The sequence below is a fragment of the Hyperolius riggenbachi genome, chromosome 4 (genome assembly GCF_040937935.1).
Source record: "Hyperolius riggenbachi isolate aHypRig1 chromosome 4, aHypRig1.pri, whole genome shotgun sequence".
Taxonomy (NCBI): Eukaryota; Metazoa; Chordata; class Amphibia; order Anura; family Hyperoliidae; genus Hyperolius; species Hyperolius riggenbachi.
The window spans coordinates 368,739,642-369,294,722 of NC_090649.1; the positions used below are offsets into that span (position 1 = coordinate 368,739,642).

At 44.4% G+C, this 555,081-nt stretch overlaps 2 protein-coding genes across 8 annotated transcripts; one reads left to right on the forward strand and one right to left on the reverse strand.

The window, feature by feature from the left end:
* Positions 1-219,785: 219,785 nt before the first annotated feature.
* Positions 219,786-351,462, reverse strand: ZBTB2 (zinc finger and BTB domain containing 2). 3 transcript variants are annotated; one of them, XM_068232003.1, is made up of 4 exons: positions 351,134-351,462; positions 328,111-328,299; positions 322,804-324,188; positions 219,786-220,994 (listed from the first exon to the last, which is right to left on the reverse strand). In XM_068232003.1, the coding sequence occupies exons 2-3, from the start codon at positions 328,281-328,283 to the stop codon at positions 322,817-322,819; spliced, it is 1,545 nt and encodes a 514-aa protein (XP_068088104.1). In that variant the 5' UTR covers positions 328,284-328,299; positions 351,134-351,462; the 3' UTR covers positions 219,786-220,994; positions 322,804-322,816. The 3 variants fall into 3 exon arrangements, 2 of the variants coding, with proteins under 2 accessions (XP_068088104.1, XP_068088103.1); XR_011019408.1 differs by lacking the exon at positions 219,786-220,994 and adding an exon at positions 316,881-319,035 and having other exon boundaries at positions 319,245-324,188; positions 351,134-351,461; XM_068232002.1 differs by lacking the exon at positions 219,786-220,994 and having other exon boundaries at positions 316,881-324,188; positions 351,134-351,461.
* On the forward strand, positions 347,955-487,272 carry CCDC170 (coiled-coil domain containing 170). Of its 5 annotated transcripts, none has more exons than XM_068231998.1 (13): positions 347,955-348,089; positions 397,695-397,771; positions 404,924-404,951; positions 416,790-416,921; positions 420,050-420,306; positions 427,748-427,895; positions 431,888-432,073; positions 433,414-433,731; positions 446,912-447,112; positions 449,472-449,645; positions 458,431-458,673; positions 462,955-463,191; positions 487,023-487,272. In XM_068231998.1, exons 2-13 carry the CDS (start codon positions 397,737-397,739, stop codon positions 487,155-487,157), a joined length of 2,094 nt encoding a protein of 697 aa, XP_068088099.1. In that variant the 5' UTR covers positions 347,955-348,089; positions 397,695-397,736; the 3' UTR covers positions 487,158-487,272. The 5 variants fall into 5 exon arrangements, with proteins under 5 accessions (XP_068088099.1, XP_068088098.1, XP_068088102.1 ...); XM_068231997.1 differs by lacking the exon at positions 347,955-348,089 and adding an exon at positions 381,776-381,985; XM_068232001.1 differs by lacking the exons at positions 347,955-348,089; positions 404,924-404,951 and having other exon boundaries at positions 397,718-397,771.
* The last annotated feature ends 67,809 nt before the right edge of the window (positions 487,273-555,081 follow it).

Consider the following 555,081-nt stretch of genomic DNA (forward strand, 5'->3'; position numbering starts at 1 on the left):
TGCCCCTGAATCTGATTTGTTACTGACTTTGCTGGAATCAGCGACATCTAAGTCTGATCCTGCATTCTCGTGTAAAAATCCAGTAGTTGCGAAGTCTAGTCATGATGATTTTTTTTTGGCCAGTCCTGGTTTTGGTCCTGTCTTGGCTGACCCTGAGGCTCACAGTTCCTTGACATGCCCAGAGGTTTCTCTTGTGCCAGTGTGCCCAGATGTTCTTTGTGTGCCAGAATGCCCAAGTGTGTTTAAGGTGTTAGCGTGCTCTGATGCTTCCTTAGTGGGAACATGTTCTGATGTTGCCAGTCTGCCTGCATGCCCAGAGATGGTTCTGGTCCCTGAAAGCCCTGATATTGATGTTTGTCCTTGTGGCCCTGACTCGGGAATTGCCCTAGGTTCCATAGGGGTTCTTGATAGTTCTCCATGTGAGCCTAAAGGGCATTCTGACCTATGGGGATCTCTTTGGAGCTTCAAGGTGTTCTGGGAGGTCTCTGAGAAAACTTGTCCTGGTGCCTTGGACTGGTTCAACAGTGGGTTTTGTGTTGGTAAAGACAGTACCGGTGGGCATTGCAAAGGCTTTGGCGTTTCTGAACGGTTCCTGGAAGGCGGTGGGTATCGCTCAGGGAGTTTCGGAGGGCTTTCTTCTGGAAATCATGGTTCTGATGGGTGTCACACTGGGGCTTGTAGTACTGATGGGCATGGTTCTGTAGGTTCTGGTTCTGATGGGTCCAGTCTTGTGGGGACTGATTCTGGAATTCGGTCTTGCCGGGCTGTCCCGGTCATCATGAATTATCAGTCAGACTGTTTTGTTGGAAATTTCAGTTTTGAAAAGCGTCTGGAATCCACTTTTAAAGGCGGGGGTACTGTAATGATCGCTGCTGCAGCAGCTATTGCTGGAAGTAGTGCTGCAGCTCAGGCAGTTCTGATCTATTTCCATGCAAGTTGCATAGCTTTGTCTGTCTTTCCCTGCTGTCAGCTTGTGACTGATTATCATTCACCTGTGTGGGAATCTGCATGTCTGCTCCCATTGGATGACCTCAGTATAAAGATCTGCTTCCTGCAGGGTTTCCTTGGGTTTTCATAGCTTCAGCCTAAGCCTGTCTTGCTGTCGCTTTAGCCCCCGATCGTGTTTCTTGTTATAAAGATACTTTGCTGGTCTTTGCATCATATATTGGTTCATTGCCAATATATATGCATACCAGCACGTTTATTATTTTCCTTGTATTTGTGTTACGTGATACATCAGTGTCGCTGATGTATACGTACACGAACTGTTTATATCCTGTGTGCAGTTAGTCAGCTTTCCAGCACGTTTTGGTAGGTTGCGCGTACCGTGACCACCCGTGCTGAGGTAGTTACCCTGCTCCTGGTTCTGTTTGTGGATTGCGTTCATCTCTGCGAAGAGATAACGAATCCTTCTGAATCCTGTCCTGTTACCGTTTGTGGATTGCGTTCATCTCTGCGAAGAGATAACGAATCCTTCTGAATCCTGTTCTGTTACTGTTTGTGGATTGCGTTCATCTCTGCGAAGAGATAGCGAATCCTTCTGAGTCCTGTTCCCTGTGTTACTCCATTCCTAGTCAGCGTTCCTGCTTATGTCATATATCGGTTCATTGCCGATATATACATATGTTAGTCAGACGTAACAAATAGTTTCATTGATAGCTGTAATTGTAATACGCTAGGAAAACATACTTATTGTATATTTATCTGTGTTACGTTCTTCTATCTCAATCCTGCTATTTTCTGACTATCCTGTCCTGTCTTTGTGAGGCACGCCATCGCCGCATCGCATTGGCTGCCTCATTCCAGTCTGTCTGGTTTTGGACGCTTGCTGTCGCTAAGTAGCCGCTAGCTAGCAAGCGTTCATTCTGACTACCTGTCCTGATCTCCTCAGTTCTGATTTATGCGCTCAGCGCTACTTTGCGCTGAGACGTTATAACGAAAGCATTGTTTGTGGCTGTCAGATCTGCACTGGCTCTGTGCGCCACAATCTCCTATTGGAGTCAGTCCTCCCCTCCACTATACTAGGGATAGCCTGTTTCCTGGTGCTAGTGTGTGTACCTCCTCCACGCCAGCTCATGCGTTGCATGCTGACTGTGGAGAACACACCACCAAGCCTTACAAGCTATCAACAGAATCTAGCTAAGTGTAGGATTACAGCTCCAGCTGGTCCCGGCACACTTGCGGATCTGACTACGGATCTGGGTGCTCCCACGTATGTAATCGCAACGCCAGACAAAGAGCAAGTGAACAGCCAGCAGTATATATACACAAGGACCTTTCCAGGACCTCCCTAATTGCTGGACCAATGAGAGTTGTGGAAAATGTCAGCTGACCCTCCTGGTCAGCTGACTCATTTCTGGCTGTTATTTAAACTCAGCCTCTGTGCGCGCGCGTGTCACTCTGAATCTTGGTGGACTATCAGTCCCAGCCACACCAGTACTGTCTTGCAATGTATCTTGTGAACCGCTTGCGGGGGCCGCCTCCAATGCGGATTCCGCCGTTCTCAATGCGGATTCCGCCGTTCCCAATGCGGATTCCGCCGCTCTGCCTAAGCGGCATGCGGCGGTTTTTCCGCGTTGTGACGCCCTGCTGGACGCGGAAACAGCCGCCTCACTATGAGAGACAGCGGCTTTTCCGCATTTCCTTACAATGGCATGAGTAGCTTGCATGTCTTTAAAGGCACAATTAATGCTGGACAATATAAGTTTGGAACAACTATGAACAATGCTAAACATAACCCTGTCCCAGGTTTTTAACCACTTGAGGACCTAGGGCTTTCTACCCCTTAAGGACCGGCCACTTTTTTTCCATTCAGACCACTGCAGCTTTCACGGTTTATTGCTCGCTCATACAACCTACCACCTAAATGAATTTTGGCTCCTTTTCTTGTCACTAATAAAGCTTTCTTTTTGGGCTATTTAATTGCTCCTGCGATTTTTACTTTTTATTATATTCAGCAAAAAAGACATGAATTTTGGCAAAAAAATGATTTTTTTAACTTTCTGTGCTGACAGTTTTCAAATAAAGTAAAATTTCTGTATACATGCAGCGCGAAAAATGTGGACAAACATGTTTTTGATAAAAAAAAAAACATTCAGCGTATATTTATTGGTTTGGGTAAAAGTTATAGCGTTTACAAACTATGGTGCAAAAAGTGAATTTTCCCATTTTCAAGCATCTATGACTTTTCTGACCCCCTGTCATGTTTCATGAGGGGCTAGAATTCCAGGATAGTATAAATACCCCCCAAATGACCCCATTTTGGAAAGAAGACATCCCAAAGTATTCACTGAGAGGCATAGTGAGTTCATAGAAGATATTATTTTTTGTCACAAGTAAGCGGAAAATGACACTTTGTGAGAAAAAAAAAAAAAAAAAAGTTTCCATTTCTTCTAACTTGCACCAAAATATAATGAAATCTGCCACAGACTCACCATACCCCTCTCTGAATACCTTGAAGGGTCTACTTTCCAAAATGGGGTCATTTGTGGGGTGTGTTTACTGTCCTGACATTTTGGGGGGTGCTAAATTGTAAGCACCTCTGTAAAGCCTAAAGGTGCTCATTGGACTTTGGACCCCTTAGCGCAGTTAGGCTGCAAAAAAGTGCCACACATGTGGTATTGCCGTACTCAGGAGAAGTAGTATAATGTGTTTTGGGGTGTATTTTTACACATACCCATGCTGGGTGGGAGAAATATCTCTGTAAATGACAATTTGTTAATTTTTTTTACACACAATTGTCCATTTACAGAGATATTTCTCCCACTCAGCATGGGTATGTGTAAAAATACACCACAAAACACATTATACTACTTCTCCTGAGTACGGCGATACCACATGTGTGGCACTTTTTTGCACCCTAACTGCGCTAAAGGGCCCAAAGTCCAATGAGTACCTTTAGGATTTCACAGGTCATTTTGAGAAATTTCGTTTCAAGACTACTCCTCACGGTTTAGGGCCCCTAAAATGCCAGGGCAGTATAGGAACCCCACAAATGACCCCATTTTAGAAAGAAGACACCCCAAGGTATTCCGTTAGGAGTATGGTGAGTTCATAGAAGATTTTTTTTTTTGTCAAAAGTTAGCGGAAAATTGATTTTTATTGTTTTTTTCACAAAGTGTCATTTTCCACTAACTTGTGACAAAAAATAAAATCTTCTATGAACTCACCATACTCCTAACGGAATACCTTGGGGTGTCTTCTTTCTAAAATGGGGTCATTTGTGGGGTTCCTATACTGTCCTGGCATTTTAGGGGCCCTAAACCGTGAGGAGTAGTCTGGAAACGAAATTCCGCAAAATGACCTGTGAAATCCTAAAGGTGCTCATTGGACTTTGGGCCCTTTAGCGCAGTTAGGGTGCAAAAAAGTGCCACACATGTGGTATCGCCGTACTCGGGAGAAGTAGTACAATGTGTTTTGGGGTGTATTTTTACACATACCCATGCTGGGTGGGAGAAATAACTCTGTAAATATACAATTGTGTGTAAAAAAATCAAAAGATTGTCATTTACAGAAGTATTTCTCCCACCCAGCATGGGTATGTGTAAAAAATACACCCCAAAACACATTGTACTACTTCTCCCGAGTACGGCGATACCACATGTGTGGCACTTTTTTGCACCCTAACTGCGCTAAAGAGCCCAAAGTCCAATGAGTACCTTTAGGATTTCACAGGTCATTTTGCGGAATTTGATTTCCAGACTACTCCTCACGGTTTAGGGCCCCTAAAATGCCAGGGCAGTATAGGAACCCCACAAATGACCCCATTTTAGAAAGAAGACACCCCAAGGTATTCCGTTAGGAGTATGGTGAGTTCATAGAAGATTTTTTTTTTGTCAAAAGTTAGCGGAAAATTGATTTTTATTGTTTTTTCACAAAGTGTCATTTTCCACTAACTTGTGACAAAAAATAAAATCTTCTATGAACTCACCATACTCCTAACTGAATACCTTGGGGTGTCTTCTTTCTAAAATGGGGTCATTTGTGGGGTTCCTATACTGTCCTGGCATTTTAGGGGCCCTAAACCATGAGGAGTAGTCTGGAAACGAAATTCCGCAAAGTGACCTGTGAAATCCTAAAGGTACTCATTGGACTTTGGGCCCTTTAGCGCAGTTAGGGTGCAAAAAAGTGCCACACATGTGGTATCGCCGTACTCGGGAGAAGTAGTACAATGTGTTTTGGGGTGTATTTTTACACATACCCATGCTGGGTGGGAGAAATAACTCTGTAAATATACAATTGTGTGTAAAAAAATCAAAAGATTGTCATTTACAGAGGTATTTCTCCCACCCAGCATGGGTATGTGTAAAAATACACCCCAAAACACATTGTACTACTTCTCCCGAGTACGGCAATACCACATGTGTGGCACTTTTTTGCACCCTAACTGCGCTAAAGGGCCCAAAGTCCAATGAGTACCTTTAGGATTTCACAGGTCATTTTGCGGAATTTGATTTCCAGACTACTCCTCACGGTTTAGGGCCCCTAAAATGCCAGGGCAGTATAGGAACCCCACAAATGACCCCATTTTAGAAAGAAGACACCCCAAGGTATTCCGTTAGGAGTATGGTGAGTTCATAGATGATTTTTTTTTTTTGTCAAAAGTTAGCGGAAAATTGATTTTTATTGTTTTTTCACAAAGTGTCATTTTCCACTAACTTGTGGCAAAAAATAAAATCTTCTATGAACTCACCATACTCCTAACGGAATACCTTGGGGTGTCTTCTTTCTAAAATGGGGTCACTTGTGGGGTTCCTATACTGCCCTGGCACTTTAGGGGCCCTAAACCGTGAGGAGTAGTTTGGAAATCAAATTCCGCAAAATGACCTGTGAAAACCTAAAGGTACTTATTGGACTTTGGGCCCTTTAGCGCAGTTAGGGTGCAAAAAAGTGCCACACATGTGGTATCGCCATACTCGGGAGAAGTAGTACAATGTGTTTTGGGGTGTATTTTTACACATACCCATGCTGGGTGGGAGAAATAACTCTGTAAATGGACAATTGTGTGTAAAAAAATCAAAAGATTGTCATTTACAGAGGTATTTCTCCCACCCAGCATGGGTATGTGTAAGAATACACCCCGAAACACATTATACTACTCCTCCCGAGTACGGCGGTACCACATGTGTGGCACTTTTTTGCACCCTAACTGCGCTAAGGGGCCCAGAGTCCAATGAGTACCTTTAGGCTTTACAGGGGTGCTCACAATTTAGCACCCTGCCCACTTGCCAGGACAGTTAACAAACCCCACAAATGACCCCATTTTGGAAAGAATACACAACAAGGTATTCCATGAGGGTAATGGTAAGGTCATTGAAAATTTTATTTTTTGTCACAAGTAAACGGAAAATGACACTTTGTTAAAAAAAAAAATAAAAAAAAAATTCTGCTAACTTGTGACAAAAACTAAAATCTTTTATGAACCCACCGTGCACCTCACATAATACTTTAGGGTGTCCTCTTTCCAAAATGGGGTCATTTGTGGAGTCTGTCCTGGCATTTTAGGGTCTCTGCAATCATTACATGTATGGCCAGTATTAGGAGTTTCTGCTATCCTCCTTATATTGGGTATACAAGTAATGCACTCTGGGCTGAAAGGAAAAATGAACGGCAAACATACCTTGCTCCACATCAATGGCAGATCTTCCTCCACATCAATGGCAGTGATAACCTCAGGAGAGAGACACCCCATGCCACCCTGCACTCAGGGTGAGCCACCAACTTATGTGACTGGGCCTCAGAACTTTAGTATACAGCATTATGCCTGTAGGATACAGCAATATGCCTGCCAATAGAGATGACTCTGTGTGGCATTAAAGCATCATCATAGGCCCAAATCACATATAAACCGGGGGTGTCCACACTCAAGGGAAATTCAAACATGCCGTCTTATATCGCCAACCCAGGACAGATCAGCAATATCAAGCATGGAAACCGATCCTTCTTGCCACTTTTATGCTTACCCGTTTGGTTTTCAAGCTTACCTCTCCTCTCCCTGCGACAATGTGCGAAAGACCACTGAGTGTGTGCCTACTCCTGTGTCTGGAGTTCCCTAGGTTCTAATAGTGTACCTGCTCGTGGTACCTCTCAAAACACGGCCCTACGCATAGGCCAGGCTGGTCAGGACAGCGGGGACAATAAAAATTGGTGTCATTCCTTCTTCCAGTCCTGCTGCAGACACGACAACGTTTTCTTCGGATGCGTTGACCTGGGGCACACGGAATCTGATAGGCGTAATGCCTACCATGCAGTCGGCTAGTTGCATCTGGGGGGGGGGGGCCTGGCACCTCCTGGATACAGGATGTCCAGAATGATCTGTTCCTGAAATTGGAGGAAAGATCCAGTTCTCCCAGCCTTACTGTAGAGAACAAAGCTGTTGTAAACTGCCAATTGAATCAGATAAAAAGACACTTTCTTATACCAGCGTCTTGTTTTCCGGGCAATTAAATAGGGCGCTAACCTCTGGTCATTGAAGTCCACCCCTCCCATGTTGACATTATATTCGTGGACGACAAGGGGCTTTACAATGACCTTAGTTGCCCGTTGAATTTGGACTGTCGTGTCTGTGTGAATGGTGGACAGAAAGTAAACGTCCCTCTTGTCCCTCCATTTCACCGCGAGCAGGTCTTCAGTACGCAAGGCGGCCCTCTGCCCCCGTTGAAGTCTGGTGGTAACGAGCCGTTGGGGGAAGCCCTGGCGACTAGGCCGCGCAGTGCCACAGCATCGGATTCCTTCTAACTTTAAGTGCTGAAAGAGGGCCACACTTGTGTAATAATTGTCCACAAAAAGATGGTACCCCTTCCGGAACAAGGGTGACACCAAGTCCCACACAACCTTTCCACTGCTCCCCAGGTAGTCAGGGCATCCGACCGGCTCCAATTTTGAGTCTTTTCCCTCATAGACCCTAAAACGACATGTATAGCCTGTGGCCCTTTCACAGAGCTTATACAGTTTCACCCCATACCGGGCGCGCTTGCTTGGGATGTACTGTTTGATGCCAAGGCGCCCGGTAAAGCGTAAGAGGGACTCGTCTACGCAGATGTTCTGTTCAGGGATATAAGCATCTGCAAATGTTGAGGACAGGTGGTCTATGAGGGGCCGAATTTTGTGGAGCCGGTCATAAGCAGGGTCTCCCCTTTCATGACAGGTTTCGTCGTCGTTGAAGTGCAGGAAGCGCAGGATGGACTCAAATCGTGTCCTGGACATGGCAGCAGGGTACAAGGGAACATGATGTACTGGGTTCGTAGACCAATACGCCCGCAATACATTCTGTTTCATTAGTCCCAAGTGAAGGATAAGGGCCAAAAAGATTTTAATGTCGGAAACTTGGACTGGTTTCCACCCGAAAGGCTGGGCATACATGCTCTCCGGGTGCTCGGTGATGAATTGTGTGGCTTTACGGTTGGTCTCAACCACAATTAAGTCCAAGAGAACCTGGGTGATGAACAGCTGCAAAAAGTCTAGGGCCGTTCCTAGATGAGCTGTCGCCAACTGGACTCCAGACTGGGCAGTGAAAGGGGGCACTACGGGTGCGGCGGAATCAGGGGATTGCCAATCTGGTTGTGCCAGCACCTCTGGGAGTCTATGGGTACTACGGGCCCGTCTTCTTCTTGGTGGCTGCGACGGGGGTACTACTGCACTTGCCACCGTACCAGTTTCGACTTCCATGCTGACGCTCACCACTTCGCCAGGGTCTACAGAAGTACTGGTACCAAGTCCAGGAGATGCTGCGCTGCTGGTGCCTGCCTCACCAAGAAAACTATCAACAGCGCTAGCACCACCCTGCTGCCCTTGAGGCGGATCCTGCGCCACCTGCGGTCTAACGACTTGGGGTCTGGTACGCCTGGCTCTAGCCGGGACCATAGCCTCGTCATCACTATCGGTCAGGGAACCACTGCTTTCTACAGGTTCAAATTCGGACCCGGAAGATTCGACGGATGATTCTTCCCAAAAGAACTCATCCGACTGGTCCATGTACCTGTATACCTCGTCATCGGAAAGCCCCCTTCTTGCCATTGTGGATTGCTAAATTTATGGGGTTTTCCTCCGAGACTACCCAGAAAAAAAGAGCACCTACCTAGCAAAAAGGGAGTATTTGAGAGGTATTGGGGTTAAAGGAAGTGGGGTCTCAGAGGCAATCAAACAATCACGGGACAATCAAATACAATTACAGCACAATCGACTCCAATCACAGCACAAGCAAATCTGATGCACTCGGAAGGTGGTAATTGGGTGTGGTGGGGGGGGGGGGAGGGTAGGGTTGGTGTGGTGGGGTGGGTTGGGTGTGGTGGGGGGAGGGTTGGGTGTGGTGGGGGGAGGGTTGGGTGTGGTGGGGGGGGGAGGGTTGGGTGTGGTGGGGGGGAGGGACAATCGAAGCCGATCACGGGACAATCAAATACAATCGCAGCACAATCGAATACAAGCGCAGCACAATCAAATCTGATGCACTCGGAAGGTGATGGGGGGTGGTGGTGGGGTGGGGGTTGGTGGGAAGTGGGGTCTCAGAGGCAATCAAACAATCACGGGACAATCGAAGCCAATCACGGGACAATCAAACACAATCGCAGCACAATCGAATACAAGCGCAGCACAATCAAATCTGATGCACTCGGAAGGTGATGGGGGGTGGGGGTGGTGGTGGGGTGGGGGTTGGTGGGAAGTGGGGTCTCAGAGGCAATCAAACAATCACGGGACAATCGAAGCAGATCACGGGACAATCAAATACAATCGCAGCACAATCGAATACAAGCGCAGCACAATCGAATACAAGCGCAGCACAGTCAAATACAATGCACTTGGACGGTGATTAGGGGGGGGTCTGAGGGCGATTTGAGGGGGTGGGGGGTTGATCAGGAGCCCGCACGGGGCAGACTGAGTCCTGATCTGATGAGAGGCAGACACAGGGGGTTACTGATCGCAGATCAGTTAGTGATCGCTGGGGAGGACAGATGTAAACAAAGAGCAGGGGATGTAATCAGGAGGGGGGTATGAGGGCAATCGAGGGCCTGGGCAGGTGATCGGTTACCCCCGCGGGGCAGTTAGGGTCTGCTCTGATGGGTGGGTGTGCTGAGGGGTGATGGACAGGTGATAGACAGGTGATCAGAGGGGGATCAGAGGGCGATCAGGGGGTAAGGTAGCTGTATACAGATGTATACAGTATACAGGGGGGTAGTCTGGGATGGGGTCTGGGGGTGATCTAAAGGTAGGGGGGGGGGATCAGGGGTGACTAGGAGGCAGTTAGGGACCTAAACTAAGGGGCAGCGTCGCTAGTTAGTGGCAGGTGGGGGGGGTGGGGGTTTTGCAGGGGTGCAAGGGTGCTAGGCAGGGGTCTGCTGGGGTGATCAGGGGGGGTATGAGGCCTGGGGTGGGTGATCAGGGGGCTGTAAGGCAAAAAAAAAGGCTGTGTGCTGGGTACTTACAAAGTGCTTCCTCCTCGCTAGTGGTCTCTGCAACAATGAGACCACGAGGCGAGGAGGAAGCACGTATAAGGCACTTTGTTTACTTAACAAAGTGCCTTATACATTCTGATTGGCTACAGTATCGGATTCCTCCGCTCGCCGGCTCTGCTAAGTGGCCGGCGAGCGGAGACAAAATGCCCAAGTAACGATCCCGGGCGGAGGATCGCGTCACTGATGACGCGATCGCTCCGCCCATGCCCCTACAAGGACCGCCGCCAATTGTCAATACGGCGGTCCTTGCGGGGTGCACTTCCCGGCCGCCAATTGTCAATACGGCGGTCGGGAAGTGGTTAAAATGTCTTTCAAATAAGCATAAATTTTTACCCCCTCCCTCCTAATTTTTTTTTTCAAATTTCCTTATTTGCTATTTTGCATTTGTACTGTTTCCAACCAAATATAGGATTTATGTGATTTGCAAAGCATCACATTCTGTTTTTATTTAATGTCACGCAGATTTACATCTTTTTTTGTAAACAAAGTTTTAGAGAATAAAAATATTGCTTTAACCACTGCACCCCCAAGGGTTTTTACCTTAATGGACCAGAGCAATTTTCACCTGTCCACTCCTCCCTTTCATTCACTAATAACGTTATCACTACTTGTCACAACAAAATTATCTATATCTTGTTTTTTTCACCACCAATTAGGCTTTCTTTGGGTTGTACTTTTTGCTATGAATTATTTTATTTTGATGTAATTTTAACAGGAAAAATAAGAAACAAATTGAAAAAAATAATAATTTCTCAGTTTTTGGCCATTATAGTTTTAAAATAAAAAATAATACTGTGAATAAAAACACTTATTTTATTTGCCTATCTGCCCCGGTTATTACAACATTTAAATTATGTCACTAGTACAATGTATGGCGACAGTATTTTATTTGTAAATAAAGGTGCATTTTTCAGTTTTGCATTCACTAATTACAAGCCCATATATGCAAATATAATAGTAATATACCCTCATTCGATACATATTAAGAAAGCAAAATCCCTAATGTAACTATTTATGTATTTTTTTAATGTGATCATTCTTTTTTTTATTTTTTTTTTATTTTGTACCAGTGTTTTATTTTAGTAATGGGGGCGAGGGAAGGAGATTTTTTTTTGCTTCTTTACTTCCCCCTCAGATTTAACTAATTCATCCTGATTGGTTGAAGCCTTTTCCCTCCTGTGTTCCCCTCCCACACCTCTGTTCCTCTCTGATTGGCCAATATTTCTCATGCTGAGACAATGCACTTTCTATTGCAGGGCTGGGTTGGAGTCCCTGAAGACTGGGAGGAGGATGGGCAATGCATACACAATAAGACAGAGGAGAGTAAGGGAGGAAATGACATCAGGATTAGCTTCAAGTGAGACACAGTTAAAATGTAGAATCCTAAGAAGGATTTTTTTCTTTTTTAATTATAGAAAAAGCACTAAAATCAAAACGTAGGCAGTGCAATACATATGTCATGTAAGTAGTGCAAGTATTTATCTACTTATATATGTGGGTTTTTTTCTGAGATAGTATGGCTGACAGCTCCTCTTTAAGCTAGATAAGGATTGTGCAGTAAATAATTTGATATTGATTAAGTTTGTAACTGTCTCCCAAAGCTAGCTGATAATACATTTTTTAATTTAAACCAAACTTTTAGGTACTTTGATTGCCAATTGTTTGAAGAAGAAAAAATACTTTTAAAGAGATAAAATATATATATTTTTTAAGAGAGAAAGTGACAGTTTTTTGTTCATATTAATGTCTGTAAGTTATATTATTCTGTTGGCTAGTGGTAGTGCTTAAAAATGTATGTTCAGTTAGCAGAAAGAAGATACATTTATGTTTTTAGTTGCATAACTGGTTTAAAGAGTTCCACTGCATATGTCAACTCAGGTATCAGAAAAGGCAAGATCTGCAAAAGCAATACTGATAGAACTTATTTGGGTTTTGCACTACTGATTGAATTTATTTGGGTTTCATTGGAATCATAGTCATATTGAAGTTTATAGGATTGTTGGTATAATAATGAACTTTTTTGTTGTTGAAGGTTTTGCTTGAAAAGTGTGTGTGTGTGTGTGTGTGTGTGCGTGCGTGCGTGCGTGCGTGCGTGCGTGCGTGCGTGCGTGCGTGCGTGCGTGCGTGCGTGCGTGTGTGTGTGTGTGTGTGTAGGCATTTAGACTGAGGAGATGCAGCAAGAAGGTATTCTAATATGCTGTTTTCTAAATGAGGGAAGACAGATTAACATCACTATTATTAACAAACTGACCAGGAAAATCTGTTCTATTCCATTATTGAAATGTCAACTCTTCAACTATTTTTAGTAAATGTGGACTCTTCAGCCATACAGTATTAGCATGTTACTATGGTAACCATGGGCAACATCTTGCTATCACGTGCAATTTTAGCATTTTAGTTTAAACAACTGGAAAATTATCTGGTTTGCAGTTCAAAATGTAGCCCCCATCAATATCTTCATTCTGTTGTGAATCAGAATGGGATAAGTCAGCTAAGCAATTTTTTAAAGGCATAGTGTCCTCTAAAAGATTATAGACAGTAGTAATGGGCTGTAGGAAGTAATTACATTACATAATAATTTTGTAATGTAGTATACAAGCATGTAAAAAGCATCAAAACAAAGTGGTTCCACTCATATTCTAATTCAACCACTATTGTGCTGGAAAAGTACCTTATCCCAAGTGTATTGCAGATTTGCTTTTATAACATGCATAAAGCATGTTTAACCACTTAATGACATTGTAGCATATTAAAACATCATGTTTGAGCCTGTTAACAGCCACATGATGTTTTAATACGTTGCGCGTTCCCACCCTTTTGAGGGTGCTATTCAAGGGCCAGACCAACTACTATTGTAGCTGATGACCTGTGGCGCACGAAGTGCCCCATGGTGAAAAATGGGTGTGTTCATGCGCTGGAAATAGGGCGTGTGTGTGTGTATATTACACACACACACCAGCTAACTTTCATATACTTCACATGCTCTGTGATGTGCATGGACATATGAAGCTTTCATATAAACCACAACAGGATGCATTTTTACAGATGACATGCTAATCTCTAATCTGGTATGAGGAGCTGGGACAGTGACAAAACACCTGAGGAACAATGCATTCACATGTGCATTATAAGTGTGCATGAGCTCTTAGTTCCAAAACCAACACAGCCATCTGTACATACTGTCTAGACTAGAGCACACTAAATACAAAGACACATACTACATGCATACCTCACACACAGGCAGTATTTCTCACTGTCTCCCTGTCCTGGTGTATTCCTTGTAGCATAACTCTGGTTATCAGCTTGGTTCAGAGCTGTAAACAGTCAGCAAGGAGATCAGTTACAGCATTCTCTGCTATGGATAGTTTGGTCTTGTTAATGTCATAGCTGTATGTTAATCCAAGTTTCATATATATATATATGCACTTAATAGATATAAGGTGACACCAATGTTTAATAAGGTCAATGTAACACAGATGATTCAGATGACTAGAGTTACCCTTTAACGTTAGACTCAGATTCTTTCATTGCAGACATGCTTTAGCTAAGACATGGTACTGTATGAGTTTTTTTGTCTCCTCAGGAATTTCTAATCTGATATGGCGTGCCTGGTACTACAAACTCCCATCGGAGGAAGATACAATAACATGCTAGTAAGGCCTTGAAAATAACGATGAGGACAGGATGCTGGGGAGATTGTGAGCTGCAGTCCAGTCCAGGTGCAAGGCTGTGAGAATTCTCCACCCCCTTGGAGTGAAAGAAGAAGATACTCGGACACTCGCATTATTATTGGACAAGTAAATTGCATCACGACCACGTAATTTTAAGTATAAGAACTGATGCACAGCGGAAGTGAGACCAGAAACCTTAAACTGCCTTGACCCTTTTGCTAGGCTTAACTGGGTTTCCCTCATGTATACATGTGCCATTTTTGAATAAAGCCATAAGTTGTTTTTCTTTTCATCTCCTGACTTATTTTTGAAATCTTGGTGTATTGGTAAGTAAGTGACTTCCACATATGGTCCTTCGAAAGCCGGAATCGATTCTGTTTTGCCTGGGGTACATCTCTGAAAACTGGGGGTGATGATCCCAGTCATCCCAACAAAATAAGTCCTCCAGGGTGAAAAATTCCCTGTAAAAAGGGGCAAATTCTCAGAGTGGTATACCCAGACAGGACGGAGCTCGAATCCAAGAACCAGGATTTTAGGAGATGCTTTGAAGAGCAGCGGGCTTTACCTTTTTTGGTGTGTTTGTGTGTGAATGTGTGGCCGGCCACGGATTGAGCGGATTAAATTGATTGTCAACGCTGAGAGCTATCAAGGTGCATCAAAAAAGTAAGTAGATATTTGATTTTATTCGAGTACTGCATGACAATTCAGTTAGCCGGGGTATACCTGTGATCTGTAAAAAAAAGCTGGCAATTTTACCAATTGTCAGTCGTGGTATCTGCGAGGTAGAATAGATCCTCATTGACCGGATGAGGAGAAACAGCGGATACCACGTAATAGCCACAGGGCAAAAGTAATCCAGGGCAAAAGTGCAAGCCGAATTTAATCCAGGGCTACCACAGCCGGGTTGGATTCAGGGCTCAAGTGCAAGCCGGATTTAATCCAGGGCTACCACAGCCGGGTTGGATTCAGGGCGAAAGTGCAAGCCGGATAATAGCCGTGGTTATCATCACTGATTTGCTAGGCTGGGTAGTAATCCTCGCAAAGCGCGCCCGAGTTAAAGCGGCATTCAGTGAAGCGTACTATTCAGCAAGTCGGCCCCAGCACAGTATCGGTCCACTGGGGGGCAGCGGCGGCTGAGCAGTCATATCATAGGAAACAGGTCACAGGTACCCCGGAGTAGAGTTGTCAGGCAGGATGGGGCAGAATGCAACTAAAGCTCAACTTCTCCGTGCAACGGATGATGAACTTCTCATGCACCGTAAAGACCCCCACTTGACAGAGAAATGCGAGGTCTGGAATGAGATGTTCAAATTCCCGGGCCATTTGCACCCGAAACAATGCAGGGCATTGATAAAGGTTATAGAGGAGAGAAGTAAAGGGAAATTGACTTTGCAGAATAAATATGGTTTGCAATTGGCGAGAAAATGGCGAGATGAAGCTGACAAGCGTAAGAGGGAACTGTGCTCCTTTTATTTTGGGAAGAAAGCGAGTGATGTGGAGGGTAAATATGGTCACAGCGTGACTATGCAGGATGTTGAGAGTGATAGTGAAAGTGAAAGTGGAGATGTGCCTGGAGCTGAGGCTGGAGAAGCACAAAGGCTGAGGCAGAGATCCCAATCCCCTCAGCGAGGTCCAGACCATAAGTCAGGACATCCAGCCCGCACCTCAAGTACAGGAAACATCAGTGAGCCCACTAAGTCCAAACCTGTTAATAGACAAACTGAGGTGACACGTCTGATAGACAGTTGCGGGAACGAAGAACCTCAGGAACCCGAGGCAGAGCATCCTCAGCCTCGGGCATCAAACAGGAGGTTGATCAGTTAGCTGTGACAACGGGAGATCTGAGAGTAAGTGCAAATAGTGAAGAACAGCCATCTCAGACCCCGCCGAAATATGCCAACATTTATCCACCGCTTCCACACCCTCAACTTCCTTCCTATAATCCAGGCGCCATCTTTATGCACCCGATGGCAGCCATGTCACAGCTCCCAGGTTTCGCCATATTACCTTACCCATCTTCCTCAGAGAAGCACCATAACGGGTCCCATATTACCTTACCCATCTTCCACCACATTGCGACAGCCAGCGGTGACCATTTCAGTGCCTACTGAAAAGTGCAACCCTGAACCCGCAATGCAAATGCCTATGATAGAGCTCCCAAACGGAGCAGGGCAAACCATACATGTTTACAGACCCTGGACAGAGGATGACATGTTGAATGCAATTAAGACTATACCAAGCCAGAGAGAGGATGTGGTTGAATGCGTTAAACAGCTGACTGAGTTGAGACGGAGTTTTAAGCTGACTGCCACTGAATGTGAGAGAGTTGTGAGAAGAGTCTGTGGAACTGGATGGGTGAACGTCGAGGGTGATTGGAGTGCATGGGGGCCTGGACGACTTGTGACTGACCCGCTAGTGGAGTTGGATTGGGATAGCACAACATTAACCACCAGGTGGGATGCATTGATCTAACGAATCATTTTATAAGATAACGATAACATTTGGTAGCAGAGGATGGTTTTGAAAAATACAGTGGGTTGCAGAAACCTGCAGTGCTTAATGGCACTACACCATGGGAACAACAACTCAAAGCACAGATTGATAGGGCTTTAAAGGAAGAATTACAGTGGACAATCCATAAACATTTGATTACATGGCGTACGTGCAGTGTGACGGAATTTTTGGAGTATGCCAGGCATGCGTAGAAAATTCTGATAAAATAAAAAAAAGCGAGGACAGAGGAGACATCCTGCTGCGGCAGCCTCCTATTCTTTGTCCACCTGCAACCAGGGCGCAGGTGAGGAGGGTGCATACAGCGGAGATCTCTCACGTCCCCGTCCACGTAGATTTGTGCATGACTATGCTGGAAAACGAGAAAGAGGGGAATGTTTCATTTGTGGAAAGCGGGATTACATTGCACGAGACTACCCAGAGAATACGGCCAATCAAACCAAGCAACAAACCCAGTCTGCATGACTAGGCAGGGAAGAGTTGAGCCGTGACACTATTGTGATTGAGATTGATTATGCAGACACAAAAAGCCTGAAATCCTCTTGTCTGTATCGAGTGTTAGAATCAAGTTTTTGGTTGACACTGGTGCATGTAGGTCTGTCCTTGGGACCAGTTTAAAAATCCCGTGGGAAAAGTTGGGTACAATTGGTACATGCAATGCCGGTGGTGGGTTTGAAGTGTCCCCAACCACTAAACCATTGTAGGTTTTAGATGAAAAGTCAGGCAGAGTTGTGTTTTGCAGTTTCATAATATCTGCAAGGTGCCCAATTAATATGTGTGGCAGAGACTTGATTGGTGATTTGAAGTTGACTATTGCTCCCGGTCCAGATTCACTGCAGATCCATCGTGCTCCTGACGTGCATTAGTACGGTATTGTTCTGCCAAATTCACTCCTGAACTGGATGCAGCAGGAAGCCGGCCCGGCTGATACGTTTCAGGAGGTAGTATGTGTGGCACACGTCACCACACATTCCATAGCAAATGGATGCAGGGATTTGGACTATGAGCAAAAGTACCCGATGAGGAGAAAAGTCTGTGTAGAGATTACCGGACTATGGGAAAATGCAGAAAGTTATGTTCTGTATGAGGTTTCAATCCCAGGCTGGGACAGTGTTGAGACAGACGGCATCCTGCAGGATGAGCTGTTTGCTGTCCCGAACTCCGCCCCTCATGCTTCACTGTGCAAACCACAGTGGGGACGTTGGGACACGGCCTGGATTCTATTGAACAAGTGGAAAGAAGGAAGTGGTGAGGGCATTTACTGCCCACGCCACCTTCAGACCACGGGAATGCTGATACACCTGACTATACGACCTGAAGAAGCTGACAATGTTGGCAATGACTGACAAAGTCACCTGGACAGATGACTTGACTATGGCATTTGAGAGGTGTAAGTCTGCGCTGCAAGATCCCCTGGTATTAGCCTTCCCTGATTACACGAAGGTTTTTAAACTGTATGTTGATTGCAAAGATAAATGCATGACAGCTGTGATGACACAAACTTGGGGAGACAAACAGAGGCCACTAGGTTTTTATTCTAAGCCTTTGGATCAGGTTGCATGTGCCCGTCTTGTGTACAAACTGTTATTGCTGCTGCGATGGCTGTTGACATAACGGCCACCCTGGTCCTCTACCATCCACTAGAGGTTCTTGTTCCCCACGCAGTGCATGCTCTTTTGTTGCAGGATAAAATGACGTTACTTACTCCTGCCCGTCACTTGTATTGCACTGCCACTTTGCTGGGTCAGCCTCACCTTACAGTGAAACGCTGTACCACACTCAACCCAGCAACTTTACTCCCGACCCCGCTGCAGAGGGTGTTGAGCCTCAGCATGTTTGTGTCACAGAGTCACAAAAGGTCTTTCTACCCAGAGAAGACCTGAAGTCCGAACCAATACCCGGAAGTACACTCGTCTTTGTCGATGGCTTTGCCTCCAAAGATGCCTTAGGAGTGAACAGAGTGGGATATGCTGTTGTTACCCTGGATGCTGTTTTGGAGTCTGGTCCCTTACCAATCTCCTACTCCGCACAAGCTGCAGAGATTCATGCACTCACTCGAGCCTGTGCGTTGCACGAGGGTGAAGTTCTCACTGTTTACACTGACAGCCAGTATGCGTTCTCTGCTTGTCATACCTACGCTGCACAGTGGCGGAACCGTGGCATGTTAACTGCGGCTGGGAAACCAGTCCGCCATAAAGACTTATTGCAACAGCTCCTTGATAGTGTACTGCTGCCCTCGCAGGTAGCTGTGGTAAAATGCATGGCACACATGCGTGATGACTCTGACGTTACCCGTGGCAACAATCTTGCAGATGCTGAGGCGAAATTGGCGGTGCTACGCCCTCTCCCAACTTCTGAGCCATCCCATCCCATCCCTTCTGCCATCAGCCCCCTCCCCTCTCATCATTCCATCCTCTGCAGCGATCACCACTGATCTCTTAGTGGAATTCCAGAACAATGCACCAGCAGCTGAAAAGGCTCAGTGGGGAAGGGCACATGCAACAGTTAATGATAGCGGCCTCCTCTGTGTCAATGATGCCTTATGCCTTCCCAGACTTTTGTACAGATTATTGGCTCTTGTGTTACATGGGGTCACCCATGTCTCAACGGGTGGTATGATGGCTATAGCCACCAAATATTTTTACTGTTCGGGCATAAGCACCTTTTTTTAAGAAGTTTGTCTCACAATGCACTGTATGTGCCCAGCACAACACAGGAAAGGGATTAAAGCCACCTATTGGTAAAACACCTACACCACATTACCCCTTTCATACCATTGCACTGGATTACATTGAACTCACTCCTGCAGAGGGAAAGAAATATGCTCTAGTGGTGCTAGATATATTCTCGGGGTGGGTGGAAGTCTTTCCCACTGCAAAAGCTGATGCACTCACAGTTGCAAAAGCGCTGACAAAAGATATTATTCCGAGATGGGGAATACCAGAAAAAATCATCAGTGACAATGGTAGCTATTTTGTGAATGATATCATTAAACAGTTGACAGTTACTTTTTGCATAAACGTTAGGCACCATTGTAGTTATCACCCACAGTCAGCAGGAGCTGTGGAAAGAACAAATGGTACAATTAAAAGAAAACATTGGAACACCCCACGGTGGGAGGGTCCTTACCAGGTGTTGCTGGCCACACCCACAGCGGTTAGAATAGCCGAAAAAAGTTCGTGGATACATTTAACTCACTACAAAAGGGCACCCATTCCCGGTTCAGGGACAGAATAGACAGCATCCTGTGACGGGAGGTGTTGGCTCCTGGGCCCTGGAGTGTGAGGAACATTTGCCTGAGCTCCAGTCAAGACAACGTCACAGCGGGTGGAGGGAATATTAGAGATTTTCCTCCATTCAAAGCGGGCACAAGCCCTGAACAGGATGATTGAGGAGCTAGATTAGGGAGAGTTGGGGCCCGCTTAATTCCAAGAGTTTAAAAAAAATAAAAAAAAATAAAAAAATATATATATATATATATATATATATATATATATATAAAAGAGAAGAAATGGGAATCTTGGATACAGGATACTTTAAGACTCCAAGTGGAAAGGGAGTCATTATTTCTATGCTTTTTATTGGGACATTGTGGATAGTGTTAGAAGCTCTAGAGCATTTCCAAACACCTCCTTCAGCCTTCCCACAAACTGATAATGTAACACACAACCGACCAAGGGTTAAACGGGATGCCATAAATATAGGACTGATGCAAAAAGGACAGGTTGGTGTAACAAGAGAACACCAGAGCTTAGTGTTCTGGTATAATTCCTCACAAGTACAAGTGGCGACTTACACCTTTGACTACTGCCAGGTTGTGCAACGTTGTAATTGGCACTGCAGCCTTTATGAAAAAGGACAATTTTTCATTTGCGTGACTGATGACCATTGGGGGCATAAATGTAGTTCTTGGAAAGCAGCTGCCTGGAACACAGGTACTGACTGGGGATACAGACCTGATCCTGTCATGACTCGGGTGGACAAAAATGGGGTGCCCCTTCGCTCAAGGATGACCTTAACAACAGCTGGGGGAGCCTGTATGCCTGGAAAACTAATAGATAGTTCCCAGCGCCTGACCCTGAATATAGAAAACCCGAGCCCTGGAGATGCAGGAACGTATGTGATAGGCATGCATGTCCCAGGGTATACAGGGGGGCCTCTGGGGAAGTTTTCGCTCAGAGACATGTACAAAAACCCTGAGTTTAAAGTCATGGAGCATGAGGATCAGGAACTATGGGTACAGGCCCTGGCTAACCCTACATTTGAGGAGACCATTGCCATGGAGACAGGATATTCAGATACAAACATGTGGCTTGAATGGATGAGGTACACAGCCAAGCAACACAATATGTCAGATTGTTATGTATGTGCAGGAGCAAGGCCACACCCTGGCACTGTGCCACTTCCCCTTCCAGAAGGGGGTGAGAAATGTTTTCTGTCACTCTATAGGAGTAAGGGTCAAATTCCCACCACAACAGATCCACTCTGTAAAATGTGGATAGATCGATACCCATTGAAGGAAGGTACCCCTGATCAAATTGACCACTCAGCAACTGTGTACAAGGGTAATTATACCTGTCATAACAGTACGAATACAGGTGGAGTAGATGTGGGTGAATTTCCCCCTGGTTACTGTGCTGTAATGAAGCAAGCAGACCCTTTCCTACTATTTCATCAGACACACTCCCTTGGTGATATCTACTGGTTGTGCGGTGATCTTAAATTACGCCCTAGATTGCCACAAGTGTGGAATGGTCACTGTGCACTGGCCAAACTCATTATGCCCATACATATGTTTAGAGAGAGTGACCAGGATTTTGAAAAAGAAGCCCACAAGATCTTTAAGAGAGAACTTAAAGGTAACCTGGACCCACATGTCTATTTGGATGCAATAGGTGTCCCCAGAGGGGTTCCAGATGAATTTAAGGCCAGAAACCCGGTGTGGGCAGGGTTTGAGTCTTTGATTCCACAGATCACCATTAACAAAAACGTGGAGTGGATAAACTACATATATTACAATCAGCAAAGATTTGTGAATTTCACGCGTGATGCTCTGCAGGGCATAGTTAATGAGGTAGGCCCAAACTCCAAAATGACATTTCAAAACAGAATTAGTCTGGACATGATGCTTGCTGAAAAAGGAGGAGTTTGCACATTTCTGGGACTGGGCGGGGCCTGCTGTACCTACATTCCCAGTGAAACTGGCCCTGATGGACGAGTGACGGAAGCTTTGAGGAAACTGACTGACCTATCAGACGAGTTAAAAAGAAACTCTGGTGTATCAGATTCCTTTACAAAATGGTTCAATGACTGGTTTGGAAACTGGAAGGGTTTCCTAAAAATTTTTAGTACCATGATACTTATTGTGATATTCATGTTCAGTTTTTTTTGGCTTGTTGTGTCATACCCCTGGCCAGGAAATACTTGGGCAGTGTCATAAAGCAGAAAACTGATGCAGCCATGTTTTCATTTCAACATGAGGAATACAATGACAGTGAGGAGAAGGACAGCTTCATGGGGAAGCACAAATTCCCCCAAAAAATTGACTTCTCAGTTTTGTAGATTGTTTGATATCTGATAAGATAGTACACTAGAAGCATACTTCAAACAGAGGATGCAAAGATGACTGGCACTCAATGCTGCTGGAAATTGTGCAGTTGGATTAAAGTACCGAGCAAACTGTGCTCGCATTAATTCAGATATGTAACCAGGATAGAAGAAGAAAGTAGATCCGGCACCAATCTGCTGCTTCAGTAGAATGTTTAATCCAACAGGTACAGTAAGGTTATCAAAGGAAGATACACAAAGGCGGCCTAACAGCCGTTTCGCAGGTCACCCCGCTTCGTCAGAGGCCAGTACGAAGCGGGGTGACCTGCGAAACGGCTGTTAGGCCGCCTTTGTGTATCTTCCTTTGATAACCTTACTGTACCTGTTGGATTAAACATTCTACTGAAGCAGCAGATTGGTGCCGGATCTACTTTCTTCTTCTATCCTGAGTACACTAGAAGCAGTAGGCGTTAAATAAATACATATATATTTTGCAATGCTACAAGGCTACGATGAAAGCAACGGCTAGCTTCCATTATTTAAGAAGTGTTTCAAGTCTATGTAGTTGAACCCCTTGCCACCTTATACATATATATGTGCAACAGGGGGGTATGTTAATGTCATAGCTGTATGTTAATCCAAGTTTCATATATATATATATATGCACTTAATAGATATAAGGTGACACCAATGTTTAATAAGGTCAATGTAACACAGATGATTCAGATGACTAGAGTTACCCTTTAACGTTAGACTCAGATTCTTTCATTGCAGACATGCTTTAGCTAAGACATGGTACTGTGTGAGTTTTTTTGTCTCCTCAGGAATTTCTAATCTGATATGGCGTGCCTGGTACTACAAACTCCCATCGGAGGAAGATACAATAACATGCTAGTAAGGCCTTGAAAATAACGATGAGGACAGGATGCTGGGGAGATTGTGAGCTGCAGTCCAGTCCAGGTGCAAGGCTGTGAGAATTCTCCACCCCCTTGGCGTGAAAGAAGAAGATACTCGGACACTCGCATTATTATTGGACAAGTAAATTGCATCACGACCACGTAATTTGAAGTATAAGAACTGATGCACAGCGGAAGTGAGACCAGAAACCTTAAACTGCCTTGACCCTTTTGCTAGGCTTAACTGGGTTTCCCTCATGTATACATGTGCCATTTTTGAATAAAGCCATAAGTTGTTTTTCTTTTCATCTCCTGACTTATTTTTGAAATCTTGGTGTATTGGTAAGTAAGTGACTTCAACAGTCTCCATTCAATTGTCAATATCTACACAATACTAGAATCACATGTACAAATGTTACAGATTGCCCAGCAAGGTTATTGTGAACCAGAACTCCTAGGAGTATGTAAGGGGCTGAAAGAGACCTAAAAACCTCCATATTAAGATAAACTTATGAACAAATGTGAACAGGAGTTCCAAGATGATAACGTACTCTTGCAGTCAACACTGTCTCCATGTGGATCGGTGAAGACTGAAGTGAATAATGATGAGGAGATGCATTCACAAGGAGGTGGGTCAAGAGGTCTCTGTGACAAACGGAAAGCTGGTGCTGCTATTGAATGACATGATTATATTATACCAGCAAGCATCCCCTCAGAGGATGGCCAAGCTCTGGCCAAGTGTCTGATAAGTGCCTTCATGTGCTTCATGGTAGAACAACCTGGAGGGGCCCTAGAATTCTCTGGGCCCCACTCCAGCCTCCCCTCACTGATGGTCTATCTTCGGCCCTGGATTTCTGCTACCTACTGTACTTGACAGCAACATAAGAGAAAAGTAATTTATAGCTCTTTTTACTCTGGAAGAAACATACTTCTTATTTGCATGCGTTTACATGTATTTTAAATCTTACAATTTTTCACGATAGCAGTTCTTTACGGTGGAGGATTTGAGTGATGGGCCAGTCAAATATTAATAAAGGATGGGAATGGGAAACAGGAGAGACCCTGAAGACAATGAGTACCCTGAAGAGTTTTATTTGCATTAACACATTATGGCCCATATGCAATTCACTTTTTCTCCTGAGATTTCTTGTAGGTGATATTTTCAAACCTTGTCAATAAAATGCATTTTAGACCACCAGCAAGCAAGAAAATACCCCAAAATAATTTTGTCAGTACTAATTTATCTAAATTTTCGTACTTTTTTCTATTGCAAAATGCTGAAAAGGTATTTTAAACAGAAGATGAGAAATTATCTCATAACAAAAAAAATGTAGAAAATAGAAAGTGAATTGCATCTGGTCCTATGGCCCTTATCTAATTCACAGGGGGTTAGAGGCTTACTGAGGATTCTGGAGGAAGAAAGGGGCTTCTTTAGTGTGGGGGAGGGGCTTACTGAGGATGCTGGGGGGTGGATGCGGTGATAGAAGGGCTTATTGAAGCGGAATGAAACCCAGCATTTCTTCTTTGCTCTAAAAACTTATTTACAGCATATTATATACAACCAGCATTTTTTTTTACTAGAACAGCATTCAAAGGACTTGCAAGTTCAGTGCAGAGAAATCTTGACTCATCCGAAGTGGAGATAATGTTATCTTGTGTTTACTTAATTGTATCAAGTGAGGAATGTGACACATTCTCTGACTGTGCAGAAGTTCCTGTACACAGACACACACTCAAAGCATTTCTGCCTTCAATACATAATGAATAAAACCATTTATGAATCAAATGCAAAGTCAGCTCTCAAAGAAAAAAAAAACCTTTGGGAACTTGTAATTTCTAAATGAATAATAATACTTATGCACAAATGCAATTATGATATGGCATATAAAAAGTAGGAAACTGCTTTTATTGAATATTATGTCAGGGTTTTATACCGCTTTAAGGGTGCTGCGGGTGGGTGAGGGGAAAGTGGGGCTTATGGAGTGGTGAATTGGAGGAGAGGAGGGCTTACTGAGAGTGCTACGGAGGGGGGGGGGGGAGGGGGAGGGGGAGGTCGGATATGGGTGAAAGATGCTTAGTGAGGTTTCTTAGGGGTGGATGGGAGAAATGTGTGGCCTACTGAGTGTGCTGGGGGGAAGAGAGGAGCTTAGTGAGGGTGGATGAGGGTAGAGAGAGGCTTACTAAGCGTACCTGGGGAAAAAGGGACAAACAATCAAGAGCCCGCTATAGTGTAGTATGTGTAGTAAAGGATGAGTTAGTGTAAAATTATAAGATACTACTCTAAGTCATTCTCACAACACTACTGTGTTGTGGGAATGACTTAGGCAAGGAGTACAAACTTTTACCACCTAACAGCAATGCTTTAAATTTTAAAACATTTATTCCAGATGTCTTTGATAGCTTACTTTAGGTGCCCATACACATCGATTTTCCCTGGCAGATTTGATCACTGTGATTGAACTTTCCGGATATCAATGCCGCTATATGGTCTCCCAAATGTAATTTTGATAGATTTTCATCTGAAATCAATCAAAACCGATCGCTCTGGAAGGTAAAGTCTTGTTCAAAAGGCGGCAGGTCAGGGTGCGATGGTAGATTGACAGCTGACCGACGGATTTCCCCAGGTCTCTCTTTATCTAAATTAGTGCTTCTCTGGGTCCTCTGCAGAGTATTGGCAGCAGAGCGCACTTACCAGCGCACTCTCTCCTGTGTTCTGTCTCTATCCTGCCGGCTGCCTGTTTCCTGTGACCTGGTAGCATGTGCAATGCCTGACTACATACATTGCCCTTGGTCATGGGGAACAGTCAGCCAGCATGGCTGGAGACAAACCACAGAAGGAAGCTTGCTACTGGGCAGATAAAGCCCTGGGGAGCACTAGATATGGGGAGAACTCGGGGCCGACCGATTGGCCCTGTTCTGCAATGGTGGTGGCAGTTCCATAGATTATTGATTTCAAGCTGTAATTTATCAAAATTATATTTGCAGTATGTAGCAGTAGATAGATCATTCTCTGATCAAATTTCGTTCAGAATGGGATCTATCTAGTGGCAAAATCAGGTGGCCTTCTGCCAGTGTATGGCTAACTTTTCTTAACTCAATTGAATTCTCAAATGTTCACCAACCTTGGTGTAACAATTGGTGTCAGCAAGAACAGATTTTCTGATTATTGATGATCTGCAGTATCACCAATAATACAGATGCTATACTTGATTATGTAGTGATCTGCAGAATCACCAATAACGCGAGTATAGTAAGACACAGGACAACCAGATGTAAAGATAGGTAACAGTAATACACCGTATATTGATCACCCGAGGAGCGGATGATTCAGACTGCACTGCAGCCGGTGATCACCTGAGGGGCAGGAGATCAACACTGTACTGCAGCTCCTAATCACCTGAGGAGCAGGTGACTAAGAGTGTAGCGCAGCTACTGGCCACCTGAGGAGCAGGTGATTCAGACTGTACTGCAGCTACCTATCACCTGAGGAGCAGGTGATTCAGACTGTACTGCAGCTACTGATCACCTGAGGAACAGGTGATTCAGACTGTACTGCAGCTACTGTTCACCTGATGAGCAGGTGATTCAGACTGTACTGCAGCTACTGGTCACCTGAGGAGCAGGTGATTAAGCTGTACAGAGTATCCCTCACCAGGGACTAGGCTTACTGGTGAGGGCAGGAGAGTCAGACATGCAGATTCGGCAACAAACGGACAGATACGGTACAAAGACAGAAGGCTTAAATCAGATTAGTGTTCAGGCTGAGTCGGCAACAGGATCAGATAGGCAGAAGCACAGAATCAGTAAGCAGAAGAGTAGTCAAGGCTCTAGCAGAAGGTCATAACAAATAATACAATTCAATTAGTACTTTAGCTATCAACAGAATCTGACTAAGTGTGGATCCCCAGCTCCTGCTGGTTCTAGCACACTTTGGGATCTGACTAAGGTCTGAGTGCTAACACGTAGCATTTGCAACAGCAGACGAGGAGCTACTGACAGGCAGGTCCTATATATACTGAGAGCGCCCCATAGCGCCGCCCCAGTCACTCAGCCAATCAGGAGCACTGCTGGAGTCAGCTGACCGGCTGATCAGCTGACTCCCCTTCTATTCGCATAAAGGTCCTGTCGCCTGGCGTGCGCGCGTAGCCCTCAGTCTATGTGCAACTGAGGGACAAGGCAAAGCTCCACCATGTAATAGCGCGGCGGAGGCCGCCGGCTAAGACGCGGAGCCAGCCGCCCTGCCGCTCACCGCTGCGGCGGCATCTCCGCTATCCATTACAGTACCCCCCTCTGAGGAGTGGACCCCGGACACTTATTATACGGCTTTTCAGGGTATAACTCATGAAACTCTCTCTTTAGATCCTCGGCATGCATGCGGCAATCCAGAACCCAAGTTCTCGCCTCCAGGCCATACCCCTTCCAATGGACCAGGTACTGTACAGAATTCTGCACTAATCGAGAATCTAAAATCTTCTTGATCTCGTACTCAGGTTGGTCGTCAATCATCACGGGGGGGGGGGGGGGGGGGGGAAATCCACATGCACAGCAGGCTTCAACAAAGAAACATGAAATGATCCCACACCTCTCATGCTGGCTGGGAGATCAATCACATATGTCACGTCATTAATCTTTCTGGACACCGGGTATGGGCCTACAAATCTGGGTCCTAACTTAGGTGATGGTTGCTTTAACACCAGATGCCGAGTAGACACCCACACCATGTCTCCTGGGGAAAACTTCCACTCAACAGACCGCCTTTTATCTGCCTGTTTTTTCTGCGTCTGGAAGGCTTTTCCCGGATTCCTTTTTACAAGCACCCAAATTTCCTTCAATGCCCTTTGCCAATCCTCTAGAGCCGGAAAATGGGAAGATGCCACTGGTATAGGAGAGAATTTGGGAGATCTCCCCGAAACCACCTGGAAAGGAGAAAAACCTGAAGAGGAGCTCTTCATATTATTATGTGCAAATTCCGCAAATGTCAGGAACTTTACCCAATCTGACTGCGCATCTGCCACATAACACCTGAGAAATTGCTCCAAGGACTGGTTAACTCTTTCGGTCTGTCCATTGGTCTGTGGGTGGTAGCCTGATGAAAATGACAGGTCCATACCGAGCTGGTGGCAAAAGGCTCTCCAGAATTTAGACACAAACTGGACTCCCCTATCTGACACCACATTCTCCGGAATGCCACGCAGCCGGAAAATGTGCTGGATGAAGAGATCAGCCAATTCCTGAGCCGAGAGGAGTCCCTTCAGAGGGACAAAATGAGACATTTTACTGAACCTATCAACTACCACCCAGATGACCGACTTGCCCTCAGACCTGGGGAGTTCTCTTACAAAGTCCATAGACAAGTGAGTCCATGGTTCATTTGGCACCGGTAAGGGTTGTAACGTACCTACCGGTGCTTGACGAGAGGGTTTATTTCTGGCACACACAGAGCACTCTCTCACAAACTCTTTGCAATCTGGCCAGTAGGTCCTGAGTTCGAGCAGCCCCAGGATGCCCTGCATTCTTATGGGCGTGGAACAATTGCAAGAGTTGTAGGCGAAAAGGAAGTGGCACAAACAAAACCACCTCGGGCTTCCCTTCTGGAATATCTTGCTGGTAAGGCCCTAGGGTAAGTGCCCAGTCTTCCCAGGTCTCTGTGGCTGCCACCACCAGTCTTTGAGGTAAGATGGTCTCAGGGGTTGATGGCTGAACTGTCTCTGACTCAAAACACCTGGATAATGCATCTGCTTTGACATTCTTACTTCCCGGTGTATACGTAATGACAAATCTGAACCTTGAAAAGAACAAGGACCAGCGAGCCTGTCGGGGGCTAAGTCTTTTAGCCCCTTCGATGTACTCCAAATTTTTATGATCAGTATAGACCGTGATTGTATGTTCTGCCCCTTCCAGCCAATGGCGCAATTCTTCAAAGGCTAACTTAATGGCCAAGAGCTCCCTATTGCCAATATCGTAGTTCCTCTCGGCTGGAGAGAACCTATGAGAAAAGAAGGCACAGGGATGTAGTTTGCCTTGAAGGCCAGAGCGTTGAGACAGCATAGCCCCAACCCCAATCTCCGATGCATCCACCTCAACAATGAAGGGGAAGGTGACATCCATGTGTCTCAAAATGGGAGCAGAACAAAATAACTTTTTCAACGTAGTGAAGGCAGACTGTGCCTCTACTGTCCAATGGTAGGTGTCAGCCCCCTTCTTGGTAAGGTTGGTGAGGGGTGACACTACAGAAGAAAACCCTTTGATGAACTTCCTGTAGTAATTGGCGAAGCCAAGAAATCTTTGGATTGCCTTCAATCCTACAGGTTGAGGCCACTCCAATACAGCAGAGACTTTTTCAGGATCCATGGAGAGACCTGAAGTGGAAATGATATATCCCAAAAAAGGGACCTTAGTGACTTCAAAGAGGCATTTCTCTAACTTTGCATACGAGTTCTGCCTCAATTTTCTTAAAACAAACTTCACATGTTTCCGATGTTCTGTTAGATTGAGTGAGAAAATCAGTATATCATCCAGATACTCTAGCACAAATTTTCCCAGAACTTCCCTAAAGACTTCATTGATCAACTCCTGGAAGACGGCAGGAGCATTACACAACCCAAAGGGCATGACCAGATACTCGTAGTGCCCATCGGGCGTGTTGAATGCCGTCTTCCATTCATCATCGTCCCTAATGCGTACCAGGTTGTATGCTCCTCGTAGGTCTAGCTTAGAGAAGATACTAGCATTAGTCACCCGAGCAAACAAATCGTCAATCAAAGGCAGTGGATAACGATTTATCACTGTGATCTTATTTAAACCCCGATAGTCAATACAAGGTCGAAGCCCACCGTCCTTTTTCTGTACAAAAAATAACCCAGCCCCTGCTGGTGACCGGGAAGGACGGATAAAGCCCTTGGCCAATTTCTCTTTCATATATTCCTGCATAGCCAGCTTCTCTGGCCCCGACAGATTAACCCCCTTGGCGGTATGAAAAATACCGCCAGGGGGCAGCGCAGCAGTTTTTTTTTTATTTATTTTTTTAATCATGTAGCGAGCCCAGGGCTCGCTACATGATAGCCGCTGCTCAGCGGCATCCCCCCAGCCCCGCCGATCGCCTCCGGCGATAGGCGATCAGGAAATCCCGTTCAAAGAACGGGATTTCCTGGAGGGCTTCCCCCGTCGCCATGGCGACGGGGCGGGATGACGTCACCGACGTCAGCGACGTCGGGACGTCATTGGGAGACCCGATCCACCCCTTGGCGCTGCCTGGCACTGATTGGCCAGGCAGCGCAGGGTCTGGGGGTGCCGCGCGCCGCACCGGATAGCGGCGATCGGGCGTGCGGCGGCGGCGATCGGGGTGCTGGCGCAGCTAGCAAAGTGCTAGCTGCGTCCAGCAAAAAAAAAATTATGTAAATCAGCCCAGCAGGACCTAAGCGGCACCCTCCGGCGGCTTACCCCGTGTCACACACAGGGTTACCGCTAAGGAGGTTAAAGAGATGGCCTCTAGGGGGCATACAACCTGATCTTAACTCTATGGGACAGTCGAAGCTCCGGTGTGGCGGGAGTTTCTCTGCTGATTTTGGACAAAACACATCAGAAAATTCTGCGTACTGCACTGGCACCCCTTTCACCTGAACCTTGGTGGCGCAAACAGCAACTTTCTCCAAACAATGATGATGACAATGGGCTGACCAGCTCTGTAGCTGACCTGAAGCCCAGTCGATCTGAGGGGAATGTAGTTGCAACCAAGGCATACCGAGGATTATGGTAGAGGTTGCCATTTGCAGGACAAAGAACTGTAGTTTCTCCTTATGTAGAACCCCTATATTACACAACAATAAGGGGGTCTGAGAGAGAGGCTGTCTACACTGTAACGGAGAGTCATCGTACCGCTGTGATCAAAATCGAACGCTTTAAAGGAAGTAAGGGAATCCCCAATTTTTTGACAAAGTCATAATCTATAAAATTAGCTGCAGAGCCTGAGTCCACGAATGCTTCTGTGGCCGTGGCCCGACCCTCCCAGGTAATGGAGCAAGGGAGGAGTAAACGGTTATTATCTAGAGGTAAACACGGCTCGCCTAGGGTATTACCTCTGACTACACCTAGGCGGCAGCGTTTCATGACTTTTTAGGGCAATTCTGGACAATGTGACCCTCCTCAGCACAGTAAAGACAGAGTCTTTCTGACCTTCTGCGATTCTTCTCCACTTGTGTTAACCTAGACTGACAGCTCTACATCGGTTCGTCTTGAGGTGACGAGGGTGGAGAAGAGGTGTAGGAAACAGATCTTATAGCATTTCTCCCACGGGTTTGTTTTTGATAGCGAAGGCGGCGATCAACCCGCACCGCCAACGAAATTGCTTCGTCTAGAGATTTAGGCTCAGGATGACCCAGCATCAAATCAGAAACTGCATCGGATAGTCCTGACAGGAAACAGTCTAATAAAGCATACTTTCCCCATCTAGCTGAAACAGCCCACCTCCTAAATTCTGCGGCATAAACCTCTACTGGATTACGACCCTGCCTGAGATTCTTTAGTTTTCTCTCAGCAGTGATAGCAATATCCGGATCATCGTATATAATGGCCATAGCCTTAAAAAAACTCCTGAACTGAGGATAATGCCTCATGCCCTGTGTGAAGACTATATGCCCATGTTTGTGAATCTCCTGACAAAAGGGTCTTTATAAAGGTTACCCTCTGGTTCTCAGATCCTGACAAATTGGGCCTCAACTCAAAATAGGATAGCACACGGTTTCTGAAATTCTGAAAGTCAGATCTATGCCCCGAAAACTTTTCGGGTACGGACATACGAAGGTCCATGACTGAAGGGGATCGCACTGTATCAATAGTCATTTGAAGTACCTGTACTGTCCCAGACAGTTGAGTGATCTGAGTCTGTTGGGTATTGATCACTCCGGTAAGATTGTTTACCGCGGTGGTCAGGACTTCAACCTGACTACGCAGTGCGCCCATAATGTTTGGTCTGCTGTTCTGTAACGATTGGTGTCAGCAAGGACAGGTTGTCTGATTATTGGTGATCTGCAGTATCACCAATAATACAGATGCTATACCTGATTATGTAGTGATCTGCAGAATCACCAATAATGCGAGTATAGCGAGACACAGGACAACCAGATGTAAAGATAGGTGTTTGGTGCAACAGTAATACAACATATATTGATCACCCGAGGAGCGGGTGATTCAGACTGCACTGCAGCCGGTGATCACCTGAGGGGCAGGAGATCAACACTGTGCTGCAGCTCCTAATCACCCGAGGAGCAGGTGACTAAGAGTGTAGCGCAGCTACTGGCCACCTGAGGAGCAGGTGATTCAGACTGTACTGCAGCTACTGATCACCTGAGGAGCAGGTGATTCAGACTGTACTGCAGCTACTGGTCACCTGAGGATCAGGTGATTAAGCTGTACAGAGAATCCCTCACCAGAGACTAGGCTCACTGGTGAGGGCAGGAGAGTCAGACAAGCAGATTCGGCAACAAACGGACAGATACGGTACACAGACAGAAGGCTTAAATCAGAGTAGTGTTCAGGCTGAGTCGGCAACAGGATCAGATAGGCAGAAGCACAGAATCAGTAGACAGAAGAGTAGTCAAGGCTAGCAGAAGGTCATAACAAATAATACAATTCAATTAGTACTTAAGCTATCAACAGAATCTGACTAAGTGTGGATCCCCAGCTCCTGCTGGTTCTAGCACACTTTTGGGATCTGACTAAGGTCTGAGTGCTAACACGTAGCATTTGCAACAGCAGACGAGGAGCTACTGACAGGCAGGTCCTATATATACTGAGAGCACACTTTGGGATCTGACTAAGGTCTGAGTGCTACCGTCTTTCCCCTAAAATAGGACCTACCCCGAAAATAAGGCCTCCCTTATATTTCAAGCATGCTTGAAATATAAGACCTACTCCAAAAATAAGGCCTAGCTGGGGGGGGGGCTCTGTTTGTATAGGGATGTGTGTGGGCTCTTACCACACCTCCCTTGTGTCTGCGTCCCCCTCCGTTCCAAGTAATTTCTCCGGTGGTGGCGGTGGCGGAATGGTATTCAAGCTATGAGGGCGCCCTTTGACCCTCACGCTGCATGCAGTATGCTTTGCCGGCTTGGCGCTGACGCTCCTCTCATGTAATAATCAATGTGCGCCTGGGACGCATCAGCGTGAATACCATGTCGCCGCTGCCGCCACCACTGGAGAAATTGCTTGGAACGGAGGGGGACGCAGCCACAAGGGAGGTGCGGTAAGAGCCCACACACCTCCCCATACACAAAGCGTCTAGCCCCTCCCCCCGAAAATAAGCCCTAGCGCATATTTCCTCCCCAAAAAGAATATAAGACAGTGTCTTATATTCGTGGAAAGACGGTAACACGTAGCATTTGCAACAGCAGGCGAGGAGCTACTGACAGGCAGGTCCTATATATACTAAGAGCGCCCCATAGCGCCGCCCCAGTCACTCAGCCAATCAGGAGCACAGCTGGAGTCAGCTGACCAGCCGATCAGCTGACTCCCCTTCTATTCGCATAAAGGTCCTGTCGCCTGGCGCGCGTAGCCCTCAGTCTATGTGCAACTGAAGGACCAGGCAAAACTCCACCATGTAATAGCGCGGCGGAGGCCGCCGGCTGAGACGCGGAGACAGCCGCCATGCTGCTCACCGCTGTGGCAGCATCTCCGCTATCCATTACAGTTGGACAATCTTTCCTAATGTGTGTACAGAATCTTCCAAAATTCACCATGTGCCAGCAATTTTCCTATGCATATTGCCATTAAGGTACGGTCATTGCTGTGCTAGGAGAGCCATCTTTCTTCAGAGAGCTTGAAAGAAGTTCTACAACTATAGAGAGCCAAAAAACAATAAGCAGAAGAAATCAGCTATACAAAGAAGTAAAAGACAGATAACACACTGTGGCAACCATGCCCGTTACCTAGAGATGTATACAGTATCAAAATTCTTTGAACTACTCTGGCCTATTTGCCGCCCAAGGCAATGCATCCGAGTGTTTAACCCCCCCCCCCCCCCCCGCGTGCAATAGACCAAATATAAGTGATATGTCTAAGGAGCATTCCACTCCTAACCTTAGGGGTAGAATCTGACAAAATTCTACAACCATACCATGCCCCCGCAAGGTCACCTTTACAACCTTACTGGTCCTGAAAAACTGGCCATGAAGGAATACATTAAAGAGAATCTCGAGAAGGGGTTTATTCGACCTTCCACATCTCCAGCTGGAGCAGGATTCTTCTTTGTGGAGAAAAAAGATGGGGGTTTACGTCCCTGTATTGATTACAGGGGGCTTAATAAAATTACTGTTAAAAATCTGTACCCCTTAACTTTGATTGATGATCTTTTTTCTCTGGTTTCAGGTTCCAGAATTTTCTCCAAATTAGATTTACGGGGTGCATATAATTTGATTAGAATACACCAGGGAGATGAATGGAAGACAGCTTTTAATTCTCAAAACGGTCATTATGAGTACCTAGTGATGCCTTTTGGCCTTTGCAATGCCCCTGCTGTCTTCCAGGATTTCGTTAATGACCTTTTTAGGGATGTGTTAGGTAAATTTGTGGTAATTTACTTAGACGACATATTGATTTATTCTAACACCCTGTTTGAACATCGCAACCATGTTAAGTTTGTGTTACAATAATTGAGGGAAAACTCTTTGTTTGCTAAATTGGAAAAATGTATTTTCGAGATCACATAAGTACCCTTTTTAGGATACATAATTTCTGATACAGGACTCTCAATGGACCAGAAAAAACTTTCAGCAGTTCTAGACTGGCCACAACCCAAGGGGCTCAAGGCTATTCAGCGGTTTTTGGGCTTTGCCAATTAGTATCGTAAATTTATTAGAAATTTCTCCACTTTGGTTTCTCCTATAACTGATTTGGCTAAAAAAGATGCAGATCCTATCAATTGGTCTTCAAAGGCCTTCAAGGCCTTCTCTGATTTTAAATCAGTCTGTTGTTCTGCTCCTATCCTTACTCATCCAGACGTTGGGTTGCCCTTCTTTGTCGAGGTAGATGCCTCTGAGGTTGGGGTAGGAGCAGATCTCTCACAATTTTCTGGCCGTCCCGAGCGTCTACACCCTTGTGCGTTTCTCTCTAAGAAATTCTCTTCAGCAGAACGCAATTATGATATAGGCAACAGTGAACTCTTGGCTGAAAAAATGGCGTTTGGGAAGTGGAGGCATTGGTTGGAGGGGGCACTGCACCCTGTTACAGTTTATACAGACCATAAAAATCTAGAATATATTGAGGGGGCTAAGAGACTCAATCCTAGGCAGGCACGCTGCGCAATGTTTTTCTCCCGTTTCAATTTTCTCATCACATATAAACCGGGGTCCAAGAATGTGAAAGCTGATGCCTTATCCAGAAGTTTTGAACCTGGGATTTCTCAACTTGTTACTCCAGAAATGATTCTACCCTCACGTTGTGTTTTGGCAGCTGTGCACACTCAATGTAACAATCTTATCTTCCTGCAGCGGGTCCCGCGATGTCTCCCGCAGCGTCTCCAGCGGTACTCACTCACGAAGCGGGACTTCCATGTTCCCGTCCTCCGAAGGCATCCCCAGCACCCCTCCAGCGGTGAATCAATGCGCGCAGTACGGCCAGACGCATGCGCGTGGGACTGGGCAGCCTTTATAGGCTGAGGAGGCGTGTTTGATGAGGTGACAGCTGTGATATCATCAGCTGACACCTTTTTGCAGGAGGTGCTGTCAATTCTGAGGGTGGGGTTAGGGTCTGTCACTTGAATACTTAAGGCCAGAGCATTCACTTGCTCATCGGCCTTGATACTAATCAGTTCGCTGGTTCTTGGCCCTTAGCTAGTGAGAGTTTGAGAGCTACATTTCATATATTGCGCATCAGCACGATATATATGTACTCTAGTCAGTCAGTATTGTATTATTTGTAATATTGTATATTGATTTGCCTGCCTATTGACCTTGAATCTTCCTAGCACTTTTGTACTACTGCCATCTGATTTCTGTGTATGACTCGGCCTGTCCCTGACTTCGCTACTGTTTGATCCTTCCAATACGACTGACATCTGACTTATGTGTATGACTCTGCCCATTATTTGACTATGATTTTGCCTAGCCCTTCTGTACTTTAGTCATCTGATCATGTGTACGACCTCGGCCTGTTTCAGACTACTCTTTTCTCACTAGTACTGTGATTTGCATTTGTTACGTCAGATCTCTTCATCTATCAGTGTGATACCAGCTTCTTTATTTAAAAAAACAAAACATATTCCTATTTGTCACATTCATAAGAATTCCTTTTTGGGTTTGCCATATTTTTATTTTTATTATTGATTTATAAAGCGCCAACATATTCTGTGGTGCTGCCAATTTGAACTGACCAATATTTATATAGTATAAGATAAACATGATTGTTCACCCAAAAAAAATTAGGCTTTTTTATGACTCCAATAGCAAAGAACAGCATGCACAGTAAACAGGAGACCAATGGGAAATTTCTGGCATATCACCTCAATGCAGGTCAATGGAGATTCAGATTTACTTACCTGGGATTCTTCCAGCTTCACACAGTCCAACAGGTCCCTCCCTGTGCTGTTTGTTACCTTCCAGGGTGCCACTGTCACCTCCGAAAGGTCCCCAACCACAGCTGTGGCCGCAGGCTACTGAACAGGTGCGTTTGTATGCCTCTCTTAATAGTATTCCCATGGCTGTGAGTATTCTGCACTTGCACAGTTCACAAAGATTTAGATGTGCAGCATGGGAGCGTGATAAAAAAAAAGCTGCACGGACACGTATGCACAGTACCCTGTGACCACAACTGTGGTCGGTGATTTTCAGAGGGACACACTGGGGGACAGCAGAACTGCAGCGAGGTAACACATAGGGCTTGATTCACAAAGCGGTGCTAACTGTTTAGCACGGGTGTGCTAAACAGTTAGCACGTGAAGTGCCGTTCGCGGACTTTTGCACACGCAAAGTGCAGCGATTCGCGCGATCGCCGACTTTTGAGCTCACAATTTGCCGCAAATCGAGGCAAAATTGTTAGGGGCTGGAAAAAGTCCCAGACAAGTGAATATAATCTCCTCCTGGCCAGAATATCGAAGGGGGGTGGGTGGCTGGGGGTGCGCACTTTGAAACCTCTGCCCCTGTTGCTGGAGAACTTTGTCTTGGCTCTGTTGCTGGGTGTGGGCTATAGGGGTACTGGGTGCCATGCCAGTGCTAGGTGCATGCTATAAGGGGTTGCTGGGTGCCATGTGTGAGCTGGCTGTGGGTGCAGGCTATTAGGAGTACTGGGTGCAATGTGGGCTATGTGGGTGCTGGATGAATGCTATAGGGGGTTTCTGGGTGCTATCTGAGTGCTGGGTGTGGGTGCTGGGTGAAGGCAATTATTGTGTACTGGGTAAAATTTCGGTCCTAAGGTGCTGAAATAATAAATGCAGCAAATTACTTCTGACACAGGAAATGCACACAAAACTTACCTCCCAAATATGATACCTCCCAGTCAAAACTTACCTCCCAAATAGGAATAGGTAGCCAAATGTGTCCCCCAGTATAGCTAGCTCATCCCAAATATGTCTCCCCCAGTTTAGGTAGTACCCCCAATGTAGGTAGCCAAAGGTGTCCCCCCAGTAGAAGGTAGTCAAACGTGTCTTCCCCAGCATAGTTAGCCCCCACTATTGACATTGCAATTGGTTCTACTTCGCATTAAAGTAGAAAAATTCAGGATGGAAATTGGAAACGTTTTTTGTCAGACGCTGTCGCATTCAGGAGAAGAAATCAGAATTCAGATAAAAACAATATTTATCACATATTCATCATCCATAATAACTGTAACGATCGGTGTCAGCACACAGAGAGAATCTGATTATTGGTGACCTGCAGTATCATCCAAGAATACAGATATATACCTGATTATTGATGATCTGCAGAATCACCGATAATCCAAGTATAACTAACCTCTGGACACCTATATAGTGTGAGTGTTTGGTGCAACAGTAATGACTTTGAGTTGGACCACCCGAGGAGCAGGTGATCTTTGGCAGTATGATCGATACCGCCCTCTGGGTAGTGCGGTCTGAGACCTCCAAAGGGGTGGAGCCCCAGGCTGAAAGTAGGAAGGACCTGTGAGTGAGTGACACCTGAAAGGTGGATGTCACTAGCAGGTCTGGAGACTATCTCTAATGGAGAGAGATAGCTCTCAAGGTCAGGCAAGCCGGGTCGGCAACACACGGACAGACAAGGTACAGAGAGAGAAGGCTGATTCGGTATCCAAAGGCAAGCAGGGTTGGCAACAGATAATCAGATATGCGTAGGTACCGAATCAGAAAGCAGAGGGATAGTCAGAAATGCAATAGGTCATAACAGATATCAAAACAATGCCTAGTCTTGTGAGAGGTGTGAGTTCCGTGGTCTCAACACCCTGGAACTAGTCTGGAGTATAATATGATGGAACACAGTATCCCTAGTCTTGGGTGTGAGGTCCGTGGTCTCGACACCCTGGAACTAGTCTGGAGTATAACACAAAGATAATACAGAGTCCCTAATCTTGGGTGTGAGGTCCGTGGTCTCAACACCCTGGAACTAGTCTGAAGTATAACACAATGATAACACAGAGTTCCTAATCTTGGGTGTGAGGACCGTGGTCTCGACACCCTGGAACTAGTCTGAAATATAACACAATGATACTGTGATGAATAGCGGAAAAGCTGCCGCATGTTCTGACAGTAAGGCGGCTGATTCCGCGCCTGATGCGGCGGTTTGTCCGCGTCAGCATGCGTCTGGGTTGTCTGGAACTGGTGGTGCACATGGGAGGAATGGCGTGGGGGCCGCCACGTGTTCTGACGGTAAGGCGGCGGATTCCGCGGCCAGAGCGGCGGTTTCCCCGCAGCAACATGTGTCTGGGCTGTCTGGACCTAGTAGTGCACACAGATGGAGAGCTACGCGCGCGCGCGCTGCAAGACAAGCTCTTTATACCAATAGGAGGAAGATCAGCTGATCAGGGCGGTCAGCTGATCCCTGCTCAGTCAGTGATTGGTTGATGGGAGCTGGGCGGCGCTGTGGAGCGCTTTACTATATATATCTCCTGCTGTTCAATTGCTGGTTGTCTGGCGTTGCGAATACCTATGTGTTAGCACTCAGACCTTAGTCAGATCCTTCAGTGTGGTGGAACCAGGAGGACCTGGGAATCCACACTTAGCCAGTTACTGTATATCATCTATGTTATTCTCTAGCATAGTTCCAGGGTGTTGAAATCACGGACCTCACACCTCAGACTAGGCCTTGTTCTGATATCTCTTATGACCTGTAGCGTTCCTGACTATTCTTCTGATCTCTGATTTGGTACTTTGCATATCTGATACTGTGTTGCCGACCCGGCCTGTCTGACCTTCTGGCTGTCACCCCCGGCAGGGTGTCCAGCCTTTCCGCAGGGGTCCCCTGCTCTACAGAGGGGACACTGCTCCTTATCAGTCAGGGACTCCCTCTCCAGGTGTCCTTGACTGCAGTAGAGTCTTCTCTACTTATTGGACCACCTGCTACCCCGGTGGTCCAAAGGTTACTGTTGCACCAAAACACTTACACACTCAGGTGTCTAGAGGTTAGACATATTTGATTATTGGCGATTCTGCAGATCCCCAATAATCAGGTATATCTGTATTCTTGGGGATACTGCAGATCGCCAGGAATCAGATTCTCTCTCTGGTTGCTGACACCTATCGTTACAGATACACAGAAGTAATCTGGCTCAGTGTGAATTCCCAGGTCCTCCTGGTTCTAACACACTGTAGGATCTGACTAAGGTCTGAGTGCTTTCACGTAAGTGTTCGCAACGGCAGACAACCTGAGACTGACCAGCAGTAACTATATATAGAGCGGCGCTCTCCGGCGCCACCCATCAATGATCAACCAATAGTCACTTGCTCTGAGGTCAGCTGACCAACCTGGTCAGCTGATCCCTCCTTGGTTGTCATAAAGGTTCTGCCTCTCAGCGTGCGCGCGTGTATTCCTCAATCTGTGTGAACTAACAGACCCAGCCACACCAGACGCACGCTGCTGCGTGCAAACCGCCGCGCTGGACGCGGAATCAGCCGCCTTGCTGTCAGTACACGCGGCGGCTTTTCCGTGTTCTATTACAGTACCCCCCCCCCCCTGAGGAGTGGACTCCGGACACTTCCCACCAGGCTTTCCAGGGTGCAAGTCATGGAATTCTTTATTCAATTCCTCTGCGTGCATATGACAGTCTGGCACCCAAGTTCTCCCCTCTATGCCATATCCCTTCCAGTGAACCAGATACTGCACGGAGTTCTGCACAAGCCGTGAGTCCAGAATCTTTTTAATCTCATACTCAGGTTGGTCATCAATCAACACAGGGGGGGGAGCGGAATCTACGTGCACTGCCGGCTTGAGCAAGGACACATGGAATGATCTCACACCTCGCATGCTGGTAGGGAGATCAATACCATAAGTGACATTATTGATTTTTCTGGTCACTGGAAAAGGACCCACAAATCTAGGACCTAGTTTGGATGACAGTTGCTTTAGAGCCAAATGTCGTGTGGACACCCAGACCAAATCCCCTGGAGAGAATTCCCATTCTATGGAACGTCTCTTGTCAGCCTGTTTCTTCTGGTTCTGAAAAGCCCTCCTCAAATTTCTCTTAACCATTCCCCAAATTTGCTTTAAGGACCTCTGCCAATTCTCCAGGGCTGGAAACGGAATAGAAGCCACTGGCAATGGGGCAAACTTAGGTGACCTTCCCGTCACCACCTGAAATGGGGAAAATCCTGAAGAGGAACTTTTCAGATTGTTATGTGCAAATTCTGCAAACGGCAAAAATTTTACCCAGTCGGTTTGTGCATCTGCAACATAACATCTCAGAAACTGTTCCAGGGACTGGTTGACTCTTTCGGTCTGGCCATTGGTCTGTGGGTTGTAGCCTGATGAAAAAGAAAGATCCATGTCTAACTGATGGCAGAATGCCCTCCAAAACTTAGATACAAATTGTTCTCCCCGATCTGACACTATATTTTCCGGAATGCCATGCAGCCGGAAAATGTGCTGGATGAAGAGATCAGCCAATTCCTGGGCCGAGGGGAGTCCTTTCAGGGGGACAAAATGAGCCATCTTACTGAATCGATCGACTACCACCCAAATGACCGTCATGCCCTCAGACCTGGGGAGTTCGCCCACAAAATCCATGGACAAATGGGTCCAAGGTTCACTCGGAACTGGTTAAGGCTGCAATGTTCCAACAGGTGCCTGATGGGAGGGTTTGCTCCTAGCACACACTGCACACTCTCTTACAAACTCCTTACAGTCTGTTGCCAATGATGGCCACCAAGCACATCTAGCAAGTAGATCCTGAGTTCTGGTGGCCCCAGGATGCCCAGCATTCTTGTGGTAATGAAACAGCTGCAACAGTTGTAGGCGAAAAGGCAATGGTACAAACAGGACCCCCTCGGGCTTCCCCTCTGGAACATCCTGTTGAAATGGACTCAGAGTGACAGTCCAGTCTTTCCAGGTCTCAGTGGCTGCCAGGACCACCTTCTGAGGTATAATGGTCTCAGGGGCTGAGGACTGTGCTGTCTCGGGCTCAAAACACCTGGATAAGGCATCAGCCTTGATGTTCTTACCACCAGGGGTATACGTGATTACAAATCTGAACCTCGAAAAAAATAACGACAACCGGGCCTGTCGGGGGCTAAGTCTCTTAGTGCCCTCAATGTACTCTAAATTTTTGTGGTCAGTGTAAACTGTAATGGTGTGTTCTGCCCCTTCTAGCCAATGTCGCCATTCCTCAAAGGCCAACTTGATGGCTAGAAGTTCCCGGTTGCCTATATCGTAGTTTTTCTCTGCGGGTGAAAACCTACGGGAAAAATAGGCACAAGGGTGAAGTTTTCCCTGCAAACCAGAACGCTGAGACAGCACAGCCCCTACCCATACCTAGGCATACCTGAGGCATCAACCTCCACGATAAAGGGATAGGTGACGTCTACATGTCTCAATATGGGTGCAGAACAGAACAATTTCTTCAGAGTGGAGAAAGTAGCATGGGCCTCTGGGGACCAGTGGTGAGTATCTGCCCCTTTCTTGGTGAGACTGGTGAGAGGCGAGATCACCGTAGAGTACCCCTTTATGAACCTCCTGTAGTAGTTGGCGAACCCCAGGAATTTCTGGAGTGCCTTCAGTCCTACAGGCTGAGGCCACTCCAAGACAGCAGAAACTTTCCCAGGGTCCATAGAGAGGCCAGAGGTCGAGATTATGTACCCCAGAAAGGCGACAGAGGTCACTTCGAAAATGCATTTTTTCAATTTAGCATACAGCATGTTCTGTCTCAACTTCCTTAGCACAAACCCCACATGTTTCCTATGTTCTGAGAGGTTGGATGAAAAAATCAGTATATCGTATAAGTACACCAAGACGAATCTGCCCAACACCTCTCTGAACACCTCGTTAATCAGCTCTTGGAAGACGGCCGGGGCGTTACACAACCCGAAGGGCATCACCAGGTACTCGTAATGCCCGTCGGGTGTGTTAAAGGCCGTCTTCCATTCATCACCGTCCCTGATACGTACAAGGTTGTATGCACCCCTTAAATCCAGCTTCGAGAAAATCTTAGCATTGGTGACCAGGGTAAACAAATCGTCAATTAAAGGCAAAGGATAACGATTTTTTACTGTAATCTTATTTAAGCCCCGATAATCAATGCATGGACGGAGGCCTCCATCCTTTTTTTTCAGGAAAAAGAATCCTGCCCCTGCTGGTGACCGAGAGGGACGAATAAAACCTTTAGCTAAATTTTCTCGGATGTATTCTTGCATAGCCAATTTCTCTGGCCCAGATAAATTATAGAGATGACCTCTAGGGGGCATACAACCAGACCTGAGATTGATGGGACAATCAAAAGGACGGTGAGGAGGAAGTTTATCTGCTGATTTGGGACTAAACACGTTCGCAAATTCTGAATACTGGCTTGGCAAACCTTCCACCTGAATCTTGGTGTTACCCAAGGTTACCTTCGCTAAACAATGATGATGACAATGGGTAGACCAGCTCGTTAGATGACCTGAAGCCCAATTGATCTGAGGAGAGTGAAGTTGTAACCATGGCATGCCAAGAATGATCGTGGAAGTTGACATCCGCAAAACCAGAAACTGTAGACTCTCTTTGTGTAACACCCCCACCGTAACCCTTAACTCTGGGGTCTGAGACAGAGGGTATTTACTCTGCAGAGGAAAGTCGTCCACTGCAGTGACCAGAATCCGTTGATTCAAAGGGGAAATAGGAATCCCTAATTACTTTGCAAATTCGTAATCCATAAAGTTCGCTGCTGAGCCAGAGTCTAGGAAGGCCTCAGTGGCCACTGTTTGATCTTCCCAAGAAATAGTACAAGGGAGGAGCAAACGTTTATCGTCTAGAGGTAAAGACTGCGCGCCTAGGGTATTACCTCCGACTACACCTAGGCGGCAACGTTTCCCGACTTCTTGGGACAATTCTGCACTCTATGAGCCTCCTCTGCACAGTATAGATAGAGCTGTTCTGTTTTTCTGCGATTCTGCTCCACCCGGGACAATTTTGACCGACCAATCTGCATTGGTTCTGGTGGAAGTGAAACGGGTGGAGGAGAGGCGTAGGAAACATATCTCACATGGTTCCTACTCCGAGTCTGTTTCTGGTAACGTAGACGACGATCAACCCTGATTTCTAATGAAATGGCCTCATCAATAGACTTTGGCTCAGGATGACCCAGCATTAGATCAGATACCGCATCTGACAACCCTGACAAAAAACAGTTCAGAAGTGCGAATGACCCCCATCTAGCTGAAACTGCCCATTTTCTGAACTCAGCTGCGTAAACTTCAACCGGATCCCACCCCTGCCGCAAAGTCTTGAGCTTCCGCTCAACGGTAGAGGCAATGTCCGAATCATCATAAATTATAGCCATAGCTTTAAAAAATTCCTTAACCGAGGCCAGGGCCTCATGCCCTGTCTGGAGACTATATGCCCAGGTCTGAGAATCCCCTGACAGCAGAGTCTTAATGAACGTAATTCTCTGTGCCACGGTTCCCGATGAATTAGGTCTCAACTCAAAGTACGATAACACTCGATTTCTAAAATTCTGAAAGTCAGATCTTTGACCAGAAAACTTTTCGGGCACAGGCATACGTAAGTCTGTACCTGGAGGAGATCGCACTAGATTCACAGCTGTCTGTAGGACTTGTGCAGACCCAGACAAAGCGTTGATCTGGGTCTGATGACTATCCAGCACTTGGATGAAATTTTCCACCGAGGTGTTGATTGCATCAAGACGGCTGTGAAGTGCGTCCATTTGGTTTTGGTCTGCCGTTCTGTAATGATCGGTGTCAGCACACAGGGAGAATCTGATAATTGGTGATCTGCAGTATCACCAAGAATACAGATATATACCTGATTATTGATGATCTGCAGAATCACCGATAATCCAAGTATAACTAACCTCTGGGCACCTATATAGTGTGAGTGTTTGGTGCAACAGTAATGACTTTGAGTTGGACCACCCGAGGAGCAGGTGGTCTTTGGCAGTATGATCGATACCGCCCTCTGGGAAGTGCTATAACTTTCCAGCAGCCTGAGACCTCCAAAGGGGTGGAGCCCCAGGCTGAAAGTAGGAAGGACCTGTGAGTGAGTGACACCTGAAAGGTGGATATCACTAGCAGGTCTGGAGACTATCTCTAATGGAGAGAGCTAGCTCTCAAGGTCGGGCAAGCCAGGTCGGCAACACACGGACAGACAAGGTACAGAGACAGAAGGCTGATTCGGTATCCAAAGGCAAGCAGGGTTGGCAACAGATAATCAGATATGCGTAGGTACCGAATCAGAAAGCAGAGGGATAGTCAGAAATGCAATAGGTCATAACAGATATCAAAACAATGCCTAGTCTTGGGTGTGAGTTCCGTGGTCTCAACACCCTGGAACTAGTCTGGAGAATAATATGATGGAACACAGTATCCCTACTCTTGGGTGTGAGGTCCGTGGTCTCGACACCCTGGAACTAGTCTGGAGTATAACACAAAGATAATACAGAGTCCCTAATCTTGGGTGTGAGGTCCGTGGTCTCAACACCCTGGAACTAGTCTGAAGTATAACACAATTATAACACAGAGTTCCTAATCTTGAGTGTGAGGACCGTGGTCTTGACACCCTGGAACTCGTCTGAAGTATAACACAATGATACACAGAAGTAATCTGGCTCAGTGTGAATTCCCAGGTCCTCCTGGTTCTAACACACTGTAGGATCTGACTAAGGTCTGAGTGCTTTCACGTAAGTGTTCGCAACAGCAGACAACCTGAGACTGATCAGAAGTAACTATATATAGAACATATAAAAGAATGGTTGCATCTGCACTCCAAATATTGATTATGTGCATACACGGTGTGCTAGCTACAGGACCAGGAGAAAAGTTTCATGAAAAAAGAAGCAAAAGCAATCCTGCACAAACTGCTGCACCACCAATTATGAATATAACAAAGCTTTATTGAACATTCTGTATAAACATCATAAAAACATTTAAAACGGTTGCTATAAACAACAAATCACCACAATACAGTGTTATGTGGGAACAATGTCACAAATGCCTCACCTCCTCTGTAACAAATAGACCCTAATGGCTGCCAAAGATAATACTCAACGTGGGTTCATGGAATTGAACCCACCATTAGGTATATGAGACCCGGGTCTGAGTTAGTTACTATCAAATGAAGAGGGTTGTTTTTACTGGTGTTTTTCACTTTAACCCTCTTCATTTGATAGTAACCAACTCAGACAACTCAATCTGTGTGAACTAACAGACCCAGCCACACCAGACGCACGCTGCTGCATGCAAACCGCCACGCTGGATGCGGAATCAGCCGCCTTGCTGTCAGTACATGCGGCGGCTTTTCCGCGTTCTATCACAATAACATTATATACCGAGTTAATTTTATTATGTGTATTTGTAGAAAAAGTATTAATTTAATTATTTGAAAAATCAGTTAATTTTCCTTCGGCTAAATAGTTGATTAATTAACAAAGACTTTAAATAGGGGATCCCGATAGTGGGTATTTGGACTGTTATTAGAATTGTGTCCAATTGATGAATGAATTCGAATGACACTTCCAATTATTTAGGAATCATATGGATGCAGAGAGTATCTGCTACAAAATTCATCTTCATAATTTTACAATTTAGAAACTAATTTATTTGTAATAAGATGTATACTCAAGATATAGGAAGGAGTAAACAGAAAATGATGCTCATATGAACATGCAAATAAAAAAAAAATTGGAATCCTTCAGTCCAGGGAAGACTGTAGCTTGCACATCCATCTGCACCCCTGGGCTCCGGGCAATTTGTTCTAAGGCCAAATATTAGTGGTTCCTAAACGGGCTCACGGGCAGAGTGAGTGGGCTTCAGCGATGGGTGAGCTTTGCAAACGCCGGTAAGCCCTGTTTTTGTACCAACAGTCTCTGGTCCTTAAAAAGAAACTCCGGTGAAAATAATGTGATGAACAAAAGTGCTTAATTTTTACAATAGTTATGTATAAACGATTTAGTCAGTGTTTGCCCATTGTAAAATCTTTCCTCTCCCCGATGTACATTCTGGCATTTATCACTTGGGGGCTGTAATGATCCGCTCAGCTGGCTGCACAGGCAGACAGCTGTTTGACCATTCCTCTAGTCTGTGGGCTGTAGGTCTCTGGAAGAAAGACCTGTCTTTCCTTTGCAAGTTTCTGATCTGCTCTGCTGCTGAGGAATTTGCATACATTGGTTATGCAAATCGCCCAGCTAATTCCTTTGTAGGCTGGCAGTATAAAGAGCTATGTTTCCCAGAGTCCTTTGCTGGTCATCCTTCAGGGTTTGTTGAAACACCCCTAGAGTGTCAGCCATGCTATTTCTTGTCAAAGTTATCTTAGAGTAATTCTTGGGACTGCACTAGGCAGCTTCCCTAGTGCAGTTAGCTTGCTATCTGTTTAGTCTGTATTGCCTCTCTGTTGCGATTGTCCTGTCACCAACGGTGGTTGTCATGAAATCGTTCTGTCTGTCTGGGGTGCTAACCAGAGCAGCGGTCGCTACTGGTAGCCCCTTCTGTTAATCTGTCTTGTTTGGATCGCACTTGCCTCTAGCGGTAGCGGCTGTGGATCCTTCTGATCTTTGTTCTTGGAGTGTAAGCTGGAGCAGCGGTTGCTACGGCTACCTCATCTGTCTGTTGTGTTTGGATCGCACTAGTCTCTAGCGGTAGCGGCTGTGGATCCTTCTGATCCTTGTTCTTGGAGTATAGCCGGAGCAGCGGTTGCCCCCTGCTATCTCATCTGTCTGTCGTGCTTGGATCGCACTAGCCCCTAGCGGTAGCGGCTGTGGATCCTTCTGTTCTGCTTTCTTGTCCCTGTACTCGGATCGCACTCGCTCTGACGGAAAGAGCAGTGGATCTTTCCTCTCGTATTCCTGTTTTCCGTTTGTCTGTCTTGTCTGATATGAACGCTTGCTGTAGGCTCGGTGAGGTAACCGTTAAGCAAGCGCTCGAGTTCTTTGTTTCATGTTTGTCTGTCGGTGGTTAGTTAGGCGTGCTTGTCTCTGTTGCGCTTAACGTGCGGAGATCACGCTGTAAACGCGTTCGCTGTTGCGAATGAGTGCGGTGTTCGCGTTTAGTTAGCGTTTGTTATTTTCGTTATTTCTCATTGTCGTTTGTTGTGCCTTTGCTACTCTTGTGTTCTGTTCTGATCTGTCTTGTGTCACTTCTGGCGATCGCCTCTCTCGTGATCGCGTTCATACTTTGTTTCTGCGAATGTGTGTTCACCGTCGCTGGGTGGCGACTAGATTGGGGAACACACATTTAGTCTTTCTCTATGCTCTTCTCTTTAAGGGCTATCTAGCCCTACCCGGTTGCAATTCGGACACTTCTCATCTGGCGTCTATGGCAGCGCGGAGACTTTGCTCCTCTGCGCTCCACAGCTCCACCTGCCGGTGAGAATTTCCCTCTACTGGTGCTTGCACCAAAGCTGGGTTTCCCCCTTCATACGCTTGTGGAGGATTTCCGCTGTGTCGGCGCACGTTTTGTGCGCTGACCACGGAGATTATTCTGCAATCGTTACAGGGGCATTTTTACTGCTGGCAGGTGATGCTAGTGGAAGTAGCTGCTGCTTGCTTTTTTGGCAGTTGGAAACAGCTGTTATTTTCCACATGCAACAAGGCTCCCACAGTGTGGTGTCAGCACCATGATCCTGACATCACACTGTGGGAGGGGTTTCACCACAATATCAGCCATACAGAGCCCCCTGATGATCTGTTTGAGAAAAGGAGAAGATTTCTCCTCGGAAAGGGGGTATCAGCTACTGATTGGAATAAAGTTCAATCCTTGGTTACGATTTCTCTTTAAGGGGCCAGAGACTGCTGGTACTGAAGTGGTTCAGTTTCCCTTATAAGTTCATGCAATAACACAATTCCAGATTCACTAACCTTTCAAAACGTCTTACTGTGGTCTACTACACCACAGAGAAGGGTTACAAACATCTGTCATCTAACAGTGAATGACTTTCAGTAAATCCAGACCTGTTCTGCAGAATTGCTTGTGCTCTCCAAAACCAAGAGATCCTTAGTAAATCAGGGCCTTGTGTTTGTAAATGAAGTAGCTGACACAATTCAAATATCTACATTGATTTCAGTTTGCTTGGACAGCATTTTTTGCCTTGAAGGTGACAAAACTGTTTTATCACTCAAAAAAGCCCAGTTAGATTTCATGACATTATATGTATGGTTTCAAGCTTGAATCACTCACATCTTGTCACAATTTGTTCCTATAAATGTCAGATTTTTAAAAGTAATATCTTAGCTATCACTTTACTACAAAACCGTCACCAGGATTTTTTCTAAAATGCTGAATCGTCTAAGAATGTTTTTGTTCTTTCTTCTTTTTTGGGTTAAGTATTGAGTTTTGCCACTACAGCTTTTTATTCTTTGCAATCACTATTGTTAATGTGTATTCCTGTAATTAAAAATATCAGCTCAGCTTTACAGTTCTCCATGTTCTCTCTCTTTAACAATGTAAAAATGGCAGCAATTTAAATATCCCCCTTAAAATCAATAAGGGAACTTTGGCTGTTGTAGGCTTCACCCATCTTCCTGAATATTAATCCCAGTCACCTAGTGACCAGCTGTGCCAAGATTGGGAGCACTGCCACTAACAGTGTAAGAATGGCTGCAGTTTAAATCTTTTCATTTACACATTTGGTTGTTGGCAACACCCACTTTGTCTTACCTTGGCACACAGTCACGCAATGACCAAGTTTGTGAGTTTTGGGGTCCTTGGCATAAATTAAGTGAGAATGTTAGCATAAAAAAAAAATCTGATTGTGTGTTTATGGCTCTGCCCCCTTTTCTGAATTTGAACCCCAGTCACCCAATGACCGACTGTAGCAGGTTTGAGGCCGCTGTCATTAGTAGTGTTAAGGTGCCCATTAATGGTACAGTTTTTTCACCAAATGCGATCTTTTGATGCAATTTTTGTGATCGAATTGTATAGAAAATTCGTTGTTTTTGAAGGCAATCAATAAGTAACAATTCTTTGGCTAATTGCTAAATAGTATAAAATCCATCTGAAAGTTGGATTTTATGATCAAATTTTAAGGAAGAATCATTAAGTAAATGTGAACAATCGATAATTGCCTTCTGATTAGTTACGAACGCTCAAATTGCATTGAAAGATCACATTTGTACCATTAATGGGCACCTTAAGAATGGCAGAAATTTAAATATTCCCTTTGAAAATCAGTAGGTGAATTTTGATTGGCTGTTGTAAGCTCCACTCATATTCCTGAATATTAATCCCACTGAGTGACCTACTGTGCCATGTTTGATAACCCTGCGATTAACAGTCTAAAGGTACCCATACACTGGCTCAAATTTCCACTGATATACAGCAGATTCGATCACTGTGATAGAATCTGATGTGAAATCTGTTATAAACTGTTCTTATCACCTTGCTTCGACACCAGTAACTTCTTACAGTTACGTCTCACAGACTATTGAGATCACTTGACTCTCCACACAGCAAGCAGGAGATAGACTTTTCTCAGGCTTCTTCAATGTTTACGTTATTTATTCAAGTAACAGAAATACAGATAGATACAGTTTATCATCTCCTGGCCAAGCAGACTTCCATGTTGCGTTACAGCTGCGTGAGTACCTTCCTGCTGAAAGTACCCAGGTCTTCTTGTATCTACTCTATGTTACATCTAGACTACCTATGTACAGCATACATTATATCAGATTACAGAAAGGAAGAGCATACTTAGAGGTCCCAGTCAGCCTTGCGAGCTAGTGTGAAAGTAAAGAGCAGAATGCTCTCTCCATCGCTCACTCCGGGTTTAATACCGACTAGGAAAGAGTTAAATATGACATCATCTTCGCCACCCCCTAGATCAGATTATTGGTGGACCCACTCGTGGTGTCATCATACACACCTACTTGATTAATAATCAATGAGGCATTTGACCTATATGCAGGAATGTGGATGTTTAGTAAATATGGCTGATGTTTACTGTTCCTGTGGTGTACGTGTGGAGGTCAGAATAGGCCGATGGCCTTCTTTTAGGAACATGTTCTCAGTATCTGCGTGTATCCTCTGCTACACGCAGACCCTGAGATGCCTCTGCCTGCATCACAAAACCTCTATTTATTTTAAAGGCATACACTGCGGACAAGCCTTTTACATAAAACTCAGGCCAAGTAACTGAGGCCTACTTAAATTATAACAATATCGATAACACAAACGCTAACCGATCGACCGATTGCCATCCGACAGTGGTCGATTCAGTCGATTGGTCCCGAACTGAACATTTTACTCGATTGCCTGCGGGTCGGGAGCGCATTGTGAGTGGCGTTCGATTCAACGACGACCGACGTAGCAATAACATCACCTGTCCGGCCAGCCCGAGTCTCCAGGTCCGTGCTGTCACTTCTTCTGGGTGGCCTTCTTCTCTATCTCCTCTTCACTTCCTGTCATGTCCTGTGACAAGCCGAAGTTTAAACAGGAGAGCGCCCTCTATTGTTAAAACGTTCGCTTGCCACAGGAAGAGACAGGAAGTGAAGAGGACATAGAGGACGCCGAAAGAAGTGAGACTGCATGGATCCTGGGATCTCGTGCTAGCCGGGGGAGTAGGAAGGACCTGGGGGTGGCGAGGCAGGTGGCACTGGCGTCTCCACAGGTTTTTAATCAATTTCATGCTGAAATCGATTCAAATCTGGGTGCAGTGTATGGGCAGCCAATAGATCCCTCTGTGATCAAATTAGATCAGAGAGGGATCTATCTGGTGGTCGAACTGGTGGCTATCGACCAGTGTATGGCTACCCTAAGAATGGCTGTAGTATACATTTTCCCACTTTAAATGAAAAGCTGAAATTTGAGTGGCTATTTTATGCTCTGCCCACTTTCCCTGAATTCTTAACCTTAGTCACCAAGTGACCAAGTGTGCCAAGTTTGGGGACTCTGGCTTTATTACTGTAAGAATGGCAGCCTTTTAAATTTGACTTGAATGTATGAAATCTGATTGGCTGTTTGTGGTTCTGCCCAGGTGTGCTGTGCAAGGGAGAATGTGAGACCCCCAGGACATGTCTTTCTAGGTAGCGATCAGTATACCAAGTTTCGTTGAAACCGGTCAAGGTGTTTTTTTGCAATCGAGCGAAATTAAGTGTATAAAGCACTTTGCTAGGTAAGCAAAGTGCTTTATACACACTTCCTCCTCGCCTCGTGGTCTCATTGTTCCAGAGACCACCAGCGAGGAGGAAGCAGTAGTAAGTATACACCACACATTTTTTTTTGCCCACAGCCCCCCTGATCTCCCACCCCAGCCTTCAGATCCCCCCTGCCCAGCCCCCAGAACACTGTTTGCACCCAATCACCCCCCTAATCACCCATCAATCACTCCCTGTCACTATCTGTAAACGCTATTTTTTTTATGCCCTAAACTGCCCCCTGCTCCCTCCTGATCACCCCCCACCCCTCAGATTCTCCCCAGACCCCCCTTCCCCCTGTGTACTGTATGCCTCTATCCCCCCTGTAATAACCCACTGATCACCTGTCAATCGCCTGTCAATCACCCATCAATCACCCCCTGTCACTGCCACCCATCAATCAGCCCCTAACCTGCCTCTTGCGGGCAATCTGATCACCCACCCACACCAATAGATCGCCTGCAGATCCGACGTCAGATCACCTCCCAAGTGCATTGTTTACATCTGTTCTCTACCCTAAACACCCACTAATTACCCATCAATCACCCATCAATCACCCCCTATCACCACCTGTCACTGTTACCCATCAGATCAGACCCTAATCTGCCCCTTGCGGGCACCCAATCGCCCGCCTACATGCTCAGATTGCCCTCAGACCCCCCCTTATCAATTTGCCAGTGCATTATTTACATCTGTTCTTCCCTGTAATAACCCACTGATCAGCTGTCAATCACCTGTCAATCACCCATCAATCACCCCCTGTCACTGCCACCCATCAATCACCCCCTGTCACTGCCACCCATCAATCAGCCCTTAACCTGCCCCTTGCGGGCAATCTGATCACCCACCCACACCAATAGATCGCCCGCAGATCCGACGTCAGATCACCTCCCAAGTGCATTATTTTCATCATCTGTTCTCTACCCTAAACACCCACTAATTACCCATCAATCACCCCCTGTCACTGCTACCCATCAGATTAGACCCCTATCTGCCCCTAGGGCACTCAATCACCCGTCCACACCCTCAGAACGCCCTCAGACCCCAGCCCTGATCACCTCGCCAGTGCATTGCTTGCATCTATTCCCCCCTCTAATCACACCTTGAGACACCCATCAATCACCTCCTGTCACCCCCTAGCACACCTACCCATCAGATCAGGCCCTAATTTGCCCCGCGTGGGCTCCTGATCACTCGACCAAACCCTCAGAGCCCCCTCAGACCCCCTTCCGATCACCTCCCCAGTGCATTGATTGCATCTATTTTCCCCTCTAACCACCCCCTGAGACACCCATCAATCACCTCCTGTCACCCCCCTAGCACTCCTATCCATCAGATCAGGCCCAATACAACCTGTTATCTAAAAGGCCACCCTGATTATGACCGGTTCCACAAAATTTGCCCCCTCATAGACCACCTGTCATCAAAATTTGCAGATGCTTATACCCCTGAACAGTCATTTTGAGACATTTGGTTTCCAGACTACTCACGGTTTAGGGCCCGTAAAATGCCAGGGCGGTATAGGAACCCCACAAGTGACCCCATTTTAGAAAAAAGACACCCCAAGGTATTCTGTTAGGTGTATGACGAGTTCATAGAAGATTTTATTTTTTGTCAAAAGTTAGCGGAAATTGATTTTTATTGTTTTTTTTCACAAAGTGTCATTTTCCGCTAACTTGTGACAAAAAATAAAATCTTCTATGAACTCACCATACTCCTAACAGAATACCTTGGGGTGTCTTCTTTCTAAAATGGGGTCATTAGTGGGGTTCCAATACTGTCCTGGCATTTTAGGGTCCCTGAACCGTGAGGAGTAGTCTTAAAACAAAAATGACCTGTGAAATCCTAAAGGTACTCATTGGACTTTGGGCCCCTTAACGCACTTAGGGTGCAAAAAAGTGCCACACATGTGGTATCGCCGTACTCAGGAGAAGTAGTATAATGTGTTTTGGGGTGTATTTTTACACATACCCATGCTGAGTGGGAGAAATATCTCTGTAAATGGACAATTGTGTGTAAAAAAGAATCAAACAATTGTCATTTACAGAGATATTTCTCCCACCCAGCATGGGTATGTGTAAAAATAGACCCCAAAACACATTATACTACTTCTCTTGAGTACGACAATACCACATATGTGGCACTTTTTTGCAGCCTAACTGCGCTAAGGGGCCCAAAGTCCAATGAGCACCTTTAGGCTTTACAGGGGTGCTTACAATTAGGCACCCCCCAAAATGCCAGGACAGTAAACACACCGAACAAATTACCCCATTTTGGAAAGTAGACACTTCAAGGTATTCAGAGAGGAGCATAGTGAGTCCGTGGCAGATTTCATTTTTTTTTTCATTTTTTTTTTGTCACAAGTTAGCAGAAATGGAAACTTTTTTTTTTTTCTTGTCACAAACTGTCATTTTCCGCTAACTTGTGACAAAAAATAATATCTTCTATGAACTTACTATGCCTCTCAGTGAATACTTTGGGATGTCTTCTTTCCAAAATGGGGTCATTTGGGGGGTATTTATACTATCCTGGAATTCTAGCCCCTCATGAAACATGACAGGTGGTCAGAAAAGTCAGAGATGCTTGAAAATGGGAAAATTCACTTTTTGCACCATAGTTTGTAAACGCTATAACTTTTACCCAAACCAATAAATATAGACTGAATGGGTTTTTTTTTTTAATCAAAAACATGTTTGTCCACATTTTTTCGTGCCGCATGTATACAGAAATTTTACTTTATTTGAAAAATGTCAGCACAGAAAGTTAAAAAAATCATTTTTTTGACAAAATGCATGTCTTTTTTGATGAATATAATAAAAAGTAAAAATCGCAGCAGCAATCAAATAGCACCAAAAGAAAGCTTTATTAGTGACAAGAAAAGGAGCCAAAATTCATTTAGGTGGTAGGTTGTATGAGCGAGCAATAAACCGTGAAAGCTGCAGTGGTCTGAATGGAAAAAAAGGGTCTGGTCCTTAAAGGGACACTTAAAGAGAAACTCTAACCTAGAATTGAACTTTATCCCACTCAGTAGCTGATACCCCCTTTTACATGAGAAATATAATGCTTTTCACAAACAGACGATCAGGGGGTGCTGTATGACTGATTTTGTGCTGAAACCCCTCCCACAAGAAGCTCTGAGTACCGTGGTACTTTTGGCAGTTTGTTACAATGTAACAAGGTTCACAGACAGGAATTAGCTGTTTACAGCAGTCTCTAACAGCCAAAACAGCTAGGAGCAGCTACATAACTTGCCCACACTAAAAATGTCACCATGTAATAAATGTCAGAATGTAAATCGGGGAGAGGAAAGATTTTACAATGAGCAAACATTGACTAAATCATTTATACATAATTATGGTAAAAAATAAAGCACTTTTTTTACTACATTATTTTCACTGGAGTTCCTCTTTAAGTCAAACAGAAAAAATGAGTTTTACTCACCTGGGGCTTCCAATAGCCCCCTGCAGCTGTCCGGTGCCCTTGCCATCTCCCTCCAATCCTCCTGGCCCCACCAGCAGCCACTTCCTGTTTCGGTGACAGGAGCTGACAGGCTGGGGACGCGAGTGCTTCTTCGCGTTCCTGGCCACAATAGCGACATCTATGCTGCTATAGCATATATCATATACCATATAGCAGCATAGAGGGTGCTAATGTGTCTGGGAACACGAAGAATCACTCGCGTCCCCAGCCTGTCAGCTCCTGTCACCGAAACAGGAAGTGGCTGCTGGCGGGGCCAGGAGGATTGGAGGGAGACAGCGAGGGCACCGGACAGCTGCAGGGGGCTATTGGAAGCCCTAGGTGAGTAAAACTCATTTTTTTTGTTTGACTTAAGTGTCCCTTTAAGGGGGGTAAAGCCTACGGTCCTCAAGTGGTTAAGAATAGGTTCACAGTAGAATGGTACAGTGAATGTAACAGTGGCACAACACAATGCAATCCAGCACAAAATGGGCTTGCAGCGGCATCGCCTAATCAATATTTTTGTTGCCACCTTGTACCTCCTATATATAGCTAGTTCTCTGCTCCTTTTATGAATAGCCACAACTTGCATAGCGGTGGTCCCAGAGCCCACTATTTTATTTAGAGCCCAAATTACTGTTAATAGATGTGAATGGATGAGATGGAGGCTTATGAGCTCCAGAATGTGACAGAAAACCCATCATGGAACACCTTAGATGCCATCAATATGCGTAATGTGATGGCCAACTATTTCTTTACACCTGTTCCATCTGTTCCATGGGCTGAGAATTTGTTTTGACTTGTTTTTTTTTATTGCTGTGTGACTTATGTTGGCTCAAAATGTATGTCTTTTGCTTTTTCTTTGATATTGCCATGCCGGTTGTAAACACATTTTTTGGCCCATGCCCGTTAATTGTGTTGTGTTACATGATATTTTGACTGTAAATATTATGTTCAAAGTGCATATGCGCTGTGTATAAATATGTGATTTTTCTCTAAATAGGTATGGCTACAGATTATGGTTGGCAAAGAATTGACCAAGCACATGCAAGTGTATGTTGGCTTAACATTAGGACATTTTCAATCTGATGCATTTGCCATGTATATTTAGTGTGATTACTTTTGAACATTAAAAAATGTACTGTATATTCCTGCGTATAAGACTACTTTTTAACCCTTGAAAATCTTCTGAAAAATTGGGGGTCGTCTTATACGCCGGTTATCATTGATGCCGGGTGATATGCCCTATCTTGTTACCGTCTCTTAGATCTTGCTGCTGAGGACTGTAGTGAAGCGGCACAGGCGCACATGTGCGAGATCAGAGAGGCAGAGAAGGAGGTAAATAGGATACAAGGGTGGGCCCGAAGGGTGAAAGAGTCATGTTGTATGGGCACAGCGCAATCTATTCTTCCATACCGCTCTGATAAACAGGGAGAGCTGACCAATCCACTTAGGGAGAGGGAGAGTTGACCACTCCAACCAGTCAATTGACTATATACTGTTATATACTGGGTACCACATACAGTACATCACCAGTATAGGATTTTTTTTTATTTTAATTTGGTGTACGTTGGAAGAGGGGTAGTCTTATATGATGAGTATATCCCAAACTCTATATTTTAACTGAAAAAGTTGGGGGGGTCGTCTTAAACGCCCAGTCTTCCTATACGCCGGAATATACGGGTACATACAATGTTTAATCATGTTGTAGCTAAGCTGAACTTTGAAGGGGTGTTCTAGAGCAGTGCTTCACAACATTATTTTGGTATGTATCCCCCATGGAATCATGTGCTTGCCAAGTACCCCCTGGTATTTGTAATATTTCTAGTACCCCTTAGGTACCCCTTGACACATATACATTTATTACCTGAACATCTTTAGAGTAAATAAATGATTTTCAAGCATTCTCTGTTGATAATAATGTATAATAAGATTTGTTATACTGTATGTAGTTTATAAGTTTCTAAAAGACAAAATGTTTTGACATATTTAAGTGTATCGAGCCCAAGTACCCACTCTAAGTATCAGACGTACCCCATGTTGAGAACCTGCCGTAGGATGTAGAGGGACTGCAATGTCACCTCAAAATCCTCTGCCTCATGGTATGTTTAGGCAACATCTTGCACAAAGGTTTTCTATGCTTCTTTATTTTATGTGGCTAGAGTTAAATTAGTGAGATGTTGAGGTGGTTATCTCCATCATAAAAACTGTATTTTTTTTTTTTGACAAATAAGTTTTATTGAGTTTTCCACAAAAACAGAACAATAACATGAACACGTATAGATACATGAAATTAACAATCTTTTACATATCTCAGTTCCCCCCCCCCCCCCCCCTTTGTCTCACGATCCTGACCCCCACGAACCCCCTGCTACCAATGCACAAATTGATATATGTGATTAGTTTTGTAAAACATAATCAATACCTTGGTTTTTGAGGTATTCTATCCACGGTATCCAAATGCTTTCGAATTTGAGGGGACAGTTTCTCTGTAAATAAGTTAGCTTATACAGTGGCAAGGCAGAATTTATCATTGCTATCCATTCCGGAACTGTTGGGGGGCCCTGCCGCATCCAATGAAATATAACGTTCTTTCTAGCATAAAAACACAAAAGATCCCATAGTATCGTTAGTCTCCTGCTGGGGACTATATCTCCTGCTATACCCAAGAGGTGCAATTTAGGACAGAGAGTAATTGGTCTTTCAAAGATTTTTTGGAGAAACGCATTCACCTGTGTCCAATAGGTCTGCAATTGCGGACATGCCCATATCATATGGATAAAATTTGCTGAGTTATGATCACATCTAGGGCATTTGTCAGATCTTCCTGGATACATACGTGCCAGTCTTATGGGGGTATAGTATATCCTAAAGATAAATTTAAGTTGGACGAGCCTGTCCTTTATGGATATCAGGTAGGACGACGAATCCTCCAGCATATCCCTCCATTCCCCTTCCTCCAAGTCTGGCACGTCATTTTGCCACTCCTGAAGTACCTTGGTCACCCTAGGAGTTGAGGTGTCTATTAAAGTCGAGTAGATTGCAGAGAAAGGAGAATCTAAGTGTTTCTGTAATAGAAGAGCTTCTAGCGGGTCAGATTTAAGTGTGATATTGGCATTAAATTGTGAATTAGCTGCATGTCTCACTTGAAGGTACCTAAAAAACATCTTGTTGGTTAAGGAGAATTCTTGTTTCAGATTATCAAAGGAGGACAATCGCCCTTCCACAATTATATGCTTAAGCCATGTAATTCCAAATCGTGCCCATTGAATAGGATCAGGTATATGTTGAAAATGTGTTAGATGGGGGTTGCACCATAAAGGAGTGTAGGGTGAGTAGACATCAGGTTGCGCATAAAAACTGTATATTTAAACAAAGCAGAAAGCACTAAATCTAAGTTAGTACTTTGGTGAGCCAAAGTGCAAACATCATAAATACAGCACTTCACCGAAACGTCTCATAGATGTAGAGCATGGCTTCCCAACCCTGTCCTCAAGTATCACTAACAGTACTTGTTTTGCAGGAAGCCACAATCATTCACAGGGGAGGCAATTAATGTTCCAGCAGAGCTGATTAAGTACTCTGTGGATTTCCACAAAACATGCACTGTTGGTGGTACTCGAGGAGAGGGTTGGGAAGCCCTGATGTAGAATGCACATCTAATGGTGTGCACTAATCATACCTTCTTGATTATACAGTACAATCTTACCACTTCTATGTAATATGAGGGACTACTTTAAGTATCCATGTAAAGTATAATCACTCAGGCTACTCTTCTACTACATAGATCTGTTAACATCTGTTATTCTTAACAAACTACATTATTTAACAAATGTGTTTTTGAGGCACTAAGACACTACCTTGGCCAGACAATAGGCTTAGGCTGTTAAATTATAAACATGCATTATCAATATGCAATGTAAACTCACAGAGGCGTTGAAAGAAAAAAATACAAGATTTAGAAATATTTTTTTTTAAAGTATTTCACATTTCTTAAGGGGTGTTGGGCAGCACGGTGGCATAGTGGTTAGTACTCTCGCCTTGCAATGCTGGGTCCCCGGGTCGAATCCCAGCCAGGTCAACATCTGCAAGCAGTTTGTATGTTCTCCCCATGTCTGTGTGGGTTTTCTTCGAGCACTCCGGTTTCCTCCCACATCCCAAAAACATACAGATAAGTTAATTGGCTTCCCCCTAAATTGGCCCTAGACTATGATAAATACACTACATGATATAGACATATGACTATGGTAGGGACTAGATTGTGAGCCCCTCTGAGGGACAGTTAGTGACAAGACAATAAACTCTGTACAGCGCTGCATAATATGTTGGCGCTATATAAATACTTAAATAAATAAAAAGCCTTTTAGTTTCTCTATATTATAAAATGTGTGGCCTTTACAAAGTAACAATCTATTTTTCAAAATAACTTAAAGGTAAACTAAACTCCGGATGCATGTCCTAAATGTCATGCCGCCTCTCCCTCCTTTTTCCATCTCCTATGGGAGTGCCTCCAACTAGTAGATTTCTGCACGGAATTCCTTCATGATAAAATGGGTGGTTCCGTCCCCTTGGACCCTATACTCTGTTTGTTTTGTACAGCAGAAGGAAATGGCAGCGCTTCCAAACAGACGCTGCACCTGAATTGACTACCTGCACAAGTATGCAGAGCTCGACTAACGGGCAGGTTACACACCTTGCATTCAAAACAGGTACAGTAAAGGGGGCGTTAGCTTCAGCATAAGTTGTGCACAAATTATCCCTAATAGACTCTCCTACGGCGGTGACGTGCCCCAACAGGAGAGAAACTAACCACTAATCTAGCAGTGAAACATATAAAAAGTGAAGCATGTTCAAACAATGAAAATTGTCCAAAAAAGAGTTAAAACCTCAAACTAATGTAACAGTGAAGCATATTCAGCAGTGAAACATATCCAACAGTGAACCCTAGCTAGTCTAAAATTAAAATCATAATCCTTACCTGGTGCAGCTCGCCATAAATGGTATACACATTTGTTCAAAAGACAGCAAGCAATGGGCAGCGCTCACAGGCTGCAAGTGAAGTGAAATCTCCAGAGATATGTCCAGCCCCTTGGGGCTAAATACACACCTTGAATACAAATCAGATGCAAATTATGTGCTAACACTAATCTAAATTCTAAAATTTTAATGCAAGCTGACACCCCTGGAGGCAGCTAGCCTGAAGTATACTTAAGTTTTGTACAGCAGATGCAGTTTTGCCTGCCTCACGGGGGCGCTCTGACGTCATCTGACGTCCTCCGGGCTGTACTGCACAGGCGCAGTAGTTCTGCGCATTTTGGAGCGCAGAAGAGCCCGACCTGGCAGCCGGCCTGGCCAGGTCGGGTCGGCCACCGGAGGAGACCGGGAGTCTGCGGAGCGGCGCCGAGGGCACGTCCTGCCTGCCACGGGCTGGAGGAAGCCCCAGGTAAGTGGATTCGAATTTTTATTTTTTTTGTATCCACCCTGAACCTTCCCTTTAAAAACTGAGAAATAATGTTTTTTTTTTTTTATTTGTTCCTTACTACAATGCATAGAAAACAAATTTTTCTTCTTTTTTGTCAGCACATTCAAATACGTAAAGAACAAAGTATTTAATAAGAATATTTAACTCATTTAGTTCCAGGATGTCTTATTTTTGTGTTCCCTATTTTTTGAGTAGTATATATATATATATTTATATATATATTTATATATATATTTACTTAGCTTCCTGGGTCGCGGCTTCCTGGGCTTAGCTTCTGATTCGACGAAGCTTACCTAGGCAGGGAGAGAGGGGACACAGGCGGGGAGTCCTGCAAAACAGGAGGCAACGGAGCGGCGATGATTGACAATATGCAGGTAAATAGCAGGCTAGCGACAAGCAGATTGTTGCTAAGCCTTGCGCTATTTTTAAGGGAGGACAGCAGGGCCCGGGGTGTGTGTGTGTGTGTGTGTGTGTGTGGGGGGGGGGGTTCTGGAGGCACAATAGAAGGACACAGAGGCAGGTCATTGTACACAGAAGATGCCTCTGTGTCCTATTAAGATTTGAAATACACACCTTGGGTTCTCTTTAAAGAACATAGCATATTTCTGAAATTTTAACATAGAATTTTATCTTAAATCACTATTTATTTTACACTTTTTGAAATTGAGGGGAGAAATTCCTTAACCGGACTGATAGGGATGTACTGTACTTCCAAAACTAAATATATTGTGTTTTTGCATTTAACTTGCTCACCTGCACAACATTTTTCTCTGACTTACCACATATTATTTTTCTTCAATGCTATAAAATGTATTATAACAGTAAAATGCGCTCCTTAATTCTTCATGTTTCCTTGATTTTGCTTAATATTTAGACAGTTTAATTGCTATGTATAGCCAGCAGTAGTTCTAGTGTATTATCTTGCTGCCGAATGTAAATACTAAACTGTAACATACAGTACATTGCAACACAAAAAGATTATGCACCTGTTTTTTTTTAATGATTCAGAAACTGTTAAAATTTTAAATATGTGCAAACATAGACAAATAATAAGTATGTTTCTTCCAGAGTAAAATTAGCCATAAATTACTTTTCTCCTATGTTGCTGTCATTACAGTAGGTAGTAGAAATCTGACAGAAGCTACATGTTTTGGACTAGTCCAGCTCTTCTCAGCAAGGCTTTTATTCTTTATAAAGATATTCCCTAAAAAGGATTTAAACAATGGTGCTGGTCAGCCTCCCTGCTCGCTATACAGTTTTTTGGCAACTGCCATTCACTAAGTGCTTTTGAAAATAAATAAATCCCTGAGAATCCCCCCATGAAGAGATGGACTAGTCCAAAACCTGTCACTTCTGTCAGATTTCTACTGCCTACTGTAAGTGACAGCAACGTAGGAGAAAAGTAATTTATGGCTCATTTTACTCTGGAAAAAAAATGTACAGTACTTATTTGTACATGTTTGCACATATTTTAAATTTTACAATTAACAAAAATCAGTATGCAAGTTCGCAGCAAAGATTTGCCTAAAAACATTATTTATGTGCTCCAAACTCTCCTACCCATGTTGCTCTCTCTCCTAGAAATCTTCAACTACCCACAATTTCATTTCCCTATTATTACTAAACATGTCTGTGACAGGTATTATCATCCTTCTGACTCATAGCATGTACTTGTTACGTATGGTGTTATGTTCCTGGTTTATCATCTGCATCTTCTGTTTATTGTTGTTATATGTTTGTGCTTCAAAAAGCATGTGAACAGTATATACAATGTCTGAGCGTGTAGTGCAAAAAAAGATAATCTAAACCATCACTACCTTTCTAGCTAAATGATACATCAACATCACTCAAATGTAACAGTTAAGCTTGAGGCTTTAAATCATTAAAATAACATTTGCCGGGCTGATTTGGCTATTAACCTATATTTAATATGTATGCGTTTTAATTTCAGGGTATTTTTGTAGTAAAATTCAGAGCTTACTGCACTTAATGCAGCAGTCTCAGTGCTCTGCCTGGAGGAAAGTGAGTATTATAGCAATAGAATGAAAAATTAGAACAATAGCACTTTACCACCTATGATGCCATAGCTGTGAGCGGCACAGATGCTCCATCACCAAACATTTTTTTTTAATAGAATCTCATTTGTGGTGTGGAAAACTCCCCATGGCAGACCTTGATTAAATGAAAGATCAGCACTTTGAAAACATCTGTGCACATTAAAGCCAAAATCTAGGGGAAAAATGTGCATTTTACCTTTGATAGTTTGAAAAGAAGTAGGAGTCTCATTTGCATTTTTATTTTTGTTAAAGGGAACCCGAGCCAGCCAATTCTTGTAATAAAAAACCATACTACCAGATCCGGGGGGCTAGCTGGATCAGGTAGAATTGCATAATGCTGTCCCATGCTGCTCCTGTATCTTTATTTTCATCAAATTTGTTTTGTGTAAAAAAAAGAAAAATGGCTGCAACCCCAGGGGCAGGATGTTGCATTCTCAGTTGTCTGCTCTCATCAGAGAAAAGAAGAAAGAGAAGAAAAGAGGGAAAAGGTTGGGAGGGGCCGGGAAGGAACACAAAGAGGAAGGGTAGAGGCAGAGAAGGGGTACAGATAGGCAGGAAAGGGGCATTCCCCATGCCAGAAGGGGTATAATGTACCGTGGGAGTTCTTTTCCTGCAAAGGATGCTCCTTCCTTTCTCAAGCTAGTGACAAGCTGCACGTCGGTGGATTTGTGGGTGGGCAGTGCAGAGCAGGGGGGACATAGAGCAGGGCAGAGAGGACACAGAGACATGTAATTGAGCAAGGAGTGGAGGTACTATCCAAAATATATTATGCACAGATACACAGAAGACCCGACTGATGCAACTGAGCCAGTTACTGGGGCGATTGCATTCTCACTTCATTTCCATTGTTGTGTGTTCACCGTCGCTGGGTGGCGATTAGATTGGTGGACACACATACATTCTGTATCTGTCTTCTATCTCTCTTTGAGGGCGATCTTGCCCTGCATTGCTTCAACTCGTACAATTCCCATCTGGCGTCTGTGGCAGTGCAGAGGCTGTGTTCGTCTGCACTCCACAGCTCCATCTGCCGGTGGGAATCTCCCTCTACAGGTGCATAGCACCATAGCTGGGTTCTCTCAATTTACACGCTTGTGGAGCATTTCCGTAGTGTCAGCGCGCGTCCTGTGTGCTGACCACGGAAATAATTCCGCAATCGTTACAACGTGCTTATGGGGCTGGAGGAAGCTCCAGGTAAGTATCAAATTTTTGGCTATTGCCATCTCTGGTACACTTTCAAGTGGGAAAGGCATCTTGATGTTGAAATGGATTGGGAGGACTGTTTTGAAACCTTAGCTAAGGGAAGTCTTAACAGTACACACATACTGTAGAAGCATCCCTGCGGTTAACACATAGGACCCATTTCACATCTGTGATGTTTCACCAGATAGATTACTCATATCCTAATGTCTGTTTCAGAAAATGTCAAGCTTGAAGGTACCTTTATTCACAAATAGTGGCACTGTCTAAGACCACTAGGTTCTGGTCTAGGATTAATACCCTGATCTCCCGTGTCCTGCACAGGCCCTTCCGCAAGTGCTTTAAAATGTAGCTTTTAGGTTATAAAAGTGTTAAACATCCTGAACAGAGATTGATTCAGCACACAGCTAATGTGAAAACACCCATAGCAGCAAGCTGAATGACTACGCTCACTCTCAGTAGTTCTACGGAAACTGGATTCTACAATGATATCTGAGAAGATAAATGCTAGGGTGGCAGAGTCTGCACGGGTCCAATTTTTCATACCTGCACCCGACCCACAGACCCGCTACCCGCACCTGCAAACCCGCTTTCAGCTGAATTTAATACCCGCACCTGCAGACCCGCTAACCGCACCTGCAGACCCACTACCAGCACCGGACATGCTACCCGACCCGCAACCCGCTTTTTCCATTTTCTTTTAAAAAAAACATTTAAAGCAACATTAGGGAGCTTTAAATCAATAAAAACTGAGAAGTAACAGCCCTGCTCAAACAACAAATAGCAGAGCAGTGCAACCAAATTCCTGTCCCTGTATGCTTTAGGCTGCTCCCCATCTACACTACATCTAGAGGAAGTGTCCCCCCCCCGTCACTGCAATGCACACTGGGAGATGTAGTACATTAATGTAATAACAGGAGATGTAGACACATTAATGTACTACATCTCCCAGCATGCATTGTGGTGGCCAGGGTGACACTTTCACCACTGCAGCTATGAGTTGCAAGGAATAGACACTGCGTCCAGGCTCATATAAATAATTTTCAGATTTAAGAGTGAATATACACACAGAATCTTGATCTTCCATGTAGTATGAGGGCCAATCTAAATCAGCCAATCAAAATTGTGTGTGTGTGTGTGTGTGTGTGTATGCACCCAAAGTGCAATTACTTCTGTTAGAACCTAATGATGAGCTACTGCTGAATGAAGGTGCTTGGCAGATCTACCTGTGTAAAAACATGTAGGCTTGAGGAGAAATATTGTTATGTGCCAAAATTAACTTGTCAACGTGGATACGAGTATGTGTGATCGCTTTGTGTCGTGCAGCTGTAACTACTATGAGCAAATTGAGTAGGTAATCTCTCATACTACTTAGGAGGTGTAAAATTGAAAGACAATTGGCCAATCCAAATTGAATGTGTATATACACCCTAAATCAGGGCCGGGCTGAGGCAGAGGCGAGAGAGGCTCCAGCCTCAGAGCGCAGTGTAGGAGGGGGTGTCACAGAACAGCCGTGAGAAACACAGGCGAATCGGGAAGATTCGCGCAGTTGACTTTCTGATCGCTTCCCGATTAGATTTGCGCAGTCATTGCAGTGATCAGAATGACATTCTTTATTTTCCTGAAGTATGTTTGTTGACCAGTGAAGTTAATGTTTGTGCAAATTAACTTCATAAAAAGAGTTCCTTGCTGGCCAGTGACACAGAGGCGTAAAACCGTAGCCAGAATCCTGGTGTAATATGTCAAAGGTTGTCTTGCTGGTCACACTCAGATGCTAATTGAGCACCAAAAGTTCCTTTCATCACAGGAAAAACTAAGGCAAGCTTCTCCAGCGGGGGGCCAGCCAAAGTGGCTCCGATTAGGAATAGATTTAACCACTTAAGCCCTCAGTTGTTTTCACTTTATGCATCCGAGCAATGTTCACCTCCCATTCATTAGCCTATAACTTTATCACTACTTATCACAATGAACTGATCTATATCTTTTTTTTTCCGCCACCAATTAGGCTTTCTTTGGGTGGTACATTTTGCTAAGAGCTACCTTACTGTAAATGCATTTTAACAGTAAGAATAAGAAAAAAACTGAAAAAATTCATTATTTCTCAGTTTTCAGCCATTATAGTCTTAAAATAATGCATGCCTCCATAATTAAAACCCACGTATTGTATTTGCCCATTTGTCCCGGTTATTTCACCGTTTCAATTATGTCCCTTTCACAATGTATGGCGACAATATTTTATTTGGAAATAAAAGAGCCTTTTTTCCGTTTTGCATCCATCAATATTTACAAGCTTATAAAAATTTTTTATAGAAATATTTCATCTTTACATAGATATTTAAAAAGTTTAGACCCTTAGGCAAATATTTGTGTTTGTTTTTTTTATTGTAATGTTTGTTATTTTTTTTATTAAACATTTTATGTGGGGAGAAATATATGTGCATTTTAATTTTTTTTTACTTTTAGATGTAGTTTTACTTTTTGGCCACAAGATGGCAACCTTGAGTGTGTTTACATGACGCCACTCTAAGCGTACAATGTATGCTTAGAGGGACATAGGAGTGAGAAAAAGCGAAGCTTACGTGAGAAGCTCTGTCACTTTTTCTGCAGGGGAGAGGAATCAGTGATCGGGCACCATAGCCCGATTCATGGATTCCTGGGCTAACAAATCCGCGGCCGGGAGCGGACGCGGGAGCGCACATGTCCTCCTTGACGTAAAACTATGTCAAGGAGGACAAAGTGGTTAAATGCATGTGGTTTATGATTTCGGTCTGTTGAATGAAAACCGTGTATAGCACAGCTATGAAATTCATATAGTCTTATTCGTTAAAATCTGCCCAATGTGCTGATATAAAATTCATAACAATAACCCGTCCAGTTATTGGGGTACAACTCTTCTCGGGGACAGGACAGCCTAACGCACTCATGCAGTATTTTCTGACAATTATGAATCTACTATCCACCCAAATATGACATGTATCGCTTATGAGTTACAGTGTTTTACAATTTAAGCTCAAAATCCTCCTAGGAGGAGGTGGGCTGTCATTGGTGGGTAATTCAGAGGGGGCAGGCGTTGCCACACCCCGAAACCAGCTTCATCAAAAGCACATTGCCAGCAGGCGGACTTTAGTCCTCCATCTTAACATCATCTGGATTACAACTAGACCTGCTGCTGGGCAGAGGACCACCCCGCAGCCATCTTGGAAGTGTAACATCTGCTTGGATTACAAAATATGCCTAAAGGCCTATGATTCTGAAACCAAGGACTTTGCATTTCTTTTCCCAGAAGGACATATTTCCACGAACTTAAGTATTTTCTCACTTTTTATTTTCATACTGGCTACTAGTGTTTCTATAATTGTTGATTTTAATGATTTTCTGTATATATTAATTATTTATATTGCATTTTTAATAAAAAACACTAACGTCATTTATTTGTTCGGCTACACCTATTATTCAGCAACTCAAAACTCAACCCTGGCTTCTGAAGAGTCGCTACTATTGTGGATAGCTAGATAAAATAGAGTGTGTTTCTATTTGCAGGTCTAGAGTCAGCCAGTCAGTGGGTTCCTCTGTCCCATGGTAACAGAGGTGGTGACAGTTATACCCTGAAATGGTGTGTAATTTGTAGTACCGTAACTCACAGGCTCCCTTTTAGTCGGTCTGCTGCCAAAATCTCAGCGGTTTCTGCGCACCGATTGTGACCACAGATTGCATGGTCTGTGTGCTGAAACCGATTGGAAGGCATTGTGCGGTCCGGCCACTAGGGGGCTTGTGACAGTGTTTGGCAGCGTTTGGGATCTTTGTGTTTTGCTGAAAATATCTCAGATAGCGCTATCAAATTAGCCCTGTCGAGAAACGAACTAATTTGTTGGTTGTAGCTGAATGCAATATATTTTTTATATATACAGAGAGACTGTGTAGGCAGTACCCCTCCCCAAAAAGTTTATTTTATTTGGCGTGAAAATGTCAGGGAACTACAAGAACATGTGCCAAGCAGATCTTGAAAATCTTTGTCAGCTGTGGGGCATTTACACCCTCTGCAAGACAAAACAGGACATGATAACAGACTTGTTTCAATGGGATACCCAGCAACTGCGGGAGCGGGATGTGTCCCCTGAGGAGGACACCGGCCCATCTAACTCAAGTCGAGGGGAACCAGAGACTGAAGATCCTATGCGTACCGAGGTTGTGCATCCTGAGGGCCCTGCTACAACAGCTATGCAGGAGACTGTCAGTATGGACCCCGATCTCAGAGCTTCTCCAAGTACTCTCCCAGAACCCGCCAGTACTGGACTGTCCATTTGTGCTGACCCGGTAATGCAGCAGGCATTGCGAAAGCTGATGGACACTGACCTGGAAAAGTAACTGCAGTACATGCAAGCGCGAGAGAAGCGCCAGGCTGCAGAAACGCGAGAGGAGCGCCAGGCTGCAGAAGCGCGTGCAGAAGCACATGAGGAGCTCCAAGCTGCAGAATGGGAGCGCCAACAACAGCATGAACTGAACCTGGTCAAGGTTCAACAGGCCAGCCGGAGTTCATCGCCCAGCCTCACTGCTGAAGGAGCCACCTCCCCTGTAAGTGCGAAGTTTAAATTTGCAAATATTGAAAAAGACACTAACATTGACTTGTTCTTGCCATCTTTTGAGAAAGCATGCCATCAGTACTGTCTGTCCCAAGACCAGTGGGCCAGACATCTGACACCTCTTCTGCACTATAAAGCGCTTGATGCCTTCGCAGAGTTACCTTTGGAAAAAGATAATGATTATGCCGCTATAAAAGATGCTATCGTTACTAAATATCAGCTGATGCCAGAAGCCTATCGCAAAAGTTCAGGTCCTGGCAGAAAAAATCTACGGTCTCTTATCGAGATGTGGTCAGCAGTCTACTCACCAAACTCCGCCAGTGGACTGTAGGCCTCACCAAAGGGTCTTATGGTGTCCTGGAGGACTTGGTAGTCCTAGAACAATTTCTGCACATTTGCCCGGCTGATGTACGACAGTTTGTGCTGGAACGGAAGCCTGAGTCAGCGACTGTTGCTGCAGACCTTGCTGAAACCTTTGCGACTACCAGGGTGCCTGACACACATGGAACTGCACCATCTAGCTGGAGAGGAGGTTGGCCCAATACCCTGGAAGACTCTCCTGCCCCTGTGAGCCGCCCGCCACAGAGGCCACCTAGTGCAGCTGCGGCACCCAGGCATGCCGCACCTGATGGGGTCACCTTTCACTACTGCCGCAAGCCTGGACACAGGAAATTCAACTGTCCTGAGCGGAGGCAGACCCCACCAGCACCTGGATCACCTGTCCCTCACCCACAGCAGATGCAACCAGCCAGTGACCAACAGCCTGGATCATCAGATTTTGTTTTGTTTGCCCGCGAAAAGTAAATCCGTGACTGAACCGACCAGCAGCAGCCTGTTAGAGTGAGTGACAAGATTGTCACCCGATTCCGAGACACCGGAGCAGACATCACGTTAGTTCACTCACACCTTGTGCCAAAGGAGAGCATCAGCTCCAACTGATCCCTTGCTCTTACTGGAGTAGAGGGCACCCTTTTACACATAACCCAAGCGAGAGTGAAGCTCGACTGTGGGGGTGGGGGTTCAAGAAAGGGTTGTTGGGATTGTGGATGATCTTTTGGCCCCTGTGTTGTTGGGGACTGATTTGGGCAAGCTTGTGTCCTATTACGAACCTGCCGCAACTGCCTCGACGCTCACGGAAGGAGACGGACTCTCCGCCCACCACCAGGTACTTTACACACTGGGGGGAGCACCAGGGGGAGGTGGGTTGAGTGTGCCCAGTTCAAGGGTACCGGGTTCAATAGTACATGAGTCAAAGGTACCTGTGTTTAATGTACAAACTGTCTGTGATGAAAATGTTACTGTACCTGTCACTGTCATTAATGCCTGTGTAAATGATGTGAAGAATGTCAATTATTGTAATGCAATTGCTGTGCCTGTACTAGCAGTCACCCAGAGTGCTGCAAGGGTTGTGGGCTCAGTTCCGAACTCCTCATTCAGTACTGACCCCAGCGATGAGAACTTTCAGCCGCTGGCCTCATGTGACATGAGCCAGCTGGCTGAAACTGAAAGTGCTGCAAGGGTTGTGGGCTCAGTTGCAGACTCTTTGTTCAGTGCTGACTTTAGAAGTGGGAACTTTCAGCCGCTGACTTCATGTGACATGAGCCAGCTGGCTGAACCTGACAGTGTTGTATTCACAACAGCGCTACAAAGTGACGCAAGCCTGGAGGCGCTCAGGCAGCAAGCCTCTGAGCCCCTTGCAGATGGGATTGCTTTCAAGGTGTACTAGGAGGGTGGGAAATTGTACAGCGAGTCTGTGCAACCCACCGCTGGTAGATCACATGCAAATACCAAGTGGCTTGTGGTACCGAGTGCATTCAGGGGCCATGTGCTGCACTCCGCACATGACAGCCCTCTGACCAGACACTTGGGGGTCTGCAAGATACTTGGCTGTATTTGAAACTGTTTTATTGGCCCAGGATGAACAGGGATGTAGCCAGATACTGCAAGGCATGTGCCGTCTGTCAGTAGCTGGGAAGGTCCAGGGATTCCCGCGGGGTTCCCTTACGTCCACAGCCACTTAGCAAGGAACCCTTGCGTGGGCTGGCTGTTGACCTGCCCGACCTACTGCCCGTTGTCAGCAGTCCTGGCAGGCGCCACATCCGAACGCGGTGGCGCAAACGCCCTGTCCAGAACGGTCCATGTCGGCTCAAACCTGAGGGTAGCGGACAGCGACCTGTCCAGGTGAACCGAGCCGCAGGCTCCAATGAGTTATCCCGTTGCAATGGGGAACTAGACCAGATATCGCAGGTTACCGGCAACGCCACATATCTTGTGGATGTATGTCTATATGCCTTCACCCCAGGCAGGGCTGTCACAGAACAGACGTGAGAAATGCAGGAGAATCGGGAAAATTCGCACAGTCGACTTCCTGTTTGCTTCCCGGTTAGATTTGCGCAGTCATTGCAGCGATCAGAATGACATTTTTTATTTTCCTGAAGTATGTTTGTTGACCAGTGAAGTTAATGTTTGTGCAAATTAACTTCATAAAAAGAGTTCCTTGCTGGCCAGTGACACAGAGGTGTGAAACCCCAGCCAGAATCCTGGTGTAATATGTCAAAGGTTATCTAGCTGGTCACACTCAGATGCTAATTGAGCACCAAAAGTTCCTTTCATCACAGGAAAAACTAAGGCAAGCTTCCCCAGCAGGAGCCCAGCCGAAGTGGCTCCGATTAGGAATAGATTTAAATGCTTGTAGTTTATGATTTCGGTCTGATGAATAAAAACCATGTATAGCACAGGTATGAAATTCATATAGTCTTATTCGTTAAAATCTTCCCAATGTGCTGATCAATCTCACACTGGCACATTCCCAGTTATATGCACTAGTATGTGGGGAGGTGAGGTCTCAACTTGAGAGCAGGAAGGAGTCTGCTGGCATTAAAGATGAGAAGCAGTAAAAAAGTCAGCAAGAAAGAATTCTGGTGTCAGCATACATCACAGATTTTGGGAAGGCAATAGATACAGAATTATTTTATGCTTGTTTTGATTACCCGAGACCCGACCCGCACCCACAGACCCACTACCCGCCCCCGCAACTCTCTACCCGCGACCCGACCCGCACCCGCAGTACCTGCAATTAGATTACCCGCACCTGACCCGAATTTCAGGTAACCCACGGGTACCCAACCTGCTGCAGGCCTCTATGGCAGACACAGCTGACAATTTCCAAAAGACATGGGCTTCATGGATTACATTTTGGGGGAGAGCAGCCTCTGAGATTGTTTCTTAGTTTGTAGGTTTAGGGGAATAATACTCTTGATACAACTCTGTACTTAAATTAACTTTATGAAGCACCTGATCTGTTTTGGCATGCTGACCCACAACCTATATGCTGTTCTAGTTGCATTTTGTTTGCCTCTTATGCAATTTCTACACAATGTTCTTTACCTTTTATTATCTTCCTTTATGCTACCTTCACATCTGTAGTTACAATGATGGTCCATTCTATAAATGGTACGTTTCTGTAATAGAAGCGGAGATGCCGCCGCAGCGGTGAGCGGTATAGCGGCTGTCTCCGCATCTTGGCCGGCGGCCTCCGCCGCACAGTTATATGGTGGAGTTTTGCCTGATCCTTCAGTTGCACATAGACTGAGGGCTACGCGCGCGCGCCAGGCGACAGGACCTTTATGCGAATAGAAGGGGAGTCAGCTGATCGGCCGGTCAGCTGACTCCAGCAGTGCTCCTGATTGGCTGAGTGACTGGGGCGGCACTGTGGGGCGCTCTCAGTATATATAGGACCTGTCTGTCAGTAGCTCCTCATCTGCTGTTGCAAATGCTACGTGTTAGCACTCAGACCTTAGTCAGATCCCAAAGTGTGCTAGAACAAGCAGGAGCTGGGGATCCACACTTAATCAGATTCTGTTGATAGCTAAAGTACTAATTGAATTGTATTATTTGTTATGACCTTCTGCTAGCCTTGACTACTCTTCTGCTTACTGATTTTGTGCTTCTGCCTATCTGATCCTGTTGCCTGAACATTACTCTGATTTAAGCCTTCTGTCTTTGTACCGTATCTGTCCGTTTGTTGCCGAATCTGCTTGTCTGACTCTCCTGCCCTCACCAGTGAGCCTAGTCCCTGGTGAGGGATTCTCTGTACAGCTTAATCACCTGCTCCTCAGGTGACCAGTAGCTGCAGTACAGTCTTAATCACCTGCTCCTCAGGTGACCAGTAGCTGCAGTACACTCTCAATCACCTGCTCCTAAGGTGACTAGTAAACTACGGTACTGTCCTCATCACCTGCTCCTCCGGTGATTAGGAGCTGCAGTACAGTCTTGATCTCCTGCCCCTCAGGTGATCACCTGCTGCAGTACAGTCTGAATCACCCGCTCCACGGGTGATCAGTATATGTTGTCTTACTGTGCACCACCCGCTCCTCGGGTGAACTGATTACTAGTTCATCTGCATCTCCAGCTTGCTGGAGTGCTGATCACTGTGTTCTATAGAGATATCTCCCTCTACCAGCTCCTCTGGGGGAGTTGGTATCTCTATCTGTATTACTGTTGCACCAAACACCTATCTTTACATCTGGTTGTCATGTGTCTCGCTATACTCGCATTATTGGTGATTCTGCAGATCACCACATAATCAGGTATAGTATCTGTATTATTGGTGATACTGCAGATCACCAATAATCAGAAAATCTGTTCTTGCTGACACCAATCGTTACAGAACAGCAGACCAAATATTATGGACGCACTGCGTAGTCAGGTTGAAGTCCTGACCACCGCGGTAAACAATCTTATCGGGGTGATCAATACCCAACAGACTCAGATCACTCAACTGTCTGGGACAGTACAGGTACTTCAAACGACTATTGATACAGTGCGATCCCCTTCAGTCACGGACCTTTGTATGTCCGTACCCGAAAAATTTTCTGGGCATAGATCTGACTTTCAGAATTTCAGAAACCGTGTGCTATCCTATTTTGAATTGAGACCCAATCTGTCAGGATCTGAGAATCAGAGGGTAACCTTTATAAAGACACTTTTGTCAGGAGATTCACAAAGATGGGCTAATAGTCTTCACACAGGGCATGAGGCATTATACTCAGTTCAGGAGTTTTTTAAGGCCATGGTCCGGATATTGCTATCACGGCTGAGAGGAAACTAAAGACTCTCAGGCAGGGTCGTAATCCAGTAGAGGTTTATGCCGCAGAATTTAGGAGGTGGGCTGTATCAGCTAGATGGGGAACTTATGCTTTATTAGACTGTTTCCTGTCAGGACTATCCGATGCAGTTTCTGATTTGATGTTAGGCCATCCTGAGCCTAAATCTCTAGACGAAGCAATTTCATTGGCGGTGTGGGTTGATCGCCGCCTTCGCTGTCAAAAACAAACACGTGGCAGAAATGCTGTAAGATCCGTTTCCTACGCCTCTTCTCCACCCTCGTCACCTCCAGGCGAACCGATGTAGAGCTGTCAGTCTAGGTTAACACAAGTGGAGAAGAATCGCAGAAGGTCAGAAAGACTCTGTCTATACTGTGCTGAGGAGGGTCACATTGTCCAGAATTGCCCTAAAAAGTCAGGAAACGCTGCCGACCTAGTTGTAGTCAGAGGTAATACCCTAGGCGAGCCGTGTTTACCTCTAGATAATAACCGCTTACTCCTCCCTTGCTCCATTACCTGGGAGGGTCGGGCCATAGCCACAGAAGCATTCGTGGACTCAGGCTCTGCAGCTAATTTTATAGATTATGACTTTGTCAAAAAATTGGGGATTCCCTTACTTCCTTTAGACCATCAGATTTTGATTACAGCGGTAGATGACTCTCCGTTACAGTGTAGACAGCCTCTCTCCCAGACCCCCTTATTGTTGTGTAATATAGGGGTTCTACACAAGGAGAAACTACAGTTCTTTGTCCTGCAAATAGCAACCTCCACCATAATCCTCGGTATGCCTTGGTTGCAACTACACTCCCCTCAGATCGACTGGGCTTCAGATCAGCTACAGAGCTGGTCAGCCCATTGTCATTATCATTGTTTGGAGAAAGTTGCTGTTTGCACCACCAAGGTTCAGGTGAAAGGGGTGCCAGTGCAGTACGCAGAATTTTCTGATGTGTTTTGTCCAAAATCAGCAGAGAAACTCCCGCCACACCGGAGCTTTGACTGTCTCATAGAGTTAAGATCAGGTTGTATGCCCCCTAGAGGCCATCTCTGTAATCTGTCGGGGCCAGAGAAGCTGGCTATGCAGGAATACATTAAAGACAATTTGGCCAAGGGCTTTATCCATCCTTCCCGGTCACCAGCAGGGGCTGGGTTCTTTTTTGTACAGAAAAAGGACGGTGGGCTTCGACCTTGTAATGACTATCGGGGTTTAAATCAGATCACAGTGAAAAATCGCTATCCACTGCCTTTGATTGACGATTTGTTTGCTCAGGTGACTAATGCCAGTATCTTCTCTAAGCTAGACCTACGAGGAGCATACAACCTAGTACGCATTAGGGACGGTGATGAATGGAAGACGGCATTCAACACGCCTGATGGGCACTACAAGTATCTGGTCATGCCCTTCGGGTTGTGTAATGCTCCTGCCGTCTTCCAGGAGTTGATCAATGAAGTCTTTAAGGAAGTTCTGGGAAAATTTGTGCTAGTGTATCTGGACGATATACTGATTTTCTCACCCAATCTAACAGAACATCGGAAACATGTGAAGTTTGTTTTAAGAAAATTGAGGCAGAACTCTGTGTATGCGAAGTTAGAGAAATGCCTCTTTGAAGTCACTAAGGTCCCTTTTTTGGGATATATTATTTCCACTTCAGGTCTCTCCATGGATCCTGAAAAAGTTGCTGCTGTATTGGAGTGGCCTCAACCTGTAGGATTGAAGGCACTCCAAAGATTTCTTGGCTTCGCCAATTACTACAGGAAGTTCATCAAAGGGTTTTCTTCTGTAGTGTCACCCCTCACCAACCTTACCAAGAAGGGGGCTGACACTTACCATTGGACAGTAGAGGCACAGTCTGCCTTCGCTACGTTGAAAAAGTTATTTTGTTCTGCTCCCATTTTGAGACACGTGGATGTCACCTTCCCCTTCATTGTTGAGGTGGATGCATCAGAGATTGGGGTTGGGGCTGTGCTGTCTCAACGCTCTGGCCTTCAAGGCAAACTACATCCCTGTGCCTTCTTTTCTCATAGGTTCTCTCCAGCCGAGAGGAACTACGATATTGGCAATAGGGAGATCTTGGGCATTAAGTTAGCCTTTGAAGAATGGCGCCATTGGCTGGAAGGGGCAGAACATACGATCACGGTCTATACTGATCATAAAAAGTACATTGAAGGGGCCAAAAGACTTAGCCCCCGACAGGCTCGCTGGTCCTTGTTCTTTTCAAGGTTCAGGTTTGTCATCACGTATACACCGGGAAGTAAGAATGTCAAAGCAGATGCATTATCTAGGTGTTTTGAGCCCGAGACAGTTCAGCCATCAACCCCCTGAGACCATCTTACCTCAAAGACTGGTGGTGGCAGCCATGAAAACCTGGGAAGACTGGGCGGTTACCCTAGGGCCTTACCAGCAAGATATTTCAGAAGGGAAGCCCGAGGGGGTTCTGTTTGTGCCACTTCCTTTTCGCCTACAACTCTTGCAATTGTTCCACGTCCATAAGAATGCAGGGCATCCCGGGGCTGCTCGAACTCAGGACCTACTGGCCAGATGTGAATGGTGGCCTTCGTTGGCTCTTGATTGCAAAGTGTTTGTGAGAGAGTGCTCTGTTTGTGCCAGAAATAAGCCCTCTCGTCAAGCACCAGTAGGTACGCTACAACCTTTACCCGTGCCAAATGAACCATGGACCCACTTGTCTATGGACTTTGTAGGAGAACTCCCCAGGTCTGAGGGCAAGTCAGTCATCTGGGTGGTAGTTGATAGGTTCAGTAAAATGTCTCATTTTGTCCCTCTGAAGGGACTCCCCTCGGCCCAGGAATTGGCTGATCTCTTCATCCAGCACATTTTCCGGCTGCATGGCATTCCGGAGAATGTGGTGTCAGATAGGGGAGTCCAGTTTGTGTCTAAATTCTGGAGAGCCTTTTGCCACCAGCTCGGTATGGACCTGTCACTCCTCCACTCCTCAGGGGGGGTTACTGTAATAGATAGCGGAGATGCCGCCGCAGCGGTGAGCGGCATGGCGGCTGTCTCCGCGTCTCGGCCGGCGGCCTCCGCCGTGCAGTTACATGGTGGAGTTTTGCCTGGTCCTTCAATTGCACATAGACTGAGGGCTACGCGCGCGCACGCCAGGCGACAGGACCTTTATGCCAATAGAAGGGGAGTCAGCTGATCGGCCGGTCAGCTGACTCCAGCAGTGCTCCTGATTGGCTGAGTGACTGGGGCGGCGCTGTGGGGCGCTCTCAGTATATATAGGACCTGCCTGTCAGTAGCTCCTCATCTGCTGTTGCAAATGCTACGTGTTAGCAATCAGACCTTAGTCAGATCCCAAAGTGTGCTAGAACCAGCAGGAGCTGGGGATCCACACTTAGTCAGATTCTGTTGATAGCTAAAGTACTAATTGAATTGTATTATTTGTTATGACCTTCTGCTAGCCTTGACTACTCTTCTGCTTACTGATTCTGTGCTTCTGCCTATCTGATCCTGTTGCCGACTCAGCCTGAACATTACTCTGATTTAAGCCTTCTGTCTTTGTACCGTATCTGTCCGTTTGTTGCCGAATCTGCTTGTCTGACTCTCCTGCCCTCACCAGTGAGCCTAGTCCCTGGTGAGGGATTCTCTGTACAGCTTAATCACCTGCTCCTCAGGTGACCAGTAGCTGCAGTACAGTCTTAATCACCTGCTCCTCAGGTGACCAGTAGCTGCAGTACACTCTTAATCACCTGCTCCTCAGGTGACTAGTAAACTACGGTACTGTCCTCATCACCTGCTCCTCCGGTGATTAGGAGCTGCAGTACAGTCTTGATCTCCTGCCCCTCAGGTGATCACCTGCTGCAGTACAGTCTGAATCACCCGCTCCACGGGTGATCAGTATACGTTGTCTTACTGTGCACCACCCGCTCCTCGGGTGAACTGATTACTAGTTCATCTTCATGTCCAGCTTGCTGGAGTGCTGATCCCTGTGTTCTATAGAGATATCTCCCTCTACCAGCTCCTCTGGGGGAGTTGGTATCTCTCTATGTATTACTGTTGCACCAAACACCTATCTTTACATCTGGTTGTCCTGTGTCTTGCTATACTCGCATTATTGGTGATTCTGCAGATCACCACATAATCAGATATAGTATCTGTATTATTGGTGATACTGCAGTTCACCAATAATCAGAAAATCTGTTCTTGCTGACACCAATCGTTACAGTTTCCTTTTATTTGTACAATAAAAAGATTTTGAAAATCGAAAAATAGATGAAAGTCCTTGAAGTTTGTGGATTACCTCATAATTGTCCCCAAACAGACTGGACAGATTAAATTAGTTGTTATAAATTGAAGTTGGATGGTGCTTTCGATTTAAATGTTAATCAACGGTACAATAAGTATCCAAGAAAGCACTCCAACAATTCTAGTGATAAACTTGTGGAAATGAACTTGGTTCTGGTAAAAAGGATAAAAGTAGCTTATTTTATCTTTTGGCGCCTCTGTTCATTTCTACATTGTTCAAGTCCACCCATGTGGAAGGGCGTTAACCCCTTGTTTCCAGGTCTGCAGAGAGTGACTTCTTAATCCTGAGTGGGGACAGGTCTAATCTCTCCACCTGCATCTACAGTGGTTGCCTTAGCGATAACCCATGTTTGTGAGTGTAACTTTACATACTTGGCTCTCATTACCCACATCAATCCAGTACATACTGCATTATAATGAACTCTTGGTGTTCTCTCTCGTTTTCTCATTGCCAGTAATACATTTATATTATTTGTTAACATCTAATGTATTGGAACCATGTCAGGCTCCTTTAGTAACACAATATTTGACAATCAAGCATCTGTCCAGGGTATAAGTACATTTGCCATACGGCAGTGTGTGTTCAACTGTTGGCTGCTGGAGTACAGAGAACTCTAATTACATCAACAAGGTTGGATTCCTTGGGGGAAATATAATATTTTCCACAATTTACTTCAGCTTAAGTTTTTGTTTGTCTTTTGATCTCTTATCTTCTCCCTTTGGGTTGTACTTTACAAGAAAAGGTGAAAAGGTAGACCCAGATTCCCATAGCTGTGGTCCAGGAAAAAAGGGGCCCGTGACTAGGCTACCTAGATCACTTCTCATGAGCATCAGGCAGCTCTACATGGAAATGTTGAGCCCACACAGTCAGAACAGTGCCCTCATGCTGCTACAAGTGTGGTGCCTGCAGCTAAAGACATAAAATAACAAAATGAGAGGTGAAAGTAAGACTGCAAGGAATGGCATAGGTTAACCTGGTGGTAAGTATTTGCTTTGCCCAAGACCCGAAACTATCAGTTCAGTGGGAGGACTGGAGACAATGGGGCAAATGTGAAGGCATGATGGGTATGCTGTGGTATAAAGGTGGTGTGGGGCACAGAAGAAAAACAAAGAGGATTACAGAGGCATCAGAGTTCATAGAGTGAGAGGGGGGGGGGGGGGCACAGAGGTATAAAGGGGACATAGGTGGGGCAAAAGGGGAGCATACAGAGGCACAAAGTAGGGTGCAGAAGAGGCACAGAGTCAGGCATAAGGTTAGGCTTTCCCCTACAGAACCTTGTATGTCTTTTCTAGTCCTGCTGTCCAGCAATTAGTGCCAATATCAGGCATCACAGTGTGCTGATGAGCATTCTTGGCTCTTCTCAGTTTTGAAATAGTCACTTTTCCTGCACTCTCACACTAAATGAGAATTCCTCTGTAATGAGCCATCCCTGAAGGAGTGACAACTATATGGCCATCTTGAGACAAGCAGGAACTATTTTCACCACTAGGAAACTCAACATCCACGCAGTTTACCATAACTGAGGAATATCTATGCACAATGGAATCAAATTTTAATGGTTAATGCTTCCAATATCTGAGCTATGCTAGCCAACGCAAAGTTACTTTACTTTCACATCCTTTAAATCGGTTGCATAGATCACACATGTTTTGGACTGACTCTTGGAGAGGAGTGGAATCACACATTTCAAAAATGTCATAAGTTAATATTGAAGATAAATATAAATAATGTGGTAATATGGTCAGTTAGTTGGCATGACACAATGGAGCTAATGAAGATAGGATACTTTTATAAGTATTCAGTATGCACTGCTGCTATTTCTGATGGCATTTAAATGAGAAGCAAGACATTTTGCAGAGAGGCCTGGAAAGGTGCCATAGTCTTGCATCATTATTACAGATTTATAGTCAGCTTAGTGGTGCTAAAAAGGTATTAATTGAGGGGCAAACTGAAAGTGTGCTACTTAACTCTTGGTGTTCATTTGCACTGTTGGTGTTAGGTATCAATTTGTTACAATACTACAAGAATGTATCATTATATTCAGTAAGATAATTAACTACAGGAAGCTATTCATTATCTTCAAAGATCCTTTAAATTGAAAGTATTGCAATATTGTTAGGAAAGTATTTAATTGCCATTAAGAAGGCATTAGTGCTAGCAAGTTATTCATTGTCTTTAACATTGTGCCATTCACTACTGCAGAGAACAACAATGCAATGCACTAACTTACTTTTTTTTTTCTCTGACCTTTATGTAGTCTTAAAGGTTATTTTGTCTAATTGGCAATTTCCTGGTGCAGGTAGAATTTACAACTCATAAAGGCTAAAATCTAGAGTAAATGTGCAAACAGTGTCTGTCTATACATCTCTCTCTCTTGCTTCCAGTGACATGGTATAAATGATTGCAAGTTATAATCTTCTGTTTTAACCCAAATAATGACCAAATAGTAGGCCATCCCCGTGTAAGGTTAAATAAAATCACTAAGGCGGGGATAGCTATGGATGAACTGGTAAAATGAACAAAGCAGCATTTTCTCCACAGTGAAAACTTGAATCTGCTTTAAAATTAAATTAAACCTTTTTTCCTCAGGGGAACAAGGACGGGATCTTACTAAATTATTTGCAATCACTTAGCTAGTCTAATTTTTCAAGCATTTAGTTAGGCTACATTCATAGTGGTGCACAGTGGCGTAACGGCCACAATGTAACACGGCATTCCGTACTGCACTGCACCACCTACATGACGTTTACAGTGCAGCAGGTGCAGTGCGGTTCAACGGCATGCAGCATCCCAACACACTGCAAGCTGTGCCTTACTGCAGAACACACGCACTAACAGTGAATCATACCTTTTATTGACTATATATGACACAACATGCGGATAATGTGCGCCGCGACTTTCCTGTTCTGTTGTGTTGCTGCGTTTACAGGGAACGCAATGCCTGCTGTGAACATAGCCTTAGGCAGGGAACACACTTGACAGTTTTCGTACACGTTTTCTGCACAGAAAAACTGAGAACTCATGTTAATCAATGGGCTAGTGCACACTTACTGTGTTGTTCGCACGCAGAAAAAAAACTGACATTCTGCATGATGACTCAGCACATTTTAGCAGTTTCCTCTATCATTTACATCAGCTGCTGTGAAAAAAACGCATGTGTTTTCCTGCATGGAAACACACTTGGTGTGCAGAAAAAGTATGCAGAAAAACGCGCGCGGAAAACTGAAAGTAAAGTGTGTTCCCTGCCTTAAGGTAAAGTCTGCACTCTTGTAGCTCTGCTCACTGGAAACTTTTTTTTAAATCAAAATATAACTTTAAACTCCTGTACTGAACAACCTCTTAAATGTTTAATGCTCTTGAGCATGCTATGTATCAAACTTTGGAGCTACACAGAAGTACAGTACACTGGGCTGCTGTGCTGAAATTTGAAGAGGAGAGCAGAGAGGGTCAATGCACAGCACTGGACACTGCTCCTCTGCTCCAGGGGTGTTGCTAGGGACTTAAAAGATCCAGGGCACTTTTGGGCACCCCTGTACTGCAAAAAGGGCCTGGCCATGCACCAGCGGCCTATGTAGTTCTGCTCAGCAAAATGTTGGATGAAGCCCCACCGATGGCAAGAAGAAAAGAACTATGAGAAGTGTTTATTTAGGCCAGATGTCTGGAAGAGGTGAAGGTGAAAGATAGACAAAGTGCTGAACATACTGTGGACGTAGCAAGTAAAGGTCAGGACAGGCTGAGTACAGGGGGGAGTCAAGAACAAGCCATGGTCACAATGAGAGGTAAATCAAACAAAGGCTCCAGGACAAGACAAGCAAGGACTGCAAGGACACCAAGCCGCAGAGACTACAACAGCATCCTTTTGTCAGAGCCTGGTTAAAATAGACTGGGGGTCAGAGAAGAGAGTGCTACAGAATGTATGTGCAGAAAACTTGTACATGTGCACACATGTTCATGCCTGGACACAAACATTAGTGGCTGACCTTGGCGCACGTGCATCTGTGCGCATCAGGACTGCAATGTACTTGGGTGCATACTTAAGAGTATGATCTGGAAGACCCAGCTGGTGGGATAAGCCATGTCAGAAACCCAAAAGACCTGGTTGATTGCTTTACCACTGTCCATGAAGCTTGCTTCTCTAGGATTGCTCAAGGCAATAACCCATGAGTGACCTACGCATTTTCAGGCACAACCAGAAACTACTTGACTAGACCCAGGAGAGGTCATATGGGCTCAGCAGACATATGTAAATTTTAAAAACCCTGGTAATTTGAGATTTGTGTATGCAAGTTTCAGGGTCTAGAAACATCCATGCAGGAATGGGAAGGGTACGTTCCTGCCACAGGTGATATATTATGGTGCTGGCTTTCTGTGGAGCATATACCTCTTATTTATTCAAAGGGAACCTGAAGTGAGAGAGATATGGAGGCTGACATATTTATTTAATTTTAAACAATACTAGATGACTGGCAGTCCTGCTGATCTGTCTGTCCTGCTGACCTGCCTCGAATACGTTTAGCCATATACACTGAACAAGCATTCAGATCAGGTGTTTCTGACAAAAATCTAGCATGATTAGCTGCATGCAAATAAGCAGGGCTGTCAGCCAACTGTTTTTGTTTAAAAGGAAACTAGTATGGCAGCCTCCATATACTGTCCCTCTCGCTTCAGGTTCCCTTTAAGTTCAGGTACATTTTAAACCATCTATATTTCTTATTTAATGTCTTGCTGAGCCTCAGAAATCATTATACCAATCTCCCTAACTCATTGCAGTGGTGACATCTTATAGTACCTTCCTATGACTTTATTTAATAGAATCATTGTAAATTATTCTCTACTAAAGACTTGTGTTTCCAACCTGAAGCAGAAATCCACATTTGCCAGTTAAAAGTTATATTATGTAAAGGTACAGTTTAAACAGAATGTAAATTAATTTTCATTGCCATAAAAAAGCAATAGCCATGTAGAAATCTACCCCTTATATCAGTGATCACAATTAGAAAATTGATTATGGTATTTACAGGATATATGGATATTAACATAAAAATATAGCAAACTACTGGCTACACAAAACGCAGGTGACAAGCTGTTCAGCAGTACCGGTATATTTCACTATCAGTCTTTACCAAAGTGTTTCTGGGGATGAGATACTGTAGTTGTTTTGTTATATGGAAGAAAATATTTCAAAGACAACATTTTCAAAGACGAAACTATGTTTTACTCATGTCCTATAGTGGCATTAGTGCAGGACACAAAACTGAGCTAACACTTGTTGTGAGAGGATTTGTTGTCTCTTAATATAGTCCCCTCCCAAGTAAAGGGAGTCCCCGACTTATGAACGCCCGACTTACAAACGACCTGCTGATACGAACGGCATGGATTCTGTGTTTCTATGGGAACAAGTCAAAAATTCAATTCAAATTGGACTAGTAGTTTTTGAGAAAATCAATTACAAAAAAATCATAGAAAAATGGCTTTAAAATTGTATAAGCAGGTACAGAGGGTAGATGTGCCACAGAGGGGGACACTGGAGGCACAGAAGAGGTACAGGGGATAGAGATGGCACAGTTTTCCGACTTAAGAACAGATTCAGGTTAAGAACGAACCTACAGTCCCTATCTCGTTCGTTAACCGGGGACTACCTATAGTTTTACATAACCCTCTTTCATATGAATGGATTGATGCAGCTGTGTGTTAGGGCCTCAGGTGAACATTTATACACTTCAAGCCACAAAAGAAGCAGACATTGAGGTGTGAAATTGAGGTGTGCATCAGGCCAAGCAGATCTATAAAGTAGGTTCTGTGGCATTGTCATGGAGCTTATGCCACTACACTGTCATAAAAGGATGACATCCTGCTATGCCTTCTGTGAAGGTACATGGTGGGTACTGCCCTCATCTCGATCCTATTGTTCCCCAATGGAAGGGGAACAAGGATATAACCGCAGTTCATGCACTTGACTATTGTTCTCTATGAGAGGGGGGCATGGTTTGCAGTGTGCACCCACGCACAATGCTTCACGCAGCTCAAGCATTGGCGCCGTATGGTGTCGGAGCAAGCGATTGTGCATGCACGCTGGTGACAGGCGTCTATTTGTATAATTTGCGGTTGCGTGTGTGGTTACGTGTGTGCGTGTACACATATGTAAGTGACGCATTGCGCAATTGGCACCCAAGCGGCCTATTCAAGTCTGGAGAGTGCCATTCTCCTGTGCTGTAGTATTGCAACAAGTTCTGCAAGTGTGTGCTCCCATGTGTGATCTAGTATCTACCTGTTTCCGATTGACTTCTGATGCTGAACCTGGCATGTCTGACTTCCTGCTCTGTTGACGACTTCTGCTATGTCTGAGTGATTGTCCTGTTGACTAATCCTGTCTGCCTGACTACCCGATCTGTTGCCAAACTCAAGCCTGTATGAGAACCTGATCTGTTGCTGAACCCGGTCTGTCTGAGAATCGGTCCTGTTGCCAACTTTGAATCCATTCCTACACCTGGCTGGTTGTTGCAGGTCTCTAGCACCTGCCCGCAAAAGTGCTTCTCCACTTGTCTGATCACACGCTTAGTCATCAAGTCAACAGCTCTGCAAGTGCTCCTGCCCCTTGTACACGGCTGGAACCTGTTACAACTTCAGGGGCCACAGTTGATGTCCACTGTCCTCAACAATACGCTATGTCACAAAATACTACAGCAAACAAATGGAGACTGCTGAGGCAGCAAATATCTTAAGTACTATAAATAGATGTCTATGCTTACTGACTCCTTTAAGTAACTGCAAACAGTATACATGCAACTGGAAGGCCACATTAACTCACTTGCTACTCCGGAAACACCACTGCCACCTCCTGCGGCTAGCAACCCGATTCCTGTTGAGCGGGAAAAAAACAAGCAAAAAATGTGGGAAACTCTGTTTGGCCAAAAACTTCTTCCCACAATACACACCCTGCCCAATCAACCAAACTGTTGCAGCAATATGTAAGTATTTATGGGGGGAAACCTGGCGCTGGTCCACATTGTTTGGACTAGATGCACTGACTTTTTCCCCCCACAATGTTTACACTGCAAAGTATCATAGAGAGCTCTGTTTATATTTTGTGATGATGCCCACATACTGTCAGTTGATGCTGTATGGGCCTTTTATTCCACTAGTTAGTGTCAGTATTTTTGGTGGCATTCATGTGTTCATACTGCAAAGCAGCAATCACATATACATGTTTATAAAACAAAATTCAGTTTTTGCAAGTGTGAAAGAAAATAAAAGACAATTTTTACAATGAAGTGTATCACACATAGATCTGTTAATAAGTTGTGATGATGCCAGTAATTGTCAATTGTTGCTGTATGGGCCTAATTTTTCTGCTAGTTAGTGTCAGAATTTTTTAATGGCATTAATGTCACAGTGTTAAAAACTAACAATCACATGTTTATGATTATAATGCAACATTCAAGTTTGGTAAGTGTAGGAAAAAAAAATAGTTATGCTTCACGAACATTATCTGCATAGAGTTTGAGTGTTCTCTCTGTTTGGTGTTATCTTGTGTTATCTTGACCCTATACTGTTTGCATAGAGGCACTTGGTGTTATCTTGACCATATAGTGTTTATGTACTCCTCGTTTACTGCCTGATGAAGCAGGTTTATGCCCGTGAAATGCGTTGCAACAATAGTTTGGATATGTCAATAAAATCATGTGTTTTTTAAATTGACAGTTTTGTGTCTGCTTCAAGGAGGTAAATGCACCACTACCTCCTCATATTTTAACAATTTTAGCTAATTTTATTCTTTTGGTGCCTCTGTTCACTGTTTACAATACCTGTGTCCACCCCTAGTGGAGGGGTGATATAGCCCTTTCTTCTGATCTACAGAGAGCGACTTCTTAATCCTGAGTGGGGAAAGGTATAATCTCCCCACCTGCATGTACTGTGTCTGTCTGTGTGTGGCTGTGTATACATACACTGATGTCTCTCCTACTCCATCTCTGTGTGCCTGCTGTGCATATATGGAGACAAAGTGGGAGAAAGCGCACTCAGTGTGTGAATTATAAAAAATGTCCAGCCGACCGTAGAATGATCTCAACTCAGTGTAGTGCTGGTTAGCCCAAATGGGTGTACCAGCTCGCAGGTTTTGTCCATTTGAGCCAGGGACCAGGCTCCTGGCAACCGGGATTCCTTCGTTCCTCTCCTCTCGCAGCTGTGGATAGCACCACTCGCCTTGCAGTCACCAGCGTTCTGCACTATGCAGGTGCTCAGTGGCCATGGCGGGCGCCAATTGTATGAGTATATTTTCTTTTGTAGAGGGATCAGTGTGCAAGCTGTCTTCCACCTTCCAGCACAAGCGTTACCTGCACTCTGCGGGATCTTTTTAACTCGTAGTGTATAATGGAGTTGGCAGGGGTGAGGTGCAAGTCTGTGCAAACAACAATAAACGAGGAAGCCGTGTAATGTAAAGATCTGTTTATTGTAATGCGTTTTGAAAGGGATAAAGCCGCCCCTTCTTCTTCAGACTAATGTTTGACATTTGTCTGAAGAAGAAGGGGCAGCTTTATCCCTTTCGATAGTGCAGAACGCTAGTGACTGCAAGGCGAGTGGTGCTATCCACAGCTGCGAGGGGAGAGGAACAAAGGAATCCCGGTTGCCAGGAGCCTGGTCCCTGGCTCAAAGGGACAACGCCTGCGAGCTGGTACACCCATATGGGCTAACCAGCACTACACTGAGGTGAGATCATTCTACGGTCGGCTGGCCACTTTTCATAATTCACACACTGAGTGCGCTTTCTCCCAATTTGTCTACATATATCCTAGCTTTCCTACACGGAAATTGAGAGCTGCACCAACTATACACAGCACAACTCTGATCGCTCATCCGGAACCTCCGGAAGTTCAATCTACTTTGCTGTGCATATTTCTCTCTATACCGAGTCCTTTACTGTATAAAATACTAAAAAATAAAGCAGACAGCTAAGAATGCTTCACATTACAATGCAGTCTCTAATAACACTTCACTTAAAGACAGCCGGAGCCAGGTAATAATTCCTCACACACTTTAGAGTTGTTATCACTTGCATTCCTCCCTGTGAATTAAAATTCTGGCCCACATGCAATTAACTATTTCTCCTGACTTTTCTCCTAGGTGATATTTTCACACCTTGTCAATTAAATGGCCTTTAAACCACCAATAAGCAAGAAAATACTCTAAATAATGTCCAAGGCACTTTTTTCACCAACTTTTTGGTGCTTTTTCAATTGCAAAGTTCTGAAAAATGATTTTAAAGACAAGAAGAAAAATTATCTCATAGTAGAACACTTGGGAGAAAAGGTTAATTGCTTATGGGCCTAAGGCCTAATTTTCTCCCCGGTGATATTTTCAAACTTGGAAATAAAATGCCTTTTAAACCACCAACAAGCAAAAAAAAATTTGATAGAACTTTTTAACCAACTTTTTGGTACTTTTTCCACTACTAAGTTCTGGAAAGTTATTCTAAATCAAAGATGAAAAAAGTATCTCCTAGGAAAGAACTCAGGAGAAAAAGTTAATTGCATATAACCCTCTTTCAGTGGGAAATTTAAGGATTAAAACCTTCACTTTAGGAATCACTCCTTAAAGGAATACTGTAGGGGTCGGGGGAAAATGAGTTGAACTTACCCGGGGCTTCTAATGGTCCCCCGCAGACATCCTGTGCCCGTGCAGCCACTCACCGATGCTCCGTCCCCGCCTCCGGTTCACTTCTGGAATTTCAGACTTTAAAGTCTGAAAACCACTGCGCCTGTGTTGCCGTGCCCTCGCTCCCGCTGATGTCACCAGGAGCGTACTGCGCAGGCCCAGTACGGTCTGCGCCTGTGCAGTACGCTACTGGTGACATCAGCTTGAGCGAGGACACGGCAACGCAGGTGAAGTGGTTTTTAGACTTTAAAGTCTGAAATTCCAGAAGTGAAATGGAGGCAGGGCCAAAGCATCAGTGAGTGTCTGCGCTGGCACAGGATGTCTGCGGGGGATCATTAAAATCCCAGGGTAAGTTCAACTAATTTCCCCCCCCCCCCCCCCCCGGCCCCCTACAGTATTCCTTTAAATTAACAGTATGAGGACTACATGAGGTAAATTGCTTAGTGAGTACTAAATGACTTATCACCACAGTGACAAGAGTAGAAACAGCATTATTAAAGACAGAAGATAAGCTTAGTGAATCCTGGCCTATGTAGTACCTAAATTTCAAATTACTTGGGGAGAAAGTATATATTCAGTACATGGTAACGTTACACTTACCTAATCCCTTTGCCAATCCTTACACCAAAAATATTACTATTAATTACAGCATTAAGCAATGAAAACTCCTGTCTAGACTTTGCTTTTAATTTAGAGAATGTGTTACGGGAATTAATGTATTTTTGTTGTTAGTTTGGGATGTTTTTGCTTTGGGATTTTGCAAATGTGAAAGTTACTGGGTGAGGCATTTTTTTTTGTAGTTTGTGGGCTTTTCTTATTCTGCTACATTATATATTTTGTTGCATATGCATTACAGTTTTAGGTTTTAAATACATTGGAGGATGGAGGAAAAAGAGGAAGAAGACGTTAATGTTGACATATCCTTATCCTGCACTGATCTCTCTATGGAATACAGGAAATATACATTTCATTCTGCAAACTGAACGTTTGTGAAAACACTCCTCACTGAGACTTGCTGATATAAACACAAAAAGGGGAACCTAAGTAGCATGTGGCATAATGTATTCATATTTCAAACCTTACACCATAATAAAACAAGAGAGGAAATCCCTTTGCTGTAACATTAACTGTCAAGTGCACCGATCTATACACAGTAATACATTTGATACAATTGCAAGATATGAAAGAATAGCCAAACTAGGTAAACTGTAATCTATGTTACATTATACAACATCATATATATCCTTAAATGACACCTGTCACAAGGTTTTAACCAAGCAAGACAGAGGGATTGATTCAACAAATTTGCCTGGTTTTAACTCCTATTTTAAGGATTTTGTTGCCTTTGCTTTATCTCCAAATTCAAAAAGGTTTAAAAGCGTGAACAAAGCTTGTTGTTAATTTCACACCCAATTAGGTGCCTAAATGAACGCATTTGTGCAATTAGTATATAAGTCAATGTTCTGTGAACTATGGAGTGATTCATCATCAAACCTTCACAGCCACCACTGATGTCAAGGACTGAGACTTAACTAAGACCTAAATAGAGCAAGCATTGAGTGATAACCCCGAGAAGAGATGTGCTCCAGAGACCCAATGCATTTTAGCACAGTGTAAAAAAGTTAGCGACAATAGCCTTTGCTAGGTCATGTGGCAGGGAGAGCTGTTAGTTGAGTACCCAATCAGGAGCAGGAATTTGCCCAATGAGTCGCTGGGTGTAAATGGAGGTGAGCCTATGTCTCCAAGTGCAGATTTTTTAAAGGAGAGCACACTATTTCTTCCTGCTTTCTAGAGTAGGGCATCCCCAGGTACCACCAACAATACATATTTTACAGGAAGTCCACATAGGTAGTCAATCAGCTCTGCTAAGAAACTAATTACCTCACCTGTGAACATGTGCAGTTTCCCACAAAACATGTACTATTGTTGGTACTTGAGGACAGGTTTGGGAAGCCCTGTTCTAGAGAGTTGAATGTATCAGCACCACGGAAATCTTCATAATCTACACAGCCACTGAGCAAGTTTACCCTTTCCAATTCTATGTCAGACTATGCCTGACATTGGCCTTTTCCAGTACAGTATAGGCTCAATGTTGGACACAGTATGACAAAGGATAAATGACTGCCACTAGGTGGCCCTGTTGCTGGATAAAATCTGGCACAGTGTGAGCTTCTTCAGGCCAAAATATTGGACTAAGTCTGACACTTTGATTGCTGCCGGCCCCATCCTCAGCTGTTCCGCCACATAATGTAAATATTACATTGGTGCGTTTGGGCTTGTAGGGCCACCGCTGCTGCATCTGGTACGGCATGGAGTCACCGTATGTGGATCAAAGAGTCTGACACTTTTTTCCCCCTCCATCATTATGCAGTGTTGTGTGATAACAAAACCTCCAAAATCCTAGAGAGGCTTTCCCCATCCTCAATCCCCATGCTTTTTGACAGCATGCGTATGCACAATAGCATAGACCCACTCAGCTTACATTGGTAAAAGCTACTTTGCATGCATGAGCTGTCTGCGTAGTGGCACGGACAGGATCGGGCTCCGCTTTTTCCACCAGAGCCAAGCGTGTCCATTCTACTGCACAGGTGCAGTGCTGCCGTGCTTCAGGAGTCCCAGAGCTGGATCGAGCCGATGAAGGAGGAAGGGGGAGCCTCTCAAGGATTCAGAGGCTTCCTCCTCCCAAGGTTTGCTCTAAGTGCTGGGGAAATGGGTGATCATGAAAATGGATTGCAAGGGGCTAATTCAGCCACCTAGGGTATACTAGTTAAATCAGTTAATTCTAATGTAACCCTAATATTGTGAGCCCATCTAAAAAAACCTATATTCCACTATTCGTTCAACAAGAGATGGTTCTGAGCATAATATATGCCAAGTCACTGGCCCATAAGCAAATTCACTTTTTCTCCTGAGTTTTCTCCTAGATGATATTTTTAAACTTGTCAATAAAATGCCTTTTAAGACACCAGAAAGCAAGAAAATAATAAAAATTATTTTTATGGTACATTTTAATTTGTGCTGGAAAGTTATTTTAAATAGAAGATGAAAAATTATCTCCTAGGAGAAAACTCAGGTGAAAAAGTGAATTGCACACGACCCATTGGCCCATATGCAATTCAGTTTCTCTCCTGAGTTTTCTCCTAGGTGATATTTTTAAAGAGAACCCGAGGTGGGATTTAATTATGTTACTGGGGCACAGAGGCTGGTTGTGCACACTAAGACCAGCCTCCGTTGCCCCATGGTGTGCCTCCATGTCCCCCCTGCGCGCCGCTATACCCCCGCAGTGCTGGCGACACACAGCGTGTCGCCAGCACAATGTTTACCTAAGCGCTGTCTGCCAGCGCCACTCCCCCGCCTCCTCAGCATTGGCGCTACCCGCCCGTGTCCCTTCCCTCCCGCTGATAGGAGGGAAGTGACGCAGGCGGGTAGCGCCAATGCGGAGGAGGCGGGGGAGCGGCGCTGACAGACAGCACTTAGGTAAACATTGTGCTGGCGACGCGCTGCGTGTCGCCAGCACTGCGGGGGGTATATCGGCGCGCAGTGGGGACATGGAGGCACACCATGGGGCAACGCAGGCTGGTCTTAGTGTGCACAACAAGCCTCTGTGCCCCAGTAACATAATTAAATCCCACCTCGGGATCACTTTAAACTTGCCAATAAAATGCCTTTAAAGCCACCAGAAAGTAAGAAAATACTCAAAATAATTTTGGTAGTCCTTTTTCATTTAATTTTTGGTACTTTTTCTGTTGGAAAGATCTGGAAAGTTATTTTAATTGAAGATGAAAAATTACATTAGGAGAAAACTCAGGAGTAAAAGTGAATTGCATATGGGCCATTGTGTGATATATGCCTGTCAAGCATTCATCACTACATCAGCTTGCTTGAAGACATGATCCCTTTGTAAACAGCTACATGCTGCACTTCCAGATTGTAGCTTGTGTTGGGCTCAGCTATCGACCTCTCTGAACTCTGACTCCTATAAACAAATTTAGCTAAAAAACTATATGGACTCAAAACATGCTGCTAACAAGAAATTTGGCACAGGTCCACACAAAACCACCATGGAGTATTTTTAAAGAACGTTAAGCCACCAATGGTCTTAAGCTAAGCCACCAATGGACTTGAGAATACACATACTAAAAAATGAACTTTGTGCTATTTACAAAAAGATTTTTCACTATGTATTATTTCACTATCCTTAAATACTCTGCATTTACAAGATAGTTTTATTATGTACCACTTTAAGGATGTCATGAAATAGGACCAGCAAGATTGGAGAGGAAGAGAGTTAATGTAGATTATTGACTTGCCCCTTGGCAATTCCATTTACTTTCACAAAGACAATTGTGGACAAAAACTATACAGTCTATTCGCATTATTGCAGTACTGACTTGTAAGATGTTATTTTTTTCCCTCATTTGCATTCAAGTATATATTCCTTGAGATTGAGATAACATCTTCATAAGATTCAGCAGGAAAAGGTGGGAGTAATTTCTCAAATTATAGCCCCGTCTGTCACTGCTAACAACACTCCCTTAACATAGAACATATAGTTTTCTTGTCTTCTCTAACCATTCTCTGCATTATCTTACACTTAATTACAGACTTTATTTAGTGTATAATGGTTGCTGTTAAGTGAAATATTTGAATTCTTTCATAATATACTTCAGCTATAGACTTAATCAGCATGAAATCTAATTGAGGGTTGTGCGATTTATGAGTGCAATAGATAACAGACTATAGCCTACAATCCACACGCACACACACACACATAAACACTCACACCCACACCCACACATGCACGCACAGTCACCTGCTGCTGCTACAGTGCTTCCTCTCCTCTTGTGCAGGCAGCATCCCTTCTCTGTCACACAGGCTGGGGCCTTATCAAAGCATTACCAACAGTGTTTTCTTCTTAAACAGTTCTAACCAGCAAAGGAACATGATAAGAAACTCTGTAAATCCTACGTAATAGCGGCAGCTTAGTGTGGATTTCTAGAGCTGCACTACAGTTAAGAAAAGTGCAAGTCCATCCCTAAACTGCCGCAGATTGAGAAGTGCTTAATAGCAGTTCTACAGATTGTGCAGCAGTGCAGGCTAGGCATGATTTGTGAGGCGCTCCTCTCCCCTGCTGCCTGGTGTCCTGTGAAGCTGTTCTGTGCTTAATCCTTTCAGTGCTGGGCATTGATGCAATACAGCAGATGTATTGGCTACCTCAGCAACAGCAATTTCCCTCACACACTCCACTGTTGGAGAGACCTTCCTAACTCCTCCTATTTTACAACAGTTTAAGAAGGAATCTGCACTATTTAGTGATTTCTTAAGATGCCTGAGACAGTTCTGCTCGGATTTCTAAAAACCTACTAATATTTTGTCTCAGACACTCTCGATAAATGTCCCCTTTATATCCCCCTGGGACAGGGGTTAGAGCTACCTCATGGCCATTAAGGCCTGATTCTAACCCCGATGGGGCAGTCTAGAGAGAAAGACAGGGCCACCAAGATAATTAATTGTATTTGTAAGTAACTTACAAAAGAATGAATTGTATGTGTGCTGAAACAACACAGCATGGGTGCATGCATTAGAGTCTGAATGCACAGTGTGCTGTCCAGCTGCTGCTTCAGTAAACTGAGGTCTGATTTAATTTCATCAATGGTGGATGTGGTGATTTATCTATTCCATATAGTCATATTGTTTATAGAAAAAAAAAACTTGTCAAGATGATATTTATTAAGTTCAATCAGTGGCGTCGCATTCGCAGTGACAGTGGTCCCAGACGCCATTTGGCCCATGGTCCGCCCCAGAGAGTGTCGCCCCCGGTTCAGATGTGCTTTCATAGAGCTGCTGCTAGGACAGCATGAGAAACCCAGCCTCACACCCTACCTATTTAAACAGTACCCACTGTCCAGAAGACAGTAGAGCCATCTGCTGAGTTGACCATTCCGAGCACAGACTTGGCCTTCTGCATTCAACATGTTGACTGTGGACGCAACAGGGGATGCTAAGTATGGCATACCACAAACCGCTCATTGACACTTCTCATACAGGGTACAGGCTGTACCAGGGGAAGGGACCTGGCGCTATTCCTTCTCCAGGGCCAACTGAGGGCACAATAGGGACACAGGGAGGGGGCCCCACATCCTTTTTTCCTCCCTCTTCTAAGCCCCCCCACCCCCTCCTGTGTCCCCTGTATGCAAAGTAGGGTTAAGTGGTGTGGCTTTAGACTCTCACCTGCTCCTAAGTGTATGTCTGTCTTCCTCAGCAGCAGCCAGCTGCTCACTACTTCCTGTTTCTCCTGCTTGTCGCATGACTACACACGATGTGCACAGGCAGAGTGGCCAACAGCTGAGGAGGATAGACAAACACATCAGAGAAACTCTTAAGCCCCATCACTGCTTCCTTCCTACTCTGAATATAGGGGACACAGAAGGGGGCACTAGACTACAAGGCAAGCCATTTGGGATGGGGTGGGCAACCTAAGAAGCTATATTATGGGGACCATTAGACCACCAGGGAAGCTATATGAGGATGGAGGACCCTAGACCACCAGGGAAACTAAAAGGGGATGAGGGGACTGCTAAACCACCATAGAAGCTGAATGGTATGGAGAGACCACTAAACCACCAGGAATGCTAAATGGGCTTGGGGGACCATTAGACCACCAGGGAAGCTTGGGGGTGGGGACACTAGAAAACCAGGGGCAACTGTAAAAGGGATGGGGGATCACTAGACCACCAGAGCATAATGTAAAGGGGTGGGTGGGGTACTAGACAACCAGGAAATACTAGAAGTGGGATAGGACCACTATTAGGATGGGCTGCATACCAAAGGGCATTTTATTTGGGGATATAAGGGGGAATACTGCCTAATTATATTTAATGTTTTAGGTTGGGGACTCTGCCTAATTAGATTAGGGTAACATTCTGCCTAATTGCTAGTATAATTGCCCCCAGTATAGGCAGTATAGTTGCCCCCAGTATAGGTAGTATAGTTGCCCTCAGTATAGGTAATATACAGTGGTTTGCAAAAGTATTCAGCCCCCTTAAAGTTTTCCACATTTTGTCATATTACTGCCACAAACATGAGTCAATTTTATTGGAATTCCACGTGAAAGACCAATACAAAGTGGTGTACACGTGAGAAGTGGAACGAAAATCATACATGATTCCAAACATTTAAAAAAAACAAAAACTGCAAAGTGGGGTTTGTGTAATTAGCCCCTCTGAGTCAATACTTTGTAGAACCACCTTTTGCTGCAATTACAGCTGCCAGTCTTTTAGGGTATGTCTTTACCAGCTTTGCACATCTAGAGACTGAAATCCTTGCCCATTATTCTTTGCAAAACAGCTCCAGCTCAGTCAGATTAGATGGACAGCGTTTGTGAACAGCAGTTTTCAGATCTTGCCACAGATTCTCAATTGGATTTAGATCTGGACTTTGACTGGGCCATTCTAACGCATGGATATGTTTTGTTTTAAACCATTTCATTGTTGCCCTGGCTTTATGTTTAGGGTCGTTGTCCTGCTGGAAGGTGAACCTCCGCCCCAGTCTCAAGTCTTTTGCAGACTCCAAGAGGTTTTCTTCCAAGATTGCCCTGTATTTTGGCTCCATCCATCTTCCCATCAACTTTGACCAGCTTCCCTGTCCCTGCTGAAGAGAAGCACCCCCAGAGCATGATGCTGCCACCACATTTGACAGTGGGGATGCTGTGTTCAGAGTGATGTGCAGTGTTAGTTTTCCGCCACACATGGCGTTTTGTATTTTGGCCAAAAAGTACCATTTTGGTCTCATGTGACCAGAGCACCTTCTTCCACATGTTTGCTGTGTCCCCCACATGGCTTGTGGCAAACTGCAAATGGGACTTCTTATGCTTTTCTGTTAACAATGACTTTCTTCTTGCCACTCTTACATAAAGGCCAATTTTGTGCAGTGCATGACTAATAGTTGTCCAATGGACAGAATCCCCCACCTGAGCTGTAGATCTCTGCAGCTCGTCCAGAGTCACCATGGGTCTCTTGACTGCATTTTTGATCAGCGCTCTCCTTGTTCGGCCTGTGAGTTTAGGTGGACGGCCTTGTCTTGGTAAGTTTACAGTTGTGCCATACTCCTTGCATTTCTGAATGATCGCTTGAACAGTGCTCCGTGGGATGTTCAAGGCTTTGTAAATATTTTTGTAGCCTAAGCCTGCTTTCAATTTCTCAATAACTTTATCCCTGACCTGTCTGGTGTGTTTTTTGGACTTCATGGTGTTGTTGCTCCCAATATTCTCTTAGACAACCTCTGAGGCCGTCACAGAGCAGCTGTATTTGTACTGACATTAGATTACACACAGATGCACTATATTTAGTCATTAGCACTCATCAGGCAATGTCTATGGGCAACTGACTGCACTCAGACCAAAGGGGGCTGAACAATTATGCACACCCCACTTTGCAGTTATTTATGTGTAAAAAATGTTTGGAATCATGTATGATTTTCGTTCAACTTCTCATGTGTACACCACTTTGTATTGGTCTTTCACGTGGAATTCCAATAAAATTGATTCATGTTTGTGGCAGTCATATGACAAAATGTGGAAAACTTCAAGGGGGCCGAATACTTTTGCAAACCACTGTAATTGCCCTCAGTATAGGTAGTATAGTTACCCTCAGTATTGGTAGTATAGTTACCTCAGTATAGGTAGCTCGTATAGTTGCCCCAGTACTATCTGAAAGGGGGGAGCGCGGATGGGGGGACCCAGGTAAGGGAGTGGGGGGGGGGGTCCAACCTCCGTCCCCACTGCTGTGCCCACTGCTCCCATTCTAGGCTGGCTAAGCCTAGAAGGGGAGCAGTGGGCACAGCAGTGGGGAGGGAGGTTGGAACCCCCCCACTCCCTTACCTGGGTCCCCCCATCCGCGCTCCCCCCTTTCAGATAGTACAGCAGAGTTGTTGCTGCGGCAGTGGGCAGGGAATAATTAACTCACCTCTTCCTTGCATTCCAGATGTTTGTGGGCTGCGAGCGTGACGTCCCACAGGTCTCCTTCTTCAGTGCAGAACTGTGTAACGCACCATTGCAACAACACTGCTATACTATCTGGAGGGGGAGCGCGGATGGGGGGGACCCAGGTAAGGGAGTGGGGGGTCCAAACTCCCTCCCCACCGCTGTGCCCGCTGCTCCTCTTCCAGACTGGCTTCCTACTGGGGCTGCAATTATACTAGCTGCCTATACTGAGGTAACTATACTACCTATACTGAGGGTAACTATACTACTTATACTGAGGGCAATTATATTACCTATACTGAGGGCAACTATACTACCTATACTGGGGGCAACTATACTGCCTATACTGGGGGGAGCACAGATGGGGGCACCCAGGTGAGGGAGGGGGTGCTACCCTTCCTCCCCACTGCTGTGCCCGCTGCTCTCCCTTCTTGGATGCTATCTCCTCCAGCTTACCTCACGGCGGGCCCCCCCACAGCCAGGCGGGCAGCGATAAGCCAGGTGGTGGCAGGCCAGGCACACTTCCAGCCTCTGCCTGGCACTGCCCTTCAGACTTCTGCCACCTGAGGAAGACGCCTCACTTGGCATCTGTTGTCTAAAGTTGTGAACCTTTAGATAAATGCAGCACTGTAACCTAAAGGCAATTTCATGTCCTTTGCTTCAAAACATAGGCTGTGGTGTTAGTTTGGTTGTTTCTAACTGTGAACCTCACTGTAATCTCTTACTCAAGGGTAACTGGAGAAGTATTCTTGTCCAGTGTTTAAGCGGTGGTCACGTGACCGCTGATCCGTGCGGCGGTATTTCCATGTCAGCGGTTGGGGAAGGGAAGCAAGGCTTCTCCTGAATCAATCACAGTGCCTGTAATGAATGAACATGACTCCGATCAGGGGCCATGTCCATTTATAACAAAGTACATGAATGAATGTAAAAAACAAAACCAAACCTGAAACACTTCCTGGTAAACCAGGGAGTGTTTCTAGAGCCATCTAGGCAAAACGTTAGATCACACATACCACTGATTTTTTATAAAAAAAAAAAAATATAATTATTCCCTTACAAAGCCCTCACCCCAGTTACCAAGCAAACAGATAGAAAAACAAAATCCATAAATAGTTGCCTTAGGGACTCTTTCTTTTAATATGTATGTCCCGAGGGTATATTACTGTTATTTTAGTACATGAGGGCTTACAATTTATGGGCCACAAATAAAAAACAAAACAGATGCACTGTACTAGGAACATAATTTAAATGTTGTGATAGCCAGGACTAATGGGCAAATAAAATGGGTGGGTTTTATTTATAGTAGCACTGCTTATTTTAAAATTATAAGGGATGGAATTGGATAAATAGTATATTTTTTCTTTTCTTTTTTGTATTTGCCTGTAAAATGCATAGAAAAGAAAGTAATTTTTCCCCCACAAAAAGCTTAATTTGTGGGGGAAAAAAAATCAATCATTTACGTGTGATGAGTAGTGATAAAGTTATTGGCAAATGAATGGGGGGAGCGCTGTCAAGGGAAAATTGCTTCCATCCTGAAGGTGAAAACACCTGCGGGCTGTAGTGGTTAAGGGGATATGTCTTTCACCTATAGCTTCTTGTAATTGCTATATGTTAATATAGACATCTGTCTGCATTAGTAGCTCTCGCATGTTGTCTACCATCTCCGAGTAGACACTCGTCTCACTCGTCTCTTTTCTACTTTCTTATTCCTGTATTCAAAATCACTTCTGCTGACACTTTGAAAAACACAGATGTAAGCAACATACTGCAGTATAGTATTATTTGCAACATATTGTAGCAGGAATCCAGAAAAAGACGTGTGGCTCCCTTTTCTGTCCAGTCAGATGTTTTGTATGCTAAGCACCTCTGCATTTCCCTCCTGACCTCTTCTGACATACTTTGATGGGTTTGGAATCTTATAGAACTTTGAAAATAGATAGCAGGAAATTCACAGTGAAATGAAATGAAATGCTCTAGAGCACAGCATGGTACGTGTTTTGCTGGAAGAAATACAAGCCATTCCTGTAACTTTTATAATTGCTACCTTTTTAAGTCAAAGTATATATTTACATAGAAATTGAAAGTGAAGACTGATAAGCTCACCTGACCGACCCATTTTTCTCATCTTCAGTAAAACATTGGCCCCTCTTTAACTTCTCCTTGTCTAGAGTAAGAAGATCATTTGTCTGTGTTTAACATATTATTAACACAATGGCTATCATTCATAAAGCATTCCCGCATGCGGAAATGCGTAATACCGCTGACTTTACCGACCACCGAGCAAGTTGTGTATTCATAAAGCCTCTTTCCGTATGCGGAGCTGACATTCCCGTGCAGAGTGACAACGTACCGCCTTGTGCAGTGTGGATACGCAGGTATCCAGAAAAAGTTGCAAAATGCTCATTCATAAACATTTCCGCATAGCGGTATGCGGAAGGGGATTACCGATCCCCTGGCTGTAGCGGGAAGCTTGCGGAGTCCTTGTAAGTGAATGGGACGGACCTCCCACACAGCAGCAGAGAGAACACCGCATGGAGGGACTCGGCCAGCTTTTCTGTTTCCGCATGCCTACCGCCCGCCTGCCGACACCATTCTCCAGAAAACCTCCGCACTGCTACCGCCCCAGGCACAAAGTTTATGAATGACCACCCAGAAGGCACAACTACCGACGGCGGTATTCTCCCGCACGGGTTCCCCTTACCGACAGCCTGTTCATGAATGATAGCCATTGCCACAAACAGGCTCTATTTAATATAGTGAACACATTTTACGCTTGCTTGCCTTTTCTGCCATGTTCTCTACCATGGTAAGATTGCAGGATTATAAATGCAAACTATATGGTAGGAAAGTGGGGACAAATATATTTCTAGTATCCTTTCAGTGCCCATTAAACGTCTCCAGTTTAAAACATACAACTAATAAATATGTATTAACCACTTTACCCCCAGCGGTACGAATTTCTCCGCCCCTTTTTTCCCTCCTAAAAAACCAGGGACGGAGAAATCCGTACCTTCCGCGCTACCGCCGCTGTCCGCGCTCCCGCCGCTCGTGCGCGCGCACTCGTCGCTCGTGCACGCCGCCTCCCGCTCGCCCGGAGATCAATGAACAGGAAAATCCATTCCCGTTCGTTGATCTAGCCCCCGCAATGATCTGCTGCTTCTTTCAGAAACAGCGAGATCATTGTGCGTCTCCCAGCCTCCTACTGCTTCCTGTAAGCGTCCTTCCGGACGCTTACAGGTCGCATGTAAACAAACACTCTGTGGCCATCTTGTGGCCAAATAGTAAACTACACCCTAAAAGCATTTTACATATACAAACATTACATTTACACAATAAATTAACTCATTACCTCCCACACTCCCCAATTTTTATTTTTTTTTTGTAATTAAAAAAAAAGAAATACAATAAAAAAAAAAAACATAAATAGTTACCTTATGGACTGAACTTTTTAAATATTTATGTCAAGAGGGTATAACACTGTTACTTTATAAACTGCGGGCTTGTAATTAGGGATGGATGCAAAACTGAAAAAAATGCACCTTTATTTCCAAATAAAATATTGTCGCCAAACATTGTGATAGGGACATAATTTAAATGGTTTTATAACCGGGACAAATGGGTTAATACATTTCATGGGTTTTAATTACAGTAGCATTCTTTATATAAAAACTATAATGGCCGAAACCTGAAAAATAATAATTTTTTCCCACATTTTTTCCTATTTCCCCATTAAACCACATTTAGAATAAAATAATTCTTGGCATAATGTCCCACCTAAAGAAAGCCTAATTGGTGGCAAAAAAAACAAGATATAGTTCATTTCATTGGGATAAGTAATAATAAAGTTATAGACGAATGAATGGAAGGAGCGCTGAAAGGTGAAAATTGCTCTGGTGGTCAGGGGGTAAAACCCCTCAGTGGTGAAGTGGTTAATTAATAATAACATTGACTGTATCCAGTATACATTTCAAAAAAAAAAAATCATAAATGAGATGCCCTAGACCAGAAACGCAAGCATAGCAATGTCCACTTTGTTCCTGTGAGCAGATTAAATAAAGCATTGGCTTCCCTTTGTTAACATGTATTGATAAAGAAATCATGCCAACTGCCCAGCATAGGCTTTTCTGTTTGACATTTCCCATGGCCAATGCCATTTAAAAGATACAGTAATGTCATCTTGTTCCCTCATCTGACAGCCTCTGCCAGTGCCAACTGCTCTACCAGACCTTCTATACCCAGATTAGAATAAGAAGGTAGGTAGGGTCTGGAATGGTCACATGAGATATCAGTTATAATAATCAGATCTCCTTGTTATGAAACAGGTAAGGTCAGTACATGAGACAATAAAGATTAGCCGTACCATTTTTAGCAAACAATCGTTTTCTAAATCAGATTATTTAGATCAATTTCTATGAAGACAGAGAAGCTGATGGGCTTATTGATCCTGAATGATCCATTTTTAAACATTTCCATGAAGAACTAGTTGATTGGCATTAGCATAGAGGATTTTTGACACATATATGATCAGTCAGTTTTGATATTGTGCATACAGCAGTGTTTCTTAAACCTGTCCTCGTGACTCCCCAATGGTGCATGTTTTTTAGGCAACCTCACCTATGCACAGGTGGGGTAATTAGTGTCTCAGCTAGGTGGATTCCATGTAGCTGAGACACTAATTATCCCACCTGTGCATAGGTGAGGTTGCCTGCAAAACATGCAGTTGGGGAGTCACGAGGACAGGTTTGAGAAACACTGGCATACAGTAAAACATTGGATTGAAAATAACTTAAGAGCACTTTGCATGATAAGCAAAAATTGTTGTGAAATTTTGACTTGATATACAAGCAATGTCTTGATATACAAGCAATAAAAAGGTATACACGTGTCACGTCATCACAACTGAGCAGATAGTTTTTCTCCTTTTGGCACTGCAGGATTGTACTTAAAGTGGTTTTAAACTCTGACAAAATATTCAATAAAAATGTGTTTACCTACTTTTAATAACCTATACAATTATCATATTTGCTTTTGTGCATTTGGAAATAATAAGTTCCCAAAGTTCAGTTTATTTACTTTGAAAGCTGCTGGTGCATTTTATTCATAGCTGTTGTAAATGCACCCAGTAATGATTTCTGAGCAGTGTTTCAGTTTAGAACTCATTAGCAGAAGTTTCTGCACAGTCAGATAATGTTTACTTAATTGTATCAAGTGAAGAATGTAAACACAAGATAAGGTTATCACCAGTTTGGATGTGGCTGCCCCTGCAGGAGAACAAGTCAGTCCTGTGATTTATCCCTTTGAATGCTGTTTTACAAAAAAAAATTGTGTTAGTATATTATATGCTTTAAATAGTCTTTTAGATCAAAGAAGAAATGCTATATTTCATTCCACTTTAAAGGGAACCTTAACTGGGGGATATGGATGTTTTCTTTTAAACAATACCAGTTGCTTGTCAGTCCTGCTGATCTGTTTGGCTGCAGTAGTGGCTGAATCACTCACCTGAAACAAGCATGCAGCTAATTTAGTCTGACTTCAGTCAGAGCATCTGATCTGCATGCTTGTTGAGGGGCTGTGGCTAAAGGTATTAGTGACACGGGATCAGCAGGAGAGTCAGGCAACTGGTATTATTTTAAAGGGAAAATCCATATCTTTCTCAGTTTAGGTTCCCTTTTATTGTACTTAATCTGAGCGTAGAGACTGTGCAAAGTCACATTTCCATGAAATCCTCAAAAGTAACTGTCTTTGGATAAGTTCCTTGGTAAAGCCACACACAAAAAAGGTTGGGACGAGCCAACAGATGGCAATACTTGTTAGTTATAGTGAAAGTCTTGTTTACATTTTTATTTTATACTATTTTACTATAACTGTTTTTGTGGAACAAGTCAAATGGGTTTCCATTAACTCTTATTTAGAAAAATTTGCTTTGATATAACAGTGCTTTGGATTAAAAGTTTCCGGAATGGATTATGCTCGCAAACCAAGGTTCCACTGTACAGGGTGGGCCATTTATATGGATACACCTTAATAAAATGGGAATGGTTGGTGATATTAACTTCCTGTTTGTGGCACAGATTGAACACATTTTATAAGTGGTCAGAAACTTGTAAATAACTCATAAAAGATTAAAGTTACATTAAAACCAAGCACACCGTTGTTTTTCTTGAGAAATTCCCAATAAGTTTGATGTGTCACATGACCCTCTTCCTATTGAAAAAACAAAAGTTGGATTCAAAATGGCCAACTTCAAAATGGCCGCCATGGTCACCACCCATCTTGAAAAGTTTACCCCCTCACATATACTAATTTGCCACAAACAGGAAGTTAATATCACCAACCATTCCCATTTTATTAAGGTGTATCCATATAAATGGCCCACCCTGTAGTTTGGATCCATTACACATGTATGCCCTTTGGTAGCTCCATTAACAAGAGTAGTAAGCAAATCTCAGTGCTACTTAAAACCCGATTTCAGTTATGCTTCACCCAAATGCAATCCTATATACCCTATGGGATGGAGTTACTGTTTTTAGTGTCCATATTGTTTGCAGTCTCAGTTTGCATGTTTCTCTTAAAGGACATCTGAGGTGAAAATAAACTGATGAGAAAAACAATTGTAGCTGTCCTCCTTTTCCTAAAATGTATTTCTTTCCTGCTCTCAGAAACCATTTACTGGCAGGAAAGTGTTTTATGGCTGTAATTCCTTATCAGTAAGGGTTACACTAGTAATAATAGTCTGACCCAGTCCGACCAGTCCCGACCTTGGCAGAAACTGTCACTTGCATACCTGGTGATAACTTTTTCAGGCAGAGAAAGAAAAAAAGGAACACAGCCAAGATATTTGTGTGCTGTACTTACACATGTCTATCTCATGTCACATGTCGCCTCGGATATCCTTTAATGCCAGCTCAACATGTTCTTTTAAAAGATATTCTTTAAAGCAAACCTGAAGCGTAAGAAAACTTATGAAATACTGGATTGTATGTGTAGGATGGATAATGAATAGAACATTATTAGCAAAGAAAGGACTCTCATATTTTTATTTTCAGTTCTATAACTTTTTTTTTTATAATATTGCATCATTCTGTCATATTTTCAGTTTACAAACCTCATTCTGTATTTTAAGCTATAAAACAAAGTAGAAATAATGGGGGGGGGGGGGGGCATGTATCAAGAGTGTCTGAGACAAAATATTAGTAGGTTTTTAGAAATCTGTGTGGGCACTGTCTCAGACATCCTAAGAAATCACTAAATAGTGCAGATTCCTTCTTAAACTGTTAAGAATAAGAGGAGTTAGGAAGGTCTCTCAGGCAGTGCAGTGTGTGAGGAGAATGGCTGTTGCTGAGGTAACCAACACATCTGCTGTCAGTAGGCTCTGAGGAGGAATTCAGCAGCCTGAATTCCTCCTCAGAGGGACCCTTCACAAATCATGTCTAGCCTGCACTATCTGTAGAACTGCTATTGAGCACTTCTTAATATGCAGCAGTGTAGGGATGGATTTGCACTTTTCTTAACTGTAGTGCAGCTCTAGAAATCCATGCGAAACTGACACTATTATGTAGGTTTTGGGAAGTTTCTTACTATCATGCAGAACAGTTCCTCTGCTGGTTAGAACAGTTTTAGAAGAAAAAACTGTCTGTAATGCTTTGATAAATCTGGCCCAATGATCCTTTGAACTGTCCTGTAGTAAAACCTTATTTCAAGCGTTCTCTCACTTTTTCTTGGCTGTTTAAGTGCTTTATTTGACCAAGAGGATCAATTAGCTCAGAGAAGCTCTATTTCATAGATAACAACTGAAGTTTTTTTTAAACTCTTCCTGTACTGGAAAACAATATGAGACTATTTTCTTTGCTGCTCATGTTCTATTTCTTAGCTGTACTACACATACAAATCATTATCTCATAACTTTATTTTCATTTCAAGTTTGCTTTAAGACATTACTAGAGCTCATTGTGCACAGATTAATTTCCTGTATATTGTTCTAGGTGAAATGAACATTGCAAGAAAATGAACATTGCAAGAAAAACAGTGTGAGAAATGTTATTACACCTCCCATGAATTTATTCACAATAAGCTGCACTGTTCATTTTAATCAAACAGACTTGGTAAACTGAATTAGTATGAAGAATGTCTTTAATATGCACGGGAAAAAAACAGCAATTCATTTTCCAGGTAGTTAACGTGGAATGCTTTATTTTGCATGCCTATCCCTGTCAATACATCAATAGGAATTCTACAGCAGATGGTACTCAGGCTGTGCTCACGGGCATGGACGGCCTCCAAACGCCTCTCTGGAAGGGTCACTTTTCTGCACATATCGATCTCCTACATCATTTTATTTCTGCTGTGACTTCTGAAAATCCTAATTAACACACTGTGTTTATTACATTAATATTCAGGATACAGATATAGATGATGACTGGATAAGTCATAGAGACGGCAATTTCATAGAGGCTGCAATTATTTGAACATATTAATAATTACAGGAAATACTTATGGAAGTGTGAGCACTGACTTTGCTCCGCATTCCATCCGCAGAGGGCATTTTGCATTGCAAGCTTCCTTTTATTTTTAAAATATAGGGAATGATAGTACAGAGGCGCCAATGAGAGTAAACACATCTAAAAACCGTTTAAAAATGGAGACAATGGTGTGTCTTACCTCCAGCAATCAAAACAATAATTGTGTAATTTCAGACATTCCTTTATTTGTGAAATAAGTCATAATAACTCCACTTACAATGCATTTCACGGGCGTACCCGCTTCCTCAGGCAATTATGTGTAGTATCTGTTTTTCCAGCCTAATAAACCTGGCGCCTCCGGAGGTGCTTCTGTTCCATCGATTCCTATATTGTTTATTGTCCACCCTTGGTTCAACTTCTACGGCAGAGAGTGACTTTTAACCCGAGTGGGAACAGGATTGTGATCCCCATCTGCACTTCTAGTGGTTGCCTGAGTGGTGACCCACCTTTGTGAGTATATTTCAGTTACCATATATTGGCCTCAATTCACTAAGATCATGCTGGAGATAATAAGGCAAGAGAAAACTTACCTCCACACAGTAAGAGAGTTATCTTATCTCTTCATTCCTTACGTTACCTCTTCTGTAGTTAATTTACCTCTTCTGTAGTTAATTTACCTTCTCTGTAGTTAAGTTACCTCCTCTGTAGTTATTTTCACACGCAGTTAATGAACAGCCTGTCTTTAACTCTGGAGTTATTTTAAGGATTAAATAGTTAACTTATAGACAGAAGAGTTAAATTTAGGTTTGCCTGAGGTAAAATGTTTACTGAATACTACATGCCTTATCACCATGGTAACAACTCTAGAAGAGTTAATAAAGACAGGAGATAAGCTTAGTGAATTGAGGCCATTCTCTAACTAACTCTGGCCAGTACATACTGCACCACTGGGGCTCTCGGTTTTTGTTTTATCCTTTTCCTTTTATTTATAAATTACTTTGTTGTTAGTATATGCTGTTAAATTCAAAACTCTCAAGTGGATCCATTGCGAATGATGATTTATTCTTTTTTCAATGTTTCATGCCCATTTTGTGTTTCTTAGTTAAGCTGTTTTAGCAAATCAAAAGTAGAGGAATTCGCAGAAGAAGCCATCAGGATGCTAATACTAGGCATGTCTGGCAATCTGCATTGGGGAGGGCTAATGTTGAGCACATCTGGCAATCTACAACAGGAGGGCTAATACTGGGCACATCTGGCAATCTGTACAAGGGGGGCATAATATAATAACATTTGATCTGGAGATTGACAGGTCAAGGTGCAGCAGAACAACTAAAATTATGAGTTTTAGAAAAGCAAAGTTCAATCAACTCAGACATGCACTACGTTTGGTGGACTGGGATAATATACTACAAGGGGAAAGCACTGAAGGGAAATGGCCAAACTTTTAAAATTATTCTCAATGAACATTGTAGTAAATATATCCCATATGGAAACAAAACATGTAGCAAAAAATGCCTCTATGGATGAATAGAAAGTTTACAGATAAAAATGAAGTAGAAAAAGAAACAGGAGCAGACTTAGGCTGCATTAAGCAATTATACGGAAGCAATAAAACTTGTAAAAAATAAATTAGGCTGGCAAAGATTGAAGCTGAAAATTAAATCGCTAGGGATATCAAATCTAACCCAAAGAAGTTTTACAAGTACATCAACTCTAAAAAAAGAAAGGTAGACTGTATTGGACATCTAAAGGATGAGGGAAGGAACGCAATGGTGGATGACCAAAGTAGGGCGGAGCTATAGAATGCTTGCTTTGCTTCGGTCTTCACAAGGGAAACATCAATGTTGCAAATTACAGATGCAGAAGGGTCCCAATCTTCCAATTGTAATATTAAATACCTAACACAAGAAAAAGTGAAGGCAAGACTAAAAATAAAATCGGATAAGGAACCAGATTGCATATATCTTTGGGTCCTAAAGCCCCATATACACACTCAACAACAGTCTTTTATGCAGCACAATTTTCAAACAACTTTTGTTGTTGAACAACCAAAAAAAGTTGTTTGCTATTGTTTTCAGGAACTGATAAGACCGATAAGACGTCAATCAGTCTTATCAGTTGTTTGAACAATAGCAAACAACTTATTTTCGTTGTTTCAACTTGTTTCACAACAAAAGTTGTTTGATAATTGTGCTGCATAAAAGACTGCTGTTTAGCGTGTGTATGAGACTTAAGTTCAGTTATTGATAAACCCCTTTATCTTATCTTTTGTGACTCTTTTTCAACTGATAGACATTTTCCCATTATTTAGGAAGGGCAAAAAAATCACCAGTAGATTATAGACCTGTAACCTTAACTTCAGTTGTGTGCAAACTATTTGAGGAGTTACTAAGAGATATTTTACAAGACTTCATAGTAGAAAATCTTATTTCTCAGCATCAGCATGGGTTTACTAAGGACAGATCCTGTTTGACAAAAATGCTCAGCTTTTATGGGGTGGTGAATGGAAGTTAGTGTGGATATTGGGAATGCTGTAGATGTGATATGCTGGGACTTTGCAAAGGCAAGCAATACTGTTCCCCACAACAGTCTGGAGCAAAAGTTGAGGATGCAATGACTGGAGAAGAGTCTGTGTGCATGGATAGGGAACTGGCTAATGGGCAGAAAGCAAAGAGCTGTGGTCAATGGATCATATTCAAAGTGGGTGACTGTTAGCAGTGTGTTCCCACAGGGGTCAGTAGTGGGTCCAGCGCTCTTAAATTTATTTATTAATGACCTAGTAGATGAAGTAGAAAGCAAGGTTGCTATTTTTGCAGATGATACAAAATTGTGCAGAATCGTCATCTCTCAGGAAGATAGTGTCATATTGCAACAGGATCTGGATAGGATGGCTATATGGGCACATACATGGCAGATGAAATTCAATGTTGAAAAATGTTAAGTAATGCATTTTGGTCATACCAACGGTCTAGCACCATACAATATAAACGGGATACAGATGGGAACATCAAACTTCTAGAAGGACTTAGGAATACTCATTGACAAAAAGTAAAAAAATCGTATTCAATGCCAAGCCGCTGCAGCTGAGGCAAATAACATTTTGGGATACACTAAAAGGGAAGTAAAAACTTGGGATGCTAGCATAATATTGCCCTTGTTTAACACTTTTATAAGGCCGCATCTGGAATATGGAATTCAGTTCTGCGCACCCCATTACAGGAAATGTATTGCAGTTTTAGAGCAGACGAGCAACAAAATTGATTAGAGGGATAGAAGGTCTCACTTACCAGGAAAAGTTGGATAAACTGGACTTATTTAGTCTGGAGAAAAGACGCCTTAGAAGACATCTAATTAACATGTATTAATACATCAGAGAGCAATATAAAAGCTTGGCAGATGAGCTTTTTATCCCTAGGCTTTTGCAAAGGACAAGGAGACAAGATCTGTGCCCGGAGGAAAAAAAGTCAGCCATTTATTTAGGAAAGGGTCTTTAGAGTAAGTGTGATTACAATGTGAAATGTATTGCCACAGGAAGTAGTTATGGCAAATTCTATATCAGCGTTTAAGGGGGGGCTTAGATGCTTTTCTTGCCTTGAAAGACATCCATGGCTATAATTACTAGGTGATTCCCAGTGGTGTTGATCCAGGGATTTTATCTGATTGCCATCTGGAGTCAGGAAGGATATTTTTTCTGCTGATTGGACCATGCCTTGTAAGGGTGTTTTACCTTATTCTTGATCAACAGGGATCTGAAAGGGATATGTGAGGGTGCAGGCTAGTGTTGTACTTTATTTTCTGGTTGAACTCGATGGACTTATGTCTTTATTTCATCCCAAATAACTATGCAATAATGGCCACGGGGTACATCTGGCAATCTATACCGCAAATGGAATCTAGTACTCGGGCACATCTTGCTATCTATGGGGAAAGGGTCTATTACTGGAGGCACATATGGCTATCTATATGGGGGGGCTAATGGCTAATACTGGGGGCACATCTAGTGGGGGGGCTAATGCTGGGTGCACATCTGGCTACCTATATGGGGTTGGGGTGCACCTAATACTGGGTGACATTTGGCTACCTATACTGGGGGGTAATACTGGGGGCACATCTGGCTACCTATAGGAGGAGCCAATATTGAAGGCACATCTGGCTACTTATACTGGGGGGAACGTACCTAATACTGGGGGCATGTCTGCTACCAATACTGTGGCTTTGAACAATTTGGAGGAGCACGTCTCTAGTACTGGAGAACCTTGGCTGGCCCTTTCAGGGGAGCATACAGGGATGAGATCAGACTAACAGGGAAATCTGTATGAGGGAGGGGGACCAAGGGTCAAATGGGGAAATGTAATAAGGTAAAACGTAATAATAGGGATGCAGTGAAAACTATTACAATAAGGTACACTGTTTAACCACGCCCACCTTAAGACCTTGGCCACTTTTGAGACCACACCCTCTACATAATAAAATGATTAATGAACCTTCCCCGTGATTTTTTTCTCCCTAGTTATTACCAATAAAAATATTGCTATTATTTTCTCAGTTCAAAGTGAAAAGTACACACCATAGCAAACAAACAAACTTTATTTAGAATCAAACATCTTCACCATACATTGTGACAGTAACAAATTTTAAGTTTTGTGATAAATGTGAGAAATAGCCAAATAAAATGGGTGGTTATAATCTATAGTAGCACTTAAAAAAAACAAAAACTGGAATTAGTTAAAACTGAAAAAATAATGTATTTTTCTATTTTATTCCAATTTTCCCATTAAAATGCATAGAAACAATTGTTCTTCCAAAAAATACTGTCCAGTCAAAGTCTAGTTATATACAGGGGCGTAGGGCCTGTGGTCGCAACGGTCGCCACGGCGACCGGGCCCGGCTTCTGAAGAGGCAGGGGAGGGGCCCGGGGGGCCCAAGTCTTTTTGTAGTGCCCGTGCGGCCCATGCGCGCTATTGGGAGGGGGGAGCCGCAGCCGCGGGGAGGGCAGCCCGACCTCTCCCTCCCTTCCTCTCCCCGGGCCCCCCCCCCCTTCAAATGCAGAGTGCGCGGCGCACGGAAGCGCTGTAGTAGGCTGAACTCACCTCCGTCCCTGCGTTCCAAGCGCCGCTGATCTCCTCCCGCTGTGTAGATGCTGGTACACACTGCTTCCGGCTAAACAGGAAGCAGTGTGTAACAACATCTATACAGAGCGGGAGGAGATCAGTGGCGCAGGGACGGAAGTGAGTTCTGCCTACTACAGTGCTTCCGTGCACCGCGCACTCTGCATTTGAAGGGGGGGCCCCGCGGAGAGGAAGGGAGGGAGAGGTCGGGCTGCCCTCCCCGCAGCTGCGGCTCCCCCCTTCATTATGGGGGGGGCACCTACCTACCTACCTACCTACCTACCTAATCCTGGGGGGCAGCTACCCACCTAACCTATCCTGGGGGGGCAGCTACCTAATCTTATCTATCCTGGGGGGGCAGCTACCTAATCTAATCTATCCTGGGGGGGCAGCTACCTACCTAACCTATCCTGGGGGGCAGCTACCTACCTAACCTATCCTGGGGGGGGGGCAGCTACCTAATCTATCCTGGGGGGGCAGCTACCTACCTAACCTATCCTGGGGGGGGGGCAGCTACCTACCTAACCTATCCTGGGGGGGGGGCAGCTACCTACCTAACCTATCCTGGGGGGGCAGCTACCTACCTAATCTATCCTGGGGGGGGCAGCTACCTAATCTATCCTGGGGGGGGGGCAGCTACCTACCTAACCTATCCTGGGGGGGGCAGCTACCTACCTAACCTATCCTGGGGGGGGCAGCTACCTACCTAACCTATCCTGGGGGGGCAGCTACCTACCTAACCTATCCTGGGGGGAAGCTACCTACCTAATCTATCCTGGGGGGGGCAGCTACCCACCTAACCTATCCTGGGGGGCAGCTACCTACCTAACCTATCCTGGGGGGGCAGCTACCTACCTAACCTATCCTGGGGGGGCAGCTACCTAATCTAACCTATCCTGGGGGGCAGCTACCTAATCTATCCTGGGGGACAGCTACCTAATCTATCCTGGGGGGCAGCTACCTACTCTAAGCTATCCTGGGGGGCAGCTACCTATTCTAACCTATCCTGGGGGGCAGCTACCTACTCTAACCTATCCTGGGGGGCAGCTACCTACTCTAACCTATCCCGGGGGGCAGCTACCTACTCTTACCTATTCTGAGGGGCAGCTACCTACTCTAACCTATCCTGGGGGGCAGCTACCTAATCTAATCTATCCTGGGGGGGCAGCTACCTACCTAACCTATCCTGGGGGGGCAGCTACCTACCTAACCTATCCTGGGGGGCAACTATCTAATCTATCCTGGGGGGGGCAGCTATCTACCTAACCTATCCTGGGGGGCAGCTACCTACCTAATCTATCCTGGGGGGGCAGCTACCCACCTAACCTATCCTGGGGGGGGCAGCTACCTACCTAACCTATCCTGGGGGGGGGCAGCTACCTACCTAACCTATCCTGGGGGGGCAGCTACCTAATCTAACCTATCCTGGGGGGCAGCTACCTAATCTAACCTATCCTGGGGGGCAGCTACCTAATCTATCCTGGGGGGCAGCTACCTAATCTATCCTGGGGGGCAGCTACCTAATCTATCCTGGGGGGCAGCTACCTACTCTAAGCTATCCTGGGGGGCAGCTACCTATTCTAACCTATCCTGGGGGGCAGCTACCTACTCTAACCTATCCTGGGGGGCAGCTACCTACTCTAACCTATTCTGGGGGGCAGCTACCTACTCTAACCTATTCTGGGGGGCAGCTACCTACTCTAACCTATCCTGGGGGAAAGCTACCTAATCTATCCTGGGGGGCATTTACCTAACCTATACTGGGGGGCACCTACCTCATCTAACCTATACTGGGGGGCAGCTACCTAATCTAACCTATACTGGGGGGCACCTACCTATCTAACCTGGGGGCACTTACTTGTCTAACCTGTATTCGGGGCACCTAGCTAGCCTATACAGGTGGCAACTATACTGGCTACCTATATTGGAGGCACCTACCTAACTAACCTATACTGGGGGCACCTACCTATCTAACCTATGCTGGGGGCAACTATTCTGGCTACCTATATTAGAGGCACCCACCTAGCTAACCTGTACTGGGGGCACCTATCTATCTAACCTATACCTGCGGCGCCTGCCTATCTAACCTATACTGGGGGCAACTATACTGGCTACCTATGCTGGAGGCACCTACCTGGCTAACCTATACCGGGGGCAACTATACTGGCTTACCTATGCCTGGCTACCTATACTGGGGGGACCTATAGCTGGCTATAGGGATTTGGATATGTGTGTGCGTCGGGTGTTGCCGGGGGAGGGGGGCTGTCGTTGCCGTGGGGGGGGGGCCCACATCCAGATTCCGCATCGGGGCCCAGAGGTTTGTAGCTACGCCACTGGTTATATATATCATTTAGGTTTTCGTAAGTAGGGATAAAGTTATTGCTGATTAAATAGGGGCATAGCTAAAATGTCAAAACTGCTCTGGTCCATGGGGAAAACAAGATGTAGATGTGAAGTACCGTAGTTAAATTTATGAAATGTAGACTACTACACTGATTTTTGTAATATCATGGCAGGTCCTGTGAAAATCAGAAAATTTACAAGCTAACAATGCGGAAACTCTAGGAGAGGATTTATGGGAACACCAACTAGATATGATGCTGCCATTGAATTGATAACTTTGATAAATGCAGAGAGTATTAGAATTATTCATATTAAAGAGGTCCTACTAAAAAAAGTAACCATAACAGGATTTCTTTTATTTGAAGCTCAAGCTATGCTGTCATCATTTGAGAGTTACAAAGTATACAACAGTGAGAAATAAGGTTGTCAAACAGTTGCTGAAGATAATAAAGTTAAAGAAAAATTTAAATATATTAACAGCAAAAAGCCAAGTTCGCTGGTGACATGGTCAATGCAAATTATTAAATTTATTCTTCAGCACTTAAGACCATGACACTGACACAGTTCAAATAATCCATAATGGCTTAGTGTGTGAATACTGTTCAAAATAAAGTTTAAGGCTTAAACAAACTAAATGTAAATATGGTACCAGGAGAAGTTATATTATTTATGTTAGTTAATTTTTAGTCCTAGATGAGCTAAGATCAGTCATTTTAAAATCAAGACTTTTTCATTTGTCCAGACAGTGGACCATTGGGGAGCCCTGACGGGAGCTTCAAAGATGCTTTGCCAGGGCTCGGAGAGATTGTAATTACAGTGAAAGATACACTGCAATTAAAGCATAGGGACTTGCGGTAGGTAAATTACTGGTGGGTGACCAGCACAGAGGCGGTGGGCTTTGTCTATGTGCGGCGGCCCGTAAGGGAGCTCTGGAGGTCTCCTTATTAAAAGACACCAGCAGACAGGGGCGGCGCCAGGGGGGTGCTTGGGGCTGCTCGAGCACCCCCTAGAATTGTCCAAGCACCCCCAAAGCACCCCCTGGAGTGAACTGACTTCAGGCGTCTAAAAGACGCCAAGTTAGTTCACACAGCGGCAGCACGGAGCAGCAGGCAGGGCTACGGTAAGATGGCCGCCCGAAGCCCTGTTCTGCAGACTTCGGGCGGCCATTTTCCCGTAGCCCTGCTCTCAGCATGCAAGCAGGAAGTCTCGCCGTGACGTCGGGAAGGAAGAGTATCGTGGGCGCGCGGGCGCTTCGCGCCACAAGGAGGTCGGGACAGTGGTCGGGAAAGAAGGTCTTCTGGCTGTAGGTGAGTAAATGGGTTTTTCTTTTCTTTTTCAGGTGGTGCTGATTGTGCATATTGGGGTCATTTCTGCTACGGATTGTGCATATTGGGGTCATATCTGCTACGGATTGTGCATATTGGGGTCATATCTGCTACGGATTGTGCATATTGGGGTCATATCTGCTCTGGATTGTGCATATTGGGGTCATATCTGCTACGGATTGTGCATATTGGGGTCATTTCTGCTACCGATTGTGCATATTGGGGTCATATCTGCTACCGATTGTGCATATTGGGGTCATATCTGCTACCGATTGAGCATATTGGGGTCATATCTGCTACCGATTGTGCATATTGGGGTCATATCTGCTACCGATTGTGCATATTGGGGTCATATCTGCTGCCGATTGTGCATATTGGGGTCATATCTGCTACCAATTGTGCATATTGGGGTCATTTCTGCTACCGATTGTGCATATTGGGGTTATTTCTGCTACCGATTGTGCATACTGGGGTCATATCTGCTACCGATTGTGCATATTGGGGTCATATCTGCTGCGGATTGTGCATATTGGGGTCATATCTGCTGCGGATTGTGCATATTGGGGTCATATCTGCTGCGGATTGTGCATATTGGGGTCATATCTGCTATGGATTGTGGATATTGGGGTCATTTCTGCTACCGATTGTGCATATTGGGGTCAGATCTGCTGCCGATTGTGCATATTGGGGTCATATCTGCTACCGATTGTGCATATTGGAGTCATATCTGCTACCGATTGTGCATATTGGGGCCATATCTGCTACCGATTGTGCATATTGGGGCCATATCTGCTACCGATTGTGCATATTGGGGCCATATCTGCTACCGATTGTGCATATTGGGGCCATATCTGCCTCCGTTTGTTCATATTGGGGTTATTGAACATGTTTTTTATTCAAATCTGCGCACATTACGTCTATTTTCTTGAGAAAACATGCACAATTATGTGAATTTTCTGGGGAAAGGGGCACCAATACTTGGGCCCTCTGTCTTTGCGTTGCACTTTTAAAGGGAACCCGAGGTTAGAATAATATTGAGGCTGCCATATTTATCTCCTTTTAAGTAATACCAGCTGCCTGGCTGCCGTGTTGGTCCTCTGCCTCTAATTCTTTCAACCATAGACCCTGAACAAGCATGCAGCAGGTCAGGGGTTTCTGACAATATTGTCAGAACTGACAAGATTAGCTGCATGCTTGTTTCTGGTGTAATTCAGTTCACTACTACAGCCAAATAGATCAGCAGGGCTGCTAGGCAACTAGAATTGTTTAAAAGGAAATAAATATGGCAGCCACCATATCACTCTCAGTGGCCAGCGGCAGCAAGGATCCAGATGGTAAATGGATGACAGGTGTCCCTTCGGGGTGACTGTGTGCAGGTTACGTCAAGACGCGTTTCGGCGTGTCCACGCCTTCGTCAGTTAACGTACCTGCATGCACACTCTGCTCCTATTTAAAACAGGAGTCAAGGGAATGACTTCCCAGAGCAAATTGAGGTTAACGAGGGTGAGAGGGTAGGGGGCGGGGTTGCAAAGTGCTGCAAACAAAAACCCTATATTTTCCAGCCTCCTGACGGAGGCTCAACTCTAAATCACCAGGGCATAAAGCCCTGACGGCAAATAACTGATTGATTCTACTGCAACAGTATGAAGTGTTGCAAAAAAAAAAAAAAAAAAAAAAAAAAAACCCGTGGCCCCAGCATCCCTGTAGAGGCAACGGGGGCGGGTCAACAGCGCTGATGGCAGTGGGTTGCAAAGTGCAGCAAACAAAAACCCTATATTTTCCAGCCTCCTGACGGAAGCTCAACTCTAAATCACCAGGGCATAAAGCCCTGACTGCAAATAACTGATTGATTCTACTGCAAAAAAAAAAAAAAAACCGGTGGCCCCAGCATCCCTGTAGATGGGGAAAAAAAAAAATAAAAAAAAAAATATTGTATCTGGATCTGGAAACCTCGGCTTCCCTGATGGCATGTTGACTCTCCAGGTGTGCTGGAGGGGAGGAAGGCGAGGGACATGACTGGTGGCCCCCAAGTGCAGGAATATTTACCTCACGGGCAGGGGCGTGGCCAGTAACGCAAGTGGCAACAGAGGGCATGGCCAACGGTGCACAGATATGGTAGCCTTGGCCTTCCAATAGAGACAAGGGAGGGGGGTGTGGCGACAACCCAAATGACAGCGGGGGGCGTGGCCAGCGGCGCCTGTGTATGCAAGTACATGCCTCGGCATCTCTGTTGGCATGGGTATATTCTGTATGGGCTGAAAGGGGAGAGATGCAGAGCCCTGCCCGGGGAGCTGTGGCGCTGGATGTCATAAATGCAATTTTGGGCAGCACTGAGAGTGCTGCACATGAAACCCAGCAGCAAGACTGTATAGAAAACGCTGGCCACCGCAACAACAATGAGTCTTATGTACAATGCAATAAACAGTACATGAAAAACATATATATAAGATATATATATATATAAGCGAAGGACCAATATAAATGAAAGTATAAACAAAAACAATAGACAAAAAAGTGTATGAGCACACAAGAAAGGCATCTGAGAACTAATAAACACAACATTACAATTAACGTTCTGTGGTTCGTTGATCTGAAGACACATGACAGCGTATACAGTATTTTACATCGGACATGCAGGCATCTGTGTATGTATACACCAGTGTCTGCAATATCTGTGCCTGTGTCCATCTACATAAGGCCATATTTCCCACCAGCTGCGAAGTGTGGAGGGGGGGGGGGGGGGGGGAGGGGAGGCAAGATTTAGGATGGCATGAGAATTGGGAACTAGATCAATGGGAACCCGGTTGGAGGTGGACCCAAGTGGTGGTGCATGGCAAGTCGTGCTGCACCTGGAGGGAATCATATAAAGTTGGCTGTTTCTACCTCCTCGTTCAACCCTGCTGGACACAAGGTGTTCAGTCTGAATATCCAGTATGCTTCTTTTTCGCACAGTTTCCTGTATCTTAGGCCCATGGGTAGTCCAGATGAAATGGCCTCCAGACCCATGATTTTTAGGTGGTCAGTGGACTGGTCATGGTTCTCAAGGAAGTGCAGAGGGACACTATGAGTCTGGTTAAATCTATGGACCAATCCAGAAATACAACACAGTGGGTTCAAACCCAGGTCCATTTTCCACCCCACCTTTGCCAAAGGCCCCCACATCAACAATTTCTACCAAGCTGTTTGGTGTCAACTCAAAACATTGTGTGGCAACAGAGATAAGAACAAATACAACAATCTCAATAGACAAGAGAGAGAGGCCCTAAAACAACTCATTCAAAATAACAACATCGTGATCCGTCAGGCGGACAAGGGTGGAGGCATAGTGGTTGTGGATCATGAAGATTACCTCAAAGAGGGGCTCCGTTTGCTGGGAGACTCTTCAACTTATCAAAAATTGAGCAAAGATCCTACAGTAGAATATCTGACAGAACTCAAAACTCTAGTCCAACGAGCCCTGCAGATGGGGACGATATGTAAGGATGAATCCCGTTTTCTTATCAATGAACATCCATTAATTCCGTACTTCTACCATATACCCAAGATCCACAAAGACGAAAATTCCCCTCCGGGCCGACCAATAGTTGCTGGTATGGATGGGATTCTAGCCCCCCTATCAGAATATGTGGACCACTTTTTACAACCAATAGTGGTGAACACCAAAGCAAACACAAGAGACTCAAGCTATGTTCTGGACATTCTTCGGGATGTACAGTGGAGTAAACATTACAGATGGGCTTCATTGGATGTCAGCTCACTCTACACGTGCATCCCACATGAGAAAGGTCTAGATGCTGTAAGCCATTTCCTCACCTCTGATGGTTCCATACATCACACCCAGGCCCAATTCATTCTGGATCTTTTGGAGTTTTCTCTCACTCACAACCATTTCACATTCGCTGGAGATTTCTACTTACAGACTTGTGGGACGGCGATGGGGGCGGGGTTTGCTCCGAGTTTCGCAAATCTATATATGGCTTACTGGGAGGACCACTACATCTGGTCCAACTCCCCGTTCGGGGCAAACCTCGCCCTATACCTTAGGTATATAGATGACGTCCTCATCATCTGGGAAGGACCGGAGGACACATTCAACAAGTTTGTTGAATACTGCAATAACAATACCTTTGGTCTACAGTTCACCTCAGTATCAGATGAAAGCAACATTGTGTTCCTTGATTTGGAACTGGGTCACAATGACCATGGCCAAATCACGTCGCGAACACATTTCAAGCCGACTGCTGGGAATTCTTTCCTACACAAAGAGAGCTGCCACCATCCAAGGTGGATCAACAACATCCAAAGGAGCCAGTTCTGCCGTCTCCGCAGAAACTGCTCCATCAAGGAAGACTATGACAAACAGGGGGCATACCTAACAAAAAAATTCCTGGACAAAGGCTATGACACAACTAATATAGAGAAGGCTAGATCAGAATACAGAGACAAGAAAACCCCCATAAGGAAAGGAACAGAAGGTGAAAGAACCCCTACTAAAGGACCGCAGTTTGTAACCACGTTTAACAACAGAGCAGGCAATATCAATCACATCATTCGCACGAATTGGCCCCTCCTCTTGCGTGACCCTGTTCTTAGCCGTCATCTACCCACAAAACCAAACACCATTTTCCGGAGGGCGAAATCCCTCAAGAACAAGATAGCAAAAAGCAATATCGGCTCCAAAGATCAAAGAGACTCTCGTCCAAACGCATTTGGGCTAACTGGAAATTTTCGTTGTGGAAAAGCCAGGTGCAAATGTTGCCCCTTCATACAACATCGCCAGAAGCTTGTACAGACAGACCAGCACACCATCCAGGTGAAACAATTTATAAACTGTGGCACTCCGTATGTAGTGTATCTACTATCTTGTGATTGCCCAAAATATTATATCGGCCGCACCACACGCCCACTACGGGAACGTTTTGGGGAACACAGACGAGGAATCGAGGATGGACTGCAGACTCATAGTGTCCCTCGGCACTTCCTTGAGAACCATGACCAGTCCACTGACCACCTAAAAATCATGGGTCTGGAGGCCATTTCATCTGGACTACCCATGGGCCTAAGATACAGGAAACTGTGCGAAAAAGAAGCATACTGGATCTTCAGACTGAACACCTTGTGTCCAGCAGGGTTGAACGAGGAGGTAGAAACAGCCAACTTTATATGATTCCCTCCAGGTGCAGCACGACTTGCCATGCACCACCACTTGGGTCCACCTCCAACCGGGTTCCCATTGATCTAGTTCCCAATTCTCATGCCATCCTAAATCTTGCCTCCCCTCCCCCCCCCCCCCCCCCCCCTCCACACTTCGCAGCTGGTGGGAAATATGGCCTTATGTAGATGGACACAGGCACAGATATTGCAGACACTGGTGTATACATACACAGATGCCTGCATGTCCGATGTAAAATACTGTATACGCTGTCATGTGTCTTCAGATCAACGAACCACAGAACGTTAATTGTAATGTTGTGTTTATTAGTTCTCAGATGCCTTTCTTGTGTGCTCATACACTTTTTTGTCTATTGTTTTTGTTTATACTTTCATTTATATTGGTCCTTCGCTTATATATATATATATCTTATATATATGTTTTTCATGTACTGTTTATTGCATTGTACATAAGACTCATTGTTGTTGCGGTGGCCAGCGTTTTCTATACAGTCTTGCTGCTGGGTTTCATGTGCAGCACTCTCAGTGCTGCCCAAAATTGCATTTATGACATCCAGCGCCACAGCTCCCCGGGCAGGGCTCTGCATCTCTCCCCTTTCAGCCCATACAGAATATACCCATGCCAACAGAGATGCCGAGGCATGTACTTGCATACACAGGCGCCGCTGGCCACGCCCCCCGCTGTCATTTGGGTTGTCGCCACACCCCCCTCCCTTGTCTCTATTGGAAGGCCAAGGCTACCATATCTGTGCACTGTTGGCCACGCCCTCTGTTGCCACTTGCGTTACTGGCCACGCCCCTGCCCGTGAGGTAAATATTCCTGCACTTGGGGGCCACCAGTCATGTCCCTCGCCTTCCTCCCCTCCAGCACACCTGGAGAGTCAACATGCCATCAGGGAAGCCGAGGTTTCCAGATCCAGATACAATATTTTTTTTTTATTTATTTATTTATTTATTTATTATTTTTTTTCCCATCTACAGGGATGCTGGGGCCACCGGTTTTTTTTTTTTGTTTTTTTTTGCAGTAGAATCAATCAGTTATTTGCAGTCAGGGCTTTATGCCCTGGTGATTTAGAGTTGAGCTTCCGTCAGGAGGCTGGAAAATATAGGGTTTTTGTTTGCTGCACTTTGCAACCCACTGCCATCAGCGCTGTTGACCCGCCCCCGTTGCCTCTACAGGGATGCTGGGCCACAGGTTTTTTTTTTTTTTTTTTTGCAACACTTCATACTGTTGCAGTAGAATCAATCAGTTATTTGCCGTCAGGGCTTTATGCCCTGGTGATTTAGAGTTGAGCTTCCGTCAGGAGGCTGGAAAATATAGGGTTTTTGTTTGCAGCACTTTGCAACCCCGCCCCCTACCCTCTCACCCTCGTTAACCTCAATTTGCTCTGGGAAGTCATTCCCTTGACTCCTGTTTTAAATAGGAGCATAGTGTGCATGCAGGTACGTTAACTGACGAAGGCGTGGACACGCCGAAACGCGTCTTGACGTAACCTGCACACAGTCACCCCGAAGGGACACCTGTCATCCATTTACCATCTGGATCCTTGCTGCCGCTGGCCACTGCAGCTTCAGGTTTCGCTTCAAGAGGGATGTCCTTTTTATTCTGGGCTATATGCCAATTTTAAATGCCTACTGTTCATACACATCTAGTAAGTGTATCTTTTATTGCGCAGTTTTCATTTTATTAAACGGTATCACACTACGGAGCGCTCCTCCTGTCTTTTGCTTCCTTTTCCAGTAGTCCGCTCACAGCCGAGTGTTTGAGGAGCTGCCAGTGTGTGATCAGTCTGCGGTCCACTTTGACCTCTCACCTGCGTTAGCGCAAGATTGCACATCTTTTGTTTTTCCTTATTACCATATCACTCTCACCCTGGGTTCACTTTAAATTACAGTTAGCCCCGCCCTCATCCGGTCATGACCACGCCCCTTTATTCACCGCGGTTGTAGCCACACCCATTTTTTGCCGCGGCGCGCGACGTCAGCTCCCCCGGAAATTGGTCCAGCACCTGCTTAGCACCCCTTAAAAAAAATTCCTGGAGCCGCCACTGCCAGCAGATGCATTTTTCTTTGCAGGTCTAAGCTAACGCTTATCAAAAGTAAAAAGAAGAGACGGCACACCACTGGCTGCAATCAAGGTGCTGTGTATTAGCGAACAAGTCACACTACATGTTACGGAGAAACCACCTCCTTCATCAGGTGTTAAACAGCAATGAAGCGTACAAAGCCAATATATATACACAATCACATGTAAAATAGGAACCACACCCATGGTGGAACCACCCACCAATTCATTAACCCCATATTCCCAAGTTACTAGGTTGAATAATTCCTGTGGTCATATGGCACTCCTCATCGGCTACCATTAAATATAATGCAAAAAACTGACCGTAAACTGGCACTTCCAACCAAGGACTGCCACAGAACCACCTGTGAATAAAACATGCAGTTACGAATAATGCACATACCGACTTATACATTTTGCATATCACTACAGCATTCACATATGCATAGAAACGACATTTAGACCCTACAAAAAACACTTAAAAGGCAACCGCTCATTCATCCCTCTTGGGTCCACCACATCTAAAGTGTGGATCCAACATGCCTCTTTCTGTTTCAGTACCTTCTCCAAGTCATCACCTCTACCTGAGGGAGTCACAGCCTCAAAAACGCACCACCTTAGTTGTGCCGCATTGTGCCCTGCTGCGCCAAAATGTCTGGCTACATAGGTATCGTAATTCCCTCGCTTACCTTCTGCATAATTGCTAATCGCCCTTGTATGCTCCTGTATGCGGGACCTTACTGCTCTGGTGGTTTCCCCTACATACATGAGCCCGCATGGACACTTAAATCCATACACAACCCATGCAGTAGAGCAGTAATGCCTCCCTTTGATGACAATGTTGCGACCCGTATGGGGATGCCCAACCACATTACCTTTAATGATAGCATTGCACACATTACAATTCAGGCACGGATAAGTACCTGCCCTACCCGTGCCTCTTTCTTTACTCATGGGTGCAGTGTCTGTGTGTCTCACCCTATCGTAAATGGTTTTACCTCTCCTGATGGAGAATATGGGTTCCTCAGCAAACACTGCTCCCAATTCGCTATCGTTGCTCAATAGTGGCCAGAAGCTGCGTACGGTACTTTTTATAAGCTCAGTGTTCTTCCCCAAATTGGTAACGAAGGGTATATCTTTTGATCTGTCCTTTGTACCCACCCGCTGCAACAATGAGGAGGAGGTAAGCGAGGGAATTACGATACCTCTGTAGCCAGACATTTTGGCGCAGCAGGGCACAATGCGGCACAACTAAGGTGGTGCGTTTTGGAGGCTGTGACTCCCTCAGGTAGAAGTAGTGACTTGGAGAAGGTACTGAAACAGAAAGAGGCACGTTGGATCCACACTTTAGATGTGGTGGCCCCGAGAGGGATGAATGAGCGGTTGCCTTTTTAAGTGTTTTTTGTAGGGTCTAGATGTCGTTTCTATGCATATGTGAATGCTGGAGTGATATGCATAATGTATAAGTCGGTATGTGCATTATTCTTAACCGCGTGTTTTATTCACAGGTGGTTCTGTGGCAGTCCTTGGTTGGAAGTGCCAGTTTACGGTCAGTTTTTTGCATTATATTTAATGATAGCCAATGAGGAGTGCCATATGACCACAGGAATTATTTAACCTAGTAACTTGGGAATATGGGGTAATGAATTGCTGGGTGGTTCCGCCATGGGTGTGGTTCCTATTTTACATGTGATTGTGTATATATATTGGCTTTGTACGCTTCATTGCTGTTTAACACTTGATGAAGGAGGTGGTTCCTCCGTAACATGTAGTGTGACTTGTTCGCTAATACACAGCACCTTGATTGCAGCCAGTGGTGTGCCGTCTCTTCTTTTTACTTTTGATGTGATGCAAGCTGTATGAGCAATCCAGCTGAGACAAGGCACCGGCAGAGTGTTTCAGGTAACTTGTTACCTGATTAGCTGCTTACCCAGCATTTTGGTGAATTTCCATATCTAAGCTAACGCTTATGTCTGACGGCAGCATGAAAAACATAATAGGATATAATATCACCCAAGAGAATTCCTTTACAACTGGGAGGTGTTAAATTAAACTGGATTAGCCAATGAGAGCATTGTCTAACTTAAGAACTCGTCAGCGCTTAGCACTGGCGAGTTCAAAAATAGGATATGGCCTCAGGTGTTTAACCACTTCCGGATTCTCGGAGCGTATATACACGCCCCTGAATCCAGAAGTGTATACCATGGAAACGTTCCATGTCAGTTCCCGGAGGGTGTCTCCGTGAACACCCTGCGAGCCGATCGGCGGCTCGCAGGGTAAATGTAAACACACGGGGAAGATCTTCCCCGGTGTTTACATGTATACGGCGCTGCTGCGCAGCAGCGCCGTAGAGGAGATCGGCGATCCCCGGCCTCTGATTGGCCGGGGATCACCGGCATCTGATAGGCTAAAGCCTATCCCATCAGGCGCAGGACGGATTTCCGTCCTGCGCCGCTCACAGGGGGAGGGAGAGGGAGGGAAGGGGAAGGAGGCCAGGAAGCGCTGCGGAGGGGGGCTTTGAAGAGCCCCCCCCGCAAGCGCAAGCAGCCGGCGGCGATCAGACCCCCCCAGCAGGACATCCCCCTAGTGGGGAAAAAAGGGGGGAAGTCTGATCGCCCTGGCTGCTAGCTGATCTGTGCTGTGGGCTGGAGAGCCCACGCTGCACAGATCAGCATAAAAGTTCATGGTGTGGAAGTGGTTAAACTTTCTTCTGACAATTTATTTCTGTATGGTCATGCTCAAACCATCTTAGCCCAAAAATACAGCTAAGAAGTTAGAATGTTTTTAGAAGTAATTTAAGAAAGTATCTTTTTTGGTGCTGGAAACAGGTCTACCTAAATACAATGATAGTTTATAATTTTTACTTCTAATGTATCTATTATTTAACCTTTATTTAAAATTACTATTATTACATGTAAATTGTAAAGCAATTACTTTACATGGAAATACTAACTAGAGATTTAACAAGCCATGTAAATTTTTCTAATCTCAATGAAACTCACTCTGCTTATTTTGGCTGAGGAGTAATTACAATTATATGACTTAATTTCTATAAAAATAACAGAGAAGGCTAATACATATTTTCCTTCAAACCTTCTTCCTCAACTGTCTAACAATCTATTGAAATTACATTTTTTTTCATAAGCCTTAGCTGAAATATAATTCAAACATAATTTAATTTGCATATAAATTACGAGCGCTTGTACAACATAATTATCACTCGCAACCAAAAAAGTCCCTTTTGGTTGAATATTAAAAGTGAAACACAGTAACAAGCAATTCTGGAATTGTCAATTAAAGAGAACTTTTGTGCTTAAAAATTACCAGTTGCACACACTTGTCTTCCAAGAAGCATTGTATATTTTAAAGACAGCAGACCAGCTTATTTTCTCGACATATCAATTGTTCACTCACACAGCTGCATCTTCAAGTCACTTAAACATGTTCAAGCCTTGCGTTTTAAACACATTTACAAATTATGTGCACTTGCCTGAACACTCTTGTCAATGTCACAACTGCTGACAATGGCCTAAATGTTTAAGAAAGACACAATGGTTGTGTTCGAATGGATTCACCAGCTATCTGAATCTCCGCCATCAAACTATTTAATAACATACTCCTTGTAAAAACTTGGCTTTGTATACAGAATGGATAGCTCATGCATATAAAGCTCAGGTGCTTAAAATAGCATGCTTCATGGATAGAACAAGGTAGGTTGTGAAAAAGTTAATGTTCTAAAATAGCTGACGACATTGCCTCGCTTGTGCTAATATGCTGAATTATACATGCTCTTCTTTTGACCGTATATGTCCAACTCTATAAATGGCATCAGAGTGAATCATGTTTGCTCTTGCTGAGTTGCCTAGAATTTAAATACACTAAATTGTTCTGAACTCTCCTCTGCGGCAGATTTTATTTCTTCTCATTTTAGCCTGTAGACCTAAATATTAACAATTACGTATTATTTTTCCTGGTTTATTTAAATTGTTATCACATTGAAAACATTTTTATGGTATTATTTTTGAACAAAGTGGGGGAAAAGCTAGCACATTTGCCAAGTTTGGTTGTTGTATGTGTCCTTATTGGTGGAGATTTCAGTTCAGCCTTGCGGATGGGGAGGGCAAGGGCAACCGGGTTGTGGATACTATACTGCATATATGTATATATCTTTTTGGGCATCGGATATCCTTTAAAAAGGACCCTCAACTTTTTGATTGGGATATGCCGATCTTTGAGAGAGTGATTGTGCTGAAGCATGGGGGTTGGGGGTGGGGGAATGCAGGCATGAGGGAGAGGCTCTATAGCTTTGTAGTGTATTGTGCAGTACAAAGCTTATGGCTACTGAGGAGAGAGGGATATTAGATTGGATCTCTGCTGAGATGGGGCAATATAGCGATGTTATAAATGATTAAAATCAGGTAGATACTGATTCTTTACCACATCTAGCTGAGCACTGAATCAAGGCACTGCATATAATGAAAATGTACTAAAACCTACTGCATACACAAGCATATTTATAATCACAATATTGACTGAATAACTGATTATTGCTTGGACATGCCGGTTCTTTAGTTTTGTCAATGCAAGTGGAAGCATGGGCACGTGTGTGTGTGTGTGTGTGTGTGTGCGTGTGTGTGTGTGTGGGGGGGGGTTACAGTATGCAATTAGTATTTTCAGAACTTGTACTGCATCGGCCAGTACAATAGTTAGCAGCTGGGGCAATGCAATTGAGAGTAGAAAAGGTTTAGTATGCAAATGTATCTAATATATACTGGTGCAAGGTAGTAGACCAAGTAAATGGTCACTGTCAGGAAGATATTCTTTGCTTGTTTGTTTCAACCACTAATTAACTAGTATACACTAGTATATAGCTTTACTATATTTTTCAGAATCACCATTAGAAATTATTACAATATACTTTAAAGTAGGACGGCTTTACAAAGTATGCATGCACTGACCTTGATTTTGCTAGCATATCCATACTATAAGCTTTATTGTTTATTTATTTATATCTTTGCATAACTGTCAGTCAGCATTATATAGTATTCATTTCAGCAATTTAAAAGGAAATGTATACCTTTTGTATGAAATTATAAAGTGTATTATTATTCACTTCCAGATGAGGAAAATTTTATTTTTGAATTGTAATATGCTATATCCAACTATGCAAAGATCAACTTTCATGAAAGCTGGCACAGAGGCACACCCCACCAGATGCCACAGTGCAATGCCAGACCTCAGAAACATACTGGGAGGAGCTGTCATGTCACTTAGCCAGGTGGTAGAGGTGTAACTTAGAGCTCAATTTCATTAACATCAGTATTTGCATGCTGCCTCTCAATCTGGTACTTGAAGGACACCCTGGATGAACATTTTTTTTCAGCCCAATGGAATTAAAGTGGGTCCCAGTTATCTGGAACTCAACTAACCAGCAGTCTCAACCAACCAGCACAAATCGCTGGTTGTACTCACAGTGGTGAAGACCAACTTCTTAGGCTGCTTGTGGGCTCCGTTATGCTTAAAGACTGGGTTCAATGACTCTTCGAGGTTAATACACTCTAACTGTAGCATGGGAGATGGGTGGTCTCGTGGGGTGTCTTGCATTGAAATCTGATGCAATGACCCAGTTGCTGCGTTCACCAGACATCAACACAATTTGTATCCACTCCTCACGTGTTAATCTCAGCGACATGTCAATGGCTGTAAACAAAGAGAAACTTGTAAATAACTCATGAAAGAATTAAGTTACGTTAAAACCAAGCACTTCATTGTTTTTCTTGTGAAATTCCCAATAAGTTTGATGTGTCACCTGACCCTCTTCCTATTGAAAAAACAAAAGTTGGATTCAAAATGGCCGACTTCGAAATGGCCGCCATGGTCACCACCCATCTTGAAAAGTTTCCCCCCTCACATATACTAATGTGCCACGAACAGGAAGTTAATATCACCAACCATTCCCATTTTATTAAGGTGTATCCATATAAATGGCCCACCCTGTAGTTAGGTTTTTTATCTTGGATCTGCTTTAACCCCATTTGCCATGGAGCGGCTGAAGATAGTAGGCCTTGGGCGGTAAAAAGTACAAATCGGATACCTGAGAGTCTACTGTATTCAGCTCCTACTGATGGCTTATTAGATAACTATAGTTTGCAATATTTATATTCCTATTCTAGCATTCTAACAAATAAACTTGCCTGACCCCACCCTCTACCTATGTCAGATTTCACTGAAATTCATAACTTTCTTTTTAAGTGATTTGGTTGTCCAGAATGATGGTTGATCTCTGTAGCTTCTGTCTTCTAGTCTTCTAGCTTTGTACTTCTATGTAAGCCACTGCTTCTTCAGGGCTCTGATTTCTATCACTGCACCCCTCCTACAGAAGGAAGGAAGGAAGGAAGCAACCAAGCAGATCAATCACATGACTGCAGTGCATTTTGCAGAACCTATAAGCAGCTTTCCTCTTTGTAGGGGCTGTTCAAGCCACAACTTTCATCAAATAAGTATAAACTTCGGTAGAAAAGGTTAAATGTAAAAACTGTACAAAATGTTATTGCTGGTGCGTATTCCAGATGATGTCAGCCATAGAAGCCCTCCTCGGATTCTTGAATGATCCTCTTCCTCACTTCATCCAGAAGAAAGCAGCAGCTTTCCCTTCTTTCCTGTGATAGGGTGCCACCAATAGAGATGATCAAAAGTATTGAACTTTCCCAAATTAGTTGCAATTTTTTTTCAGAGAAAATACAACTTGGAAATGTAAAAAAGTTGATTGGATCAGTTTGAAGCTGCATGCAACCTGCGACAACTTCATGACAAACTTGTAAAATTAGCATCTTATTTTATTATCTCTGTCAGCCAAGAAGCAGCATTAAAAGTAGCAGCCTTTCACATGGGTACACAACTGGCCTTCCTTGCTGCGGATTACAGGATAAGGTGCTGCTAACATCTTGAAAAATGTAAGTAGTCACTAAGTGATCTTTTTCAAAACAATCTTTTCAGAAGCAGGAAATTTGGGTGCCCGAAATCAGTAAAAGTTAGACCGCCGCCAGAGGCATCTGTATAATTAGTGGCTAAAGTGGGAAATTTGGGCTCCCCCATTCAGAGGGGGGTGGTAATGGTAGGCATGGGGGGTGGTTACGATTAGCTGTGGGGGGTTAAGGTTACGCATCCAGGAGGGGTAGTTAAGGTTAGGCATCGTAGAGAGAGGGTTCTGTGGGAGAATAGCGTTAGGTTTTGCTGTAGGAAAATATCAGCTTACTGATATTTTACTAACAAAAAACCACCACTTTAACCACTTCCCAACTGAGGGGTTTTACCCCCTGACCACCAGAGCAATTTTCACCTTTCAGCGCTCCTTCCATTCATTCGTCTATAATTTTATCATTACTTATCACAATGAAATGAACTATATCTTGTTTTTTTCGCCACCAATTAGGCTTTCTTTAGGTGGGACATTATGCCAAGAATAATTTTATTCTAAATGTGTTTTAATGGGAAAATAGGAAAAAATGTGGGAAAAAATTTATTATTTTTCAGTTTTCGGCCTTTATAGTTTTTAAGTAATGCATGCTACTGAAATTAAAACCCATTAAATGTATATGCCTATTTATCCCGGTTATAAAACCGTTTAAATTATGTCCCTATCACAATGTTTGCCGCCAATATTTTAGTTGGAAATAAAGGTGCATTTTTTTCAGTTTTGCGTCCATCCCTAATTACAAGCCCATAGTTTATAAAGTAACAGTGTTATACCCTCTTGACATAAATATTTAAAAAGTTCAGTCCCTAAGGTAACTATTTATGTATTTTTTTTAAATTGTAAATTTTTTATTTTTTTTTTAATTACAAAAAAAAAAAATTGGGGAGTGTGGGAGGTAAGGAGTTAATTTTTTGTGTAAAACAAGTTTATTTGTGTGTAAAAAATGGTTAGGGTGTAGTTTTACTATTTGGCCACAAGATGGCATTACCAATTTGTTTCATGCGACCTGCAAGCGTCCTTCCGGACGCTTGCAGGAAGTAGAAAGAGGCTGGGACTTTGTTATTTTTTCACAATGATCGCGCTGCTCAGCCGAGCGGCAGCAGATCATTGCGGGGCTTAGATCAACGAACGGGAATGGATTTTCCCGTTCGTTGATCTCTGGGCGAGCGGGCGGCGGCGTGTTTACTAGCGGCGGGCGGCGTGTTTACGAGCGGGAGCGCGGACAGCGGCGGGAGTGCGCAGAGTACGGATTTCTCCGTCCCTGGGGGTGAAAGGATGCAAAAAGGGGCGGAGAAATCCGTACGCGCGGGGGTAAAGTGGTTAAAATAGTAGAATACCTGTAAAATACTGATATTCTACTATTGGCTCTTTCTGGGCACCTAACTTTCCCTGTACCTTTATTTCCTGTACACATTTTTTCTGCTGCTGCATTCTGTACATTGAACAGAACTATAATTTCACATTTATGCCTATTGTTCTGATATACTGTAAGTATTTGAAGTTCGAGACACAATCCTAGCAGACAAATCATTCTGAGCAGAGATGTCATCAAATCACCCATCCCACGGGACTGTAGTAAAATCCCTTGACTGCAGTCATACTTAATCATGGAAATCTCGGTTTCACAGCACTTTTATGGCAGGGGTAAAGATGTCTCTAACCTCCGATTTTCGGTTCACAAACCTCGAACATGAACTTCCGCAAAAGTTTGGTTCGCGTGAACTTTCGCGAACCGCAATAGACTTCAATGGGGAGGCGAACTGTGAAAACTAGAAACATTTATGCTGGTAACAAAAGTGATGGAATAGATGTTTCAAGGGGTCTAACACCTGGAGGGGGGCATGGCAGAGTGGGATACACGCCAAAAGTCCCAGGTAAAAATCCGGATTTTATGCACAGCAGCGTTTAAGGGCAAAAATCACATTTTATTGCTAAATTGGATGCCTAAAGTGCTTTAAAACATCTTGCATGTGTATACATCAATCAGGTAGTGTAATTAGTGTACTGCTTCACACTGTAAGACCAAACTCATAGTGTAACGCACCGCAAACAGCTGTTTGTGTAGTGATGGCTGTGCTGGACTGGTGCGCACCATGGCGACAGTGCAGGCGATAGTGGTTTTCAAGCCCATATGGTCGCTGACTAATACAATGTGCAGTCACACAGGTGCAGTGAAAGGTATGCAGTGACTGGTATTACAATATAATGTGCACGGACTGGTATATAAAACAGCAGCTGTCACACACACAGGTACCGTGAACAGGTGCAGTGACTGTTATATAATATAACACTGCGTGCGGCAATGTAGGTAGGTGCACTGAGCAGGTATGCAGGGATTGGTATTACAAATGTGCAGCTGTCACACACACAGGTACCGTGAACAGGTAGTCACTGAATGTGCTGGGCCTGGCAGTGGCACAGTAGGATTTACCAAGGGGCCAAGGATCAGCTGCGACAGACTAACAGGGCTGTATATGCAAGTGTCTGTGGGACACACACACACACACACACACAAAATAGATCACATGAACAACACTAGCTCTTAAAAGAGCTGTTAAGGGGTGCTTTTTAGCAATAAGTATCAGCAAGGAGCAAGCTAACAAGCCTAACAAGAGCCTAACTAAGCTTTCCCTATGTCTCTGCAGCAAGCTCTCCCTTCTCTAATTACTGCAGCCACACGAGTGAGGGAAATGACCGACGCTGCCTGCTTTTTATAAGGGGGGGGGGACTCCAGGAGGGAGTGTAGCCTGATTGGCTACCATGTGTCTGCTGACTGTGATGTAGAGGGTCAAAGTTGACCCTAATGATGTAGTATAGGGGACGGGTGGAACTCGCATATAATTCGCATTCGATCGCGAACGCGAACCACTGACGTTCGGATGAATCGGTTCGCGGTGGAACTTTTTGGGCCATCTCTAGGCAGGGGCAGCACTTTTTATTTCTGAATGTAGACTGTTTCTCAACACTTGGTGCCATACTGGTGTTCAGCTTTAAGATAAGGATGAGTATTTTCCCCTTCCAACAGCCTATGTAAGTTTATTCAAAAGGAAATTACTCATATCTGTTAAATAGTGTGACTGTAAAAATGTCTTATTCATTTAAAAATTTTAATGAACCAGCAGCAGATCTTGAACTTACACTAACAAATTGAACATGCCTAATTCCTAACACAGTACACCCATCTGCCTGATTCTGCCCTTTAATAAATTCTTGGACAGCATCTAAAGAATGACAAATAAACACAAAAAACTGTCTTTTATCTCTATGACAACTGCATGGACAGGTAAGCATTGTTGTCATAGAAACTAAGATTTGAGAACATAGACATACTAAAATCTCAAATTAATTCACATTATCTTTTTAATGAAAACTGATTTTAGAACACACACAAAACTTTGACATTTAACACTCACATTTTTTAATCACTGTCAAACATTTTATGGAGCTTCCAGCTCTCATACTCTTTCCAATTCTTATATAAAGGCAAGTCTAGCTGGCTTTTCACAACAAAAAGCCAGCTAGACTTGCCTTTATATAAGAATTGGAAAGAGTATAAGAGCTGGAAGCTTAACAAAATGTTTGACAGTGATTACAAAAATGCGAATGTTAAATGTCAAAGTTTTGTGTGTGTTCTAAGATAATGTGAATTAATTTGAGACTTAAGTATGTCTATGTTCTCAAATCTTAAGTACAAGTTCAAAGATGTCTCCGGTCCAGGATCAAGAGCAGCCAAAAGCCATAGATGCAACATAAATATTATGGACCTGATTCAGAAAAGTTTTCCTGTGCTTGAGATCATAGAACATAACATAATAGATGCAAATCTGACCTGGACTTGGGGAAAATTGTCCGCTGAGAATAAGAAAATATTTTTCTTTCAATAGCTAGAAGAATTCTGTGGGACTAGTCTAGAAATCACAGTGCAGGAATAATTGCACTGAAAATGTAACAGTGTCACCTCTAAATTTTATGGAATGAAAGGAAGGGCCACCTTGAAATGCAAACATGTTTGAAAAGGGCATGCCTTCAACATGCTTCTAGTTATGTAGACCATCAAGAAAAGTGATGGCCATGTCTAGGAGAACTCATGGAACAGAATGTGAGCAGTTTGGTCAGGTGATGGATGTGATAAGAGCAAATCAGATCTATGCAAATCTATTAGCTGATAAAACAAATTACATGCTTCTCATGAGTTCTCCTAGACATGACCATCATTAATCAAGAATTCAAAGCTAAAATGCATTAATCAAGAATTCAAAGCTAAATGTCAAAATGTTCTTAAAGGGTACCTAAACCAATGAGTTTTACTTACCTGGGGCTTCAACCAGCCCCCCACTCCCTCCCCCGCAGCCGTCTTGTGTCCCTGTGCCCCTCACCATGCCTAGCTTCGCTCGCATTCCAGTCTGCAATAGCATCTTGCGCATGCGCAGAATGCTATAGCAGATGGGAATGTGAGCTAAACTGTATGTGGCAAGCGCCACGTAGGTGCAGTGGCCTGCCGACTCGCAGTCGGTGAAGAACGAAACTTAGCCACGGTGAGAAAACGAAGGATCCTAGAGGACTGGCGCGGGTACAGGACAGCTGTGACACTTTCAGTAGTTAAATAGCAGATTTTTTTGCTCAGATAACTTTGTAAACCCAAAGGAGGCACAAATGAGAAGGAAATAGGGACAGTGGAATTTGGTTTCAAAACATGGACAGTTGGTAGATATGTTGATGAATGGTCTCATTCACTGTTGCCCAGCTTTATAAACCATAAGTGAGCCTCTGGCTGTATATTTAAGTATTTAAATCTCTGATACAGCAGTGTACTCTGCTGCAGCCCTCATTAGGGAGGGGACTTCCAAGGATATGTTGTGCCCCTGTGCCCCTCGCAATGCATAGTTTCACTCTTTCTACCCCACGCTGCTGCACCCCTCCCAGATTTCCACCTCACAATCGACAACACAACCATTCGCCCTTCCTCCCAGGCCCACTGTCTGGGTGTCACCTTGGACTCTGACCTCTCCTTTATTCCCCACATCCAAAATGTGACCAGAAACTGCAATTTGCACCTCCGTAATATCTCCAAGATTCACCCCTTCTTAACCCTGGACACGACCAAGCTGCTCATCCATGCCCTCATCATCTCACGGCTTGATTACTGTAACTTCCTCCTTTCTGGCCTCCCCTTGAAATGCATTGCCCCCCTTCAATCAGTAATGAACGCAGCTGCAAGACTCATCCATTCTTCACATCGCTCCACAGCCACATCTCCCCTCTGTAAATCCCTGCACTGGCTCCCTATCCGTTTCAGGATAAGTTTCAAGATTCTATGCCTGGCGTATAAATCTGTGCACAAAACCTGCCCTACCTACATCTCGGAGCTTGTTCACAGGTATAGACCAGGTCATCCCCCCGGATACTCCAATGACCTTCGCCTCACTGCCCCATGCATTCCTCACTCCCAGGATATCTCGAGAGCCGCCCCCACTTTCTGGAACGTCCTTCCACTGCCCATCAGACTTGCTCCCTCCTTCAACACATTCAAGCAAGCCCTCGAAACCCACCTCTATAAGATCGCCTACCCACCCCCTACCACACAGTAACTCTTTACTGAATATTTATTTCACACCACCACCTAGTGTTTCAACCCCACCCCCTTAGATTGTGAGCCTCTGGCAGGGTCCTCCCTTCCCTAGTGTAATCTACATGATCGTGTGCTCCTTTCCTATGACAGCCTGTACCTGTATTACTGGCCCTACCTAACCAGCCCATATCGCATGATCATGTATTTTGTACCGTTTGCCTTGTATATGTAAGATCTGGTGGTCGCACATGGCGGCAGAACCCCGAGACCCACGCTGAGGTGCAAGCCTCTGGGTCTTGACCTGTCTCTGACGTCACTGGAGCTCCTGGCGCTTAACTTCCATTGGATAAGCGGCGGGCACATTCTTAGTATGTGCTCCGCCGCTGCAAACATTAACCACGTGTGCACATAGCATGTCAGCACCTCTCTGTTGATTTTAGTTTCTGATTGGTTAGTGCTAGTATAAATGAAAGGTGAGCGCCCTCTGTCATCGCCCGTGATAGCCTATGCTGGGCTTGTTGCTGAGATTGCGCTCACACCAAGTGCTTGTCTTGCTGCCGACTTGTGTCTGTCTCTTGACTAAGTTTCTTCTAGATTGGATACCTGTTACTGACCTGGCTTGAACCTGACCTCGCTTCTGTATTGAATTACCTGTTATTGACCTGGCTTGAACCTGACCACGCTTCTGTATTGGATTACCTGTTACTGACCTGGCTTGTTAAAGGATTTGCATGAACGCGGCCTGGACTGACTCTGGCTTGATTGACCACGCACCTGTCTAGTGATTACTTCCGCCACTGCCTGCCACCTTGTCTTCATCTGGATTGCCTCAGTCTATAGGCCTCAGGTGACTATTCAGTATACTGTGTTACATTGCCTTTGCTGTGTTTGGTGATTGCTGTCTGCCAGATTGTATGCTACATCTGCCTGCAGGGTATTGTAGTTTAATCAGGCAGGAGCTTTCGCAGGCGTTAGGGCTGGGTTATATGTCAGTCATATAGGCATACAACCTGACTCACAGCAGGTGACCAGACAAGCTTGACAGTATCACGGGCCAGATATCACCTAATCAAAGGAGACTAATGGGGGGTCTCCACCACAGAGGAGTTACAACAAAAAATACTGCTCCTAACAGGGGCTGTTAATGCCCTCACTGAACAAGTTTCTGCTCAACTGACTCATTTGGCCAATGCCATACCTCGTAATGAGTTGTCTGTAACTGCTTCTGATCATTCAACTCCACCTGCTCCTCTACTAAGAGTTCCTTTGGATCCTAAAATGCCTATACCGGAGAAATTTTCTTGCGCCAGATCTCAATTCAGCAATTTCATGAATAACTGTTTAACATATTTCAAAGTACGTTTTCAAACCTCTGAATACACAAAGCCATTGGTGTAGTCAGATGAGTCACGAGCAAACTTGCTCCTCTTTTCGGTTTCCACTATTTTGGTGAAACTTTCCAGTTTATTATTCAGGCTGTCCATAAATCCAGTGTACTGCTCCTCAGGCAAAACCTCCTGCAGTTGTTTGGTTAGGGACTCAGCCTTCCCATCCAGTATGGATAACTCCTGGTGGATTCTCACTATGGTGCAGAGCATAGCGTCATAGGAGGCACGATTCCAGATGCGCTCCCACACACCCGTGAATTCCTTGTCGTGTGGAAATAACAGAGGAGGCACTTGAGATCTCACTGCTCTCGGGATACGCCGTACTTGGCAATATTCTACCAGTGTATCTGCATGCAGTTCAAGGTTTATGCGTCTCTTTCTGATTGACTCAAGTTCTCTCTGTATCTGTTTGGCATCTGGGGTCCTCAAGTATGTGACATCTTTCTTCAATAAAGCCAGGATCTCTCCTGCTTGCTGTTAATTGTATCCAAAAACATCCGAGGTATTCATGTCCTCACTTAAAATCGTTAAAGTAGTAGAGACGTAGTCGTGCTCACCTTCTGAGGCACTCGTATGCACAAAAGACAGAAGGAAGGGAGCACCATTCCAATAAGAGAATGCAGCGTGCCTAGGGACTCTTCCCAGTGCCTCCTGGGAAGTACAGTCCAAGTAGAGCAAAAAAGGACCGGCACCGCTGTCTGTATTAAAGCTCTTTTAATAGCCCCAAGTGGCAGCAGTGACAGACTGCTGTTTCGGTTTACAACCTTTATCAAACTGCTCAATAGCCATAAAATGTGACAAACAGACACCTTTAAATACCCCCTTCCTGAATGAGAGGGGCCCCAGAGCAGACCTGAGAGGGAACTAGTGTCTCAATATGAAAATTAGCTCATGCATATAATGAACTGACCAATAGGAAAAAATCTGCTATACCTGCATCTATGAAGGCTCCCCGCCCCCTCCACAGGGGAATCGACAGTCATGCCAAAAAAGGGAAACGCTCAGCCAGCGTGGATCACTTCCAGCCTGCACCACCGTACCGGTGCGGCCAGCACTCTAATGACTTCCGGGTTAACCCGGAAAAAGTAGGCGCATCATCGTCATTAGGGTATCCAAGTTGCGGTGTTGCCCAAAGTGGCCTCTAGATCGCTCACTATTAGTTCATGTGACGAAAACGTCGCACTGTGCAGAAAAATATGCACATATGCCAAAAGTGGCCACAAGATGGCTCACTCTTAGTCCATGCGACGCAAATGTCGCACTGTGCAGAAAAATATGCACATATGCCAAAAGTGGCCACAAAATGTCAGTACAAACTCAGATGTAACACGACCAATAGGTCATATCATCTAAAAATCATGAGCTAGATGCGACCAAAGCGTCACACCCTGTCAAAAAAATATACATATTTTAGCAATATATTGTTCTTCTACCTGGTTTGCTGTGGGTCTACATTAAAAGCAAAATCTGAAAAAAGAGCAGAAATAAACATATAAGAACATGATATATCAAATTATGATATCACTAAATACAAAAGCTGGAAGGGATCCACACTGGCTAAACATTTCCCTTTTTTGGCATTACTGTCGATCCCCCTGTGGAGGGGGCGGGGAGCCTTCATAGATGCAGGTATAGCAGATTTTTTTCTTATTGGTCAGTTCATTTTATGCATGAGCTAATTTTCATATTGAGACACTAGTTCCCTCTCAGGTCCACTCTGGGGCCCCTCCCATTCAGGGAGGGGGTATTTAAAGGTCTCTGTCACATTTTATGGCTATTGAGCAGTGTGATAAAGGTTGTAAACCAAAACAGCAGTCTGTCACTGCTGCCACTTGGGGCTCTTAAAAGAGCTTTAGTACAGACAGTGGTGCCGGTCCTTTTTTGCTCTACGTGTCTGAATCGATACACATTACTGCAGTTGATGATACCGTGTTACAGCAAGGTCAAAGGTTAATAATAACCAATGAAGTCACTTTACAGGCGGGGGCTTTACATTTTGAAGTCATGAAGTTTTATTGTTTGCATTTACCTTCTTATCCAATCATTCTCGGGTTACCGTGGTTAAGAAAACATAACTCAGTGTTTGGTTAGTATTCTGGTCAGCTGACTAGTTGGTCTATCCAGTGTAATGATGAATGTTTACAAAAAGTGGTGTTAAGTTGTACTAAACTCATTGAACATAACTTGCCTAATGCTTACCAGGAATTTACAGATTTGTTTTCTCCAAAAGCAGTTACCTCCTCATAGATCTTATGACTGTGCTATTGATTTACTCTCTGGTAGTATGCCCCATCACGGTTGTTTGTACAATCTGACCAGACCTGAGGAACAAGCTGTGCGGGAGTATATCCAGGAAAATCTTAAAAAGGGGTTCATTAGAACCTTTTCCTCACCAGCTGGGTGCTGGGTTCTTTTTTGTAGAGAAAAAAGATGGTGGTTTAAGACCTTGTATTGATTACAGAGGATTGAATAAGGTTACTGTTAAAAACCTATACCCTTTGCCTTTGATTGATGATTTTTTCTCTCAGGTGGTTGGAGCTAAGATATTTTCTAAGTTAGATCTGAGAGGGGCCTATAATCTTATTCATATCAGAGAAAATGATGAATGGAAGACTGCATTTAATACCAAAGATGGTCACTACGAGTATCTGGTTATGCCATTTGGTTTATGTAATGCTCCAGCAGTTTTTCAGCATTTTGTTAATGATATATTTTGTGAGTTCCTTGGAAAATTTATGGTGGTATATCTCGATGATATATTGATATTTTTTTCCTCCTTGTCTGAACATTGTGATCATGTTAAGAAAGTATTAACCCTCCTGGCGGTATAAAAAAATACGCCAGGAGGCAGCGCGGCAGTTTTTAAAAAAAAAAAAAATATTTCTATATCATGTAGCGAGCCCAGGGCTCGCTACATGATAGCCGCTGCTCAGCGGCATCCCCCCGCCCTCTTCGATCGCCTTCGGCGATCTCCGATCAGGAAATCCCGTTCAAAGAACGGGATTTCCTGGAGGGCTTCCCCCGTCGCCATGGCGACGGGCGGGATGACGTCACAGACGTCACTGACGTCGGGACGTCATTGGGAGTCCCGGGCCACCCCTCGGCGCTGCCTGGCACTGATTGGCCAGGCAGCGCACGGGGTCTGGGGGGGGGGGGGGCGCGCGCCGCACCGGATAGCGGCGATCGGGCGCGCGGCGGCGGCGATCGGGGTGCTGGCGCAGCTAGCAAAGTGCTAGCTGCGTCCAGCAAAAAAAAAATTAAACAAATCGGCCCAGCAGGGCCTGAGCGGCACCCTCCGGCGGCTTACCCCGAGCTAAGTTCGGGGTTACCTCCAAGAAGGTTAATAAAATTGTGAGAAAACCGAATGTATGCCAAATTAGAAAAACGTTTATTTGAAGTTTACCAAGTCACATTTTTGGGTTATGTCATCTCTGATACAGGAATGACCATGGACCAAGGAAAGGTCAAAGCTGTATTAGACTGGCCTCAGCCAAACAGCCTTAGAGCCTTGCAACGATTTTTGGGTTTCGCCAATTTCTACAGAAAATGTATCATTTCTCTAGTAAAGTGGCACCACTTACAGATCTCACAAAAAGAGGGTGACCCATCTAATTGGAGTTCGAAGGCTGTTGTGGCTTTTAAAGAATTAAAACAGGCCTTCTGTTCTGCTCCCATTTTGGTCCACCCAGAGATTAAAAAATCTTTTGTTGTAGAGGTGGAAGCAGCTGAAGTAGGAGTTGAAGCTGTTTTGTCCAGAGCGACTACATCCTTGTGCGTTTTTCTCTCAGAAATTCTCTCCTGCAGAGAGAAACTATGATATAGGAAATAGAGAGTTATTGGCCATTAATTTGGCTCTGGAAGAATGGAGACATTGGTTGGAAGGTGCAGATAATCCTGTGACAATTTATACTGATCATAAGAATCTTGAGTATATTGAGAATGCTATATTGTTGAATTCACGACAAGCTCGTTGGGCAATATTTTTCTCTAGGTTCAATTTTCATATTACCTATAAGCCTGGGTCAAAAAACATTAAGGCTGACGCCTTGTCCAGATGTTTTTTTAAAAGAAAATAACAATATGGATTCTGTGTCCATAATTCCCAAGAAGTGAATTATTTCTGCCTGTAAATTGTCTCCTGAACTTTTCAACCAGGTGTCCAGAGTCCAAGATCAGGCACCCAAAAACAAACCCTTAGGGGAATTGTTTATACCAGATGATCTGAGAGAGGAGGTATTTAAATAATTTCATGCAGATAAATCAGCACGCCATCCTGGGGTTAAAAAAAACTATTGAGCTTCTCAGGACAAGTGTTTGGTGGCCATCTCTTAGCACAGATGTTGACTCTTTTGTGAAATCATGCTCTGTTTGTGCCCGAAGTAAAGTAGCACGAACTACACCTCAGGGAACCCTCTTGCCCTTGCCCATTCCAGAGAAACCATGGTCCCATATTTCCATGGATTTCATGGTCGATCTTCCAGTTTCCCAGGGTAAAACTGTCATTTGGGTAGTGGTGGACAGGTTTAGTAAGATGTCACACTTTGTACCTCTTACTAAGCTGCCTTCAGCTCAGGAATTGGCTCAGATTTTTGTGGAAAATATTTTCAGAATCCATGGTGTTCCTGAGGACATTGTTTCTGACAGAGGGGTGCAGTTTGTCTCTCAGTTTTGGCATGCTTTTTGTGATAAACTGGGAGTATCTTTATCATTTTCTTCTGGGTTTCATCCTGAGTCTAATGGACAAACTGAGAGAATTAATCAGTAACTGGAACAGTATTTTAGATGCTTTGTTTCAGATTGCCAGGAAGATTGGGTTCAGATTTTACCATTTGTTGAATTAGTTATGAACAATCAGGTTAACTGCTCTACCAAGGTGTCTTGTTTTCAGTTCATCTATGGTTCTAACCCTAAGTTCAATGCACTTTCTGGTATTTCCAATCTTCCTGAATTAGAAGAGTGGTCCACGAGGTGCGACCAAATTTGGAAACAAGTACAGGAAAATATCAGGAATGCTGTAAATACCCAGAAATTGTTCTCTGATATGCACCGAACTGCTGAGGATGAATTTAGGTCTGGAGATTTAGTTTGGGTTTCTACCCGTCACATTCCATTACGTCAGCCATCTGCCAAGCTGGGACCCAAGTTCATTGGTCCATATCCAGTCATTGAAAAGATCAGCCGGGTAACTTATAGGGTTAAATTGCCCAGATTCATTAGAGAGGTTAACTCTTTTCATGTTTCACTGTTGAAATCTGCTGCGAATTGCTGGACTTTGGACCCACCACCTCCACCCGTGTAAGTTGATGGTCAACAAGAATTTGCGGTTGGGAAAATTCTTGACTCCCGTGTTGTAAGAAATTCCTTGCAATATCTAACCGACTGGAAGGGATATGGGCCAGAAGAAAGATCTTGGATTCCTGCTAAACAGGTTCATGCTGATTTAGCAATAAGGGAGTTTTATGAGAAAAATTCTGTGAAACCCATGTTGGAGTGTCCAGAGTCCATTCCTAAGGGAGGGGGTACTGTAAGATCCGGCTGGTCGCTCATGGCGGCAGAACGCAGAGACCCACGCTGAGGCGCACGCCTCTGGGTCTCGACCTGTCTCTGACGTCACTAGAGCGCATGGTGCTCAGCTCCCATTGGATAAGCGGCGTACGCATTCACAGTACGCGCTCCAACGCTGTAAACATTAACCACATGTACACATAGCATGTCAGCACCTCTGCTGACACGTTCTCTGTTGATTGGTCACTTTGGATTCCTTTTGTTTCTGATTGGTTAGTGCTAGTATAAATGAAAGGTGAGCGCCCTCTGTCATCGCCCATGATAGCCTATGCTGGGCTTGTTGCTGAGATTGCGCTTACACCAAGTGCTTGTCTTGCTGCTAACTTGTGTCTGTCTCTTGACTAAGCTTCTTCTAGATTGGATACCTGTTACTGACCTGGCTTGAACCTGACCTCGCTTCTGTATTGGATTACCTGTTACCGACCCGTCTTGAACCTGACCATGCTTCAGTATTGGATTACCTGTTACCGACATGGCTTGTTAAAGGATTCACATGAATGCTGCCTGGACTAATTCTGGCTTGATTGACCATGCATCTGTCTAGTGATTACTTCCGCCCTTTGCCTGCCACCTTATCCTTATCTGGATTGCCTCAGTCTATAGGCCTCAGGTGTCTATTCAGTATCCTGTTTTACATTGCCTTTGCTGTGTTTGGTGATTGCTGTCTGCCAGTTTGTATGTTACATCTGCCTGCAGGGTATTGTAGTTTATTCAGTCAGAAGCTTTTGCAGGTGTTAGGGCTGGGTTATATGTCAGTCATATGGGCATACAGCCTGACTCACAGCAGGTAACCAGACAAGCCTGACAGTATAACTTTGTTTTATGTTGTATAACTTTGTTATGTCTGTCCTCCTTGTATCATTGTATATATTTATTGTCCAGTATGCGTAATATGTTGGTGCTTTATAAATACAATAAATAATAATAATAATATGTTATATTGACAACATTTGTTTACTCCCTCAGCAGGTTTAGGAAATTCTTCAAGACTTTGAGGGTGATCAAGCATGCACGATAGTGAAAACTATTCTCTTTGTTATTTTAGAACAAGAAAAGGAAAAGTTATAGATGGAACAAATGTGGTTTTTAGTATTCCGGGACTGGTTTTTAGAATTACTTACGTTTTCTAAGGATTTCAATGGAGGATCTTCATCTATGGTTTTAGTGTGTGTTTTTTGAGACCTGAGAAAGAGCTATAGATAAAAAAATGTAATTTTCTAATGTAACCAGTGTCGTAGCAGTAGGGGATGCAGAGGTTGTGCACCCCTACGGGGCCCTTGGGCTAGAGGTGCCCTCTCTCAATCACAGCATTAACTCTTTATTGCTCCTGTGCTGGTGATAATCCCTTCTATAGATGCTTTGAATAGTAGTAATCATTAACAAACTGTTCCTCATCCCTTCTTGCACCTCTGATGCTGTGGTGGTCCTTGGCAGGTTTTGATGCGCCATTTCAATTGTTATGTATAGAGTGCTTAGGTGGGGTCCCAGGGCCCAATGTAAATCTCTGGGGCCCATAGCTTCTAAGCTACACCACTGTGACATTGTTATTTTGTTGTTCTGCTGTATGAAGTTTAATTTTTAGTGTTTAAAGGGAACCTATACTGAGAGGGATATGGATGTTTCCTTTTAAACAATACCAGTTGCTTGGCAGTCCTGCTAATCTCTTTGGCTGCAGTGGTAGCTGAATCACACACCTGAAACAAGCATGCAGCTAATCCAGTCTGACTTCAGTCAGAGCACCTGATCTGCATGCATGTTGAGGGGCTGTGGCTGAAAGTATTAGAGACACAGGATTAGCAGGAGAGTCAGGCAACTGGTATTATTTTAAAAGGAAAATCCATATCCTTCTCAGTTTAGGTTCCGTTTAATTTTGATTAAGAACTTGCTACTTTTCTGACTCTGCAGTAAGTGCAGAAAAGGTTGCCTGTGACATGACAATTTGAGGGGTACTTTGATTAAGTGATATCAGTTATTATTTTTCACACTATGGGTCTCAAATTTACAAATAAGGTGCTTCCTTTGAGTCTGAGACTCATAAATTGTAGACTACTCACTTGAAGAAAAGGAAGAAAAATATATATAAAAACTTTATCATTTATTTATCACAAATTATAAAAATATATAGTAACTTAATCCTTTATAAAAACCAGAGCACTGGCTCCAATAACCTGGGGACATAATCCTCGACCTGAGGGCCCAACGTTTGATTATTAGCATCAAGAACAGATCAAACAGTTCAAACAGTTTGAAAGCTGGAGCTCACAGCAAAAATAGGCCTAAATGATGTGGACCACAAAAACAGTTCCGGTTCAAAGCACCTCCCTAGCATTGCAGTAAACATAGGTAGCAATAGATATTCATCATCCTCTGAGTGGCAATGTTCCTGGGTAGACAGTGCAGTCAGTGTAGTCACCAACTCAGGTGCCCCTCCTCTAATCTTCAATCATAGTACATAAGCGAAGTTCATCAAAGTATCCATCAAACATACTGTTTACGTGACCATCAACCTCAGAATCAGTTGTAGTTTAGGATGTAATTTAGGAGATCACTGTGTTGTTATTCAACAGGTAAGTAAATATACAGTGTAAAAGTCCGCCAGGGAATGTTCCCTTATGCAGCTCTCCAATCCATAAGGGGTCACGTGATGGAAGATAGAACGTAAATGTCATGCAGACTCAAAGCATGGGGATCCCGTGGTGGGCTATATTACTGCCCTTGTACACTGCCCTCAGTTAAGTTGGTAATGAAGGAGATAGAGTCCATCCATGTGCATATTGTCATAGTAAGGTGCATAAGATGCAAGGAAATACTCATCCGTCCTGTACAGGTCGAGGCCAGTGGTCCCCCAGGTGGAGCGATGCTACTGGTGGGCGATGAGCCCTGGTTTGCCGACCGGTTTCCCTGGCAAAATCGCCAGCATCATCAGGGCAGGCTCATCAAGCGATCCCGTCTGCATGGATGCCGGCCTAATAATGGCGCCCGGCGGCCCGAGGACGCCACGCCACACGCGGGTCCGCCCCACGCCAGCGCGTCACAAGGTTGCGCGCGCAGGCGAGAGGACAGAGTCCGCGTCGGCATAGAGGAGCAGCGCACCTCCACACCCCACCGTGCGCGCCATCTAGTGGCCAGGATGAAGTTGGCCGTGATGAGCTGATCCCAGCTCTATGGCATACCACAGAGCGGGGAGGGGAGAGCGCGCAGCTCTAGGCGACAAAGGTCGCCCAATGTGACGCCCCGAGGCCGCCTTGGCACCATACCACTGGGCTCCCCATTCACCCCAAGCCCACCACACGGGGCCCATATCCGCCAGGCCGGGGGGACGCCACCACAGGGGACGGCGCGCCACAGAGATAGGAGCCCATCGATGCTTGAAAAACACCGATAAGCAGAGAATTCAATAAAAATAAATATAAAGTCAATCAACTATACCCTGGAGCACACGCTCCCATATCAGGGGCATAGGCTGAACATCTCCGGGCACATCGAACCCCCAGGGGGCCATCCCCACGGCCAGGCCGCACCGGCCCCACAGGGCAGGGAAGGGGAGAACAAGGAGCGCCCAGGGGGCCATAGCATCAACACACAAGGGGATTCGCTTAAAATCCAGTCTATTCAACAGATAAACATACAGTTTTACTATAATCTGAGTGTACATCTCTATATAAAATAAAGTATACATAAATCACATATTCACCTAATATATCAATAAACAAAGTGGACTGCTACAACATGTAATCACCTGGCATCGCTTTATAGACGATATCTTTATGATATGGACTGGCACCGAGCAGGACCTGACCAAATTGGTGAGACTGCTCGGTGACAACTCATTCAATTTAAAATTTACTATGTCTAAGGATTTGCACAGCATCCCCTTTTTGGATGTGACAATTTATATAGATGAGAATGGCATGTTACAGACAAGATTATATAGGAAACCGACAGCAGCCAACTCTCTATTGCATGCTAGTAGCTTTCACCCCACTCATCAGATACGCGGCATCCCGACAGGTCAATACCTTCGGGTGCGGCGTAACTGCTCAGATGACTCTGATTTTCAATCTTCGGCTGATGACTTGCAGCAACGCTTTCGAGCAAGGGGTTACCCCAAAAAATATCTTAAGAGGGCCTATCATAGAGCCAGTAGCACACGGAGATCAGATCTACTATATAGACCAACCGACTCGCGGGATTCAAAAGTTAGGGGACTTTCCTTTATTACTAAGTTCTGTAGTGAACACCAACAGATCAGATCTTTGCTACATAAACATTGGCCCTTGCTGATGGTGGACCCTAAAGTTGCCGCCCTTGTCCCAGAAAAACCTATGTTGACTTTTAAACGGGCCCCTACTATAGGGGACAAACTGACACGCAGTCATTATTCAGGCCAAAGTGGAACTGGCAAGTTATGTAAGTGTACTACCTTAGGTACATATCCCTGTCATTCATGCAACCAATGTCGCTATATCCTTGTGGTTAGACAATGTACTCTGAGAGCTCGAGACAAAACACTGACCACTAGACACTATACAAACTGTGAAACTGAGGGGGTCATTTATCTGCTTCTTTGCCCGTGTGGAGCCTTCTACGTAGGCAAGACAGGCAGAGCACTTAAGAGACGTATATATGAACATACATATGGGATCAGTGAATCCCATGATACACCAGTTGCACGACACTTTGCTGGATGTCAGAATGCTAGTCCAGCAAAGGTACGATTCTTTGGGCTTGATAGGGTGCACTTGGACCCAAGGGGGGGCGATTGGGACGGGAGGCTCCTCCAGTGCGAGGCCTTCTGGATATACAAGCTGAAGGCCTTCCGGTCTCCAGGCTTGAACGAAGGCATTGACTATGCCCCATTTTTATAAACCTTTTTGCCAGGTTCTCTGTCACATATGGGGGGGTCACCCGTCCCTGATGGCTTACCCCATAAACTTGTCCATAGATCTTTTTGACCATTCAACCTGTTCTCCTTTGGTTGCTCTTGTGTGCTGTCCCTGGCCTACGGGGGGATGGGCCAGTGATGCCCTGTCCTATGTGGGGGTCCCCCTCTGACCCGCTAGACTTAGCCTTAACGAGACCACTTTCTTTTTTATGATTATTGATTTTGGATAACAGCCGTGTCCCACAATTAGTTGGGATACCTTTGTTTATTGATATATTAGGTGAATATGTGATTTATGTATACTTTATTTTATATAGAGATGTACACTCAGATTATAGTAAAACTGTATGTTTATCTGTTGAATAGACTGGATTTTAAGCGAATCCCCTTGTGTGTTGATGCTATGGCCCCCTGGGCGCTCCTTGTTCTCCCCTTCCCTGCCCTGTGGGGCCGGTGCGGCCTGGCCGTGGGGATGGCCCCCTGGGGGTTCGATGTGCCCGGAGATGTTCAGCCTATGCCCCTGATATGGGAGCGTGTGCTCCAGGGTATAGTTGATTGACTTTATTTTTATTGAATTCTCTGCTTATCGGTGTTTTTCAAGCATCGATGGGCTCCTATCTCTGTGGCGCGCCATCCCCTGTGGTGGCGTCCCCCCGGCCTGGCGGATATGGGCCCCGTGTGGTGGGCTTGGGGTGAATGGGGAGCCCAGTGGTATGGTGCCAAGGCGGCCTCGGGGCGTCACATTGGGCGACCTTTGTCGCCTAGAGCTGCGCGCTCTCCATTCCCCGCTCTGTGGTATGCCATAGAGCTGGGATCAGCTCATCACGGCCAACTCCATCCTGGCCACTAGATGGCGCGCACGGTGGGGTGTGGAGGTGCGCTGCTCCTCTATGCCGACGCGGACTCTGTCCTCTCGCCTGCGCGCGCAACCTTGTGACGCGCTGGCGTGGGGCGGACCCGCGTGCGGCGTGGCGTCCTCGGGCCGCCGGGCGCCATTATTAGGCCGGCATCCATGCAGACGGGATCGCTTGATGAGCCTGCCCTGATGATGCTGGCGATTTTGCCAGGGAAACCGGTCGGCAAACCAGGGCTCATCGCCCACCAGTAGCATCGCTCCACCTGGGGGACCACTGGCCTCGACCTGTACAGGACGGATGAGTATTTCCTTGCATCTTATGCACCTTACTATGACAATATGCACATGGATGGACTCTATCTCCTTCATTACCAACTTAACTGAGGGCAGTGTACAAGGGCAGTAATATAGCCCACCACGGGATCCCCATGCTTTGAGTCTGCATGACATTTACGTTCTATCTTCCATCACGTGACCCCTTATGGATTGGAGAGCTGCATAAGGGAACATTCCCTGGCGGACTTTTACACTGTATATTTACTTACCTGTTGAATAACAACACAGTGATCTCCTAAATTACATCCTAAACTACAACTGATTCTGAGGTTGATGGTCACGTAAACAGTATGTTTGATGGATACTTTGATGAACTTCGCTTATGTACTATGATTGAAGATTAGAGGAGGGGCACCTGAGTTGGTGACTACACTGACTGCACTGTCTACCCAGGAACATTGCCACTCAGAGGATGATGAATATCTATTGCTACCTATGTTTACTGCAATGCTAGGGAGGTGCTTTGAACCGGAACTGTTTTTGTGGTCCACATCATTTAGGCCTATTTTTGCTGTGAGCTCCAGCTTTCAAACTGTTTGAACTGTTTGATCTGTTCTTGATGCTAATAATCAAACGTTGGGCCCTCAGGTCGATGATTATGTCCCCAGGTTATTGGAGCCAGTGCTCTGGTTTTTATAAAGGATTAAGTTACTATATATTTTTATAATTTGTGATAAATAAATGATAAAGTTTTTATATATATTTTTCTTCCTTTTCTTCAAGTGAGTAGTCTACAATTTATGAGTCTCAGACTCAAAGGAAGCACCTTATTTGTAAATTTGAGACCCATAGTGTGAAAAATCTTTTACTCAGGGGTGGAAACACCCATCATTATAGGTGGGTCAAATGTGGATATTTGACAATATTACTTTACTGATTCTAATTCTGGTCCATTTGGTCTCGTTGGCTGGTCTGGTGGGGCTGGTGGGGTGCCCCCACTTGGGGGGAGCAATGGCCACCGCCCTGGGATGGGATGACATGGTAGAGCGAATCAGGGAAGAAAACACCAATGCACAGCCCACACGTAAAATTGAGGTTGAAATCTCTCATTACTTTTTCAAACTACAGAAACTGTATGAAATTAAGTCCAAGAAATGGTGGGATATCACATACCTAAATAAATACATGAAAGCGAAATTTGCCCCAATGGGTATGCGTGTCCAAATATTTCCACAATCTAAACAACTTACCCCGGCCTTTAAGGAGAGGTGGGAGGTGAACTTTGAAGGTTGCTCCAAAACTATGATGACTTTGATGATTGAATTACATGCGGTGGAAATCACCTGTGTTAATGATCAGATTAAAGATTTTGATTCAAAATTGGAGCCCTTCAGAGAACACCCATTTCTCCAACAAAGGAAAGAAAAATTGAAAAAACATTTGGAGAATTATAATAGGGGTATAGTTGACATGAAGGAGAGGAAGTTCGATCGTGACAGATTGGCATATGCCATGGGCCAAGCCTATAAATGGAATACCAATAGACCCAAACCCAATCCCCGTCCACAACCCACACCCTCCTTACCTAATAAGCCTGTCTAACCTAGGCCCAATAAACCTAACACACATCCCAAAGTTCCCAATCCTACACACAAACAGTCACCCAGTCCATCCCTATCTTCACTGAGTGAAGCTAGTCTAGGAGGCCCAACTCCAGCCCCCAAAAAATTTAAAAAATCACAATTAGATGTTTCACAAACACACTTTGATATTTTTTCACCAAAAAGAAAAGGAGCCCCTTCGGCATCATCTCTAGAATCACTTTTATCCAATATGTCACATGATGAATCCCTATCTTCTCCTAATCTCAGTTCACAATCTTCACTGTCCTCTGTGACATCACAACAACATTTTTTAGGAGTGGGCAGGCCAGATATGAGGGACAGGGGAGGCACACAGAAATCAGGCAAGTTGAAGGACAAACATGGCCATCAGCACAAGTAAACCAACAATTGGTGTATAAACCAGCATCGATTGCTGACACCATTGCTGACACCATGGATGAACCTATGTCAAAACAAATTATCAATCTATCTGATTTTGTGTTAAATGACGACCATGTTACAGTCCTCAACTTGGGCCTTGGTTTTGCGATTACCACCAAATTGGACAAATTTGAATTGGTACGTGATTTACATCTCTTTTGTAGACGTGTGGCCCTTAAAGTAATGTTTGGGGATGATACCAGAGACCCCATTACTCTTACCACCTCACAGGATCAACAAGCACAGCAAGACCTAATGAGCCTATGGAAGGATTGTTGTCCCATGGGTGATATTAGTGACATGAGCTTGATATCTTCTGCTTCTGAAGTTGACTTACCAGACAAAACAAAAGTGAGACCCAAGTCCCACTTTTTTCCTGCATTATCAACAGTTCCTTCATTGCAAATCTTTGCCCTATCCGTAATGCGAGACCTTGAAACACTTCCTTTTGGAAGTAGACCCCATCCAAACCTGACCTGTGAACAACAAAGGGCCCTTGACGAATTGTCGGGGGCTCCTAATCTGGTGATCAAGCCTGCAGACAAGGGCGGCAACGTGGTCCTCATGACCAAGGGCCGATATGAGCAAATATGCTATGATATACTTAACAACTCTGATTGGTATGAGAGGGTCTCGATGTCGAGGGTGGAGGCCAGTACAGGCGAATTTAAAAGACTGCTGGATGATAATCTAACAATGGGATTGATATCCAAAAAGACTTACCGGTTCCTATGGAACCCTAACCCGAGATTACCGACATTCTATGCGCTACCAAAGACGCACAAGTCAACCACTAATCCCAGTGGGAGACCCATTATATCTGGGTGCGGTTCCCTAACGGCGAATGCAAGTATCTATGTAGATACGCATCTTCAGCCCCATGTAAGAGCACTTCCCTCATATGTGAGGGATACAGCCCATCTGTTGACCATCCTAGATGGGATGGGGGTGCCACCTGGGGCCTGGCTGGTTACCCTCGATGTCGAGGCCCTCTACTCGAGTATACCACATGAAGAGGGCCTGGAAACCATTAGATCAGTGTTAACTAGTCTACCCATTGATAGTATTCCGCATAACATCTTCTTGTTAAAGCTGCTGCGATTCATCCTGACCAACAATTTTTTTACCTTTGACTCCGCCCACTACCTCCAGGTGCAGGGCACAGCGATGGGGACAACCTGTGCCCCGTCTTATGCGTGCCTGTACCTGGGGGAGTGGGAGAGATGTATTTTTTCTGATGAAGGTTTGAGTGGACTGCTACAACATGTAATCACCTGGCATCGCTTTATAGACGATATCTTTATGATATGGACTGGCACCGAGCAGGACCTGACCAAATTGGTGAGACTGCTCGGTGACAACTCATTCAATTTAAAATTTACTATGTCTAAGGATTTGCACAGCATCCCCTTTTTGGATGTGACAATTTATATAGATGAGAATGGCATGTTACAGACAAGATTATATAGGAAACCGACAGCAGCCAACTCTCTATTGCATGCTAGTAGCTTTCACCCCACTCATCAGATACGCGGCATCCCGACAGGTCAATACCTTCGGGTGCGGCGTAACTGCTCAGATGACTCTGATTTTCAATCTTCGGCTGATGACTTGCAGCAACGCTTTCGAGCAAGGGGTTACCCCAAAAAATATCTTAAGAGGGCCTATCATAGAGCCAGTAGCACACGGAGATCAGATCTACTATATAGACCAACCGACTCGCGGGATTCAAAAGTTAGGGGACTTTCCTTTATTACTAAGTTCTGTAGTGAACACCAACAGATCAGATCTTTGCTACATAAACATTGGCCCTTGCTGATGGTGGACCCTAAAGTTGCCGCCCTTGTCCCAGAAAAACCTATGTTGACTTTTAAACGGGCCCCTACTATAGGGGACAAACTGACACGCAGTCATTATTCAGGCCAAAGTGGAACTGGCAAGTTATGTAAGTGTACTACCTTAGGTACATATCCCTGTCATTCATGCAACCAATGTCGCTATATCCTTGTGGGTAGACAATGTACTCTGAGAGCTCGAGACAAAACACTGACCACTAGACACTATACAAACTGTGAAACTGAGGGGGTCATTTATCTGCTTCTTTGCCCGTGTGGAGCCTTCTACGTAGGCAAGACAGGCAGAGCACTTAAGAGACGTATATATGAACATACATATGGGATCAGTGAATCCTATGATACACCAGTTGCACGACACTTTGCTGGATGTCAGAATGCTAGTCCAGCAAAGGTACGATTCTTTGGGCTTGATAGGGTGCACTTGGACCCAAGGGGGGGCGATTGGGACGGGAGGCTCCTCCAGTGCGAGGCCTTCTGGATATACAAGCTGAAGGCCTTCCGGTCTCCAGGCTTGAACGAAGGCATTGACTATGCCCCATTTTTATAAACCTTTTTGCCAGGTTCTCTGTCACATATGGGGGGGTCACCCGTCCCTGATGGCTTACCCCATAAACTTGTCCATAGATCTTTTTGACCATTCAACCTGTTCTCCTTTGGTTGCTCTTGTGTGCTGTCCCTGGCCTACGGGGGGATGGGCCAGTGATGCCCTGTCCTATGTGGGGGTCCCCCTCTGACCCGCTAGACTTAGCCTTAACGAGACCACTTCTTTTTTATGATTATTGATTTTGGATAACAGCCGTGTCCCACAATTAGTTGGGATACCTTTGTTTATTGATATATTAGGTGAATATGTGATTTATGTATACTTTATTTTATATAGAGATGTACACTCAGATTATAGTAAAACTGTATGTTTATCTGTTGAATAGACTGGATTTTAAGCGAATCCCCTTGTGTGTTGATGCTATGGCCCCCTGGGCGCTCCTTGTTCTCCCCTTCCCTGCCCTGTGGGGCCGGTGCGGCCTGGCCGTGGGGATGGCCCCCTGGGGGTTCGATGTGCCCGGAGATGTTCAGCCTATGCCCCTGATATGGGAGCGTGTGCTCCAGGGTATAGTTGATTGACTTTATTTTTATTGAATTCTCTGCTTATCGGTGTTTTTCAAGCATCGATGGGCTCCTATCTCTGTGGCGCGCCATCCCCTGTGGTGGCGTCCCCCCGGCCTGGCGGATATGGGCCCCGTGTGGTGGGCTTGGGGTGAATGGGGAGCCCAGTGGTATGGTGCCAAGGCGGCCTCGGGGCGTCACATTGGGCGACCTTTGTCGCCTAGAGCTGCGCGCTCTCCATTCCCCGCTCTGTGGTATGCCATAGAGCTGGGATCAGCTCATCACGGCCAACTCCATCCTGGCCACTAGATGGCGCGCACGGTGGGGTGTGGAGGTGCGCTGCTCCTCTATGCCGATGCGGACTCTGTCCTCTCGCCTGCGCGCGCAACCTTGTGACGCGCTGGCGTGGGGCGGACCCGCGTGCGGCGTGGCGTCCTCGGGCCGCCGGGCGCCATTATTAGGCCGGCATCCATGCAGACGGGATCGCTTGATGAGCCTGCCCTGATGATGCTGGCGATTTTGCCAGGGAAACCGGTCGGCAAACCAGGGCTCATCGCCCACCAGTAGCATCGCTCCACCTGGGGGACCACTGGCCTCGACCTGTACAGGACGGATGAGTATTTCCTTGCATCTTATGCACCTTACTATGACAATATGCACATGGATGGACTCTATCTCCTTCATTACCAACTTAACTGAGGGCAGTGTACAAGGGCAGTAATATAGCCCACCACGGGATCCCCATGCTTTGAGTCTGCATGACATTTACGTTCTATCTTCCATCACGTGACCCCTTATGGATTGGAGAGCTGCATAAGGGAACATTCCCTGGCGGACTTTTACACTGTATATTTACTTACCTGTTGAATAACAACACAGTGATCTCCTAAATTACATCCTAAACTACAACTGATTCTGAGGTTGATGGTCACGTAAACAGTATGTTTGATGGATACTTTGATGAACTTCGCTTATGTACTATGATTGAAGATTAGAGGAGGGGCACCTGAGTTGGTGACTACACTGACTGCACTGTCTACCCAGGAACATTGCCACTCAGAGGATGATGAATATCTATTGCTACCTATGTTTACTGCAATGCTAGGGAGGTGCTTTGAACCGGAACTGTTTTTGTGGTCCACATCATTTAGGCCTATTTTTGCTGTGAGCTCCAGCTTTCAAACTGTTTGAACTGTTTGATCTGTTCTTGATGCTAATAATCAAACGTTGGGCCCTCAGGTCGATGATTATGTCCCCAGGTTATTGGAGCCAGTGCTCTGGTTTTTATAAAGGATTAAGTTACTATATATTTTTATAATTTGTGATAAATAAATGATAAAGTTTTTATATATATTTTTCTTCCTTTTCTTCAAGTGAGTAGTCTACAATTTATGAGTCTCAGACTCAAAGGAAGCACCTTATTTGTAAATTTGAGACCCATAGTGTGAAAAATCTTTTACTCAGGGGTGGAAACACCCATCATTATAGGTGGGTCAAATGTGGATATTTGACAATATTACTTTACTGATTCTAATTCTGGTCCATTTGGTCTCGTTGGCTGGTCTGGTGGGGCTGGTGGGGTGCCCCCACTTGGGGGGAGCAATGGCCACCGCCCTGGGATGGGATGACATGGTAGAGCGAATCAGGGAAGAAAACACCAATGCACAGCCCACACGTAAAATTGAGGTTGAAATCTCTCATTACTTTTTCAAACTACAGAAACTGTATGAAATTAAGTCCAAGAAATGGTGGGATATCACATACCTAAATAAATACATGAAAGCGAAATTTGCCCCAATGGGTATGCGTGTCCAAATATTTCCACAATCTAAACAACTTACCCCGGCCTTTAAGGAGAGGTGGGAGGTGAACTTTGAAGGTTGCTCCAAAACTATGATGACTTTGATGATTGAATTACATGCGGTGGAAATCACCTGTGTTAATGATCAGATTAAAGCTTTTGATTCAAAATTGGAGCCCTTCAGAGAACACCCATTTCTCCAACAAAGGAAAGAAAAATTGAAAAAACATTTGGAGAATTATAATAGGGGTATAGTTGACATGAAGGAGAGGAAGTTCGAACGTGACAGATTGGCATATGCCATGGGCCAAGCCTATAAATGGAATACCAATAGACCCAAACCCAATCCCCGTCCACAACCCACACCCTCCTTACCTAATAAGCCTGTCCAACCTAGGCCCAATAAACCTAACACACATCCCAAAGTTCCCAATCCTACACACAAACAGTCACCCAGTCCATCCCTATCTTCACTGAGTGAAGCTAGTCTAGGAGGCCCAACTCCAGCCCCCAAAAAATTTAAAAAATCACAATTAGATGTTTCACAAACACACTTTGATATTTTTTCACCAAAAAGAAAAGGAGCCCCTTCGGCATCATCTCTAGAATCACTTTTATCCAATATGTCACATGATGAATCCCTATCTTCTCCTAATCTCAGTTCACAATCTTCACTGTCCTCTGTGACATCACAACAACATTTTTTAGGAGTGGGCAGGCCAGATATGAGGGACAGGGGAGGCACACAGAAATCAGGCAAGTTGAAGGACAAACATGGCCATCAGCACAAGTAAACCAACAATTGGTGTATAAACCAGCATCGATTGCTGACACCATTGCTGACACCATGGATGAACCTATGTCAAAACAAATTATCAATCTATCTGATTTTGTGTTAAATGACGACCATGTTACAGTCCTCAACTTGGGCCTTGGTTTTGCGATTACCACCAACTTGGACAAATTTGAATTGGTACGTGATTTACATCTCTTTTGTAGACGTGTGGCCCTTAAAGTAATGTTTGGGGAAGATACCAGAGACCCCATTACTCTTACCACCTCACAGGATCAACAAGCACAGCAAGACCTAATGAGCCTATGGAAGGATTGTTGTCCCATGGGTGATATTAGTGACATGAGCTTGATATCTTCTGCTTCTGAAGTTGACTTACCAGACAAAACAAAAGTGAGACCCAAGTCCCACTTTTTTCCTGCATTATCAACAGTTCCTTCATTGCAAATCTTTGCCCTATCCGTAATGCGAGACCTTGAAACACTTCCTTTTGGAAGTAGACCCCATCCAAACCTGACCTGTGAACAACAAAGGGCCCTTGACGAATTGTCGGGGGCTCCTAATCTGGTGATCAAGCCTGCAGACAAGGGCGGCAACGTGGTCCTCATGACCAAGGGCCGATATGAGCAAATATGCTATGATATACTTAACAACTCTGATTGGTATGAGAGGGTCTCGATGTCGAGGGTGGAGGCCAGTACAGGCGAATTTAAAAGACTGCTGGATGATAATCTAACAATGGGATTGATATCCAAAAAGACTTACCGGTTCCTATGGAACCCTAACCCGAGATTACCGACATTCTATGCGCTACCAAAGACGCACAAGTCAACCACTAATCCCAGTGGGAGACCCATTATATCTGGGTGCGGTTCCCTAACGGCGAATGCAAGTATCTATGTAGATACGCATCTTCAGCCCCATGTGAGAGCACTTCCCTCATATGTGAGGGATACAGCCCATCTGTTGACCATCCTAGATGGGATGGGGGTGCCACCTGGGGCCTGGCTGGTTACCCTCGATGTCGAGGCCCTCTACTCGAGTATACCACATGAAGAGGGCCTGGAAACCATTAGATCAGTGTTAACTAGTCTACCCATTGATAGTATTCCGCATAACATCTTCTTGTTAAAGCTGCTGCGATTCATCCTGACCAACAATTTTTTTACCTTTGACTCCGCCCACTACCTCCAGGTGCAGGGCACAGCGATGGGGACAACTTGTGCCCCGTCCTATGCGTGCCTGTACCTGGGGGAGTGGGAGAGATGTATTTTTTCTGATGAAGGTTTGAGTGGACTGCTACAACATGTAATCACCTGGCATCGCTTTATAGACGATATCTTTATGATATGGACTGGCACCGAGCAGGACCTGACCAAATTGGTGAGACTGCTCGGTGACAACTCATTCAATTTAAAATTTACTATGTCTAAGGATTTGCACAGCATCCCCTTTTTGGATGTGACAATTTATATAGATGAGAATGGCATGTTACAGACAAGATTATATAGGAAACCGACAGCAGCCAACTCTCTATTGCATGCTAGTAGCTTTCACCCCACTCATCAGATACGCGGCATCCCGACAGGTCAATACCTTCGGGTGCGGCGTAACTGCTCAGATGACTCTGATTTTCAATCTTCGGCTGATGACTTGCAGCAACGCTTTCGAGCAAGGGGTTACCCCAAAAAATATCTTAACCACTTAACATCTCAGTCGTTTTCAGCTTATGCATCCGAGCAATGTTTACCTCCCATTCATTAGCCTATAACTTTATCACTACTAATCACAATGAACTGATCTATATCTTGTTTTTTCCGCCACCAATTAGGCTTTCTTTGGGGGGTACATTTTGCTAAGAGCCAATTTACTGTAAATGCATTTTAACAGGAAGAATAAGAAAAAAAATGAAAAAATTCATTATTTGTCAGTTTTCGGCCATTATAGTTTTAAAATAATACATGCCTCCATAATTAAAACCCACGTATTGTTATTGCCCATTTGTCACGGTTATTTCACCATTTAAATTATGTCCCTATCACAATGTATCGCGACAATATTTTATTTGGAAATAAAAGAGCATTTTTTCCGTTTTGCATACATCACTATTTACAAGCTTATAAAAAAAAATAGAGAGAAATATTTCATCTTTACATAGATATTTAAAAAGTTTAGACCCTTAGGTAAATATTTATGTTTTTTTTTTTTTATAGTAATGTTTTTTTTGTTTTTTTTATTAAACATTTTATGTGGGCATTTTTGGGAGGGTGGGATATAAAAGTGTTTTATTTGGGGAAATATTGGTGTAGTGTAATGTTTTTGGGTATTTGCTTGTAGTTTTACTTTTTGGCCACAAGATGGCAATCTCGATTTTTTTTACATGACGTCACTCTAAGCGTACAATGTACGCTTAGAGGGACACAGCTTCAGAAAGAGCGAAGCTTCCGAGAGAAGCTGTCGCTTTTTCAGCGGGGGAGAGGAATCAATGATCGGGCTCCCCAGCCCGATACATTGATTCCGTGGCTACCGACTCCGCGGCCGGGAGTGCGCGCGCACGCGCGCGATCGGCCGCAGGAGCGCGCGGGAGCGCGCCTGTCCTCCTTGACGTTTTTATACGTCAAGGAGGACAAAGTGGTTAAGAGGGCCTATCATAGAGCCAGTAGCACACGGAGATCAGATCTACTATATAGACCAACCGACTCGCGGGATTCAAAAGTTAGGGGACTTTCCTTTATTACTAAGTTCTGTAGTGAACACCAACAGATCAGATCTTTGCTACATAAACATTGGCCCTTGCTGATGGTGGACCCTAAAGTTGCCGCCCTTGTCCCAGAAAAACCTATGTTGACTTTTAAACGGGCCCCTACTATAGGGGACAAACTGACACGCAGTCATTATTCAGGCCAAAGTGGAACTGGCAAGTTATGTAAGTGTACTACCTTAGGTACATATCCCTGTCATTCATGCAACCAATGTCGCTATATCCTTGTGGGTAGACAATGTACTCTGAGAGCTCGAGACAAAACACTGACCACTAGACACTATACAAACTGTGAAACTGAGGGGGTCATTTATCTGTTTCTTTGCCCGTGTGGAGCCTTCTACGTAGGCAAGACAGGCAGAGCACTTAAGAGACGTATATATGAACATACATATGGGATCAGTGAATCCCATGATACACCAGTTGCACGACACTTTGCTGGATGTCAGAATGCTAGTCCAGCAAAGGTACGATTCTTTGGGCTTGATAGGGTGCACTTGGACCCAAGGGGGGGCGATTGGGACGGAAGGCTCCTCCAGTGCGAGGCCTTCTGGATATACAAGCTGAAGGCCTTCCGGTCTCCAGGCTTGAACGAAGGCATTGACTATGCCCCATTTTTATAAACCTTTTTGCCAGGTTCTCTGTCACATATGGGGGGGTCACCCGTCCCTGATGGCTTACCCCATAAACTTGTCCATAGATCTTTTTGACCATTCAACCTGTTCTCCTTTGGTTGCTCTTGTGTGCTGTCCCTGGCCTACGGGAGGATGGGCCAGTGATGCCCTGTCCTATGTGGGGGTCCCCCTCTGACCCGCTAGACTTAGCCTTAACGAGACCACTTCTTTTTTATGATTATTGATTTTGGATAACAGCCGTGTCCCACAATTAGTTGGGATACCTTTGTTTATTGATATATTAGGTGAATATGTGATTTATGTATACTTTATTTTATATAGAGATGTACACTCAGATTATAGTAAAACTGTATGTTTATCTGTTGAATAGACTGGATTTTAAGCGAATCCCCTTGTGTGTTGATGCTATGGCCCCCTGGGCGCTCCTTGTTCTCCCCTTCCCTGCCCTGTGGGGCCAGTGCGGCCTGGCCGTGGGGATGGCCCCCTGGGGGTTCGATGTGCCCGGAGATGTTCAGCCTATGCCCCTGATATGGGAGCGTGTGCTCCAGGGTATAGTTGATTGACTTTATTTTTATTGAATTCTCTGCTTATCGGTGTTTTTCAAGCATCGATGGGCTCCTATCTCTGTGGCGCGCCGTCCCCTGTGGTGGCGTCCCCCCGGCCTGGCGGATATGGGCCCCGTGTGGTGGGCTTGGGGTGAATGGGGAGCCCAGTGGTATGGTGCCAAGGCGGCCTCGGGGCGTCACATTGGGCGACCTTTGTCGCCTAGAGCTGCGCGCTCTCCCCTCCCCGCTCTGTGGTATGCCATAGAGCTGGGATCAGCTCATCACGGCCAACTCCATCCTGGCCACTAGATGGCGCGCACGGTGGGGTGTGGAGGTGCGCTGCTCCTCTATGCCGATGCGGACTCTGTCCTCTCGCCTGCGCGCGCAACCTTGTGACGCGCTGGCGTGGGGCGGACCCGCGTGCGGCGTGGCGTCTTTGGGCCGCCGGGCGCCATTATTAGGCCGGCATCCATGCAGACGGGATCGCTTGATGAGCCTGCCCTGATGATGCTGGCAATTTTGCCAGGGAAACCGGTCGGCAAACCAGGGCTCATCGCCCACCAGTAGCATCGCTCCACCTGGGGGACCACTGGCCTCGACCTGTACAGGACGGATGAGTATTTCCTTGCATCTTATGCACCTTACTATGACAATATGCACATGGATGGACTCTATCTCCTTCATTACCAACTTAACTGAGGGCAGTGTACAAGGGCAGTAATATAGCCCACCACGGGATCCCCATGCTTTGAGTCTGCATGACATTTACGTTCTATCTTCCATCACGTGACCCCTTATGGATTGGAGAGCTGCATAAGGGAACATTCCCTGGCGGACTTTTACACTGTATATTTACTTACCTGTTGAATAACAACACAGTGATCTCCTAAATTACATCCTAAACTACAACTGATTCTGAGGTTGATGGTCACGTAAACAGTATGTTTGATGGATACTTTGATGAACTTCGCTTATGTACTATGATTGAAGATTAGAGGAGGGGCACCTGAGTTGGTGACTACACTGACTGCACTGTCTACCCAGGAACATTGCCACTCAGAGGATGATGAATATCTATTGCTACCTTTGTTTACTGCAATGCTAGGGAGGTGCTTTGAACCGGAACTGTTTTTGTGGTCCACATCATTTAGGCCTATTTTTGCTGTGAGCTCCAGCTTTCAAACTGTTTGAACTGTTTGATCTGTTCTTGATGCTAATAATCAAACGTTGGGCCCTCAGGTCGATGATTATGTCCCCAGGTTATTGGAGCCAGTGCTCTGGTTTTTATAAAGGATTAAGTTACTATATATTTTTATAATTTGTGATAAATAAATGATAAAGTTTTTATATATATTTTTCTTCCTTTTCTTCAAGTGAGTAGATATCAGTTATTACCTTATTTTGCTTGCCTTATTTCATTGTATTTGTTTTGGGAAAAACTGAATTATTTAAAGACAACCAGCACGCATGTCGGTCTGCCTAGGCTTTGGAGTGAAGAAGGAAGCGGCCTGACTGAAGAACAGAACACAAAGTGTGCATCAGATAAAAGATACAGATGATGGTACATGATACATATTTTACACTACTATATCTTAGTTAAATGTAATTGCTTTTAAAAGCAGCCTGCATGTACATATATCTAGGTCCTGGTAGTGGATACCTGGATTCTGTGACATAAGGTCCTCTCACACCTTGGCATGTCCTAGAACTTCTTTATTAATGCTGGACATGCAGGTGGGGAGATCAAAGAATTTCCACGTGGAATCCAAGCCCAGCGAATGTCAACATCTAAGTGCAACAGATTTCCATACACATGGTATCCTACAAGCTGAAGAGTTTAGAGCAAGCTTTCTAGACCACCAAAGCTCCTTCTCAATTTATGTCTTATGGAATAATACAGGAAAAGCCTAACAGGTGGACAAAATAGTAATTGAACAGCATAAAAACCAGAAGATCCATGTACACTGAGGGTCAATCTGTGAAGGTATCTAAATTTAGCATCTTTGAACTGTAAACATCTTTCATAAAATACCAAAATATGTGCTCAGAAAAGCAGGAAATAGAACACAGTTTTGACTCTTTTGGTATCTTTTGGTATCAGACAATGAAATATTTTAGTAATACGTGTTAGCAAGGAGACAATTTACTCTTTCTCAGAAACTTGTAGTGAAAGGAGGAAGTGATTGCCAGCATGCACAATATGCTGGGGTTCTCCTGGGCTGTATCTGGGGGCTCATGACTTGTTACATGATTATACTAGGTTGGGAGGAAATCCTATCTTACTGTTTCATATGGAGGTCTTTTTTCCCCAAGTATTCGAGACTTCCTCTGTTCGGACTGTCAGATAACGCAATAGAAGTAAGTGATATTATTTTATGGATTTTATGGTAGCAGAAAGAAGAGTAGTGATGGGATTTGCTGCCAGCAAATGGATTCACAAATTAACATTTGTGGCAGGATTTGCTTGACTACTTGCATTCGCGAACTCTTACATAAAGTTAAGCAGCAATAAACTCTTGTCCCATAATGCCCTGAATGTCCTGTAAACTAAGGTCAGCTGCCCAGAAGGGATTGAGCTTGCCACAGCAGAGTATTTGTGAAAGTGTTAGCACCTGGTGAACTGCACCATGCCAAGTTTGACCATCACTTAAATAGAGTACTTGTAGTAGGTGATACTTTTTATTGGCTAACTAATTATATTAACAGACGAAAGCTTTTTTAAAAAAGTTTAAATGGTCTTCTTCAACACCTCAATTATCTATAAAATGATCTTGAAATAGGAATGTGGAAGGAAATCATTATTTCTTAGAGAATGGGAAAGGGATATAACGAGTAGCCAAACAGAAACTCAGGTACAAAAGATATTGAGACATTTTGCCTCCATCAGCACACTCAGGAGGATTGCTATAAGTTATTGGTTAGATGGTACAAGTCTCCTATATACTGTTAGCAACAATGTATAACTAAGGATGTAGTGTGCAAGGAACCTTGTTTCATCTGCTCTGGGAATGTCCAAAAATAGTTCTCTAGTGGGAATCTTATTAGAAATCATTGAAAAATTATTTGACATTGAAATTAAAAGCAGGGGCATAGCTAGAAATTATTGGGCCCCATAGAATTTTTTTTCATGGGCCCCCTCCTACCTCCTGGACCTCCCACCCCCAGTGGTGCTCGAATGTACCCAAATTAGATTCCAGTACATTCGAATTCGGGTCAAATTCGGATTCGGCCGTGATCATGACCACAGAATTCGATTCGAATTTGAGTCTGGATCGGTAATTGAATTCGGGTAATAGTCGTGATCACGAATTCGGATGGCCTTAAAGCAATTTTTTTTAAAGGGAAATCACAATTAAATAGGTGTAATTTAAAAAAAAATTGATGGAAAACTTTTTTTCTGAATTTCTTGTTTATTCTTTTTCACCGTCTTCACCTTCTTCTTTTTCTTCTCTCCATCTTTTTCTTCACCGTCTTCTTTTTCTGTTTACCATCTTCTTTCTCATCACCATCATCTTCATCATCTTCTTCTTCACTGGCACCTGGTTCTTCTTCTTCTTCACCTGGTTCTTCTTCTGGTTCATCCTCTCTTATTTCTTCTTCTCCTTCTCCTTCACATGGTTATTTTTCTTCTTCACGTGGTTATTTTTCTTCTTCTTCACCTGATTATTTTTCTTCTTCTTCACCTGGTTATTCTTCTTCTTCTTCCTCTTCACCATCTTTTTTTTGTTTGTTTTTGTTTTGTGTGTGTTCATATTCTTCCTCCTGTACCCAACTTATTGTTTTTTCCCTTACAGAACTCAAGTGTTGTAAACATTTTTCTTCAACAGCATAGCTAAATTTGTGGCGTAATAGCTAGTGGCGCATGGCAGCAGGAGGTGGGAACACAGACAGCAGGAGGGTAAATACAGCAGCAGTAGGAGGAGTGACATGTGGCAGCAGGCAATGTAACGGGCCATGGTACCTAGCGTTGGTCCCACGGCTGTAGTAATAGCAGGAGGTTCCGGACAGCAGTCGTGAAGCCCACATTGTGTCCAATACATAACTGGGACAGTTTTCAACCCAGACACCTCAGAAATATATATTTTTTTTAACAAAAAATTTAGCTATTGTAGTGGCGTAATAGCTAGTGGCGCATGGCAGCAGCGCATGGCAGCAGCGCATAAATCTGTGGACCTTGGAGGTGGGAACACAGACAGCAGGAGGTTAAATACAGCAGCAGCAGGAGGAGGAGGAGTGACGTTTGACAGCAGGCAATGTAACGGGCCATGGTACCTAGCGTTGGTACCATGGCTGTTATAAACACCATACAGCAGGAGGTTCCGGACAGCAGTCGTGAAGCCCACATTGTGTCCAATACACAACTGGGATAGCACAGTTTTCAACCTAGACACCTCAGAAATATATATATATATATATATATTTTACAAAAAAAATGTAGCTATTGTAGTGGCGTAATAGCTAGTGGCGCATAATTCTGTGGACCCTGGCGGTGGGAACACAGACAGCAGGAGGTTAAATACAGCAGCAGCAGGAGGAGGAGCGACGTGTGGCAGCAGGCAATGTAATGGGCCATGGTACCTAGCGTTGGTACCAAGGCTGTAGTAATAAGCACCAACAGCAGGAGGTTCCGGACAGCAGTCGTGAAGCCCACATTGTGTCCAATACACAACTGGGACAGCACAGTTTTCAACCCAGACACCTCAGAAATATATTTTTTTTTAAACAAAAAATGTAGCTATTGTAGTGGCATAATAGCTAGAGATGGCCCGAACAGTTCGCCCGCGAACGGTTCCCGGCGAACTTCCGGTGGTTCATGATCGCGGAGAACCGCAAACTTTTCTGGAAGTTCGGTTCGCCCCCATAATGCACCATTAGGGTCAACTTTGACCCTCTACATCACAGTCAGCAGGCACATTGTAGCCAATCAGGCTGCACTCCCTCCTGGAGCCACTCCCCCCTTATAAAAGGCAGTCACCACAGGCCATTTTACTCACTCGTGTGCCTGCAGTAAATAGAGAAGGGACACTGCCAGGCCCAGCACATTCAGTGACTACCTGTGTGACAGGCAGCTGCACATTGTAATACCCAGTACTGCATATACCTACCTACCTGTTGTTTACAGTGCACCCACCTACCTATGTGAGCTGAGTGCACGCAGTGTCACTGTGCCTGTCCGTTACCTGTCTGTGTGTGACATGTGCACATTGTAGTACCCAGTACTGCATATACCTACCTACCTATTGTTCACAGTGCACCCACCTACCTACGTGAGTTGATCGCACGCAGTGTCACTGTGCCTGTCCGCTACCTGTCTGTGTGTGACAGGTGCACAGTGTAATACCCTTTACTGCATATACCTACCTACCTGTTGTTCACAGTGCACCCACCTACCTACGTGAGTTGAGCGTACGCAGTGTAACTGTGCCTGTCTGTTACCTGTCTGTGTGTGACAGGTGCACATTGTAATACCCATCACTGCATATACCTACCTACCTGTTGTTCATAGTGCACCCACCTACCTACGTCAGCGCATGCAGTGTCACTGTGCCTGTCTGCTACCTGTCTGTGTGTGACAGGTGCACATTGTAATACCCATCACTGCATATACCTACCTACCTGTTGTTCACAGTGCACCCACCTACCTACGAGAGCGCACGCAGTGTCACTGTGCCTGTCCGCTACATGTCTGTGTGTGACAGGTGCACATTGTAATACCTATCACTGCATATACCTACCTGTTGTGCTTAGTGCACCCACCTACCTACATGTGTGCACGCAGTGTGATATACCACAATGTGCATACCTGTTAACTGCACCTGTGTGACTGCACATTGTATTAGTCAAGTCAGTGCATACCTTTCACTTCATCCCCCCGATATGGACACAACGGACAAAACAGGCAGGGGTAGAGGCAGACCCAGAGGAAGGCCACCAGGCAGGTCTGTGCGAGGTCGTGTTGATGTGATTTCATGCGGCCCACGACCAAAGTACAGTGCTCAGAAGAAGGCACGTCCCATCAACTCCCAAGATTGTCAGGACGTGGTTGACTATTTAACACAGAACACCTCATCTTCCGCTGCCACCAGCGCTACTACAAGCACCACATCCGTTGCATTTGACACTTCGCAGGAGTTAATTGGTGGGGAATTAACTGATTCACAGCCATTATTTTTACAACTAGATGAAGGCGCTAAGCAAGTTACACCACCTCATATGTCTGAGTTAGGCGGCGACACTATGGACGTAACGTGTGAAGATGAAGTACCTGCTGTTGGTGCAGTTTTGGAGGTGTCTGAGGCAAGCAAAGCTGGGCAGAATGATTATGATGATGACGATGATACGGATCCCACTTATGTTCCCAATAGAGGAGATGAACAGGGGGACAGTTCAGAGGGGGAATCAGAGAGGAGCAGGAGAAGACGAGTTGCTGAAAGAAGCAGGGGGAGCTCGTCGTCAGAAACAGCTGGTGGCAGTGTCCGGCGCCATGTATCGCCACCTATGTACAGCCAGCCAACATGCCCTTCAACGTCAGCTGCTGATGCCACCACCCCAGGGGGGCTCAGCGGTTTGGAAATGTTTTAATGTGTCTGCCTCAGATCGGAGCAATGCCATCTGTTGTCTCTGCCTTCAAAAATTGAGCCGTGGAAAGGCCAAAACTCACGTAGGGACAAGTGCCTTACGAAGGCACAGGGAGAAAAGGCACAAACTGCAATGGGAAGAGCACCTGAGCAAAAGCAGCACACAAAAGAAAAGCCACCCTCCTTCTACTCTTCCTCCTTCAGGTGCAGCATCTTCAGCCGCTTTCTCCCTTGCACCTTCACAGCCACCCTCCTCCACTCCGCCTCTGCCCTTGAGCGGTTCCTGCTCCTCTGCCCACAGCAGCCAGGTGTCCGTGAAGGAAATCTTTGAGCGGAAGAAGCCAATTTCTGCCAGTCACCCCCTTGCCAGGCGTCTGACAGCTGGCGTGGCAGAACTGTTAGGTCGCCAGCTGTTACCATACAAGCTGGTGGACTCTGAGGTCTTCCGTAAATTTGTGGCCATTGGGACACCGCAGTGGAAGATACCAGGCCGTAATTATTTCTCTAAAAAGGCGATACCCAAACTGTACCGTGAAATTGAGAGGCAAGTGGTGTCATCTCTAGTGAAACAGTGTGTAGCAAGCACCCACGGAGGGAAGAAAGCGATGTCCTGGAACTTGCACTGCCTCTGCACACTCAGACACTCCCACCGTCTGCTTCAATCAGTCAAGTCCGCACCATCAGATAGTACTTTAGCTCTTTTATTAGTAAAGTGTCAGCATAACAGTGTTACAGTGTCATTCAGTGTTATCAGACGAGGAAAGTGTTGCAACAGATTTGTTGTAGGGTGTGCAGCCACCTGCATTGCAGTGTGTGCACAAACCCTTATAAATGTGGATATGGTACATTACAAAATGCTTATCAACAAAATCCAAGGCACAGTGCAAATAACAGGTGGAATAAGGTACTGCAGTTCTTCTAACGCCTGCCTAGAGCTTATTTTGCTTAGTATGGGAACAAAACACAGTTATTTAAAGTGAATGGGAACCGCAAAAAAAATGAAGCAAATACTTACCTAAGGAGAGGGAAGGCTCTGGGTCGTATAGAGCCTTCCATCTCCTCTCTCGGTACTCTCTATCCTGTGCTGGCTCCCCTCGTTTCAATCCCACGCCGAAAAGGAATTTGGAAGTCTTCGGGAGCCTTGTCCTCCCGAAGACGTGCGGCTCCATACCGCACAGGCGTGAGTGTGCAAGAGAGCATGCTTGCGCAGGTGCAGTACAGGGCCGCCCTTCTTCAGGAGCACTCGGGCTCCCTGAAGACCTCTGAAGCCTCCTTCGGCTGGGTAAAGCAGTATTTGACTAATTTAGTCAAATACTGCTTCCGGGCGAGCCAGCACTGGAACGAGGGGATCAGGAGAGGAGCGGGAAGGCTCTATAGGACCCAGAGCCTTCCCTCTCCTAGGGTAAGTATCTGTCTCATTTTTTTAAATGCAGTTTCCATTCACTTTAATGTTTTACTAAAAAGAAGATTAATCCGGACAAAGAGTAGCTCAATGAGACACTGTACCTCATCCAATTAGCTGTCTGCTGCCATGTTTTATGGGAGGTCAGATTAGTCTAACACTTGGTCCAAGTATAAAAGAGGTGTGCTGGCAGATGCATTTTCTAGTCAAACGCCAGGACGCTTTAATCCTTGTCCTTAGTAGTGGAATATTCACTGTTCATTAGAGAATAAAATTAGTTAGTAAATACAGTTTAATTTTGCCAGCCGCTGATAGTACTGCAGATCAGTGCCAAGAAAGCTGTAAAGTAGAAGCCAAGCACATTCTTTCCTTACTCAATGACATCTATACATAATGTAATGCGTGCAGAAATATGCAAGCACCAAAATAATGTGGGTTACTAATTAGATTTCAGATGGATAATGAAGATGTTTAGTCATCATTTGTTTTTCAAATGCAATTTCATGGAGCTCACTGTATTTCATCGACTTTCTGTAAAGTACATTGCTTAAAGAGAATCTGTACTCTAAAATTCTTACAATAAAAAGCATACCATTCTATTCATTATGTTCTTCTGGGCCCCTCTGTGCTGTTTCTGCCTCTCCTTGCTGCAATCCTGGCTTGTAATTGCCATTTTTATCCAGTGTTTACAAACAAAAGACAGCAAGTGATACGCTGAGAAAGAGCCGAGTGTGTGAGTCATACAGAGTGTGCAGGGGGCCTGGAGAGGGTGTATATAGCTTCTAGCCAATCACAAGCAGCACAGCACATTCCACACATTCCAGCGATTCCAGCCTCAGCCCGACAGAGCCAACAGAGGAGAGAAGATTAGATCATATAACAGAGATAATACAGCCACTGTGCAAATAGGAAAGGCTGCAGTTAGACAGAGCACATTAGTACAGGTATAGGAACTTATAGGGTAGAAGAAATAAGGATGAAAATTTTGTTACAGAGTCTCTTTAAGACAGGGCTGAAAACGTGTGTGCATGTTCTCTCTGTTGTTATTCATTTATATAGCATCACTTTACAAAACACATTGAATGACATATACCACTAAATGCCCCTCAAAGGAGATGACAGTCTAATGTCCCTACCATGGTTTTGGGTAAGATGAGGAGGCCTAACGAGTTTCCAGCATGTAATTAGGATGTGGGAGGATGACCACACAAGCACACAAAACATTCAGTCTCCATGGATGAAGTGTGCTGGCCAAGGTGTGAAACTGGGATTCCAGGAGCACTCCAAGGTAAGAGTGCTGACAGAAGATAGTTAGCCATTTATCTGCTTTTGTCTCAAACTGATTTTTTCTTTTAACATAAACCTTTCATACATGGTTGAAATTAACCCTTAGACTGCCGCCAATGCCTAAAAGGGTTCTGTGTTTTTGCATCCATATGCCAAGGATGTCTAAATGCTTTTTATTAAAAAAACAAATTACACCTGCAGCAGACATCTATAGGCATTTTTGTGTCCCCATGTTCCTTTGCCACGGATGCTTAAGGCCTTGTTCATATAACAACCCGCAGATGGCCATGCGATCGGAACGCAATGCATACAATCGCACACAATCTGCATTTGTATGCATTGCGTGGTTGATCGAATGGACCAGACGCTCTTTTTGCAAAAAAACTTGTGCAGCATGAGTTCATGGAGTGGACCACACTGGTCTGCAACTCATGTAATGTAAACATCAGAAGCATGTAATGTGAACATGCAGTCTATGCACTTCTGAGGTTCGTGCGTGTCTGCCTCCCGCACACGTTGCCGAAATATGGGCAGCTGCCTCCCGCAAGCGTTGCAATGTGAATAAGGCCTAAAAGGCATTTAGTACAAAGTTTTGGCTCAGTCCCAACTTTATACTTTACTTGAAATATTATTATTATTATTTATTTATAAAGCGCCAACATATTCCGTGGCGCTGTACAATGTAAGAAAACAAACAAGGGATACATAATGATACAGACAATGATATACATCAAATATGAACACTGATACAAGATACAGCACTGCTGATTACAATTTGATTTAACATGATGACTAAAATGTATAAATGTCTAACAGAGTGCAAGCAATTAAATTAATAACATTCCATGACACAAAAGGGTGAGAGCCCTGCCCTTGCGAGCTTACAATCTAAAGGAATGGGGTGGAAACAAGAGGTGGGGAAGTATACAGTATATGTACAGGCAGTGCGTAATTAGGTCATTTAGTGGGTGCATGGCCTAAGCTAGAGAATATGCTTGTCGGAAAAGGTGGGTTTTGAGGGAGAGTTTAAAGATTTCAAAGGTGGGAGAGTGGCGGATGTGTTGTGGAAGGGCATTCCAAAGGGGGGGTGAGGCACCTGAGAAGTCTTGTACACGTGAATGTGAGGAGGTAATTGTAGAAGAGGATAGAAGACGTTTGTGTGCAGATCTGAGATTGCGGTTGGGTTGGTATCTGGAGACTAGTGAGGAGATGTACAGGGGAGGGAGATTGTGGATAACTTTGAAGGTTAGGGTTAAGAGTTTGAACAGGATCCTCTCATTAATTGGTAGCCAGTGAAGAGCTTGACAGAGAGGGTCAGCAGAGGAAGAGCGAGAGGAGAGATGAATGAGTCGAGCAGCAGAGTTCAATACAGAATTGAGCGGTGCTAGTCGGTTAGTTGGAAGTCCACCAAGCAATCTATTGCAATAGTCCAATCGAGATATAATAAGAGCATGTACTAACATTTTGGTTGTGTCATGGGAGATAAAAGGTCGGATACGTGCCATGTTTTTCAGTTGGAAATGGCAGGAGCTGGTTAGGGAGTTAATGTGAGGAGTAAATGAGAGAGAAGAATCAAATATTACCCCCAAGCACCGTGCTTTGGGAACTGATTTTATAGACGTGTTGTTAACATTTATTGTAATATCAGGCAAAGGGGTGGACAGGGATGGTGGAAAGACTATGAGTTCAGTTTTATTCATATTAAGTTTTAAGCAGCGAGATGACATGAAAGAGGAAATAGCAGACAGGCAGTCGGGAACCCGTGTGAGGAGGGAGTTAAGGTCTGGGGCTGAGAGGTACAGTTGTGTATCATCTGCATATAGGTGGTATTGGAAACCAAATGAGCTGATTAAGTTACCAAGACCGTGCATGTAGATGGAGAAGAGGAGGGGACCGAGGACAGAGCCTTGAGGTACCCCTACAGACAGAGGATGTGAAGAGGAGGCCTGATCTGAATAAGAAACAGTGAAAGACCTTCCAGAGAGGTAGGAAGATATCCAGGAGAGAGCGAGGTCCTTTATTCCTATAGATGAAAGGATCTGTAGAAGTAGAGTGTGGTCGACAGTGTCGAATGCTGATGACAGATCTAGAAGGATGAGTATGGAATAATAGCCTTTGGATTTAGCTGTGAGGAGATCATTAGCCATTTTGGTGAGGGCTGTTTCTGTGTAGTGGTTTGGCCGGAAGCCAGACTGGAACTGATCAAGCAAGAAATTTGCAGATAAATACTGACTTAGTTCAGCATGAATGGGGCGTTCAAGTAATTTAGATGCAAATGGGAGAAGTGACACTGGGTGGTAGTTAGCAAAGTCGGTGGGGTCCAGAGATGTTTTTTTAAGTAGTGGTGTTACAACAGCCCTCTTGAGTGAGGATGGAAAAATTCCAGTGGAGAGGGATAGGTTAAACAGCGATGTTAGGGCAGGGATGAGGGATGTGGATAGCTGTGGAATGAGATGTGATGGGATAGGATCCAAAGAGCAGGTGGTTAGATGGGATTTGGAGATAAGGGAAGAGAGCGAATGTTCGGGGAGTGGGAGAAACTGGAAAGAGAGCAGTCAACAAGAGGAGTGGAGATGGAGTTTGATGTCTGCGTGGAAAACACACTACGGATTTTTGCAATTTTATCTGTAAAGTATGTTGCAAATTCTTCAGCTGATAAGCATGAAGAAGGAGGAGGAGGGGGTGGACGGAGAAGGGAGTTGAAAGTACTGAACAGGCGCTTTGGATTGTGCAAGTGGGAGGATATGAGGGAGGAGAAGTATGATTGTTTTGCAGAAGAGAGAGCGGTTTTAAACTTGTGCAACTCTTTATTGTAAGTAATGAAATCCTCATTAGTATTAGTTTTTCTCCAACAGCGTTAAGCTACCCTAGAGCACCCCTTTAGCTGTTTAGTAGCTTTGGTCAGCCAGGGTTGGCGACCAAATATGCAAATAATTCTACATTGATGCAGAAATATGCAAATGTTACTGCAAATCAATGCAGCTTGAATATGGACCAGTGAAATGCTTTTACTGATTATTTTGTGACTACTACAAAATTTTTCTTCCAACCAGTAAACACAAACCTAAAATATGTCTAACCATATAAAAGAGAAAAATGAGTCCAATATTATCACAATAAAGTCTTTACACATGTGCGCTGTATGATGGCTGCGGCAAGCCTTTAAGTTATTCTTGATATGATAGATAGCGCTCAGTGTTGTTGTACAGTCCACCACCATGCACCCCGTGAGTGATTGAACTCACCCAGCCAGTGTGACCACTGCTAAATTGGTCAAATATCGCTCTATGGATGTCCCACAGCAGGCTTCTTAGGTTGTCACCTTTCCTTCGCTCTGGCATGCAGGTGTTAGGTGGAATCTTCAATCAATAAAAAACTTCATTCAGTCAGTGGAGAGCATCGCACCATCCTCGAGGCTGTAGCATGGCGATTGTTTTTTCCCAGACCATCTAAAACGATGGGAAACAGTCTGCGAAAAAAACAATTGTCATGCTACAGCTTCGAGGATGGTGCCACAACCTTGAAACAAGCATGTGGTTAATCCAGTCAGACTTCTGTCAGAAACACCTGATCTGCATGCTTGTTCATAGTCTATGGCTAAAACTATTAGAGGCAGAGAATGAAGGGGGAGGCAGCCAGGCACTTGCATTGTTGAAAAGGAAATAAATATGGCAGGCTCCGTATCACACTCACTTTGGGTTCCCTTTAAGATTGGTTTGTAAAAGACTAAATACTAGATTAAACCTTTAGCTGCTGCACTTCCTGCTGTTTCTATAGCTTCTCACTAATACTAGTTGCTTTCAAGAAAACCCCTGAAAATCTGAGCTTTTTCCGCAGTTATTTCTGGTTGAATTTTCTACATGCCACCTAAAGATATTTGCCAAAAAATGTTTGCATCTCGGGACTTGTGGACATGGTTTCCTTCCACTGACTGCCATCTTTTCTGGATTACATACACACCATGTATTTTTTACCTGACTGTCTCTTTCGGCAACTGTATGCACGCACGCACGCACGCACGCATGGATGCACGCACGCACGCACGCACGCACGCACACACACACACACACACACACACACACACACACACACACACACACACACACACACACAACTGTGTTTATTCTTTTAAAATCATAATCCCTTCACAAACTACCGATATGACCCTGATCAAAAGTTTACACACCCCAGTTCTTTATACCGTGTTTTGCCTGTATTGCCTCTTTAACATCAATGACTGCTTGAAGTATTTTGTGGTAGTTGTAGATGAGACTCTTTATCCTCCCAGAGGATAAAGCTACCCATTCATCCTGGCAAAAGCCTCCAGTTCTCATAAATTCTTGGGATGTCTTGCATGAACTGCACTTTTGAGTGCTCCCGAGAGTAGTTCAATGATATTGAGGTCCAAAAACTGACCGGCCACTCCAGAACCTTCACTTTATTTTTGACAGGTTTACTTGGCCTTGTGTTTTGGATCATTGTCATGTTGGAATGTCCAAGTACGTCCCAAGCTCAGCTTCAGACGCGAAGCTATGGGGGGGGCAGAGAGGTACAAATGCCCCTGGGCGCTGGGGCTTCAGGGTGCTCAGCCGCCGCCACTGTTTCCCATGGAGCAACAGTTTTTACATTCTGATAGAAGGGACAACCCGGCAACAGCTACAGCTACATGCTTCTTCCTCTTCCAGCCCCTCCTCTATGTTGTGCTACATGATGAGGGGAGGAAGAAGGAAGGAGGAAAAGCAGCAGCAGCGTGTTTATACAAGAACAGGGAGCCAGCGTGGGAACAGGACCAGAATGGTGAGACTGGAGCTGCTGCTCTGACTGGGGTCTGCATTGACACAAGGGTCTGAAGGACTGTCAGCGCCCCCTCTGCTCTGTGCAAGCCTACTGTGCATGAGACAGGCTCTGCACACATATCCAGGGACTCACACAGGACACTGTACTGCAAAGCCCTGACCCTGGCGTGAGGACTCCCTGACAGGCTTTATCAGTACAATACATTGATCATTTATTATGTGTGACCTGCAGTGTAAACATTGTTTTCCTGGTACAGTCAGCCATATATATGCAATCAGCTGCTTACTTAAGGTGCGTACACACGCACTTCTAAAGAGAATGACGGGTCCGTCAGACCCTCCCGCTGGGCGGTCGTTCTCCTGACAGTAGTGCGTGTGTACAGTCTGTCTGCAGACTGATAAGGCTGTTTCTGAAAGATCCGCTGAGCAGTAATAATTTCAGTCCTCAGGTGCCAACCAAGTGCCTGTATGAGTATACAATGTATGACCAGTCCTGATAGAGTAATCTCAAGTTACTACCATGCGCCTGTATGACTATACAATTTATGACCAGTCCTGATAGAGTAATCTCAGTCCTCTGGACCCGACCATGCACCTGAATGACTATACAATGTATGACCAATCCTGATATAGTAACCTCAGACTTCAGGTCCCGACCTTGCGCCTGTATGATTATACAATGTATGATCAATCCTGATATAGTAATCTCAGTCCCTGGATACTGACCATGCGCCTGCATGACCAATCCTGATATAGTAATGTCAGTCCCTGCGTCCTGACCATGTGCCTGTATGACTATACAATCTATGACTAATCCTGATATAGTAATCTCAGTCCCTGGGTCCCTACAATTTGTTTATATGAATATACAATGTATGCCCGATTCTGATATACTAAACATTTGATATAGTAAACTACTTGCCTCATCCCTCGAAGTTCACTATAATGGGATAATACTGTATATGGAGCCTGCTGTTATACAGATGGGCTATGTGAATTTGGCTCCACTCATGACCACACCCACATTCTGATGTATGGCCATGCCCATTTCTTGCGGGGGCGCTTAGACTGTCTTTGTCCCTGGGCACTGGAAACCCTAGCTATGCCTTTACTCAGCTTCGTGGCTGATGATTTCCTCCAGTATTTTTTGATAGGTTACTGCGTTCATATTGGCATCAATTATGACCAAATGTTCTGTGCTTTTGCAGCTCACACCAGGGGCGTAGCCATACAATAGCCATAGCAGCTGCTATGGGGCCCTGGAGCATAGGGGGCCCAGTGGGTACTTAATGTATTCACCATTAACTTTATTGCATTTATCCACCCTCTAACTTTGTCTCAGTGCCCATGAACTATGTGCAGTGTTGATTGCATGATGATGTAAATTGCCTAATTAACTCATATCCATAGGATGATGGCAGGTGGCATTGCTTAAAACGGTTTAAAACCCTGACATAATATTCAATAAAAACATGTTTTCCTACTTTTTTTTTTTTAAAGATTCTTTATTTAAAAGGAATTTTTTAACAGAATTAGTTAAACAGAGTAAACAGGTACACCCATCATATTAGAAAACATATGTATCAGGTTAAAAGGAGGTACAAGTAGGTATAAAGTATACTATCGACTCTTACATAAGCGAACACATCGGTCCACGGGTATAAAACTACACATAAAATATAACATAACACCTTCTTATAATCATGTACTTGTGAAATGGTAGACCAGCGTCCCATAGGACGCCAGCACGCGGACTACCTGCATTGACATGGGACCGATCAGCTTCAGTAGAATGCAGTTGAGGTTTTTTGGAGCCGGAAGGATAGGCCGGCTTTATTGGGATAGAACTAGAGAGAGGTGAAGAAAGAGAAGAGAAGGAAATCAGTGGAGTAAGAAGGGGACGTTGCCAGCCAAAGGACGCCTAGACGTAAAGTATCATGCCAGGGGTTCACACAAGGGGGGGAGCTGCTACCCGGCCATAAGGTACTATCTAGGGTGTTTTTGTTTAATTCGTGGATAGGGAGGCATATTGAGGCGACTCTTTATACTCAAACCACCAGAACCACGTCTTCCAAAACTGTTCTTCTCTTCCATGTAAGGAAGAAGTCAGATCCTCTAGTTGCTGAATTCTATCTATCTCCCAAAACCAGTCTCGTATATTAGGCGGTTCGGTGGACTTCCACCGTCTAGCAATAAGTACTTTAGCTGCGTTTACTAGGTGCCTAGTGAGCGATTTTTTATATTTTTTAATGGACCATGAGTTATGGTGGAGTAGGAAGAATTCCGGAGAGTCTGGGGGGAGGTAGTCTGTTAGGACCTGTATTTGAGTGCGAACTTCTAGCCAAAAGTGTGATAGCATGGGGCAGGACCAGAATATATGCAGCAGGGTACCAGGATCCACCCCACATCTCCAACAAGTAGGAGAGGAAGATGGGTACATCGTGTGAAGTCTGGAGGGAGTGAGGTACCAGCGGGTGAAAATTTTATAGCCGGCCTCTTGGCTGCTCGATGAGATTGACGACTTGTGAGCAAAGATCAGTATTTTCTTCCATTGCCGATCAGTAAAGGAAGTATTAAGATCAGTCTCCCATTTTTGCTTCAAATCAGCGGAGGGTTCATCAATGTCATTGAGCAGAGAGTATACCAGTGATATCATGCCCTTAATTGGTCCTGTGTTCATGCACGTTTGCTCAAAGGTTGTAAGAGGTCTGCTTAAATGATCTATTGATCCTTGCCTAACTAAGAAATGTTTAAATTGAAACCAGCTCCAGTGGTCTAGGTTAGGAGAGTTTAATGTAACCTTTAAAGAAGGTAAGGGAGTCCAAGCCCCGTCTTGCATCAAATGGTGTGCTCTAAGAGGTTGTACAGTTCTCCACGGTCCATAACTCCGAGGATGAAGCCCCAGGGGGAATGCCGGGTTGCCCAAGATGGGAAGGAGGGGCGATGGCCAAGGGGAAATGTGGGGGAGAGCTCTATATTTAGAGAGCACTTTAAGAGTTTGTGCAATCAATGCGGCCGCCGGGTTCGAACTTTTTAAAGAGCTAGATTGCCAGGGGATCAGGCTGAGGCTTCCACTTATTAATTCCTCTTCCATGCCCACCCACCTCTTCTGTTCAAGGTGTCGGTGCCAATCGATTACACGAATGAGCACAGCCGCTGCATAATACAGTTTTGTATTTGGAACTGCTAAACCACCGGCCTCTTTGGGAGCAGTTTGAAGTGAGTACTTCAATCTAGATTTGCGGCCTTTCCAAATAAATTTAGAGAATAACTGAGTCAGTTGTTTGAAGAATGTAACTGGTATAAAGATAGGTAGGGTCTGAAATAGGTATAACAACCGTGGCATAAGAGTCATTTTAATAATGCACGTTCTCCCAAACCAGGAGAACTGTGGTTTGTCCCATTTCTGTAGTTCTTGTTTGATTCGCGCTAAAGCTGGGTGGAAATTGTTTGCTACCAGGTCTTTAGGGTGCGGAGTTATGTGTACTCCTAGGTACGTAAGAGCCTTCGAAGGCCATTTGAATGGAAAATTAGTCTGTAGTGTGTTTACTAAAGTCTTAGGGAGCAGCACCCCCAGCGCCTCACTCTTATCATAATTAATAGAGAGGTTAGCAAGTTGGCCGTATAGGCGGAACTCAGATAGTAGGTTAGGCAGTGAGATGTGGGGATTTGTAAGGTAAAATAACATGTCATCAGCATAGGCGGCTATCTTATGTGTTGACTTTGGAAAGGTTATACCTTGAATGTCTGGGTTAGATCTTACCATGCACAAAAAGGGTTCCAGAGATAAGGCAAATATGAGCGGGGAAAGAGGGCAGCCCTGCCTAGTGCCATTACGGATTGCAAAAGCCTCAGACAAGACCCCATTAGCTCTTACCTTGGCATTGGGGGAAGAGTAAAGAGCCATTACCCAATTGCGCATCTTTGTCGATAAACCCACATGTTGGAGAGTGCCATCAATGAAGTCCCAGTCCACCCTGTCAAAAGCTTTTTTAGCATCAGTAGACAGGAGAAGAACAGGGGTGGACTGGGATCTCACCCAATGTAGAACGTTCAGGGTACGTATAGTATTGTCCCGCGCTTCGCGCCCAGTAATGAAGCCTACTTGATCTGGATAGATTAAACCCGGGAGAAGGGGCGCCAGTCTATTCGATATAATTTTTGCATATATCTTTAAGTCCACATTAAGTAAGGAAATAGGCCTGTAGCTCTGGCATAGGCTAGGTTCCTTCCCATTTTTGGGCAACACAGAGATATGAGCCTCCAACATAGTAGGGGGGAAATGTGCAGGGCATTCAGAGGGTTCGGCAACCACATTAAAGGCGCTGACCATATGTGGAGACAGGAGTGATTTAAATTTTTTGTAGTATTCTGGTGAGAAGCCATCAGGGCCCGGGGATTTGCCTGTGGGGGTTTGGGAGATGGCCGTAAGAAGTTCATCCTCGGAGAAGGGCTCTTCCAAAGCCTCTATGTCCGCAGGCAGTAGGGAGGGCATACCAGACTTTTTCAAGTATTCTGCTATTTTTAGACGTTTAGATTCTACAGAAAGGGATCCGTTAGGTGAAGGGAGGTTGTATAGACCAGCGTAGAAATCCCTGAAGGTACGAGAGATTTCTTCATATTTGTAGAGTATTTTAGAATGTTTGTCTTTAATGCTTGAAATATAATTAGAGGTTTGTTGGTCTTTCAAGGCTTTTGCTAGCATTGAACTACATTTATTGCCGAACTCATAGAAAGAGCGACGGCATTTGAGGGCTGTATGTTTTATCTTGTGAAATAGTAGAGACTTGAGACGTTCCCGTTTTTGGGTTAGAGTCAATAAGGTCGTGGGTGACCTATCCCGCTTGTGTTTTGATTCTAGCTCACTAATACCAAGAAGAGCCTCTTTGATATCTTTCTCTCTCTCCCTCTTACATCTAGCTCCCTCCCTAATCAGGAGTCCTCTGACAAAACATTTGTGCGTTTCCCATAGGATCATGGGTGATGTATCAGCCTGAGCATTGATGCGGAAGAATTCTTCCATTTCATTCTTGAGTCTCCCATAAATCTGCTTGTCCTCGATAAGCGAGTTGTTCAACCTCCAAGAAGCGGGGCTCCGTCTGCAGTCTCCCAAGGCTAGCTCCACTGTGACAGGCGCATGGTCCGAAAGGAACATGTTGCCTATATTTGGAGAGGCCGAAACAGAGAGAAGGTTATGGGAGAGGAGTATGTAGTCTATCCTTGAGTATGTATTGTGAGGGTGGGAAAAGAAGGTATAGTCGACTGCAGAAGGATTGTGCAAGCGCCAGACATCTATTAATTGGATGGAGTGTAATAATGAGTGGCATCTGCGAAGGAGCTTCTGTGAGATCGAGCATCTCCCCGATGAGGAGTCCAGGCGAGGATCCAGTGTCATATTTAAATCACCCCCCAGGATAAGACTACCTTCAGAAAAGGAGTGTAAGCGTGATATGAGAGACTGCAAGAAGGAGACCTGATTAGAGTTGGGTGCATAGAAAGAACCAATAGTCACTTTATGATTATATATGGTACCTTTAATCAAGTTAAATCGACCCTGTGGGTCTCTATACTCATCAAGCAAGGAGAACGGTGTGTCCCTGGAGATGAGGATAGCAGTCCCTTTGACCTTGGACTCTTGTAGAACACTACAATAGATCGATCTGTAGTATCTATTGTATAGCTTAGGTGTGTTAGGTTGTTTGAAGTGCGTTTCTTGTAAACAAACAATACTGGCATGTTCCTTGTGACATAAGCTTAGGACCGAGGACCTTTTTTCGGGGATATTTAAGCCCCTGGCATTGAGGGATAATACTTTAAGTGATCGTTGGAATGTAAATCATCAAAGGTCGCCCCCCGACTAGCACGGCCCCATCAACTCCAGTATGACAAAGGAGAGATAAAGAGGAATAGAGATAGATTAGAAATAACAGAGAACGCAAAAGAGATCGCGTTGAGCACATGAGGAGTTTAAAAAAAAAAAACATAGAAAAGAGACTCACCCATGTAACCCGCCAGGACTTAATATCCTGACATTGAAACACATCGCCAAGGGGCCACTCGGGCACCATAGTACCGTTGGCAGTTCGAACTGGGGTAGTGAAGTCCGCAACCAGAACCAGGATTGCGCGCTCCACCCCCAACCAAGTGCACACTCATAAAGAAAACAAACCCCAAAACAGTCCCCAATTTGCATGTTAACGAGGCAAAGCCATCAGGAACAGTAAAATGTCGACTGTGAGGATCAAGGCCCCGCATCCCATTTTTCATAACCCCCTCGTTATATATATATTTAAAAAACAATCTAATGTCACCGCCCCCTCCCCCCCACATACACACACCAAAAGCAGTATGCCAACCCATGCATCCTCTACATAAGAGATCTGGACCCATGTCCGGGACCTCGGAGGAATAACAGTCCATTATGTCACTGCAGCCACAGACTTAATTATAGCAGGGAGAGATGTGGAGCCAAGAGAGGAGGGGCACCGGTAAACCATCCTCGCGTTCACCAGCAGAGTGAAAGGGGGACCAGAGGGGGGAGCCCCGCCAAAATGGATGGCCCCCCCTCCCGCCCCCCAGGCTAGGCCCCATTGGCACCCCCCCAAAAGTCGTGCAAGGATAAGCAGAAGAAATCCCTTGGTGTCAACAGTGCGAGAGCAGCGTTGTTTTAATCATGGCTATATTATTAAATTAGAAGACATCCAAGGTCAGCTAGGCGCCACATCAGTGGCCTGATAGAACCATAAAACAGATTGATGTCTAGTATAACCAGAGGTCTACTGTCAGCAGAAACGGACCCAATCCAGGCAGTCCAGAGAGGGGGCGCCGGGAGCCATCATTGCTCCACAAAAAAAAAAAGGGGAAAGAGGGGCCGGGGGGGGGGGGGGGGGCACAAAAGAGAGGCCCCCCCACCCGCCCCCCCAGGCTAGGTCCCAAAAGGCACCCCCCCCAGAAAGCCGCGCACATAGCGCCTGCAGTAAGATTAGGTGCCAGTAATGATACCGCTACATCATTATAACAATAATCATCCCATTAGAACCCGAGGGCCCATCCAGAATAGATACCAGTATCCCCCGGTTCCAGAAGCAGCAGTCCAGAGATAGGCCACCGGGGGATAAGCAGTCTTATGTAGGAATGCAAAGAATGGGGGCAGCAGCAAGCAATGTCCAGGGATCTCCGATGCAGGGGGGGATGAAAAAGACCAGAGCTACACCACAGTTCCGGCCATGAGTCGGGACAAAACTTAACACTCGCATACCAAGCAAGCCATCATGGGAGGGTTAGCAGTTAATATGGGTTACAGTGGGAGGATGGGGGCCGAGGGCAGGCAGCAGCAGGGGGCCCAGGATTAAGATAGTCAGCGGGGATAGCAGAGTACTTACTGTGATGAGTCCTCATTGACGTTGCTTACGGTGTTTCTGAGGCTTACCGAGAAAAATTGCATCAGGGTCCCATTCAGGGAGCTCAACAGAAGGTATGGCCAGCGCCTTGAATAAATCAGGGAGCTCCTTCGGGTGGCGCAGAGAGAAAGATTGTGATCCCTTCTGCACCAAAAGCTGGAAAGGGAAGCCCCAGCGGTATGACGCTCCTGTTGGCTGTAGAGCTTGTATCAAGGGCTTCAGTGCTCGTCGCTGGGCAAGGGTAGATGGCGCCAGATCTTGAAAGAGAGTCACCGTTGAGCCCTGCCAGTCCAGCGTGCCTTTCTCCCGTGATGCCTTCATGATACTTTCTTTTTCTTGAAAATTGTGGATCCTGCAAATGATGTCACGGGGCTGCTCTTCTCCCAGGGGTGTAGCCCGGAGTGCTCTATGCGCTCTATCAAACTTTAATTTCTGGTCAGCAGGCCTGTTCAGGAGACCGTTAAAGAGGGAGCGCAGGGTAGGTACGATGTGATCTGAAGTGACTGTCTCCGGTATACCCCTCACGCGGATGTTATTCCGCCTCCCTCTGTTCTGCATGTCTTCTAGTTGGTATCTCAAGGCTTGCGTGTAGTTGGTGTGCCGCCCGCTCTCAGCTCGCAGACGTGCTACTTCAGCTTGCAGTTCTGCCACTGTTGCCTCAACCGAAGTCACCCGGTCTGATAGGCCTGAGATGTCTGCGTGAATGGCGGCCAACTCCGTTTTTGTGGAAGAAACTATCTTCTCAGTTTGTTCTTCCATGTCCTGTTTAGTTGGGAGTCCCTTCAGGAACTTCCATATGTCTTCGAGGTTACAGAGAGCGGCCGGGCCGGATTTGAAAGAGCTGGATGTAGTAGGGGCCTGCTGCGCAGGATCCGCCATGTTGGATGCAGAAGGGGTTGCGCTGATTGCCTGGAAGTAACGGGTAACAGGTCTTTGAGATTGAGTTTTAGGGCGCTGGTTTGCCGACTCACCCTTCTTAGTGCCTTTCATGCCACTCTGGGACGGCTGAGGGATAACTTAGGCTATAATAAGCTAAAGAATGTGTGCACGAGGTCGGGAGCTCAGCGAGAGCACGTCTTCACCCTTCCATCGCCGGCTCCGCCCCCCCCCCGTTTTCCTACTTTTTATATGCCATACGGTTATCATATTTGCATTTGTGCATAAGTATTGTTATTCATTTAGAAATTATAGGTTCCCAAAAGTACAGTTTTTGCTTTGTGAGCTGACTTTGCATTTTATTAATAACTGGTTTTATTCCTTATGTATTGAAGGCAGACGTGCTTTCAGTGTCTCTCTGTCTCCAGCTGGTTCTGCACAGTCAGAGAATGTGTCACATTCCTCACTTGATACATTTAAGTAAACACAAGATAACATTATATACGACTTCGGATGCGTCCAGATTTCAATGCACTGAACTTTCAAGCTCTGTGTGTAACCCTTCAAAAGCTGGTCTAATAAAAAAAAATGCTGGTTGCATATAATATGCTGTAAATAGTTTTTTAGAGCAAAGAAGAAATGCTGGGTTATATTCCGCTTTAAGAGCCTACATCTGAGGGCCCCGTGAATGTTTTGCTATGGGACCCCATGATCTCTAGCTACGCCACTGGCTCACACATCCCCAAAACATCAGTGATCAACCACCATGTTTCACAGTCAGAATGGTGTACCTTTTATCACAGACCTTGTTGAATCCTCTCTAAATATAACTTTTATGGTTGTGGCCAAAAAGTTATATTTTTGTCTCATCACTTTGACTTTGTGCCAGAAGTTTTGAGGCTTGCCTCCATGCTCTTTGGCATATTGTAAGCGGAATACTCTCTGGAACTTTCGTAGTAATGCCTTTTTGTCTGGCAACTTGTCTTTCGTCAAGTCCCCATCTTTCGTCAAGTGCCTCCTTATTGTGCAGCTTGAGACTTCAACACCACATTTTTTCAGAGAGTCCTGTATTTCACCTAAAGTTATTTGTGGGTTTTTCCTTGCATCCCGAATAATTTTTCTGATAATTGTGGCTAAAATTGAAGTTGGTGTACTTGACAGTGGTTTGGTTTCAACAGAACCCATCATTTTACACTTCTTAATTAGAGTTTGAACACTAATGATTGGCATTCTCAATTTATTAGATATTTTCTTTTATCCCTTTACTGTTTTATAGAGTTCAACTACCTTTACCTGCAAAACCTTTGACATTTTTTTGCTTTCCCCATGAATTAGAATCCCAAAAACATCAGTGTAGCACTGGCTGAAAGTTGGAAGGGTCTGTCAGGAGCGCAGAAACTCATTGACCTTTAATACACACCCACTAATTACGAGCCAACAGATAACAGATGAAGATGGTTACCTTTAATAGCCATTAAAACCCGTTTGTGTCAAGTTGCGTGCATGTTATCAGGCCAGATCACCTGGGTAAACTTTTGATCAGGGTCATTTAGGTAGTTTATGTAGTGATTATCATTTTAAAAAGATTAAAGATCATTGTTGGGCAATAAATGGCTTCAGCCAACTACTAACCGTAAGTGACAGAAAAGCTTTTGTGTTATTATGCATAGTCTTAAGAACAATGGTTAATAAATGATGCATTCCACCAAGATATGTAAACTCATGAGCATGACTGTATACTGTATATATATATATATATATATATATATATATATATATATATATATATATATATATATACACATATACAGTACAGGATCTTCTCAAAAAATTGACATTTTGTGATAAAGTTCATTATTTTCTGTAATGTACTGATAAACATTAGACTTTCATATATTTTAGATTCAAGTACACACAACTGAAGTAGTTCAAGCCTTTTATTGTTTTAATATTGATGATTTTGGCATACAGCTCATGAAAACCCAAATTTCCTATCTCCAAAAATTAGCATATTTCATCCGACCAATAAAAGAAAAGTGTTTTTTAAACAAAAAAAGTCAACCTTCAAATAATTATGTTCAGTTATGCACTCAATACTTGGTTGGGAATCCTTTTCTTGAAATGACTGTTTCAATGCGGCGTGGCATGGAGGCAATCAGCCTGTGGCACTGCTCAGGTGTTATGGAGGCCCAGGATGCTTCGATAGCGGCCTTAAGCTCATCCAGAGTGTTGTGTCTTGCGTCTCTCAACTTTCTCTTTACAATATCCCACAGATTCTCTATGGGGTTCAGGTCAGGAGAGTTGGCAGGCCAATTGAGCACAGTAATACCATGGTCAGTAAACCATTTACCAGTGGTTTTGGCACTGTGAGCAGGTGCCAAACCTTCATCTCCATAAAGCTTTTCAGCAGATGGAAGCATGAACCCACTTTTGAACCAGAAACAGCGGCAGAAGCGCCTGGCCTGGGCTACAGAGAAGCAGCACTGGACTGTTGCTCAGTGGTCCAAAGTACTTTTTTCAGATGAAAGGAACTTTTACATGTCATTCGGGAATCAAGGTGCCAGAGTCTGGAGGAAGACTGGGGAGAGGGAAATGCCAAGTCCAGTGTCAAGTACCCACAGTCAGTTATGGTCTGGGGTGCCATGCCAGCTGCTGTTGATGGTCCACTGTGTTTTATCAAGGGCAGGGTCAATGCAGCTAGCTATCAGGAGATTTTGGAGCACTTCATGCTTCGCTCTGCTGAAAAGCTTTATGGAGATGAAGATTTCATTTTTCAGCATGACCTGGCACCTGCTCACAGTGCCAAAACCACTGGTAAAAGGTTTACTGACCATGGTATTACTGTGCTCAATTGGCCTGCCAACTCTCCTGACCTGAACCCCATAGAGAATCTGTAGGATATTGTGAAGAGAAAGTTGAGAGACGCAAGACCCAACACTCTGAATGAGCTTAAGGCCGCTATCGAAGCATCCTGGGCCTCCATAACACCTGAGCAGTGCCACAGGCTGATTGCCTCCATGCCACGCCGCATTGAAGCAGTCATTTCTGCAAAAGGATTCCCGACCAAGTACTGAGTGCATAACTGAACATAATTATTTGAAGGTTGACTTTTTTTGTTTTAAAAACACTTTCCTTTTATTGGTCGGATGAAATATGCTAATTTTTTAAGATAGGAAATTTGGGTTTTCATGAGCTGTATGCCAAAATCATCAATATTAAAACAATAAAAGGCTTGAACTACTTCAGTTGTGTGTACTTGAATCTAAAATATATGAAAGTCTAATTTTTATCAGTACATTACAGAAAATAATGAACTTTATCACGATATGCTAATTTTTTGAGAAGACCCTGTGTGTGTGTATATATATATATATATATATATATATATATATATATATATATATATATATATATATACAGTGGTGTGAAAAACTATTTGCCCCCTTCCTGATTTCTTATTCTTTTGCATGTTTGTCACACTTAAAGAGACTCCGTAACAAAAAATTGCATCCTGTTTTTTATCATCCTACAAGTTCCAAAAGCTATTCTAATGTGTTCTGGCTTACTGCAGCACTTTGTACTATCACAGTCTCTGTAATAAATCAATGTATCTTTCCCTTGTCAGACTTGTCAGCCTGTGTCTGGAAGGCTGCCAAGTTCTTCAGTGTTGTGGTTCTGCTATGCACTCCCCCCTCAGAGGGGAAAGAAACACACAAATGATCTCTTGAGATTCAAAAGGAAGGCTGTATACAGCCTGCTTGTGTATGGATGTAATTTCTATGTGCGGACATACTGTACATCAACCTACTTCCTGTTTTGGTGGCCATTTTGTTTGTTTATAAACAGACTTTTTAAAACTGTTTTTAACCACTTTTAATGTGGCGGGGAGCGGCAAAATTGTGACAGAGGGGAATAGGAGATGTCCCCTAACGCACTGGTATGTTTACTTTTGTGCGATTTTAACAATACAGATTCTCTTTAAATGTTTCTGCTCAACAAAAACCGTTAACTATTAGTCAAAGATAACATAATTGAACACAAAATGCAGTTTTAAATGATGGTTTTTATTATTTAGTGAGAAAAGAAACCTCCAAATCTACATGGCCCTGTGTGAAAAAGTGATTGCCCCCCCTTGTTAAAAAATAACTTAACTGTGGTTTATCACACCTGAGTTCAATTTCTGTAGTCACCCCCAGGCCTGATTACTGCCACACCTGTTTCAATCAAGAAATCACTTAAATAGGAGCTATCTGACACAGAGAAGTAGACTAAAAGCACCTCAAAAGCTAGACATCATGCCAAGATCCAAAGAAATTCAGGAACAAATGAGAACCAAAGTACTGTAATTGAGATCTATCAGTCTGGTAAAGGTTATAAAGCCATTTCTAAAGCTTTGGGACTCCAGCAAACCACAGTGAGAGTCATTATCCACAAATGGCAAAAATATGGAACAGTGATGAACCTTTCCAGGAGAGGCCTGCCGACCAAAATTACCCCAAGAGCGCAGAGAAAACTCATCCGAGAGGCCACAAAAGACCCCAGGACAACATCTAAAGAACTGCGGGCCTCACTTTCCTCAATTAAGGTCAGTGTTCACAACTCCACCATAAGAAAGAGACTGGGCAAAAACGGCCTGCATGGCAGATATCCAAGGCGCAAACCACTTTTAAGCAAAAAGAACATTAAGGCTCACCTCAATTTTGCTAAAAAACATCTCAATGATTGCCAAGACTTTTGGGAAAATACCTTGTGGCCCGATGAGACAAAAGTTGAACTTTTTGGAAGGTGCGTGTCCCGTTACATCTGGCGTAGAAGTAACACAGCATTTCAGCAAAAGAACATCATACCAACAGTAAAATATGGTGGTGGTGGTAGTGTGATGGTCTGGGGTTGTTTTGCTGCTTCAGGACCTGGAAGGCTTGCTGTGATAGATGGAACCATGAATTCTACTGTCTACCAAAAAATCCTGAAGGAGAATGTCCGGCCATCTGTTCGTCAACTTAAGCTGAAGCGATCTTGGGTGCTGCAGCAGGACAATGACCCAAAACACACCAGCAAATCCACCTCTGAATGGCTGAAGAAAAACAAAATGAAGACTTTGGAGTTGCCTAGTCAAATTCCTGACCTGGATCCTATTGAGATGTTGTGGCATGACCTTAAAAAGGCGGTTCATGCTAGAAAACCCTCAAATAAAGCTGAATTACAACAATTCTGCAAAGATGAGTGGGCCAAAATTCCTCCAGAGCACTGTAAAAGACTCTTTGCAAGTTATCGCAAACTCTTGATTGCAGTTATTGCTGCTAAGGGTGGCCCAACCAGTTATTAGGTTCAGGGGGCAATTTCTTTTTCACACAGGGCCATGTAGGTTTTGAGTTTTTTTTCTCACTAAATAATAAAAACCATCATTTAAAACTGCATTTTGTGTTCAATTATGTTATCTTTGACTAATAGTTAACGTTTTTTGATGATCAGAAACATTTAAGTGTGACAAACATGCAAAAGAATAAGAAATCAGGTAGGGGGCAAATAGTTTTTCACACCACTGTATATATATATATATCACTAATATTATAATATATTGGATGTTTGGATGTATGTTACTCAATCACATAACAATGGCTGAACGGATTTAAATGACATTTGGGACACACATAGTACATTACCTGGAATAACATATAGGATACTTTTTATCCCCATTACCAAATAGTGGGCGGAGACAAATACAAATTTCACTGGGAAAATGTAAACTGCAGCCATTCTTACACAACACAAGCCAAATACATACCCAGGCAATGCTGGGCCATCAGCTGGTGTGTGTGTATATACCGTATTTTTCGGAATATAAGACGCTCTGGAATATAAGACGCACCTAGGTTTAGAGGGCAAAAATCTGGGAAAAAAATGTATACAGTATATACTAAACCTGGTGCGTCCATATTCCAGGAGCGTATTGTACAGTACATGTTCTCCCCATTGTCCTCTTGTGTCCACTATGTGTCCCTTTCTGTCCCCCTGTGTGTGGCATCCCTTCCTGCCACCTTGTGTGATCCTCTTGCCCCATGTGTCCCCTCATGTCCTGCGTGTCTCCTCCAGCCCCCCTCTGTGGTCCTCCAGGCCCCTTGTGTCCACTCCTGTCCCCCTGTGTGTGTCTGTGTCCCCTCCTGCCCCCCTTGTGTGTGTTTCTGTGTCCCCTTCACCCCCCCTGTGTGGTCCTCCAGTCCCTGTGTCCCCTTCACCCCCCCTGTGTGGTCCTCAAGTCCCTGTGTCCCCCTCCTGTCCTCCTGTGTGTGCCCCCTCCTGTGCATGTCCATGTGTGTGCCCCCCCAGTCCCCATCCTGTCCTCTGCCCCCCCCCTCCCCCATGTCGAGCTCTCCCCCGGTAACAATAACTGCAGAGCAACTCACCTTTCTATGGATTCCAGCGCTGTGTGGTCTGCTGTGTGGTCCTCCGCCTCCAGCATGTCAGTTACACCTGTAAATGAAAATTTAGCGCAGAGACACTCACCTAATCAGCGGCAGCGTGGCGGTGGCAGCACGATCTGCAGACATCTCGTCCCCGGAGGCTTCCCCTAGTGACGGCTCCTGCTAATGTCTCATTGAGTCATGGGGAATGACTCATTGAATCATTCACAGGAGCCGTCTCTAGGGGAAGCTGCGCGGCTCCCCCTAGTGACGGCTCCTGTTAATGATTCAATGAGTCATTCCCCATGACTCAATGAGTCATTAGCAGGAGCCATCACTAGGGGAAGCCTCCCGGGAGAGATGTCTGCAGATCGTGCTGCCACCACCGCAGCTGCCGCTGAGTAGGTGAGTGTCTCTGCGCTAAATTTTCATTTACAGGTGTAGCTGACATGCTGGAGGCGGAGGACCACACAGCAGACCACACAGCTCTGGAATCCATAGAAAGGTGAGTTGCTCTGCAGTTATTGTTACCGGGGGAGCAGACCGGCAGACCACACAGGGGGACAAGGCAGGGAGCCCCCGACAATGCGGCGGTTGGCATCGGCAGGCAGTTCTGAAGTCGGAGATTCCCTGCCTTTGGAATATAAGACGCAGGCACTTTTTCTTCCCATTTTTGGGGGAGAAAAAGTGCGTCTTATATTCCGAAAAATACGGTATATATATATATATGTATATATATACCTCCCCACCTCTTGTTTCCCCTCCCCATTCCTTTATATTGTAAGCTGGCAAGGGCAGGGCTCTCTCACCCTTTTGTGTCTTTGAATTTGTTGTTCATTTCATAGCTCACACTGTTACAAATTTTATTGATCATGTTACATCTGTCATTGTAACCACCAGTCCTGTATTTTGTACCATTGTCCATATTTGATGTATATCATTGTCTGTATCATTATGTACCCCTTGTTTGTTTTCCTACTCTGTACAGCACCACGGAATATGTTGGCGCTTTATAACTTAAATATATATATATATATATATATATATATATATATATATATATATACAGTATATATAAATGTAGCACTTCTAAGACTATTTCCATGACAACATTGCCTGCGCAATCTGTGCCTTACATACACCGCTCATATGGCAGAGCAATATGGAACATTAATTTTATGCCACTTTACCTCACCTTACTGGAGCCAATTACATTAGGTTACAGGGAAACGGGCAGTAGCGAAACCATTTTTTTTTTCATTTATTTGCCCGGCTTTGAAGAATCAGTTACAACCAGCCTATCAGTCTACACGTTGCCAGCTGTAGCTGTACTAAAACACGAATTTACCTTTATTTAATACCAGTTCAATTCTTTGAATCTTCGTTCTATGAAGAGACTCACTTCCTGAGTCCAAAAATATCTAAACTAAAACTTGAAACAGAAAAGTTTCATTCTTCTATCTGCAGTCCGGAAAGTTTTCCCAGTTGAAAATGTATTTGGTAGGATGGCATTTTTCATTTTCCGCCCCATTAAATCCTGCACATGCAGCTGTGCTGAGTCAGAGGGAAACAAAGATTGGGAGTCTGACAGGTGATTTTATAGGACTGCATTTCTAAACAGATTCCAAAAACGTAAGCCTGGATGACAACCAAAAGGAAAACATCTTACACCTCTCCCATGTCTAAATCAGTCTTTCCATACAAAAAAAAAAAAAAAAAAAGAAAGAAAAAGAAAACGCTGCTGGATTTCATGCTATTGTTTTTATTATTTGTATCCATTGCACAGAACATAATAGTTGCATCAGTATAATGTGCATTTCTCCCAAAATTCTTATCTGTGACATGAAAAACTGTGTCTAGGAATACCTTCAGTTTAAGCCACTGCTCTTGCCCAGTTAAAATAAGTAAACTAGCTCTGACAAGGTATTTTAAATTCAACTGTTGCTAAAAATGGTCAATGCTGCTCTTGTGTTTTTTTTTTTTACAAGTTTAGTGTTACCAAAAACTATCTTTGTGTTTCAATTTGCAGGCAGGTATACATTTTTAAACCAACTCTAAGCACAAAGTTATTTTTTGTCTAGCCTGGAATCTGTGAAATGTTTCAGTCCAGGCACATCCTTTTCCTGTATGAGTATGCTGCACAAAGCAGGATGCCTTGGTTAAGCCACACTTGCACTGAGTGTTTGGTAGTAATATTTTACTTCCCCACCTGACATTCTCTGTTAGCAACATGATGAATAAGTTGGGTGATTGTGTGCTCAGGACTAAGGCATACAGTTGGGTTAATGTGTTCTAATCCTAAGAACATACTAACTAAACGGAAGGAATTGCTTATATCATAAAATTACAGTAACTTACATTGCACGTTCTTGGCCTCTGCTTGGCAGTTCAGGTTTGGTGAAGCTGTTGCTGCATGGCATAATACTGCTAACTAGGGAATTCTGTCCAGTCAATCATTTGCTTTGCAGAAAGATGAAGGTTGTTTACAAACTGATATAGCCTTGATTGCTGAAAAACAATGTACTAATTGCACATCTAAAAGTGGCCATACATGATTCAAATTAATATAAGAATACAAATGTTATATTAAAAGTGACTTCTGGTTTTGGACTATCAATTTGAATATAATATATGTATTACCATGTAGGGTTTTATTTTTACATAGATACGTAGTTAGTTTGGTTAAAAACACACATTTGTCCATCAAGTCCAAACAGAAAAAAATAACTAAAATAAATAAAGTAACCATCAGGTACCTTTCTCTCCTGCACCCACACATATCCCAGTTGATCCAGAGTAAGGCAAAAATAAAAAATAAAAAAAACATCACAAGGCCTGAGCCAATTAACTTTTAATGTTAAAAAATTCCTTCCCGACTCCAGGTGGTAGTCAGATAAAATCCCTAGATCAGCTCTCCCCAGAACTACCTAGTAATTATTGCCAATTCCTGAGTAGAAAGATGTCTGGCACTATAGCTTCAATTGCAATTTCACTGATACCAACAAAGTGCAGCTGTATGTGGAAATCCAATGCATAAGCAGTATGTAAAAACTATTATTACAGTCAATATATTCAAATATACTTATCAGGTGTGCTGAAAGGACCACTGTCACAAAAATCATATAATAAAAGTGCATTCAAACACATACAAATAAAAAGTAAATTTCTTCCAGAGTAAAATGAGCCATAAATTATTTTTCTCCTATGTTGCTGTCACTTAGAGCAGGTAGTAGAAATCTGACAGACCCGACAGGTTTTGGACTAGCCCATCTCCTCATGGGGGATTCTCAAGGTTTAGTTTCAAAAGCACTTAGCAAAACTCAGTTGCTCCATCCAACTGCCAAAAAAGTGTGCAGCGAGCAGGGAGGCTGGCCAGCATCTTTTTATAAATCTTTTTCAAGGTATATGTTTAAAATGGGTAGGAGGCACCCGGTCTAGGTTGCATCATTGCATAAAATAGTACTATATCAAGATATCAAATGGCTACTAAACCAATCTCTATAAAGTATGGAATGATAAGATCGTCCTACCTTATAGGTGTTTGGCAGAATATAAAAGCAAGTAGAAGTTTACGATTAAGCATTCGGTTTTTTATTGGTGCACTCTGACAATGCGTTTCTCGGCTCACAGCCGCTTCTTCAGGTCAATACAAGTGCCTTTAGAGGGTCTGGAACGAGTATCTGGGCCGGATACTCCGAAAATCGGAGGTTCGGGCCATCTCTAGTCATGTTAATTAAAATAAATAGGTAATATAATTTCTTACCCACCCTGCTTTAAAAGAACAGGCAAATGCTTGTGATTTCATGGAAGCAGCCATCTTTTTGGTTGAAAGGAGGTGACAGGTAGCATGAGACACAGTTCAAACTGTCCTGTGTCCTGATCACCCCTCCCAGCTGCTAGGCTTCAAATCTCAAATTTAAAAAAAAAAAACAAATTTGCGCCAAAACAACAGGAGAACAACAACATCAGGAATCCTATCATGCTTTGCACAGCATCGGGGGGAAAATTCCAGGGCAGATTTCTTCGATGCGGTGGACTTAGCTTCTGTGCAGCTAAAAATGAGGCTTGTGTTAAAAAAACAAAGTTCGGATGCCGTGAAACTGTTAAAGAAACAACAAGCCTTTTCAGTGCTGCTGTGTAGATTTTTATTCTGGAAGTTCACTTTAAGGGAAAAAAAAGCAGTTTAACTTACCTGGGGCTTCTTGCAACCCCCTAAACTCATCCTGTCACACGACGTTTGTCCTAGTCCCTCCATCAAGCAGCGGCGACCGCCGCAAAGCTGGCCAGCCATGCGCTTCTTCACTGCATTTCCGTGGCCGGGAGCATTCTCCCCATGCGCAGTATTTGAAAATTGCTACTGCGCATGGGCAGAGTGCTCCCGGTAGCGTGATCAGGGTGTGCGCGACAAGGGGACGTGCATTAACTGTAGCCGCCGACTGGCAGTGATTGGCCAGCTTTGCCTCTGCTTGCCGGAAGGACTAGGACAGACATCGTGGGCGCAGAATGAGTCCAGGGGACTGTAAGAAGCCGCAGGTTAATTAAAGTCATTTTTTATTTAGCCTTAAATAACCCTTTAAGCAGGTACTCAGTAAAGCTACTTAGACCTCCTGTAATGAAGAGGTTTTACAGTGTTCTGTTTCAGCACCATGGACAGAGTTCCAATCGCAAGATTGTTAAACTGACAACTGAAATTACTAACATTTACCTTAAACTTCTTGGATGAAAAATTACAGTATTATTATTATTTATTTATGCAGCGCCAACATCTTCTGTAGCACTGTACATAGTAAAACAAATAATGGGGAGCATAGATCCATGATTCGTTCAAAACTCTGTACAATCAGGACATCCACCAATACAAATACAAGTGCATACATTGTTGATGTGTGGTTTGAGACATCACCAATACTGGTGTCATTTTCATATGATAAATTACATGACAATGAGAAATGCTAGAAGAAGGTCCCCACCCTTACAAGCTTACAATCTAGAGGTGCTCAACATTTAATCAAGACAGCCAATCAGAAAGCAGATGTAAGACTCATCATGATGTTTAATTATACTCAAATTATTGGTAAGATCATGCTACTGCTTTAAGAAGATCCTTGCAAACCATATACATTAAAAAATGTCCAAGTTAAACTTCAACAATAAGTCCCATATGTATCTCTTCAAGTATTGATGCAGTCTCAAGTTTCGGGTGCAAGCTCAAGTGGGCAATCTCTATTGCATAGGCTACTGTGTACATACACCTCCACCACACCCTCAAGACTGGGCACTCAACCTTATCAACAGACCCTTTGTCAGATGAGTCTATTCCGCTTGTGGGATACTCTCAGGCGATCCCCAGCCTTTAACAATCCACTGCTTGATTAGTATGCAACTTTCTTCACAAAGCAATCACCTCAAAATAAAAGCACAAGGCCTCTCATAGCACAAAACCGTCCAGAAGTTTCACAAAATATTAGAAATGCACACTCACATATACATAGGTTTGTTTGAGCACATAGAGTTTTAACGGGCCCTCCCCCATGCGGTGGCCGCCTGGCAGGGCTTAGCGGTAAACAGGCCTCTCAGGTTCCTCATCCCCTCGGCTTCTGTTCACCACGCTGGATCACTTCCTCATTGGTAACCCTGCCCGACTAGTTTTGTCATCAGGACTCATCAGTCACCACCCGACGGCCAACTTACTCAGTGTTGTGTCTATATGTATTTACGTAGAGAGCTCTGGTGATGCCTCAGACATCAGGCCTCACATTACAACGTGTTTAACAAGAAACCATATTCTGTTGGATTTATGTAACCTTCAATGTAACTTCGTTTCATCTTAAAGGGTATATATAGTAGTTTTATTTAAAGGGTAAGAATTACACAATATAAATCGTTTTTATCAAGAAATTTTAAATATCACAAAATCTGATAATTATTTGGTTCTCCACCTGGTACTTTGACTGGAAAATGTTATAATTTCAAGAATGTGCATGTTGAACAGCTGTAAAGTAAAATATATGGGAGTGCTGCAGAGAACAAGAGGGCCTTTGTCAGAAAATCTGGAGACTTAAATTAAGTTTTCCCCTGCGTTTTCACACCTTATCAATAATATTGTAAGGCCTAGCAGATCTCTCGCATTCCTTCAGACCTATACCCCAATCTAATACCATGCTTTTCACCTATATGCTAAGCCCTTGTGTGAACGGGAGACCAGTATGCCTACCCAACTATGGTTACCCCGCAGGACTTCAGCGTGCAAGGTATAGAGACTGAGGCTGGGAAGACAAGAGTATTACCAGAGCCCACTAAACAAGATAAACATTACAGGATGATATCAGGAAATAGTGCAGGATGCACTTGTGGAGGGGACAATACAGATCACTGCAGTAGTAGACTAGAGACAGGGAGAAGGTTGCTCAGAGCGACCGCAGCTCTGAGCTTCCGATAACCGCCACAATACACAAGACTAGATGATTTCTCAGAGTGATCGCAGCCAGAGGCATAACTAGAAATCACGGGCCCCCCTGCAAAACTTTGGATGGGGCTCCCTCCCAACTTCTCTCCATGCCTAGACTCCTCAAGCATCACAACAGTACACAGCACTTGGAGAGGGGTAGAAAGGCTGGGGGTAAAGTAGCGCTGCACACAAGACCCTGCTGAACACTGAATAGGGACTGTCTACAAAACTTTGTATGATTCCTTATCAGTGGCTGAGCAGATGCAGTCATTAGAACAAAAGGAAAGTTTTTCCTCTCCTTGCCCTTAGTTGTCAGTCTCTCAGGACAGGGCCCCCTATGGCTTCTGGGCGCCCCTGCAGCTGCATCCCTTGCAGGGTCTATTGTTATCCCTCTGACCACAGCTCTGAGCTTCCGATAACCGCTGCAATAAATAAAACTAGATGATTGCTCAGAGTGATTGCAGCTCTGAGCTTCTGTTGTCCACCACACTGAATAGGACAAGGACAGACAAAGGACAGGAAGGAATGTTTGCCAATCGAATTGCTATCGCAGTGATGGCAAACATCCACACAGGCACAAACAAGACAGAACAAGAAAGAGTGAAACTAATAGCAACCGCTCCTATAGTCACGTCCACAGGATCAGAACTAGCAGGAGCGCTAACCAATCACTACTGCAGTGATCGCTGTATCCAGGCTAGCAGGACTGGAAGGACTTTAGCGTCCAAAGGATCAGAACCAGCAGGAGCGCCAACCAATCACTACCGTAGTGACCGGCCAGTGTCCAGGCCAGCAGGACTGGACGGACTTTGCTGTTTGCCCACGTAGGAACAGCAACCGTCCAAAAAAAGCAAGACAAGGTAAATACAATATAGACACGGGACCCAGCCAACAGCTATGGCAAAGCTTAAAGCTATGACAGGGCCAAGTGTCAATGTAGGAAGAGACTTTTATATGGACATCACCCAATGAGAGCAGGCATGCAAATTCCAACACAGCTGAATGGTTATCACTCAATCCTGTGTTACTCTGATAGGAGGCTGCAGGCTGATTGCAGATGGATAAGACTCTCATTATAAATGCATGCAACATTTTACAGCAACATGCATGCAAGGAATTTAGTACTGTCTGGCTGGAGCTCAGCTGCAATAAACCATAGGTGACAGCATCCTGAGCTGCTCTGAACTGCAGAGTGATTGCAGATGGCAAAGACACTTATTGCGAATGCAAGCAAAACTATGCAGCTAAATGCATGCAGATAAATCAGAACTGCCTGGTTGCAGTTCAACTGCAACCAACAGAACATGCTACAGGAGAGGTCAACTCATGACAAATATACCGTTTTTTACCCACCAGAAAGCAAAAAGTACTCAGAATAGGTTATCCCAAATTTACTTATGTTATTATGTTTCTTGACTAGTTTTGTAGTATTTCTCCACTTGCTAGGTGCTGAATATGTTTGGATTAAATAAGAAGAAAACGCATCTCTTGTGAGAAAATTCAGGACAAAAGTTAATTGAATCAGGGCCTTTGCTTTTCTAATGTTAAATATATATGTGACAATGGGTGATTGGATAAGAACTGCAGACTCTAATGTACAGTACTGTATTTGCTGTCCCATAGAAGGCTCACATTTCCCCACCCTCTGGAGACATCAGAGAAACACCTTATCAGCATAAGGCCATTCACTATCTAGGCTGCTCAGTGGCTGGCTCTCAGCAGGAGGCAGACAGCTAGGCACCTTAGAGCAGAGCTGGTTTCATGTTTGTACCTCATGGAAAGGAGTTGGATTGTGTCTGGGGAAGGGAGAGCAGCTCACTGGATCTGTTGTGAGCCAGGAGAATTCCCCATGCGGCTAGGACCCAGAGAGGGTTTGCTGAACTTAGTGTCCTGAGGCCCTGGACTGTGGACTGGTGTATCTCGCCTGCATCTGGTCGTGTAGACTTGTCGGATGTCTACCGGATATTGGGACTGATGAGAACTGCATCAATTGGGACTGTTGGGATCTGTTGTGCACCTCTTGGACACCTTCTATTGGTGGAGTTACTGGAACTTATGTTGCTTTGCCTGCGAAGCTGGGAATTGTGACTGCTTGGTAGGGGGAATCTGTGACACTCCCTTGTGGATTATATAGTAATATTGTGAACTTTTTGTGTGAACTGTGTGACCAATAAATGCCCGCCAGTCGGGTTTTGTTTAATCTGCCACTATACACTGTGTCTCTGGGCTCTGTGGTCTCGGAACCGTCACAACTGGTTGGCAGTGGTGGGGTCAGAGCACAGTAGTTGGCAGATGAAGACTTGATCATCATGGAGGATAATTGCTCATCTGAATACCAAAACTGAACAGTCGCCAGTTTACAAGATCGAGCCAGAGAGCTGGGTCTGAGCTACAGAGGACTCACGAAGGGCCAGCTGATGGCCAGTCTGGAGAAAGCTGAACAGCAGAGATGTGAGGCTACAGAGACAACCCCAGCAGAACCAGTGACCAGCAGGTCAGAGGCACCTCCACAGACTGGAAAAGGTAAGTGGGTCATATGGTATGAGGAGGAGGTGGCAATTCTAGGAGATGATGCAACGCTAGAAATGAAAATTGCTGCTATCCGTAAGACCCAACAGAGACAGGAGCTAGAGGCTACTCGGAACCATGAGCTAGCCACTGTGTCCATATCAGCGCGCATAGAGACCCCAAAAATCTCTTGCAAGGACTTTAAACCATTTGTTGAAATATTGGGAGATGTTGATGGGTTCTTTCAGGACTTTGAATTGCAGTGTGAACTACTGGATGTTCCCTCTATGGACTGGCCTTGTCATATTGTGGGGCTGCTGGAGGGGGGCGCTGCAGAAGCATACCGCATGCTGGATCCAAGAGAAAAGTGCAACTATGCGGCGATCAAGCAGGCAGTATTGGATTATTATGCTATAATGCATGAAGGTCACAGGAGCCAGTTTCGGAGCACCCCTTGCAACCTGGAAAACTCTTTTAAAATTTTTGCCCATAAGATTTCACAAGCATGCCGCCGTTGGCTGGAAGGAGAGCAAGCCTTTACTGCAGAGCAGATTATTCAAGTGTTTCTAATGGAGCAATTCTTCTCCAAGTGCCCAGCTGAAGTCCGTGAGTGGGTGCGAGAGAGGAAACCAGGTACCCTGGATGAGGCTGCAGCTTTAGCAGATGAGGCACTGACTATCAAGCCACACTGGAGAAAGATGTCAGCAGAGGCGCCCAGAACAGGTAACACACCTCCCCAGGGAGCCCAACTGTACTGCCCCCCACATCGCCGAACACAGACTTCTTCAGCCCTAACCCCCTCTACCCATCCTGTGGTTACCTCACCTTCTTTGCCCTATATGCCACAATCTCGATCTGCCCCAAACCCTCTGCAGCATCACTGCTTTGGTTGTGGACAGCTGGGGCACTTTCAGGCTAACTGTCCCCTGAGAAGGAAAAATGCATCACCTGGGGTCCCAGGGGCTATTCATTATGTGGAAGTACCACAGAACTCAGAGGAACGTGACAGGTATCCAGTCATACTAGATGAGGGTGCAGCTTTAGATCACAGAACACAGTCTTCTCCAGGGCCAAGCCCATCCACCCATCCTGCAGTTACCACACCCCCTTTGCACTGTACTCCACGACTTCAGTTGCCCCGACACCCTCCACAGCGTACCTGCTTTGGCTGTGGACAACTGGGGCATGACCAGGCTTACTGTCACCTGGGAAGGAGGAATGCATCACCTGGGGCCCCAAGGACTAGTGATTATGTGGAAGTACCTCAGAACTCAGAGCGACTGCCACCTCTGCAAGCTGAATGGCTCCAGGATTCAACCCCTGGCCTCTATGGGGTGCAACCCCTGGTCTCTCCTTCCATTAAAGTCCTCCAAAAGTACCTTCAGGAAGTCTTTGTGGATGGTAATAGAGCTGTTGGCTTTTGGGATTCTGGGGCATTTCTTACAATTGTGGATCCTAAACTAGTGCAGCCTAAGCCATCCAGGCTGGGAAGAACTTGGTGATTCAACTGGCTGGAGGCGCACAACAATCTATACCAAGGGCTCGGGTCACTTTGGACTATGGCTTTGGGCCCCAGAGTTGTATTGTAGGTGTGATGAGTGGCCTGCCTGCAGATGTACTTCTGGGAAATGATGTTGGTGATCTCCGTTGCTACTTTGTTGGTACAGTTACAAGAAGTCAAAGCCCACACAGGGGCATGTACCAGCACTGCGACCTGTGAAGGTCTTCCCTGGTACATGCCTAATGCTGGATCCACAAGGTGCGTTCGCGCACTCGATTTCCCGCTCGATTCCTGTCGATTCGTTTATTTCCAACATGTCCGATTTGGATTTTGATGGATCGTTAGGTCGATTTGGCATACTTTGCATGCGAATCGACCTAACGATCCATCGAAATCCAAATCGGACATGTTGGAAATAAACGAATCGACAGGAATCGACGGGAATCGAGCGGGAAATCGAGTGCGCGAACGCACCGTGTGGATCCAGCATAAGAGGGGAGGGGGAGAAGTTGTGACAATGGATGATTGGATTAGGACTGCAGACTCTAAAGGTAGCCATACACTGGTCGATTTGCCATCAGATTCGACCAACTGACAGATCCCTATCTGATCGAATCTGATCAGAGAGGGATCGTATGGCTACCTTTACTGCAAACAGATTGTGAACCGATTTCAGCCTGAAACCGTTCACAATCTGTTGTGGTGGTGGTGGTGCTGCCGCCGCTCCCCCCGCCCGCATGCCCGCATACATTACCTGCTCCGCCGGCACAACTCCAGTCCCCAGGTCACCGCTGCTCCGTCTCCGCTCTGGTCTCCGGCCCCGGCATGCTTTACTTCTTCCTGCCCGGCAGGAAGTTTAAACAGTAGAGCGCCCTCTACTGTTAAAACTTACTGCCGGGCCGGAGGAACTGAAGCATGCCGGAGACCAGCGCGGACACGGAGCAGCGGTGACCGGGCATAGACGTGCCAGCGGAGCAGGTAATGTATGCAGCTCTATTGCGTCGGTCGTCGGGCACTCGAACGCCGCTAGCGACGCGGTCCCTACCCGCGGGCGATCGACGCTAATTTTCCGTACGGAGCGATCGACAGGATCGGACGAAAAGGATCGAAATTCGGCGTGTAGCGCGAACGATTGGCAGCAGATTCGATCCCAGTGATCGAATCTGCTGTCGAAACGGCGGCGAATCGGGCCAGTGTATGGCCACCTTATTGTACAGTACTGTATTTGCTGTCCCATAGAAGGCTCACCTTTCCCCACCCTCTGGAGACATCAGAGATACACCTTATCAGCATAAGGCCATTCACTATCTAGGCTGCTCAGTGGCTGGCTCTCAGCAGGAGGCAGACAGCTAGGCACCTTAGAGCAGAGCTGGTTTCATGTTTGTACCTCATGGAAAGGAGTTGGATTGTGCCTGGGGAAGGGAGAGCAGCTCACTGGATCTGTTGTGAGCCAGGAGAATTCCCCATGCGGCTAGGACCCAGAGAGGGTTTGCTGAACTTAGTGTCCTGAGGCCCTGGACTGTGGACTGGTGTATCTCACCTGCATCTGGTCGTGTAGACTTGTCGGATGTCTACCGGATATTGGGACTGATGAGAACTGCATCAATTGGGACTGTTGGGATCTGTTGTGCACCTCTTGGACACTTTCTATTGGTGGAGTTACTGGAACTTTGGGACTTATGTTGCTTTGCCTGCAAAGCTGGGAATTGTGACTGCTTGGTAGGGGGAATCTGTGACACTCCCTTGTGGATTATATAGTAATATTGTGAACTTTTTGTGTGAACTGTGTGACCAATAAATGCCCGCCAGTCGGGTTTTGTTTAATCTGCCGCTATACACTGTGTCTCTGGGCTCTGTGGTCTCGGAACCGTCACAATATATTTTTTTAACTTTAACGATAAATTCAAGAAAGAAGATTGCGCTCCATGATTGTGGAGTGCAGCAATTGTTTGAATAATAACTTTCAATAAAATCAGACTCTTTTCTGCTCAGAAACATTTCACAGTAGTGCAGCTCAAAAAATATTTTCGATATTACAGTATATACTGTACACTGTATTAAAATATAACTAAATATTTGAATAACTAAAATGTTTATATAAAATAAAACAAATTTGTCCAAAACATTTATCAACATAGAAGAAAAAAACAAATTGTTAGCAATATTATCTGCATTGATCTTTTAACTGTGTAAAGAAATTATGTGTAAAGTATAATCTGGTGTAGACAACCCAACTCATCAGACAAAGGAATTACAGTATTTTAAGGCAAGTCACTTCTATATGTTCTATATTAAATTAAAATTATAAACATTCTGATTACTACCATATTTACATTTAGTTGAACTGGAGAAGGACTAGAACTTTCTTCTTTTTTTTTTGTGAGTGTGTATATATGCTCTGCTCTGCCAATTCTGTCATCCCTGAAATTACAGAAAGAATAGAGTGTGATTTCTATTAGAAAACAGGCAGTGGGGTTGGGAGATTTTCTGGCTGTGAATGCTGGCAAGGTCCCATTCCTCGCTGCTGGTAAAACAGTGCTTGCATATGTATCAGTCTGGTGTGTATGCATTTATGCACATGTGCAGTTGCCATCAAATTATGCAAATACAGATGATCAGTTAAAGTGGGATACACTGCCTAGACTAAAATTTAAAGCGGAACTGAAGATTCCCTAAAAAACAAAAAAAAACAAAAAAAAAACTTACCATGGGGCTTCTGCCAGCCTCCTGCAGCCGCCCTGTGCCCATGCCATTTCAAAACGATCCTCCGTTCCACCGGCACGGCTCACTTTTCATAATGCAGTGGGAGTGACTTCTAAGTCGACTGCGCCCTGGCCACGCATGTCCTCTTACGTGTTCCCTGTAGCCAGGCGCAGTGCAAGAAAATCTCTACTGCACTTGCTCACTATGCTCCTGATGATGGGAGCGTGAATGAGGATGTGCGGAGGCGCAGTGGATACCCACTGCATGAAGTAAAAGTGAGACGCGGCGGGGAAACAAAGTATTGTTTTGAAACGGTCGGGCCCAGGTCAGCTGCAGGGGGCTGGCAGAAGCCCCAGGTAAGGGAAACTCTTTTTTTTAGGGAGTTTTCAGTTCCACTTTAAGTACCTACTCTTGGATACATAAAAGAACATTTGAAGGCCCCCCAACACCCCTTTCTATAACAGTCAGTTAATTGTCCAGGCTAAGCAGCTGATACGATCGTATGTCAGCAGGCATCCTAGTGTGTCCTCTTGGGCTCCTAAGAGAGGGGATCTAGACATTTGTGCATAAGCCTAGAAGCTCTCTGCCTATTCTCTTCACTTTCCCAGCAAATAGTTATACTGCTCTGTTATTACCGTTCAAGGTAAACTCTCCACCTGTTCTCTACACTCTGCTCCCCTTCCCTCCTCTGTTTAAGTGACTCAGCCCTTGCCATGACATTGTGTCTATTCATCAGAAGGAAAGAGGGGGAGCAGAGCCAAGAGACCAGGCAGAGCGATAACCTTTGCTGGTAGTAGCAGAGCAGTATAAATTTTACTGTTCTCTGAATTGAAAATAAATGTTTTTACTCAGAGGGAATGCTTTCAAATGTTCTTTTATGTATCCAAGAACTTCAATTTTAGTTTAGGGAGTTTAATCCCACTTTAAGGTAAAATGGCATAAAGCATAACTTAGTTTTTATTTTCTAGTGTAAATATTTAATTATAAAATTTACATTGGGAGTTGGGAATGTGTTCACTTTCAAACAACTTTCTTTCACCTGCTCAACTGCATGTATACACTAATAACACATATTTATGTATATTTGCTAACAATTTTTAAGGATATTTCAAAGTTGAAGAAAATGTAGGCACAAAAAATAAAATATTGTTTATTGATATGGAAGTGTCATAAAGACAAAGTCCAGAGCAAAGTTCCTAGACTTGGTAAATGAGAACCAGGTCCTCCTGTTTTCTATGGAGCTTGCTGTGGAAGACCAAGGCTGGTCTTGTATTTAACAATATTGTCAGTCAAACTAGCAGGTGAAATGCTATGTGATGTATAATACTTGTGACTTCTCTGGAGGGTGGCATGGCCAAGCTGCCCCCCACCACCACCACCACCACCACCACACGCACGCACGCACGCACACACACACACACACACACGCACGCACGCACATGCACAAACACACATATTATCTCTCTCTCACACACAATCACACTCAGCTCACTGAAGTCACTGGAAATAATGAGAGATCAGGTAATCTGCACCCACACAGACTGGCTGTTGCCTCCTCCCAGTTTTTTTGTGACTCAAGGGGATGAGTGTGGACAGCTTGTATTCAAGTTTCTTTGGACATACATACATACATACATATATCTATCTATTTTCCATTCAGCGGGGAAAGAAAATGTTAAAGGCATTTTTTACAAAAATAGGCGATACAAATTATTTCTAATCAGTGATGTCATACAATACAACTCAGTAGCGTGTATAAACAGTTGAGAGCTTCACATTCATTGTCAAAAACAAACAAAAGATCATGGACATCAATGGACATAGGATAGGGGTTAAAACGTTTTTTAAGTAAAAGGAGTTCTAACCAGCAACTGGTCTTTGAGAGAAAGAAGTGAGTTGTAGCTAAGGGCAAGAGAGAGAGAGAGAGAGAGAGAGAGAGAGAGAGAGAGAGAGAGAGAGAGAGAGAGAGAGAGAGAGAGAGAGAGAGAGAGAGAGAGAACACAGAGAGAAAGAAGGTTAAAGGTACAAAATAGAGGAGAAAAAAGAATGTGCTGAATTATATATAGTTCATATTTTTCATGTCTCAGAAGAGCACCCATGGGAACGATGTATTGGTTCTTTCTGTCTTCTTGAGAAACTGTAATAATCTCTACCAGTTCAGCAACATTGTTAGCTTTAGTTATCCAATGTGATATAATCGGAGGGGATTGAGGATTGAGGGTAGGTATTGTATATCCTAACTCCCTAACAGGTGTACTGGTACAGAAATGTGTTTTACATTTCTTTCCTTGCTCCTCCCAGTCCCTATAATAGCTAAGTATGAGCCACTGAGTACCAAATTCAGCTTGCCCTCAGCTTGCATTGCTGAACCTCTGTGTCAGACTTGTTACCTTAACTATGTCACCGCCTCTCTGTAATGCATGCTGCCCTCCAATAGAAAGCAGATTGAATTCCGGTTCTGAAGGTGAAAGTGACAGGAAGATGAAGAATAGCAGAGGCATGGATGAGCTAAGCTAAAGGTAATTTTGCCTTCTTAAAACAGAGTATGTGGTACTGGGAGAAAAAACACAAAGACAACGGGAGCCCAAATGGTGCAGTATGTCACAGGTGATGAGTATTGAAGTAAAGATTCTAAGTAGGAATACTCACAAAGGTGGGTTGCACGAGGGGCAACCGACCACTTCAGGCAGGTGGAGTGTCTTAAACCTGACTCCTCTCAGGTATACCAGCAATCTTGGATACGGTCGTTCTCTTAGTAAAACATCTTATGCACCTTAAATTCTGTAGGTGGCGGAATTCCACCCTGGATTGGATGCACAAGACTCCCCTCACCGAGGAGCAAGGGGGAGTAAGGCAAATGAGAAGGTAAGGAGGCACCCAATGTATATAAAATACTCTAAAATAAATTAAAAAAAAAAAAGATAAGGTGGCTTACCTCACAGACGACAACTCACTTTAGGTTGAGAAGTTTTAATGAAAAATAAGCACAGGCAACGCGTTTCGTGAGACCACGCCCACTTCCTCAGGCCAAATAAAAAGTGCTGTTATAGTCTGTATGCCACACTCGGGCGCCTCTCAGAGAGGCGCCCCCGAGTACGAGGGCCTCTCAGAGAGGCAACCATTTAAAAATGAAACTGGGGAAAGTTAAAGGTTTAAAGTGGCTCCCTGACAGCTCTGGCAGTTGGCAGAAGAGCTACTGTGTTTGAGGCCTGCATATGCTCATGTGGGATTCACAGCATAAATGAATCCCTACTTTCATAAACAGAGAAATGACGTATCAAAAGCCAAGGTGCACTGAGGTCAAATACAGAAAATAAATAATTAATCCCTAAATGCAGAAAGAAACAGAAGAAAAGCCATAAGGAGGATATACTTCTTTGGACACTGTCCTGGATTGAGATTTCACAAGCTTTTGTTAATATGTATAGAACTGTGAGTTTTGTTTTCATGCTTAGTTCTAACAGATGTACACTTGCATCTTTTAGTTACAGGCCCTTATTTGTCCATACCCACTAGCAGCATAAATCAGTGTAAATTATAGCAATACAAACCTGTGAAAAACTTGGATCACAGCAAACATTGTGTATGGTGGGACTATTATCAGATAAACCTGGGTAACAGTTACCGATAATAGCTTCCATTGTTGCACAATGTATAACTGGTTAGTAACCGTTCATTATAATCTACTAACCTGCATATGGCAACACAAATGACAGGAGAAAGCAGGCTTAAGCACTCCCCCTTCTGTAATCCTATTTCTGTCAGACATAATTAGCCGTCAACAAAATGTGATTTACTCTTCACAGCTTATAATCTCTCTAAGCTACCTTGGCCCATTTACACTTTTGTGCAATACTGTTGGATGATAACGTTATAATAGTAATAATAACAATAATGAGCAATAATAACAATCTTCACAGCATATGTCCAAGGCTCTCTGCAGTTCCATTTCCACCAATTCAGAGAATGGCCTTTTTTCCCCAAAGTTGTTAGGGGCTGCCATTTTTCTAATAGGGATTTAACACAGTGTTTTTACACTTGACATCCAGTGTACAAACCCGTCACTGATGTTATATGTATTTTCCACTTAGATATTGGAGTATAGTTTGGTACTTCACTGTATTATATCACTAAGATGTCTGGGGCTGATGAAACAACAATGCATCTGGATGCCATAGAATATCCTATTGGCTTATTTTGTACAGGATCACTCATTCTCTCATACACACATGTTCCCCCTTTAAGGAAAAATATAGTATAGCTTAAAAAGGGGGCATTGTACACAACTGTACTCCAAGTAAGTGGAAAGGGTCCTAATATTAGTTGGTTAGTATACATTTAGTTCAGGCAATTCCTTGAGAAACTTGAAGGAGTCCACATGTATAGATCCCAGGCTAAAACTTGTCTTATAGCATATCAAGTAGCAGACTGATTACACTAGTTTTGAGCAGTCACGTGATAATGATGATTGTGTCCCAAATTCCAAGCGGTGTGGCATATTGTATATTAAAAGGGGCAATGGGAAGCCTCCTCGTGGCGCCCCTGGATAGTGCTGTATAGCATGAACTAATTCCCGCAGGGCGATTGTTTTGCGGTTTTTGGTTTTTGACCCTGCGTATTTAGGCATGCGAAAGCAAATGCATATTTGCATGAGCAATGTCTCGTGATTAGCCAATAGGCCAAATTTGCAAAGCCAGATTTGTCAGGTTCACTTGGTTGATGCACACATGTTCTTTCTATGTTGTAATTAGCATTGCATTTCTTTCTTCTGAGGGCAGGTAGTGAGTGGCTTGTTTTAGGAGGTGAGAGCCCTGGAGCAGGCTATTTGCGCCTGTCCGCCCCTTATGTGTCGCGCACAGGCTATGCGTATATAGCAGAACGCAATGGACGTTGAGGTAAGTACCTGTTTTTATTCATGTGAGGTGTGTGCGGGCGGCTCTTCCCGGCGCTGGCCACGCTGGGGAGATCGCCTGCACCCCCCAGCCTCCACCTCCGGAGTGCCGCTGTGTGGGTTCCAGGCGGTGAGAGTGCCTGGGACCCCCGCGGCCCCCCGGTTGTATGGGGGCAATGGGAAGCCTCCTCGTGGCGCCCCTGGATAGTGCTGTATAGCATGAACTAATTCCCGCAGGGCGATTGTTTTGCGGTTTTTGGTTTTTGACCCTGCATATTTAGGCATGCGAAAGCAAATGCATATTTGCATGAGCAATGTCTCGTGATTAGCCAATAGGCCAAATTTGCAAAGCCAGATTTGTCAGGTTCACTTGGTTGATGCACACATGTTCTTTCTCTGTTGTAATTAGCATTGCATTTCTTTCTTCTGAGGGCAGGTAGTGAGTGGCTTGTTTTAGGAGGTGAGAGCCCTGGAGCAGGCTATTTACGCCTGTCCGCCCCTTATGTGTCGCGCCCAGGCTATGCGTATATAGCAGAACGCAATGGACGTTGAGGTAAGTGCCTGTTTTTAATCTTGGGAGGTGTGTGCGGGCGGCTCTTCCCGGCGCTGGCCACGCTGGGGAGATCGCCTGCACCCCCCAGCCTCCACCTCCGGAGTGCCGCTGTGTGGGTTCCAGGCGGTGAGAGTGCCTGGGACCCCCGCGGCCCCCCGGTTGTATGGGGGCAATGGGAAGCCTCCTCGTGGCGCCCCTGGATAGTGCTGTATAGCATGAACTAATTCCCGCAGGGCGATTGTTTTGCGGTTTTTGGTTTTTGACCCTGCGTATTTAGGCATGCAAAAGCAAATGCATATTTGCATGAGCAATGTCTCGTGATTAGCCAATAGGCCAAATTTGCAAAGCCAGATTTGTCAGGTTCACTTGGTTGATGCACACATGTTCTTTCTCTGTTGTAATTAGCATTGCATTTCTTTCTTCTGAGGGCAGGTAGTGAGTGGCTTGTTTTAGGAGGTGAGAGCCCTGGAGCAGGCTATTTACGCCTGTCCGCCCCCTATGTGTCGCGCCCAGGCTATGCGTATATAGCAGAACGCAATGGACGTTGAGGTAAGTGCCTGTTTTTAATCTTGGAAGGTGTGTGCGGGCGGCTCTTCCCGGCGCTGGCCACGCTGGGGAGATCGCCTGCACCCCCCAGCCTCCACCTCCGGAGTGCCGCTGTGTGGGTTCCAGGCGGTGAGAGTGCCTGGGACCCCCGCGGCCCCCCGGTTGTATGGGGGCAATGGGAAGCCTCCTCGTGGCGCCCCTGGATAGTGCTGTATAGCATGAACTAATTCCCGCAGGGCGATTGTTTTGCGGTTTTTGGTTTTTGACCCTGCATATTTAGGCATGCAAAAGCAAATGCATATTTGCATGAGCAATGTCTCGTGATTAGCCAATAGGCCAAATTTGCAAAGCCAGATTTGTCAGGTTCACTTGGTTGATGCACACATGTTCTTTCTCTGTTGTAATTAGCATTGCATTTCTTTCTTCTGAGGGCAGGTAGTGAGTGGCTTGTTTTAGGAGGTGAGAGCCCTGGAGCAGGCTATTTACGCCTGTCCGCCCCTTATGTGTCGCGCCCAGGCTATGCGTATATAGCAGAACGCAATGGACATTGAGGTAAGTGCCTGTTTTTAATCTTGGGAGGTGTGTGCGGGCGGCTCTTCCCGGCGCTGGCCACGCTGGGGAGATCGCCTGCACCCCCCAGCCTCCACCTCCGGAGTGCCGCTGTGTGGGTTCCAGGCGGTGAGAGTGCCTGGGACCCCCGCGGCCCCCCGGTTGTATGGGGGCAATGGGAAGCCTCCTCGTGGCGCCCCTGGATAGTGCTGTATAGCATGAACTAATTCCCGCAGGGCGATTGTTTTGCGGTTTTTGGTTTTTGACCCTGCATATTTAGGCATGCGAAAGCAAATGCATATTTGCATGAGCAATGTCTCGTGATTAGCCAATAGGCCAAATTTGCAAAGCCAGATTTGTCAGGTTCACTTGGTTGATGCACACATGTTCTTTCTCTGTTGTAATTAGTATATTAAAAGGCTCCGGCCCGTAGCCATATACTCACAAGTCCTTGGTTTTGAGGAGCTGTAATGGTCACCTAACAGCAGCTACCATTATGCCAGCAGCAATGTGTGTGTGACAGAGATCCGAATGTTTAGATCTCCATCACACGCATTACTGCTCCTGGCATGGGGGGGGGGGCTGTTGGTGAGTGGCCCATACTGCTGCTGGCATATCCGCGGCTACTGGTGGGTGGCCGTTACTGCAGCAGGCACAATGGCATCTGCTAGTAAATGGATGTTGCTGTGCTGGGATAGTGGCAGATGCTAGTGAGTGGTTGCTGCTGGTATTGTGGCAGCTGCAGGTGAGTCGCTGCTGCTGGCACAGAGGATACTGCTGGCAGAGATGTTGCACAAGGGCTGCTGCTGGCACAGAGGTTGCTAATCGCACAGGGGCTGCTCCTTGTACAGAGATTGCTAAAGGCAAAGAGGTTGCTAATAGCACAGCAGCTGCTAAGGACACAGGGGCTGCTGATGGCACATGGGGCTGTTACTGGCACAGAGGTCGCTGCTGGCACAGGGGCTGCCGCTGGCACTGGGGCTGCTGCTGGCAAAGATGCTACTAATGGCACTGGGGATGCTGCTGGCACAGAAGTTGCTAATGGCACTGAGGTTGCTGCTGGCACAGAGATTGCTAATGGTACTGGGCTTCTGCTGGCACAGGGGCTATTGCTGGCACAGAGGTTGCTAATAGCACTGGGGCTGCTGCTGGCAAAGAGGTCGCCAGTGGCACTGGGGCTGCTGCTGACACTGAGGTTGCCAATGGCACTGGGGCTGCTGCTGGCACTGAGGTTGCTAATAGCACTGGGGCTGCTGCTGGTACCGAGGTTGCTAACGGCACTGGGGCTTCTGGGGATGCTTCTCTTGCAGTCCTATTCTATCTACAATCAGACGGAGGGGGAGGGGGGGTGGCAGAGCTAAGTGGTAATTGAGCAGCGGGGAGGGAACCAGCGTGGGGTCCTAGCGCCACATATCTGAGGCTGCTGCAAAACATGAATGTGTTGTGGCACACCGGTTGGGAACCATTGCACTAAGGAGAAGAATTTCCATCACAGTGATAAAGATTGTTTCCGTTATCTATATTTTACAAATGACACTTCAGCTAAGTCCTGCTGACAGCCAATTGAATAGACAGTTATGCTCACCCTGAAGACTAGAAAGGGCTGAAGCATACACTGCTGCCTCTAGGACACATAAAGATGTCTGCTTCATCGCTTAGTAACAGGGCTTAGCTGAGAGGTTCTTCTGCTCTCAAGAAACATTAGTGATGTCTTGTTTGATATCCAGAAGAACACTTCACCAGTCCCCAAACCTCTCCTGAGGGAACCAGCCATGTTCATGTATTACTTTCCCTCCTCCCTTACGTAATTAGACACAAGGAGGAATGCTATTGGAGATGGCCAATCTCCATAAAACTGCTTTTCTGCATTGACCCAAAACATATATAATATTAGTCGATAATAGGACTGGTTGCTTTAGACTATTTATTCCTGGTGCAATCTTTGCACATTTAATACTATTATTTTAGTGGCTACCTGAAGAAAAGTTTAAGCAAAGAAATCCCTTCACTTACATGTCAACTCTTATCACACATCTCATCGCCCCACTGCCCTACCTCCAGTCCACATGGTGCATTGCATATTTTTGACCTCATGTTATTAATTGTAAAACTTAGTATACCCTGTCCTTGTGATTATGCCTCTGATTTTTTTTGGCAAACACAATCCATATTGTATTACTATTATATTGTATTGCTAAGGCCTCTTCCACATGGGATTCTAAAGGCAGTGAATTAACCGCCTGTCAGCTGTTCCGTGCACCGGCCGGGTGTTTACTAGCACTTGACATGTCTACTAGACACATTTCTACTAGATTGGAACATTTCTCTCTATTGTGCAGGAATCAAATTAATTTTGTTGGATTTTGATAGATAATGGGTTGATTACATACTTTGGAGCATGCTCAATGAATGCTGAGGCTGGATCCACACTTGTCTATCAGTTTTCTGCATCAGTTTTTCTGCGTGAGCTGTCTGATAGTGCGATATTGCTGTCAGTTGTTTTTCTACATGTGAAAAAATGCTTGCAACTGTGAACTAGCCCATTGATTAACATTGGTTGTCAGTTTTCCTGTGCAGAAAATGCACAGAAAAACTGACGAGAGACAAGCGTGGACAGGCACTAAGATTGACCCTCGTTGATTTGATATTTCAGATATCAATTCTCGTGTATGAGCATTTGATCGTTCACTACATGTTCAACCTCTCCATTTTTGATAAAGTCACACTGTGTAAGGCCAGCTTAACAGTGTTCATCTTGCAATTACCTACAATTTGCATTACATTTCCATGCATACTGAAATTAGTAGTATTTCATGAACCATCTCTAGATGCAGTACAAAGCCCATCACAAAATTCTCTTGAGTTGCATTCTAAAGGTTGCCAATTTATGGATGGCAATGCTTAGGAGAACTCATGGAGAAGAATGTGATCAGTTTGATCAGCTGATAAATTTATGGGGTTCTGATTTGCTTGATGACTTCCTGGATTAACAGTTGATCCTGACTAGCAAATAAGAACCTTATAAATCTATCAGCTCATCAAACTGATCACATGCTTCTCAATGAGCTCTCCATCCCTAGTGGCCATACTAATAGATGGCATACTAATAGAATAGCTCTGCAGTAGTCACACTACAAATTGCAACACAATCAAGATGTATGGAGACCAGCTAGCTTGAGATAGTGTAAGCGGTGCAGCACCAGAGCCTGGTGGAAAAGGTGTGATGGAAGAGTCTCCTCCATTACCCTTCTTCCACCACCGGGCGGCACCACAACAATGACGCTATCCTCTGAGCCCCAATCACAGATAATAACATGCATGCGATCGGAAGTCAGAAGAGGATGTTGGGAGTGTATCGCCACGGGTGGAGGAAGAGGAGAATCCGGTCCAGCCTCCGGAACAAATAACTATAAAAACCACTCCCTGCGCCGCTCCACATGACCTCAGTAGGCAGAACAGCAAGTTCTGCTGGCTAAGGTTAAAATGGGTTCAGCATCTTCAAACTAAATATTTCGTTTGAAGATGCTTACGGTTAAATCTGATGGTAAACATTAAAAACAACAGGGTAGGTAATATAAATAAATAATTTCTTATTATTTATTATTCCTTATTAATAAGTGACTGCACCACAAGGTCTACCAACATGCAGCTAAGCACTTCCAGCCTGCTTTCAGATACACACCTTGTTGCTTATGATGCTGGATGGAATGTGATGCTGATGTCCCTATTCTGACCTCTGCCTGGACCTGGTTGAAGAGGATTACGCAAGCACAATGTGTCAACAGAATCTCATGCTTTATTTTTTAGGAAGTGGAAGTATTTTAAACTATAAAACATTTTGAGTCTTAATCAGTGTTGGAGTTTAGCATCATATTGTAATATGTGTTTCAGCAGTTCCTATTTAAAGAAACAAAGCCCCCAACAAATTTGCTCCTAGCTTGCATTCAGCGCAGCACACAATCTTCATGGACAGATGGTATTTTTGTGAACAGATTAGAATAATAATATGCACTCTTTTCTCATAGCAAAAGAGGAAATGTGTATAACCCATGTTTATAAAAATCCCAAATCCCAAGTTTCCTATGCTGACATTTATTGGCATTCTATATCTTCCAGGTTTTCATTCACTATGTTTTATCCCACTCATAAAAAGGAGTTGTCACCATCTATTGTACAGTGTAGAATTCCTCTTTTAATTTCTATCTCTAAGAAACAACAGGTTTCCTGAGAGGCGATAAGGGTTTTGTTGCAGCAGTATAGGGACCAAGTCCATGCTTATCAGACTACATTCACTTGCCTGCATTACCCTTCAGTCCTTCAAGATTACAAGGAGGCTCTAATTTTCCAGTATCCAACCATAGCAGGCTCCTAGATTGTTGTGGGAAATGGCTCATTGTGCTAATCCATTCTAACATCTCCTGCTGGCACATTAGCAGTGTATTTCTTCTGCTGATTAAAAATTAAGGTCCAATCATGTTTAAACAGTGTTTTCAAACTATAAATTGGCTCAGTGATTAGCAGACACACTAAGCATTCATTTACATGCAGGTAGAGTATATTATTTACATATAAGGAGGAGGTTTGTTAAACCAAGTTTAAAAGGAGTGATTCAGTGGCAATTACTGCAGATGAATGGGAATTGATCGCCCCCTTGTGGTAATGAGTATTTCAGAACAATGAATTTAAACTGTTGCTTGCTTGGCAAGTTGAGAACGTTTTCCTGGGGAAAAAAGAGGTGTTTAAACTAAAGGGAATATTCCTGTTCTGTTATTTTATGTAGAAATGTAGTTTATTGTGTGCATATGGGGCAAAACAGGAAACAATGTGTGGCACACATAACAAAGTGCATTAGTACAAGGAAATGGTCCTATACCAAATTATTGGTGAGCTTTAAGGCACTATCTACAAAACCTTTACCACCCTACTACGGTTTTATACTAAATTGGGCACACTGCATTTAAATAGCACTAGTTTTATTTTCATTCTCATTATTGCCTTACCACAATCACACAATCTCACTACTTTATTTCAATAGTGTAATAGCAAGATAATAGCAAAATAATATACAGTATAAACCATGTTAGAAAATATAATATTGTAAGTAAAAACGTTTTTACCTTTTTAACATAACTTTGTTTTTCTACCTACATACATACACAGAGCTCCCAACAGTCCCTCTTTGGGAACGCAATCTCTCTGTCCCTCTTTCTGGCTCATTAGTCCCTCTTACAGGACTGATGTACAGATCCATGTAAATATATGTATTTTTCTACTGAAAAATGTGTTTATTTGACTCCTTCTTCTTTATTCCTATCCTTTAAATGGATATATTTCTTCTTATTTTCTGATATTATTTATGAAGGAAAATTAACCATATTAGAAAGGACCAGTGTGGTTTGAATTATAAAACAGCATATTTTCCTTATTAAATCTTTACGGTATGCGTGACTAGGATTGTGCCGGGGCGTGATTAGGGGTGTGGTAGGGGAGTGGCTTAAGTGTCCGGAGGACACAAGACAGGAAGATTATTATAAAGGATAATTGGCATAGCTGCTTTAAGTAGGGAGTCTACATCCACTTCATAGTGAACTCTCAAATTCATAGTTAGTAGTTTAATGCCTATGCAGATGTCACACATCGTCTGCATCAAGTGCTGGATCATCCACAAGGCATCCTAGACAGATAGGGCCTGGTGGGTTTCAGAAGCTTGGTAACCTTTTTTTTCCATTCTCTTGAAGCCCACACCAAAAAGGTCAGGTGCTCTAAGCCAGTACCTAAATCTATTTCAGTCTGCTGCCTTGCTTGGTAATAGCAATCAGCAAGGCTAGATTTTTCCATATTGCTTTTGTATTGACTCATGGTTGAATATCTGCTGATTCTCTCTGCCCTACCCTCTCCATATAATAGAACAGGCCACACAGCTGAACATACGTGTCTGCCGGACATTGCAGGTATTCTAGTTGAATTAGATCTTGCATAACTATTATGTAATGTGTGTAAGAATGGAAGGGCTGCAGTTCAAAAATAGAGCTACAGCACTCATGGGATTGCTGAAGACTAAGGGCTCATTTCCACTTGTGCGGCGCGCGTCTGCAAGACACGCGCCGCCACTGAGCGTGTGTGTGGGATCCCAGGGGAATCTCATCAGCTGTGCCCTGCACGGCTATGGGATTCGCTGCCTCCCGAGCGAATTCTGCAGGGGTTCCGGCCGAATCGCTACCGCAAGCGATTCGGCCGGCGGCACCATAGTCCCCTATGGCAGAGTTTCCCCGCGCGATTTGCCTGCGGGGAAACTCTGCGGAATCGTGGCGGTTTCCGCATAAGTGGAAACGGGCCCTAAGATTAACATGACAGGTTTTCTTTGCTATGATACTGGTTTGTTTTTCTGTGTTCACAGGTGCTGTGGGGTGATGACCTTACCTTCTAGAAAGGTGTGTTGGTGAGCAGAAGGGGCAAGGAGCCAATCAGGAGCAGCTTGATTGTGATTGGAGCCTATATCAGAGGCTTGTGAGGTTGTATCAAAAGTTCTCCTCACTGTGATAGCTGTCAGTTAAGGCAGATCTGAGCGGTTGTGAGGTGCTGATCTTGTCTCTGCTGTCTGAGGAGAAGTTTGCAGATTTGATTTTTTCCTGCATTTCTTTTCTTTTATTTAAAGCAGAATGAAACCCAACAATTCTTCTTTGCTCTAAAACATTGTTGCAGCATATTATATACTACCAGCATTTTTTTTTTACTAGAACAAGTGAAGTGTGGTCCGGTGTTAGTCGAGGAGCAGAAATGCAGACATCAAACCAACAAACGTTGATTCCGGTGATACCTTTAATGACTAACTGTACATGGTTTATTGCAAGCTTTTGAAAGTTAAGTTTCTTCTTTAGGCATTATACAGAACTGTATCAGAACCGTACAAATCACATACAAATTTATATATGATTCTGTAGGCTCAATTTGACATGATATCACACAGTTGTACCTCCTTTGAAATGTTAAAAAGACTTCCTCAGTCCAATGAACTTCTGGCAGCATTTCTCACTACAGATAAACACACACAATAATCAACTTATCTCTCAGCCAGAGAGCAGCAACATACAGAAGTGTTAAGCAAATGTAACACTATATGCTCTCTTTAATTTAAAAAAGAAATCCTGTTATACACAGATAGGCAGAAGATCCTTCTCCAGAATACTGGTATCATTTATCACATCATCCACTGTTAAGGTGGCTGTACACGTATAGATTTACAGCAGATTCGACCATCAGATTTCTGTCAGATGACTGTCAAGTCTAATCTGATAGGATAGATATCTGATGTGTGCCACACACTAGGAACAGATTTCCAATAGATTTCAAAATGAAATCTTTAGGAAATCTATTGAAAATCGATCTAAATGCATTATCGGGCCATTAGATCCAATGCAACTCTATGGGCCATCGATCTGCTGCCAGCAGCAAATCGACCTAGATCTTCCCTCCTGTCAGATAGATCAAATTGATCCAAATTGGCTGCAAATCGATTGATCGTCCAATCGATCAGCAATCGATTTCCAAACGATCGATCTAAAGCTGAAATCAACCAGTGTATGGGCCCCTTTAAAGTGTTAAATGTCATTTAGTGAGAATCACTATGTATATGATATTCAGGGAGGAACCATGTCCTCCATCTGTTAAGTGTAAGGCAAAATGTGAGTCATATAGTTGTCTCTTCTTCTCCTGTAAATGTCATTGATTATGTGCAGAGCTAATCATGTCATGGTAAGTTAAATGACTGCAGAACAAAAATTCACCTTTCACCTTCAACAAATAGGAACAAAAAAGAAAAGAGACTTTTAATGAAAATATTTGTAATATGTGTGTGTTTATATTTGCAGATCACCAGTAAATGATTTGGCATAGACACTATAAAGACAAAAAATCACACATGCATGTAGATACAAAATAATTTTGAGCATGTTCATACCTTTAGTAAGAAAAATGCGACCTTGTAAATGTTTGTGGCATGAGATGTACATATGACATTTTCATATGAACACCAATAATTAATGATGGAGGTGTTTCACGCAGTGCATTGCAGTAATAAAAACAAAACCTTAGAGTCATATGAAAAATGTTTACACTGACAGGAGATAAAAACTGATTTATTTTGAAGTGAACTTGAACTAAAAGTAAATTTATTTAAAATAAACACATGATGTACCTGCAAATGAATATTACGTACTTATCTCGCCGTCAGTTCCTCTCAGAAGCTCACCATTTTCTTCTTACAATGATTCCTTCCATTTCTGACAAGATTTTGTCAGAACTGAAATATATCAGTTGCTGTCAGTTATAGGTCAGTTGCTGTCGGCCTCTGACAGAGGCGCTTGGCCCGACTACAGAGTCAGACCTGCATGTATGTACTCCTTATCCATTGCCTCCAGAAGTGGGGCTCACACCTGCGAAAGGCATTGCATTATCCCCTGGAGTATGTAAGAAGAAAAGACGCCTCAGAGGAGATCTACCGTATTTTTCGGCGTATAAGACGCACTTTTTCTCCCCAAAAAATGGGGAGAAAAAGTCGCTGCGTCTTATACGGCAAAGGCAGGGAATCCCCAACTGATGATCTCCGACCCGACCCGCCGCAACATTGGGGATTCCCTGCATAGTCGCGTGTGTCTGTGTCTCTGCTCTGTCCATCCCCCTTGTCTGTGTCTCTGCTCCCCTGCAATGTGTCCCCCTCCTTCTGACCACTGAGTGTCCGCTCTTGCCCGTCCGCTGGTCTGTATCTCCACTCCCCTGCATTATAAATGAAGTGGCAGCCAGCGTCTTACCGAATCCATGCCCTTTGGGATAACCGATGTCCTGGCTTCCCCCTCTAGTGACCGGCGCTTGTGTAGATGGCCGCTCTGTCCCGCCCGCTTGTCTGTGTCTCCGCTCCCCTGCCTGTTGAATGTAGTGGCAGCCAGCCACGTCTACACAAGCGCCGGTCACTAGACGGGGAAGTCAGGACATCGGCGATCCCAGACAGCATGGATTCGGTACACGCTGGCTGCCACTACATTCAACAGGCAGGGGAGCGGAGACACAGACAAGCGGGTGGGACAGAGCGGCCATCTACACAAGCGCCGGTCACTAGAGGGGGAAGCCAGGACATCGGTTATCCCAGGCGGCATGTATTCGGTAAGACGCTGGCTGCCACTTCATTTAACATGCAGGGGAGTGGAGACACAGACCAGCGGGTGGTACAGAGCGGACACTCAGTGGTGAGAAGGAGGGGGAGGGGGACACTTAATCACTTAATGCAGGGGACTGGAGACATAGACAAGGGGGTGAGACAGAGCGGCCACACAGGGGTCACAAGGGGGGGGGGGGGGGACACTTAATGCACCGGAACAGAGACACAGGCTAGGGGGCTGGACAGAGCAGCCACACAGGGGTTAGAAGGGGACACACACTTAATACACAGGGAAAGGAGACACAAGCTAAGGGGCTGGGCGGAGCGGCCACACAGAGGACAGAAGGGGGACACCTGGCAACAGAAGAAGACACCTGGGGATAAACAGGGGACAGAAGGGGGCATCTGGGGACACACAAGAGACAGAAGAGAGGACAGAAGGGGACACAGGCGTACACCAGTTGGGAGAGAACATTATAAGACGCTCTTGGAATATGGGCACACCAGGTTTAGTATATTCTTTTTTTCTCCTGGTTTTTGCCGTCTAAACCTAGGTGTGTCTTATATTCCGGAGCGTCTTATACGGCGGCAAATACGGTAATTAACATGTATAAATACATCAAAGGGCAATATAAAAGCTTGGCATATGAACTTTTTGTCCCTAGTGTTTTTGCCATTTATTTAGGAAAGGCATCTTTACAGTAAGAGTGATTAAAATGTGGAATGTATTGCCACAAGAAGTAGTTATGGCAAATTTTATCTGCACTTAAAGAGACACTGAAGCGAAAAAAAATATATGATATAATGAATTGGTTTGTTCACTATGAATAATTACTAGAAGATTAGCAGCAAAGAAAATATTCTCATATTTTTATTTTCAGGTATATAGTGTTTTTTCTAACATTGCATCATTCTATAATATGTGCAGATTACACAACTCTCAGCATTCAAAATGAGTCTTTCAGAGCAGTCTGTGAAGTAATGACCTCTCCTCTAGCAGAGAAAAAGTAAACAGTTCAATTATAGTTGAAAGTAATAAAAGTCAGATAACAGCCCTCTCCAAGACTAACGGAGAGCTTAATGGCTTGTTTGCATAGAGATAACAACTGGAGTTTCTCAACTCTTCCTGTACTGGAAACAATTAGACTGATGTATCTGATCTTAATGTTTTATTTCCTAGCTGTACTACACATACAAATCATAATATCATCATTTTTTTTTCGCTTCAGTGTCTCTTTAAGGTAGCTTAGATGCTTTACTTTATCCATACTATAATTACTGTGAGGTTATTCCTGACAGAGTGCATCGAGGGATTTTATCTGATTACTATCTGATGTTGTGAAGGATTTTTTCCCCCTTTTAGGGCTAATTGGTCCAAGTCTTGTAAGGGCCCTTTTCCACCAGCGCGTTTGCGCTGGCTGAATCGCAAAGACGCAAACCGCTAGCGATTTTACAATCGCTACGGTTTGCTTTTTAACATAGGAATCGCGGTAGGTCATTTCCACTACCGCGATTCGTTTTTTACGGGAACGCGAACGCACGGTGGAGCGATATTTGCCGCGATTTTGCTATGCAGTGCATAGCGTAGCAAAATCGCGGCCGCAAACGTCGGGGAATCGCCGGTAATTGCGATTCAGCAATCGCTAGCGCTCAGCGTGAACGCTAGCGACTGCTAGTGGAAAAGGGCCCTAAGAGTTTTTCACCTTTCTGCTCAGACTTGATGGACGTATGTCTTTTTTAACCCGACTAACTGAATAACTATGTGAGAGGTGTACTCACTTTTGTGAGATACTGTAGTTATACCCATGTGCTGAAACAATTTTCCAGTCCAGCTTCCTTGCTAATATCTCACAGTTAAAGAGAAAATTATTAGACATCTGATCTATTTAGAAGGTCTAAGTTTATTATTGTAAATGGCTTACTCATAAGCCCAGTGTTTTGAATTACTGCTTATTCAGATCTCATGCACTCTTTAGCTAATTAAATTGTGGCCAGATCTCAGGAGACACACTTTGGCTATGTTTGTTGTTTCACAGACTGCCAGCAGTTTTCATATCATGCAAACTTGTCGTACATCACTGTTAGTAAAGATGCTATGGCATTGTGTTCAAAACAGGCATATAAATAAGACAGGGGTTTTGTTTTGAGTGTGCAAAAGGTTAATATAGATATGTAATGAGGACTTTACATATTTAGTTATGAACCTGTAAAGTACTTTATATGCATGGTACATAGAAAATAAATTAAGATGTACTGGAAAAATATTAACATCAACTCAAATGTATTTAACGTAACCTTGTTATAAACAAATTCAAATAACTCCATTGCGAATGCACATATACTCGTAGCTACAGATCTAACAGCTAAATTATATGAAATGTAATCACCACTGATGCATAGGATGATAAACTGTTTTCAGGTTATTTATTTTTCTCAACTTTATTTCCACTTTTTTTATGTTTTCTTTTTTGACATAAAACCAACAAAACAAAACCAGAAAACAGAAAATGACATGTAGAGAAAATATAATGGCAAGATAAAAGGAAAAATACCAATATAAACAAACTAAGGATCAAGTACCATTTGTAATTCACAGTCAAGAGCAAACATAAAAAATACAATATAGTACCTAGGAGAATTATTCAAGTCAAGAAAAAAACAAAACACGCACACAAAAAAATATCTGTTAGTGAGAAACGCCTTGCCAAACTCAATCAAGTCAGCTCCTATCCTGGAGACGTTTAAATGAAAACTGAAAAGTAATTTATTTAGTCTGGCATTTATGTTCACTTAACTTTTACTCCTGTGCACATCTGTATGTACTGATACTGCTTATGTGCTTTGGGTGGTACGGGAGAAAATCACTTTACAAATGTTTTGTTCTTGTTGTTGCTTTGGATGCATTGCAACCCTAGGCAAAAACATATTTTGGAGCTTATTGCAGCTGGGAGATGGTTTGCGGAAGACAGCAACAAGTGGGTCCTTATTAACAATTACCTCAAGAACCTCAGATATCAATTGGAAGCATATATCCCAGAATATGCTTACTGCTGCACAGGACCACCAGCAATGGATATGGTCCATACTGCATCCACAACCCCTAAAACAAACATCTGAGTGCAACAAGCCCCATTTGTGTAACCTGACTGGAGTCCTATGCCAGTCATACAGACGATGGATGCGTCCCCCATATTCAAGATTATACTGTCCCGCATTACAGGGTCAAATGACATGGCTAGTCTGTCTTGCCACCTAGTCATAGCTGAAGTGATCTTAGGAAGTTGTTGATACTATAAGAGGGAATAATGTGGATAGTAAGAATTCAGATTCAAGCACAGAAGCAGGGTATAGGGATCCTGACTTTTACCTCCTGCCAACAAAACCTGTAATCTGGAGAAATCTGAACAGTTCAGCGCTGAGGATCCCATATCTATCTACTATTTGTTGCCAAGAGAGGAGAACCCCTTCATGTAGTAGGGCCTGAACAGTTTTTAACCGACCAATGCCAAGTCCATACCCCCCTATCCCCCCCCCCCCCCCCATATACACACACACACACACACACATACACACACACACAACCAAGATAAAATAAAAACCTGAAAGCCACAAAATGCTTCATCAGTGAAAAAGTACAGCAAATAAACTTATGGCAACAGAAAAACTAGAGCAAAAGTGCAACAGTTGTAAGGAGCAACAAACAAAACAAGAATTCTGTTTGTCTGTTCTAGGCAACTGGTTTAGTTTAGCTCCCTTTTTTGTACCTGTTTTGATAAATCAACCCCAAAGTTGATTAGTTTATTAAAACCAGAATCAAATACTGATAGATTATAGAGGTTTCATTTCACTTTTTCTTATTGAAGTATATACAATTAAAGGCTTTATCTGAAATTAATAAAAAAGCAACTAAAACTTTAGGCAAATGTTACATTTTAAAATGAATGTATCATATTTATTATTTCTTACTTATACTCAGTCCAACATAACATATCGTTGTATTCATTAGTGTATATGAAACGACTGTATTTTCCACCATATAAGATGCATGTAGGTTTAGAGGGCAAAAATCAGTAAAAAATATATATAAACTAAACCTGGTGCATCCATGTTCCAGGAGCGTCTTGTACATGCCAAATGGTGTCCTCTTGTGTCCCGCCATGTGTCCTCCTGTGCCCCTTATGTGTCCTCCTCTGTCCCTTATGTGTCCTTCTGTGTCTCTTATGTGTCCTCCTGTTTCCTCCACGTGTTCCTGTGTGTTTCCTTCTGCCCTAAGTGAGTGTCTCCTTCTGTCTCCAGTGTGCCCAACCCCCTACCACGTGCCTCAGGGATCAGCCAGCACACTGATGGTGTACATCCAAAGGAATGGGGCCGCCCACAAGGACAGCAGGGGTCAGCAGACAATTTGCATTGATTAACTGCCCCCATCATATAATTCATACAGCTGAATGTAACATTTTGTGTATGGATTTTGCTCCTCTAATGTTATAAAATATGCAATAAACTGTAAACCAATGATGCATGTTGTAGCATTTTTTTAACAAACCTGGAATCTCAGTATACACTCCTTCCACAGATCTTTGTCTTGTCAATTTATTTCAGTTACTTCCTGCAGCTCTGTGCATTTCACCTCAGGGTGTGTCCTGAAGGGCTCCATAGGGACTGTCTACACTACAGTATGCTCCTGCCTGATGTCATTGCTTTGGTGTCTGTCTTTATGGATAACTGACATTGGGTTTCTTTTAACCCTTTAGCATCCACATATGGAAAACCATATGTGCGCTGCAGGGCAACACGTTTCCCCCCTCCCCCTGTGTCTCCCTGAGCCTGGCAGCCAAGGCAGAGTGGGCACAGGGAGAAGTTTCATATTTACCTAACCGGACGCTGGATTGGCTCTCCTCTTTTCTTCCGATCCATCATCTGGACAGGTAAATATGAAACTGCTCCCTGCACCTACGCTGCATAGGGCTGCATTAGGCAGCCCAAGATCAGCCGGCTAAGGATTCCCTGCCCTGAGTTATCTCACAACAATGGGTGAGAGTGCGTAGGGTAGCAGTATTTTAGTCTTAGTTTAGTTAAGCTCAGCTGAACAAAGTATCTGTAGGCAAGAGAGGCCGCTGATAGTTCTATTTCTTTTTCTTGCCACTCTTTGCACTCTTCCTTTTCTGGGCTGAAGGACTTTTCTTTTCCTGTTCTGCAGAAGCAGCATTACTGGTTGTCTGAGCATCCTGTTGTCTTTTCTCAGCTTCTAACAGCTTATTTCGGTATGACTCCCGGGTACTGAAGATCCTCTCATGGGCATTATCTAGGGACATCTGCAAAGAAGAGATAGCATTTATATATTTATTATCTAATGTTATTTAAACTGGCTCTTGAAGACAACTATTTAGGCCTGTTCATATTGCATTATCAGTACTCTGCACATGGTGGCGCATGGAGCAATGAGCGACTATTTACAGTGGGTTGCAAAAGTATTCGGCCCCCTTGACGTTTCCACATTTTGTCACATTACTGCCACAAACATGCATCAATTTTATTGGAATTCCACGTGAAAGACCAATACAAAGTGATGTACATATGAGAAGTGGATCGAAAATCATACATCATTCCAAACATTTATTTTTTATTTTTTTTAAACATTTTTTACAAATAAATAACTGCAAAGTGGGATGTGCGTAATTATTTGGCCCCCTGAGTCAATACTTTTAGAACCACCTTTTGCTGCAATTACAGCTGCCAGTCTTTTAGGGTATGCCTCTACCAGCTTTGCACATCTAGAGACTGAAATCCTTGCCCATTCTTCTTTGCAAAACAGCTCCAGCTCAGTCAGATTAGACGGACAGCGTTTGTGAACAGCAGTTTTCAGATCTTGCCACAGATTCTCGATTGGATTTAGATTTGGACTTTGACTGTGCCATTCTAACACATAGATATGTTTTGTTTTAAACCATTCCATTGTTGCCCTGGCTTTATGTTTAGGGTCATTGTCCTGCTGGAAGGTGAACCTCCACCCCAGTCTCAAGTCTTTTGCAGACTCCAAGAGGTTTTCTTCCAAGATTGAACTGTATTTGGCTCCATCCATCTTCCCATCAACTCTGACCAGCTTCCCTGTCCCTGCTGAAGAGATGCACCCCCGAGCATGATGCTGCCACCACCATATTTGACACTGGGGATGGTGTGTTCAGAGTGATGTGCAGTGTTAGTTTTCCGCCACACATAGCGCTTTGCATTTTGGCCAAAAAGTTCCATTTTGGTCTCATCTGACCAGAGCACCTTCTTCCACATGGTTGCTGTGTCCCCCACATGGCTTGTGGCAAACTGCAAACGGGAATTCTTATGCTTTCTTTAACAATGCCTTTCTTCTTGCCACTCTTCCATAAAGGCCGACTTTGTCCTTGCATGACTAATAGTTGTCCTATGGACAGAGTCTCCCACCTGAGCTGTAGTTCTCTGGAGCTCGTCCAGAGTCACCATGGACCTCTTGACTGCATTTCTGATCAGCGCTCTCCTTGTTCGGCCTGTGAGTTTAGGTGGACGGCCTTGTCTTGGTAGGTTTATAGTTGTGCCATACTCCTTCCATTTCTGAATGATCGCTTGAACAGTACTCCGTGGGATGTTCAAGGTTTTGAAAATCTTTTTGTAGCCTAAACCTGCTTTAAATTTCTCAATAACTTTATCCCTGACCTGTCTGGTGTGTTCTTTGGACTTCATGGTGTTGTTGCTCCCAATATTCTCTAAGACAACCTCTGAGGCCCTCACAGAGCAGCTGTATTTGTACTGACATTAGATTACACACAGTTGCACTCTATTTAGTCATCAGCACTCATCAGGCAATGTCTATAGGCAACTGACTGCACTCAGATCAAAGGGGGCCGAATAATTATGCACACACCACTTTGCAGTTATTTATTTGTAAAAAATGTTTGGAATCATGTATGATTTTCGTTCCACTTCTCATGTGTACACCACTTTGTGTTGGTCTTTCATGTGAAATTCCAATAAAATTGATTCATGCTTGCGGCAGTAATGTGACAAAATGTGGAAAACTTCAAGGGGGCCGAATACTTTTACAAGCCACTGTAACCGATGTGAATAAGTCTGCCTGTCTCCACCACCTTAAAATTAACCTGTACACATTTTCTACAGCACAGCAGCACAGCGTGAGCAGTGTGAATGGTGCCAGTAAAGTAAAGTAAGAGCCAAGGCATTGGCACAGTGTGGTGTGCATTGCTCTGTGTTGTTTTCAATATAGATAGGGGCATTGCTGGGATTTTGGGAGATCCTGGGAACCCTTGGGCACAAGGCTACAGTGGGCGTGGCCATGTGGACATGGGTGGGGCCAAATGTACATGAAGTTAGCAGCGATGTAAGACAATCGTTAGCTTGGCCCCTTATCCTTTAGTCAACGTGCCCCACTCCGGCCCCTCATAAAAATGTAATAAATAGGCAGCATTTTACATAATTAGGCCCCTTTAACATAAGTAGGTAGAGTCCTCTCACCTGGCTTCTGTGTTGTCCTTGGCTGACCTGGTGATGCCATGTGGACTGGCCTGGTGGTGATGCTATGGCCTATCTGGTGGTGATGTTGGGCTGTGCTGGCTGGTGGTTATGCTGGCCTGGCTGGTGGTGATGCTGGGTTGGCTTGCCTGGCTGGCGGTGATACTGGCCTGGCTGGTGGTGATGTTGGGCTGGCTGGCAATGATGCTGGGCTGGTTGGTGGTGATGCTGGCCTGGCTGGTGGTGAGGTTGGGCTGGCTGGCGGTAATGCTAACCTGGCTGGTGGTGATGTTGGGCTGGCTGGCTAGTAGTGATGTTGGGCTGGTTGGCAATGATGCTGGGCTGGTTGGTGGTGATGCTGGCCTAGCTGGTGGTGATGTTGGGCTGGCTGGTGGTGATGTTGGGCTGTGCTGGCTGGTGGTTATGCTGGCCTGGCTGGTGGTGGTGCTGGGATGGCTTGCCTGGCTGGCGGTGATACTGGCCTGGCTGGTGGTGATGTTGGGCTGGCTGGCAATGATGCTGGGCTGGTTGGTGGTGATGCTGGCCTGGCTGGTGGTGAGGTTGGGCTGGCTGGCGGTAATGCTAGCCTTGCTGATGGTGATGTTGGGCTGGGTGGCTAGCGGTAATGCTGGCATGGCTGGTGGTGATGTTGGGCTGGCTGGCTAGTAGTGATGTTGGGCTGGCTGGCAATGATGCTGGGCTGGTTGGTGGTGATGCTGGCCTGGCTGGTGGTGATGTTGGGCTGGATGGTGGTGATGTTGGGCTGGCTGACCTGGCTGGTGGTGATGTTGGGCTGGCTGGTGGTGATGTTGGGCTGACTGGCCTGTCTGGTGGTGATGCTAGGCTGGATGTGGTGATGCTGAGCTGGCTGGCCTGGCTGATGGTGATGCTGGGCTGGCTGGTAGTGATGCTGAGCTGGCTGGCTTAGCTGGTGGTGATACTGAGCTGGCTGGCCTGGCTGGTGTGATGCTGTGCTGGCTGGCCTAGCAATGCTGGACTGGCTGGTGGTGATGCTGAGCTGGCTGGCAGTGATGATGGGCTGGCTAGCCTGGCTGGTCGTGATACTGGACTGGCTTGTGGTGATGCCGGGCTGGCTGGCCTGGCTGTTGTTGTTGTTGACCTGGCTGGTGGTGATGCGGGGCTGGCTGGTGGTGATGTTGGGCTGGCTGGTGGTGATGTTGGGCTGGCTGGCCTGGCTGGTGGTGATGTTGGGCTGACTGGTGGTGATGTTGGGCTTGCTGGCCTGGCTGGTGGTGATGCTAGGCTGGATGTGGTGATTCTGAGCTGGCTGGCCTGGCTGATGGTGATGCTGGGCTGGCTGGTAGTGATGCTGAGCTGGCTGGCTTAGCTGGTGGTGATGCTTAGCTGGCTGGCCTGGCTGGTGGGATGCTGCGCTGTCTGGCCTAGCGATGCTGGACTGGCTGGTGGTGATGTTGAGCTGGCTGGCAGTGATGCTGGACTGGCTAGCCTGGCTGGTCGTGATACTGGACTGGCTTGTGGTGATGCCGGGCTGGCTGGTGGTGATGTTGGGCTGGCTGGCTTGGCTGGTGGTGCATTTGGTGCACCGGCATGCAGAGGCTGAACTGCTGAATGTTCTTGGATGCCTGAGCGGTGTCCCGGTTGCTATGGCGCTGTTTCTCCACAGGGTTTGCAGTGCACTGTCCTCTCTTACCTGGCGGGCATGCAGGAGATGGAGGTGTGCAGGAGGCAGAGCTATAGATGATCTAGAGCTTGGCGGCAGACATCACATGGGGCCGGGCAGCTAGTGAGTGAGGAGTGAAGCTCACTCCTCCCTTAGTGGTTGCTTTGCCTCATGTGATCCCCAGTCGGGCAGAAAAGCATCTGTAGCTCTTCCTCCTGCATGCCATTGTTACAAACCTGAATGTAGAAACAGGATTTTACCACAGTTTGCAGTGATACAAACACTGGGACCAAGGAATACGGTGCAATAAGGTTTTATTAGGACCGGATAGTGCATACAATATAATGCAAAATAAGTGTGCAACCACATGCATACACACCATAACAGAGCAATCACCATACAAATATAATCAATGTGCAATACACCAAGAACCCTATTATCTATCTATCTATGTAACTAAATACCAGTGTTAGTTACCTGGTAACATCCTTTTAACCACTTGCCGACCGCCCACAGCCCATGGGCGGCGGCAAAGTGGACGCCTTAAGGACCGCAATACGCCTGACGGCGGCGGGTCCTTAAGGCGTGTCCGGGGAGCGATCGCGTCATCTATGACGCGCGCTCCCCGCGGCGAAAGGTCCCGCCCACCTTGCCCGATACCCCGCCGGCCAATTAGCAGCGCCGGCGGGGTTTAAAAATACGATCTGGCCAATAGTATTGTATAATACACTTTGTTTACGTAACAAAGTGTATTATACAGGCTGCCTCCTCCTCCTCTGCACGCATCTTCGCACGGATCTCGGAGGAGGAGGCAGCCCTGTTAGAGCAAGCACAGAACAGGTTTTTTACACCCACAGACCCCCCGATCGCCCACCCCAGCCTTCAGAACCCCCCCTGACCACCCCAGCAGACCCAAGTTTGCACCCAAGCACCCCCTAATAAACCTATCAATCACCCCCTGCCACTATCTGCCGACGCTATTATTTAGATTAGGTCCCTAACTGCCCCCTAGGGTCCCTTGATCACCCCCCCCTACCCTCAGATCCCCCCAGACCCCCCCCCCAGCCCCCCACCCCTGTATACTGTATACTGTACTGCATCTGCCTCACCCACTGACCACCTGTCTATCACCTGTCTGTCACTTGTCACCACCACCCATCAGAGCAGACCCTAAACTGTCCCTTGGGGGCACCTGATCACCCACCCAGACCCCCAGATTGTCCTCAGACCCCCCCCCTGATAACCTCCCCAGTGCATTGTTTACATCTATTCTCCCCTGTAATCACTCACTGACCTCCCATCGGTCACCCCCTGTGTCTGCCACCCATCAGATCAGGACCCAATCTGCCCCGTGCGGGCACCTAATCAACCCCCCTCACCCTCAGATCGCCCTCAGACCCCCCCCCCCCCCCCCCAATCACCTTCCCAGTGCATTGTATTTGATTGTGCTGTCATATTGTGCTGTCATTGTATTTGATTGTCCCGTAATTGTATTTGATTGTCCCGTGATTGGCCTGTGATTGTCCCGTGATTGGCCTGTGATTGTCCCGTGATTGGCCTGTGATTGTCCCGTGATTGGCCTGTGATTGTCCCGTGATTGGCCTGTGATTGTCCCGTGATTGGCCTGTGATTGTCCCGTGATTGGCCTGTGATTGTCCCGTGATTGGCCTGTGATTGTCCTGTGATTGTCCCGTGATTGGCCCGTGATTGTCCCGTGATTGGCCTGTGATTGTCCCGTGATTGGCCTGTGATTGTCCCGTGATTGGCCTGTGATTGTCCCGTGATTGGCCTGTGATTGCCCCGTGATTGGCCTGTGATTGGCCCGTGATTGGCCTGTGATTGTCCCGTGATTGGCCTGTGATTGTCCCGTGATTGGCCTGTGATTGTCCCGTGATTGGCCTGTGATTGGCTTTGATTGTCCCGTGATTGGCCTGTGATTGTTTCTGATTGCTTCTGATTCCCCACTCGCCACCACCCCCCTGTCACTATCCTAGTGATCTAAAAACAGTGATCAGTGGAAACTGTCACTTTTTTAGTATCACTAGTGTTAGCAGTTAGGCCAGTTAGCTAGGCCCCTTTGTTAGTGTCAGTTAGTGCTCAGCCCACTGCACCACAGTCACTAATTAGCGTCATCACTGTCGCTAATCAACATTGTTACTATATAGTATCTGTAAGTGATCATTACTGATCGCAGTCAGATCTATTAGGGTCACTAGGATCCACTAAAAAACGCAGTGTTTGCCCGATCAGGTCTGATCGCTCGCCTGCACTTGCGTTCAGCCCACCCCACCGCAGTGACAGAATTTTTTTTTCTGATCACTGCAAAAACCACTGTACACTAGCTGTGCACTGTAAACATCAGTTTTGATTTTTTTTTTAATCAAAACTCAGTGATCACAGCTTTCTACCGCTTAAATACTCCCTTTCGCTAAGTAGGTGCTCTTTTTTCTGGGTAGTCTCAGAGGAATACCCCCTAAATTTAGCAGTCCACCATGGCAAAAAAGGGGTATTCCGATGATGAGGTTCTCAGGTACATGGCCCAGTCGGATGAGGACGATTGGGACGAACCATTCGACGAATCATCTGGGTCAGAGTTTGTACCTGAATTGAGCAGTGGCTCACTGACCGATAGTGATGACGAGGTTGAGGTCCCGGCTAGAGCCAGCCGTACCACACCCCATGTCGTTGGACAGCAGGTGGCGCAGGATCAGCCTCAAGGGCAGCAGAGTGGTGCTCGTGCTGGTCTGAGATTTCATGGTGGGGCAGGCAGCACAGCATCTCCTGGACCTAGAACCAGTACTTCCGTACACCCTGGTGAAGTGGCGAGCACCAGCGTGGAAGTTGAAACTGGTTCGGTGGCACGTGTAGTAACACCCCAGTCGCAGCCATCAAGTAGACGGGCCCGTACTACCCCTAGTTTACCAGAGGTGCTGGCAAATCCAAATTGGCAATCCCCTGATACCGCCGCACCCGTACTGCCCCCTTTCACCGCCCAGTCTGGAGTCCAGGTGATGACAGATAATCTAGGATCGCCCCTAGACTTTTTTTATCTGTTCATCACCCAGGATCTCTTAGACCTAGTCGTGGCAGAGACCAACCGTAAAGCCACACAATTTCTAACCGCCAATCCGAATGTCTTCCTTGTCCAGCCATTTCGGTGGAAACCAGTCCAAGTTTCCGAACTTAAAATTTTTTTGGGCCTTCTCTTAAACATGGGTCAAATCAAACAAAATGTGTTGCGGTCTTATTGGTCTACAGACCCATCACAACATGTTCCCTTGTACTCTGCTGCCATGTCCAGGACACGATTTGAGAACATCCTGCGCTTCCTGCACTTCAATGATGATGAAACCTGTCATGAAAGTGACCACCCTGCTTTTGACCGGCTCCACAAAATGCGGCCCCTCATAGACCACCTGTCATCAAAATTTGCAGATGCTTATACCCCTGAACAGCAAATCTGCGTAGATGAGTCCCTCATACGTTTTACCGGGCGCCTTGGCATCAAACAGTACATCCCAAGCAAGCGCGCCCGGTATGGGGTGAAACTGTATAAGCTCTGTGAAAGGGCCACAGGCTATACATCTTATTTTAGAGTCTATGAGGGAAAAGACTCCAAATTGGAGCCGGTCGGATGCCCTGACTACCTGGGGAGCAGTGGAAAGGTTGTGTGGGACTTGGCGTCACCCTTGTTCCAGAAGGGGTACCATCTTTATGTGGACAATTACTACTCAAGTGTGGCCCTCTATCAGCACTTAAAGTTAGAAGGAATCCGATGCTGTGGCACCGTGCGGCATAGTCGCCGGGGCTTCCCCCAACGGCTCATTACCACCAAACTTCAACGGGGGCAGAGGGCCGCATTGAGTGCTGACGACCTGCTCGCGGTGAAATGGAAGGACAAGAGGGACGTTTACTTTCTGTCCACCATTCACGCAGACACGACAGTCCAAATTCAACGGCGAACTGAGGTCATTGAAAAACCCCTTGTCGTCCACGAGTATAATACCAACATGGGAGGGGTGGACTTCAATGACCAGAGGTTAGCGCCCTATTTACTTTCCCGCAAAACAAGGCGCTGGTATAAAAAAGTGTCCTTTTATTTAATTCAATTGGCAGTTTACAACAGCTTTGTTCTCTACAGTAAGGCTGGGAGAACTGGATCGTTTCTACAATTTCAGAGACAGATCACTATGGAACTCCTGTATCCAGGAGGTGCCCGGGCCCAACCCCAAGATGCAACTAGCAGGCTGCATGGAAGGCATTACGCCTATCCGATTCCAAGTACCCCAGGTCACCGAATCCGAAGAAAACGCTGTCGTGTCTGCAGCAGGGCTGGAACAAGGCGTGACACCACTGTTTATTGTCCCCGCTGCCCTGACCAGCCTGGACTATGCCTAGGGGAGTGTTTTGAGAGGTACCATGAGCAGGTACACTATTAGAGAGTAGGGAACTACAGACACAGCGGTAGGCACACAAGGGTCTCTCAGTGCTATTTCACACTGCTGCGATGCGTTAGGGCAAAATGCCTAGCGAAAGTCACACTTTGCGGTCCCCCCCTACGCCGGAAGTGCTTGACTTAACACTAGTGCATGCCTACGTTACTGCGTGGCTTCTGTGGCAATTTCGATCGGCCCGGAAGTCATGTTAGTCTATGGCGACGCAGTTCATTACTAGGCCGAATGCTACTCTTGTGGTATTCCCTGAAGGTCTGTTTTGGACGATACGGTGCGGCGGGCTCGACCCACCGGATATGTCAATATGCAGTGTGAAACCAAACATCTGGTTTTGAGAGAGCGTAATACACAGGGCTGCCAGAAACCTCTCCTTTCACTTGGGACAAAATGCGTAATGTACTTCGCCACAACTCTGTGCGATTTGCACTTCGCACATTGTCCCATGGGGGAGGAGAGGTTTGTCCTCGGGAGGTAAGTTAAAAAAAACAAAAAAAAACAAAAAACAGGTAAGCAAAGAAGCTAATGTTTAGTTTGCAATGTTAAGGTTTTTATTAAAAAAGTTCAGTTTATTAATGTTAATGAAGTAATTGCTTTGCTGCTTGCCTGTTTTTTGTTTTTTTTTGTATTTTTTTTCCTTTTTCCATCCAATAACCTTCCAGGTGGACCGAGCGAACGACTAACCAGCTGCAGCACTGATGGTGCATCCTGACAGAACATTGCGCGTCTGTCAGCTTACACATAAGTCGGTGCATGCAGCGCTGCAGGACGAGATTTCTCCTCCGCAGTCAAAAAGATACGTTTGCCGAGGCATATGGGCCGAGGAGTGGTGTTGGGGATTCATATGCTTTGGCAAACACTTTGTATCAAAAAAGAACTCTGGCAATGATTTGTTCATCCACATCGATCGGTGTGAATGGATAAATCAGGTTTGCCAGGGCATACGAGCTGGTGGGTTTGGATTTTTGGGGCGGCAGCTCCTATGTCCTGGCAGACGCCTTCTCCTCCTTTTTGTATTGTTTTGTCTTTTTTCTTCTCTCTTTTTTCTATCCAGACCGACCAATCAGCTGCAGCACTGATGGTGCATCCTGACAGAACAATGCGCGTCTGTCAGCTTACACATAAGTCGGTGCATGCAGCGCTGCAGGACGAGATTTCTCCTCCGCAGTCAAAAAGATACGTTTGCCGAGGCATATGGGCCGAGGAGTGGTGTTGGGGATTCATATGCTTTGGCAAACACTTTGTATCAAAAAAGAACTCTGGCAATGATTTGTTCATCCACATCGATCGGTGTGAATGGATAAATCAGGTTTGCCAGGGCATACGAGCTGGTGGGTTTGGATTTTTGGGGCGGCAGCTCCTATGTCCTGGCAGACGCCTTCCTCTTTTTTTTTTTTTTTTTTTTTTTTCTCCAAAATTTTTTGGCAGATATTTTTTCATCCACATTGATTGATTGTTTGACGTAAATTTTTCCTTTCAGCCCACAGTGCATTACCCTTATGCCCAATATAAGGAGTATAGCAGAAACTCCTAATACTGGCCATACATGTAATGATTGCAGAGACCCTAAAATGCCAGGACAGACCCCACGAATGATGCCATTTTGGAAAGAGGACACCCAAAAGTATTCCGTGAGGTGCATGGTGAGTTCATAGAATGTTTTATTTTTTGTCACAAGTTAGCAGAAATTGTGGTTTTGTGGTTTTTTTTTGTTTTTTCACAAAATGTCATTTTCCGCTAACTTGTGACAAAAAATAACATTTTCTATGAACTCACCATGGCCCTCATGGAATACCTTAGCGTGTATTCTTTCCAAAATGGGGTCATTTGTGGGGTTTGTTAACTGTCCTGGCAAGTGGGCGGGGTGCTAAATTTTGAGCACCCCTGTAAAGCCTAAAGGTACTCATTGGACTCTGGGCCCCTTAGCGCAGTTAGGGTGCAAAAAAGTGCCACACATGTGGTATCGCCGTACTCGGGAGAAGTAGTACAATGTGTTTTGTGGTGTATTTTTACACATACCCATGCTGGGTGGGAGAAATACCTCTGTAAATGACAATCTTTTGATTTTTTTACACACAATTGTCCATTTACAGAGTTATTTCTCCCACCCAGCATGGGTATGTGTAAAAATACACCCCAAAACACATTGTACTACTTCTCCCGAGTACGGCGATACCACATGTGTGGCACTTTTTTGCACCCTAACTGCGCTAAAGGGCCCAAAGTCCAATGAGTACCTTTAGGATTTCACAGGTCATTTTGCGGAATTTGATTTCCAGACTACTCCTCACGGTTTAGGGCCCCTAAAATGCCAGGGCAGTATAGGAACCCCACAAATGACCCCATTTTAGAAAGAAGACACCCCAAGGTATTCCGTTAGGAGTATGGTGAGTTCATAGAAGATTTTATTTTTTGTCAAAAGTTAGCGGAAAATTGATTTTTATTGTTTTTTTCACAAAGTGTCATTTTCCACTAACTTGTGACAAAAAATAAAATCTTCTATGAACTCACCATACTCCTAACGGAATACCTTGGGGTGTCTTCTTTCTAAAATGGGGTCATTTGTGGGGTTCCTATACTGCCCTGGCATTTTAGGGGCCCTAAACCGTGAGGAGTAGTCTGGAAATCAAATTCCGCAAAATGACCTGTGAAATCCTAAAGGTACTCATTGGACTTTGGGCCCTTTAGCGCAGTTAGGGTGCAAAAAAGTGCCACACATGTGGTATTGCCGTACTCGGGAGAAGTAGTAAAATGTGTTTTGGGGTGTATTTTTACACATACCCATGCTGGGTGGGAGAAATAACTCTGTAAATGGACAATTGTGTGTAAAAAAATCAAAAGATTGTCATTTACAGAGGTATTTCTCCCACCCAGCATGGGTATGTGTAAAAATACACCCCAAAACACATTGTACTACTTCTCCCGAGTACGGCGATACCACATGTGTGGCACTTTTTTGCACCCTAACTGCGCTAAAGGGCCCAAAGTCCAATGAGTACCTTTAGGATTTCACAGGTCATTTTGCGGAATTTGATTTCCAGACTACTCCTCACGGTTTAGGGCCCCTAAAATGCCAGGGCAGTATAGGAACCCCACAAATGACCCCATTTTAGAAAGAAGACACCCCAAGGTATTCCGTTAGGAGTATGGTAAGTTCATAGAAGATTTTATTTTTTGTCAAAAGTTAGCGGAAAATTGATTTTTATTGTTTTTTTCACAAAGTGTCATTTTCCACTAACTTGTGACAAAAAATAAAATCTTCTATGAACTCACCATACTCCTAACGGAATACCTTGGGGTGTCTTCTTTCTAAAATGGGGTCATTTGTGGGGTTCCTATACTGCCCTGGCATTTTAGGGGCCCTAAACCGTGAGGAGTAGTCTGGAAATCAAATTCCGCAAAATGACCTGTGAAATCCTAAAGGTACTCATTGGACTTTGGGCCCTTTAGCGCAGTTAGGGTGCAAAAAAGTGCCACACATGTGGTATCGCCGTACTCGGGAGAAGTAGTACAATGTGTTTTGTGGTGTATTTTTACACATACCCATGCTGGGTGGGAGAAATACCTCTGTAAATGACAATCTTTTGATTTTTTTACACACAATTGTCCATTTACAGAGTTATTTCTCCCACCCAGCATGGGTATGTGTAAAAATACACCCCAAAAAACATTGTACTACTTCTCCCGAGTACGGCAATACCACATGTGTGGCACTTTTTTGCACCCTAACTGCGCTAAAGGGCCCAAAGTCCAATGAGTACCTTTAGGATTTCACAGGTCATTTTGCGGAATTTGATTTCCAGACTACTCCTCACGGTTTAGGGCCCCTAAAATGCCAGGGCAGTATAGGAACCCCACAAATGACCCCATTTTAGAAAGAAGACACCCCAAGGTATTCCGTTAGGAGTATGGTAAGTTCATAGAAGATTTTATTTTTTGTCAAAAGTTAGCGGAAAATTGATTTTTATTGTTTTTTTCACAAAGTGTCATTTTCCACTAACTTGTGACAAAAAATAAAATCTTCTATGAACTCGCCATACACCTAACGGAATACCTTGGGGTGTCTTCTTTCTAAAATGGGGTCATTTGTGGGGTTCCTATACTGCCCTGGCATTTTAGGGGCCCTAAACCGTGAGGAGTAGTCTGGAAATCAAATTCCGCAAAATGACCTGTGAAATCCTAAAGGTACTCATTGGACTTTGGGCCCTTTAGCGCAGTTAGGGTGCAAAAAAGTGCCACACATGTGGTATCGCCGTACTCGGGAGAAGTAGTACAATGTGTTTTGTGGTGTATTTTTACACATACCCATGCTGGGTGGGAGAAATACCTCTGTAAATGACACTCTTTTGATTTTTTTACACACAATTGTCCATTTACAGAGTTATTTCTCCCACCCAGCATGGGTATGTGTAAAAATACACCCCAAAACACATTTTACTACTTCTCCCGAGTACGGCAATACCACATGTGTGGCACTTTTTTGCACCCTAACTGCGCTAAAGGGCCCAAAGTCCAATGAGTACCTTTAGGATTTCACAGGTCATTTTGCGGAATTTGATTTCCAGACTACTCCTCACGGTTTAGGGCCCCTAAAATGCCAGGGCAGTATAGGAACCCCACAAATGACCCCATTTTAGAAAGAAGACACCCCAAGGTATTCCGTTAGGTGTATGGCGAGTTCATAGAAGATTTTATTTTTTGTCACAAGTTAGTGGAAAATGACACTTTGTGAAAAAAACAATAAAAATCAATTTTCTGCTAATTTTTGACAAAAAATAAAATCTTCTATGAACTTACCATACTCCTAACGGAATACCTTGGGGTGTCTTCTTTCTAAAATGGGGTCATTTGTGGGGTTCCTATACTGCCCTGGCATTTTAGGAGCCCTAAACCGTGAGGAGTAGTCTGGAAATCAAATTCCGCAAAATGACCTGTGAAATCCTAAAGGTACTCATTGGACTTTGGGCCCTTTAGCGCAGTTAGGGTGCAAAAAAGTGCCACACATGTGGTATCGCCGTACTCGGGAGAAGTAGTACAATGTGTTTTGGGGTGTATTTTTACACATACCGATGCTGGGTGGGAGAAATAACTCTGTAAATGGACAATTGTGTGTAAAAAAATCAAAAGATTGTCATTTACAGAGGTATTTCTCCCACCAAGTATGGGTATGTGTAAAAATACACCCCAAAACACATTATAGTACTTCTACTGAGTATGGCAATACCACATGTGTGGCACTTTTTTGCACCCTAACTGCGCTAAGGGGTCCAAAGTCCAATGAGCACCTTTAGGCTTTACAGGGGTGCTTACAATTTAGCACCCCCCAAAATGTCAGGACAGTAAACACACCCCACAAATGACCCCATTTTGGAAAGTAGACACTTCAAGGTATTCAGAGAGGGGCATGGTGAGTCCGTGGCAGATTTCATTTTTTTTTTGTCGCAAGTTAGCAGAAATGGAAACTTTTTTTTTTTTTTTTTTTTGTCATTAAGTGTCATTTTCCGCTTACTTGTGACAAAAAATAATATCTTCTATGAACTCACTATGCCTCTCAGTGAATACTTTGGGATGTCTTCTTTCCAAAATGGGGTCATTTGGGGGGTATTTATACTATCCTGGAATTCTAGCCCCTCATGAAACATGACAGGGGGTCAGAAAAGTCATAGATGCTTGAAAATGGGAAAATTCACTTTTTGCACCATAGTTTGTAAACGCTATAACTTTTACCCAAACCAATAAATATACACTGAATGGTTTTTTTTTTAATCAAAAACATGTTTGTGCACATTTTTCGCGCTGCATGTATACAGAAATTTTACTTTATTTGAAAACTGTCAGCACAGAAAGTTAAAAAAATCATTTTTTTGCCAAAATTCATGTCTTTTTTGATGAATATAATAAAAAGTAAAAATCGCAGGAGCAATCAAATAGCACCAAAAGAAAGCTTTATTAGTGACAAGAAAAGGAGCCAAAATTCATTTAGGTGGTAGGTTGTATGAGCGAGCAATAAACCGTGAAAGCTGCAGTGGTCTGAATGGAAAAAAAGTGCCTGGTCCTTAAGGGTTAGAAAGACTGTAGTCCTCAAGTGGTTAAGTAACCTCCAGGACAGGTCCACCATGAGACGACATAGGCTCCTCCCAGGAACAGGAAACGTCCAAATTAGAGCACTCTATAAATTTAAATCCAATCCCTCCATCACCAGTCAACTATAAGAACTGTTAACCGCTTAAAGAGGCATACTCAAATTATTGTACACATTCATCTATACATATATCCCGTTATCCGGGTGGGTTACGGACCTGTCCTGGAGGTTACTAAAAAGGATGTTACCAGGTAACTAACACTGGTTTTTCCAGTAACCTCCAGGACAGGTCCACCATGAGAAGATGAGCAAGAAATCTTACCAATTCTAGGGTGGGCCGACTGCCTGCAGAACCTTTCTCCCAAAGGATTGTTGTCTTGCAGTCATCAGATTCACCCTGTAATGCCTTGAAAAGGTGCACATGCTTGTCCACGTAGCGGCTCTACAAATTTCTTCTGGCGTAGCACCCGCTCTGTAGGCCCATGATGTAGCAGCTGCCCTAGTCGAATGAGCCCTAACTGCACCTAGTAAAGTAGACCCTGCCAACCTATAGGCTTCTTCTATACACAGTCTTATCCACTTGCCTATAGTTCTTTTAGACATCTTCATGCCCTTAGTAGCTCCAGATGAATTGATAAATAGAGCTCTTGACTTTCTAAAGTCTGCTACTTTGTCCAGATAAGCAATGAGACACCTCCTAACATCTAAGGTTGGTTCTTCATTGAAGGAAGGTAATACAATCTCCTGAGATCTATGAAAGCTCGTAGCTACCTTAGGAAGGAATTCTTCACATGTCTTTAATATCACCCTATCATTAAATATTAGACAAAAGGGTTCATCACAACATAAAGCCTCCAATTCGCTCACTCTCCTGGCTGAAGTGACTGCTACTAGAAAAACAATTTTCATCGTTAACTGCCTTAATGGAATCTCTGATATTGGCTCAAATTGGTCTCCCTTCAAGATCCTTAATACCAAAGAGAGATCCCAACTCGGAATCCTTTTATTAATTATAGGTTTTCTTCTTTCTATGGATCTAAAGAATTGTATGATCAGAGGGTCATTGGCTAATTTCTGATCTAAATAAGTCGATAATGCTGTAACCTGAACCTTTAAAGTACTAAGGGCAATGTTCTTTTCTACCCCATCTTGCAGGAATTCTAATACGGTTGGTATTGTCTCTCCTGAAAATCCTGACTCTTCTTTCCACAAATTGAAAGTCTTCCAGTACTTTAGATATATATTTCTAGTTACCTTCTTTCTACAGTCGAGGAGGGTACTAATAACTCTCTCAGAGATCCCTTTCTTTCTTAAAGGAGACCTCTCAGAAGCCAGGCACACAGGTTTAGATTTGGTATATAACTTATACTTCCTTTCTCTACCTGCGATAGAATCCTTCTGTGGGGCAGCCTTATCGGACCTTCTAGTCTCATCTTCAGAAGAATCGGATACCAGCTCCTTCCCGGCCAATCCGGAGTTATCATGATCAAAGTTGCTCTGCTCTGCATTAACTTTTGCAAAACTCGAGGTATTAGTTGGATTGGAGGAAACGCATATGCCTTCCTGAATGTCCACTTTTGACTGAGCGCATCTACCACCTCTGCTCCCTCCCTTGGATTCAGGGAATAGAACCTCTTGCATTTCGTATTTGTTCTGTTTGCAAAGATGTCGATCTGAGGCCGGCCCCATCTTTTGACTAGATTCCTGAAGACTTTGTTGGATATCTCCATCTCTGAGTTTGATAGTCTGTGTCTGCTCAGGAAATCTGCCATGGTATTCAAAGATCCTTTCAAGTGGACTGCGGTCAACGAGAGAAAGTTTTCCTCCGCTATCAATAGAATTTCCATCGTCAGGTCTAGAAGCTTCCTTGATCTTGTTCCCCCCTGACGATTTATGTAGGCCACTGTCGTGGTATTGTCTGTCCTTAGTTGAACATGATGCCCCCTCAGTGATTGCACTACCTGTACTAGCACTTCTCTCACTGCCCTTAGCTCTCTGTAATTGGATGACTGCTCTCTTACTAGCTTTGGCCAGAGACCCTGAAACATCTTCCCCTCTAAATGGGCTCCCCATCCTAGGAGACTTGCATCTGTGGTAATGTATCTTTGTGTTGGGATTGTCCATAATCTTCCTTCTGTTAGGATTTTTTCCGACATCCACCACTGTAACGAGTTTAGTACTGTGTCTGGGCATCTCACTTCTCTCTCTAGATCTTCCTGCTTTTTGTTCCATACTCCCATCATCCAACTCTGGAGCTCTCTTGTGTGTAACAGTGCCCATTGGATGGCAGGTGATGTTGATGTCAGAAACCCTAGTATTCTCATGACCTCTCGTATTGTCAGAATCGGGCTTCTTATACAGTCCTGTATTAGGTTCTTTAGCTTTGTCACCTTCTGTTCTGTCAAGTACAGTCTTCCTTTTTCTGAGTCTATTACCACTCCTAGAAACTGTATCCTTGTCTTCGGTTCCAGCACTGACTTTTCCCAATTTACTATCCATCCGAGAGTCTGTAGCTGCTCTAGTACCCTCTTCGTGTCTCTTTTTGCTTGTTGGTAAGAGTCTGCTACTACTAATAAGTCGTCTAGATAGGGAATCACCATGATTCCCTTCACATGTAAGTCCTTTATCACTTCTCCCATTATCTTTGTGAAGATTCGAGGGGCTGATGAAATTCCGAAGGGAAGGACCTTGAACTGAAAATGTTGGATTGATTCCTTTTCTTTTATTGCAAACCTCAGAAACTTCTGTGATGATTCTCTTATTGGAATGTGCCAATATGCATCTCTTAGATCTATGTTCGTCATTACACAGTTGGGGGTTAGTAAGTTTCTTACAGAGAAGATTGATTCCATCCTGAATCTTTGATAAGTCACAAAAGGGTTTAATGGTTTCAGGTTTAAAATCAACCTGAATTTCCCGGTCGGCTTCTTTACCATGAATATGGTCGAGTAAAACCCCCTGCACCGTTGATCGCACGGCACAGGAGCTACCACTCCTTCCTCTGTCATGCCCTTTACAATGCTTTGCAAGGCCTGACGCTTTTCTTTGTCCTTTGGAAGAGGAGTGGAAACAAACCTGTTTCCCGGAAGCGCATGAAATTGAATTTTGTACCCCTGACTTATAAGATTCAGGATGAAATCGTTTTTGGTTATGTTCGTCCATTGGGAATAAAATCCTGTTAGACGACCCCCAACTCTTTCTTTGGCGTCACTTTTTCTTTTGGCCTTCTGGGTTTCGAAAAAGAAAATTCTTTTTCGTTCCCTCTCTGTTGATAGCCCAGGGTTTTCTTCTCTGCTGAGGTTTATCCCTGTTTTCTTGCCTATTTCTTCTAAAGAATCTTTTATTCTGAATATATTTCTTCTTTTTAGGGAACCCCTTCTTTCTATCGCTCGTTCTTTCTAATATTTCGTCTAGTTGGGCCCCGAATAAAAGCTCCCCATCGAAAGGTATGTTACATACCCTAGCCTTAGACGCCTGACTGCCATCCCAATTTTTTATCCATAAATTACGTCTGGCAGAATTAATCAGGGCTGTCGTTCTAGCATTTACCCTTATGTTTTCTGCAGCCGCATCAGTTATGTAGTCTGTGGCTTTTGAAACCACCTCAAGTGACTCTAAGATCTCTTCCTTAGATGCACCTCTTTCTACTTTCTCTTCTACTTTTTTAACCCATAAAGCTAATACCCTCGATACACATGTTGTTGCAGCTGCCGGGCGAAAATTTGCTCCTGCTGAAGTCCATGCTTTCTTCAGAGCGAATTCTACCCTCTTATCCTGTGGATCTTTAAGGTATCCGAGGTCTTCAAATGCTAATTCGTTGTCTTTATTTACTTGAGAAAAAGCTGCGTCTAGCTTAGGACACCGGTCCCATATCTTGGCATCTGATTCTGTAAATGGAAATCTTTTAATAAACCCCTTCGACATAAACAACTTCCTATCCGGGTATCTCCATTGACTAAGGATAGTATTCTTAGTAGATTTATGTACCGGGAAAGTAAGGGTCTCATCTGGTTCCATTCCCTGGTACAATTTATCATGCAGTGATACTTCCTCAGATTTCTTTGTCTCAATTTTTAAGGTATTATTAATTGCCAAGATAAGCTGGTCAGTTTCATCTGCCGGAAACCTGAACCTAGATACTTTCTTTATATCTGACTGACTTTCAACACTTTTAACTGAAGATGCATCGGAATTGTCTCCGTCATCCTCCTCTCCTTCCTCTTCCATTTCCTCTTCAGAGGAAGAAATAATAGGTCTTTTACTGGAGGATTTACTTTTACTTTTGCTTTTTTGCAGGCTGTACGGGATAAATAGCATCACTATCAGGTGTAGGAGCTACAGGTGCTGTCTTACTAGGGCCTGCATTGCCAGTATCTATAGGCGGGGTCATGGCAGCAGAGAAAACCTCTTTTAATGATTTAATTGTATCAGACATCTCTTGTTTAACTGCTGACATAATCTCCTCTTTTAATCCCCCTGATTGTTCCTGAATCAGTTTTACAAAACAGGGTTGGCAAAACTGCTTATCGTAAGTATGGGCAAGTTTTGTGTCACAGAGCGGGCAACGCCTCCTCGGCCTTGAAGGGTCAGCAGACTCTGTGCCCTATAATAAAAACACAATAAGAAAACCAAGTGTCACCTGTCTGTCAAAGCAGATAATTGTAAAGCCACACCCTTGTGATCAATGCCAGAACGTGAGGAAAGAAGCTTCCCTACCCCAGTTAGGAGAAAAAAAAGGTACTTGTATTGCAGAACATTATACAAATGACCTCAAATAAATCATCATAGATATATGTGAGCCAATAAGCTAGAGAAAAAGGTGTCACTTTAAAACATATTGCTGCAGAGACCACCTTAATAAGAATAAATCATAACCACATAAAAACATAGCTTGCTATTGTTATATCATATTACAGACCTCAGACAGACATAATATGTAAAATCTTAATGTCTATATAGAGACCTCAGATCAGACGCTTAAGTGGCCAGGAAACTGTTTTAATATGACACTAATCAAAAACAGACCTCAGCATAGACGCGGAGCAGGGCGTTAGGCTCATACCGTAAAGGTCCCCAAGCCTTCCGCCACCTTACCTTTCCCGGCTCCTGCTTAGCGTCCATCCTGCTCCGCTCGCAAAACGAAATGCCGAGCAATGCAGGCTTCCGGCGTCTCTTCCCCACGCTTACCGGAAGTGACGTCACGTAAGGGCGGAAGTACGCCAACGAGCGCCGCCATTGAGGGCAAAAACCTTCGCCAGCCCTCCGGAGGCCCAGTCTTCCCCTCGTCACTTCCGGCGCGCCACAGCCTCCGCCACCAGGGAATCATGGACGCCGTACGCGTCCTCGGAACTACCACCACCCGGGCAGCCATGACGCCATGGAGAAGGTAGTAGTGTTTCCCTTCTCCTTCCACAGGACCCCCATCCTCTCCAGGCAGGTCCCCATGCGCCGCCAACCAAGGTCCCCAGCACACCTGGCTAGACGGACCGGCGAGCGACATAGAGTACTCTTTTCCCTGGAACAGGAAACGTCAACTGGTGATGGAGGGATTGGATTTAAATTTATAGAGTGCTCTAATTTGGACGTTTCCTGTTCCTGGGAGGAGCCTATGTCGTCTCATGGTGGACCTGTCCTGGAGGTTACTGGAAAAAAATATATACAGTAAATATACACAGGATCCATACATACAACCATCGCAGTGCAAAGGAAGCAAGCAGAAATCATGGTCAGAACATAATACAAATTCAGCAACAAACCAATCGCAGTACATAGGAGCAGGCAGTACTCAGGGTCAGACAGAATATAGATCAGGCAACAGAGTAACAGATACAGAGTTTCAGGAGAACCAGGATGTCCAGAAGGTCAGGCCTTGAAGCACAAAGTTCTGGCAATTAGCAGGAGGAAGAGTCTCAGCTGGTGGTGAAAGTTTACTTGAAACCATACGGAGACCAAACAGGGAACTGCTAGTCGTTAACGGGCCCCCTGCTGGTGGATGGTGGAGGTTCAGGACAATGCAAAGTCCTCAGAGCTGGTGAAATATTGGAAGTCCTCGACCGTCCTGATCCATGCTGCCACCAGCAGGCAGAAAGCGGCAGCACAACATTCCTGACAGCCATCTCCTGCATGCATGCTGGAAGGGCAGAGCGTTGCAAACCACCTTGTAGAGAAGAAGCACCATAGCAACAGGGAACATTCGGGGCACATTTAACAGGATCCAGGGCACTAGCCCCGGATCTTTACCCCTTGCGACGTGCCTAGGATGAACAATGGGACGTTCCATCCGGATCCGGATGCATCCAGTTGCAATCCGGATCCAATCAGGATCCGGTCCGTTTGCATCCGGATTTTCATCCGTTACGGATCCGGTTGCTATCCGGATCCGTTTTTTTAAAGAGATAACAGACTATATAAATTCCTGGGGTCTGGGAGGTCTGCAGAAGCCCTGGAGTCATTGTTGGAGACAGCCTAACATGTGGAGACCATCCTTGGATAGAGAGACTGCAGTTTGGACCACACACCAATAGTAAAAGTGGAATACATCACAATCAAACAAAACACAAATGCAAAGCCACAAGCCCCCCCAAACAACACTTGTAGTCAACATACCCTGTGCCGTTTTCTCATTGCGGGGCAGGTCGTCAAATCCCTTGACGTAGGACTTGGCTATCTGCTCCCACAGTCTTTTGCACAGCCTGACATTGCTGTGGTCTTGGTGCCACTTGTCCCACAGGGCCGGTAGCTGCTGCACCTGTAGAATCAGGTCCTCAGGTGTGAAAGTCCTAACCTCTTCTTGTGACATGGTCCCAAATAGCTCCAGCAAAAACTCACTGCTGCTCCATTCCTCAAATGCTGGGCCCATGTGTCACCATCCAAAATGGCCGCTATCACCATAGAAAATGCTACGGAAGTGGGGTACATAGGCCGGACTTTATAGCCAGTGTGTTGTGTCATTTCAGTTTCTCATTGGTTTCTGCTGTGCGGATGGTGTAGTCAGGATCCGGTCTGGGTGCGGCGGCCGGATGAAGCGTACGGCAAAAATAGAGCAGGTTGGAAAAATCCAGACCGTAGCCCAGAGTCCGGATACGGTCTGGATCCGGTCAGTGAGGAACGGACGAGTGTGTACGGATCCATAGAGTTACATTGGATCGCCGAACGTCCATTCCGTTTGTACAGTATACGGTCCGGATCCGGTCTGGAAAATCCTGACGGCGAACGCCAATGTGAACCAGGCCTTATAGCCAGTTTGTTGTGTCATGTCATTTCAGTTTCTCATTGGTTTCTGCTGTGCGGATGGTGTAGTCAGGATCCGGTCCGGGTGCGGCGGCCGGATGAAGCGTACGGCAAAAATAGAGCAGGTTGGAAAAATCCAGACCGTAGCCCAGAGTCCGGATACGGTCTGGATCCGCTCAGTGAGGAACGGACGAGTGTGTACGGATCCATAGAGTTACATTGGATCGCCGAACGTCCGTTCCGTTTGTACAGTATACGGTCTGGATCCGGTCCGGAAAATCCTGACGGCGAACGCCAATGTGAACCAGGCCTTAGACCTCTTCCTCAAACACAATGGAGAAACTTGTTTTTTCTATTTGTATGTCAAGAGCGATTGATCACAAACTAGACATTCTAATATTTGCATCAGACAGACTTGTTGAAAAACAGATGCGAGAGAAATATATTGAAATAATTTACCTGTTTCAGCTACACTTCCCAACTACACTAACCCCTGCTGCCCTCACCAGCTACACTAACTACCCTACACTAACTCCTGCTGCCCTCACCAGCTACACTAATTGGACCATGCCTTGTGGGTTTTTTTTCGCCTTCCTCTGGATCAACAGGGGTATGTGGGGGACGTGCTGGAGTTGTACTTTGTACTGGTTGAACTCGTTGGACGTATGTCTTTTTTCAACCAAAATAACTATGTAACTATGTAACTAACTACCCTACACTTAAACCCTGCTGCTCCATCAGTTACACTAACTACCCTACACTAACCCCTGCTGTCCACCAGTTGGTAGGCTTGAATCACACATTAGAAAGGTGTCCAGTCCTGTCAGTTTTTGACAGTTGGCATCAGTTTTGCATGTGTTTCTATGGCTGTGTTCACACATAAATCTGTACATTTCTGGTCCAGTCCTGTCAGTTTTGTATGGCAAGAGCTATTGAGCCCGAACTAGACATTCTAATATTTGCATTAAACAGACGTGTCAGTCTGATGTAAGAGAAATATGGTGAAATAATTCACGTTTGATGTGTGGCTTTATGCCAAAAACAGCACTGTAAACAACCCTCAGCTACTTGCAAATTGAAAACACATGATTTGGTCTTGCATACGGCTGCTTTAGAGATATTTTCATAGCAATGTTTTGAAATACTGTACCAAAAGCGAACACTAGGAATCCAGCGCAGGAAATTTGGGGACAGCCAGCGCCACCATAGACCATAATAGGAATTATGGCTATAGCTGCGCACAGTAAAACACTGTAATTTGTCCACCAGCAATAGCTGGAAGCTGAATTACATCATTCCCCACCATCCACGTAAACCTGGAGGGGGCATAGCAATTAACGCCGCCGGGACTTGTGCAGCAGTAGGATAAGCCATATATCGGCTGTATCCTGCGCCCAAGTCTCCTGGTGGCAATTTCTCTCGTACGCTACCAAAAGAACCCATTTTTGGAATGGACAGTATGAAATGTAGACCAACTCTTGCAGCCTTATCCAACAACTTCAGTGTCGGCAGACAACAGGCTGTAGTTAAAGGGACTCCGAGCTCTGAAAAAAAAGGTAAGTTGTACTCACCAGGGGCTTTTTCCAGCCCAGTGCTGGTCGGGAGGTCCCACGCCGGCGTCCTGGCTCCTCTCCTTCTCCCCGCTCCGGAATGGCTGGCAGGCCGCAGCCCGGGCGACACTCTCCCGAGTGTCGGGCTGCTTCTTCCGCATATGACGCGGATTACGTCACACGCCGGCCGCCTCGCGTCATCACGGTGGCCGGCGTGAAAGTACTGCGCATGCGCGCTTTGTTCGCGCATGCGCAGTACTTTCACGCCGGCCGCCGTCATGACGCGAGGCGGCCGGCGTGTGACGTAATCCGCGTCATATGCGGAAGAAGCAGCCCGACACTCGGGAGAGTGTCGCCCGGGCTGCGGCCTGCCAGCCATTCCGGAGCGGGGAGAAGGAGAGGAGCCAGGACGCCGGCGTGGGACCTCCCGACCAGCACTGGGCTGGAAAAAGCCCCTGGTGAGTACAACTTACCTTTTTTTTCAGAGCTCGGAGTCCCTTTAAAGAAACATTAAAAAAGTGGGGAACTGGGTAGCAAGAGATTCATATTTACTGTACCGAAAGAAAAAATGGATTCCAAGAAAAGTGTATGATGCAAAGAAATTCCTTTTCCTTCAACCAATTTTAGAAGATTTGTCAAGGAACTCTGAGTACAACATGGGAATCCAGGTCTGCAAGTCTACCTTTGAACACTTCAAATGTCCCAAGGCCTAATACACAGGAATTGTTATAGAAAAGACTTTCCAAATTTGGAACTAGTCCATGATTATTCTCTGTTTCAACATGTGCATTAAAAGTAACAGAATAGTCCTGCTAAAAATGTACATTAGTAAAAATTAATTATCTCTCGCAATATACCAAACTATTTCATATTGTGATATTTTATTCACATTTACTGTTCATAATGTAAACTAAGATATTGCTATTTTTTTATTGAACAACCTATTAAAAAAAGTTTTACAGTGTTTTATAAAGCAGCAACTTCATAAATATTTAAAAGAATTTGTTTTGGATTTGATTTCTTATTAAATTTTGTATATTCGTCTATAAACCATATAGATATTTTTGAGCTGCGAACAAGGCCTTAGAAAAACAATAACCTTTAAGGAGGGAAGAAAGTGGTATTTACAGATGCTTCACATGCCATCCTCAGCTGTACTTTAGTACTTTTTAACAAAAGGCCTATGGTGTATGTGCTACTATGGTTTGGTCATACACAGCAGCAGATATTGGGCTTGATTCCCTAAGCTGTGCTGCTAAAGCAAAGTTAAGCTATAGTCCAAATGCTACTTTCTGATTGGCACTGTGTCCCAGCCATCCGCCTCCTGTCCTCTTCAAAAGCTGTCTCTGTCCTCTGCCCCCTCCACCAGCATACTGTACCCATACTACGCCACCTGTTCCACTGTCATTCCACCCTTCCCCTTCAGCTTGCTGTTCCCATCCTCCCCGCCTGCTGTCCCTATCTTCTGCTGTCTGTTCCACTACGCTCCCATTTGTCCCCTCTTGGGCACTGTCCGCTATCCCCCTGTCCCCTCCGGCGTGCTGTTCCCCATTCTACATACCGTGCATGTGCTGCAGCTGGTGAAGCATGATATCTTCCGGGATAGCATAGCCGCATCTAGGAATCAGACCTGGAGCACTGCCCCAGCCTGGCAATCATGGCCGCCCCCAGCTCCCTCTTCTTATTGGACCTGATGGTCTCAAGGGCGGGAGCAGTCTCCATCATTGGGGCCAATTACAGCACTTCCTCAGTAGCAGAAATTTGAACACACACATTAACAGTCAGAGTGAAGCATACTTCTCACTAACTGTATGCTTCACTGTATGCAACACAACGTAAACATAGTACCTATATAGCTATATATTTACAGTATATATTTTACAGTATATATTTCTCTTATATGATCAGTTGATATTTGTGTATATAAATAAAAAATAAACTTATTGTATGAAAAGGTGTGCCTGGTCCACCAGTCAGAATAGGCGGTCGCTTGGGGCGCTGTGCGGGGGGGGGGATGCTAGCTGCCACGAGGGTGTGAACACCCCTTCCCCTGCCAGATTTTGGGACCCCCCTGGTGGTTAACTGGCTTGCAGCGTCTAATAGACTCCACACCAGTTCACTCCCCGCAGCTCACCTTAGCCTGCTGGAGTCTTCTAGCAGGAAGAGCAGAGCTACGGGAAAATGGTGTCCGAAGCCCTACATTGGAGACTATTTTGTGTCTCCAGTACAGGGCTTCGGGAATTATCTTCTCGTAGCCGGAAGACTCCCGATTATCTTCTAGTGAAAGATTGCCGCATTACGATTCTTTTCTGGTGAAACACTGCCTACATTACAATTCATTTCTGGTGAAACACTGCCTACATTAGGATTATTTTCTGGTGAAACCTTGCTGCATCACAATTATTTTCATGGAAGGCACCATGGGGGGAGCACCACAGGTTTTCTTGCCTGGAGTGACAAAATGGCTAGAGGCGCCCCTGTATATAAGTACTTTACTGCAGCCAAAATACCTGCTGTAACCGACTGACCTGGTCAAAAAATTGGTGAAGAGAGTAACAAAAGTGCCACCATAAGTGGCATATACAGTATGGCATATGTATGTATATATACTGTGATATTCTGGGGTTTTTTAACTCAATGGTAGAGTAGGTCAGCAGCATCAAGGGTCATAACACACCAGCCAGTGAGTCTTTTTAGGGTAAAAATAAAACAATTCCGCTTTATTGTCAGTCAAACAATGTCCATAAACAAATTATTTTCGTCACCAGGCGCTAGATCTGATCCCTTGCCTATCAAGCAGCGTGTGGGGTTGAGCTGTCCCTTAAACACTCAAAGATTTTGGGCAAAGTTATATTAATACACCCAACACGCGCTAGCCTAAATTACTAATGATTTTATTCAAATAGCACAAATTGCAAAAAATTGTATATACACCGTTTTTGTTGGTACTCAATTTCTCCTACATTCATACCACATTCAAACATACACCCTAGAAGGGCCCTTCTAAAAATAGAATTAAAACATAAACATAAAAAATATATAGAAAAATATATATATAGGACCAGGTGATCCAATAAATGGAATGTGAGTAATTGGAGGTATAGGATCCTGTTAGAACCTCATTGCAAATAGTCCCATATAGAAACTCACATTAGGCGATTTCTGCCTTACTGAAACTTTCAAGACAACGTTCCGCAATCCGGAAGTTTCAAGAGAGAGAGCCCAATCCTATGCCAAGGATAGGTTTTACTCACAGTCCGCTGCAGCTGCCTCCGTGTAGACTTTTGATGTTCCTACCGGTAATCCACCACAACAGCAAGACCTTGTGTTGCCAACCGCTCACTTGATCAACTTACGCTGGCTCCCCAGTACGGCGCGTGTCACTTCCGCACACACGTTACAGTGACTCACTAGCCGCACTTCCGCTCAGCCTGCTCATTTCCGGACTGGTTTAGTATAGGTGACGTCACCACTTCAAAGGACCTCTGGATCTTTGCTTACAGGTGCCCGCTAGGCGCCTTTACGGTACACCTTTCGTCCACGGTCCCCACCATATGCCGATACTCAGTTAAAGAAGAGAAACCTCAACGCGTTTCTGCCATTAAACGATGGCCTTCTTCAGGAGGGTTTTTGTTGCTGATCAGCAACATCACCTGTAAGCAAAGATCCTTTTTTTCCATTCGGACCACTGCAGCTTTCACGGTTTATTGCTCAGTCATACAACCTACCACCTAAATGAATTTTACCTCCTTTTCTTGTCACTAATACAGCTTTCTTTCGGTGCTATTTGATTGCTGCTGCGAGTTTTACTTTTTATTATATTCATCAAAAAAGACATGAATTTTGTCAAAAAAATGACTTTTTTAACTTTCTGTGCTGACATTTTTCAAATAAAGTAAAATTTCCTATACATTTGAGCGCGAAAGTTATTCTGCTACATGTCTTTGATAAAAAAAAAACCATTCAGTGTATATTTATTGGATTGGGTAAAAGTTATAGCGTTTACAAACTATGGTGCCAAAAGTGAATTTTCCCATTTTCAAGCATCTCTGACTTTTCTGCGCACCTGTCAGGTTTCATGAGGGGCTAAAATTCCAGGATAGTACAAATCCCCCCCAAATGACCCCATTTTGGAAAGAAGACATCCCAAAGTATTCAGTGAGAGGCATGGTGAGTTCATAGAAGATTTTATTTTTTGTCACAAGTTAGCGGAAAATGACACTTTGTAACAAAAAAAAAAAAAAGTTTCCATTTCTTCTAACTTGCGACAAAAAAAAATGAAATCTGCCACGGACTCACTATGCTACTCTCTGAATACCTTGAAGTGTCTACTTTCCAAAATGGGGTCATTTGTGGGGTGTGTTCACTGTCCTGGCATTTTGGGGGGTGCCTAATTGTAAGCACCCCTGTAAAGCCTAAAGATGCTCATTGGACTTTGGGCCCCTTAGCGCAGTTAGGCTGCAAAAAAGTGCCACACATGTGGTATTGCCGTACTCAGGAGAAGTAGTATAATGTGTTTTGGGGTGTATTTTTACACATACCCATGCTGGGTGGGAGAAATATCTCCGTAAATGACAATTGTTTTATTTTTTTTACACACAATTGTCAATTTATAGAGATATTTCTCCCACTCAGCATGGGTATGTGGAAAAATACACCCCAAAACACATTATACTACTTCTCCTGAGTACGGAGATACCACATGTGTGGCACTTTTTTGCACCCTAACTGCGCTAAGGGGCCCAAAGTCCAATGAGTACCTTTAGGATTTCACAGGTCATTTTGAGAAATTTCGTTTCAAGACTGCTCCTCACGGTTTAGGGCCCCTAAAATGCCAGGACAGTATAGGAATCCCACAAATTACCCCATTTTAGAAAGAAGACACCCCAAGGTATTCCATTAGGAGGATGGTGAGTTCATAGAAGATTTTTTTTTTTTGTCACAAGTTAGCGGATATTGATTTGAATTGTTTTTTTTCACAAAGTGTCATTTTCTGCTAACTTGTGACAAAAATAAAATCTTCTATGAACTCACCATACTCCTAACGGAATACCTTGGGGTGTCTTCTTTCTAAAATGGGGTCATTTGTGGGGTTCCTATACTGCCCTGGCATTTTAGGGGCCCTAAACCGTGAGGAGGAGTCTTAAAACCAAATGTCGCAAAATGACCTGTGAAATCCTAAAGGTACTCATTGGACTTTGGGCCCCTTAGCGCACTTAGGGTGCAAAAAAGTGCCACACATGTGGTACCGCCGTACTCAGGAGAAGTAGTATAATGTGTTTTGGGGTGTATTTTTACACATACAGATGCTAGGTGGGAGAAATATCTCTGTAAATGACAATTATTTGATTTTTTTTACACACAATTGTCCATTTACAGAGAGATTTCTCCCACCCAGCATGGGTATGTATAAAAATACACCTCAAAACACATTATACTACTTCTTCTGAGTACGGCGATACCACATGTGTGACACTTTTTTGCAACCTAGGTGCGCTAAGGGGCCTAACGTCCTATTCACAGGTCATTTTGAGGCATTTGGATTCTAGACTACTCCTCACGGTTTAGGGCCCCTAAAATGCCAGGGCAGTATAGGAACCCCACAAGTGACCCCATTTTAGAAAGAAGACACCCCAAGGTATTCCGTTAGGGGTATGGTGAGTTCATAGAAGATTTTTTTTTTGTCACAAGTTAGCGGAAAATGACACTTTGTGAAAAAAAACAACAATACATATCAATTTCCGCTAACTTGTGACAAAAAATAAAATCTTCTATGAACTTACCATACTCCTAACGGAATACCTTGGGGTGTCTTCTTTCTAGAATGGGGTCATTTGTGGGGTTCCAATACTGCCCTGGCATTTTAGGGGCCCTAAACCGTGAGGAGTAGTCTTGAACCCAAATGTCTCAAAATGACCTGTGAAATCCTAAAGGTACTCATTGGACTTTGGGCCCCTTAGCACAGTTAGGATGCAAAAAAGTGTCACACATGTGGTATCGCCGTACTCAGAAGAAGTAGTATAATGTGTTTTGTGGTGTATTTTTACATATAACCATGCTGGGTGGGAGAAATATCTCTGTAAATGACACATTTTTGATTTTTTTTACACACAATTGTCCATTTACAGAGAGATTTCTCCCACCCAGCATGGGTATGTGTAAAAATACACCACAAAACACATTATACTACTTCTCCTGAGTATGGCGATACTACATGTGTGACACTTTTTTGCAGCCTAGGTGCGCTAAGGGGCCCAACGTCCTATTCACAGGTCATTTTGAGGCATTTGTTTTCTAGACTACTCCCTACGGTTTAGGGCCCCTAAAATGCCAGGGCAGTATAGGAACCCCACAAGTGACCCCATTTTAGAAAGACGACACCCCAAGGTATTCCGTTAGGGGTATGGTGAGTTCATAGAAGATTTTATTTTTTGTCACAAGTTAGTGAAAAATGACACTTTGTGAAAAAAACAATAAAAATCCAATTTCCGCTAACTTTTGACAAAAAATAAAATCTTCTATGAACTCATCATACACCTAACAGAATACCTTGGGGTGTCTTCTTTCTAAAATGGGGTCACTTGTGGGGTTCCTATACTGCCCTGGCATTTTACGGGCCCAAAACTGTGAGTAGTCTGGAAACCAAATTTCTCAAAATGACTGTTCAGGGGTATAAGCATCTGCAAATTTTGATGACAGGTGGTCTATGAGGGGGCAAATTTTGTGGAAACGGTCATAAGCAGGGTGGCCTCTTAGATGACAGGATGTATTGGGCCTGATCTGATGGATAGGAGTGCTAGGGGGGTGACAGGAGGTGATTGATGGGTGTCTCAGGGGGCGGTTAGAGGGGAAAATAGATGCAATCAATGCACTGGGGAGGTGATCGGAAGGGGGTCTGAAGGGGGATCTGAGGGTTTGGCCGAGTGATCAGGAGCCCACACGGGGCAAATTAGGGCCTGATCTGATGGGTAGGTGTGCTAGGGGGTGACAGGAGGTGATTTATGGGTGTCTCAAGGTGTGATTAGAGGGGGGAAATAGATGCAAGCAATGCACTAGCGAGGTGATCAGGGCTGGGGTCTGAGGGCGTTCTGAGGTGTGGGCGGGTGATTGGGTGCCCGCAAGGGGCAGATTAAGGTCTAATCTGATGGGTAACAGTGACAGGTGGTGATAGGGGGTGATTGATGGGTAATTAGTGGGTGTTTAGAGGAGAGAAGAGATGTAAACACTGCACTTGGGAGGTGATCTGATGTCGGATCTGCGGGCGATCTATTGGTGTGGGTGGGTGATCAGATTGCCCGCAAGGGGCAGGTTAGGGGCTGATTGATGGGTGGCAGTGACAGGGGGTGATTGATGGGTGGCAGTGACAGGGGGTGATTGATGGGTGATTGACAGGTGATCAGTGGGTTATTACAGGGAATAACAGATGTAAATATTGCACTGGCGAATTGATAAGGGGGGGGGTCTGAGGGCAATCTGAGCGTGTGGGCGGGTGATTGGGTGCCCGCAAGGGGCAGATTAGGGTCTAATCTGATGGGTAACAGTGACAGGTGGTGATAGGGGGTGATTGATGGGTAATTAGTGGGTGTTTAGAGGAGAGAATAGATGTAAACACTGCGCTTGGGAGGTGATCTGATGTCGGATCTGCGGGCGATCTATTGGTGTGGGTGGGTGATCAGATTGCCCGCAAGGGGCAGGTTAGGGGCTGATTGATGGGTGGCAGTGACAGGGGGTGATTGATGGGTGGCAGTGACAGGGGGTGATTGACAGGTGATCAGTGGGTTATTACAGGGAAGAACGGATGTAAATAATGCACTGGCGAATCGATAAGGGGGGGTTTGAGGGCAATCTGAGCGTGTGGGCGGGCGATTGGGTGCCCGCAAGGGTCTAATCTGATGGGTAACAGTGACAGGTGGTGATAGGGGGTGATTGATGGGTGATTGATGGGTAATTAGTGGGTGTTTAGAGGAGAGAATAGATGTAAACGATGGATTTGGGAGGTGATCTGATGTCGGATCTGCGGGCGATCTATTGGTGTGGGTGGGTGATCAGATTGCCCGCAAGGGGCAGGTTAGGGGCTGATTGATGGGTGGCAGTGACAGGGGGTGATTGATGGGTGGCAGTGACAGGGGGTGATTGACAGGTGATCAGTGGGTTATTACAGGGAAGAACGGATGTAAATAATGCACTGGCGAATCGATAAGGGGGGGGGTTGAGGGCAATCTGAGCGTGTGGGCGGGCGATTGGGTGCCCGCAAGGGTCTAATCTGATGGGTAACAGTGACAGGTGGTGATAGGGGGTGATTGATGGGTGATTGATGGGTAATTAGTGGGTGTTTAGAGGAGAGAATAGATGTAAACGATGGATTTGGGAGGTGATCTGATGTCGGATCTGCGGGCGATCTATTGGTGTGGGTGGGTGATCAGATTGCCCGCAAGGGGCAGGTTAGGGGCTGATTGATGGGTGGCAGTGACAGGGGGTGATTGACGGGTGATTGACGGGTGATTGATGGGTGATTGACGGGTGATTGACAGGTGATCAGGGGGGATAGATGCATACAGTACACAGGGGGGGGGGGGGGGTCTGGGGGGGTCTGGGGAGAATCTGAGGGGTGGGGGGGTGATCAGGAGGGAGCAGGGGGCAGTTTAGGGACTAAAAAAAAAAATAGCGTTGACAGATAGTGACAGGGAGTGATTGATGGGTGATTAGGGGGGTGATTGTGTGCAAATGGTGGTCTGAGGGGTGGGCAGGGGGGGGTCTGAGGGGTACTGTGGGCGATCAGGGGGCAGGGGGGGGCAGATCAGTGTGTTTGGGTGCAGACTAGGGTGGCTGCAGCCTGCCCTGGTGGTCCCTCGGACACTGGGACCACCAGGGCAGGAGGCAGCCTGTATAATACACTTTGTAAACATTACAAAGCGTATTATACGCTTCCTATCCGGGGATCGTCGGGTTAACAACCCGCCGGCGCTTCCGATTGGCCGGCGGGTTGACGTCGCGGGTGGGCGGAGCCTATTGCCGGTGGATGCGCGCGCATCCTAGCGCGCGATCCCCGGCCAGAGAGTGCCCCAGGACCTGACGCTAATCTGCGTTACGTGGTCCTGGGGCTGCCACTTTGCCGCCGCCAATATGAAGTAGGCGGTCGGCAAGTGGTTAACAGTTCCCCGTTTACCTCGCTTTTATGCAAACTGGCACCACTGGCGTAATTCCATCTCTTTTCTCCCTTGGCATCAGTTTTATCTACTCCTGACTCTTGGGGTGTTGCTCTCGTTTCCAGTAAGGGCTTGTCATCAGCACTTGCTGGAACCACCCCCTTTCTAACTGTACCAGCCCCTGACAATCCATCTAGCTGGTTTGACATCACCACACAGGGTGCAGTGTCACCCACACTTAGCACAAGTTTACATTCACAATCCTTGTTAACACTGACCATCTTGGAACCTGAATTGTACATACTGGTTGCATCACAAATTTCACATTCTTCATTTGCTAATTTTTCCTGAAGCAAATTTTCTCCTATCTGCATTTCATACATTGCCCCGGAATCTGCATGAGACATTTTAAATGCATTTGCACAAGAATTGATTTCCATTTAGTTTTCAACCTCTGCCCTGAAACATGAGTTAATCATATCACTGAATACATTTCCTGGTGCATCACATTGACCAACATGGGCAACACTTTCATACCCATTTTCAATACCAACTGATTGAGCATTATCCTTTTCATCATTTGCATTATTTGACGCAGAACGGAGATGAAAACTCTCATCTCCTGAATCTGCCAATAATGCCTCCTGTACAGGTTTTTCCTCACAGTTCCCACCTGTTGAATTCACCACACTAATGGGGACAGTATCAGAATGTTTGGGATCAGTATCCATAATATACTTAATCACAGTACACATAATTACTCCTAGGGCAAACATCTCAACTTGCGCACCTTCTGCCCTGGCAATTAAAGGGACAGCATCTACATTTTCTGCCTCTTTTGCATTCAGTTGTCCTGTAAAACTATTCTCAGGACACCCACCATTTTGTTCTGATTTTATACTGGTGTTAACGGGAACTTTTACCACCAACTGTGCAGCCTCTAAGTGACTGAAATCCACTTCACATATGTTTGCATTATGGTCATCATTTACCTCAGAATTTTGCTTGCAAATGATATCAGAAAAGACAGGGTTAACATCAGATGAACATTTTTCCTGACTAAAGCAGGCCATACACTGGCTCGATTCGCGGCCGTTTCGACAGCAGATTCGATCCTGGGATCGAATTTGCTGCCAATCGTTCGCGGTAAATGCAGCCGCCGATCCGATTATCTCCCGAAATCGGATCGGTCCGTCGATCGCGCCGTGCGGGAAATTACCCTCGATCGCCCGCGGGTAAAGTGCACGTCGCGAGCGGCGGCCGATCCGATCAAGTATACATTACCTGAGGCTGGCTCCCGGGCGTCTTCTCCGCGCTGCACGGCTCTGTTCCGGCTCCATCCATCCCTGCGCTTCCTGTGTCACTGCAGTGACCAGGAAGTTCAAATAGAGGGCGCTCTATTTGAACTTCCTGGTCACGGAGTAACACAGGAAGCGCCGGGATGGAGCCGGAACAGAGCCGTGCAATGCGGAGAAGATGCCCGGGAGCCAGCATCAGGTAATGTATACGGGGGGGGGGGGGGGGGGACAGGCGGCAGGAGCAGCTCAGCAGATGGTGAATCGGTTTCAGGCTGAAATCGATTCACAATCTGTTTGCAGTAAAGGCAGCCATACAATCCCTTTCTGATCAGATTCGATCAGATAGGGATCTGTCAGCTGGTCGATCTAATGGCACATCGACCAGTGTATGGCCACCTTAACTGGCACTTTACTGGTGACTGTGAATTCAGCACATTCCAAACAAGCTGCAGATAAGCTTTCACACTGGACTTCAATTAGATTTGCATTTTGGTTGCACACACTGTCATCTGAAGGGATAGGGTTAATTTGTGGAAACCTTTGTTCCTGACTGTCTGATGCTATCTGTCGATCAGAATAACCTTCCACAGCAGTTACAGGAATATCAGTGGGAAAACACGATTCCTGATAGACAACAGTAGAACGGTTCACACTAGTACATAATTCCCTCAGATTTTCAGCAATTACACTTTCCCTATCATGTTGGGACATTGCTTCTCTGAGACCTGAATCAGAAATATCATTTCCAGCTGCAACCAGGTCAAAGCACTCTTTAGCATTAGACAGCACCTCTATACCTGTGGTTACACTTTCTACCACCAGGGGGCTTTCCCTACACACAGCAGACAAATTAAACAGATTTAGAAATTTCACATCTTCTGTCATGTCAGTTTTCCAATCAGCAACCACTTTTGTTTCCTGCAATGTTTCAGCAGTGTTACCCAGAACATTTTGCACACCTAGCACTGAGTTTAACCCTTCACAAACTGGCGACTTTAGCCACTCTGGTTCCAACTCAGCGCTAGGAAGCTTCACATTCTCATCAAAACCATGTATGAAATTATCAACATTCACAGGCTCTGATTTTAAGCTTCCCTCCACATGCTGGTTGTACCACAAGTCCCAGAATAACGCACAGTCAGTTCCCAGTAAGACCTCAAATTCAGCATTATCACATTTCACCAGTTCCTGGGTTACTTCTCCCATCTTGGTTTGCACTATAACAGTGGCAGTGCGCACGGTTTCACTGATGGGAGATATCAAGGGGAGCAATGCACTATTTACCGCAGAGACTTTGCAGGAGGGATCACACCAACCTCTGCAACCCATCTGACCAGCTATGATAGTTATATCCAATACTGGGCCATTCTTACCACACATGACAGTGCGACCCCTTCCAGCCACTGGTGGCCCCACAGAACCAGCCACACCACTGAGGCTGCCAGTGATAGTCACGGACAGTACATTACTTTCCACAACTCCAGCACGCACATTACATGGAACAGTCTTACCAGCTCCAGTCGCAGTTCCTCTTGGCGACAGCGTGCAGTTCAGGTGTGAGGAGAATAAGCCCTCCTCTCCAGGCTTTGCTTTTCCCACAACTTGACAGCAACTTGACTGTGCACGCTCACTTGCATGCATCAAACATTTTGGGGTTCCCAGACCCCGCTGAAAGCAAACACACAGCTCCTCCTGCTGCTCCAGCTTTTGGTGATCCAGCTTCCTCTGGTGGTCTTTGGAAACAACACTCTGTATCTGCTGCTTTGGCTTCTCCAGACTTTTGGACATCACCCTCTTATCCGATGCAGGCTGGTTACCCTTGGCAACGACACTCGCCATCCGCTGCTTTGGCACGTCCAAGCTCTTGGACATCACACTCTCCAGTGCAGGTTGGTTACCCTTGGTAACGACACTTCCAATCGACAACTTTGGCGCTCCCCGTCTTGTGGAGCCCACACTGTTTCCTGGTTGGTTACCCCTGGTAACATCATCCCTCCAATTGTTGACAAGCATTGGACCCCAGCGATCCTCTTGCTCCAAAACAGGTGCATCTCTCTGAACAGGCTGCAGAAATGCATTCCTCTGCTGCTGCTTCCATGCTGGCTCAGCTTCCACAGAGCAATTTGCAAACACATGAACCTGCTTTGCAATGACCTCCTGGTCTGACACACCTGTGTGCACTTGCTGCAAGCTTCTCCTCACAGAAACTTTTTCTTGTGCTTTTAGCCGATTCTCATAATCTTGCATGATAATATGCTCAAACCATTCATCGCTGTCTGCGAACCATCTCTCTTGGACAGCAGTTGGACACTTTTTCTTGCGACCCATCTCTGTACTATGAAGTTAATCCACTCGCAAAAACTTCATAAAAAGTGCAGCAAGCAAAAAAAAATGTCCTTTACTCTTGCAGACTGACATTTAACCCTTTCACTGCTGGTGTGAATTCCTTTGCTCTGCCCGCATCCTCCACCAATTGTGATATTCTGGAGTTTTTTAACTCAATGGTAGAGTAGGTCAGCAGCATCAAGGGTCATAACACACCAGCCAGTGAGTCTTTTTAGGGTAAAAATAAAACAATTCCGCTTTATTGTCAGTCAAACAATGTCCATAAACAGCAACAAAATAGACCACTCTGAGTATGCAGTAATCACACTGTCGGCACAGCACAAAATTAGACAGCCTTCTTCAGCCACACTGGCTTTTCAGTGACACCCTGCCACGGGCCTAATGGCAGTCCTGGTGCCACTCACCTTTCCCAGGCTTCTCCTGGTTTTCCAGTACTGGAGTCCAACTCCACTCCAGCACTTCCTCATCAGCAGCTTCCCTGCTGCTACAGGCCTGGCAGCCCTCTTGGCTACACAGGCTTCCCGGAGCCTGCTTGCTCCACATACAGCCCACTGAATCCTGACTGATGCAGGTACTTATGCATATTCACACAGCTGAATCCATTAACCCTCCGCCTGCCAGACTCAGGCCTGGACTTGGAGGAGTGGCGTGTAAGGCCCACCCTTCTCCCAATACACGCCAGCCCTGGATCCCAAACTAATCTACCAGATAATGTTGTTGCTAAATTGCAACAACAGTCATTATCCAGGACCTTTTCATTCACATCCAGACCTGAAACGAGCAGACATCTGCTCTGACCATCACAATACATATGTATGTTTGTATACATATGTATGTAGTATGGCATAAGTGGCATATACAGTATGGCATATACTGTATATACATATATACAGTTTTAAATATGCTCCTGAGTAACCAAGCAGCTTGGGGAAATCCAACCCACCAGGAAAGTGTAGGGGACTAAAAGAGACAAAAAAGCCCTCCTACTAAAAAGCAATGCTTAGTGTGATTTACCTTCTTAAAACAGAAGGTACTTGCAATAATTCAGCTTTAACCAATTGAGTCTTTTGGAGATAGCTGTAGCATCCAAAAGGCTGCTGCGCGCTCTCGTGGCCAATCGCGCGCACTCCCGTGCTGCCACCCGTTAGCCCAGTGATCAATAAATGGGAACGCAGTACCTATTCATTGATCTAAGTCCCCGTTAGAAAGACCGACGGCTTCTATGAGAAGCCGCGATCTTTCTGAAGAGAAAAAAAAGTTTCACGTCCTCCCTTCACTTCCTATAAGCGTGATCGCACGATTACAGGAGGGAAAAAAAAATGCCTGAGGCCATCTAGTAGCCAAGTAGTAAAACTACATCTACATACAATTTTTTAAAAAACAGACACACAATTACATTTAAAATTAACAGTTTACTTCCCACTCTCCAAAAAATACCCAAATAAAATTTTTAATAAAAAAAAAAAAATACAATTAAAAAACAAAACAAACATAGTACCATACAACATAGTACAATAGTTACATAAGGGTCTGAACTTTTTTTAATATGTTTGTCAAGAGGGTATATCATTATTATTATTTAAATTATAAGCTTGTAAATAGTGATGGACGCAAAACGAAAAAAATGCACCTTTATTTCCAAATAAAATATTGGCGCCATACATTGTGACAGATTGTGTCTCCTGTGTAGAGATGGCTCGAACCTCCGATTTTTGGTTCGCGAACCTCAAACGCAAACCTCCGCAAAAAGTTCAGTTCGCACGAACTTCCGCGAACCGCAATAGACTTCAATGGTACTTCAAAAGAAAGTGAGGATTGGCACATGCAGCTCTCCTTGTTTAAAACACAGCTTTATTGTGTCTGGCTGTACATCATAGAAACATAGGGTACATTTCCAATATTGTTTAAAAGGTTCCTACCCAGTCCAATGTCCGGTGGGGTGAAGTGGGAGCGGTGGCTTGCCTGACGCACGTTTCGCTCGTATGAGCGTCTTCTGAGGCTCTGCGCACCGCATAGACTTCAATGGGTAGGCAAACTTCGAAAATTAGAAACATTTATGCTGGCCACAAAAGTGATGGAAAAGATGTTTCAAGGGGTCTAACATCTGAGTTTTTGCATGGGGGAGTGGGATACATGCCAAAAGTCCCGTGGAAAATTCTGGATTTGACGCACAGCAGCGTTTTAAGGGCAGAAATCACATTGCATGCTAAATTGGAGGCCTAAAGTGCTTTTAAACATCTTGCATGTGTATGCATCAATCAGGTAGTGTAATTAGTGTACTGCTTCACACTGACAGACCAAACTCACTGTGTAACGCACCGCACACAGCAGTTTGTGTAGTGACGGCCATGCTGGACTGGTGCGCACCATGACGAGAGTGCAGGTGATGGTGGCTTTCCAGCCCATATGGTCGCCGGGCTCAGGTAGCTCAATGACAGAACAGTGACTGTCCAGCTGATCTAATTTGGTCTGTCCACAATGAAGCAACGACCTTGAGTTTTTTATACGGGGGACCCTCAACAGGCTGGACAGCATGAAAGATGCCATCTGCACAAAATTGGATGCAGACGTACTATCCAACTCCTCTTGTTCTTCCTCAGTGATGTCAGCTAACTTCTCCTCTTCCCCCCAAGCCACGAACAATACCATGGGAAAGTTGAGCAGCACAAGCCCCCTGTGACACCTGCTGCGGTTGTTCGTCCGCTGCCTCCTCCTCCAAAACAACACCTTCCTCATCATCTGACTCCTCTTCCCCACACGATTCTTCTTCCTCCTCATCCCCCCTCTGTGCTGCCGCAGGTGTTGAGGAATAATCTGCTTCTGCTGAGAATTGATCCCACAACTCTTCCTCCTGTTCCTGTTCATGCTCCTCCACAGCTTGATCCACCACTCTATGCACGGCACGCTCCAGGAAGAAAGCATATGGGATCAAGTCGCTGATGGCGCCTTCATTACGACTCACCAGGTTTGTCACCTCCTCAAACGGCCACATGAGCCTGCAGGCATTTCGCATGAGTGTCCACTACTTCGGCCAGAACATCCCCATCTCCCCAGAGTGTGTCCTTTGACTGTAGTTGTAGAGATACTGTTTGACGGCTTTCTCCTGTTGTAGAAGGCAGTTGAACATCAGGAGCGTTGAATTCCAGCGAGTTGGGCTATCGCAAATCAAGCATCTCACCGGCAATTTGTTTCTCCGCTGAATATCGGCAAAGCGTGCCATGGCCATGTAAGACCGCCTAAAATGCCCACACACCTTCCTGGACTGCTTCAGGACGTCCTGTAAGCCTGGGTACTTAGACACAAATCTCTGAATTATTAAATTCAGCACATGTCATGCAGGATACATGTGTCAACTTTCCCAAATTCAAAGCCGAAATGAGATTGCTGCCATTGTCACACACCACGTTGCCGATCTTCAGTTGGTGCGAGGTCAGCCACTGATCCACTTGTTTGTTCAGAGCAGCAAGGAGAGCTGCTCCAGTGTGACTCTCCGCTTTGAAGCAAGACATGTATAAGATAGCGTGACACCATCGTACCTGGCATGCAGCATAGGCCCTGGGGAGCTAGGGCTGTGTAGCCGGAGAGGAGATCGCAGCACCAGCAGAGTTGAACTGCCACTCAGCCAAGGAGGAGGAGGAGGACGACAGTAAAGAGGATGTAGCAGGAGGAGAGGAGGAGTCAGCAGGCCTGCCTGCAAGCCATGGAGGTGTCACAACTAGGTTCGCTGCACAGCCACGTACTCTCTGCTTGCCAGCGGTCACCAGGTTGACCCAATGGGCTGTGTAAGTAATGTACTTGCCTTGCCGTGCTTGGCAGACCAGGCATCCGTGGTCAGATGGACCCTTGACCCAACGCTGTGTGCCAGAGATAACACCACTTGCCTTTCAACTTCACTGTACAGTTTGGGTATCGCCTTTTTTGAGAAATAATTGTGGGCTGGTATCTTCCACTGCGGTGTCCCAATGGCCAAAAATTTTCAGGAGGCCTCAGAGTCCACCAGCTGGTATGGTAACAGCTGGCGAGCTAACAGTTCTGCCAAGCCAACTGTCAGACGAAGGGCAAGGGGGTGACTGGCAGACATTGGCTTCTGCAGCTCGAAGATTTCCCTCACGGACACCTGGCTGCTGCTGTGTGCAGAGGAGCAGGAACCGCTCAAGGTGAGAGGCGGAGTGGAGGAGGGTAGCTGTGATTGTGAAGGTGCAAGGGACAAAGCGGCTGAAGATGATGCACCTGAAGGAGGAAGAGGAGAAGGAGGGTGGCTTTGCTTTTGTGTGCTGCTTTTCCTCTGGTGCTCTTACCATTGCTGTTTGTGCCTTTTCTCCATGTGCCTTCGTACGGCAGTTGTCCCTATGCAGCTGTTGACCTTTCCACGGCTCAATTTTTGGCAGCAGAGAGAACAGATGGCATTGCTCTGATCTAAGGCAGACACACAAAAAAAAAATTCCAAACCGCCCCCTGGGGTGATGGCACTTTGGGGGCATCAGCAGCTGACGTCGAAGGGCATGTTGGCTGGCTGTCCATAGGTGGCGATACATGGCGCCGGACACTGCCACCAGCTGTTTCTGAAGACGAGCTCCCCCTGCTTCTTTCAGCAACGCGTCTCCTTCTACTCCTCTCTTACTCCCCCTCTAACCTGTCCCCTTGGTCATCTTGTGTCTTAGGATCCCACGTGGCATCCGTATCATCATAATCATCATAATCATCCTCCCCAGCTTCGCTTGCCTCAGACACCTCATAAACTGCACCAACAGCAGATACTTCATCATCCTCCTCCTTACATGTTACATCCATAGTGTCGCCTAACTCAGTCATATGAGGTGATGTAACTTGCTTAGCGCCTTCCTCTTGTTGTAACAATAATGTCTGTGAATCAGTTAATTCCCCATCAAATAACTCCTGCAAAGTGTCAAATGCAGTGGATGTGGTGCTTGTAGTAGCACTGGTGGCTGCGGAAGATGAGGTGTTCTGTGTTAAATAGTCAACCACGTCATGACAATCTTGGGAGTTGATGGGACGTGCCTTCTTCTGAGCACTATACTTTGGGCCAGGACCGCACGAAATCATGTCAGAACGACCTCGAACAGACCTGCCGGGTGGCCTTCCTCTGGGTCTGCCTTTGTCTCTGCCTGTTGTTTCGTCCATATGTGGGGGGGATGAAGTGAAAGGTATGCACTGACTTGACTAATACAATGTGCAGTCACACAGGTGCAGTGAAAGGTATGCAGTGACTGGTATTACACAATACAATGTGCAGCTGTCACACAGGTGCAGTTAACAGGTATGCACGAACTGGTATATTACGCAGCGTACGGTCACACAGGTACTGTGAACAATTATGCAATAACTAGTATTACAAATTTGCAGCTGCCACACACACATGTACCGTGAACAGGTGCAGTGACTAGTATATAACACTGCTTAGGTCATGTAGGTAGGTAGGTGCATTGAACAGGTAGGTATGCAGTGATTGGTATTACAAATGTGCAGCTGTCACACACACAGGTACCGTGAACAGGTGCAGTGACACTGCGTGCGCTCACATAGGTAGGTAGTTGCACTGAAAAGGTGGGTATGCAGTGATTGGTATTACAAATGTGTAACTGTCACACACACAGGTACCGTGAACAGGTGCAGTGACTGGTATATAACACTGCTTGCGGTCACGTAGGTAGGTAGGTGCACTGAACAGGTGGGTATGCAGTGATTGGTATTACCAGGCATGGGCGCAAATACGGCTTCAGGTGAGTCCGGATAGTTCTATCCGGATCTCACCCGGTAATGCTGTGCGGTGTGGGCGGGGGGGTCAAGCTTACCTGTCTGACGTCTTCTTCAGTCGTCCCTCGGTGTCTCCCACGATGAGCTCCAAGCGGCGGTCACGTGAGTACAAACACTTCCTCCTTCCGGGTTGAAGGAGGAAGTGTTTGTAATCACGTGACGCGCGTGGACCGCATCGTGGGAGGCGCCAAGGGATGACCGAAGAAGACGTCAAACAGATAAGCTTGGCCCCCCCCACCGACACCACACAGCATTACTGGGTGAGATCCGGATAGAACTATCCGGATTCACCCGAAGCCGAATTTGCGCCCATGCTTGGGTATTACAAATGTGCAGCTGTCACACACACAGGTATAGTCAACAGGTGCAGTGACACTGCGTGCGCTCACGTAGGTAGGTAGGTGCTCCGAATAGGTGGGTATGCAGTGATTTGTATTACAAATGTTCAGCTGTCACACACAGGTAGTCACTGAATGTGCTGGGCCTGGCAGTGGCACAGTAGGGATTACCAAGGGGCCAAGGTCCCATCAGCAGCTGCGACTGACTGACAGGGCTGTATATGCAACACAAGTGTCTGTGGGACAGACACACACACACACACACAAAATAGGTCAAAAGAACAAAATTAGCTCTCAAAAGAGCTGTTGAGGATGAGGATTGCTTTTTAGCAATAAGATCAGCAAGAAGGAGCAACCTAACAAGCCTAACTCAAGAGCCTAACTAAGCTTTCCCTATGTCAGCAGCCAGGTTCTCTCCCTTCTCTAATTACTGCAACCACACGAGTGAGTGAAATGGCTGACGCTGCCTGCGTTTTATAAGGGGGGCTTCAGCAGGGAGGCTACCCTGTGTCTGCTGACTGTGATGTAAAGGGTCTAAGTTGACCCTAATGATGTAGTATAGGGGGCGGTTGAACTTGCATATAGTTTGCGGTTCACCACAAACGCGAACCACCAAAGTTTGCGCGAATAAGTTTGCGGGCGAACCGTTCGGGCCATCTCTACTCCTGTGCTGGATTCACTGTTTTTCAAACTTACGGGGCTCTAACCTATGAATATAACATCCATAATTTTTTCATTACAGATTCTCTTTTTTTGTGGATGGATCTCTATCTTCTTGTTGTTTTTGACGTTTGGCATATGTTGAGTATTTGGTTAAAATAAAATATTTTTACTTCAAGTCTGAGGGCTGGAACCCACTAGAGCGATTTTTTGAGAGTTTAGGGAGCGTGAGAAATCGCTAGCGATTTCCCTAAACGCTCTGCCAATGTAAATGGATGGTGCAAATTCCACAGAATCGATTGCAATTAGCAAAATCGCAAACGCAGGACATGCAGCATTTTGTTAGCGTTTGCGCTTCAATGTAAAGTATATAATCGCTGGCGTAATCGCTCATCAAAACTTGCACGGAGCGATTTTGCTAGCGTTTTGAAGTTAATGTACACTGTAACAAAATTAAAATTAATAGAAAGGACCAGACTTTAAAACGATAATCGCTTCACAACCGCTGGCAAATTGATACACTTTTTAAAATCGCTCCCTAAAATGCTCAAGGAATCGCTTACAAACTGCTCATACGAAACGCTAGCGATTGCGATTGCGTTTTGCAGTGGGTTCCAGGCCTGACAGTGTTTACATTAGCCTGTTGTGACTAACCACAATTTTCTTTGCCGTTTTTCACTATACTGGTTTCACTTTCCATCAGCACTGGCAGCGCAGAAATTCTGTCTGTGTATTTCATACATTCTCTTCCTTTTTGTCTTTCCCTTCCTCTCTTTCCTTTCATTTCTTTCCTGGCGTTTCACACTTTTTTTTACTTTTGTGGTGTGATTTTCACTCATCTATGTTGTCATTGTACTGACATGGTTGTCATGGTTGTACTTTTTTTTACAGTGTTCAGATTTTTTTCACTGACAGTTGTTTGGTTGTTTTATTACAAGATCTCATCACATAATACACTTTCCGAAAAGTACCCGGGAAATTGATACCATACACTCTTATCAGATACACTGACAGGCCCTTAACGGTACAGAAATAGTGCTAATAAAAAGGATACTTTTATTAAATAAATAAAAATATTGTTTGTACAGGACTCTACTCTATAGAGTTGTCACTGTACTGCATGATAAACAAACAGATCACTTTCAGTCCGCTGAGTCAAGTAAACTCATTCAGGGTTGCAAGGGAGGTCTTTGCCTATCCCCCAATGCTCACATATGTATGCGAGCGTGGTGTGGCTATTCCCTTGTAAGTCCCAGGTCGGACTACGTATTAAACCGCTTGGGCCCTCAAAAGGTCAATGTAACCTCCCAGCCTGCTGTTGCATTAATATAGGCCGGAAAGATCCACATCAAGCGGTATCAGTGATATAGAGGGGGTCCTCTGACAGAACAGTGAAGCTTATAAAGTGCTCATAATATATACAGTGCAGCCTAACCCTCGACCGGTTTCACCCTTATGGTTTCATCAGGAGGTGACAATAGTGCAAACACACATATTTACAATATATACAAGTACTCCCCCCACCGCTGTACACAAATAGAGTAACCCCCAAGCAAAGCCCAAGTCAGAGCTGAATGGCCATGTTACCATGGGGTTTAAATATGGTGGACTGTTTGCTAGATCCCCACCCTCACTCTCATGATTGGTTGACATGCATCATAAGCCCATCCATCATGCAGGGTTGCTTGTACTCTCACCTGCTGATTGATATGAATATGTAGGAGGACGCTCCCTGTCCCGCACGCTGTATACAGTAGATGAATCAGACACTCACTGTGTCTGCGTGTGCTGGAGGCGGCGGGTGACGTCACATCCGCCCACCTCACTTCCGGGTGGCGCTATGGAGGTGCATCGCTATGGTAACTGGACGCTCACCCACTCGTCGTCTGAGTGGGAGGCGCCGCCTCTTAGTGGGCGGCTGCGTAACCGAAGGCGTACGCCCTCAAACCCATTGTAAACAATCACTCCGTGCCGCTACGCTATCCTGTCTCACTGTTGCCATAGTAACCAGGGTGGATACCCTGCTATCAGAGAAAGGAAGCGGCGTATATACAGAGTGTTGAACATGTTAGTCACACTGCTATGAGGTTCCATACACCTCTATGTGGGCATCTCCATCATATATCTATCCCAACCTGAATAGGTTAGTCGCATGGGCTACACGTACATGTACCAATATCGTTAATGTGTGTACATTAAAATCACAATCTCTCAATCCCCCTCTACCTACCCAACCCTCTCCTTGCTCTCCCAACGGTTACATATACTGTGAAGAGCGTGCTCTTAACCCATTGTCACCATAGTCTGTCACCCCCCAGCCCACCCCTCAACCATATAGTCAATCCTCACTCCCCCATATCTACGGAGTAAGCCCAGACAGAGGGGGAGATACCTAGATGCCACTAGCATCGTGTGCATCATTCATATCTCCCATTGGGCGGGGACCACTAGATCAGTATCCATGATTGGGGGGGGAGGGGGATCCCATGTAGTGGTGGGCAGTAGGTGACAGGTAAAATGCGCATAGCCGTGGGAAGGAAGGGACGCCACCCAAGGCGAGGGGTGCACTGGAGATCCAGAGTCCATGCACCCATATATAGGGTGGGGGGGGGGGGGACCGAGATAGAATTTGGGAGGGGGGGAGGGGGGAAATAAGGGGAGAGAGGGAGAAGGAATGGTGCCAAAGCCGGATGCAGTGCTCGCCAGCCACATGCCCTGTAATCGATTTATTCCAGCACTATAATATACAGAGGTTACAGAAAACATGCTAGGTTGAAATCCTCATTGAGGCCCTTAGGCGCCAATGTCTCTAGTCTGAATATCCACTCAGACTCAATCTGTGTCAATTTTCTGTCAACATCTCCGCCCCTAAAACCCTTTCGCCATTGTTGAATCCCCCAGAATTGGATGTCAAACCGATGCCCCACATGTACAGAGTTCATGTGTTTTGCTATTGAGGTTTCCCTCCTGTGCTTGATGTCTCCAATGTGTTCACGAATTCTGCGTTTAAGTGGTCGGGTGGTTTTACCCACATACCATAGATCACATCTGCATCGTGCTATATACACAACATTTGGGGTCTCACAGTTAATAAATGACCGGATATCAAATCTCCGGCCATTTGTAGGTGCTGTGCATGTTTTCACGGTGGGCATATATTTGCAGGATTTGCATTTGCCACACTTAAAGGAACCGTTCGGTCTCTGTGGCAACCATGTGGCGATCTGAGGGGGGCTGTCTGTAAAAGTACTGTGTACAAGTATATCACGTAAATTGGCCGCTTTTTTATACGTGATGGATGGTGTTGCAGGTAAGATTTTTGCTAACTCCTTGTCCTGTTGCAAGACTGGCCAGTAATGTTGAATAATCTGAAAAATTGCATGTGACTGGCTGTTGAAAGTACCTATTAGCCGTGGCGCTGTACGTGTGCAGGCTTGCGGTTTAGGTTTATCCTGTAGGGTGTCGATGCGTGGGGTATCTTTTGCCCTGTGGTAAGCTTTATTTATCACATCACTTGGGAATCCCCTTTGTGTGAATCTGTGTTTAAGTAGCCTACTTTCTTTTTCAAAGGTTTTCTCATTCGAGCAATTCCTCCGAGCTCGGAGGAATTGGCCCACAGGGATCCCCCTCTTGAGGGCCCCTGGATGAGCACTCTCCCATCTCAAGAGGGAGTTTGTTGCTGTGGGCTTACGGAAGATTTCCGTAGTTAGAATCCCACCGTCACCAATTGAAATTGTCAAATCAAGAAAATTGATCGACTGTTGGTGTATCTCATAGGTGAATCTCATCCCGATCTGATTATCATTCAGGAGTTGTACAAAATCTTTGAATAGATTCTCAGGGCCATCCCACAGGATGACCACATCATCAATGAACCGCCCCTAATAGGTAATATGAGATGTAAAAAATGACAAATCTTCGCCAAAAACGATGGTATCTTCCCACCAACCCAGGAACAGGTTAGCATACGAGGGGGCACAAGCTGTCCCCATCGCACTGCCCCTGAGCTGGTGGTACACCTTCCCCCCAAACATAAAGATGTTGTGGGTAAGTATGAATAGGAGCATGTCAGTCAGCAGGGCACTATGTGCTTCCAGATGTGTACCTCTGGTCTTAAGAAAGAACTTCACTGCATCTATTCCCAGTTTATGATCAATATTACTGTAAAGGGACTCTACGTCCAAACTTGCAAGTAAAGTCGAAGAAGTTACTGTCACGTCCTGTAGCCGTGTAAGGACATCTTTCGTGTCCCTCAAATAAGATGGAAGAGCTTCCACAAATGGCCTGAGAAAGCTGTCCACATATTGACTGATCATGTCTGTAAGATTCCCTCGTCCTGAAACGATCGGTCTCCCAGGGGGAGGTGAGGTCATTTTATGGATCTTGGGAAGTGCATAAAACACTGAGAGAATTGGGTGTTCAGTCGATCTGTACAGTCGTGTGTAGTCATCATTGTCGATAGTCCCTTTTTGCAATGCCCCTTTAAGAAGAATTTGTAATTGTTTTTGATGTTCTTCCAAAGGGTTGGATTTCAAGATCGCATATTGTTTTTTATCACTTAGGATCTTAATACACATCAGCTTGTACATCTCTTTATCCATAACCACTACATTCCCCCCCTTGTCGGCTGGTTTAATAATAAGTGTGTCATTCTTTTTCAAACTATCAAGTGCCTGTCGTTCAGGGCCAGAAAGATTGTCATTAATGGGGTGGCTAAAGCTTTTTTTCTCCAGAGTTCTTAAATCGCGTGTTACCATTTCAACAAATGTGTTGATATGTGGGTACTGTGATATGGCGGGGCAAAACAAACTTTTTGGTTTGGTACCACTCGGTGGTGCCAATGGGGCAATCCCCTCATTTTGCTCCAAGAGGAGCTCATTGAGGGCTTCCAAGGCCTCTTTCTCATTTTTTGCAGAGTGTTTGTCCTTAGCCTCCTTGGATTCAAATAATTTCAGGAGGGCTAACTTCCTCGCAAACAGGTTCACATCCTTCATCCACTCGAATGCACTGAACCTGCTTGCGGGGACAAATGAGAGCCCCTCGGAAAGAACAGAAATTTGTGTTTCGGTCAGGATGGTAGAGGAGAGATTGACTACCTTAGGTTGTGTGTCAGCACTTGTGAGATCAGACTCCTCCAGGGAGGCCTCAAAACTGCTAGATTCGTTTACCACTGGTGGTAGTTTTTCCCTCTTTTTTGACCCGTATATCCCCATTGTTTTCGATCCCTCAAGGCTGGTTGGCTGTCTGTGGGTTTTATATTTTGAGGTGTGGGGTTGCTCACAGGTTCCTCTAAAAAACCACCAACTGCTCCCCTATTTGTATACTGTTTATTGTGGGGAGTCTTCGGGGGATTTTTGGGATAGTTTTTTTGAGGGTTTTTAGGCCTGTTATATCTATTGTTTCTCGGTTTGTGTGGATATTTGTTTCTTTGTTTGGTTAAAGGTTCCCTCCCCGAGGTACCTGCCTCACTCCCGGATTGACAGTCACTGTCAGATACTGAGGTATAGTCAATGTCAGAGGGTATGTTATCTTGACCGTTAACTGGAGTTTTTTTCTCGGACCAGTTATAAACTCGTCCAGTTTTAAAGTCGTTATCGTCTCGGGTAAATTTCTTTTGTTTCTTATTTTTAATTTCGTCCCGATAGTTATTGACTTTATACTGTAATTTATTCTCGTATTTTTCAAAGTCAGGATGTCCTGACAGCTCCAGTAAAACCTTCTGTTCTGCAGTCAGTTTTTCCCGTAATTTTTGGGAAAATCTGAATTCATAATCATGTAAATATTTCATCAACTCCAAGGTTTGCTTAGTTTTTAACTCCTCCCATCCATTCATGAAGTCTGAATCGTCTGTATGTGAGTGTGGTTTCACAAGATTGCGCAAGCCCCTCACAGTAATTTTTTCCTTTAAATATACGCTAAAGCTTGCCACCTCCCATGTTGAACGTGTAAAATCCTTATAGGTCTTAAAGATATCCCTAAATACAGGCTCAATATCCGTGCAGTTGGTATCACATTCAAAATCCGTCTCTGTCTCCCCCTGTTGGAAACTTTCTCTCGCTTCAATAGTAAGCGACTCTATAGTGGGTAGGCTTTCTGATAGATATGCCATACCCTTTGAATATGGTGTTCGGATCACCGTAAACAGAATAGATATAATACACTTTCCGAAAAGTACCCGGGAAATTGATACCATACACTCTTATCAGATACACTGACAGGCCCTTAACGGTACAGAAATAGTGCTAATAAAAAGGATACTTTTATTAAATAAATAAAAATATTGTTTGTACAGGACTCTACTCTATAGAGTTGTCACTGTACTGCATGATAAACAAACAGATCACTTTCAGTCCGCTGAGTCAAGTAAACTCATTCAGGGTTGCAAGGGAGGTCTTTGCCTATCCCCCAATGCTCACATATGTATGCGAGCGTGGTGTGGCTATTCCCTTGTAAGTCCCAGGTCGGACTACGTATTAAACCGCTTGGGCCCTCAAAAGGTCAATGTAACCTCCCAGCCTGCTGTTGCATTAATATAGGCCGGAAAGATCCACATCAAGCGGTATCAGTGATATAGAGGGGGTCCTCTGACAGAACAGTGAAGCTTATAAAGTGCTCATAATATATACAGTGCAGCCTAACCCTCGACCGGTTTCACCCTTATGGTTTCATCAGGAGGTGACAATAGTGCAAACACACATATTTACAATATATACAAGTACTCCCCCCACCGCTGTACACAAATAGAGTAACCCCCAAGCAAAGCCCAAGTCAGAGCTGAATGGCCATGTTACCATGGGGTTTAAATATGGTGGACTGTTTGCTAGATCCCCACCCTCACTCTCATGATTGGTTGACATGCATCATAAGCCCATCCATCATGCAGGGTTGCTTGTACTCTCACCTGCTGATTGATATGAATATGTAGGAGGACGCTCCCTGTCCCGCACGCTGTATACAGTAGATGAATCAGACACTCACTGTGTCTGCGTGTGCTGGAGGCGGCGGGTGACGTCACATCCGCCCACCTCACTTCCGGGTGGCGCTATGGAGGTGCATCGCTATGGTAACTGGACGCTCACCCACTCGTCGTCTGAGTGGGAGGCGCCGCCTCTTAGTGGGCGGCTGCGTAACCGAAGGCGTACGCCCTCAAACCCATTGTAAACAATCACTCCGTGCCGCTACGCTATCCTGTCTCACTGTTGCCATAGTAACCAGGGTGGATACCCTGCTATCAGAGAAAGGAAGCGGCGTATATACAGAGTGTTGAACATGTTAGTCACACTGCTATGAGGTTCCATACACCTCTATGTGGGCATCTCCATCATATATCTATCCCAACCTGAATAGGTTGGTCGCATGGGCTACACGTACATGTACCAATATCGTTAATGTGTGTACATTAAAATCACAATCTCTCAATCCCCCTCTACCTACCCAACCCTCTCCTTGCTCTCCCAACGGTTACATATACTGTGAAGAGCGTGCTCTTAACCCATTGTCACCATAGTCTGTCACCCCCCAGCCCACCCCTCAACCATATAGTCAATCCTCACTTCTATCTCGGTCCCCCCCCCCCCCACCCTATATATGGGTGCATGGACTCTGGATCTCCAGTGCACCCCTCGCCTTGGGTGGCGTCCCTTCCTTCCCTCGGCTATGCGCATTTTACCTGTCACCTACTGCCCACCACTACATGGGATCCCCCTCCCCCCCCAATCATGGATACTGATCTAGTGGTCCCCGCCCAATGGGAGATATGAATGATGCACACGATGCTAGTGGCATCTAGGTATCTCCCCCTCTGTCTGGGCTTACTCCGTAGATATGGGGGAGTGAGGATTGACTATATGGTTGAGGGGTGGGCTGGGGGGTGACAGACTATGGTGACAATGGGTTAAGAGCACGCTCTTCACAGTATATGTAACCGTTGGGAGAGCAAGGAGAGGGTTGGGTAGGTAGAGGGGGATTGAGAGATTGTGATTTTAATGTACACACATTAACGATATTGGTACATGTACGTGTAGCCCATGCGACTAACCTATTCAGGTTGGGATAGATATATGATGGAGATGCCCACATAGAGGTGTATGGAACCTCATAGCAGTGTGACTAACATGTTCAACACTCTGTATATACGCCGCTTCCTTTCTCTGATAGCAGGGTATCCACCTTGGTTACTATGGCAACAGTGAGACAGGATAGCGTAGCGGCACGGAGTGATTGTTTACAATGGGTTTGAGGGCGTACGCCTTCGGTTACGCAGCCGCCCACTAAGAGGCGGCGCCTCCCACTCAGACGACGAGTGGGTGAGCGTCCAGTTACCATAGCGATGCACCTCCATAGCGCCACCCGGAAGTGAGGTGGGCGGATGTGACGTCACCCGCCGCCTCCAGCACACGCAGACACAGTGAGTGTCTGATTCATCTACTGTATACAGCGTGCGGGACAGGGAGCGTCCTCCTACATATTCATATCAATCAGCAGGTGAGAGTACAAGCAACCCTGCATGATGGATGGGCTTATGATGCATGTCAACCAATCATGAGAGTGAGGGTGGGGATCTAGCAAACAGTCCACCATATTTAAACCCCATGGTAACATGGCCATTCAGCTCTGACTTGGGCTTTGCTTGGGGGTTACTCTATTTGTGTACAGCGGTGGGGGGAGTACTTGTATATATTGTAAATATGTGTGTTTGCACTATTGTCACCTCCTGATGAAACCATAAGGGTGAAACCGGTCGAGGGTTAGGCTGCACTGTATATATTATGAGCACTTTATAAGCTTCACTGTTCTGTCAGAGGACCCCCTCTATATCACTGATACCGCTTGATGTGGATCTTTCCGGCCTATATTAATGCAACAGCAGGCTGGGAGGTTACATTGACCTTTTGAGGGCCCAAGCGGTTTAATACGTAGTCCGACCTGGGACTTACAAGGGAATAGCCACACCACGCTCGCATACATATGTGAGCATTGGGGGATAGGCAAAGACCTCCCTTGCAACCCTGAATGAGTTTACTTGACTCAGCGGACTGAAAGTGATCTGTTTGTTTATCATGCAGTACAGTGACAACTCTATAGAGTAGAGTCCTGTACAAACAATATTTTTATTTATTTAATAAAAGTATCCTTTTTATTAGCACTATTTCTGTACCGTTAAGGGCCTGTCAGTGTATCTGATAAGAGTGTATGGTATCAATTTCCCGGGTACTTTTCGGAAAGTGTATTATATCTATTCTGTTTACGGTGATCCGAACACCATATTCAAAGGGTATGGCATATCTATCAGAAAGCCTACCCACTATAGAGTCGCTTACTATTGAAGCGAGAGAAAGTTTCTAACAGGGGGAGACAGAGACGGATTTTGAATGTGATACCAACTGCACGGATATTGAGCCTGTATTTAGGGATATCTTTAAGACCTATAAGGATTTTACACGTTCAACATGGGAGGTGGCAAGCTTTAGCGTATATTTAAAGGAAAAAATTACTGTGAGGGGCTTGCGCAATCTTGTGAAACCACACTCACATACAGACGATTCAGACTTCATGAATGGATGGGAGGAGTTAAAAACTAAGCAAACCTTGGAGTTGATGAAATATTTACATGATTATGAATTCAGATTTTCCCAAAAATTACGGGAAAAACTGACTGCAGAACAGAAGGTTTTACTGGAGCTGTCAGGACATCCTGACTTTGAAAAATACGAGAATAAATTACAGTATAAAGTCAATAACTATCGGGACGAAATTAAAAATAAGAAACAAAAGAAATTTACCCGAGACGATAACGACTTTAAAACTGGACGAGTTTATAACTGGTCCGAGAAAAAAACTCCAGTTAACGGTCAAGATAACATACCCTCTGACATTGACTATACCTCAGTATCTGACAGTGACTGTCAATCCGGGAGTGAGGCAGGTACCTCGGGGAGGGAACCTTTAACCAAACAAAGAAACAAATATCCACACAAACCGAGAAACAATAGATATAACAGGCCTAAAAACCCTCAAAAAAACTATCCCAAAAATCCCCCGAAGACTCCCCACAATAAACAGTATACAAATAGGGGAGCAGTTGGTGGTTTTTTAGAGGAACCTGTGAGCAACCCCACACCTCAAAATATAAAACCCACAGACAGCCAACCAGCCTTGAGGGATCGAAAACAATGGGGATATACGGGTCAAAAAAGAGGGAAAAACTACCACCAGTGGTAAACGAATCTAGCAGTTTTGAGGCCTCCCTGGAGGAGTCTGATCTCACAAGTGCTGACACACAACCTAAGGTAGTCAATCTCTCCTCTACCATCCTGACCGAAACACAAATTTCTGTTCTTTCCAAGGGGCTCTCATTTGTCCCCGCAAGCAGGTTCAGTGCATTCGAGTGGATGAAGGATGTGAACCTGTTTGCGAGGAAGTTAGCCCTCCTGAAATTATTTGAATCCAAGGAGGCTAAGGACAAACACTCTGCAAAAAATGAGAAAGAGGCCTTGGAAGCCCTCAATGAGCTCCTCTTGGAGCAAAATGAGGGGATTGCCCCATTGGCACCACCGAGTGGTACCAAACCAAAAAGTTTGTTTTGCCCCGCCATATCACAGTACCCACATATCAACACATTTGTTGAAATGGTAACACGCGATTTAAGAACTCTGGAGAAAAAAAGCTTTAGCCACCCCATTAATGACAATCTTTCTGGCCCTGAACGACAGGCACTTGATAGTTTGAAAAAGAATGACACACTTATTATTAAACCAGCCGACAAGGGGGGGAATGTAGTGGTTATGGATAAAGAGATGTACAAGCTGATGTGTATTAAGATCCTAAGTGATAAAAAACAATATGCGATCTTGAAATCCAACCCTTTGGAAGAACATCAAAAACAATTACAAATTCTTCTTAAAGGGGCATTGCAAAAAGGGACTATCGACAATGATGACTACACACGACTGTACAGATCGACTGAACACCCAATTCTCTCAGTGTTTTATGCACTTCCCAAGATCCATAAAATGACCTCACCTCCCCCTGGGAGACCGATCGTTTCAGGACGAGGGAATCTTACAGACATGATCAGTCAATATGTGGACAGCTTTCTCAGGCCATTTGTGGAAGCTCTTCCATCTTATTTGAGGGACACGAAAGATGTCCTTACACGGCTACAGGACGTGACAGTAACTTCTTCGACTTTACTTGCAAGTTTGGACGTAGAGTCCCTTTACAGTAATATTGATCATAAACTGGGAATAGATGCAGTGAAGTTCTTTCTTAAGACCAGAGGTACACATCTGGAAGCACATAGTGCCCTGCTGACTGACATGCTCCTATTCATACTTACCCACAACATCTTTATGTTTGGGGGGAAGGTGTACCACCAGCTCAGGGGCAGTGCGATGGGGACAGCTTGTGCCCCCTCGTATGCTAACCTGTTCCTGGGTTGGTGGGAAGATACCATCGTTTTTGGCGAAGATTTGTCATTTTTTACATCTCATATTACCTATTGGGGGCGGTTCATTGATGATGTGGTCATCCTGTGGGATGGCCCTGAGAATCTATTCAAAGATTTTGTACAACTCCTGAATGATAATCAGATCGGGATGAGATTCACCTATGAGATACACCAACAGTCGATCAATTTTCTTGATTTGACAATTTCAATTGGTGACGGTGGGATTCTAACTACGGAAATCTTCCGTAAGCCCACAGCAACAAACTCCCTCTTGAGATGGGAGAGTGCTCATCCAGGGGCCCTCAAGAGGGGGATCCCTGTGGGCCAATTCCTCCGAGCTCGGAGGAATTGCTCGAATGAGAAAACCTTTGAAAAAGAAAGTAGGCTACTTAAACACAGATTCACACAAAGGGGATTCCCAAGTGATGTGATAAATAAAGCTTACCACAGGGCAAAAGATACCCCACGCATCGACACCCTACAGGATAAACCTAAACCGCAAGCCTGCACACGTACAGCGCCACGGCTAATAGGTACTTTCAACAGCCAGTCACATGCAATTTTTCAGATTATTCAACATTACTGGCCAGTCTTGCAACAGGACAAGGAGTTAGCAAAAATCTTACCTGCAACACCATCCATCACGTATAAAAAAGCGGCCAATTTACGTGATATACTTGTACACAGTACTTTTACAGACAGCCCCCCTCAGATCGCCACATGGTTGCCACAGAGACCGAACGGTTCCTTTAAGTGTGGCAAATGCAAATCCTGCAAATATATGCCCACCGTGAAAACATGCACAGCACCTACAAATGGCCGGAGATTTGATATCCGGTCATTTATTAACTGTGAGACCCCAAATGTTGTGTATATAGCACGATGCAGATGTGATCTATGGTATGTGGGTAAAACCACCCGACCACTTAAACGCAGAATTCGTGAACACATTGGAGACATCAAGCACAGGAGGGAAACCTCAATAGCAAAACACATGAACTCTGTACATGTGGGGCATCGGTTTGACATCCAATTCTGGGGGATTCAACAATGGCGAAAGGGTTTTAGGGGCGGAGATGTTGACAGAAAATTGACACAGATTGAGTCTGAGTGGATATTCAGACTAGAGACATTGGCGCCTAAGGGCCTCAATGAGGATTTCAACCTAGCATGTTTTCTGTAACCTCTGTATATTATAGTGCTGGAATAAATCGATTACAGGGCATGTGGCTGGCGAGCACTGCATCCGGCTTTGGCACCATTCCTTCTCCCTCTCTCCCCTTATTTCCCCCCCCCCCCCTCCCAAATTCTATCTCGGTCCCCCCCCCCCCCACCCTATATATGGGTGCATGGACTCTGGATCTCCAGTGCACCCCTCGCCTTGGGTGGCGTCCCTTCCTTCCCACGGCTATGCGCATTTTACCTGTCACCTACTGCCCACCACTACATGGGATCCCCCTCCCCCCCCAATCATGGATACTGATCTAGTGGTCCCCGCCCAATGGGAGATATGAATGATGCACACGATGCTAGTGGCATCTAGGTATCTCCCCCTCTGTCTGGGCTTACTCCGTAGATATGGGGGAGTGAGGATTGACTATATGGTTGAGGGGTGGGCTGGGGGGTGACAGACTATGGTGACAATGGGTTAAGAGCACGCTCTTCACAGTATATGTAACCGTTGGGAGAGCAAGGAGAGGGTTGGGTAGGTAGAGGGGGATTGAGAGATTGTGATTTTAATGTACACACATTAACGATATTGGTACATGTACGTGTAGCCCATGCGACTAACCTATTCAGGTTGGGATAGATATATGATGGAGATGCCCACATAGAGGTGTATGGAACCTCATAGCAGTGTGACTAACATGTTCAACACTCTGTATATACGCCGCTTCCTTTCTCTGATAGCAGGGTATCCACCCTGGTTACTATGGCAACAGTGAGACAGGATAGCGTAGCGGCACGGAGTGATTGTTTACAATGGGTTTGAGGGCGTACGCCTTCGGTTACGCAGCCGCCCACTAAGAGGCGGCGCCTCCCACTCAGACGACGAGTGGGTGAGCGTCCAGTTACCATAGCGATGCACCTCCATAGCGCCACCCGGAAGTGAGGTGGGCGGATGTGACGTCACCCGCCGCCTCCAGCACACGCAGACACAGTGAGTGTCTGATTCATCTACTGTATACAGCGTGCGGGACAGGGAGCGTCCTCCTACATATTCATATCAATCAGCAGGTGAGAGTACAAGCAACCCTGCATGATGGATGGGCTTATGATGCATGTCAACCAATCATGAGAGTGAGGGTGGGGATCTAGCAAACAGTCCACCATATTTAAACCCCATGGTAACATGGCCATTCAGCTCTGACTTGGGCTTTGCTTGGGGGTTACTCTATTTGTGTACAGCGGTGGGGGGAGTACTTGTATATATTGTAAATATGTGTGTTTGCACTATTGTCACCTCCTGATGAAACCATAAGGGTGAAACCGGTCGAGGGTTAGGCTGCACTGTATATATTATGAGCACTTTATAAGCTTCACTGTTCTGTCAGAGGACCCCCTCTATATCACTGATACCGCTTGATGTGGATCTTTCCGGCCTATATTAATGCAACAGCAGGCTGGGAGGTTACATTGACCTTTTGAGGGCCCAAGCGGTTTAATACGTAGTCCGACCTGGGACTTACAAGGGAATAGCCACACCACGCTCGCATACATATGTGAGCATTGGGGGATAGGCAAAGACCTCCCTTGCAACCCTGAATGAGTTTACTTGACTCAGCGGACTGAAAGTGATCTGTTTGTTTATCATGCAGTACAGTGACAACTCTATAGAGTAGAGTCCTGTACAAACAATATTTTTATTTATTTAATAAAAGTATCCTTTTTATTAGCACTATTTCTGTACCGTTAAGGGCCTGTCAGTGTATCTGATAAGAGTGTATAAGATCTCATCACACTCTACTAGATCAGATGATGCAATGCACAATGCGACGCAAGGATATTCCATGGCACACTTTATATAGCACTTTATGTAGATAAATGTAATATGTATGCTCATTTATCTCAGTCACTCATTGTGTCTGCATGCACTTTTTATCTATTGCTCCTTTTTCACTAGTTCTAATAATGGCATTTTTCTTCATTAATTGTACTCATATTTTTACCTGATTACACACATTTTATGGTTGTTATACAGTATATAGTTACCATTTTCATCTAGGTTCTTTTGTTTTTTTTTCATTGCATGGAGGTGTCATATTGTATATTATCCACAAGATGGCACTTTGGAGTTTAAAATTCATGTGCTCGGTAATTTCTTCCAATGGACATAGATGTAGGTATTTCATTATACAGTATATGTACGCTTGTTCTTTCTCAAAAATGCTCTTAAAAAAATAATGCTCCAGGAAAAAAAATAGATTTATAGAAAACATACATCCATTTTCTCATCATTTGCTCTGCTGAACAGTTGAGAACAAGGGATGTATATTCATATTTGGTTACTGTTTCCTATTATTATTTATTGTATTTATAAAGCACCAACATATTACATAGCGCTGTACAATAATAGGGAGATGTACACACTGTAGAAGGAAAGGGGCTGGCACTACATGGGTCCCACCTGCAGGCTAGGCTGGGGTAGTAATAAAGCTCTCACCCTTCAAAACGGCTACTTCAGCGTGCTCTGGTGCATAGGTACAGTATATACTTCGCATGGAGAGTGAAAACGTGAACCGGCACTGTTGAACTGTAGCTTTATTTCTTCCAAATTTAAAACAGCTGCTCAAACAAGCAAAGTTCCATCACAAACAAACGTGAGTGACAATAGCACATATCATTCTGCGTGAAGGCTGATGTTGAGTGTGGTGGGTGCAGCTTGTTTACAATGTAAACAAGGGGTGACAGACACAGTTATACAACATAGCACAAGGTAATACATGCAAACAGGGTATAAGATGCATTGTTCTTGTGATTTTACAGAGACACAGCAATTCAAGTATGAACTAGTCCATTAGAAGGGAGACATAGCTGGGGTTGCAAGATCAAGAAGGACACACTAAGGGGTGGGAAGACCCTGCCAAAGGCTTACAATCTAAAGGGTGGTGAGAAGGTAGGACTTTGCTCAGGAATCATTATAGTTGAGTCATTATAGCAGAGCCAGAAGGGGGCAGGCTTGGGCTTGAAAAGACATCAGAGAAGACAGACTCAGCTATAATGATTCCTGAGCAAAGCCAGACTGAATGCTCAGTCTGGGATTTTATCAGGGCTGATTAGAAGCAGACTGAGCGGGGGCGTGGCTATGTGCGTGTGCTGATCGGACGTGTTTCAAAGGAGCTCCGGTGCGGCTTTCCTTCTTTGCTCTAATCCTGTCTTTTACCCGATCTTAAACCGCCGCTGAGACCACTGCCAGATGCCCTACAACCCCCTGTGCCTTTTGGATGTCACTCAGCAAGAGAGGCCAACAAAGTTCAGCGGCAACGAAGGGTCCCGCTAACCTGACGGAAGTAGGCCTCGCCGCCATCTTGCCTGCTGTGAAGAAAATGCCGAAAGCAACTCAAACCATGCCGCTCGAGGATAATGTGGAACAGCCCGATATGGCTACACTTCTCACGGCTATAACCAGCTGCAAAGACCTCATAGCCTCCACCCAGGACTCTTTAGCCACTAAAATATACTACCAACTATGTGGAGTCCCAGGTCACTACACTCCGACATAACCTCGCCAGTGTTCGAGACCGCACCGGGGTGGCAGAGCTCCGCTTGGGGGAGGCTGAAGACTTGATAGCTGCACTCCGCAATTCCTCCGATGACTACAACGACTCGAGGACAGGGTGGAGGACAGCGAAAATCACAATCGATAAATAAAGGAGGTACGATACAACAATGCCATCTTAATGTTCTTTCCCAACTTGGCCACCGAGACACAGCGTAAAAGGAAACTGTTCGATAACGTTCGCTCATGACTACGCCTGAAAGGCTTACAATATGCAATGCTTTTCCCTGCTAAACTGCGGGTGCGACACCAAGACAAGGCTCACTTCTTCACTTCAGCCGGGGAGGCCTCAGACTGGCTAGACACACTCAAAGCCTGACGGTGAGGTGGTAAGATCATGGTCTCCTAACTGCCATATGCTAGCCTACGCTTCAATGTTTCATTGCTGAACTTCTCTATAACCCTTATCTAGCCCTCTTCACTTTTGATACTCCTGCGATGTGTACCTACCTTGAACTGACTTAAGGCTACTAGCAGGGTCGGACTGGGACACTAAGGGTCCACCAGGAAAGCTTTAGACTGCCCCCCCCCCCCCTGATTCCTTCTCCCCCCCCCTCCATTTTGGGCTCACATATGCATGTACTCTAGAAATGTTGCACTATCCTCTATAATAAAACCCTAACTGTCGCTGCGTCCAGCAGCTGTCCCTGTGTCCCAGGTTTTTTGTTACTGCGCATGTGCGCAGTAACGGACAGCTGGACTAGACCAGAGAGCGAGGCGGGCGAGCGTGGTGGGCGGTGCGAGCGAGGTGGGTGGGTGCGGGCGAGCGAGGTGGGCGTGTGTGGGTGTGGCAGGCGCGCACTTGGTCGCACAGTGGTTGCATGCGAGGCTGGCGCACGCATGCGCACTGGCGGCGGCCGGAAAAAGACCCAGAGCCCGTTTTTAAATGGGCTTGGGTCTACTAGGACTACTAGTATGTATATATATATATATATATATATATATATATATATATATATATATATATATATATATATATATATATATATATATATTGTAACGATTGTGGAACTTTCCCCGTGATCAGCGCACAATGCGTGCGCTGACACGGCGGAGATCCTCCACAAGCGTATAATTTGCAGGAACCCAGCAAAAAGGTGCTACGCACCTGTAGAGGGAAATTCCTGTCGGCAGATGGCGCTGGGGAGTGCAGAGGAACCAATCCTCTGTACCTCCACAAGTGCCAGACAGGAATTGTATGAAGCGCAGAACGCAATCGCAAGAGAGGCGATTGCGAATGAGATTGAGCAAAAGGGATAGGTTGTATGTGTGTGCGCCAATCCAGTCGCCACTCCGCGACCGCGCACACACAACAGCAGAAACGAAATAGGAACGCGATCGCGAGAGGTGCGATCGCGAGACGTGACACAAGGCAGAACAGAAGAGAATACGAGGGTAGCAAAGGCACAGCAAATACAATAAGGAGATACGGAAAATAACAACCGCTAGCTAACCGCGAACACCGCACTCATTCGCAACAGTGCACGCGGTTATGCGCGATCTCCACGTGATAAGCACAATAGAGACAAGCACGCCTAACTAACCATAAACAGACAAACATGAAACAGGGGACGCGAGCGCTTGCTTAACGGTTACCTCACCGAGCCTGTAGCAAGCGCAGCGGACAAGACAGACACACGAAAAACAAGAACTAGGCAGGAAGGATCCACCGCTCTTCCGCCAGAGCAAGTGTGATCCAAGCAGGAACACAGATCAGAAAGATCCACAGCCGCTAACGCTAGCGGCTAGTGCGATCTCAGCAAGACAGAACGATTCGCTATCAACCGCCGCTGGTGACAGCGCAATCGCGACCGACAAGACAGAACAGAAGGATCCCCAGCGCTCGCACAAAGTAGCTAGCGCGATCCCAGGAGACAGAACAGAAGGATCCCCAGCGCTAGCACAAAGTAGCTAGCGCGATCCCAGAAGACAGAACAGAAGAGATAGCTGGTAGCAACCGCTGCACCAGCTATACTCCAAGAACATAGATCAGAACCATTTCCTGTCAACCACCATAGGGACAGGACAATGGCAAACAGGCAAGACAAGACAGAACAGGCAATACAGATAATACAACCTGACTGGGCTAGAAGGGGAGCCAAACGCAACCCCCAGGAATTAACTATACTAGATAGCAATGGCTGACACTCCAGCAGTGTCCATCAGGAACTGAGCATGGAAGGGAAATGACCAGCGAAGCATTCTGGGAAACATAAAGCTCTTATAGTGCCAGTCATCAAAGAAGGCAGGTAGGGGATTTGCATAACGAATGTATGCAAATTCCCCAGCAAGAGAACAGAACAGAAACTTGCAATGGAAAGACAGGTCTCTGTTCCAGAGACCTGCAGCCCACAGACTAGAGGAATGGACAAACAGCTGTCTGCCTGTGCAGCCAGCTGAGCGGATCATCACAGTACCCCCCCTTCTAGGGATGGATTCCAGACATCCCTCAAGACTGGTAACATCACAAAACTCTAACTGAAGACTCATGAAGGTCAGGACAGCCCGACAAGGCCCAATTCCAGAGTCAGTCCATCCGAAACCGACCTCATCAGAAGCAGAAGCCACCGAAACATGCCCATCAGCACTGCAAGTCTCAGCGTAACACCCATCAGGACTGTGGACACCAGAGAAGAAGCCATCGACACCCTCCAGACAATACCCACCACCTTCCAAGGAGCGTCCAAGAATACCAAACCTGCCGCAATACCTGTTCGAAGTGTCCCTTACAACACCAAAGCCATTGCTGATCGCATTCAGGGCACCAAGCAAAACTTTTCCCGGAATCTCCCAGAACGCCTTGAAGCTCCGCAGAGATCCCAAGAAGCCAGAACGCTCACCAGGCTCACATGGAGAACCACCAAGAACCCCTATGGAACCTATGATCATTCCAGACTCAAAATTAGCAGGACACCCATCAAGATCAGGACTTTCAGGGACCACTTCTGGGCATGCAAGCAGGCAGGCTATATCAGAACATGTCTCCACAGAGGAAGCATCTGAGTACGCTGGTAACCGAGGCACACTTGGGCTTTCTGGGTCACAGAGCACATCGGGGTACACTAGTACAGGAGAAACCTCAGGACATGTCGGGGAACTGCCAACCTCAGAGTCCGACACGACAAGACCAAAACCAGTACCGGGCAGAAAGTCATCACGAGTAAAGATCACAGGTACTGGTCTTTCAAAAGAAGACTCGGACTCAAATTCAGAATTTTCTGTAACTGTAATATCATCATTGACTACACATGAATGAAGCTCCACAAGAGCTGCAAAAGTAGTCAGCAAGGCAGCAATGCCTATTGAAGTGGGCAACACCTCAGAAGGACCTGGGGGGCAGGAGACATCTCCCACAAGTTCTGCACCCCTTGGGAGGAACTCTGAGACCTTTAGATCATCAAACAAGACCTCAGGAACATCATTTTTCAAGTTGTCTAAGAAGGATTCTGTACTATCCATGTTACAGGGCAAAACTGGAACTTTATTTTGAGAACAGGGCAGATGTCCCAGGGAAGGTTCCACCATAAACTGAGACTGAATTTCATCATCATGAGTGGAACGTACAGGAATATTCACTGGACCACACACTGACTCCCTAACTTTAATCTCGCTGCACCCAGAACTCTGCGTAGTAGTCAAACTAGCTTGCAATTCCAAAACTGCAGAAAGACAGGTAAAAATAGCAGCAATACCTAGACGAGCCTCTAGGGGCAGGGCAGGAGATATTGTACAAGGCAATATTGACTCATCCAGAGTACTGGGTGGAGAGTCAATACTTTCTTCAGAATCAGACTCGCAAATGTCAATGCAAGTGGACATCATGCCTTCATTCATGGTACAGGGCAGGTTCAGAGAAAGCTTCTCTGGACAAGGCAAAGAAGCTTCAGCATCAGATTCACAAAACCGAAGCGCTGTCTCATTCTTAGATTCGGCTAACAATGTCGAATCCGAGGAGTCAGAACGCAAAATTTGCGGATCCAAGATCGCTTTAGGTTGCGAAACTGACGCTTCCATATCGCAAACTTCCGCGATCTGTGGAGCAGACTGCAAGGCATCTAGGACAGAAACACTGGAGCAACTGCCATCAGGCAACAGGCCTGTACAGGTGTGAACAGGGTGAGACAGAAACTTATTTGCAGAAGAAATGGCGACATCAACAGGATAAACTTTATTAGGCATAATAATTTTACTTTTGACGCTGCATAGTCGAGAAATTTTCCCCATAGCAGGGTCACAGACGGAAGATCTCAAAGATCTGTTTCTAAATGACAAGGGATCCCACACATCCTTGAGGAAACCGGCAGACTCATGCCGATCACAATCTGCAGGAACATCAGAGAAACAGGCATCAGATCGCACAGATTCAAACTGCACACTGTCAGGAGCGAATCCTTCAGGATTCGCACAGGAATCAACCACAGCGGCACACTCATTCATTTCAGATTGCACAAAGTCAAGACTCACATGCTTTACCCCAGAAAGGCAGGAACAATCATCCGACAACGATGTCTCTTTATTGGAATCAATTGGTTGGTGTGTGTGCAACTCATCCAAAATCGTTTGCCATACATAGATCACCAGATCCACATCATCCTCGTCACGTTCATCGGAATCAATCAGAAGGTACATAGAGTCAAGACAAGCATTCAAGACATCTTCGCTTTTTGCGATGTAAAAATCGCAAAAGGCTTTCCAATCAAAATCGAATTCTTCCAGCAAGGCCCCAATATCCCAGGAAGCAAATGGGGGTTCAAACAGGCCAGTATCCACATAATCTCCATAGGGTTGGAGTTCAGGAACAAGAACAGATTTTTTAACTGCTTTAATGTAGTGTGCGATCCTACCTATAGCAGGATCCACATAAGCTTTGGATTGGGGCAAAAAAGCCGGAGACGGAACAACATCATTACAAACATCAATAGGGAGTGTTTTATTCCGATGCTTGCGTTTTTTAGTTTTTCTCTTTTTCGCCACTTTGCATGTCTGCTGTTTAAAACCTGGAGTGGCAACAGACACATTGAACTGATTGTCATACTGAAAGGTTTTGCATGGAGTAGGTAGAGCAGCTGACTCATTAGCAACTACACACTCATACAGGGCAGGTGGCAAGCAAGGCAACTCAAACCAGTAGGAAAATGTAAATGTAAGAAACTGATATAGATTATCATTCCAAGAATTGTCTTGCAAAATTTCATGAGCCCATACAAACAGATCGTCTTTCAAAAGCACATAAGCTAATTGGAGAGCAGACGTGGACGGATCAGTAATCTGAAAAGTAGGATTCAGACAAAATTTTACGCATTCAGAGAGAAAATCCTCTTTCGTCTCTGAATTTAATATTTTGAAACTCTTAAAGACCCAGGAATCATACTCGACAAAATCGTACAAATCGGAAATTCCGTCTACACTGGGGTTTTGGGTTGGGCTGGTCATTCTGTAACGATTGTGGAACTTTCCCCGTGATCAGCGCACAACGCGTGCGCTGACACGGCGGAGATCCTCCACAAGCGTATAATTTGCAGGAACCCAGCAAAAGGTGCTACGCACCTGTAGAGGGAAATTCCTGTCGGCAGATGGCGCTGGGGAGTGCAGAGGAACCAATCCTCTGTACCTCCACAAGCGCCAGACAGGAATTGTACGAAGCGCAGAACGCAATCGCAAGAGAGGCGATTGTGAATGAGATTGAGCAAAAGGGATAGGTTGTATGTGTGTGCGCCAATCCAGTCGCCACTCCGCGACCGCGCACACACAACAGCAGAAACGAAATAGGAACGCGATCGCGAGAGGTGCGATCGCGAGACGTGACACAAGGCAGAACAGAAGAGAATACGAGGGTAGCAAAGGCACAGCAAATACAATAAGGAGATACGGAAAATAACAACCGCTAGCTAACCGCGAACACCGCACTCATTCGCAGCAGTGCACGCGGTTATGCGCGATCTCCACGTGATAAGCACAATAGAGACAAGCACGCCTAACTAACCATAAACAGACAAACATGAAACAGGGGACGCGAGCGCTTGCTTAACGGTTACCTCACCGAGCCTGTAGCAAGCGCAGCGGACAAGACAGACACACGAAAAACAAGAACTAGGCAGGAAGGATCCACCGCTCTTCCGCCAGAGCAAGTGTGATCCAAGCAGGAACACAGATCAGAAAGATCCACAGCCGCTAACGCTAGCGGCTAGTGCGATCTCAGCAAGACAGAACGATTCGCTATCAACCGCCGCTGGTGACAGCGCAATCGCGACCGACAAGACAGAACAGAAGGATCCCCAGCGCTCGCACAAAGTAGCTAGCGCGATCCCAGGAGACAGAACAGAAGGATCCCCAGCGCTAGCACAAAGTAGCTAGCGCGATCCCAGAAGACAGAACAGAAGAGATAGCTGGTAGCAACCGCTGCACCAGCTATACTCCAAGAACATAGATCAGAACCATTTCCTGTCAACCACCATAGGGACAGGACAATGGCAAACAGGCAAGACAAGACAGAACAGGCAATACAGATAATACAACCTGACTGGGCTAGAAGGGGAGCCAAACGCAACCCCCAGGAATTAACTATACTAGATAGCAATGGCTGACACTCCAGCAGTGTCCATCAGGAACTGAGCATGGAAGGGAAATGACCAGCGAAGCATTCTAGGAAACATAAAGCTCTTATAGTGCCAGTCATCAAAGAAGGCAGGTAGGGGATTTGCATAACGAATGTATGCAAATTCCCCAGCAAGAGAACAGAACAGAAACTTGCAATGGAAAGACAGGTCTCTGTTCCAGAGACCTGCAGCCCACAGACTAGAGGAATGGACAAACAGCTGTCTGCCTGTGCAGCCAGCTGAGCGGATCATCACATATATATATATATATATATATATATATATATATATATATATATATATATATATATATATATATATATATATATATATAATTTGGTAGAGCATTAGATTATGATAGGTAATAGATTGTGAGCACTTCTAAGGACAGTCCCCAACAGGGAGATATCCTGCCAGATATGGCAGCATGCCACAGCAAAAATAAATGGGTGTCACCACGCACTGGAACATGGGCGTGGTCATGATGGGTCATAGGCAGAATTAAAAATACACAAAACAACAAAAAAATACACAAAATAAGTAGCGGTGTTATTCACAGAGATTGGGTCAGAATTGATACATTTTAGATAAAATAATCAAGTAGTTACATGCCTCATGATAATTCATCAAGTAGTCAAATGGCGCAAAATAAAAATATTAAGTAGTCCAGTGCTGTCCAACTTCGTGGGCATAGAGGGTCATGTTTTTTCCAGACCACATGGTAGAGGGCGACCCCCCAAAGAAAAAAAATCTAGCAGCAGTTTTCCCCACAAAATGCAATCAGATTGGCAGCATATTTCCCCACAAAATGCAATCAGAATGTCAGCAGATTTACCCACTAAATGCAATCAGATTGTCAGCAGATTTCCCCACAAAATGCAATCAAATTGTCAGCTGATTTCCCCACAAAATGCAATCAGATTGTCAGCATATTTCCCCACAAAATGCAATCAGATTGGCAGCAGATTTCCCCACAAAATGCAATCAGATTGGCAGCATATTTCCCCACAAAATGCAATCAGATTGGCAGCACATTTTCCCACAAAATGCAATCAGATTGTAAGCAGATTCCTCACAAAATGCAATCAGATTGGCAGCAGATTTCCCCAAAAAAGAGAGGGCCTGGCGAGCAGGTCTATAGGTGTCCCCAGTTTAGGTAGGCAGGTCTATAAGTGTCCCCACTTAGGTAGGCAGGTCTATAGGTGCCCCCCAGTTTAGGTAGCCAGGTCTATAGGTATCCCCAGTTTAGGTAGGCAGGTCTATAGATGTCTCCATATTAGGTAGGCAAGTCTATAAGTGTCCCCAGTTAGGTAGGCAGGTCTAAGTGCCCCCAACCTGGAAGGGGGGGGGCAGTGGGCACAGAGTGGTGGGGAGGGGGGAAGCCTCCCCCCCCTCACCTGGAGCTCCCCCCAGTTAAGGTAGGGAGGTCTATAAGTGTCCCCAGTTAGGTAGGTAGGTCTAAGTGTGCCCCCAGCCTGGAAGGGGGGGGGCAGTGGGCACAGAGCGGCGGGGAGGGGGGGAAGCCTCCCCACCTCCATCATCTGGAGCCCCCCTTCCGCGCTCCCCCCTCCAAATTTGCTGCCAGCAGCGGCAGCGAGCCGGAATCACTTACCGAGAGTCAGATGGATAGCTCTGCGTGCCGCTGCTTGTCTGGTCTCCTGCACTGCACTGTCCAATCACGCTCTCACAGGAAGTACTGTGAGACCATGATTGGACAGTGTCAGTGCAGAAAACCAGACCAGACCAGCGGCACGCAGAGCTATTGATCTGACTCTCGGTAAGCCATTCCCTGCTGCAGCCTCTGGCTGCAATTCTGGAGGGGGGAGCGCGGTAGGGGGGCCCTAGGTGAGGGAGGGGGCTTCCCCCCTCCCCGCTGCTCTGTGCCACTTTCCCCCTTCATGCGCTGTGCCCCCCTCCTTCTCAGCACTGGGGCCCCAGGGGCAAGAGGCCTACCGGGCAAAAACTCGAGCTCCCGTCGGGCCTGTCCGAGCCTGGCTACTAGGATTGAGATGGGGAGGATCGTTTCTGTCCCTTTTAATGCTCCGGCCAACTCTCACTAATATGCAGGCCTTGGAACTTTTGCAACTATCAGCAGCAGATTATACCCATTATTAACACTGTTCTGCTCTCCTACAACTCTGTGATATTACTTATTATGACGTTGTATACATCTGACCGGCCTGCATTTATATATATCCCTATAACTGCAAGCAAGCTCCTTCGATAATAGAAGTGAACATGTCCCTTTCCTTTCTTTCTCCCTTGTAGGTTCACAGGCTGCTGCAAATGTTTATTAACCCATCCAACTGGACACTGGCCGCTTTTTTGCTATGGCCTTATTTAACTGGACACTGGCCTCTTTTTTGTTATGGTCATATCTAACTGGACACTGGCCACTTTTTTGTTTTGGCCGTACTTTACTGATTACACTGAAATATCTAAGTGGGGACACTGTTGGTTTAAGTGATCTTTTGTAATTGGGTTTATCTGCATATGTTTATATACAGGTCTTGTTTTATTCAGGTCGGGAAGGGGGGGGGGGGGCAAGGTAACTTTATCATATTCTGCACTTGGGGTTCCTCCGTTTGGCATGTGTGCATAGTTATGCTCTTCAGTTCCAAGGGTCGGGATCCAGGCACCTTCGAGATTGGGTTGAAGCTGCAGGGTTGGATTGTAAGTATCTTTTTCTGCTCCTTCAATTTGAGTGACGATCAACTTTGTATTCTTGCACTACTGTGACTATGGCTAGGAGGACTGAGCAACTTAAAATTACCTTATGGAACGTTAGAGGGTTTAATCCAGCGACTAAAAGATCCCTGGTTTTCAACTTTCTCAAGAAATTTACCCCTCAGATAATCATACTAGTCGAGACTCATCTGACAGGTAGCAAGCTATTAGCACTTAAGAGACCCTGGATAGGCAATTCATATTACTCCTCCTATTACAGGGGGGGTTAGCATACCGGTTAAAAAAAAGGGTTGCCCTTTCAGTTGTTACAGTTGGATCTGGATGCTTCTGACAGATACGTGCTCATTCATGCCAAGATACAGTGGTTTGCTAAAGTATTCTGCCCCCTTAAAGTTTTCCACATTTTGTCATATTACTGCCACAAACTTGAATCAATTTTATTGGAATTCCACGTGAAAGACCAATACAAAGTGGCGTACACGTGAGAAGTGGAACGAAAATCATACATGATTCCAAACATTTTTTACACATAAATAACTGCAAAGTTGGGTGTGCGTAATTATTCAGCCTCCTTTGGTCTGAGTGCCGTCAGTTGCCCATAGACATTGCCTGATGAGTGCTAATGACTAAATAGAGTGCACCTGTGTGTAATCTAATGTCAGTACAAATACAGCTGCTCTGTGACGGCCTCAGAGGTTGTCTAAGAGAATATTGGGAGCAACAACACCGTGAAGTCCAAAGAACACACCACACAGGTCAGGGATAAAGTTATTGAGAAATTTAAAGCAGGCTTAGGCTGCAAAAAAGATTTCCAAAGCCTTGAACATCCCACGGAGCACTGTTCAAGCGATCATTCAGAAATGGAAGGAGTATGGCACAACTGTAAACCTACCAAGACAAGGCCGTCCACCTAAACTCACAGGCCGAACAAGGAGAGCGCTGATCAGAAAAGCAGTCAAGAGGCCTATGGTGGCTCTGGACGAGCTGCAGAGATCTACAGCTCAGGTGGGGGAATCTGTCCATAGGACAACTATTAGTCGTGCACTGCACAAAGTTGGTCTTTATGGAAGAGTGGCAAGAAGAACGCCATTGTTAACAGAAAAGCATAAGAAGTCCCGTTTGCAGTTTGCCACAAGCCATGTGGGGGACACAGCAAACATATGGAAGAAGGTGCTCTGGTCAGATGAGACCAAAATGGAACTTTTTGGCCAAAATGCAAAACGCTATGTGTGGCGGAAAACTAACACTGCACATCACTCTGAACACACCATCCCCACTGTCAAATATGGTGGTGACAGCATCATGCTCTGGGGGTGCTTCTCTTCAGCAGGGACAGGGAAGCTGGTCAGAGTTGATGGGAAGATGGATAGAGCCAAATACAGGGCACTCTTGGAAGAAAACCCTTGGAGTATGCAAAAGACTTGAGACTGGGGCGGAGGTTCACCTTCCAGCAGGACAACGACCCTAAAGATAAAACCAGGGCAACAATGGATTAAAACAAAACATATCCATGTGTTAGAATGGCCCAGTCAAAGTGCAGATCAGGACAACAACCCTAAACATAAAGCCATGGCAACAATGGAATGGTTTTTGGGAGCAGGGGTACTAGGTAGGGCAGCTCATTTGCACCATCATATGCAAATCTGGCAGTAGGTTACATAGAACAACTCAAAATTCACCCCAGCACCCCATTTCATGATAATATAGTACTATATAAACGATACATAGATGATTTGTTTCTGATATGGAAAGGAGACCCTTCATTAATTCCCCAATTCATTATATTTCTCAACTCTAATGCTGCCGGCCTACAATTTACTTATAACCAACACCCAACCACCATAGATTATCTCGACCTCACCATATACACAGAACTCAATTCTATCAAAACAAAAACCTTTTTTAAACCGGTTGACGCCAACAACTTCATACACTTTGACAGTTTTCACCACAAACCATGGATAAAAAACACACCTTACAGCCAATACAAAAGAATACATGATAACTGTACCGACCTAGAAGTTTTTAAAACTCAATCCCAGACCCTCACGGACAAATTCCTAACCAGAAAATACCCTAGCAAGTTGATAAAAAACGCCAGACAAAAAGGTATTCACTCCTCCACCAAACCAAAAAGAAATACAAACCCCTCTCAAGACAACACCACTAGATTTATAACTAAATTCAGTTCACAACATAACCAAATTAGACAGATTCTAAACAGGAGGTGGGAAATCTTACTACAAGATCCCTACCTAGTACCCCTGCTCCCAAAAACCCCATCGGTAACATTCAGAAGGGCCCCCAACTTAAAAAGCATACTAGCCCCCAGTCGTGTCAACATTGCTGATACAACAGAACCCAACCCCAGCACTCTACAACAATCAGGGTCCTTCCCCTGCATGAACAAGAAGTGTCAGGCCTGTCAATTCATTTGCACTACAGATAATTACAAATCCAATACCACGAACAAAACATACCCCATTAAGAGTCATATAAACTGCACATCCAGAAATGTCATTTATGTCATATCCTGCCTATGCGGATCACAGTATGTGGGCCGCACGACACAACTGGTACGTGCAAGGGTCGGACAGCACAAAAGAAACATCCTTAAAAATTACCCATTACACAGTGTGTCAAGACACTTCACTTCACATCACCACAGCGATCCTGCACTGTTCCGCATCACGTTAATAGAACAAATTCCGAATGCACATCATGATACCTTTGAACTCCTAAAAAAACAAGAGATGTACTGGATTCAAATCTTAAAAACCCTTACTCCAGCTGGACTCAATGAGCAGCTGGAAAAAATACACTAATACCTCAAATATACAAAGTTCTAAACCAATTTTATTGGTCCTCTCTTTTATCCTATTTTTAGCCAGATGTTCTTATAGCTCCGATATTAGATTGCATGTGATGAGTTTTAAATGTTGTTTTTTTATATACATGTAATTGCTCACTATTCTTTTTAACCATATTTTTCCCCTCCCCAATCTTGTTCAACCCTGACCCCTCCCCCTTACCTCCCCTCCCCCATCCTCCTCTCCCCCTTTTCTTCCTTACACCCATCCCCTCCTACCCTATCAATACACATTAAGTACATTATACCTGTGACCGTGTAAATGCATGAGAGTCCATAATATATATATATATTTTCTTGATTTCTGTGATTTTTTAAAAAATTGTTTACAAATGTCTCTTTTTAATCTGCTAATTTATTATTTTTTAGATATATGCATTGGCTGAATCGTATTAAATGAAATTATTTCACCCTCAATAAGCTTTTGCAATAAACAACAATCAGCACACTCCGCCCGACTACCCCCCCCCCCCCCCTTCCCCTTCCCCTAACCAGGAATACATCACCATGGAATAATCATCTATGCATGTATAAACACATGCCTAGCGTCATGGTTACCATGACAATGCGCAATTCCACATCTAAACGTGATCCTACGCAAACCAAATTCCTTGCACAAGCAGTGTCACTTTTATGAATTAGAAATTGTAAGCCAACCCAGAGTATATTTCCACTTTCACCCCTTTTTATTATATATATATAGAATTGCCCACTTTGTGAGGGTTCATACGTCCCTTCGTGAATAGCCCCGCTGTTCTACCTAAACAAAGATGGCGGAAACGTCACTTCCGCGTCCTTGGGCGCATGCGCGAGCGGACGCATCACACACACGCCTAGCCGCCGCAACTCAAAGTGAGGTCTGGCCGCTAGTTAAACACCATGTAGGCGCACGACGTCATATGACGCGACGCCATTGATCCACATAGCAAATAACGGGCGCATCCTTATTACGTATAGCCGGAAGGCTTTTCCTAATTGGATAATGAGCACTAATTTACTCATTGACCAGACTATATTATAAGCAGCAAAAACGGCAGCAAGGCACAGAGGCGCTAAGCTGACTGAAGCTGCTTTCAAGGTAAGATTCTTGATTCTTGATTCTCCTTGTCCTATCATTTACCCACTTCACTGAACCTTACACATACCTTTACCTTCTTAATGTGAACATTGGATTATCGTTAGTCCTTCATTCCTACCAGCGTTACGCTGCCAATCTATTAATTAGAACTATTCAACAACCTTTCACTTCACTAAAGCACTTATCATAGACTAATATTGACATTTTGCTTGCTGAACTGCACCTTAGTGCTTTAAAGAAAAGTTACATACTATTTTTCCATATATATATATATATATATACATATATATATATATATATATATATATATATATATACCAAAAATGAATATATCATAGAAATATTTTGTACATAATAGAAGTACTGTATGAACATATTGTAACAGAATGTTTTGGTGGCTTTGTTTCCTTCTGTCCTATAGTGTTTGATTGCTCCTTTTTATAGCCTGATGAAGTGGGTGGAGCCCACGAAACGCGTTGCAAAATATTGGAGTATATAAATAAATCTTTCATTTGTCATAAACTCGACAATTCCTTGTGTCTGCATCAGGGAGGTAAGTCCACCTATTGCCTCCCTGTTTTTAAACATTTTATTTATTTTTATCCTTCTGGCGCCTCTGTAACATTGGTTACTATATTGTGTCCACCCCTGGTGGAGGGGAATTGGCCCCTTTCTTCTTATCTACAGAGAGCGACTTCTTATTCCTGAGTGGGGACAGGTTTAATCTCCCCACCTGCCTACACAGTGGTTACCTGGCAGGTAACCCTGACTTGTGAGTATTACTCCAACCTCTTTTTTTACATATTTCCCAATTACCAGTACATACTGCACCATATCGGGCTCTCGGTATCTCCCTCCCTTACTTAACAGTGACTGTCCAGCTGATCAAATTTGGTCTGACCACAATGAAGCAACGACCTTATTATCTTTTGTGTGCCACCCCCACCCAAGACACTCAAATAGCCGGCGGTCATTGCTTCATTGTGATAGGCAAGCACCTTCACCGCGGCAAGGTAATGATCACGAAGGGGGATGGGCACATGTACATGCCTTTTTTTTTTGTTGCAGCCGCCCGCAGTGCAGCCAGAAAAATTAGCCAGGCATGTACACGCACCAGAAAAATTAGTGTAGCGGCCGCTGCTAGCAGCGACCTTAAAAATTCAGGAATCCGCCTAGAGTCCTGGACCCTGTTGGTGGTGGTGGAGAAGGCAAGCGGCCTGCAGGCAGAGATGCTGTGTGTGGGGACTGACTTAGTCTTCGGTCGTGCAGTAGCCCTCCGTGATCCATTCCTCATTAATTTTGATAAAGGTCAGGTACTGAACACTGTCATGACTTAGGCGACTTCTCTTCTCAGTAACTATGCCTCCAGCTTCACTGAAGGTCCTTTCTGACAAGACGCTTGCGGCAGGGCAAGAGAGAAGTTGTATGGCAAATTTGGACAGCTCTGGCCACAGGTCAAGCCTGCGCAACCAGTAGTCCAAGGGTTCATTGTTGCTTTTCGCAGTGTCTACATCCACACTCAAGGCCAGGTAGTCGGCTACCTGCCGGTCCAGGCGTTGGTGGAGGTTGGATCCGCATGTCCAACATCACCCTGAGATCACTGGAGCATCCTGTCCTTGCCTGCATGGACTTGGGAGGAGGAGGGTTACTGCCAGTGGTACCTTGATTGCGTTGTGCAGCCACATCACCCTTAAACGCATTGTAAATCATCATCGACAGCTTGTTCTGCAAGTGCTGCATCCTTTCCACCTTGTGTTGAGTTGGTAACAGGTCCGCCACTTTGTGCCTGTACCGAGGGTCTAGTAGTGTGGCCACCCAGTACAGGTCATTCAACTTGAGTTTTTTGATACGGGGGTCCCTCAACAGGCTGGACAACATGAATGAGGACATCTGCACAAAGCTGGATGCAGACGTACTCTCCATCTCCTCTTGCTCTTCCTCAGTGATGGGATGCAACTCCTCTTCCTCCCCCCAGCCACGAACAATACCACGGGAACGTGGAGCAGCAGAAGCCCCCTGTGACGGCTGCCGCGGTTGTTCTTCTTCCGCCGCCTCTTCCTCCTCCACAGAAACACCTTCCTCATCATCACCATCATCAGAGTCTGACTCCTCTTCTTCTCCACACGACTCCTCTTCTTCCTCCTCCTACTCCCCCCTCTGTGCTGCCGCAGGTGTTGTGGGAACATCGGGTTCGGGTGTAAATGTCTCCCACGACTTCTGCTGACGTAACTCTTCTCGTTCATGCTCCTCCACAGCTGTATCCACCACTCTACGCACGGCACGCTCCAGGAAGTAGGCGTAGGGGATCAAGTCGCTGATGGTGCCCTCATCGCGACTCACCAGTTTGGTCACCTCCTCAAAGGGCTCCATGACCCTGCATGCATTTCACATCAGTGTCCAGTTGTTGGGCCACAACATCCCCATCCTCCCAGATTGTGTCCCTGTACTGTAATGATACAGGTACTGGGTGACGGCTTTCTCCTGGTCTAGCAGGCGAGAGAACATCAGCAGGGTGGAATTCCAGCGAGTCGGGCTATCGCAAATCAGGCGTCTCACCGGCAAGTTGTTTCTACGCTGAATGTCCGCAAAGCGTGCCATGGCCTTGTAAGAGTGCCTGAAATGCCCACACAACTTCCTGGCCTGCTTCAGGACGTCCTCTAAGCCTGGGTACTTGGACACAAATCTTTGCACGACCAGATTCAGCACATGTGCCATGCAGGGTATGTGAGTCAACTTTCCCAAATTCAACGCAGCAATGAGATTGCTGCCGTTGTCACACACCACGTTGCCGATCTCAAGCTTGTGCGGGGTCAGCCATTGCTCCACCTGTTTGTTAAGAGCAGCCAGGAGAGCTGCTCCAGTGTGACTATCCGCTTTCAGGCAAGACATGTCTAACACTGCGTGACACCGTCGTACCTGGCATGGCAGCATAGGCCCTGGGGTGCTGGGGCTGTGTAGCTGGAGAGAAGATCGCGGCACCAGCCAAGGAGGATGAGGAGGATGACGACAGCGAAGCGGTGGTAGCAGGTGGAGAGGAAGTGGCTGGAGGCCTGCCTGCAAGCCGTGGAGGTGTGACAAGTCGGTCCGCTGCGCAGCCACGTACTCCCTGCTTGCTGCCATCGGTCACCAGGTTGACCCAATGGGCTGTGTATGTAGTGTAGTGGCCCTGCCCGTGCTTGGCAGACCAGGCATCCGTGGTCAGGTGGACCCTTGACCCAACGCTGTGTGCCAGAGATGACACCACTTGCCTCTCAACTGCACGGTACAGTTTGGGTATGGTCTTTTGTGAAAAATAATTGTGGCCTGGTATCTTCCACTGCGGTGTACCAATGGCCACAAACTTACGGAAAGCCTCCGACTCCACCAGCTTGTATGGTAATAGCTGGCGAGCTAATAGTTCCGCCACGCCAGCTGTCAGACGCCGGGCAAGAGGGTGACTGGCAGACATTTGCTTCTTACGCTCAAATACTTCCTTCATGGACAGCTGGGTACTGCTGTGGGCAGAGGAGAAGGAACCGCTGAAGGGAAGAGGTGGTGTGGAGGAGGGTGGCTGTGAAGGTGCACGGGAGAAAGTGGATGAAGACGATGCACCTGAAGGAGGAAGAGGAGAAGGAGGGTGGCTTGTCTTTTGAGGGGTGCTGCTTTTCCTCAGGTGTTCTTGCCATAGCTGTTTGTGCCTTCTCTCCAGGTGCCTTCGTAAGGCACTTGTCCCTACGTGAGAGTTGGCCTTTCCACGGCTTAATTTTTGCTGGCAGAGACAACAGATGGCTTTGCTCCGATCTGAGACACACACGTGAAAAAATTTCCAAACCGCTAAGCCCCCCTGGGGGGATGGCGCTACGGTGGCATCAGCAGCTGACGTTGAAGGGCATGTTGGCTGGCTGGCCATAGCTGGCGATACATGGTGCCGGACACTGCCCCCAGCTGTTTCTGAGGACGAGCTCCCTCTGCTTCTATCATGGAGTCGTCTCCTCCTACTCCTCTCTGACTCCCCCTCTGAACTGTCCCCCTGGTCATCTCCTCTACCGGGAACATATGTGGTATCCGTATAATCGTCATCATAATCCTCCTGGCCAGCTTCGCTTTCCTCAGACACCTCCTCAACTGCACCAACTTCAGGTGGTTCATCATCCCCCTCCTCACACGATACGTCCATACTATCGCCACCTAACTCAGACGTATGAGGTGGTGTACCTGCGCTTTCTTCTCGTTGTTGCAGTAGTGGCTGTGAATCAGTGATTTAACCACCACCACCAAATAACTCCTGCGAAGTGTCAAATGCAGCGGATATGGTGCTTGTACTAGCGCTGGTGGCACTGGCTGCGGGAGATGAGGTCTTCTGTGTTAAATACTCAACCACGTCCTCACAATTTTGGGAAGTGATGGCACGTGCTTTCTTCTGAGCACTGTATTTTGGAACAGGTCCGCATGAAATCACAGCAACACCACCTCGCACAGACCTGCCGGTGCCTGGTGGCCTTCCTCTGGGTCTGCCTCTACCTCTTCCTCTACCTGGTTTGTCCATTTTGTCCATCTCGGGTGGATGCTAGGTATCTGCAGTGAGGTGGGTTCACTCAACACAACAGGTAGTAGGATGCAGTGAGCTGGGTTCACTCAACACAACAGGTAATAGGATGCAGTGAGCTGGGTTCACTGAACAGTAAAGGTACTTAGATGCAGTGAAGTGAGTTCACTCAACACAATAGGTAGTAGGATGCAGTGAGCTGGGTTCACTGAACAGTAAAGGTACTTAGATGCAGTGAGGTGGGTTCACTCAACACAACAGGTAGTAAGATGCAGTGAGCTGGGTTCACTGAACAGTAAAGGTACTTAGATGCAGTGAGCTGGGTTCACTCAACACAACAGGTAGTAGGATGCAGTGAGCTGGGTTCACTGAACAGTAAAGGTACTTAGATGCAGTGAGCTGGGTTCACTCAACACAACAGGTAGTAGGATGCAGTGAGCTGGGTTCACTGAACAGTAAAGGTACTTAGATGCAGTGAGGTGGGTTCACTCAACACAACAGGTAGTAGGATGCAGTGAGCTGGGTTCACTGAACAGTAAAGGTACTTAGATGCAGTGAGGTGAGTTCACTCAACACAGCAGGTAGTAGGATGCAGTGAGCTGGGCACACTGAACAGTAAAGGTACTTAGATGCAGTGAGGTGGGTTCACTCAACACAACAGGTAGTAGGATACAGTGAGCTGGGTTCACTGAACAGTAAAGGTACTTAGATGCAGTGAGCTGGGTTCACTCAACACAACAGGTAGTAGAATGCAGTGAGCTGGGTTCACTGAACAGTAAAGTTACTTAGAAAAGTACAGGATGAGCTCTGAAAAGAGCTATTGAGGGGTGCTATAAAAGCAATAACAATCAGCCAGGAGCAAGATAAGCAGCCAAGAGCCTAACTAATCTGTCCCTAGAAGAACAAGTCTGCAGCAGCTGTCCCTACTCTGTCTCTAGCAGGCACACGAGTGAGGCTAATGGCCGCCGGAGCCTGCCTTATGTGAGGGAGGGTGGGGCTCCAGGGCTTAGTGTAGCCTAAATGGCTACAATGTGCCTGCTGACTGTGATGCAGAGGGTCAAAGTTGACCCTCATAGTGCATTATGGGGCGAATCGAACTTCCGCAAAAGTTCGCCTGGTGCAGGCGAACGCGAACCCCCAAAGTTCGCCTGGAACCGTTTGCCGGCGAACCGTACGCTACATCTCTACTGTGCACTAGGGATAGTCAATGAGACCTATAAAGAGCAGCACTGAGGCAAACCCATCATAGTGGTTTTGCCTCCAATAAGAAAGCTTGCATGAAAGCATATGTGATATATGTCAGTGTAATTAGTGAACAGTAGGTATGGTCAAGGAGGCCAAATTGTTCTGCAATTTGGATTAACCTCCCTGGCGGTAAGCCCGAGCTGAGCTCGGAGGAGGATTTCTCCGGCCCTGGTGGGGCGATTTGGCCCATTCAAAGTGCTGTGCGCGCAGCCAGCACTTTGCTAGCCACGCGCACAGCTTGATCGCCGCCGCTCTGCGGCGATCGCCCGCACGCAGCGGTGAAAGAGGCCCCCCCCTGCCAGAGCCCTGCGCTGCCCGGACCAATGAGTTCCGGGCAGCGCTATGGGCTGGATCGGGTGCGCCTGACGTCAGGACGTCGGCTGACGTCCATGACGTCATTCCGATCGTCGCCATAGCGACAGGAGAAGCCAAACAGGGGAACGCGTTATATACGCGCTCCCCTGTTTGCTATTAGTGCCGGCGACGATCGCACTAGAGGGACACATGCGCCCTCTAGTGGTGTTTCATGTAGCTACCACTCTGGTAGCTTTACATGAAACAAAAAAAAAATTAAAAAAAAAGATTTTTGCCGATTTGAAAAAAAAAAATTAACCGCCAGGGAGGTTAAGGATTAAGCAAATACAGTGGAACCTTGGTTTGTGAACATAATTTGTTCCTGAAACATGCTAGTAATCCAAAGCACTCATATAATTTTCCATTCAAGTGAAAAGAGGAACAAAAACTGGCATTAAATGCGGCAGGGATGGATACCAGGTCACACTGGGCTTACCTGCAGCGTGCTCCCAAGCAGTGCAAAGTCCAAGTCAATCAAGGAAGAGAGAAGGGCACTGCTGCATAAAAATACCCTTTATTGTGACCGGGCCGACACACAGGTTACAGCAGTGGGGGGAGGGAAGTTGTCTGACAGCTGTTTCGCAAGTGGAAAGGAAGGTAGAAGACCGCTCACTCCACACAGAGCACTGCCAGACCAGGACAGCCAGTCCTAAGACACACTTGGAACGAAGAAAGTCCGCACGATGCTCCTAAAATCCAATATGTTTATTGATGGACGTATCCAAGAGAGTCAGCACATATCACTAGCTGACATGTTTCGGACCTACTGGTCCTTAATCATAGCTAGAGTACAGATGGCACAGGAGGCCTCCTATATACCCTCCCCGTGTGGAGTGGGTGGTCCCAGGGACCAGACCCAGGGACACACCCATAGCCCCACAGACAGGAAGGGATATGTACAATGTAAATATAAAATCCAAAACAGCCAGATAGGCAACAACAATCCATCCATGGCTAAATATTAGAAAAAAGCACAGAAGGCCCCAAGTACAACATACAAAAATCCCAATCTACTAAAAGAGTAGCAATGGACAATTGTTATGAAAATAAAAATATATAGAAATTATAAAATATACAAATAAAACTATCAAAAGGGCAGCATATATGTGAAGGAGCATGGGCACTATGTTAGAAGTGCCAAGTCCCAACGGGAATTCATACCTTTAGGGAGTCTTGTGCCCAATCTAAAGATCCACAGTGCCTCGCGGCTCATAAGCCGTTTGGTTGTGTCCCCCCCTCTCCGTGCAGGCGAGACCCTCTCCAAACCGTGGAAGGAGAAAGAGGACATGTCACCATGATGGACCTGGCGAAAGTGTTTCGCCACGTTGGAAATGTTGGTGCTAAGCCAGGCCGGACCACAGTAATGCTCCCCTATTCTAGCACGTAGCGGTCTCGTGGTGCATCCCACATACTGCAGGGCACAAGCCCCACACGTAATGAGATACACCACATTCGACGTTCCGCAATTAACAAACTGCTTGATGGGAAAACTGCGTCTGTTCGAGGTTGACATAGCAACCCGGGTCCGGGTATGGACCTTGCAATACTGACATGTTCTCACTCCACATCTGTATGAGCCCAACAGGTTCAGCCATGTGGACGACCTGGTTCAGGACTCATACAGACTAGGCGATAATGACCGTGCCAGGGTTGGAGCGCGCCTACTAGCAAAGCGTACCCCCTGTTGTAGAACACAGCGCAGATCCTCATCACCCTCCAAAACCGGGAGATATTTCTTGAGGATGGACACAATCTTGTCAAACTCTACGCTATATGTTGTCACAAAAGTGGGTCTAGAGGCCCCAGCATTAGTGCCCGTGTCTCCTGTGCTTTTAAGCAAAAGATCTCTACTCTTAGAGTTGGCCCTGACCCGCGCCCTGTTTATCATCCAGTCAGGGTACCCTCTCTCCTTTAATCTGGCCCCCACTGTTTCAAACTCCTCCCCGAGCCAAGCCCTTCTTGAACAATTACGGCAGGCCCTGGTGAACTCCCCTACAGGGACCCCCCGTAAGGTGTGCTTGGGATGGCAGCTAGTAGCCCGGAGGGTGGTATTCCCACTACACGGCTTTCTGTAAGTCCTTGAGTGTACCCTCCCTTCCTCAGAATCACCGACTAGAGTTACATCTAAATAATCAATGGAAACTACTCCCCAATTAGAGGTAAACTGTAAATTGAAGGTGTTGGAATTCAGTTTGTTCATAAACAAGGGGATGTCTTCAGAACCGCCCTTCCACACCAAGAGAAGGTCGTCAATGTACCTCCCGTACCACGCAACATTCCCCAGATGGCGTCCCTCTCCCCCAAAGATGTGGCACTCCTCCCACCAACCCATATATAGGTTGGCTAGGGACGGAGAAAATTTTGCCTCCATGGAGGCGCCACACCTCTGGAGGTAGAAGCCGCCATCAAACATGAAATAATTGCGGGACAGGAGGTACTTAACAGCCAGACAAATAAAAATTCTCAAATCCTCAGAGTACACGGAGTATTTCTTAAGATGATGTTCAATAGCCTGGATGGCTAAGTGATGGGGTATGCAAGAATACAAGGCTTTGACATCAATAGTCACCCACACATAATGGTCCTTCCAAGGTAAACCCTCTAAGCTTGCGAGTAAATGCTTCGTATCACGAATAAAGCCAGGAAGCCTTGTCACGAGTGGTTGTAGCAAAGAGTCAATCCACTCGCTCAGGCGCTCCCCCAGAGAGCCAATGCCAGCCACAATGGGCCTGCCCTCCGGGGGAGCGCCCGGCTTGTGGATTTTATGGAGGTGGTGGAAGATCGGAGTAACAGGGTGGGTTACTCCCAAGTAGTCAAACAATTTCTGGTCTAAAACCCCCAAATCCCAACCCAAGGACAAAAGATCAAAAAGCTCCTTTTGAAAACGTTTCGTGGGGTCTCCCCTAAGTTTTTGATAAACTGTGGGGTCCCCTAATTGTCTTAGGGCCTCCATTTTATAACTATCGCTATCCAGAACGACAACAGCCCCCCCTTTATCTGCATTTCGAATAACGATGTTAGAGTTATCTTTAAGACTCTGGAGGGCCTGTCGTTCCTGATGCGACAAGTTGGACTTCCTGGAGCTCGGAGTACTCTCCAACTCCACCAAGTCCCTCTCCACCAACTCCTGAAAGGTTTCAACATGGTGGGTCCTACTGGTCAAAGGGTAGAAATCTGGATTTCGGGCACGGATGGGCTTAACATCATCTAAGGAGATTAGTCCTGAGTTTTCAGTAGCCAGACAATCCAAAGCCCATCTGGCCCTGGACTCCCCAAAATCTCCAATATCAGTAACGCCTGCCGTGACCCCAGTATCCAAGGTCCCATTCTCCTCACATTTTAGAAAATGTTTACGCAAAACATGTCAGCTAGTGATATGTGCTGACTCTCTTGGATACGTCCATCAATAAACATATTGGATTTTAGGAGCATCGTGCGAACTTTCTTCGTTCCAAGCTGTTTCTCAAGGGTTAACCTTGCTTCATCAGAGACTATAATCATATAATTTTCCCCATTATATCATTATTTTCCTATGAGAATTAATGGAAACCCAGTTGATGCATCCCACAATCCAAAAAGTTATAGCAAAATTGTATAAAATAAAAATGAAAACAAGACTTTCACTATAAACTATAAACAGAATCATTGCCATCTGGTGGCTCGCCCCAAACCTTTTTTTGAGTGTGGCTTTAACAAGGAACTTATCCAATAACAGTTACTTTTGAGGACTTCATGGAAATGTGACTTTGCTCCGTCTCTACACTCAGACTAAGTACAATTAAAGAGAAACCGTGACCAAGATTTGAACTTCATCTCAATAAGTAGCGGATACCCCTTTTTACATTTAAAATCTATTCCTTTTCACAAATGGATCATCAGGGAGCTCTGTATGGCTGAGATTGTGGTGGAACCCCTCCCACAGGAAACTGTGAGGACCATGGTCTTGGCAGTTTCCTGTCTGTGAACCTCGTTGCAATGTGGGAAATAACGGTTTACAGCTATTTCCAACTGCAAAAAAAAGCAAGCAGCAGTGACATCACCTGCCAGCAGTAAAAATGTCACCATGTGATAAATGTCAGAATGTATATAAGGGAGATGAAAACTTTTACAATTGGCAAACACTGACTAAATCATTTATACATAATTATTGTAAAAATTAAGCACTTTATTACATTTTTTTTACTGGAGTTCCTCTTTAACCACTTAAATACCAGCGGTCTCTGCCCCCTTAAGGACCAGAGACCACTGGTGCAGAAACGGCAGGATCCCGATGAATAACGACGAATCGCCACTTACCCGCCACAACCGCGGTCACGTCGGGAACCTGGGCCGCCCACTCTGCCATCTCTATGACGGCAGAGTTCCTGTGAGCCGGTAAAGAGCCGCTTTCATTGGCTCCTGACTCTGCCTATCAATGTAAGTCAATGGGAGCAGCTCACGTTGATAGACAGGGTCAGGATCCAATGAAATCGGCACCTGACCCGCTCACAGGGCTCTGCCGTCATAGAGACAGGCAGAACCAGTGAGCTGCGGCAAGAGATGGCAGGGCGTAAGAAGTCCCATTTGCAGTTTGCCACAAGCCATGTGGGGGACACAGCAAACATGTGGAAGAAGGTGCTCTGGTCAGATGAGACCAAAATTAAACTTTTTGGCCAAAATGCAAAACGCTATGTAAACGGAAAACTAACACTGCACATCACTCTTAACACACCATCCCCACTGTCAAATATGGTGGTGGCAGCAGCATCATGCTCTGGGGGTGCTTCTCTTCAGCAGGGACAGGGAAGCTGGTCAGAGTTGATGGGAAGATGGATGGACCCAAATACAGGGCAATCTTGGAAGAAAACCTCTTGGAGTCTGCAAAAGACTTGAGACTGGGGCGGAGGTTTACCTTCCAGCAGGACAACGACCCTAAACATAAAGCCAGGGCAACAATGGAATGGTTTAAAACAAAACATATCCATGCGGTAGAATGGCCCAGTCAAAGTCCAGATCTAAATCAAATCGAGAATCTGTGGCAAGAACTGAAAACTGCTGTTCACAAACGCTGTCTATCTAATCCGACTGAGCTGGAGCTGTTTAGCAAAGAAGAATGGCAAGGATTTCAGTCTCTAGATGTGCAAAGCTGGTAGAGACATGCCCTAAAAGACTGGCAGCTGTAATTGCAGCAAAAGGTGTTTCTACAAAGTATTGACTCAGGGGGCTGAATAATTACGCACACCCCACTTTGCAGTTATTTATTTTTAAAAAATGTTTGGAATCATGTATGATTTTCGTTCCACTTCTCACATGTACACCACTTTGTATTGGTCTGTCACGTGAAATTCCAATAAAATTGATGTTTGTGGCAGTAATGTGACAAAATGTGGAAAACTTCAAGGGGGCCGAATACTTTTGCAACAAACTGTACAATTACAGCAACAGACTGATCAAGCTGCAAGCAAACATGGGGTCATAGCTATGGGTCATTTCAATTATCCAGGCATCAGCTAAGATGTTGAAACAACTAGCTCTAGTAAAAGTTGCAGATTTACCTGACACATGGCTACCGAACCAACCTGGGGAGATGCTCTGCTTGATTTGGTTATTTCAAATAGACCGGATATTTAATGTGCAGGTTCTAGAACACTTTGGAAACAGTGACCATAATATGGTAACATTTGACCTGCGACTTAACAGAGATGTAGGCAGGGGGACAACTACAACCATGAATTTTAGAAAAGCTAACTTGAAGAAGCTCAGAGAGTCTGGTAGACTGGGATAGTAAATTACATGGCAATGGCACTGAAAGTAAATGGCTAACTTTCAAACAGCTTCTAAACAACTATTGCTAATGGGAATAAATATTCTAGATATAGAAAAAGGCCAGTATGGATAAATAATACCATTTTAGACATGATTCACGGTAAAAGGAGTGCCTTTAGGGCCAAAAACAAACAATGTAAACAAAAAGTACCAGCAAACAACTGAGGGCTCGTTTCCACTATTGCGGTGCGGAATCGCCTGGATTCCACCGCTGATGAAATCGCATGTGGATGAGATTCCGCATGCGTTTTTTGCCGCGAATTCGCATAGGTGAGGGTATATTCGATTTTAACCATGTCACTGCCTGTGTGAATTAACATTGGTACCTATGCGAATTCGCGGCAAAAAACGCGCATGCGATTTCCCTATTAAATACATTGTGTGCGATTCGCCTGCATTCCACACGCAGGCGAATTCTGAGGGCTCTGCCGTGCAGAAAAATCCTACACAGAAAAACGCACAGCAAAACTGACAAGTGGAAACAGGCCCATCCACTTGTATTGGCTGTGCGAATCTGCATGCAGGAAACGCATGCAGATTCGCGATAGTGGAAACGGGCCCATATGGATCAGATCAAAACAACAGTGTGTGCAGAAGGAATCTTGATTCAATAGAGAAAAGTACAAAAAAGAGAAAGTAGATACCATAAAACTGCACCACACCATAGTATAATCGATTAAAAATAGCTTTATTGATAAATCATGTAAATAAGGTCAAATTTAAAACCTCATTAAAAACAATGAAGGCAGGGCTGAATAAATAATAAAGTGCAGCATAAATGCAAAAATATAATATATAGCCAATGGCATACCTAGGGCATTTGACAGCCGGTGCTGGGTATAAAATGACATCCTCCGCCCAAAAAAAAGGAAAGGAGTTAGTGCAGCGTGTGTAGGTGCCCCCAGTATAGGTAGCCGGGTATAGTTGGCCCTAGTATAGATTGACTGGAATAGTTGCCCCCAGTATAGGTAACATGGAATAGTTGCCCCCAGTATAGGTAGCCTGGTATAGTTGTCCCCAGCATAGGTAGCCTGGAATAGTTGCCCCAAGCATTGATAGCCTGGAATAGTTGCCCCCAGCATAGACAGCCTGGAATAGTTGCCCCAGCATATATAGCCTGAAATAGATGCCGCAGCATATATAGCCTGGAATAGATGCCCCCAGTATAGGTAGCTTGGAATAGTATAAGTAGACTGGAATAGTTGCCCCCAGCATTGATAGCCTGGAATAGTTGCCCCAAGCACAGACAGCCTGGAATAGTATAGGTAATCTGGAATAGATGCCCCCAGCAAAGATAGCCTGGAACAGTATAGTTAGCCTGGAATAGTTGCCCCCAGCATTGATAGCTTGGAATAGTTGCCCCATCATAGATAGCTTGGAATAGTATACGTAGCCTGGAATAGATGCCCCCAGCCTGGAATAGTATAGGTAGCCTGGAATAGATGCCCTCAACATAGATAGCCTGGAATAGTATAGGTAGCTTGGAATAGTTGCCCCCAGTATCGGTAGCCTGGAATAGTTGCCCCAGCATTGATAGCCTGCAATAATTGCCCCTAGAGTCCATTGTCACAGACACAGTGTCCCCCTCTTGCATCGCCCAGATGCCCACTCTGCTTCAGTTGTTGTTGATGGTTGGCCTGGAGGGAAATGGTGGAATAGCGGCAGGCAGCGTGGTACTTGGCGGCGGGGTCACGCAGGCAGGCAGATCCCATTGCATTCCCTTACACATGGCCGGCTATGAGGAAAGGAGTCTCAGGAGAGTGAAAGTACTGCTGCTGAGTACCACGCCCCGCTGCCGTTATTCCATCATCCCAGCAGGCCAGGCGTCCACCCCACACTCTCCGCTGTCTCTATCGGCTCAGCGTGTGGCGGCTCCCAGAATGCTCCACAGCCAGAAGCCAGAATTTATCCAATGGAATTACAACGGAGGCGGGGCCGACCGGGGGTCTGAGTGAGGCTGAGGGACCGGACCAAACACATTAAGAGGGAGGCGGAGGCAGAATGCTGGCTGTGTGCGGAGTGGACAACGCAGCTGTGTAAAGGTGCGTACACACGCACTATGGCCGTCAACGAGGGGTCCGTCGGACCCTCCCGCTGGGCGGACTTTCAGGCGACAGTAGTGCGTGTGTACGCACTGTCGGCAGACTGATATAGCTGTTTCTGAGCGATCCGCCCGGCGGATCGTTCAGAAACAGCCTTATCAGTCCGCTGACAGTGCGTACACACGCGCTACTGTTGCCTGAAAGTCCGCCCAGCGGGAGGGTCTGACGGACCCGTCGTTGGCGGCCATAGTGCGTGTGTACGCACCTTAAGTGTGCCTGCTGTCACTATGCATAATTAATGGTCAAGAGAATCCGAATTACGGCGCAGCAGCTTTAGAATTTAAAATAGGCAAATGAGATGGCCTTTCTGACCGCCCCCCGTCTGTCACCCAGAGCGCCACCACGCCCTCTGGCACCCGATTAACCGTTAGCCACTGTATATAGCTAATACACCACAATGCAGGTAAGCAACAAAGTGCCACTGCAAAAGTGTCAATGCACAGTAATTGGATACTCATTAGTCAGAATATGAATAAGAGTAAAGATGCCAGTGCAATAGTGCATGAAGTGAGTAAAGAACACACCGATGCCAATAAAGAAATGGGGTGCAGAAGATGCCAGACAATCCCCCCAAAAAACAAAGATCACCAAATAGTCAAAGAAAAACATGCCAAACAAAGATCCCTTGTAATTACTGTATGTGGATGAAACTTATATTTGCAAAAAAAAATCTCTCTACCGGCTACCGGCTTCTGATTGTATGTTCTAACATCGTCCGTCAAAAGGAATAGAGTCTGAAGAAGGCTTACAAGCAGAAAGCTTACTGTTTTGCTTTTAAATTAGCCAATAAACTAGAGCTTGTATTTTAAGACAGGAAGTTTTGCATAAGGATAATGATCCTGATTCAAAATGTCCTGTCTGTAAAATATAAGCTCTAGTCTCCAGCAAAGACTGGAGGCTGAAATGATTTGTTTGTGATCTATCCACATTGGGGCAGCTTGGTAGCAAGTAAGGATTAAAGCATGCAAGCAAACTAGCCAAGTACATCTGTAGGTAACTTTTCTTCAATAATAGCACCATAATTTGGACAATCTGCTCTGCTCAAAAGCCTCAGAGTTCTGTTTGTGATTTTTACATTTGGTTATTATCATTGCTGAACTAGAAAGCCTGGTTATCACCTGAGGCAAAAAAAAAAAATCTAAATCTAACCATACAAACATTTTGATCAACCAGATGGGCCCCTCCAGCCAGCCATTGTGCCCCCTTCGTGCCCCCCCCCCCCCCCCCCAAAAAAAATGTTTTGAAACTGGAGCCGCTAGGAGTATGGGAAAGCCACACACTAGCAGAGACATGGGGAAACATACTGAGATAGAGAGAGGAGACCACATGGTGGGAGGGGGAAAGAGGAATGACCAGGAAGTATTGGTAAGTAAAACTTATCTAAATTGCATGAAGTCGCTTCTCTCTGCTCCATAACTACAGGCATCTGCTATCAGCATGTGTAAAGCAGCCCATACACTCAGCCGATTTTCTGGCCGACCGATCGATCCCGATCGATCGATCAATCGATTGCAAATCGGTTGGCCAATCGACCGATCGACGGCCGATTTCGATGGATTTCCATCGAACTTGCAGGGTGGAAAATTTAGGTCGATCTGATGAGATTGCTTATCAGTTTGCATTGGCCTTAATGGAAATCTGATGGCAAAAAAATGCCATCAGATCGAATTTTAATAGATTTCAAACTGAAATCTATTGGAATTCTATCCTGGTAAAAAATGTCCTAAAAACGCATCAGATAGATCATCAGATGCATTTCTTATCTATCTGCTGCCAATCTGACGAGTGTATGGGCACCTTAACACTGAGCTCTGCAACACAGGACTGCCTGCACTATTAATTAATCTTTCTGATCAGCACCTAGATCATCTATCAGTTTTCAGGCTTAAAAAAGAGGCAGCCAGTCTGGGTGGAGGAAGTAACAGCCTCTGTGAGGAGAGGTAAGTTATGATTTATTTGTGCTTTAAATTTCACATATAGTACTAATTTATTATTATATGCTAACAAGTTAAATTTCTCTCATTATAGGATGGAGGCGTTGCCAGGACCATCACCAAGATGGGTCCTCCTCTTTGGCCTCAGCCAATTCAGAAACACATCCTTCTTCCGATTCCCAAGCCTCTACCTCCCCAGACAGTGCCCCTGACAATGCCCCAGACACTGAGCCTGGCCCTGACACTACCCCCTGGTCCTACCACCCTTTAAAGAAGTAAGGCTTGGTTCACATTAGCATTAAAATGCGGACCATAGGCGGAATGGATATTGTACAAATGGAATGAATGCAAACGGATCTAATGTTAACCTATGAAACAGTTTACATGCGTCTGTCTGTACGGGTCCGTTCCATCAAACAGACCGCAACTTTGCAGCATCAATTTTTCCAGACCGCTGAGCCCAGCACACCAGAAATGGAAGCTTAAGCGCTGCATTGGGGGAAATGAGAGAACGGAAGCATTGGGGAAATGAGAGAACAGAACGTTTCTTAACACTAGTGAAGAAGTGTTGTCACATGATGCAGAACAATGCTCAATTGTGAGTTTTCCTCTTTTAATTTTCTCTGAAGAGTAGCAACATGGGGGTTTCCACAGTTAGGAACTGATTGAGGAAACGGAAGACCACAGGCTCCATTCAAGTTAAGGCTCGAAGTGGCAGACCTTCTTGGATAAACAGAAGCATTCAATGCTAAGAACAGTCAGTGTCAACCCACAGACCAGCACCAAAGACCTATGAAGTGAAATGGAGTCACTATGCATCGTTCAACCATTCGGAGCACTTTACACAAAGAGAGGCTGTATGCGAGAGTGATGCAGAGGAAGCCTTTTCTCCGCCCACGGCACAAACAGAGCCGCTTGAGGTATGCTAAAGCACATTTGGACAAGCCAGCTTCATTTTGGAATAAGGTGCTGTGGACCGATGAAACTAACATTTAGTTATTTGGGCATAACAAGGGGCGTTATGCATGGAGGAAAAACAACACAGAATTCCAAGAAAAACACCTGCTACCTACAGTGAAATATGATGGTGGTTCCATCATGCTGTGGGGCTGTGTGGCCAGTGCAGGGACTGGGAATCTTGTCAAAGTTGAGGGATGCATGGATTCCACTCAGTATCAGCAGATTCTGGAGACCAATGTCCAGGAATAAGTAACAAAGCTGAAGCTGCGCCGGGGCTGGATCTTCAACAAGACAACGACCCTAAACACTGCTCAAAATCCACTAAGGCATTCATGCAGAGGAACAAGTACAACGTTTTGGAATGGCCATCTCAGTCCCCAGGCCTGAATACAATTGAAAATCTGTAGTGTGAGTTAAAGAGAGCTGTCCATGCTTCGAAGCCATCAAAAGTGAATGAACTAGAGATGTTTTGTAAAGAGGAGTGGTCCAAAATACCTTTAACCAGAATCCAGACTTTCATTGGAACCTACAGGAAGCATTTAGAGCAGGGGTCTCAAACTCAATTTACCTGGGGGGCCGCAGGAGGTAAAGTCAGGATGAGGCTGGGCCGCATAAGGAATTTCACAATCACGGCGCATCGCCGCCTCTGCCCGCCCCTCTCACTCTTCCTTCACAGAGAGGGGCGGGGAGAGGCGGCAATCCGTGCGGCGATTGACAACAGGAGGGCCAGAGCTGAAGCTGAAAGCTCTGCCCCTTCCAGGAAATGCCGGCGGATTGCCCCCCGGGCGATTTGGGGGCTCTGCAGCCCTCGTTTAGCGGCGGGGATGCGGCGGATTACTTGAGAGCACTGAAGCGAACTATAAGGAAGCTTTTGCCGGCGAGGGCCACAAAATATTGTATCAAGGGCCGCAAATGGCCCGCGGGCCGCGAGTTTGAGACCCCTGATTTAGAGGCTGTAGTTCCTGGAAAAAAGGAGGATCTACTAAATATTGATTTAATTTCCTTTTTATGCACTTGCCTAATTTTGTTTAAACAATTATGGAACACTTTCTGTAAATCCAATAAACATCATTTCACTTCTCAAATAACACGGTGTGTCTCCTATATGATATATTGAACTGACATTTTTTATCGTAACAACGAACGATTTATACAGGAAAATCATGACGATTAACAAGGTTGCCCAAACTTTCGCATCCATCTGATTTATATATATATATATATATATATATATATATATATATATATATATATATATATATATATATATATATTCAACCAGAAAATAAATTACAACACCAGCCTGCACCCTCACATATTCTTGTTGATCCAGAGGAAGGTGAAAAACCCTAAGGGCTGGGGTACACCAAGAGCTCACACTCAAGTTCATGAGCACTTTTAAAAACTCTTGCGCTTAAAAAAGGGCTTGGCTAATGTATTTGAATAGGATGGGCTTCTTAGCCCTGTTCTGTCACTCCTCCATCATCTCCGCCCCTTTCCTCCTCCCTGTCAGCCGCGCTCACGCAGATGCGCGGCTCCCCTGCTCATCACAATGTGGATCGTGCGTCCCTGTCATCGTACACTCTTCAGCGCTGTACTGGACGCGCGCGCTCCTGACGATAGACGTGAGCGCGCGTGCACTGTCCCTGGCACGCGCAACCCAAGTCTCCTATGTCTTGCGCTATTTTATCGGCGCAGGAGACTTGGAGAATTTAGGACGTAAGAGGCCGCCGACCCGGAAGATGAAGCAAAGGTCGGCGGCCATCTTGGATACAAACCGAGCAGATATCATGCTCTAGTGCACGAACGGGGGGCGGTGGTGCGGCGAAAATGAGCAAAGGTACATGTCTGTTCAAATCTATACATTTGTGTGTAATTAAAAAAAAAAAATCAGATAAGGTAAACAATGGCTTTAAGTATAGGAAAGTGGAAAATTGCTCTGAAAAGTGCTAGATCAGAGTGATTTTCCAAGTGTTTTGGTATAGAAGCTGTTCAGTTCCAGCTCTACTGTAACAAAAAATGCTACACCAAAATGCTCCAAAAATTGCTAGGCTCATGCCTAGAATCGCCTTAAAAAAATCTCTTCAAAAAAAAGCGATGAGCATTTGCTTTTATGCTAGCACTTTTTGGTGTACACTGGCTGTTACAAAGCATGGTCCAATTGGCCCCAAAAGAGAAAAAATTAGTTCCCGACTCCAGATGGCAATCAGATAAAATAGCAACATTGCTTTCTACTTCATCTGCTAGGTCATTAATAAATAAATTGAAGAGCACTGGACCCAGTACTGACCTCTGTGGGATCCCACTGCTAACAGTCACCCATTTTGAACATGATCCATTGACCACAACTCTTTGTTTCTTGTTCATTAGCCAGTTCCCTATCCATGCACACAGACTCTTCCCTAGTCCTTGCATCCTCAAATTTTTTACCAGACTGTTGTGTTAAACAGTGTCGAAGGCCTTTGCAAAGTCCAAGTATATCACATTTACAGCATTTCCAATATCCACACTAGCTGTCACCTCATAAAAGCGGAGCATATTATTGAAATAGGACCTGTCCTTTGTAAACCCATGCTGATAAATAAGATTATTTTCTGCTATGAAGTCTTGTATATTATCTCTTAGTTACTCCTCAAATAGTCTGACGTTAAGTTTACAGGTCTTTAATTTCCCGGATCTGATTTTTTGCCCTTTTCAAATCCACAGGTTCTAACAATCTAGTCATACCCAGAGTCCACCTGGAAATTATTGGTCCCAGAGCCTTCTGTCATGCTACTCCTACGTTATGGAACTCCTTACCTCAGCAGATCAGGACAGCTCCATCTCTGGATGTTTTCAAATCCTGACTGAAACCCCACCTGTTGAGTTTGGCATTTGCAGAAATGTAATTTTTGTTGTGTGAATACTTCATCCTACTACTAACTACTGAATCTGAGAGAGCGTAAGCGCTTTGAATCCTATGGGAGAAAAGCGCTATAGAAATGTTATTGTTGTTATTGGGCAATAATGGGAAAACATGGGCTGTACGCCGATCTATTGGAACTCTGCCAGTTGAAAGACAGTCACATATAACTATTTCAGAGTTTACTATAACGAGATTCTACTGTAATGTAGGAGTAATGTGATAATCTATCTGCACTAATTCTGGGAATACACAGTTTTTTTGTCAGATTTACAGTGCGATCGATTTTCCGAACGGTTTCTATTCACCTATATGAAAAAATCATTCAGAAAACCAAAATCAGATTGGACCGGTTGGAAATTATCTATTGACCCACCTCACCTACTCACCTCGGGAGGGGGAAGCCTCAGGATCCTAATGAGGCTTCCTCCGTCCTCCTCTGTCCCACGGGGGTCTCGCTGCAGCCATTCAAAGTCGGTGTGACAAATCCGACAGCCTGTTCAATATCTACCTTCCCAGGCTCCAGCGGGAACGCCATTTCGGCTCTTCTGACGGAGATAGGCGGAAATAGCCGATCTCCGTCGGGTCCGCTCTACTGCGCAGACTTGCGCCTGCGCAGTAGAGCGGCCCGACGAAGATCGGCTATTTCAGCCTATCTCTGTGGGAAGAGCGGATACTGCGCCTGCACTGGAGCCACGGAGGTAAATATTTACATCGCTGCCGCTCCGGGAGGATTTTTGCCGCCACCGTGGGACAGAGGAGGACGGGGAAGCCTCAATAGGTTCCGGAGACTTCCCCGAGTAACCCCCAGGGGACTTTTTTCGACACAGATTTTCTTTAAAGGCATTTGCATGATCTTGTTTTGTTGCGAGTTCCTTGTATGTCCTATCTTGTATGTTAACCCATTGATCTATTGTGCAGCGCTGCATAGTAGTTTGGTGCTTTATAAATACAATAAATAATAATACGTCTCTAGAGTGTAAGCCTTCAGGCAGGGTCCTCCTCATGTCTCCTACCTGATCACGCACCTCCATTACCGTACACCCATCCTATGGATCTGAGTGAACTCGACCTGTCTAATCTCCATGCTCCCATCCAGTGACTGACTAAGCATTACCTTGTACTCATACTGTGCTGTGTGATCTGGTTTCCATGTATTCCTGTATTGTCTTATTTCTGTATGTCACCCCTAAATATTGTCTGTAACCTTAACAATAAATACATAAAATAAATAAATACGCCACCAGTCTATTGCAGAGCTGGGCTCAAATCCTCCCACATCCCAAAACCATACAGATAAGTTAATTAACTTCCCCCTAAATTGGCCCTAGATTATGATACATATACTACACCATACATACATAGACATATGACTATGGTAGGGATTAGATTGTGGGAGGGATAGTTAAGTGGCAAGACCATATACTCTAGATCGCTGCAGAAGATGCTAAATACTTAATAATGATGATAATAGAGAATCCCCATGAGGAGACAGACTGGTACAAAATACGTACATGGGTTTATATTAGGGATTAGCATTCCGAAGCAAAACACTGTTTCATAAGAATTGGATCAAAACTCGAATTTTAAAAGATGCATGAGGTAAACAAATTCAAAAATGCTTTACTCCCCTGCAGCTTCTTCCAGCCTCTAGCAGTCCCACTTTAAAGTGCCACTATTCTCCAGGTTATTACTCCCCCCCCCCCCCCCACCACACACACGATAATGAGCTGCGGATGGGTGGTGGTCTTCTGCGCAAGAGAGCATCAAGCATCTCATGATAGAGAGGTGTGCAGCACTACCATACGCAGAAGACCATAACCCATCAGCGGGTCGCAATTGTAGAGGGGACAGTGTCGGCCTAGAGAACAGTGGGACTTAAGCGCCTGACAGATAGACTGCTAGGGGCTGGAAGAAGCCCCAGGTGAGTAAAGTGTTTCTGAATTTTTTACCTCATGTATCCTTTAAGCACAGCGGTGTGTGTTAACTTGTCCCTTGACGTCACCTCCATGTACTTCCCTCCAACTGCTTCCTCCTTCTGGCTGTGAAGGAAGCTCTCCAGCTGTTTCCTCCGTCTGGCTGTGAAGGAGGAAGTATTGAGAGCTGGAACACACAATGGAGGGCAGTACACAGAGGTGGAGTCAAGGGTGAGCAGAACCTGCCTGCTGGGGTCCAATTCATTTGGAACAGTGTTATACTTCAGAAACCTCATCTGTAATATACATGTTAGATATACATACTTTGTACCAGTCCATCTACTCATGGGCATAATAGTGTATAAACTATGAGAGTCTGACCAGCATCTGTATACAGATCCTTATGAACTGGTCCGATTTTTACTATCTACTGTGACAGCAACAAAGTAATTTATAGGGCATGTAATGTATGTGTTCACAGTTTAAAATTTTACACTTTTTCATGATCGCAGTCCTTAAATGCAAATAAAATGTATGATGAAGGCAATGTTTACAATGGGCTGTTAAATATCCTGATAAAGCAGCAATGAAGGGAAAAAGTTGCATTGTGCATTATATGTGCAGTGTGATGCATATAGTGAAGCATACACTTCATACAAACTATGCTTCACTGCTCCGGTTATCAGTTGTGTTGTGTGTTGCCACACTGCATGCATTGCAATATCCAGATGAATTCCACTGCACTACAAACGCACTGATGTGGACGTACCATCACAATTATATTGTCCTATGCAACTCACCGTCCCACTATGAATGTAACCTCAAAGTATTAAAATTTTCCTTTGGGAAACATATTTACACAGCTGTAGCGGGAAACAGACCAGTTTTTAAGCTGTGACCGTTGTATGATGTGCATGATCCGTCACATCGGAATTATTGCCTCCCCATCCTTAATTACCTTCCAATTATTTGCAATCGAAAAAACTGCATTGAAAGATCGCATTTAGTAACAAATTGTACCGTTAATGGGCACCTTTGCAGCTGTAGGCCACAAGCAGTATCCACATTACTGTTGAGCTGATATTTTGCCTTTTTTTTGCAATTTAAACAGTGGACATGTAGCAGCAAATACCTGCTTTACTTCCTTTGGTAGCATAGTTAAAGGACCACAATCGCAAAAAATTGTAAAATACCTGTAAACACATACAAATAAGAAGTATGTTTCTTCCAGATTAAAATGAGCCATGAATTATTTTTCTCCTATCTTGCTGTCATTTTCAGTAGGTAGTAGAAATGACAGAACTGACAGGTTTTTGGCTAGTCCATCTCTTCATGGGGGATTCTCAGCATAGCCTTTATTCTTTATAAAAGACACTTCTTGAAAAGGATTTATATAAGGATGCTGGCCAGCCTTCCTGCTCTCTGCACACTTTTTAGCAGTAGGACACAGCAACTGCCTTTTGATAATAAAGAAAACCATGAGAATTCCCCATAAGGAGATGGGCCAGTCCAAAACCTGTCGGTACTGTCAGATTTCTACTACCTACTGAAAATGACAGCAAGATAGGAGCAAAGTAATTTATGGCTTATTTTACTCTGAAAGAGACATACTTCTTATTTATGTTTTTACAGGTATTTTACACTGTTCGCGATAGTGGTCCTTAAAAAATGGGCTCGGATTAGTCTACATGAGATGAGCTTATGGACAAGTTTACATTGAATCGGTTGCAATGTGCCACTTGTGGCTTCACAGCGCACGATACCTCAATGCCATTCATTTGTAACGTGAGCCCTCATTATTATGCTGGAATCCAACAAGTCAATGTGCGATTATAACATATTTTGCATACAAACTATGCACATTGCATGGTTTACAAAGAGATACATCAATAATTTCTACAAAGATACAGGAAAGAAAAAAAATGGAGAAGTCTGAAAACAAAAACAAGAGAATACGTATTTGAAAAAAGTTTCTTTATTCTGAAGAAAATAAAAGTTTATATGTGAAAACAGGTATCAATAATCATCAGGCTAACTGATGATCTGTTCCAGAGCATCTGTTTCAAAGAAAAAGTGTCTGGCAAATATAAACAGTGAAAACAAATTGATGCAGCATCAAATGAGAACCTGCAGACGAAACACAGAGCTCAGCAGGTGTGCAAAGCACAACATAAAATACTAGAATATGGGAACAATCTGAAGAGTTGCTCTTACTTTGCGATGCTGGAATTTGTTACAAAATATTCTTCATTCACAGCTACTGCTTAACTGCACAAAGGCGCCATTCAATCAATCCAAAACCACAAAAATATCAAACTTCAATGTACTGGTGAACTGGGGAACATGTATCAAATGATTTACAAAGTTTCAAGTGGGGAATATCCTGCAATTCACATTCAACATATTGCCTTAAAGTGAACCTCCGGACTAAAAATCTACTTAGCAGAACTGAAAAGGCTTTAACAGTTTCTTAGCATCAGAACTTTATTTTTCTTACCAAAGTATAATTTTCAGCTGCATTTTTAGCTAAGCTCCACCCATCAAAGAAACCTGCCCGGGCTTTTTTCCCCCTGATGCTGTGCAAAGCATGATGGGATTGCCTATGTTGTTAGTCACGTTGCCTAGCAACTGGGAGGGGTGATCAGCACACGGGACAGTTGGAACAGTGTCTCATGCTCCCTGTCACCTCCTTTCAACCAAAAAGATGGCTGCCCTCATGAAATCAAACATTTGCCTGTTCTTTTAAAACAGGGTGGGTAAGAGATCATATTACCTATCTATTTTAATTAAGATAACTAATGTAACTTAATGACAGTATGTTTGTTTAGGCTGAAGTTCCTCTTTAAAGAAAAAACAAACAAACACACAAAACAACTTAAAAGCCAAGATCCAGCTGAAACTTTCAGTTAAATTTTGGGCAGAGAGGGAAATTATGGGTTTTAGGTTTTAATTGTTGTCTGTGTCCCTGCTGTAAGAGAATATTCCTCCCTTTTTTATCAATAATATGTTCTGCAGAGGGGACGCAGCAAAAAAGAAAAAATAATGCAGTGAAGAAGATTCTGAACTTCTGTAAGGTTTCTACGCATGTCATCGTCATTATCCTGACAACATGCAGGGCTCAAACATGACAGTCTATATGTCACCAAGAAAGGGAAAATTCTCTTGAACAGTTACAGCTAAAACCTGACAGATGGTCTAAATCTTCCAAATTCTATCCAAAACTAGTAATTACCAGAGATGGTTAATGAGATGCAAATAATTTAGGCATGCATTCAAATTTCACGCTTGAAATGGGACCAGTCTAAATTGACAGGAAGTTAGAATGGATTAGTCTAATCTCAAGATGAATACAATCTTCATGAAATGCAATCCTGAATGCAAGTCAGAATTATTTGCAACACACAGACCATCTCTGGTAATAAGTGGGCTAAGGTAGACCTTCAAACTTAATAGAAAACTAAGCACATACTAAAATAAAAATAATCAGTGCTTGTGTTCATGACAAAATGAACAATAGTTCCAGAAACACACCTCTTAGCAGAATTTTAAAAAGTAATTACAGCTCTTTAAGATGACCCCCATGTACAGGGCAACTGCACCCACACTGCATTAGCCGTCTCACCCACATAATTAGTATAATGCTGTAAGCTCATCTTTCAAACTGGCCATATCCCACTGTTCCTGCAGTTGCCTGACACTGAGCTAGATACAGAGCCAAACTCTCCCCAACCTTGCCCACACAGTGATATAAATCCTACCCACATCCCCCTTGCTAGTCTATATCTTGCATGCAAAGAAGGTAGGCAGGGAATGGCATCACTGACAACTGTCGATAGACAGGAATAGGAGTATGGCTCTGCATCTGGAATAAGCTCTGGGAAACTAAAGGAACAATTAGGTACGCGTGAGGTCTAAAGCTAAGTACACACTTGAGATAAAAATCTGGAAAATAAAGGATCACAGACCAATTTTACCCCCTTCCATGTAGTATGAGAGCATATCTACATGGTCTATTCTATTGAGCTGAACGCCCCATCAGATAAAAATCTTTGAAAGATGCAGTACACGTGCAAAAGATCAGTTCCTGCAAATTGCATTCATAGTCTATGATAGCTGCAGATCTCATACACACTTTAACCTTCCCAGCGTTCAATTTCCCCAGGATTTCTGTGCAAACCGTGATAAAATTTATTTTTAAAACTTTTTTTTCCCTGTAACTTGCCAAAATGTGTCAAGCAAGGGTCTAGTATACAGTGCAGGAGAGTATTGATGTGTATGCATGTTTATACTGTTCACAGCATGTTTTTTTGAACGGACATTTCTGTCCATACCGCTAGGGAGGTTAACAGACATTCATCTGCAGATCAGACAATCCTCTGCAGCTCTGAAGATCCATCCTGATGGATCTGATCTGCTGTGCAGCATATTTTAAAGATTTTTTTATCTGATGGAGAGTTCAGCTCAATAGAATAGACTGTGTAGAGTATGGCTCTCATACTACATGGGAGGGGGTAAAATTGGTCTGTGATCTTTCATTTTCTCAAGACTTATCTGAAGTGTGTACTTTGCTTAACTGATTAGATTGCAGTACAGTACTACACTTATGCTGGGAATACACGGTTCGTTTTTGCCTTCGTTTAAACCTTCGTTTCGATTGTGCCTTTTGTCCTTTTCGAGCCCGAAATAATCAGTCATACGGTTAATATCACCACCCACGGTTTCGTTTTTTTTTCCGATTCTGATGGTTTCGTTTTTCCAATGATCGAAGGCTGCAAAGAAACGAAACGAAAATCCCTTTTTACAGGGACGGACTAGCATAAACGAATATATAATCGATCTGAACAGCCATCAAGCCTACCAATGGCTCGATTAGATGGATAAAGAGAGATAATATCAAACATGTTCGATCACTAGTCGTTCGTTTTTGGGGTCTATTAATCGAAACTATAATGAGATTATGACTATTTTCACATACGTTTTCAACACTCGATTCGTTTACCGAACGAATCGAAGGTTTAAACGAAGGCAAAAACGAACCGTGTATTCCCAGCATAATGCTGGGAATACACAATGCATTTTTACGGTCGATTTGCCATACGATCGATTTTTCGATTCGTTTTTCCGCTCGATTCTCTTATCTATTTACATTCACTTCTATGAGAAATTGATCAGAAAAACAATTGGAAATAAGATCGGACATATCGGAAATTATCTACTGAATCATCAATCTGCCGAAAAAAAAAGGATGGTGTATTCCCAGCATAAAGCCTTGTACACACGCATGAGGCCTGCTGCCCAAAGGGGATCGGATTCCTCGGGCGACACTGCAGGGTCAAGGTTATACAGACGCGTCGCTAGCCTGTAGGCTAAGCAACATGATCTGTTTCTATGTGGGGACAGAGCGGCCTGGAAGTGTCGTAACTTGATGAGAAAGGCAAGTGAGGAGAACAATGCTCTTGATCATCACCCTGCCGATGGATCGCTGGCCAAGTAGGGCTGCTGTACATTCACTGGATTCATGGCAGAGGCAAGCATCATCAGCCTTGGCCAAGTTTAATCTAGCATGTGTACGGGGCTTGACAAAAAGGTGGACAGGGATACCGCTGAGTGCAGCAATAGTCTCCCTGTATATGTAGCCATCTTAAGGTGACTTTTAAAGTCAGTTCAGGTGTACTTAAAGGGACTCCGAGCAGTGCACAAACTATGAAAAGATGCATATCATTTTAAAGCTCTCTTTCTCCTCTTTGCAATGATATATAAACCGGCGCCCTACGCCTTTTAGTTTTCGTTATTTTCGCGATTGAAATTGCCGCGGCCACGATTTCAATCGCGAAAATAGAGAAAACTAAAAGGCGTAGGGCAACAATTTAGGTGTCGCCAGAAAGAGAGCTTTAAAATGATATCCATCTTTCCATAGTTACTTGTATTACACAGGACGACACTTTCCCCAGTGTCAGCAGCTCCATTCAGCAGAAAAAGTCGCCCTGTGTAATACAATGTAACTATGGAAAGATAGATATAATTTTAAAGCTCTCTTTCTCCTCTTTCTGACAACACCTAAATCGTCACCCTACGCCTTTTAGTTTTCTCTACGCGGCCGCTGCAATTTCAATCGCGAAATTAGCGAAAACTAAAAGGTGTAGGGCGGCGGTTTATATATCATTGGAAAGAGGAGAAAGAGAGCTTTAAAATGATATGCACTGCTCGGAGTCCCTTTAAATAAGCCTATTTCAATTTTTCCTTGTTGAAAAAGAAGTTTTGTTTTACTCCAATTTACCTTCGTGGGCACTTCTGTTGTAGTAATTGAACTTTTCACTCAGGCGTGATCAGTATGTATCTCTGGAACTAGTAATCACTTTGACATACACTTTCACTATATGCTCACTTTTTGTCTCTCAGGCTTTTGACAGGTTAGCTGTAAGTTTTTTTTTTTTTTTTTTTTTTAATTTTTTATAAAAACTATATCCTGGTTATTAGTAAGGCACAACAGGTTGTCATGGAAACATCAAAATGTACTCCAAAATAATTAGAAAGGGTAAATAACTAGGGTGAGATCAAGTGGGTGGTTTTTGCACAAGATTTTATTAAATGGGAAGGAGGAAGCACTTCTTCCACATTGTCACATCAGTCATGACAACAGTACAGCAATGCAGTCTGTGAAGGTGCACAGTATTCAGACATGCACAGCCGTACTGGGAAATCTGTAGGTTTTTTTTCCTGCAAATAACCACTATAGCAGTGTGTTAAAGCCTATCAAAGCATGTTCTAGGATAATTCAGTATTGTTTTTTAACTTAGCATAGAGAAAGCATGTATGGAAATGGGAAAAAAAATAAATCCTATTTTGACAAAATGGTCACCTTGTGCCAATATAGCATGCTTTACATACCCTTGCAGATGGGCACCAGGTTAATGAAAATGAAAACTTAAGTAAATACGGTTTACTGTAGGTTTGTGGCTGAAAAATAGCTTCATAGCAGCTTTCAACAGATATCCAGTTACTAATAAATATACGGCCACTGTTGGGCGCAAATCTAATGACTGTCATAATTACTTACCGAATTTCTAAAATCACATGATTCATACTTGCAAGATACAGGGCCAAATGGATTATTTAAGAGAAATTAACTCAATACCCTTTACCATAAAATAGTCCTGTCACTGAGGCCATCACTACAACTTATGTTAATGTTCTCAGGGTTTTGTATTAGAAGTAAACTAGAAGCACTGCTAAGATCTGAAATTGTGTGGCAAAGAAGGTGGAGGTGTCTTTATCATTTCTGGAATGAACAGAATGTGGGGCAAAGAGAATTAGCTTTATGTTTTTATGTATCCTATTAATCCCTGAACAGTGAAATAAAATATGCAGCTCACACAACCACTGATCTGCTCACTGGCTGGTGCCTTGCATCCTATTTTATAGGCTACACAGTGCGAGAAAATCAAACTTGATATATTAAACGTGCGTATGATTTATATTTATTTAAAGTTCTCTTACCAAAAGTACTTGCTCCCCTGATATTCACAAATACATTTTACACATTTATCATCTACAAATGCTTCATCTAGCACATTTCAGTAGTTCTACTGACATTAGGGAGGCCATTTCATTGTTCCAGTTTCCTTAGGACAAACAAAATTAGGAAAAAAATGAGAAAAAAAAAAAAAAAAAAAAGAAAGCAAGAAAGAAGAAGAAGAAAAAAAAAAAAGAAACAAAGAAGACTGGGATTTCAAAGCTGTTACCACCCATGGAAGATAAACGGTCTTGCTCATCAAACAGGTCCACAGCATTTAACATTATATCCCAAAACTAATCATAAGAGAAGGTAAAAAGGATGGAGGTAATAGAAATGACAGATTCTCTATGTTAAAAAAGAAATGTACACAGTAGGAAATTATATACATACACAACTAGTTGAGCTAATCTAGCACAGGATCCTGCTCTTTTTTGATGGTTGCTAGCATAGAGTTATCAGTGTCTGCTGGTTCTGAGTCCCCACTACTCAACAAGATCGACTTTCCTTCATCCTCAAGCGCGAAGACATCTGAGTTTTGGCCTTGGCACGTATGTTTGACCACCTCATTTGGCGTGGAGAATGTTTTGTCGCACAGGTTGCACTTGTAACGTTTATTTGTTTGAACTAGCATGTTGTCCAACTGGCTGCTATCATCAAAAGAACACAGCTCCAGAGTCTGCTTATCAACCACCGTGTAGGTATCAGAACTCTTTAAGCACACATGCCTTGCAGCCTGGTTGGCCCTACAGAAGCTCTTATCACAGGTGCTACACTTAAATGGCTTGCCTGTGTGGATGTACATGTGTTCCCTCCAATGGCTTTTCTGAATAAACTTGCGCCCACAAATAGTGCATTCATACTTCCTACGTTTCACTTCTCTTTCTTGGTCAGTTTGCTCCAAGTTATCTATGTCAGCAATATCTGATGGTGGAGGTGTCTCAGACTGCTGCTGCCCATCTATTATTGGAGAGTCTGAGATCTGAGCCATGTCACTGTCGCTTATGATGCCTGTCTCAGTTGTCTCCATTGAATCCTTCCCTAACTCTGATCCATTGTTGCAAAAAGATGGGGAAATACTAGTCTCTGTCTGCCCAGCCGTGGCGCTAAATGGCATTCCAGTGTGTAGCTGAAGATGTTCACGCAAACTACTCCTCAAGTTAAAGCGACGACCACACAAGTGACAAGCATAGTATTTAGGAAAACTTCCATTTCTCTTCATGATGCTTGGCTTTACATGAGCAATCGTTAGTGATGTATTCTGCTCCTCACTTGGTGATTCTTCCATGCTATTTTCTTCCAGAGCAGAAGAAGCAGGAAGGACAGACGAGGCTGGCTCTGGAGACAATGAAGGATGCACTGGCTCAGAGAATGTTAAATTTGTCCGGTTTGCTGTTGGCAAGGAAGATGGGAGTTGAGTCACGGGCACATTTTCAGATGTACTTTCATTATTTGGCCTTGAGGGTTGTGGTCGCGTTTCACGAGTAGCCTTGTCTGCTGCAGGGGCCGCTTTTGCTGGTGGCCTTATCTGATGATCTGCTATCTGAATTCCATAAAGGGAGGAGGCAAGTGGGAAAACCTGATCTGCATGAGAAAAGCCACCATGGCTTGCAAGGCTGGCCTCTTGTATCAGGGGGAAAGCGTGCAAAAATTTTATACCTTGCTCAAGGCGCACAGGATCAATTAACTGAGGTGCCATTTTTCCAGTATACATCAAGTGTAAAAGATAGCTAAATATATCTGGCTGGATGTCTGTGGATTTCAAACGTACACATTCACTGTAAGGAAAAGAAAGGACATAATCAGAAGGAGGAAGGGAAAAACATTAGATAAGTAAAAGAAGCCAACTCATTGTATTATGCTATACTATTGTATCTACATTTTAATCAACATATTACAATCAGTTAAGTAGATTTTATAGTGAATGGATACAAAATTAGACAGTGTGAAGTGCTGTTCAGGGGAAGCCGTATGCCCTAGGTACACAGCACACAATTTTCTGTTAGATTTACCTGCCAGATCGATTATTTCCAACATGTTTGCTTCAGTTCTATGAAAATCGATAAAAAAAAAGAAAAAGAAAAGAAAAATCGATCGAAATTCAGATCGGACAAGTTGGAAATGATCAATCTGGCAGGTAAATCTAACAGAAAATTGTATGGTGTGTATCTAGCATTACATCTTGCTATCTTTAGTTAAGGGAGCCTAAACTGAGTAGGATATGGATTTTTCCTTTTAAAATAACACCAGTTGCCTGACTCGCCTGCTGATCCTGTGTCTCTAATACTTTCAGCCACAGCCCCTAAACAAGCATGCAGATCATGTGCTCTGACTGAAGCCAGACTGGATTAGCTGCATGCTTGTTTCATGTGTGTGATTCGGCCAATACTGCAACCAAAGAGATCAGCAGGACTGCCAGGCAACTGGCATTGTTTAAAAAGAAACATCTATATCCTTCTCAGTTTAGGTTCCCTTTAGTGTAGGAATGAACACTTCTGTTACTGGGAAAAGCCAGTTACTTATGTTATTAGGAAAAGCCAGTTACTTATGAGAACTCAGATGCTAAGCTTGAGGTCACTCAAATGCTAATCTTGAAATCATCAATCAGCACAATGAAAAAAATCCATATTTCCTTCAAAAGGGATTCACTTGACTATGCAAAAGTCCATGTCTGAATCTGCAAGTATATTTCTGAAGAATTACTTGCATGTAAGTATAACAAAAGTAAAAATGTGTACAGTTTAAATATCCCAATTTGAAATATCCTTGTTTTAGAGATATGTTGAAGTGGCTCTAAAGTAAAAATGTACCAGTCTTCAAACTTAATGTGTGGAACCAGGTTACTTTTTGTAAGCAGTCCTTTTCAGACGGTAAACATTAGTTTACAACAAACAGGCTCCTTAACCCATTTGCGATCCGTAGTTTTCACTTGAGCAATGTTCACCTCCCATTCATTAGCCTATAACTTTATCACTACTTATCACAATGAACTGATCTATATCTTGTTTTTTTCCGTCACCAATTAGGCTTTCTTTGGGGGGTACATTTTGCTAAGAGCCATTTTACTGTAAATGCATTTTAACAGGAAGAATAAGAAAAAACGGAAAAAATTCATTATTTCTCAGTTTTCAGCCATTATAGTTTTAAAATAATACATGCCTCCATAATTAAAACTCACGTTTTGTATTTGCCCATATGTCCCGGTTATTACACCGTTAAAATTATGTCCCTATCACAATGTATGGCGACAATATTGTATTTGGAAATAAAGGTGCATTTTTTCCGTTTTGCATCTATCACTACTTACAAAGTTTAAAATAAAAAAAATATAGAAATATTTCATCTTTACATTGATATTTAAAAAGTTTAGACCCTTAGGTAAATATTTACATGTTTTTTTTTTTATTGTAATGTTTTTTTTTTATATTAAACATTTTATTTGGGTATTTTTGGGAGGGTGGGATGTAAACCATATTTTTTTAATGTAATTGTGTGTTGATTTAATTTTTTTTTACTTTTTGTTGTAGTTTTACTTTTTGGCCACAAGATGGCGGCCATGAGTTTGTTTACATGACGTCACTAAGCGTAACACACGCTTAGAGTGACGCATCGGGGAGGGAACAGCCAGAAAAGGCGCAGCTTCCGAGAGAAGCTGTCGCTTTTTCAGCGGGGGAGAGGAATCAGTGATCGGGCACCGTAGCCCAATTCACTGATTGCCTGGCCAACGAACCGCGGGCCAGGAGCGCGCGTGATCGGCCACGGGAGCGCGCATGGTTCCTGGACGTAGTTTCTACGTCCAGGAACCAAAATAGGTTAAAGAGACACTGAAGCGGAAAAAAAAGTAGGATATAATGAATTGGTTGTGTATTAAGGATAATTACTAGAACATTAGTAGCAAAGAAAACATTCTCATATTTTTATTTTCAGGTATATAGTGTTTTTTTTAATAACATTGCATCATTCTCTAATATTTGCAGTTTACACACTACTCAGCATCCTAAATGATTTTACAGAGCAGGCTAGTGAACTTTTAAACTGTCCTCTGCAAAGAAAAAGAAAATACAATGACTGAAAGTTGAGATAACAAGCTTCAGAAGACAGAGCTCTCTGAGACTTGGAGCTCAAGGGCTCTTTCGCATAGATAACAACTGGAGTTTCTTAACTCTTCCTGTACTGGAAATAATTATATCACATTATACCATAATTTATTTTTTTTTGCTTCAGTGTCTTATTAAAGTGGGAATAAACTCCATATTTTCGGAAAAAAATAATAATAAATCATCCAATAACAGTCATTTGGGAATATTAGTTACAAGAAAAGGAAGCAGGGTTAATAAAAAATGAAAGTCTCAAAAATCACTCTCCCCTTAGGCTGGGTTCACAATGGCAAAAAAGCTCTGCAAAGCAACAGGATCTGTTCACATCACTCTATTCGCAACGGATCCATTTGGTCTGTTTTGATAAGCGGAACACAAGAATGGGTCCCGCACAGTTTTCTTGGATTGGCTGGATGGCGCCGAAGGCCAAAGGAATCAATGGTAGCCTATGGCCTCGATTCATAAAAGTGCCTGCGAGCGGGGAAAGTCGAGCGGGGAAACACCGCTGTCGGTATTTCCGCCTTCAGGGTGGCAATTCATAAAAATTTAGCTAGTTGTGACAGGCGTGCGGAGATACTCCGCTGTAGGCAGGCGTTAGGCTGTCGGGAGACATGCGGAAACAGGAGAAGCAGGCGGAATCCCTCCGTGCGGTGTTCTCTCTGCAGCTGCTTGGGAGGTCTGTCCCATTCACTGCAACGGATTCCGCACGCTTCTCGCCACATCAGAGGTAGCGGTAATACCCGTCCGCATACCGCTACCTCTAATCTTTATGAATTGACATTTGTTACTTTTGCTGTGATAATCACCGCGCAAGGCGGTGATTGATCACTCTGCTCGTGGATGTCGGCTTTTCATGCGGAAAAAGCCTTTATGAATACAGATTTGGCTGTGTGGTCGGTAAAGTGAGCCGTTTTCAGCATTTCCTCATGCGGAAATGCTTTATGAATCGAGGCCTATGAGAAGGGACAATGTCTATTCTCACCAGACTGGTCGCAGCATAGAGGTCACAAACTTTTACTCACTTACTGTCCTCAGTTACCGCTGCTACCAATGTTCAGTCCACTGCATTGTAGCACTGGTATACTGATTCGAGAGCCCTATCAGAAGCATCAGGCTACAATTGGTTTGCAAAAGACCAATAAGAATCCTCTCTCCCCAGGGAGGATTCTCATTAGTCTATTGCAAACCAATTGCAGCCTGTTGCTTCTAATGGTGCTCTCAGATCAGTATACCAGCGTTTCTTCCATGCAGAAGACTCAAGTGGTGGTGGCAGCAGAGGAACGTAAATGCGAAAGCAGCAGGTACCAAATGGGTGGCAATGCGGAATGAAAAAACCTGATGAAAAACTTATGCCATTGTAATAAACTGATCAGTTTGAATGGTAAACAGATCAGTTTTTCCAGGATTAGTTTTTTGGTAGTGAGCCCAGCCGTATGCCCATGTGATTAAAGAGGAAATGGTTCAGGGAGTGCGCAGTCACTAAGGATCTATGAACTGGTAGAGCAAGCGGTTTCCTTTTTTCATATATAAATTAAAACAGTGCTCCTTTTAAAGGCAAATACAAATATTCAAATATTGCCTAAACATGGATCATTTGCATTACCTTGTCTGGTGTACAAAAAGCATCTTGAAATAGTTGGAAAATGATGCAAGGACTGACTTGTGCGCCTTAAAGTAGACATCACCAATAGCTACTGTACAGTCACACAGAAAGCCAAACTCTCTCTGGGCATTTAACTGCTGCAAAAGTATCAATCCATGATTGGCCAAATCCATCTTGTCTAGAGAATGCCTGGAAAGAAAAAAAAGTGAAAAAAAATAAAAAAAAATATATATAACAAAACTAAAAAAAAAAAAAAAAAAAAAAATTAAAAAAAATATATGAGTAAAATAACGAAATTTGTTCACATATAAATCATAATATAAGCCCCATCTACACGATACAATTCTTTGTACGATTCTATTTACGATCCGATTAAATCCGACATGTCCGATCGGGATTCGATTCAATTTGCCATTGTTTTGCAATCGCAAATCAAATTGAATCGAATCCTGACCGGACATGTCGGAATTAATCGGATCGTAAATAGAATCGTACAAAGAATCGTATCGTGTAGATGGGGCTTAAGATGTAGTGCACACTGCGCATGAGCAGTATGTCCTCTTGTAAGCACCAGGTACATCACTGGGTCCCCGGCGAGCGGTCACAAGCCACCCAAAAGGACATACTGCGCGCATACGCAGCATGTCCGGGTCAAAAGGCGCCGACTGCTCTGACCAGGACCATGAAAGAAGAAAAAAAAAATCAGCCCTGCATATAGTAAAAAAAAAGTCACAGAAGTAAGAATTTAAAGTCCCAGATGTTAAAATGATGTCATAAGGGTACGGGATTGTGACTTATTTAGAGTATTATCTAGCTGGGTTTTGTAATTTGCATTTGGAAAAGTGTGGTTCTACTGTAGGTGTAAGAATCAGGCTTTACAATATAATGGCCCATATGCAATTGACTTTTTCTCCTCAGTTTTATCCTAGGAGATTCATCTTTTATTTAACCGGTTCGCATTCCACGGTTTTTACCCCTTAAAGGAATACTATCGATTCACATATTTTTTTAAATTGACACAGGAATTGTTTGGGAAGTGCTGCTAAGTGCTGGTGTATACATTTTAGTAGCAACTTCATTGTTTACTGTTAGCAAAATACTTCCAAACTTTACTGATGCCAAAACTGATGGCTGCCTGAGCCATGAGGAGAGGGGAAATTCCCCTAACACTTGATCAGTGTAGCTCTGTGTGTGACAGAGAGAGAGAGCTCCTAACAGCTGCAGCTCCTGTGTCCTGTGTTTCAGACTGACTGTCTGAAGAGAGAAGAGGAAATGTAACTAATTGTCACAGCTTTTCATACTGTTTTTGCTTTCAGAGTTTGATATGTTTGATATTTGCTTTCTGTAGTCTGATATGCAACTCTGGCTGTTCATTGAAGCAGACACCCCTTCTGCAATTGATTTGTCCCAATATAGCTAAACCCCTACCCTCAATAAATTACAGCTTTTGCCTCTGATATTTAACATGAAAAAGTAGGAAAATGTTTACACAGCTACTTAGACATTATTTGCACACTGTCAGTTTAGAACACTTGGGTATCGATAGTATTCCTTTAAGTACCAGCAGTCTCTGCCCCCTTAAGGACCAGAGACTGCTGGTACAGGAACTCAGAATCCCGACAAAATACTGACGAATCGCCGCACATACCGGCTATCACCACTCGCTGGGACCCCCAGGACATAGACTCTGCCGTCTCTATTACGGCAGAGCCATGTGAGCCGGTCAGGAGCCGCTTTCATTGGCTCCTGACCTTGTATATCAATTTAAGCCAATGGGAGCAGCTTACATTGATAGACACGGCCAGGAGCCAATGAAACATCTCCTGACCGGCTCACATGGCTCTGCCGTCATAGACAGGCAGAGCCTGTGAGATGCGGAGAGACTCGTCGAGTTTGAGCGGCGCGATCGGCGGGGAGCGGCGGATGCGCGCAGCGGTGGCTAATTGAAATCTACGTCGGGCCAACCAGAAGCCCACTAAAGCATGACGTAGATTTCAATTAGCGCGGACTTTACATAGTTAAGATTCCTGTCGGTTTAGGCATAAATGCAGAAAATCCCATTTTTTCATTCTTCGCCCTGCCTAATTTTCACATGACACACCCCTTAGTTATGAAACACATAAAAATGAGTTGTTTAGCTCTTCCCGGTTAAAACAATACCTCACATGACATAGTTTATTACTAGTTGAGCATGTGGCGGACCGTTATCCCCAATCTGTGGCGATTGGATGCGTTCGCTAGGGCGACAGTGCTGTACAGACGTATCGCTAGACAATGGCAGAGCATTGAGGCCCCAAACTTTTGCCCTAGTGATCGCCTCCAATCGCTGCAGGCGGCAGTTGTTAATAGTTTATAAATTGGTATAGGTATTGCAGGGAGTTAGTATGCTAGGCTGGGGTTAAAAATTTACTAGGAATGAAAAAAAAACAACAAAACAAAACTATTTTATAGGGACTATGTCACATTAAAAAAACAAAACTGTAAAACTTTTTTTCTCTAACTTTATTGAATGATTGTTGCTATTATTATTTTTAGGTAGCAACAATCATTCACAGGACTGTGCATGTGCACGTGCAGGAGGGAACACAGACCTAGATAAAAACTTACAAAATGATAAACAATTTCTACATCAACCAGACAGAAGTTACACAAGTGTAGACACAACTGGAAGACCTGGGGACCCAGCATACGCAGATATACAATAGAGGTGACCTACTTGAAGAGGTTTTTAAGGTCCCTTGGCAGCCGTTATCAACTCATTGGCGTATTGCTTTTACATGGAAAACCTCCAAACTGGAGATTGATCTTGTTAAAAATAGGTTAGATTGAATTATGTTAACGGACAGGGTATTTCATGTGAGTATAGAAAACCTGGATCGATATAATGTTATATGGGAGTAATGGATAACCTAGAGGTTTATAATTTTGCTACCTTTCTCAGTGTATATGCCTTGATGGGTTCCTTTGGCTCCCGGACGACAGATGATAGCTAGTGCGTCACTTCTTTGTGTGACGACCCAGCTGCTTGCTCTGTTCCTTGTACAAACTGTACAAATTATAAAATTTGTTTTGTATCTTTTTTATTGAGTTGTTTATTTACTTTGTAATAATTTAATTTTGTATTAAAAGACAAACACTTATATAGCAGCTGCAGCCACTAGGACGCGCTCTATAGGCAGTAGCAGTGTTAGGGAGACTTGCCTAAGGTCTCCTGCTGAATAGGCAGAGCAGAGATTCGAACCCTGGTCTCCCATGTCAGAGGCAGAGCCCTTAACCATTACACTTTCCAGCCACTAGTATATACCATTATTTTTCCCTTCAATACACGCTCATTTAATAAAATGATTTCCAATAGATTTAATGCTGAAAGCTAGTGAAAATCTGTGTGTAGTGTGTGGAGGGCTTTTATCAGATAGACCCCTCGCTGATCAGATAATGATTGGAGAGGGATCTATCTGTTGGGCCACATCAATCAGTGTATGGACAGTTTTACTAACTCATACTTCTGAATTTGGATTTTGTAAGGTTTAGTGAAGGTGGATAATGAGCAGATTCAACTAAGAGACAAATCTCTCTCTAATTGAATCTAATTAGAGAGAGATCTGTCAGCTGCCCATACAATGCAGGCCGATTCCCGATCAATGTCATGCTGAAATTATTCCGCATGCATCACCTAATGTGTAATGAGACCCCCCCCCCCCTCCCCCCGGCCCAGCACTATATACATTACCTGTCCGCTGCTAGCTCCGGGCGCACTGCTTGTTCAATACATTGCGCCCCACGTGGTTGCCCGAGTAACTGGGCGCGTGTGACATCCCACGCGCACCCACGTGTACACCGGCAGCAACGTGGGTGCGTGTATGGAGCAAGGAGTGCACCCGGGGAAAGCAGAAGACAAGCGGCCACAGACAGGTAATGTACAGTGCACTGGGCATCGTGGGTACATTACACATTTTGGGGGGTGGGGAGGGGGAGACAGAGTTGAGGGTCTTGTTGCTCGTCCCGATATTGCTAGCAGCTACTGCCGCGCACACGATCAAGCAAGCCGGCCCAACATCTTGCAGCATGTCCGACCGATTAATGCGACCAATTTCGGCTTTTTTAGCCGGGTGCTCCTAATTTTGGTGAGCTGTCATCCGCTTGCCTTCTCATTTGTAAGCAGAGAAACAAGACATTCACTGAACTGCAGTAAAGTGTAACTCATAAGTGGTAGACATATTACACACAGTATTTAAATGTGTAAAGAATTACCGCACATAACTAATTACCACTGACGGGTGGTAATAAATTACGCATATGAGTAATGCACGAAGATTAACTTAACTCATGTCTCTGTGTTTGCACGTTACATGCAATATACATATGCATGATATCACTGCATGCGCTAAACCCTATAATGAGTATATTGCAATTCGTTTCACTTATTGTGTGCAAAAGTTTAGGTTACGAAGGGGAACAAAAGGCACTGGGAGGGTATGGGACTGATCAATCATCAATCCCGGTGGATCTCTATTGGGGCAGCTAGTGTCATCAGAGGGCACTTGTACACCTTGCATTTCCTGTTGAGACAAATCAACAATGATCCTTTCAGCCGATGACAATGTAAAGTACACTCATTTTTGCATATTCCACGTGTTTCCAGACACCATGCTCCAGGGGCGGACTGACCATTCAGGCACTCGGGCACGGACAGAGGGCCCGTGGTCGGAGGGCGCCGCCCGGCAGAGAGCCCTGAGCAAGGAGGGGAGGCAGCCAGTGAAAGAGGGCGATAGCAGCGGAGAGGGGGGGGAAGGTTTCCCCCCCTTCCCTCACCTTGGACTTACCGCTGTTACAGCCACTGGAGGAGGCGCTGATCTGTGTGCCGCTAGTCTGGTCTTGAGTAGACCAGACTAGCGGCACACAGATCAGCGCTCTCTCGGTTGGCTGTAACAGCGGTAAGTCCTCGCCCGCTGTCAGCCGCTGTGCGACATACACATTCTGGAGGGGAGAGCCAGGAAGGGGGGGCCCAAAGGTGAGGGAAGGGGGAGGGAGACTTTCTCCCTTCTCCGCTGCTATCGCCCTCTTTCACAGGCTGCCTCCCCTCCTGGCGACACCTATAGACCTAACTACATATACTGGGGGCACTTATAGACCTAGCTACATATACTGAGGGCACCTATAGACCTGGGTTTACTGGGGAGACCTATACACCTGGCTACATATACTGGGGGCACCTATAGACTTAGCTATACTGGGGACACCTATACAGCTGGATACATATACTGAGGACACCTATAGATCTGGCTATATATATTGGGGACACCTATCCACCTGGCTACATATACTGGAAACACCTATAGACCTGGCTATACTGGGAACACCTATAGACCTGGCTACATATACTGGGGACACCTAAAGACCTGGCCATCTACACAGGAGACACCTATAGACCTGGCTATCTGTACTGGGGACACCTATAGGCCTGGCTACCTATTCTGGAGACACCTGTAGACCTGGCTACCTATACTGGGGACACCCATAGACCTGGCTACCTATTCTGGGGACACCTATAGTCCTGGCTACCTATTCTGGGGACACCTATAGACCTGGCTATCTATTCTGGGGACACCTATAGACCTGGCTATCTATTCTGGGGACACCTATAGACCTGGATACCTGCAATGGGAAAACCTATAGACCTGGTTACTTCCACTGGGGATACCTTTTGACCTGGTTACCTATACTGGGGGCACCTATTTTGAGGTAACTGCTGCCAGATTAACTATTTTTGGGGAACTGCTGCTGCCGGATTAAGCGTATTTTGGGAAACAGCGGACAGATTATGTGTATTTTTGGGGAACCGCTGCCAGATTCAGCATATTTTGGGGAGCCGCTGCCAAATTATGTGTATTTGGGGGAACCGCTGCTGCCAGATAACGTCTATTTTGGGGGAACGACTGCCATATTATCTGCCAAATTGCATGGATTTTTGGTGAAATGCTGTCAGATTACATGCAGTGTTCTCCCCAGGCCCCTTTGGCCGGGTGCACCACCCGGCTAGTTTTGGTGAGTACCCGGCTGTCATCGGCTCCTCTCCTCCTCTGCTGTAAGCAGAATTGTGCAGAGAAGCGCCAGCCCTGAATTCTCTCATCTTGCCCCACCCGGCTACTTTTTCATGCCACCCGGCTGGAAAAAATTTCTAGGGAGAACACTGACATGTATTTTGGGGGGAAACACTATGGCAGTGTTCAATCTTCCCCGGCAGACCTTTTACACCACTGCTAGGTCATGTATATTTTGCCCCACCCATGACCACGCCCACATTCTGTTGCGTGACCACACTCATTCTTCTGCACGCCGCAGGGGTTTTTATCAGTATAAAATATCACAATATAAAATATATACCGTTAGTAAATTATTATATCTTAGTCTGCAAAAATATAACATGAAAGGTGGGAAACACTGGTATGGGGGCCCCATAATCTCCTATTGCCCGGGGGCCCCATGAGTTGTCAGTCCACCCCTGCCATGCTCGTTCATATGTGAAAAAAACAGCTTTTCCAAAGCAGAACAATGAGCATGCGGTGCGACTTTTCGGCACAGCTGCAATGCAATGGTATTGTAATACAATGTGCACAATGTGAAAGGATCCCAATCGACAATGTAATTAAACCACTGCCCTGCTAGTTTTGTACTGCTTGGTGGAAGCAGTACAAAACTGCTTCCACCAAGGGGCCCATACACTTACCGATTTTCCCGCCGATACACAGCCGTTCCGATCACTGTGATTGAATCAGCTGTGAATTCGTCGCGCAAACACTGACCGAACGATTGATTTCCATCTGAAATCGATCGTTCCCGTCGTTCCTGTCCGTGCGGAAGATTTTGCTCGATCGCCGGCGGGTGGGGAGTGCGTCAATAGCAGCGTTCAAATGCCCGACGCAATACATTACCTGTTCTGCTGGCGCGAGTCCCCTGGTCACCGCTGCTCCGTCTCCGCGCTGGGCTCCGAGTCCGGAAGGCTTCACTTCTTCCTGTCCCAGCAGGAAGTTTAAACAGTAGAGCGCCCTCTACTGTTTAAACTTACCCCGGCAGGAAGTAAAGTGAAGCTGGAGGAGCCCAGACCGTAGAAGAGACAGCGGAGACTGGGGGACTAGCGCCGGCCGAAGCAGGTAATGTATAGCGGGCGGCGGGGGGATGTGTCGGCAGCTCCACAGATGGTGAATCGAATTCATGCTGGTTCACAATCGATTCACAGTCTGTTTGCAGTAAAGGCAGCAATACGATCCCTCTCTGATCAGATTCGATCAGAGAGGGATCTATCTGCTGGTCGATCTGATAGCAAATCGACCAGTGTATGGCCACCTTAAGAAAAATAAACAACCTTCGACCAACAAAATTTTTTACTTCTACTCTCAATAGATAAACTTATCAACAGATATATACCAATAAGATGGAAGGCAATGAAAAAGTTATTCACAGACTGAACCAAAGCGAATGAATTGGTTGTAAAAAATAGTTTGTGAATGGCTACCTTAAAGAGACTCTGAAGTCTCTTTTCTCCTTTCTTTTGTTTAACATTCCTGTTCAGCTTTAATACCAAAGTGAAATCGCTGCATCCCCACGGCAGAGGAGTAATTTATTACTTGGAAAATGACCTACAAAGTTCTACGACTTTGCGGGTCACAGATCATGCTGCCCTGACACGCAGGGCTTCTCTTTCTGGAGAGGCTGAGCTTTGAGCTGTATCTCAGCCTCTCCGCAATCAATCTCTGCAGATCTCTGCCTCCTCCCCGCCCCTCTCAGTGAAAGAAAATTGAGAGGGGCGGGGAGAGGTGGCGATCCGCAGAGATTGGATGAGGACGATGAGCGCTGCCTCATTGAGGAAGTGAAGCCCTGCGAGTCCCTGGGGCTTTGCAGGTCTCATCTCTAGCAATAAGTCACTCCTCTGTCACGGGGATGTGGCATTAAAGCTGAAGAGGAATGTTAAACAAAAGAAGGAAAAAAAAAGAGAGACTTCAGACTCTCTTTAACGTGAACCTGAGACAATAAAAGTAAAAGAAGTTATAATTTAGACAAATGGGTCCTAAAAATTCCTATCACAGATAATACCCCACAAGTCTGAGACTTCTCAATATGACCAATGTAAGACAGGAGGAATAAAATAATATATAAAAGTACAAATTTTATTAATGACCAAAATACAAACACATATATATGTAAATCTATTTAAAATTGACCAGAACACACAGGTGTGCCACCATGTCTAGGCCAGATGGAAAGATGTAGGGGATCCCCTAAAGAAAATATTGATAGTGCGCAATCCATCAAATATCTTAATGCAAAAAGAGGGGGAAGCGACTCCTAGCAGGTAACATTGAAACAAAAAAACCTTGGAGAAAAATATATCATTGGTTTTAAAGGCCAAGTGTCCAGGACCTAAATGGAAAAAGACATCCTAGTAAAAAGGCACAGGTGTATCAGATTCCGGCTGTGTTGCTTCCTCCAGCCCCCTGTGGCCCATTAGCTTCCTCCACCCTGGTCTGGTCAACTCATTTGCGTCACAGTGGAGTATGTGAATGAGGCGGGTTGTAAGCCACTGCGCATGTGCAGAACACTCATGGCTGCGGGAAAGCGATTGAGGGTTTGCTTGGGGCCAGGCCCAAGAAGCGAATAGACATTGCCCGAGAAGTGAATAGACTGGCACGAGTCATGCATGCTCCCGTGGCTGGACATACAAACTATTGGAATAGCAAAGAGCCAAAATATACAAGCAGGGCTGTGCTGTGAAGTCAGTATATAAATTGACTCCGATTGCTCTTTTTATTAAATCTCCAACTCCTATTTAAAATATTCTGATGTATTTTTCATGTTAATTGACAGAATGTAACATATAAGATATTTCAGCATAGGCAAGCTGATGCACTAACCCAATGGTAATCCAAGCCCGTCTCTGCCAACATAAATAAGGAGACTGTTAGGCAGGGCTCACACTTCACTAAATTGCATGTGTTTTCACGCAAATGTGAAAAAGCACATCATGTATTCCTATGGGCCTAATGCGATTTCAGGAAACATCCAATTCAACAATGCGATTTTTCTGCATTTTATAAACTTACAACATGCTCTACCTTATCACATGTCACGTGCAATTTCCCATTAACAATCATTGCTACTGGAAAAAAAACCCTCCAAAACAAACAAAAAATACCCACGTTTATACACAAACGCACATATTACCAAAAATCACAAGAAATCATACTCTTTTTCCAACAAGTGTGATCCGTGCGTTAAAATTAGCATAGCTAAGCCAATGTCATTATGACTTTTGTATTTAACCACTTCCCAACTGAGGGGTTTTACCCCCTGACCACCAGAGCAATTTTCACCTTTCAGCGCTCCTTCCATTAATTCGTCTATAACTTTATCATTACTTATCGCAATGAAATGAACTATATCTTGTTTTTTTCGCCACCAACTAGGCTTTCTTTAGGTGGGACATTATGCCAAGAATTATTTTATTCTAAATGTGTTTTAATGAGAATATAGGAAAAAAATATTTTTTCAGTTTTTAGCCTTTATAGTTTTTAAATAATGCATGCTACTGTATTTAAAACCCATGAAACGTATTTGCCCTTTTCTCCCGGTTATAAAACCATTTAAATTATGTCCCTATCACAATGTTTGGCGCCAATATTTTAATTGGAAATAAAAGGTGCATTTTTTTCAGTTTTGCGTCCATCCCTAATTACAAGCCCATAGTTTATAAAGTAACAGTGTTATACCCTCTTGACATAAATATTTAAAAAGTTCAGTCCCTAAGGTAACTATTTATGTATTATTTTTTTCAATTGTAATTTTTTTTTTTAAATTACAAGAAAAAAAAAATTGGGGAGTGTGGGAGGTAAAGGGTTTATTTTGTGTGTCAAACGAATTTATTTCTATGTGAAAAATGCTTTGGATGTAGTTTTACTATTTGGCCACAAGATGGCCACAGTAACATTTTGTTTATGCGACCTGCAAGCGTCCGGAAGGATGCTTGCAGGAAGTAGAAAGAGGCTGAGAACTTTTTTTTTCCCACAATGGTCGTGCTGCTCAGCCGAGCGGCAGCGGATCATTGCGGGGCTTAGATCAACGAACGGGAATGGATTTTCCCGTTCATTGATCTCCGGGCGAGCGGGCGCCGGCGTGTTTACTAGCGGTGGGCGGCGTGTTTACGAGCGGGAGCGCGGGCAGCGGCGGGAGCGCGGAAAGTACGTATTTCTCCGTCCCTGGGGGTTAAAGGATGGAAAAAGGGACGGAGAAATGCGTACGCGCGGGGGTAAAGTGGTTAAATACTAAAAATGCAAACATATATTAACACTACAGGTTAAACAAAACATGAAAACAATTAGGATATTTATTATTTCTGACTAGAAGCTGTAAAGTATAAAATAGCTTTTTATATGAGAAAATCAGGGGAAAAAAAAACCACAGCACTATGAAAGCTTAGTTGGTACAGTATAGGAGAGAAAGATGGCAGAGGGAAGTTCTGGGGGTGCACCTATCTGACTGCCTAGTACTCAGGTGGCATGCAAAAGTTATGAGAACAAATCAGTACACAAGCCAGCGTGTAACGCATATGGTGCTAACCTGTCCATCAATTTGGTTGGGGTCCCATCCATTGCACCACTCCCACCTCTGTTAGTGGCTCTGACTGGAGCTCCCAGTAATGTCGTGCTACTGGCAAAGCTGACAGAAACAGGAGTGTTCTGGGCACGCACACTTCGGAAGTGCTGCTTAAGTGGGAGCACAACCAGGGCTGTGGAGTCGGTACAAAAATCCACCGACTCCTCAGTTTAGGATTCCACCGACTCCTCGACCCCGACTCCTCTAATTTGCAATTTACAATCTTGTTGATTGAAAGTATGTAACATGAAATTCGTCTCTTAACTGCCAATGCTTAGGAATTTTAAAAGACAACTGAAGTGAGAAGGATATGGAGACTGCCATATTTATTCCCTTTAGTCATAGACTAAAACTAGTCCTGAGTAAGAGTACTTGTAAAAAGGTACAGGCCGGAACAAAGAACATCTATCAGGCCCTAGGCAATGTAACTGTGGGTACATGTAAGAGTGATGTGCAGGTATTCTGCAGGGAAATAAGGAGATTCTTCTTCTATTACACATTCTTCATGCACAATCTGAACCAGGTTTATGGGTGATAGACAACACCTCTGTGTTCAATGTGCACAACATTTTCAATGGATTCCCTGCAGCTCTGTGGAGAGTGCATATGTAGAGTATAGTACTACTGTGTAACAAAGTAAACCTGAGACAGATGAAATTAAAGTTTTATACATACCTGGAGCTTCCTCCAGCCCTCTTCAAGCTAATCAGTCCCTCACTGTCCTCCTCCGCCACCTGGATCTTCTGCTATGAGTCCAGGTACTTGAGCCAGTCTGGCGTAGTGCGCATGCACACACTTACTCCGCTGCCGGGAGCGTATTACACCTGCGCAGTACTATTGAGCAGGTGCAGAACGCTCCTGGCTGTGGAAGCGGCATGCGGCCGGACTGTGCTGACTGGCTGAATTACCAGGACTCATAACAGAAGATCCAGGTGGTGAAGATGGACAGCGAGGGACTGATTAGCTGGAAGGGGGCTTGAAGAAGCCCCAGGTATGTATAAAACTTTTCTTTTCATCCTTCTCAGGTACCATTTAATTCGTAGTCCCCAAACCAAATTTTAACAACATATCAAATTATTTGATTTCATGAGCAAAGAGAACATTTTATCATATTTTCTATTTTAATTACAGTTTAAATTTATTAGGAGTCGGAGTCAGTGCATTTTTTTCCGACTCCGACTCCAGGCACCCAAAATTGCTCCGACTCCACAGCCCTGGAGAGTACCACAACACTCTAGTGTGGAAGGGGCCTTGGTGTACTTTGGTGACCATTTTCATTAGGTTTTCAGTGTTTCGTCTGTTTATTTGCTTCCATCACCAATTTTTAAAAAAGCAGAAAACTAGAGGACAGACAAGTGAGGCTGGATCCACACTCTGTACGTTGCATAGTGCATGCACAGTGCTGTCCAACTGGCGGCCCGCCAGGCCACCTGCTGCGGCCCGCTCGTCTCCCATGGCTTGCGCTATGGGCGCCATGCCTGCTCCCTCTTGTGTGGCCTCTCCTGTGTCCCCGCTGCTGCTGCCCCACAGCTCAGACCTCACAGATCGCGGCGACTGAGGTAAACAACAGAGTGTGCATGGTACCCGCACGGAGTACGTCACATGCGGAAGTGAATCATTAGTCACTTCCGCATGTGACGTTCTGCCGCGCGGGTGTCATGCATGCGCTGTGCTTGCTTCAGTCGCCGCGATCTGTGAGGTCTGAGCTGTGGGGCAACGGCAGCGGGGACACAGGAGAGAGAGGTAACGGGCTTGCTACTGGTTGGGGCACCTGTCACTATCTAGCTGGGGGGCTCCTGTCACTATCTAAGTGGGGGCACCTGTCACTATCTAGCTGGGGGGGGCACCTGTCACTATCTAGCTGGGGGGGGGGGGTCTCCTGTCACTAACTGGGGGGCTCCTGTCACTATCTAGCTGGGGGGGGCACCTGTCACTATCTAGCTGGGGGGACACCTGTCACTATCTAACTGGGGGGGCTCCTGTCACTATCTAACTGGGGGGGGGCTCCTGTCACTATCTAACTGGGGGGGGCTCCTGACACTATCTAACTAGGGGGGCACCTGTTACTATCTAGCTGGGGGGGGGGGGGGCACCTGTCACTATCTAGCTGGGGGGGGCACCTGTCACTATCTAAGTGGAGGGCACCTGTCACTATCTAACTGGGGGGGGGGGGGCACCTGTCACTATCTAGCTGGGGGGGCTCCTGTCACTATCTAACTGGGGGGGGGGGGGGGGGCTCCTGTCACTAGCTGGGGGGGGGCACATGTCACTACCTAACTGGGGGGACACCTGTCACCTGGCATTTCAGCCCACACATCATCCCCAATCCGGCCCAAAACACTATTGCCAGGCACAGCAGCCAGTAGAGGAGAATTTAGAAGCTAGGTGAGAGGTGTCTACCATATTAAAGGGGCATTCTGCTTATTTATGTGAAATGCTGTCCATTTATGTGCCTCATGACTGCTAAATTTGTCTTGTTGGGGGGCCTTATGAATTGTTGGGGGCCTCAAGATTGCTGAATTTGTCTTGTTGGGGGCCTCAAGATTGCTGAATGTGTCTTGTTGGGGGCCTCAAGATTGCTAAATTTGTCTTGTTGGGGGCATCATGATTGCTGAATGTGTCTTGTTGGGGGCCTCATGATTGCTGAATTTGTCTTGTTGGGGGGGGTCACATGATTGCGAACTGTGAGACTATGGAAAAGCTGAATCGTCATCATGAGACAATAGCATTAAACCTACTTTTTAGCTTTTTAAAACGGAAAATAAAACTGGGAGGTTCTAAAAAAAAAACAAAAAAAAAACCACATTTTTCAGGAGTAGGATGGATGAAATTGTTTATCTTCACAGTTTATTTTCAACTTGGATTTTCCATAATGTTCATGTATGAGTTAAAACGTTTGTATGTAGTTTAAATTGCTGTTGCCACTTTGCGATAGATAAGTGACTTTTGGGTTGCAGTTTGGACACTCGGCCTCCAAAAGGTTCACCACCACTGTCCTAATCTAATGTCCCACATTGCTAAGTTCATGTAAATTTGTCTCCACCCGTGGCCACACCCGCATTCTGGTCCATGGCCACACCCAGTTTTCAGCACTCTACGCACAACGTACGCGTGCCACACGACTTCACCATTATTTTAAATTGCATTTTGTGAAAAGTGCTGCCAATCTAATTGGGTCGTGAGGTTGGTGGTCTGCGGCTCTAGCAAGAACTCCACCATGGGGTCTGAAAAAAAAAAATGGCCCTCCATGCCCATGAAGTTGGACAGCACTGCACTATAATATGAGTGTGCATATTATAATGCATGTGCGTGTTACAAAACACAAGTTTTCAAAGCCTGGTCAATGTCTGTGGAATGGGCACATAGGCACACATGCTATCCAAGAACTTACTGCATACCGCAAGGTAGAATAGGCCACTTGTTACAACCCAAAAATGTATGGGCAATGAGTTCACATGTAGAATTAGTCCGCAATGCCACATTCACACTATGCGCAGTGTTCAACTACAGCCTGAACATTAATTCAAATACAGTATTATAACGTAATGCACTAAGTGTCAATGCACCTTTAGGGTTCATTCACACTATATACATTGCATTGTGTTGCATAGAAATATTGCATTTGAATTCAGTTTAAAGTTGAAGGTGACCTAAATTTGAAAACCAACACTGCTGCACAGGTTCTGACAGGTTTTCAGTATAGGCCCCTTGCTCTATTTACATATTGTCCTACCCAAAGCTGTACCTGAAGTTGACCTGTGCCTCGAATAAATCTGTAAAATATACACTGCTGCTTGTGTAATATTTGGTGCTTACAGTATATTTACTTGTGTATCTGTATGGCTGAGGATGCTTCCGTTGCACCTCTCCAACTGGAGCAAGTAGCACAGATTGACGCATGCTCTGTATACTGGTGCTCCCTGTAATGTTGTGCTCAAGGCTGTGGAGTCGGGGCAATTTTGGGTGCCTGGAGTAGGAAAAAAATGCTCCGACTCATAATGAATTTAAACTGTAATTAAAATAGAAAATATGATAAAATGTTTTATTTCTCAGATAACAGTCATCATAAATAATTTATACACACAGTAATAGCTGTGCTTAGTCCACAAAAATTAAATAAAACCAATCAAAATTAGTTACTTGTGCTGCTTCAATAAAGCAGTCCCCGTATTTTTAAAGTCAGATATACACATCTGATTGTGACTGTATATATGATGTGTACATATATATATATATATATATATATATATATATATATATATATATATATATATATATATATATATATATATGATGTGTACATATATACACACATAATATATATATATATATATATATATATATATATATATATATATATATATATATATATATATATATATATATATATATATATATATATACACACACATATATACATACATACACATATATACATACATATATATATATATATATATATATATATATATATATATATATATATATATATATATATATATATATATATATATACATACATATATATATATATATATATATATATATATATATATATATATATATATATATATATATATATATATATATATACACATATATATACACATACACACACACACACACACACACACACACACACACACACACGAAGCAGTAAAGTGTTGTACCGTGTTAGCCATGAGTAAAAGCAAGAAGTTTTGAATCAGGATGATACCATTTATTGGCTAACTTAGAGATGGATAAACAGTGAGCTTTCGACTTATAAAAAGCCTTCGTCGGACTGGTTCCTGACCAAAACTGAAAAACACAGCTTATATACACTGACATACAGTGTATATAAGCTGTGTTTTTCAGTTTTGGTCAGGAACCAGTCCGACGAAGGCTTTTTATAAGTCGAAAGCTCACTGTTTATCCATCTCTAAGTTAGCCAATAAATGGTATCATCCTGATTCAAAACTTCTTGCTTATATATATATATATCTATGCTGTAAGTATAAAGCCTGATGTGTAGCCGTGTCACTAATAGAGATGGTCAATGAGATGGAAATAATTCTGCGTTGATTCTGATTTATGCTCATGAAATCAAATAATTTGATATGTTGTTAAAATTTGGTTTGGTGACTACGAATTAAATGGTACCTGAGAAGGATTTTATACAAAAAAAAGTTTTATACATACCTGGGGCTTCTTCCAGGCTAATCAGTCCCTCGCTGTCCACCTCCACCACCTGGATCTTCTGCTATGAGTCCCGGTAATTCAGCCAGTCAGCGCAGTCCGTCCGCATGCCGCTTCCACAGCCAGGAGCGTTCTGTAGTACGCTCCCGGCGGCTGAGTGTGTGCATGCGCACTACGCCAGACTGGCTCAAAGTACCTGGACTCATAGCAGAAGATCCAGGTGGCGGAGGAGGACAGCGAGGGACTGATTAGCCTGAAGGGGGCTGGAGGAAGCCCAAGGTATGTATAAAACTTTAATTTCATCTGTCTCAGGTTTACTTTATTACACAGTAGTACTATACTCTACATATGCACTCTCCACAGAGCTGCAGGGAATCCACTGAGAATGTTGTGCACATTGAACACAGAGATGTTGTCTATCACCCATAAACCTGGTTCAGATTGTGCATGCAGAATGTGTAATAGAGGAAGAATCTCCTTATTCCCCTGCAGAGTACCTGCACATCACTCTTACATGTACCCACAGTTACATTGCCTAGTGCCTGATAGATGTTCTTTGTTCCGGCCTGTACCTTTTACAAGTACTCTTACCAAGGACTAGTTTTAGTCTGACTAAAGGGAATAAATATGGCAGTCTCCATATCAGAATCAGAATCACTTTATTTTGCCAAGCATGACTGGGTCAAGCCCGGAATTGGGTTTGGCACAATGGAGCAGTACATAGGGAGAAAGGCAGGAAAAAAAATGTCAGAATAACAGTAAACACACAAATATACACTCAGCATCAGATATACATATAGCTCTGTATTCATCTTTCAAAGGCACACTGCTGAAGTCTACCGCTCCTATGCAGGTGGTAGGGCACTGATAGAGGGTGGTAGAATGTTAAGTGAGTTCAGGAGGCTTCAGTTGTCTTTTAAAATTCCTAAGCGTTGGCAGTTAAGAGACGAATTTCATGTTACATACTTTCAATCAACAAGATTGTAATATGCAAATTAGAGGAGTCGGAGTCGAGGAGTCAGTGGAATCCTAAACTGAGGAGTTGGAGGATTTTTGTACCGACTTCACAGTCCTGGTACTCTCCCCTGCCGCAGTGGCCATTAATGTCAGTGAGACAGGGTACAGTACCTATGGTGCGACAGAAGTGCTTCAACCGATGCAGACTCTGCAGTGCGTTGCCGAGTGGTACCGCATGGCACATGATTACATTGGAGTCAATGGCACCTTAACCAGTGGTGCTCAGCAAGATTTCGGATATCCGACCTACCCAGATAATCCAAACTTTGAATAGCGATTCGGATATTTTTTAAAATCCGAATAGACTATCCGAGAAAACTCGGATTTCCCATCTGAAATCCGGGCGGTTAGTTAGTTCAGATATCCGAGGGGGGGGGGGGGGGGGAGAAGAGAGAGAGAGAGAGAGAGAGAGAGAGAGAAAGAAAGAAAGAAAGAAAGACAGAGAGAGAAAGAAAGATAGAGAAAGAAAGAGAGAGAAAGACAGAGAGAGAAAGACAGAGAGAGGAAGAAAGAAGGAAAGAAAGAAAGAGAGAGAGAGAGAAAGAAAGAGAAAGAAAGAAAGAAAGAGAGAGAGAATGAATCCAAGCATCCCTGACCGTAAAAATTTTTATAAATTGCCGCGGTAGCAGGGCAGCGCGTACAGAGGTGAAGTCACTGACATACTTCCTGTCAAGAAGTGTGCATGTGTCGGAGGGGTTAGATGTAGTGACATCTGACCTTGCTTGTATACACATTTGAGGGGCATGCAGATTTCCGTGATGGTGCCATCTACCGCAGGGACAAATCTGCATGCAATAGTGTGGTGCTATGCACTCCAGTATACTGCCACAAGCAAAATCGCACCACACCATAAAGAGGCTTACACACACATCCAATTTTTACTATTATCAGATTGTGTACTTAAACTCTCATATTACATGGCGGTGGTTAAATTGGCCATTTATTGGTCTGTCGAAATTAGATGTGCGTATACACCCTAAGGGCTGAGATCCACTAGCAGCACTTTTTCATGCGCTTGCTAGTTGACGGCGATTGGCAAAGTGCTTGGGCAGTGGAACCTTATGAGGGCTGGAACCCACTAGAACGATTTTATGAGCATTTAGGGAGCCGATTCAAACCGCTAGCGATTTCCCTAAATGCTCAGATAATGTTAATGAATGGGCCAAGTTCCACTGGAGCGTTGCGATTACCAAAAATCGCAAAAAGCAGGACATGCAGCATTTTTAGCGTTAGCATTTCTGCAATGTAAAGTATATACGGTAAACGCTGGCATAATCGCTCATCAAACACTGCACAGAGCGATTTTGCTAGCGCTTTGAAGTTACTGCACACTGTAACAAAATTAATTGAAAGGACCAATCAGAATTAAAACGCTAATCGCTACACAACCGCTGGCAAATAGAATACACTTTTTAGAATCGCTCCTGAAATCGCTTGCAAACCGCTCATACAAAACGCTAGCGATTGCGATAGCATTTTGTAGTGGGTTCCAGGCCTGAGGGTGATTCCACTGCAGTGCTTGTGATTTGTATGAAATTGCAAACAGGCTGCCTGCAGCATTTTCGGAATATTCCAAGGAATTAAGAGAAGAAAAAAATCACTTCAAAAATGTTTATCAAATTACAAGTGCTAGTGTTTGCGATTGCTAGAAATCTTCCAGCACAATCACTGCTAGGAAACCCAAATTGAATGATATATCTAATGAATTTGAGCTAAGTGAGTTGAAAACCTACATGGAATTGATCCTAGAGCTGAAAATACTGTATGTGGTCTCGGGCTCCCTAGGGACCAAAAACTTTTTTCCCAGAATGCATCTGTGATCACTGTGATTGGTTCAGTGATTATAGGGCCAGGAGCCAATGAAATAGTCTCCTGACTGATGGATGTAGCTCTGCTGTCATTAAATGTCAACTGAAGCATGAGGGATAAGGAGGCTGTCATATGTATTTCCTTTTAAACAATGCACATTGGCTATCATTTATAAAGCATTTCCGCATGCGGAAATGCTAAAAACAGCTGACTTTACCGACCACTCGGCAAAGTCAGCATTCATAAAGGCTCTTTCCGCATAAAAAAATGACACTACCGAGCAGAGTGATAAATCACCGCCTTGTGCGGTGATTATCGGAACAAATGTATCAAAATGTTTATTCATAAAGATCACCGCAAGCGGTGAGAGGTCGGGAAGTACCGCTCCCTGTGATGTGGCGATACCAATGCAAGTGAATGGAGACACACAGACCTCCCAGGCAGCTGCAGCAGAGCGGAACACGGAGAAATGTATCAACTCGGCAGCTTCCGTGTCTCCGCCTGCCTACCGCCTGCCTAGTTCGGGGAATCTCCGCACTGCCACTGCACCTGGATGTTTTTTTATGAATGCCCACCCAGAAGTCTAAAACACCGGCAGCGGTGTTTTCCCGCACTGATTCCCTGTACTGACAGCTCCTTTATGAATGATAGCCATTGTCTGGCTGTCCTGCTAATCTTCTGCCTCTAATGCTTTTAGCCATAGACCCTGAATAAGCATATGCAGATCAGCCGTTTCTGACATTGTCAGATCTGACAAGATTATCTGCATGCTTGTTTCTGGTGTTCTTCAGACACTACTGTGGCCAAACAGATCAGCAGGGCTGCCAGGTAACTAGCATTGTTTAAAAGGAAATAAATATGGTGGTTTCCATATTCTTCTCATTTCAGTTGTCCTTTAAGGCAGCAGAGAGATCGAGTTGCAGTGACATCAGAGCGCCAAGAGTAGCTGAAACCTACACCCTAGCAGTAATAGCTCCCAAATGGTGTAGATTTCAACTACTGCTGTCCGCAAGAGGTTAAACATATTACAGTTCAAATAAAATGAAAACACCTTTTGGAATTACTTTAGTCCAAACTAGATGTAACATGATTGATTTGGCTTCATCATCTTCAGAAACCTGCTGGATTTCATGTATGGTTGCACTAACTCACTGGCTCCAGCCTGCTGATCACCAGACATCTAACGGATAAACAGTAACCAGCACTACTGTCATCTTCGTGTTTACTATTTACCTGCATCAGTGTTTTACTTCAGCTAACATCTGGAAATATGCCTGAAGAGGGGACTAAATCCCAGAAAGCATGCATAATTTAACTCTATCAGTAAGGTATTTTTTACAAAATGTTTTTTTCTACCTATACAATATAGTCCAAACTAAAATTATGCAGGAATGCCAGGATGCATAATAGCTCAGCTAAACATCACATTAGTAAAACTATGCCACACAAACAAGTACTTTATCATGACTACAATTTATGAAATTGGACATTTCAAGTTCCAGATCAGTCCTGGTAAATTCATCAAAACAAAATTTGCATGTTAGACTTATTTTTTTCATCTGTACTGCCTAAGGAGATGATCAATGGAGGTGCTAATATTTCATGTTTCTTGCAGTTCAGTTGCAAATTGCATGCATCTTTGAAATGAGCCAATTATTATTATTATTATTATTATTATTTAGTATTTATATAGCGCCGACATATTACGCAGCACTGTACAGTGTATATATATATATATATATATATATATATATATATATATATATATATATATATATATATATATATATATATATATATATATATCTTGTCACTAACTGTCCCTCAAAGGAGCTCACAATCTAATCTCTACCATTGCCATATATCTATATTATGTAGTGTAAGTACTGTAGTCTAGGGACAATTTTTTTAGGGGGAGCCAATTAACTTATCTGTATGTTTTTGGAATTAAAATTTGGAATTAAAATCAGCCGCTTCTACATTTGTCTGGCTCATTTGGATATTGTGTGCAATGTGCAAAACTTGCAATAAACTTAGGATCCTTTCACACTGCATGATGCTATACCATTACAATGGTGCCTAAGTCACAATGCACATTAGACGTGCAGTGCGACCATACAGTACAACAGTGGTCCTCAAACTAAGGCCTGCGGGCCGAACGCGGCCCCCTGAGGCTTTTTCACTGGCACCCCACTCTCAAAATGTAATACTTATAGATGCAGTCCACTGCATCTTTAAATATTGCTGTCTCACATATAGATTAGCAGTGGTGGTACCATCAATCCACAGGGAAGCCAGCGAGCAGCGATTCGCTGGCTTCCATTCCAATTCCACATCAGGTGACACTGCTGTCCAATTGGACAACAGGTTGCTCCCTGAGTATGCTTCACTGTCTGGTGAAAAGAGTTTTTTTTACTGTCTACACATGCTGTGTTTGGGGCATAATATCTGCTTTGGTTAAAGCGGAACTGTAGATCTAAAATAAACACATTGGCCTCGATTCATAAAAGTGCCTGCGAGCGGGGAAAGTCGAGCGGGGAAACACCGCTGTCGGTATTTCCGCCTTCAGGGTGGTAATTCATAAAAATGTTGCCTGTTGTGACAGGCGTGCGGAGATACTCCGCTGTAGGCAGGCGTTAGGCTGTCGGGAGACATGCGGAAGCCGGAGAAGCAGGCGGAATCCCTCCGTGCGGTGTTCTCTCTGCAGCTGCTTGGGAGGTCTGTCCCATTCACTGCAACGGATTCCGCACGCTTCTCGCCACATCAGAGGTAGCGGTAATACCCGTCCGCATACCGCTACCTCTAATTTTTATGAATTGACCACTTGTTACTTTTGCTGTGATAATCACCGCGCAAGGCGGTGATTTATCACTTTGCTCGCGAATGTCGGCTTTTCATGCGGAAAAGCCTTTAGGAATACAGATCTTGCTGTGTGGTCGGTAAAGTGTGCCGTTTTCTGCATTCCCGCATGCGGGAATGCTTTATGAATCGAGGCCATTGTTTCACTTACCTGGGACTTCCCCAAGCCTCCAGCAGCTGTCCTGTCCAACTCCTCAACGAGTCTCCGTTCCCCCACCGCCGCTCGGTCCCGTACCTCGACTTGTAAGTCGATGCCAGCGCGGTTCTAGCCAAGCGTATCCTTTCTTCGCGTTCCCCTCTGCAATAGCGGGGAACGCAAAGAAAGGATACGCGTGGCCAGAGCCGCGCAGACGCAGTGGCCCAGCGGCAAAACCGAAAGTAGCTGGCGGCGGGCGAACGGAGGCTCGTTGAGGAGCGGCGCGGGACAGGACGGCTGATGGGGGCTTGGGGAACCACAGAAGTATAATTGCATTGTGTTGGGCTGTGATGATATTGTAGCAACGAAATGCAAAGGAATCAGTGTGAAAGGACCCTTAGAAAATTGCCATCTCTTCAATCATCTCTGCTGCTTAGCAATGTGTGTAAACAATATAGCATTTTTTACTTTTATTGATTACTTTTTTGACAAACTATCCCTCCACAGTGAGCAACATATTCAATTATTGCCTTATTATCTCTCGGTGAACTGTAAAGTATGCAGAGCAGTAATCATCAATGTTGCACTGTAGATCAGTCACTCAGGCTCTGCACAACAGGAAGAGTGATTGCATCTTTCCTGTTCCTCACTTTAGGTTTCCGGCTATCTGTGCAGTCAGGCCACCACACAGAAGCAGAAACGAGACATGGTGCCTAAACACTCTGGGCCACATTGGCTTGCACTATGCACGCTACAGTACAGGCCGCCCAGCCGGAGCCACCACAGCGCTGGAGATGACGAGGCGCCGCCGGATACACAGCGCAGTAGGCCTCTGCCGATGGGCGGAGTCGGCGGGCGCAGCCACTTCCGCGCAGCTGTGAGGGGGAGGAGAGCGTCTGTAGGGGGAAGGTGAACATAACGAACAAAGATGGCTCCGGCTTGGAGTGTCGCCTGAGCGGTGGGGGAGAGGCGGGGTGTGGAGGGGAGGAGGTGGTGCGCACACATGGCGGCGGCAGAATGGTGGGGGGAGGAGGGGGATATGGCCGCCGTACTCGGCCTTTCTTTGTCCGTGTGGCCTCCACATCCTCCGTGTCACGCCGTTACTGTAACTATAGCGGGACGTTTCCTCAGCGGGGGACACAAAGAGGCCGCATCTGTGCGCGTTACACTCCCCGCCGCGCAGTACGCGTATAGCTCCGCACGGGGCCTCGTGTAGCGCCGCTCCCGGTACGGCACATAGCTGGGCGTCCGCACCGTATAGTGAGGCTAGCAGTGCCCTGTGTGACGAGGCCTGACCACACGCGGCCCGAGAGCAGCGCGCACATACACTACATGCACACACGTGGTGACCGGCGGCGGCCACAGCGTACAACTCACCTCCGCTGCGGATATCGTGCGAGAGCGACAGCAGCTCCGCCACCTTCTCTGGCTTCTCTTCCTCTCCGAAAGGAGGGCTGGGATAGGGAGAAAAAAAAAACTGTCGGTGCTTTCCTGTCCGGTTACGTTAAGGTCACATGACCGGCAGCGAGGGAGGGGGGGCAGTCGTGCAGTGAGGCTTGCAATGCTCTCCCGCCGGGAGTATGAGGAGGCGAGAATCGGCCTCCCCTCCCCCCTCTCCTCCTCCTCTGCACTGTGCGCCCGGCCCCGCCACCTTCACAGCCGCCCGCCATCTCCGTCTCCTCCAGAGCCCTGTGCGCAGCAGCCAGCCCGGGCTGTTTTCTTTATTGGCCTGTCACAGGCTTTCATGGCTGAATGTGGCCAACCACAACAAGGGTCACGTCAAAAAAATAATTGTGGAATAATAAAGACAACCAATACGAATATCGCATGCATCTCTCAACACGCGTACTCCATACATTTCAGCAAGTTTTCCTGCACTTTATGTTTAATACCTAGAGAGGTTTCTATACTCTCAGCTAACCTTGTGTGTGCCTCTGCCACTATAATTTCAAGATATTCTGCAGCTTGCTAAAGAAAGCTGAACCAGAAAATAAGGCTGTACACACTACTTATGTGCTGTATATATTGAATACATATTTTTGGCTTACATTTTAAAATGACTAGAAAAATATGCAAGATCTGGCAATAGTTTAGCATTATTTTAAATAAATTTTAAGCATCAACATACATATAATGTGGTGGCCTAAACTACAGTACAATTCCTAAACTTAGGCCAGTTTTCCACTGTATGCGCTTTAGGTCTTGTTTGCAGTGCTCAGTTGTGTTACAAAATAATTCTGTATGTCAACTTACTGCCCATACAATTATATGGGGCTGTTCACAGTACTGCATTATTACTGATTGCGTTATTTTAACTCGCTGTGTGCAGGTTTTGTATTAGTCTATATCCAGTCTCTATTGCAGTTCACACACACTTTAACATGTGCTTTATGCTACTGACCACTAGGAATCAGGCCTTACTGATTATTATATTGGATTTATATATCGCCAGCATCTTTGATGGTGCTATCTGAAAAATCCAATGACAGACAGCCTAATTTAAATTGCATTAATCATTTTTTATTAGTGAGATCCATTTTAGGACCAGGAGCAAACATCTGTCTTGCTGCATTTTTGAGTATTTGCAAGTGTGTGAAAAAGATATGAGCACAGAGAAATACGGGAAAACACAAACACCCCCACTGTGCTATGTGATTTTCTGTGTACTTTTGTTTTTTCTTGAAAACTTGCTCTTTCCTGTTATCTTGTAACTTCCTTTGTCATGTTGGAAGGGAACACAAGGCTACACACTTTCCATCAACAGAACTCCCCAGAGCCAGAAATACCAGAAAAAGAATAGTTGTTTAGCACTGAATTGTCAAAGGGTAACCAGAGCTCTATGACAGTCCAATAACTGCTATATTACAGTATAATGCCTTTATAGTAAACTCCAAGGAACCCAGAGAAGTAGTTTACTATATCAGAAGTTAACTAAAGGTGGCCATACACGTATAGATTTGCAGCAGATTCGACTACCAGATTTCTTTCAGATGCCTGTCAAGTCGAATTTGACAGCAATCTATCTGATGTGTGCCACACACTAGGAATAGATTTCTGAATGAAACGTGGGGCGATATCCCCACAATACATGCTCAATTTATCCCTAGTTTATTGTGAACAAACACACCAGTGCTTCCAATACTCGGGACACTATGGCTATCATTCATAAAGCATTTCTGCATGCGGAAATGCTTAAAGGACTTACGAGCCCAAATAGCGAAAAAAAGATAAGTACCTTAATCAGTTTTAAATGCACGGAGGACGCCGTCCGCACCCTCCGTGCAGTTCCGCCGGGTCCCCGCAGTCTGATCGCCCCCCGTGCCGCTCCCGACCCCACGGACGGGGTTGGGCTCCCCTTCCTCTCCCAAGATGGCCGCGGCTGCGCAGTCCGCATACGCGTTAGTGCGGCTGCGCAGCTCTAGGGCCTCCCCTCTCGATCCACGCTACTGCGTGGATCGGGGGGAGGGCCCTAGAGCTGCGCAGCCGCACTAACGCGGATGCGGACTGCGCGGCCGGCTCCGGCGGCCATCTTAGGAGAGGAAGGGGAGCCCGACCCCGTCCGTGGGGTCGGGAGCGGCACGGGGGGCGATCAGACTGCGGGGACCCGGTGGAACTGCACGGAGGGTGCGGATGGCGTCCTCCGTGCATTTAAAACTGATTAAGGTACTTATCTTTTTTTCGCTATTTGGGCTCGTAAGTCCTTTAATACCGGTGACTTTACCGAACACTCAGCAAAATCCCAATTCATAAAGGCTCTTTCCGCATGAAAAGCTGACATTCCCGTGAAGAGCGATACATTTCTGCCTTGTGCAGAGTTTTTCTAGATTAATCTAGAAAAAGTAACAAACACGTCCATTCATAAAGATTAGAGCAAGCGGTATGTGGAAGGAAAATACCGCTTGCTCGACAGTAGCGATAGGCGGGCGGATTACTTGTAAATGAATGGGATGGACCTCCCAAGCAGCATCAGACAGAGGAGCGCACGGAGGGAATCGAGCAGCTTTTATGTTTCCGCATGTCTTCCGCCACGCTACCGCCAGCTTCCTCCAGAAAACCTCCGCACTTGTATCGCAACAGGCAACTTTTTTATGAATGACCACCCTGAAGTCTTAAGTACCGCTTGCGGAGAAGAACGGTGTTTTCCCGCACTACCGACAGCTCCTTTATGAATTATAGCCTATATGTTTCTACCTGTTTAGACTTGTATATGGTTGCTTGTGAATAATATTTTTTTTATTCGTATAAAATAAAAGTTACGTTTTAGTGCATTTAGGGGCCTATTCCTTTCCTTAGGGAATACATATTGTGTGGACACTGACATCTTTACCAACCAATGGCTGAGCAATGGGTGTAGTATAAGTAACATTTCCATTTGCAGCAATTTATCCAGTGGTAAGTGACACTTTCTTGATAAAAAAGAATGCCAAGAAAACACAGGTATGAAAGTTCCGGCCGCAACAATTAACAAGGAAACGTCGGGGGAAAGATACTGGACTGCAGTGCTTACTAAGGAGGTGATGTAGATAATAGCTGCACTTAGAGGATACCAGAGCCGAAAGACTCGTGAAGGTGCAGTGGGTAGGGTGTATAAGCAAATACCACACCTCCCATTCCCCTCTGTCACTCGCTGCTCTCATACGCTCACTCCCGTTATCCTTGGTGATTACAAACTTGGACATACTGCACCGCGGATGCCCAGTATGTCCGTTCTGCTTCCCTGTGGCCTTGCAGTGATGTCACAGGAAAGGTGCAGCCACTAGCTTTGATGGGCAGACTAATAATTGAGTCAATTAAACATTCTATATTAAAGCGGAATATAACCCTGCATTTCAACTTTTCTCTAAAATATTATTTACAGCATATTATATGTAAAAAGCATTTTTTTTTTACTAGACCAGCATTGGAAGGGTTAAACACAGAGGTTTAAAGTTCCGTGGAGAGATATGCAGAAGTTCAGATTGTTACATTCTATTTAGTTATATGTATCTATTGATTAATGTTACACACTCTTTGGCTGTCCTCCAAGCTCCTTCTCAGTCAGAGAGATGAGTCACATTCAATACTTAGATACATTTATGTAAACAAAATGTATCTATTTCAGCTTCGGATGCGTCTGCAGAAATCTCCAGGAACTTTAAAGCCCTGTGTAACCATTCCAATGCTGGTCTAGTAAAAAAAAAAATGCTGGTTGCATATAATATACTGTAAATAATGTTTTAGAGCAAAGTTGAAATGCAGGGTTATATTCCGCTTTAAGAGGATTCAAATATTGCAGTCGACTTATACATGAGCCACAAACAAAAAGACTTGTTACCATAAGACCGCACCACATCATGGCCTCGATTCAGAAAGCATTACCTCATGCGGTAATGCTGAAAACAGCAGACTTTACCGACCACTTAGCAAAATGTCAATTCATAAAGGCTGTTACCGCATGAAAAGCTGACATTACCGACCAGGGAGATAAATTACCGACTTGGCTGCAGTTACTGACAACACGTCAGTAAATTGTCAGCAAATGTCAATTCATAAAGCCTGCAACAAGCGGTAAGCCTGGCGGTAGTTACCGACACCTCTGGTGAGGTCTTAACAAGTTACCGACAGCTCTGATTAATGCAAAGTGCAGAGAGCCGAATTCTGTTTGATTCATCTGTGGAGAGAGCCAGAGAGCCCTCTGTGTGAATCATTTCAGCAGGCAGGGAAAGACTGTGTGACTCATCTGTCTGAGTCATCAGTGGAAAGAGCCGCCTGTGTGAGTAATTTCTGCAGGCAGAGAAAGACTGTGTCACTCATCTGTCTGAGTCATCAGTGGGAGAGCCAGAGAGAGCCGTCTGTGTGATTCATTTCTGCAGGGCAAAGAGGGAATCGGGACACTGCTCTACTCTACCGCTCAATGGGCTGCGGTAATTTACCGACCTCCAAGGGCAGCTGGGGAAATCTTTATGAATTAGCACACAGACCGGGAAAATACCGAGTGCGGTATTTTCCCGACAAGATTTTGTTTATCGCACTGCTGTTTATGAATCGAGGCCCATGTTGGAAAAATATTTATTTATTTATTTGTTGTATTTATAAAGCGCCAACATATTACGCAGCGCTGGACATTAATTTAGGTTACAGACAATATTTAGGGGTGACAAACAGCAATATGACAATACAGGAATACAAGAAAACCAGATCACACAGCACAGTATGAGTACAAGGTAATGCTTAGTCAGTCACTGGATGGGAGCATGGAGTTAGGCAAGTTAGGTTCACTCAAATGCATAGCATGGGTGCACAGTAATAGAGGTGCATGATCAGGTAGGACACAAAAGGAGTGAGGACCCTGCCCAAAGGCTTACAATCTAGAGGGAGAGGTAGAGACACGAGAGGTAGGGGACCAGAGTTCGGCTGGGTTTAGAGCAATTGTGAGGGGTGGTAGGCAAGAGTGAAAAGGTGAGTTTTGAGGGCCTTCTTGAAGGTGTTGAAGGAGAGGGCTGCCCTAATGGGTGGAGGTAGGGAGTTCCATAGTGTCGGAGCGGCTCTTGAGAAGTCTTGGAGGCGTGCAAGGGACTGGGTGATGCGGGGGACGGTCAGGCGAAGTTCATTGGAGGAGCGGAGTGAGCGGCTTGGTGTGTATCTCTGAGTAAGATCAGAAATGTAGGTTGGACAGGTTTTGTGGATCGATTTGTAGGTCAGACACAATATCTTGAATCTGATTCTGGACTGGATAGGAAGCCAGTGGAGGGATTCACGGAGGGGAGCCGCCCTGGTGGAGCGATTGGAGGAGTGGATAATTCTGGCAGCCGCATTCATGATGGACTGCAGTGGGGCTATTCGGGTCTTAGGGAGTCCAGACAGAAGGGCATTGCAGTAGTCGAGGCGGGAAATTATGAGGGCATGGATGAGGAGTTTGGTGGTGGCAGGGGTCAGGAAAGGGCGAATCTTACAGATGTTACGAAGGTGGAAGTTGCAGGACTTTGTGAGGTTTTGGATGTGGGGAGTGAAGGAGAGTGCGGAGTCCAGGGTGACACCCAGACAGCGGGCTTGAGAGGTAGGGTGAATAGTAGTGTGGTTAACAGTGACCTGCACATCTGGGAGGTCCAGGGATGACCGGGGTGGGAAGATCATAAATTCCGTTTTGTCTAGATTTAGTTTTAGGAACCTAGCGGACATCCAGGAGGAGATGGCAGATAGGCAGGAGGAGACCTTGTCCATGGTAGTGGTGGATATGTCAGGGGTGTGGAGATAGATTTGGGTGTCATCTGCATACAGATGATAGTTAAAACCCATGGAGGAGATAACCTTGCCAATGGAGGATGTGTATAGGGAGAACAGTAGGGGGCCAAGGACCGAGCCTTGGGGGACTCCCACTGAGAGGTGGTTGGGGGTGGACGAGGACTCATTGTGGTATGGGAAGTCTGCAGTAGGTGGTTGACCTCCTCAGTGGTAGTAGGAGTGAAGGAGGTGAGGGGAGGATAGGGTGGAGAAGGAGTAGGTTGTGAGCAGGTGGGAGGTGAAGATTGGATATTTCCTGATGGATGGAGACTATTTTGTTGGTGAAGTGGGTGGCTAAATCTGTGGCAGAGAGGGAGGAAACAGAAGGTGGGGGGGTGGGTTTAAGCAGGGAGTTGAAGGTGCTAAAAAGATGCCGGGGATTGGAAGCTTGTGCTCCGATGAGCTTGGTAAAGTATTCCTGCTTCGCATGAGCAAGGGCAGTGTGGAACTGCTGCAGGTTAGTCTTGTACTGTAGGAAATCCTGGTTTAGTCGAGTTTTCCGCCATTTTCGTTCAGTGGCGCGTGTTTCCCTCTGGAGGTTGCGAGTATGGGTAGTGCGCCAGGGCTGGGGGTTAGGGGGTCGGTTGCGGCGGAATATTGGTGGAGCAGCTTTCTCTAGGGCTGATGAGAGAATTTGGTGATACTGAGCTGCAGCAAGATTAGGACAGGTTAGGGTGGGGAGAGTGGAGGATAGGCCATGGAGGGAGTCAGCAAGGACGCCAGGGTTGAGCTTGCGTAGGTCTCGCTGCCATCGACCAGGTGGGTGGGCGGGTAGTTTGGAGGTGCCTTCCGTGAGGAGGTTGAAGGCGAGAAGGTAATGGTCTGAGGGTGGAAATGGTGCGATGTCGAGGTCTGCAATGGTGGTGGATTTAGTGAATATAAGGTCGAGAGTGTGACGTGCAGTGTGAGTGGGGGCGTTGGTGTGTTGTACTAGGCCATGTGAGTTGGCTATGGTGAGTAGCCGGGTCGCAACAGAGTTCTTGGGTTCATTGATGGGTATATTGAAATCCCCGAGGATGATGGTGGGGAGGTCAGAGGAGAGGATGTGTGGGAGCCAGGAGGCAAGGTTGTCGAGAAATTGTCGTGTGGAGCCCGGAGGGCGGTATAAGACAGCAACAATGGCTGGGAGGGGATTGTAGAGGCGGATAGTGTGGGCCTCAAATGATGTGAATTGTAGGGAGGAAGGTGGAGTGAGGACACGGAATGTGCAGGATGGGGAGAGGAGCAGACCCACCCCTCCCCCGGTCCTGTTGTCTGGTCTGGGGGTGTGACTGAGGTGAAGCCCCCCGTATGAGAGGGCAGCCTCTGCGGCAGAGTCAGAGGGGGTGAGCCATGTCTCAGTGAGTGCGAGGATGGTGAGGGATTTGGAGAGGAAGAGGTTGTGGACCTCTGTAAGTTTATTGCGGACGGATCTGGCATTCCAGAGACCGCAGGGTAGGGGGAGCATGTACTTGTGAGTGGGATGGATGGAAATGAGGTTGGGGCGAGGATGGGTGTTGAAGTTATTTGTGGACAGAGAGCTGTGAAGCGGGTCAGCAGGGGATGCTTGTCTGGCAGCAGGCTGTGGCCCAGGGTTAGGCGATATATCACCAGCAGCAAGTAAGAGTAGGAGGGAGAGAGTAAGCAAATGTGAATGGGATTTAAATGTTTGTGAGGTTTTTGAGCTGCTGGAGGGAGAGAGAGATTTCAGGAGAGCTAACAGTTCATGAAAAGCTGAGTAAGGTGAGCAAAGCAGAGCAGAAAAAAAATACAAAAGCTTTATTAGTCACAATAGGTTACCATGATAAAATCAATTAAAATACATCTCCAGGATACACACCTGATAGAATAATCAATCAGATTTACAATAATACAATACAACAGCTTCCAATGCAACCCACTAATGTATATCAAATTTGCAATTCAAACAATTGGGTAGCTAAAGTGTAAAGTGCAAGTTAAGAATGTACTGAAAAATGGTAAAGAACGAAGGTGTAGGAAGAAGGAGGATGCCCCCCTGCGAGCACCGCTGCAGCGCTCCCAAAAGGGGCATCCACTGAAGGGATGCAAGGGTGGTGAGAAGTGTGGGGAAACGGAATCCGACCAGCTGATTCCGGAAATGTGATGCAAAGTGCGGTGTGAAACCCAAGCTGGACGGCGCCAGCTAAACCAACGTGTAAACCGTAAGTAGGAAGCTTACCAACTGCTGGAAGGTGGGGTGGAAGCGTGGTGTGTCCGGGAGGTGCCTTCGCGATTCGCCGCCACTGCGGCTTCTATGGGGCATATGAGCAAGCCAGCGTAGTCGGCCTATAAAGGAATGACGTCACGGGGGCGGGGCGGTCAACCATAGTCTTGCGATGTGCGTGGCCACACACATGGGTTCGGATACCACGCTGTCAATCAACGTAGTAACCCGTCCCACCACCGGGTAAGTCAGAAAGGGCCGGACGCCGCTGTGATAACCAATAGACTATATGGTATAACGAGTAACATGTTGGCAGGCTTGCGCTAAAAGATGCACACACGGGAAAGCTTGTGTGGTGTATCGGGTGCAAACTAGTTTGAAAAGGAGGAGGAGAATGAATATATATATTGAATAATGATAAATTATAAACACAGATGAAAATCCATATGCAAATAATGAAAGATAAAAAATATATATATAAAATAAACAAAAACCACAGTTGCAATAACGCAAACAATCCCTGAATATTCCTCAAAATGATCATAATCTACACAATCATCCAGACATCAATATCAAAACGAGCATAAAAGGCTTCTCAGTCCATCAATAGTTGAAGTCTGTATCCAATCCAAAAAACCTTGACTGTGGTCAAAGGGTGGCATCTGTAGATGATCCGTCCCAAAATGGGTCAACCATGAGATCGGTGTAAGAGTGTCCAACTCGTAGATCCACCGTGTCTCCTGACGTAGCAAGGTCTGTGTAATATCTCCGCCTCTGGAAGACAGAGTCACGTGTGTTAAACCACATACCTTCCACCCTTTAGTCTCGCCCCCATGTACCCTAAGGGCGTGTTCAGCCACTGGTGTTAAAGGGAAGGTTCAGGGACGCTGTGAAAAAAACAAAAATCCAAATCCACTTACCTGGGGCTTCCTCCAGCCCGTGGCAGGCAGGAGGTGCCCTCGTCGCGGCTCCGCAGGCTCCCGGTCTCCTCCGGTGGCGCGCCCGACCTGGCCAGGCCGGCTGCCAGGTCGGGCTCTTCTGCGCTCCAATGTGCGGCTCACTGGTGCGCGCTGACGTCATCGGACGTCCTCAGGGCTGTTCTGCGCAGGCTCGTGCATTCCTGGTCTGTCCCACATATAATTTGTCACATGGGCACCGTAAAAGGTACACTACCCCGGTTGTGCGACAATTGATAAACTTGATGTAATGTACATGACCGTTTCTCCGACTTGTCACTGATCTAGTGGGTGCCATCATACTGCAAATGTTGCACCTGCCACATGGGAAATTACCACACACTACTGGTCGTCGACTTGATGTCCTATGAAAATGACTCTGACACAAATGATCCTTCAGATTAGTAGCTCTCTTGGCTGTGATTGATGGCCTGTGGGTAAGATAATGTGTCAAAATAGGGTCCGTTTGCAAGACCGTCCAATGTTTGGACAGAATTCCTCTTAGATCATTCCATCTAGTATTATAAGGAGTGCAGAATCTTACCAAATTATTCCGTGTTTGCTTCTTCTTTCCATACAATAATTCTTCCCGATTAGATTGTAACGCCCGATAGTATGCTTTTTGCACCACTTTTTTCGGGTAACCCCTTTGTAGAAAACGTGTCCGTAATTCGACTGCTTGTGTTTTAAAATCTTTTTCATCCGAACAATTTCTTCTGAGTCTTAGGAACTGTCCTGTAGGTATGTTGTCCTTTAGAGCCTTCGTATGAAAGGAATCATAGTGCAAAAGACTGTTAACGGCTGTCTCCTTCCTATATAATCTGCTGCCAATTTGGCCTGTACCTGTAAAGAAAAGATGGAGATCCAGGAAGTCCAGAGCATCTTCTACAATGTTTGATGTAAGAACAATATTATGTTGGTTCCTGCCCAATGCAGTAATAAATTCAGAAGCGGTTTCTCTGGGTCCATCCCACAGTATTAAGATATCATCAATAAAACGATACCACCCCAAAACATGGGGGTGGTACCGTTCAAGTGAGGGACCCCACACCACCTCCCGCTCCCACCAGCCTAGAAACAGATTTGCTACCGAGGGGGCACATTTCGCCCCCATCGAAACTCCGTGGACTTGCAAATAACTTATACATGAGGTCAACATATATTCAAGGATATATGGTATGTTTTTTTTTAAAGAGGAGCTGTTAGGTATAGGGTCTCAGAGAAAAAAAAACACATATCAGTAGCTAAATATTGGCTGTACTTACATTACATATGCATTTCACTGTCCACGTTTGGATTTCACAGAATTTTTATATAGTATTATTATGTTCCATGTTTGTCTGTCTCCTATGAAGCCAATTGTGATGTCATATCCTCCCTGCTTCCTGATGATTCGACTCACAAAAAAGATCCTAATGGACAACACTACTGTGCAGTGAATATTAATTAGCCATGTGGCTAGGAACAATAGCGGACTCATGCAGTATACTCTAACGGAAGGTGTGCCCTGTGATTTTTCAGTGCTGGCTGCTGTTACAAGCTGCTGTAACATGAGCCTGTAATGTCTCTGAGAAAGCAGCCTTAGGGCGTGATAGGGAAATGAAGGGGATGACCCAAGGTACTGCAGTGGGGAGAAGAGGCAGCCCCAGAATGCTTTGCAGTATCTGTTATGCGTCCTGCCGGCCTCCTTCAGAGCTTGGGAATAACCAGCCTTGCTGTTCAGCACACATCATAGTAAGAGAGATTTTTAACTTCACTATTGCCTTTTTGGCTTCCTTCTAAACTGTTTAACACAGGAGAATAGAGGTTTAAATTCGCTTTTGCAGCCTGACAGTTACTCTTTAAGGTGTTTTTAAAAATAAAAAAATCTGTCAAGTTTTTGTAAAAATACACCAATATGTCTGATCTCTGAGTCTCTTTAACCATTTATGTTGCCTGGATGTGATCCTCACGTCCAGACGGCTGCTGTGCGGCTGCTGCTGGTTTTGGCGCGTGCCGCCCCTGGTAGCCCAGAGATCAATGAATGGGAACATGGTTCCCGTTCATTGATCCAAGTCCCCAGCAGAAAAACCGACGGCCGCTTACCAGCCGCAGTCTTTCTGAGAAAAAGAAAAAAACCAAAAACCTCAATGTGGCCTACATACATTTTTCAATACATAAAACACACATTATTACATTTAAAATTAACTGTTTATTTCCCACACTAAGAATTACCCAAATAAAAATTTTTGTGAAAAAAAAAATTCCTGTGAGAAAACGCGGAAAAGCCGCCGCGAGTGCTCAGGATAAGGCGGCTGATTCCGCATTCAACATGGCGGATTCCGCGGCTGACGCGGCGGTTTACACGCATAGGCCTACTTCTGTCCGCATGGCGGAACGCGGAGAAACCGCCGCGTGCTCGGATAGCGGTGCGGCTGGTTCCACGTCCGGCACAGCGGATATATTGCAAAACAGATCTGGTGTGGCTGGGACTGATAGTCCACACAGGTTCAGAAGGACGCGTGCGCGTTCAGAGGCAGAGCTTTTATGGCAGCCAGAAAGGTGTCAGCTGACCAAGCCGATCAGCTGACAATTTTACCACTTCCCATTGGTCCAGCACTTAGGGGAGGCGCTGGAGAGCGCTAGGGTATATATACTGGATGCTGGTCATTTCTCTAGTGTCTGCCGTTGCGATCACTACATGGTAGCACTCAGACCTTTTGCTATCTGTGTTATTATCATTCTGTTATACTTCAGACTAGTTCCAGGGTGTTGATGATCAAGGAACTCACACCCAAGACTAGGGAACTGTATTATCATTCTGTTATACTTCGGACTAGTCCCAGGGTGTTGCTGATCAAGGAACTCACACCCAAGACTAGGGAACTGTATTATCATTCTGTTATACTTCAGACTAGTTCCAGGGTGTTGATGATCAAGGAACTCACACCCAAGACTAGGGAACTGTATTATCATTCTGTTATATTTCAGACTAGTTCCAGGGTGTCGACGATCAAGGAACTCACACCCAAGACTAGGGAACTGTATTACTATCCTGTTATATATCAGACTAGTTCCAGGGTGTTGATGATCACGGAGCTCACACCTAAAGAATAGGCATTGTTTATATCTGTTATGACTACCTGCTTTCCTGACCACTCTCTTGATCTCTGAATTGGTACTTCGCTATTTCTGATACTCTGTTGCCAAACTCTGCTTGTCCTTGGATTCCGTTTCTGTCTCCTGTCTTTGTACCTATCTGTCTGTCTGTTGCCGACCTGGCCTGTCCGACCTCGAGAACTCTCTCCCCTGTTGGGAGATAGTTCACAGACCTGTCAGTGACACTTCACCTCGGGTGTCACTCACTCTCTGGTCCTTCCCACTCTCTGCCTGGCTCCGCCCCTTGGGGAGCCTCAGGCCATAGGAAGGAAGCTGTTCTCTAGGCAGTACCTTCTACTGCCTTGCACCCCCTGTACGGGTGCTTTCCTCAAAGTATTACTGTTGCACCCAAACACTCACTCAGGAGTCCAGAGGTTAGAGATATATCTGATTATCGGTGATACTGCAGATCATCTATAATCGGGTATATATCTGTATTCTCGGTGATACTGCAGATCACCGGTAATCAGATTCTCTCTGTGTTACACCGATCGTTACAATTCCAATAATAAAAAAAAAAAGATACCTAAGGGTCTGAACTTTTTAACCATTTTATCCACCACTGCAGTACATCTACGTCCTCTGTGACTTCATCTAAGCCACGAGTCAGTAGATATACGTCTTGCAGCAGAAGCAGTGCTTTGCAGGATTGGACTTGCTACTGTGCACATTTCTGGCACTATCTGATGCAGCACTAATTGGTGAATGGGAATATATGTTTCCTGAGCTAACGAGATTGATATTTACCATTAAAAATACTTTTATTTTCTCAGTTTATAGTGAAAAATAAATTGTGACAGGAACATAATCTAAAGTTTTGTGATAAGCGGTTAGAATAGCCAAACAAAATTTGTGTTTTTTATCTACAGTAGCACTTTTTATTTAAACTGGAATTGGTAAAACTGAGAAATGTTTTTTCTATTTTTTTCCTCGTTTTCCCATTAAAATTTAAAGAAAACAAAATTGTTCGAGGGAACAAATGGCATACAATGAAAGCCTAGTTTGTCTTGCAACAAACAATATATATTTCATTTCTGTGTCATAAGTAGGGATACAGTTATTTCTTTTTTTTTAATATATTCTTTATCAAATTCATTATTATAATCAATACAATACACATTATATATTCCATATCCCATACTTCCACATCCTTTAAATAACCAAATCAACACATATTCCAAGAAAAATACATATTAGTCACCTCCCTCCCATATCCCCCCACCCCACATCCCCATAACCCCCCCCCCCCCGAGTCAAGTCGTCCCCCAAAGGCAATATAACTTCCCCCCTATTCCCTCCGTGTTCCTCCTACCTACGCTTATGTTGTATCTATCCATTAAGGGCATCCCACTTTCTATTTACTATAAAGTTCTTTCTTATCCCTGAAGTACCATATCCAGAGGGGGAGGAGAGGAAGGGGAGAAAAAAAAAAAAGAAAAAAAAAGGGAAAAAGGAAAAAAATAAAAATAAAAAGGGGCTCACGGGGAGGGGGGGGGGGAACAAAGGAGGGTATCCATTCTCACTCCTACCATTCTTCCATCTCCTTTCGTTCCTCATTCATACTTGTCTGTCTGTCCATTCAGAATCCCCCAGATGACATTAGGGGTCGGCCCTCTAGGTCGGAGTGGTGGGAGGGAACCCCTCCCCATTTTCACTCAACTGTCCCCTCCTGTCTCAGCCTCCCCTTTAGTTAATTTCCATCTCTCAGAATTTCTCTATATCTTTCTGTTTCAGTAAATCCACTCCATTTTACCCATATCTCATCTCCCAGTTCTTCTGTTCCATGTAGGGCATATGTCAATAATTCCATTCTATATATATAGGCGATTTCCCCAAGCCATTCCACAATCGTGGGAGGAGTCGTTGATTTCCAATGCCTCCCTATCAGCACTCTTGCTGCGTCTATCAAATGGCGCATCAATGATCTTTTATACTTTCTAACACTAAAATCGTTACAGTGTAAGAGGAAGAAACTTGGATCGTCCGGGGGGTCGTAGTCCACTAAGGCCCGGTTCACATTAGCGGTTGTTTGCCAAACGGACCGGATGACCTGACCGGATCCGGACCGGATCCGGATCGGAACCGTACGGTTCTGATCCGGATCCGATCCGGATCCGGTCAGGTTGCATCAGGTGGTAATCAGGATGCGATCCGGATCCGTTTGGCAAAATATACGTAAAAAAAAAAAAAAAAGGTTGGGGTCTGGGAGGTCAGCAGAAGGGGGACCTGTGGAATCAGGCCCTCTGCTGTTTAGCACTCACCTCCACCTCCGACATGCTGCCAACATCCTGCCAACACCTCCAGCTCGTGCTGCTCCACTCCAAAATGCTTGCCCATGTGTCCCCAGCCAATATCGCCGCAAAAATCCGCATAGGAAGTGGGGTAGAAGATCCGGATTTCTCAGCCAGTGTGTTGTGCGGCCTCCGGTTCCCATTTGTTTGTATTGGCCGGATGGTGCAGTCCGGCTCCGCCCCGGATACGGCTGCCGGAGGGGCCGGATGAAAAAATAGCGCATGTTGGAACGGAGGCCGGAGTCCGGATCCGGCCCGGATCCGGTCCGGCTCCGGTTCTGCAGAACGGACCCATGTGAACGGACGCATAGGCTTTAATTGCTATGCCGTGCGTCCGTTCCGTCCGTTCTGCAGGCGGTGCGGCTCCGGCACGGCGATTCCGGAGGGCCACCGCAAGTGTGAACCGGGCCTTACTCTCTCATTACCTTCCTAACTTCTTCCCAAAATGGTCTAATATTTTGACAACTCCAAAATATATGAGTCAATGATCCTATTTCCCTCCGGCACCTCCAACAGGTCACATCTGCCCCCTGGAAAATCTTCCCTAATCTCTCTGGAGTGTAATACCATCTCGTTAGTATTTTAAAACCTGTCTCCTGAATTCTCACTGATATAGATGACTTGTGTGCCCACAATATTAACCTCCCCCATTGAGAGTCAGAAAATTCTCTCTGTAATTCCCTCTGCCATTTATCTCTAATTATTGTAGTAAGGTCTCCCTTACTGTTTAGCAAGGTGTATATCTGAGACAAGCCACCTTTCGGATTGGTCTCCCCTCCACATAGGTCCTCGAACCGTGTCTTCTTCCTTGATAGTTCCAACTTTGTGCCCTGTGTGCTCAGAAATGACCTAAACTGTACCAGTGTCCAATAGTCCAGCCTACCCTTCTGTAGGTCTCTTTCTATCTCCTGTAGTGTCTTCCACTTCCCTCCCTCTATTAGCATCTGTGCCTGTATTCCTTTTGGTCCCCTCCACTGTTGGCATGCCTTTTTTTGCATTCCAGGTATAAATCCTGGGTTGTCCAGTAAAGGTAACAGGGGAGAGGGATACACCGTGAGCCCCATTCGTTTATTATATCTATACCAGGTTTTCAAAGTATGTCTCAGCAGCTCGCTAGCTGGGTGTACAGGTTTATAACTTCCCCCCAGCCACGGGATGTTCTTCAATGGTATATTTTCTAGGCTCTGTTCGAGATCTACCCACCTCTTAGTCTGAGGCGACCTGTGCCAGTCCACAATTCTATTTAGAATAGCGGCCGTATAATATAGACACGGATCTGGAACCGCCAATCCACCTCTCTGCCTGGGCTGTGTCAGGAGCTTATAACTTACTCTAGGGGGTCTGGCCCTCCACATAAACCTCATAAACTCCCCTCTTAAGTTTTGAAAAAATGACATTGGTACTGCTATTGGGAGAGTTTGGAACATATACAGTAGCCTTGGCAATACATTCATTTTTAAAATACTCACCCTTCCCAGCCACGTAAATTCTGGTCTATTCCACTTCTGTAGGTCTTTAGCTATTTCTTTACTCATAGTTTTATAGTTATGGTGGACTATGTCTCCAAAATCTGTCGCAATTTTAACCCCCAAATATGTTAGTGTCCTAGGGACCCATCTAATTGGGAAATTCTCCTTGATGCCCTCAATTTCCTCTGTCTTCATTGAGACCCCCAGGGCTTCGCACTTGTCCCAGTTTACTTTAAAGTTGGATAACCATCCATATTTTTTAAATTCCACCAACAAACAGGGCAATGCAATTCTGGGTCTAGTCAGAACAGAAGATCGTCCGCATATGCGGCTATTTTATGTTCACCCTTATCTACTTCGATCCCTGTTATATCCTTATTCTCCCTTATATGTCTTAGCAATGGTTCCAGTGTCAATGCAAATATTAGCGGAGAGAGAGGGCAGCCCTGTCTTGTCCCATTTCTTATTTCTAAGGGCTCTGATAAAACTCCATTTATTTTAATCTTTGCCGTGGGGGATGAGTATAATGCCATTATATTAGTCCTCATCTTCTCTCCAAGACCTATATACTCTAATACCGCTCTAATAAAGTCCCAGTCCACCCTGTCAAAAGCCTTCTCGGCATCCGTCGAGAGGCACATGACAGGGATGGACTGGGTTCTCGCATATCTGGTCAAAATCAGTGTTCTTATAGTGTTGTCGCGTGCCTCCCTTCCCAGTATAAACCCTGTCTGATCATTATGCACCAGGTCAGGGATCACTTGTGACATCCGTCTGGCAAGTATTCTTGCCAGTATCTTCAAATCCATATTCAAGAGCGATATCGGTCTATAGCTTGCACACTTCGCTGGATCTTTATCTTTTTTATGTATTACTGTAATATGGGATTCCAGAGTATCTCTACCCAATCTCTCCCCGCTGCCCCCTCTCTCCGCCAATGCCCCCAGTGTTCTTGTTATATGTGGGATCAATGTCCCACTAAATTGCCTATAATATTCAATTCCAAAGCCATCCGGTCCTAGGGCTTTCCCCATTGGGCTTTGCTTAATCGCCTGCCGCACTTCCTCCTCCTGAATTGGGCTGTCTAATTCTTCTTTGTCCTCCTGAGAGATAACTGGCATCCCCGATGTTTCTATATAATCCTTTATTTTCCTCCTTCTTTGAGCTCCTCCCTTCTGTGTCTCACTCTCAGGGAGTCCATATAATGCATCGTAATACTCCCTAAACACTCTGGCTATGGATTCACTTCTGATATGTTTCCTGGAGGCGGAGTCTGTGATATAGGGGACATAGTTCGACATCTGTTGATTCCTCAGGGCCCTCGCTAGTAATTTCCCTCCTTTATTCCCATTTTCATAATAATTCCTTTTACACCTCTGGACTATATATTTTGCTTTCCCCAATAATAGATTTTTCAGTTTTTCTCTTTCTGCTGTGAGTTCTCCCAGGGTGTCCCTATTCAATGTCATTTTATGTTGTCTTTCTAACCGTGCTATATTATTTAGCAGATCTCTCTTGGTTTTTTCTCCTTCTCGTTTTAGTCTACTCCCCTCCTGGATCAGAATGCCCCTAATAACACATTTATGTGCTTCCCAAAGGGTTGTATACGGGACCTCCCCATTATCATTAATTTCATAATATCTCTGGATGCTCTCCTCAATCTTTCCCCTAATCTCCTCCCTTTGTATAATGGAGGTATTCAATCTCCAAGTACAAGTTCTCCTCCTATTCACCTCCATACTTACCTCCAGATAAATCGGTGCATGGTCCGACGTTGTTGCTACTCCGATTTTTGTCTCCAATGAGTCTGATAGGAGATTATGTGATACCAAAAACATATCTATCCGTGAGTAGGACCCATGTGGAGGGGAGTAACAAGTGTAATCCCGCTCAGTGGGGTGGTGGATCCGCCACACATCTACAAGTTGTTTTTTTTGAAGGAGATACTTACCCTTTTTAATCATTCTATATGGCAAAAATGTTTTCCCAGTTGAATTATCTATCTGTGGGTCCAGCGTGACATTAAAATCCCCTCCCAGGATCACTGATCCTTCTGCAAAGCTCTCCATCTCCTCCAGAAATGTTTCTAGAAAACTAATCTGTTTTATATTTGGAGCATAGATTGCACCTAAGGTGAGCTTATGTTGATTAAATAACCCCTTCACCAATACATATCTTCCCCCTGGATCTCTACGTACACTTATGTTTTCTGTGCTAACCTCTCTGGATACTATAATTGCAACGCCTTTCTTTTTTGAGTCCTCTAAAGAACTATAGAAGGCCTGGGGGAATCTCCAGTTAGTTAGTTTAGGGTGTGAGGGTCCTTTAAAATGTGTCTCTTGTATAAAGGCTAATTGGATCTGCTAAGAGTATAACTCTCTCATTAAGTTCATCCTTTTTTCTGGTATATTAAGACCTCGCACATTTAGGGACATACATTTAAAGGATACCACAACTGACATGTGACATGTTGAGATAGACATGTGTATGTATAGTGCCTAGTACACAAATACCTATGCTGTGTTCCTTTTTTTTCTTTCTGTGCCTGAAAGAATTAAATATCAGGTATGTAAGTGGCTGACTCAGTCCTGACTCAGACAGGAAGTCTTTACAGTGTGACCCTCCCTGATAAGAAATTGCACCTATAAAATACTTTCCTAGCAGAAAATGGCTTCTGAGAGCAAGAAAGAGATAAAAAGAGGAATTTCTTATCAGTGAGGGTCACACTGTAGTCACTTCCTGTCTGAGTCAGGACTGAGTCAGCCACTTACATACCTGATATTTAACTATTTCAGAGAGAGAAAGAAAAAAAAGGAACACAGCATAGTTATTTGTGTGCTAGGCACTGTACATACACATGTCTATCTCATTATGTCACATTTCAGTTGTGGTATCCTTTAAGCTGTTTCATCTAACTTAGGGTCCCCCCCTCCTCCCCGACCAGGCCGCTATCTTCAAGTGCGCACAGACAACATCCTTCCCCTCCATTCATCCCAGTCATACTTACCATCCAGTTACCATCATACTCCCTTATTTTTTCTTGTGGATCCCTTCCACAGAACCTCAAGTCTAGGTTCATTGGGTTTACAAATTCCCTACCCGGGTCCAGTTTCTCCTGGGCCCAATACATGGTATTCCTACCCTTAGAGATGAAGTACCGTTTCGACCATAAGGGTCGCTCCGTCTCCCGGTCCATATCCCTTCCCCCCATTTCTGCACCCGCCTCCACTCTCTCTGTTAGGAAGGAGAGGTTACTACCAAAGAGCGAGGGATAATAATAAAAAAATAAAAAAAATAAAAAAACCCAAGGGGGAGGGGGAACTAAAATGAGGGAGGGGGGAAGGGAAGAGGGGGAAAGAAAAGAAAAGAGGGGGAGAGCATGCCGGGCGAGAGGGTCCCCCAGCAGGGGGGGCCATGGGGAAGCTGGGGGGCGAAAGACTCCACCCCCACCCATCCCCCACCAATGGTCAGACCTCCCCTCTTTACTATCCATCGCCCGTCAACCCATATCCCATATACTCATCTTCCTAAGGGGAAAGATATCTCGGGGCTATCTTCCCTCTCCTCCCCCTTCCCTCTCCTCCCAAATGTTTATTCTCCTCCTATATTCATCATTATAACTCTTATTTCTATTTTATTATTTCTATCTATAACCTCTGTATTGGGATGATTTTACCTCAATTATGTCTAGTTCTTCGGTTTGTTTTAACTATTTTAAATCCCTCCTCCCTCATCTCTCCCCGTCCCCCGTGCACAGTTTCTATCCAACACCCTTAAGAGTCCCCCATTTCAATTACACCCCCCCCTCCTTCAACTCCCCATGTGTTTTATCTCACCCATTCTTATGTTAAATATCTCAAGTATCAACTAACCATTATTCTCTATATACCTTACCCTCTAAGAAATTTCACCTCAGTGACGTCAAACTCCTATATTCATTGCTCTTTTCACCTGTCCCCTCCCCTCCACCACCCACCCCACCCTCTCCAATCCCCCCTCTATTGTTTGCCGTCAGTGGGGCTCCACTTTTTACACAATTTCACTACATTTATTTTCATTGTGCTTCTTCTCCATATTATTCACCATATAATTTACAATCACAATCATGTGTACTCTATTCCCTTTACTTCACATATTTATAATCTACCCTTTGCTCTTCGTGTTTCTTGTCCCTTTTACTCTTTAAAAATTTGTCCCATCCACCAATTACATCCTACTGGTCTGTGATTTACATTAGCTTTTACATTTTAACTTATGAACCCATCTCTATTCATCGTTTTCCACCTATATCACCCTCCTACCCCCTCTCAAAACTCCCCAATCTCCGTATTTGCCCATATTATTCACCCTCCTCACCCCCAAAATCCACCATATGCCAATAAGTAATATCCTATAAATTCCCATGTGACATTTGTCTCTACACAACACAAGACACGTGACGTTACCTCCTCCACCTCAAAACTATCCATTCCCTCTTAATTCCAATGTCTATATATTAATTCTGACATCTCCCCCCTACGGGCACCACTCATCTACCCAGTGCATAGTATTCCAACTCTCTCATCTTCGTTCTCACCATGTAACCACAGGCCCATTTCTATACATGATCCCCCTCTCCATCCCCCCTCCCCCACAGCACGCCCCCCCATAATATCCTTGGCCCAGCGGGGCGCGTCCCTCTCCCAGTCATCCACCCCATCACTAGTATTTACTTAGTTACGGGTCACACCTCGCTAGGCCCCATCAAATCAAATCTCCCCAAATCCCTCCCCCCTCCCCACCCATATACACTTCAGACAATTATAATTATCAATACTACTTCTCAGCAAGAAAAAAAAAAAAAAAAAAAAAGAGGAGTCCCTCTCATGCATCCAGTCTTTTCCTTCTGCTCCCCCTCCTTCCCATCCAAGTGTTTTTCTCCTCAGTTCATATAAATTATGGAGGCAAGTAACAGGGAAGTTCATCATTACACTTAGAAGGGTGGGATGACAGAGCCATATCTTATTCACGTCCAAAAAATGAAAAAACAAAGGAGAGAAAAGGAAGAGAAAAACCACAAAAAAAAGGAAAACGAAAAGTCACTTATTGCTTCATTAATACTTGCGATTCCATCGGCCATCTACCATGTCCATCTCTGGGTTCCAGTCCGGGACCTCTATCGCCTCGATCCCCAAAAAAAGGAACAAATCAGGTAATTCAGAGGGAAACCGCAACACAAAAGTCCTAGTGTCTCTCCTAATTATCAGGCTAAACAGGAATCCCCACTTGTATGTAATTCCCTCCGTTCTCAAGGCTTGTAGGATCGGTCGTAAGGCCTTCCTCTGCAACAAGGTACTCCGAGACAAATCCTGGAAGAATTGAATCTCATGCTCTTCATACGTGATCTTCTCCTGTCGTCTGGAAGCCTCCATTATGGCCTCTCTGTCCTGGAAATATTGCATGCAACATATCACGTCTCTTGGCAAGTCTGCGGGTTTCGGCTGAGACCTGAGAGCTCTATGACATCTCTCCATCTTTACTGGGTGTTCGAGAGCCCTGTTCAATATTTTATTAAACATTTCTGCTACCTTCTGTCTCAGGTCGTCTTGTTTTATCGTTTCCGGTAGCCCCCGTATCCTTATATTTTTCCTTCTAATTCTATTTTGCACATCTTCCAGTTGATATCGCAAAGCATGGCTGATGGCGGCTTGCCTCTCTTTTACCTTTTGCAGCTCACATAGCTCCGCTTGTATCTCCGCCATCTTGGTTTCTATCACACCAATTCTGCCATTTGCCTCCTGGATGTTAACACGGAGCGTCTCCATTTCAGCTTTAGTTGCCTGCAGGATCTGTTCTGTCTGCTCCTCCATATCCTGCTTCGTGGGCATACTCTTGAGCTGTTTCCATATGTCCTCCAGGCTCCCCTGTTTTTTCATTGCCGCCATCTGCGGTGATGTTGTTGGGGCCGGGGCAGCTCGGTGCTTAGGTTTCTCTGACAGTTTTCCCGCTGTGCCTTCAATTACTGACCTGGAGAGCAACTCCTTCACTGAGCGCTGCGGCGTCTTTTGTTTCTCCGCCATGCTCTCCTGTCCTTTCCGTTTGTTGCGTCCCGTCATTCCCCGGTAACGCTGCTGGTATGGACTCTCCTTCCCTGCGCACGCTAGTTCATAGGGGAAGATCCATGGACCTTGGAGCGCGTAGGAGCCCGCCCCTTACGTCATCACGTCGTGCTCCACCTCCCCCGGAGTCATGCAGTTATTTCTAATTAAATAAGGACTTAGCTAAACTGTCAAAACTGCTCTGGTCCATAAGTGGGAAATGAAGGTCTGGATGCGAAGTGGTTAAATGCATGTGAAGAAGGTATATTACGAACATTTTTTAAATTATAAGCTTGTAAATAGTGATGGACGCAAAACTGAAAAAAATGCACCTTTATTTCCAAATAAAATATTGGCGCCATACGTTGTGATTGGGACAACATTTAACCTCTTGAGGACCATGGGCTTAAACCCCCCTAGTGACCAGGCTATTTTGTTAAAATTGGTCGCTGCAGCTTTAAGGCCAAGCTGCAGGGCCGCACAACACAGCACATAAGTGATTCCCCCCTCCTTTTGTCCCCACCAACAGAGCTCTCTATTGGTGGGGTCTGATCGCCCCTACAGTGTTTGTTTGTTTTTATATAAATAGTTTTATTTATTTTTTATTAAATGTGTGTTTTTTTTATTTTCCCCTCCGTCCCTCCCACCCCTCAGGCAGCCAATAACGGCGATCGGCTGTCATAGGCTTCAGCCTATGAGAGCCGATCGCTCTCTTGTTCCCCAGGGGGACAGCCGTGTCACACGGGTGTCCCCAGTACAGCGCTGCTGCTGATCGTAGCGCTGTACAGTACAATTAAGCGGCGGTTTGCCGTTACAGTCTCCCGAGCGGCTTTCGCCGCTCGGAGACTGAAGCCCACCATGCAGGAGAAGCTGCGCGCGATCTCCTGCAAATGTAAGCCCCAGGACTTTACGCCAATCGGCGTTAGGCGGTCCTGGGGCTGCCGCCGCGTCCACGCCCATTGGCATGACGCGGTCGGCAACTGGTGAAATGGTGTAATAACCAAGACAAAAGGGCAAATAAAATACATAGGTTTTAATTATGGTAGCATGTATTATTTTAAAGCTATAATGGGCATAAACTGAGAAATAATGCATTTTTTCAAATTTTTTTCATAATATTCCTGTGAAAATGCATTTAGAAAAAAATAATTTATAGCAAAATGTACCACCCAAAGAAAGCCTAATCGGTGGTGGAAAAAACAAGATATAGATCAATTAATTGTGATTATTAGTGATAAAGTTATTAGCGAATAAATGGAAAGTGAAAATTGCTCTGTTGCATAACATGAAAAATCCCTGCGGGCTGAAATAGTTAAAGAGACACTGAAGCGAAAAAAAAACTATGATATTATGATTTGTATGTGTAGTACAGCTAAGAAATAAAACATTAAGATCAGATACATCAGTCTAATAGTTTCCAGTACAGGAAGAGTTAAGAAACTCCAGTTGTTATCTCTATACAAAAAAGCCATTATCTCTACGACTTTCAAAAGTCGTGGAGAGGGCTGTTTTCTGACTTTTATTATCTCAACTGTTAGTTAACTATTTACTTTTCCTCTGGCAGAGGAGAGTTCATAAGTTCACAGACTGCTCTGAAAGAATCATTTTGAATGCTGAGTGTTGTGTAATCTGCACATATTAGAGAATGATGCAATGTTAGAAAAAACAATATATACTTGAAAATAAAAATATGAGTATTTTCTTTGCTGCTAATCTTCTGGTAATTATTCATAGTACACAACCAATTCATTCTATCATATATTTTTTTTCGCTTCAGTGTCTCTTTAAAGAGAACCCGAGCTGGGTTTGAACAATGTGATCTGCATAGTGAGGCTGGATCTGCCTATACAGCCCAGCCTCTGTTGGTATTCCAAACCCCCCTAAGGTCCCCCTGCACTCTGCAATCCCTGATAAATCACAGCCGTGCTGTCGACACACAGCGTGTCGCAGCCGCTGTGTTTTTCTCTATAGTGTCAGTCTGCTGCTCTCCCCATCTCTTGCAGAACTCTGGTCCCCGCCTGTCTCCCTTCCCTCCTCACTGATTAGAGGGAAGGGAGGGGGGCAGGGACCGGACCTCTGCAGGAGGCGGGGGAGCAGCCGAGACCTACACTACAGATGTATACACAGCCGCACAGCGCGGCTGTGATCTATGTCTGATTTCAGAGTGCATGGGGACATTAGGGGGGTTTGGAATACCAACAGAGGCTGGGCTGTATAGGCCGATCCAGCCTCTGTATTCAGATCACATTCTTCAAACACACCTCGGGTTCTCTTTAAAGAATAAATATATGTAATTTTGGAATGAACAGAAGGTATTTTGGGGGCAACTGCAGCAAGTTTTACAGACAATTATTAATTAATTGTTTATAATGTATCTGTATGTTGTCATTTTCATGAAAGGGTATATAATTAAGTGAAATGCTTTGCATTTGAGTGAACCTAACTTGCCTAATCTCCATGCTCTATCCAGTGACTGATTAAGCATTACCTTGTACTCATACTGTGCTGCATGATCTGGTCTTTCTTGTATTCTTGTATTGTCATATTGCTGTATGTCACCCCTAAATATTGTCTGTAACCTTAACTAATGCCCAGCGCTGCGTAATATGTTGGCACTTTATAAATACAATAAATAAATATATTTTACCACTATTACCCCCTAATTAAAAGGGAGGATTTAGTTGTATCTAGCCCAGCATGTCATATGCCAAAGTGCCTGATCATAGCTGCATTGCCCAAAGTGTCTACTCCTGTGAACAATGTCACATTCAGTAAGATATTACACAGTTATGTGCTTGAAATGTCTTGAATAAAGGCAGCCAGATCTGGTAGGTTCCTCAGTTTATAGAAAAATGAATCTAAAACAAATTATTGCCGCTGGAAGAAAAAAGGCCTATCTACCCATAACTGGAGCCTTTTAAATAAGTGCTTGATATGTCTTGTTTCTAAATTGACGAACACCTTGGTCTTTTCTTTTAATGAACCTGGATATAACAGAATGGACCCACTCTCCCTTACCACTTTTTTCAAGCACTATATTCACCTTGGATCATAGGGTTCATATCTGCACGTTACATTTTTTGTTCAAGATGTCTCTTGATGTATCTTCTTTGGATTTGTGTATTTGTTTATGCACTGTTTGTACGTTTTTTATTGCTATGTTTTACTTTGACACAAGAAAAGAATAGAATAAAGAATAAATAAGAATAAAAAAAATATGAATAACTGACAGCACTGTCCTGCGTGTCTGACCTCCCACTTGTGTGTAATGCGTTGCTGCATGCATCCCTCCCAACCTCCTGGCTATCATACTGAAGCTCAGAGCAAAGCTCTCTTTTTGCTGCTTAAGCTGAATACTCTCCACAGCGACAAGAAAGATGGATCCAGTGACGTCTCCCTGAGGACATGTGCTTCCTGATCCATCTTCCTGCCGGAGGGTATATGCGACATCAAACGACTTGAATGAGACTAAGTGATTGCGAGAGTTGTCTGGAACCTGAACTGAGTAAAATTCTTTAAAATAAACACATGTTGTAACTGCAAATGAGTATTACATACTTACCTCACTGTAAGTTCCTCTCAGAAGTTAAACATTTTCTTCTTACAGTGATCCCTTCTAGTTCTGACAATATTTTGTCAGAACTGAAATATATCAGTTGCTGTCACTTATATATCAGCTGGTGTCAGTTACAACTGAATAAGCAAGGTAATGTCTATGTTTCCCTATGGCAGGGCTTTTCAACCTGTGGTACGCGTACCACCAGTGGTACTTTGCTGTTGCCCAGGTGGTACATTTCAGGTTTGCCTGCCACTTAATTGCCTGTCTGCTGCTTGTCCTGGTCCTCCACAAAGTTCAGCTCCCCCTCACTCGCTACTAATGCAATCTGTAGGCTATCAATCTAATTTTAACGCTTTTCCCCACCAATACTTCCTGCTCCCCCCCCCCCTCACATACACACTTTTCTTAAAGTGTACCTGTAAGAGAAAAAGTGCACATGGGGGGTACTTAACTCGGGAGAGGGAAGACTCTGGATCATAAAGAGACTTCCCCTTTCTCCTCAGTAGAGGGGATCCAGCTCTGGGACCCAACAAAGATCTCCTTGTTGGCGTGCGCATATGCGCAGTAGCGGCATTTCACTCGGCGGAAACAGCGGAGCCCAATCTACTGTGCAGGCACATTGGTGGTACTTAGAAAATTTTCAAGCGATAAAGGTGGTACAAGCAGTAAAAAGCCCTGCCCTATGGCTCAAGTGGGTGATATTACAGTTTAATGGCCCATACTCACGGGCGATAAAAGTGGCCTGTCGCCAGCACACGTGAGCGTGTGGGCGACAGGCCGGCGACAGCTCCTCGCCAGGTCCCTCCGCGTACACACGCGGAAGAGGGACCAGCGGCGCGACGGAAGCTGTCGCCGACGTTCCTCCTCCCCCCGCCTGAAGCTCTGCGTACCTCAATGGAGGTTGCTGTCGCTAGTCCGCGTACTCACGCGGACTAGCGACAGCTGCGGCGGAGTTGCGGCATCGACTGTCGCCAGGCGATTGAACATTTCAATCGCCTGGCGACTTCAGCGACGGGCGACAGTTCGGTGTGCGCGCGGCCCATACTCACGGGCGACCTGTCGCCGCAACACGCGCGCCCCGCGTGTTGCGGCGACAATTGTCCCTCGTGAGTATGGGCCATAACAGTGTGCTAATCAGGAAGCTGTTAATGGGGTAAAGGCCATTTTCAAAATGGAGCATGGAGAATTCCATTGATCACAGTGGACAAACAGGACCCAGGAGAAGAGAAAGAGATTGATGAGTAGACTACACAGGAGGCAAGTATGGTGTGTTTATGTGTATTTTGACTTTTATCAGTTCAGGTTCTCTTTAAAGATCCTCCGTGATGGTCGTTATTACTGTGTGACGCCAAGCAACATTCGCGTGATCGTGCGCCTGTACCCACATTGCGGAAACGACTACTCGTTGCTCAAAAAGTCGTCATAGAGAAAATAGTTGGAAAAATCGTGAGATGGGTATGGCCTTACGGATTAAGATACTCATTTACAATACAATTGTTTATGAACAATTCTCTATTTTGATCAGAAAAATCTACTTGAATAGTTAATAAAAAGAGTCAGCAGTTGCTTAGGATAGGTAAAAAAAAAATCATAAACTCGATCACAAATAGCAGATTTATTGATCTGCTGTAATGCCTGGCAGATCTCCTGTTTTCTTTCAGCCACTATACCCTAATCTAGTGCTGTAGCTCTGAGCTCAGCCCACATCTTCACCTATAGATAAGCCCCCGCTTGAACAGGACACGGTATATGTCTCCTGACTTCGGTTACCCCCAGGTCTTACCATGCAAGGTAAAGCAGCTGAGGCCGAGAAAACCAGAGTACCACCAGAGCAAACAAGACTATGCAGCTGAGTAATATTAGGTAGTAGAGCAAAATGCTCACAGATCACACCAGGCGTTATGAACAAGGAAGCAAGATTGCTCAGAGCGACTGTAGCTCTGAGCTTCCGATAACCGTCACAATAAACAAGACACGATGGTTGCTCAGTGCGACTGCAGCGCTGGGCATCTGATGTCCACCACACTGAGTAACAAAGACAGACAGACGGAATGCTTGTCATTTAACAAGACACAATGGGTGCTCAGTGCGACTGCAGCACTAAGCATCTGATGTCCACCACACTGAGTAACAAGGACAGACAGATAGACAGACGGAATGCTTGCCAAGCTAATCGCTGCCCCACTGATAGCAAACATCCACACCGGCACGGCCAAGACAAACAAGTAGGAGCGTAAATAATAGCAACCGCAGCCTATAGTTACATTCACAGGAACAGGACAAGCAAGAATCCTACCAATCACCAATGTGGTGAAGGCAGTCTCCAAACTGTCAGGATAGGAAGAGACTTCATTGTACCCCCGCAGGTGCAGTGAATGTCCAAGCAGGCAAAGCAAGGTAATGCAATACAATATTCAAACTTTGCACAAGGAAACCAGCAATCAACTATGGCAAAGCTGAGCACTATGACGGCAAGGTGTGAGAGGAGAAGCAGGCTTTTCTATGGACATCAGCCAATGAGAGCAGACATGCAACTTCCCACACAGCTGAATGGTAATCACGCAAGCTGCCTGTGAATGGAAAGGACTCTCATTACAAATGCATGCCAAATTATGCAACCACATGCATGTAAGAAAGCCACAGCTTTCTGGCTGCAGTTCAACTGCAGCAAGCCATAGGTGGATTAATGACAACATCCTGAGCTGCTCTGAACTGCAGAGTGATTGCAGATGACAATGAGACTCATTGCGAATGCAATCAAAACTAAGCAACCAAATGCAGGCAGAGAAATCAAAACTGCTCGGTTGCAGCTCCACTGCAACTGACAGGACATGCTACAGGAGGGATCCTTATATCTGCCTGATAGATTTTTATTATTGTATCTGATCTTACCTATGATACAATTGTACCGTTGTAGTGGCTGGATGGTGTACTGGTTAAGGGCTCTGCCTCTGACATGGGAGACCTGGGTTCGAATCTCGGCTCTGCCTGTTCAGTAAGCCAGTAATTCACACTGCTACTGCCTACTGAGTGCGCTCTAGTGGCTGCCTCGCAAGCGCTTTGAGTCCGACAGGAGAAAGGCGCTATACAAATACTGCCATTATTATTATTATTATAAATATCAATATTGTCAATAGAATGTTTCCAATTTACTAAATTCATCATAATAAAGAATCATTCATAGAAATGGTACTATTAATGGGCACCTAGTGGATGGGAGCAACAGAGCTGTGGTCTGTACTCCAGTATGTCCACTATGATGCAGGCCACACTAGCTGTCCTGAAAGAAAAGACAGACAGAGCAACTATCGTGGCAGCATTATCCCTGCTGTCTGTATATCAGTTTTGTTTTAGCTAAAAATATATATATATTTTGAAACTTTCATTGGAGATGTGAAGGGAGCAATGGCCCTCCCTAATGTGGACTACATGACTCACACTTCCCACACTGAATTGGAAAGATGCCTTTTAACAATATTAACTCATTTGGGACCACAGGCTCTGGCCCCTTGAAGAACCTGAGCCTTTTTTGTCAATTCTGTACTTCCTGCTCACTGTAATTGGTTCACAGTGATCTGCAGCCAATGAAAACGGCTCGTGCCCAATGTACAGAACGCAGCTGCTTAGGTAGCCACAACTGTGGCGTAGTTGTAACCTGCAGCGGACCCAAACTGGTTAAAGAGTATGCAAAGGGAAAAAAGTCCCCAATTAGGGTACTTACCTCAGGAGACTTCCCCCATCACCCTTCTCCTCACCATTCCAGCGCTGAGACCTCGCAAACCCATCAACAAGATTTTGTGGACAGAGCTCGGCCACACAGTGCAGGTGCCCGAGCTCCATCCACTTTTTCTGCCGAGCCTGAGCAGTGGCTCCATGCTACTGTGCAGACGCCAGTCATTCTGTGCAGTGTGTCTGCTCTCGTCTGTGAACTACGGGGGTCTCAGCACTGGGATGGGGCAAGCCTCTGGAGGATCATATTTTTTACAAAAGGATCCCACAGATTTGCTTTAAATTGCAAGAGACATTTTTGCAGCCATAAAAGATATTTAAATCACATTTAAGTTAGTATTTAGATTTCCCTTTTATTATCACTGAAAATGTTGGTTAAAAAAAAAAGTTGCAGTTTCTGCAAAAAAAAAAAAAATGTAAAAAAAATGCAGCAATGCCAATCCATATATAACTTCAACTGCCTGCTCACCACCCAATCATTCTGAAGCAATGCTTTCTCATAAACCGTAGGTCAGCAGGGAAGCATGACTTCAACTGATGGCAAATATTCAAATCACTAGCGATTAGCGCTAGTGATTTGCATGGTGATTTTACCACGATTAATGTGGTAAAATCATGACACTTACAAATTTTGAGCGATCGCAATTAAGGTTTTTTTAGCGATGTAATCGCAATCGCAAGAAAATCCTGCATGTACCGTGTTTAGCAATTAGCGCTAATCAGCGCGATTGTAGCAGTGAGATCACTGCCATATGGGTAATATTGCGCTAGTGCTTTAAAAAGTGCTAGTGATCACCGGCGATAAGTGTTAATTGCCCGCTATTCGCCCCAGTGTGAATGGGCCTTTACCCCTTCATGCCCATGGACTAGACATGAAATAGTTGACACTAACTGTGCATGTGTAATCAGGCAGCTGCAGGTCTTTGAGGAGAAGATACATTGGTGCAGCATTTTGCAGAATTGTCACTGCTTTTTGTACATAAGTAAACATCTTCTCTCAAATAATTACAAAACAACTCTTCCTGAACTGGAGCATAAGCTGAAGACTTTAATGAAAACGTAGTACTCAGTAACGTGGAAGATGCAGATAGACACAGCAAGTTTATTGATGGAAACCACTGTGTGTGTGTGTCTAAAGTATATTTTTTCTACTTTTTTTTTACCAGTCATTCTCTATTTTACTTTAATATCACTTTCATTGAAGCTTTTGTTAAGCAGACTGTTCACTGTGTCGTTGTGCGACACCTCCTCTTCATTAGCACAGCCCAGCCCTGTGTGTATACAGGTTGCTATGCAGCCACGTCTCCTGGAAACATTTATGCTCTCTCCATGTAGCTGGCAGATCTGCACTTTTCAGTTGACACCCGAGAGATCCAGGCAACATTCTTTTTCCAACTCCCTGAAAACCGTGTTCCAGTCCTTAGAGGATGAGCAACAACAGCCTGAATAGCAACAGCGATCATTCCACTCCATCCAGTGCCCCAAGAGCTGAGGCAGCCAATGGAAGCAAACGCATTGACTTTGATAGCAATACAGCTTTTCCGTCTGTTTCTCCAACTCTACCTTTTACACGTGGTGATCCAGAGGTACTTTTTAAATTTAGGTTATGTTTATTAAACACATACTAGTTGTATTTCTGTTGTTTCAGGGTCCATTTACGCTTGTTGAAATGCGGTGCGATTTGGAACAATCGCGCCGCAGTGCAGTCCAAAAAAATCGCACTGCGCATTATAGCCTTAGTGCGACTGAAGAAAAAAAAATTAACTAGACATTGTTGCATTTCTGGGATTACAGCAGATGTCACACTGTAACGTACTGCAGCTTTTGCATTACCCAGAGCACTTCTATCAGGCAGTGTGTCATGTGTGACTGACTTTAATGGCCACTGCGACGAGCGGTAAGCGTAAACAGACCTTGAGGCCGGTTTCACACTGCTAACCAGCATTAGCAGTGTGGTGCGATGCCATGATCGCATCGCACTGCAACACCAAAAACAGCCTTTGGGGATTTCTGTGTCAATACACAGTAATCCCCTTCTGGCTGACAGCCAAGCAGGAAGCTCTCTAGTGCTTACTTCCTGTCGCTGAAGAAACAAATTGCATGGAATTGTATCGACAAAATACGCTGCCGCACACATTTTTAAAAATATACGCGTTGCCATAGACATACAAGACTTCTGGTCCGCTGCATGTCGCCGCACAAGTATACAACCAATGTAGGGATGCGCTCGGGTCTGGGTTATGGGTAATACGTCACTTCCGCTGCATCACGTCCGTCTGAAAGGCCTCATAGAGTTACATTGGCGTAATGTTGCCTTTCGGTAAAACAGCCCAACGTGCTGCGCCAGTGTGAAAGGGGCCTCAAAGTTTCACTCATAAGTTGATATGATCTTGTTTTGTTGAAGAACAAGTGACACCAATGCTAACCTAGAAATAAAAAACACATATATAAGTAGATAAATACTAGTTCTACTTACATAACTGACGTATTGCACTGTCCACGTTATGATTCCTGTGAATTTTAGAAAGGAAAAGCAGAGAATCCTATTCTAGGCAGTTTCCATCTTTGTTACCTTTGACCTCCTGACATAATTTCCTCCCTTCTTTTTTTCTCCCCTTGCTAATTGTGTATTTGATACACCCCCTCCTCCTAGAGTCTTCAGACACTTCCACTGAGGTATTATGTCATTAGAAGGAGGGGGAACTAAAGGGAATAGGAGGAATATATTATAGATAAAAAGACCCCCAGCATGCAACTGTTTGGCAATGGCACTTAAAGGGCCAGTGCTCCTAAGGTATGTGATAACTCCAAACCATAACAGCAGAAAAGTTTTGAATGCAGGGTTAGCATCTTTATCACTTAATACACTCAGACCAATTGCTGTTGAAATTTGATTTTTTGGTGACAATCCCACTTTAAAGAATGCAGCTTGCATTCGCTTTAAATCCTATGGGAGAAATGTGCTATACAAATGTTGAATGGTTTCATATATGCTGTAAATATGCTGTAAGTAATATGACTAATACTACTGTAATAAATTAAATAAATAATCAAGCACATTTACAGTTTATTTTATTTATGCTGGCAATAGGTAGGAGGTTAGATATCCACACCATCCCTGACATTTTCAACATACATGTCAAAAAGTAGCTTTGGCATTTGCAATGAAACACATTTTCCATTTACTGTGGGGAAAAATCGAACATCCTGGCCCACATTCGGTTAACTTTTCTCCTTGGTTTCTCTCAGGAGACATGTTTTTCTTATCTGCAAAATAACTATTAATATTTAACATTAGAAAAAGTTCTAAAAAGTAAGCAAAAAGTAATATCAAATTTATTTTGATTATTTACTTGTTTGCTTGCTAGGGGCTTAAAAGCAGGGGAAGACTGGGGCCATTGCATGCTGTATCTGCAAGAAACCGTCACCATGTTTCACAGTTGTTTGCAGAACACATTATAGTACTATTTTCTAGCTCTTCAGCAAACAGCTTTATGCAGCAGCCAGATTTTGCCTTATCAGTCCAAAGTACTTCGCTGCCATTTTTTTGCGCTCCAGTTTTTAATTTTTATACATAGTTGACACGCTTGATCTTGTTTAAACATCTGCTGGTTCTGAGCTGATGGAGGTGGAGCTGGTTCTGAGCTGATGGAGTTTTGAAGGGAAGTAATTATGATGTGGCTTTTATCTGACGCATTTTAGTTTACTTGGCTGACCACTCCATCTATGATCCTCAACATTATCCGTTCCTTTGTACTTGCTCAAAAGAGCTTGAATAGAACACCTGTAACTCAGTCTACATTGTGTGATCTTTGCGTTATGAAATGATTATGTTAGTGGCATTCACAATAGCAGAAAAACACAACAGGACAGAATCTGCGTAAATTAACACTTATTAAAGTAACATTTATTAAAGAGAATCTGTATTGTTAAAATCACACAAAAGTAAACATACCAGTGCGTTAGGGGACATCTCCTATTCCCCTCTGTCACAATTTCGCCGCTCCCCGCCGCATTAAAAGTGGTTAAAAACAGTTTTAAAAAGTTTGTTTATAAACAAACAAAATGGCCACCAAAACAGGAAGTAGGTTGATGTACAGTATGTCCACACATAGAAAATACATCCATACACAAGCAGGCTGTATACAGCCTTCCTTTTGAATCTCAAGAGATCATTTGTGTGTTTCTTTCCCCCTGCATCTCTCATGCACTGAAGTTTCAGGCTGCTCTTTTCTTCCTGCAAACAGCTTTGCCCTTGTCTGTAATTCCTCACTTTGTGAAAGCCCAGCCAGCTCAGAGGACGATTTATCCAGCTTGTAAAAGATAAGAGAGAAGAGAGCAGCTGCTAAAATCTAAATAACACACAGGCAGTGTGCATAGAGGGGCTTGGAAGGGGGAGTTCATAGCAGAACCACAACACTGAAGAACTTGGCAGCCTTCCAGACACAGGCTGACAAGTCTGACAAGAGAGAGATAAGTTGATTTATTACAGAGACTGTGATAGTACAAAGTGCTGCAGTAAGCCAGAACACATTAGAATAGCTTTTGGAACTTGTAGGATGATAAAAAACAGGATGCAATTTTTGTTACGGAGTCTCTTTAACCATTTGCCGACCGCCCACAGCCCATGGGCGGCGGCAAAGTGGATGCCTTAAGGACCGCAATACGCCTTAGGGCGTTGCGTCCTTTTCCTATGCCGGGGGAGCGATCGCGTCATTGATGACGCGCGCTTCCCCCGGCAACTGGCTCCGCCCACCCGCCGTAACATCCCGCCGGCCATACGGAAGCGCCGGCGGGATGTTAACCCCGCGATCGCCGCTACAAAGTGTATAATACACTTTGTAATGTATACAAAGTGTATTATACAGGCTGCCTCCTGCCCTGGTGGTCCCAGTGTCGGAGGGACCACCAGGGCAGGCTGCAGCCACCCTAGTCTGCACCCAAACACACTGATCTGCCCCCCCCCCCGCCCACTGATCGCCCACAACACCCCTCAGACCCCCCCCCTGCCCACCCCCCAGACCCCTGTTTGCACCCAATCACCCCCCTAATAACCCATCAATCACTCCCTGTCACTATCTATCAACGCTATTTTTTTATCTCCCCCCCTGCCCCCTGCCCCCTCCTGATCACCCCCCCACCCCTCAGATTCTCCCCAGGACCCCCCTCCAGACCCCCCCCCCCCTGTGTACTGTATGCATCTATCCCCCCTGATAACCTGTCAATCACCCATCAATCACCCATCAATCACCCCCTGTCACTGCCACCCAACAATCAGCCCCTAACCTGCCCCTTGCGGGCAATCTGATCACCCACCCACACCAATAGATCGCCCGCAGATCCGACATCAGATCACCTCCCAAATCCATTGTTTACATCTATTCTCTCCTCTAAACACCCACTAATTACCCATCAATCACCCCCTATCACCACCTGTCACTTTTACCTATCAGATCAGACCCTAATCTGCCCCTTGCGGGCACCCAATCACCCGCCAACACGCTCAGATTGCCCTCTGACCCCCCCTTATCAATTCGCCAGTGCATTAATTACATCTGTTCTTCCCTGTAATCACCCACTGATCACCTGTCAATCACCTGCCAATCACTTATCACCCATCAATCACCCCGTCACCCCCTGTCACTGCCACCCATCAATCAGCCCCTAACCTGCCCCTTGCGGGCAATCTGATCACCCACCCACACCAATAGATCGCCCGCAGATCCGACATCAGATCACCTCCCAAATCCATTGTTTACATCTATTCTCTCCTCTAAACACCCACTAATTACCCATCAATCACCCATCAATCACCCCCTATCACCACCTGTCACTTTTACCTATCAGATCAGACCCTAATCTGCCCCTTGCGGGCACCCAATCACCCGCCAACACGCTCAGATTGCCCTCTGACCCCCCCTTATCAATTTGCCAGTGCATTAATTACATCTGTTCTTCCCTGTAATAACCCACTGATCACCTGTCAATCACCTGCCAATCACTTATCACCCATCAATCACCCCGTCACCCCCTGTCACTGCCACCCATCAATCAGCCCCTAACCTGCCCCTTGCGGGCAATCTGATCACCCACCCACACCAATAGATCGCCCGCAGATCCGACATCAGATCACCTCCCAAATCCATTGTTTACATCTATTCTCTCCTCTAAACACCCACTAATTACCCATCAATCACCCCCTATCACCACCTGTCACTGTTACCTATCAGATCAGACCCTAATCTGCCCCTTGCGGGCACCCAATCACCCGCCAACACGCTCAGATTGCCCTCTGACCCCCCCTTATCAATTTGCCAGTGCATTAATTACATCTGTTTTTCCCTGTAATAACCCACTGATCACCTGTCAATCACCTGCCAATCACCTATCACCCATCAATCACCCCCTGTCACTGCCACCCATCAATCAGCCCCTAACCTGCCCCTTGCGGGCAATTTGATCACCCACCCACACCAATAAATCGCCCGCAGATCCGACATCAGATCACCTCCCAAATCCATTGTTTACATCTATTCTCTCCTCTAAACACCCACTAATTACCCATCAATCACCCATCAATCACCCCCTGTCACTGCCACCCAACAATCAGCCCCTAACCTGCCCCTTGCGGGCAATCTGATCACCCACCCACACCAATAGATCGCCCGCAGATCCGACATCAGATCACCTCCCAAATCCATTGTTTACATCTATTCTCTCCTCTAAACACCCACTAATTACCCATCAATCACCCCCTATCACCACCTGTCACTTTTACCTATCAGATCAGACCCTAATCTGCCCCTTGCGGGCACCCAATCACCCGCCAACACGCTCAGATTGCCCTCTGACCCCCCCTTATCAATTCGCCAGTGCATTAATTACATCTGTTCTTCCCTGTAATCACCCACTGATCACCTGTCAATCACCTGCCAATCACTTATCACCCATCAATCACCCCGTCACCCCCTGTCACTGCCACCCATCAATCAGCCCCTAACCTGCCCCTTGCGGGCAATCTGATCACCCACCCACACCAATAGATCGCCCGCAGATCCGACATCAGATCACCTCCCAAATCCATTGTTTACATCTATTCTCTCCTCTAAACACCCACTAATTACCCATCAATCACCCATCAATCACCCCCTATCACCACCTGTCACTTTTACCTATCAGATCAGACCCTAATCTGCCCCTTGCGGGCACCCAATCACCCGCCAACACGCTCAGATTGCCCTCTGACCCCCCCTTATCAATTTGCCAGTGCATTAATTACATCTGTTCTTCCCTGTAATAACCCACTGATCACCTGTCAATCACCTGCCAATCACTTATCACCCATCAATCACCCCGTCACCCCCTGTCACTGCCACCCATCAATCAGCCCCTAACCTGCCCCTTGCGGGCAATCTGATCACCCACCCACACCAATAGATCGCCCGCAGATCCGACATCAGATCACCTCCCAAATCCATTGTTTACATCTATTCTCTCCTCTAAACACCCACTAATTACCCATCAATCACCCCCTATCACCACCTGTCACTGTTACCTATCAGATCAGACCCTAATCTGCCCCTTGCGGGCACCCAATCACCCGCCAACACGCTCAGATTGCCCTCTGACCCCCCCTTATCAATTTGCCAGTGCATTAATTACATCTGTTCTTCCCTGTAATAACCCACTGATCACCTGTCAATCACCTGCCAATCACCTATCACCCATCAATCACCCCCTGTCACTGCCACCCATCAATCAGCCCCTAACCTGCCCCTTGCGGGCAATTTGATCACCCACCCACACCAATAAATCGCCCGCAGATCCGACATCAGATCACCTCCCAAATCCATTGTTTACATCTATTCTCTCCTCTAAACACCCACTAATTACCCATCAATCACCCATCAATCACCCCCTATCACCACCTGTCACTTTTACCTATCAGATCAGACCCTAATCTGCCTCTTGCGGGCACCCAATCACCCGCCAACACGCTCAGATTGCCCTATGACCCCCCCTTATCAATTCGCCAGTGCATTAATTACATCTGTTCTTCCCTGTAATAACCCACTGATCACCTGTCAATCACCTGCCAATCACCTATCACTCATCAATCACACCCTGTCACCCCCTGTCACTGCCACCCATCAATCAGCCCCTAACCTGCCCCTTGCGGGCAATCTGATCACCCACCCACACCATCCGATCGCCTGCAGACCCGCAGTCAGATCACCTCCCAAGTGCATTGCATCTGTTCTCTCCTCTAAACACCCACTAATTACCCATCAATCACCCCCTGTCACTGCTACCCATCAGATTAGACCCCCATCTGCCCCTAGGGCACCCAATCACCCGCCCACACCCTCAGACCCCAGCCCTGATCACCTCGCCATTGCATTACTTGCATCTATTCCCCCCACTAATCACACCTTGAGACACCCATCAATCACCTCCTGTCACTACCTGTCACCCCCTAGCACACCTACCCATCAGATCAGGCCCTAATTTGCCCCGTGTGGGCTCCTGATCACTCGGCCAAACCCTCAGATCCCCCTCAGACCCCCTTCTGATCACCTCCCCAGTGCATTGAGTGCATCTATTTTCCCCTCTAATCACCCCCTGAGACACCCATCAATCACCTCCTGTCACCCCCCTAGCACTCCTATCCATCAGATCAGGCCCAATACAACCTGTCATCTAAAAGGCCACCCTGCTTATGACCGGTTCCACAAAATTCGGCCCCTCATAGACCACCTGTCATCAAAATTTGCAGATGCTTATACCCCTGAACAGTCATTTTGAGACATTTGGTTTCCAGACTACTCACGGTTTTGGGCCCGTAAAATGCCAGGGCGGTATAGGAACCCCACAAGTGACCCCATTTTAGAAAAAAGACACCCCAAGGTATTCTGTTAGGTGTATGACGAGTTCATAGAAGATTTTATTTTTTGTCAAAAGTTAGCGGAAATTGATTTTTATTGGGTTTTTTTCACAAAGTGTCATTTTTCACTAACTTGTGACTAAAAATAAAATCTTCGATGACCTCGCCATACACCTAATGGAATACCTTGGGGTGTCTTCTTTCTAAAATGGGGTCACTTGTGGGGTTCCTATACTGCCCTGGCATTTTAGGGGCCCTAAACCGTGAGGAGTAGTCTAGAAAACAAATGCCTTAAAATGACCTGTGAATAGGACGTTGGGCCCCTTAGCGCACCTAGGCTGCAAAAAAAGTGTCACACATGTGGTATCGCCGTACTCAGGAGAAGTAGTATAATGTGTTTTGGGGTGTATTTTTACACATACCCATGCTGGGTGGGAGAAATCTCTCTGTAAATGGACAATTGTGTGTAAAAAAAATCAAACAATTGTCATGTACAGAGATATTTCTACCACCCAGCATGGGTATGTGTAAAAATACACCACAAAACACATTATACTACTTCTCCTGAGTACGGCGGTACCACATGTGTGGCACTTTTTTACACCCTAAGTGCGCTAAGGGGCCCAAAGTCCAATGAGTACCTTTAGGATTTCACAGGTCATTTTGCGACATTTAGTTTCAAGACTACTCCTCGCGGTTTAGGGCCCCTAAAATGCCAGGGCAGTATAGGAACCCCACAAATGACCCCATTCTAGAAAGGAGACACCCAAAGGTATTCCGTTAGGAGTATGGTGAGTTCATAGAAGATTTTATTTTTTGTCACAAGTTAGCGGAATATGACACTTTGTGAAGAAAAACAATTCAAATCAATTTCCGCTAACTTGTGGCAAAAAATAAAATCTTCTATGAACTCACCATACTCCTAACGGAATACCTTGGGGTGTCTTCTTTGTAAAATGGGGTCATTAGTGGGGTTCCTATACTGCCCTGGCATTTTAGGGGCCCTAAACCGTGAGGAGTAGTCTTGAAACAAAAATGACCTGTGAAATCCTAAAGGTACTCATTGGACTTTGGGCCCTTTAGCGCAGTTAGGGTGCAAAAAAGTGCCACACATGTGGTATTGCCGTACTCGGGAGAAGTAGTATAATGTGTTTTGGGGTGTATTTTTACACATACCCATGCTGGGTGGGAGAAATACCTCTGTAAATGACAATCTTTTGATTTTTTTACACACAATTGTCCATTTACAGAGTTATTTCTCCCACCCAGCATGGGTATGTGTAAAAATACACCCCAAAACACATTGTACTACTTCTCCCGAGTACGGCGATACCACATGTGTGGCACTTTTTTGCACCCTAACTGCGCTAAAGGGCCCAAAGTCCAATGAGTACCTTTAGGATTTCACAGGTCATTTTGAGAAATTTCGTTTCAAGACTACTCCTCACGGTTTAGGGCCCCTTAAATGCCAGGGCAGTATAGGAACCCCACAAATGACCCCATTTTAGAAAGAAGACACCCCAAGGTATTCCGTTAGTAGTATGGCGAGTTCATAGAAGATTTTATTTTTTGTCACAAGTTAGCGGAAATTGATTTTAATTGTGTTTTTTCACAAAGTGTCATTTTCCGCTAACTTTTGACAAAAAATAAAATCTTCTATGAACTCACCATACTCCTAACGGAATACCTTGGGGTGTCTTCTTTCTAAAATGGGGTCATTTGTGGGGTTCCTATACTGCCCTGGCATTTTAGGGGCCCTAAACCGTGAGGAGTAGTCTTGAAACGAAATTTCTCAAAATGACCTGTAAAATCCTAAAGGTACTCATTGGACTTTGGGCCCTTTAGCGCAGTTAGGGTGCAAAAAAGTGCCACACATATGGTATCGCCGTACTCAGGAGAAGTAGTATAATGTGTTTTGTGGTGTATTTTTACACATACCCATGCTGAGTGGGAGAAAGATCTCTGTAAATGGACAATTGTGTGTAAAAAAAATAACAAATTGTCATTTACAGAGATATTTCTCCCACCCAGCATGGGTATGTGTAAAAATACACCCCAAAACACATTATACTACTTCTCCTGAGTACGGCAATACCACATGTGTGGCACTTTTTTGCAGCCTAACTGCGCTAAGGGGTCCAAAGTCCAATGAGCACCTTTAGGCTTTACAGGGGTGCTTACAATTTAGCACCCCCAAAATGTCAGGACAGTAAACACACTCCACAAATGACCCCATTTTGGAAAGTAGACCCTTCAAGGTATTCAGAGAGGGGCATGGTGAGTCCGTGGCAGATTTCATTTTTTTTTGTCGCAAGTTAGAAGAAATGGAAACTTTTTTTTTTTTTTTTTTCCTCACAAAGTGTCATTTTCCGCTTACTTGTGACACAAAATAATATCTTCTATGAACTCACTATGCCTCTCAGTGAATACTTTGGGATGTCTTCTTTCCAAAATGGGGTCATTTGGGGGGTATTTATACTATCCTGGAATTCTAGCCCCTCATGAAACATGACAGGGGGTCAGAAAAGTCAGAGATGCTTGAAAATGGGAAAATTCACTTTTTGCACCATAGTTTGTAAACGCTATAACTTTTACCCAAAGCAATAAATATACACTGAATGGGGTTTTTTTTAATCAAAAACATGTTTGTCCACATTTTTCGCGCTGCATGTATACAGAAATTTTACTTTATTTGAAAAATGTCAGCACAGAAAGTTAAAAAAATCATTTTTTTGCCAAAATTCATGTCTTTTTTGATGAATATAATAAAAAGTAAAAATCGCAGGAGCAATCAAATAGCACCAAAAGAAAGCTTTATTAGTGACAAGAAAAGAAGCCAAAATTCATTTAGGTGGTAGGTTGTATGAGCGAGCAATAAACCGTGAAAGCTGCAGTGGTCTGAATGGAAAAAAAGTGGCCGGTCCTTAAGGGGTAGAAAGACTGTGGTCCTCAAGTGGTTAAAATAACACTAAATAAGTGCATAAGCAAAGTAACCACAGCAATTATTAACCACACCACAACCTATACTTTATTATCATACTAGACCTAAGAACCGTTACAATAATGGGTGCTAGGCCTCTGAACTCACAACCCTCTATCCCCTCTCGCCACTGCCACATCGCCTGGAAGGCCAGTGTGATGCGCATGGGCGCGACATATACCCATGCGCCGGCGCACCGTGTGCACAAGCCCGTGGCCCTGTCCGCGGTAGATCAAAAGCGCAGATGCAGGGACACGGATTTAGGACACGGTATAGGATTTTTTTGGAGGAATGTTCAGCAATTAGGCCAGCTTTACACTGTTGTGGAGATGTAAGTTCCACTTGCATCAGAATGTCTTACATTAAGCTCAGTGCCTATTTGATGTTAAACAAACACATCTTTAAGACTTCACATACAATTTAGTGCTTTTGCCCAAAATGCTGTATATTTCTCATTGGCTCTACAACTGTAAAACTGAACAGAAAACAAATAGATTATTATTGTATTTAGTGTATTGCTGTGTTAAGCTTTTCCCTCCAGGCTTAAAGTCAGCTGTTAAATGCACGGGAGAGCTGGTGGCCTTTGTGTGAATTACAAAAGCCAAGACTGCCTCATTAAATTAACTTCCACTGAATTTTTAGCATGTGAATGGCCTAGGTAACAGCAGCTTTATGCTCACCTTGACTTAATCAGAATGTCATGATTATTTTCATTACAGGAAACATACATTTAGGAGAATATGGAAGGTGTCAAGATGTCATGTCCTGCCTACTTTTAAAAATACCTCTTGCCTAACTGTCCAGGATATAATGCTTTCTGAGTCTCTGATCCATGAACGCAAAGACTCAGAGGCCCATATGCAATTAACTTTTTCACCTGGGTTTTATCCTACGTGATATTTCACATATTATCAATAAAATGCCTTTTAAGCCACCAGCAATCCAGAAAATTCTCTGAATAATTTTGTTGCCCGGTAGCCCTACTGGTCTATTTGGCTGAAGTAGTGTCTGAATCACACCAGAAACCAACATGCAGAGAATCTTGTCAGATCTGACAATGTCAGAAACACCTGATATGCTGCATGCTTGTTCAGGGTCTATGGCTGAAAGTATTAGAGGCAGAGGACCAGCAGGGTAACCAGGCAATTGGTATTGTTTAAAAGGATAATAAACACAACAGACTCCATATCCCTCTGCTTGCTGTTGTCCTTTAAAGAGAATATGAAAATTATCTCCTAGGAAAAAAAATAAGAGAAAAGGTGAATTGGATCCGGCCTAGAGTGTATAAATGATGAAATAAAAGGCAAAAGCTATGCACACATACTGCATTAAAATCTAGAGTTAATTCAGCGTGTTTACAGTAGCCATCCATCTCAAAGAGCTGGCATGCTGGACAGGGGCGTAACTAGACTTAATAGCCCTCCCCCCTGCAAAAATTATAGCATGGGGCCGCCTTTGTCCCCAAATCCCATGTCATTGAGAGACGACAAATAGCAGCAGAGAGTGTTCTGCTGTGAAGCAGCCTCTGGAAGCAGGAAATAAAATTACACATGCTCCTGCACACGGTGTTTGTGAGTGAATGGGGAGGTTTCTTTGCTAATTTGCTGCACTTGTGGTTGGGAAGAGGGAGGTGGAGGGGCCCCCAAAGCCTCTGGGTCCCTCTGCGATGGCAGGGGTGATTGTTACGCCCATGATGCTGGATCTGGTAGCATATATAGATGTCATGTGTTGGCATTACAGCTATGATTTAGGATAAGTATGTTTCTTAAACATGTTAGCTGGAAACGAGGTTGGTTCTGTAATATACTAGAGTTTATCATTTAGCCAATTCTGCAGATCTGTACCTTTTTATGTTCTGGTTGGTTTTGGGCACCCTGTATAATCTCCTAGGATGTTGCTGCTTTGCTACTTCCTCCTCCAACTCCTCCTCCTCATCATCATAATCATCATCATCATCACACTTATGGGCTATGCCTTCACTAATGTATGCATCAAATGTATGCATCAAACACCTTGTCATCTACCATCATCTCCTCCTCCTCCTGAACGCATTTAGAAAGCTATTAGAGGTGCACTACCACTCTTACATGCCTGTGGAGACAACTGTAAAGTTAGCTTGTTGTGACAAGCCATCTTGTGGGATTACAAGTAGAGATGGCCCAAACGGTTCGCCAGCGAACGGTTCCAGGCGAACTTTGGGTGGTTCGCCTTCGCAGTGAACCAGGAACTTTTTTTCTAAAAAGTTCGGTTCGCCCATATACTTTAATGCCCGCCGACTTTAGCGGTTAATAGCAAAGTCCCCTTACATAGTAAAAACACCAAATTTGCAGGGTATGTAGAGGAAGGCAGTGACTAAAAGAGGAACATTTTTTTACAAAAAGACCTTATACTTTTTGAGAAAATCGATATTATAGTTTCAAAGAAAAAAGCAGATTCATTAAAAAAAGAACCAATTCATTAAAAATAACCGGATGATTCATGAACCGTTAGTATAGCTTAGAATGCGTCCTGTGCAGGACGTATAGCTGCCGGATCCCGCTGTCTCTCCCCACCTGCCTTCACCTGTCAACCTCACCTAGGCTGGCACCCGGTGCCCCCATGGGTGCACCGGGTGCCAGCCTAGGTGAGGGTGACAGGTGAAGGCAGGTGTATAGAGACAGCGGGAGCCGGCAGCTATGCGTCCCAAAGGACGCATTTTTTGCTATGTGGGGGGCGTCGGAGATCTTCAATCAACTTCTTAGAAGATCGCAAGATAAGAGGATACTGCATTCGTTGGATCGTTTACTGAGGATATTGGCGTGGGAATTTTTTTTAAAGGTACAGGTAAGTATTTATGGTTATTTTAGAATAATAAAATACTTTTCTCGTGGTTGTGTTTTTATTTCATTTAACCCTTTGTGGAAATGGGTAAGGGGTACTTTGTACCCCTATACTCATTTCTCCTGGGAGGGGGGTGGGCATCTGGGGTCCCCTTCTTAAAGGGGACTCCTAGATGCTACCATGAACCCCTCCAGGGAGTCGCCCCCACCTCCTCCTGGGGCACCGGAGGTGGGGAAGAGCCCCTTGTCCATGGATTGGACGCCCCTCCCCCCGGAGCCCCCCATACCATGGACCATGCGGGCTGGTATAGCTCAGGGTGCGAAGCCACAGTCGGCCTGGGCTCCGCATTCTGGCTATTCCAGCCTGCATGGGGGAGAAAGGGTTACAGAGGCTCGGGAGGAGAAACCCCACGCCATTTTTTTTCAGATTTCCCACACTCAGCACATAAAAATAATATATATATATTTTTTTTAAAAGGACTTCCGAGGCCACAAATGTGAAAAAAGTTAAATACCTTTTCATAATCCAGATCCATGGAGGATGCCATCCGCGCCCTCCCGTTCATTCCGCCATGGCTCCTGCAGTAATACCGGCCCCAGTCGGGTCCCAACCCCTCCGAACGGGTCGGGTTATTATTATTATTTATTAGATTTATATAGCGCCAACATATTACGCAGCGCTGTACAATAAATAGGATTACAGACAATGATAACAGGGTTGACAGAACAATACAGGTAACAGACCATAGATACAACAATACAGGTAATAGCAATAAGATACGCAACACAATGCAGATAATAGTACAATGCCAGATCATAAACTGGAATGGTAGTGGTAAAAAATTACCAGTTCCAAATTCTGGGTAAAGTGCACACTGTCAAGTATGATACACAAGGGAAGAGGGCCCTGCCAAAGGCTTACAATCTAGAGGGAGGGTTCTCATTCCCCCCTCAATTTCGCCGCCACAGATTGCCGCGGCTGCGCAGTCCGCATAGACGCGATTGCGGCTGCGCAGCTTTAGGGCCTCCTCCCTGTCATCAATATGCGTGCATACATCGGATGCATCAGGAGGAGGAAGTCCTTTAAAAAAAAAAAATATTTTTTTTATTATTTTTATGTGCTGAGTGTGGGAAATCTGAAAAAAAAATTACGTGGGGTCCCCTCTCCCGAGCCTCTGTAACCCCTTCTCCCCCATGCAGGCTGGAATAGCCAGAGTGCGGAACCCCGGTCGACTGTGGCTTCGCACCCTGAGCTATACCAGCCCGCATGGTCCATGGTACGGGGGGCTCCGGGGGCTCCAATCCATGGACAATGGGGTCTTCCCCACCTCCGGTGCCCCAGGAGGAGGTGGGGAGATGACCTAGGAAGCCAGCCTATGTGAGGGTGAAGGCAGGTGGGGAGAGACAGCGGGAGCCGGCAGCTATACGTCCTGCACAGGACGCATTCTAAGCTATACTAATGGCTCATGAATCATCCGGTTCTTTTTAATGAATCGTTTTTTTTTTTTAATGAATCGACTCTTTTTTCTTATTTGATTTTCTCAAAAAGTATAAGGTCTTTTTGAAAAAAAAAGTCATCATGGTTCGCATTTGAACGCAAGAAAAACGCATGCGTTTTTCACCTTGAGTTTCTTTGAATTTATACGCGTTCCACAAATGCTAACAGTCTGAACAGGGCCTTAGTTTTGTAACAATGGTGACACAAAGTGGTTACATGAAAAAATAACACTATCCTTTTCGAACTGTATAAACCTCGCGGCCTCAAAGTCTCAAACTCGCGGCCTGCGGGCCATTTGCGGCCCTCTAAACAACATTTTGTGGCCCTCGCCGGCAAAAGCTTCCTTATAGTTCGCTTCAGTGCTCCCAAGTAATCCGCCGCATCCCCACCGCTAAATGAGGGCTGCAGAACCCCTAAATCGCCCAGGGGGCAATCCGCCGGCATTTCCTGGAAGGAGCAGAGCTTTCAGCTTCAGCTCTGCCCCTCCTGACGTCAATCGCCGCACGGATCGCCGCCTCTCCCCGCCCCTCTCTGTGAAGGAAAAGTGAGAGGGGCGGGCAGAGGCGGCGATGCGCCGCGATTGTGAAATTCCTTATGCGGCCCAGTCTCATCCTGACTTTGCCTCCTGCGGCCCACAGGTAAATTGAGTTTGAGTCCCCTGGTATAAACTGTGTAACAAACACACACACACTATTTTCAATCATTTTTTTTTTTAGGGGGGAGGAATAGTGTTACAAAGTGGTTGTGACACTGCAAAGGAATAACAATTCCCATTTAAAACCGTGTAACCTGTGTCATTTAGGTTATGAACACTAAGTTGAATAATTTAAAGTAATGATTTTTATTTTTTAACAATGATGTTGACCCAATGTGGTTGAGGCTAACAGTGAATCAATAAAGATATAACTTTATAACTACAAATATTAACACACTCTCCCCAGTGTGTTTATAAAAAGCCATGTTTACTTATCATCATCATGCCATATTTTTAATTATTTTATAAAGAAAGCCATTGTTATCAATGTTTCTATAAAATTGTACTTGATAGGTTTTTATATTTCTAAAAAATCCCTTTTTAATTTTTACATCTAATTACATCACATTTTATCATTAGGAACTAGAACATGTTAACCCCTATAGAAGACATGTGGCACTAATGGATGATACTGTGGAAAGAAAGAAAGGAAAGAGGTATGACATACAATACTGCAGTACAGTGTTCTCTATAAGGCTGCATTGTTACCCAGAGCACTAGCACAGTAAATACGAGTCTATAGGCTCTTGCTTAGAGACATCATGATTACAAGGATATCTGTTACCAAGAGCTCCACACATCACACATACATCAGTCAATCCACAATTACTGCCAGCATTGCTGCTGCTCAATCCGTATCTGTGTTACTTACAGCTATCTCTTCCACCCTTTTGTGCCACACAATTTTATCCTTTATGCACTTACATCCAAAGGTGAAGGCGGTTAATTAATACTTTTTCTGCATTTTGGATGTTGCCTGATAGGTTAGTCTGTTTCCTGGAAAACCTATTACTGCTGCATCCTGGTATGGAATATCATAAATATGATTATTTGCTTTATAAAGAACAAGTAGCATGCTGAACAGGACAATGGAAGTAACCACTTCAGGTGTTGAATTATTAGTATTAATTCTTGCTGGGGAGATATATTTTATAATTAACTGTTCCAGTCCACCATTACACATAGCAGGTCCACAGTGCGCCAGGTTGAGAATGTAGACAGTTGTAGACAGTTACAGCGGATATGATATTGTGTCCATCCCCTTCCATTTTGATATCTGTTTGTGTCCATCAGACAGCAAAGGAGACCATAGCGGACAATGCATGTCTGCTTTTCATACAGTGTCCTGAAAAGCTGTGTAGAATGAGACTTGGGGCCTGATTTACAAAGCGGTGCTAACAGCACACTGGTGAAAAGCCCTTTATCACACCTAAACTCAGTTTAGGCATGATAAGTTTAGGTGTGATAAGTTTAGGAGTGATACGTTTAAGAACCAACTGGGTTAGCACCGCAGTGCACAGTTGATCAAAAGTTTTGCGCTAGCAAAGTCTGGTGCACTCCGCATGGAGTTTAATGGCGCTGCTTTGCGTGCGGGACTTTATGCGCGATCTAAACTTATCATGCCTAAACTTATCACGCCTAAACTTATCACACCTAAACTGGCTAAACTTATCACGCCTAAACTTATCACGCCTAAACTGGCTTTTCACCAGTGTGGTGCAATGGTTATCACGCCTAAAGTCTCTAACTGGGTTAGCAACGCTTTGTGGATCGAGCCCTTTGCATTCTGCTATGCAATGGATACGTTTGAAACATTTACCATATTTTTCGGAATATAAGACGCACTTTTTCTCCCCCAAATTTTGGGAAGAAAGGTGGGTGCGTCTTATATTCTAAAGATACCAAAAAAATCAATGCAGAGTGCGCAGGGAAGCTGAACCGCCGCTATACATTACCTGATCCTGCAGCCGCGATCCTCCCCCCAGCGGTCGGCAATCCTCTTCAGCATCCTCCTTTCATCCTGGGTCCCGCAGCGCGATCCTCTTCAGTGGCAGCGGTAGGCAGGGACACCGGCCGCCTACCGCTGTGCAGAGCCGCCAGGGTCCGCTGGGCCATCTCCATAAACACTGCCGGGGTCCGCAGGGCCGTCTGCATAATAGCCGCTGGAGTCCGCTGGGTCATCTGCATAATAGCCGCTGGAGTTTGCTGGGTCGCCGCCTCCATACACGCAGTTCTCTGTACTAGCCGCGCACGTGCGCCAGGGGTCATGCATGACCCCTGGTGCACGTGCGCGGCTAGTACAGAGAACTGCGTGTATGGAGGCGGCGACCCAGCGAACTCCAGCGGCTATTATGCAGATGACCCAGCGGACTCCAGCGGCGATTATGCAGACGGCGCAGCGGACCCCGGCAGTGTTTATGGAGATGGCCCAGCGGACCCCGGCGGCTCTGCACAGCGGTAGGCGGCCGGTGTCCCTGCCTACCGCTGCCACTGAAGAGGATCGCGCTGCGGGACCCAGGATGAAAGGAGGATGCTGAAGAGGATCGCTGACAGCCGGTGTGAGGATCGCGGCTGCAGGATCAGGTAATGTATGAAAGTGTATTGTAGTGTAGTGTAGTTAATTGGAGTGTATTTTAATGTAGTGCAGTTAATTGGAGTGTAGTTTAGTGTAGTTAATTGTAGTTTAGTGCAGTGTAGTTTAGTGCAGTGAAGTTTAGTTTAAGTGTAGTGTAGTGTAGTGTAGTGTATTGCTGTATAGTGTATTGTAGTGTAACTGGTGGGGAAATAGGGCATAGTGTAGTGTAACTGGGCAGTGTAGTGTAGATAGAGTAGCTTAGAAATTTTTTTGGGGGGATAAATGTCCATAAGACGCCCCTGCAGTATAGACGCACATAGGTTTAGTTTTTTGGTTTTTTTTCCTGATTTTTGCTCTCTAAACCTAGGTGCGTCTTATATGCCAGAGCGTCTTATATTCCGAAAAATACGGTATGTCTGAAAGAATCCTATAGGTCTCCGTTGCAAAAGCGCACCCAAGTCTCCTGTGCTGGATTCACTGTGTTCGATTCCAAGACTTTTTCCTGTCAGAATCCAACTTCTGAGAGCAGCGAGAGATAAAATACATGAACTATTGACCTTTGTCTAACCCAGGGACACTTATTAGGCTGGCACTGAGCAGAGGCAACAACACATTCAATCTAGTTTGTAAATGTGTAAATATAAAATAGAACCATGGGATATCTAAAAAAGTCATTTTTTGGAGTTGGAGCATAAATACAATTGTTTATCTCATCAGTTTATTTTCATCTTGGGTTCACTTTAAAGGACAACTGAAGTGAGAGGTATATGAAGGCTGCCATTTATATTTCCTTTTAAATAATACCAGTTGACTGGCAGTCCTGCTGATCTATTTAGCTGCAGTAGAGTTTGAATAACACCAGAAGCAAGCATGCAGCTAATCTTGTCACATCTGCCAATAATGTCAGAAACACCTGATCTGCTGTATGCTTGCTCAGGGGTCTACGGCTGAAAGGATTAGAGGAAGAGGATCAGCAGGGCTGCCAGGCAACTGGTATTGTTTAAAAGGAAATAAATATGGCAGCCTCCATCTACCTCTTACTTAAGTTGCCCTTTAACTGCATCACATTACATTTTCATGCAGAAAAAGTGAATGAATATGGATAAATGCAAACAAGTCCCTAGTAGAGTACCAAGTAAGTGTCTAGGTTACATAAAACATAAAATCACCTGCTAGCAGGTGCATGACATGTATTGGATGGGTGGTTTTTAAGGCACTAGATTCTTTTTAGCAGACTTAGCATCATGACACAGCAACATGCCACAACTTCCATATGCTTATGGTGGATGTTCCACACCAAGCACACAAACACGTAGCTAACATCTTCTTCCTATTCCATTTGACTTTCTTCCTCATCTTCTCCTGTGCTACATCTATGACTAATGATCTCCCAATCATGGCATAAGTAATGTGTCAGCAGCCAGAAGGATGAGAATAAGAAAATGCCGTGGCAAGTCTGGAGGAGAAAGAGAATACGTGCCAAGTGGGGGTTGATGGTCAACAAAGGTAGAAAAATTGTCTGTGAGAAGATAAGAAATGAGGGTAACAAAAGAATCAGCATGTGTGTCAAGGTAAAAGAGAGTAAAGAGAAAAAGGGGACCTGAAAGTAGCAGAAGTGTCCAAGTAGGGAATCATTTTGATTACTGTATCCAAGTAGGGAGACTGTCTGTTTTTTTTCACCCTACCCTACTTCTCTGTCCCACCCAGGGCCGGTCCTAGACATTTTTGCTGCCTGAAACAAACTTGTGAGGATGCGCCTTCCCCCATTTTGGAATGATCGCACAGCACCTGACAATTTACTCTGCTTCATTTAATGTTCTTAGTCAGCAAGGGATCATATGCAACAAATTGAGATATGCTGCAGCTCAACACAATAACACACTTGCTGTCAGGCTGCGAGTCTGTGACACACTGGCTGGCTGGCTGGCTGCAAGTCTGTGATAAACAAACTGCTTACCCTCAGCCAGTCGGCCATCCTCCATTCCTCCTCTGTCAGGACAGCAGTGCCACCTCCTTCCTTCTGCTGTGCAAGTCAAATCAAACACTGCTGCTCTCCTGCCTCCCCCCTCCCTCACTCACTGTCAGACTCCTCACACAGCACAACAAGCTGCTTTTACCCAGTGAGGACCTCTTCACCTCGCTTGCTCTCCTCTTGCTTCTCCTCCTACTCTGACTGCATGCTGTAAGTGTAAACGCACAGTACAAACATGCCGCTCGTGTAATCTCAGCTCCTGATACACGTATTTCACCTTGCTTCACAAGAGAACAGGCCCTGGTCCCACCCACCCCTTTTAAGTGTTCCCCTCATCTGTTCTACTACCACCTCTGTCTGCACCCACACTGTGTTTGTCCTCACCATAATTTGTTCTATAAACCCATTTTGTGTTCTCACCCTTATTTGTTCAATCACACCCACTTTGTGCATCCCCTCATTATTATCACCTACTTTAACTATCCACATTACCTGCTTCTTCCCATCTGTCCTACCATATTCCTCTTTCTGCATTCTTCACCTACTCACACTGCCTGCTTCTTTCTTTTCATAATTTAACCACCATGTTCTTCTCTGTACCTACACTACCCCTCACTGGACAATGTGCTACCCCAACCTATGCACATTTTTTATTCTTACTACTATGTGTTTCCTTTTCACCTTGTTAATCAGTATGGTTCAGGCACTATTGTGCACAAAAGGGTTAGTTAGTTAGTTAGTTAGTTAGTTAGTTAGTTAGTTAGTTAGTTAGTTCAAAACATTTACTGTTGGTGAGATTTGAGGACTTGTTTTGAGACAATTGCTTGGACAAAGGAGGTGTCTCATTTCCTTTTCAATGTTTCCAAATAGTTCTAATTTCTTATTTCTAAAACTTTTTCCTTACTTTTAAAACACATATGGTCCTTCCAATATACTGGATATAATATACTGCTCCCGGTTTTCCATGATTCGTTCTATGTAATAAAGAGTGTGTTGCTTGCATAAGATCTATATGTGTTTATGTGATCAGTTTACTGTTACTAATAGACTTTAGAACAAACACAGTCCTTGAACTTAATGAAATCCTACAGTAACTTCATGTACAAATTACCACTTGATTCTGCAGCGGTGCCCCACTTTGTAAGATGCATGGTACGGGCATTAGAAGGCTCACCAGCGATTCACATTTTTAAGCACCATAAAATATAATATTTATATTTTTTCAAGTAAGCTATGCAGCTGCGCTGTGGTTAATAGAAAGGTGGGCATGCAACTTCATGGACATAATGAATATTGACATTAATGTTACAAGCCCCACCCCTACATCTAGCACAGAGAACCAGTATAGGCACAAAACAGCCAGATCTTCGTTAGTTGGGAGGAAGGTGCTATTGGGGAAGATAAAAGTTGCTCCTTCAAGATCTTAACTACTTCTGAACCCTGCTACACATATCTACACCCCTGTATACTTCACCAGTGGATCAGGGGTGTAGATATGCGTGTTGTTTTCTTACCGCTGCTGTGCGCGATCGTCGCGTCTCTCATGTTCGCCTTTGGAATCTTGCCATTCCGTGATCGGTGAATGGGTAACAGCTGTTGCCAAATCTGATCACCGTGTCTGTGATATAATAGAAGGATAAAATGTGTGGGTTTTTATTTACAATAACACATTTTATTTTTAAACTATAATGGCAAAAAGCTGAGAAGTGATGATTTAAAAACATTTTTTTTTCTTCTTCTTTCCTGCATATAAATGCAGGGAAATGTAAAATGCATATAAAATAACATAATTCTTATCAAAAAGTCCTGCCAAAGGAAATCCTAGTTTGTCCCACAAAAAAATAATATATAGATCATTTCAGTATGATAACTAGCAATAAAGTTATTGAATGAATGGTAGGAGCGTGATGTGAAAATTGCTCTGGTTTTCTAGGGGAAAAACACTGTGATCCTGAAGTGGTTAAAAAAGTTCTTCCCATATAGACAGTACTAGACATTCTTTTTTGCTGTTCTTTTGAGCAAAAAGGTAACTCCAATTAGTTTTTTAAGTGCACTTTTTATTTAAAGAGAACCCGAGGTGGGTTTGAAGAATATTATCTGCATACAGAGGCTGGATCTGCCTATACAGCCCAGCCTCTGTTGCTATCCCAAACCCCCCTAAGGTCCCCCTGCACTATGCAATCCCTCATAAATCACAGCCACGCTGCTGACAAACAGCTTGTCAGAGCTGGCTGTGTTTATCTCTATAATGTCAGTCTGCTGCTCTCCCCGCCTCCTGCAGAACTCCAGTCCTCGCCTGCATCCCTTCCCTCCCTGCTGATTGGAGGGAAGGGACGGGGGCAGGGACCGGGGCTTTGCAGGAGGCGGGGGAGCAGCTGAGACTGACACTACAGATGTAAACAGAGCCTCACAGCACGGCTGTGATTTATGAGGGATTGCAGAGTGCAGGGTGACCTTAGTGGGGTTTGGGATAGCAACAGAGGCTGGGCTGTATAGGCAGATCCAGCCTCTGTATGCAGATAACATTCTTTAAACACACCTCGGGTTCTCTTTTATTTAAGGCAGCACATCAACATTCAAGCAGAAAATATAATGTAGTCCCTACAGGTTGCTCAATTAGTTAGATTATTTGAGTAAATGCTCTTGCCACCTTGCTGGACATCCAGGTACCATCAGTATATAGCCACAGGCAAAGGAAGAAGCAACGTAGTTACAAGAAGCGGATGAAGGGTCAGTAGGGAACAATGAAACTATTTGCGGTTATGGTGCAGGTATATTTCCTATCAGACAATATAGTATTAGGCATGGCATTGGTCTCTTAACTTCCCTCCATATTTACACTTTAGGAAAAAGGTACACAAGCATTGCAGTGAAGGAATTACTGGTCACACAGGAGTTAAACATGAAGACATGGTGGATCAGTAATGCTCACATTGCGTCACTACCCTGTAACCTAATGTACAAGGGATTTTTGGGCAATTAATTGGAAACCCTTGAAAACTGGTTGCCACTTTAGATACTGTCTGTATCTAATGCTTATTGGTAGGCCTGTTTCTGAATAGCACTATGACTATCTCATATCATATAATAAAAAACAATATTTTTGAGCATGTCCTATGGAAGTAATAATAATAATAATGTTTACCTGCCTAATTCCTAATAAATATCAATAGCCTGTCCATTGTTTCAAATATTAAGATGTGAATTAATACAAATTGGCATAGGAAAATATTTTAATTATATATTTTTGCTTTATATTAGAAACAAGAACAGGGAAGAGTCACAAAAGGTAGGTTTTTGTAAAATAGAAAAATATTATTTTAATCAAGCATTTAACAAAAAAACTGTAATTCCTGGATTTTGTTTTTGAGCTTTCTGAGCACCATGGGTTACATATACCCAGCAAGACTTCCAGCACCCATACCAAGCAAAAATCTGTCACCTAACTAGGGCAAATCCAGTTGCTACTGGTTAGAAAATTTGCTGCACAATTCTTACTTTAACTGAACTAACCAAATTGCTCACAAAGTAGCTTTGTGTGTTGCTGTGATACAAATTTAGGTAGACTGTTTTTTTTCTACTGTGTTCCTGTTTTTCTCTCTTTTTCCTGTTACAATGCGGTCACATATAAGCAAGATGCTGGATGAATAGTATTCATGTTGCCAATTACCTTAACCCCCACAGCTGCAGAGGGGCCTGTGGTCAGTGGAGGCCCTCATCTCTATCCCCTACCCTACATTTAGCAGAGTAGGGCAGCAGAATTCTACTTTCTCCCAGCATTGGCTGTCCTCTTTGTAGCCACCTAATGTACAATAACATACCATTTCTATGGCTCTCGATGCATCTTATGTGGCTCGCTGCATGGAGCAGATGTATGCTGTGAGGTAAAAGACCTCTCACTACTCTGCAATAAGGTTGGGGGCCATACTGGTCAATTTTATATGAGGAGAGGGAGAGGCATACTGGCCACGTTTTCATGGAGAGAAAAGTAAGCATACTGGCCATTCTTGTAGGGCTGGGAGAAAAAGCACACTGGCCATACTTGAGGTGGAACCAAAGCCTACTGATATAGATGGGAGAAAGAGGCATCCTGGCCACAGGTGTGTGTATGAAGGTAGTGCTATGCAGTTACACTTTCTGTGTGTAAATGTAGGGGGTAGCTTTGTCGGCCACCCATGTTATAAGAAACTTTATTTAGCAAACATTATGTGACTCTGGGAATTCCAAATGATTCCTGTTAGAAAAAAGGGAAAAAATACTATGATGTCCTCATTAATATTCCAAACAGACCTTTAATATGTACTTGAACCCTGGATGTCCTTTGAATTAAAGGTATCTGTAAGGTGCCCTTAATCAGGATTACCATATAATTATACTTTTACTTTGAGTCTGCGATGTGTTACGCCAGAGATTTCAGCACTTCATGTATCTTTGTCTGGAGCACAGTTGGGAGCAGCTGTCAGCACTCCCACCCTACTTCCAAAGTAAACAGTTATCTCAGAGACTCAGAGAAGCTAGGTATACATGCCGGATTAAACTTGGCTGATGCATACATTTGAAAAAGTCGCCTGTTGAAAATGGCGTAGGATAGCGGTAGTAGAATGCTATTTCATCCAAACAGAAAAATATTGATCATATTTACTGATATTTTACTATGACCTACTTCTCCCTACTCACAGACTTACGCACTCACACAGAAACCCCCCCCCCCCCCCGATGGTGCCTAACGCTTAACTTCCCGCCTAAGGTGCCTAACACTTCACCTCCCCCCTGATGGTACCTAACCCATGGTGGTATCTAACACTTAAAGAGACCCAGAGACGGAAAAATAACATATTTATACATACCTGGGCCTTCCTCCAGCCCCATCAGCCTGGATCGCTCCCATGCCGCTTTTCTCCGCCGCCTCTGTGCGCCGGTACCGGGTCCCGTCATTTTGGCCAGTCGACGCAAGCGCTGTGCGCTCCCTCCATACTGCGCAGGCGCATGCGTACAAAGCCGGAGGGAGCCCCCGTGCATGCGGTAGACTGGCCGCGTCCGGCGGAAGTGACGGGACCCGATTACGGTGATAGAGGTAGCGGAGGACGGCGGCGTTGGAGCGATCCAAGCTTATGGGGCTGGAGGAAGCCCCAGGTATGTATAACATCTTTTTTTTTAATTTTTAGCATAGGTCCGTCTCTGGTTCCCTTTAACCTACCCCCTGATGGAGCCAAACCCTTAATTCCATCCCCATCCTGGTCCTAACCCTTAACCTCCCCCCTCTTGGTGCCCATTTCTTAACTTCCCCTTCATGGTGCCTAACCCTTAACCCCCTGGTGGGCAACTAACATTAAGCCCCCACCCCCCTAAAAGTGTCTGTGCCCGCTATTATAGCAGGTGCCCTTTTAAACAGGTCGCCACCTGTGCCCTTTTTAACTGCTCCATAGCTGAGGGAACGTTAAAGACTATGTCAGACGAGAATCTATCACTTGTACAGAAGCCTCGACATCAATGAAAAATCCTCTCCGTCATGCCTCACACATCATACCTCCTCTCTCCTCCATAACAACAGCCGCATTGCTTACCTCTAGGCTAGCGACATGTCTATACACGCTGGACTCTGTACTGGAGGGGTTGAGTCCCATTCCCTGCGGGTAACATTACTCATACATGTGTACGAGGCGTTACAGAAATTAACTGTTTAACTGTTAAAAACGGCTGCGCTGCCCCCTGGCGGTTTTTAATAGACCGCCAGGGGGCAGCGCAGCCGTTTTTTTTTTTTTTAAATCATGTAGCGGGCCCAGGGCTCGCTACAGGATAGCCGGTGTGCAGCGGCATCCCCCAACCCTCTTCGATCGGAAATCCCGTTCAAATGGCGACGGGGCGGGATGACGTCACCGACGTCATGGACATCATGACGTCTAAGGGAGTCCCGATCCACCCCTCAGCGCTGCCAGGCGCTGATAGGCCAGGCAGCGCACGGGGTCTAGGGGGGGCTCTGCAGCGTGGCGGATACGTCCGGGGTTACCGCCAGGAAGGTTAAGGTCAGAAGAAAATGAATGCCAAATGCTAATATAATTTTCATTATTTGGAGAGAGCATCTCCACGGGATGCCAGTTTTATCTCAAAGAAAAGCTCATCTGTGAGATACAATCTTTAATATTGGGAATTAGAGATGAAAGCTTTTTCACTTATCCAAGTTGCCAATAATAATCCATGTTGATATGGTAATTGTCACACGCTCCATAGTAGCCAGACTGCACAATGCCTTCCAATCTGTTTCAGCACACAAATTACCCAATCTGTGGTCGCATTCGGTGCGCAGAAACCACTGGAATTTTGGCAGCAGAGAGGCTAGAAGGGAGCTTGTGAGTTACAGTAACACAAATGACACACTATTTCAGGGTATAGAACTGCCACCACTTCTGCAGAAGGGCAGGAGACTTAACCTAACTGATACTAATACCTGCAAATAAAACGGTTAACCCTATTTTATCTAGCTATCAGCAGTAGTAGTGACTCTTCGGAATGCTAGGATTCATTTTGTGTTGCTGAATAGTAGGCGTAGCGGAAAAATAAATGAGTTTTAGAAGTCTTTTATTATAAATGCAATATAAATAACTAATAAATACAGAAAATCATTAAAATCAACAATTATGTAGACAATAATAGGTAGTATAAAAATAAAAGTAAGTGAAGAAATAAACGGATACTTAAGCTCAGGTGAAAATGTCCTTTTGGAGAAGAACTGGCTAAGTCCTTGGTTTCAGAATCAGGCAGCTCAGCGTCAAAGTCCAAACAAGCCGGATGCCAGCATGTCCTCAAGCTGGCAAGGATGTAATCGGGATGATGTTTCAAAGTGGAGGACACTGATTTTGGGTCCTCTGCTAGTTTTATACTCCTTACATAGTAAGAAGGAGTGAGGGCGGGAACCACACACCCCCTTAGAACCTGAGATGAGCCCTCCCCCTTCTCCTGGGGACCTAAAATCATATCTAACCAGACATGGGCTCTATTTCACAGAACCGTACAGGTCAGGGCAAATTTAATAACATTTTCAGGTCAGTCCGGATTTATCCAGCACAATGATACCAAATACAAGGGGCAGGGCCCCTGTGGTATCAGCCGGGTACTTTGAATCTGTCTCACTGACAGCCCATAACTTGGATTGTTCTGGAATCTTCTCAGTACCAGTGCCCGGTAAGGTCTGACACACTCTGCGAGTTTGAAGGGCCTGGGTTTGCAACACAGGTAATATGACAAATATAGCAGCTTATGATTTATCTTATAACTAACAGTTCAGCAGGAGTTTCAAGTTGCCAGCTGGAGAGATTGCTGGTCCTTTGAAGTCCTCAGCTCAGAGCACACGCGACAATTCCTGCTGAGAATGGTGACAGCTTGGCTACACTAAGATCTGCGATCAGGAGGGAATAGGCTACAAACGTTGTTTTGCAAGAAATCCAAGCTACTCCACATCCGACAGCATACACCACATCTTTTACTGGCAAGATTAGTGACAGAATTAGTATTCGCCTGCGAGTGACATGCTTATTGCAGTGGTGTCTGCTAGGTGTGGAAGACATAGTAGGTTATTTGATATTCTGTATGTGGGCAGTGATGTAATTCGAAATCCTAGGGTCTCATAGCAAAATTGAATGATGAACGTATATGTCAGAAATCTTATTTAGTGGTGGTCTTGGTCTATGAGCATCTATCCTCAACAATGAGTCTCATAACTGCCATCTGACTGTCCTTCATAAAACCTGAGATACACCCTTTGATCATACTACAAAAAGTGCAAGCTGATTTATAGACAGTAGAGTCTTGGCGCTCCTGGGGATTGCTGCCGCGAGGTTGGGAATGGAGCTATGGCGTGAGACACGTTGGCTGCAAGGGGCTGGAGGAAGCTTCGGGTAAGTTAATGTCATTTTTTTTTTTTTTTGCTGTCTGGACATTCCCTTTAAATGTTAAAATACAGTAATTGAAAGTATATTACCATTAGGGGAGCCATGGATTCCAGTCTTAAAGCACAGTACTGCCCACAAACAACCTAAGCATTTGACCTTCACAGTCACTGTGAGTATTGCCGACAGTTTGTGCTGGTTGTTTGTGCTGGTTGGAGACGTCTGGTTAGTTGATTTCTGGATAACCGGGACTCTACTGTATCACAGTGGTTCCAAATCATCCAGCCAGAGAACTACTCAGTAAAGCAAGAAAAACAATGTTATTACAGACCTGCTTAAACACTATATACTGTATTTTTCGTAGTATAGGATGCTCCAGACTATAAGATGCACCCAGGTTTAGAGGTCAAAAACCAGGGGAAAAATATATATATTTAACCTGGTGCGTCTATGGACAGTGTCATATCTGCACCCCCCCGTCTCCCATCCGTCTGGTGTCCCCTGTGTTGCCCTGTGTCTCACTACCACCCGTGTCCCCTCTGCCCCTCTGTGCCTCTAGTGTGCTCTTGTGTCCCATCTGCCCCCCTGTGCCGGAGAAGTGCATGGGGACACCGGACACAGGAGGGCAGCTGGGACACAGGATGGCACGGGGCCAGTGAGACACAGGGGACACCGGCCAGTGGGGAGACAGGAGGACACCAGAGACATAGGACAGCAATGGAAGACAGAGGGGGCACTTATGGGGTACACCTTCGGACCATAATACGCGCACTGACTTTTTACCCCCACTTTTGGGGGAGAAAAAGTGAGTCTTATGGTCCAAACATATACAGTACAATTTTCAACTTGTGAATGAGATGCCAGAATTGTCAATGCACCCTTGTAATTAAAATACATAAATACACAGACAGAATAAAATAAACCATGGTAACAGAAGTACAGTGTATAAATGCTGACTGCACACTGAAAATAAGGAATCTACCAAATCATCTCTCATCTCACATGTGAATGCCCGCTCATATCAGCAGGGCTGGAGCTACCACGGGGGCAAAGGGGGAAATTACCCCAGGGCCTCCAAGTGCTGCTGGGCCCCCCAGGTCTTCCCTTGTCTGCATTGCACCTCAACTGCCCTGGCATGCAGCTCTATCCGTTCTCCCTGTCTTCCCCACTCACTGCCTCTTCTCCATGACCCGTTGCAGGTCATTTTGCAATAACATACCCTAGGTCACTGAGAAGAGGCGGCCCTGTGAGGATGAAGACGAGAATGCATGGACTGAAGCAGCATGCCGGAGTTGCTAGACTGACAAAATGGTGCAGGAGCCCCAGGGAGTATGGTAAAAATGAGGGGGTAGATCTCTTGGGCAAGGGGGGTGGTTGACTCAGGCCTAGGAGGGTGAATATGCTGCACAAGTGAGGGGGAGATCAGGGGCTCCACAGCTTAATTTTGCCTCAGGGCCCCATTGTGGCATGAATTTGCCCTGCATCAGCTTAGTGCACACATAGATAGGGGGCCCAGCATAACATGCCATATTTTCACTAGCTTGGTAAGACCATCTACCATTTGTGTGCTCTTTGGTGTTTGAGAGCCAGCCATGCTCAATAAATTGTAAGTTTATATGATGCCATCCTTAGGGAGGAAATCGTAAATGTAAAGTTGTTCCTTTACATAGTTCTGGATAGCCGAGATCAGTGATATGGAATAATTAAAAATCCCATTGACATGGGGTTAAGAGACCTGTACTAGCACTGCTATGCTTCAAATGAACACCTCTTTATGTGCATTGCATAGTTGTAATCCTTAACATAACTGTTTCTTTACTCTAAATACACCTCTCTGACACTGCAGCTGTCTTTGAGGTTTTGGGGTCCATATCAATAGAGTGCTTGGAGCCCCATGTAAAACTTGAGCCAGGGCCCCAACTTCCTTAGTTACGCCACTGGTTTTCATAATTAGTCACATAGTGCTGAGATAGAGGGCTTTGTGATGAGTTGTTTTTAATACCACAGGTCTGTGTTACCCTTTTGACTCTAAAATTTCTAAAATTACCTAACAGTGCATCAGTACTAATGCAGAATATACTATGACAGTCTATGTTTATTTCATTGGTGGACTGGCCATAATGTGGAACACTAGTACCATAGTATATATTTCAGTCCCAGGATGCTGGTAAGGATGAAAGGGTCACATAAAGACACAGTGTCTATGCACCCTTTTACATTGTTTGTGATTTTCTTGCATGTAAATCAAGTATGTACAGGTGTACTGGCCTTCAACACACAGATCTCCTTGTCCGTGTTGTGTAGTGTGTCCAGTCTCCTAAGAAAGTTCCCTCATTTGCCCACCTCCTCTAATCGCCAAAAAGCAATATACTCTGCTCAGTCAGAAGTCGATCAGTTTGTATGCACAGCGGTTGGTTCAAAACTACCTCTCAAAATTATTTTTACAAACCATGTCAGGCAGCAAAACTCTAATATGTTTACCAGACTTTAGTGGTTTTGTTTACCAGACTTTAGTGGTCTCAGTTCATTCACAAGAATAATTGATTGCCACTGGTAGACTTTAACAGCTATTAATATCAGTATGTGTCACTTCAGAATGCTTTTTTTTTTTTTGAACTACACAAGTTGGTTACCAGGCAAGTTAGCAAGCTGTAAGATATATGCTTTGTGTTTATCACTCTTATTGACTTTTGTGCCTCATTACAGGTATTGTTAAAAGGACAATATTGATACTCTGTATTTTATAATTCAGTGTTATCATTAGCAAATATTTACAATGTAGAAGCCATGGGGAAAGCCATAGATCTCACTCTTTGGTACTGATTTTTCTCTGAATTCAGCAGGATGATTAGGTAAAGTGTTTATAATGGTAACCTAATGTACTGTAAATGGTAAACATAGTTTCAGTAGAGGACTGCCGTAAGCATAGACATGACAATGAGTGATGACTACTTTCTAGGGAAAGCTTTCATCAATGGCTAAATTGCTGCAACTTGACCTGTCATACCTGCAAAGTCTTCTCTTTACAGTTGAAACTGAGACCTGCTTACTGTGTCAGATATTCAGCTGTGCGTAAAACTATGATCCCGTAAGGTGCCTTTCACGCAAATTGTTGACTCTTAGAAACTTGTCTTCTGATGCTGTGATGGTTTTAGATCTAGCTTTGGATTTGCCAGACATTTTCCTATTTGAGGTTTCTCAGTTTCTGAGTGCCTTTTGATGGTGCAGGACCATCAGTGACCGTACTTACTGACACCTTACTCTCTTTTAAGTGTAATAATACTCTGTCTCTCTTCCATTGTTAACTGACATTTTCTCACCATTTCTATAGCAACACATTACTTTCTGTAGTACAATACTGTTAACATCACGTGCAAACACTACTTTAATTAAAATTGAGGCCATAGTAAGTAATTAAGGAGAAGTTGGGAAAACTATAAAAATTCGTAGCAACAACTTTCAAGGCTTAATCAAACTCCAATGAGTTCGAATAATTGACAAAATAAATAGTCAGCATTTCTACCAAAACACAAATTGTTCGGATATACCCGAGTGGGTGTACACAAAAAAGATTAGTTGAGAAAGCTTGCTGAGACAAGCAAAACATGTCACATGACATGGACGTAACAAGCGGCTGCAACCTCCGTGCTGACTAGCGTTCCACTCGCCTTGCCAAGCAAACGATCCCGCTGCAGGTGTCCTCCACAGCCAGTTTGGAGATATATGTGGGAGAAATGAGCAACTGGATTTCCCTTGAGCGGTGCATGGATAGCCCTGGTGCCCAGCGTTGGTGAGAGCCCGACTGGGCAAACAGTTACAACTGTCAGTTATACTGTATCAGTCATATGGACCCACTTGTGTAGAGACGTGAGGAATGTATCCCTGCCTTGGATATGTCCATCTGGTAACCTTGTTATAATAATGGTAACCTGGATATGTGGTCTGATCCATTACCAGAGGGAATCCTGCACTACAAGTGACTGGTTGATTAAGCTGATGTTTGGGCTCATGCAAAATGCAAAATGCACTGCTGTTGAGAGTTATAGTGTGGTTTTCTGCATGATATACCTGGATGCCTTCCCCTTAAAGTGATTGGACAGTGGAGTAGTTTTTATCCTGCAAGACGGGTGCTGAACTGGCTGAAGTGGACATTACACACTTTAATTAATCCCTATTGGGACTTCCCGTTGAAAACCATGGGGGACTGTGATGGTAGGGTGGTACCCGGCCATCTGTGGTTAGACCTAGGTGGTGTTTGGGGACCAGTGTGTTTGGGAATGTGTGAGGTAAGCTGACTTGTGCAATACACGGCTGTGTATCGTTTTTATGGGGAGAAGGGTTTTTTTTTGTATGTGGTCATCGTAATGTTTTTCAATAAAATTTGATATCCTTTTAGTGATGACATCTCCTGCAAGTATTTTTTGTCGAGTGGGTGTACACATCTGAATTTGATTGATTTATTGCAACCTCCATTGCTACAGAACAGCTGTAAGTTGTTAACTCATTTCTTGTTCTCTGCAAAGCAATGGCCTTGTATTCTGAAATGTACAGTATATTCCAAGCTAGTCATTGGACTTGAACTGCTTACAGTTAAAAAACTAGAAGAATCAAATAGTTGTAAGTCTTTTCATTGGTAATGTACTTGAATAAACAAAAGAGCAGTATTGAAGGGCTTTGCAGCTATGTCTCTGTGCTACACTGCATATAGGGCAAAGCACTATTGATGGAGGCTTAGCATGGTGATGCTATCTATCTATCTATCTATCTATCTATCTATCTATCTATCTATCTATCTATCACATGGCCCCACTCCATGATAGAGAGTTTGGAGGCTAGGACTATTGTTTGTGGCAGACTATTACACTGGATTTGTCACCTATGCATAATTCTGTACCATCTGCACTGTTAAAGTAATGGAAGAAAAATTATCCTAACATGCAGATCTGACCCAGGACGTGAAAGAAACCTGAGCCAATTAAACTCAGTAGTAATTGATCATTTATCTGGCAGATTATTAATCATCATGCAAAGGCATTAATTGCCTGGATTTAATGTTGTCTCTGTGTGAACCATATGGTTCTAATCCAGTTCTGTATCATGCCTGAAGAAGAAACTTAAAGCTTCAAAAGCTTGACCATAAACTATGTTTAGGGGTGTCTGAGCGATGAAATTCTGGCGATGAACCTCAGGAACTGGGAGAGGAAGAAAGAAACATCGAAAGAAAAGAAACAGAAAACACCAGGACTACTAGATCGTGTATTTCCAGGCAATGAAATAATGTGTGAAATAAATGCTACTTATAAATATTGTTTACTATTAGGCAATCACAGTATCAGGCAGGAGGGAAATGCTGGCTCCAAGCGGATTGGATATCCTCTTCAGGATAAGTTGGGTTGCACTCCAGAAAAAAGACCACTTGATAATTATCATGGGAACAGCACTGAGGAGAGGGGAAAATGTACACAAAATGAGAGGAAGCCCCCCAATGTAGTAAGCAATGGGTACCTGTGGATTATGAAACAATCTTACCTCAGGTGACAGGTTTAACGATAATAATTTTATTGGACCTGCCCGCTTCCTCAGGTCTCCAGTATAGTGTCTTATGCAACTGCACGCATGGACTGGTAGCGCCTGTGAAAAGAAACATTGTACAGTTAGTACCTGAATCAAATTTATTGGTTTACTGTTGGCAGATCTGCTCCACGGACCACACCTGACTTGCAGTATTGGCTATGTGGTCTCCGCTGATGAGGATGATCATTGTTCAGGTGTGGCTACTGTATGGCTATACAGCCTAAAGTTATTTTAGCAGAGATCATATGACCTATGATGTGGTAAGTCTGTTTTGTGTTTTTTTTAAAGTTCTGGTGTTGCATACTAGATGTCAACAAAAACCTTTAGACATCAATTAGATTTATTATAGCAGATTCATTCACTTCAACTGTGCTCTGACTCGAAAGTGCACACGATGTGTTGCAGAACTGTCAGATTCGGGTAGTTTTCAGAAGATGACATCATCTAAATATGAATTTGATGACCATCATATTAAGTCTAAATGGAGATCAATTATCTGCAGTTCAGGGTGGTGACAAAAACATTATTGCTGCTGCACTCTCCTTCTTCCTTTATGATCCCTTTGCATTAATTCTCAAGATCCAAACCACCATAATATGTTGGTGGGATTCTCACTTAGCACTCCTAATTGAATCACTCAGCTCAGTCTGAATTCTTTCCCAATAATCCTCAAGTTTATTGCTTAAAATAGGTCTAGACTAGAGGAGCCTTGCCGTGTGATTTCATCAGGTTATGTGAGGTGGGGAGATTTGCAAATTGAAAGGTGTAGAAGCAAGACAGACGGTGGCTATTGAGAAACATGCTGCCTAGGTGGAGTATTGAACAACTTATTTTGTGATATGCCCATTCAAAGAGCCTTTGCTGTGAGTGTCTGTCTGTGCAGGGGGCAATTTGAAGTTTTCAACAGTTTTACGCTATGAATGTTTAATTTCATTTTAAAAATAAACTTGAGGATTACTGGGGGAGAAAATTTAGACTGACCCAGTTATTCATTTATGAGTACTAAAGAGAACCCCACCAATGTATTACGGTGGTTTGGATCTGATGGATTGTTGTAAAAAGTTAAGGGCTGGTTCACACTACAAGAGCTTTTTCTAAGCACTTGTGATTTTAAAAGCTCTTGCTAATGCAATGTTATGTGTGTGTTCTCACTTGAGCGATATGATTTTGTAAAAATCACCCATAGCATTGCATTAGCAAGAGCCTTTCAAACCGCCAGCGCTTAAAACACTTTTGCAGTGTAACTCAGCCTTAAGGAGGTGGTAGGATTTATGCATATTTATCCATTGTGACTTACATAAAGTAAACATCTGAAAAGTAAAAAAAAATCAGGTTTACTTACCTCGGGCTTCCTCCAACCACTGGAATCCTATGTCTCCTCACAGCTCTGCTGCAAGCCGGTTTTCTTAGCAGCCGCCTATAAGTGAGTTTTTTTTCAAACTGTAGCTTGCTGTTGCTCAAATGTAATAATAATAATTTCAGTATTTGTATAATACTTTTCTACTGTCAAACTCAAAGCACTTGCAAGACAGCCACTAGAACCCAGGTCTCCTATGTCGGAGACAGCGCCCTTAACCATTACACTATCCAGCCACTGCATAATATACTTTAACTATCATAGATAATAAAAAAGCATCATAAAAAAATTTGTATTTTTTTTCTCTTGCAAGTTTGCATATGATCCCATCTTTGCAGAAATGCCTATCACGCGGGAACAGATTAATCACTACCGGATGATTGTTGAAAATTCTCAAAGTGAGTTGGCTGCTCTACATGTAAAATATGAGCGTACACAATCAGAGGTAGGTGTAAACTGAATTAATAATAAATAGTTTATGTAATAATGACTAGTTTATGTACTTTAACCTGTGTATACATACACTGGCAACCTATCATGGTGGCTCCCTTTGCCATATCGACTTGTTCATTTGGCACTTTTATTGGCCTGATGAAGCGGGCTTGGACACGCGAAACGCGTTGCCTGTGCTAAATAAATTTTTTTTGTTATATACAAGGATTTCGTTATTGAGGTAAGCCACCTCATATTATTTCCTCGATTTTAAGCTGTTTTTAGATGCTTTTATTTTAACCAGGGCGCCTCTTTACCTTCAATTGTGCAAACCTATCATGGAGATTGAAACAGGAAATTTGGGAGCCAGAGGTGCCAGGGAAGTTTGGCCCATAGGCGCCCATGTTAATAGTGGCTATAAATGGAAATTTGGGTGCTGGAGAAGCCGATAAAATAGGCCAATATTGATAGTAGAAGATCAGTAATTTTACTGATCTTCTACTATCGCTCTACCTAACCTTCTTCTCACACTAACCCACCCCCATCTACTCTTAACACTAACCTACCCCTATTTATGCCACTAAGTTCCTGTTGAAAGATAAATACAGGCACTCCTCCAACTTCTCTCTCCTGATCTAGTGGTTCAGCCAGTTGCTAAAGTAACCAGTTCCACTAGTGGTCTCCGTTATATATAGCAACAATCCTCAGCGCTTGGCATCCTCAGGATGGGCTCTGTAATTCACACCACAGTGCTCCACAGCATAGAATATGAGAAGTGACCGTCACCAAACAAATAAACAAGCTTGTTGGTCAGTTGCACTCTTAGAAAATATCCACAATTTATTTCTTAAAAACAAAATAGTATACGCAGACTTACATTGCGGGCTCTTGCAACAGGGACCTTTTAAGTAACAATCGCTTCCGAGCGTTCCCTGAGGATGGCGGAAGGCCGAAACCGGTAGGAACTGGAGACTGGGTATTTACTGTATCTGCTATAATGAGTGTATTTGTGTGTGGAACACACTACATGCGATTGTTACTTAAAGGGTCCCTGTTGCAAGGGCCCGCAATGTAAGTCTGCATATACTATTTTGTTTTTAAGCAATAAATTGTGCATATTTTCTAAGAATGCAACTGACCAACAAGCTTGTTTATTTGTTTGGTGACGGTCACTTGCCATATTCTATGCTGTGGAGCACTGTGGTGTGAATTACAGAGGCCGTCCTAAGGTTTCCAAGTGCTGAGGATTGTTGCTATATATAACACTAAGTTCCCACTTACAGCTAATGCTTTAGTAACGATGTGGTGTTTGGCTACATAATAGCCGAACTCCATACCCCTGATCACTTACCCTCCGCTACTACCTTCCTCTCCAATGCTATCTGTCCCTCCGACGCTATTTATGGTGCTTCAGCTATTGGAACTCAAATTGTTCACTGGGCACCGCTATAATCGCAATTAACATTGTAATCTATGTGTCCAAATTCCAAACGCCCACGGGTGCCCATTTTTGCTAAGTTGAATAGGTGTAAACGACTTGTTGGGCATAAGAGCACCCAAGCAATTTTTCTAATACGCTGCCAGGTACTAAAGGGAATACATTCGCCTAATTGTATCACTTGTTCTGGCGAGTTAGACAATAGAATAGGGCCCTTTGTCCTTTTATCCAAGGCTGAAGTGAGGAAGCGGTAATATTGCTATGCTGATTTTTGTATAGTTTGCATTCAATTTTATATCCTTAAGTTGTTTTAATCTAAGCTGCTGTTTTATCAAGCTCTTCTACTTATAGAACTTTAAATGGGTAGTGAGTGCAAAAATAGTTTTTCATCTATTCTTTCATTCTGAAAACTAAAGCCTTGTACACACATATGAGGCATATCGCCTGGAGGACATTGGCACCAAATCCCATGGGCGGCATTGCAGGGCTCAGGCTGTAAAGACTCATTGCTAGCCTGAAGGTTAGAAACTTGTTCTGTTCCTCTGCAGGGGGCAGAGTGGGAAAGACATCAAGAGGTGGGCAGGGTAAGAGGAGAGAACAATGTTCTCAGGCATTGCTCAGCTGAAGCGATCTGCTGAGAGGGGTCGGGGGCTGCTAAACACAATCTGGATTCTCGGCAAAGATGGTCATTAATTGACTGACCCTGCTGTGTTTCATCTATCATGTATATGCAGAGTACGTATTCAGTATTGTAGAATGTGCTGGAAAAAAACCAAACATCCATTAAGTTCAGCCACAAAATATGCTTCAACACTATGTCTTAGTTGATCCAGAGGAAGTCGAAAAACCCTCACAAGGCTTAGACCAATTAGCCTAACCAATTAAAGGGAAAAAAATCCTTCCTGAATTCAGATGGCAAGCAGATAAAATACATGGATCATCACTGCTGGGAATTACCTTGTTAGTATAACCATGATTGGTGCTTGAGAAGAGTCTAGTTCTATGATCCTTTTTAAAGGGCACTGCAGTTAGAAAGAAATGTTGGAGTTGTTGCTGAACTTGCTACTGTGAGTATTTTATTTTATTTGAGAATCAATTTTCATTACATTGCATCACTGCTCAGGTTTTTAAAGAAACACTGAAGCGGAAAAAAAATGATGTAATGAATTGGTTGTGTAGTACAGCTAAGAAATAAAGAATTAGGAGCAGAGACATAAGTCTAATATTTGTTTCCAGTACAGGAAGAGTTAAAAAAAACTCCAGTTGTTATCTATGCAAATAGCCATTGAGCTCTGCGACTCTGAAAGTCGCAGAGAGCTCTGACTTCTGATTAGGTTATCTCAACTGTATTGTGTTTTTCTTTTGCAGAGAACATTTCAGGACAGGTCAAAAGTTTACTGCCTGTTCTGTAAAAACTTTTAGGGCCTGTAGAATGCTGAGTAATGTGTAAACTGCAAATATTAGAGAATGAGGCAATGTTATAAAAAAAAAACTGTATCACTGAAAATAAAAATATGAGAATATTTTTTTTGCTACCAATGTTCTAGTAATTACCCCTACTACACAACCAATTCATTATATCATAATTTTTTTTTTCGCTTCAGTGTCTCTTTAAGTCACTACATTATTTTATGTTTTGCTGCTGCTACCAAAATTTGGTTGAAAGTTTTGCAGAAAGCTGATCTTTTCTGAATTTTTATTAGTTACTAGAGCTTCGGACTAAGCTTTCCTCCAAAGAAATAGCTTTACAAGAGCTTAAGGCTGAAGTTGAAAATCACAGGGAAAACAATGCACGACAGTCTGTTATGATCACTTCTCTAAGGTCAAGAATTCATGAGACAGAAGAGGAGACAGGCCTTCTTGCCACCTCTAAGTCCAGAGCAGAAGTAACTATGCAAACACTTCTTCATGAAAACAGAGAACTAAAGGACAGGATTCAAGAAATGGAAACCAGGTTAAAGTAAGCTGAATACTACAAATTATTGAAATAGCCATTTTAATCAGGTTAAATCCTGCTTGCAATATAATGTCAAAAGATAGGTGCAGAAACTGGCAACACCAAACTATCAACAAAAAACAGAGCTACCAAGCCAGTATATGTCGCACACTATAATCGTAAGAAAAAGTACAATATTATACGGATATTGCAAAAATATAATAATATTTTATTTGATATTAAGAGAAAATTTATTAAAGCTAGTATCAGCATATATCAGTGAGTGCCAAGCCAAACGTGGAGTGCACCTACATCACCCATCCCATCCTAATTAAAAAAACCTCCGCCATTTATATATTAGACCATAGTGGTACTCCATGTAGCCTCCAGTAAACGCCGTGAGGTATCCTGAGTCCGCCCAATGGGCATTGGCCAGGTAAACAATTAGTACTCTCACAGAGGCAAAAAAGTTTAAGGACCAATATGATCATACATATATTGCCGCCAGCTCACATTGCACATAATAAACTCATCACATGTGTTACATATATTGATTGGGCCTATTAAGAACTTGGAGATTCAACCAGTTAGGGGCCTACTATACACTTGTAGTCCACAACCAGAACTCTAATGTCCATAGACAAAACTGTGGTACCATCAGTAAAAAAAGTAAAAAAAAGTATAAGCATGCTTACAAAAAATCACCACATAATGGATTTCGGATTCCAGGTCTATAACGGAAACTGCACCTTGAATTGTATACACAGGTATCTTCACTGCAGCAATAATGTTAATAGTAGCCACCATCTAGTTAGGCCTCCTTATTTATAAAGCCATCTGTAAGTTCCTCATAGTTCACAGCATATATAGTATAGAGTAATCATTTGCGTCATGCATATAAAAGATTGTTCTCAGTCCTATTCATAGGATTAATGTTGAGTAACAGAGCACTTGTCCACTTGTCCATTCGCAACAGGAACTTCTGCACGGATGAATGGCCACAGACAATGAAATTGAATTTATACTTATCGACTTGTTGCTGCGCTATCCGTCTCCATAGTTGTTCACTGGGCCCAGACTGCTTTAGAAGATCAGCAATGTAGTTACCACGCTGGCATGGCGGCCTGGCGTGCGGATGTAGTTGTGAATCGCGCTAATGCATTTCGCCCCGCCCCCGGAGCTTCGTCAGAATGTGTAGCGTGAACGTGTAAGCATGCTTATACTTTTTTTACTGATGGTACCACAGTTTTGTCTATGGACATTAGAGTTCTGGTTGTGGACTACAAGTGTATAGTAGGCCCCTAACTGGTTGAATCTCCAAGTTCTTAATAGGCCCAATCAATATATGTAACACATGTGATGAGTTTATTATGTGCAATGTGAGCTGGCGGCAATATATGTATGATCATATTGGTCCTTAAACTTTTTTGCCTCTGTGAGAGTACTAATTGTTTACCTGGCCAATGCCCATTGGGTGGACTCAGGATACCTCACGGCGTTTACTGGATGCTACATGGAGTACCACTATGGTCTAATATATAAATGGCGGAGGTTTTTTTAATTAGGATGGGATAGGTGATGTAGGTGCACTCCACGTTTGGCTTGGCACTCACTGATATATGCTGATACTAGCTTTAACCACTTGAGGACCTAGGGCTTTCTACCCCTTAAGGACCGGCCACTTTTTTTCCCTTCAGACCACTGCAGCTTTCACGGTTTATTGCTCGCTCATACAACTTACCACCTAAATGAATTTTGGCTCCTTTTCTTGTCACTAATAAAGCTTTCTTTTGGTGCTATTTGATTGCTCCTGCGATTTTTACTTTTTATTATATTCATCAAAAAAGACATGAATTTTGGCAAAAAAATGATTTTTTTAACTTTCTGTGCTGACATTTTTCAAATAAAGTAAAATTTCTGTATACATGCAGCGCGAAAAATGTGGACAAACATGTTTTTGATTAAAAAAACCCCATTCAGTGTATATTTATTGGTTTGGGTAAAAGTTATAGCATTTACAAACTATGGTGCAAAAAGTGAATTTTCTCATTTTCAAGCATCTATGACTTTTCTGACCCCCTGTCATGTTTCATGAGGGGCTAGAATTCCAGGATAGTATAAATACCCCCCAAATTACCCCATTTTGGAAAGAAGACATCCCAAAGTATTCACTGAGAGGCATAGTGAGTTCATAGAAGATATTATTTTTTGTCACAAGTAAGCGGAAAATGACACTTTGTGAGAAAAAAAAAAGTTTCCATTTCTTCTAACTTGCGACAAAAAAAAAAATGAAATCTGCCACGGACTCACCATGCCCCTCTCTGAATACCTTGAAGGGTCTACTTTCCAAAATGGGGTCATTTGTGGGGTGTGTTTACTGTCCTGACATTTTGGGGGGTGCTAAATTGTAAGCACCCCTGTAAAGCCTAAAGGTGCTCATTGGACTTTGGACCCCTTAGCGCAGTTAGGCTGCAAAAAAGTGCCACACATGTGGTATTGCCGTACTCAGGAGAAGTAGTATAATGTGTTTTGGGGTGTATTTTTACACATACCCATGCTGGGTGGGAGAAATATCTCTGTAAATGACAATTTGTTAATTTTTTTTACACACAATTGTCCATTTACAGAGATCTTTCTCCCACTCAGCATGGGTATGTGTAAAAATACACCAGAAAACACATTATACTACTTCTCCTGAGTACGGCAATACCACATGTGTGGCACTTTTTTGCACCCTAACTGCGCTAAAGGGCCCAAAGTCCAATGAGTACCTTTAGGATTTCACAGGTCATTTTGAGAAATTTCGTTTCAAGACTACTCCTCACGGTTTAGGGCCCCTAAAATGCCAGGGCAGTATAGGAACCCCACAAATGACCCCATTTTAGAAAGAAGACACCCCAAGGTATTCCGTTAGGAGTATGGTGAGTTCATAGAAGATTTTATTTTTTGTCAAAAGTTAGCGGAAAATGACACTTTGTGAAAAAACACAATTAAAATCAATTTCCGCGAACTTGTGACAAAAAATAAAATCTTCTATGAACTCGCCATACTACTAACGGAATACCTTGGGGTGTCTTCTTTCTAAAATGGGGTCATTTGTGGGGTTCCTATACTGCCCTGGCATTTTAGGGGCCCTAAACCGTGAGGAGTAGTCTTGAAACGAAATTTCTCAAAATGACCTGTGAAATCCTAAAGGTACTCATTGGACTTTGGGCCCTTTAGCGCAGTGAGGGTGCAAAAAAGTGCCACACATGTGGTATCGCCATACTCGGGAGAAGTAGTACAATGTGTTTTGGGGTGTATTTTTACACATACCCATGCTGGGGGGGGAGAAATACCTCTGTAAATGGACAATTGTGTGTAAAAAAATCAAAAGATTGTCATTTACAGAAGTATTTCTCCCACCCAGCATGGGTATGTGTAAAAATACACCCCAAAACACATTATACTACTTCTCCCGAGTACGGCGATACCACATGTGTGGCACTTTTTTGCACCCTAACTGCACTAAGGGGCCCAAAGTCCAATGAGTACCTTTAGGATTTCACAGGTCATTTTTGTTTCAAGACTACTCCTCACGGTTTAGGGCCCCTAAAATGCCAGGGCAGTATAGGAACCCCACTAATGACCCCATTTTAGAAAGAAGACACCCCAAGGTATTCCGTTAGGAGTATGGTGAGTTCATAGAAGTTTTTATTTTTTTGTCACAAGTTAGCGGAAATTGATTTTAATTGTTTTTTTTTCACAAAGTGTCATTTTCCGCTAACTTGTGACAAAAAATAAAATCTTCTATGAACTCACCATACTCCGTACGGAATACCTTTGGGTGTCTTCTTTCTAGAATGGGGTCATTTGTGGGGTTCCTATACTGCCCTGGCATTTTAGGGGCCCTAAACCGTGAGGAGTAGTCTTGAAACCAAATGTCGCAAAATGACCTGCGAAATCCTAAAGGTACTCATTGGACTTTGGGCCCCTTAGCGTACTTAGGGTGTAAAAAAAAGTGCCACACATGTAGTACCGCCGTACTCAGGAGAAGTAGTATAATGCGTTTTGGGGTGTATTTTTACACATACCCATGCTAAGTGGGAGAAATATCTCTGTAAATGACAATTGTTTGATTTTTTTACACACAATTGTCCATTTACAGAGAGATTTCTCCCACCCAGCATGGGTATGTGTAAAAATACACCCCAAAACACATTATACTACTTTTCCTGAGTACGGCGGTACCACATGTGTGACACTTTTTTGCAGCCTAGGTGCGCTAAGGGGCCCAACGTCCTATTCACAGGTCATTTTGAAGCATTTGTTTTCTAGACTACTCCTCGCGGTTTAGGGCCCCTAAAATGCAAGGGCAGTATAGGAACCCCACAAGTGACCCCATTTTAGAAAGAAGACACCCCAAGGTATTCCGTTAGGTATATGGCGAGTTCATAGAAGATTTTATTTTTTGTCACAAGTTAGTGAAAAATGACACTTTGTGAAAAAAACCCAATAAAAATCAATTTCCGCTAACTTTTGACAAAAAATAAAATCTTCTATGAACTCGTCATACACCTAACAGAATACCTTGGGGTGTCTTTTTTTCTAAAATGGGGTCACTTGTGGGGTTCCTATACCGCCCTGGCATTTTACAGGCCCAAAACCGTGAGTAGTCTGGAAACCAAATGTCTCAAAATGACTGTTCAGGGGTATAAGCATCTGCAAATTTTGATGACAGGTGGTCTATGAGGGGGCGAATTTTGTGGAACCGGTCATAAGCAGGGTGGCCTTTAAGATGACAGGTTGTATTGGGCCTGATCTGATGGATAGGAGTGCTAGGGGGGTGACAGGAGGTGATTGATGGGTGTCTCAGGGGGTGGTTAGAGGGGAAAATAGATGCAATCAATGCACTGGGGAGGTGATCGGAAGGGGGTCTGAGGGGGATCTGAGGGTTTGGCCGAGTGATCAGGAGCCCACACGGGGCAAATTGGGGCCTGATCTGATGGGTAGGTGTGCTAGGGGGTGACAGAAGGTGATTGATGGGTGTCTCAAGGTGTGATTAGAGGGGGGAATAGATGCAAGCAATGCACTGGCGAGGTGATCAGGGCTGGGGTCTGAGGGCATTCTGAGGGTGTGGGCGGGTGATTGAGTGCCCTAGGGGCAGATAGGGGTCTAATCTGATAGGTAGCAGTGACAGGGGGTGATTGATGGGTAATTAGTGGGTGTTTAGGGTAGAGAACAGATGTAAACACTGCACTTGGGAGGTGATCGGACGTCGGATCTGCGGGCGATCTATTGGTGTAGGTGGGTGATCAGATTGCCCGCAAGGGGCAGGTTAGGGGCTGATTGATGGGTGGCAGTGACAGCGGGTGATTGATGGGCGGCAGTGACAGGGGGTGATTGATGGGTGGCAGTGACAGGGGGTGATTGATGGGTGGCAGTGACAGGGGGTGATTGATGGGTGATTGATAGGTGATTGACAGGTAATCAGTGGGTTATTACAGGGGAGAACAGATGTAAATATTGCACTGGCGAATTGATAGGGGGGGTCTGAGGGCAATCTGAGCGTGTAGGCGGGCGATTGGGTGCCCGCAAGGGGCAGATTAGGGTCTGATCTGATGGGTAACAGTGACAGGTGGTGATAGGGGGTGATTGATGGGTGATTGATGGGTAATTAGTGGGTGTTTAGAGGAGAGAATAGATGGAAACACTGTGCTTGGGTGGTGATCTGATGTCGGATCTGCGGGCGATCTATTGGTGTGGGTGGGTGATCAGTTTGCCCGCAAGGGGCAGGTTAGGGGCTGATTGTTAGGTGGCAGTGACAGGGGGTGATTGATGGGTGATAGGTGATTGGCAGGTGATTGACAGGTGATCAGTGGGTTATTACAGGGAAGGCCAGATGTAATTAATGCACTGGCGAATTTATAAGGGGGGGGGGCTCTGAGGGCAATCTGAGCGTGTGGGCGGGTGATTGGGTGCCCGCAAGGGGCAGATTAGGGTCTGATCTGATAGGTAACAGTGACGGTTGGTGATAGGGGGTGATTGATGGGTAATTAGTGGGTGTTTAGAGAAGATAACAGATGTAAACAATACATTTGGGAGGTAATCTGACGGCGGGTTTGCGGGCGATCTAATGGTGTGGGTGGGTGATCAGATTGCCCGCAAGGGGCAGGTTAGGGGCTGATTGATGGGTGGCAGTGACAGGGGGTGACAGGGGGTGATTGATGGGTGATAGGTGATTGGCAGGTGATTGACAGGTGATCAGTGGGTTATTACAGGGAAGAACAGATGTAATTAATGCACTGGTGAATTGATAAGGGGGGGTCAGAGGGCAATCTGAGCGTGTGGGCGGGTGATTGGGTGCCCGCAAGGGGCAGATTAGGGTCTGATCTGATAGGTAAAAGTGACAGGTGGTGATAGGGGGTGATTGATGGGTGATTGATGGGTAATTAGTGGGTGTTTAGAGGAGAGAATAGATGTAAACAATGGATTTGGGAGGTGATCTGATGTCAGATCTGCGGTCGATCTATAGGTGTGGGGGGGTGATCAGATTGCCCGCAAGGGGCAGGTTAGGGGCTGATTGATGGGTGGCAGTGACAGGGGGTGATTGACGGGTGATTGACGGGTGATTGACGGGTGATTGACAGGTGATGAACAGGTGATTGACAGGTGATCAGGGGGGATAGATGCATACAGTACATGGGGGGGGGTCTGGGGAGAATCTGAGGGGTGGGGGGGTGATCAGGAGTTAGCGGGGGGCAGGGGTGGGATAAAAAGAAATAGCGTTGACAGATAGTGACAGGGAGTGATTGATGGGTGATTAGGGGGGTGATTGGGTGCAAACAGGGGTCTGGGGGGTGGGCAGGGGGGGGTCTGATGGGTGCTGTGGGCGATCTGGGGCATGGGGGGGGGGAAATCAGTGTGCTTGGGTGCAGACTAGGGTGGCTGCAGCCTGCCCTGGTGGTCCCTCGGACATTGGGACCACCAGGGCAGGAGGCAGCCTGTATAATACACTTTGTAAACATTACAAAGTGTATTATACACTTTGTATGCGGCGATCGTCGGGTTAACATCCCGCCGGCGCTTCCGTATGGCCGGCGGGATGTTGCGGCGGGTGAGCGGCGCCAGGCGGAGGCGGAGGATCGCGTCACGGATGACGCGATCGCTCCGCCCATGCCCATACAAGGACTGCCGCCAATTGTCAATACGGCGGTCCTTGCGGCGTCCACTTCCCGGCCGCCAATTGTATATACGGCGGTCGGGAAGTGGTTAATAAATTTTCTCTTAATATCAAATAAAATATTATTATATTTTTGCAATATCCGTATAGTATTGTACTTTTTCTTACGATTATAGTGTGCGACATATACTGGCTTGGTAGCTCTGTTTTTTGTTTAAAGTAAGCTGAATGTGTATTATTCTGTTTGATGAAAAATATTTATTCGGCACAATTAACTACATCTAACATCATATCATGTTCTAGGTCCTATGTTGCTCAGTGGGAAGACAGCAAATCTCAGGCATCCAGGTACAACAGGAGTCATGAGCATTTTCTGGTTCAACTTTCTGCTTGTTTGAATGTGGATGTAAAAAAAGGTAAAGAGGATCCAGAAGAGTTACTCATTTCCAAGGTACTGATAATGTCTTTTGGTTGGTTGTGTTGAGTACTGAATAAATAGATACTTTGTTAGTACTGAAAACCTTTGACATACCACTGCATATATTGTGTTTATCTTTAGAGTGTACTCATCAAGAATGTTGAACTTATTCTGAGTTTAATAAAAGGCAGATCATTTATGCAGAAAAGTTGTAATAGACAAGAAAATACCATTTATATTGCGCTTTTCTCCCAGCGGACTCAAAGCACGCACTTGAGCTGCAGCCATTAGGGCGTTCTCAGTAGACATTAGCAGTGTTAGGGCTTGATCACACTACAATAGCTTTTTAAGCGCTAGTGATTTTGAAAAGCTCTTGCTAATGCAAGGCTATGGGGGATTCTTACAAAATCACATTGCTGCTGTGTGAGCACACACATAGGATAACATTAGCAAGAGCTTTTAAAATCACAAAGCGCTTAAAAAAATTATTGTAGTGTGAACAAGGGCTTAGATAGTCTAGCCCGACAACTCCTCACTGAATAGGTGCTGGCTTACTGAACAGGAAGAGCTGAGATTAGAATCCTGGTCACCTGTGTCAGGCGACCTGGGCATGCGTTTACCCTGTACGTTACCTGTGAATAGCCGTGAGTCCTTGTTCAATTCATGTTTTCTCCTAGGTGACATTTTCACACCTTATCAATAAAATGCCTTTTAAAGGGACTCCGAGCTCTTCTCCTTCTCCCCGCTCCGGAATGGCTGACAGGCCGCAGCCCGGGCGACACTCGCCCGAGTGTCGGGCTGCTCCTTCCGCGTATGACGCGGATTACGTCACACGCCGGCCGCCTCGCGTCATCACGGCGGCCGGCATGGCAGTACGGCGCATGCGTGCTTTAATCGCGCATGCGCAGTACTTTCACGCCGCCCGCCGTGATGACGCGAGGCGGCTGGCGTGTGACGTAATCCGCGTCATACGCGGAAGGAGCAGCCCGACACTCGGGCGAGTGTCGCCCGGGCTGCGGCCTGTCAGCCATTCCGGAGTGGGGAGAAGGAGAAGAGCCAGGACGCCGTCGTGGGACCTCCCGACCAGCACTGGGCTGGAGAAAGCCCCAGGTGAGTACAACTTTCATTTTTTTTATGAGCTCGGAGTCACTTTAAGCCACCAGCAAGCAAGAAAATACTCAGAATAGTTTTAACAGTGCATTTTTTTCACCTAGTTTTTCAATTGCAGAGTGCTGAAAAGTGATTTTTTTTTTTAAACATTAATTTTTCATTGGCAAAAATCATGCCCAAGATAACATATCATGCTTTACAGTTATTATGCCCAAAATAATATCAAAACAAGAATATATTTAACAAGAAATACATTAGTTCTGATCATTAACATTTGGATATTGTACAGTTCTAACATATGTAGTCTAAATACCAGGGAGAAAAATAAACCAGCAGGCGAACAAAAGAACAAATAAACAATAATTACATCATATTTGTATATCTCCACAAATGCACGCATTCATGCACCGTTTGTCCCTCAGAATGGCTATTCAAGAAGTAAAGTTCTCTGCAATGGAAAGCTCATTTATTGAGAATTACAGGCAATGAAAAGTCTTACCATCCTTTTTATGATCAGTACATACATTATGGGGTAATTTGTTAAAGCTGCAGAACACAGTAAGAAATAGCATAATTTATGAATAAAAAAAACTCTTCATGCAGACCCACAGTGGGACATTGCAGATTTATTAACTGTTTACTAGCTTTCACTGTGGATTAACATACCACTGGCAATTTGGAAACCACATTGTTTTCTTAGTTTTTGTAAGTCACATTTTTAATACACTCTAAAAGAGCACAGACACATGCATGCAAACAGTATTTTAACCTCTTTCGCACTGCTGCGTCATGTATCTACGCCCCTCTGCACTTCATTTAAAAACCAGGGGCATAGATACATATATCGTCTGTTTATAAGTGGCGCCTGGGTGCACATGTGCGCCCGGTCGCGCATGCGATGCCCCCAGTGACCCCCCTCCCCCCGTGGCAGAGTACTAATCAATGAATGGGAACATATGTTACCAAAGCCAACTAAAGTGCCTGTAATCAAAGTGAAAGTAAACACACAGAGATACATTACTTCCTGTGTACCATTTAGTACACCGGCAAGTGTGGTGACATTTAGTGGAAACAAAATAAAATTACAAGCAAACTACATGTACATTACAAATAAATAAAACCCCCATTAGATATTAACTCATTACCCCCCCCCCCCCCCCATTATTATCAAAATAAATCACTTGTAAAATAAAAATAAAATTAAAAAAGTGACAGCATTTAAAAATAAATACATAGTTACCTTACGGACTCAGGGACTTATGAACAAAAAAAAAGCAATATATTGTCTCCATATATTGTCCTAGGGACATAATTTAAACGTGGATATAATCAGGACAAATGGGCAAATAAAATGCATTGGTTTTATCTATCGTAGCATGTTTTTTTTAAAAACTATATTAGCTGAAACCTAAGAAATTATTAATTTTTTCAATTTTTTTCTTCTTCTCCTTCTCTTTAAAATGCATATAAAATAAAATAATTCTTAGCAAAAAGTAACACTAAGAAAGCCTAGTTTATAACACAAAAAAACTATGTATAGATAATTTAGTTGTGATAAATAGCTATAAAGTTATTGACGAATGAATGGGAGGAGCGTGAGATGTGAAAATTGCTCTGGTCCTTTTACACTTAATCAGTTGCTCTCAGTTATAACTGAAGTATTGCCCATGTTTTCCTATGGCCTCTTTTACACTTAACACGTTTTAACTAGTGTTGGGCGAACATCTGGATGTTCGGGTTCGGTGTGGTTCGGCCGAACATGCCCCTGATGTTCGGCATGTTCGAGCCGAACCCCGAACCCAACCCGAACATGTCCCTTTGGGGCCCCTATAGGGTCCCAGCATAAAGGGAGAGCATGCCCCGAGTGCGGGGGGGGGGGCGGAAATGCCCCCCTCCCCGCTAAGCTCTCCCTTTTGCTAGTTCCCTATAATGTTAAATTTAAGCCCCCCAAAAGTACCTGAGGAGGAGGGCAGGAAGCGGGCAGCCAGAGATGCTAGGCGCTAGTACCATCTGGTACTTCCGCCCTCTCTTGACGCACTTCCTGTTTACATTTGAAGTCGCATCAAGAGAGCGCAGAAGTACCGCGATGACGCGAACGAGGGTACGCGTCATCTGCATGATGACACGTACCCTCGTACGCGTCATCGCGGTACTTCTGCATCTCCGGCTGCCCGCTTCCTGCCCTCCTCCTCAGGTACTTTTGGGGGGCTTAAATTTAACATTCGAACCGGCAAAAGGGAGAGCTTAGTGGGGAGGGATGGGGTGCATTTCCGCCCCCCCCCCCCCCCCCCGCGCTCGGGGCATGCTCTCCCTTTATGCTGGGACCCTATAGGGGGCTATGTTCGGCCGGACACGGCTGTGTTCGGCCGAACAAAGAAGGCCTGTTCGGGTTCGGGCAGCGTGCCCGAACACCCTCCCGAACACCATGAGGTGTTCGGGGGGTGCCGAACCGAACCCGAACAGGCCAAAATCCGGGCGAACCCGAACAGTGGCGAACACTGTTCGCCCATCACTAGTTTTAACTGAAATCTTCTTCCCAATGCACTGCTGTGGAAAAAAACGCGTACCAACGCCCACTAACACATACTAACGCATACCAACTGATTAATTGTAAACGGGGCCTTAGTGAGGAAGTTGTTAAGAAAAATGCTGCACGGTCGTAGCCTGCAGGAGGTGCATATTGATGCTTAAGAATGACCAGACATATTGCCCTGGTCAGGCAGGATTGTTAATATATCCTATCTGGTGATCATGTTCCGTAGGTTGTTCTAAAAGAGCACTTCTAATGCTCCATTATGCCAATTGTTATTCATCTGTTAACTTAGCCGCACAAATACTAATTTCACTTATAATTTACCGTATTATAAAGCCTTTTTGAGGGTACCCGAAAAACAACTATTTTATTGTTTATTTAGGCAAGTAGTCTTTTCAAAGACAGAAGAGAATTAAAAGGTCATGTCACCACTCTAGAAGAAACCATTAAGGTTCATGAAGTGGAATCAAAAGCAAGTAGAGAAACCATCATGAAACTAGTTTCTGAAGTGAACAGAGAAAAGAAAAGGAACAATTCCTTTGTTCAGCAAATTGATTCTCTTCATGAGGTTTGTACAATTTATTGTTTTGTTTAATAAGAGTTTGTGAATCATTCCATTATTATAAATAACAAGTACAATACACAACAACAGCTTAAAGCCCAACTGTTACCAACACTTTTACTTTCGTTTCAGATAGTGTGGCATGTGGTCCGTTTCCACATTTTGCAGCATTTTAATTGTCATGACACTCTCTGATCTCTACTGATCGGGGTCGTGCCACATAAGGTGAAGAATGCAGAGAAGATGGTGGTAATGGAGCTGAAAGAAGGCTGGAGATCCGCCTGGCCTCACACCTTCATTACCATAGACTAAACATTTTCTGTGAATTTGCCTTTTTATGTAGTGGGATAAAAACTAGACTTTTTCATTAAATGTAGCAAGCATGTATTTTTATGTTTCTGTGTTCATATACAAATTTATGTTTGTTGGAAGGGATCAGTGGCGTAGCTAGGGTATTTGACACCCGGTGCTGATAATTTACTGACACCCCCCACGCCGTGGTGGAAAATGGGTGTGATCATGACACTGGAGAAAGCCGCAATGTACCAGTGTAACTCTAAGGTGTTGTTTCAGCCAACCCTAGAGTCATTTACCGCCACATCTCTGTGTCCCCCTATGGGTGTGAAAAACGATGATCATTGCCGAAAGCTATCAAATCCTTTTCTGCATGCTTGCAAAAGACATTTGAAGACAATTCATATTTTACCATGCACCCTGACCTCAATGGATTTGGAAAAATGTACCATTTTTGTGAAAATTGTGGTGAAATGAAAATGGCCATATTTGCCCATCACTGTTTTTCAGTAAGTTAAATTGTACCCGAGGCGATATATGATGATGAAATAAACGTGTATGTACAGTAAAAAACATATCAATAACCAGGCAATTTTTTTTTCTGCCTGAAAGAGTTAATTTCTGTGACAGTTTCTGTCTTGTCGGTACCTTGTAGGGAATACAGCATAGTAAACATCACTGATAAGCAAATTACAACCATAAAGGTTTTCCTGGCAGAATACAACTTTTAAAGGCAGAGGGAGATAAAATACATGAACTATTGACCTTTTTTCTAACGCTGGGACACTTAAAACGCTGCCACTGATTAGAGACCATAAAACATTCAAAGTGCTTTGTGAATGTTTAAATATAAAATAAAACCCTGGGATACTTAAAAAAGGTAATGTTTAGGAGTAGGAGGATAAATATAATTGTTTATCTCATCAGTTTATTTTCACCTTGTGTTCACTTTAAGTTGAGTGCAGATTCCAAGCTTATCCTCAGCATTGCTTACTTAAAATACTTCTCTTGAATTGCAAATTTATAACTATACTTTGTTTATTTAATTTCAGAATTTGGAAAGTGTCAGTGATGCAAAACGAGTTTTAGAAAAGGAAACTGTAATGCTCAAGGATAAACTGGATGCTTTACAAAGAGCCTGGGAAGCGAGCAAGCAGGAGCTTCATCTCATGAAGAAGAATTCCAGTGAGTTGGATGTGACTCTAAAGACTAGTCTTGGAGAGGCCAAAGCTACCCAGAGTCTACACACATCATTCAAGGATGAACTTGCAGCAGCTCTAAGTGATGATTTTGTTCCTGTGAACCCAAAAGAAGATGCCATTTTGGATAGGATACATGATTTGTGGAAAAAATTGGAAAGCAAAAAAATTGTAAGTATTTCCAAATGTATTAGGTAGCAACAAAAGCAACCCAGGAGGCAAAAACCCTCCTGTAAACTGACATATTTTTACTTCTCAACCTCTCATCCTTCTATCCAGAGTATTTAAATATTAGTCCAAGCAAAGTTTACATGTTAAAGATCATAGATAGTGATAACCACATAAATACTTGCAGCTATGGTAAGAGCATCATCATAAACCATAATAATAACAACAGTAATGTTTCCATGTTATATGTGCCAATACATTCCCTAGAACTTTACCTTTGGTTGGCTGTTCACAATACAAGCAAATTAATTACTTACAAGCAAAAGAAGACAGGAGGTTGGCACTACAGCGGCAAGCATATACCACTCAACACTAGGACTTGCAGTAGATGTATGAGGACCTCAAGTATACCTCTTCTTAACACTCTGTTTGCGTGCTCAAGCTTGAAGTTCTGATGACAGGCAAATAAAGAAAATTGGAAAGCTGGCACTGCTGCAGGTGTTCAATTTATTGCTACAACATCATAAGGTGCAAATGTGCAATTGTACAACATCAAGTCAAATTGCAATTGGTGGAGCACATACCCTGTGAGAAGAGGCACCACCCACATCTCTTCTCACAGGGTATGTGCTCCACCAATTGCAATTTGACTTGATGTTGTACAATTGCACATTTGCACCTTATGATGTTGTAGCAATAAATTGAACACCTGCAGCAGTGCCAGCTTTCCAATTTTCTTTATTTGCCTGTCAAATTAATTACTTGCTCTCCTTTTTAATGTTTTAAATATTGTATCGTACCTAGCCACCTCCATATTCCCTTTGTATATTCATTTATAAGCTTGTATAGTCTCTAGGTTTACTGTAGTTTTCACTGAAACCAGGAGTGCAACCTACTACCGCCAACCAGGATTGAAAGATTTAAGTGGGCAATGGGCAATGTCTCACATGATTTAAAAACTATTGCAGTTTGGCAACCACATATATGAATTTTGTTTACCATCACACCTTCTGTCAGGGCTATTTTTAACCAAAGACATTCCAGGCCATTGCCTGGAGTGCCAATTGCCTGGAGTTTCATGCCTCTGAATTAAGTTTTGCCCCCAAACTAAGCTCCACCCCAGAACAAAGCCCCACCCCAAATTAAGCCCCATCCCGCTGTTTGGTGTCGTGAGGAGCAGCAGCATTGCTGGTACCTGCAGAGAAGATATCACAAGGACCAGATAGTGTAAGTTGTAGGCAGCCTCCACTGTGTCCCTCTGTGCCACCTCTCTGCCCCCCTTTGTGCCTTCTTTTGTGCCTCCTTCAGTCCCCCTGTGCCACCTCTGCCCTCCTGTGTGTCCCTCTGTCCCCCTTTGCTTCCTTCTGTCACCCTTTGTGACTCCTTCTTGTCTTTGTGCCTTCTTCTGTTCCCCCTGTGCCTCCTTCTGTCCCCCTGTGCTACCTCTGCTCTTCTTTGTATACCTCTGTCCCACTGTGCCTCCTTCTGCCCCCCTTTGTGCCTGCTTCTGTCCTCCTGTGTCTCATTCTGTCTCCACGTGCATCTTTCTGCCCCCTGTTCCTTCAATCCACAGTGGATCCGCCTGCTCCGGAGCCCTAAGCAGTTGTACATCTATGACTACACTCATGAGCACTCTTGAGTGAATTGGGACTTTATAGGTGTTGTTAATAAAAGATCTCTCTAAGACAGATGAGCTGACTTGGCGTGTCTACATATAAATTTCTCAGGCTCTGTAGAGTGCCATTTACCAAACTGTTGTGGCTGCAAATAAGCCTGTCATGTCTGGAAACCATAGCTGGCTGTAGACTGAAACCAAAATCAATGTTTAATAACGCTAAATTACAAATTCTCTTTTTAAAAATGGATGTATGTGTTATCAAATGTTTAAATAACATATCTTTTTCAGTTGAAATTACTTTCTCAAGAATGGCTAGAAAACTAAAGAAATAAATAAAAATCAAATAATTTGCTGAACATAATCATTTAAACTGAAAATAATTCACTCAACACAAACAGTACTTCAAATAAGTCTATCTGCATTTTATGATTCTAAAGTAGTTCAGGCCCCATTGCTGGAATTCTTCTAGTGCGCTGTCAGATAGCCGTAGGGTATCTGAACAGAATCCTAATTTTAGAGAATGTAACAAACAAACCTGTTAAGGTTTGGTAAACTGTGACACTGCCTGTGTCTATCTGGTTTCAGTTCAAAAAGTTGGACCTATAATATAGACTTAACTTTACTTTCAGAACTTTCTTATAATAATCTAATTATCACACTCTGTATAGGCCTAGCGCTAACATGCTACCTCTTCAAGGTATACTAATGACTGTCTCTGTTTATATCTATGGATTATTAAATTGTTATTCACACACACTGTCCTAACACACAAAACTAAATTACCTCACTGTATCTTTCAGAGAAAGTAAAAAAAAAAAGGCAAAAAAACAAACACTACCAAAATAAGACGATAAAAGTGATATTGAGCTAATATGGATAAACCAATTTTGAATTCTATTTTTTTTTTTTTGTAGTACTGAAAAATAATTTTATAAAGTGAGATAAAGTAAGATGAAATATCTCATGAGAATAAATGTTTCCCATTGAGGGGAAAATACTGTAAAGACATTGGTAATTAAAAGAAGGGAAAAAAATCTCTACCATGCGGATACCCATTCTGGCCCCAAATGTGATATATCAGAATGACACCCATATTCATATCAAACAGAAAGGGTACAACAGTATGTTAAAAATCCAAGCTTTCTTGTTTCTCTCCCCTTGCCTCTTTTCAAATGTGCATGGGAATTGTTTGAAGTCTCAGTGCCCCCCCCCCCCTTCCCCCTCCACTAAAAACAAATCAACATGATCAGAGGAAGCAATTAAACAATGAGGTGCTATAAGTAGTAGCAAACACAAATTTTTCATTTCCGCTTACTTTTGCATATTCATGAATGTTATAAATATGGAAATATTACAATATCACCAGGCATTTGTCACTTCTCAAAACTAACCCTATTTGTGAACTAACATAATTGGGTTCTGCACTCAGAAAGTTTAGAACATTCAGGCACATAAAGGTTCTGGAAAAGGTATTGGAAAATTGTCTAAAAAGTGGGAAAAGAGTGCTGTATTTCTTCATGAGGAGTACATAAGATCTTTGATGTAATGACTCCCTCCTAATGTAGCATAACCCAGTGGTGACCCTATAATATGTAGGAAATGGCTGAATTACACACCCCTGGTGATATTTATTTATTGTATTTATAAAGCGCTGACATATTACGCAGCGCTGGACATTAATTAAGGTTAAAGACAATATTTAGGGGTGACATACAGCAATATGACAATACATGAATACAAGAAAGACCAGATCAGGCAACTTCTACTTCACACCTACTAGCACTTGAGACACAGCAGTTCAACAATAACTTGGTTATATAGGCTCATATATTCTCAAGAGGTTTGGGGCATTTAACTTGCAAGAATACGTGGTGAATTATTAGCAGTTAATATGAACAGTTTTAATATACAATTAAAACAATGCACTGATCCACTGTAACAATAATATCGATAAAAAACAGCCTATAAAATAACACAATTTTAATTTATTGGCTATTTTATAAGTATACCATAGTATCAAACAAAAAAAAATGTTTGTGTGTGTACCACTTCACTGCTTTTTCATTTGAGATGTTTTCTGCAGTTGAGAAAGGCTGATGTGCTCATCTGCCTGGTATCCAGCAGATGGCAATATAATATGTGAAGTTGAATGCTTTTTGGTTTATCTTTATAACTACTGTTCTGAGTTTCTTTTTAGAAGAAAAAAAATGTTATAGTATTATGCAGTGAACTCATAGTCCTTGTGATAGCTATATCATTGTGCATATGCATCAGGAGCTGTGTGTGTTCAAGAGATGGCTAATAGCAGGAGCCAGTGGAAAGTTTTGCTAGTACAATAATAAAGCATAGTGGGCACGCAGCTTCTGGACCAAGGATGGTCTGCACTCTGGATGACCCTTCTTAGCATAATGACTCCAAAACATTTGACATTCCAGTGTCTGGATGAATGACAACTGTTTGCTGTATTGAAAAAGTTAGCCATAGCTATGTAAGTGGGCTTGCAGCATAGAAAGAAGGCTGGCTGGCTGGTTGGATGGATTGAAAGAAAAAGCTAGAAGAAACCATTACTAGGCCTCTGTCACACTCGGATGCTCTCTGCTCACGATTCACACTTTGCTGAATGCTGGCGATTAGCAAAGTGCTGCTGCACAAGTAATACTATGTAATTACACACTGCCGCAGTCGTCGTTTGCGATTTCCAAAGATCACAAACGTACTGCATGTAGCAATTTCCTGGCGATTATCTCGCAATTCTCATTCACTAGAATGAGTATCGCAAAACTTGACGAAAAATCATGGAACACAACAATGCAAAATCGCAATTTGCAGTTCCGAGTGTGAATAGGGCCTTTAAAAAACATGTCATAGGGAAAAAACTCAAAGCTTCCATTGTTGATTTTTGTTTTAAAATATTTATGGGAGTACACTTCCAAGTATTTTTCACATGATTGCAAAGCATGTTAAAGTCATGGGGACACTTACACGCCTTTTAGGTATTACCCATGGTCCTACCACTAGCATCCAGGGGTGGCTTTCACTCTAGGGATGGTCTGGCAGCCACTAGTATTTTCTGGCATGCTTATCATGCTATCCAAAACTTAAATAAGGGACCACTATCTTGAAAAAAGTAGGCAGTTAAAATCTGACAGAACCAACATGTTTTGGACAAGTCCATTTCCTCATGGGGGATTCTCAGGGTTTTCTTTGTTTTTTTGGCTGCTACTATTAGCCTATACGCTTTACCAATGTTCTGATTTATTGTATATAATGTATTTTTGCACCTTAGCAATTTTGCACTCTTGCACTTAGCACTATTTCCCTTGAAAAAGCTTCCAATAAGGAAGAGAAACATGTCAGGTTTTTGGTGGGGATTAGTGTAATTACAGTGGGTTGCAAAAGTATTCGGCCCCCTTGAAGTTTTCCACATTTTGTCATATTACTGCCACAAACATGAATCAATTTTATTGGAAATCCACATGAAAGACCAACACAAAGTGGTGTACACATGAGAAGTGGAACGAAAATCATACATCATTCCAAACATTTTTTACAAATAAATAACTGCAAAGTGGTGTGTGCATAATTATTCGGCCCCCTTTGATCTGAGTGCAGTCAGTTGCCTATAGACATTTTCTGATAAGTGCTAATGACTAAATAGAGTGCACCTGTGTGTAATCTAATGTCAGTACAAATACAGCTGCTCTGTGAGGGCCTCAGAGGTTGTCTAAGAGAATATTGGGAGCAACAACACCGCGAAGTCCAAAGACAGGTCAGGGATAAAGTTATTGAGAAATTTAAAGCAGGCTTAGGCTACTAAAAGATTTCCAAAGCTTTGAACACCCCAAGGAGCACTGTTCAAGCGATCATTCAGAAATGGAAGGAGTATGGCACAACTGTAAACCTACCAAGACAAGGCCATCCACCTAAGCTCACAGGCCAAACAAGGAGAGCACTGATCAGAAATGCAGTCAAGAGGCCCATGGTGACTCTGGACGAGCTGCAGAGATCTACAGCTCAGGAGGGAGACTCTGTCCATAGGACAACTATTAGTCATGCACTGTACAAAGTTGGCCTTTATGGAAGAGTGGCAAGAAGAAAGGCATTGTTAACAGAAAGCATAAGAAGTCCCGTTTGCAGTTTGCCACAAGCCATGTGGGGGACACAGCAACCATGTGGAAGAAGGTGCTCTGGTCAGCTGAGACCAAAATGCAACTTTTTGGCCAAAATGCAAAATGCTATGTGTGGCAGAAAACTAACACTGCACATCACTCTGAATACACCATCCCCACTGTCAAATATGGTGGTGGCAGCATCATGTTCGGGAGGTGCATCTCTTTAGCAGGGACAGGGAAGATGGTCAGAGTTGATGGGAAGATGGATGGAGCCAAATACAGGGCAAACTTGAAAGAAAACCCAGGGGTCGAGTCCTGCGTGGACGCGGGTGAACGGCGTCCACCCACTTTTTCTTCAGCGTGGACGCCGTTCACCCTGGCTTGTGTGGAGGGGAGCAGAGCAGAGAAGGAGAGCTATGGGGACAGCGGGGATGGGCGGACACCTCCCCCCCCATCCCTCACCTTCGTGCTCCCCTTCCTGCCTCTCCCCTCCAGTGTTTTGAACTGTCGGGCCCGGCGGCGAAAGTGGGCGGTGACTTTCCGCGTTCCAGTCGCATGGGACGCTCCGCTCTGTGTGCGGCTAGAAGACCAGACTAGCCGCACACAGAGCGGAGCGTCCCATGCGACTGGAACGCGGGGAGTCTCCGCCTACTTTCGCCGCCAGGCCCGACACTTCAAAGCACTGGAGGGGAGAGGCAGGAAGGGGAGCACGAAGGTAAGGGATGGGGGGGGGGAGATGTCCGCCCATCCCCGCTGTCCCCATAGCTCTCCTTCTCTGCGCTGCTCCCCTCCTGCTGGGGGCACACCTGGCTACCTAGGCACATAATCCCCTGCCTAAATATACTGGGCACATATACCCCTGCCTACATATACTGGGCATATATACCCCTGGCTACATATACTGGGCATATATACCCCTGGCTACATATACTGGGCATATATACCCCTGGCTACATATACTGGGCATATATACCCCTGGCGACATATACTGGGCATATACACCCCTGCCTACATATACTGGGCACATATACCCCTGCCTATATATACTGGGCACATATACCCCTGGCTATATATACTGGGCACATATACCCCTGGCTACATATACTGGGGACATATCCCACTGGCTACATATACTGGGCACATATACCCCTGGCTACATATACTAGGCAACTATACCTCTGGCTACATATACTGGGGACTACTATACTCATGGCTACTTATACTGGGGACACCTATAGTCCTGGCTACCTGGGGGTACCTATTTTGGGGGAACTGCTGTCAGATTATCTGCATTTTTGTGGAACCGCTGTTATGTATTTTGAGGAACAGCTGCCAGATTATGTGTATGTTAGGGGAACGGCTGCTGCCAGATTACGTGTATTTTGGGGAACTGCTGCCAGATTGTGTATGTTTGGGGGACCACTACTGCCAGATTATATGTCCTTTGGGTGTTACGTGTATTTTGGGTGATCCGCTGCCAGGTTTCGCGTATTTTGGGGAACTGCTTCCAAATTATGTGTATGTTGGTGGAACTGCTGCTGCCACATTGTCTATTTTGGGGGAACCACTTCCATATTATCTGTATTTTGGAGGACCTTCTACCAGATTATGTGTCTTTTTGGTGAAATGCTCTCAGATTACATCTATTTTTGGGGGATACACTACGGCAGAGCTCAAACTTCCTCGGCAGACCTTTTACATCACTGCTAAGGTCATGTATATTTGGCCTCACCCATGACCACGCCCACTGTGTGCTTGACCACGCCCATTTTTGGCGCGCAGGAGTTCTCCAAGTGAGTCCACTCACTTCTTTCCCCAGGACTAGACCCCTGAGAAAACCTCTTGGAGACTGCAAAAGACTTGAGACTGGGGCGGAGGTTCACCTTCCAGAACGATCCTAAACATAAAGCTAGGGCAACAATGGAATAGTTTAAAACAAAACATATCTATGTGTTAGAATGGCCCAGTCAAAGTCCAGATCTAAATCCAATCGAGAATCTGTGGCAAGATCTGAAAACTGCTGTTCACAAACGCTGTCCATCTAATCTGACTGAGCTGGAGCTGTTTTGCAAAGAAGAATGGGCAAGGATTTCAGTCTCTAGATGTGCAAAGCTGGTAGAGACATACCCTAAAAGCAGCTGTAATTGCAGCAAAAGGTGGTTCTACAAAGTATTGACTCAGGGGGCCGAATAATTATGCACACCCCACTTTGCAGTTATTTATTTGTAAAAAATGTTTGGAATGATGTATGATTTTTGTTTCACTTCTCACCTGTACACCACTTTGTATTGGTCTTTCATGTGGAATTCCAATAAAATTGATGCATGTTTGTGGCAGTAATGTGACAAAATGTGGAAAACTTCAAGGGGGCTGAATACTTTTGCAACCCACTGTATATGGGAAGCCATGATGCTATAGGGATTTGAGGATTTTTCCTCTGCTATATATATGTACCAATATCCCTAGCATCAATAGTCAGACATTTGGATTTTATGGCCGTGTTTTACTATTGATTTTATACTATGAATTAAAAGTTAGGTTTTAGTCCCCTAATCTGGATATTACCGTATATACTCGCATATAAGCGGACTCGCATATAAGCCGACCCCCCAACATTTACCTCAGAAACCAGGATAAAACTATTGACTCTCATATAAGCCGAGGGTAGGAAATGCAGTGGCTCCTGAAGCCACATTAGGTTTACTTATAGGACAGCTGTAGCGAAAGGTATGTGGAGGCTACCAAATTTTTTACTTTTTAAACAATATCAGTTGTCTGGCAGCCCTGCTGATCTGTTTGGCTGCAGTAGTGTTTGAATAACACCAGAAACAAGCATGCAGCTAATCTTGTCAGATATGATAACAATGTCAAACACCTGATCTGCTGCATGCTTGTTCAGGGCTGTGGCCAAAAGTATTAGAGGCAGAGGATCAGCAAGACTGCCAGGCAACTGGTATTGCTTAAAAGGAAATAAATATGGCAGCCTCCTCATACCTCTCACTACAGTTGACCTTTACGTTTTCCTTTAAGTAAATTGCTTAGTGCTATTAAGGTAACAACAACAAAACATTTGTAAAGAGCCTTTCTCCAGTAGGCCCAAAACTACATAAGCTTGTCTCAGTTAAGTATAGTCCATTTTCAGTGTGAGGCACCAAGTGGAAGCATACAGTTACCAACAAAGTGCCAGTGCTGCAAGCTAAATCATCTAGCACCAGCAGGGAAAGGGTTACATCCTAGACACAGGGGGATGCCTGGCTAATGTAAACAGAGCTGGCTGGTGGGGGGCAGAAGAGATAAAACAGGAGGGGTGTCAGCTTACCCAGCCGGAAGTGTAGCTGTCTGTGCAGTGTCCTTGTCCCGATTAGCTTCATGAAGAGGCAAAAGGCTGGGAGGGAAAACTCCATACTGAACATGTAGATAGAGGGGGAAATGCTGCAGACATCAGGCAGGAACAGATCCCTCGGTGACCATTTCAAATGACGCGCTAGAGGTGCTGTCGCTTTCCTCTCACTGGCTGTCTGAACAGGCAGGGGAAATAACCAATGAGCTTACAGGCTGCAGACACAGCAGGAAGCAGACCGTTCACGGAGGAGCGCTCCTGCCCATGATTCCAGCCATTTATCACTCCTGGTCTGCTCTCCCCGGGGCATCCGATCATTCTGCTCCTGGTGACAGGCTGCTCTCTGTGCGCTCCCCTTCAGCCATCCACTGCACAGAAGTAACGGCATGTGATCCGCTGTTATCTGCCTCCACTGTGCGCCCCAGACATCCAGCACCAGCCACCCTCTGATCATCATAAACTCGTTCACAGAAGTAAATCTCCACCAGGATCACATCAGTCCTCAAACCTTCCACCATTGACTCAGGCTCTGCAAGTTGGAGACTCGCATATAGGCCGAGGGGGTGACTTTTCAGCACTTTTTTTAGGCTGAAAAATTCGGCCTATATGCGAGTAAATACGGTATTGTGTTGTGTGTTTTCTTTCTTTTTCAACTGCATTTCAACAACAGCAGTTGCAAAGTCTAAGTGACAAAATAGTGTGCAAGTGTTAAAGAGGAACTCCAGAGAAAATAATGTAATAAAAAAGTGCTTCATTTTTACAATAATTATGTATAAAATGATTTAGTCAGTGTTTGATCATTCTTTACTTTGTCAAATTCAATGATCTGTTGGTAAAAATAATCTTTCCCTCACTTGGTTCTCTTCCTGTCACTCTAAGTATGTGTGGGTAGTGCTTGCATTAACCACTTAATGACAACTGGACGTTTATAAATGTCCAGTGTATTTGTGGAGAGTGCACCATCAGTGAGATGAGTTGTTCAGGGTGGGCCATTTATATCGATACACCTTATCTATGGATACACCCCATATACCACACCATACCATCAGTTTTTTAGTTTCAGCAGTCTTGGAGGGATCTATCCAATGTGTGTAAGGCCACATACACACATCAGACCATAGTCTTTTGAAAATGAAAGATCACAGACCAATCTTACCACCCTTCATGTAGTATGAGAGCCATACTCTACACAGTCTTTTCTATGGAGCTGAACTCCACATCAGAAAAAAATCTTGGCAAGATGCTGCACACACAGATGCTGTACAGACACAAAAGATCTGTAGCTGCAAAAGTTATGTTCCTGCCAAAAATCCATTCCTGCAAATAGCAATGATAGTCTATGAGATCTGCAGATCATCATACACACATGATTTAACTGACATTCATCTGCAGATCAGATCCACCAGGATGGATTTTCAGATCTGCAGATGATTGCTTGATCTGCAGATGAATGTCAGTTAAATCATGTGTGTATGATGATCTGCAGATCTCATAGACTATCATTGCAATTTGCAGGAATGGATTTTTGGCAGGAACAGATCTTTTGCAGATACTGATCTTTTGTGTCTGTACAGCATCTGTGTGTGCAGCATCTTGCAAAGATTTTTTTCTGATGTGGAGTTCAGCTCCATAGAAAAGACTGTGTAGAGTATGGCTCTCATACTACATGAAGGGTGGTAAGATTGGTCTGTGATCTTTCATTTTCCAAAGACTATAGTCTGATGTGTGTATGAGCCTTTAGTGTTAGACCAATAGCGGTGGTTTTGTTTGTTAACTTTACCATTCACATAAAATGGTATATCCATATAAATGGCCATATTAAGGTGTAAAGGAAGTAGTCTCCGGGCCTCGGTATAAACACTGTAATGCAGGGAGTTCCACTGGTCAAGAGGGTCATCACACCTCCATAATCCACTGTAGTATAAAAGCATTCCATAGGAACTCAACTCTCAGCGGAAACTTTTCCAATGCTTCACTTTATTTATGCTTCATTGCAGTGTACACAGTATACTGGTCATGACCCATGGGATTGCCCTACCAGTGACAGGGATGGGTGCAAGTGAATAGTAGGCTTATAGCTGAAGGCAGGGTCAAAATAACAAAGGTCAAGGGCAGGCAGTTTCCATCCGAAGGTTAATAAAAGTCAAGGCCAGGACAGTCAGAGGTCAATCATAACCAAGATACTAGCCAGACGTTAGACGGATTACAAGTAAAGTCACATACAAGCTAGGTCAGAACTAGAAGACTGATCAAACAAAGTACCAGAGGGTGGGAAGCAAAGCAACCAGGTCAGGTATAGAGGTTGCAAGAGCATGGATACACAGTACAGAACATTGATGAACTGACAGGGCCCTGCTGATCAGGAAATGCTTAAATAGGTTTTGAATCTCCTTTAGATGTACAGCAGGTGTGGGAACTCATTAGTGCTATCAAAGCCAGTTTAAAGAGAGCAAGAACAGAAATGATACTGCTGGGACTAGCGTATGCTGAGGCAGAAACACAGAGTCCCGAGATAAATTTCAGGGAGCATGGACCAAAAATAGATACAGGCTGTGCATGCTATCAGTTCTGCATACATGCCTGGACAATAAATGCAGAAAATGTAGGTCATGATTTTGGACAGTGGCATAAGGCAAAACATCAGCTGTCACGGTGCCCCAATTATCTGCCAGTGAGCGACAGTGCTGCTGGTTGGGAGGTGGATATACCTTATCGACAATCCTGCACCCCTTGGCTGTACTAGTGCAGAGCTTCCAATTACTTCCTTCCCTACATTCTGCACACTGCCCCTACTAGAGGCCTGTCCTGTCTTGATGATATGACCACTCAGAATATCACATGCGGCCACATCATTAGGTCGGGACAAACCTCTAGAACCATCAGGGTGTGCTATACAGGGAAGGAAGAAAATGGAAGCTTTGCACTAGTACAGTCAGTACTAGATCCATCCGCACCATTCTACTAGCCAGTAGAGTGGAGTGGATGGAACAGGGATTTTCACTCCCCAACCCAGCTGCACTGTCATTCTATGACCGTCTCTGGAGTCTGCCTGTGTTCATAAGAAATGAGGTGTTTGTGTTCACAGGAAGGAAGGGGGATTTGCATGCCTGAAGCGGGGGCTGCCTGACTCTAATCCAGGCAGGCGCTGGTGGCTATAAGTGCCCTGGATCGTCTCAGATTCTAGCACCGCCCCAGGTTTCTAAACATTTACAGTCTATGACCTGCAATATTCTGCATTTCATGGTAGCATCGGTCTTTATAAGAAAATTTCGCACAGTCATAGAGGTTCTCTTTATTGGTTTTAAAGTAAAGGAAGAAAATAAAAATTCTCACATCACTAGGAAGGCTTCTGATGGTGCTTTTTTTCAACTGTCTTCTTACCTAGCACCATTATTACAGCATTGAAGACTCTCCTGGTGTGTCTTTCAAGATATCCACCACCTACTTCCACTTTCAGCAACAGGCAGTGGGAGAATGTAAGAGTAGTGGCTCTGGCTAACAAACCCACCACATCTCTTACATCTCCAGTAGTTTCCCAGCATCCATGGAGTTGCTAGCCCTAAAGATAAAACAAAAAGGTGAGCGAGAAAGCATCTAAACAGCTATTACAAGAAGTCTTCTGTTTGATTTTTTTTTTTACACTACTTGAGATGCATATCTGCGCCCCTAAAAACTTCACTTGCAGATCAGGGGCATAGATATGCTTCTCAGTTGTACTAGGGACATAATGTACTAGGGACATCATTTAAATGTTGTAATAACCAAGGCAAATGGACAAATAAAATATGTGTTTTTTATTTTAAAACTATAATGGCTGCTAACTGAGAAATAAGGATTTTTTTCATTTTTTTCTTCTGATTCCCTTTAAACTGCATATAAAAATGATTCTTAGAAAAAATGTACCACCCAAAGAAAGCCTTGTTTGTGATCATTTTTTAGTGGGATATGTAGCAATAAAGTTATTGGCAGATGAATGGGCGGAGCATGATATGTGAAAATTGCTGTGGTATTTAAGGGGAAATAACCTGTGGTTTGGGAGTGGTTAATTTTGGGTTTTATCCGGAGTTTCACTTTAGTCACTTTGTCCTCTGCTTATTTGTGTGTGTTTTGCAGGTGGTCACACAGCTGGAAAACCAGGTAATCAAACTCAATGAGCAGCTGCAGAATCAATCAGATCTTCACCAAAAGGCACTTCTCAAAGCAAAAAAAGCAGAACAGCAGCTAGAGGACCTGAGGGCTCGTCTAAAGGGGGCTGAAGGGGAGCTTGTGTCTGGAGATGTCCTGCGAGATAATCTCAGCTATGAGAAGCAGAAGGTAAAAACAAATTAATTATGTCATAATTATAGCATTTAAACATACCTACACACAAACACATTTGTCTTACTGCCTACAAATATTTTTTCAGCATGTTAAAAAAACCTGACCTTTTGTTTTCATTAGAGGTCAAATCAGTGATGGAGCTGCTGACAATATTCTCCCACAGGGTACCAGAAATTTAAAAAAATGAGATGATGGAAACTGTTTTGTCATCTTCTTGCCCTCATCTGTCTCAGTTCACTGCTAGTATACGTAATGCCACCCTGTCAAAAAACTTGGGCTGTAAAAACAGAATATGCAATGATAATGCATACTCAGTGGTTGCCTTCACTCAAAATGGAATGTCAGATCAATCAACTATTCCAAATACACAGGATTCTGAGATTAAAAAAAAGAACTTTTTGGTTTTCAGAAATAGGTGAAATACAAATTCTAAAGTACCTCAGTACTGGTTTTTGATGTTAAGCATAAGGTACAACCAATTACCAAGTGATTAAAGCCCCAAGGAATGTAAGAAATTATCTTAGGGAATATGACACAAAAATAACCAATGTATTGTTTACAGATGAAAAGTTTGAATTCAAATAACCTCTTGCGTCTGAGCAGTCTCTGGTCACTTAAGGACCATAGACTGCTGGTACCAAAGAAAGGCACTTACCAACGAATCGCCGCACAGACCCGCCGGTCACACCGCTCTCCCATCGGCGTAGGCCCCTCTCTCTGCCGTCGCTATGACGGCAGAGTTGTGTGAGCCGGTCAGGAGCCAATTCCTATTACGGTCTATGGTGGCACCGGCTGTGCCCAAATCTCCTGCACTGTTATTACAGCACTCGATATTTAACAGGGTTCCATGAGTACACCCCGTAGTGTAGGATATCCTGCTGAGTAAACAGGAGATACATCAGCTCTACGTAGGATACTCCCAAGCATACATGTAACAATCCCCAGCATGTTTCTCAAATTTAGTATTAATGGGGTTCTCTGGTACCTGTAAAATGCTAAAACTGACACTTACCTGGGTCTTCTATCGCCCTCCTGTAGCTGTAATGTCCCGAAGACGAATAGAACTTTGGCTGCGTGGCCGTGGCGTCATCGGGAGCTTACTGCGTCGGTGCAGTACGAGGTTTTTTTTGTACTGTGCCTGCGCAGTTAGCTCCTGATGCGGGGCCACGGCTGCGCAGCCGCAGTTCTATTCGTCTTATTAGACAAATAATTAGCAGGTTACCGGAAACGGGGAACGGACCATTGGAGGAGGACAACACAGGACATTACAGCTGCAAGGGGCCGATTGAAGCCCCAGGTAAGTGTCAGTTTTAGCTTTTTTATAGGTACTAGAGAACCCCTTTAAGTAATTTTGATATGAAACATAAGTTTACAAAAAACTACAATTTAAAAAAAAATGAACCAAATACTACAATGCTATACAGAATCATTAAAGCTAAAAAGTCTAATTTATGGATTATTTATAGACAAATACAATTTCTATCACTACCTACACAAAACTAGAAACCATTTGTACCCAGAGTTTGGCAAGATTTGACCTAGAAGTAGGTTGTATTGACTTATGTCTTCCTACTCTGTTCCGGAAACAAGTTTCCCTTTGAGGCCTCTTGCACACTTGCGTGCTGTGTCGCACCGCGTTACTCTTCCCTGCCACATCCCTGCCCGCAAGGGCCATGGAAGTTTATGGAGACTTGCACACTTGACATGATGCGATGCAGTGCGCTGTAGGTATCTAAATTGCCACATTCCTGGTGCATTAGTGCATGATTTGTGCCTACTGCATGGATTATGTAGTAATGCAAGTTAATGGGCGACTCAGTAAGTGTGCACAACGGGAGCATGGTGCAATGTGGTGCATAAGCGCGGACCGACGGGAATCGCAGTGACGAATTCATGCCCAGCAGGGAGTACATCACTAGCCAAGAGGCAGCGCTATGCATATGATCCTGACACTGCACCATTGCTCAGGGTCATATGAGGGCTGATTTCGCACAGCTAACATTAAGTGTGCAACCGGCCTAAAGGTTATCAATTCATTCCACTGGATAAAGTTTGTTCCTTTTCCCAGGAGATGATATCAGTCTTATTCAGGTAAAAAAAAAATAGTGGTATTTTGAAGATATAAAAATTCAAGTTGAACTTTGTTTATTCCATTAAAAATATCAGTTAAAAAAAGATATGGGAATTCTTGATCTGCTAAACATTTCACTCACCAGTAAATTACTGTGAGATAACGAGATATGGCATACTACTGTTTTCACACACTCACACCATGGGCTCTGCTTTATTTCAGCACACACATTCTAACTCATTTCTGCATATTTCACCTCACTGTCTATGCTATTTTCTGCAGTACATGAAGTTCTTGGAACAGCTGTCTGATAAGATGAAGCTGGACAGAATAACTTCTGATGTAGGGTTTGACATGCGTCTGGATGTCATCCTTGCCCGTGCAGATCAGTTAGTCAAACTGGAATCAGATGCTGTCATTGAAAATAAGACACTTGCTCAAGGTCTGCAAAGGAAGGTAAATGTCACTGGGTTGGTGCACTGGGTTTTGTATAACTTGCATTACATCTCAATTATGTTGGTATAGAAGTGTATACACTTTGCCCATATGCAATTCACTTTTCTCCAGAGTTTTCTGAGATATTTTCAACCTTGTCAATAAAATGCATTTTAAAGGACAACTGAAGTGAGAAGAATATGGAGGCTGCCATATTTATTTCCTTTTAAACAATACCAGTTGCCTGGAAGCCCTGCTGATCTATTTGCCTGCAGTAGGGTCTGAATATCATCACAAACAAACATGCAGCTAATCTTGTCAGATCTAACAATAATGTCAGAAATCTACTGCATGCTTGTTCAGGGTCTGTGGATAAAAGTATTAGAGACAGAGGCCCATATGCAATTAACTTTTTCTCCTTAGTTTTTTCCTAGTTGATATTTTCAAAATTTTCAATAAAATGCCCTTTAAACCACCTGCAAGCAAGAAAATGCTCAAAATAATTTTGATAGTACTTTCTCGCCTACATTTTGTTACTTTTTCAGTTGCAAAGTGTTCAAAGTTATTTTAAATGGAAGATTAAAAAAAAATCTCCTAGGAGAAAACTCAGGAGAAAAAGTTAATTACATATGGACCAGAGGATCCTCAGATTACCAGGCAACTGGTATTGCTTAAAAGGAATTAAATATGGCAGACTCCATATCCCTCTCGCTACAGTTGTAGTAGCAATAGTAGTAGGTACAATAGTTTTGATAGTATTTTTCTACCTGCTTTTTGGTAATTTTTTTTTAATTGCAAAGTGCTAAAAAAAAAAAAAAAGTCATTTTAAATGGAAGATAAAAATTAGGCCATATGCAATTCACTTTTTCTCCTGAGTTTTCTCCTAGGAGATACATTTTCATCTTCTGTTTAAAATAACTTTTCAGCACTGTGCAATTTAAAAAGTACCTAAAAGTAGGTAAAAGAGTGCTTTAAAAATTGAGTATTTTCTTGTCTGTAAATGGGTTAAACGGCATTCTATTTCCACGTTTAACCACTTAAGCCCACAGGGTTGAGATTTTTTTGCATCTGAGCAACTTTCACCTCCCATTCATTTGCCAATAACTTTATCACTACTCATCACAATGAATTGATCTAGATCTTGTTTTTCCCGCCACCAATTAGGCTTTCTGTGGGTGATACATTTTGCTGAGAATTAATTTATTCTAAATCAATTTTAACAAGAATATTAAGAAATAAGTAAAAAAAAATCATTATTTATCAGCTTTTGGCCATTATAGTTTGAAATTAATACATGCTACCATAATTAAAACTCATGTACTTTATTTGCCAATTTGTCCCGCGTATTACACTATCTAAATTATGTCCCTATCACAATGTATGGCGCCGATATTTTATTTGGAAATAAAGGTGCATTTTTTCAATTTGCGTCCATCACTATTTAAAAGCCCATAATGTAATCAATTATATTGATATACTCCTTTGACATGCATATTTAAAAAGTTCAGACCCTTAGTGTAACGATTGGTGTCAGCACGCAGAGAGAATCTGATTATTGGTGATCTGCAGGATCACCAAGAATGCAGATATATACCTGATTATTGATGATCTGCAGTATCACCGATAATCAGATATATTGCTAACCTCTGGACACCTAAGGATAAGTGAGTGTTTGGTGTAACAGTAATACTTTGAGTAATGTACCTGCTGAGCAGGTGGTATACAATATAGAGACCCAGCTCTGGGAGAACAGGAACCTTCCAGCAGCCTGAGGCTCTCCGGAGGGAGGAGTCAGGCTGGAGACGGGAAGGACCTAGGAGTGAATGACACCTAAGATAAATGTCACTATCTGATCTGGAGACTATCTCTTTTAAGGAGAGAGATATCTCTCGAGGTCGGGCACGCCGGGTCGGCAACACACTGACAGATAAAGTACAAAGACAGAAGGCTGATTCGGTATCCAAGTCAAGCAGGGTCTGGCAACGGAATATCAGATATATGAGGTACCGAATCAGAAGACAGAGGAGTAGTCAGAAAAGCTATAAGTCAAAACATATATCAAACAATGCCTATTCTGGGTGCGAGGTCCTTGGTCTCAGCACCCCGGAACTAGTCTGAAGAATACACAGATGATAATACAGTATTCCCTAGACTGGGTGTGAGGTCCGTAGTCTCAGCACCCTGGAACTAGTCTGAAGTATAACGCAGATGATAACACAGTTCCCTAAACTGGGTGTGAGGTCCTTGGTCTCTACACCCTGGAACTAGTCTGAAGTATAACACAGATGATAACACAGTTCCCTAAGCTGGGTGTGAGGTCCTTGGTCTCTACACCCTGGAACTAGTCTGAAGTATAACACAGATGATAACACAGTTCCCTAAGCTGGGTGCGAGGTCCTTGGTCTCAGCACCCCGGAACTAGTCTGAAGAATACACAGATGATAATACAGTATTCCCTAGACTGGGTGCGAGGTCCGTAGTCTCAGCACCCTGGAACTAGTCTGAAGTATAACGCAGATGATAACACAGTTCCCTAAGCTGGGTGTGAGGTCCTTGGTCTCTACACCCTGGAACTAGTCTGAAGTATAACACAGATGATAACACAGTTCCCTAAGCTGGGTGTGAGGTCCTTGGTCTCTACACCCTGGAACTAGCTTAAGCATAAACAGAATACAATTCAAATAATCTGGCTAAGTGTGTATTCCCAGGTCCACCTGGTTCAAACACACTGAGGATCTGACTAGGTCTGAGTGCTTCCTCCTAGTGATCGCAACGGCAGACAACTTGCAAGTGACCAGCAGGAACTATATATGGAGTAGTGCTCTTCAGCACCACCCCTAATTGCTCAACCAATAGTATCCCGCTCAGGAGTCAGCTGATCGGCGTGGTCAGCTGACTCTTCCTGCTTAGTATAAGAATTCTGCCTCTCAGCGCGCGCGCGTGTATTCCTAAGTCTCTGTGCACTAACAGACTCAGCCACACCAGACACACGCTGCCACGTGCAAACCGCCGCGCTGGACGCGGAACCAGCCGCCTTACTGTTGTTGCATGCGGCAGCTTTTCCGCGTTCTGCCCTGCTACTAAACACACGCTTCCGCGTGCAAACCACCGCACTGGACGCGGAATCAGCCGCCTGCTCAGTAGCACATGTGGCTGCTTTTCCGCGATCTCTCGCACTTAGGTAATTATTTATGCTTTTGTTTTGTTTTTTATTATTGTAATTTTTTTTTTTTAAATTAAAACTTTTATTTGGGTATTTTTTATGTTGGAGGTAAACAGCTAATTTTAAATGTTAATAAATGCATTTATTTCATGTAAAGTGCATTTGGGTGTAGTTTTACTATTTGGCCACAAGATGGTCACAGTCAAAAAGTCCTGGGAGCGATCGATCTCGCTCCCAGGAAGAAGAATGAGGACCCGGAACTTTTTGAGCTCAGAAAAGCCGCAGCGTCTGAAGAGACGCTGACGGCTTTTCTCGGGGGGGGGGGGGGGGGGGGGGGGTCCGATCAGTGAAAGGGATCTATAATCCCTTTCACTGATCGCTTGGCTAACGGCCTAACTGGACGAGAATTTTCGTCCAGTTAGGCTTAAGTGGTTAAATATATCCCCTTGGAGAAAACTCAGGATAAAAAGTGAATTGCATTTGGGCCCTTGTTATAAAATCCCTTTAAAATCTCCAGCAAACAAGAAAATACTCAAAATAATTGTGATAGTACTTTTTCACCCACTTTCAGGTACTTTTTTTCAATTGTAAAAAGCTGAAAAGTTATTTTAAAGAGAGTAGGAAAATTATCTACTAGGAGAAAACTCAGGAGAAAAAAAGTTAATTGCATATGGGACTTTGTGTTTTTTCACTGCTGCTACAATATTATAGCAATGCAGTACAGCATAAGCATAGTATACAGGATCTTCTCAAAAAATTTGCATATTGTGATAAAGTTAATTATTTTCTGTAATGTACTGATAAACATTAGACTTTCATATATTTTAGATTCATTACACACAACTGAAGTAGTTCAAACCTTTTATTGTTTTAATATTGATGATTTTGGCATACAGCTCATGAAAACCCAAAATTCCTATCTCAAAAAATTAGCATATTTCATCCGACCAATAAAAGAAAGTGTTTTTAAAACAAAAAAAGTCAACCTTCAAATAATTATGTTCAGTTATGCACTCAATACTTGGTCGGGAATCCTTTTGCAGAAACGACTGCTTCAATGCGGCGTGGCATGGAGGCAATCAGCCTGTGGCACTGCTCAGGTGTTATGGAGGCCCAGGATGCTTCGATAGCAGCCTTAAGCTCATCCAGAGTGTTGGGTCTTGCGTCTCTCAACTTTCTCTTCACAATATCCCATAGATTCTCTATGGGGTTCAGGTCAGGAGAGTTGGCAGGCCAATTGAGCACAGTAATACCATGGTCAGTAAACCATTTACCAGTGGTTTTGGCACTGTGAGCAGGTGCCAGGTCATGCTGAAAAATGAAATCTTCATCTCCATAAAGCTTTTCAGCAGATGGAAGCATGAACCCACTTTTGAACCAGAAACAGTGGCAGAAGCTCCTGACCTGGGCTACAGAGAAGCAGCACTGGACTGTTGCTCAGTGGTCCAAAGTACTTTTTTCGGATGAAAGCAACTTTTACATGTCATTCGGAAATCAAGGTGCCAGAGTCTGGAGGAAGACTGGGGAGAGGGAAATGCCAAAATGCCTGAAGTCCAGTGTCAAGTACCCACAGTCAGTGATGGTCTGGGGTGCCATGTCAGCTGCTGGTCTTGGTCCACTGTGTTTTATCAAGGGCAGGGTCAATGCAGCTAGCTATCAGGAGATTTTGGAGCACTTCATGCTTCCATCTGCTGAAAAGCTTTATGGAGATGAAGATTTCATTTTTCAGCACGACCTGGCACCTGATCACAGTGCCAAAACCACTGGTAAATGGTTTACTGACCATGGTATTACTGTGCTCAATTGGCCTGCCAACTCTCCTGACCTGAACCCCATAGAGAATCTGTGGGATATTGTGAACAGGAAGTTGAGAGACGCAAGACCCAACACTCTGGATGAGCTTAAGGCTGCTATCGAAGCATCCTGGGCCTCCATAACACCTGAGCAGTGCCACAGGCTGATTGCCTCCATGCCACGCCGGATTGAAGCAGTCGTTTCTGCAAAAGGATTCCCGACCAAGTATTGAGTGCATAACTGAACATAATTATTTGAAGGTTGACTTTTTTTTGTTTTAAAAACACTTTCTTTTATTGGTCGGATGAAATATGCTAATTTTTTGAGATAGGAATTTTGAATTTTCATGAGCTGTATGCCAAAATCATCAATATTAAAACAATAAAAGGCTTGAACTACTTCAGTTGTGTGTATTTGAATGTAAAATGTATGAAAGTCTAATGTTTATCAGTACATTACAGAAAATAATGAACTTTATCACAATATGCTAATTTTTTGAGAAGATCCTGTAGTGTAGCACAGTGTTTCCCAACCGCAGTTCCGCGGCACACTAGTGTGCCGCGGAACGTTGCCTGGTGTGCCGTGCTCTTATCCCCCCTCCCGCCCGTCCCTGCGGCCGCCGCTGTTATTACCTTAGCAGCGGCCGCTCTCCCCTCTCCAGACCATGTATATGCTAGCAGCGTATCTCCGGCTGCTCTGTGTGATGCACTGATGCGGAAGGAGGCAGGGCTCGGTTACCATAGTAACGGCGATACATATCGACCGTTACAGGAAGCCGCTGCCCTCCTTTCTTCCGCATCAGTGCATCACACAGAGCAGCCGGAGATACGCTGCTTGAATATACACGCGCCGGAGAGGGGAGAGCGGCCGCTGTTAACAAGGTAATAACAGCGGCGGCCGCGGGGACGGGCGGGAGGCACTAAACTGGCTATACTGGGGCACTATTCTGGGGTACTATACTGGCTATCCTGGGGAACTAAACTGGCTATACTGGGGCACTATTCTAGCTATACTGGGGCACTATTCTGGCTATACTGGGGCACTATACTAGCTATACTGGGGCACTATACTGGCTATACTGGGGCACTATACTGGGGCACTAAACTTGCTATACTGGGGCACTATTCTGGGGCACTATACTAGCTATACTGGGGCACAATACTGGCTATACTGGGGGGGCTATACTGGGGTACTATACTGGCTATACTGGGGCACTATACTGGCTATACTGGGGCACTATACTGGCTATACTGGGGGGCTATACTGGGGCACTATACTGGCTATACTGGGGCACTAAACTGGCTATACTGGGGCACTATTCTGGGGCACTATACTAGCTATACTGGGGCACTATACTAGCTATACTGGGGCACAATACTGGCTATACTGGGGGGCTATACTGGGGTACTATACTGGCTATACTGGGGCACTATACTGGCTATACTGGGGCACTATACTAGCTATACTGGGGGGCTATACTGGGGCACTATACTGGCTATACTGGGGCACTATACTGGGGCACTAAACTGGCTATACTGGGGCACTATTCTGGGGCACTATACTAGCTATACTGGGGCACAATACTGGCTATACTGGGGGGCTATACTGGGGTACTATACTGGCTATACTGGGGCACTATACTGGCTATACTGGGGCACTATACTGAGGCAACTAAACTCCCTACACTGGGGCAACTATGCCAGCTATGCAGCCGCACCCCAGCCCCCCCCCCCCCCCCCATAGCGGCACTGTCCACTAGGTCGCGCAAACAACCGGGGGCCGCATCCCCCCCACCGCGCGCAGCGCGCGCCGTTCCCCGGAGAAAAATTTGGTCAGACAGTGTTCCCCGGGCCGGAAAAGGTTGGGAAACACTGGTGTAGCATAGTAAATTAAGATTTTCCCGCCTGCATTTTTCTGCCTTTATTTCAGACCAAAGGGTTTACTCATTCAGTAAGGCTATTTTCAGGTGAATATTAGTACGGTAAGGAAGATGAATGTCAAATATAAAGATGGCCAATGAGATGAAAATAATTCTGGCTTGCACACAATTCCATGCAATTTGTATGCAGCTTTGAATGCACTGACAATTTTGATAGACCCAACTCCAAGCCACATACAGTTTGCTTAAAATTTCACTGCAAGTGGGAATTATCTGCATCTCATTGACCACTTGTGTCATGTAAATGGCTGTGTACATTTCTCAGAACTTGCTGTAAAGCCCCATACACACGCTCAACAGCAGTCTTTTATGCAGCACAATTGTCAAAACCTGATAAGACTGATAAGAAGTCAATCCAACATTTGGGTTGTTTTTTATCAGTCTTATCAGCTGTTTAAACAATAGCAAAATACCTTTTTGTAGTTGTTTCAACTTGTTTCACAACAAAAGTCGTTTGACAATTGTGCTGCATAAAAGTCTTCTGTTGAGCAGGTGTATGGGGCTTGAGTATGCAGTGTTGTTCAATGAGATCTCCTATCACTTACAGCACAACCCAACAGCCTGTTTTAGTGGAATATCCTGTACTTCTGGTCCTCCATTATGCTAAAAAAAAGAACACCATTGAACACCCAAAGAATGACGAGTAACAACTCCCACTCATTTCAGTTACAATCTGTCCACAAAACATGCTGCATTTGGGTCTGATTTACAAAGCTATTCTGTTAAATAATCCCACCTTATTTATTAACTCACAATGTATCTCTCCTTAAATGACTTAACTCATGATTTACCTCTCCTTATCTAACTTAACACGTGGTTTAGCTCTCCTTATTTAACTTAAATCTAACTTAAATCATAGTTTGGCTCTCCTTATTGACATAACACATGGTTTAGCTCTGCTTATTTGACATAAGTTATAGTTTAGCTCTCCTTATTTGATATAACTCATGGTTTATCTCTCCTTATCTATTTATCTCATGAATTATCTCTACTTATTTGTTTATCTCATGCATTAGCACTCCTTACAGCAAAGGTGAAAAATAAGTAGCCTTTGTGAATCAACCCCAATGTTTTCTAAATATCCATCCTTGCAAATGCTGAACCATAATACTGGACTTCACTATTTACATTGATACCGTAATTCCAGTTAATGTAAGTGCATACAGAGTGTTCAATAGTCGTCACATAACCTAAACTTCATACTGTTCAGTTTAGGTACTTTGTATCAGAGCACCAATTGCTACCCATATTTTTTTTCACAATTCTTTTTACTCTTCTTTAGGAAGGTAATTCTTATAGGATAGCCAAGAAAAGTACCAAAAACTCAGCAGAAGCTCCATCTTAAAGCAAACAGTAGAATACTGGCTATCACATTTTACTTATATTCCTACAGCCTCTGGTCACACCCAGCTAACCTGGCATTTTTTTGTGCACGTATCAGTATGAGGCAGTATGGCCATCTGGAACACTCGGTATTCCTGAAGGGGTTACATGTGCTACATGTGTCTTTCTGTACACTGAAGGGCCCTTTCTGCATGGAGTATTTCATTTACTTGGTTTCTTCAAATGGAGGGTAGTGTCATGAAGCGGTTATCTGTCCTGGCCCTGCATCACCTCACCACCTATTTCTACCTCCTGCAGTACTCCTGTCTTTATTTGTTCATTGTTTGACAGATTGGCTCTTTGGAGTTTATTGTCACAATAAAGAAACACAACATCAGGTCTGTGCCTTTTTTTTATTACCTTGGTTCTACAACACAGTGTCATGAAGGGGCCCTGTGATTGCTGATGGTGAGCCTGGTCTAAAAACCCACCTAGGGCCTATGGTGTAGTAAGTTTAGCATTAGATTACAGTAAATGCCTCATAGTGGATGATATTTCAACCTAACAAAATACTTAATGTTCCTAAGTTAAAGGCTCAGAAGGAACGGTTTGACAGCAAAGAACTTCATATGGAGCTCTTGAGGAAAAAGATTGCACAGTTAGAAGAAGAAAAACAAGTGCGCACGGCTCTGGCAGTGGAGAGAGATGATGCCAACCTGACGGTGAGGAAACTACAGAAGAAGGTGGAGAGACTGCAGAGGGAATTTAGTGCCGCTCAGGAATCTGTCACTGAACTCAAAGCTAGACTCGCAGACACCAATGAATTAAAGGTAATTTCACCACTTTACATTCTAAAGCCCTTTTTAACCAACACTACATTTCTTAGAAATGCAAGTTAAAATTATATTTCAAAAACAACACAGTTTTTCAATTTAAAAGTCAGAAATTTTAGTAGCATACTGTCAGAATTGGCCAGAGCTGCTACACCAAGCTCTTAAAGAGTAACTGTCAGGCTGCAAAAGCTAATTTAAACCTCTATTCTCCTGTGTTAAACAGTTTAGAAGGAAGCCAAAAAGGCAATACTGAAGTTAAAAATCTCTCTTACTTTGATGTTTGCTGAATAGTAATCCTCTTTATTCCCAAGCTCCTAAGGAGGGGGGCAGGCCGAATAACAGATACTGCAGAGCATGCTGGAGCTGCTTCTTCTCCCTACTGCACTCCCTTGGTCCTCCCCTTCATTTCCCTATTCCGCCCTAATGCTGTTTTCACAGTGGGAAGTTACAGGCTCATGTTACAGCAGCTTGTAACTTGCAGCCCAACTCACAGTACTGAAAAATCAATGTGCTGTTCACAGTGCACATGTTCCGTTAGAGTATACTGCACGAGTCCGCTATTGCTCCTAGCCACATGGCTAATTAATATTTACTGCACAGTAGTGTTGTCTGGATCATGAACATTAGGATCTTTGATCCGGATTTTTTTTGTGAGTCAAATCATCCGAGATTCGGTTCACAGTGGATGTCTGGAAGAAACAGGAATTGTAGCTTCTCTCACTCTGCTGCAAATGATTCAAAGATTTGGTTCAAAGATCCGGATCTTTTCAATGATCCAATTCGAATCGGAGTGACAGACAATATGCCCCGTTAGACCAGAGACTGGTGGGAGTGTCTTTGGGCTGGAACTTGGGAGGGCTAAAGAATCATCAATCAGGAAGCATGGTAAGGTAGGATATTACATCACAATTGGCTTCATACAAGACAGTCAAACATGGAACCTGCCATGAGCTGTCAGGAGCATCAATCTCTTCAAATACTATATAAAAATTCTGTGAAATCCAAACGTGGACAGTGAAATGCAGATGTAATGTAAGTACAGCCAATATTTAGCTGCTGATATATGTGTTTTTTTTTCTCTGAGACCCTATACCTAACAGCTCCTCTTTAAAGAGGAACTTTAACCAATGATTGAACTTCATCCCAATCAGTAGCTGATATCCCCTTTCCCTATGATAAATCTTTACCTTTTCGCGAATAGATCATCAGGGGAGTCTGTATGGCTGAATTTGTGATGAAACACCCCCCCCCCCCCACAGTGTGATGTCATGACCAAGGTCCTAGCAGTTTGCTGTCTGTGAACCTCATTGCATTGTGGGAAATAGTGGCTTTTTCCAACTGCCGAGTAAGCCGTATATCCCTCTGTGCATAGAACTCTCAGTAACATTCCGTACACTTCACCTGGTAGAACTAAGGATGTCATCACGAGTCATAAATTAATGTAAATCAGGGAGAGGAAATATTTTACAATGGGCAAACACTGACTAAATAATCTATAAATGAATGTTGTAAAAAATAAGCAATTTTATTCATTATGTTATTTTTACTACAGTTCCTCTTTAACTTACCTCACACCAAGCCCCTTCCCTCCTGTTGTGTGTAGTGTGTTTGCTCTGCTGTTCCTGGCAGCGATGCAGTTAATATTATTAGTGAGTGGGAATAACCACAATTCTCACACTGGAACTGTCTACATAGCAGTCTGTGAGATGTACATTTAAAAGTGCTGCATGTTAAAGTGGGCTCGAGAATTACCCAATAGTAGAATATCGACAACTGATATTCGGCTATCTCCTGGTACTGTTGGCATTGTCGCTCCCGCAATTAGCTGGAGTTTGACTACATAGTGGCTGTGCATAATAGCAGATCACCACTGCTCCCGCCGAGTCCAGCTACATATAACCATTTCTGGTCTACAAATTGTGCCCAAATGACCTGCTTTAATTTGTGAACGAACAGCTTGCAAATTGAACTCTTTATTTTATACTGTAAAAACGAAACTTTTTTTTGTAGTTTTTGATGCATACATCTTATGAACTGTAATTTCATCAAATGCAATTATAAAAACAGAACCTAACCTTGAGACTGATCTTCAATTTATTTAACAATGTGGTATTCAATTTTAGGGCATGCATTGGGTATAAGTTAAACAGTATATTGCATCAAGCAGTGCTTCCAAAATGCTATATCCAGAACATCCCCATTAGCATCAGTGCTGTTGGCTAACTAAATTTGCTCCTGTCCAGTTGTATTGTATGAGTCAAATTCACTGCATTGCAATGCCTACGAAAATTGAATTCTTGACAATGTTACTCCTTAAAGGAGTGGTCCGAGGAAATTAAAAATAAAATATCCACCTTACCAGGGGCTTCTTCCAGCCCCTGGCACCCGTCCTGTGCCCTCGCCGCAGCTCCGGTGGCTCCCGGTCCCCTCCTGTGGCGAAGCCGACCTCGCCAAATCGGCTTCCGCGTCGGCTCCCTCTGCGCTCCATCGTGTGGTTCACTGATCGCGCTGACGTCATCTGGACTGTACAGCACAGGTGCAGTAGTTCTGCGCCTGCGCTATACAGTCCAGATGACGTCAGCGTGACTCTGGGAGCCGCTCGCGCAGATGCAGTAGGGATCCTACACCGGAGGGGACCCAGGACCACCAGCGTGGAGCAAAGCTGCGGCGTGGGCACAGAACGGCAGGCAGGGGCAGTAGGAAGCCCCAGGTAAGTGGATTTTTTTAATTTTTAATCTGCTCGGATGTGTCCTTTAACAGTTGTGCGGTGCTAACCTGCAGATGGCTATGTAGGAAGCATTTTATGAGAAAAATGATTTACTACAGTCTAGAAAATATATTGCTGCCTGTGAGAAAGAATTTCTGAATCCTCAGATATGTTCAGAATTTTTGCATGAGCGGATCCTGAAATATGATCAGATCTTCATTTAAAGAGGAACTTTATTTGAACAAAGCTTAGTAAATAAAATTGCTTATTTTCAACTAGAATATTTTATAAATAATTTAGTCAATATTTTCCAATTGTAAAAAATCTTTCCTCTTCCCCCGAATTACATTCTTAAATTTATCAAAGGTGCCAATTTTTTTTTTACTGATGGTAGGTGCATCATTCTGGAATGTTTGTTTACTGTTATGTTCCGAAGTCAGAAGAAATAACACCTGGGGCCATTTTCAATTCACTTTTTACTCCTGAGTTTTCTCCTCATAGATAATTTTTCATCTTAGATTTAAAATAACTTTTTAGCACTTTGCAGTGGGAAAAGTACCAAAAAGTAGGAGAAAAAGTACTGTCAAAATTAATTTGAGTATTTGTTTGCAGGGAAGGGCCTTCGAATAATTCTGAGTAGCAAACTACTCGAAATTAAAATGGTAATGAGATGCTGATTGAACAGGTGTGATCGTGGGTGATGGCGGGTTAAATTACCCAGAAGTCTGTAGGATAGTGTGCGCTCCATTCAGCATCATAGCCGAACTGTGAGCCGCGTTCCACGACTCACTACCATGCTTTCTCTTTCTGGCTTGAAGGAGGACGCATGGTAGTGAGTCATGCAACGGCATGAGAATACAAGAGGGCCCTTCCTCCTTGCCTGGCATGCCGCCCATGGTTCTGAACCGAGCCGCCACTGCACTTCCTTATGTCCTTTACCTTGCTCACCATTAGAACAACCACCACATCAGCTGCCGGTGTAACTGGATTACCTCCACCATGGGCCCCTATGAGAAGGACTCTGTATGTAAAATCACATATACTGTACAGCAGAATACAGTACAAATATAAGGTTTCAGCAGAGATGATGCCAAATCTGTTCAGTTTCAGTCTTGCACATTATCAGGGGTAGACAGATATGCATCTTACAAAACTTTGTGCATTGCTAATTAATTCAAATTTGCTATCATATGCATTAAGAAATCTGAAGTTGAAGCAGAGCTTTAATATTGTCGTGTATCTGCCACTTAGAAATCAGAAAATGGAACACTAGAGGTCAGGATAACATCAGCAGAGAATAAAGTTTACTGTGTTGATTTTCTATGTACCCTTGCAATCTGACACACTGTTCACATATTTGTTAACACAAAGCTAGAGGTAATCTTGCATGAGTGATAATGATGTTAAGTGCTTCTTATGCAGTGTCATACTGGGGCAGCAAAATGTCCACAGGTTTTCTCTTTCAATTCGGCATTTAAGCATCTTGTAGCAGCTGCTTAATTTATGGATAGTTAACGTAGAGGTTGCTTAAATCCAGCCTCAAACATCTGTTTGTCCTAATCTACCTTTAGATTAAAACAATGGAACAAGACAAAGCCATTGGGCAGCTGAACAAATCCCTGGAACATCTCGAGAGAGTAAAAGGAAAAACTGAGAAGAGGTTACTTTCTGTAAAATCAGAGCTAGACTTCACAGAACGAGAAGCAAAGGAGGAAAAAGAGAAAAACGGCAATTATATAGATGTCATCACCAGTGAGCTGAAGACACTTAAGAAAACCTTAGAAGATGTGTCCAAGCGAGAGAAACAGGTAAAATGTATTGAATAGCAACATCAGTGTCATTGTTATCTTATCTGGCTAGGCAGAGTGGCAGGACTGTGTGAATCATAACACTAAACAGTGTTTCCTCAGGTAAACAAATTATCATATGTGTATTTCAAATGTCCACATAGCTGTTTTAATGCATATTATGTGGTGCAAAATTAAATATACTGTATTTACTGCAGAATGTAGTAGTGGGAAAGCAGTTTAGCCATACCAAGGATGTATAGGAGAAGTAGTCCGAAGAAACAGAAAAATGCAAAACAAAAACAAAAAACAAAAACCAACAACAACAAAAAAACACAACACAGAGAGCAGAAGAGCCCCGCATATTGTATTTAACTGCTTCAAATGTATGCAGATTGGTGTAATCATGAACATGGGCTTCAAGACAACTCAAATATGAGGCAAGTGAGGAAAAACACCTCCCCACTCAGATCTTTAGGTCTTCTGTAGGTAAGTGGATCACACTGCAAGAGAAATGGAGATTTCCAAATGCACTCAAAACATTGTCCCTATAAAAAAAAAAAATGAGGGTTGGGGAATGTAAAGTTGGAGGAAGCACCCCAATGAAATCAATGCTTGCTTAAAAAATAATTTTCAGGTTGAAGGAGTAGCTCAGTAAGCTCACATAAAAAATATATTTCATGATTCCAAAATATTCAGTAATATCATTCTGTTCCTTTAATGTATAACATTGGCTGGGTACTGCTGCTGCCAGATGTTACATACGTAGTTTTCCAATACAATGAATATTGCATTTGAAAACTGTGAACCATCCAAGAACTCAGAATCATTAAATTTGACTTTGTACCCGCATCCAAGTGCCTTCTTTGGCTGCAGTCAGGTATGTTGACTTAACCAAATGAATATGTTTTGAGCAAGATTTTTTTTCTACTGTGTTATCTGTGTTTTCTCAGAAGTTAAGCAATTATCTTTAAAAGTACCTGAACATTTTCAAGGGATTTTACATGTTATGATAACTATCTTTACCTAAGAGACCAATTTTTATGATAGTGTTTAGAAGATGCCTTTCCTCTTCTCTTTACTGCTCATTCACAATTTACAAAAGAGCTGGAACATTTGTGATCATTTTGGATGACAGTTGAATGCTAAATACACACAATGCCATTTCCTATCAAATTTACATGAAGCGGACAATTATTTTTAACATGTCCTATCTGCTCCTGTTATGTGAAAATCGATCCAGCTATCGATTGGGAGCAGTTTGGATATGTACATGATACAACTTCTCATGATATTATCCCTAAATGTGATGGGAAATTGAATTGTGTGAACCCAGCATAAAATAAATGCTGTACAGACATGTCACTGGGCTATCTGTTAAGCATCCCGTCCTGTACTATGTAATAACCACCAAGATGCTCAATTTTGAGCTATCCTGGGCCAAGAACCCAGGTTCATGTATCAAAGCTAATTAAAGTGCACAACAGTGAATATAGAAAATACACAAAAATAAATTAACAACAGCTGCTAAACTGTATAAAGCATATATGTATAGGCAATAGTGATCAACCCTTAAACATAAGAACTCTGAGTGAGAACAGAACATTATGACCAAATGGTGGGACACAGAAGAGGTAAGATAGCAATGATACTTAGCCAGACCAAGGATGAGGGGGACAAATGGTGTGGTGCCAAGAAGAACCTCCGGTGGACTGCTCCACCGGTATCGCGGCCGTCACGCCGCTTTTTCAAACAGCAGATCCCCCCACTCTTTGAAAAAGCGACGTGACGGCCGTGATACCGGTGGAGCAGTCCACCGGGGGTTCTTCTTGGCACCACACCATTTGTCCTCCTCATCCTTGGCCTGGCTAAGTATCAGTAGCTTTGATACATGAACCCGGGTTCTTGGCCCAGGATAGCTCAAAATTTAGCATCTTGGTGGCCATTATAGATACACTTTTTCGATATGTGTATGAGTCTATGTGTATATATATATATATATATATATATATATATATATACACAGTGGCTTGCAAAAGTATTCGGCCCCCTTGAAGTTTTCCACATGTTGTCACATTACTGCTACGAACATGAATCAATTTTATTGGAATTCCACGTCAAAGACCAATACAAAGTGGCTCCCTTGGCTAAATATTTCATTTAGCTTGGCACTTGTATTGGCCTGAGGAAGCGGGCTTGGACCCGCGAAACGCGTTGCCTGTGCTATAATAAATCTTTTGTTTATTACAAATATTTGTCGTCATTGAGGTAAGCTACCTCACGTTTTTGTCAATTTTAAACTGTTTTTAGATGCTTTTATCTACGATTAGGGCGCCTCTTTACAATTGTCTAATACAAAGTGGTGTACACATGAGAAGTGGAACGAAAATCCAATGTTATTCCAAACATTTTTTACAAATCAATAACTGCAAAGTGGGGTGTGTGTAATTATTCAGCCCCCTGAGTCAATACTTTGTAGAACCACCTTTTGCTGCAATTACAGCGGCTAGTCTTTTAGGGTATGTCTCTACCAGCTTTGCACATCTAGAGACTGAAATCCTTGCCCATTATTCTTTTCAAAACAGCTCCAGCTCGGTCAAATAAGATGGACAGCGTTTGAAAACAGCAGTTTTCAGATCTTGCCACAGATTCTCGATTGGATTTAGATCTGGACTTTGACTGGGCCATTCTAACACATGGATATGTTTTGTTTTAAACCATTCCATTGTTGCCCTGGCTTTATCTTTAGGGTCGTTGTCCTGCTGGAAGGTGAACCTCCGCCCCAGTCTCAAGTCTTTTGCAGACTCTAAGAGGTTTTCTTCCAAGATTGCCCTGTATTTGGCTCCATCCATCTTCCCATTAACTTTGACCAGCTTCTCTGTCCCTGCTGAAGAGAAGCACCCCCAGAGCATGATGCTGCCACCACCATATTTGAAAATGGGGATGGTGTGTTCTGAGTGATATGCAGTGTTATTTTTCTACCACACAGAGCGTTTTGCATTTTGGCCAAAAAGTTCCATTTTGGTCTCATCCGACCAGAGCACCTTCTTCCACATGGTTGCTGTGTCCCCCACATGGCTTGTGGCAAACTGCAAACAGAACTTTTTATGCTTTTCTGTTAACAATGGCTTTCTTCTTGTCACTCTTCCATAAGAGCCAACTTTGTGCAGTGCACGACTAATAGTTGTCACATGGACAGCTTCACCCACCTCAGCTGTAGATCTCTGCAGCTTGTCCAGAGTCACCATGGGCCTCTTGACTGCATTTCTGATCAGCGCTCTCCTTGTTCGGCCTGTGAGTTTATGTGGACAGCCTTGTCTTGGTAGGTTTACAGTTGTGCCATACTCCTTCCATTTCTGAATTATCGATTGAACAGTGCTCCTTGGGATATTCAAGGCTTTGGAAAATGTTCTGTAGCCTAAGCCTGATTTAAATTTCTCAATAACTTTATCCCTGACCTGTCTGGTGTGTTCTTTGGACTTCATGGTGTTGTTGCTCCCAATATTCTCTTAGACAACCTCTGAGGTCGTCACAGAGCAGCTGTATTTGTACTGACATTAGATTACACACAGGTGCACTTTATTTAGTCATTAGCACTCATCAGGCAATGTCTATGGGCAACTGACTACACTCAGACCAAAGGGGGCTGAATAATTACGCACACCCCACTTTGCAGTTATTGATTTGTAAAAAATGTTTGGAATCATGTATGATTTTAGTTCCACTTCTCACGAGTACACCACTTTGTATTGGTCTTTCACATGGAATTCCAATAAAATTGATTCATGTTTGTGGCAGTAATGTGACAAAATGTAGAAAAATTCAAGGGGGCCGAATACTTTTGCAACCCACTGTATATGTATATATATATATATATATATATATATATATATATATATATATATATATATATATATATATATATATATATATATATATACTGTATGTATATATATATATATATATAAATATATATATATTTATATATATATACATATATATATATAATTATTTTAATATATTATATTGGCTTGGTGCCTCATCAATTTTTAATTGGTTTTAGATATAGTAGATATACCGTATGTAGTGTTGCAGACTAGATAATAAACTTTTTGTATATTGCATATATTGGGTGTAGTGCTATCATTTAAGGGCTGACTCCCTTCCCTTCTACAATTAGTACATTATAACAGCCCTAGCACACACTGGTGGGGCATGAGTGCAGATAATTCTCCTTTTATAAACTGTACTATGTAAAGGAACAACAAAAGCAGTAGTTTTACGGATATTCTATTAGCAGCTATATCCAGCGCCCTTGTTACCGGGCAACATTTTTACATGTACACATTTCTTCAACATCTCCTTTTTATATATGGATACAGAAAAGTCTATGGAAGTTCAAAAAGACAACCTGGAACCAGAATTACAGCCTATTGCAAAACGTGTGATGTCAAGGTGATTATGGGAGATTTCATTGCTTAAGTTGGCAGAGAGAATGCTTTTAGGAAAACAGCAGGTAAAGAGAGCCTCCATGATTCAACAAAAATAATGGACTTCAGCTGATCAATTTGGCAATGGGAAATAACATGATTATCAAGAGCAAAAGTCTGAGGAAAATATATTAGAAATCACATAGTGCTCGCCAGTTGGAGTCACTAGAAATCAAATAGATCGTGTTCTAATGAAGTAGACATGCTTTAGATATACTGCTGGAAGCAGTTTTTTTCTGATAAGGATTACGTATAAACAGTTAATTAACTTTTATAATGCTGTTTAGGAAAAAAATCAGATTAAGAAATTAAATATGATGATACAAACCTCAAAAGAGGCAAAACCCCTTTAAATATACAAATGTGCAGGAAGGGTGACATAGAAAATAAATTGAGTATATTAACCTCTTAATTGCATCTTGATGACTATAGTTGTCCAGATAGGAGCCACGCAAGTCACGCAAGTCTATCTAGATGCGTATGCACGTCCAGTGTTGATGCGGCAGGTCCGCGCTCCTGCTGCTTGGTCCCAGCGGCACTTACAGGGGGTCGATTTGTGAAGTGGAACAGGTGTTTCCCGAGCTACCCAAAGACCCTGTAAAGGCCCGTTTCCACTAGTGCAGTGCAATTCTGTTTGCGAAAAACGTGAAAACGAATTTGCATGTGGATGCGGATTCGTATGCGTTTGTATGCGAATTTTAACACGAAAACGCATTAAAATTTGCATCTGTTTGTAAGTATGCGAATTTAACCATGTCTGTGCCTGTGTGCTTTTACATTGTTTTTAAGCTAAAACGTATGTGAATTTGCATGGAAAATTCGCATAGCGAAAATGCAGGCATATTTCCTATTAAATACATTACAGGCGAATCGCACACTAGCCTTGCGGTGTGCAAATTCTGATGGCTCTGCTGTGCAGATTTTCTCTGCACAGTCCACCGCACAGAATTTCTGATAAGTGGAAACAGGCCCATTGATTTATATTGGCTATGCGAAACTGCATGCAGATTCGCTCTAGTGGAAACGGGTCCTAAGTGAATCAACATACCTCGAATAACGAGGCATGTTGATTCATAAAAGTGAAAGTACACATGTAGTTAAAAAAACACACTTCCTGATAACTTCTAGGAGAGTATATAGAGCTATCTAGTGTCCAAAAAGTAAAATGAAAGTTAAAAAAAAATAAAATCTTATTATCTTCTCACCCCTCCCTCGTAGCTACCAAAAAAAATGTTAAAAAAGGTGACAGTTTAAAAAGATGCATAAAGAGTTACCTTAGGGTCTGAGATTTTTAATACGTACATAATGAATGTATATTACAGTTATTTTAGCAAATAAGGGGCTTGTAATTATTGTACAAACATATAAAATACACCTTTATTTCCAAAGAATACCTTGTTGCGATACATTGTACTCAAGTAAGAGAAACAGAACTCTTTAATCAATCTTGAGACTAATAGGTCTCATTCACAAAACACAACCAATGATATATTAAATATCAGTCTTTAGTAAAGGGAATCTGAAGTGAAAATAAACTTATGATATAATGAATAATTTGTATGTGTAGTACAGCTTAAGAAATTGAACATTAGTAGCACAGATATGAGTCTCATATTGTTTCCAGTAAAGGAAGAGTTAAAGGTGCACTATGATGAAAAATTGTAAAATTTAAAATATGTGCAAACATATGCCAATAAGAAGTAAATTTTTTTCCAGAGTAAAATGAGCTATAAATTACTTTTCTCCTATGTTGCTGTCACTTACAGTAGGTAGTAGAAATCTGTCAGAACCGACAGGTTTTGGACTAGCTCATTTCCTTATGGTGGATTCTCAGGGTTTTGTTTATTTTCAAAAGCACTTAGTGAATGGCAGTTGCTCTGTTCAACTGCCAAAAAACTGTTTAGCGAGCAGGGAAGCTGGCCAGGATCATTGTTTAAACCCTTTTTAGGGAATATCTTTATAAAGAATAAAAGCCTTGCTGAGAATCCCCTATGAAGAGATAGACTAGTCCAAAACCCATCGCTTCTGTCAGATTTCTATTACCTACTGTAAATGACAGCAACATAGGAGAAAAGTAATGTATGGCTCATTTTATTCTGGAAAAAAACGTATGTTTTGAAAAAATGTCTATGTTTGCACATATTTTAAATTTTAAAATTTTTCGCCATAGTGCCTCTTTAAGAAACTTCAGTTGTTATCTATGCAAAAGAGATTCTCTGAGCTCTCAAACCCAATTTGGGTCGGCTACATTGCTGCTTTCTGAAGTGAAGCAATGTTATAGAATAAAAAGCTATATACCGTATTTTTCGGACCATAAGACGCTCCGGACCATAAGACGCACCCAGGTTTTGTGGACAAAAATCAGGAAAAAAAATAAATCTATACTTATCCTGCTGCGTCCATGGCACAGGGGCATCTTATGGACCTTTCCCCCCAAATTATGTCTACCTTGTACCTTTTGTGTCCCTCCTTGTGCTACTCAGCCCTTGTTTTGTCCCCCCTATCTCAGCCCTGTGTCCCCCTATGGCCTTCGTGTATTTATTCTGTGTCCCCCTCTCTGTTATGTGGATGTCCTATGGCCTGCTACTCCATCTCCCACATGGCCCCCTTCAGATGCCCGGGAAAACCCAGCCAATCAGATCTCCACCCACCGCACAATGCCACAGTGTATCACTCACTTTAATTGCAATTTTCACGTGGCCTCCTCCCACAGTCCTGCTTCAGATGCGGGTGGCCGATGTGGTTGCGCTGTCCATCACGGCCGCTGCAGCGCCAGACATGCTGACCCCTGCCGTCACACTTCCACTTGGCCTGATGTTTCCGGGGTCAGGGTCGGCTGTCCGGCGCTTTTACAACAAGTTTCCCCCTCCAGAGGACTGGCTCGCTCTTTCTGCGCTGTCAGTCATGGGCAAAAATGCTGATCCCTGCCGCCCATCGCACAGCGGGATCGCTCACTCTCTCTCCGGGCTTCCGTCTTCACATGTCCCTATGAGAAGCCGCCAGCCAATCAGGTGGGGGCCGATAGTCCTGCGGGCGGGAGCAGGCTCTGCCGTTCTAGCCAATCACTGCACTCGCTGATCTCAGCGAGTGCAGTGATTGGCTAGAACGGCAGAGCCTGCTCCTGCCCGCAGGACTATCGGCCCCCACCTGATTGGCTGGCGGCTTCTCATAGGGACATGTGAAGACGGAAGCCCAGAGAGAGAGTGAGCGATCCCGCTGTGCGATGGACGGCAGGGATCAGCATTTTTGCCCATGACTGACAGCGCAGAAAGAGTGAGCCAGTCCTCTGGAGGGGGAAACTTGTTGTAAAAGCGCCGGACAGCCGACCCTGACCCCGGAAACATCAGGCCAAGTGGAAGTGTGACGGCAGGGGTCAGCGTGTCTGGCGCTGCAGCGGCCGTGATGGACAGCGCACCCACATCGGCTACCGGCATCTGAAGCAGGACTATGGGAGGAGGCCACGTGAAAATTGCAATTAAAGGGAGTGATACGCTGTGGCATTGTGCGGTGGGCGGCAGGGATCAGCTATCTGACCGCAGTGTATGTGTGGGTTCCTGGCGCTGGCCCCAATTGATACATTTGGACCATAAGACGCAGGTACTTCCCCCCCCCCCCCACTTTTGGGGGAGAAAAAGTGCGTCTTATGGTCCGAAAAATACGGTACCTGAAAATAAAAATTAGACTCTTTTCTTTGCTAATAATGTTCTATTAATTATCCATACTATTTTTTTTTTGCTTCAGTGTCACTTTAAATATATTGTTAAAAGGGATAATTAAAATTAACTAATAACAGGGCGTGGCTCTAAGGACCTCTTCTACCATGATATATCTGGTATGTCCAAATATACACATCACACAAACCAAGGAAAATCTGTATGGTTCTGACTAGCCTCGTCAGAAATGTGTAACCATACTTGGTTAGTGTATGTAATGTATACAATATTGTACAAAAAAAATCACATAAATGTCACCATCCACCTATTGCAATTGGATAAATATCGATATAGATATAAATAATGCAGTTGTTACTCATATAGCACAATAATTAGTATAGTATTATAAAAACCTTGTATCGCAATAAAATGCTAAGTGCATAAATACTAATTAACATTATTTCAAAAAAGGTGCTTGTGCTAAAGTGCATATCGACCAAATGATGCACATATATAGGAAAAAAAGAAATAGACTCGTTCGAAACTAGTCGTGCAGTGCGGCGTGGCCCGACGGACGACGCTTCTCTACACCTATTGGTACTCCCTCCACTGTGCGCCTTTGACTCAGGCTCTGTACGCTACTTTGTTGCACGCCATATTTGGCTGCATTACTCCGTGAGGTCTTACTGGGTAAGTATTCCTTTCTATTTCTCACTGTTCACCTTTGACTCTGGCTCTCTATGCTACACAGTTGCACGCCACATTTGAATGTATTATTCTGTGGGGTCTTATTTGCTTTCAGTTTACATTACTTATATTTGGGGTTTTCACTTGCCTTAAATATATTAGCAACTTTTTGGTGCTATATCGATTGTGGTGGTGGCTTTTTAATATATTCAATGGGTCTGACCTCAGAACTCATTGTTCCTATTGATCTTATCTTTTTTCCTGTATATGTGCATCATTTGGTCTATATGCACTTTAGCATGAGCATTTTTAAAATAATGTTAATTAGTATTTATGCACTTAGCACTTTATTGTGAGACAGGGTTTTTAAAATACTATACTAATGATTGTGCAATTATAAGTATAGGTGCACGATAGGACCACACGTCGCTCAGTAGAAATCTGAAACTAATAGTACATTATTGTAAAGTAGTAAAACCAATAGTAACCTATGGTGCTGAAACATGGACTTTGATAGATGGGTATGAGGAGTTTCTAAGGAGATGGGAGGGGAAGATTTTCAAATTCCCTACAGATTAGATCACTTTGATCAAATTGGATGGTAATCGGTTCCCTTAACATGTCTTATCGATCACATTCTAATCGAGTTTGACCAAAAATCAATGGAAGGTATTGGTCGGAGAGGACTGAAAATCTAGGTTGATCAGGGGTGCAGTGGAGCAGCGGCCCTGCTGGAATCTATTGTACATCTATAGGTGCACTACACCACCAAAAACAGGCATTCGGGGATTATCGCATTAGTAGACGGTAATCCCCGTCTGGCAGCTGGCCAGGCAGGAAGTGACGCTCACTTCCTGTTGGTGAATCGAGGATGTGCGTGGAAGCATATTGCTAAAATACACTTCCACTCATGTGCGATGTGTAAAACCGCATCAGTCTGTTTAAAAACACACGTATCGCCATAGACTTACATGACTTCCATCCACCACACGTCGCCATAGGAGCCGCACGGTAATGTAGGTATGGCGCTTGTGTTAGTAATGCTATCCCGAAGGCTGAAGGAACTTGAAGATAACCTCCTAGGGTTAACTAAAAGTTGAGAGGAGATATGTTTGAAGCTGGCTGTTTTCAGGGAAATACAGAAAACAATAAACAGAGCTGTCCATCTGAACAGTCATATACTGCACAGGTTCAGCAAAAATTTCAAATATCTTGGAACTGTTATAATAGACAGCAGTGATATGAGACACAAGATTAATGTGAAGATATCAGTTAGTAATGGAAGTTATTTTGCTCTGCTGCAACTGTTTAAATCACATCGTCCTCAGTAGAAATCTGAAACTAATAGTACATTATTGTAAAGTAGTAAAACCAATAGTAACCTATGGTGCTGAAACATGGACTTTGATAGATGGGTATGAGGAGTTTCTAAGGAGATGGGAGGGGAAGATTTTCAAATTCCCTACAGATTAGATCACTTTGATCAAATTGGATGGTAATCGGTTCCCTTAACATGTCTTATCGATCACATTCTAATCGAGTTTGACCAAAAATCAATGGAAGGTATTGGTCGGAGAGGACTGAAAATCTAGGTTGATCAGGGGTGCGGTGTAGCAGCGGCCCTGCTGGAATCTATTGTACATCTATGTAGGGATGCTCATTCGGATTCCGCGGAAATGCAATTTCCAAAATTCCGATCGGAATTTGCATTTCCGCATCGGAATGCGGAAATCGGTAATGCAAGTGTGTTAGGCGGATTTCCGCCGGAAATCGCGGAAATTTCCGCCGGAAATCGCGGAAATTCTGCCTGACTTTGACATCGATTTTCTCAAAAACTATAATGTCTTTTTGAAAACTTTTTTTTGCATATTGTTCACAAGATTGAGTTTAATAAACCCTGAAAATTTGGTGTTTCTAGGACTTACGGGGGCTTTGCTATTAACCACTAAAGTCGGCAGATTTTTACTGTAAAGTAAAATGCAGAAAATCTGCATCTGCCTATTTTCTGCATTTATATTACAGTAAAAATCAGCCGACTGTAGTGGTTAATAGCAAAGCCCCCGTAAGTCCTAGAAACACCAAATTTTCAGGGATTATTAAACAGAATCTTCTGAATAAGATGCAAAAAAAAGTTTTCAAAAAGACCTTATAGTTTTTGAGAAAATCTATGTTAAAGTCGGCCGGAATTTCCGCGATTTCCGGCGGAAATTCCGCATTGGGATGCGGAAATTGGTACCGGAAAGCGGAATCGGTAATTGGCAATGGCGGAATGCGGAATTACCGCGGAATCGGAAATTGGCATTTCCGACCATCCCTACATCTATGTGCTGTGTGTGGTAGGAATTGATCCTGTCTGAATTGATTCTACTGATAAAGGAATAAATGGTTGTGGAACATTAAGTGAAAATCTATAAATGTATGGCCAGGTTAACGAGAAGTTGCAGATTAGTACCAAAAGAAAGACACTGGGCCGGATCCAATTCCCAAACTCGCTAGCGTTAAGTGCTTTAATAAAGGGACCCCCAGATATCTGTCCCCTTCCTGTCAAATTGATATCAAGGGTCATTTTTGTACCTATACCTATTCAGTGAACAAAGTACACTTGGGGAAAAGGGGAAAAAACATTGTTCGGTATTCTTGTTTTTCTTCTGTCTTTTCTTTATTCTCTTACGTCTTGCTTCTTTCATCTGTCTTCTCCTTTAATTTCAATAGATAAAGCCCCTCCTGGCCGCTGCTCCCCGTTGCTACTACTACTGCACATGCCACTTCAGCCCCAGGCAACGGGCTCACCCAACATCTGCCACTACATACCAGGCTCACCTGGCATCATCTATCTGTGCCAACCTACCAGACCAGTTGAGACTGCCGCCGCCACTCAATTCTGCTTTTTGTAATAGAGAACACTGGAGCCCCCGGGAAAAGGTTCTCCAAAGCTCCTGCTTGGGCTCCCCATTTACGCACATGTAAAAATGTGCGCCAGAAATAGCGGTATTCCAACTCCACACCACAAAATCTTGATCCCCATTGCCCTGGACACAAAAGCAATGCTCAATTGAAAATCTACTATTCGCCTGAGTAATGCTCTTAAATAGTGTTGTTTGGATTCTGGTCATTACTGTAGACCCGAAATACACCTGATTTGACTGTACAAATTTGGCAAATTGCATTTAAGTCAATGGGCGCCAATATTTGCGGTTAAATAGCAAAGCCCCCTACATGGAGAAAAACTGAATTGGATCGGGGCCATAGAGAGGATGACAGAAGACAGTGCTGTAAGTAGGAGGTTGTCACTTCAGAAAAAGGTAGAGAATAAGCTGGTTTGATGATGTTGAGGGGAATGGGAAGAAGATAGGAATTACAAGATGAAGAAATAGAGTGATTGATAGAGGAGACTGGAGAGGAATTGTTCAAGAGGCCATGTCCCTCCATGCATTTTAACCTCCCTGGCGGTCTATTAGGAACCGCCAGGGGGCAGCGCAACACTATTTTTTAAATATTTATTTTTTTATATCATGTAGCGAGCCTAGGGCTCGCTACATGATAGCCGCTGTACAGCGGCATCCCCCCGCCTGCTTCGATCGCCTCCGGCGATCTTTGATCAGGAAATCCCGTTCAAAAAACGGCGACGGGGCGGGATGACGTCACCGACGTCATGGACGTCGTGACGTCTAAGGGAGTCCTGATCCACCCCTTAGCGCTGCCTGGCACTGATTGGCCAGGCAGCGCACGGGGTCTGGGGGGAGGGCGCGGCGAGGCAAACACCGGCGATCGAGCGCGGAGCGGCGGCGATCGGAATGCACACGCAGCTAGCAAAGTGCTAGATGCGTGTTACAAAAAAAAAGTAAGTAAATCGGCCAAGCAGGGCCTGAGAAATCCTCCTGCGCGACGTAGCCCGAGCTCAGCTCGGGCTTACCGCCAGGGAGGTTAATACCAAGAAGTATGTAAGTATAATAGTAGATTTGCAGTTATCAGCCATGCACATGTTATATTAAATGTTCCTGGCTGTCCGAATTCTGCAGCTTCTCTTTCTGTTGAGATGACAGAAACTGTCCAAACTCCTCCCCGATCCCATCATCATCCAAACATACCCATCAATTAGCTGTAGGGCAGCAGCCAGTATCTCTCTGTGAGCACAGATCTTCTGACTAGGACTAGGCAGGTGAAATTTATTAAGACTTATTCACAACACACCTGGCTGATTCCCTTAGGCCTCTTTCACAGTGCGACGTTAAAGTCGCATGTTAGAAAATTTTATGCGGTGCACACAGCGCATGCATAAGTCTCAGAGACTCGATAGTTGCCCCTAGCAGTGTCTGTACAAATGGGATTCCTCCACAGCCTTCCTATGTCAACATGACAGGCGTTCCAAGCAGCTGACACAAAGCTCGTTAGGAACGGTCAATGCAGGGGGGGAGAGGCAGTGTACCTCTGAAATATCACAGTTTATGTACCCCTCCCAGTGTTAGTACGTCCCACGTCGCCGATGCAAATGAAGGAACAGATTCATAGTAGAAGTACGTTTTTATTTATTATGTGTAACAGTAAAAAAACAAACAAACAATTTGCTGGTCACTTCTGCCTGTAATGCACCAGCACTAATCTGCTGTAGAAAAAACACTATTCGTGACAGTGGTCCTTAAGGCCCGGTTCACACTTGCGGTTGTTTGCCAAACGGACCGGATGACCTGACCGGATCCGGACCGGATCCGGATCGGAACCGTACGGTTCTGATCCGGATCCGATCCGGATCCGGTCAGGTTGCATCAGGTGTCCATCAGGATGCGATCCGGATCCGTTTGGCAAAAGTTACGTTAAAAACAAAAAAAAAGTTGGGGTCTGGGAGGTCAGCAGAAGGGGGACCTGTGGAATCAGGCCCTCTGCTGTTTAGCACTCACCTCCACCTGCGACATGCTGCCAACATCTCCGGATCCGGATCCAGCTGTGCTGCTCCACTCCAAAATGCTTGCCCATGTGTCCCCATCCAATATCGCCGCAACAATCCCCATAGGAAGTGGGGTAGAACATCCGGATTTCTCAGCCAGTGTGTTGTGCGCTCTCCGGTTCCCATTGGTTTGTATTGGCCGGATGGTGCAGTCCGGCTCCGCCCCGGATACGGCTGCCGGAGGAGCCGGATGAAAAAATAGCGCATGTTGGAACGGAGGCCGGAGTCCGGATCCGGTTCGGCAGAACAGACGCATGTGAACGGACGCATAGGCTTTCATTGCTATGCCGTGCGTCCGTTCCGTCCGTTCTGCAAGCGGTGCGGCTCCGGCACGGCGATTCCGGAGGGCCACCGCAAGTGTGAACCGGGCCTTAAAGTTAGCTAATAAATGGTTATGTAGTTATCTAGGTTGAAAAAAGACATGCATCCATCAAGGTTAACCTCACGAACTACCATCTTTCGACACCATAACTGTGAATGCCCTTCAGGTATAAAATTCTCCATAATTACACCCTGTGGTTAGATACAGGGAGTGCAGAATTATTAGGCAAGTTGTATTTTTGAGGAATAATTTTATTATTGAACAACAACCATGTTCTCAATGAACCCAAAAAACTCATTAATATTAAAGCTGAATATTTTTGAAAGTAGTTTTTAGTTTGTTTTTAGTTTTAGCTATTTTAGGGGATATCTGTGTGTGCAGGTGACTATTACTGTGCATAATTATTAGGCAACTTAACAAAAAACAAATATATACCCATTTCAATTATTTATTTTTACCAGTGAAGCCAATATAACATCTCAACATTCACAAATATACATTTCTGACATTCAAAAACAAAACAAAAACAAATCAGTGACCAATATAGCCACCTTTCTTTGCAAGGACACTCAAAGGCCTGCCATCCATGGATTCTGTCAGTGTTTTGATCTGTTCACCATCAACATTGCGTGCAGCAGCAACCACAGCCTCCCAGACACTGTTCAGAGAGGTGTACTGTTTTCCCTCCTTGTAAATCTCACATTTTTTGATGGACCACAGGTTCTCAATTGGGTTCAGATATGGTTAACAAGAAGGCCATGTCATTAGTTTTTCTTCTTCTATACCCTTTCTTGCCAGCCACGCTGTGGAGTACTTGGACGCGTGTGATGGAGCATTGTCCTGCATGAAAATCATGTTTTTCTTGAAGGATGCAGATTTCTTCCTGTACCACTGCTTGAAGAAGGTGTCTTCCAGAAACTGGTAGTAGGACTGGGAGTTGAGCTTGACTCCATCCTCAACCCGAAAAGGCCCCACAAGCTCATCTTTGATGATACCAGCCAAAACCAGTACTCCACCTCCACCTTGCTGGCGTCTGAGTCAGACTGAAGCTCTCTGCCCTTTACCAATCCAGCCACGGGCGCATCCATCTGGCCCATCAAGACTCACTCTCATTTCATCAGTCCATAAAACCTTAGAAAGTCTTGAGATATTTCTTGGCCCAGTCTTGACGTTTCAGCTTGTGTGTCTTGTTCAGTGGTGGTCGTCTTTCAGCCTTTCTTACCTTGACCATGTCTCTGAGTATTGCACACCTTGTGCTTTTGGGCACTCCAGTGATGTTGCAGCTCTGAAATATGGCCAAACTGGTGGCAAGTGGCATCTTGGCAGCTGCACGCTTGACTTTTCTCAGTTCATGGGCAGTTATTTTGCACCTTGGTTTTTCCACACGCTTCTTGCGACCCTGTTGACTATTTTGAATGAAACGCTTGATTGTTCGATGATCACGCTTCAGAAGCTTTGCAATTTTAAGAGTGCTGCATCCCTCTGCAAGATATCTCACTATTTTTGACTTGCCAGAGATGCACATCACCTAATATACTTAATTGGTAGTAGGCTTTCGAGCCTATACAGCTTGGAGTAAGACAACATGCATAAAGATGATGATGTGGTCAAAATACTTATTTGCCTAATAATTCTGCACTCCCTGTATTCCACACCTTAACCAGTCTTTCCATAAAGAACACATTTCCAATGCTATGTACACAGGATACAATTTTCTGGCAGATTTACCTGCCAGATAGATTTTTTCCAACATGACCAATCTGAATTTCGATTTTCTGATCGATTTCCATAGAAGTTAACAGAAATCGATCGACAAATCGATCAAAATTCAGATCGAACATATTGGAAAAAATCGATTTGGCAGGTAAATCTGCCAGAAAATTGTATTGTGTGTATCTAGCATCAAGAATTGGTATAATCTCCTTAGCTCCATGCATAGATAGTGGTTTTTTGTTCTGTGTACAGTTCAGGGTTGCCAACCGTCCGTAAAAAGACGGACTGTCAGTAAAAATCCTCTGAAAAAACAGCTGTCCGTACTGCCCGTATTTCCTGCCTGCTCGTCCGTCCAAATGCACATAAACTCATCAAATCTCTTTTGCGCATGCGCGCCATGCTCACTCTGTTCCAATCCCCATTCCCTCAGTCTCTCTCCTCCTCCCCTGAGTCCTGTCCAATGACAGATCGCCTTTTTAGCACCAGCACCTCTGCTGCCCAATAAGAGAGGGGCAGCTACGTGATGCAGGCAGCCTGGCCCAGCCATTCACCGCGAGGAGGACAGTCACGGACATGGACGGACGGAGGTCGCAGCAGCAAGCAGCCCAAAGCCCACTAACTTGAGCCCAGGCCAGCACCAGCAGCGGCCGCTGCCGCCAGGGAAAGAAAGGGCCACACCACACCGTATCACTAGTCTCTGTGAGAGAGGCACCGCCACCATTATAATGAAGTGAGGGACAGTGAGTGAACGGGTCAACCTGGGGCTGGGGAGCTGTGGGAGACTTGTCACTTGTTGTAGTGCCAGAGACAGGCAGTCAGACAGAGGAGCATGCTGCTGGGACTTGCCTTGTACGGACCCCATCCCCCCAATCATTCTAACAGTGCAAGACAGTCACAAAGCATTGCATGCTGGTCTGCCACCATTATACTGAGGGACAGTGAGTGAACGGGGCAACCTGGGGCTCTCTGTGTCACTGAGCTGCTTGCATTCTATCCAGTCACACACAGTGCTTCCCCTTCTATAAACACAGGCACACTGCTGGAACTTAAAGTGGGCTTGAACTCTTGCACAGGACAGAAGGAAAACAGAGAGAAATGCACCCTGTATGTATGTACGTAGAGAGTTTAGCCTGTCTAATTCCCCCACATTTGTGTCTAAACACAAATTGTAATCTGATCTCTCACCTGTGTCACATGACATCCACAGAGTCCAACTCCACAGGCCTGGCTATATAAATACTAAAAATAATGACGATGCCCAGAGCTTAGCGCTACCCACAACTCTACTTAAAAGTGTGCTTTTGACTCCGCCCCCAACTCCGCCCCCTGTCCGTCCAAAATTTTGGGTGTCCTGCTTTTTTGGACCTTTTGTCCGTAAAAAATTAGAAATTAGGTTGGCAACCCTGGTACAGTTCTAAGGATAAAAAGTTTACTGTATATCCTGGCGTATAAGACTACTTTTTAACCCTTGAAAATCATCTGAAAAGTCAGGGGTCGTCTTATACGCCGGGTGTCATTGATGCCGGGTGATACGCCCTATCAGGTTACCGCCTCTCAGATCTCGCTGCTGAGGACTGTAGTGAAGCGGCGCAGGTGCACATGTGCAAGATCTGAGAGGCAGAGAAGGAGGTAAATAGGATACAAGGGTGGGCCAGAAGGGTGAAAGAGGCGTGTTTTATGAGCACAGCGCAATCTATTCTTCCATAGCACTCTGATAAACAGGTAGACAAGGAGAGCTGACCAATCCACTTAGGGAGAGTTGACCAATCCAACCAGTCAATCGCTTATATTCTGTTATATACTGGGTACCACATACAGTACAGTACCAGTATCTGTTCATTCATAGCACCAATGTATGATTTGTTTTCCATTTTTATTTGGTGTGCGTTGGAAGAGGGGTAGTCTCATATGGCTAGTATATCCCAAACTCTATACTTTAACTGTAAAATTTGGGGGATCGTCTTATACGCCCAGTCGCCTTATACGACGGAATATACTGTACTTGCCACGATTTTATGGTGGATGTATTTATATATGCTTATTAGGTCACCTCTCAGTACTCTTTTTTTTTTAAACTAAATGAGCCCAGTTTGCCTTGGACCTTCCATCCCTTTGATTAATTTAACCTCCTTAGTGGTATGATTCTTTCCAGATTTTAGTTTCTAAAAGCAGTTCAATGTTTTTTCTGAAAAGAAGCACACTGCTAAGCATAGACAGCCGGAGAGCTCCCCAGTTTAGAAAGCCAAAAAAGTACCTCCAAGTTTAGGTAGCCAGAGTGTACCCTCCTAGATTAGCAGGCCTGGTCCGCCCATGATGCCAAGTGAGGCGACTTCCTCAGGTGGCAGAAGTCTGGGGGCAGCACCAGGCAGAAACAGGAAGTGAAGAGAGTGCCTGGCCAACTTATACTGGGGGCAACTGTACCTAGCTACTAATACTGGGGGCACCAATATCTGGCTTCCTACTTATACGGAGGGTGTTTTTGGGGAGCTCACCACAGCTATAACGTGCTGAGCAAATTGTCAGGTGCTGTGCGATCATTCCAATTCAAAGGGGGGGGGGGGGGGCGTATCTTCACAAGTTTGCTGCAAAAGACTAGAACCGGCCCTGTAGATTATTTAGCCAAAGTGTACCCTCCATTATGAGTAGCCAAAAAGTGCCTCCCCCTGTATAGATAGGCAGAGAGGTCCCCAAAGTATGGATCAGCAGAGAGCCCCCCCCCCCCTTTTATAGGGAGCCAGGCAGTGTTCCCCTAGTATAGGTAGCCAGAAAAGGCTTCCCCAGTTATAGGTAGCCCCCTGTGCTGGCAGCCAGAGAGTGCTCCCCACAATATAGGTAGTTAGGGTGCCCCCACCCCTTTCAGTATAGGTCACCCGAGTGACCCCCCCCCCCATTTTTATTTATGTAAGTATTTATATAGCACCAACATATTACGCAGCGCTGTACAGAGTATATTTTCATCACTAACTGTCCCTCTGAGGGGCTCACAATCTAGTCCCTACCATAGTCATATGGCTATGTGTATATCGTGTAGTGCATGTATCATAGTCTAGGGCCAATTTAGAGGGAAGCCAGTTAACTTATATGTATGTTTTTTTGAATGTGGGAGGAAATAGGAGTGCCTGGAGGAAACCCACGCAGACACGTGGAGAACATACAAACTCCTTGCAGATGTTGACCTGGCTGGTATACGAACCAAGGAACCAGTGCTGCAAGGCGAAAGCGCTAACACAGAGCTTGTTAGCAACCACTACGCCACTGTGCTGCCCATTACGCCACCGTGCCACATCCCATATGCAGAATGCGCAGCGGAGCCTGTCGATCACTCATCTCACCTGAATTCGGGCACATGCTGCAAGTCATCCTCCTGTCCTCATGCGTTCTCAATCTTTATGCTGAGATCGCCCTCTGTTGTCATGTGATTAACGGTGGTCTTGGCATAGTGATGAATCCTCAGAGGGCACGGATAAGATGAGCTGCTGTGGCTGGATCGCAGGGTGTGAGTGAAACTGGAGATCGACTGCTCACTCCCAGTGGTCTCCAAGAGAATAGCAAATTGCTGCTCACAGTAACCCTGAGCTACACTCGAAAATACTGCCGAAGAAGTTAACTGGCAATTTTTGTACCTGTTCTAAAACTTGAATGTCTTTCCTATAGTGCAATACCCTAACTGTATAGCATAGATGTGGCCTCACAAATGATCTGTACAGAGGGAGTAGCATACTAGCATCTAGTGATTTTATTTCTTGCTTACGTAACCCAGAATTCAATTTGCTTTAGCTGCTTCTGTGCTTCTGCTTGATATTGAATAAGGTACCTTAACTTGTTATCAACCGGTATTCCCAAGTCCTTTTCCAAGCCTCTGATGCCATTTATTTTATATGGTGCTTTTCCATTGGCATGTCCAAGATGCATGGTATCCTGTTTCAAAACTTTCTTCCTCGACACTGTCAAGTGAACATGCCTGGGCAAGGTTTTTGCAGCCAATGAAATTTAGAAGTCAGATTGTGCATTACTTATCTGGTTATTTTCCTGTGTCTGATGGTACCTTTAAATGTAAAAATGTAGAATCATGATAGAATTATTGACTAGCTGTATAACAGAGGGATGGATTCCCAGTGTTGGTTATCTGTAGTTTGACAAGCCACAAGTCTTTTTAGTGACAGGAAAAAGGCTGGGTTGTGTCATAGCAGAAAAATTTCATATTTAATTTGTTTTGCTGCACAATTTAAGTAATGAAGGTAATATGTCTAGCTGTTTTATCTATTGCTTAATGGATAGTGGGCAAATCTGTGTTGCCGCGGCAACTCTTCTGAAATAGAGTCGAAAACCTCTTCAGGGCCACAGGCCATGTTGCTAAACATTAGCAGAACATGGTGGACGCAAAAAACTAGTTACAATAAACAAATAAAATGTACCCAGCCAGGATGAAAAGAACAGTTCAATCAGTTCTAGCTCAAGGAGGACCGTAGAATGAACTGCACTGATAAAATATGAGCCATGTAACCTTCATCTGTGCTATACAACTGTTTACTTCAACTTCAGCATTTTATTTATAGATAATATAGTCTGATGATGATAGTGAATAAGAAAATACATTTTATTTGTAGCAGCCTGTAATACAGGTTTTGGAGACAGTATATGTGAGTAGAATTTTATGTCTTTAATATAAATAGTATCAAATGTGTAGTTTTTCCCCTATGTGTCATTGTTTTCCAAAATTATATCAAAATTCTGATTGTTCTGTTTATGTTTATGCTAGCCATACTGCATGATATGGTAAGCTATCGACATTCTTCAAATCTACCAGTTTCTCAAATAGAAACTGAAAACTGCAACCCACCACGGCTTCTCCTCCCACCTGCTGATTGGAAACCACACACCCACTCAACCTTCTGTGCAGTAAACTGCCCAGATTTATTTTTCTTTGAACTCAGTTCCAATAATGCCATTGGAGCAGATTGAATTGAAAGTTGAGCAATTGGGCATATTGGGGACAGTAATTCCTCAAGCAAATTTGATCAAAGTGATCTCTCTGCATACTTGTTCTGGGTTAGATAAAGGGAGGGGGGACACCAAGAGCCCAATAGTGTGATATTGTATAGATGATAATTAATAATGAGTAATATAACAATTTAATACTCACAAACCAGGGTTACCATTAGGCAACCACTGTGAAGGCAGGTGGGGAGATTAACCTGACCCCACTCAGGATTAAAAGTCGCTCTCTGTAGATGGGAAGAAGATGGGTACAACCCTCCACCAAGGGTGGACTTAGCAATATGTAGAAGCTTTCCAGAGGCACCAATAGCATAAAAGTCACTTAAACGAGCTTAAAACCGATGGGGCAGTGGTGGGCCTATCCCATCCATGCAGACAAAGCAAACAAAGGAAGGACTGTGGCATCAACAGTCAAACAACAATTTTATTTATACTCCACGGTAAAAATAGGTGACTATTAGCCTATTTTTACCGTGGAGTATAAATAAAATTGTTGTTTGACTGTTGATGCCACAGTCCTTCCTTTGTTTGCTTTGTCTGCATGGATGGGATAGGCCCACCACTGCCCCATCGGTTTTAAGCTCGTTTAAGTGACTTTTATGCTATTGGCGCCTCTGGAAAGCTTCTACATATTGTTCTGGGTTAGGGCTGATTCATGCTTGCTTTAAAAACGTATCTGTGCGTATCTGATCCTATGCTAAAAAAGGATCCGTCTCCACTAGTTAGAAAACACGGATTGTACACAGATCCGTGTGCCATGGAACACAAGATGGAATGCAGAGTCCCAACTTGGCACAATCTCCTGGACCGGGAGGGAAAATGTGTCCAATGAAAGTCTATGAGATAAGACACTGTCCATTCTCACTAGGCTAGGCGCTGCATCCGCGTTGCCCGTTTCACCGCATCCCCATCGCCGCCGTGACATTATACTCACGTGTCCCCCCGCCCATCGCTGCCACCCATTGCCACCGCTCGGTCCCTTCAAAACAGTTCTGTCAGTGGCCGGGGGGGATCTTCATTGGTCTGCAAAAGACCAATGGGATTCCTCAGCAACAGGGAGAATTCTCATTGGTTCATGTTAGACCAATGAAAATTTTCCCTGTTGCTAGGGAGAATTGGCCTGCTGCAGCCTATGGAGCGCTGCATGCTTCTGCTGGCCCCCGGGCTGTTAAAAGGATTGCTCGGTGGTGGCGGGGCAGGTGAGCAGCAATATGTACGAGCAAATGTGATCGACGCTGCTGCTGCAGAACGGATGGGGTGCGGACACGAAAATTGTTACATGTGGATGCAGAACGGACGGTGTGCATCCACCCCCTATTGCTGTAGCTGTAAACATTTTGGTAAAGAAGGAGGAAAGAGCACAAAGCAGTCAGATCCTTGAAGGGCACCTAAATAGAGATACAGTAAATATGGACACAGGTGAACTGGGCTCTTCCTGTTCAGTAAGCCAGCACCTATTCAGTAAGGAGTCCTTGGCTAGACTCCCTAACACTAATACTGCCTACTGAGCACGCTCTTGTGGCTGCAGCTCAAGCGCTTTGAGTCCGTCAGTGTGCAACTTACACTGTTATTCTGTTGGATAGTGTACTAGTTAAGGGCTCTGCCTTAGACATGGGAGACCAGGGTTTGAATCCTGGCTAGGGTCAGTACCTATTCAGTAAAAAGTACTTGAGCAAGAATTCCTGACATGCAGGGTGGCCCCTTGGTGGCTGCAGCTCCAGTTACTTACCCTCCATTTTACCTGTCAAAAGAACAGAAACACTCTATTCAGCCAGAAGCTAACCCAGTACAGTACTCACTTGAAAGTGACACCTAAATTCACAAGTAACGAGAATTTTGGGTGATAATTATTTACAGTGTATTGGTAAATTATGTACAGTATGTCCTCTCACTTCAGTCTACTCATTCTAGGTCAGTGATTTAGACCAGTGGGGCCGCTGCACGGTCATGGACCCCAGCGCAAACTTTTCCTTGGTCCCATCATAGAATGTTTACTAGACCCCTACTAGCATTGTGCTTCTAATCCCAGCCCCCCCCCCCCCCCCCCTTCCCTTGAACCTTCATCCTAAGGAGAGCAACACACAGAAGACATAATCAAACAGTGGGATACAATTTATTAATGATTACAACTGTTCAAAGCACACGCATCTGTAATTATTACTACTGTGACACCAATGAAAAGCAAAACTGGTAGCTGTTGCAGGGGCCCAGTTGAGGTCACAAGCTCTGCACCCCTGTTCCTACAACACTGACACAAACAGCATTAAAGTGGACCTGAACTTTTGCACAGGACAGAAGGAAACAGAGAAATGCACCCTGTATGTATTTAGATAGTTTAGCCTGTCAAATCCCCCCTTATCTGTGACTAATCACAAGTTGTAATTTGATATCTCCCCTGTGTCACCTGACTGCCATGGCAGAGAAGCTTAATGGCAAGCACAGGTTGTTAACAAAATGTCTGCTTCCATGAAAACAGGAAGAAGACAAACTGAATATTTGCATCAGCTGTAACAGATGTTTTTTTTCAAAGGATATTATGCTGTTGCGTATCTCTTAGAGCAGAAAGAAAGATTTAAGTTCAGGTCCGCTTTACCGACAAAAATAGCCAGATATTCATAATATAGCCAAATGTAAGATTGGGATGTACGTGAGATAAAGTTTTCGATGTACCCTGACCACTTACACTGTTAGATGTCACTGCACAGCCACATAAGCCATACCAGGTGTTTAAAGTCTGCATGAAGATATGAATATACTGTACATCTAGCCAGCAAACAAATATATATTGCAAATGACACTAATTGTAGTACCCTGCTCCATTTTTGAGATCAATATTTTGTAAAGCAATCGGTCTGCTTGTAGCTTCAGCATATTTTAGGAATGTATCTATGCACTGATTACTCAGTTTGGTCCTTTTTAGTCTTATTAGTACCATGGGCATGGAGGGAGGGGATAGGTTTTAGATTTTATATTGAAACATAAACATATTCCTGTGGCTGTTTGTAATAATAATAATAATAATACATATTTCTGTTTGCTTTTTTTAGCTGGTAGATTTTCGAGAAGTGGTGTCCCGTTTGCTGGGTCTGAATGTAAATGCCTTAGCGCTACCAGATTATGAGATCATCAAGAGGCTTGAAGCACTGATCCATTCCCACCACCATCATGTTTCCTGCGCATGAGGAGGGATTCAAGTCACTACAGATGGAAAAACAACACCATATAACCTCATAGATCGAGTTTAAAATTTGTAGCTCATGATCTTATTTTGTTACATAAATTGTTGTGCCAACTATATTTTCACATGTGTACTGTTTTCAATGAACAAATAAGTGTGATTTAAATTCAAATTTTAGAAAGACGTACAGTATACTGTAGCTTGTACTTGGTTTTTCGCCTGCACTATATTTTTGTAGATGAACAGAGAGAATACATCTTTACTTGTGTGAATGATAAAATCAGAGTTAATAAAACATTTTAGATCTGGCTAAATGAAAGCTGTTTAAACCATTTAATTCCTTTTACATTTTTTCTGAGCAAAAACTGATGGCAAAGCTCACAGATGTTTACTATTTTTCTACCCCCTGAAGCCTTTGAGAAGGGGGCCACTTGCACTTTGCTTTGGTGTATGAGTGTGTAACAAACAGAGGAACCTTAGGCTCAGTTCACACTTGAGCTGGATCTTGAATGGCCAGCCAGAGAGGACATTGTAGTATCTGCTCCTGTGGTCTGTTGGAGTCTGGAGGCAGATGCATTTTCCCCAGTAGGCTTCTATGGGAAACGCATCCGCTTGTCCAGAAATAAATCACAACGTAGGTATTCTGATGTGAACTGAGCTTTGGTGTGTGCTTGAGTGTTAGTTACAATCTGATAGACTCATTTGCTTTTGCCTCCTAAGAAATAAAAAAGTACAACTTTCTGACTCATTTAGAGAGATGCCCTTGCTAATGCTACATACATGCGCTTGTGATTATTTGCGGTCCTTTAGTAGACTACTCCCTTACAGGCTGAGACATTTTCGCTTTTGGTAAAAACTGTTCTCACTCATCTTTACTCATTTTCTAAATCATCTTCTTACTCATCATTTTCATCTATCAGCTAAGGTTATGAGTCACAGGACTTGCTGCAATATCAGAAACTTGCTTACTTCACCGATAAAGGAGAATCTTTTCAATTTAATATTTTCCAATAGCCAATTGCCAATCAGTTTCCGAAATACAGCAAAGTCCCTGTTATCCGGAACTCAGACAACTGGAAGTCCCAACTAATTGGCATGCCCGAGGGAATAATAGGGACGGTTTTTTTTGGGGGGGGGGGGGGGGGGGGGTTGCTGGCCACAAAATACTCACCGAGGAATGTCCTGCAGCTCCTAGCGGCTTTCCGGTGACTGTGCACGGCTCCTGGTGTGTCTTGTGACCTGACATGGGTTAAGTGACACGCTGGGAGCCATACACGGAAGAGGCCAGAAAGCAAACAGCAGCCCGCTAGGAGCTGCAGGACATCACTGCAGGTTCGGTGAGTATTTTGTCCTGCACAAGGGGAGAGATTTGTGCTTTTTCAGCTGCATGCTCAAGCGTACCGGCAAGCACATGTATCCAGCATCAGGTGATACCCACCGGTGCCTGATACTAGGGACTCTGCTGTAATAATAGTAATAAAAATATTTATTTTGAGTCCTACTCTGCGTTTTTGGTTTAGTTTTTTTTAGAAATAGTGTGACCATTAGTAGGAACCCTTTCCCTTCTCTTCAGTCCACCTAACAATGGAGGAGGGGCACTTAGTTTCATGATAATGAATCAGCATCCCTGTCCCTGGATGTGACACTGTGAAAGTCCAAGATTGAGGAAAAGAGCATGCCTATATATGCTGTACCGAGTGAAAGTAGAAATCTGTTTTCTTCAACATTTTTTCTTTTAAAAGCAGTCCTAGGGGCAATAGTGTAGTACAAATGGCAAAACTCTAAAGCAACCAGTTAGATTGCACCTTTCAAAAATTTTAAGCGGGTTAATCTGTGAAAAATAGTTGCTGGCTGACTGTTACGGCTTAAAGTGCATCTCCTGAGATTCATAATAAAGGATTCTGGGACATAGATGCTTGGGCTCTTTTAGCAAGCTGCCATTTTGTTCATCATCTGTCAACTTGGTAAACATCCTTCAGTAAAGTATCCCTAAACACCTAAAGTTTATAATGAAATAATTCCTTTAAAAAGAAGACTTTTTTTCAGCTCATTCTGTTTTAGCAAGATCAAAATTGTACTTGGCATAACTTTTTAGATAAGGAGAGTTTACATCCCTTTTCTCCTCTACAAAAATCCTGTTTCCTCCAACCCCCCCTCCCCCTTCCAAAGGGAAAAAACAGCATCTAACAGCAGTTTCCCCACAAAATGCAATTAGAGTGATAGCAGATTTCCCCACAAAGTGCAACCAGATTGGCAGCAGATTCTCCACAAAATGCAATCAGATTGGCAACATATTTCCCCACAAAATGCAATCAGATTGCCTTCAGATTTCCCCACAAAATGCAACCAGATTGCCCGCAGATTTCCCCACAAAATGCAACCAGATTGGCTGCAGATTTCCCCACAAAATGCAATCAGATTGGCCAGAAATTTCCCCACAAAATACAATCAGATTGGCCGTAGATTTCCCCACAAAAAGCAATCAGATTGGCCGCAGATTTCCCCACAAAAAGCAATCAGATTTCCCCACAGCAGATTTCACCATAAACCCTTTCCCTCATGCTGCGGCTGCTTAAATGTAAATATTTACACATCCCCGCCCGCCTCATTTTTCCCCATGCTGCGGCTGCTTAAATGTAAATATTTACACCCCCTCGTCCTCCCCCGTGCTGCCGCCTCTATCCCACCTCAGATCGGCGGCGGGCAGGAGATCGGAGCCAGTCAGACCGGCGCATAGCAGCCGTGCGGTGAATTTAAATGCAGGAAGTGACATCATTGGTCACGTCCATCACTTAAAGTCCACTGTGCGGCTGCTATGCGCTGGTCTGGCTGGTTCCTATCTCCTGCTCGCCGCCGATCTGAGGTGTGTTAGAAGCGGCATCATGGGGGAGAACGATGGGGGGCTGTAAATATTTACATATTTAAAATCCTCTCAGCTCTGGGGACTCGGGGTGCTTTGTAGTGCTGCCACAGCATGGAGCAGGCGGCAGGGGGGCCGCAGCAACAGGCCTGGCGGGCCAGATGCGGCCCGCGGGCCGCCAGTTGGCCAGCACTGCTCCAGAGTATTCTGTAACAATTCATCTCTTAAAGTAACATTTTAATATTTTTGGATGTTTTGTATAAACAACATAAAGCTTTTTATGGGTTATTTAAATCATTTATTAAGTTTGTTTTACAGAATCATTACATGCAAATTAACAATATATGATCTTGTCAGCATTATCAAAAAAGCACAGCCGTTTGCATTTATTTGTGTCCATAGTTGAACTCTTAAGTCCATTTGGCGACACTGCATATTGTTCAGTAATGAGGCTGAGGTCACAGTGACCTGGGACAGTTGTTTAATATAACTCCAATGAGGGAGGAAGGGAGGTTAACAGGGGTAACTTATGGAACGCTTCCATCTGGAAGCACCTAACATGAGCACTCCTAACCTGTTCGCTCAGAATTTGTTATTATTCAGGAAGGACTGTACTTTGATATTATTTTATCAGTGTTTTGTGTTACATACAGTATTGCGTGATTCTCCTAAATTTCATGAGCACCAGCATTTCTTGCAGAAATGTAAGAGTTAACAGTCTAATTTATTTGCCAGAATAAGGTTAACTTCGTTAATTTCCAGCTAAAGCGAACCCCATGCTAATAAAGAAAACACCATTTAAAGCAGTCATGTGTTTAGAAATGAATAAGTGAAAACATTACTATAAAAAGTTAGAAAAAGTACCTGATTTTGTCTTGATACCATTTCCTTGTAATCATGGCATAGGTGCATGAATAAACTGTAAGATTGGAACATACTTTGAGCAAACCTGGTTCATTGTATAGAACTTTAGACTAGTAGTATGAACTTTATTACAGGAGAGAATAGCAGGCTGATGACTTTTCACTGCTACAGTACCTATACTGACCAGCATGGTGGCAAAACTATTTTGCTCCACTGCAAAGGGGATGAAGGAGGATTATGATGGCTGTACTACCCAGGAATGTACAATCTTTTAACCTACTTCATTTTCTATTAGTTAGTATTTATTTTCATATACTTTTTCACTATATCCTGTTTACTTGCTTCCTGCATCTGGCCCTCAAAAGCTCTTGCTGTGTGTTTGCTGTGTTACTCCACTTCCCCTCATTACTTCTGCCATGCCAACATCTCTCTCTCTGTCCCCCAAAGCCAGGACATTGCTACTCCACCCCCTCCAGACCAGGACTCCTGGTAGCATATCCACAAAGTTGCACAGCACTGAAAGGCATCCCCCAAGACTCTCTTGGTAGTCCCATGCAGCAACTCAATCTCTCTTTGTAGTCAGAGCTTGCTCCCTAATCTTTTCCAGAAATGTAAAATGCTTGCCTCCATCTCTTCTTGCAGTCAGAGGCATCGCTTTTTCCTAGCAATCCTAGCACCCACCTCAGTCTTTACCAGCAGTCACAGGTCTTATGAGGGGTAAAATATCTCTTTGCCATCAATCCAATCTGTCTCTGGTGTTAGGCTTCTATTCTTTGTTTTGTATTACAAAAAGTTTTGTCCATATGACATGGTGCCCAACATTCTTCACCCTAAAGCAGAAAACCAAAATGGTTTTCAAAATCGAATTGGCCTCTCTTATTGCCTACTTTGTCTGTTTGTCCTCCTTGCCCTTAACTTTGGTGGTTGTGCTTGGGCAGTGGGCTTGGTGTGTTAGGCTGGACATGTAACAGCCATGTTTTGATAAATCCTGGCAAGATTTGCAGAGAAAGCTATGATCTCCAGTGACCGCCTGATGAATAGAAGCTTCCTAAATCAGAGCTATTGTGTTAGTGCGGTTAAATGTGATGTGTTGATCTGTAGGAATACTGCATTTTTATTTATTTTTTTTAAAACAAATTGTATTTGGATTTTCTCTTTGTAATTCTGTAAGTATATCTTATGGCACTGTTAGACAAAGTGTTATATAAAAAAATAAAAAATAAAAATAAATCCAAATGAAATACAGAATAACTTCCTTATCTCAAAAATATAATGTTTGTATAACAAATGGAAGCTTAATTAAACTTTCGTTAATACAACACATTGAACAGACAAGAAATGCGCTATTGGACAAAACCTTTTTATCTCCGTTCCCTCCCCCACCCAAATACTGTATTTTTTAATGATATTTCTGACAGTTAAAAGCTTTATTTGTGAAGACAATATTACGAATAGGTCTATTTTACAACCTAAATTTGATTGTATAGCAATTGCTTGAATTACGATAGGATTTCTAAAGTAATACTTTGGTCAGCAGTTTAACACGCTAAGGACTCTGTGCACCTTTTTCATTTCAGAATAAAACACTTGGTAGTGCTATTTATGAAAGTTTACACGAGCACTGTATTTTAAAAGAGGATTCAGGCACCCTTTTTCACTTTCCATCTCTAAAATTATTTCTTTTTTTTTCCCCATATCAGTCCCTTCTCTGGCTTTAAAAAGACAGTTCTTTGTTTAAAAACAACTTCATAAAATAGATACACAAGTCTTTTCTAATATCACATTATGTAAAACAATATTTCCATTTAAAGTTGCAGCCAACCTAAAACTTTGAAAACTGAAAGAGACTATCTCAAATAGCATTTCTTTGCAACCATGGCAATAGTACTCTGGAGTACAAACATCTTATAATTTTTTAGGTTGCTACAGAAATAATTATCTTCAAGGTGTAACAATCGGTGTAGCAACACAGACGTCTGATTATGTGTGATCTGCAGAATCACCAATAATACAGACGCTATACCTGATTATGTGGTGATCTGCAGTATCACCAATAATACACGTATAGCTGGCAAGATACAAAGTATGTGTAGTGCTTGGTGCAACAATAGACTGGGCCTTACCAGAGGAGCTGGTAGGCACTATAAGAACTCAGCAACAATACGTTTAGCAAGACCTCACCAGAGGAGCTGGTGGGTACTTATAGAACACAGTAACAATAAGTTTAGCAAGACCTCACCAGAGGAGCTGGTGGGTACTTATATAACACAGTAACAATAAGTTTAGCAAGACCTCACCAGAGGAGCTGGTGGGTACTTATAGAACACAGTAACAATAAGTTTAGCAAGACCTCACCAGAGGAGCTGCTGTGTACTTATATAACACAGTAACAATAAGTTTAGCAAGACCTCACCAGAGGAGCTGGTGGGCACTATTAGAATACAGTAACTGATTAGTTTGGCTGAGCCTCACCAGAGGAGCTGGTGGGCACTATTAGAATACAGTAACTCAGAGTTCCCCAACCCTGTCCTCAAGGCCCACCAACAGTACATGTTTTGCAGAAAACCACAAAGATGCACAGGTGAGGTAATTAGTGTCTCAGTAGAGCTGATTAACAACCTCTGTGGATTTCCACAAAACATGCACTGTTGGTGGGCCTCGAGGACAGGGTTGGGGAACTCTGCAGTAACTGATTAGTTTAGCTGAGCCTCACCAGAGGAGCTCGTGGGCACTATTAGAGTACAGTAACTGATTAGTTTAGCTGAGCCTCACCAGAGGAGCTGGTGGGCACTATTAGAATACAGTAACTGATTAGTTTAGCTGAGCCTCACCAGAGGAGCTGGTGGGCACTATTAGAATACAGTAACTGATTAGTTTAGCTGAGCCTCACCAGAGGAGCTGGTGGGCACTATTAGAATACAGTAACTGATTAGTTTAGCTGAGCCTCACCAGAGGAGCTGGTGGGCACTATTAGAGTACAGTAACTGATTAGTTTACCTGAGCCTCACCAGAGGAGCTGGTGGGCACTATTAGAGTACAGTAACTGATTGGTTTAGCTGAGCCTCACCAGAGGAGCTGGTGGGCACTATTAAGAATACCTCACCAGTGGCGAGGGCCCACTGGTGAGTCAGAGCGTCAGGCAGGCCAGGTTCGGCATCTAAGAGGCAGATACAGTACAGAGTCAGAAGGCAAAAGAGTAGTAGATAATCAGGCAGGGATTCGGCAACTAGATCAAATGGGCAGAAGTACAAAGATGAATAGCAATTAGCAGAGTCAGAGGTTAGCCAGAATCACACACAGAATATCAATAATATACAGCAAACAATCTCCTAGTCTTGTGTGAAATCCCTGGTTTCCTCCCAGATCAAAGCACACCGGATACTAGTCTAAGGTCTGAGCGCTAGCACATAAGTATTCGCAACCACAGACGAGTTGCGAGTGAGCAGAGACGGCTTAAGAAGCAGAGGACACCTCCAAGCCACGCCCACTCCAATCAGCCAATCCTGAGGGGCGAACGTCCGCTCTGACGTCAGCCGACCAGCGGGTCAGCTGACGTACCTCCTCCCAGCATAAAGGTCCTGTCTACGCGCGCGGCCGCGCGATACAGAAACCTTATGTGCAAATGATAATTCCGTCCTCGCCGTGCTAGACGCCGAGGGAACAGAATAAGACTTTGAATAGGGAACCGAAGCGGCTGCAGAGACACCCTGCGTGTCCTCAGCCGCATATGTTACACAAGGGCAGATATCAAGTCCAAGTGGCAGCAAACTTTGACACTCTCTTTGGAACATTGTTGAAATATTTTTTTTATGCACATTATATGTAAGTAAGTTAAAATATTTTTTTTTAATTCCTTCATGTGTCTTACTCCCATCTTATACCTCTTATTTCTAACCTCTCTCCTGTTTTTCTTGTTCTCCAGCTCCATTGTCCTCAAACACTCCAAACGTTGATTTTTTTCTTTTTGTTATGATTGGACAAATCAAAGAACACCAAACAAATGGATTAAAACAAGATTTCTTTTTAAAGAGAATCTGTATTGTTAAAATCGCACAAAAGTAAACATACCAGTGTGTTAGGGGACATCTCCTATTACCCTCTGTCACAATTTCGCCGCTCCCCGCCGCATTAAAAGTGGTTAAAAACAGTTTTAAAAAGTTTGTTTATAAACAAACAAAATGGCCACCAAAACAGGAAGTAGGTTGATGTACAGTATGTCCACACATAGAAAATACATCCATACACAAGCAGGCTGTATACACCCTTCCTTTTGAATCTCAAGAGATCATTTGTGTGTTTCTTTCCCCCATGCAGCTATCTTCCACTGAAGTGTCAGGCTGTTTCTTCCTGCAGAGTGCAGACAGCTGTGCCTGTATGTAATTCCTCAGTATGTGAAAGCCCAGCCAGCTCAGAGGAGGATTTATCAAGCTTGTAAAAGATAAGAGAGAAGAGAGAAGCTGCTCGAATCTAAATAATACACAGGCAGTGTGTAGAGAGAGGCCTGGAGGGGGGAGATGCATCACAGAACCACAACACTGAAGAACTTGGCAGCCTTCCAGACACAGGCTGACAAGTCTGACAAGAGAGAGATACGTTGATTTATTACAGAGATGGTGATAGTAGAACGTGCTGCAGTAAGCCAGAACACATTAGAATAGCTTTTTGAACTTGTAGGTTGATAAAAAACAGGATGCAATTTTTGTTACGGAGTCTCTTTAAAGAGGATAGAATCTACACAAAATATAAAAACTACTTAAAGAGGAATGTAATTGAAAAGGGGGATACAAATACATACATTGCAAAATAGAAGAGATATCAACAAATGATTGATATTTGCCATGTAATTTGTTGATATTGTTTGATCCACAATCACCCTACACAGAATCATCATTACTACTGGCACACATGAAAAAAACAGACAGCACCAACTGCCATTATTTATTAACATACCACCTAACAATGCAATTGGCTAAAGGGTTGGGTTTTTTATAGATGTACATATGCACAGAGAGGAATATTGGTTGTTTGGCAGTTGGAAACATCTGTTATTTCCCACAATGCAACAAGGCTCACAGACTGGAAATTGTCATGACCTAGGTCCTGACATCACACCGTGGAAGGGGTTGCACCACAATATCAGCCTTACAGACCCCCCTATTGATCTATTTGGAAAAAGTAAAGATTTCTGATGGGAAAAGGGGTGTCAGCTACCGATTGGGATGAAGTTCAATCCTTGGTTACAGTTGCTCTTTATTTTTTATGCTAACAACTAACATCTGTAAAATAACTATTGTTTACTATGACACCATATTTACTATCTGACATCAATGAATATTTGAAAGACAAGTATTATTTGTAATTATGTAATCTAACCAACCAACTTGTTGTAAATACACAACTTCTTCGTTTTATTTATTTATGAAGTTAAATTAAGTTAAATGTGGAATTTTCCTTTAAAACACAAGCAGTATCTATGATGCTAGATAGAGGCCACACTTAATGCAATTTGTACAGGTAATAGCCAGATAAACAGATGTAATTCTATAAAGATGTGTTGTCCTTGTACAACACTAACATTAACAAATACAAATATGTGGAGAAAAGCATGATTCATATCTAGCCATTTATTCTATTTTTATAGAAAAGGTTAGTCCTGCTTCCAAGGACAGTCTGTACTCTTATACCCCACTATATGGTACGTAAAATTGTATCAACATTTTCAATAAAATGATGGCTTATGGGCCAGCATTAGAAATCATCCAATAAATATAACCAGGAAAACTTAATACAAATTGTATTCAACTTGGGAATTGGCCTATCAATCTGATGATTTTGATTTACTTAACTCTAAGCTGCATACAATTTATATTAAAGGGGCACTATGGCAAAAAATTGTAAAATGTAAAATATGTGCACACACATACAAAAAGAAGTATAATTTTTTTTCAGAGTACAATGTGCCATAAATTACTTTTTTCCTATGTTGCTGTCACTTACAGTAGTTAGTAGAAATCTGACAAAAGCGACAGGTTTTGGACTAGTCCATCTCTTCATAGGGGATTCTCAGCAAGGCATTTATTCTTAATAAAAATATTCCCAAAAAATTATTTAAACAATGATGCTGCCCAGCTTCCCTGCTCGCTACTCAGATTTTTGGCACTTGGACAGACAACTTCCGTTCACTAAGTGCTTTTGAAAATAAATAAATCCCTGAGAATACTCCATGAAGAGATGGACTAGTCCAAAACCTGTCACTTCTGTCAGATTTCTACTACCTACTGTAAGTGACAGCAACATAGAGGGAAAGTAATTTATGGCTCATTTTACTATGGAAAAAACATACTTTTGTCTATGTTTGCACATATTTTAAATTTTTAAATTTTTCGCCATAGTGCCCCTTTAAAGAAGAACTGTTACCAAGGATTGATTGTCATCCCAATCAGGCGCTGATACCCCCTTTCCCACTAGAAATCTTTACCTTTTACCGAATAGATCATCAGGAGGCTCTGTATGGTCGAAGAGCTGGAAGGGGGAGCAGCGGGCACAGTGGTGGGGAGGGAGGTCAGACACCTTCCTCCCTCATCTGGGGCTCCCCCGTCTTGCCTCACACAGCCCGGGGCTGTATGTATGTATCGTGTAGTGTGTGTATCATAATCTAGGGCTAATTTAGGGGGAAGCCAATTAACCTATCTGTATGTTTTTAGGATGTGGGTGGAAACCGGAGTGTCCAGAGGAAACCCATGTGCTAGAACAGGTTTTTTTTTTTTTCACACATCACCAGGCAATGTTGGTAGTTCAACAGGGTAAAAATCAACTGCAAACATCAGTGAAGAAAGGCAAATTTATAAAGTTAGGTACCTTAGAGAAAGAAAAAAAGAACCCAAAGGATGCAGGAGCCTTTTAGGTGCAGTATGAGAAATCCCTTGAAGAGTCTACTTAAACAAGTACTACTCACATTGGGTGGTTGCCAAATTGCAACTTGGTATTTGGCTTGTGGAGAAAACCTGTCTTCTTCTGACAGTCACACTCCAATCTGCTAATACCAATAGAAGGATCATCCATTTGGCAAAATGCACTAGGCCACACCAGAGCAATGCATTGTGTCGTACCAAATAGTGCCAAATAAATGTACTTCTGACTTTGATGAATGTTTGAGGTAACTGATTCAATTACTTTTTAATTTACCCATTTATCATCACCCTTGGGCCATAATCCACCCATGATATTTATAAAGTGGAATTTATGAGAACATTAATGAGGCTGCTGTTTGTGAACTTTGAATGAGAAAATGATAGCCAACATGTAAAAAACAATTGCTTTGGATGCTTTGTGGTACATTTTAAGATAACCTTCAGGCCCCTTTCCTACTTTTAAGATTACCTTCAGGCCCCTTTCAAAGTGCTTCAGGCGCCACAGAAGTTACACACAGGTTGCTCTGTGTTGCCCTGGGTTTCCCAAAAGTGGACTGGAAATCCCATGTTAATTTTTTTGTTTTATAGCCACTCCACAACTATAATGTGTGGTGCAGCTTGCCTTGCTCGTTGCAGGGCGATCGTCCAACAACAACTGCTGGACGATTGAATCGCTTTATCTATATATATATATGGCTATATATATCGCTATAAGGACCCTTATTGGATACAAAGAAACTTAGATGTAGAATCCTAATTACAAAATAATGATAAGCAGAAAAAGGAACCATGTTACTTTTTCTGTCCACCTATTTATAAAGTAGTAGGGTTAAGACATACACAGCAGGCTACAAACTGGCCTGAAAAGACAATTTATAGTAACATTAAAGTGTACTAGAGAAGAAGCAACCTGCTTTAATTAATACTATACTGTATACTAGTAGGGACATGAGAAAAGACACTTACCCTGCTGTCTGTTTCATTCTGATCTTTCCTGTGAGCTTGTAATCCCCCCTGTAAAAACCACCAACTGAGCTCTCAGTCGGCTGCTTTATCAGGAAGCTATAGCAGTGAGAGCAGTCTGCTCTAGCCCGCCCCCCTCTCTGCCTGTGTTCTCACTATCTGGGCCTGATGCAATTGTCGGACTCGCCAGTGTTAAACACTGGTGAGTCCGATAATCAGGCTACTATAAAGTCGCCTGATTCAATTGCATTTAGCCCTAGGCAGGGTGCTAAAAGAACTCGCTTGGGCGATATTATCGCCCAGCAAGTTCCTTACACCCTATCCTATTACACTTTGCATGCCTCCGGGAAGCGATGCTTCCCAGCAGACATGAGCATTAGCTTAGACCTGCAAAAAGCAGGTCTAAACATGCTAACGCACGACATCGCCACTGCATCTGGCAGTCTCCTTTAATAAGGAGACCGCCAGAGCTCCCCGCCGGCCGCCGCTCGTCTCCGCAACCCCCCACAAAGTTGCAAAGCTACAAATTGCTTCAATTTCTTACCGCCGCTTTACACCCGTCGGCCACCGCATCTCGCAGGCTGAGCCATTTTCATTGGTCCAGCCTGTGAACCAATGGGGAGCTCCGGCAGCTGATTCAAAGATGCTTTGCCGGGACTCTGTTCTTAGTGAGTGTAATTACAGTAACTCGTACACTGTAAGTACACAGCGGGGACTTGCGGCGAGATGCGGCGGCCGACGGGTGTAAAGCGGCGGTAAGAAATTGAAGCAATTTGTAGCTTTGCAACTTTGTGGGGGGTTGCGGAGACGAGCGGCGGCCGGCGGGGAGCTCTGGGGGTCTCCTTATTAAAGGAGACCCCCAGATGCAGCGGCGGAAGATGGCGGCGGATGTTCGGCGGGTTGTGCGCATGTGTGGGGAGCGAGGCCGTGGTGCTGATGGACAGCACCACAGGGTAAACCTCGCTCCCCATCGCCCGGTAATAGGGAGCATCGTTTAGGCTTTCGCCTGAGTAATGCTCCCTAACGATCGGCCATCGCACGAGTGAAACTGGCAATAGGATTTGCCGGTAATCCTCGTGCGATGGCAAGGTGATAAGTAGCTCGCATCTGCAAGCTACTTATCACCTGGAATAGCATCAGGCCCTCTACGTTTTATACTGATACAAGGATATGTATAAAAGATATTGAAGAGACTCAAAAAGGTTTATATACAAAAATATAAAAAGTCTTTATTGAAGACAAAAAGTCGTGCACAGTATTCATAAAAGGTATCCTTAAAAAAGCATATTCCATAGCCGAGGATGGCGAACATACAGCAGTGATTAACATCAAGATTAGTGCAATTGTTAGTATTGAGGTGACAACGTCGACTTGTTTCGGGATAGACCCTTCATCAGGCCTCCACATATAAAGTCAAATCTGAGTAGTAACTGCATGATCATAAGCAACATCTGAACAACATGAAGCCAGGTAAGACCACTAGTCCTATTTTCACACACAGAGACCGCACGTAGCAAGGGCTGGAGGAAAGCTTTCTTTATGTTTATTTTAAACGTACCTGTTCATCTCAGGTTTACTTTAAAATATAAAATGGATTGTTTGGAATTATTCTATATCGTACCATTGATTGAAGCAAAAGTATGAGTTCACGTTCAGTAATTCACAGCTCTTAAAGTACTTCAAAGTTTTTAACATTTAATAGGTATAAGGGCTGCATTTCATCTGTCACGTCTTTCTTGGCCTTTAAATGTTCTCTGTCTGCCGCTGCCTGTCGCTTGCCGCTCACCCAGTGTCCACACTGCATGCCAGCCTCTGCTGGTATTGTCGTTGCACCACCCGCAGGACTCGCTCCAATCACCGCCTTCACTGGAGCACCTTTGAACCTCCCACCAGGGTTCCTCGTTTGTCTAGTAGGTGGACCACCATCCTGATTCTCATTGAAATAATGGGCATCAGGATTTTTCTCTTTGTCCACCTTTTGCAAAGGCTTCAGCGAAGATGAAGAAGAGGATGGCAGCGATCACAGTAGATCGCATGGGCAACGCAGAGTGAATAGGAGGGGATTTTGCCAGCAGCATTGCCTTGCAATGAATTGCGGATGTCGGGTGAGTGGTGGGCAGCATTATCATTCTAATGGTGTAAGTTAGGTGACAGCAATGGTAGCACGTGCATCTCCTAGGGGAGAGAAGCAGCAGTGCTGTGGTGCTGAAGGACAGCTCCATGGCTCAAATACCTTGCTCCTCTTCACTCGCTTGGTATACAGGAGAATCACTTAGGCGAATATCTAGTATTCTAGTATGTTAGACTACACTTAGACACCTTATTTACAGTATAATAAACAGTTTATCAATCTTATTTCAGTGAAACCCCTCAGGACTAACATCTTAGTGATGAAAGTATATCAAAAACTTTTATAGAACATGTGATTTATTCACTCTAGGCCGTGTACCTGTGTCCAAAAGAGCAATGCAGGGACAGTCCCACCAAACATGGTCATACGTCGCTGGCATATGACTACAGCACCAGCAGACAGCAGAGTAGTTAGGGAGAATTTTGTTAATAGCGGCAGACGTTTTATGCCATCTAGTGAGCACTTTGTAATTTACTTTCTGAATGGTCATATGGGATCCGTTGAAAAGGGCGCCTGAGCTGCCTGTATGAAAAGGGCACCTCAATAGACTTCAATGTTATTTCTGCAAATATGGGCTACAAGGTGGTGAAAAGGGCGCCCGACTTTTGATATGGGCTACAAGCGGGCGCCCCCTTGTAGCCCATATTTTTTCGGCTACAAGGTTTTCAGCTACAGTAGGGCTTCCCTTTGTAGCCCATATTTTTTTGGGCTACAAGATTGTCGGCTACAGTAGGGCACCCCTTTGTAGCCCATATTTTTTTTTGGCTACAGTAGGGCGCCACTTTGTAGCCCATATTTTTTTGGGCTACAAGGTTTTCGGCTACAGTAGGGCACCCCTTTGTAGCCCGTATTTTTTTGGTCTACAAGGTTTTCGGCTACAAGGTTTTCGATTCTGCTACAAAAGGGCACCCTTTTATAGCACAGATTTTTGATAACAGAGGCGCCAAAAGGACAAAATCAATTGTTAAAAAGTTTAAAATTGCTTTGGAGCCAGTTGGTGGACTTACCTCCTGTAAGCAGACACAACAAGCGCGTATTGTGACCTTAAGACTGCACTGTGTGTACTCCTGTTAATTGTTGCCTGAGGAAGCGGGAATGTACCCATGAAACGCGTTGTGAATATACCCTGGAGTGTACCAATAAATCTACTTTGTTTTTTGAATACACAGCTTGTTGTGTCTGCTTACAGGAGGTAAGTCCACCAACTGCCTCCAAAGCATTTTTAAACTTTTTAACAATTGGCTTTGTCCTTTTGGCGCCTCTGTTATCCATTACACTATACTAATGTAATTTTTGGTTAATTGGTTGGGGATGGCCTGAAAAAGGTAGAGGATTCTAGGGAGGATGTTCATTTTCACCACTGCTATGGAGCCAGACCAAGAGAGGACTAGACCATTCCATCTCTACAAATCATCAAATAACACTGTGTGGCCTGAATTTTTTTTTTACTTAAACAAGAGTCTTTTATCTCTGGGAATTTTAACCTAAACTGGATAAGTGATTACCTCAGCACTCCATTTGAAGGGTAGTGTCCCTTGTAGTTCATTGATTATGTCAACATGCAGAATAATGCTCAAAACTTCCGATTTTGTTAGGTTTATCTTAAAATTAGAGAGTATTTCATATTACCGAAAGGCCACTATTACTGAGGCCATAGAAGCCCTAAGAGGAACTTTCGGTGAACGTCCGCAAAGGCCGCAATCTTAAATGCCCCCCCCCCCCCCCCCCCACACACACACACACACACACACACACTGTAATGCCTGCCATGTATGTTTGAATTTTTATTGACATGTCTGATGAAGGGCTCCAGCATTACAATAAAAATTAACCTAAATGAAGCCTCATAAATTATTTATTCAGTCGGAGTAGTATACTAGCATCTTTTAATTTCATTTCCCGCTTTATACATGCCAGAATTTTGTTTGCTTCAGCTGCTGCTACTTGGCATTGAATATGGTTACTTAAAGCAGCAGAAAAACAAAAGCTTGCTTTCTTAAAACAGAAAGGATTGGTGATAATTCAGGTTGGAGTGAGCTTGAGATGTCTCCCAGTGCATCACTGCTGAATATATGCAAATTAACCATTGTTACCCTTAGAAGCTAAACACACCTCCAGAACTGCTGGAATGCAATGATATGTCAGCTTGTTAATTTGTACAGAGCCATAATAATCCAACATGCATACAGACTGTTTCGGATTGTTTGATCCTCATCAGTGCATGGCATGGATTAATTTGGCTCTATGGAGTAGGGCTTGTAACACCGAGAGGTACAGACCTGAATTATCGCAAATTCTTTCTGTTTTAAGAAAGCAAACTTTTGTTTTTCCTAGTATTTTAGTAAGGGGGCTTTTAGGACCATTGTAGCCCCTCACACACTCCAATGAGTTCTGGTTCACCATGAGCTTGCTGGTTAGTCTGTACCTCTCTGTGTTACAAGCCTTACTCCATAGAGCCAAATTAATCCATGCCATGCACTGATGAGGACCAAACAATCCGAAACAGTCTGGTGGTTGGCCAAACCTCCGATTGGATTATCATAATCCAATCAGATGAAATTTGGCGCTGAAAAGTGCATACCCGATCGACGATGCAACAAATCTTAGTCCCAAAATTGGTTACATTAATTGATTGGACATGCTGCAAGATGTATGGCCTCCTTGCTTAGTCGGCTTCACTGCAGTAACAGCTAGCAAAATTGAGACGATTGATGAATGTGACACAATCAATGATGCTATCCCCCCCTAATGTGCTATGTGAGCACCAAGTGCACTATACATTACCTGTCCATGGCTGCCACTTGTCTTATGCTAGCTCCTTGCGTTGTCATTTTTTAACCTCCTTGGCGGTAACCCCGTGTGTGACACGGGGTAAGCCGCCGGAGGGTGCCGCTCAGGCCCTGCTGGGCCGATTTACATAATTTTTTTTTCAAACACGCAGCTAGCACTTTGCTAGCTGCGTGTTTGGTCTGATCGCCGCCGCCCACCGCCGATGCGCCGCTACCCGCTGCGGATACAGGCCCCCCCCACATACCCCTTGCGCAGCCTGGCCAATCGCCGCCAGGCTGCGCTATGGGGTGGATTGGGACTCCCTGTGACGTCACGACGTCGATGACGTCACTCCGTTCGTCGCCATGGCGACGGGGGAAGCCCTCAAGGAAATCCCGTTCAGAACGGGATTTCCTTATGGGCAAGCGGCGCTGGCGGCGATCGGACGGGACGGGCGAACTCCGCGGGGAGGGGGGAAGCATGTAGCTAGCGCTAGGCTAGCTACATGCTTAAAAAAAAAAAAAGTGAAAAAATTATACCGCCGGGGGGGTTAATACACATGTGACAAGCAGTTGTTTGAGTAACGCAGGCACGTGTGTGATTTCACACCTACCCACGGCTACAAGGTAAACCGAGATGATCACATTTATAGATCAAAGACAGTGCCCTGAAGACAGCGTAGGAAAAGTTGTTGCCACAGACAGGTAATGTGTAGTACAGTGGGCATCTTGGGTGCACATTGCACATTAGTGTGACAGTGTTGGTTCCTGCGAGGCGGCTGATGTAGCATCACAAGACTGATTCATGATCGATTTCAGCATGGAATAGACCATGAATCACTCTGCAGTGTATGTGCAGCTGACAGATCTGATTAGAGAGAAAGAGTTGTCTCATCTGCCCATCGTCGCTATATAATCGTGTCTTGATAGTCTTACTAATCAAGTCCAGTAAATGAGTCTTGTTATACAGTTTACTTATGTAATTTAATCAGACAGTACACTAATGAAAGGCCATATATAATTTTTTTCACACTAAATAAGGTACTTTTTTCAATATAAAAGTTTAACTTATATTTAAATTAAAATGTCTTCTGTTTGTAGTCTCTTCATGGATCTCACAATAAGCATTCAGATTAATCCGGAACAGCCGAGTACGTCGTCAAGTAGAGAAGAATTGGTAAGTAACCATATTTTTATGTTTTACTTACAGTAATTATTATAAAAATACATTTTAATTCCTTCCCATTACCTTGTCTGTATGTTATCATAGAGCATGGTGCTATGATTAACTACCAATGTCGGTATGAAACATGTCAGCTGTCTGGCTATGTTGTTTTTACATGATCAAATAAATTGAAGATTTTTATGAGTTTGCCACAGACATTGGGCTTGATTGATGAAGACAAATAGCAGGCTTTATACAAGTTAAGACGCCTTATCAGAGATAACATGCCTTATCAGAGTATCATAGCGAGCGCTACGAACTTATGCCTGCTAATTGGCAATGACAAAAGCTCCACTGGTCCTGCCCTGAACCCCTGTGGGTTCGTAGTGCTCGCTATGCTACTCTGATAAGGCGTGTTAACTTTTATAAGGCGTGTTATCTCTGATAATGCATGCTATTTGTCTTATGCTAGGTACACACTATGAGATTTTCTAGCAGATTTACTGTCAGATCGATTATTTCCAACTTGTCCGATCTGATTTCCGAGCATTTTTCGATCTATTTCTTACCGTTTTATGTTCACTTCAATAGGCAAGCGATCAGAAAATGCTCGGAAATCAGATCGGACATGTTGGAAATAATTGATCTGACAGTAAATCTGCCAGAAAATCTCATAGTGTGTTACTAGCATGAGTGAATCAAGCCCATTGTGTGGAGCCTTTCTTCCTCTGCTGCCACTGCACTAGCGGCAGTAAAGGCCATTGATTAACACACGACACTGCCTCCGTTGAAGCGCATTGTAGCGCGAAACGGCCGTCAGGCACCTTCCCCCAGCACCCACCGCATCACCCCACTCCACCTCATGGTATGTGAGCAAAAGCTTTTTTTATCCGTGTAATTTTCTGTACTGTACCTGTGCCTGCTTTTGGAATAAAGCACCTGCAGTGCCGATTGACCTTCTTTCTCTCCAATCCTTCAACACACGACACTGCGCCTGAAGCAGTAAAAGCTGTTGACTAGCACCCACCACTATGCTATCAAGCTAAAATTAAAGTCATTTTTTTTAATTTCAGTTAAGAATTCTGCAGAATCAGATGCTGGCCATGAACGGACAGGATCAGCCATCAGAGAGCTTTCCATCGAATCCCATAAGGGACCCTAACAACCCAAATCATTTTGTTGACATAGACCGGGATAGGATTGGACACGTACAGTGGTGTTCCTGTCAAAAATGTGTGCCTATGCCCAGAGGATTAGAGTCTGTATGTTGCAAAGAAATATCAAATTTAGGAGAACAGATGAAAGATATTAATTGTATAACTGAACATGCCGGCTTTTACAATTTTTGCCAGAATCCGAACTATGCTTGGGTATTCCTTTTTGTAGCGAATAGAAGTAATGGAATAAGCAGATCTCAAAAATAATGCTAACAGGTGTGTTTTGGTTAAATTCGGTTATATTTAAATAAATATATTTTTTATTACATTGTGTCATAAGCTTGAAAACTTAATTATATCAGAGCCAGGGGTGTACCTAGAACTAAATGCCCCCCCCTGCGAAACTTTGGATGGGGCCCCTCTACCCCTCACCCCAGGTATAGGTACCCCCAGAATAGATATCCAGGTATAGATGCCCGCCCTCAGTATAGCTAGGTATAAGTGCCCACAGTTTAGCCAGGCATGGGTGCCATCAGTATAGCTAGGCATAGGTGCTCACAGTCTAGCTAGGCATGGGTGCTTACAGTCTAGCTAGGCATGGGTGCTCACAGTCTAGCTAGGCATGGGTGCTCACAGTCTAGCTAGGCATGGGTGCTTACAGTCTAGCTAGGCATGGGTGCTCACAGTCTAGCTAGGCATGGGTGCTCACAGTCTAGCTAGGCATGGGTGCTCACAGTCTAGCTAGGCATGGGGGCCCACTCCCCCCCTCCTCCCTCACCTTAGGCTACCTGAAGCACCTTAGGCTACCTGAAGTGTTGACCTTATCCACTGAGCCACAATCACACCTAATAATGGGATGAGCACTCAAATGATGATTTCTGGAGTTCTGTGACGTGTACCTACAAAGTTGAAGCCGCAACAGGATTCAAAGAAGGTAACGATAAAAATGCATCATGCACCACTCTGCGCAACCTCAACATGCAGAACAAGTTTGTTCAGTTTAATTGAAAATGAAATATAATAAAATAATAAAAATGTTGACACTGTATTTTTCTTAATATATTGTATTGTAATTGTCATTTTTTTAAACAGGTCTTACCGGTTTTGCTCATGGTTTCTTAGGTCATGGTAACCGGAGACCTATACCCTCCTGTGTGGTCAAGAAGGTTCGCGAAGCCTTTCCAGATCCAGATGGGGAGTATATGGGATATAATGCTTGTCAGGATATTGCTGCAGAGTATATGGTTTAACTTTTTCTATATTTTAAAGTGGAACTGAACTCTTGACATAATGAACACATAGAGGACTGACCTGTATGTACATGATGTCTCAAGATATTAAAGTGAACACAAAAATAGTACATCCTCGATCTGAATGAATGAAAAATTATATGGAAATACAGTGTAATCTCATAATACAATGTGGAGGAAAGAGGCGCCCTGGGATGATAAAACGTTTAAAAACGACTAAAATATATAAGAATTTTGAGGTAGCTTACCTCAAAGATGAAATCTCTGCAAGTTTATACAAAAGATTTTATTAGCACAAGCGGCAACGCGTTTCACGGGTCACAGCCCGCTTCATCAGGCCAATTGCAGTGCCAAATGAATGGATTCCTAAAGCATAGGGAGCCTCCCTATGCTTTAGGAATCCATTCATTTGGCACTGCAATTGGCCTGATGAAGCGGGCTGTGACCCGTGAAACGCGTTGCCGCTTGTGCTAATAAAATCTTTTGTATAAACTTGCAGAGATTTCATCTTTGAGGTAAGCTACCTCAAAATTCTTATATATTTTAGTCGTTTTTAAACGTTTTATCATCCCAGGGCGCCTCTTTCCTCCACATTGTGCTAAGTATACCCCCGAACAGAATCTGCTCGAGGGGTGGTGATACTCCACCAGTGGGTCTCCACAGTGGTGGTCACAACCTTCTTCTACTAAGAGAGCGACCGTTCCTCCGGTCCTGGCTAGGACCACCCCGAGTGGAGTCGGGTTTATTGTCTCCACCTGCTTCCTGTGGTTGGTTGCCCCCAGCAACCCTCCTTTGTGAGTAGTGCTTTTATTCCTCCCATTACCTTGGTGTCTAAACATATTGCACTACTGGGCTCCCGCTTCTGTCTCCTGTGTCTTTTCCTAGGGTGCTGCATCACCCCTACTACTACTAATCTCATAATAAACTCTGCTGTAGTAAACATTATGTTACAGGAAACTACCTCTCCTGGTACTAATTGCTGCGATTCATATGTATGTGCCATTTTTTTTCTAACAGCAGTCTCTGGTTCTTAATGGGCCAGAAAACAATGTTACAAAAGTGGTTCAGTTTTCATTTTCTTTTTTTTAAACAGTACATTTAATGCGATTAGCATGTCTAAACGGGGATGCTCTCCGTATGAATTCCGAATGTGTTTCATTCGGAATTCATCCTGATAATTAGAGCACCAGAGCGGGTGGGTGAGGGAGGGTTAAACTTACCCAGCAGCCGTCTTCTTTAAAGTGGAACTGAACTCTTGCACAGGACACAAGAAAAACATAACAGAAATGCACCCAGAGACGCCTTTGTAATTACCCCTCATTTGTGTCTAATCACAAGTAGTAATTTGATTCCTCCCCTGTGTCACATGACTGCCTATGGCAGATAAGCAGATAAGCCCATTTGAAAGTGCAGGCTGTAAACAATATGTCTGCTTCCATGAATCAGAAAGTAGAAATTGTGCAGATTTATTTTAGGATTTGTATCAGCTGTAACAAAGAAATGTTTTTGTTTAAAGGTTATTATGCTGTTGTGTAGCTTTTAGAGCAGAGAGGAGTTCTGAGTTCCAGTCCACTTTAATCCATGCCACGGCGCACCTCACGTTACTTGACTACCACGCTTCCTCCTTCAACCCGGAAGGAGGAAGCAAGTGTTAGTCACGTGACGCAGTGCGTGACATGCTGTGGGACGGATTAAAGGTGGCTTGCCAGGTAAGTTTATCCCTCCCTCACCCACCCACACAGGTGCTCTAATTATCAGGATGAATTCCTATTCTATAGGAATATTCTATAGGAATATTCTATTTGGAAATCATATGGAGAGCATGCCAGTATCCAATCTCCCCTCATCTGTGCCTATTCACAAGTTGTAATTTGATCTTGCACCTTTGTCAACTGCCACATCAGAAAAGCTAATTGGTAAACACACGATGTTAAAAATATATCTGCCTCCATGAAAGCAGGAAGTAGTAACACTGCAGATTTATTGCAGGATTAGTATAGACTGTAACAAATAAGGTTGTCTCATAAAAGTATATTATGTTGTTTCATATTTTTTAGCGTAGAAAGTCATGAGTTCAGGTCCACTTTAAATTCAGTCTGAAGCAATTATAAAAGAAAAACATACTCACTGAATGAGAGGGAAGGCTCTGAGTCCAATAGAGAATTCCTGTTCCTCCTACCTTCACCGTGTTTCAGTGCAGGATCCACTGTTTGCAGAGCAGGTTCAGAGACTGCTCACTTACACCTCTGAGAGAGGCTTACTCAATCTTCGTCAGGAAGACTATTCCCAAATACATCCAATCCGTACTGAGCAAGAGCAAGCACACAATCTTGCGCAGGACATAGCAGATGTCTTCTGGAGTAGATGGACTTCCAAGATTCAAAAAGCCTCTTGCAGCGGCTGAAGAGAGCAGTCTCAGACTCATCGGACGGATACTTCAAAAGGTTGATCCAGTGCTGGATTGTGGGTACCATAGGATGCAATATCAGACCCATAACCTTTCCTCTCCTGCAGGTTTTTATATTTTTTTACAATCACTTTAGACCATAGATGTCAAACCGGTCTTACGAGGGCTGAGGTCCTCAAACATTTTTGACACGGCTCAAATTAATTGATGGTTCTGAATCAGGAAAGTTGTGGTCCATCAGGTAGAACACATTACTCTCTTTCTCAGTCCATCCTAAACACTGGCATAAATTTGGCCCTGCAGGCCTGGATTTCGACACGTGCTTTAGACTGAATCTAAGTTAAGTTTAATACATTTGTTGCTTACCGTCTTCAGTACGTGTTACTGGTACATGATTTTTTATCGTCATGATGTTTTACAGTGTTAATTTTATTACTGTTTTACAAAGTAATGTATTTCTTATTATACAAAACATCAACTCTGTTGATTTGCTTTACACCAGTATAGGTTCTCTTTACCCCTCAATTAATACATGTAGCTTTCTCCAAGTATAGATATCCTTAGCCAATGTTAGCTTTCATCTATTATGTGTAGTGTCCCCCCTCTCCCTGATTTACTATAAGTATTTTTGTAACAGTGTAGTTACCTGTCCCTCATATATTGTTAGTTGTCCCCCAAGTAGAGTTAGCTTAGTCATTTATATCTAAGATTAGCGACATTAATAATGAATAGAAACAGGCATCGATTGATGTTCATTATCAGTATATGCCCTATACAATAAGTGACATCACAGCACAATTCCTACATATCCAGCCAGAAAAAAGAAGTTGCGATCACAATCCTGATCTCCAATTGAGTATAGGATTTCCCAAATACTTTCTTGTTATTCCAGCATATAAGCCCTCCAATCTGGGCAACAACCATATGGGACCTTTAGATATAAAAGAGCGGGACTCGCATAGCGTAAAAAACCTTCCACATTTATTGCTAAAACCTTTTAAAATATGCGTACCAGATAGAAGTTTTCACAAGCGTTTGTTTATGGTGCCAGCACCGCCGCGGTCGGATCTCTGCTGAACTCCACACTCCCCGCTGGATCACTTCCTCATTCCGTCCCACGTGACTCCTTAGCTAAGGAGCTAAGGAGTCACGTGGGACGGAGCTAAGGAGTCACGTGGGACGGAATGAGGAAGTGATCCAGCGGGGAGTGTGGAGTTCAGCAGAGATCCGACCGCGGCGGTGCTGGCACCATAAACAAACGCTTGTGAAAACTTCTATCTGGTACGCATATTTTAAAAGGTTTTAGCAATAAATGTGGAAGGTTTTTTACGCTATGCGAGTCCCGCTCTTTTATATCTAAAGGTCCCATATGGTTGTTGCCCAGATTGGAGGGCTTATATGCTGGAATAACAAGAAAGTATTTGGGAAATCCTATACTCAATTGGAGATCAGGATTGTGATCGCAACTTCTTTTTTCTGGCTGGATTTTAACAGGAGTGTGTACTCAAGTGAAAGTCTGCGGATCCCCTATATAAACTGGTGACGTTTTCTGGTGCTATATACATATATATTAGATCTGATCTGAAGTGCTGTGGAGCGCAGTCTTTTTGCCTTTCTGAGGGCATTTGGATTATACAATTCCTACATATGTCAGCCGTTGATACTGGGCACCACTGACCGTCTCTCTTCATTTTTGATCACCGCTGATCTGAGGACTGATTGAATATGCAAACTGCATATCGACTACTGAGAAACGAGTGACCCTCTCTTTCTGGTGGATGACAGGATGATCAGCGACAAAAGGTCTGGTAATGAGCAGAAGGCAAAAGCACGACCTGGAGTGGCACTAGTCTAACTCTACAAAGGTCTATACCTATTCAGTAGCATCCCTAGCTTCACACGCTTCCAAAATGCAGTATCAGCATGTTGTGATCGTTTCAGACTTATACATTGCTTGATAAAAGTTACAGATGTAAACTAATCTGGAACATTAGTAAGAATGTATGTGGACCACTATATTTCATTTCCAAAGAATTCCTTTAATATCCAAAAGTATTAACAAATAATGAACCATTTCAAGTTAAAAATTCTTCTTTAAAGGTAACCGGAGATGACAATCAACTCTGGTTCTAAACTTAGCTGGCACTTCCTTATCCTCTCTGTCGTTAAATTTCCCAAAGTGTTGAGGATGCTGATCCTGGCGTCATTAACACTGATGGCCTGGGAACATGTCATTGTCAAGGGAGAATAAAATTCGCAGAGGGACATGGAAGAGGACACTGGGGAAGCTATCAGAGGTACACGATGAGGGATCAGCCACGCCAATGTTGAATATAAGGCCCAGTATAGGTTAACAAGCTATACTTTCCATAGTATACAGTAGTTAGATTGTAAGCTCGCAAAGGGCAGGGTCATCCTCCTAATGTTTACTGTTTTTGTTGCAATATTTGTGCTGCTTAAAACTCTTCTGTACATTTTTTAGTCGTACCTATGTTTCCCGTGTTGTCTTACTGTGCTTTGTAAAGAGCTGCGATATATGTTGGCGCTATATAAATAAATAATAATAATATAGTTAAGGCAGCTATAGTTTTTCACAGTATAGTTAAGCCAGGTATTAGACTCCCCAGTAAGTAAGGCAGCTTTAGGTGCCCAAGTATAGGTAAACCTGATATAGGTTCCACAGTATACGTAATCCAGCTATAGGTTCCACAGTATAGGTAAGCTAGCTATAGGATCCACAGTATAGGTAAGCTGGCTATAGGTTCCGCAGTATAGGTAAACCAGCTATAGGTTCCACAGAAGAGGTAAACCAGCTATAGGTTCACAGTATAGGTAAGCCAGCTATAGGTTCTACAGTGTACGTCAGCCAGCAGTAGGCTCAACAGTATAGGTAAGGCAGGTATGAGTATCCCCAGTATGGGCAAGCCAGCTATAGGTTCTACAGTATAGGTAAGGGAGACATAGGTTAAACAGTATAGGTAAGCCAAGTATGAGAGACCACAGTATAGGTATGCCAACTATAGGTTCCATAATATAGGTAAACCAGCTATAGTTTCAGCAATATAGCTAAGCCAGGTATAAGAGTCCCCGTTATAGGTAAGGCAGCTATAGGTTCCACAGTATAGGTAAGCCAGCTGTAGGCTCAACAGTATAGGTAATCCAGGTATGAGTATCCCCAGTATAGGCAAGCCAGCTATAGGTTCCACAGTATAGGTAAACTGGCTATAGGTTCAACAGTGTAGATAAGCCAGTTATGAGAGTCCCCCAGTATAGGTAAGCAAGCTATAGGTTCTATAATATAGGTAAACCAGCTATAGGTTGAACAGTATAGATAAGCCAGGTATGAGTGTCCGCAGTATAGGTAATCCAGCTATAGGTTCCACAGTATAGGTAAGCCAGCTGTAGGTTCAAGGGTATAGGTAAGCAAGGTATTTGTATTCCCAGTATAGGTAATCCAGCTATAGGTTCCACAGCATCGGTAAACCAGCTATAGGATCAACAGTATAGATAAGACAGGTATGAGTGTTCACAGTATAGGTAATCCAGCTATAGGTTCCACAGTATAGGTAAGCCAGCTGTGGGTACAACAGTATAGGTAAGCAAGGTATGAAATAGTTCTGGAACAGTATCATATGGACAGAAGAAACCAAGATCAACTTGTACCAGATTGATGGTAAAAGAAGAGTATGGAGAAGGAAAAGAACTACTCACGATCCTAAGCATCACCTAATTAGTGAAACATGGTGGTGGTATTATCTTGGAGTGTGCATGTATGCTTGCAAATAGTAATGATTATCTTATTAACTATGTATTTGCTGAAAGAAGCAACAGGTGGAATTTCAAGATGTTTCTTGCAATTTTGTCTGCTCATTGTTCTTCCAAATGCTTCAGAAGTTATCTGTTGGAGCCTCATAGTGCATATGGACAATGTCCAAAAGATAGTGCAAAATCTATGGAAAAGATTTTGGAGGAAAAGCAGTGGAATTTTATGCAATGGCCAAGTCAATAATCTAACCAAAATCCTATTGACATGCATTTCACTTGATGTTCATCTTCACGTTTAGTGTCAAATCCATTGTGCTAGTGTATGGAGCAAAAAATGTTAGAATTGTGTAGATGTCTCAAAATGTTTGTACCTTACTGTACTAAAACCATACTAAATTATTGAGTCAGACCAAATCTTTTGTGCCTTTGTGACATTAGTTCTTCGAAAACATAAAGATACAGAGACCGGGCACCGTCCTGTTACTGCATTTATTCACTGTCTGCAGCCAGATGACATATGGTATGCATTTAGAAAAAATCAAACCTGTCAGCAGTCTTGCATCAAATATCGTAGATACATCCAGTGAGGCCTGCAAGGGGGTGTGTGGTGACCAGGGGATGATGGATGTGCACAACAGCCGTTTCGCGCTCTGTAGCGCTTGCTCACGTGCTTATCCGGGCAAATGACGGCGCTTCTGAGTCTCGGATATCTAGATCCGAGGCTCCGCCCACAGCGCGCGTCATTGGTCCGTGAGTGGAGGTCGTGTGAAGTGCTTCCTGTTGGGGTGCGAGAGGACTACAGTACTGGCGGAAATAGCCTGCCAGAGAGTCCATGCGTGCGCCATTACTGGCAAAACGTGCATAAAGATAAATTACCTTAAGCGGAATGAGTGTGCGTGTGGTGATAGGAGGGAGCATATCCCAATAGGACATGTGGGAGTGAATGGTGAAGGGTCATTCATTATTTTGTCACATCTATTAAAACATAAAACCACACAGGACTGCTGCAGTCAAAGAACTCCATATAACATACTTGTGAGTGAATATAAATATAAATTAAAACCATTCCGTTTATTCTTAAATTACCTATTCCTAAACTAAAAGCACTTCGGGGAGTCTACTATTCAAGGAGATTAAAATCGGGATAATTTCTCGATATGGCGCCTGACCATTGTCACTGCGGCCTATTCTTCAGGAGGGTACACTTGTAGGACCGGGACCACAGGGCTATATGTACCAAGGGATGTTACAATGTAGCGGGGTAGTCGGCCTGGGTCAGCCACCCAAGGCGACACTTACTACCCGTTGTGCTAGGTAGATGCGTGGCCCTAGCACGTAAATAGTATGTGCCTATGCCACGTTCTACAGAGAGGGGAGGAAAGGGCACCGCGCCACGGGTCCCAAGGGTATAGCGGGAAATATGGGGTGTGCGATAAGACGTGGGGCAACAATGCTACACCGACCTGCCCATTGTCCCAAAGCAAACCATGGGACCATTATATACTTAATGAAGGGAGGGGGGAGTTATGCCACCACATTCCCAAATACATCAGGTCGGGGCAGGACCGTCCCACGTATACGCACCACCCCAGGACCCACGTTAACCGGTATAGAGGTTCTTGGGACAAAGAAAGCCTATTGGCAAATCCCAGTGCAAATTGCACTACCACTGTGGGGTGCTCCGTTGTGTCTCATATTGGCATGGATGTTCAGCCCGGTATGGTGAAATGTCCTAAAATACAAAGGAGAGTGTGAGCACATTGGGAAAGAGAAGTAGAGAACACTCATGTGATCTCACTATGGGGGAGGACAGGCCAGGACTTGATGGTGAGTATGGGCAAAAACTGAAGGGGTCCGAGAGTGGGGGGGGGGGGGGAGGGAAGGGGAAGGGAACGGGGGGGGGGGGGGGTGTCCCACTTGGAAAGGAAAAAGAAAAGGGAGAAGGGTGGGAGAGTATGGACCTCCCCAAAAAGGGATAGGCCATCTTGCCTTAAGGGTCAAGAAAGCATGCCAATTCTAATCTATCGTTGAGGCCCAAGGGCCCCATGGCATCCGTCCCAAATGATTCGCGACTCGCGTCTAGTTAGCTCGCGATCTCGATCGCCTCCTCGTCTCAAGGGTGCGACGTGAAAAAGGCCCGCAAACCTCAAACTGGAGGACCTGCCTCCATGCGCGCTACGAACGTGCTCGATCAGGCGTTGGCATCCCTTGCCACTCTTTATGGAGCCATGGTGTTCTCCCACCCTCTCCTTTAAGGGCCTGGTTGTTTTGCCCACGTAAAAAAATGAACACGGGCAAAACATAACATAAACAACAAATTTGGTCTGGCAGGTTATGAGAGTTTTTACTTCCCAATTCACTGCGCCCAACTGGAAAAGGAAAGATCAACAACCTGGTTCCAAACCGAAAACGAGACCAGAAAAACCCACAGAATGTGTCTCGGCCCCTTTGGGAAACGTGTCCGACGAGGAGGAAGAAACCGCAATAGACATAGGAAGAACAGTCTCGTGGGACTCCTCAGTGACAGCCCGACTCTCGGGCGGAAAGATTGCCAACAAGAAGAGGAAAACGAAGGCTTAGGGGGGGGAGGAGGGAGGGTCTCCAGATGAACTCCAGGTGGTCAACCTTTCCGGGGTTGATATCCCGGAGCCATGTGTGACCTTACTAAAGAAAGGTCTGGGTTTCTCACCCACACAGAAGTTTGATTACGTGGACTTTTTTATAGATCTGTACAAAGCAACCAGGAAAATGATGATACATCAAATGTACTTCCAGAATGATACCCCGGGACAGCTCCAAGGACAGGGGGAAGGAGGCCTCACTAAACCGGCAGACCCCATATCGACCTTGGGGTTTAGCCCCACAGTCGTATGGAATGAGACCGAGATTGAGGCACTCCGGATTCTGGAGGAGCTTTGGGAGGAAGGGGGGAACTCCACGGAATGGGAGTCAGGGGAAGAAACAGTGCCCCTCAACTTGGGTGACAGTAACCCCTTTCGGGCTTGTAAATCTGTACGGCCAGTTGCCATTCCCCCCGGGTCCCCCACAGACCAGTTTCTCCACCAGGTCGCTGACGACATCAAAGCAATATGCTACCAGGAATCCTCCACCAATCTGCCTGTCAGGGAAAGATCGGCTTTTAGGTGGCTGAGACAGCGCCGCGACCTGGTGGTGAAGCAGGCTGACAAAGGGGGAAACGTGGTGGTGATGTCTAGTGACATCTACACACAAGAGGCCTACAGACAGTTAAATAACCGGGAATACTACCAGACTCTTCCAGGTAACCCCACTCCCAGATACCTATCCACCCTCCGCACGTTGTAACGGCGGGGGGTCGAATTAGGGTACATGTTGCAGAGGCTGGCCCTTGACCTGATTCCCCAGGCCCCCAGACACCCTGTGTGGTACCACCTTCCCAAGTTACACAAATCCATGACGAACCCCCCCGGCAGACCAATAGTGTCAGGGTGTGGGTCCCTGACAGAACGCCTTTCCCGCTATCTGGATCACCTCTTGCGCCCCCTGCTGGGAGGAGTCCCGGCTTATCTAGCAGACACACTGGATGCAATAAAAATTGTTGAAAGTGTGACGTGGTAACCGGGTTAAAGGCTAGCCACAATAGACGTGGAGAGCCTGTACAGCCGAATACCACATGAGGATGGCGTACGTGCAGTACGCAGGTTCCTGGACAGGACAAATAAAGATGACGGGTACAAGGACTACCTGGAGGAATGCCTCCGGTATGTCCTTACACACAATGCCTTTACGTTTGATGGAAGGTGGTACCACCAGACCTCTGGGACGGCCATGGGGACCTCTGTGGCATGTACCTATGCGGGCCTTTTCCTAGGTGTCTGGGAGGAGGATTACGTATGGACCACTGTAAATCCCTTCCGCAATAAGATAATGGTATGGACCCGTTATGTGGATGACGTGCTGGCTGTATGGCAGGGAACAAATGGAGAGTTTCAGATGTTTATGGGTTACCTGAATTCCAACAACATTAATATGCGTTTCACCAGTGAACTCAGTGATAGAGAGATCAACTTTCTGGATCTAAAGATAAAGCCAGACGGCGCCAGATTGATCTGTGAGGGCTTTAGGAAGCAGACAGCTGTTAACTCGCTACTTCACATGCACAGCTTCCATCCTGGGCATGTGAAGCAATCCCTGCCGTACGGCCAGTACCTACGCCTGAGGAGGAACAACTCCACCTTGGCGGACTTTGAGGTCCAGTCCGATGACCTGACAAAACGCCTGGAAGCTAGAAACTATGAGAGAGACCTCCTCAAATCAGCAAGAAGCAAAGCCAGAAATAGGGACCGGGCCTCTTTGTTAACCAGGAGGAAGCAAAAGAGAGGTTAGGAGAACACTCACCTTCACCTTCGATTACACCCCCATGTCCAATAAGATCAAACAGACTGTGAGGAAGAACTGGGCCATGATCACCAGGGATCCCATGTTACAGCAGATTTTCCCCAAACCCCCACGAGTAGCGTTCCGTCGAGCACCCACACTGGGAGACAGCCTAGTCCAGAGCGAGTATCGAACACCTTCCCCCCCCAATTGGTTATCTGCCAGACGCCCCAAAGGGAACCATCACTGCGGCCACTGCAAGTTCTGCCCATACATGGTGGAGGGCACTAGCTACCAGTTGGGCGCAGTGAATTGGGAAGTAAAAACTCTCATAACCTGCCAGACCAAATTTGTTATTTATGTTATGTTTTGCCCGTGTTCATTTTTTTACGTGGGCAAAACAACCAGGCCCTTAAAGGAGAGGGTGGGAGAACACCATGGCTCCATAAAGAGTGGCAAGGGATGCCAACGCCTGATCGAGCACGTTCGTAGCGCGCATGGAGGCAGGTCCTCCAGTTTGAGGTTTGCGGGCCATTTTCACGTCGCACCCTTGAGACGAGGAGGCGATCGAGATCGCAAGCTAACTAGACGCGAGTCGCGAATCATTTTACAGACGGATGCCATGGGGCCCTTGGGCCTCAACGATAGATTAGAATTGGCATGCTTTCTTGACCCCTAAGGCAAGGTGGCCTATCCCTTTTTGGGGAGGTCCATACTCTTCCACCCTTCTCCCTTTTCCTTTCCAAGTGGGACTCCCCCCCCCCCCCGTTCCCTTCCCTCCCCCCCCACTCTCGGACTCCTTCAGTTTTTGCCCATACTCACCATCAAGTCCTGGCCTGTCCTCCCCCATAGTGAGATCACATGAGTGTTCTCTACTTCTCTTTCCCAATGTGCTCACACTCTCCTTTGTATTTTAGGACATTTCACCATACCGGGCTGAACATCCATGCCAATATGAGACACAACGGAGCACCCCACAGTGGTAGTGCAATTTGCACTGGGATTTGCCAATAGGCTTTCTTTGTCCCAAGAACCTCTATACCGGTTAACGTGGGTCCTGGGGTGGTGCGTATACGTGGGACGGTCCTGCCCCGACCTGATTTATTTGGGAATGTGGTGGCATAACTCCCCCCTCCCTTCATTAAGTATATAATGGTCCCATGGTTTACTTTGGGACAATGGGCAGGTCGGTGTAGCATTGTTGCCCCACGTCTTATCGCACACCCCATATTTCCCGCTATACCCTTGGGACCCATGGCGCGGTGCCCTTTCCTCCCCTCTCTGTAGAATGTGGCATAGGCACATACTATTTACGTGCTGGGGCCAAGCATCTACCTAGCACAACGGGTAGTAAGTGTCGCCTTGGGTGGCTGACCCAGGCCGACTACCCCGCTACATTGTAACATCCCTTGGTACATATAGCCCTGTGGTCCCGGTCCTACAAGTGTACCCTCCTGAAGAATAGGCCGCAGTGACAATGGTCAGGCGCCATATCGAGAAATTATCCCGATTTTAATCTCCTTGAATAGTAGACTCCCCGAAGTGCTTTTAGTTTAGGAATAGGTAATTTAAGAATAAACGGAATGGTTTTAATTTATATCTATATTCACTCACAAGTACGTTATATGGAGTTCTTTGACTGCAGCAGTCCTGTGTGGTTTTATGTTTTAATAGATGTGACAAAATAATGAATGACCCTTCACCATTCACTCCCACATGTCCTATTGGGATATGCTCCCTCCTATCACCACACGCACACTCATTCCGCTTAAGGTAATTTATCTTTATGCACGTTTTGCCAGTAATGGCGCACGTATGGACTCTCTGGCAGGCTATTTCCGCCAGTACTGTAGTCCTCTCGCACCCCAACAGGAAGCACTTCACACGACCTCCACTCACGGACCAATGACGCGCGCTGTAGGCGGAGCCTCGGATCTAGATATCCGAGACTCAGAAGCGCCGTCATTTGCCCGGATAAGCACGTGAGCAAGCGCTACAGAGCGCGAAACGGCTGTTGTGCACATCCATCATCCCCTGGTCACCACACACCCCCTTGCAGGCCTCACTGGATGTATCTACGATATTTGATGCAAGACTGCTGACAGGTTTGATTTTTTCTAAATGCATACCATATGTCATCTGGCTGCAGACAGTGAATAAATGCAGTAACAGGACGGTGCCCGGTCTCTGTATCTTTATGTTTTCATGCAACACTGGGAACTTTCTTCCTTTCTTTCAAACTGGTAGCACGTCACTGTGCATGTCATGGTGCGGCCAGAGAAGTGAGGACCTGTATATGCCATATTAGAGCGGGCGTTGCTCACCCTCATTCCTGCCAGGTGCCCAGCTCCCACCCCTCGATTTACTTCACAAGACATTAGTTCTTCGAAATCCGTTTCTGGAATTTTTGAAATGTTTGAAGGGACACTAGTAGGCAGTGATGCTCGGATACCCCTTTTTATTATTCGAGTTTGGTCGAATTCGAATAGTAAATTATTCGAATTCGGTCGAATATTCGAATCGAATATTTTTTGCTATTCGATTCGACCTCGGACTTCGAGCTCACTATTCGAGTCGGTATTCGAGCTCATTGTTCGAGCTGACTATTCGAATTGGCCTTAAATAGCTTCCAACACTTGTTTTGAGGGTGAATGATGCAAGAAACATCTTTTTTCCCAAGTAACAACAGCAAGTGATTATGTGGGGATGTTCCTTCTTCTTCTTCTTTATCTTCTATATCTTCTTCTTCTTCTATTTCTTCTTCTATATCTTCTTCTTCTTCATTTTCTTCTTCTTCTTCTATATCTTCTTCTTCTTCATTTTCTTCTTCTTCTTCTATGTCCTCTTCTTCTATATCTTCTTCTTCTTCTATATCTTCTTCTTCTTCTTCTTCTTCTTTTTCTTCTTCTTCATCTTCTTCATCTTCTTCTTCATCTTCTTCTTCTTCATCTTCTTCATCTTCTTCATCATCTTCTTCTTCATCGTCTTCTTCTTCTTCTTCTTCTTCATCTTCTTCTTCTTCATCTTCTTCATCTTCATCTTCTTCATCATCTTCTTCTTCATCGTCTTCTTCTTCTTCTTCATCTTCATCTTCTTCATCTTCTTCTTCATCTTCTACATCTTCATCTTCTTCTTCATCTTCTTCATCTTCTTCTTCTATATCTTCTTTTTCTATATCTTCTTTTTCTATATCCTCTTCTTATTATTATTTTTCTATTTCGTCTTCTTCTTTTTCTATATCTTCTTCTTCTTCTATATCGTCTTCTTCTTCTTCACTTATTTCTCTTTTATATATATTTTTTTAAAGAAATGCAGCTATTTTTGAGCGTAATAAATAGCTGGTGGCGCACGCATGTTGGAAGCGCCATTGTATGTGCTCCCTGGCAGTGGAAACACACAGACAGCATGAGGTAAATTCAGCAGCAGCAGCAGGAGGAGGAGGATGATTGTGTGGCAGCAGGCAGTCAATGAGGCAGGCAGCAAGACATAATAGGCTGTGTGGTACCTAGCGGTGGTACCAGGCCGTAAATACACAGCATGAGGTTCCAGACAGCGGTCGTGAAGCCCACATCATGTCCAATACACAACTGGGACAACACAGTTTTCAACCCGGACACCTCTAAAAATAATATCACAAAGTATTAATAAAAAGAATATATATTTTTTTGTTTTTTTAAAGAAATGCAGCTATTTTTGAGCGTAATAAATAGCTGGTGGCGCACGCATGTTGGAAGCGCCATTGTATGTGCTCCCTGGCAGTGGAAACACACAGACAGCAGGAGGTAAATTCAGCAGCAGGAGGAGGAGGATGAGTGTGTGGCAGCAGGCAGTCAGGTAGGTAGGCAGCGTGACATAATAGCCCTGGTACCTAGCGTTGATACCAGGGCTGTAAATAAACACAACAGGAGGTCCCAGACAGCGGTCGTGCAGCCCACATCGTGTCCAATACACAACTGGGACAACACAGTTTTCAACCCGGGCACCTCAGAAAAATTAAACCTTTTTTTTTTTTTAATGGTTTACTTTTTTTTTTTTTTTTCAGCAAATTACACAGATATAGCTATTGTTGGACGTAATAGCTGGTGGCAGAGTGGCAGCAGAAGGTAATTCTGTGTACCCTGGCAGTGGGAAACACAGACAGACAGCAGCAGCAGCAGGAGGAATGGAGGAGTAATGAGAGTAGCTATTGTTGGACGTAATAGCTGGTGGCAGAGTGGCAGCAGAAGGTAAATCTGTGTACCCTGGCAGTGGGAAACACAGACAGGCAGCAGCAGGAGGAATGGAGGAGTAGTGTGAGTGTGGCAGCAGGTAGGTAGGCAGCGTGACATAATAGCCCTGGTACCTAGCGTTGATACCAGGGCTGTAAATAAACACAACAGGAGGTCCCAGACAGCGGTCGTGCAGCCCACATCGTGTCCAATACACAACTGGGACAACACAGTTTTCAACCCGGGCACCTCAGAAAAATTAAACCTTTTTTTTTTTTTTTTTAATGGTTTACTTTTTTTTTTTTTTTTTACAGCAAATTACACAGATATAGCTATTGTTGGATGTAATAGCTGGTGGCAGAGTGGCAGCAGAAGGTAATTCTGTGTACCCTGGCAGTGGGAAGCACAGACAGACAGCAGCAGCAGGAGGAGGAATGGAGGAGTAATGAGAGTAGCTATTGTTGGACGTAATAGCTGGTGGCAGAGTGGCAGCAGAAGGTAAATCTGTGTACCCTGGCAGTGGGAAACACAGACAGGCAGCAGCAGGAGGAATGGAGGAGTAGTGTGAGTGTGGCAGCAGGTAGGTAGGCAGCTTGACATAATATCCCTGGTACCTAGCGTTGATACCAGGGCTGTAAATAAACACAACAGGAGGTCCCAGACAGCGGTCGTGCAGCCCACATCGTGTCCAATACACAACTGGGACAACACAGTTTTCAACCCGGGCACCTCAGAAAAATTAAACCTTTTTTTTTTTTAATGGTTTACTTTTTTTTTTTTTTTTACAGCAAATTACACAGATATAGCTATTGTTGGATGTAATAGCTGGTGGCAGAGTGGCAGCAGAAGGTAATTCTGTGTACCCTGGCAGTGGGAAGCACAGACAGACAGCAGCAGCAGCAGGAGGAATGGAGGAGTAATGAGAGTAGCTATTGTTGGACGTAATAGCTGGTGGCAGAGTGGCAGCAGAAGGTAAATCTGTGTACCCTGGCAGTGGGAAACACAGACAGTCAGCAGCAGGAGGAATGGAGGAGTAGTGTGAGTGTGGCAGCAGGTAGGTAGGCAGCTTGACATAATATCCCTGGTACCTAGCGTTGATACCAGGGCTGTAAATAAACACAACAGGAGGTCCCAGACAGCGGTCGTGCAGCCCACATCGTGTCCAATACACAACTGGGACAACACAGTTTTCAACCCGGGCACCTCAGAAAAATTAAACCTTTTTTTTTTTTTAATGGTTTACTTTTTTTTTTTTTTACAGCAAATTACACAGATATAGCTATTGTTGGACGTAATAGCTGGTGGCAGAGTGGCAGCAGAAGGTAATTCTGTGTACCCTGGCAGTGGGAAACACAGACAGACAGCAGCAGCAGCAGGAGGAATGGAGGAGTAATGAGAGTAGCTATTGTTGGACGTAATAGCTGGTGGCAGAGTGGCAGCAGAAGGTAAATCTGTGTACCCTGGCAGTGGGAAACACAGACAGGCAGCAGCAGGAGGAATGGAGGAGTAGTGTGAGTGTGGCAGCAGGTAGGTAGGCAGCGTGACATAATAGCCCTGGTACCTAGCGTTGATACCAGGGCTGTAAATAAACACAACAGGAGGTCCCAGACAGCGGTCGTGCAGCCCACATCGTGTCCAATACACAACTGGGACAACACAGTTTTCAACCCGGGCACCTCAGAAAAATTAAACCTTTTTTTTTTTTTTTTAATGGTTTACTTTTTTTTTTAAAGCAAATTACACAGATATAGCTATTGTTGGACGTAATAGCTGGTGGCAGAGTGGCAGCAGAAGGTAATTCTGTGTACCCTGGCAGTGAGAAACACAGACAGACAGCAGCAGCAGCAGGAGGAATGGAGGAGTAATGAGAGTAGCTATTGTTGGACGTAATAGCTGGTGGCAGAGTGGCAGCAGAAGGTAAATCTGTGTACCCTGGCAGTGGGAAACACAGACAGGCAGCAGCAGGAGGAATGGAGGAGTAGTGTGAGTGTGGCAGCAGGTAGGTAGGCAGCTTGACATAATAGCCCTGGTACCTAGCGTTGATACCAGGCCTGTAAATAAACACAACAGGAGGTCCCAGACAGCGGTCGTGCAGCCCACATCGTGTCCAATACACAACTGGGACAACACAGTTTTCAACCCGGGCACCTCAGAAAAATTAAACCTTTTTTTTTTTTTTTAATGGTTTACTTTTTTTTTATTTTACAGCAAATTACACAGATATAGCTATTGTTGGATGTAATAGCTGGTGGCAGAGTGGCAGCAGAAGGTAATTCTGTGTACCCTGGCAGTGGGAAACACAGACAGACAGCAGCAGCAGCAGGAGGAATGGAGGAGTAATGAGAGTAGCTATTGTTGGACGTAATAGCTGGTGGCAGAGTGGCAGCAGAAGGTAAATCTGTGTACCCTGGCAGTGGGAAACACAGACAGGCAGCAGCAGGAGGAATGGAGGAGTAGTGTGAGTGTGGCAGCAGGTAGGTAGGCAGCGTGACATAATAGCCCTGGTACCTAGCGTTAAAACCAGGGCTGTAAATAAACATAACAGGAGGTCCCAGACAGCGGTCGTGCAGCCCACATCGTGTCCAATACACAACTGGGACAACACAGTTTTCAACCTGGGCACCTCAGAAAAATTAAACCTTTTTTTTTTTTTAATGGTTTACTTTTTTTTTTTTTTTACAGCAAATTACACAGATATAGCTATTGTTGGACGTAATAGCTGGTGGCAGAGCGGCAGCAGAAGGTAAATCTGTGTACCCTGGCAGTGGGGAAACACAGACAGACAGACAGCAGAAGGGCAGTACACAGCAGCCCACTGTAGATGTAAAATGTGTGGCTGCAGGCGACGTAATAGTGAAAGTGAACCAGGCTTGCTTAGTGAGCAGGAGCCAGGAGGTGGTAAAGGGTGGTAAGGCACATTAACAATGGTTCTTCCGGCAGCCAGTTCATGTCCCCCTCTCGCCGACAACAGGGGCCAGGAACTCGCCTTCCACCCACGCCTGGTTCATCTTGAGAAACGTCAGTCTGTCCACAGACTTGTGAGACAGACGTGAGCGTTTCTCGGTGACCACGCCACCAGCTGCACTGAAGCAGCGCTCGGACAGCACGCTGGAAGGGGGGCAGGACAGCACTTCCAGGGCGTACTGCGCCAGCTCGCTCCAGATCTCCAGGCGCTTGACCCAATACTCCATGGGATCAACAGGGGCATCGCTGTCAAGCCCGCTGTAGGACCCCATGTAGTCAGCCACCATTCGGGTCAGGCGCTGGCTGTGACCGGAGGAGGATGCTGCTGCATGCACCTCCTCTCTAGTCACTGCTGCCGGAGCCTCTACAGTCCTGTAGAGCTCGTTGCTGAGAGACAGCAGGTCTGTGGGGCGCTTGCTGCTGGATGCAGGCACCTGCTGCTGCCTCTGTGCTGGCTGGACAGTGGGGGTGGAAGGCTGGGGGAAGGCTTCCTCCAAGCGCTCAACAAGGGCCTGCTGCAAGCTCCTTATTTGTTGCGCTGGGTCTCCTCCTGCAGGCGGCAGGAACTGGCTCAACTTCCCCTTGAGGCGTGGGTCCAACATCATGCTGATCCAGATGTCCTCCCTCTGCTTCATCTGGATCACCCTGGGGTCCTTGCGCAGGCACGTCAGCATGTGCGCTGCCATTGGGAAGAGGCGGGCCACGTGTGCTGGCACATCGACGGCAGTGCTGTCCTCATCCTCCTCCTCTGCCGCCTTATCCTCTCTCCACCCCCGCACCAACTCAGCTGCGCTGTGCTGATCCCCCTCATTAGCAGCAAGGTCAGGAACCTCCACCAAGTCCTCCTCCTCCTCCCCCTCAGAGGTGGACTGTGCAGCTGCTTGCCGCTCCTGCTGGTCCAAGGCTGCCGCTCCCTGTTCCAGCAAAGCATCGAGGGCCCTGTTCAGCAGACAAACCAGGGGCACCCACTCGCAGACCATAGCATGGTCCCTGCTCACCATGTTAGTGGCCTGCAGGAAGGGAGCCAGCACTAAGCACACCTGCTGCATGTGCCTCCAGTCATCATCGGGGACAATGGACGGGATGTTGCTGGTCTTGTCCCTTCTCTGAGCGGCGGAAACAGTGGCCTGGGCAAGGTACTGGTTGACAGCGTGCTTCTGTTCAACCAGACGCTCCAACATCGCCAGGGTGGAGTTCCAGCGAGTTGGAACGTCAAGGATCAGCCGATGGCGTGGCAGCTCCAGCTCCTTTTGCACGTCTTCCAGGCTCGCACAGGCTGCAGCCGAGCGCCGGAAGTGACGCACAACGTTCCTTGCCGTTTCCAGAAGTTCGCCCATCCCCTGGTAGGTGCGCAAGAACTTCTGCACCACCAGGTTCAGCACGTGGGCAAGACAGGGGATGTGGGTCAGGTTTCCCCTGTCTATTGCGGCAACCAGATTGGCCCCATTGTCGGCCACCACCTCTCCGACTCTGAGGCCTCTGGGGGTCAGCCAAATCCTCTCCTGCTCCTGGAGTTTGGCCAACACATGGGTTGCCGTCAGTTTGGTCTTCCCAAGGCTGACCAACTGCAGCAGCGCTTGGCAGTGGCGGGCCTTCACGCTGCTGCTGAGGCGGGGGGTTTGGCCAGGTGTGCCGGAGGATGGCAGAGGATCGGAGGAACCTGCTGCAGTTCCCCTGACCCTGCGGGGTGGCACCACCCACTGTGTTGCTGCTGCTGCTGTGCCCGCTGCTGCTCTCCCATCCTCACCCCCTTCCACCAAGCTGACCCAGTGGACAGTCAGGGCCGGATTTGGACTTCCCAGTGCCCTAGGCCCGGTACCACCAAGCGCCCCCCCCCCCCCCACACACACACACACACACACACACACTCAGGGTGCATACACACATCAGACCATAGTCTTTGGAAAATGAAAGATCACAACAGACCAATTTTACCCCCTTCCATGTAGTATGAGAGCCATACTCTACACAGTCTATTCTATGGAGCTGAACTCCACATCAGACAGAAATCTTTGCAAGATGCTGCACACAAAGATGCTGTAAACATTCAAAAGATCAATATCTGCAAAAGATCTGTTCCTGCAAAAGATCTGTTCCTGCAAGATGCATTCATAGTCTATGATATCTGCAGATCTCATACACACCTTGTTTAACAGACATTCATCTGCAGATCAGATCCACCAGGATGGATTTTCAGATCTGCAGATGATTGTCTGATCTGCAGATGAATGTCTGTTAAACAAGGTGTGTATGAGATCTGCAGATATCATAGACTATAGCTAAGTACTCACGGGGGGACAATTGTAGCTGTCGCTAGCACACGGGAGCGTGTGCGCGACAGTTCGGCGACAGCTCGTCCCCAAGTCCCTCTGCATCCACACGGCAGCAGAGGGAATAGCGATGCGGCGGAAGCTGTCGCCGAGGTTCCTCCCCCCCGCCGGAAGCTCCGTGTGCCGTGTGTGGGTAGCTGTCGCTAGCCCGCATACACATGCGGGACTAGCGACAGTTCCGGCGAGGTTGCAGGGATGGCTGTAGCCGGCGATTGAACATGTCAATCGCCTGGCGACAGCTCCGACGGGCGACGGTTCGGGGCGCGCGCGTCATACACACGGGCGAACCGTCGCCGCAACACGCGTGTGCCACATGGTTGCGGCGACAGCCGTACCACGTGTGTATGAGCCTTAAGAATGCATTTTGCAGGAACTGATCTTTTGCAGGAACAGATCTTTTGCAGATATTGATCTTTTGATCGTGTACAGCATCTTTGTGTTCAGCATCTTGCAAAGATTTCTATCTGATGGGGAGATCAGCTCCATAGAATAGACTGTGTAGGTATGGCTCTCATACTACATGGAAGGGGGTAAAATTGGTCTGTGATCTTTCATTTTCCAAAGACTATGGTCTGATGTGTGTATGAGCCTTTAGGAAAATGAAAGGAAATCCAGGGGGAGAGAGGAGAAGGAATGGCTCAAGTCATTAACAGAGTCTGACTGACCAGCAATACATTGTTTAGCCCAGCTTGAGTTGTAAAGTGGAATAAATTCTGTTAAAATGTTTACTTTTACTGGATCAGAAATTGTGTCTACATTGTGATCCATGTTTCTCTCACCCCTGGCAATAAACTGAAGCTTGTATGTTTAGGAGATAGCACTGTCTCATCGCACACCACGAAGTAAGTAAAATACACAGAGCTCTGGAATTCTGACTGTGTGTGCAGCAAAGCCGGGGCGGCTTCAGAGCAGGAGAAATTATATATATAATTGACATGCAGCCTCTTATCTCTCTCAGGTCCGGCCGCCCTTTTATCCTTCTGATTTTTTTCCGCCCTAGGCCGTGGCCTTTGTGGCCTTTGCAGAAATCCGGCCCTGTGGACAGTGAAGGACAGGTAGCGGCCTGTCCCGAAGCGGCTGCTCCAGGAGTCCATGGTGACGTGGACCCTTTCACCAACCGCGTGCTCCAGCCCTCGCTCCACATTGGCCATCACAAAGCGGTGCAGTGCAGGAATGGCCTTGCGGGCGAAAAAGTGTCTGCTGGGGAGCTGCCAGTCTGGGGCTGCACAAGCAAGCAGCGCACGCATGTCGCTCCCCTCCTGCACGAGCGTGTACGGCAGGAGTTGGGAGCACATGGCCCATGCCAGCAAGCCGTTCAGCTGACGCACGCGACGGCTGCTGGGAGGCAGAGCCCTAACCACCCCCTGGAAGGACTCGCTCAAAAGGCTCTGGCGTGGCCTTTTGCTGGCACGGGAATCAGCGGACACAGCAGAGGAGGCCACTGAGGACTGGCTGCCAGAACAGGCCTCAGTGTCGGCGGCAGGAGTTGCAGAGGGGGGAGGAGCAGTGCGTTTCCGCACTCCTGCTGGTGCTGCTGGAGGAGCAGGAGGGCGGGTGGCTGCTGTTGCTGCTGCTGCTGCTGCTGCTGAAGGCTGTGCAGTGATGGGTGTGGTGCCACTGCCAGCACCAGATGCCTTCAGCCTCTGGAACTCCTCATGCTGGTGGAAATGTTTCGCAGCAAGGTGGTTGATGAGCGAGCTGGTGCTGAACTTTAAGGGGTCTGCACCTCTGCTCAACTTCCGCTGACAGTGGTTGCAAGTGGCGTACTTGCTGTACACTGTGGGCATGGTGAAAAATCGCCAGATTGGTGACAAAAACAACCCCCTACGGCCTGGAGCCGCTGCTGCCTGTCTCACTGTGGTGGTTGGGGCGGGGGCTTGGGTGCGGCTGGTGGTGGTACTGGCAGATGCTGCTGCTGCTGCTGCTGAGCCTGAGACACCAGCAGGCTGTGGGACCTGCCTACTGCTGCCAATGCTTGCAATGATGCGCCTCCTTGCAAGGCCCACAAGCGCATCCTCCTCCTCAGAGCTGCTGATGATGACATCCCCAGGTGCTGGTGGTGGCGGCACCCAGTCTTTGTCTGTCACCACGTCATCATCATCATCATCCTCCCCCTCTTGAAACATGTCCTGCTGGGATGATGACCCCCCAAACTCCTCTCCTGATGCATGGATGGGCTGCTTGACTGTCGCCACAGTCTTGCTGTCCAATCCCTCATCCCCCAAAGTGCCCATCAGCATCTCCTCCTCCAAATCGCCAACAAAAGCAGACAATACCCTGATGGTGCCTGAGGTAAAAATACTGCTGAGTGACAGGTCGCCAACTTGTGACGGTGAACTGGCCTCCTCCCCAGGCCCTGCTGGGCGGCTGCTGCGAACAGGGGTGGTGGTGGTGGTGAGGGTGGAGGCCTCGGATGCAGAGCTGATGGTGGGCTGCTCATCCTCCGTCATCAGTTGCACCACAGTGTCTGCATCCTTTTCCTCAATGGGACGTTTCCGACCCGGCTAAAGGAAAATAGGAGCAGGTACTACACGCTGCTGCTGCTGTGTCTCTGCAGCGTGAGTTGCTCCTGCTGGGCGGCGCCCAAGGCGTCCACGGCCAGTGGCTATAGGAGGAATGTTAGCCACTGACGCAGCTGCTGCTGCTGCGGAACTGTGCATGGTGGCGCGGCCGCGGCTTGCCACAATGCTGCTCCCTCTCCTCTTGATTCCCTTGCTGCCCTTCCCCTTGCCCAAACCGCGCTGGCTGCCACTTCCAGACATCTTTGATGTTTTGGGCGTAAACAAAAAAGTTTTTTAAAAGGGCGGGTGAAAAAGTGGGGTACTTTAATGGAGTGGGTTGGTGGGTGAGGTGACACTAATCACTAAGTGATTAGATCGCTAAGTGATTACTAGTACAGTACTAATACAAAATACAATAATTCAGTAATCAGTATAAGTGTGAACAGTGAACAGTGAGTGCGTCCCCTAGTACACTAACTAGAAAATACAATAATCAGTAGTAATCAGATTAAGTAGAAGGAAATAGAGTGTGTGTGTGTACTGAGTGCACGCACACACACACGCAGGAGCTAGCCTATGAACAGTGACTGAGTGTCCCTAGTAGTAAGTAGTAAGTAAGTGTACAACTAGAAATTGCAATAATCAGTAGTAATCAGAAGGAAATAGAGTGTGTGTACTGACAGTGCACGCACACACACACGCAGCGCAGGAGCTAGCCTATGAACAGTGACTGAGTGTCCCTAGTAGTAAGTAGTTACTAGTAAGTACAACTAGAAATTACAATAATCAATAGTAATCAGAAGGAAATAGAGTGTGTGTACTGTACAGACAGTGCACGCACACACACACACGCAGGAGCTAGCCTATGAACAGTGACTGAGTGTCCCTAGTAGTAAGTAGTAAGTAAGTGTACAACTAGAAATTACAATAATCAATAGTAATCAGAAGGAAATAGAGTGTGTGTACTGAGTGCATGCACACACACACGCAGGAGCTAGCCTATGAACAGTGACTGAGTGTCCCTAGTAGTAAGTAGTTAGTAAGAAAAGGAAAGAAAAAACAATCGAGAGCCCCCAATAGTGTATTACTGTTGGACCAGTTGTGTATAAATAATAGATGAGATGTATACTCACAAGTGTGGGTTGCCAGTATCAGGCAACCACTCCCAATGCGTATGGGGAAATTAGACCTGTCCCCACTCAGGCTAAAAGAAGTCGCTCTCCGTAGAAAGAAAAAAGGGTATAATCACCCATCCACCAGGTGGATTCCAATGTGTAAGAACGAAACAGAGGCGCCAGCAGAATAAAATAGTAACCAATTAAAACCAATTAAGATGTTGGTGGCGAGGGTGGACTCGTCACCCAAACAAAACACAACCGCTGTGTATGTCACTACAATTTTAATCAATTTAGTAAGTACTCCAAAAATAGTTGCAACGCGTTTCTCGGGTCTCAAGCCCGCTTCATCAGGCAAAAATGTAAACAGGAGTAACTGAAATAAAAACACATATAAAAATACATACAATATAATATAGAAAAGATTATAAAATATACAGTACACAAGGATACGAAAATGCAGTTAAAAATTGTGGAAAAATGCAAAAACACAAAAACACCAAACGCAAATGCAGCATAGTCAGCATAATCTTTGAATCTGTTCATACAGACCAGCTGCAGCAATTAACCCAACAATATATGACAATGGTACAAGCATTTGGTTGTGCACATGAAACATGTCAAAATGACCCACGCATAGATAGTAGTTCATGACCCATATATATTGGAGCAAATGTGTGCTATGTGCTCCATGCTGTGAACTATGTTATCCCCTAATATCCCCTCATCGTTAAATAATGAGCCTCATGCAAGCTACATGTCCCCCTAAGATAAACAATAGCAGAGTCCCATCCCCCTTGATAACCTATATATCCTTTGTGTGTAGTAAAGGGAAGGAAAGGGAAGGAACAGGGACTTACCAACGCAGTAGTGTGAGCTCGTTTAGCGTCTCTGCTCCGAGCAGACGCCACACCGGCTATTTAAAATCCCTCAGTCCACCAAATGATGGACGGAGCTAGTTAGGGGGCGTGGTTCCGCGGGGCGGAAGCCGTCACACGGGTTCCCCTTCCCCTGGGTCAGAAACCCTTAGCGGCAACTATTCAATAAGGGGGTGTGTTCTGACGGTATGGAGGCCGTCATACGCATCCCCCTATCCCAGCGGACGCGCGTCATGTGAGGGCAATGACCGCCCGGACGCCATCTTTTCTCCTGGCAGACCCACGCATATGGCTGTAAAGGGTCTTGTAGAGATTATTAGCATGGGTGGGTGTAGCGTAATTATGAGGGCATGTATGCCCATCCATCAGCTTATAAGGAGGTGTAGAAATTGTTTGGGGGCAGTCATGGGGCATCTTATCTACATTAACCCCCTATATCCTATGGGTCACTTGGAGTAGTGTCCATAAGACCCTGTATACAAATATTCGTTGCCATAATTATTAATTGCCATAAATGTTAATTAAAGAAGGGGTATCTCCAAAGGTATACTTAGAATATGGAGGGATATAAATGTGCACATATAGATATTTGTTACCATAGTTGCGGAGGGGACGTTCTCCAAGGGCATCATAGAGCCACATGTAACCCTCTACGCACCCGGCATGCTAACCCCTCGTTTTCTAATATTAATTAGATACAATAAGCAAAAAGCAAAACATACCAGGTGGAAAAGTCCATATACTCGCATGCGCACATATACACACGCACATATATACGTGCATACATATATATGGAAAATAAAATAATAATAATAAATATAGAGCTAGAATTAAACATATAAGAACTGGAATTAAAATTGCAAAAAATTGTATTATAATAATAATAAAAAATAATAAAAGAGAGCGACTTTCCGAGTATTATCCCTTAACCTCAGGGTCCGGACCCAAGTGCATATGCACATACATCCACATATAAACCCACACACACATCCCTACATATGTGTGTTCACCTGTACGTTATAAATCAAAAATTAAAAATTAAAAATTAAAAATCAAAAATCAAAAATCCCCAAGAGTTCATCTTTCCCCAGGTATATCCTTACGTCTAAGATTCTCATATATAGCCCCGGGTTTCCGGTCCTCAAAAGGTTTTTTCCAAGAGTTCATTAAGACCCATAGGGACCAGTGTTTTAAGGGTTTGGATCCAAAAGGTTTCTCTATTTTTAAGAATTTGGAATGCATTCGGTAATGTAGAATTAATAATCTCTAATGCCGTGAAAGATACTTCCGTCACATTTCTATTGTGGACCTGGTCGAAATGTCTCGACAGACTGTGTTTTGGGAATCCTCTTAGGATATTCCGTTTGTGTTGCCCTATCCTATCTCGCAGATGTTGGCTGGTGCGTCCCACATATTGAGTTCCACAGGGACATGCTGCCACATATATGACAAATCTGGACTCACAGTCTATATGCTTCTTAATGGGATAGGTAACTTGGTTATAGTGGGCTACTACGTGATCCGTGGTTACAATAAAACTGCATGCTAAGCAACGACTTTTGTGGCAGGCAAAGGAACCTGTGGGCAGGATTGGCGTTCCTTGGCCTAGTTTGATCTTACTCGGAGCTAATAGATTCCGGAGGTTGGGAGCCCTCCGGTATGTTAAGATGGGTTTTTTCGGTATATTTTCACATAAATATGGGTCCTGTTGTAATATTTCCCACCTTTTGGCGATGATGTTCTTAATAGCCGTGTGTTGGGCATTGTATTTTGTAATGAATCTAAGGGTCGTTTCCGAATTGGACTGTGTCGTGTTCTCATGGGTAGTATGGGGGATGTGAGGAAATTTAGCTTTTTGTTTTGCGTTATGAATGAGTTTCTTTGGATATCTGCGTTCTTGGAATTTTCTTACTAGGGTTCTCGACTGTATGTCATAATCCTCAATGTCGGTACAGTTCTTGTAAATCCGTTTAAACTGATTGTATGGAGTATTTGTGGTCCAAGGTTTGTGGTGAAAGCTATTGAAGTGAATGTAACCATTAGAATCCACTTCTTTGAAATGTGTTTTTGTTTTTATTATCCCTTCTCTATGAAACAGAACCAGATCCAAAAATTCCAAAGAGGTATCACTGTGTTTTGAGGTAAATGTAAGTTTGGCTCTGTTAGAGTTGAGGTATTGTAGGAAGGGTGGAATAAGAGAACTATCACCCTGCCAAATGAACACCAAATCGTCAATATAACGTTTATACAAAACAATGTGGTCTAGAAATGGATTATTATTATGGATATAGATGGTCTCTAGTAGCCCCATCGCTAAATTTGCATAACTTGGTGCAAAGCTGCTACCCATGGCTGTCCCGCCCACCTGTTGGTAAACATTATCCATAAATGAAAAGTAGTTGTGCGTTAGTATGAATTCCACACACTGTAACAAAAAGATCCTTTGCTTTTGGGGCATATCCGGGTCCGAATCGAGATAATATTTTGTGGCTTCTAATCCGAAACTATGTGATATGTTGGTATACAGGGCGGACACGTCACATGTGAGCCATGTATAATCCGACTTCCATTCGTAGTTTTTAAGTATGTCAATTAAGTGCTGGGAATCCCTGGTGTAAGATACTAGTTTTTGTACATGTTTCTGCAGGTGTTGGTCCACAAATTTCGATAGATTGCTTGTAACCGAATTGATCCCTGATATTATTGGTCTTCCAGGAGGTTTGTGTAAACATTTATGTATTTTAGGTAATTGGTAAAAAAATGGCATAACTGGGTTCTCGACCAATATGAAATTTCTTTCGTTTTTGGTGATTAGCCCATCCATTAGGGCATTGTTGATGAATGTTTTGAGTATTTCATTGTATGTGGTAGTGGGATCTTGAGTGATAATCTGGTAACTAATTGGATCATTAAGAAGGCGGAGTGATTCCTCTATATAATCTTGTCTGTTTAGGAGAACTATGCCACCCCCTTTATCAGCAGGTTTGATAATTACGTTAGTGTTATTTTTAAGATTATTGAGGGCAATTTTCTCAGACGGAGCCAGGTTAGAGGGGTATCTAATGTCTTCCTGACATAGTTTTTGTAGGTCCTCTAGAGTTAGTGCAAAAAATGTTTCAATAAAATTCCCTTTAGAAGCTGTTGGAAAAAACCTAGATCGACCTTTTAGAGATGTGGATATGCACTTTTCAAGTAATAATTCCTGTTCATTTACTACCACTGTTGGTATATTGTCATTTGAGGTAAGGACTGGTATTCCCATTTTCTCGATCTTTTTCATAGCAAAGTGCCTTTTCAGGGTCAATTTTCGAACAAAGGCATTCAAGTCTGTGTACAACTCGCTTAGTTGGGCATTATTCGTGGGACAAAAGGATAGTCCCTTACTCAATAATTTGATCTCGTTTTCTTTCAATACATGATCAGAGAGGTTAAAGATTGATTTTGTTTGGTTGTCAGTAGTGGGGGCTATGTTTTGTTTCTCTTCTCCCCTCCTTTTTCCCTTCCCCCTTGATCCCCGTTTGCGTGGTTTGAATATGGACGCTTGCGTATGCTCTTGGGTTGTAATATAATGTTGGAGGCCTTGGGGCTGGGAAGTTGTTTGTGTAGTGGATCCGGCTGGTGATTTGTGAGAGTGGATGGAAGGTCTAAAAAAGACTCTGAATTGTCACTTGTGCTTTCTACAGAGGGTTGGTTCAGGGGTAAAGGTGAATCGTGTTCTATTAGGCTGTTATCTAAAAATGGTGAAGGGGAGTTGACGGAATCCTGAGAGATGTAAGTGCTGAATTGTGTGAGACTAATGGTTGTATCCGTATGATTGGAATTTTTGGAAGGGGATGTCTCTTGTATATTCCCTATACGGGTGTTCGTTGAGGTACTATCAGAACCAGTATGGCAAATCGTGTCCTGAGGATCGGTTATGAGGGGGATAGTGGCTTGTGTGGGTGCGTGACCAGATTTTTCAATGGGCGTATCAGGTTGACCAGTGTGGTCGTTGTTAAATCCAGTCCTCATGTTGGTTGGTAAATTACTTGTGTGTCTGAAGAGGGTGGGGGGTGGTGGTCCCTTGCTGAATTTGCATTTTGGGGAGTTCAAAAAATTAACAATAGACTGTGTTTCTTTGTCATGTTGTGGGTTTTGAGTGAGTCTATTTGTAGTACCACGAGTTTGTTTCAACGGATGAGGTTTGTTTCCCACCCGTTTGAAGTGGATAGGGGTCAAATCCTTGGATGCTGGAATTTTAGAAAAGACAAATTTAGACGAGTTGGAGGAAAAAATGTTACTTTTTGATGAATCAACTGGGGCCCCATTTAGTGCAGTTTTCTGTGTGTTGATAGGTGTGGTCTGTCCCTTTGATGTAGAATCTAAACCAAGATTCGGCCTAGTTGTGTCCCTGTTTTCAATGAGGGGATGAATGGGGGGTGGGGGAAAGTTCGGATACAAAAAGGGCGGTGGAGGAATATGGATGTTCATCAAAGCTGGAATATTGGCCGGTGGCAGTGTCGGTGGGGGGCCTTCTTTTGGATATTTGGGTTGTCCCGGGAATTGAGGGTATGGCGATGGAGCCTTGGGTTTGCGCTCCCTTTCTTTGTGTTCAGCATACGCTAATCTATCTCTGTTAAGTTTATGTAGTTTATTATTAATGGTGTCGTGCTCAAATTTCTTAACTCTAGTGATTAAACTGGACATGAGTGCTTGGTATTTGGTTGTCATAGTGTAAGGAGCCAGTGTCTCTTTGCAATTTTCTATGATAGGTTGTAATTCCTCTATTAACATAGTGCGTTTACCAATAATTCTGGTCATCATCCCCTCTGAACAAACCTCCAAATAGGCATACCAGTCCTCTGTAAATATAGTGTCTTTAGGAAAGGCTGATAGGGTTTTTACTCTAATGCCATCCGGCGATATTTTTTCTTCTATATAGGTCTGTTGCATAGATATATCAGCTTGGTTAAAGAATTCATCTTTTAAAGCATTCTCAAGTCTCTGAAATATTGGTTTGAGGTCAATTTTAATCTCCTTATCTGGTACAGGTTCACCTTGCATTTGTATTGAGATGTCTGAGGCAGTTGGTGAAGTAGTTAGTAAGTACAACTAGAAATTACAATAATCAATAGTAATCAGAAGGAAATAGAGTGTGTGTACTTTGCACGCACACACGCAGGAGCTATGAACAAACAGTGACAGTGAGTGTCCTAGTACAGTTACTACAAAATACAATCACTCAGTAGTAAAGGTAGGACAGCAGAAACACTGGTATAATAAACTAACAGAGGACAGTCACAGGAGGACAGCTGCCCACACAGGCAAGGCCCTGAGGCCTAAAGCAGTGTAAGCTTGCCTGCAGCAGCTGTGTCTGTCTCTATGTAACACACAAGCTACTAACTAAAATACAATCTCTATCTAACTAACAACAATATAGGTGTATATAGGAGGTGTATGTGAGCAAAAACGCTAGGTAGTTGACCACAATAAAGCTCTTGCTAAGCCAAAGCACAAAGGAGCAGATCTCTCTCTGTACAAAGTCAGGCAAGGACGGAAAAACGGAACATGGCGGCCGCTATTTATAGGGTAGGGGCTGGCCAGGGTCCCCCTCTGTGATTGGCTGCCATCAGAGGGCCTGGGAGCCCTCTAAATGGCTCTAAGGACATCAATCTGGGCTATGACGCTATTCGAGCTCGGTATTCGAGCTCGAATAGCACTGTTAGCTCGAATAGCTCGAATAGTGAATGGGCTATTCGAGTTCACTCGAATAGCCCATTCGAGTAGCTGCAGCTATTCGAGCTCGGTATTCGAGCTCGAATAGCTGAAAAAAGAGCTCGAATATTCGAGCTACTCGGATATTCGAGCTCTGCTGAGCACCACTGCTAGTAGGCCACGGAATCCAAGAACAAGTTATAGTTCCCTCAGAGATTTTCAATGTATCTTCAAGAATTGGTAAAAGAAAATCAAATTGCCTGCGTTCCATCAAATTTTTTACAACCCATTTATTTTTTTCCTTTCGGTGCCGAAATCTTATATCTTTTTGATCCCAACCATCAACTTCTTTTATGTTCTTTCTTCACTACAGCCTGTGGTCTTTGCACATTGTTGTTATTGGCCAACACTGCCAGGATTGTTTTCGCTTCCATACTATCAATACCAAAATGGATTCTTTTTGTGCGGTATTTGAGTACTGTACTATGGAATACTTCCAGAGGGCCAGTGTGGCAGGACCAAACAAGATGTTTTAAATCAGCAATTAGTTTCTTATCTTTGATAATTCATTTCAATTGTTTGTACGCAGAGGTGTCTTCATTTAGCCACATACCTGTTTCTCTCTCTGTGTCTGTGAGGGTCGGTGCTTGCAAACGTGACGTACACCATCTTCATCATTTCACTCATGAACGTTGCATACATGAGGTAGTACTGACAGCCAATTGTCCTTTAATATGTCCTCATTGTTGTTCATTTCGCATTTTGTCGCATTTTCTATGGACCACCAAAAGTGGTTGTTTATTTTTTCAATCCAATGGGTTAAACAATGGAATTATTTTTCTTTACTTAGCGCTTTAATTTTTTGGGAAACGTTTTTGTCATAGTGCCATACATCAAATTGATGTAGAATGTGATTTAATTTTGTGCTCATGAGTTTTATTATCCCAACATGACGGTCTGAGGCAAATACTTGAAACATCGATTCCATCATCCATCAATCGACACATACAAATTTCGAATGTGAATTTTTCCATTGCGGGGATGATTTACTTTGTGTTGATTGTACGACTTCAAAGTCTATACCGTAATCTTGCCAGAAAGGAAGTCCATCAGAGTATACATGCAATACTTGGCAGAATGGCCAGGACTATCACACTGGCCATCTCCACCAATGGTAATTGGATTCCCTGCAATTTGCTCTTTTACTTTAGTTTTTTCTTTCTGCCATGCGAGATCTAGTGATGAGAATATATATTTCTGTTGGTGACTGTAATAGGTTGATTCACAGATTATTTGAAGACCGAATATTTTCGAAAAATTGGAAAATCCAGAGAGGCCAAACCCAGCAAAGACTGTAGAGGAAGCAAGTAACAGATTTCCTGCATATTTACAGTGGTTTGCAAAAGTTTTTCACTTTTTGTCATATTACTACCACAAACATGAATCAATTTCATTGGAATTCCACTTGAAAGACCAACACAAAGTGGTGTACACGTGAGAAGTGGAAAGAAAATAATACAGGATTCCGAACATTTAAAAAAAAACAACAACTGCAAAGTGGGGTGTGCGTACTTATTCAGCCCCCTAAGTCAATACTTTGTAGAATCACCTTTTGCTCTGATTACAGCTGCCAGTCTTTAAGGGTATGTCTCTACCAGCTTTGCACATCTAGAGACTGAAATCCTTGCCCATTCTTCTTTTCAAAACAGCTCCAGCTCAGTCAGATTACATAGACAGAGTTTGTGATTAGACAGCAGTTTTCAGATTTTGCCACAGATTTTCGATTGGATTTTGTGAGAGATCGCGGAAAAGCCCCCGCATGTGCTACTGAGCAGGCTGCTGATTCCGCGTCCAGTGCGGCGGTTTGCACGCGGAAGCGTGTGTCTGGTAGCAGGGCAGAACGCGGAAAAGCCGCCGCATGCAACAACAGTAAGGCGGCTGGTTCCGCGTCCAGCGCGGCGGTTTGTACGCGGCAGCGTGTGTCTGGTGTGGCTGAGTCTGTTAGTGCACATAGGTTTAGGAATACACGCGCGCGCACTGAGGGGCAGAATTCTTATACTAAGCAGGAAGAGTCAGCTGACCACGCCGATCAGCTGACTCCAGAGCAGGATACTATTGGTTGAGCAATTAGGGGTGGTGCTGGAGAGCACTACTCCATATATAGTTCCTGCTGGTCACTTGCAAGTTGTCTGCCGTTGCGATCACTACGTGGAAGCACTCAGACCTAGTCAGATCCTTAAGTGTGTTTGAACCAGGTGGACCTGGGAATTCACACTTAGCCAGATTATTTGTATTGTATTCTGTTTATGCTTAGTTAGTTCCAGGGTGTAGAGACCAAGGACCTCACACCCAGCTTAGGGAACTGTATTATCATCTGTGTTATACCTCAAGCTAGTTCCAGGGTGTAGAGACCAAGGACCTCACACCCAGCTTAGGGAACTGTACTACCATCTGTGTTATCTTTCAGACTAGTTCCAGGGTGCTGAGACCACGGACCTCGCACCCAGTCTAGGGAACTGTATTATCATCTGTGTATACTTCAGACTAGTTCCGGGGTGCTGAGACCAAGGACCTCGCACCCAGAATAGGCATTATTTGATATATGTTATGACTTATAGCTTTTCTGACTACTCTTCTGTCTTCTGATTCGGTACCTCGCATATCTAATATTCCATTGCCAGACCCTGCTTGACTTGGATACCGAATCAGCCTTCTGTCTTTGTACTTTATCTGTCAGTGTGTTGCCGACCAGGCGTGCCCGACCTCGAGAGTTATCTCTCCCCTTAAGAGATAGTCTCCAGATCAGATAGTGATATCCACCTTCAGGTGTCACTCACTCTCTGGCCCTTCCTGTCTCCAGCCTGACTCCTCCCCTTGGAGAGCCTCAGGCTGCTGGAAGGTTCCTGTGCTCCCAGAGCAGTGTCTCTTTACTGTCTAATATCGCCTGCTCAGCAGGTGCGTTACTCAAAGTATTACTGTTACACCAAACACTCACATACCTATAGGTGTCCAGAGGTTAGCAATATATCTGTATTATCGGTGATTCTGCAGATTATCAATAATCGGGTATATATCTGCATTCTTGGTGATACTGCAGATCACCAATAATCAGATTATCTCTGCGTGCTGACACCAATCGTTACAGATTTAGTTCTGGACTTTGACTGGGCCATTCTAACACATGGATATGTTTTGTTTTAAACCATTCTATTGTTGCCCTGTGCTTTATGTTTAGGGTCGTTGTCCTGCTGGAAGGTGAACCTCCGCCCCAGTCTCAAGTCTTTTGCAGACTCCAAGAGGTTTTCTTCCAAGATTGCCCTGTATTTGGCTCCAACCACCTTCCCATCAACTCTGACCAGCTTCCCTGTGCCTGCTGAAGAGAAGCAGCCCCAGAACATGATGCTGCCACCACCATATTTGACAGTGGGGATGGTGTGATCAGAGTGATGTGCAGTGTTAGTTTTCCGCCACACATAGCGTTTTGCATTTTGGCCAAAAAGTTCCATTTTGCTCTCATCTGACTAGAGCACCTTCTTTTACATGTTTGTTGTGTCACCCACATGGCTTGTGGCAAACTGCATACAGGACATCTTATGCTTTTCTGTTAACAATGGCTTTCTTCTTGCCACTCTTCCATAAAGGCCAACTTTGTGCAGTGCACGATTAATAGTTGTCCTATGGACAGATTCCCCCACCTGAGCTGTAGATCTCTGCAGCTCATCTAGAGTCACCATGGGCCTCTTGACTGCATTTCTGATCAGCGCTCTCCTTGTTCGGCCAGTGAGTTTAGGTGGATGGCCTTGACTTGGTAGGTTTACAGTTGTGCCATACTCCTTCCATTTCTGAATGATCGCTTGAACAGTACTCCTTGGGATGTTTAAGGCTTTGGAAATCTTTTTGTAGCCTAAGCCTGCTTTAAATATCTCAATAACTTTATCCCTGACCTGTCTGGTGTGTTCTTTGGACTTCATGGTGTTGTTGCTCCCAATATTCTCTAAGACAACCCCTGAGGTCGTCACAGAGCAGCTGTATTTGTACTGACATTAGATTACTCACAGGTGCACTCTATTTAGTCATTTGCACTCATCAGGCAATGTCTATGGGCAAATGACTGCACTCAGACCAAAGGGGGCTGAATAACTACGCACACTCCACTTTCAAGTTTTTTTTTTTTTAATGTTTTGAATCATGTATGATTTTTGTTCCACTTCTCATGTGTACATCACTTTGTATTGGTCTTTCACGTGGAATTCCAATAAAATTGATTCATGTTTGTGGCAGTAATATGACAAAATGTGGAAAACTTCAAAGGGGCCGAATACTTTTGCAAACCACTGTATATTTTACCTTGGGTTGTGATTTGAAAACTTTAAATCTGTGACCATCCTCACAGACCGCTCTAATAATCACTGCAGATCCTATGACTTTTTTTGCTTATTTTACGTATTATTTTGATGCAAGAAGTGGATGACTGACATAAAACTTTTTTCACAAGGTCATCTAGACATTTTTCAAAAACAATAAATGTATGCATTGTTACAATTTTTGAGATGTAATAATCGATTATTTCAAATGAGTCTTCGTCAAGTGTTTGTTCTGTGATAGGGACCTGACTATATTCTGAATCCGGGCTAGAAATATCAGATGGATTAAAATCAGGATCACAATCATTTTTTTATACCACAGGATCAGACAGAGATGAACCTTCAAGATCTTTGCTTTGTGATATTGATTGCTGTACGTTAATGTCCATTCTGGAATTTTTGAAATGTTTGAAGGGACACTAGTAGACCACGGAATCCAAAAACAAGTTATAGTTCCCTCAGAGATTTTCAATGTATCTTCAAGAATTGGTAAAAGAAAATCAAATTGCCTGCGTTCCATCAAATTTTTTACAACCCATTTATTTTTTCCTTTTCGGTGCTGAAATCTTATATCTTTTTGATCCCAACCATCAACTTCTTTTATGTTCTTTCTTCACTACAGCCTGTGGTCTTTGCACATTGTTGTTATTGGCCAACACTGCCAGGATTGTTCTCGCTTCCATACTATTAATACCAAAATGGATTCTTTTTGTGCGGTATTTGAGTACTGTACTATGGAATACTTCCAGAGGGCCAGTGTGACAGGACCAAACATGATGTTTTAAATCAGCAATTAGTTTCTTATCTTCGATAATTAATTTCAACTGTTTGTACGCAGAGGTGTCTTCATTTAGCCACATACCTGTTTCTCTCTCTGTGTCTGTGAGGGTCGGTGCTTGCAAACGTGACGTACACCATCTTCATCATTCCACTCATGAACGTTGCGTCGTACATGAGGTAGTACTGGCAGCCAATTGTCCTTTAATACGTCCTCATTGTTGTTGTATTTTCTATGGACCACCAAAAGTGGTTGTTTATTTTTTCAATCCAATGGGTTAAGCAATGGAATTCTTTTTCTTTACTTAGCTCTTTAATTTTTTGGGAAATGTTTTTGGCATAGTGCCATACGTCAAATTGATGTAGAATGTGATTGAATTTTGTGCTCATGAGTTTTCTTATCCCAACATGACGGTCTGAGGCAAATACGTGACACATCAATTCCATCCTCCATCAATCGACACATACAAATTTCGAATGTGAATTTTTCCATTGCAGAGGATGATTTACTTTGTGTTGATTGTACGACTTCAAAGTCTATACCGTAATCTTGCCAGAAAGAAAGTTCATCAGAGTATACACGCAATACTTGGCAGAATGGCCAGGACTATCACACTGGCCATCTCCACCAATGGTAATTGGATTCCCTGCAATTTGCTCTTTTACTTTAGTTTTTTCTTTCTGCCTTGCGAGATCTAGTGATGGGAATATATATTTCTGTTGGTGACTGTAATAGGTCGATTCACAGATTATTTGAAGACCGAATATTTTTGAAAAATTGGAAAATCCAGAGAGGCCAAACCCAGCAAAGACTATAGAGGAATAAAGTAACAGATTTCCTGCATATTTAAATCCAGAGAGGCCAAACCCAGCAAAGTCTATAGAGGAAAAAAGTAACAGATTTCCTGCATATTTATATTTTACCTTGGGGTGTGATTTGAAAACTTTAAATCTGTGACCATCCTCACAGACCGCTCTAATAATCACTGCAGATCCTATGACTTTTCTGTTAATTTTACGTATTTTTTGATGCAAGAAGTGGATGACTGACATTAAACTTTTTTCACAAGGTCATCTAGACATTTTTCAAAAACAATAAATTTACGCATTGTTACAATTTTTGAGATGTAATCATCGATTATTTCAAATGAGTCTTCGTCAAGTGTTTGTTCTGTGATAGGGACCTGACTGTATTCTGAATCCGGGCTGGAAATATCAAGTGGATTAAAATCAGGATCACAATCATTTTTTTATACCACAGGATCAGACAGAGATGAACCTTCAAGATTTTTGCCTTGTGATATAGATTGCTGTACGTTAATGTCCATTACATCATGTTGTCTCTGGACTGTTGAGGGTGTAACTGTCACATTGAATTTTGGATTCAATGGTAACGGTGAAAAAGTGGTGATAATAAGACTCTCTGGAATGACACTCAACATTTTTTCGGTATCAAGATTCTGAACTGATTTTCAATCAGTAGATTTAACAGGTGTGGAAAATGTGTAGTTCTCCCTTTTTTGTTTGGACCTCCTTCTACAGTATAATCATACCTCCCAACATTTTAAGCCCAGAAAACGGGACACTTAGGCCACACCCCTAACCACACCCCCAATACCCCTGGACACGCCCACCATTTATTTTTTATTTAATTTTTTATTTATTTATTTTTTACAAATATTTTTCTTTTAATTAATAGGACTCCTGAAAGGGGTGGAGGGGAGCGTTAGGGTGCCCGTGGGTGTGGGGGAGCGGCGAGAAAAAAAACTGATCGAGGCACCAGCCCCCGGGAACTGTATGCAGGATGGATTGCTGCCGCTATTTCTCCCTCCCTCCCTCCCTCCCTCCTAATGTGCCCCCCAGCGTCGCCCCCACCTGCCTGCAGAGAGTTGAATGCGGAGCGGGCAATCATTAAATGATCTTACTATTGCCGCTCCGTGCATTGCATCTGCTTTTCTTGGCTTCCTGCTTCCTGTGACGTCACAGGAAGCAGGAAGCCAAGAAGAGCAGATGAAACGCACGGAAAGGCAATTGCCAGATCATTAAATGACAGCCCGCTCCGCATTGAACTCTCTGCAGGCAGGTGGGGGCGACGCTGGGGGGCACATTAGGAGGGAGGGAGGGAGAAATAGCGGCAGCAATCCTTCCCTGCATACAGTTCCCGGGGGCTGGTGCCTCGATCAGTTTTTTTTCTTCTCTCTGCCCAGCGGCCGGGACAGAAGGGGGGCAGCGCGGGATGGCGGGAGGAGCCCCCCAAATTGGTACAGTCCCGATCAAATCGAGACTGTTGGGGACTATGGTATAATGCAGGAAGGCATTGTAAAGAATAAATCAGTCAGTTAAATAAAAAAAAAATGTTAAATCTAATACTCTAAGACAGGGGCCCCCAACCTTTTTGAACCTGAGGACTGATTTGGTGCAAGACATTCTTTCCAAGGCCCGGCAGACTGGGACGGGAAGAAATCGCATAACACAGGATAAAGTGTATTAACTATCATTATTATAGTAATATACAGTGTATACTACTGTAATAATATTAAATACATGTTTTCCTGTTTTATGCGATTGATTTCTCCCTGTGCAGTGAACTCTCCTGGCTGTGGGAGTGAGATGGGGGAGCACAACCAGCCACTGGCCAAAGATACTGGGACCCCTGCGGAAGATCCAGAAGGTAGAGGACGGTGCCGAGGGATCGATCAGGCAAACGGGGGCTGGAGGAATTTTTTTATAGTCATCATCTCTGGTAAACTTAACCTCCCACAGCAATTACAAAATATTGCACAAAACATACCTGCTTTCTATAATAAGTGGACTTGTGCCACGCTCTCCTCAGTGCTCCCAACTCAACTCCCTCGTCACACTGCTCTGCTATGCCAGGAAATGACCTTACAGCCACAGCTACATGAGGCAGCAGGAGATAAAGCCAGGTGCATATGATGCTGTGCACTAGGGGCTAATAGAGCAGAGATGGAAGGGGAAGGACTGTAGGCGTTGCACTGTAGTAAGGCGAGGCGGAGGAATTGCCGGCTTACATGCCGATACTCGCGGGTATTGAAGCTGAAGATGGAGGATCCGGTTTTCTGGCTTGAATGGCGAAAGTTACACTGTAATGTGTAATTATTATAGTGTAATGAGGAGAGGCAGGGGATGCAGCCGCGGCCTGGGGCAACAAGTCCCGTGGCCCGGTATTGGGCCGTGGACTGTGGGTTGGGAACCCCTGCTATAAAACAATACCATTTTTTTAAGTACAGTGTTTTGCAGTTTAAAAATCATGTACAATTAATAAAGAAATAAAAACTTACTCATAGGCTAGATCACTATTACAAATATATCCTGGTTGTACCTTTATCCCCTTTTTCCTTTACGTTTCCCCCATGTCAAATTGTTGTGCAATTGTCTACATGTCCTGCTTTGAATTTTTTGATCTTGGGCAGGGCCGCCTTCTGAAATTTCTGGCCCCATACTGGAAAAACCAATTGTCCCCCCTTATGCCAGATCATAATCTGCAGAAAAATGCTCTTTAAATACATAACGACCGGGTCACGCCCACGGGCAGCTCCACGACCGCCTAATGCCAATTGGTGTCAAGTCCTGGCTGCACGCGCATCTCCTGCTTGGGGGGGTGGAGCTCCGCCCCGCCTTCAGTCTCCGAGCAGCGATCGCCGCTCGGGAGACTGTTAGACGGTGAAATCGCCATCTTTACACACAGTACAGTGCTGCAATCAGCAGCAGCGCTGTGCTGGGGACAGACATGCAAAATTTTGAATTCGTGTTTTTCAGATCAGCTACTGCATTTCAGCAGTCCAGGTTTATTATCTTATACCTGCTTGATAGCAAGATGAGAACTTGGGCTGAGGAAGTTGCTGATGAAAACGAGGAGGTTTTTGATGACTCCCTGGAATTTGTTAAATTGATTGCAAAACGTTTTGCAAAAAAATACAAACAAATTCCTACTGATTTGTTTTCTGCAACCTGCAAACCATATGATCCAGCAGACACCAATAGATGCACTACATCAGTTCCTGAGTCTCAGCAATCATGTTTGGTAACCTTAGAACCCCAGCATCTGAATTTTCCAAGTTCACAGTTGAAGAACTGTGGTTCAGATTCGCAAACTCTGTATCCTTATCCTCCTGTTTCAGCACCTTGCTCTAGTTCCGCGAATTGTTCAGAGCATCTGTTATGTGAACTTGAAATCACAGAATCATTGCCTTATCCAGAAAATGTTTCAGTAAATTTGCCCTGTACCATGAATTATTCAGTAGTTCTGTCCAATGAAGCTCAGGTCACAGAATCATTATGCTTTCCAGCAGGTGCTTCCATGGTTCTGCCGTGCAACATGGACTGTTCAGTGATTCTGTCCAGTGAAGTCGCAGAGTCTTATGCTTCACCCAGTACTTTGGATGCTTCAAGATCTCTAGCAGAGGACTCAGAGGCTCTGCTTACTTCAGTTGGTGTTGCAGTAATATTCACCTGTTTAGCAGCTGTCTTAGAATTACAGTCCACTCTAGTAAAACTTGAATCTCTGTCCAGTGAAGCAGAAGCCATTGAAGCATTGTCCTCGTCAGCAAGTGTTTTAGATACCTTACCCTGTACACACAGTCTGATGTAGCTAACGTTGTTGAATCCCTGTCTGATGTTGTAGCAGCCAGGGAACTCCAGCCCTGTCCTCTGAATGTTTCAGAAGTCTTGCCCTGTAACATGGATAATTCTGACTCTCTGGTAAAAATAATAGAAGTCTCAGAATTTCAGTCCAGTTTAGTGAGTGTTCCTGAAATCCTGCCTTGTATCTTTGGAACCTCTGCCACACTGGACAGAGAACCAGAATTTTCCAAGTCCCCTTCCTGTCAAGTGAGTTTCTCAGTCTTGCCCAGTTCATTGGGGGTTGCTGCAATACTGACTTGTTTGGCAGCTCTTTTGGAGCTCCAATCCAGTGTAGTTGGCGATGAGTTTCTGTCCAGTTCAGAGGAAGTTGTGGAGACTCTATCTAGTTCAGTGCATACATCAGAAGATTTGTCCTGTCCTGTTAATGCCCCTGAACATGACTTTTTAATAACCTTGGTGGAATCAGTGAACCCTAGTCTGATTCTGTATTCTTTAGTGAGAGTCCAGTAACTGTAAAGTCTAATCATGATGATTTTCTGCCCAGTCCTGGTTTTGGTCCTACCATGACTGACTCTGAGGTCCACAGTTCCTTGACATGCCCAGAAGTTTCTTTTGTACCAGTGTGCCCAGCAGAGCCGGATTAAGGCAAAATGTGGCCCTAAGCAAAGTAGCCAATTTGGGCCCCCTCCCTCCACTACCCTTTAAAATTTTTACTAAAAATGTGTTTTATTTTAAAAAGAGCGAGTTGAATTGGAGAAGAACGGAGGGTGACGCTGGGGCACGGGAGGTGTGGTAAGACTCCCAATACACACATAAGGCGTTCAAGGGGAAGCCGGGGCTGGGTTACTGTGCAGATAGGGCAGTGGTGGATCTCGGGAAAAGGACGCCTATGGGAAGCACTAAAGTTGTGCCCCTTTTGGGAATGGAGGATGAGGTGGTGTGTGCCTATCTAATTTCACATTTTTGCTAAAGAAAAAAAATGGATACCCAATCTTTTTATAGACAGACACACCACATACACACAGCACTACAAGTGACAGACTCACCATCACAGCACTACAAGTGACAAACACACACACACACACACACACACACACACACACACACACACACACACACACACACCACAGCACTACAAGAGACAGACACACCACACACACAGCACTACAAGTGACAGACTCACCATCACAGCACTACAAGTGACAAACACACACACACACACCACAGCACTACAGGAGACAGACACACCACACACAAAGCACTACAAATGACAGACTCACCATCACAGCACTACAAGTGACACACACACCACAGCACTACAAGAGACGGACACACCACACACACAGCACTACAAGTGACAGACTCACCATCACAGCATTACAAGTGACAAACACACACACACCACATCACTACAAGAGACAGACACACCACACACACAGCATTACAAGTGACAGAATCACCATCACAGCACTACAAGTGACAAATACACACACACATGCACACACCACAGCACTACAAGTGACAGACTCACCATCACAGCACTACAAGTGACAAACACACACACACCACACACAGCACTACAGGTGACAGACACACCACACACACAGCACTAAAGGTGACAGACTCACCATCACAGCACTGCAAGTGACAAACACACACACACACCACAGCACTACGAGAGACAAACACACCACACACACAGCACTACAAGTGACAGACTCACCATCACAGCACTACAAGTGACAAACACAAAACACACACACACCATAGCACTACTAGAGACAGACACACCACACACACAGCACTACAAGTGACAGAATCACCATCACAGCACTACAAGTGACAAACACACACACACACACACACACCACAGCACTACAAGAGACAGACACCCCACACACACAGCACTACAAGTGACAGACTCACCATCACAGCACTACAAGTGACAAACACACACACACCACAGCACTACAAGAGACAGACACACCACACACAAAGCACTACAAGTGACAGACTCACACTCACATCACAGCACTACAAGTGACAAACACACACACACACACACACACACACACACACACCACAGCACTACAAGAGACAGACACACCACACACACAGCACTACAAGTGACAGACTCACCATCACAGCACTACAAGTGACAAACACACACATCACATCACTACAAGAGACGGACACACCACACACACAGCACTACAAGTGACAGACTCACCATCACAGCACTACAAGTGACAAACACACACACACACACACACACACCACAGCACTACAAGAGACAGACACACCACACACACAGCATTACAAGTGACAGAATCACCATCACAGCACTACAAGTGACAAATACACACACACATGCACACACCACAGCACTACAAGTGACAGACTCACCATCACAGCACTACAAGTGACAAACCACACCACACACAGCACTACAGGTGACAGACACACCACACACACAGCACTAAAGGTGACAGACTCACCATCACAGCACTGCAAGTGACAAACACACACACACACACCACAGCACTACGAGAGACAAACACACCACACACACAGCACTACAAGTGACAGACTCACCATCACAGCACTACAAGTGACAAACACAAAACACACACACACACACACCATAGCACTACTAGAGACAGACACACCACACACACAGCACTACAAGTGACAGAATCACCATCACAGCACTACAAGTGACAAACACACACACACACACACACACCACAGCACTACAAGAGACAGACACACCACACACACAGCACTACAAGTGACAGACTCACCATCACAGCACTACAAGTGACAAACACACACACACCACAGCACTACAAGAGACAGACACACCACACACAAAGCACTACAAGTGACAGACTCACACTCACATCACATCACAGCACTACAAGTGACAAACACACACACACGCACACACACACACACACACACACACACACACACACACACACACACACACACACACACACACACACACACACCACAGCACTACAAGAGACAGACACACCACACACACAGCACTACAAGTGACAGACTCACCATCACAGCACTACAAGTGACAAACACACACATCACATCACTACAAGAGACGGACACACCACACACACAGCACTACAAGTGACAGACTCACCATCACAGCACTACAAGTGACAAACACACAAATACACACACACACACACACACCACAGCACTACAAGCGACAGACACACCACACACAGCACTACAAGTGACAGACTCACCATCACAGCACTACAAGTGACAAACACACACACACTCTCTCTCTCAGACACACACACACACACACACACACACACACACTCTCTCTCTCTCTCTCTCTGTCTCTCTCTCTCTCTCTCTCTCACACACACACACACACACACACACACACACACACACACACACACACACACACACACACACACACACACACCACACACAGCACTACAAGTGACAGACTCACCATCACAGCACTAATAGTGACAAACACACACACACACACACACACACCACAGCACTACAAGAGACTGACACAGCACACACACAGCACTACAAGTGACAGACTCACCATCACAGCATTACAAGTGACAAACACACACACACACCACATCACTACAAGAGACAGACACACCACACACACAGCACTACAAGTGACAGAATCACCATCACAGCACTACAAGTGACAAATACACACACACATGCACACACCACAGCACTACAAGAGACAGACACACCACACACAGCACTACAAGTGACAGACTCACCATCACAGCACTACAAGTGACAAACACACACGCACACACACACACACACACACACACACACACACACACACACACAGCACTACAGGTGATAGACACACCACACACACAGCACTAAAGGTGACAGACTCACCATCACAGCACTGCAAGTGACAAACACACACACACACACACACACACACACCACAGCACTACAAGAGACAGACACACCACACACAAAGCACTACAAGTGACAGACTCACCATCACAGCACTACAAGTGACAAACACACACACACACCACAGCACTACAAGAGACAGACACACCACACACAAAGCACTACAAGTGACAGACTCACCATCACAGCACTACAAGTGACAGACTCACCATCACAGCACTACAAGTGACAAACACACACACACCACAGCACTACAAGAGACAGACACACCACACACACAGCACTACAAGTGACAGACTCACCATCACAGCACTACAAGTGACAAACACACACACACACACACACACCACAGCACTACAAGAGACAGACACACCACACACAAAGCACTACAAGTGACAGACTCACACTCACATCACAGCACTACAAGTGACAAACACACACACACACACACACACACACACACACACACACACACACACACACACACCACAGCACTACAAGAGACAGACACACCATACACACAGTACTACAAGTGACAGACTCACCATCACAGCACTACAAGTGACAAACACACACACACCACAGCACTACAAGAGACAGACACACCACACACACAGCACTACAAGTGACAGACTCACCATCACAGCACTACAAGTGACAAACACACACACACACACACCACAGCACTACAAGAGACAGACACACCACACAAACAGCACTACAAGTAACAGAATCGCCATCACAGCACTACAAGTGACAAATACACACACACACCACAGCACTACAAGAGACAGACACACCACACACAGCACTACAAGTGACAGACTCACCATCACAGCACTACAAGTGACAAACACACACACACACTCTCTCTCTCAGACACACGCACACACACACACACACACACACACACACACACACACACACACACTCTCTCTCTCTCTCTACAGGTGACAGACACACCACACACACAGCACTACAGGTGACAGACACACCACACACACAGCACTAAAGGTGACAGAGTCACCATCACACCACTGCAAGTGACAAACACACACACACACCACAGCACTACAAGAGACAGACACACCACACACACAGCACTACAAGTGACTGAATCACCATCACAGCACTACAAGTGACAAATACACACACACACACACACACACACACACACACACACACACCACAGCACTACAAGAGACAGACACACCACACACAGCACTACAAGTGACAGACTCACCATCACAGCACTACAAGTGACAAACACACACACACCACAGCACTACAAGAGACTGACACACCACACACACAGCACTACAAGTGACAGACTCACCATCACAGCATTACAAGTGACAAACACACACACACCACATCACTGCAAGAGACAGACACACCACACACACAGCACTACAAGTGACAGAATCATCATCACAGCACTACAAGTGACAAATACACACACACACATGCACACACCACAGCACTACAAGAGACAGACACACCACACACAGCACTACAAGTGACAGACTCACCATCACAGCACTACAAGTGACAAACACACACACACACACACACACACACACACACACACACAGCACTACAGGTGACAGACACACCACACACACAGCACTAAAGGTGACAGACTCACCATCACAGCACTGCAAGTGACAAACACACACACACACACACACACACACACACACCACAGCACTACAAGAGACAAACACACCACACACACAGCACTACAAGTGACAGAATCACCATCACAGCACTACAAGTAACACACACACACACACACACACACACACACACACACACACACACACCATAGCACTACAAGAGACAGACACACCACACACACAGCACTACAAGTGACAGACTCACCATCACAGCACTACAAGTGACAGACTCACCATCACAGCACTACAAGTGACAAACACACACACACACACACACACACACACACACACACACACACACACACACACACACACACACACACACAGCACTATAAGTGACAGACACACCACACACACAGCACTATAAGTGACAGACACACACACACTCTCTCTCTCAGACACACACACACGCACACACACACACACACACACACACACACACACACACACACACACACACACACACACACACACACACACACACACTCTCTCTCTCTCTCTACAGGTGACAGACACACCACACACACAGCACTACAGGTGACAGACACACCACACACACAGCACTAAAGGTGACAGAGTCACCATCACACCACTGCAAGTGACAAACACACACACACACCACAGCACTACAAGAGACAGACACACCACACACACAGCACTACAAGTGACTGAATCACCATCACAGCACTACAAGTGACAAATACACACACACACACACACACACACACACACACACACACACCACAGCACTACAAGAGACAGACACACCACACACAGCACTACAAGTGACAGACTCACCATCACAGCACTACAAGTGACAAACACACACACACCACAGCACTACAAGAGACTGACACACCACACACACAGCACTACAAGTGACAGACTCACCATCACAGCATTACAAGTGACAAACACACACACACCACATCACTGCAAGAGACAGACACACCACACACACAGCACTACAAGTGACAGAATCATCATCACAGCACTACAAGTGACAAATACACACACACACATGCACACACCACAGCACTACAAGAGACAGACACACCACACACAGCACTACAAGTGACAGACTCACCATCACAGCACTACAAGTGACAAACACACACACACACACACACACACACACACACACACAGCACTACAGGTGACAGACACACCACACACACAGCACTAAAGGTGACAGACTCACCATCACAGCACTGCAAGTGACAAACACACACACACACACACACACACACACACACACACACACACACACACACACACACCACAGCACTACAAGAGACAGACACACCACACACACAGCACTACAAGTGACAGACTCACCATCACAGCACTACAAGTGACAAACACACACACACACACCACAGCACTACAAGAGACAGACACACCACACACAAAGCACTACAAGTGACAGACTCACCATCACAGCACTACAAGTGACACACACACCACAGCACTACAAGAGACGGACACACCACACACACAGCACTACAAGTGACAGACTCACCATCACAGCATTACAAGTGACAAACACACACACACCACATCACTACAAGAGACAGACACACCACACACACAGCATTACAAGTGACAGAATCACCATCACAGCACTACAAGTGACAAATACACACACACATGCACACACCACAGCACTACAAGTGACAGACTCACCATCACAGCACTACAAGTGACAAACACACACACACCACACACAGCACTACAGGTGACAGACACACCACACACACAGCACTAAAGGTGACAGACTCACCATCACAGCACTGCAAGTGACAAACACACACACACACCACAGCACTACGAGAGACAAACACACCACACACACAGCACTACAAGTGACAGACTCACCATCACAGCACTACAAGTGACAAACACAAAACACACACACACACACACACCATAGCACTACTAGAGACAGACACACCACACACACAGCACTACAAGTGACAGAATCACCATCACAGCACTACAAGTGACAAACACACACACACACACACACACACACCACAGCACTACAAGAGACAGACACACCACACACACAGCACTACAAGTGACAGACTCACCATCACAGCACTACAAGTGACAAACACACACACACCACAGCACTACAAGAGACAGACACACCACACACAAAGCACTACAAGTGACAGACTCACACTCACATCACAGCACTACAAGTGACAAACACACACACACACACACACACACACACACACACACACACACCACAGCACTACA

Coding starts and splice junctions, on each gene's coding strand:
- ZBTB2 (XM_068232003.1), bottom strand. CDS start 328,283: ATGGATTTGGCCAATCATGGATTGATACTTTTGCAGCAGTTAAATGCC. Junction 324,189..328,110: donor CTTTTTGTACACCAGACAAG/GTAATGCAAATG, acceptor TTTTCCTTACAG/TGAATGTGTACGTTTGAAAT.
- CCDC170 (XM_068231997.1), top strand. CDS start 381,827: ATGAGCAACAACAGCCTGAATAGCAACAGCGATCATTCCACTCCATCC. Junction 404,952..416,789: donor ACAGGGAAGAGTCACAAAAG/GTAGGTTTTTGT, acceptor TTCTCTTGCAAG/TTTGCATATGATCCCATCTT. Junction 416,922..420,049: donor ATGAGCGTACACAATCAGAG/GTAGGTGTAAAC, acceptor AATTTTTATTAG/TTACTAGAGCTTCGGACTAA.